At 45.0% G+C, this 576,716-nt stretch overlaps 2 protein-coding genes across 9 annotated transcripts; one reads left to right on the forward strand and one right to left on the reverse strand.

Annotated features, from left to right (window-relative positions):
• Positions 1-13,226: 13,226 nt before the first annotated feature.
• Positions 13,227-344,897, forward strand: Apbb2 (amyloid beta precursor protein binding family B member 2). 8 transcript variants are annotated; one of them, XM_036201547.1, is made up of 19 exons: positions 13,238-13,649; positions 46,550-46,614; positions 96,276-96,431; positions 155,490-155,604; positions 181,136-181,204; positions 192,945-193,760; positions 243,266-243,474; positions 251,955-252,017; positions 252,442-252,527; positions 252,619-252,679; positions 278,645-278,791; positions 280,968-281,095; positions 322,147-322,152; positions 330,917-331,031; positions 332,061-332,148; positions 333,301-333,384; positions 334,842-334,957; positions 336,284-336,463; positions 341,437-344,897. In XM_036201547.1, the coding sequence occupies exons 5-19, from the start codon at positions 181,186-181,188 to the stop codon at positions 341,602-341,604; spliced, it is 2,286 nt and encodes a 761-aa protein (XP_036057440.1). In that variant the 5' UTR covers positions 13,238-13,649; positions 46,550-46,614; positions 96,276-96,431; positions 155,490-155,604; positions 181,136-181,185; the 3' UTR covers positions 341,605-344,897. The 8 variants fall into 8 exon arrangements, with proteins under 8 accessions (XP_036057446.1, XP_036057447.1, XP_036057443.1 ...); XM_036201546.1 differs by lacking the exon at positions 46,550-46,614 and having other exon boundaries at positions 13,233-13,649; XM_036201548.1 differs by lacking the exon at positions 46,550-46,614 and having other exon boundaries at positions 243,269-243,474.
• A 2,363-nt stretch (positions 344,898-347,260) lies between these two features.
• Positions 347,261-389,074, reverse strand: Nsun7 (NOP2/Sun RNA methyltransferase family member 7). Its single transcript, XM_036200228.1, has 12 exons — positions 389,008-389,074; positions 388,321-388,719; positions 382,223-382,281; positions 381,478-381,608; positions 369,358-369,510; positions 368,847-369,030; positions 367,726-367,936; positions 363,165-363,308; positions 362,647-362,748; positions 358,643-358,760; positions 349,355-349,478; positions 347,261-348,907 (listed from the first exon to the last, which is right to left on the reverse strand). Exons 2-12 carry the CDS (start codon positions 388,649-388,651, stop codon positions 348,269-348,271), a joined length of 2,196 nt encoding a protein of 731 aa, XP_036056121.1. The 5' UTR covers positions 388,652-388,719; positions 389,008-389,074; the 3' UTR covers positions 347,261-348,268.
• Between the last annotated feature and the right edge of the window lie 187,642 nt (positions 389,075-576,716).

The following is a 576,716-nucleotide window of genomic DNA, read 5'->3' on the forward strand; positions in this document are numbered from 1 at the left end:
CTCCTCTCATTCCTCTTCCTCCTCCCAGATTTCTCCTTCTATTTATTCTTTCTGCCTGCCAGCCCTATCTATCCTTTCTCCTGCCTCGCCATTGGCTGCCCAGCTCTTTATTAGACCATCAGGTATTTTAGACAGGCACAGTAACACAGCTTCACAGAGTTAAACAAATGCAACATAAACAAAAGTAACACACCTTAAAATAATATTCCACAACAGTTACCTGTAGATGAATTGCTAAATGGTCTTATTAAATAAGAAACACGGAGCCAGATATTGGGGTGAAAACCTGAGAGATCAGAGGAATAGGAAAAGCCACAAGCCAGCCTCACCTCACCAACACCTCAGCTTCCAAAGAGACCAACTTCCTGTATACCCAAGCCCATATGCCTTTCTGTTCTGCCATCTCATTTGCTCTCTTTGTCCAGCTGCATCACTTCCTCTTCCTGCCCAGCTCTGTCACTTCTTGTCTGTCTGTACAGACCTCCAAACCTTTATGGTTAACTAATGCTGTAATTTAATGCATGTGCCACCATGCCTGGCTCTGTTCCCCGTGTGGTCTTGAACTCACAGAGATCCAGACAGATCCCTGCCTCCCAAATGATAGGATTAAAGTCATGTGCTACCATTGCCTGACTTCTATGTTTAATATAGTGGCTGGCTTTTCCCTCTGACCCTCAGATAAACTTTATTGGGTTGCAAATAAAATATCACCACAGTTACCTGAGCTGAACATGGTAATAATGCACACCTGTAATTCCAGCAGTTGAGAGCCTGAGGTAAGATTACCGTGAACTTGAAGTCTTGGCCAGCCTGGACTACATAATGAGTTTTAGCCAAGCATGGACTTTATAAGTGACTGTCAATCAGCTCAGCCTGGTATACACTACGACCCTGTTTCAAGAAACCAAAAACCAAAACCCCAAAACATAAAATCAAACTGTCATCTGATCCAAGAATGTACTTGACATAATTCTAATGTCACTTAATGTTTTCCGTCTCACTGATGGCTTCTAGACAGCATGTGGACCTAGCACAGAAGTGTGGGAAGTACTAGAATAGTAAATGCCCGCCCTTACTGTTTCTAGGTTCTATTCCTCTCGTTCATCTTTTGGCAACTTTATTCTCTGACGGTCCCGAGCACACAGGGGAAGGCAGGGGTTGTGATTGATCCTGTTTACTGGTGCCCCAACTGGGATTTGAAATTTTATAGTCTAAATAAGAGTTGGAATTATGTCTTGTGGAGTCATTGGCTTGGAAACTATTTTCACGAGAAATCATATCTCATTTGATTAAAATAAAGACAGAAAATTCAACCTCGGGGAAGGCTCATTGGTCTCCTAAGAATAGCATTTCTGATAGTCTAAGAAATTAGAGGTGGAAAAATCAATTCCAGCTAATCTACCCAGCTTGTCAGAAAGGGCCGCTGTCTGCAAAATATAGTCTAGTTCTTTGTCCAGGTTAATTTTAAATGCCTTAAGGGATGGAGCACTCTTTACATCTCTTGAAGTCTTTTTTAAAATCTTATTGCACCTACTAAGAATGTTTTCTAATATGAAACCTTCATGTTAAATATTATTATATACTATTGCTTTTAATCACTCTGTTTTCCTATATGAATGCCATTTTCTTACCAAATTCAGTTTTTGTATGCTCAGTTATTTCTGTCTCTCTGTCTTTCTGTCTCTCGGTCTCTCTCCAGGGTCTCATGTAGCCTACATTGGCCTCAAACCCACTATGTAGGTAAGGATATCCTTGTGATCATTTCTGCCTCCATCTCCTGAGTATTAGGGTTACAAGTGTGAGCTATCACTTCCAGTTTATGGGGTGCTAGGGTCTGAACTCAAGACCTCATACATGCTTGGTACTCACTCTATCAATGAACTAAGTCCCCACCTTCAGAAGCTAGCCTCCATTTAACCCAGAAGTGATGTTTGCTATTAATGATTTCTCTGTCTCTCTCTCTCACACACACAGAGGTGGGAGAGAGAGAGAGACAGAGAGATCAGAGATCTTCCATGTAAGCATGTAGGGTAGAGGCCAGAGATTGATACTTTCCTCAATTGCTTCTTTACTTGTAATGATCTCTCTCCCTCTTTTAAAAAGATTTATTTATATTTTCAGTGTGTGTGTGTGTGTGTGTGTGTGTTACCTACATGAATGTATGTGAACCATCTGCATGCCTGGTGCTGAAGGAGGTCAGAAGAGGGCATTGGATCCCCTGGTGCTGGAGTTATGGATGGTTGTGAGCCACCCTAAGGGTGCTGGGAACCAAACCCTGGTCCTGTGCAAGAGCAACCAGTGCTCTTAACTGCTGAGCCATCTCTCTAGCCCCAGTTTCTTAAAAACCAGAAGGAGCTGGGTATGATGACACATGCTGTAATTCTAGCATTGTGACTGCCCAAGCAGGAAGACTGCCTGGGAGATATAGAGAGTCTGCCCGCCCACCCCACCCCTACAAAATGGCAAAATAAAATAAAGTCCTATAAACAAATAAGCAAACAACCCAACCAAACAAATCCCTAGAAGATCTCTTAATTTTTTTCTCCTTTTCCCCCCATTTCTTTTTCAGACTTTATAATGAGGCCCTTTAGAATGCAAGGTATTTGACAGAAACAGAGAGAGGTCGGAGACTATCAATTCTTTATTTGATCAAGGAGACTCTCGATTCCTTAGCAAACTGGCAATATGTGTTTCTTATCTCTGGCATAAAGCATTTTTCTCATATAAATGATTCTTAGTTCTTTTAAAAATATCTCCTCTCTCAATGTTCTCCATCTCACATTTCCCATTTCTTTTTAATTATGTTTGCATGAGTTTAAACGAGCATTTTTTTAGGTTGCGTGGTATGATTTGTATTGTACTCCTTGAATATAAAGATGATCCTCCCTCCCACCCCCCACCCCCACCAGCCGCCATTGACAAGATTTAAATTCTTGCCTTATCTGGGCTGAGGATTAACTAAGAGACACTGTGCACACTGGTACTCTTGGACTGAAATTTCTGCTGTCTGGTGATAAGGGAAGCAGGGCAGGGAATCCAGAAGGGTGAGAAGACAACATGTAGCCTGGGGTAGAGATTGCCCTAAGCAGGAGAACATAAATTCTTGGCAGCCAGAGTCTGTTCATTAATTTGCTAGCTCCTATAGTAACAGCCCCCGGTGACCTGGGGGAAGAGTGGTGTATGTGGCTGTATGCTTTTGTGGACATTGAGCTGAATCTCTGCCAATTCTTGGCTACATCCATCTGCCACCATTGTTCAGAAACCAGGATATTTTAGTGAAACATACTAAATAGGTTTTTTAACAGTCAAAATCTACAGAAGCATTTGATTCCTTTTCTCCTTTTATCAGAGTTGATCAGGGATTAAAACAAAAATAAAAACAAACAAATGACTGAGCAACAACAAAATAAAAGATGAGAAACCTGTGTGGTGGGATTCCCTAGGAAAGGACCACGTGTGACTTCTCACAGGAGAGAACATCTCATCAAAAGAGAGCTTATGCTTTGCAGTAGCCTTGAAGAAAGCCGGCTGCTGTCCCCAGTAGTTCAGTGACTTTTGGAAAGTCACTTGCCTAGCCTCTCTGGCAGCACTCTCCTCTTAAGGGAAACTGTGACTTGCCCATTGGAGGAAACACTGTTAGAAATGGAGATTCAATTGCGTTTGCGTTTGCATAATGTTCAGTACTTTAAAATCTAATTTCCTTTAAAAAGATTAAGTACTTATCTGTTTGTTTTTTAATGTGTGTGTACAAATGCTCACACGTGCCATGGGCACGTGTGGAGGTTGGAGGACAACTTACAGGAGTTGGTTCTCTCTCCTTTGTGGGTCCTGGGGATCAAACTCAGGTTGTCAGCCTTGGCAGCAAGCACCCTTACCAACCGAGCCAGCTCGATTGCCCTCATCTTCTTTTTTTCCTTCACTGGACAGGTATTATCTTTTATGCAATGAAACTGGAAAGAGGAGTTTCCACAGCAACAGAGAATGGTACCACGTGGAACCGGATGGACAGCACGCTCTGGAAGCAGTCGACACATGCTAGAGCTAAAATGTGAGCAGCTGACTTGCATGGTAGATTCAGGGAAACATTGGCCCGTGAAGAAAAGAAGGACTTTACAAAGTGGACAAGGTGAAGGAGATAGAAGAGGGCCCGGGCAAAGCAGAGGGTGGAACCCAGGCTCAGGGAAAGGCCTATTGATGCATGGAAGTGCATGACCTGTTTGCCAATGTATGATCAAGAATTGGCAAAGCATGATGAGTGACTGAGTGGGAGAGGGGACGAGATGTTCCTTCTCGCCTTGCTGAGTCTTCCACTGAATGAATGAGTTCTGAAGAGAAGATGCCCCACCTATTAGGGTAGTATATGCCTCCACGGAATCTGGAGGGAGGCATATACTACCCTAAATTTCTCTGTTGACAGTGAGCTATCAGACAACTAACCTTCCCATTTTCTTGCGGGTACATTAATGACAGTAATTTCCTTTTGCTTGTATGCAAGAGATAGCTCATAAACAGAGGGTTTAATCTTATAGGTTTGTTATCTGTGTCCTAAATTTTGTTCAATGAAAATGAAATCCTCCTATTTGGGGGGGGACCAGCCCCCACGTCGATGACCAGGGTACTCTTGATCAGGGAGAAGTGGGAAATATTTAGATCGAGAGACCAGATGACGAGAGGAAAGACAGAGACACAGGAGGGCCTGGGTCAAAACTCATCAGCCCCTTCTGGCTCGTCTAAGGGGCTTTTAAAGGAATGCCAAGGGGTGGAGCAGAAGACCTCCCCCCAGCGCAGCCAAGTGCAGACCCTTCCAAACACTTGGTGACCATGCACGTGGTCAATCCATCCCCTAATGCAGCGCTGCTGTGTAAAGCAAGCTCGGATCTCACTAGGAAACCTCTGTGGGTTCCCACACCTATTTAAAACAATTTAATGTGAAAAATCACACGAAAATGTGAATGATAACTTAAAAAAAATAGTAATTATTGTGTGTATGTGCATGTGCAAATGTGTGCATGTCATGGCTCATGTGTGAAGGTCAGAGGACAACTGTGGGAGTGAGTCCTCTCCTTTTTCCATGTGAGTCCTGGAGCTTGAACTCAGGTCATAAGGCTTGGCAGCAAACACCCCTACCTGCTGGCCCTGAGGTATAAATTTTAAATGAACAATTAAGGTGACATCAGAGAACAGATTCACGGTGATAAAAGGATAAGTCTGATACCAAGGCGCACTAGCAGTGATTTTAAGGTGGATTTGTAGTGAGTGCTTCCCTCTGAGATTCATGAACAGGGTCTCCTCTTCTTAGCCAACAGCGTGGCGATGCACCCGCTCTGGTTATTAGTGTTACTGGATGAGGAAACCAAGTCTGAGAGACAGAAAATCCCTATGGAGGAGGACGTGGTACAGTCAGTGTTTCAACCTGGAAAGCTGAACACAGCATCTCTTTCTGTGAGCCTAGCGGCTCCTCTCCTTAAAGAGCTTTTATAGAAATGATAATACCTAACCTGGCCCTTGGAGTAAGTGGGATTTTGCTCAATAGAGATGTATGAGCATGAGCTCAGCCTGAGTAGGATTCGTGTAAGAGCACATTGGGAAAAGCCATTTGGTACTCCAGGGATGCTCACAGGCAGGTGGGGACTATGAAGAGGTAGAGGCTGGGGGAGAGGTGGCTGGCCAGGGTGGGTAGCAGAGGAGGTCAAGGTGTGGATTTGCAGTGAGAGAGGGTTGGCCATGTGTGTAGTAAAGATTTAGAGTTAAGATTTTGTCCTAAAGCAACACGAAGCCAAAAGGTGGGTTAAGGGAGAATGATGTCGCCATTGGTGGTGTCTTTGTTTTAGCAGGATCTCTCTGGAGGTTGGAGGGAGAGGCTTGACCTAAGACTGGTGGGTGTCACCAAGATCAGTTAGTGGGATTCTAAAGTGGTGCAGGAAAGGCCAAGGAGAACAGTGAGACCAGGCACAGGCATGGAGGCCTAGATCTGAGAGGCAGCCTACATGGGGGAACAGTAGGGCCTGGTGACTAGATGCTTGAGACAGTGGTTGGAAGTGAAGATGGTTGAGATCAGTACTTCAGAAACCAAAGTAATCAGTGAAGTCCTGGAGCAGAATGGGGGCAGAAGTAAAGAAGTCATCCCACAGGAGGCCTGCTAGAAGTTGGCCACCGGATTTCACTTAGTCCTCAACAGACCCATGAGGGCATGATTCAGATGCCCATTAAACAGGTGGAAAAAGAAAGAAAGAAACAAAAGAACTGTGAAGTCCAGTGAGGTTAAGTGTGTTGCTCACGGTCACACAGCTTGTGGAGAGCAGGACTGTCAAAGAAGGCCTTACCTCCAAAGTCCATAATCTTTCCAGGACATGATTCTGTGCTCTGATGATACTCTTAACATGGGAAAGTAAACGTGAAGCTCATGGATGGGCAGACACACAGACGTGGTCTCCTAGAATAGTGTTGCATGCAGTGAGCTGTTGGATAAAGAACCAGTGCAGTCCAGGAGCATTCTCTGCTCCACTGGAGATGGAGATGTTCTGTGTATTCTGATGGGTGATGTCGTTCTGTATGCTGTGAATATGTGTTGCTCGGATTGATTGATAAATAAAGCTGTTTGGCCAATGGTGAGGTAGAATAAGATGAAGTGGGACATTATAACTAGAGAGAGAGGAAGGAGACAGAGAGAGACTGGATACTGCCAGCTGCTGCCAAGAGAAGCAAAAGATGTAAAGGTACCTGTAAGCCACATGCCATGTGACAAGGTATAGATTTATAGAAATGGATTAATTTAAGATATAAGAACTAGCTAACAAGAAGCCTGCCATGGCCATAGTTTAAAAATAATATAAGCCTCTAAGCCTCTGTGTGTTCATTTGGGTCTGAGTGGCCATGGAACCTTGGGGTTGTAGGATTGGACGGGATCAGGAAAACTTTTAACTACAGTATTCCTTGTCCAACACAGTCCTTGGGCTGGTGTGCCTAAGGAACTGAAATGCTGATCTTGATAGATTATAATTAGCCTTGAGATTTATAAGTCAACATAGCCCCACCAGACTGTAGTCGTACACACCTTTAATCTCAGCACCTGGGAGGCAGAGGCAGGTAGATTCCTGTGAATTTGCGGCCAGTCTGGTTTACATAGTGAGTTCCAGGACAGCCAGAGTTATGCAGAGAAACCCTGTCTTAAAAATAAACAAAAACAAAAAACCAAAAAAACAAACAAAAAACCCCACCAAAACCTGGCATCCTTTTTTTTTTTTTTTTAAGGATGCCAGGCAGTGGTAGCATATGCCTTTAATCCCAGCAGAGGTAGGTGGATCTCTTTGAGTTCAAGGCAAGCCTGGTCTACAGATTGAGTTCCAGGACAGCCAAGGCTGTTACACAGAGAAACCCTGTCTCGAAAAACAAACACACAAACCGGGCGGTGGTGGCGCACACGTGTAATCCCAGCACTTGGGAGGCAGAGGCAGGTGGATCTCTGTGAGTTCAAGGCCAGCCTGGTCTACAGAGCTAGTCCAGGACAGGCTCCAAAGCTACAGAGAAACCCTATCTCAAAAAACAAAACAAAACAAAACAAGCATAGTGGCCACTGGAGAGCCTGACTGACATCCCTGAGAAATCAGTAGTTATAGATTCATCTGCTTTGCACCTGTGGGTGAGATGAGGCCTAAGTTTAAGGTCATAATTCGCCAATAGAGGCTGGCTGATTAAAACTCCAGCGACTGATGAAAAATTGGAATGTTACAGTTCTACAGCCCAATTATAATTTATCTTGGGCAATCTTTAGCTTACCAAATGGTCATTCCTTGCCCACGGCTGTGTCAGACCTAACATCCCAATAATCAGATGAAAACCTTTGGAATGCAGTAGCTTAAAAAGTACCCATCCACACCGATGGGGTAAGCATGGTGTCAGAGCACCTGAGGTCTGCAACTGTGATTCCATCTTGCTGTAACCTCTTCTCAGATATTCCCATCCATGGTTTTAAAAAATGTCTTGATTTATGACTTTCTTTGTTCCGTTAACCAAAAAACGGCTTCCTCATTGGAATACTGTGTTTGGGAAGACGCAAATCTATGTTCCCAGGACATGCTCACTCATATTTTAGCTCCAGAATCAACCACCTCTTATTCCCTTTGAGGTGAGAGCTGTGTTTTTGTGTGGACACAGACAACAGCAGCAACAAAAGCAAAACCAACCAGCCAACAAAAATAAAAAAAACACCACCACCACCACCACCACCACCACCACCATCACCACCACCACCACCACCACCACCATCATCACCACCACCATCACCACCACCACCACCATCACCACCACCACCACCATCACCACCACCACCACCACTATCACTACCACCACCATCACCACCACCACCATCATCATCATCACCATTATCACCACCACCACCATTACCACCACCATTACCACCCCCCCACCACCACCATCATCACCACCCCCCCCACCATCATCATCATCACCATTACCACCACCACCACCACCATCATTAGCACCACCACCAACAACAATAGAAGAGGAGAATGAGGAGGAGAAGCTAGAAGTGGTGAAACATATCTGTAATTACAGAACTCCAGGAAGCCGAAACAGGAGGATTGCCATGAGTTTTTAGGCCAGTTCAGGCTTCAAAGTGAGACCTTGTCTCAGCAAACAAACATAAATAAATAGATAAGGGTAAAAATATGAAAGCTCCATGTCTCAGCCTCCTCAGTGCTGAGATTACTTCCTTACATAAAACAGAAACATCATGATCATTTTCTCCATGTTTGCATTTTTCTGTGTGTGGTATTACTTAAAGGCACAAGCAAAGCTGGACTCGTGGCACACGTCTGTGATTCCAGCTCTCTGAGACTGGAGAAAGGAGAAAGTGGAGTTCAAGGCTAGCCTGGCCAATTAAGACCCTGTCTCAAAACAAAAACAAAAAACCCAACAAGCTCAAACCAACCAACCAGACAAACCAGATATGAGCACTAAGCAAAATGCCTAGTTCAAATCCTAGCTGAACCTAGTTCTGCTTCGAAATATGCTATGTCCGTCATCAGTTAGGTCACAGGCCAAAGCCTGACCTCTCTATGGGTTATGCAGGGGTACATGGCACCCCTCTATGGGTAATGTGGGGGGTATACAGAATCCCTACACAGAACCCCTCTATGAGTAATGTGGGGGTACACAGAATCCCTACACAGAACCCCTCTATGAGTAATGCAGGGGTACATGCACCCCTCTATGGGTAATGTGAGGATACATACAACCCTCTATGGGTAACGTGAGGATATATGCACCCCTTTATGGGTAATGCAGGGATACATGCACCCCTCCCTCTATGGGTAATGCAGGGACACATGCACCCCTCTATGGGTAATGCAGGGACACATGCACCCCTCTATGGGTAATGCAGGGACACATGCACCCTTCTATGGGTAATGCAGCGACACACGCACCCCTCTATGGGTAATGCAGGGATACATGCTCCCCTCTATGGGTAATGCAGGGATACATGCACCCCTCCCTCTATGGGTAATGCAGGGACACATGCACTCCTCTATGGGAAATGCAGGGACACACGCACTCCTCTATGGGTAATGCATGGACACATGCACCCCTCTGTGGGTAATGCAGGGATACATGCACCCCTCTATGGGTAATGTGGGGGTACCTCCTCTATGGGTAATGCAGGGACACATGCACCCCTCTACGGGTAATGTGAGGATACATAGCACTCTTCTATGGGTAATGCGATAATTAGGGGATAAGTAGCACCTCCCTCGAGGAGTACTGGTGAGGATTAAGTTAAACAAGCTATGTAGAGTGTCTCCCCAGCCTCTGGCACTCGCTCAGCCAAGCTAGCCCTTCTATAAGCAGCCCCTTGTGATGCCTTCCTACTTCACACCCTGTGTTCTGACATTTACTCCACTCTATTTTTGCTTGTGAAGAAGGTATTCTCTCAGATGGCTAAATGTCAGAACATTCCCAAAGGAAACACACACCCATCAAGATAAAACGGCAGGGTTGTGGGTAGTTATTATCTAGGTGTTATTACAAGCATGTGTTTTGCCCTCCTCTCGCAGGGTCTTAGTATGTAACCCTGGCTAATCTGGAATTGGCTATGTAGACCAGGCTGGTCTCCGATCTCCGATCGAGAGCTGCCTGCCTCTGCCTCCTGAGTTCTTGGATTAAATCCATGGCCGCCACACCCAGCTTCATTTTTAGTTTCCATACTGTGAAAGTATTTAGAATCATTACCAAAGCAAATGAGGACCCCGGTATTTTGTCGCGATCATTCACTTCCCTTTGGTTTCACCTCAAACGGCTCATTACAACGGAGAGCCAAATAAAAATACTTAAACTCTAAGTGTTGGCACAAAACGCTTCCTGAGGTCCTGTGTTTGAAGACTTCTGCCACTTGACTGACACTCAGTGCCTAGGGTCTGGCTATCTTAGACGGGTTCGATAGGTTGCTGATTGAGGGATGTTCAAAGCGCAATGGACTTCACAGGAAGGAAGGAGAAGAAGGTTCTTTGTTGCCGCTGGTTTGTACTTTTAACTTTGGGATGCAAAACCAGCAGTGTATTAATAAGACTGGGCCTGGTGGTGGATGCCTGCCATCCAGCACTGGGGAAGTTGAGGCAGGCATTTCCTGGCTAGTTCCACCCAGATTTGCATTCGGTCTTTTTGACAGTGAAGTTGGGTTGAATTCACTGTCCTCCTGCCTCAGCCTCCGGGTGCTAGGATTGCTGGCCCTAGGCCAGCATAGCGGGCTGATCTATCTTCTTTAAGGGGCCCATTGACATCTCTGGGGGTATAACGAGGTAAATGCTTATGGGATCTAAGACTTGGTGGAGGGTTGATTCTATAATGTTCTTGGAAGTGTCCTTTCCGCTAAAATCCCTCGAAACACCCACACTTCCACTTAGGTGGAGGGCTTTTGGCATTATGGAAATTACAGCGGTAATTTCTAATGCACTGTTCCCAGCGTTTACTTCATACTTAATAAAACAAGAGCTCAGAATATTCTTGGAACAGTTCGTTTCCTAGGAAAACAGTTCACGTGTGAGTCAGCACTAAGGGAAAAATCCACTCACAACAGCTATCAAAATTGCATGAGGTGGTAAAATGAGGAATGCTTTTCTTTGTAAACTCTATCGATGAGGTAGAGAGAAAGCCCATTACTTATTTATAACGGGAGTGTGAGGTGGCAGGCATTCTCCAGCCCATCTTAAAGAGGTGTTGCATCCTTAGCCTGCCAGGGTACCTAGCAATTCTCTCCACCTTGAACGTCTCTTTCAGGAACAGAGAGGAAAATGGGGGTAGGACGCAGGGAGGAAGCAAAGGGCGTTCAAAGCCTGCTCTCTTGTCCTCGCCAGTCCTCCCGGGAAAAAATTGAGGGAGTTTCCTCAGGATGCTGCGTAGCAAGCCCTTCACGACTAGCCGGGAGGTGACTTCCCGACTTCTCCCGAGGGCAGCCCAGGGGGGATGAAGCTGCGAAGTCGGAAACCCGGGCGGGACACAGTTGCTGGAGCAGACGCGGAAGCGTTTCCCGGGTGATCCTGGAGACCCTACGGGTTTCCGGAAGGGTGATTGCATCAGGTGTGGAGCAGGGCACCTCCTCCGCCCAACCTGGCGCCCACCGCGCCTGCGCGCCCCGCCCCGCCCCGCCCCGCCCGCCGCCGCCGCGCACTCCAGCGCGGGTTTTCCTGCGCATCGGTGTAGACAGCCTGGAGGGGGCAGGCGCGGTTCGACCCCGGAGCCCCGGAGCAGCGGGTGGCAGGGTGGGCTCTGGTCATCAGCAGGGAGAAGGTCAAAGTGGAAGGGCGCTGGCGTGGTAGCCTGCTGAGATCGCCGTGATGACGGACAGGCAGGGTGGGCTTGGGTTTATTTCCTCCTCCGTCTAGGCCTGAAGGACACAGAGTAGCATCTCAAGGCTCTCTGCAGTTTGTTTTTGCCCAAGTGGCTATTTGAACCCTGGCCTTCGACTGTCCGTCGTTCACAGGGCTCGTTAGGCCTCTGTTGCGCTGCAGAAACTCAGTCCCGAGAGTGAACACTTGCATAGATTTATGGAGATTTTTCTATAGCAGTACGGTTGGCCTTCAGCTGAGACTGAGGGAAATATTGACCCTAGAAGAGGCTGTAGGATGAAAGAGACAGGCACTCCTCCAACACATGGCGCCCCCTCGGTTCCCAACAGCTCAACTCTGAGCACGATCAGTTAGTTCTCTTTTACACGTCAATACCGTGTGTATGGTTCTAGCACATTCCCTGTGGGAGATAGCAGAAATAGCATTTCATAGATGGATGTCAGTCACCCTGCTGGACTGTAACACCATGAAGGCAGAGGCTGGGATTTTTAATTTGCTTCTATTCCTGGGTCTAGTAGGAGAACTTGCGGTGCCTTAGTAAACTCATAATGTATGAAGATGAATAAAAAAAAGCCCACCTTTGCTGGGAGGCAGAGCCAGGCGAATCTTTGTGAGTTCGAGTCCAGCCTGGTCTACAAAGTGAGATCCATGACAGGCTCCAAAGCTACATAGAGAAACCCTTTCTCGAAACAAACAAAAACAAAAACAAAAAAACCCACCTTTAGTGTAAGGAGGACAGTCAAAGGTTTATTATCCGAGGGAGGAGTGGGTTGGAAAAAAGCCATTACTTAGTAGTTACAGTTATTTTCAGAATTACCTTTCCCAAGGAGATGGTAGGTAGCACTGTCTCTGTTGTATATGAGATTCCTCAAGACTAGCGCAGCCACACCAGCCTCTGGGGTTTGTTCCTTACAGGCGCTTTTGGGGCAGGACTCAACCACTCTGGGAGAGGGGCCTAGCATGCTGCTCTAGCAGCCTTCGCAGTGAGTCTGCCCCAGGCTCCAGTTTAACAACCCTTGGTTTGGTGAAGAACAAATTAAGGATGTCCAGACGCCTGCATTAGGTCCACTTACTGGCTAACAAACCGGTAGCAAAGGAGATAATGCCTTTTCCTTTTTGCAAGTGTGTTTCTCGCCTGGCGTTATCTGGCTGTGATTTTCCAGTGCAGGAATGTTCGTGTGTGGCATATGTCTGGGCGTGGGGGATGAGGCTGCAAGAAGGCAGGAGAAGTTTCACCTTTTAATGTTCAGCTCGCCCGGCCGGCTTGTGGGCAGCTCTCATCTGGGAATATTTTTCCCTTCCAAAGGAACGCAGACGTGTGGGAGACGAGTTCCTCCAACTGCCTTTTGGTGCAGACAGACGCCAGACCACCTGGAGGGGATACCCCGGCTGCCCCGCGCCCCCAGCTTCTGGGTGTCACCCTGGCGCCCCCTGCCACCTTGCGGTGCGGCAGCCGGGGGCCTCCTTCACCTGCAGGGGTCGCCCTGGGAGCGCGGCCCGCCCCCTTCCGCTGCGGCCTCCGCCCCCGGCCCCGCCTTGCTGGGTTCGCCGGCTCCGCCAGGCCCCTCCGAGCCTTTCCTCGCGCAGCCGCCGCCAAAGCCTGGAGAAGTGGAATCTCGCCGCCGCTGCTCCCTGCGCGGGCCTCGCGGAGCCGCACTGGGCATGCTCAGTCGCCGGAGCCAGTGCTGCTCTAAGTAGGAAGCTCGCGTGCTGCAGCCCGCAGCTCATCCCGGCACTCAGCGGACCCAGGAGCCGGAGCCGGAGCCCATCGAGCGTCGCACAGCACCGGTGAGCCCCGCTTCCCTCCATGCCTTCAGCCCGGGGATTGGGGTAGGGGGTTGGCCCAGAGTGTGGCGCGGGAGCCCGGCAGCGGGCGAGCCTGGCTGCCCGTGCCTCCGCGGCTGCCGCTGGGCTTCTGGCGGTCACCGCCGGCCGCCCAGCCGCAGCCCCAGCTGCAGCAGCTGCCGCTGCATCTGCAGCAGGCGCCCGCTGCGGAGTCCCGCGCACCCCGCGCCCGCGCCGCAGGGCCGGCGTTCTAGCTGCGGGCTCGCCCCGTCACTCCCAGTGCTCCTTCACTCCCACCCGCAGCTGGGGCTCGGCAGGGTGAGGGCGAGGACACTGAGTCGCTGGGCTCTGCCCAGGCGGGGACTACGGAGGGCAAAGTGCGGGTGGGCGCGGGCGACGAGCAGCGCACGCCCCCTTGCCCAGGAACCGGCCTGCCCACCCGGCGGCGCGCTCTTGCAGGAGACTCAGAGACCTGGCCAACGACTCCAGGGGTGCAGAGAGCTCAGCTGCCCAGAGAGGAGAAGGGGGCAAAGTTCCTGTCCCTTCTGCAAAGCAGGGAGCGTCTTAACTAGAAAATGGCTGTGTGCCGAGGGCTGGATCAGGGAAGCCGGTCATCGGGGTCCCGAACGTCCCAGTGCTGCCCGCTGGGAGGAATGGTGGCTCCTACGCCAGAAATGACATTTGTGCGACGAAAACTAGCTGGGCGGAGGGAGGGATGCGGAGTCCCGCAGAAACAATGAGAGGTGGTCCCTCCACATCGCTGGCGGAGAGGTCTGGAAACAGGAGGTCAGGCGCAAAAGGCCGAGGGAGTGTGGGGCTTTCAAGAAAAAAAAAATTGGAGAAATCAGATGGAGAATTGGGACCGTTTTTTTGTAGCCAGATTCCGCACAGCCACGACTGTCCCGATCGCCTGGGGATGGATGGACTGAGTGATTGGGGAGGGCTCACGTGGAGAAAATTAGGTCAGTGTCAGAAGCCCAGTGGGCTCCTAAAGGGGACACTTCTAAAAAGTCATGTCACTGGCTTTGCATTGCACCTGATGGATGACTCAAATGAAAAGTCATAAAAGAGCATCATAAAATGATAACAGCAATATCATTTTAATTCTTAGAAATAAGAAACTTTGGGATGCTGCCCTTTTTGTTATTTGTTTCTTCATTAAGAATAAATTATGGCAGGTGCTCAGTTGTTTTAGGATTTGGTCTCTTAAATCTTTTTTTTTTTTTTTTTTTTTTTCTTTCTTGTCATGATATTACAGCTCTTTCTCTGAAATGGCATGGTAGGCCTGAATTGGTGTGGCTGACCTCGCACAAACAGGACACTCGAGGGACATTTCTTTCTGAACTTAGGAACAGGCTTTGTCTTCTTTTCTGTTTGTACCTTGAAAGCAGAATCTGCTCAACAGTTTCTCAGGATTTGGAGACTCTTAGCAGAATCTTAGAAATGACATCTGTTTGGAAAGATGGTATTTGTCCTGAGGATGGGGACCCCTCTCCCCCCAGGCAGGCAGAAATTTGATGAGAACACGGGTGTCAGGAGTGCAGTGGTCCCCTCTGTGGAGTGTGGGGGGGGGGCGGTGCCACAGGTGCAGGATGTCTACCACCGCCCTTCTGAACTTGATGTGCTAATTGATAGATGCCTTCAGAAAGTTCCCAGAAACTGACCGCCACACTTGCTCAGACCCTTTGAGAAAGGACTCAGGCTGCGACCCTTTTCTGGCGAAAGTGCTGATATCCTCTTACACTGTTATTTCTTCCTCAAATGAATACTTTCAACTCTTCACCTTTAAGGTACCGGCTGAATCCTGCTTTCTGAAACGTCATAGAGCAGTGGTTGAAAAGCTTTGAGGATCTACAGTGTTACAGAGGAATATTTCTTTACGTTTAGTTTCAGTAATATGAACCCAGACTACAACACTGTTTAGGAAAAGGCAGATATTTCAAGAACCCATGTGTACAAACAATATTTTAGAACAGGTATTTTGTATGTCATGTTTCTATTTTCTGAGGACTTTTCCTGCCAAAGGAGAAACAGCAAAAACCATTGTCCTAACAAGAATCAACACTTGAAACCCCTTCCCATGATTATTTGTTTTCTGTTGCTTACCCTGACTAGCGGGTATCTAAATTTATCTAAGAGGAATGGAATAGCTTTCTATTCCCCCTACACCTTTAAGATGGACAGTACCTTAGTGATGTAACACCTTACGTATTCCAGAGACATACTACAGTGTTTTATGAGACCAACAGTAACAAGGCACCTAGGATGAGTTTTAGGAAAATGTATTAAGTTATTCCTGATTTTGTGGGAGGTACTTTTCCTCCCAGGGCAAGGAAGCTAGCGTTTGGTCAACGGCTGTTTCACGACAAGACTGACATCACTCTCTACATACAGTGTCTGTATGAGATGTGTGTGGTCAGCAGACCCTTTGATGTAGATCCTGCTACTTTCACCTTTTTTGAGACAAAAGTTTCTTCTTCCTCGTTGGTTTCTATGTTTGCCAGGCTAACTGGCCTGAGAGCCTTGGGGGATTATCCAGTCTCCATCTTTCATTACGGTAGGAATACTGTGTTGCCATGCCTGGCTTTAATGAAGGTTCTGAGACTTAAACTCAGGTCTAATGATGTCTTGACATACATGTCACCTGCCCAAGAAAACACCTCTAAGAGGTGGAGACTTGTGAAGTTTTCTCTCCTAGGAGACTATTTCAGTGTGTTCCATTATTATTACCTAAGCATTCTCTTGCAAGACATATCTTTGATTTGTTGTTTAGGATTAATTAGGTTTTATTAGAATAGCACATCCTCAAAATGAGGTGGATGCTTAGAAGGCGCTTCCATGCGTATTTTAAAATTGTTTTGTGTTCATTTGTTTTCAGCAGGGCTGTAGTACTAGCAAATAGAATTAAATCTAGAGATGCTGAGCCAGAATTACCCATGTTGGAGTGTTATTAGTGCGCATTATGCGTGATGAAAAGTGTTGATGGCATGTTTTGCAGCTGTAATGGCTTATCAGAGGCAAAGTGACAGCAGCCCTATAATTAAGGGTCTGGTGGGATTTGACAGCAAGACCACCAAGCTGGGCCTCCATAGACTTTGCTCGTGTGTCCTACTCCTGTGTTACTCTAGCTCACTCTGACCTGGAGAAGTTGGCTCACATCTTGAAGTCTCAGTTTCCCCGTTTGTAGAAAGAGATTTGCAGTAGAATATGCCCTCTGCTTGGCTTCCTGAGTCCTTCTTGGCCTGGCCCAGACGTCTATAATATAGCCATTCAAGGAGGGAGGAAGTCATGTAGAGCATAGAGGCTGATTTTGTGCTTCTCGGAGCCTGTCCTGTCCTTGTTTTGTCTAGGAACCTTCCTTCTTGGTCAGTCCCTGCCTCTCGTTGAGTTTTTCCCTTGCCACAAAAGAGTTGTCATAAATGAACTCTGTGTCCTCACGTCCTTCTGGATAGGAGACAGAGCTGGGATTAGGCTTGGCTAACATGTATTAGACTTTTGAAATTTTTGTACCATCTTCTGAAGAGAGACTTTTTGCTTTTAGGCCCCCAGGTCATCTCAGAAGATCCTACCAGTAGCAGAGGAGGCATTCCGAGTCTTGGCTGCTGGGATCTGTCTTGTAGGATTTTAGTGGTCTTTCCTATGTTTTATCCTTCACCTTCTGCCCTTAATGCGAGTTGCAGCTCTTGGCCTTAGGAGTTGATCGCCACTGTCATTTAATGTGAGCACCTTTACTGGCTTGTGCAGGGGTTTATGGTCGGCTGCTGCCGTAGCAGAAGGACCAGTTAGATGTTGATGGGATAGAGAGCATAGGGGACCAGTCCTGTTCTGGGTTATGTGTGCATTGCTTTCAGAATGCTCACATAACTCAGCACCATTTGTCTTTAAGTGAGGCAGGAGAGGATAGCCAGTTATTGTACCACTTAAAAAACAGTGAGGACAGGGACACCAATGCCTCTGACCTTCCCTGGGGCTCGGGATCCTGAACCCCCTGTAAGAGCAAGCCTGGAACTGCACACATAGGAAGAGAGCGATAAGAAAAGAAGGTAGGAAGGAGGTAACTCATCACCATGGTGAGGACTAGGGAGCCTGCATCCAGTTAAAGGCATAGGAGGTCAGCACACTAACTCACTAATTAATACCAAAAGACACAGACAGAAGAGGACAAGAAAGTATTAAGGGAAAAAAAATCCCAACGTATAATTTCCTGGTATAGAAAATGTATAAAATGCATGAGTTCACAGAGACAAAGGAGAGAGAACATAGAGAAGAATAATGAGGTGGAAATATGCATTAAAGGTTTTCTTTATGTTAATGAGTTGAGAAGGTTAGGAAGTTAGCCACCATATCGTATCCCTTTCCCCTAGTGGATGCTGCAGGATTTTGCCTGTTGGGCAGTACCTGAAGTTTCAGAAGTTTAGCTCTGTTGGTAAGTATGCTTCAGGAATGCTTGGAGTGGGAGGAAGTGTGGCTTTGTTATTTTTAGTTGTCTAAAAAAAAAAATGCAGAGTTTTGAACTGAGCTAGAAGGAGGAGCGTGCATTTGAGAAGATGCAAACCGGAGGGACTTTGTGGCCTTCTGGAGAGGAAGGGCGAGTTCCTTTGCCGGGGAAGGAAGGCTTGGCGTGGCTGGTGGGACAGGATGTAGCATTTCCAATCCACTACCCTACAAATCAGATCTTACTTAATTCGTATGCATTGTAAAAGTGAGTGTTTTGTGTGTATGCAAAGCACAGTGCAAGCCTGAGGGCTGAGAATCTCAGTGACATTGTCTTTGTACCTCCTGCGCTGATGATGGTGATAGAGCTGGTATTTCATTGGCCATCAGATGAGAAGAGGTGCCCCTTTCTTTGAGATTATACTCTTCCAGTTTGGGGGTAAGAATCTTTTGTGAAGGCATGGGAATATTTTCATTTGGCAGCTTAATGGTCCATGAAATTGCTAAGTCTGGGAATCTGGTCCTGAGATGCTGAGTTCTACCCTTGGGATTGAGTTGTAGTAGCGAAGCCCGACCAACATGTAGAGCTTGTGTGGGTGGGCTGCTGGAGCCCCGGGCGTTCCAGGAATGGAGAGTCACCCCAAGTCCCAGGAGCTGGGAAGGAACTCATTTTGAAAGTGCCCTGGGAACCAATGAGTGTTTTTGACTTATAGCCCAAAAATGACAAGTTGAATGCCAAGGTGAAAGCCGCGGGCCTGCGAGGGCAGACAAGGAGAATGGCTGCAATGTGAATTGGGCAGGCAGGCCCGGAGATGTAACTTGGCGTTGGTTTCTTCGCATGCAGACCTCTTTCTGGCAGAGCAAAGTGCTTTTGCAATTTGGAGATGGTGATTCTAGGAATTGCTGTTGGAATCAGGACAACTGAAATCAAGATTGCTTAATAATCTTAGTGTGGGCCCCCACGCTCTCCTGCCTGCCCTTCAGGAGGAGCCTGAGATGACTAGAGGAAACCTACGCATGGTTGTCCCCTGGAATTGCTGGTTTTCACCTTTTCTTTGGTGCTGATGTTGCTATTGGGATGGGGTCAGGGGAAGAAAAAAGTTTCTAGGTTTGAAATGATAGTTTTGCAAAGTAAATGTGTGTGTCAGGTAACACTTTAGAAAATCTGTTCTTAGTGGACCTGGAAAGATGGCCCAGGCAGTAGAGGAATACTTGCCATGCAAATGTTAGGACCCAAGTTCAATTCCTGGCAGCCATGTAAAAGCTAGGCATTGTGCCTGTAATCCCAGCTCTGGAGAGGAAGAGACAGGAAGATCCTCGGGGCTGGCTGACTAGCCAATCTCACTAATTTGAACTTCCGGCTGTTTTCAAAGCCCACAGTTAACCAGACTCTGTCTGCCCTAGGTGGTACAGTTATCTCCTCTCAGTTTTAGCCCTCAAGTGCATTTTCCATCTGAACACAAATCGACTAGCAGGGTCCAGATGTGATTTCTAGACATGTTGGAAACTGAGTTTCTCTGTTGACTCTCTGGGAAGATTCCAGGATAGATTCCTTCCGAATAAAATACAGGGGAAAGCCGGGCAGTCGTGTTGTACCCAGCACTCAGGAGGCACGGGGAGGAGCTCTGTTGAGTTCCAGGCCAGCCTGGTCTACAGAGCGAATTCCAGGACAGCCAGGGCTACACAGAGAAACCGTATCTCAAAAAACCAAAAATAAATAAAATACAGTACAGGGGGAATCTAGTTGTTATTTGGGTACTGGGAGGCTGACTTGTTGGTTGAGAATTTCAGGTCCTCCCCAGCAGGCCCAAGGCTGGCATGAGGTTCTGGCTCCTGTGGCCTTGGCTTGACATTTGGGAGATGGTGTGTTTCCCTGGGCATCCTGCTTGTTCTTTGCTGCTGACTGTGTTCTTAATTTGGGGTCTTTGTTTAGTTTGTTTAGTAGACTTCTGTTCTAGGCAAGGGCCAGGTTACTTTCTATATTGAATATCTTGCATTGCTGGACAGTACTGTCTAGGTAGAAGTACTGTGTGTAGTGGGTAGTACTGTCTGTAGGTAGTAGTACTGTGTATAGCTGGGCAGTACTGTCTGTAGGTAGTAGTACTATGTATAGTTGGGCAGTACTGTCTGTAGGTAGAAGTACTGTGTGTAGTGGGTAGTACTGTCTGTAGGTAGTAGTACTGTGTATAGCTGGGCAGTACTGTCTGTAGGTAGAAGTACTGTGTGTAGTGGGTAGTACTGTCTGTAGGTAGTAGTACTGTGTATAGTTGGGCAGTACTGTCTGTAGGTGGAAGTACTGTGTATAGCTGGGCAGTACTGTCTGTAGGTAGAAAGTGATGTGTAGCGCATGTTAGCTTCCGGGTTGTTTTCATTCTTGGTGGGCTAATGTAATGTAATTTGTGGCTGTGCCCGAGGCCTGATGAGAATACTCAGGTACTGGGGCTTTGCTGAGCCTAAGAGTCTTCCTGCTGTTAGAACAGAACCTTGGATTCTCCCCAAGAAATAAGCTTCATATGTGTCTTTATAGTTACTAGCAAAGAGAGACTTTTGTTTGGTGACACCCAGAGACCTCAGCTTCACATGCTCATTCCTTTGTGCAGCAAATGTTTATTGAATACATAGTTGGTGCCAGGCACTGGGCCAAGTCCAGGGAGACAGAGGAATGTGCCAGAGCATTGGTGGCAGGGTGCTGCAGTGGAGGCCTGCATGGGGTTTTGCAGGAGAGAAGAAGCGGTCCCTCCTTTACAGAAGTGGGGGATGCCTCATGGAAGAGGAGCTATGGCAGATGGCTTCTGTGACAGTCCCCATTGCAGAAGCCTTTTCCTGGCTCCTTCCCCACCCTTGGCTCCCTGGAACTCTTAGAACCGGTCTCCTCTGCCAATGCGGGATCCTTCTGTGAAGGTAGAAATGTGGCTGGCCATTCACATCTCTGCAGAACCAGCTTGTGGGGTGTGTGTGTGTGTGTGTGTGTGTGTGTGTGTGTGTGTGTGTGTGGTTGGGGGTTGGGGTGGGAGGGCGGACACATTTGGCACGACCTGGAGACATTTTATCTTGACTCTTGAGAGAGAACTATTGGCCTTTGCAGATAGTGGTGGTCAGGGATGCTATCAGCCAGCATACAGGGCATCGGGCAGCCTTGCCCTGCAGAGAGTATCGGGGCTTGGTGTTGAAAAGTTATACTCTTAGGCTCTTGGTATTGCTCTGTCAGGTAGTAGGCACAGGTCCACCAATGATAGAATTCTAGTTGAACACCATAATTAGGCAATGCCTTGCTGTCCTCAGCTGTAAATAGGAGAGCTAAAGGTGGGTATGTAACATGGCTCTGAGGATTTCAGGAGTTCACAGGGGTTAAGGGTTTAGACCACCACTTGGCAGGCAGCAAGACCTTAACCATTATGACTGCTTTTGGTTTCCTAAGGTTTGCCTTTTGACTCAAAGAGCTCAACTTTGGGGAATCCCTAGCCCGCCCCTTGGGTGTAAGAATTGGCTGTGTGTTCCTTTCGATCCTGTTTTCATGCTCTCTGACTGTTCCCACCCCTTGATTCTGGGGCTCAGTAGCTTTGCCTTTCATCTCTTTTTCCCAGGGACCCGAATTTATGCCCTTGCCAAGCCTTCCCCTAGAGGGCTGAGAGCAATATTTCTGATTTTTCCTTAGCTCTGTCTATTTTGGGAATGGTGAGAACGCGGGAAACAGGTCAGGGGGAGCTGGTGCATTGCTTCCTGATTGGCATGGCTTCCTCCACCATGAGATTCAAAAGTGGGAGGCAGGTGGCAGTGCTTGCTTGTGACTCTTCCCTTTGCACCCACTAGCTCATCCCCCAAGCTAAGTGCCTACTACTTCCAAAATAATCCAGTAATTGGGTCACAACATTATCTGCCTGCCAGGAATCATTTCTGAAAATCAAAGCAAAGACGCAGACGTCTATCAGTGAGATTTGAAACATCTCTGACCCTCTGCTTTACGGTTACTCCAAAAATAGAAATAGAGGAAAGCCGGCTTGTCATCCCAGTTAGGTGACTGTGTCTCCGTGGCCTAGAACTGAGCCTTATTTTCACTTCTGCAGAAGTGTTCAGAGCCTTTTCTGCAGGGATATGAGCCTTTGTGGACTCCATTCAGTGGATGAAATTTACCATTGAATTTTCATAACAGGAGTTTTGGGTTTCAGATGCTGTCAACAGACTATAGAGAATGCTAAAAAAAAAAAAAAAGGAAAAGAAAACACTAAGTGTCTTAGTGACTCTTCTATTGCTGTGACCAATGCAGCTTATACAAGAAAGCATTTAATGGGGGGCTGTAGTCGGAAGTTTTCCTGTGTCCTGCTTGGTCCCAAGTAAACACCTAGAATAGAGGCTTATATTAATTACAAACTATATGGCCTATGGCTCAGGCTTCTTGCTAGATAGCTCTTTCATCATAAATTAACCCATTTCTATTAATCTGTATGTTGCCATGTGGCTGTGGCATTACTGGTCTGCTGGTATCTTGTTGCTTCTTGGGTGGTGGGATACCATCTCCTCTTCCTGCCTGTCTCTTTCCTGTATCTCTGCTTGGATTTCCCATCTGCCTCTAAGCTGCCTTGCCATAGGCCAAAGCAGCTTATTTATTAACCAATTGGAACAATGTATATTCAAGTGTACAGAAAGACATCTCATAGTACTTCCCCTTTTCTGTCTAATCAAAAAGGAAGGTTTTAACTTTAACATAGTAAAATTATATATAACAATACAGTTACAATATTTGATAATATTAAAGAAAATGTTCTCTGGCCGGTGGTGGCGCACGCCTTTAATCCCAGCACTCGGGAGGCAGAAGCAGGTGGATCTTTGTGAGTTCGAGGCCAGTCTGGGCTACCAAGTGAGTTCCAGGAAAGGCGCAAAACTACACAGAGAAACCTTGTTTCGAAAAAAAAAAAAAAGTTCTTCTGCAACATTGGGGCATCCATCTTCAGCCTACCGGCCTAGAGTCTCTGGCAGACTTTTTAGTGAAGCAAGAAATTTGAAGGATTGTCTCACCTATTGGCAAAATAAATCAGTTGCTTTCCTCTGGCAGTTTCTTCTGTGAAGCAGGAATCTGAAGGATCATCTCACCTTCATTTGGCAAAGTTCAGTGGTCACTTTTCTATGGGTCCTGCATGTCCAATTTATATAGCTTATTGTCAAGCAGTCCAGGCAAGAGCAGTTTCTGGCCTAAATAGCTAGCTTTTGCCATAAAGAAAGCAAACTCCATAGGGAGTTTCTTTGATGCCCATCATCTTCTCTGAAGTAATTGGTGTTGCCAGGAGCAGACGTGTCTCACTTTCCAGAAAAGTCTAAGTTTCAAAAATATTTTAAATGCCATATTCTATAGGCCTCTTAAGTGTTTGAAGATTACCTACCCAATTGAAATGTCTACGTATACCTAGAAAATTAACATGATTATAAGTTGATTGTCATAGATGACTAAATATTAATCTGTATTTCTTAGTTACACACTACAATTTTAAATGAGTTACATAAACATAATGCCTTAAACAAGAGTTGAAATATACATACAGTATAACAAAATTAACTTTAAATTTGTATCAATTACCCAAATTTATGCTAATGTAAAATATGTATAATTAATAGTTATTTTTTGGATTAAAGTAGATTCAATAATCTATCCTCTTGTCCTATCATATCTGTATCCTATATTTCTATATCATATCCCCCTTTATTCATTTAGAAAGAGATTAACTATGACCAAGAAAAATTTGTAACCAACCCTAAAACAAAGACAAATATTCATAATCCAGTTTTAGGGAATGTGGGCATAGTTTTCTAGGCTACTTCCTGTTAATAGGGGGTGCTGTGGGATGTTCTGTATGTCAAATGTGTTGCTCTGATTGGTTAAAATAAATAAAGTGCTGGTTGGCCAGTAGCCAGGCAGGAAGGATAGGGTAGGCGGGACAAGGAAGAGGCGAAGGCTGGGAACAGGAAGGCTGGGAAGAGACGCTGCCAACCACTGCCATGACAAGATGAAGGTACAGGTAAGCCACGAACCAAGTGGCAAAGTATAGATTGATAGAAATGGGTTAATTTAAGATAGAAGAACTAGATAACAAGAAGCCTGCCACGTCCATACAGTTTACAAGTAATATAAGTCTCTGTGTGCTTACGTGGTTGGGTCTGAGAGTCTATGGACCTGGCGGGTAAGAGAGATTTGTCCTGACCGTGGACCAGGCAGGAAAACTACAAGGGGGTGCTGGTAGTCTTATGGGGACACAAAGAAAATTTTAGGATTATGGACAAGTCCTGACTGGAGTAGTCTGTGAGGCTGTATTGTCTGAGCCAGTTGCCTTGAAGCTGTTCTGGATGTTGGATCATCTGGAGACCTCTCAAGGGGTCTTCCTTGATGGAACCATAATAACCTGGAAGGAATCCACAGCTTTTCTGTGGAAACAAAAGCAGAATCTCTTTTCTAAAACAACATATCCTTAGACTCAAATTTTGAAGTCAAGATACCTTTAAAATATACATGTTGATTTAACTTAGTAGTCTTTACAATCAAATGTCTTTTTGTAGTTAGCTCATTAACAGTAAAACAATTTAAAGAAAACACAATATACATAATCCAGACTCTCTGTTTATGTGGCCTTTTTTAAAAAAATATTATTTTTACTGTCTAAAGGTAACAGAATTTTCCCAAGTTCTATCCCTGAGAAAATTCCTCCCGGAGTCCTGGGGAAGACACTGCATACAGCGTGGGGTATCTGAGGGAAAGGAGTCTACATCCACCATGCTTATTGTCCTTTACTTTATTCCTCCATGACAAAATTCTATCTGTACAGCTTCAGCTCCATCCTCAAATTTAGCTCCTCTCTGTGCCCACTTTTCCTCATAGTTTTAGTAAGCACCTATGCTTTTGACCTCATCTTCATCCTCTGTTCCTTCGTCCTCCATCTCTCCTTTCTAGCTCCTTACTCCTGGCTCTCAGAACACTCTACCAGAGATCTGCCTTACCTTCTCCAGAATCTCTGTCTTCCTCTCTTTTCTCTGGCCACACGGTTCTGGGTCTGCCTCTGGAACTCTGCTCCAGTCCTTTCTGCACCTGGTTATGCAGAAAGCCCTGTTGTCCTCAGTCAATCTCTCTGCCATGCCCCTAGGCCTGAAGGAAGGGGAAGGTCTGAGCTCCATTTGCACAAGAAGCAAAGCTATGCATCTACAGCCTGCCTGTCTTCTAGGCTCAGTGGGGGAGTTAGTTACCATGAGGTTCAGCAGGTCTGTTTGCCAAATGGTCTATAGTATATGGACCCGCAAGAAATTCATAGCAAGGTGCAGCTGAATATTAAGGCTGTATAACACCAAACATTCTATGATAAATGGCTTCCCATTTGACGGACCCTTGGTGGGTCAAAGTATAGCTTTTAATACACAGCTGAATCTCTATAATATATTCTTGCGGGCCGCAAGAACTGTCTCTTTAAATACTTTACTTTTTAAAACATTTTTCTTTATATAACTGCCTATACTCTTCCAAGCTTGTGCACGTTTTTATACACACTGTAAACCATTTAGAGGTTGATTCCATTTGAATCTGTCTCATTGTGTGTCTATAATCCTTTTCTGACCAGGAGAGATTTTAAACTGCTAAGCTGTGTGGTGGCTTTGGCTATGGATTCCATCCTGTTAGGCTTTTCAACATGGTGGAGGTATTTTTACTGCCAGCTCTGGGAGCCGTGCTCACTGCCAACTTAGGGAAGCAGTGGGTCTGTGCCTCCATCAAGCAGTGTATAGCTAGTTTTTTTGTCTGTACTAGCAAAAGCTAAACCCACCATGCAGTGCGCTGGGCCACTTAGAGATGCCTCTGTGTACAGCATCAGGAATCCACCATGCTGTGCTCAAGCTCAAATGCTGCAGCGTCTCTGTGCCGTGTCCTGAATGAGAGACACAAACTAGGAAGCTGCTCTTGGCTCCATTTTAGAACCTTTTTAAAAAGCTTTCTCAAGTTTTAGGTGTTAATTCTTGCCCAACTGGCTGGAACGCCAGATGTAGTTGGAAGTTTTCCTGTGTCCCACAGCTGCTTGGTCCCAAGTAAACACACAGAGGCTTATATTAATTACAAACTGTATGGCCTATGACTCAGGCTTCTTGCTAGCTAGCTCTTTCATTTTAAATTAACATATTTCTATTCATCTATATGTTGCCACATGGCCATGGTGTTACCGATCTGCCGGCATCTTGTTGCTCCTTGGGCAGCAGAGGCATCTCCTGCCTGTCTGTTTCTTGTATCTCTGCTTGGATTTCCTGTCTGCCACTAAACTGCCTTGCCATAGGCCAAAGCAGCTTATTTATTAACCAGTGGGAACAACATATTCACAGCATTCAGAAAGACATCCCACTGCAGGGACTTGCTTCCAGTTTGGACATTTAGTTCATCATGGTAGGGAGCGTAGTGGCAGGCAGGCATGGTGCCAGACCAGTAGCTAAGAGCTTAATTCTTATCTGTGAAATGGAAGCAGAGAGGGAGAAGCACACACACACAGAGGGAGAGAGGCAGAGAGAGTGTCACAGAGACAGAGAGACAGAGAGATAGAGAGAGACAGAGAGACAGAAATAGACAGGCACTGGGCCAGGCATAGGCTTTTGAAACCTCAAAGTTCTTCCCCAGTGCACACTTACACCAACAAGGCCACACCTCTGAATCCTTCCCAAACAGTTCTACCAACGGGGGAACTGAGCATTCAAATATATGAACCTATGGGGGGGGTGCATCTTCATTCACACCACCACACCAAGGCACTTTTCTGATTCCTTACCCATGATACTTGTCTCCTGATGGAGAGTAATGACCTCTTAGCTAGCATGTTTCTGTTTGGCTTCCCAGAAGCTAGGTACAGATCCCAATGCCCTGTGTTAAACCTGCCCAGGATGACCACTCTGCCTGTTCAGAACTCTCATTGGTAGAAAAAAAAGTTGACAGCCGAAGAACCTGTTACAATACAGCATGGTGGCATTACCTGTGGCAGAGAAACGCTCCGCTGCCCAGACCACTGCCTACTCTGGCTGGGTTTCGGGTGTATCAGGCAAGTCTCGGCTCAGTCTATTCTACAGTGCCCTTGCCACCCTACATCTCTGCTGTTTAAGCCAGCACTTATCTCCAGCCCCTGCATGGAGCCCTGCCCTTCCCCACAGCCTCTGGTTTCTTCCCACTGGCGCCTCGCTCTTTAGAGTTTACAGTCATTCTCCAAGTCTCCTGCTCATTTCTTCTCTGTGCTATTTCTAAAATCCTCTGCAGGTGAGGGCATGCCCATTCTGCCCCTCCAGGGACTCCTTCCTGCCTGCAGGCCGGACGTCCAGCTGCTTGGCATGGCACCCAACACCGCTGGTGATCTGTTTTCCCTGCCGTGCCCTGGGCTTGCACGCCACTGTTTGTACAACGTGCCATGCATTCTTTGGCATTGGACAGAGGGCTTCTGTTGCCTGTATCCATCCCTAATGGACTGTTTTTCATCTGTCTTGATGTCAGTCCTCCTACAGGGAAGTCACTTACTCAGTGCCCACCTCACTGTGCATCAGAGTCACCCCTGGGCTTGTGAAAACACATCTTGCTGGCCCTAGCCCCAGAGTTCCCTGTCCTGTGCTGTGGCTTGTTGAAAGTCTGCTTTTGTAATGATTCTCCAGGAAGCATTTGTGCTGCTGGACTGGAGACACACCTGGGAAGGCACTGGTGTGCATGATCCCCCAGGTCAGGGCCCAGGGGTTGTTTTCCTTGCTACCACTGGGGGTTTCTCACCCCCAAAGTCCATCGCCCTTCATCTTCATCCACATTTCTCTCTGGCTTCTGTACTAGTCTGTGGATCCTTGTGGGATGCTTCTCTGAGTTCCTTTATATTTGAGTTCCCAGTGTCGGAAAATCCCTGGGGATCAATATGTATTGTTGAAGAATAGCCTTAATGAAAAAAAAGTTTTTGTTATTTCAGGATTTAATAAATATACCCCAGGACACATTTTCTGCATCTCTGCATCTGTTGTTTCTTCTCTTCCTCCTTCTTTTTCTCTCCTCCCCCTCTCCCTCCTCCTGAGAATTTATAGGCAATATACTCTGACGTTATGAGGTCAGTATGAGTCTACAGATAAGTCTTTTTTTTTTCTCTGTTGTTCTAAATTCTAGAATGGTTTGGAGAGAGGACCCATTATTGTTTCTAGGACATAGTTTTCTAGAACATAGTTTTCTTGTACTTCTTCAGTGTGACCAATGTAGAAATAAAATGTGTTCAAAAGAAATGCAGAGGACATTTAGTTTAGCAAATAAGATAGCATAGAATTCACCCTTTTATTTACAGACAAAATCACTAGATCATACTGAACTGAAATTAAGTCACATTTAACTGAGACCATATAACCAGATGCTGAAGTCATCATTTCTGCAGGTGATCAAGGAAGGACTGCGAAAGCATTTCATTCATTTCCTCATGTGTTTATTGAGCATATGTTTATGAAGCACACACTGCTCTTTGAGCAAGTGGGGATGTATAAGGTACTGTGCTCTCTTTGATACAGGAGGAATCAGGGTCACCTTTTGGTGGTCATAGTTTCATTGATGAAAGAATTCAAAAGTGAACTCAAATAGACAAGGACAATTTTAGTAGAGAGTAATAAACAAACCCAGAGCAGGCAAGCTGTAAACTTCAGCTGCTTCCTGGAGAAGGGGACTGGAGAAGGAAAGAAGCCATGCTGTGTAAGCTGGCAGGCAGGCCAGTCAGACACATGGCCAACAACAGCCACATTGTAGACAGATTTTTCTTTGGGCCGCCAGCTCACAAAAACTGACACGGAGACTTATTATTAGTTATGAAAGCTTGGTCTATAGCTTAGGCTTGTTTCTAACTAGCTCCTACAACTTAAGTTAACCCATTTATATTACTCTATGTTCTATCATATGGCATTATCTCTTTTCCATCTTATACCTCCTTTTTCCTCTCTGTATCTTCTGGTGTCTCTCCTGTGCCTAGATTCATCTCCTCTTCTTCTCTCTCCCTCCGCCCGGAACTTCCACCTAACCACTTCCTCCCTAGCTATTGGCCAGTGAGCACTTTATTAAACCAATCAGAAGGTGCCTTGGCAGAGACACATCTTCACAGTGTACAAATATTCTGCAGCACCACATGGTGGGGAGGGAGGCCTTAGAGAAAGTAAGGAAGCCCCAAATGTTTGGTGAAAAGCCCCAAGGGTTTCAGAAAAGCATGTTTAGAAAGAAGAAAAGGAAACATTAACCCTTTTTAAAAATAATTCAGAAAGGTGGATCTTACTGGCCACAAGAACATATTATAGAGATTCGGCTGTATATTAAATATATACGTAGAGGTTTCAAGGCATTTTTCTAGAGGAAGCCATTTATCAAGGAAATTTGGTATTATTCAGTTTTTAATATTTCAGCTGTCTTCTATGAAATTCTTGTGGACCCATATACTGCTAGACCATACTGGCAAACAGTTCAGCTTCTCAGACACTGATCCACTAGGTAACTAACTCCCCTGCAGAACCTAGGAGACAGGTAGACAGGCAGGCTGTAGATGCATAGCTTTGCTTCTAATGCAAATGAAACTCAGACCATCCCCTTCCTTCAGGCTGAGGGGCATTGCAGAGCGATTGACTGAGGGCAATAGGGCTTTCTGCATAACCAGGTGCAGTAAGGACTGGAGCAGAATTCCAGAGGCAGGCAGAGAGTCGCATGGCCAGGAAAGAATGAACAAGGAGAGTTTCTGTAGATGGTAAGACAGAATGGCTCAGGCCGAGGAGTGAGGAGCAAGGAACAGTTTCTTGTAGATTGTCAGTGAATCAGATCAGGAGATGAGAAGAGGAAGGAAAGATGGAGGACGAAGGAACAGGGGGTGAAGATGAGATCAAAAGCATAAGGGCTTGGTTATTAGTTGGGCTGTGAGGGGACAGAAAAAGTAGCTGCAGAGAGGAACTGAGAGTCAGGGCAGAACTGAAGATGTATAGATAGAATTTTGTCATGGAGGAATAAAGTCAATGGACAAAAAGCATGGTGTATGTATTCTTTTCCCTCAGATAACCCATGCTGGACGTGGCATCTTCCCCAGGACTCTGGGAGGAACTTGGGAAAATTCCATGAGGTGGACAGACTTAGGGCTTACATGGTTTCAGCTTCTGAGCCTCTGCTCTAGAGGTGGGGATTCTGGGAAGGAGAATTACAGAATTTCATCAGAGAACTAATTCCGCCAATCTCTTTAGCCTGGCTTAAGGCAAGCCCACTTTCCCAGGTCCTTTAGCCAAAGTAGTTAAACTAGCCCCCTTGGGATGTTAGGTCTCTGTCCAAGCCATTCTGTTTTCTTCTCTAACATCTTGGTAGGATGAAATAGGAGAGTGATGAGATTGGAGGCCCTAGAGCCCCTTTAGATCAGGGAGTGTGGGTGGGTGATCTGTCCTGAGTCACAGGAATCGAGAGCCGCGTCAAGAGCCTGGTGTGTTTATGCAACACAATATCATGTATAATGAACGTATACGACGTAAACTTGAAAGAATGCACAAGCAAAGCCAAGTGAAAAAGCTGTGTGACATGGGGAGAGGAGTCACTTTAGGCCAGGAGAATGGCTCAGAGGGGTTTCATTTAAAAACATGTCTTCAGGGATCCCTAGTACACCTACAGTTGTGCAAACATGGTTCTCACCTTGTTATGGTGCCCACTGTCTGGGTCTCAGCCCTCATACTGCTTCCGTGACTTCTAAATCCGGCTGTTTCTTAGCACACACATGTTAGAAACAAAAGTGATAATCGTGGTGTCCCACAAAGGAATGTAGGAACAAAGTGAACGTAACCGGGCCAGACAATTCTTTTTTGTGAAAAGGGCCACCAGAACTCAGGTATGGCCAAGATGGTTTGTGTCTTTTATCCCTGACGTAGGTGGCGTAGGCGGCTCATCTGTGGGAGCCCAGCTTCATGGTCTGATGAGATAGGCAATGTGAAGGGAAGAAAAGAAAGGTTCAGGAAATATCAGTCCTTGCCAGACTAACTACCTTTGATAGAAAACAAACAAACAAACCCCAAACAGACCCATTTCTCACATGCCTTTGCCTTCCTTGGTTCAACAGGTAGTAGGTTTTGACTTGAACTGTGGACACTATGATGTCATTTCATCGTTTGGAAATGCAGACACTGCTTTGGATGTTAGCTGACTGAGGGAATGAAGGCAGAGAGGAAATGGCCGACTTATGGGTTTCCAGGGATGAGCATCAAGTTTGAGAGAAGTAGTCTTTTTTTTCCCCATCTGTCTTTTCTATAGCCTCTCCCTCTCTCCTTCCTTCTCTCTTTTCTTGTTTTCCTTTCATTTTCTTTCTATCTTCCTCCCCCACCCCACCCCACCCCTCTCTCAGCTGCATAGCCAAGGCTGGCTTGAACTTAACTATGTTAAAGTGTTATCTGCAAACCTCAGCATACTGAGTGCCAGGATTACAGGCCATCAGCAGCTCCCATGTACTGACTTGGGGATTTACTTTTAGTTGAGGCATGTTTAGTTTGGTTTTTCTTGACGTTAGAGTACAGGTGAGCTAGGTCAGCCATTTCAAAGAGGTTTATTTTCTCCTACCTTATGGTTCTTTGGCATAGCCAGCTCAGAAGGGGATGGGGAGGGTCGAGCTTGCCAAAAATATTCACTTATAAGGGATCCCTGGGTGAGTCTGAAAAGAACATATGCTAAGGTACAGTAGTTAAGAGAGAGCCTGATGCCTATAAGTGATTCCAGGAGTTGGAAGTCTGAGGCAGGAGGATCCACAGTTACAGGACAGCCTGGGCTAACCCTAACATTTGACTCAGTTATCAGGCAGGTGAAGAGGCTTCTATCTGTATTGCTTTCTCCTTTGCCTTGAGTAATTTCCAGAAAGATGCATTGGGATTTTACATTGAGAGGAGCTGGAACTGAAGGGAACAACCAGAGAAATCGTCTTAGCGGGACTGGGGTGGGGGGATGCAGGGAGGAGCAGGCAGGGAGGCTCCTTTAGTTCAGGGCTTTGGATTGATGGGTTGTGCTCTCGGGTCCCTTGTTGAAATGTGTTTTCATACTGTGTGCTGAAGAGACAGGGGATCTGTCAGGGAGGGTGATGGTGCTGGAGACCGTTACCATGGACAGGGTCCCCACGTCCCAAAGCTCTGAGGAAAATCCCGCTGCCTTCACATTTCATGTAGTCCACTGATCTGGGCAGAAAGAACAGGAGCCACAGTGCAGTGAACCGGAACTGCTGCCGTGCAGGGGCGTGGCAATGGGGCCAATGTCAGTTTCTAAAAATGACTCCTCCCTGCAGGACTTGAGGTTATTTCTATTAAAATAAATACAGGAAGTCCTGCATTCCATCCACTTGTGCATCATTGTCTCACGGATCCAAGTCATCTCCTGCCGAGACTGGTTATAGTTCCATGTGATCCGCCTCACTTTACCAGGCCTATGTCCTGCTGCTTTTTTTTTTTTTTTTTTTTAAATAAGGTATGGAGTTTCATTGAATTTTTTTTTTTTTCTCTCTTGGTTCTGAGGACATGGGAATTGCAAGAAAGAAGCAAAACCACCACAACAAAAAGGCCTCAGAGCGCATTGATTTGTGGCATCATTATCTTTATTCCTGTAAGAAAGCAGGATTTCCATTCAATGGGGCTGTGTTGTTTCCTTTTGGGAGAGATAGGAGGAAGATGGAGGGCTGCATTTGGAGTTTATATAAATTTTTGCTTAACATTTGTTCTTGGAGGAACGTTTGTGAAGGAATTGCTTTCCTTCTGCAGCACCAGCCATTAAACAATACCATGATGTCTTGCCAAGAACAGTTTCCTGCGATGGGGAGCGAAACGTAAGGCGGCTTCAGTGTGTCATGGGAGAGTGGGGTGGGTGCAGGTTTTCATGAAAGTGCCTTTATTTTTCCTTCATGTTGACTTTGGGATTAATTTAAAAATGCTTGGGTTTGTGCCATTTTGATAGATGTTTATGTTAAAGAACGTGATGTGATGTCCCCAAGTGAATGTTCTAAGGTGATGTAATCGTTAACAGTTGGTTTGCATAAAGCCAAATGATAGCAGAGAACGGACAGACTCAGAAATAAGCTCTGTCTCTGGGAAGGGTTGGTGGATGACTTTGTTGCCTTTCTGTCTCTTTCTCCCTTCCCAAGCTTTTGTATCCTTTTGGCAATGAGCAACAGTGTAAAATTATTATCATGTGTTCCTCCTTGTTTCATCTGAAAGTCATGTGCTGGCTCAGGACTATGTCTTGGAGACTAATTGAGAATCAGAGCTAGCATTACGCTAAGTGAAATAAGCCACGCAGAAGGTGTACGACGGTTTTACTTCCCTGTGGCTCCTAGAATAGTCAGTTCACAGAGGCAGAAGCTAGACTGGTGATGGCCAGGGCTGCTGGAAGTTGGTGTTGTGTGGGACCACGGCTCTGTTTGGGGAGAAAGGTTCGGAGGTCGCATGCTGGTGACATTTGTTTCACAGTGAATGTAATTAATTCTGTATAATTATACATTTAAAAATGGGTGAAACAGTTAAAATTCCAGGGAGGAGTTAACTTGTCCTGGACTGAAGCCCCTGTGAACATGTTCAAACACCAGGGTGGTCTGCCTCCAGGCCTGAACCCCTGAGGGCCGGGGAGGGGACAGATGGCACTCGCTGGTCACTTGAACTTGACACCAAACTCCTGTCTTGTCAGCAGCCTCCTTTTGCAGAAAATGCATACTCACCCAGACTAGTCAGGGGTTGTGGACTGAATGTGATCTCATGGGGCACACTGTGGTGGTTTTGTTCCTGAGGTCCATCGGAGAAGAATTAATTTGGTAAAAATGAGCCTTCATTGGATTGCCCCCCCAAACCATGACAATTTCCTATTTTCTCTGTCAAGCGTACCCTCAGAGCCTAGGCCGCCAACCCTTTGGCCCGTGTTCTTCTGAGGAAGCCATAGGCTTTAAATGCAGGTGGGTCTGGGTTTAAAAGTCAGCAGGAGGAGCTGCACACTCTCCCTGAGAGGTGCTGGCAGGATAGCCAGGGTCCTTGCTGGTGGGTGGGATGGCTGTGAAATGCATGCTGTATTTAGAGTAGTGAGCAGCATGGCCAGCGTACTCAGCTTCTCTTTTGATTCCCCCAGATGGTTTTTCTGTGTAGCCCTGGCTGTCCTGGAACTCACTCTGTAGACTAGACTGGCCTCGAACTCAGAGATCCACCTGCCTCTGCCTCCTGAGTGCTAGGATTAAAGGCGTGCACCACCACTGCCCTGCCCGGCTTGTTTGGATAGTTTTTTCTTCTCTCTCTAAAGATTTATGTATAATTTATTATTGTTTTATGTGCATGAGAATTTTGCCTGCATACATGTCTGTGCACCACTTTTGTGTTGTGCCTATCCGTGGATGCCAGAAGAGGGCGTCAGATCCCCTGGAACCAGAGTTACAGAGGGTCGCGAGCTGCTGTGTGGGTGCTGGGAATCAAACCTGGGTCCTGTGGATGAGCAGCCAGTGCTCTGAATTGCTGAACCATCTCACCAGCCACAGGACAGATCTTTTAAAAAGGCTCATGGAAAGAGATTAGTAATCAGCTTTGCGTTCAGCTGCCTGGGTTGGATTCTTATTGTTACTGCCTGTGATAGACTGTCAGTGTGGTACCAAGGATCAGGGTTTGATAGGCTTGGAGGACGTATGGGTTAGGGTTTGATCCTGGGTCACACTTGATCATCATGATGTCCTTACATGAGTCCGTGGCACGTTGATGCCCAGGCTGGTTGGGAACCCACTGTATAACACAGGATGGTGCTAAACTTGTAGCAGTCTTAATGTGCCTCAGTCTCTTTAGCAACAGGAGCCGCTGTGCCCCTCTCTGCTTGCTCTTTAATTAAAAAAACAGTTACATTTACTTACTTATTTTGTGCATGTGTGAGTGTGCATTGAGTGTGTGTGTGTGTGCGTGCACGCCCGCACACACAAAGGAAGACAATTTGTGATTGTCGGTTTTCTCTAGCATGTGAGTCCTGGGGCTTGAACTCAGGCTGTCAGGCTTGGTGGTAAACTCCCTCACCTTCCGAGTCATCCCTCAGGCCTTAATTTTTCAAATTTAACATCATTCACTTGTTGGTTGGTTTTGCATGTGTGGGTGTATTCACATTTTCGTGCTTGTAGGAACACATGTGTGGAGCCCGGATTTCTCATTGGATATCTCCCTGAATCACTCTTGAGGCAGGGCCTCTCCACTGAGCCCAGAGTTTGCCGATTCAGCTAGTTTGGCAAGCCAGGCCTCACTGCCCAGTTTGTGTGGGTGCTGGGGATCTGAACTCTGGGCTTCATGCTGGCAAGCGTCAAATGCGTTATCCGCTGAGCCGTCTCCCTAGCCACTACTTGGTTTTTGAAACAAAGAAAATTTCTTCTGTCTATGAAAGGTAATATATGCTTTAAAAAGCTGTAGTTGGTGTTGTGATCTTTTCTCTAGAAACAAATCAAGGATTTCTGTAATCACAGAACATTGTATCCTGAAGATGTGCTGGGTAGGCATAATTACAAAGGATGAGCCCTGGCTACCAGGGGAGAATGGCTGGCAGCCTCCGAGTGTTCTATAAATTTAATATGGTCTGAAAATTGCATTTCCTGTGGACTGGCAGGAAGGATTTACTTTCTAAACCGCTCTGTGTTTTCTCCAGAGGAAGACTGGTACTTCAGTTTTTGTTTTTGGGTTTTATTTTTTTAGTGGAGGTCATATTGTTTCTTCCAAAACCAATTTGCGTTGCTCTTTAGAATAACCTCTTAGTGCTACCGTTCATTTGTGTTTGAGTCAAGATAATTAGTGGAATACAAGCCTGCAGTGTGGGTTTGGGGTTGAGAATTTGATCTTGGGACATGTTCACACCTATGATGTCTGTTTTGCCGGTGCTCCCCTGGATTTTGGTACCCCTGCTCCTTTCTGTGAATTTGGCAGTTCATGTCATTCAGTTGATGTGCTACTGACTCATGGCTCTTTCTGTCAGTTGTTTATGAGCTCAGCTCACAGAGTCATTTCAAAGACAGTTCCCGAATAGTGGGTTTGCTAGTAGTTATACACGCTAAGGAATTTACCCCAAATCTGTTTAAGTGGCCAAAGTCTGAGTTAGCCTGTTGTAGAAATATTTTATTGTTTTCCTGGTGTCTGGAGAGTTACCAGACTACCAAGTTCATGGTGAATGTGTTTCTCACTGTTCACAGAGGGACAAAGTCCAGTGGCTATCCAGCAGATGTACAGATGTGACACTGACTTCCCAGAGGACAGGAAAGCTCTCTCACTGAGAAAATAATTTAAATAATTGAGTGCTTTGTTCCCCTCTTTCCTTGAAGGCTGATCTTTATCACGGTGACTGCAATTAGAAAATTGTCATTTTCTGTGCTGTGTGATGGTAACTGTCATATCTGATGCTCTGTAGGGCATCAATAGTGTGAAATGTGTCACCTCTTATGAAGAAGTATAGGCACATTGGTAAAGTTTATAATCGATGTTCACAGAGCTGGGTCATCACAGGCAGATTCATTGAGTAAAGAGTAATCAACCCCTCCTCTTTTTTTTTTATTATTATTTTGAGACGCAGTCTCACTATGCAGTCCTGAATAGCTTTTCCATGTAGCCCAGGCTGGCCCCACACTCACTGAGAGCTGCTTGCCTCTGCCTCTCAAGTGCTGGGATTACCGGTATGCTCCATGCCCATCCATCCATTGATGAGCAGCCCAAAGATGTAGAAAGAGGGCAAAGCGGTCTTCTTCTACTCCGTAGTTCGGCTCCTGTACTGGTAACTTCAGATGGCCACGCATCATGAGGAAACAAGTTGCAAACATAGGAGAGAGAATCCTGAGATCTTTTTCTTGGGATATAGTAGCCCACTCTATCTACAAAGAAGATGTCTCACTGGACAGAACAAAATGAATTTAAAGGTTGAAGTCAGGCGAGGTAGGACATGGGTATAATTATGGCACATGAAGGCTGTGTTAGTTTCTTTTTTTTTTTTTATTTCTGTGATGGGGCCCAATGAACAAGGCAACTTATAAAAAAGGTATTTTACTGGGTTTATAGAGGGTTAGAGTTCATGATGGAGTTGGAAGGCGTGACAGCAGACATCTGGAACATCGACTGAGAGCTCATACCTCATGCAGGAGGCAGAGAGCACACAAGGAATGGGGCGAATCTTTCCAAACCTCAACGCCCTCCCACATTGACACACCTCCTCCAACAAGGCCACACCTCCTAATCCTTCCGTCTTAGTGTTCTGTTGCTGTGAAGAGACACCATGATCAGGGCAACTCTTATGAAGGAAAGCCTTTAACTGAGGCTCTTGCTTACAGTTTCAGAGGTTCAGTTCATTGTCATCATGGTGGGGTGCATGGCAGCATGCAGGCAGACATGGTGCTGGAGGAGGAGTTGAGAATTCTGCATCCAGATCCACAGGCAGCAGGAAGAGAGAAACTTTGGGCTCGGAATGGGCACTTTGAAACCTTAAAGCCCGCTCCCAGTGACACGCTTTCTTCAACAAGGTCACGCCTCCTCATCCTTGCAGATAGTGCCACTCCCTGTGAGCCTATTAGAACCATTTTCATTGAAATCACCACACCTTCCCAAACAGTTCCACCCATGGGGTGTGGGGGTGGGGTGGGGTGGGGGGACACAGACAAACACCAAGTATGACATAAAGGGACACGTGGCCCTGTGATGGCTAGCCTTGGTTGTCAACTTGATTACATCTGGACTCAACTAAAAACTAAGCAGTTGGTTCTACCTCTGAGGGACTTCCTTGGCTCATTTGAGGTCAGAAGACTAACTTCTGATGGCAGCCCACAGAATAGACCATGGAAGGAGGATGGATGCCTCCTGCCCTCACTATCACTGGCAAGTTCTTTATGAGGCTGCTAAGGCCTTCCTTCAGTGGCATTAAAACCTACGTTGTTAGGATGGCCGAAGACCACTTGGGACACCCAGCCTCACGGACTGGACAACTATAGGACCCTTAGTCTTTGCATCAGGAGATAGCCATTATTGGACTAGCCAGAACACAGCCTTCAAGCCACTCTAATAAACCACACACACACACACACACACACACACACACACACACACACACACACACGTATGTATGTATGTATGTACATACATACACATATATGCATATATTCATTATATCAAGTTATGTTCCTCTAGAGAATCCTAATACAGAGGCTGAGGCAGGAAGATTGCAAGTTCAAGGGTTTCCTGAGCTGCATAAAAAAGCATGTAACGTTAATGTTAAGCACTTTTTCTGTGTTGTATGTTTCTGTGACCTTGTCTTTAAAAAACAAGATGGAGAATGATTATGAAATACCTGGTGTTGACCTCTGGGTTCCACGTGCAGGTGTACACATATGCACATGCACATCTGCATATAACACACACACACACACACACACACACACACACACACACACACACAGAATGCACATTAAGTCTCAGTGATTAGATGTTGCCATTATAGAATATTATTGCCTGCTAGTGATTGGTCAACATTTCAAGATGTCACTCTCTTGGAAAGAAGAGTGTTCAGGCTGACTGAGAGCCTGAGAGGAGAGGCTGAAAGGGCCGAACTTTGAATATTTTTAGTTTATCTGTTGGCTTCCGGGATATGGAAATTCTCATGGTAAAGGAAGTTTCTCGTTTACTTAAAACATGTTATGTTTTGTTGGTTTTCTTATTACTTTGTTTATAGCAAGACTCCAGAACCTCAAACCATTTACCACAGGGGTGATGTGAGGTCCCAGAGGTCTTAGCATTAGATTAGAGAAACTGATTAGAGTCACTTCTCTGTATTGCTGGGCTCGATTTTAAAGGGTATTTGAGATGTGTTGAACTGTATCTCTCTCAAGAAAATTCCTGGAAGCCTGTTCCAGTCTTTGCTCTCTCTGAACTTGACCTCATTTGGAAACAGTATTTTGTAAAACAGCTAAGACGGGCCATGGTGGACTAGCCTGAGCTCTAAAGTTGGCACAGCTGGTGGCCATATTAGGGGAGGAAACTGAGACATAGACACTTGGAGAATGCCAGGAAGAGACACTGCAGGGGGATGGCTATGTGGAGATGGGGGCAGAGTGTGGAGTAAGGCCACTAAAAGAAAGACATGCCTGAGACAGGCCACTGGTAAGAGCAGGGCGAGTTTCCACAGGAGGAGGCTTCCCTGCCATCACCTCATGTCTGCGGCTGGGAGAGAAGCCATCCACTCTGGAAGGGCCCAGAACAGGAGTCTTCCCTCTAAGTGCTTACTTCTTGAAAGGGGAAGATTGTACCCGGTGGCATCTTGGGATTAGAATTCACTCCATCCCTTCTGCCGGACCTCAGATATGAGTATGTCTGGGGGGCTCTGAACACAGTTCTTGTTAGATGGTGAGATTTTTAAACTTTTCCTCAGCCCACATATTTTCAAGATGGCGACAATGCTGGGACCTTCGTCTGTGGGGTTATTGTAAAGATTAACTGAGTTAAGATACACACAGTGTAGCCGGGTGGTGGTGGCACACACCTTTATTCCCAGCACTTGGGAGGCAGAGGCAGGTGAATCTCTGTGAGGTCTAGGCCAATCTGGTCTACAAATTGAGTTCCAGGACAGAGAACAGTCAGGACTGTTACACAGAGAAACCCTGTCTTGAAAAAAAAAAAAAAAAGATGCACAGTACCTAGGATTCTGAACTCTTACTGGATGTCCTTATATTACCAAAGGGATGCAGAAGGCCTCACATCTGTGACTTTCATGTTTTGATATTTATTAAGAGTGGGGAATTCAGGTGTGAAATAAGTCGTAGCTCTTTCTCACCCAGAGCTCTGGGTCAAGTCAGCAGGGATCTGTTAATGTGCCTCTTAGTAAAATAGCATGTGAACCAAAAGGATGGAGGCGGGAAGTAGAGCATTCCGCTTCGAGGGTCTGGGAAAGGTTCTTTCAGAGGATTATGAAGGTGAGTGGGAGTCTGCCAGGCAGGCAGCAGAGGAGGGCTGTGGCTATTTAATACGGGGATTGAGGGAGTTAAATCCTGCTGCTTCCTGGGTTTTTCACAGGCCTATATATTTTCAAATTTTAAATAGGAATAAAAGGCTTTTTCTTGGAGGTGGGGATGGGAGTCAGGATGGGAGTGTGATGAAATAAGCAGACTAATTTACAATTCTCAGATTAGTGCTTGGCCACAGTGAAGTACCGACTCAAAACCCAGTGGCTTCAGGGCTGCAGCTGTTCTCGGAAGACCAGGCTTAGGATGCCGCAGTCCACACTCTTAGCCAAGTTCAATAGCTCCTGTGGGCTTGGATGCATGCTTGGAGCCATGCTCTCTCACCATTTGAATGTTGGTATTAGGAAGTGAAAAAAGTTTGCAGCGTATGACGTTGAAGTACAGGAAGGAGTATTAAAATGGGCCAGACATTGGCACAAGGCTGTGTACAGATTGCTGATTAGGCAAAATAAAAAAAATAAACCAACATGTTGAGCCAACATGATTTTGTTTTCAAATCTGGCGAACCACCTGTATTTTTAAGCAATCAATTTAAAGATGGTTTTGGTTTGTTGTTAATTGTCTCCAGATTATCCAGTGACATCATTCCATGCTCAGAACCAATGTCATGACAAATGAGAAGCATCCCAGAACCTCAGCCACAGGGGCGGGGTGGGATGGGGGCTCGTCCAGCCTGTGTGCAGAGGAGAAAGGAGAGGGAGTGCTGTGCACATGACCTCAGCTATGGCCCCGTCTCATGTTATTTTTGTTTTTGAAGGGGATGGTCACTTCAGTTGTGTGTGTTTTAATCACAAAAAGAAAAATGTGTCCCTTACGACAAGCCTCAGATGAGAAGGAAGTAAAAAGTAAACACTACCGGAAATGACAGCATTTGGAGCAAATAATTGTTAGCATTTGGGACATCTCCTCCAACTTGTGATATCTCCCTCAGAACATAAAACATAGTTGGGGACGTCTCAATTTTAGGGGCAGCCAAGGCAGCATTGGGCATGGAGCCTAAGCAGGGAAGCTTTTGGAGAGGTGCTGGAAAACCACAAAGCAGGTTTGCCTTTAAAAAAAAATAATAATTTGGGCTGGAGAGATGGCTCAGCAGTTAAGAGAACTGGCTGCTCTTCCAGAGGACCTGTGTTCAATTCCCAGCACCCACATGGCAGCTCACAACTGTCAGTAACTCCAATTCCAAGGGATCTGTCTCCCTCACACAGACATATGTGCAGGCAAAACACCAATGCACAAATAGAAATAAAAATATATTAAAAAAATTTTTTTTTGAGTCGGAGTCTTAGGTAGGCAGGCTGACTTTTAGTTCACTATGTAATCATGTTTAGCCTTGAACTCTCCAAAACCCTTAGGACTGTTACGGCCATGGGGAGGTCCTGGTGCCCTTGATCTTCCTGCCTCCACCCACCTCCTAAGTGCTAGAATTGCAGGTGTGTGCCACCATGCCTGGCTGCATTTTCAGAGGTTCAGTCCATTATCATCATGGTGCAGCATGGTGGCGTGCAGGCAGATGTGGTGCTGGAGAAGTAGCTGAGTACCCTACATCTTCACTTGCAGGCAACAGGAAGTGAACTGACACACTGGGTGTAGCTTGAGTATATAGGAGACCTCAGAGCCCGCCTCCGCCTCCACAGTGACACGCTTCGTCCGTCAAGGCCACACCACTCCAGTAAAGCCACATCTAATAATGCTACTCCCTTGGGGGCCATTTTCCTTCCAACCACCACCCACACTGTGGGGTCTAGATAAGACTAGGGAGGGCAAACTGTCTGGCTTCATAAACCAGTTGGATGGAAAGCTTTGCATTTACGCAGCGTCACTTTTCTGGTTGCTGTGACCGAGTACCCTGGCAGAAGTGGCTTCTGGGAGACGTCTCCTTTGGTTCACAGTTCTAGTCTATATAGTGGGGTGCAGCGTGGTGGGAGATTGCGGTGCTATTAGTTCAAGTTGTGGTGGATCAGTTAGCTGAGGTGGGAGCAGAGTTAGAGCCGGGTCACATCACCCTCAAAGGCTTGCCCCCAGCGGTCAGTGTCCACCAGGAGCAATACTACCAGCTGGAGACCAAGAGGTTGAACAGGTGAGAGGTGGTAGCAGACAGTTCACATTTTAATCTCATAATGCTCATTTCTGCTTTTTTAAATTTCAAGTCCAGTCTCTCACCACTCAGGGTTCACTGAGAACAAGTTCACTGCCAAAGCCCACCTCTGGAGGTTTGGTGGTCTTTTGGGAAAGTGAAGGTTAATCCTCTTCCATCTTCAGCAATTTCTGTAGTCTCAGGAGAATGTAACACCCCAACAGACCCATCCATGCACCAGGTGGTATGGTCTTGGCTGTCACCATCCAACCATCCATCCATCCATCCATCCATCCATCCATCCATCCATCCATCCTTCCATTCATCTATCCATCATCCATCTATCCATCTCACTATGTAGACCAGGCTGGCCTCAAACTCACAGAGATCCTCCTGCTTCTGCCTCCAAGTCCTGGGATTAACGGTATGCACCACCTGTCCATCTCATGCAATAGTTATTTTTACTAAACATGCTCAGCTTGGGTTGTGCAAACAGGTCCTTAATTGCAATGGTAGCATGAAGGGGTTAAAAATAAGTAGGGGAAATGACTTCATCTGGTTTGTTACTTCTGATGCCCAGCTCTGCAGACATTTAGTGCAGGATACTGTCTTAGGGCTTTGCAGATTTCCAGCCTCCTCATCCCTGCTCATCTGGTCTGGTGCTGGCACACCCATCACTCTGAGCGTCTGCCATCCCAAGCTGGGCAAGCCTGCAGGTTAGCTCAGTGTCTGTAGCCTCCTGCATGCTGCTCTGTGGTTCTTGGGATCAGCAGTGTTTGGGGATAGGTAGGTGGGGTGATTGAGTCAGGACATTTGTTTGTCTACATAAGACTCCTTGGCTGACCATCCCACTTGGCCAGTGACCTGATTTGGCAAGAACTACCCACATAAAATTAAAAAAAAACCCAAAAACTGATATGGTTTATATTTAAGGTGGATGATGTTATGGGAGACATAAATAGTGAAGTGGTTACTATAGTGAAGCAGGTTAATTCCATCATATCACATAGTTACCCAGTTTAAAATTGTTTTTGTGCCAAGAACAGCTTTAAAAAAAAACCTCTTGGCAAGGAGTCACAAGGACAGTACTGCAGTGTCTTCCATGCGCTGAATCTCTAGACTTGCTCAGTCTGTGTATCTGCTCCTGTGACCTCTAACCTACAGGTCCCCATTCCTTCTTGCTCCTTATTTTGTATCTTTTGACTTTAAAGGGCTCCATGTATAAATGGTATCATGTGAAAATTGTCTTTGTGTCTGCTTTATTTCATCAAGTATGATTTCTTTCAGGTTTTATTTGAATTGTGGCAAATGGCAGCATCTCATTCTTCAAGGCTGAATACGAATCTAAAGATATATATGGTTTATCATTAGGCTTAGATGATTTCCATTATTTGGTTGTTGTGAATGATGGTGCAGTGAACACCATCTGCAATGCAGATATGTCTTTTTTTTTTAGAGCTGAGGATTGAACCCAGGGCCTTGAGCTTGCTAGGCAAGCACTCTACCACTGAGCTAAATCCCCAACCCCGAAGGTATGTCTTTATGAAGTGGGAATTTTATTTCCTTGCAGACCATTTGGAGGATGATTTTGTTTTAATCCTCTTTCCTTTTCTTATTAAAGTCAGAATCTCATCGTCTAGCTCTGGCTGGCTTGGAATTCATTGTATAGACCAAACTAGCCCCAGACTTGCAGTGGTCCCCTCCCTCTGGCTCACACAGGATGGGTTTACAGGTATGTGCCACCAAACCCAACTTTGATTCGGAGATTCTGTGGATCAAGTGCCCCATGTTGAAATTTTGGGATCGGAACCATTTGTCATTTTGGAATATGTGCATATGTGTGGATAAACCGAGAGACACCTTGAAGACAGACCTAAATCCAAACACATTTCTTATATGCACACATTGTTAGCACACTGGTGTTTTCTCTGCCAACCATCGTGTGAAGTTCAACATGGAACTTTCCCCTTGTGCTATCATGTCAGTACTATCCAAAGGAGGGAGGTTTAACTGCTTTGTAAAATTTCTTTAGTAACTTCCAGACTGTTCTTCATAAGGGTTGCAACAATCCACATTCCCAACTGTGCGGGAGCCCCCTCCGCCACACCCTCCCTGACATTGGTTATCGTCCGACTTGGTGAGATCAGCTGCCTAGGCGAGTGGGACTTGCATGGCATTTGTGCAAGAATCTGGGTGAAGTACCTTTCTGCGCACCTGCCAGGCATCTTCTTCTTCTGTCTTTGGAGAGCTGTCTGTTCAGATCCCTTGCCTGTTTGTTAGTGAAATTATTTGTTTCTTTTCCGATTGGGTTCTTTATGAATTTTGGGCATTAACACCTTATCAGATAATTGGATCGTGAGTATTTTTTCCCATCCAGCAAGTGACTGTTTCGTTTCTTGTTTCTTTTGCTGTGCAGAAGCTGTTTAATGTGACACGCCTTGTATTTATTGTGGCTTTTGGAGCCTGAGCTTTTGATGCGAGAGGCACAGAAATGTTGCCGGTGCTGATGTCTAGAGGCTTCTCTGAGCTTTCTTCTAGGATTTTTCCGGTCTCAGGCCTCACAGTTAAATCTCTTACCTGTTTTGAGTTAATTTTTGTGCCCAGTGTCAGCTAAGGGTCCAGTGTCATTCTCTGGCCTTGAGGAAATCCCAGTGTCGCTTATGACTCGTTTTCCTATTGTGTCCTCTTGGCCTCCTTGTCAACATTAATTGACCATGTAGATGCTTCTGTCTCCTTCTGCCTTTCCCTTTATCCTTTCTGATAACGGGGAAGGGGGCAGAAAGCTGTTGGTTGGGGAAATTGGACAAGGGAGGAGAGCCATATGTTAGTTTCACCTCACCCTGGTCATCTGGTCTGGTGAGGGGCACAGCTCACCAGTCCGAGCATCTGGCATCCTGAGCTAGGTGAGGCTGCCGCTTAGCCCGATGGCCTGTGGCCTGTAACCTCTCGGGTGTGACCTGACTCCACTGGGTCCCTGATGGGCACTCTCCAGGGACAGATAATGGACCCAGAGAGGATGCTGCTGTCATCTGGGCCCAAACGCCCGCACATAAAAAGGAAGACCCGTGAAAGGCAGAGTGGAGAGACGCCAGCCCACTCTTGTGACTGAACTGATGGATTGTTTGGGCCTAACCCCTCTCCTTTCTCCTTTTTCCTTCCTGGTTGTAGCAGGGATTTATCTCCCTGGTGATAGGTGGGGTGTTTTATCTCTGAGCTACGTTTTCAGCCATTTGATTTTTATTCAGAGATGGTTTGTTTTGAGAAGTTACCCAGCCTGGCCTTTTATCTACTCAGTAGCTCAATGGTCATTGAACTTGTGATCCTCCTGCCTCAGCTTTCTGAGTGGTTGGGAGTACAAGCCTGCACCACTGGGCTTGTCTGGACTGGTCTCTTTCTGTGTGTTTTACACCCCCACCCCAGACCCCCATATACCCACACACACCTCACTCACACACACAATCACACTCATATCCGGAGCTTGTGTTTATGTTAGGTAACTGGCTAGAGAATTTTTTTTGGGGGGGGCATTTGTGTTAGTATATTCATATAGGGAAAGAGGAATGTTCTTTAGCCTCGTTTTGGTGGGGAAGCCTGTGCTGGGGATCCAAGCCTGGACCTTGCAAGCATTTTTTTTTTTTTATAAAAGACTGGGTCTTATTCTGTGTGACTTAGTCTGGTCTCAAACTCATAGCAATGCTCCTGTTTCAGCCTCCCAAAGGCCGTACCACTGTGAAGATTGGCTTTTGTCTACTTGACACAAAATGTAGACACAGCTAAGAAGGAACTACAGTTGAGAAAATACCTCCATAAGATTGGCCTGTAGGCAAGCCTGTGGGTCATATTCCTGATTAGTGATTGATTTGGGAGGGCCCAGCTCATTGTGAGTGGGGCCACAGATGCTACCTGGTGGCGGTGCCCTGGGCATGTGGTCCCAGGGGCATTAAGAAAGCAGGCTGAGCTAGGTGGTGGCGGCGGCGGCGCACACCTTTAATCCCAGCACTTGGGAGGCAGAGGCAGGCGGATCTCTGAGAGTTTGAGGCCAGCCTGGGCTACAGAGTGAGTTCCAGGAAAGGCTCCAAAGCTACACAGAGAAACCCTATCTCAAAAAAACCAACCAACCAAACAAACAAACGAACAAAAGCCAAGAGAGCAAGCCAGTAAAACAGCATTTCTTCATGACTTCTGTTTCAGTTCCTGCCTTGAATATGCTGTCCTGACCTCCCTCTGCGATTGGTGTATGACCTGGGAATTATAAGCCGAAATAAACCATATCTTCCCCAAGCTGCTTTTAGTCATGATGTTTTCTCACTGCAATAGAAATCTTGCCTGAGACAAGCCCCATGTGGTTTTGGTTTGAGACATGATCTTGCTGTATAGCCTGGGTTGGCCTCTGACTCACCTTGGTCTTTTTCCCACCTCAGCTTCCTGAGTGCTGGGATGCCTGCTGTGGGTCGCCATATCGGACTCTCAGACTTGTAGAACTAAGGTAAAGCACACAACCGTAAGTGTGTCACTGGGTGCCTTTTGCCATGTGTGTGTACCCATGTGACTATTACCCAGGTCAGTCCGATCCGTCTTTCCCATTCAGAGTGTACACTCCATCATCTTTATCATTAAAGCTCAGCTCTCCTTCATTTGAACTCCATCTAAATGGAATCACACCACGTGTGTTCTTTGTGTCTTCTGCTCGGTCAGCCATGAGGTTGTGGAGTTAATAGTCTCCTTTGTTCGGTTGTTTGTGACTATACTTCAGATCATCTACACCATGGTTGACGTTCAGTTTCCCAGTTTTGGCTGTTGGGAATCATTTGCTTTGAGAGTCTGCCACATGCCTTTGGTGAGTCCTATCATGAAAGGCTGTTGGATATATTCTTAGGAGCAGGACCGCTGAGTAGGAAGACAGGCCTGGGTTGTTGGGCTTTAATAAAGCTGTCCAAAGTAGTTTGTCCCAGTTTACACTCCCACCAGCTGTGTACGTTGTAGGCTGCCTGTCGCCTCTGCCGTTAGGATAAGCACAGTCACCCTTACACGTTCTCTCTTAGCCTGTCCGTGCTGCTATCACCAAAGTGTCATAGACAGGTGACTTTTATTGCTCACGGCTCTGCAGGCCAAGACCTCTAGGATCAGGGCCCCAGCAGATTAGAGACCTACTTTATGGCTCAGACGTGACTGTCTTTGACTCATTACAGCCTCAGGTGAAGAAAAGGCCAAGAACTCTCTGGAAGGGTTTATACAGTTCTCTTCATGGGGGGGGGGGCATCCTTAGGGTCCTGTCACTGTCTAGAAGTCATATCTCCCATTGGCATTGTGCTGGGGGTGGTTAGGATCGCAAACGTTTGGTGGGCAGTGACACAGACAGTCACGTCTGTCAAAGCGGAGCCAGGGCCTGAGGCCCTCTGCTCTTGATGAGCCCTTTACTGTACCTGCTTCACAGAGGTCGGAACGTCAGTGACTTTGAAATGGCTCTAGAGCACTGGGTCTCAACTTTCCTACTGCTTCGACCCTTTAATACAGTTCCTCATGCTGTGCTGACCACCCCCCCCCCATAAAATGATTTTCGTTGCTCCTTCATAAGTGCAATTCTACTGTTATGAGTCATAATGTACATACCTGTGTTTTCTGATGGTCTCAGGTGACTCACCCCCGTGAAAGGGTAGTCTGCCCGCTAGGGGTTGCGACCCACAGGTTGAGAACAACTGCTGTAGAGTCTGTTTTCTCTTTTTGCCCCCCCCCCCCCAGATTTCTGTCATCCCTTTGCTTTGAGGGCTGCAGGTAGATGGCTGTAGCCGGGTCTTTACCCGCTGGTTTTCTTTTCTCTAAGCTGGCCTCTGGATGTCCCCCAGGGATGTAGACATGCATAACTAAAAGCACTAGTCACAATTTATAGGCACTTCAGTGTGAATTAAACAGGATGCACACTTGCAACTGTCTTCAGTATATAGTCCAAACTTCTTTGCATAAATATATATTGGAGTAATGGTTTTGCATCCACTTGGTGATGACATTGTGGGGGGAGAGAGAGGGACAGGTAGAGGTAGAGGTAGAGGTAGAGGTAGAGGGAGGTAGAGGGAGGAGGGAGGGGGAGAGAGAGAGAGAGAGAGAGAGAGAGAGAGAGAGAGAGAGATATTGATTGATTTTCCTGGTGTACTTTCTACTTCCTGTGTATGCATCAGGATGTGCGCTCTCTGCTGCTGCTCCATTGCTGTGTTCACACTACGAAAGCCATGAACTGTAGGCCCCAAATAAAAGCCCCTTTTCTACAAGCATCTCTGGCTGTTGTGCTTTATCACCATAATAGAAAAGCGACTGATACAGTTACCGTGTTAAGTATTACCATAGTGGGAGCTGATTGGCCACACATGCGAACGTCATAGCACCTGGCCATCGGTTAAAGTTACAGCTCATGTCTGTGTGGCTTCCATTAGTGGGGCACTGAACGGGCAGCAGTACCGTTTTCGACACTAGGAGCCTGCTGGTGTAACTGTTTGTTGGTGGTGTTTTTCTCAAGGGCTCCTGTTCTTCATGTTGTAAGAATGGCGCTGGTTTTAGTCTAAAGCACAGTAATATACTAGAGAGCACCATTGAAATCCCACCCATTGACAGGCGTCACATCCTAATGTTTCCGAAGGCGAACAGGCGCCTCCTGTTGCTGGAGATAATGTTTTTGTTTCATTACATCTCCTCTTCAGCCCCCAGATTTCTAGTTGAAACTCATCTCTGACCTGCTTTCATTTCTCTCCTGTGGTTATTTGAATGCAGATACTTGAGACAGCCTGATACAGACAGGTAAAATTCAAAACACCATTGTGACATTATGGTGCCTCTATGTAGGCAAAGGTCCTTTATCTTAGTGATAACACTGAGTCCTTCACATCTATGCCTATCTGTATCTGTTTATGTTTGAAATGATTCTCTAAGACACACGGTTCCACCAAGTGCCTGAGGAGCTGGAGTCCAGCAGGTCTGGGTTCTGGTCCTGACTGCACCATTGCCTTGTATGACCTTGAACAGGTTTTTCCAGTTAATACTTACCTGATGGGATTCTATGAATACTGAGATCATGTCAGTGTGAAGGCAGTATGACTATTAGTGATAATCATAATTATGATTGCCTGTTTTTTTTTTTTTTTTTTTCCACTCTTTGCTCTTTGGAGGCCTGTCATCCAGCTTTCAAATAAATACACAGAGTCTTATTCTTACTTATGAATGCCCAGCCTTAGCTTGGTTTGTTTTTAGCCAGCTTTTCTTAACTTAAATTATCCCATTTACCTTTTGCCTCTGGGTTTTCACCTTTCTCTACTCTCTATACCTTTCTTTCCTTCTTACTCCGTGGCTGGCTGGGTGGCTGGGTGGCTGGGTGGCTGGCCCCTGGTGTCCTCTTTCCTTCCCCTTTTCTTGCTCCTCCTCCTTCTCTTTTCTTCTGTTTATTCTCTCTGCCTGGCAACTCCACCCATTTCTCTCTCCTACTGAGCTATTGGCTGTTCAGCTCTTTATTAGACCAATCAGGTTTTTTAGACAGGCACAGTAACACAGCTTCACAGGGTTAAACAAATGCAACATAAAAGAATGCAGCGCATCTTTGCATCATTAAACAAGTATTCCACAGCATAAATGAGTGTAACACATCTTCAACTAATATTCCACAACAGTTGTCTGTGTGTGGTCCATGAGAATTTATTTTAAAATGAAATAGAGATGTGAACTTCAGTGATGCTGTTTTGGGGTTCTCCAGGAACACGTGGACTGTTGTAAGAATGGTGAATTTGTTGTATAGTGGTAACATAATGAATGCTTCAGTACTCATTAAATACTGCTTGATGGCAAACAGGGAGCCTGTGGTTGCTAAGTGAGCATGCACACACAACCTGCAAAGCTACTGCATACCAGACAAGTGAATAGCACACTAATTGTTATCCTACTTCGGAGAAAGTCTAGTAGAATCATAGCTTCAGGCACTGGGTAAGACCAAGCCTTTTAAGCTGGCCAAAAAGCAATTACTATTTTTAGTTCAATTTCTGCCCTTTAAAAAAAAAAAGTAGTCTACGTGCCTTGATGCTCCTGGATGGTTTTATGCATTTTAATTAATGTTATCTTACTGCATTTGTGCCCCGAGGCTGATTTAGTGAAAGATGTAATTTCAGTAAGCTGATGAAATTAGATAGGCCTGCCTGGGAAGACTGTTGCTTATGTTTATGGTAGTAAAATATTTTGGTTCCATCTATAATAGGACATTGCTGTGCTGTAAATACACAGCCCGTATGCTAATTATGTTTGCCTTAGAGTGTTGCAGGTGGTCCCAGGCCACTAAGACAGTATTTATTCCAGTCTGGGGCCGGGGGTGACTTTTGCTATTGGTGTCTCCTCATGCAAAGATAGGTAAAAGGCGGAAACCAATCCGTACAGGAGATGTTGCCCCCCTCCCCAGCTTTGTTATTTTGCATCAGACCACACAGAGTCGTGATTGAATTGCTGTGAGAGGTGGGAACACCTAGCAGTCTGCTTTGGGTCTACAAGAATAACTGACTACAGGGCGTGGAAAAGACATTTTAAACCATTTGCCAGAACTGAATGCAGTTAAGTATTGGAGTGAAGTGAGAGCCAGTTCTTGAAGAAAAGAGGTGCCAGGCGTGATGGTAATGCCAGCACTCAGGAGGCCAAGGCGGGCGGGAGGATGACCACAACTTCAGTGTGCATTAGGGCCTACATAGCAAGGCACTGTCTCAAACAGCAAAGGATGGGGAAAAATGATTTACGCGAATCTTGATGTAGGCATAGTCAATAGAGAGAAAACAGTGTTGTTTGTAATGATCAAATGCAGAGTAATTCTCTCTTCGAGGGAATCAAAGATTCACATAAGAGGCCACCCAGCACTGAAGTGTAACAATAATAATAATAATAATAATAATAATAATAATAATAATAATAACAACAACAACATTTCCTGCCTTAAATGTTAACAGTTTTAATAATACCCTCTTCATACTAGAATTCAAGGTTCTGATCCAAAGCATGGGGCAGTAATGGAGAGAATTATCAAGAAAGTAACTGAGCAGGATGTGGTGGTGAAGCAGTTGGGTTTCTGAGGGAGGAGGAGAGTCCAGCCCAGAGCTAATAGCAAATTTTAGGCCAGCCTGGGCTACATAGGGAGATCCTGTTTCAAGAAAACCCCAACCCAACAAAAAAGGACAAACAGCACACTAGAACAGAACAGGGGGAACACAACAAGGCAAAGGAAGGAAAAGGGAGCAAGTGATTTGTTGTTGTTGTTTGTGGGTTTTTTGAGATAGAAACCTGCTGTACAGCTCTGGCTGTCCTGGAACTCACTATGTAGACCAGACTGGCCTTGAACCCAGAGATCCTCCTGCCTCTGCCTCCCCAGTGCTGGGATTAAAGGTGTGCACCACCACCGTCAGGCTGAGAATAAGTGATTTTTAGGAACTTCACACACATTATTTTATGTTAGCAGTCCCACACCTTCAGGTACTATAATATTTTACAATCCTTTTGCCCGGGACTCTGATGACTATATAAAGGTACATTTGTTGTGTCCAGGTCTGCTTATCTCCTGAGGTAGATAACTCCTTGCCCCTCTCCTGCTGTTCCTTCCAATATCTGACCCCCCTCCCCCACCATGATTTCCTGTTTCATATCAGATTTAGGCTCCGAAGCTAGAATGCAATGGCCCCTGTTCCCGATAAAGTTACAGTCTAGTGGCATCAACACATCTTTTTTTTTTTTTAAGATTTATTTATTTATTATACATACAGAGCTCTGTCTGCACATATCCCTGCAGGCCAGAAGTAGGCACCAGATCTCATTACAGGTGGTTGTGAGCCACCATGTGGTTGCTGGGAATTGAATTCAGGACCTCTGGAAGAGCAGTCGGTGCTCTTAACCACTGAGCCATCTCGCCAGCCCACATCTGTAGTTTTTTTTTTTTTTTTTGACTTTTAATATTTATTGAGAAAAATGTAATGGCAATAGCTGAAAATTGTCAAGCTACTAATTAAGAATTGGCTTGTAATATTTATTTATTTGTTATTGATAGGGCTGGAGGTTGGGCCTGGGGCCTCACAGATGTTAGCACCTCTGTTGCTGAGATACAGCCTTGTCTCTGCTTAGGCTTGAGGAACGATCACTGTTTGGACAGGTTGGAGACAATACTTGTCGGCAGGGTTCCCTTGTAAATGAGATGTGTGCAGGGTGACCGTGTGCATAGGCAGCTGGAAGAATGGAGCTGCCACTCAGAGAGTGTAGTACTTAATTTTTGTCAATTTGACACAAGCTAGGCAGATAAACTGAAAGCGTGACTGTTCCATGGTATGGTTAAGGGGAAGGTGTTTTTTTTTTTTTTTTTTAAATCGTAGGTGTGTTGTTTGTTTTTGCTCTTTTGAGGGGCCTGCCACCCCACTCCCCAATAAATACACACACAGAGGCTTATTCTTAATTATGAATGCCCGGCCTTAGTTTGGCTCATGTCTAGTCAGCTTTCCTTAACTTAAATTATCCCGTCTACCTTTTGCCTCTGGGCATTTTTCTTTTCTTTCTTCTGTATATCTTACTTTCACTCTTACTCCGTGGCTGGCTGTGTGGGTGGCTGGCCCCTGATGTACTCCTCCTTCTCTGGCTCCTTCTTCCTTTTCTCCCAGAGTTCTTTCTCCTTTTATTAATTCTCTCTGCCTGCCAGCCCCACCCATCCTGTCTCCTGCCTCACTATTGGCTGCTCAGCGCTTTATTAGACCATCAGGTGTCTTAGACAGGCACGGTAACACAGCTTTACAGAGTTAAACAGATGCAACATAAAGATAACACACCTTAAAATACTATTCTGTGACTTAGGTGTGAGGGAGAGAACTGTCAGAGGCATCTGGAGGAGTCCAGAGCAGAGAGAGAAAGAAGTAGACTGAACATGGCCAGCAGACTGGGCATGACCAGGAGAGAAGCAGGAGTGGAGTGAGAAAGAGAGGTGGGGGCGAGTGAGAGAGGAGGACAGAGTGGACCAAGAGAGTGCATGGCTGAGACGCAGGGTTATAAGGAGAAATGAGTAGCGGGGGAGGACTGGGGTGGAAGAGCTGGAGAGAGGAGCTGAGCATGGACTCCGAAATGTATAACAAGTACTTGGGATACTGAGGGAGCCTGAGGCCAGCATGAGCTCTGGTATGCTAATAGACACTGCAGATAGCCTTTTGTCCCTTCTGCCATTGATAAAGGAAATGACTCCCTTGGTAGAGGGAATTGGCTTCACGAGTTCCTGAGGAATGTTGGGACCACCAGAATTTGGGTGTCTTAGGATTTTTATTGCTGTGAAGAAACACCATGACCATAGCAACTCTTATAAATGAAACATTTAGTTGGGTGGCTTACAGTTTCAGAGGTTTAGTCCATTATCATCATGGCGGGGAAACATGGTGGCATGCATGCAGACATGGTGCTGGAGAGGTAGCTGAGAGTCCTCCATCTTTGATCCACAGTCAACAGGAAGTGGTCTGAGACATTGGGTGTAGCTTGAGCATAGAAGACCTAAAAGCCCACTCCCACAGTGACACAAGTCCATACCTACTGTAATGAAGCTACACCTCCTAATAGTGCCACTCCCTATGAGTTTATGGGGGCCAATTACATTGGGGAAATGACTTTTCCTTTGGATCTGACCCTAGGTCACCTGGGAAGAGGGAACCTTGACTGAGAAAATGCCCCCATCACATTGACCCGTAGGCAAACCTGTGGGGCGTTTTCTTGAATAATGATTGATGTGGGAGGGCACAGTCCACTCTGGATATTGCCACCCAGCTGAGCAAGTCATGGAGAGCAAGCCAGTCATCAGCATTCCCCCATGGCCTCCGCTTCAGTTCCTGGCTTTACTTCCCTCCGTGGTGAACTATAAACTGTAGACTGAAATAAATTCTTTCCTTTCCAAGTTGCCTTTGGGGAGGTGTTTTATTACAAAATAGAAAGCAAACCAGGGACAGTGAGGTAGGAGACTATTTGGTCTGCTTTCTATTGCTATCCTGTAATGTTTGGGCTTGAGTCATTTGTAACAAAAAGAAAAAGGCTGAGTTTGGCTCTTGGTTTGGAGCCTGATAAGTCCAAGATTGTGGAGGCCACATGGACTCTCCATTGGGGAGAGCCTCCTGCCGTTTCCTGTCATGGTGAAAGGTGGGTAGGCAAGCAGGCACATTTGGAAGAGAACATGAGGGACTTAGACCAACCCACTCTTGTGATAACTCATCCAGTCCCACAGGAGGGGGAGCTCACTCACACATGAATCCCTCCTATACCCAATGCCCTCCCATTAGGTCCCACCTCCCACCTTGGCTACACAGAGAGGTGAAACATGAGTTTTGGGAGGACAAAGTGTGTTTTAACACCATAACATCAAGGTTTGAGGACAAAGCATTTGGGGATAGCATAATGCCTGTTAGACATTCTTGGAGAAACAGTGAGCGGCACTAGGTATAGGAGGGATTCTGGGATATGGAAATTACAGTTTCAGCCAGGGATGTAATTTGGAACTCATGAGTGTGTAGAAGTAATTCAAAACCTGCAGACCGGTTGAGATGAGAGCACCCATAGCTAAAGTCTGAGAACTGTGCACAGTGTCGCTCCTGAGTCTAGAGGTGGGAGAGTCTTAGAGGGGACCAGCAGAGAAGGCCTGAGGAGTCAGTGAGGTCAGAAGAAAATGTGAAGAAAGGGGAGCCGTAGATGCCACAGGCAATGTGTTTTAAGGCAGTTGTCCGGAAAGATGGAGGTTCAGAATGGCTACTGGCTTTGGAAATGTGGAGGTCATTGGTGACATTGGCAGTTGGTTTTGTTAGAATGTAGCAGTCAAAGTGACTGCATCGAAATCACTGAGAAGAGAGAAAGTAGAGGCTGGACACTTGGACGGCTCCTGATTTTCTTTAGTTTCTTGACTTGCTTCCTCAGGGCGTGATCCCATGTCCATACCTGAGATGCTGGGTAGAGGATGCTGGGATAGGAGAGACCTCAGGGAAGACACTGTAACTTTGGAATGGAGTGCATAGGCCTTCCAGGTCCTTTGCCCCTGATACTGGGTTTTTGGACTTGTGGTCTTCCCAGTGCTAATAACTTCTGGCCAAAGTCTGTTATGCCTGCCTGTCTCCTAAGAAGGTTTCTGTGGCTTTTCTCTTAAGAGGATATTATACTGGACTCCTGAGGGGTGAGTGAAAGAGCAGTCAGAATCAGAAGGGAAGAATTGTGTGGCCTGAAGGGAAATGTATCTGGTAGTCACTTGCAAATGAAAAAAGAGCATGGAGGAACTGTACATACTTAGCTTCCAGGATAATCTATACCCCTAATTTTTCATTTTTTCCTCCTTCATGTATTTTAAAACCAGGAGTTAGAGTAAATTGACCAACTCACCCTGACCTCCTCTCAGTGATACAGTTTTCTAAGGTAAGAGCAAAGATCCCCAGAGGTGGTGCTGAATGGCCCATGAGTTTAGACTTCCTCCTCTTAATGACTCCATCAACAGATTCTTGGGAAACTCTTCACCACTAGAGCTGAATATGAGTGACTATTAGGTTTGCTTTTATTGCCAACTTGACACAGCCTAGAGTCATCTGAGAAGTCTCAATTGAGGATTTGTCTAGATAAGATTGGCCTGTAGGCATGTCTGTGGGACACTGTCTTGGTTGTTAATCTATGTGGGGAGGCCCAGCCCACCGTGGGTGGCACCATTCCTAGGCCTGTGGTCTGTCCTGGATTGTGTAAGAAAAGCTAGCTAAGTGTGGTCCTGTGAGCAAGCAGTGTTCCTCCATGGTTTCTGCTTTGGTTCCTACTTCAGTCCCTGTCCTGACTTCCTTCAACCATGGACTGTACTGTGTAAGCTGAAACAATCCCCTTCCTCCCTGACGTTGCTATTGGTCAGAGTGTTTTGTCACAGCCAGGGAGATGAAACTTAGAGCAGTTATGTTGAAGGAGACCTGTATTGTTCCATAGTCAGGATGATAACAGATGTTATTTCTACACAGCTGTTAGTGGGTCTGGAAGAAAAATAAACATGGCCAATGGAATTAGCTGGTGATGCTCCTGTGCTTTTGGTGAGGGTAGCGAGTTGAGAGAACACCTGTTCACTGAGAATTTATCTGACCGATTACATGTGAGGTGAGAGGATCTTGGCTTTCAGGGGTTGATTCTCCTCTTCCGGGTTCAGAGTGGCGAGAACAGCAAGGGAACAGAGTGTGCTTAGAACTTTTGGTCGCTGGGGGAGCATCCCATCAAGGATGCTCAGGGGAGTAGGAGGCCTGGGCAGATCTGTCTGTTCACTGGGGGTTAGGGGAAAAGGTTTGAGTAGGTTTCACTCCCCCCTAAAGGCTGAAGCAGAGACTCAAGCATGTCCTAGACCCTCCAGCTACAGTTGTGTAAAAGCCTGGATCTTGTAGCAGACAATGAGGTGGTGGGGCATCCATTTGCAGCTGTGCACCATGGGAATTCCTCCCTCCAAAGACAAGGGATCCCTCAGTTTTCTTCCTTCTGAGAGGTATTTCATACCTCCCCCTCTTTGTCTTGGCTGAGGTTGGTCTCTTAAATTCAACATGGAAATTGTAGGTGTGAGTGAGAAAGAGGCCCAGGGTGGGAATTGTTTCTGATAAATGGTGTCATTGTGCTTTGTGTGTCTTCCTTGGGGCTTTAAAAGATTGCTGTTATGAACACAGCTCTCTCCTGCTCCTGCACGCTTACAGAACCTAGCTTTCTTAACCCTTGCCATTCTTTGCTATGCCATTATATGACTCTTGCAGTATTAAAAAACAAAAAAACAAAAAAAACAAACAAGTTTTACTATGTAGCTCTGGCTGACCTGGAACTCGCTATGTAGATCAAACTGGCCCCGAACTCACAGAGATCTGCCTGTCCCTGCCTTCTTAGTGCTGGGGCTAAAGGCAGGTGCCACATTACCATCTCTTATGGGGAATTTCATTGTAATAATGTTTTTTTCTTGAGACAGGGCTTCAGGTGGGCTTGAATTTATTGTGCATGACCCAGGCTTGCTTTGAAATCTTGGCCATCCTGCCTCAGCCTCCCAAGTGCTGGGATTACAGACATGAGCCACCATGCCTGACTTGGAAATTTTAAATAAAGCCAGCTGTGTTAAATATTCATGAACTCAATTTTTACTTGTTTAAACTCTTTGGAGATTTATCTTCAGAGAATGTTAATATGGCATTTATTCTGCATTACATTTCTCGCACCAACGTTTAATTGATACCATATTTCATGAAGATTATTGCAGGTTATTGCAGTTGTGTTTGGAGCTGTGGTTTTGTGCTGTAATCCGGAGGTACAGGGTCCTCGATCTGTTCTCATTTTAACTGTGTGTGCTTTGAGCTGAGAGGTTCAAGAAGGACTGTTAACTACTTAGTGGCCATGGTGGATAGAAGGGTATCTTGGTAGAGTAGGTCTGGAGATACTGTGTCTATGGACGTTGCCGTGTGAACTGGTTTCTTAATGATATATGTAAGTTGAATCTGTGTTCCTTTTCAGCTAGTATGTAAATAGGTGAACATACATGACACCTCCAGAAGGCTGTACCCCCAGAGGAAGAAGAAGGGTCTTCTCATCAATCACAGCCCTTAATACTTGTCTCGTGAATGAAAACTGGGAAAGGAGGTAGAAGGAGGGAGCAGTTGTAGGAGGGTAGAAGGGATCAGTAAAAGCTGAAGAAGCTAGAAGGTAACAAAGCAAGGCAGAGGCCTTGGTGTTTTACTGGCTTTAACTTGGGCAGCAGAAAGTTCTGGAAGGAACCTTAGACTAGGAATTAACACACTTGGCTCCTTGCCACTTCCCGAGAATGTGACTTTGGGTGACTCAGTGAACTGAGTTGTTTTCTTGTCTGTCCTGCCTTTCCCCCAGGCGTATTGTGAAGTTCCGGAAGACGGTGGAGAAGAATGTGTAGCAAATTGTGAAGGGTCTCACTCTGTAGCCCTGGCTGGCCTGGCACCCACTATGTAGAGCAGGCTGACCTTGGATTTAGAGAGATCCACTTGCCTTCCCCCTCCAGGTGCTGTGATTAACTGCGAATTTTACTGTGCCCGGCCGGAAAACCCGTTTAAGACAGTAAAGATTTTGTAGCGAAGGCCCCTGGCCTCACTGATGGGCTGCGTGGCTCTCTCTGTCTTCTTGGCTTTTGCAGCTAGACTAACTGCCAGTGGTGTCAGTCAGTGTTTGGCTGTGCTCACAGGGCAGAGCCCATGCTTGTGTCCCAGGCATCTCCTACTGCCTGGAAAGACTCAGTTCAGTATCTGCTGGACTTTAACCTAGGGCAGGGAAGTCTTCTAGAGGATGGCATCTGTGTGTCTGCATTGACTCCTCGATTTCATAGTTGGGGGCCTCCATAGGAGGTGAGCCCCTTTCATGGGACCCTGGTCCTATTGATTGGCATGTGTGCATTTGGGGGTACAGGGGAAGGAGGCACAGTTAGCTCCTTCAAGACACCTTGAGTAGCCCAAAGAGTTACCTTAGAGTTTTAGGGAACTGACCCAGGCCAAACCAGGATTTGTGCCTGTGACATGGAAAAGAATTCCAGAACTAACTAGTTTATGAAGCAGAGTTGGCGATTTTATTAAAGATAGTGCCCAAGGATTAGGAGAAAAAAGATCAGAAGGCAAGAGCCATGCAGACCCAGGAACATGGGTCTGGGCTTCTCAAAGGCCCGTGACAGCGCATTCACTTTTATTTTATTTGCAATAGTTAAAGAGATTATTTTGGTGGCATTTACAGTTACTGTCTTTCAGTGGGTGGTTCTGAGGTTAGTATCTGATGGGATTATTTTTTGACCTTTGGGCTCTGCCTGGAAAGGTGATAACCCTCTTTGTGTTGTAGCTGGGTTTATCCCCTGAGGGTTCTGCTTTCCATTTGTTGAATGCTGTTAACTGCTAACTGAGAAAGTTAAAGGCTAGTCCACAGGGAATCAGGAAGGTGGGATATCTTAACCGAAAGCAGTTTTGAGATTCTTATGTAATGTCTGAGGAAAGAAATGAGGCCCCATACAAGGTCTTAACACTACACATTCGGGCTGTAGGCCTAGATCCATGGTTAACATAAAATCCATAAGAAAGGAGTGTTAACCTCTGTGGCAGCCTTGATAGCAGATGCTGTTAACTGTGCTGGAATTCTTGCCGCTCATCTGGCAAGAGGCTTTTCTCTGATGATGAAGGGCTCCTCTCTCCTCCCGTGCCCTTATAATTTCCCTGTTACCATCCTGCCTCAGACAGAGCCAGAACCAGGATAGAAATCGGCCCCAGAGCATCCGTCTTGTATCTGTACCATTTGTTCAGGCTTTCACAGCTACTTACTGTGAGTGTGTGAGAGAGTTGGTAGGGTAGGGTGGGGCAGGGGTAAGGGAGGGAGTGTGTGTGTGTGTGTGTGTGTGTGTGTGTGTGTGTCTGTGTCTGTCTGTCTGTCTGTCTGTCTATTATTTCCATTCTATTGCATGCGTGCAGTGTAATTGACAGGGAGAAGTTAGATTGTTTTCCCTGTTCTTTTAGTTTTTGCCAATTCAGAATGTTCTAGGAATGAGCCTCCATGAGTTAAGGTCGCTCATCACACTTCCCATTTCTTTGACTTATTTTTTCTTAGGACTAAATTAAAAATTTAATCCTAAACTCTGGGCCAGTATGGATAGTCTACAAAAAGTCTGAATTCAGGCTGAAGCTAAACCCCAACTTTGGATTCATTTGGTTTATGGCTCAGGATTCCACTGGCATTTTTTTGTAGTTATAGTAAGAGAGATGTTTCGTGGCATCTCAGCAGGGACTTTTTATATATTACTTTTCGATTCTGCTTTTGTGTTTTGACCTTCGGGCTCTGCCTGGAAAATGATGCTTTTTTTTTTTCTGGGTTGTTAGCGGAGTTCACCCCGAGGGCTCTTTTTCGATTTGTTTAATGCTGTTGGCTGCTAACGTGTGCATCCTCCGCAGCAGAGGGCTGTGGACAGAAGGTTACGAAGAGAGAGACATCAGCTTGCAATTTCACAGAGAAAACAATTGTCTTTATTTGGTTCGGATCTCCTTTTGGACTCCTTATGCTTTCTTGATTGGTGTGACTCTCCCCATACATTGTGTTTTGTCTTTCTTTTATCACCGAACCATTTATATCTCAGTACGAGCCAGGGAACCAGAATCTCCTGAATATTCTATATGGAATTTTGTATTTACGGTATGAACCCTTTTGTCTGGGCTTGTCAGGGCAAGCAGCTGATCACTTATTTAAAGTGGAGAAATGTAAAAGAAGTCATGAGATGGCTCAGCTGTGAAGAGCACTTGCTGCTCTTGCTGAGAACTCTGAAACTCCATCTTAACTCCACTCCCAGGGGCCTGACGCCCTCTTCTGGCCTCTGATGACACTTCACGCATGTGGTGCACATAAATACATGCAGACAAACACACACAAACAAGACCTATTTTTTAAAATGTTGCATTCATATCTGTTTGGCACATTTCTGGATTAGGGCCCAGTCTAAGAGGTTTCTTTGTTGATTTTTGCACACATACAATAATGATAACAAAGTGAAGTCTGCCCACTTTCAGTTTTTGGTTGTTTCAAAGTACTGTGAGAACGTTAGTAATCCCGCTCCTTGGGAAGCTTGCAGAGGAATTTAAGTTTCAGGCTAGGCTGGGCTACACAGCCAGTTTAAGGACCCTGTCTCTAAACAGATAGATAGACAGATAAAGGAATAAATAAATACATAAATAAAGGCTGGTGATGTAGGTCAGTGGTAGAATACCCATCTTGTATGCACAAAGTTCAGGTTCAGCTCCTAGAACTGTAGAAAAAGAGCCCTAAAGTACTTGTGAAATACCTTGATGGCAAAATCCTAGGTTTTCCTTTCGCCTTTCAGTTCTTTCCATCTCTGCCTCACACTGAATATAATGGCAATTATTTCCATGGCTCAGTTTTATTGAATTATTCTAAATCATTCAAGTGTTCCAGTTTTGTTCCCATAGAAACATTAATTTTCCTGAACTAACATTTTATGTCTCCATATAAAATGTGCTGTGTTGATATACAATTAAATTATAAGGACAAGAGACGCACATACTTTAGAAATAAACACATCTCACCCCAGGGAACCAGCCAGCCTGATGGCTGGGGGCCCATTTCTTTTTCCTAACCTGTGTGTAGATCTTTCTGATTTCCAGTCTGTCATGAACTTGATACTTTTATAAGAAAAAAACAAATAAAAGGCACATAAAAATACAATCCCAATCTTAAAGTTAATTTTAGAGACAACAAATAAAATTGTTTCAGGAAATATAGTTAGAAGCAGCATAATATAGTGCAAAAACATAAAATTTGTTCATGTTCATTAAAAGTGTGCAGTCATAAAATCACTATTGTGCTTGTTAATTTTTTAATTTCCATTGTAACTAGACAGAATGTTGGATTGAAAACTGATTATCCCAGTTGAATGCATCTTTGAACACATGCCATTCTGCCAATGACGTTTCTTCTTGCAGATCCGTCTACTTCTTGCTCATGAAGCCTGTCTGCTGGAGGCTGGGGTAGTTGATAGCTCATCTCAGGGCTGAGTGTAGTGTCTACATAGGCCATAGCAGAAAACGTACAAAGAGATACCGAGGACAGTAAAAAGGACATCTTGTGCAGTCAGACGTGACACTTTAGAGCAGTTCCAGCTCAGAATATCCACTTAGAGTTTTTCTCCAGCACAAAGTGCTAAAAACAATAGATTCCAGTCCGTCTCCAAACCCCCTCGGTAGCCAGTTTCAGTAATTATCTGATGCAATTATGGTTTAGAGGATCTTTCTTCTAAAAAAGGGTTCCCAGTTTTAGTATTTTTAAGTCACACTTGACAAGCTAACTTTTAATCTCTTATCACTACAATTGACAAACCAGCCCTAGATTCACTGTGGTCACGTGGCTTTTCAGAGCATGACTAGGTGGTGATTGGTCTGATGGGTACCCAGTTGCAAGGTCAGAGGTGAGGGATTGCTGTTCAGGGACTAGAGTGATGTTGCTGCCTGATAGTGATGTAAACTTTAAAAGAAAACTTTTTTAATTTTTATTTTATGTGCATTGTGTTTTGCCTGCATGTGCATCTATGTGAGGGCATCAGATCATCTGGGACTGGAGTTGCAGACAGTTATGAGCTGCCGTGTGGGTGCTTGGAATTGAACCTAGGTCTTCCAGAAGGACATCCAGTGCTCCTAACCACTGAGCCATCTCTCCAGCCTCAGGCTGTGCACACTTTTAAATGTCCAGTCTCCATATATGTGCTGGCAACAGTTTGCACGCAGACTGGCTCCCGTCTGCAGCCCACACTTAGGATAGCCCTGTGCTCAGCTAGAGTCTATTAGTTGTTCACACATTGGTCATTGTTTCTAGCAAGTAGAGTGTACTGGCTAATCCTGCAGTGTGGTTAGGCTGAGGCTGGCTCAGAGAGCCTCTCTTTTGAGGAAAGTGTTTGCCTCCCCAGAAGGTCCACACCTTTCATGAGATTCTCTGACTTAACAAAGATTAGGATCCTCACTACCAGGCATGTTTGTATTGTATACCGTTCCATTCCAAGGTTGTGTGAATATGGAACATGCTTTCCTCCATCTCCATTGTCCACGGGGTTTTAGAGATAGCTGCCATCTGGGATGTGGCCACATCATTGGAGACATTCAGAGAGCCACATTTTTTTTTTCACATTTCTTAAAGTCTCTCTTATCTCTGTTTCGGTCTCTCTCCCTCCCTCTCTCGCTCTTTCGCTGTCTGCTAAGGAACTGACACAGCTTGGAACTCTGCAGTGTATTCCCTGGTCAGTAGGAATCTGTCTGTGTATCTCCTGGGAGGTTTCAGCATTTGGTTCCTTCTTCCTGTCTCCCTTGGATTCCACTGTTGCCAGCTAAACATACTCTGAAAAAGAAAAGAAAAGAAACAATTGAGGGTTCTTAGTTTCTCATTTTAAACTAACACCTACTCTTTAATAAAAATAAATTAGACCCAATCTTTTAACCAGGAGTTAAAAAATAGCCCTATGCTCCAGGACTATTTGGGTTAGTTTGTCTTGCTCTATTAGTTTATAGTTTAGACCTAAGCACTTAACTTCTTAGAGCTGGCCAAATGCAATTTTAGCTACAGTTGAAATTGTTGCTCACGACAAGTTAGTAGAATGTCTAACGATTTGAGAAAAGGATGGAATGTCCTTGGAGTGGTAATAACCAAGGTTTTGAAAGAGACCGTAAATTGAGGCAGCAGAGCTAAGTGAAGATGTACTGATGACGACTGTAGATTTCTCTCTCTGAAAAGGAGCAGCAGTGTGTTAATTTTAGAAGCATTTCCTTCCTTAAGGTTACACCTTGCAATTTGAAGATTTTCAATATGTATCCTAAAATGAGCTCGCTTGATAGTCAAAAAGTGTCATTGAGAAAATGACAACTTGGCATCTTTTGCCAGGCTGCCTTTTTTTCCTCCATCAGGTGTAAGAAAAGGCAATGGGAAATCTCCAGCACAGCTGGGGGAGTGATGTGTCTGCAGTGCCCTCCCTCCCTCACCCCTCCTCCCTCAGCTCTCCCTCCCTCAGCTCTCCCTCCCTCAGCTCTCCCTCCCTCAGTACTTACCCCTATCTGGAGGTCTTTGATCCCATCAAGGATGCAGGCCTGGCATCCATCCCTTGGACTCATGGTCCCAGCAGCCTGGGCATTCCTTTGCACTCTGGGTTTAGGCTTCCCTTTTCAAATGAATTTGCATTTCCACACATTGTTTTCTTCCCTGGGGGGGGGGGGGGGGGGGGGGGGGGGGGTGGGCTCTTGCCCTCAGGCACCTCTCTATGGACTCAGTGCAGGGCAGGGGCTTGTGTTTCTATTCCATCTTTGCTGCCACCTCCTCTGCTCCTGCTCCTCCCCTTCCTCCTCCTCTTCTTCCTCCCCTTCCTCCTCCTGCTCCTCCTCCTCCATGTTGGGCTTTGGCTCCGAAGTTATCATTGCTTGAGCTCTTTTTATGGATAAACTGAGCATATATGTATGTGTGTATATGTATAAGTATAAATCTCTATATATACTTACATGTATTCATATATACTTATACACACATATATATGTATCTATATAAATCTTTGTGTATATATCAGTCTTTCCTCTCACTTGTTGCTCTTTTTCATGGTAGGCCTGCACAGGAGTGGGGAGTAATACTTACGCTGGAGATTGGATGTTATCCGCCTCAGGAATTCCTTTGTCAAACACGTTCGTTCATGTGGTGGTCTGAAGGAGAATGTTTGAAGGCTTGGCTCCCTCTGTCTCTCTGTCTCTGTCTCTGTCTCTGTCTCTCCTCTGCCTGTGGATCAGGCTTGTATGGAAAGGGTGGGCAACAGTGGGAGAAGACATTCTGGGTGGAGGGCACAGGAATGTTGAAGTCTTTGAAGTGGTCCAGGCTGGCTTAGGGCCTATAGTGTAGAAGGGTGAGGGATGCTGGAGGAAGTAATGGAGCAGCAGTCAGGATGCCAGGCCATGATCAGGATGTTGGGCTGTATTTTAAATGTAATAGAAAACTATTAAAATGTTTGAAGTAGGAAAGACATGGATAGATTTATATTTTATAAGGCTCACTCTGGGTCTCGGTAGATAGAGGCCCTCAGGAAACCTTTCAAAATGGTGCTCAATTCAAATTGTTAAACCTTTTTAAAAGCGGGGTGGTTTTTTTTTTTTTTTTTTTTTTTTTGGTAGCGTGTATTAATTATCCACATTAGTGGGTTTCTTTATGATATTTCTATACATCTGTACTGTGTTAGTTACTATTCTGTTTCTGTGAAGAGATAATATGACCAAGGAGCTTATAACAAAAACCATTGAAATGGGGACTGGACCTGCTTAGAATTTCAGAAGGCGAGCCCACGATCCTGGTGGGATGCATGGTGACAGGCAGGTGGGTGGTTAGGCGGGAATGATGCTGAGCAGGGGCAGAGAACTTACATCCTGATCAGCAGGCTGGAGGCAGAGAGAAAGGGAGGAGGTGGAGGTGGGTGGGACTGGTTTGGGCTTTTGAACCCTCAACCTCAAAGCCCACCCCCAATGACACACCTTCTCCAACAAGGCACTCTTAATTCTAAAGGGTCCACCAACCGAGACCAGACATTTAAATATCTGAGCCTATGGGGGCATTCTCATTAAAACTACCACAAATAAAGTCCCGTTACTCTCCCCTACCCCCTTCCCACTCCCGTTGACCTTGTCTCTCAGCTGCCCCCTCTCTACTGTCATGTCCATTATTATTTTTTTCTTTTATTGAACACAGATTCCCCCCCCCCACACACACACATAATATATCCCATTATGGTTTCCCCTCCATCTACTCCTCCCAGTTCCTCCCCACTGTCCCTCCCATCCAGATCCCCTTTCTGCCTCTCATTAGAAAACAGGCCTTTAAGGGATGGATAATAATTAAATAAATAAGATAAAACAAAAAGCAACACATCGGAATAGGACAGAACAAACGAACAGAAAGGAGGAAAAGAGCCCAAGAGAAGGCACAGGAAACAAAGACCCACTCCATTTGCACATGCAGGAATTCCATAAAAACCCTAAACCGGAAGCCATAATGTATGTGCAAAGGACCTGTAGGGTAAAAAGAGAAGAAGAAAATAAAGGAAAGGGGAAAAAGGAGAAGCCTTGGTATGACATTATGGGACAAGGATCCTCCAGAGATGCTATTACCTTTGGTTTTGGTTGACCATCTACTGTTGGGCATGTGGTCTACGCTTAAGAATAGTTTGTGTTGACGGTGAGACTCCCTTGGAGGAAATTAAATTTTCATTTGTAAGTGGTTATCAGTTGGAGATTTCTTCTGGGTTAAAGATTGGGACCTTAAAGAAGTGTCCACTATTTCTTTCCTCTCTAGGACCCCATCGGGTGCAGACCTGTGCAGGCTGCCTCAGTCTCAGTGAGTTCAGGTGTTGATTTTTGTTTAATTTAGAGGGCCTTGTTTTCTTGGTGTCCTCCATCATCTCTGCTCTTACATTCTTTTTACCTCCTCTTCCTCATGGTTTCCTGAGGGGGAGGTATTTGATGGAGACATCCCTTTTAGGGGCTGAGTGTTCCAAGTTCTCTCACTTTCTGCATTATGTCTGGCTGTGGGTCTCTGTATGGGTTCCCATCTGCTGTAGGAGGAAGCTTTTCTGATGATGGCTGAGCAAGGCGCTGATCTCCGAGTATAGCAAAATATCATTGGGAGTCATTTTATTGTTATTTTTTGTTTGTTTGCTTTTGTTTTTTAGAACAGTGGTATTTGGTTTTATCCTAGGTCCCAGAGCTATCTTGTCTCTGGTTCTTGATCACCTAAGCAGTGTTAGATATGGGTTCCATTTCGTGGAGTGGCCTTAAGTCAGATATTGGTTGGTCACTCACTATTACAAGCTTTGTTCCACCTCTGAACTAGCATATCCTGCAGGCAGGACACCACTGTAGATCAAAGGGTTTGCAGCTGGTGTGGTGTTCACACTTCTCCTTTGGTAGTGTACCGAGTACCTTCTGTACCAAAGATGCTAGCGCATAGGTGTGAAGGCTCTGTGGAGGCACCAGCTCGACTTCTCCATCTTCAGTGAGTTGTGTAGGGTGCCGTCTTCAGCGATGGGGCCGTGCTGAGGATTGTAAGATGAAATCTCAAAGTAGTTTTGATTTGCATTCCCCCGACACCCCCATGTCATGTCTGTTAGTTTGAACTGTCAATTTGACACAGTGTGGGGTCACCTGGGAAGAAAGTCCCCATGAAGGGTGGTCTGGATCATGTTGACCTGTAGGCATGTGTGTGGGGAATTGTCTGGTTTATGTTAGCCGATCTGGAAAGACCCAGGGTGAGAATGAGTGGGACCCTCCCCCGGGTTTGGATACTGAGTCGTAGGAGAGAGAGTGTTGAGCAGTTGGCATATATGCATTGAGTTCTTCTTGCTCTTGACAGTGAACGTGGTCAGCTACTTCTGGGTTCCGCTTGAATTCCCTGCCATGATGGATAGTAAACTCGAATTGTGAGCTAAAGAATACTCTTTCTCCTATAAGTTGCCTTTTTAATTTTTGGTTGTTTTTGTTTTTGAAAATAGGATCTTATTCTATAGCCCTGGCTGGCCAGGAACTGACTGTGTAGACCAGGCTGGCCTCCAACTCACAGATCCACCTGCCTCTCTGCCTCTCAAGTGCTGGGATTAAAGGTGTGCGCCACTATGTCTGGCCCTAAGTTGATGTATTTTGTCCCAAAAATGAAACCAGGAAATGTGGGTGTTTTTTTATGTTGTTTGTTTTTGTTTTTTAATCCAGTGAGTTTTATTAGGCTCAGTATAAGAACACGGGTAAGAGGTGGTTTTCAGGAGCATGGCCACAGCACTAAAGAGCCCTCCTCCCTGCCTGTAGACCTTCCCTCCAAACCTTTTATTGGGCTGTATCTAGTTTTGCCTCTTAGCCTGTATGTTGTTTTTCATCATTGTATTTGTTCAGCAAGGCCGGGGTTGCCACAATGCTCTCCCTGCTTTCCAGGGAGGTTACCATATGACAAGGCCTTTTCTTCCTTCACTCAGAGCAGTCCACTGCCTTTGCAAGAAGCTATGAAACAGCAATGTTCCTAGTGTCCCAGGCTTGCAGAATGGTCTATGTAGGGTATTTTGGGTACGAGGTTCTTCACCACAGGTCAGGATCTGGCTCTGAGTTTTGGAAGCTTGGAAAAGTCAGTGTTTTTCTCAGCCAGCCCTGCATAATGATCAGACCCCTGGGAGACAGGTTCTTGTTAATGTCAGTCCCAAGGGACTCGAGTAAACTAAAAAGCCAGATGGCTAATGTCAGGTGGAGACTAGAGCTGAAAGGGGGCATAGACAGTAGTTCTAGAGGCAGGGCTGCAGAGGAGGTTGAGTGAGGCTGGGTCTACTTGATTTGGCTGTCTCTTCATATGCACCGTCTCTGCAGACCCGACCAAAGGACAGGGATGCTGGTGAGCCGTTGTTACCAGCCTTAGGTCAGGTTCATAGGAAGATCATGTTTTTATGGAGGGAGTGATGGGGTCTCGCTATGTGGTCTAGAACTATAGATCTTCACGTCTCAGCCAGGGATTACAGGTCTGTGTGACAACACTTGGTTCTGGGATGGTTCTGAAGTGATGTATGTTTTTAAAGACAGATCATCCTTCTCTGATTTAAACCCTAACTGACTCCCACTTCCTTCCAAATGAATAGGACATTGAATTGCTTAAAGAGATATTGTTGGACTCTTAAACCGTGCCTGGGACCACAGAGCTTAGGAATATGAAAGTGGACATTGCTGTCATGTTAAGTGGTTCTGGTGCATGTGTGCTTATAAATGCACGCACAGGGTTGTAGCATGAATCTTAAAGAGTCTTATTAATAAAAACAAACCCAAGGCCAGTTATTGGGGTGAATGCTGGGAGATCAGAAAAGCAGAACATGCCACAGCTTCACCTTGCCAATTCCTCAACTGATCCTGTTTCCTCAGACTAGAAGCCTCTGAGTCCTCATCCAGAATGAATCTCAGCTGAACTGCTGCTACTCAAAAGCCTAAAAGCTTAACCAGGCTCTAGTTCCTGGTTCTCATGCCTTATATACCTTTCTGCTTCCTGCCATCAGTTCCTGGGATTAAAGGCATGAGTCATCATGCCTGGCTGTTTCTGGTGTGGCTTTGAACTCACAGAGATCTGCATGGATCTCTGCCTTCGGAATGCTAGGATTAAAGGTGTGTGTGCTACCACTGCCTGACCTCTATGTTTAATATTATGGCTGTTCTGTTCTCTGACCCCCAGATAAGTTTATTGGGGTGCACAATATATCAACCACACAGGGTTGAGATTACATAGTGGTGATAAAGTCTAAGATGTTAATTTTCTAAATATTCATAAGAAGAAGAAGAGAGAAAACTTTTGCATTGAAGGCAAACCCCAGAGGAAACCATCCCTGGATCCCTATTAGGAAACTTTGAACAGCTTTACCCATCCCGTTACCTCACTATCGGGTCCGATATCATTCTGTTAGGAAGTTTAGGAGTTTCTTGGCTTTGAATTGATTATTGAGGGCAGGTATTCCCCCCCCCCCATTATCTGCTCACCCATGTGTTATAGATAAAAATTTGACGTAGAGGCACCTCACTGTGTTTTAGGAGTGTCATAGATTAAGAAAATAGAACTAGAAACCATTGTTTTAAAAGCTCACTTGTGGTTCTTTTGTGCCCCCCCCCCCCTTCGAGTTCTCATTTTCTTAAACCTGCGGTCATGTTTTCTTTCTTCCTATTCTTTTTTGGAATTCACCTTGTGAACGTGGTCTGAGAAGAAATCTGCAGAACTTTAGTACAGAGGCCGGGGCAGCGGAGGTGGCCGATGTCCAGCTCTGAAAACCCTTAGGTGGAGGCGTCTTGGAGAAAACTTGCTTCTTCTCCAAGCTGCTGTTTTAAAGAACTTGTTCCTTCTCTCTCACCTCTAAGCTGTCATTTTTTTTCCTTTTGGAAGCTCCAGCAGGGAAAGCTTCGGGAACAGTTTAGGAAGATGCAGTTGCTCCTCACCATGTGATACTTGCTTGTAGATAAACTCATCTGGCTACAAATTGGCAGTCACTGAGTTGGTGAAACAATGACGTGTGTGCCTGGGCTCGCCAAGGAGAGGAAGGAAACCCTTCAAGGTGGCCATTTAATTGAGGGCTGTGAAAAGCCTTTATCTGATTATGTGGCCTGAATGGTTTCTCCCTTGAGCTTCCTGTGGCGGATTTATGCCATGCTTGGATTCTCTGCTTCTCATCGGTTGGTCTATGTTCCCTCTTGTACCGACTTTGGCCAGCTCCCGAGTTCGTGTCCTATACTAGATAGTTTTGATTTTATATGACAGAAAAACCAACTGTACTAGATTTAAAGCAAGAAAGGGTACTGTTGGCTAGCCTCCCTCAAGGGAGGAGAAACTGTGGCTGGTGAGATGGTTCAGTGGATAAAGGCGCTCGGTGCCTAGCCTGATGGTCTGAGACCCACCCTTGGAAACCACAGAGTAAAAGGAGAGATCAAGCTCCCCCAAATTGTCCTCTGATCTCAACATATTCACTGTAGCACGTGCGTTACCTTTGTCCACAAGTATCCTCCTCTCAAATAAATAAATAAATAAAAAAAATCCCATTTTTGCATTTGTATGTGTATGCATGTTTGCATGTATCTGGACACACGTGTTGCGGGGTGTAACCTGAGTGTTCATGCATGTATTGGCTCAAGGCTATGCCACGACTCATCTTTGATAGTTCTTCCACCTTATTAATTGAGGCAGGGTCTCTCAATCAAACATGGAGATTGCTGATTTGGCTAGGCCAGGATCCCCACTCTGTCTTCTGAGGCTGGGATTACAGGTGTGCACTGTTTACTCCTCTGGTTGGCAGTGTGAACCTGGGAGAGCGGGGCCTAAATATGAGGTGGACTAAAGTCTCATGCAATAGCCAATTTTATTCAGAGCATTAGGCAGCTTATTCTCTGAGGGTTAAAAAAGGCCTCATGAATAAGGTGTTCAATCATAAGGACATGCCACGTGTGGCAAAAACACATTTGCACATTTGCACTTGAATAACAACAGCTGGAGTAAGCCCATTCCTCACTATACCTGGGGGTGCAAGGAAGCACATGCCCACCTCATATTAATGTGAGTTCTGGGGGGTTCTTATGCTTGTCTAGCGGGGACTTGAGTCACTGAGCCATATCCCCAGTTTCCACCATAGTTTAAAAACAAACAAACAAACAAACAAACAAACAAGCAAAAGAACAAAGATTTGGGTTTAGGCTTGATCAGGGCCATACTTTGATTTCTCAGCTACTCAGCCCAGGAGATTTTTTTTTCCCATAATACTGAGTCATCTGGGTATGGTGGTGGCCCTGGCCTGCTATCCTAACAGGGTAGGAGGCACAGGCAGGAAAATGGCATTTGAGGTCAGCCTGGAATATGTAGGGAGACTCTGTTGGGGAATATTATTTTAAGGTATGTTACTTTTGTTTATGTTGCATTTGTTTAACTCTGTGAAGCTGTGTTACTGTGCCTGTCTAAAACACCTGGTGGTCTAATAAAGAGCTGAACGGCCAATAGTGAGGCAAGAGAAAGGGTAGGCGGGGCTGGCAGGCAGAGAGGATAGATAGAAGGAGAAATCTGGGAGGAAGGAGGAAGACTCCAGGGTCCAGCCACCCAACTACACAACAAGCCTCGGAGTAAGAGTAAGATTTACAGAAGAAAATGGGAAAAGCCCAGAGGAAAAAGGTAGATGGGATAAGTTAAGGAAATCTGGCTAGAAACAAGCTGGGCATTTATAAATGAGAATAAGCCTTTGTCTGTGATTTATTTGGGAGCTGGGTGGCAGGCCCCCAAAAGAGAAAAAGAGCAAAACCCATCAATGACAAGACTCTCTCCAAGTAATAATAAAAGAGCAAAGCTGGTGGAGATCATCATTTGTATAGTGAAAAAGAATAAAGCAAACCGAAAGGAAAAACAAGAAGGACCGATATAGAACGCTGCCACCCCCATCTGTGATTTCTGTGATTTTTAGTTTCTAATGTTACAGTTACCTATGGTCAACCATGGCCGGAAATATTATTAAATGGAAAATTCGAGAAACAAAAATTTCACAAGCTTTAAACTATGTGCTAACATGAATGGGAAAATGATACCTTGTACAGCCCCATTTGGTCCTTCTGGACTTGGAGTCAGCCCTATGTACCATGTCTATCCTGTATATACTACCCTCTTGCCATGAGTTGCCCCTGCCCAGCATGTCTACCCTGTATATACTACCCTCTTGCCATGAGTCACCCCTGCCCAGCATGTCTACCCTGTATATACTACCCTCTTGCCATGAGTCACCCCTGCCCAGCATGTCTACTCTGTATATACTACCCTCTTGCCATGAATCACCCCTGCCCAGCATGTCTGCCCTGTATATACTACCCTCTTGCCATGAGTCACCCCTGCCCAGCGTGTCTACTCTGTATATACTACTTGCTTGGGGAAAGTCAGGTCCATCTAGCATGTCCTCACTGTACATGCGACCCACACGCTATGAGTCATCCCTCTGCTCAGCATGTCCACAGTACATATGTTACCCACTCATTAGTCACTAAGCAGCCTTCTTGGTTACCACATTGACTGTTGCTATGGCAGAGCTTGTGTTCAGGTAGTCCTTGTTTTACTTAATAATCATCCCAGTAACGTAAGAGGGATGATGCTAGCCTTAGACCCACCAACAAAACATATACGAAGTGCTTTCTTTATGTAAAAGGGGGAAATTTTACTCTAGTTATGCATGTATAAGAAGAAACTTAGTACAAAGAGTTGCTAATAGAGATCATTCCTGTACCCATTATTTCAGACGTCTACTAAAGGTCTTGGAATGTCTCCCCTGAATAGGGGGACACTGTTGTATAAGCCTAATATTTACAGTTACTGAATTAACAGATTTAAAATTATTCTGTCTCACTACTGTAAATGCTTCTGAACCTAACCTTCTTCTGGACTGTTGGGAAGAACTGCATCTCCTGGCACCCTTTATTCCATGTGATTCTCTTCAGTGTGGTAAATCGCTTCTAGTAATATCCAGAATGTTGTATAGCTTCCTTCCCATCTGGGGAAAGTTTTCCCAGTTACTCCAAAGTGTCGACTCATCTACCAGCTTGATCATTTCAAAGCTGGTCATTGTCTTGGTTAGAGTATTATTCTGTTCCTTGAACTTCTGCTAGGAGGTATATGGTGCTAGGGATGGGTGATAAAGTTTCTGTAAGCCTTGTAACTTCTGTTAAGAGGCTTGCATTCCTGACTTTTGATTTTGTTTTGGCTCCTGAACTCCCTATGAAGTGAAGTGACTCCTAGGGGAGGAGCTGATGGCTACATAGCATTAGTTTGAGGGCTGGTGGTTGAGAAGACCGAACCATGATTAGGAAGTTCTACCTTTCTTCACCATTCTGGGCCTTCAAGGAGAGTAGAGAGGTAGAATGATTTAACCAGCCATGCCTCCATGTTGGAATGTCCTTAAAAGACCCCTGAGCATGGGGTTGGGAGAGCTTCTGGGAGGGTCACAGAACTCTGAGGGAGTTTGGCTGTCCCCGAGTTGTAGCCTTTATGAAAATGGGTAAGCCTGTTTTCCTGAGTCCTTTGTGCTGTTGAGTAAATTATGAAGCCTGGTTTGTAGTCAAGTCGGAAGTGTCAGTAACTAGAGATGGTCTGGGACCTCGGTGGGGACAGACATGTGGCTTCAACCTATGGCATCTGGTTTCCATTCTGGGTAGTTGGTTTCAGAGTGGGATTGGGTGGGGCATGTCTAGTTAAGTTGTAGAGTTGGAGAGTCAAGATAGCTCGTAGAATATCTTTGGCCCCTAATGTTTAGTGGGGAGCCGGGTGACTGGTTTGGCCCACACTGTAGAGATGCAAAGAGCAAGGGGAAGAAGATATTTCCATTCCAGGTCGAAGACTATCTCCTCGTGTGAGTGTCCCATCAGAGGAAAAATGAAGTGGGAGAGGGAAGTGTTTTATTACAGCCATGGTGAAATGTTCTGTAAACGGGGCTGAAGAGAATGTGAACTCTTTAAAATCCTGTGTAAAATCAAAGTTAAAGAGGGAAGTAAAAAATCCAGAGTCATTCCCAGAAGGTAGACATTCTGTTCTCTTTGATATGTAGGCAAGCACCTGCCTTCTGAGACATCCATGCGATAGGAGACCGGTTGGGGATGTTCTTAGGTTAAGAGGAATCCGCTTAAGAGTACAGCTTTTTTCTGGTTCTTTAAACAGGGGAGTTTTGTTTATAGATGTGTTAAAGCTAGTGTCTTGTCAGATTTAAAATTCTGAGAATAAAACAGCCATTTTAGTTACTTCAAAGTTAACATTTAAGGAGGAACCATACTATTTCACTTTCTCAAGGCAATCTGAACTCTGTAGGGCTTTATTTTGTTTTGAGTTTTCCATAACTTATTCCAGACAGTATCTGTAGGCCCTTGGGTTCGGGCTATCTTGTAGGAAGAGAAACAGTGGTGGTCTCTTAATTAGATGAAAAGCAGGTCAAGAGACTGGCGATCTTCTCTCTGTTAAAGGAGGCTTATGTCTGTCCTACGTCAGTTTCTGAGGAATCTGTGGTCCTGATCGTAATCTTCGGGCAACTCCACATAGCTCCTGAATACCAAAGCAGAGATGGCCATGCGCCCTGCTCACAGCCTCCAACCCAAGATGAAAGACTAACCTTTCTTTACAACTGATTTCCTTCCTCCCACATTCCCACTTTGAAACAGTAGTGAGTGTTTATGTCTGCTGTCGATTTAATACGAAGCGATGGAAGTGTGGTATTTGAAGTTTGGGAGAGTACTGCTGCTCTCAGATATTCAGGCTTGAAAATTTTCCATTCAAGTGGAAGCATGCTTTGCTTAAACTCCCACATCCAAAGTATGCAAGAGATCAGGAAAATCCTCACCAACCAACACTGTTGCATTGGGGTGACTTCACACATGGCGGGAACTTTGGAGACATGATTAGACCATAGCCGCTGCTCTAGCAATTACTGATCTTTTCTTAAGATAATTTATTTTCCACAAAGCTAAAAATCAGGTCATTTTTTTTACTCTTGCCTTCTGGCTTCAGGTACTCACTCAGTGACACTGTCACTTTCTTCTCTCTTTGGCCTTTCCCATTGGCTTAGCTCAGGGGCCAATCAGGTGATTGTAATCCAAACTGGATGGAGACCATTTTCAGCTGCTGCTGTGGCTGTCATGCAGACCCAGTGTTGTTGAGATGTGTGATGGTTCCCGGACCCCTCAGTGGATCTTTGGTCTTTCCTGACCATGCTCTTTTACCTAGCAACGCTGCTGTCAATTTCACATGCATTAGAGGCATCTGTCCTTAACATTGTGTGAGCTGTCCTTTATCCTCTGTTACACTGGTAGGCCCAAATTACCATTTTCAAAGTCTAGCTTAAGTCCCTCCTCATCAAGAAAATTCTTTGAGAACCTTCTCAGATAGTTCTCATCTGTTGAAGCGGAATTGTTGTCCTCATTGGAGTGTGCCTTATTTACCTTGGGACATGAATCTGGCTCTTAGTGGTACTCAGTGGCTAGTCATTGAGTTAAATCAACACGTAAGCGGAACTTACGATTTATTCTTTTGGGGAGTGTACGTGTCTGTTCAAGGCGCCTCCTTTGTGCAGCATGGGGTTTTGTGAGGAGATCATTGAAAACTTAGCAATGTATCCAGACTGGGGAAAAGCCTACAGGGCAGTTGACCCTGATTTTAGTGAATACATTGTTAGAAGAAAAAAAAGAGAGTTAGGGAAATGAACACAAGACCTAGAGATTACAAAAGATGTACGCAGTTCAGCAAACCTTGGGGAACTAAAAACACAGTAAGAGATGAGGAAGCATCAGCATTGGTCAGAAGTTATTGCTCATTTTTGCAGGTGTGAGAGAATGCTGCAGAATCCTACTGAAACAGTTAACAGCCTGCCTGTGTGCTCAAGGCCTGGTCTCCCCGGGTGGTACTGGGTAGGGGTGCTAGGTCTAAGAAATGAGCCTAGTGCAGCTTTTTAGGTCATGGGGGATTAGGACCCAGTGTTCTTCTTGCTGCCTTGTACTTTGGTTCTTGGCCACCAGGTGAGCCGATGTACTCCTCCGTGTGCTCCTGTTGGAATGTGCTGCCCAGAAAGAGCCCGGTGATGAGGCCTCCAGAATTGCCAGTCAAAAATAAACATTTTTATTTTTCTCTCTCTTTCTCTTCCTCCTTTTCATTTCTCTTTCTCTCTCTCTACCTATCTATCCATTCATTCATTTATTCATTCGTTCATTCATTCATTTTTGGCATAGCTTTCTTATATAGTTCAGGCCACTCTAAGTGGCTCTGATTGAACTAATTCCTAAGCCTGTTTCCCACCATGTGAGTGCTGGAGAGTGTATGCAGGCAGTTAAAACAGATTTGGCCACCCGTTGATAATTGTTGAAGCTGGAAGATGTATCTATGAGTATGTGTGTGTCTACTGTTCTTGCCCATTTGAAAGTTTTTTTTTTTTTTTTTTTTTTTTAATGAAAGGATACTTTTCAACTTTTTATTCTTACATTATGTGCCTTGGTGTTTGGCCTGCGTGTATGTCTGTGTGTCAGATTCTCTGGAACTGGAGTTCCATACAGTTGTGAGCTGCCATGTGGGAGCTGGGAACTGAACTGGGATCCTCTGGAAAAGCAGCCAGTGCTCTTAACTGCTGAGCCATCTCTCCAGCCCCCTCTCTCCCACCCTTTGAGAGGATATCGGTCTTGTCTTTGCACAATTGCAAGAACTGGATTCAGGAGGTTCAGATTGGAGCCCTTGGCCCTTCCTTGCTTGTCTGATGGAGAGCCCTGTGTTCATCATCCTGGGCCTCGAATACTCTCCTGGGTAGTTTTTGGCAGGGTGGATCCCTTCTGCCAGGGCTCAGCTGGAAGGCTGTTCTTTTGAGAGAGACATTGGGCCTAGGCACAGGGAGAAAGGTTTCACGGTCAATTGGGGATGACCTTGAAGGTCTTGGTGTCACTCAGGATGTGTGTTTGTCAGGTTGTAGTTCTGAGCCTGTTGCCTCGTGTACAGGAGAGCAGAGCATTCAGTAACCCAGAATGTCAGTTCAAATTGATGGAATTTCGGTCACAGCAAAGAAGCATTCCATGGAAATGTGGCTGAGTCGTCTTAACCCCTAGTTGATGCTTCTCATGCGTTAAGTGATAGAATTCAGGTCCAGGAAGGCAAGTTGAGGCCCCCAACCACAGATGCACCACTGCACAACCCGCTACATTGCCTCTATTAGTTTTGTGAGTTGCTTGGGTTTCTAGGTCTTGTAATACTTATTGAAGGTTTAGTACATGTCACCTTTAATTTCTCAACTTCCTCTGTCCCTCCGTCCCTTCTCCCGTCTTTCCTTCCCTCGCTCCAGGCTAGGGACATATTGGAAAGCTCATTGTTGTCCTCTGGTAAAGGAAGAGGGCCAGGGCAACAGAGAAGCGTGTTTGGCAGCAGAAGGGAGCCTTTCTGAGGCCATCTGCCCCACCCTTCTTTTGAGACGCTCATGCTCATACTCTCCTGAGTCACTGGAGGGCTTGCCTGGCCAGGGCATTGTGGGTGGAGCTCTGGCTGGAACCCTGGTCTCCTGGCTACAGGCGCTTCTTGCTGCCCTATCTGGTTTCTGGAGTCGTACTTTGGCATCCTGCTTGCTGGTCGAGTGTGTTCCGTGGAGAGAAATTCCCTGGTTTATCTGCCATGGACAGAGTCAACCCCTCCATTAAGGAAAGCCTTCGATGCTTGCAGGCAAGGGAAATGGGAGTGTGCTTGGTGCTCCTCAGCACTCTGACTAATTCCTCCACCAGCAGCTGCTGTCATTTCCTCTCCAAGTCCTGGTGAGCATCTTGGCCTGGCTGGCAGCACCTGGGAGGTGCTGTCACGCTGTCATTGTATTGGGCACTGAGTCACCCGCTGGCCTGGGCTTCCACCCTGGAGTTTCCGGGGTAGCATCCTCCTGCTCCCCCGAAGCAGCATCCTGTGATTCCCTTCCTTCGCTACCGTCCCGCTTAAGCCAATTGCTTTCCCCTTTCTGCTCTGTCTTGATTCCATTTTCTTTGCTCGCTTCTGTTGATTTTCTATTCATTAAGCTGGAAATCCGTTTACTGGCTCCTCTGATTTATTCCAGAGTTGGGGCTCCGGTTACAGGATCTCTACATCCCTCGGCTTCCTCTGCAGCTCAGAGGCACTTACTTCACAGCTCAGGAAAATTCCTAATAAAGGGAAGTCCTCCCTCTCCCCGACCCGCCAGGTTAAGTCCTGATTACTAGACCAGGTGGGGTGTGTGGAAGGTATACCGAATCCCAGGTTTTTATTTCCATTCCTGAGAGGTGGGTCTTTGGGAAAGTTATTTTTATCTTCTCCCACTTCAGGTTTTTTTTTTTTTTGTAGTATCCATTTCTTGGGGGCTGTGAAATGATGTGTTCTGATACCGGGTTGGTTTAGTGAGGCTTAGTTACTATTACTACTGTGTATATTGTGATATTTGAACTTCACAGTAAAGGCGCAGTTTTATTTTTACCTGACAATTTCTGTGAATTCATTCATTCTGCACCCTTTCTGCCTTTCACTGAGGGGAGTGTGGGGAGGCAGGGGTGGGTGGAGGTGATCTAAGGTCCACGTCTGTCTTGTACAGATTCAGTTATTAAGGCTTGGTGACTTGGAGAAGACAGGGGAGGGGAGTGGCAGGCTCCTTCCTGGGTTAAACTCTGGCTGGTTCAGCACCTAGAGGAGGTGGGCCTGGAGGTGTGCGGTAACCCCTCCACTCACCTCCCTTGTCCCTGACCGGAGCCACACCCAGGGCTCTTGAGGCTGTGTCATGGGCCAGGGCAGATCGACTGGGGTGTAATCTGCTCTGTTGGGGAATCTCTCCCCCTTTGTAGATATAGTGACAACCGGAGGAAGTGACTGTGGGGAGGGAGCAACCGTGGGGAGCAGGGGAGACACACAAAGGACCTGGCACACCCTGGATGCCTGGTTTTAGCACTTTCCTGCACAGTGTGCAGTTCTGGGTTGTGTCGTGGGAAGCTGATGCTAAAGGAATTCCAGACAGCAGCAAACAGGTTGCAAAAGGTGTCTTTGTGGGTGAGGGGTACCCTTCAGACCTCACCCTCCTGTGAAGGCTTGTGTTCAAGAGTTCTTGCTTCTGTCTAGGTTTTTTTTTTTTTAAATCTATCTGGCTCTATTTGGGCATTACAGTGGTACTGCTTTGTGAAAATGCACGTTCTGGGCCCCAGACCAGACAGCTGTCTGGACGTGTACCCCTGGGAGAAGCTTCCCAGATGTGCCAATGCCACTGGGACTCAGAGCTGCTGCCTTCAACAAGCCACACTGACTGCTTAGTATGTCTGCAGCACGATACTGTTTGCAGAACTCTGACTTGGGCCTCTGTGGTGCTGGGCTGGAGGAGAATGGCCTCCATAGGCTCCTATGTTTATAGGCTTGGTCCCCATTGGAACTGTTTCAGGAGGATTAGAAGGTGTGGCTGTATTGGAGATTTCAAAAGACGGGTGCCACTCTCAGTGTCTGTTTCTGCCTCCTGCTTGGGATCAAGATGTGAGCTCACAGTTGTTCCCATTCCCCCAGCATCGACTCCAACCCTCTGAAACCTCAAACCCATGAAGTCCCATCAAACACTTTCTATTATAAGTTGCCTTGCTCATGGTGTCTTGTCATAGCAATAGAAAAATAACGGATACATCTGTATTCATTACTTTTTTCTCCCTGTGACAAAATACTTCGGAGAACAACTTGAAAGAGGAAGGATTTATTTGAGCTCACAGTTTCAAAGGATTCAGTCCACAGTTGCTTGCCCCCATTGCCCTGGCATGGCAGTGTGTAGGGGCCGGCAGGTATAACCTCCCAAACTGGCCCCAAGGGGCCTATTTATTCCCACTAGGCCTACTTTTTAAACTTTCCAGAACCTTTCAAATGCATTCCAGCAGCTCAGGACTAGGTGTTTAACATACAAGCCTTTGCTCTGGAGACATTTCATATTAGAACTGGATTTCAAGTTAGTCTTCTTGGGGATATGGAGTCCTTTATGGATAAGACAGGATACATATACATTTGTTATCTCTGCCTCAGTATGAAGTAACAGTAACCCAGCTCCTTCTATGTATATAAATTCATTTAGTGTTTTTTTGTTTTGTTTTATTTTTTGGTTTTTCGAGACAGGGTTTCTCTGTGTATCTTTGCACCTTTCCTGGAACTCACTTGGTAGACCAGGCTGGCCCTAACTCATAGAGATCCACCTGACTCTGCCTCCCGAGTGCTGGGATTAAAGGTGTGCGCCACCACTGCCCCAGCCTATTTAGTTCTTATAATGGTCCTACAAGTTAGATGATGTCATTATATGCCTCCTGTGGGACACATCCAAGGTCACTTCCAGAATTGGTGCCCTTATCTGTATTCACACCCACCCCTCTTTTTTCATGCAGGATTACCTTGGACATAGGTGTTGGAGTGTATAGCTTTTGTCTGTGGTCTGTGGAAACTTGGTGAAAGCTGGTAGCTGGTAGCACAGACCCTGCATTATTCTCGAGTGTATCCAGGCCCAGTTCAGATTTCAGAAGGATGCTTGCCCATGCACTGGGGAACTGTGTGTGTTGGTGAGTCAGTGGGGCTAGTAGAACACATTTACAGCCTCTGCCTTTCATGTGGGCTCTGTCCTTTCTCCCACCAGTCGGTAAAGTGGGCTTAGCTTGCTGTCTGTGTTATAAGCAGGGGGTAATTTCTTGAGCTGCTTTTGCTGAATTCCATGGATAGATCAAACCCTCCTTTCTCCTTTTAGAAAACCTAAGGAGAATGGATCCTATTTTATGTTGGGGTCTGTGTACTTTAGCTAGCTTGGTGTTAGGTGTCAGAGGAGGGCTTTGATGTGGAAGCTGGGCAAATGTGCTTTTAGATCTGCTTGCCCAAACCAGACAGTTGTGGAGTCCTCCGGCAGATGCAGCTGATGTGAAAAATGAGTCCAAAGAGCCCTGGCTAGGTGCTGGGTGCTGCACTCAGGGCTTGGAGAATTTTCATCTCTAACTCTTACTCCACTCCAAGACAGATGTCACCATCCCTGTGTAACAGAGGAGGACAGTGGCCTAGAGAGTAAATGGTACATCTCGAGAGCATCCAGGATTTGAATCCGCTTTCCTCTGAGTCTAGGGCCCATTCCATAACCAGTTACTCGTTTTCTGTGGACGAAGTCTGTGTTTTCAGGAGATATTTGTAAATAAGTTTTCCCCTACCGTGACATGAGGGTTTTCTCTTGAATAGAGTTTATAATGTTAAATGTTTCAAAATGAAAGAAGAAAAATGGACGAACAAGTGAGTGAATAAAGGAAGATGGGTTAAATGTTGGTACGGGAGCACAAGCACATTGACCCTGCCCCAGTGCACTCAGAACTTGATAATTTCCCTTCGAAGGATTTTCATGTTGGACATTTTTTGTTTTTGTTAAAAATGGTATTATGTCTGGATGATCAAGTTACAATGTGCATTTTTAGCTGTGATTAATTCTTGACTTTTTAAGAGCACCCCAGTTGTGTTTCTGTTTGTCCCCTCATTTAAATTTCCCCCCATTTGTATTATCTAGTAGTTTTACTTGCAAAATGGCTTGGTTTAAAGTGGCTAATATATATAGTTTCACAAAATTCAGAGTCCTGAGAAGAACCGATAAAACTGTAAGTTTAGTTTATGAACTACTGGAGATGGGCTTCCAGCAAGTGGTGTTCTTCTCCTCTCCGCCGCTCTGTCCTCACACATGCCAGGAGACACAGATACAGGTGGCGGAGTGGGGGATATGACCTGCCACGGTCATGAGAATTCCATGTTGGTGGTTAAATGGGCGAACTTATCACATAATTAAATATCCCCAGTGCTAGCCCGTGCCCTGATTTCATCGGTTTATGGGGTGATGTCTCCATTTCTGTGTTGAGGTCTTCCGCAGCATTCTTAGCCACAGCTCTCAGAATAGTTTATTAGGCCCGAGTTTATGAATGCTATTTTGTGAACGCCACCTTTCCCCGTGACTGAGTACTAACACCACATCTGTCTCCGTCTGGTTCGTTGGGGCAGGTCGTCTGGTGGACTCTCTTTCTCTCTTTTCTGTCAGCTTAGAACAAGAGTAGGCAGAAACTGCAAAACTTTGTCTCTCTTTTTAAAGCGCCAGTTCGATCAGAGTTACCCAGCAAGCAGCCTTTAGACTGTGTCTCAGCTAGGGTTCCTATTCCTGTGAAGAGACACCATGACCACGGCAACTCTCAATAAGGAAATGTTCACCCACCCTGAACCTGGATTTGAGACTTACTGAATTAAGTTACCTGAGGGCACCAGCTTACTTATAAACTATCAGAATATTCTGTTTTTCTCTTTGGACCAGAAGGTAGTTGCATTCTCCTGCTCCTGAGGTAACTATGATCAAAACCAAAAAATTTCCAAATCAGAGCTTAACCTCAGGTTTCAGAATGTGAGAAACTTTCACTAAAATTTTATTTCAATATTAGTTGGCTTTATACTTGAGGGATATCTTTGATTTATTATTACCAAAATGTCAAATTATACATGATTAGTGTTGTATTTTGTTGTTGTTGTTGTTGTTTTGTTAGTATATGAGTGTGAGTATGTGTGAGCACTCATGGCACACATGTGGACCTCAGAGGCTAACTTTGTGGAGCTGGTTCTCTCTTTCTACCTATATGTAGATTACGGGGTTTGGGTTCAAGTCCCCAAGGCAAAATGTCTTTCTCCCCTGAGCTATCTCCCTTGCAATAATTCCCTCCACCCCCAGTTTATGTGTATGTGTGCACACAATGTGACCCGAGGACAATCTTGGGTGTTATCCTGAGGCATACTGTCTACCTTCTTTGAAACAGGATCTTCCATTGGCCTGGGGCTCACCAGTTAGGTTAGGCTGGCTGGCCAGAGTGTCCTAGACATCTGCCTATCTCTCCTTTCCTACACTGAGATTACACATCCAAGCCACCATGCCTACCAAATTTTATTTATTATTATTATTAATTAATTAATCTTTTTTTTTTTTTTTTTGGTTTTTCAAGACAGGGTTTCTCTGTAGCTTTGGAGCCTGTCCTGGACTAGCTCTGTAGACTAGGCTGGCCTCAAACTCACAGAGATCCACCTGCCACTGCCTCCTGAGTGCTGGGATTACAGACATGTGCCACCACCACCCGGCTTCATGCCTACCATTTTTACATGGGTTCTGGGCATCAAACTCAGGTCCTCATGCTTGCAAGGAAAGCACTTGACCAACTGAGCTCCCTCTCTGTCTCTTGATTAATTAAAAATAAATAAATCTTAACAGTGACAAAACACACTCATTTTAAATCCTATTCAACATTAGCTTGGGTGGCAAGGTCTCTGCCATTATCTTCAAGGCATTAGACAGCCAAGTGCCCCTCTCTCTGCCGTAGGGGAGACATGTGAATGCTGTGATCTTTCTCTTGGGTTAGGCAGACCCACGAGAAGAGAAGCATAAGATATGGACATATGGCAAATATGTTGCAAAAAGTTGCATCTTAACAGCAGAGCTTTAAAATGAACCCTTTGGAGGCGAAGGGACAGTCCTTAACGAACAAGGAATTAGGAGTTAAATGGTTACAGGCTCCTTATACTCATTCAGAAAAAAACAATGCTCCATTCCTCTGCAGTCCCGGTTATTGAGCTCCATCAGGAAATGGGCTTCCTTGGGCCGGGAATTACTCTCTGTTTGACACGTTCCTGTTGTACTGTTGCTGAGTCATTTGTGTTAACTAATAGTCTAGTCAAAGTGGGGGGTGGCGGGAGCCAGGCTAAGCAGTCTTCCCAGTCATCTTTTCTATTAGAAACGACTCCTGTTGGAGGAAAGAGAGGACAAGCCGCCTCCAAATGCTCCTCGGTGATAGATGATTCATGGAGCTGGGGAACTGGGGTGCAGGGAGCTAGCAAACGATGGCTTGCCTGTGCCATTCTGTTCGTTTATGGGGAGTATGACAAATGTATCAAAGGTGGCCAAGAATATAAAGACCAACATGCCTTAAACCTCAGTAATTCATGCACCTCTTTATTTAAAGGTGAAAAACTCATAAATCCTCAGTAATAAATAATTTTGTTGAGATGTATCTTAAATATGCCCAAACATAAAACCAGGTATATAAACTTCATGCTTCTAGCTCTTCTATCACTATAAACCAATGAAAAATTTATAGAGTAAATTCAAACAAGAGTACAAACCAATAAAATTCAAATTAACATAATTTATCATGACAGATAATTTTGTTTGACTAAATTAAGCCTCTCCTTGAAAACATGATTTCGTTTCTGACAGCTGAAGTGCCGGTTCTGAGCTGCTGGGAAGCTCAGCCATCCCTTCGCTTCTCTGCCATCTAAGCTTCCTGTATGTCCTGTGCCTTCATTTAGCAGAATTAGTGACTCAGACTTCAGCTCTGCCTCTATTTTCATTTGGCTTATTTCATTAAAATTCATTTCATTTCATTAAAATGGTCATAGATAATTTTAATAAGATCAAAGTGTACATACAAACCCCCTTTTGACCAAGTAAGTATGTTTGAGGTTGATCCCTGGTACTGCACCTTAAAGAAATTACTGGGATGCTAACCTAAACATAATTCACAAAAGAAGAATCACAAATGGCTGAAAGTCATCTAAAGAAATGCTCGACATCCTTAATCATCAGAGAAATGCAGATCAAAACGACTCTGAGATAGCACCTTACACCTGTCAGAATGGCTATGATCAAAAACACTAATGACAGTCAATGTTGGAGAGGATGTGGAGCAAAGGGAACACTCCTCCACTGTTGGTGGGAATGCAACCTTGTACAACCACTGTGGAAGTCAGTATGGCGGTTTCTCAGAAAATTGGGAATCAGTCTACCTCAGGACCCAGCCATACCACTCTTGGGCATATACCCAAGGAATGCTCAATCATACCACAAAGATACATGCTCAACTATGTTCATAACAGTATCATTTGTAATAGCCAGAACCTGGAAACAACCTAGATGCCCGTCAACTGAAGAATGGATTAAGAAATGTGGTACATATACACAATGGAGTATACTCAGCAGAGAAAAACAATGACAGCATGAAATTTGCAGGCAAATGGATGGAACTAGAAAAGCTCATCCTGAGTGAGGTAACCCAAACCCAGAAGGACAAACATGGTATGTACTCACTCATAAGTGGATTCTAGATACAAAGCAAAGAACAATCAGATGGCAACCCACAGAACCATGGAGGCTACATAGCAGGAGGGACCCTAGGAAGACTGTGGCTTATAAGTTTTGGTTTTACTCAATTACTAGACAAACCTCAATGAAACATTTCACTATTAGGATAAGAATTTGTACTGTATCAAGCTGATAATAGAAAAATAAATAAATTAATTAATTAATAAAAGAAATTACTGTTGTTTTTTGTGCTGTCAGAATTGCCCTTCAAAAACAAAGGAGGGGGAGGGGGATAAACGTTTGGAAAAATAGTCGACTCAATTTCGCTATCACTTGTCTTTACTAAGAAAGTTCTTAAAGGGCAGTGTCTTAGTGACCATTTCTACTGCTGTAAAGAGACACTGTGACCAGGGCAACTCTTATAACGGAGAGTATTTAACTGGGGCCGACTTGCAGTTTCGGAGGTTTAGTCCATTGTCATCATGGTGGGACATGGCAGCATGCAGGCCGACCTGATGCTGGAGAAGGAGGTGAGAGCCCTCCACCCGGATCCACAGGCAGCCGCGGCAGGAGACTGTGCATAGTGAGCCCTCAAAGCCCACCTCTGCAGTGACACACTGCCTCTAAAAAGGCCACACCCGTTCCACCAAGGCCATATCTCCTAACTGTCGCTCTCTATGGACCCAGCCTTCCTACAGTCTATTCAAACTCCCGAGGCTGTGTTCAGGGAGAAGGCGCCGACTGCTCTGAGAAAGGCTGGACCACAGAGAGGGATGGCGAGCAAGAAACCAGGAATCTCATCCAGAACAATTCGAGTGTAAAAATCCACTTCCTCAGTCACATTTGTCACAATTGCAAGGTATATGTAGCCCGTGGCTACTGTAATGAGCAGCACAGATAGGGTACATTTTCATCCTCAGAATGTTCTGTTGGGTAGTGCTGTCAGGCAGCGGAGGGGAGCGTCCACTGAGATCTTTCACAGGCATTGACTAGAGGATGACTTTTTTTTTTTTTTTTTTTTTTTTAAGGCCACCATGATATTTTAAAGAAAAGCAGTGCCATTTTTAAAAAGTCAGTTTTTTGTAAGACACATCTCAGTGTTGTGTCCAAAATGTCAGGACTATGTCTGTGGGAACAGCTGTAATGCAGGTTAGAGTTTGAGGGTCACAGAAGTATGAGGGTCACAGAAGCCTCTGCACTTTGGTATAGTTGTCAGGATGTAAATATGTCAAGGGAGGTCCAGCTCGGAATGTAGTGTTTGGTGCTCAGGACATGTTATTGAAGGGTGAATGAATGGGTGTGTGCTGATGGGAAGGCAGGTCTCATCAGAGCACAGTTGGCAGCTGGGCCTGTTCATCATTTGACGTCACTTGGAAGATTTCCATGAAGTGTGAGGAGGTGTGGATCTCGGTGACTTTTCTTGTTGGTATGATAAAATACCCGATGAAAATAACTCAAGGGAGGAAGGCTTTATGTTGCCTCTCAGTTTGATGGTGCAGTCTGTCTTGGTGGAGAAGTCATGGTGGCGGGAGAGGTGACTCATCACATTGTGTCCATGAGCTCATTCTGGCTCAGAGGCCCAGAGTACAGCTCATCATGGCAGGGAGGTGTTGTTTGTTTTTGCTCTTTTGGGGGCCTGCCACCCAGCTCCCAAATAAATCATGCATGGAGGCTTAGTCTAGTTATAAATGCCCGGCATTAGCTTGGCTTGTTACTAGCTAGCTTTTCTTAAGTTATCCCATCTACCTTTTGCCTCTGGGCTTTTTTCTTTCTCTTACATCTGTATATCTTACTTTCACTGTTACCCCATGGCTGGCTGTGTGGTTGGGTGGCTGGCCCCTTGCATCCTCTTCCCCTTGTTCTCTTTTGCTCTTCTAGTTTCTCATTTCTTGATCTTTCCTCCCTTTTTTTCTCCCAGATTTCTCCTTCTATATATTCTCTGTCTGCCAGCCCTGCCTATCTTTTCTCCTGCCTTGCTATTGGCTGTTCAGTGCTTTATTAGACCATCAGGTGTTTTAGACAGGCACAGTAACACAGCTTCACAGAGTTAAACAAACGCAACATCAACAAAAGTAACACAGCTTTACATCATTAAAGCAAATGTTCCAGAGCATAAACAAATGTAGCACATCTTAAAATGAGATTCTACGACAGAGTGGTCAAAGCTGAGGAGCCTGATGGAATTGTTCATGATCACATCACATGAACGTTGCTTCTCCGCTCCCTTCTCCATTTCTTCAGTCCAGATCCCAACCAAGGAGTAGCAGCTTACAGTGAGTGTGTCTTCAGGCCTCAGTTATTGCATTCAATATAATTACCTCCAAGCACCTGCAGAGGCCTGTCCTCCAAATGATTCCATTGCGGTCTATGAGGTTGAAAGTCAACCCTAATCATTACAACAGCCCCTGGAATGATGCTGTCCACAGTCAAGGTGGGTCTCCCCACTTCAATCAACCTGACCTAGACAATACCCCACAGGTGTGGCTAGGGGCTAACCTAAGCTAAAGAAATCCTCATAGGTATGCCCAGAGGCCTGCCTCCTAGAAGATTCTAGATTTTTTTTCAGTGTGACAATCAGTACTAAACATTTCAGGGTAGGAGGAAGCTGCTTGAACATTTTCATATTCTAGTGGTCAGATGGAAAGAAACCCATAAAAGAACATGTGGAGAGGTCGTGGGGAACCAGAAGACAGGCAGCTTGAGCACAGAGTGAGGAGGTGAGGTGCTTTGGACATGGATAAGGTAAGCCAATTGAATCTTGGGAGTAAACACCAGCTTGTGCTCTTTGTAGGAGGAGCAGTGAAATCGCAAAGCCCCCATAAGTGTTTATGCCAGGCTAGCAGGGAGGGCTTCATGAGGGGGTTATGTTTGGGCTGGGCTTTGAGGAATGATTCATTGGCCTGCTCGTCTTTCTCCACCTCCACGACCCAGCGGTAGGTGGGCATTCTGCCACTGAGCCTCATCTCTGCCCTTTAGTTGAAAGATAATACGAATTGCAGACCCGACTAAATACATTAGCATGCTCTAAGTTAGACTCCTTTTATTTATAAAGGTAGTGAAAAGTTTTGCACCCTGATAAACCTCTCCGAAGATGCAGCAATCCAACTCAAACCAGTCAGACCAAATTAGAAAAAGCCCTGGTTTAATGGGTAAAGCGTTCCCGGGTGATTCTCCAGCTCCCAGAGGAGACGGTGATGAGAGACGGGAAAACCCTGTGTCTGTTTTCTGGGATGCAGCTTAAATACGCTGTGGGAGTGGTCTTGAGCCTCTCTGGGGGAGGAGCCGTGTTTGGCGAGCTTTGAAGGGGCGTGTTTGGGAAGGAGATGGGGGAGGGGAGCTGAGGTGGATCTTCCACCAGAACCTTCCAGACTCTTTGGGTACAGGGATGTCAGGGTGCCAGGGGCTGAGGTGGAGCTCCCACCAGAACAGGATCTGATTTAATGTAGAATTTTCATTGTTTTTTACCATCTGAAACTAGTACTTGTAAATCTGTAAGATGAGTAGTCATGTGACTTCATTAGCCTGCTCAGAGTTTATCCAATCAGAGCACCAAGAAAACATGGTGACTGGTAAGATGGGCTGGAAACCCCAGACCCTCGATTTAAAAGCCTTATAACAGTCCATCCGTTTCATCAGCCCAGGCCTCGAATCTGCTTGTTCAAAAGTAGGCATTGTAATGGTTCCTACGACAGGGTGGGAATGAGGATGAATGGGTCGCACCAGCCAGACAGCTCCTGTTCTCCTGTTGTTCCATTAAAGGGGTTGGGGATTTAGCTCAGTGGTAGAGTGATTGCCTAGCAAGCGCAAGGCCCTGGGTTCAATCCTGAGCTCAAAAAAAAGAAAAAAAACCAACCAAACAAAAACACTTTTCAACACCTTTTCTCCCTCAACAAGTAAATGCAGCGAGCCACTCAGAGGCTCCCACGATTGTATCAACATTACTTGATTATTTGTGGTAAGTGTGGAAATGCAGATTCCTAGACTCTGTCCTTGACCTGCTTTCTGTGCCAGGCCGGCTTCATGGATTTGGGGATCCTGGCTCTGGACTTGAATACCATCTTTTTCTCCCCTTCTTTCCTTTTTTCAGTGTTGGGGGGTCAGTCAGATCCAAAGCATCAGAAGTGCCGGCAAGTGACCTCACGCTGGGCTGCCTCCCTGCCCTACCTGCCCTACATTTAGTTGGATGTTAACCCTCTCTCTTCCTTGCTGTTCCTATTGAACACTGCCGTCAGGCTGTCTCAAGTGTGGGGGCTTGTGGATTATTAGTCTTAAATATTAACCTGTGGGCATTCCATAGCTTTCTCTTTCTCCTTCACCAGCTTTTTCTCTTCCAGCTCATATTGAATTTTTGGACAACAGGGATGACTTATGTCTTGGGCAGCCTAGTTCTCAGCACCCCTCCCCCCCACTTTTTTAAATGAAGTAAAACAGATTTTTTAAAATAGAAACTTTGCTAAGACAGCCATTTGGCATGTTAAAAATTAAACTTGAGTTTAGTTTCTAAAATAAATAATTCAATATGTATATATATTTTTACTCTTTTAAAAAATGTCTGCAGGAAATGCTTCTAAAATAACTGATATGCTCCTTGTTAAAACCAGGGTTATTATTGGATGGATTCCAGTATGCTTTCTTTTTCCTTAGGGTTGAGGGGGAGAATGTGGAGGAGTGTTGTACTCCAAGCCAACACACACACACACACACACACACACACACACACACACACACACTATTCTCTCTAATATGCCTCTCATATAGTGGCAGCTATTTGGTATGTTGTAAAACATGCCCTGAAGATTAAAACAGGGTATTAAGTGTTTACTGCATTCAGACCAAGTAGAACATTCCTGTTAACACTTTCGTTTGGAGATTTTGCTTAATTAAAAACAACAACAACAAAAAACATCATAACCGAAGCAACATGAGTGGGTCTGTGTGTTTTGGAATGTGACTTTAACTAGGTAAAGATATGTTACATTTGTTTATGCTGCATTTGTATAACAATATAAAGATGTGTTGCTTTACCTGCCTAAGGCACCTGATTGGTCTAATGAAAAGCTGAACGGCCAATAGCTAGGCAGTAGGGGGATAGGCGGGACTGGTGGGCAGAGAGAATGAGTAGGAGAAGGAATCTAGACTTAAGAACAAGAGGAAAAAAGAGAATGAGGGGAAAACAGAGGGAGATGCCTAGGGTCAGCCAGACACAGAGTAGGACATACAGAAGGAAAGGTAAAAAGCCCTCACAGAGCCAAAACATAGCCGAAGAGAAACAGGTTAATTTAAGTTATAAGAGCTTGTGGGACAAGCGTAAGATAAGGCTGAGCATTATTACTAATAAGTCATCCGTGTCATGATTTGGGAGCTGGTTGGTAGCCAAAAGAAAGCCTGGTACATCGGTGTGTTTAGGATACGTATTTTACAGGTCACATGGCTGAGGAATGACCGTAAAGTTGGCTGTATTAGATGGAAACTACGTGCAGTGTCAGATTTCCAGCATCTCCAGTGGTACTTGGCGCATAGTGATTACTAAATTAATACATTTCCAATAATTAAAACAACCCAAACTTAATGACCACGTCGATCACCTTTTCAACGGAGACTTATAGGGACTTGTACATCTGACAAGAGCTGATGTTTGTCTGGTAGCTGATTAGATATTGCCTGCAGCCACCATGGCTTCTGGGTCTCCTCACCGATCATGGCCTCCCTCCCTCTTTAATGAATTATCTTTTGATTTCACGCGTGCATATCGTGCATTCTGATTGCTTTCTCCCTACTGTCTGTTTCCCACTCACCCACGTCGGGTCCTTTTCACTGTAAGCCCCTTTCCGACACTCACGTCCTTTTGTTTTCATCTGTGACCCTCTGAGTTTGCCAGGGCCATCGGTGTGACCATGGACTTGAGAGTGTTCATTGGAACGTGGTAGGCTTCGTGTTGGGCACACAACTGAAAACAGTAATTCCTCTCTCCCAGAATTTACCAGTGGCCAATAGTGCAGCAGTTAAGAGTAGAGTCCCATGAGCCTCTCTTCTCCCATCTCTGACTGATTGTCGACCGGGCCAGTCTTGTGCCGGCCCAGTGCAGGTAAGTACAGTTGCTGCGGGTTTGGGATGCCAGTGGCTGTGCCCTGCCCAGAAGGTAGCATTTTGTATCTTTCTCCGTCTCTCTTGGCTCTTTTGCTATGTTCCCTGAGCCTTCCCCAAAGTGGGGGGTACAAATGTCCTGCGTATAGCTGAGCATTCAACAACTGTCACGTGTTCTCAGCACCTTGAGCTGTCAGAGCCTGCAGTCAGTTGCAGAGAGATGCTGAGTATAGCATCTGTCTGTAGAGAATGTAAAGAGAAATATTTAGATACCATGCCTGTTTAGTTAAATTGTAGTAAGTTACCCACCAGGGCCTGTGGCTTTCTTAGCCATGAGTTCTGGACTAGCTTTACAGTACCAGGCATGGTTCCTTGTCTCGGAGAGCAGCTGGTGACCCCAGATCAGCTGTGCTAGTGTTGTGTGAGTGGGCTCACCTTTCCTGGAAGGGTGTGCTCTCCTCAGAAGGAGCTGTGTATATGTCCTGTGCTTGTGGTGGTCTCCACAGCACCGTCTCTGGCAGCTTTCTAGCTTCACTATCTGTTGGCTGGTATGGCACTTTACAGTTTTTACAGTGCCTTCCTAATTGGTTCCAATAATCGGTGCCTTCAAGAGCCTGGCTGGGAGAATCTTCCTGGTTTGAGGATCATGCAACCAAGGACGAAGGAGGCCAGGTTAGTTCTCTCAGAAGGTCTTGGGTCACAAGTAGCAGAGCTAGAATTTCAAGCTCCAGATCTGTTGATTTCTGCACTCCTGTCCACACAGCCTCTGAACATTAGTTAACAGCACTTTCCCCCTGCTGTCTCTGGTTGAGACCCTCTTTACTTTAAACTAGGACACAGAGTTACTACATGAAGCATCTTTCAAATAGCATGTCTGCATCCCCGACCACATATTCTGCTGGATGCCAGTGTGGATCATTCACGATAGTCCTCCCGGTTATCTGTGGTAGGAACCTATGATAATGCTTCATCATGGTGGTGGTGGGGATTTAAACTCCTTACAAACAACTTCTATTCTGTCCTATACATTGAAAATGTAAATGAATAAAAAAGCTTAAATTATTCCATTTATTTGGTGTGTGTGTATGTTGTGTGTACCTTTATGTATGCAGAGGCCAGAGAAAGAGATTGGGTATCCTGCTATATCATTCTCTAGCTGAACTTGGAGCTAGGCTGGTGGCATTTGTCCCTTCTCTGTCCCTCACAGCACGGTGATTATAGATGAGCGTGACCACACGCAGCCTTTACACAGATGCTGGGGATTTGAATTCAGCTCATCAGACTTGCTCATCCAGTGAGCCATCACCCAAGCCCACATTCTGAGTTCTAAATTCAAACTGTCTGAGAGGACTGTTCTCTGTCCATTCTTTCACGTCTTACATGCCTAGCCCGGTCGTTTTGAGATAGAAATTTAAGCAGTGATAAATTGGCTCTGCTGACATTTCTGGAATCTGGCCCACGAAACAGACATCTTCCATGGAACAGCCGACAAGGAAGAGAAAAATACTGGCCATACATTCAGATTCTCCAAGGGTAGCACTTCCTGGGTGTTCATTTTGGGGAAACCTTTTAGCTGCAGCCCCAAACCAAACAACACACACCCAAGTCACCAAGCCTTATCTCACATCATTCTCATTATTCATTTAGTCATCTACTGAGAAAGATAATTTGGTAACTTCACCAAGATTCTGTCCAGTTTGTGGTTGGTAGGTCGGAGTTCTGACCAGACTGCTAAATTTAAACAGTGTCATTCTCTGACAAATGACTGTAGAACATTATTAGAACATGACTTGTCACCCAGATCTGGTGCTGTTAGAAAACATCAGTCCTTTGGCTGTGTGGACACTGGGCTGTCGTATTAGAACTAAGGCATTTGAGGAGACAGCTAATGGTCCCCAGGGTATTCTCTTTAGGTACAGCCGGGGAAATGGATGGTGGGGATGTTAAGAGCAGTTTTGGGTAGAAAGAAAGCTTTTTTTCTCCCTTTCTCTTTCATCCAGTGCCTGGCTTTTCAGTCAAGGCAGAGCCATTGTGCTGTGCTGGGCTGTGACAAAGCTGGGCCACATCATCCCTGGTGTGGCTGATTCACATTGAGGCCTTTGTTATCCTGGGATACTGCAGGGAAAGGATGCTGGGAAGGCCTCATTATAGGTCTTTTCAGGGCTAGTTTCTGAGTTGGTCATTGCCATCTGCCTGCCCCTTGCTCTTCAAGCCAGTCACACTTTGTGGAAATCCTAGGCATCTGATGCGTGTGTCATGGACCTTGTAGGTGGACAGCTAGCCGACACAGAGGTGGTTTTGTTTCAGAGAAGTAATCTGAAGGAAAGGAAAAGCTACCCATTCCCTGAGGCTGCAGAGATCGCTTTGTTTATTTTCGTTTTTAACGACTTGCTTCCTCCATTTTCCAAACTCCTAACAGCTTTCCCTGAAGATGTAGATTATTTTAGAGGTAACCCCCCAGGATTTGATACCATGAATCACTTATTCCTAGAAGAGGAGAGCATGTGTCTTTCCTGTGTCTTGTGAGTGGCATGGTGCAGCTTAGTTTTATCTTGCTGAAAATCTCTTGTCTTGCCTTGAACTTGGGGGGAATTACGCTGCTATCCACAAGGCCAGTGCTAGGGCCAGAAAGCTCTCAGCTTGACAGGCAGTTTCTGTTGAGGACACCTGCCACCAGCGCACAGTACAGCCATTGTCCCTTCTGTGAGGGCATTGTGAGCAGAGTTGTGACTTTTAAAGCCCGGAGTTGAGTCCTCTCTTTTCTTCCTGCCTGAATTTCGGTTTCAGTGAACAAATTCCTGTCTGTTCTGATTTTGCTGATAGAGATCGAGCAGGTGTGTGTGTGTGACTCATACATGTGTTACTTCTGAGAGTGCATGCTGAGGTATCTTAGTGGTAAAAGGAGCTATGTACAGGGTCAGAATTGGAGGCATCCAGAGTGTGCTGGATGTAGATGCCCACTTCCTTGGAGTGTGGCAGAGGAGAAAAGCGTTTGACTTCCCTGGATATGGGCTCTCAGGAGAAGTCACCGAGGCCCCCAGGATTAAGATTTTGCCACTGTGCTCTTTGTTTCTTGGGATGCTTGGAGCGTCGAGGGTAGCTAAAGGCCTTGGTACTGAGAAACTGTTAACTCTTCCAATAAGCAAATGAGGCAGTCTTCTGACAGCAATTCTTGAGCAGCAAGAGCTAAGAGATTAAGAAGTCTTCACGTGATAGTGTGAATTCTACTAGTAGCTATGACAACATCTATACATTCCAAATATTGAAAGCCTATGTGTGGAGGAATTGGGCCAGTGCTATTCTCAGAGATCAGTCTAGAATTCTGGACGTGTGGCAGACTATTGAGAGCAAAATTTGGATAGGATTTTCTATCTGTGGTAACTTTGTGGAAAAGAGCAAGAAAGTACATTTCTAGGAAAGTTTTGTTTGTCAGCCTGAAGTGTTATTGGACCCTGGGGTTTTGAATTTCTAAGTGAAGTGCTATACAGTGATACCCCTTCTGTGGACTGCGTGGGACCAGGAGTGTTTCAGATATCTTTTATTTTTTTCTGATTTTGAGATATTTATATAATGAGAAATCTTAAGGGTAAGGTCCAAGTATAAACAAAAATTTCATCTCTGTTTCCTGGCATCATATACATGTACCCTGAAGGTAAATTTATGCAATATTTTAAAGATTTTTCCACATGAAATTCAGTTTTGTATCACAGAATTTTCCACTTATGGTATACTGTGTTGGCATTGAAAGCATTTTAGGTGTTAGACAATTTTGAATTTTTACATCAGGGATGACCAGTCTGTTTAGATGAATAAATACTTCCTTAGCCCTTTTTATTCAGTTAAAAGGCAATCTACAGAGAAAGTGGATATAGATAGAAGCCCAATCTTGTTTTATATTCTCATACTCTTAAAAAAAACCTAAAAACTTCATAATTGTGGGAACCTCATATGTTAATTGTCTAAAAACTAGAAAACATCAAAAAGGAAATATAAATATATTCTAGAATGCCATTATTCATATTTTGATTTCTTTAGAATATCCATATGATTTATTATCTTTGGTAATTTGGGGCTGAAGTTTCAAGTGAAGACAGAGATTAATATGATACTGTTTTTGGCACATTTGTGAGTGTTGATGGATCCTGTTTTGACTTACAGAAAAAGAATTCTAGCCTGATCTCTGAGAATAGCATTGACCCAATTCCTCCACACATAGGCTTTCAATATTTGGAATGTATAGATGTTGTCATAGCTACTAGTATAATTCACGCTACCATGTGAAGACTTCTTAATCTCTTAGCTCTTGCTTCTCAAGAATTGCTGTCAGAAGACTGCCTCATTTGCTTATTGGGAGCTGAAATTGTCAGCCCCAATATTATTTAGCATCAGTTATTTTAACACCGTCTGTCTGAGTGTCTTTGATCACTGGAGCCAAGGTACAGATCTGTAGCAGTGGAGTAGTTATGGATTGCTTTTATGGGGATTCAGCATATATTTGATAATATTTATGGATACAGCATATACTTGATAATTCTTATGGATACTTTATACATTTGATAATACCTATGGATACAGTATACATTAGATACTATTTGTGGATACAACATATATTTGATAATACTTATGGATACAGTATATATTTGATAATACTTACGGATACAGTATACATTTAATAATACTTATGGCCTATTTATTGAGGATTGATTGGTTTTGTACATCATTTCCCCTGTTAGGAAATGAAAAATGATTAGTGTCTCTTTTGTTATTCGACCCATAAAATTGTGGCTCTCTTCACATTGCAATGCAAATGTATTCTAATTCCTGAACTACACAAAGCTTGCTTTGTGGTTTCTACTTTGGTGTCTTTGTGGTGTCCTTTGAAGTTCTGAAATGTTTTTCGTATTTGATTGAGATTAAATCTGGGTTTCATTTTGCTTTTTTGAAACATATTGAGCAAGTTAATTTTCTGTTTGAGTTCCTAAGGGGAATGACTCCAGGCCGCTGTGTCCCAAGAATTCGGACTTGGTCTTGCCAGAACATTCCTGTGGTTTTCCATGGGGCAGATCAGTGTGTTCATGAAATTTAAGTTGTAGCTTGTGTTTTCCGTGGTTAATTAAAACATCTGGCTTTAAAACTTTCCACAGACAGAGGGCATCACCGGTCAGAGACCCTTTTCAGTCATGATTCAATGCTCCAGCCCCCTCCACAGTAGGCCCAGTTTGTATTTAGGGTACCTGCAAGAGCGTTTCTGTTCATTAGTGATTTTAAACCTTTGGGAGGTGTTGTTTGGGTTATGTTGGAGAGAGAGTGAGAAGGAGAGAGGGATAATGTCAACTAAACGAGAATATCATACCTAGTAATGGCTTTCTGCCTTTGCCCTCCAGGTTGGAGCATCTGTGGGGGAGCTAATGTGCTCTCTAGCCAAGCATGCTGTGGTCGGATCTGCCCAGCCCTGGAATAGAATCCTTTGCTGCATGGAAAATCCATAAAAGAAAGCTCCTGTGAAAAGCTGATTCCGACGCTGACTCCAGGGCGGCCAGGTTGGTGTTGAAGAAAGGGTTGGAGAAAGTGGGTCTGGTTGGGACTGTGGTTTTGTTCTTCCTGTGTTTTGGAGCCAATCCTAAATGGTCATCCCCCGTTAATTGAGAGACTCCCAGATTCACGTCAGCGAGGTATCCTGATTGCTTTCGCAGTGTATATTGTTGTTTTCTTTTCTGTCCTTTGGTCCATTCATCCTCTTTCATCTTCCTTTCCTCTCTCATATAGAGAAGATCTTCAGTACAGTTATGGAGAGAGTTACAACCAGAGGCCACCCACAACAGCCTCGATAGTCTTGGCTTTGTCGTAGAGAGGAAACTGTGTCGTCACTCAAAGCATTATGACTTATCTAGGTTCATACTTGGAAGGATGGCTCCTTTCTCTTGAGATTCCTGGCTGTCCACACTTTGTTTGACAAAATCATAATACTTGCTTTTCTGCCCCAACAAAAACTACTGGCCCATTCGTTTTCAGCAATTCGTACATTTGGCTTTAAGATGTTCATATAGAAAAGAAATGCTCCCCAAACAATAACAGCATTTAGATAAATGCATACTAATAGGCCTGTGTATGAGGAGAATAAAATGATGTGGAGTTCACTCTGAGGAGTGCGTGTACAGGGGACCAACGTTCTGCAGGCAACTGTCTGTGGCAGGGCCCTCAGTGTGAACTGTAAGCAAGTGACAGGTCCTCCCTAGGAAGGAGGATCCAGCGAGCATGTGGCCTTGCTCACACCCTGCATCCTTAATAAGTCACCCAGATTCCTCCCCCCCCCCCCGCCAGTTTCCCTGGCCTCACTTCCCCCTCTGGGGGAAAGGACACACTGACTCACTCTGGCCATATGACATAAGCCTGGCCAGCCATGGTCACAGTGGTCAGGGGTTGGAGGCCTCAGTGCTGTCACTGAAAAATATTGAGAAGAGCCTTTTCCTGTTTGTGAGCTTGCTAAGCTGGGGCTGCTGGAGGCAACTTTGGGAGACACATGTCGACCCGAGAAATCAGAGCAGAGAGATTCGAGGAGGGGCAGAAGTTGGGGAGGATGGACACATGAATATATACACATATATCCACACATGCGGATGTATGAACACACACACATACACACAAATACATATACACATACAAGTATTCCTAGATAACATATACATAAATCCACATGTACCTGTACCTACTTCTGTACATATATACACATATATGCACACATCTGTGTATATGCATATATCACATATACACGCATACACAGCACAGATATGCGTAGACATGCCCACATTCTAACACATTCACATAAGCAGACACACATGTGCCCGTATGCTTGCACACATAACTTCCACCCCCGAATTAGACCTAAAGCAGCGTCTTCTGTTTCATCCTACAGATTAGCTGGTGGGTCAGGTGACTGCCACATCGAAAACACCCTGATGGCAGTGACTTCCCGACTGCGAGGTGTCCATGTGAGATAACTGCGGAGTAGTCTGTTGCCACAGGGTCAAGGTGTAGAGGATAGGCCAGTGTGGAACGGAGAGGCTTGTTGGAAGTCTTTCTGGAGTTGGAATAGGTTGCCTGGAAGCAGGGATGTAACTCCAGGAGCAGAGAGGGCTGTTAACAAAGGGGAAATGGGACTTAGGTTTCGGGAACATTTGCAAATCTATTTAACTCAATTACTTGCTTTTTGAATCTAAAAGGAAGGCTTCCCAGAGCCTATACTTAGAGCAAATTGCTGATAAGGAAGATAATTCCTTATGCTAGTCTTGGTGTCTTATTTACTGTAAATACAATGGCTGGGGAGCAGCCAAATGAGGGCTTGTCAGGAAGCTGCCCAGAGTTTAAGAGCCTGGGCAGGGCCGCTGCTCTCCCCAAAACCTCCTCTGGCTTCCGTCCCAGCCAATCCACAGCAGGGAGCATTGAAGCTGCCCTCTCTCCACCCTGGAGAATATTAGGCTTTATTTTCACTATTTGATCTTTTCATAATTAACATTACTTATTTTGAAATTAGTCGACCTCTTTGGGGTAAGTTTAGGCTGTAAAAGAATCGCGCGGAAAAATAGTTTCCACATAACTGTCACCACCTTTCCCCTATCATTACTTAGGTCTTATATCAGTTTGGCACGTGTGTTAGTATTGATATACTTCACTAAAGTCTGAATTTTCTGTTAGGTTCACTCTTTATGTTGTATATTCTTACTCTTTTTCCTTTTTGTGTGGCTTGTGTATCCGGCAGCCTTTGATACCAGAGCCTAACATGGACACAATTGTACTGGCTGGGTTTTGCCACCTTGACACAGGAAAGAAAACCTCAGCCGAGGAACTGCTTCCTCCGTCAGATTGGCTGTGGGCATGTCTGTGGGGACATTTTCTTGACTGCTGACTGGTGTACCAGAGCCCAGCCCACTGTGGGTAGTGCCCTCTCCGGGCCGTGTAAGGAAAGTAGCTGAGTTACAGGTTTTTCTTTAGCGTTCATTGCATTCTGAATGTTGAATAGTTTGGAAATTAGATTTGCACACATTCCCTCCACCGCCTAGTCGCTGACTTGAACTTTCTTGATGGAGTCTCTCTTCTACATCTGTCCTAGTTATGGTTAGAGGTCCACCAACCAAGGGATGGCCCCACCACAATGAGCTGGGCCCTTCCCCATAAATCACTAAGTAAAAAAAATGCCCTCACATTTACCTACAGCAATGTAAGATGCAATTTCTTTTGTAGGTAATTTCTCAGTAGAGGCTCGCTCTTCTCTGATGGCTCTAGCTTATGTTGAGTTCTTATAAAACTAGCCAGTGCAATGTCCTGCAGTGATATAATGTAAATTTTAATTAATTCTAAATTACATCAATATAGGAAACTATATATGTATAATATTTTTGCTGATGATTTTTTGTTGTTGTTTTTTGTTTTTCGAGACAGGGTTTCTCTGTGTAGCTTTGTGCCTTTCTTGGATCTCACTCTGTAGACCAGGCTGGCCTCGAACTCACAAAGATCTGTCTGCCTCTGCCTCCCGAGTGCTGGGATTAAAGGCGAGCGCCACCACCGCCCGGCCTTGATGATATTCTTAATCGTCAGGAATATTTGATTATAATGAAGTTCAGTTTATTATTTTTTTTTAAAGGCTCCCTCCCTCTCCCTGCTCCCTTCCTGTCTCTGAATCTCCCTTTGTAGTAGAGGCTAGCATGAAATTTGCTATGTAGTCCAAGCTAGCCTCAGACTTGGGATATTCCTGCCTCTGCCTCCAGAGAGCTGGGATTGCAAGCGTGTGCTAGCATATAAATTTCATGACTTTGATGTTATAAAACTCTGCCCTAATTAAAGTTCAGAGATATTCTTGTTGCTCTTTTTTTTTTTTTTTAAAGAACATTTATTCCTTTAGGCCGTACATCTTAGTCTTTGATCCATTTGAGCTTAATCTTTATTAATGCTGGAAGTTCCAGACTACCTTTATTTTGTTTTTGCATCTGGATTCCAGCACCACTCGCTGAAAGAGCTCCTTTATCCTTTGCTTGTCACGATCCAGTTTAGAAATCAGTTACTCATCGATGTATGGCTTCTTTCTGTACCCAGCCTGTTTGAGTCATGTTCTTATCCTTAGGCCAGTGCTTTTTGTAGTGCAGTTTTTCTGTGGAAGAGATTTGAGAACTGGACTTTCGCCATAGCTCATCTACTTCCATTAAAAAACAAAGCAAACTAAAAAACAACTTCTGGCGACCTTATGTCTGTGTGTCTTTTTTACGTTTTTTTAATACCAGTGTCTCTGAACTTTCCTTTGACATAATTGTGAGCCTCTGAGATGGTGGGCGACAATGCATAGACAATCTAGGTGTGTCCTCTAGAGCTCTGTGTTCGCCGCCCCGTCTAACGGTCTTTATTTCTGACACTGGGTATTGAACCCGGCTCTCTCCACATGCTGAGCTTAGGCTCTACCACTGAGCTGTGGCCCTAGTCCTGTAATTACCTAAAATCTGAGCGATACTTTGCTTTTCATAAACAATTTGATTCCCATTTTCTCTTTGAATAAAACATTCCCATGATCTGTACCTTAATCATCTTTTGGAGCTGAAAAAATTATAGTCGGTGAGTGTAACTCCTTACCTTTACTTTGAATGGTTTTTATTTTTTTGAGGGAGGTGGCTAAAGTTAGGGGTCCAGGAGGGCTGATCCATGGAAGTTACAGTACAGTTACATTGTGAAGCCTCCAGCCTTGTAGTAATTTGACCATAAACACACAATCTGGTCAATTTATTCCCATTCACTGAGCCCATGTAAGGATTAAGAGTGAGGTTGCTTCCATGATAAGAGGCCACATTGGAGAAGTATGTTGACAAAGTACTTGCTTGGAATATTGTATATTTTTATATTTTATTTATCTGTATAGTTTTCATGTTAAGTAATCTGAAATACAGATTTCCTTTAAAGTTGTGATAGAAAACATATGTGAGTGACATGTAGTCCATACTTATGTATTTTAATGTAATTACTGATATAAGAACAGACAGTACTTTCTGAATCCCGTACTGATCTGAGATGAATAAAACATTTAGTCTGATTATACTGTTCCAGTAAGATCTATATTCTTACACGATAACTATTCAAAATGGAAATTTCCAAATTATGTGCTCCAAGAAGTATCGATTCCCAGTTTCATTCATAAACAAAAGTAGCCTGTTGAATGCTTTCACACGGACAGTATCTGAACAAGCAATTGATTTAAAAAAATGAACATCAGCACCATGCTAGCTGACGCTAGAAAATTGCTCTGTGCACTTTGCCCTTTTTGAGAAGGAAAGAAAATGGCTTTTTATTATACCTGTCACGTCACCGAGGCCCATCTGTGGACAGAATTTAGTGTCTTAGTAAATTATTCCATATTGACTTCATAAGCTAAGTTTTCTTGAATACTTCACGCTGTAGGGCTAGTTGGTTGCTGCTGCGTTTCCTTTTCTGGTGCCTGGTTAAAGTGCCTGAGTGACCAGGAAAGTCGGACAGTAATTAGCGGCTTTCCCAAGATCTGTCTCAGAATAAAATGGCTGAAATGCCAGCCACGGCTTTTTGCTTCTCAGTTCCCGATTCTGCGAAAACGGGACATGACCACTGATCTTGAGCAGGCATTGACTTAGGAGAGATAAGGGATGCTGAGTTAGATCTCTATATTCAAGTGCAGTCCTGTTAAATTCCAGAGGAAGGTGGTAAGATGTCTGTGGAGGAAGCTGCTGTGGCGTTCCAGGAGTGAAGGACCCTTGAGCAGAAGGCGGCCAGAGTACAAGCCCTTCTGGGGTTGGGGAGGGTGTGCGAGTGTGTGTTCTTACAACCAACGTTATGAGGAGACAGCATCACCCCACTTTTTAAACGGCTGCAGAACTTCGTCAATAGCAAATGATTTTGTTCCTATCTTACATCTACTCATTTGAATTTGAATCCAGAGCTGGTGAAGTGGTTCAGTGGGGGAGGTACCTGCTGCCAAGCCGGATGGTCTGTCTGGGTTCAATCCTCAAGATCCTACATGGTGAAAGGAAAAAACTGACTCATGATAGTTAGTGTTCTCTCTCTCTCTCTCTCTCTCTCTCTCTCTCTCATTCTTGTTCCCTCACACAAAATAATTAATAATTGAAACCAGCTTTTTTTCCTCTCAAGCTCCATGGCATACCCGTATAAATAAAAGCACCCTCGCAAAGTGGGTAGCATATAGCAAACTTTTTTTTTTTTTTTTTTTGCATATAGCAAACTTTATGTGTCTCTATACTTCTCTCATTTTTAAAAATGATAATAAGTGAGGTATAAAGGCCCCACCAATGTAATAGACGAATAAGATACTTGGGAATTTCCAGAGACAGTGGCTAAGCATGAATGTAGGTTAAGCCTGGAAAAAATGGCCTCTTGTTATTTTTGATGAATTAGTGGAAGGTAGAGAGGGTGTCAGTGGGTGAGGGTCTCAAGCATTTTTACCTGTGGAAAATGTCTCATCTGACTCCCAGAGGTGGAAATAAAAATGCAGAACATGCTCAGAAGTCTCCCCATGTTTCCTGGCTGATGTGTGTGGCCCAGCCCTGGGCTCCATCAACCTGCTGGGAGTTACCCCAGGTGGTCTGGTTGTCAGGGGGAATCGGATACTCCCAAGTAGTTGCTTAGACAAGGAGGGCCCATTCCTGGCTGCCCAACAGTCTTACCGGACGCCACACCTTCTTTGGGAGCCTCAGCTTTCTTTGTGTTGACTGCTACGGGAGCCTTCTAGAATTCGACATTGGCAGGGACCAAGATCTTTACGTCTGATAGCATGAGACTGTGGTCTGTCTACTGCGTTTGCAGTGGTTTCTGCTGGTAGTGTTGTTAGTAAAGTACACAGTAGATGGGAATCTATCCCCTCCTCTCCCCCAACTTTGTGTCTGCGTTTTAGACTGCAGAAACCACTGATGCGAAAGCGGAGCTGCTTGGGACCCTTCAGAGAACTGTAATCACCAACCAGTGGTTCTGCCCGTAGCCCTGCCCAGCCAGATTCATGGCGGCTGCCTGTTAGCAGCCAGACTTTGGTAGCTGTGGCTGGCCTTTCTGTCAGTGCTGTGATGCAGTTGGAGACAGAGCAGGGCAGTGGGATTCTTACAAGCGGAAAAGGGACTGGTGTGAGATTAAATCAACTTCTCCAACAGACGCTGCTGGACTCCAGGGTCACACCAATGGTTTCCCAAACAGCCTTGCCAGGCTGATGCCAGGGTGTTTGCGTAAGCTCCCCGGTAGCGTGTTTGTAGCGAATGAAGTCTGTTTGGGTGGTGGGTTGCAAAGATCTGTGATACAAATACATACATGTAGTGGAAAAGGTTTTGTAAATTCATGTGTTGTGCTCCAACCCCTTTCAGGCATATATATATGCTGGCAATGTGCATTTTTCACCCATGGGTACTCTAGCATATTCCTCTTTCCTCATTTTTCTGTATTGTTTGGATTTTCTAGCCATGGCTACCTTCCTCCCTCCCTCCCTTCATCCCTCCTTTGTACTGTGTTTGTTATAAAATCTAGAGTATTTTTCAAAACATTGAGATGATTTCCCCTGGAGTTTTCATATTTTCAGTTCTTTTCTCCAAATGCAGAGGAAGTAGGTGGAGTGTGTGTGTGTGTGTGTGTGTGTGTGTGTGTGTGTGTGTAGAGGGGCAAAGTCAGTAAACTTTGCCTTGAAACTTTGTTAGGTAGAGCATTGAGGGCCAGGGGTATAGTTGGGAATAGCGTGCTTGCCTGCCTTCCTGCCAGGCATGAGGCCTGGGATGGATCCTTAGCACTGAGCCCAGCAGCCGCTCACCCACTTACCCCCTGGAGCTGAGAAACAGGAAGGAACAGGAATTTAGTTAATATGACCGAAGGACAGAGAGGCCCCTGGTGCGGAAGGGTGCAGGAGGTAGCATTGTGCTGTCTGTTTGCATGAATCTCCCTCCTTTGCTCTCCTGCTGCAGGGCTGGGATGGCTCTGGGAGGCCAGTCTGACTGCATAGCAGCGAGCTGTTTGCTGAGAAAGGCCTGCTGCCTGTTGGGACTCGAACTATTGACTGATGCCCAGATAAAGCCACTTCAATTCTAAGTGACTTCTGCATCAGGAGTTTGTATTTCTCTCAATTAAAATTCCTAGACAAAGATCCCAAGTCAAAGGAGGTGACTTCCTTAAACTCTTTGGGGGGTGAGGGTGGGGTTATGGGTTGAGACAGGGTTTCACTGTGTAGCCTTGGCTGTCCTGGAACTCACTCTGTAGACCAGGCTGGCCTTGAACTTGTAGACTTCTGCCTCCCAAGTGTGGGGATCAAGGCGTGCGCCACCACTGCACAGCTTCCTTAGACTTTTTAAGGCTTCTCTGGAAATATTTTTTGGTTTGTTTTTTGTGCATTTGTTTTTCTTTGGTATGATTTTGATCTTGATTTGAACACTGAAATTTAATAAAAGATGTAAAGTTGATGTTTTCAGACTATAGGCAGTGATAATCTGGAGACCAAGCCATGTGCTACCCTGTACACATTTACATTTCAATAAATAATTCTTGATATATCATTTAAAAATTGATACGTGAGTTTCCTGATGTCAACAGAACTTTAGAGACTTTTAAAATCCTAAAATGGTTTGAGAAAGACCTCACGTGACTATCCAGTATTTTGGTTCGTCTTTCTTTAGACTTCTGTATTATTACCCGATTTTCCCGCTTTAGTTGTGTTGGGAGTTTTGACCCCTTGTTCTAACCACTTTGAAAAACGCAGTGCAGGAATTGTAATGCATGAAGGAGATTAAGGGTATGCATATGCATATGTATACATATATGTTTCTTTATGTGTATATAATTACTCATGGTTATGATATAGAAGATCACAAACACCACCACTGCCCCCTTGAGATCCTGAAGGATATATTCAATGGCTTCAGTAGACTCTCTGTTCTCTCTCATGTCTGGCAATTAAAAAATCCAAGGGACCCAGTATCTCAATAGAAAATTGACCCTTCGAGCTGAGGTCCAGAGGGAAGGAAGGAAGGGCACAGCTTCCCCACCTCTGCTAATGAGGTTCTAGTGTGGCACACTCTTCTCAGATTGCAAGGAGGACCGGAGTTGGGACTTTTATGTGACCAACATTAAAATTAGAACACCATGCTCTTGTCAAGTGACCTACTTCTCTCATTGGTGTTAATTCTTAATCACTTCCTGTGCTGCAGGAGTCACAGGGCTTCAGTCCTGGGATGGTACCCAATGGGGTGACATAGTGGGGTGTGACACGGAGCAGTTGAAGGGGTGACCTTCATGCTGTGGGTGGCAAAGGTTATGAGATCTGGGCAAGGAGGACATTAGCATGAGCAGAGCATCCCAGAAAGTCTTCAGGCTGGACCACATCTGCAGTGAGCTCTGAAGGGCCTGGAGGGTCTTAAGGCAAAGGGTAAGTGATGGAGAGGAGAACAGACAGACGTAGAGGCGGGGATAATGGGGCTGATGGGCAAGCCAGGAGGCAGGCCTCAGCTGGGGATCTTGGAAAAGGTTTGTGCTGGAGAGAGAGCCACACTGAGCAGTTGGTGCCACAGTGGGAACAGCCTGCCCATGGTATTGCTGCTGTGATTTGTAGTCTGCAGAGAGAGGACTTAAAATGGGGGGAGCTAAGTCTGGCTCCCGCGGCCATCCTGAGTGAGAAGTCTACGTTGGGGCTTAGTCACGGCCAGGGAAGAGAAAGAAATGTGGGAGCTGGCTATGGTGGCACATACCTGGAACCCCAGCACTCAGGATATGGAAGCAGAAGCAGGAGGATCAGGAGCTCAAGGTTAACGTGGGTTAAATGAAACCCCGTCTCCCTAAAAAAGGAAAGGGGGAAAGAAGAAGAAAGGAAGAATAAAGACTTGCTTCCAAGCTCTGGCTTGGCAGCAAACTGAACTGACTTGACTACCCAGTACCTCCACACTGCACCATGGCCTCGTCCTTCATTCTGACTGGCTTGGCTGACCCCAGTGACCTCCTAGATGATGGCTCTGACTTGATACCCTTTCCTCGATATCTGTTCTCAATGACCCTGTCAACACTCCTGGTGTACATGCCATTTCGTTTAAAACTTAGGAGCGCTTCACCGTCCTCAGGGTAACAGATGAAGTTCTGATAATTGCCCGGAAGGCTCCAGGTGCTGTTGGCTCTTGACCTTTAACCTCGTCTGTTACGCTCTTCCTCCTTGCTGACTTCTCCAACCACACTGGCCTTTGGGCTCCCTGGTCATATTTCTCCTCAGGGCCTTTACGCTGCCTGTTTCTTCTGCCTGTGTTCGCTTCTCTCTCCACGCCTGCACGGTCACTTCCTCCCTTACTTCGGTCTTTGCCCATGTTGAACCCTGCTCTGACTGACATGAAATCTGCAGACCTTCCGGAAACCCAGCCCCGATTGCTCTTACCATTTTCTCCCTGTGGAATTTACCACCTTCTAACTCGCCACATTCTATACTTACACCTTAGGCTAGTCTCTTCTTCCTCCCTTAAAAAATTAATATTACATATTAATATATATGTTTTTATAGATTCCCTCAGAAGATATTTATAAGTATTCTAAAAGGTAGAAAGTTTTCTTTGTTTTCGCTTGCTGATAGATCCCTGCCACCTAGAACAATGCTTATTGGGGGTGCTCAACAAATATTTATGGAAAGACTGAATAAGGAGCTTTCAAGTGGCCCTTCATATTTTCAGTGCTCAACACTCAGTAGATTTCAAGTGGAGGAAAAAAAGCCCCACCCTCAGCCAGTGAGGCCAGTATATGGACTTCATGCAGGGCCTCCAGAGCCTGCAGACAACAGCAAAGGAGGACGAGGTTTCCTTTCTGAGCCAGGTCTCGACAGCTGATAGAAACCGCCAAGGGCACACAGCTTGCGATGATATGTTTTGAGGGGAGCAGCCATGGGAAACATAGTTTAGAGGCAGGAATGTGCCTCAAGTTAAGTACAGGTGAGCCATGAGTGCTGTCGGAAAGGTAGAAGTAGTGAGGGTGACCTAAGGTAAGGCTGGAATGGAGACTGAGGGGCCTTGAATGTTGCACAGGAGTTGGAGTTCATGTGTTGACTGCTGTCCATCTGCGAGTACGTCAGGTACTGTGCTGGGTGCCAGGGTTGCAGGGGTGAGCTGCCCCTTCTTCAGTCTCTGTGTTCATCCTCTGTAGAGGATGTGGAGGGAACAGGGGAAGAGACAGGATTAGTGTTTGGAGACTGGGGAGGCTCTGGAGGAATAGAGCTGGGAGGATTTGGTGAATGGCAAGCAGCGTGGCTGGAGGTGGGAGGTAGAGTTCTTTGGTTCACAGTAAGGACTCGTGAGTAGACGGGTGCTCATCATGTTGTCTGTATCAGGAAGGGTGTGGGGAGGAGACTGGGAATGCCCATCTGAGGTCCCCAGAGGGTTGTGAAGGAGAGTAGAAAATATGAAATACTAGCTCATCTGTTTTGTCTTTTGACTATAGCCCAAAGATATAAGAGCACTGACCAGAGATTAGGGTATGCATTTATAGACAGACTAGCAGGGAGCATGGTTTGCCGTTCTAGGGATGTGGTGAATTGTGTGTGTGTGTGTGTGTGTGTGTGTGTGTGTGTGTGTGTGTGTGTGTGTGTACACGCACTCATGCATTTGATATCTTGCTTCTTATCTTCTTAAAAGAATGCATTCAGTCAAGAGGTGGATTCTTAAGTAGAAAATTACCTAGCAAGGCAGCTGTTTAGTTAGTAAAGCTAAGCGGAACCCCCCAAAGAGGGACTGGAGTGGACTGCCCAAGGCTGCGAGCTGATTACCGTTTCTGCATTGTGGATTTTTAAAGAAGTTTTATGAATATTTATGAGATGGGTGTTGGAGCATCCTGGCCCTTCTGGCTCTAAGTGGAGCATGCTGATGGGAACCTCTCCCCCATCTCTGCGGTCTACAGCAGGAGGAGTCTAGCCCTTTAGTGTCTGGGGTCTGAGCAGCTTGAGTTACAGTCATACATTAATCAGCTCCATCCTTCCCTATCTGGTCAGCCTGGCTCTTCATACCCAGCTACACGTTCTACTTGGTGTTCTCAACCTCTCTGTTTTAACCCTAACATGTAAACATTTATTTTCATGTACGTGTTTGTTTTTACTATAAGGTTAGAACATTGGCTGGAGGAAGGCAACTGTTTTGTCTCTTTGGTGTTATATTTCTAGGATCTCCCACACTACCTCAAACCTGACACGTTCTCGACAGATGTCTGGAATTCCTGAACAGCATAGGCGGGAGGACAGAAAGCTTTTAGAAATCCTACATGGAAATCAAAGGCTTTTTGAAAATAAATCTGGTCACCATTTTGATTATCTAGTTGTTGAAATGAGAGTAATCCATCTTGTAGGCTGTATTAGTTACTTCTCTGTTGCTAAAACAACCTGACAAAAGCGTCTTAAGGAAGAAAGGGTTTATTTTGGCTCACCATTCCGGAGTGCATGCAGGCCATCATGGTGAGCATAGAATTTCCTTTTCAATTGCTGTGATAAAATACCATGGTCTAGGCAACTTATAAAAGAAAATGTTTGATTGGACTTACTATTCTTATGGTTAGAGCCTATGGTGTTTATACGGTGGCAAGAAGAGCTGAGCGCTTACATCTTAAACCAAGAGCAGGAGGCAGAGAAGATGGCACAGTGGGAAGAGCACCAGTCTCTTGAGACTTCAAAGCCTACACCACTTCCAACAAGGCCACACCTATTAATCCTTCCCAAGCAGTTCCATCAACTGTGTTAAACAGAGGATCCTGTAGGAGCCATGCTCATTCAAACTACCTCAGTGGGGAAGATATGTTGGTAGGAATATTAGGCCGGCCTGTCACATTGTACCAGCTACCAGGATGCAGAGAGAGACCAGAAAGGGACTTGGGTATAAAACCTCAAGGCCCACCCCCATGATGTACTTCCTTTAGCAAAGCTCTGCCTACTAAAGGTTTCATAACTTCCCAAACAGTGCCACCAGCTGAGGATCAAGTGTTCAAACACAGGACCCTTTGGTGGACATTTCTTGTTCAAACCATAGCACGGAGCATACTCTTGATTTTAGCTCTGATAGTGTCATTTGTTGACCCCAGTGTTACGTGGGGGATCATGCAATCCAAAATAACATAGCAAAGGAGATATAAGGGGGAAGGCAACATAGGAAGGCATGCATCCATGGATGTCAGGTAAATCCCTTGTGTGGGATTGTCTGACACTGTGAATTCTTGCTCAGCTCTCCTTTGGGTATTGTTCTCTCCCCCAGAGACTTCGTGATGGATGGAGTGGGTATGAAATGCAGCATTTCCCAAGGACAATAAAAGGCACATTTGCCTTTGTTAGTCACAGTCGGAGCCATGTTGGGACATAGTAGTGTGTCATATCTTCTTGCTATAAAAGAAAAGTGGTCCGTTTTCAAAGAAGTGACAATTGTGATAGGTACATTGAGTCTGTGTGGTCCTGGTGGCTCTGATGGCTCTGATTAGTATGGTTGGAAGCACAGCCTCACCATGCAATGGCTCTGACAATGTCATAGGCTGTGTTGTGCCCCATTAGAGTTCATGTGTTGAAATCCTACCTTACAATGGAAGTCTGTTTGGAAATGCTGTCTTTGAAGTTGAGGGCCATTGAGGTGGGCTCCATTCCAGCACAAGAGGTGTCTGACAGGAAGAGGAGATTGGGTGCAGGCATAATAACATTGGGAAGATGAAGTGAACCCATAACGGAACAACAACCATCCATACACTGCAGAGAGAGGTCATAGGAGAAACCGACTCTGTAGACCTTTGACCTCAACAACTATCCACACGCTGTAGAGGGAAGCCATAGGAGAAACCAACCCTGTGGACCCTTGCTGTGGGATAATGCTTTTGTACACTGGTTTAATAAAATGCTGATTGGACAGTAGCCAGGCAGGAAGTATAGATGGGACAAGTAGACAAAGAGAATTCTAGAAGAGAAAGGCTGAGTCAGGAGATGCCAGCCTGCCCTCCAGAGAGCAGCATGTAATGGCACACAGGTAAAGCCATAAAAAACGTGGTGACATATAGTTTAACAGAAATGGGCTGAGTTTAAGTGTAAGAGCTAGTCATTAGTTAGCCTGAGCTAATGGCTGAGCGGTTTTAATTAACATAAGCCTCTGTGTGTTTACTTGGGTCTGAGTGGCTGCAGGACCGGGCAGGACACAGGAATTTTGTAAGTGGCTGTGGGACCTTAGTGCCAGGCGAGCACAGGAAAACGTCCAGCTACAGACCCTTGACCTCAGACCTCTGCTCTCCAGAGTGGTAAGAAAAATAGATTTCTGTTACTTAAGGCAATCCCTCCCCCCTGTCAGTGGCGCCTTGTGAGAGCAGGAAGCTACCACTCTTCCAGCATCACAGCTCTTGCGAGCCGTGCGCCGGTTCTCCTGTGGGGCCCTAGGCCCCTCTGAGAAGGCCAAATGCATGTGGACGTGTGCAGGATCAACAGGCAGCCCTAGTTCAGCTGCTTTATTCTCCATTTCCGATTTTTTTTCCTGTCCTTTTTTTTTTTTTTTTTTTTGCTTGAAGCTGCATGCCAGCATTTCCATTTCCCTCAGCAACTCCATTAGAGAGTGAGATGAAGCCAAGGTGTTTATCCCTCAGCTTTCTGCGATGGGAAGCCTCAACCTTCCTTTACTTGCATAGTTCTAAGCTCAGCAGAGTGGACGAGCATCCTGCTAAGACAGGGCGGCTTTGTGGATGGCTGCCTTCGGCATGAATTGGACGATGTGCCGGAGAAGCGAGCGTTTGAGGCCAAATCTGCTTTCTCAGGAGACTGTCCCTGGCATCCCGGCATTTGAGCAAGGCTTAATGGAAGCCTTGGTTTTTTTGAGTGAAACTGTGGGTTGTTACTTATGGTAGGGATTGGAGGGCTCCCTCTGGCCTGTTTATTTGAATTTGATTTACATGGGAAATTCTTCAAGAAGCAGAACACTTGAGAGGTCTTTCAAAGAACTTGAAAAAAATTTTATTTCACTTCCCAGTAGATTTGTTTGCAACCTGGGTAGGGTAAATAGAGTCTGCAGGATGGTGAGAGGTAGCAATGTTTAATTCCTGCTTGTCTGGTTGCTGGAACACCTAGCATCTGGATATTTAAAACCCAGGGTGAGGTATCTTTTTCTCTACTGTGTATCCAAGGTCAAGTACACATATTTGATGTTAGTGCCCGCTCTGTTCCGCCTGTGATTATTATCGCAAGGAGTGCGGCTTCCAACTCTGTATTTTCACATACTGCTGTTACGTAAGAGGAATGAGACCGTTATTATTGCACAGTGAAAATTTGAATCATCTGCTTCAAGTTATGAAATACTTTGGCCCTGCCTTTGCCCAGTCTGGTCTGTTCTGCTAATTTTATGGCCCATGGGGATGGATGACCTTGAATTCCTGTGGCACCTGTAGTCAAAATAGCTCTTATTCTGGAGCCTGCAGAAGAGGGTGTGCTTGGAAGAGTTGGAAAGGTCATGAAGGCAATACAATGTAGTCTTGATCATAAAACAGTATCCTACAGTCTCCCTTGGTATAAAGCCTGGGAGGCTGTGCCCCCAATTTCTCTCTCTTTATGTCTCTGTCTCTCTCCCTTCCTGTCTCTGTCTCTGTTTCTCTCCCCTCCTCTCTCTCTCTCTCTCTCTCTCTCTCTCTCTCTCTCTCTCTCTCTCTCTCTCTCTCTCCCTCCCTCTCTCCCTCCCTCTCTTCCTCCCTCTCTCCCTCCCTCCCTCCCTCTCTCCCTCCCTCCCAGATTTTGTTATAGTTCTTGTTTCTCTTTTAAAAAAGGTTTTGTTGAGCCGGGCAGTGGTGGCGCATGCCTTTAATCCCAGCACTCAGGAGGCAGAACCAGGCAGATCTTGTGAGTTCGAGGCCAGCCTGGTCTACAGAGTGAGTTCCAGGAAAGGCGCAAAGTTACACAGAGAAACCCTGTTTCGAAAAACAAAAACAAAAAGAAAAACAAAAAAAAAAAAGGTTTTGTTGTCATTATTTTGTGCATGTGTGCACATGTATGTGTGTATGATACGCACGTGCCCTCTGTGGAGTTGATTTCTCCTATCTTTGTGTGGGTCACAGCCATCAGACATAGGTAATCAGGCATGTGCAGTAAGGATTTAAACTGCCGCGTCACCTTGCCCCCACTTCCCTCTCATTTCTGAAAGAGGAAGGAGGTCCAGAGTTGAATTTCTTCGCTAGGATAAAAGATGGGGCTACTTGGCCGAGGAAAAAATTAGCTAGGAGAATTTGTGAGAGAAGATAATCAAACTCTGGGATGGAGAGACAGTGTTAGCCAAATGAGCTACAGATGCTCACATTCTCAGATAAACAGTTCCCTCGGCCTATTGTTCCCCAACAAACACTGTGATTCCATGTGTGGTTAGTTATGGGATAGCTAACAGACTTAAGGGCCAGATGTATTTTAAGTGGAAAAAAAGCCATTGTTTTTACCCAGTGTGGAAGCCCAAACCCAGAGGCTTGCGCATGCCAGACAAGCCCTTTGCCTCCCACCAAAGCATCTTTAGCATGATCTGAACCAGAGTTCAGCAAACTAGCTTGAACACCACCCAATCCGGCTTGTCTCAGGTGCAGAGGTGATGCCTCAAAAGCAAAATGATTTTCCCTAGTGGATGGGTGCTTTCCTGACATCTGAAATGACAGGGAATGCACATTGCAGTGGCTGTATGTGTTTGTTTACTGGGACCCAGCTGTGCTGACAAACTTTATGTTATGGGTGGTGCATTCTGGGTAGAGCTGCAGGCTGTAGTTAAGACAGATAGCCCTCGAAATCTAAGTTGTTTTCTGTTTAGCAGGTTACAGGATGTCTTCGCTGTCTTGGCGTAAATAGTTGTTGATATTTTAGATGACTTTTTACTTTATTGTGTTCTGCCTGGTCCTGATGTGCAGTGTGGAGAGTCTTTGTGTAGCATGGTGACTACAGAGTGCCTTGGCCATGGGAAACACAGATGCAACCAGTAAGAAAACAGATCAGCAGTTCTTCTTATGTTTTCCTAGACAAATGATTCATTTCTTCAACATATGCCAAATGAGTGTTGCCTGACTATTGTTCACTGTTCTAGGCAGTGGGAATGGATTCTAACAGACACGACCCCTCTGTCTTGGACCACACATTTTCATCAGGGGAGACAGATCATAAACAAACATATAATGGAATGGGGTCAGAAGCATAGAGAAGAAAGATAAGGAGAACAAGCTTGGGGCCATGAGGGGCTGCCTGTGGTGTGTTGTGCATCGGACCGCTTGTAGGTAAGCTGGAGTCCATGGTGGAAGACCAGAAAGTGGGTGTTAGAGGCTGAGGGAACTTCTGGGGCCAAGGCCTTCTAGGTGGAGCCAGCTTGGCATGTTGGAGAAGCCAGGAAGATGTTCCCAGGCAGGAGGCACACCAGTGAGGCAGAAACATCACCAGAAGTAAACTACAGGAGGAGTGTGAGGTGGGTGGGTTGTGGGGGAGCTGCAGGGCAATGAGGGGCACATGGTTTGCTTTGAGACAAGGCCTTGCTGTGTAACCCTGGCTGCCCAGTGCTTTTGATACCCCTGTAACAACCTAGTGTGTGTGTGTGTGTGTGTGGTGTGTGTGGTGTGTATGTGTGTATGTGTGTGTTTGAGAGTTGACTTGATATGACTTAAGGATCAAGGAAGAAATCTTTTCTTAGTGTGTGTTTTTTCCCAGATGACATTTTGTGGATTTTAACCTGCCCCTCTGCCAGGGCTCCAGATCAAAGAGTTAGCTTTAAAATGGACGGAGATATTTTGAGTTATTCATTGGCACATTGATGTAAAGCTGTCCTAAAAGTGGGGCTAAACAATAGTAATCACAGGGTAGTGTGTTGTCAGGTGAGGATCCAAAGGTCTTAGTTCTCTCTTATCCACCCACATATCTTCAGGAAACATGTCACATCCGTACTATGAACATAGCAGGAAGACTCCAAAATATAGTGCCTGTCTTGGGCTGGTAGCCTAATTCTTCCTATTCTTGGGCTTGATGGATGAGGCAGGGGCATTGTTGGGAGACAGAGCTCTCTGCAGAGACAGACCACCTGAGAGGACCTAGGGAACCTGCAGGAAAGGATTTTTTTCTTCCTCATTTGGTTTGCGCTAGGGAGCCAAACCCAACAGGAAGCCTAGTAGGTAAGAGAGCCCCCATTTAATGGCTCTGCCTGTCAGAACATAGACCAGTGTGGAAAAGCAGAACTTCAAGTGGAGGACTCTATCTGAGAGGGTACCTTGAGGTTCCTTCTCTGTTGCCTGCCCCCTCCCACTGTGATAGTTAGTGTTGACACCTGGACAGTATCTGGAATTACCTAGGAGACAAGGCACTCTTGTCAGGAGTGATTTGGATTAGGTTAGTCTCTTGGCATGCCTGTGAAGGGTTTTCCAGACTATGTGAATTAAGATGGGAAGACCTACTTTAAAATAGTGGGCAACGCCATTCCCTGGACTTGGGCCCTAGACTGGAGAGAGAGAGAGAGAGAGAGAGAGAGAGAGAGAGAGAGAGAGAGAGAGAGAGAGAGAGAGAGAGAGAAGGAAGAATGAATTGGTAATTGATGGGTGCTGGGAGAGGAGGGCCAGTGTTTGTTTCTTCAGGAGCATGGTCCCTGGTAGATTGCCCATACTCCCATGGCTGAAGCTATACCCATGTATCTACTTGCAGCACTAATAACTCAGTGGAATATTTTTTTAAAAAAGTCATAAAGTTGGGAGGAGGATTGAGGGGTCCAGGAAGAGTTGGAGGCAGGGAATGAGATAGATATTATGTAAATAAATTGTATACATGTATGAAATTATCAAAGAGAGAGAGATGGCTCAGCAGTTAAAGAGCACCAGCTACTCTTCCAGAGGTTCCAGGTTCAATCCCAACACTCTCATGGCAGCTCACATCCATCCATAACTCCAGTTCCAAGGGATGTGATGACCTCTTCTGGCTTCTTCAAGCACTAGTCTCAGACATGGTTCGTAGACATACACATATGAAACACCCATATACATTAAAGAAGGAAGAGGAGGAGGAGGAGGAGAAATAATTACCAAAGAATTGAAAAGATCTGAAAAGAGAAAAGCTAGCTGAGCGTGACTAACTAGTCGTCATTTTCCGCCTTTTCATTGTGGACACAGTGTGATCAGCCACCTCAAGTTCCAACTGCCACAACTTCCCTGCCATGGTCATCTATACCAAATAAATCCTCGTTCCCTAAAGTTTTCCTTTGTTGTTGGGATTTTTTTGACTCTTTTTTGGGGGGGTCTGCCACCCATCTCCCACATAAATCACACATGGAGGATTATTCTTAAATATGAATGCCTGGCATTAGCTTGCTTAGTTTCTAGCCAGATCTCCTTAACTTCCATCTACCTCTGGACTTTTCCCGTTCTCTTACTTCTATAAATCTTACTCTTGCTCCTTGGCTTGCAGTGCAGCTGGGTGGCTAGCCACTGAATTCCTCCTCTATCCTCCACAATAAATTCTCTCTGCCTGCCAGCCCCGCCTCTCCTTTCTCCTGCCTTGCTATTGGCCAGTTCTTTATTAGACCATCAGGTGTTTTACACAGGCACAGTAATGTAGTTAGATTTTTCCTGCCTGGCCCACAGTCAGGACAAATTTCTCTTACCCGCCAGTCCCACAGTCGCTCAGACCCAACCTAGTAAGCACACAGAGACTTATATTGTTTACAAACTGTATGGCAGTGGCAGGCTTCTTGTTATTTACTTCTTCTATCTTAAATTAACCCATTTCTATTAATCTATACTTTGCCACATGGCTTGTGGCTTACCAGTGTCTTTACATGTTGCTTCTCATGGCAGCGGCTGGCAGTGTCTCTTCCCAGCCTTCCTGTTCCCCACCTTCTCCTCTTCCTTGTCCCGCCTACCCTATCCTTCCTTCCTGGCTACTAGCCAATCAGCACTTTATTTATACAGAGTGATATCCACAGCACAGTAACACAGCTTCACAGAGTTAAACAAAAGTAACACACTTTAAAATAATGTTCCCCAACATTATTATTATTATTAATTATTATTATTATTATTTTGGTTTTTTGAGACAGGGTTTCTCCATGTAGTTTTGGTGCCTGTTCTGGATCTTGCTCTGTAGCCCAGGCTGGCCTCAAACTCAAAGAGATCCACCTGGCTTTGCCTCCTGAGTGTTGGGATTAAAGGCATGAGCCACCACCACCTGGCTCCCTAACATTATTTTTATTTTAGTCTTTATCAGGGATTTCACTCATAGCAACTGAAAAATTCAGCAACACACCCTTCCTCCTCCACCCCCAGACATATTCCGCTGTGTGCACGTGAAGGGGTACACACAAAAAAATCCCGAATCCCTATGGGAAGTCTGTGATGCCTTTTCTAACTGACAGAGAACCCATTCATTCACTGAAATTTGAGATTTTTTTTCATTATTTCTATTGGAATCTAGAATACGCTGTTTATTGCATATACAAGGAGGGTTTATATAGGGCTACATAAACTATTTTTGATTCCTGATTAATTCAGAGTACATGTACTTCTGATGGTAGTTATACTTTCCTCTTTGAAACATAGAGCCTTTTATGGCGGCCACAGAAGGAAAAACACTGCTGGTGTGGAGAAATCTAAAACCTGTGTTGGGTTTGGCTTTCCTGGTCACAAACCAGCAAAGCAAACGTTGACTTTCAGCTACTTCAATCCTAATGGCTTTGGTGTGTTTTGCCACCGGACATATTAAAACTCAGAAGACACAGAGATCTCATTCATGAAACTGCTTCTTTCAACATTATGTCTGTGATGTCCTGTGGTGCCCAGTCAGTTAGCACCCTGACTTAGCCACTTCTGAGGACAGACAGTGGTTTTATATTTTGTACCAGAGACAAAGCTAAGTTAAAAAAAAAAAATCATTTGGTCTTTTGAACATTCTTGACTTTTCATTAGCGTCTGAGACTGGAAGATTTGAGTAAGAAAACAATCAATGTAACCAGTAAGTCAACAGAGAGGAACATACCAGAGCCAACTTCAGGCCTCATTCTGTAGATGATGATGCCTTTGAAAGAACCCACTTGGATGGATGGCAAAACTCATTTCCCACCTTTTCTGGAATCTGTCCAGGAACCGCAGCACGCTGTCGCAATGGTTTGGGCCCCGGTTTGGAGGCCTGACAAAAGGTGTCTGGTCAAAAATTCTCTTTCTCTTTTTTGTGACTACCAGTCACAGTGTGGAACTTAAACATGATCAATGTTCCTTTAGAGCCAAGGAAAAGAAAAATCCCCCACTGAATTTCTCCTACGTTTTGTAGAAGCAGAATAGTGCACGTTCTGGTGTAATTGTTTTTTTGTGTGTCAGCCTCACAGGGCAGATATCCGTGTGGTGGTGGGCCTTAGGGACTGGGAGCTCCCTCCCACTGTACAGGTGGCACTGGGTTAGCTTGTAAGGATGGGTTCACACAATTCTAGATGGATTGCATGACCTGTGTGTGGCCTGCAGAAAGGAGGAAGGCCCAGGGATACAGGGAACACATGGAGTCCCCAACTACAGTGATTCAATTTAACTTTTTTTTTTTTTCCAACTTTACCATGATATACATCTAGTGCAAAGTGTACTTTGAATTTTGAACTAGGGAATCTTTGCCTGGATAGTGCTGTGTGGTAGGATACTCCCCCATAATGCTGGTTAGCATCAGTGAATTTCAGCTCCTAGCTACCCACAAGGTCATGTGGGGATGTACCCCATAGTCCCCAGCGTGTGTGTTGCTGAGCCTCAGCACCTACTACTTGAGGAAAGTTAAACGAATCTTCAGCTTCTGATACGTCACTTAACCCCTTGGGAACTCAGAGAATATGTGGACTGTGGACATTACAGAGGGCTCCTGTCTTTGTGGTTGGAGAGAGAAAAGCCACAGCTGACACGGAGCCAGGCCTCACAGGATCTGAGAGGACAGCAGCCGAGGGCCTGAGTGGGCTCTGTGTCTGACTTCAGCTCACACGGATCTGTTTTCTTCAGGTTGGAAGTGATCCTGTCTCTTCCGCTCATATCACACGATTTTATGCCCCGCCTCCAAGCAGGCGGGGTTGTTGTTGTTCCTTCATGTTGTCATTGGGATTTACAGATGGCATTTACTAAATGTGTGTGCGTTTCTGTGGCTCAGCTCTCGGTTCCTGGGAGTTCGGTCTGAGGAAGAATTGTTGTCGGTCACTTTTACTAAGCCAGCCTCACCTAGGAAGGTCATTCTGTGTGGCAGCCTCTGAGATCCCACCGAAACCTTCTGGAGAGCTATTTCCTACCGAGGAATTAGGGCAAAGGATACTGGGCAGGGTATCTGAAGGATCAAATTGCCTTCCTTTTAAAAAGAAAAAAAAGTGTCTTCCAAAAACACAAATTAATTATATGTATCAACGAGTTTCTTACGGCATTTCACCCATGTCTATAATGTATTTTGATTTTATTTATTCCTCATTACTCTCTCTTGTCCTCTGCCAATCTTGTTGATTCCCTCCCTCCCTCCCTCCCTCCCTCCCTCCCTCCCTCTTTTTAACTGACACTACTAGTTTATTGGAGTCGCTTACAGGAGCTTTGTTTGGCAGAGGCGACACTGGAGATCTGTCTCTCCCTGTCCCATCAACTGTCAATTGCCTGTACGTCTTTATGGATGGGTGGGGCCTCATCCATAAAGGATGCGCTCTCCCTGATCCTTGGCAGGATGTTGCTGGGTCCCATCTTATGCAGGTGACCACAGCTGTTGTGAGTTCCAGAGTTCAAGAGCCATGTCATGCCCAGAAAACAGTGTTCTGTAACAGACTCCTCCTCCTCCTGGCTCTTTGGTCTCTTTTCTCAACTCCCTTCTACAAGTTCCCTGATCTTTGACAGGGTCGATGATCTAGATATTTATGGCCGGGCACTCAGTCATCGTTGATTCTCAGTCTCGAGTCTCTGCAGTCACCACCAACCAAGGCAGAAAGCAGCTTCTCTGACAAAGGCTGACAGCAGCACTGACCTATGGGCACAAACAATTATTTAGAAGGTCATGTGATCAGTCCATCACGTCCATCTAACAAATAAACCGCAGTAGCTCCCCTACGAGGCTGTGACCGCCACAGTCTTCAGCTTTGGACTGGGTTAACAGTACCATGCATGCATTTGCTTTTGTGGAGCCTGCCCCAAGCCCAACCAGAAAGTGGACTGATGGGCACATCTAGTCTGGTGAGTTGGTGGTGTTGCATGCATATTCCGCTGCTGAGTAGGTAGTGACAATCCTCCCTGTATACTCAGAAATAGCTGAACTGCCCCTTTTTTAAAAGTAGATTTGTGTGTGTGTGTGTGTGTGTGTGTGTGTGTGCGCGCGCGCGCGCGCACCTAGGGATGCCAGAAGAGGGTGTCAGATATTTTGGAGCTGGAGTTATAGCCAGTTGTGAGCCTCTGAACTGCTAGGACCTGAACTTGGACCCTTTGGAAGAACAGGGAAACTCTCAATGATGAAGCCATCTCTAAGCCCTAGTAAGTGGCCTTGGTTAGGGTGGAATGAGGTAGATTACTGGGATGTGTTAGCATCCAGATTCTTGAAGTTCTAGGCTGTAGATTGTAGAACTGGGGACATGGGATTGTCTCTGTGGTTCTGCTGTTGGATTTCCTAAAGTCTTTCTGATACTTGGTGTAGACAGGGAGAGGAGCACAGTGAATTGAATTGGAGAGCTTGAAGCGTGGAATGTCTTCAGGGTCTGTGACATGGGAAGGTTATAAAAGTAGGAGAGAGTAAGTTTGAAAACTGCATGTTACACATTCCATTGAAGATCCTAGGTTAAGTGTCCCCCAGATAAACCCTATTCCTGTGTTCTTGTACCAACCATTTGCTAAAGATGACTGGCCATTATGCAGTTAGTTTTAAGAGGTAATTTATGATACTATCAAAAATACTGACTTTACTGGGTGTGGTGGTACATGTCGCTAACCCTAGCGCTTGAGAGTCCGATTCTGAGGCAAAAAGATCAGGAGCTCAAACAGTCTCTGCTACATTTGGAACTCAAGGCTAGCCTGAACGTTGTCCCATCACAGGGAACGACTGTTAATTGACACACGGTGACATAGATGGAGGAAGGACGTTGCCCAGACAACCCCATCTCCTTCCCATCTTTATCACTTCTCTTCCCTATTAGTTTTAGCTATATAAATATACATACATGCATTATTATGGTTTTGATGAACTGTTTTAAAGCAAATTACAGATCCATAACTGTGTGTTATTTAGACACAGTACCATTATCATTCCCGACAAAATGAATGCTGGTCCCTAAACGTTATTTAATACTTGTTCATAGTAGAAGTTACCGACTTTGGCCTCCTTTAGAATCTTGAAATGATTGTAACTTAGAATCCAGGCAGGGGACCGTGTGGCTCATTGCCCTTGCTCATCAGTATTCTCGGGTCTCTGTAGCTTGCAACTGAAGTAGTATGCCCTGAGACTCCCGGGCATGGGAAGGTTGTGGCAGTTCCCCTGTACATCTATTTGCAATGCAATTGCCAATAAAAATGATATGGATCTCAATTAAGCAAGTGGATGAAGTCCAAATGAATCCCAACTTCTCCTCTGTGGGGTGAAGACCGTAACTGGTTTGGAAATCTCAAGGGATCGCATTTCCCCACTCGGCAAATGCTTCCTTATTTTAGACAACTCTATGCTAGACTCAGAAATCAGTATACAATGACATATTGTTTTCCATTGAGCCCGCGTCTCCTGGGTCTTGGTTTCCCAGATAGGAAACCACATCCTGAATAGCACAAAGTAGACAGCACAGAAATGGTCTGTGGCTTCATCGCATTTGCCTGGGTTTCAGTCTTAGCTAGGATTTCACAGTGAGTTTCACAACTTTCCTTTAAGGCTAAAAAATAAAAAAAAAAAAGTGGACTGTGGGTGGAATCAGAGTTGGGATACACAAAGTCTGGATGAGCCTTACCTGTAAGTAGGAAGAGAGTGAAGAGCCACCTCCAGGGCCTTGCTTTTAACCGGGAGAGTCCTGGGGATGCCGTGGACCGCTAGGGCTTCCTCCCATCTTAGCCTGGACCACAGACACCTGAGGTCAAGCAAGTGTCTGGAACTGATGCAGGAGTAAGAAGTGCCCACCAGCTGGGGCTGCACCTTCTCCAGCTCAGATTGTGTAAAGCAGCACACACTGGAACCCCAGAAGAGGAGCTGCACACTTAGGGATGTTTCCCCGTGAATGTGTTACCTCAGGCTTTGGTTGCGGTTGAAAGGGACGCACCCTGAGGAGCATTTCTGTCTCTCTCACCTGCAGTTGTGTGGTGAACGCAGTTTATCCTGGAGACTTGTTGCAGAACTGGGCTCCCTTGCGCCTCTGCTCTGAACAGAGCACTCTTTCGTGCTTCCGGGTGCTTCTGTTGACCCACTTGGAAAAGGTTTGGCTCAGCACCTGGTTACTTCCTCTCCGTCCTTAATTTGGTTTGTCTTTTATTATTCCAACTGAGAAGATTCTCATACTCTCCTTCTCTTCCCAGGGACCCCGAGAAAAACAATACTTGTACATTGTAACTGTACGTTAAGGGTAATTGCGGTTTTCTGTTACTTTCCGTGCTCAGTGGAGAAGAGAGGGGAATTACTAAACTTGCCAGTGTTGTCCTTTAGTCTTTTTAACACCCTTAAATAAAGATGTTGCTGTGTTGAATGGGAACGTCCAAACATACAACTTTTTTTTGGCATGTGTATATTTAGCATTTAAATATTTTATTTCTCGTAGCACAAGTCATCACAGAGTACTTGAAAATTCTAGAAGAACAGGAGAAGGAACCCAGAGACAATTACATTAACAACATTTTTTGAATCTGTGTGATGCCGTCTTAGACCACAGGGCTTGCTCAGCAGCATTAGTATCTCCTGGGAGGTTGTTAGAAATTGGATCTGGGACTCCACGGTGGACACGCTGAATCCTAGCATGACTGGAATGCGCATACTTGTGCACTATAATTTGAGGGTACAGCCCTAGAATGCATCACCCAGGGGAGCAGGTGAATAGAGACCCCAGCAGCCAAATCCTGGGCTCAGTTGTTCACATTTTCTGTCACTTTTTCTTGAGATAATCCTCAGTATGTGATAAAGATAAAAATGAAGTCATTAAAAGACACGTAAGAGGTAGAACTTGAGGACAAACTTGGCCATCTCATGTGTAATCATTTCTATCAGTAAACATTTTGAAGTGCCTACTATGTGCCTCGAAGCCAGGGGCAGCCATTTGGCATATATTATAGTTAAAGTATGGGAAGGGCAAGGAAAGGGCAGAGAGAAAGATGGTTTCTGGGTGGCATCTCAAAGCAGAAATCAATGAGCATGAGTTATAAGTGCCGCTAGGTTCTGAGAGAGAGCACGAAGATGGATAAGGTGTATTCCCCCTTTTTTTTTGAAGACCTTGTGCTGAGTTAAAGGACAGAAGACTATAATAAAGTATAAATAATACAGCGTATGTTGGTGTTAGGCTATAACCAGAAGATCAGGGGCTGGATATCAGCCCCATAATTCTATGTCCTTGGACAAGCTTATTTCCGAGTTACTGACTGATCATCTCTTTCTTCTGGAATAGGTAGAAAATAATAACAATTGTTTTACAGGATTATGATGCTTTTCTTTCTAAAGAGAGACCACATAGCAAAACATTTAGATTTTAGCGACTATGGAGTCACTGCTGTGTGGCAAAAGGCCTTCCAGAATTGCCAAAGACAGGAAGATACTGAGGAAGATGAAATAGTTTGGGATATTCAAGGCTGTGTAGCCTGTGTACAAAGAAGTGGAGGAGTTGGGCCTGTGGGAAGAGAATGAAGATGGTGTTGAAATTTTGACATCAGATAGGGAAGGAGGAAACAGGCATTGTGTCTGGTGGGGTAAATTCTGTTTCAGGTATGCCAAGTTCAAAATAATTAATAAATAGCTTAAAAACTATTTAATAAATAACTATAAACTGTGGAACTGGATGCACGTTGGCTTACATGAGGTGTTTCATGGGTGCTTACCATTTTTCCACACTCATCCAAGGGCTGGCACAGAGTGAATGAAGTTGTCGCCTTCCCTGGCCAGGTGTGTTGGGTTACTGTAGAACAGGACTCTTTGGAGGGCCCATTGGGAGGATCTATTTATGTACAGGGTTAATTACCAGAAAGAGAAGAGAAGGCAGAATTTTTAAGACCTTGAGTTTTGCCTCCTCTTCAACATATGTACAGTTGAGCTGAGTTGTTCCATGACTGGTTTTTTCCTTGGATTTCTTTTCTACCTACCTACCTACCTACCTACCTACCTACCTACCTACCTACCTACCTGTCATGTCTGTCTGTCTGTCTGTCTGTCTTGAGCTGAGTTTTTCCACGACTGGTTTTTTCCTTGGATTTCTTTTCTATCTGTCTGTCTGTCTGTCTGTCTGTCTGTCTGTCTGTCCGTCCGTCCGTCCGTCCATCCCTCCCTCCCTCCCTTCCCCCTTCCTCTTTTGGTTTTTCGAGACAGGGTTTCTCTTGTGTAGTTTTGGAGCCTGTCCTGGATCTAGCTCTGTAGCCCAGGCTGGCCTCGAACTCACAGAGATCCGCCTGGCTCTGCCTCCCGAGTGCTGGGATTAAAGGCGTGCGCCACCACCCGCCCAGCGGATTTCTTTTCTTTCACGAGGTTCTTCCATTGCTTCAGAACAGAGTTGAGATTAAGAAAGAAAGAAAACACAACTGCTCTACCACTAGAGAAATTACATTCCTGTTTGTGTCAGTCCCTTTCTCCATGACCTCCATTGTAATCTTCCTTTATGCAGGGCGGGTGTAGAGTACAAGTTATTATGGTTACTGACTTCATAGGTTACAGATACCCTGCCACATAAGATGTTCACGTTTTGCTAAATTTACTTTATCTCTATTTTCTTCCCATATTTTAGTGTCTCTGTTGTCTGTAGACATCTTTCTCTTCATACGTATTCAGAATGTCAGAAACAGATTCTTCAAAATTGAGTTAGTTATGGAGGTCATGACCCTCTACCCTTCAAAACTCCAGTATGTATCACCCAAGCAGGAGGATATTCTCCCAAGTGACTCATAATGCCATGATAACTACTAACAGATAATATCTGAATACATATTAAAACCTCTCTAATTATTTAGTATTTTTAACACTTATCCAAATCCAAGACAGTCATGATCATTATTGCATCGTGTCTCTTTAGTTTCCTTTACTCTAGAACAGTCACCCTAACTTTGTTTAGTTTTTATTGTTCATGCCCTCCATACCATAGAAGGTTCCAAAACACTGATCTGGTAGAATGGGTCATAGTCTGATTGTCTCATTGTTGCCTTATGATTTCAGATAGTTTATCTCCTGAATGATTATGGCAAGTAGATGAGGTGATCTTCCAGAGGTCTGCATTGTAGGGACGGACACATTTCCCCTGGTAAAGTGATGGGCAACATGTGGAATGGGACTCTCAATTGTGTGAGCACTGTGTTCTGCAGAAGTCTTTCTCTAGTATTCTAAGCATTTATTTGGTCTTTGGTTGAATCACTGGATACCTTGTTGGTGGTTAAGTGGGATTTTGTGAGTGTTGATGTTTTATAATTCATCAGTGTCGTGTGTGTGTGTGTGTGTGTGTGTGTGTGTGTGTGTGTGTGTAGGACAGAGAACAATTTTTTGAAGTCATTTTTCTCCTTCCACCCTTATGCAGTTTCTGGGAGTTGAACTCAGATTGTCAGGTTGTCAGTAACTTTACCTGCTGAACCATCTTGCTGGTCCAGTATTACTCTTTTCTATTGTTCAAGCTGTCCCACATACAGCCAGTAGATGCCCCTTCCAACCAGCTCCGATATGCTTTCGTCACATCTGCACACTGTTGGAGCACCCTTCTGCTTTCTGGCATAATGAGATGTTCTAGACTTATTTTGTGCTTTTAGCCCTCACTTGGACCCAGCTATTTTTTTCCCAGTGAGCTAAAATGTTTAAATCAAGATCTTTTTTTTTTAAAGGAAAGACAGGACAAGATCATTAATGATTTGTTTAGGTCCTCTCCATCTTCCTCTGGCATTGGGAGTTTAGATTCTGGTAGGAAAAGTTGAAGGAGAAGGCCCTGCAGAGCAGAGGCTTCAGACTTGGACCAGAGGCGGCAGAAGGTTGCTTAAAGAACTATGGGTAGTGCCAAGACCAATAGAGAGCCCGCTGGAATTCTGCCCAGGATGTGACTAGAGGCCCCGAGGAAATGCTCTCTTCTTGTTTCCCAGACAGACTGAAAAGTGCTTGCCTTTTAAAAAAAAAAAAAAAATATATATATATATATATATATATATATATATATATATATATATATATATATCCAATAGCAGCAAGGTTTCCTCTGAGCTTCTCACATGATGGGTCTAAAAGCCATGTGCGACATTTAGTTTCTATACCAAGAGTTCTGTATTTTCAGCGAGTGTCGGGTGTGCAGAGATGGGTGCATTTTCCAGTGCCTCCTCTTTAAAAAATAAAAATGTACAGCTTTCATTTTGAACCTGCAGGGTAAGATTGGGTCAGTGAATTTGCTTGCTGATGAGAGTGTTTAATTATTAGCCACCAAAGGTACATATGAGCAGTATTTTAGACAGTAACTTTTGAAATATTAAGGCCAAGAACTTCACAATTATTTCTCAAAACAATTAGCATGCCTTTGTTGTGATAAAGTCTCTGAGGAAAACCTTTACTTTGGACTGACTGATTTTTCTGGAACTCAAAACTTCCTCTAAAATTTCTTTTAAAAAAGTAGTAGCATAAACAAAATGTATGCTTCTGTTTTTTAGCATAAACTAAACATGAAGTCAGTAATTTCACAGGGGAACCATTGAAAATACTTTGATAAACATAAGTAAGTCTGAAATATGAGGATTTTGTTTTTGTTTTTATCTATGTTAGCATCTTGGGAAATTATAAGACAAAGGATACTTGCTATGTACTTTGTGTAGCAAGGACATGATTATTAATTGCTTATGCATCTGTTCAAGTGCTCTGTCAGTTTGTAACACCCCCAAACATAATCAGCTTTGAAGATGTTTTTAAAATTTATCCTTTGACAATTTTGTGCCTGTACTTTGATTTTGTCCTTTACCCCGTCTGCTCCCTCTGGACTGTCTTCCTCCCAAGTGCCTCTTCCACCATGCTGTCTTGTTTCGTTAATGACCCAGTCAAGTGTGATCAGGGCTGCTAGCAATGACCATGGGTGTAAGCTTGGTAACTGGAGCATGGGCAACTTACTAGTTGCTACATTACTGAAGATAAGTGATCCGCCCGCCCGCCCCGCCCTGCCCAGTCCCGCTCTCTCCAGTAGCTTCTCAGCCAGGGGAGGGACCTCTGAAGCCTTTCCCGTCTGTGCTGGAATTTTGACTGCCTTAATCTGTGCGGGTGATGGTAATCACTGTGAGTTCCTGAATGTGATGGCTGTGTTCTGTCCATTGTATGCCTCCCTTGCCCCTCCCTCCCCCCGTTCATTTTTCTCTTTACTCATGAGGGCATTCCCTGAGCCTTGGGGCATGGTGTGGTTACTAATTTTTACTTTCTTGTGGATGAAGAGTCAGTGTGAAGTAACTGTCTGGTACCAAATAGTTCTTGCAGGGAGAGAGGAAGAGATGCTCCAAGCTCAGATGAGTGAACTCAGCAGAGGTGTGGCAAATGGCCCCAAACTGACCGTTGAATTAATTGCATCTTCAATATCCAGTTCTTAGGTGATGTGGAAGCCCGTTTTCAGGTTCCTCGGGGCTTCACCCAGCAGGTCCGCATAGAGGATGATTAGGACTACAGGCCTGAGTGCAGGTGTCTGAGATGGTCTGCCCTTGGCTGTGCTGGGGGGAGGAGGTCTTTTGCTCCACCCCTTTGTGTCTCTATAAATACCCTGGGGCAGAGACAGTCAGGGCTCGTTGGGATAGGTTCCAGGCCCTCTCGAGGCTATCCTTTATTTTCTATCTGTTTATCTCCGCACTATAAATCCTTCTATCTAATATTTCCTGCTGCTCACACTCAAGAAAACTCTGGGGAGCTGTGGGGTTGGTGGGTAAATGCCCCGCAAGGTGAGATCATTGTGTGAGATTAAGTTTACAAGTTTACACCCTCCGGACTAAAAAGTCAGTGTTCGGTGCATATGGATTATTTTGGTATTCTCAAGTGTGGTGGTGTGCTCTTGTCATCTGGCATCTGAGGAACTGAAGTGAGAGGGTCTTGAGTCAAGGTGAGACTGTTTCAAAGATGTTTTAAAATTCTTGTTGAGAAAAGTTCAATGTAGCCAAGTTCCTGCGAAGGTTATAATGACTGACCCCTCTTTTCTTTCTTATAGCTCCCCGAGTTAGGCTTGCCTTCCTCCTCCTTTGATTGTCTAATCTTGTTCGTATTTGAAGGGACTCTACCCAGAACACAATGTCTTTATTCAGGATGACATTTCGGGCGCTCACACAGCTTGGGTATAGTAATATAGTAATAGACAAGCTGAAAAAGAATCTTTCATCTGGACTTTTCTAAATCCCGACTGTCATAGCCAGTAAAAGCAGATTATGTTTTGGCTCGTGTGGTTGCTTTATGTACTTTAAACACCCCTGTTGGGACTATATTTGACCTTGACTGTTACATAGAAAATGCTTGGAAAGGTTTGGCCTCCCAGCTGGGCCCCTTACGTGGCTCTTCATGACAAGGAAACTCTCTGTCCTTGTTCTTGGCTGGGCTCAGGGGTGACATTAAAAGTGGTATGAAAGGAGAATTTCCCCCACCCCATGCAAACTGAAGAAAATAAAAGCCATCTTGTTCTAGCTCTGCTCTTGGAAGCCAGCAGGTTTTCAGATGTGATTTTTTTTTTCCCTTCTAATTTCTTCCTAGGCATAAACACTTTTGAGCAACACGGGGACCGTTTTTGACTTGACTTTTTGCTACTCACTTTTCCTTAATATATTTTCACACTTTAGTAGACGTTTTACACATTTAAAGAAAACCTCACCTATTCTTTGTGTGTGTGTGTGTGTTTACATTTTTAACTTGTTTAAGATATTACTTGAAAACTTCTTTGTACATATGCTTTTGTGTGTGTGTTGAAAAGTTTTAAAGAAAATTCATTCTTTAAAAGTCTGTATTGGCTGGGCGGTGGTGGCACATGCCTTTAATCCCAGCACTGGGAGGCAGAGGCAGGCGGATCTCTGTGAGTTGAGGCCAGCCTGGGCTACAGAGCGAGATCCAGGACAGGCACCAAAACTACACAGAAGAAACCCTGTCTCAAAAAACAAAACAAACAAAAAGTCTGTATTGTCATTTTTAAGGAATGAAAACTTACCCTTTTTGGTTTTCTTTTCTGGCAATTATAGTTACGGTTCCTGCCAGCTGGAGCCTGTAATGCCATTGTCCTATTGGTCTGTTCAAAACGGTGCTTTGATACCTCATCTGTCCTAACATTATTAGGGAATTTCTCATAAGTAAATTTTATAACATAGCTGACCCTGAAGTGTTCTTAGTTGCTTAGTTCTTATTGAAATCCTTAAAAAAATTGTATGACAATACCTTGGTGTTCTCTTAAATATAATGACAAAAGATGTGAATCATAATCTAATTTCTCCTCATAGGTCACATGTCTTCATATATGTAGTTGGCTTTGCTCCCATACATTCTATGTGGCTCTAGAAAACACATACTGTGCAAAACCCGTAGCGCTTGTGGGCTTTGGGTCCAGTGCTTAGAAAATCGTGTTGACTATTTTAAGCAAGTGAGTAAGAAATAAACAATACGGTGAGCATGTGTGCTCTGCATGTTGTATCGCCTGCCGTTTATAGTGAGCTTGTGCCTTGAAGTACTGCAACTTGCGGATTATTGTAAAGGGGCACCAGGCTACCTGAAACTACAGGGAGGGTTGGGACACCAGGTGTGGCTCAGCACATGTGGCAAACTTAGGTGGCCGGTAGGTGCCTGAGGTCTGGGCTGTGCGTGTCATATAGCTGTCCATATGGAACTGGCGTCGTCAGCCTGGGTGCAGTCTTTTGTGATGACCTAGTGTTTCCAACAGTGAAGCCATGCACAAACAGGCCGCGCTCGGAGAGTTCTCTTGCCACATCCATAGATGCTGCAGCCACAACCAGCATACCATGTGGTGGAACGCGACGTGGCAAAGACGGCTGGCATGTGCGGTCCACCTGTACCCATCTTGGTAGGATTGCTGTGCCATAAGCATGTGTGGAACACTCTGGAACAAGAATCAACAGCACATAAATGTTGGCTATAATGGTGACGGTAATAAAATGATGCTGATGTCGGTGTTTATGGAATCGGCTGCTGTTTGCTTACTGCTGCTTACCGTAGTGGCGTTTCCTGTCTCTTTCTGGTCCACTGATGTTTCAGGGTGTTGTGGCTTAAACATGTCTTAGTTCATCTAATGCAAGGCATGAATGGGAGTGCCCGAGTAGGGCACAGCCTTTAGGTTGTAGATTCCTCCTGGCTTCTCCCGTGTCTACTCATAGTGTACTAGTGGATTATTACCGATGTATCCCCTTGGGTACAGTTGCTGGGGAACTAACTTATGTGCGAAGTGAGTTTGAATGTTTTCCACTTGTTTAATGTGTGTATGTGTGCAAATGTGCCGTGGCGTACACGTGGAGGTCAGGGGGCAAGTTGTGGAGGGTGTGTCCTGTCTCCATGTGCATCCTGGGGAATGACCTCGGGTGGTCAGGCATGGGGTTAATTAAGCATCTTTACCCACTGAGCGATCTCGCTGGCTCTAAGTGAGGTTATCCATCGTGCAGAATTTTTGTGTTTTCTGTTTTCATAGAAAACATTCAGGACTGTCATTTTCACACCTGTCGAGGTAAACCGTGCATCGCTGCACACATCCAAAGAATGTTTAAGAGGCGTTCATCATTTTCTGTTGGTTGTTGCTGTCCGCTGCTGTTTACAGCTGTCAGTGTTCATGAGACACTCGTGATGGAAGCGGGTTGCTGGCAGGTGTGATTTCAGATGACCTTCTCTCCCATCCCAAACACAGTCTGGCTAGATGTGTCGATCCCCGAGAAAGACATGTGTTAGCATGATCAGTTGCCAAGAAGCCTTGAGAGCTCCTGCTTAAGGAATGTTAATAAGATGACTGATCAGAATGCCATCTAGATGTCGAAAGCCTTGTTAGTATATTATGAACAGAATTAGCTTGCACATCTCACAGTGTAGGAATCCCAATGAAATCATGGTTTTAATTATGCAGGGACACTCTGAAAAGCAACAGGGCATTTTGATTTTTAATTTCCAATCTGACTTTGAATTTAAAATTCTTGCCCCGACACAATTTCTAGATATATTTGGACTGCCTGACCTTTTTGGGTGATTGCTATTAATTAACAGACTTTGTGGGAAGGCAGAGCTGGCCTTCTGAGTTTTGTACCAGGGCTGTGGAAAAAGCAAAGTCACTTTTAATGCCTTTTTAAGGTCTGTGCTACTTCTCTCAGAAAGATTGCAGCGGGTCTGTGGCTTTTCTGTTTGAATTCATGGCGTAGGTACCGTTTCATTGGCTTTTATGGACTTTAAGTTTGGAGGGGGCTCTGAGCCTTCTTTACAGAGCCGCTCAACTGATTAAAACCTGGACTTTCTGCATTATTTAATTTCCTTTTGTGTTTTGTAGACGTGCATGCACACATACACAGAATGCATGTTGTGAGTGCAGTCATATGTGTGCTACTGCAGGCATGCACAGATTAGAGGACAGTTTCTGGGCATTGGTTCTCTTCATCTCTTTGACTGTGTGATCCAGGGATTGAGCTCAGATTCTCAGGTTTGCCCAGCAATGGCTTTTACTAGCTGAGCCAGATGATACTTGTGTGAATGCTTTTGTTCACAACTGCCTGTAATTTCAGGGGTTCCAGCTTCTCCTATGGTTTCTGCACGCACTGGCACACAGAACATACGCATAAATAATGAAAAAAAACTTAAAAAAAAAAAAAGTAACATTGCCGGGCTTTGGTGGTGCACGCCTTTAATCCCAGCACTCGGGAGGCAGAGGCAGGTGGATCTCTGTGAGTTCCAGGCCAGCCTGGGCTACAGAGTGAGTTCCAGGACAGCCAGAGTTATTACACAGAGAAACTTTGTCTTGAAAAACAAACAAACAAAAAACCACAACCAGATAACACAACCAAACAAAAAATAGTAACATCAAACTTCATATATTTTATTATGTTTACTACAGATTTAATTATTATTGTGTGTTGTTTTAAGTATTGATAAGGTAAAACTCTTAGTTATGAGGCTTATTTACATATTTGTATTAAAACACATCCACATATAGGCACATACATACTGTCTATACATATAGATGTAATTTCTAATTTTAATTCTTTTCAAATTTCTAAATACAAATCCATCAAGAAATAAGAATTTGAAAATTTTCACCAAAACCAGTTTTTTTGTTGTTGTTATGATGAAATATTTGCAGTAGTGAAATATTGTTGGTGGAAATACAAATATATAGGTATTTATTTAGTTGAATATTATCTTACAATTGCGTATTAATTTTAAAGGAAACCCTTAGTGTTGTATTTTTATTCTGTCATGGAAGAATATTGGACAGGATTGTGATGGAAGGCACCAATCCATCTGCAGAAACTGAATGAAAAAACAAAAGGTTGATTTTTCTGGGTGTTGAGATCCAGCACTTTGCAGTGGTGTTTTTTTCAGAAGACAAGTGTCCCCGGAAAGCAAGCTACTTACACCATCTCCAAAGAACTTAGCATTTCTTTACACTCTAACACAGTCTCTTGTGAAATGATGTTCCTTCCCTTATTCCAAAATACTCCCCTTTGGGACACATCGAGGCGTTGTTGTGAGAGTTCTGTTTCCATTTTTGTAGAGGCAAGGCATCTGTGGACTGGGGTGCCCGGTGGCAAGCTGAAGACATCCCTTGTGTTACTGGAGGGACTGTGTGGAAAGATTCCTGATTAGTCCTAAGCTTGGTGACAAGAAGGAATGTATGGGCGCGTGGCAGCGTGTTCACAGTTACTCTTAGATTGAAAACGAAGTCAGCAGACCAAAGCCACAGTGACAAAGCAGGCTTCAATTGGGAAAGGTCCTACTCCTAAAGCAAGGCCTGGAACTGCTTCCAGAGAGGTTGACGTGAAGAGAGCAGGGTGGGCTGGGAGAGGGGAGCTGCTCCTCTTGAACTTTTGCAACGTCGTGAGCATCTTCTTGACACTGCTTAGAAAACTATAAATGTAAAGATAATCTACAATAAACTATAATCTATAAAGATAATTAAGTGTATGGCTGGCTTCTTTTGGAGGAAACTGAACAGCCTAAACAAATCTCACACTTAAAACACACCAAAACCCTTTTCTTTTATATTAAGCATTTCTTAATCACATGTGTTTTATTGTGAAGGATTTTTAAAGTTACTTTTTGTTATTGTGTGTGGGGTGGGGTGAGAAGTGCACGTGCCTTGGGAAGCATGTGGAGGTCAGAGGACAGTGTCTGAGAATTGGTTTCCTTTTCTGACTATGTGGGTCTCAGGGATCGAACACAGGTCGTTAGACTTGGCCGTAGACATCTTTCCCCACCAAGGCATCTTGCTGGCCCGTAGATCTGTTTTCAAAGTCTCCCTTCTTTAGCTGAGCACGGTGTCATGCCTGTAATCACAACACTCCATCAGAAACTGAGTCAAGCGTCTGGGAGTGAGGCCAAGCCTGGACTGTGTGGAGCAGACCTGAGTAAAGGATACAGAAGAATAGCAAACCTAAATCAGAAACATGTCTTTTTGGTTTGGGTATTTGATTTAAGATTTGAGAGAGAGCCTGTCTTGGTGACAGATGGAGACATGCTCAAAAAGTAGCCATGGGCTCTGTGAAAAGAAGTGGAAACAAAGTTGTTGGGTCATCCTGTTCCATATATTTCCTTCCTTCCTTCCTTCCTTCCTTCCTTCCTTCCTTCCTTCCTTCCTTCCTTCCTTCCTTTCTTTCTTTCTTTCTTTCTTTCTTTTTTTCCAAGACAGGGTTTCTCTGTGTAGCTTTGCACCTTTCCTAGAACTCACTCTGTAGACCAGGCTGGCCTCAAACTCAGAGAGATCCGCCTGGCCCTGCCTCCCGAGTGCTGGAATTACAGGCATGCACCACCACCGCCCAGCATATATTTCTATTTTTACATTAATAGTAATAGAAAAATGTGTGCTACACATGGTCTAGCAACCCCTATTTTCCACGAAGCTACAGTTAGTGTCCGTGTTAATGAAGGTTAACTACAGCATTATTTTTAGTGGCTTCCGAAAGAAGCGTAGTTGTGGGAGATACTTGTTTCCTGAGAATAGGATTTGTGTTCTAAAATCTCTGCGGCGTTTACGATAACCAGACACATTCTCACCAGGAAGCTTGTGGAGATAAGTGTGCGATCAGAATGTGTCACCGTCTGGCACATACTGTGTCTGTTGAGTGATTACCTTCTGTGGTCCTGTCATAAGAGGGTCATGTACTTTTGCTTGGTTATCCAAAGCACTGTTTCTGAGCCTGTCAGAATTCTACCAGTGTATTCTCTCTGCAAACACACCAGGTATCTTAGATAAAGTGATGGCACCGAGGGAGCATCTGGGGGATATTGGGCTCTAATTTTCCTATGGAGCGGCTTGCAATCGGCATTAAGTAGAGATGTAAAGGTTGTGTAGACCTCACATGATTTCTCAAATTTTAATTAATTTGTAAGCAAATACTTGTTGACACACTATTACATGCCAGGTATTAAGTTCATTATTCAAAGATGGTTAAGGAATGAGTTCCAAATTCAAATGCCAAATAACATGTATTTAGCATGTACCACCTGACAAGCAGCACACGGGATGCTCTTTAATGAGACATTCAACTACATACAAATCAAGTGTTATTCATTACTCATACCCTCTACGCTAAGCCTGGGATAGAACATCTCTGTTCTTTTAAACTCTTATCTCTCTTGATATTTTCTTAAGCGTCTTATGTCTGCTGCTTTTGCTTGTTAAGTTAAATTAGCAACCTGGGGGAGGAGGGGTTAATTTAAACACTGAATTGATAAACTTAGTGCAATAAATTCGGAGCACATGTCCATTTATGATTCTATATAAAATGTGGTCATAGTTTCTTCTAGTAGGATTGATCTTAGTTGATGTGATTCAGGCTGTGGGAATAGGTCTGGGTACCTGGTTCACTGGGATGTCAGGGGAAGATGAGCCTTACCCAGATGGGAACCCCCATACCTTTCAACAGGCTAGCTTCTAGTCTGGACTCTACCAATGTGCTATGCCGTGCCTACCCACGATAATCCATTTGCTGTTCCTACGCCTAAGTCTGCACTGTCTTATCACTGCCCTGTCTGTCTCTCCCAGCACAGCACACCACAAGGCCCTGGTTAAGACTCTGCTTCCTGCTCTGAATTCCCGAAGAGCAGGAAGTGATGGCTTTTTAGAGAATGGAAAATGCTGTGGTGCTCAGTGTTGTCTCTGGGCTTCGGAAAAACAGGGTTTCCTTCATCTACCAAAGGAGTGTCAGTGAGCCCAGAAGAGCAAGTAGCCTCTGGGGAGAGCTGATCTTGTCTGTGCTGCTGTCCTGGGACGCAAGAGGGGGAAGGGACTTACCTAGCGCTCTGAGCTCAGGTGTTCTGGAAATAGAAGGTAAGGAACTTCTTATTCCCAGGGGTCACTGTGTGCCCGAAGGAGGGAGACAGTGGCAGAGTGGGGCTCAGAGAACATGGCTGTTCCTCCACCACAGAACCAACCAAACAGTACCCCGTGTCAAATTTCATTTTTCCCATGTATTTCAATTTGCACAGATATCATATTTCTCCATTTTGAGATTATTCTATGATAGATTATTGGACAAGTCATTGGGTGGACTCAGTGTGGCCCAGACCTTTCTCTTACAGTTTGCAGCAGTTTAATTTTGCCTTTTTAAGGCAAAAAACCGACCAAACAAACAAAAAACAAAACAAAACTTGGCTTAATCATCATTGACTGTGAAAAACAGCAAGTTCAGGCCCCCCTCCCCAGCCCCCACATAAAACTGGGGTGGTGGTGCAGGTCTTTTGTACTGGGAGAATGGCTACAGGAGCCCTGACCTCACTGGCCAGTCCAGCCAATCCGTAAGCCCCAGATGGAGTTGAGATCCTGTCTCAAAAAATATGTGGGGAGTGGTGAGGAGGAGGCCCCTCCAAGTTGACTTTCATGATGCACAACGCACACGCACCATGCAGACAAAAAGAACTGTCAACACTTGACTATAAAAAACAATTTTAGATTACTTTCCTCCATTCTGTGACTCCTGCAAAAAAGCTCCAGTCTGCTGTGACTGGGTAATCCTTTAATGCTCTGATAAAGAAAATAAGATTGGATTGTGCACCTTTTCCCCCTCTTGTGAACTAATTGTTATTTTCCTGCACTTAAAGGCAGATGTTAAAGTATTCCTTTGATGTTGAACAGCAGGCCAACTCCGGTTGTGTATTGTTAGCCCTTGATGCAGATCTGTTGCTTGAATGAACTTTGGGCTCTGGCAAATTAGATTTTGGTAGTTATGTTTTTATCTGGAGCTGCTGAATAGAATGGCAGATGATTTCATTCATCAAGGTTTCCTGTGTGGCTCTTTACGTAAGTTGTTTTCAAATCTCACAGAGCCTTGCAAACCGTGTCTTGTTTATTGATAAGGAAAACCATGTATAGAATGTGGTTAGAAAACATTGCTAGTGTCTGGGGATTTGATTTGGGATTCTGACTGGCCTCTAATACTTATTATAATTGGGCTGCCTTTGCGTGTGCCATCATGTGTTTAGGGATTCCAAACTTTGATCCTAATTCCTGTATCCAAATGTTTTAACCTGTGGACCCCCTCCCCAGCTGGGGATGCTTTTATATTTCCAGTATTAAGTAGGGGTAAAGAACTTGAGGAATAGGGGGTAAGAAAAAACTAGTTAGCTATAAGCTCCTCATTTATCATTTATTCAATGGGATATGTATTGAATAGGTGCTTGGTGCTAGGTGCTCCACAGGGTGCTGCTGACAATCCCCTGCTAAGTAAGACTTAGAGTCAGTCCCTCACCAGATCTATGGGGAAAGAAGTCGCAGGAGAGAGGCCAGGGGTACTGCTCCCCCAAAGGCTGCAGTGTCTTGGTTCAGAGAATTTAGAATGTTGTTTACTGTGTGGAAACATTGACGCCTTAACAAACAGTTCATTTTCCATCCTTTTGAGTCAAGTCATAAAATAAAGGGGGCAGCCATGCACTTGCTGTGGCTCCGGCTCCTCAGTGGAGATTGGAGGGAGCTCGTCATTTGAGATATAAAATGTCCGGCGGACAAATACTTTTGGACAGTTACCTGGTTGAGAACTCTATCTCATCCAGCTCCGAGCTCCCCATGTTTCTGGGGTAACCGAGCCTTCTGCTGGTGTATAGCTGGTACCTGACAACTGGTTCTGTTGGCTCAGTGATGGGCAGAAAGATAAGAGAGTAAGCGGAAAGAAAGGAACGTACAGGCTGGGGGAGGAGTTCAGGCTGGACTGGGGAGAAGTTGAGGACGGCGGTAAACAAGCCAGCAGCTAAGCGTGGATGGCACATGGCATGGGATGATGGGCTTTACACTTACAAACCGTGCCCAGGGCGGGCAGAGCAGTGGCCAGCTGGGTCATCTGGAAATGCCATTTGGCTTTTGGTCCTGCCGAGGGGACTGCAGCTTTCCTTTACCTACTGGAATGGCTCTTCAGATTCCCCCCTCTGCAGGAGCCTCTCACTTCCCCCAAGTAGACAGCACACTCTTAGTCTCCCAGGTTTCTGTTTTGAAGGGTAGTGTGTGGTTTCTTCATGTGCTGGTGGACCATGCAGGCCATTTTCTGGTATGGTCCTAGACATATTTGCTCTGCTGATACAGTTTTTGAACCTGCTTCAGATGATAAGTTAAATGGTTCCTTACCCATAAGGGTTGTGTAGTGTCTGGTATCTTAAAATCTTTATGGCATTCAGACAATCAACATGACGTGAATGTATTGTCTGCACATTGACATCAGACTGGTGTCTGATATCATATAATAAGTGAGTAAAAAAAGAAAAGGCACAGAGCTCAAAGAGTCAGATGTGGGAGAATCAGTTGTTTGGAAAAGGGCTGTAATTGCGGCTGGTTCCTGGCAGAGCCATCAAGAAAGGGCATGGAAAGGTTACCGGATGGTGGGTCACGTGTAGGGACCCACATCCTCCTAGAAAGCCCAATTGCAGGTTTTGATTTGGTTTTAGTGTATCTACCAATGCTGATCTAATGCAGATGCATTTCAAAGTACAACATTTAAAAAATAATTCTTTTTAGGACAAAGGTTTTGTCAGGTTCAAAGAAGTGACTTGGGAGAAAGCAGTTACATTTAAAAATTCCTCCTAAGTATTATGTTAAATTGTAGCTTTTGTTGGGATTGTGTCCACATTTTAATCCAGTGAACTAGGTAGTGACTCCATGAGCTTTAATAGAATATCTGTTGGGTTTTTTTTCCCCTCCAAGTAAGTAGGGTTGGTTGAATTGGCTTTATAGTTCACATCCATGGCTGTGAGCTTTTCGTGTTTAGGTAATCCTTGACAAAAATTGCAATATAAGGGCTGGAGAGATGAATCAGTGGTTGTATGAGCAGTGTCTGCTCTTCCAGAGGACCCCGGTTTGATTCCCAGCACCCACATGGCAGCTTACATCCCTCTGTGATTCTAGTCCCAGGGGCTCTGACACCTTCTTCTGGCCTCCATGGCACTACGTGAATGTGGTGCATAGACATACATACAGGCAACCACTCATACACATAAAGCAAAAATAAACCTTTTTTTAACATTGCAATGTAAGATTTTTGTATTGGATTAAATGTGTGCTGTTGATCAATGTTTTCCATGTTAATCTTTTACAAGACAGTGATGTATTTATCTTTAGGTCCTAGACTTACTTGTCCACTGAGGTGCCGTCTTTTAAAGGAAGTTAGACTTCTAGAGTAGGGGTGTGGTGGTCTGAAAGAAAATGGCCCCCAAAGGAAGTGGCACTATTAGGAGGTGTGGCCTTGGTGGAGGAAGTGTGTCACTGTGGGGGCGGGCTTTGAGGTCTTTTCTCAAGCTTCCCTCAGGGTGACTGTCAGTCGACTTCCTGCTGCCTTCTGGGCAAGATGTAGGGCTCTCAGCTCCAGCACCACGTCTGCCTGCACGCTGCCATCATCCCTGTCATGATGATAATGGACTGAACCTCTGAAACTGTAAGCGAGCCACCCCAATGAAATGTTTTCTTTATGAGACTTGGCATGGTTGCGATGTCTCTTCATAGCAATAGAAACCCTACCTCTGACAAGGGGACAGTTTCTGGATAATCTGAAAAGGCTGATCATCTTGAATTAAGTTTTCACTTAGCTCCTGGCTGCTTGAGAAGGGGTCTTTCCTTTACTAGCCTGCACAAGGGAAACACTAAATATCTGCTGCTTGGTTTATTAATAGTATGCTTCTTCATTTCTGAATCTGTGATAATATCACGTGTAGCATTCTACCGAGCCTAGGATGGAGAGATAAGTGGTTGTTGGAAGAGTGAGACCCGGAATCACTAGCGGGAAGTGATCTGAATGGATGCTGGCTATCAATTCCGAATGGTCAGCATGGGACCCCCTCTCCAATGTCACCTTGAATTGTCAGTGTCTGGCATGCTGTCTATGATTGTTTGCAGGGAAACCCATGGCATCTCCTGGCTAAGTGAATGCCCGTTTTCTGCGATGATTGGGAAAGGAAACCACCTTCGTATGCTGCAGAAGGCCTGGCCTCTGGGCTTGACTTCAGTCCCAAAGGGTCTTCTTCCCTTTGGGGACCACGCTAATCATGTTGCCATGCTTTTCCATGTTCCATTCCAATCCCATCCTGGAAACAAGTCTTTAATTCCCTCCAGAAGATAGAAGTTACATTTTATGGTTATTAAAATAAACTCTGAGTCTAAAATTGCAGGCCTAGATGCATCCTTAGGTAGCCCCACAAGGTCCTGTACTTTCTGGGCTCTGGGCTAGGCCACCAGGCCCTGCCTGCACTAGTGCCTGTAAACAGATGTACGATCTAGACAGAAAAGACGTTAAGACCCTGAAGAGCCGGGAGAGGGCTTCTGTCTTCCCTTTCAAAGTCTTTCCTTGCTGGCTCCCATTTCTCCTCTGACATCTGCCTCCTCCTTGGGTGATTGACAGTAGGAACTCCATCTCTCACATGGATCCCAGGGCCTTCTGTGTGGAGGGGACAGCCACAGCTGTCAGCAGTCTAGTATGAATGTAGACGCTTCCCACGTGTGACAGCTTCCTAGGATGGAGGTGAGTGGATTTAGTCATCTTGGACAGACACAGCATTTTACAAGTCTTCAAAGAACAATTTTGCTGATGTTTCTGCCAGGAGGCAAAGGTGGTGCCCTCAGGCTGGTATTGAGGAAGGTGGGAAGCATAGGAAACTGGCTACCTTGTCCTGGTTTTGCCATCTGTTTACATGGCTGGTAGCTATACAGCTTATAAAAAGTAGGGAGTGTATATAGAGTTTTCAGTTTCTACAAGAAACATTAGGGTGTTGAATAGGGATTGGATTGAGCTCACAAACCTTTTTGGTAGTACTGACATGTAATCAATATTAGGTCTATTAATCTATGAACATGGAATGCCTTTCCATTATTTGGCTCTTCCTTAATTCCTTTTGATCATGTAGTAATGGTGTTTAGAGTTCAGGCTTTCCCCTGCTTCTTACCTCCTCCTTCTCCTCTCCACTCCCTCCTCCCTCTCTTCCTCTTCTCCTCCTCATTATTATTATTATTATTATATTGTTATCATTATTATTTGTGATTATATAGAAATACAACTGATTTTTGTATGTGCATTTTATATCCTGCAATTTTGCTGAATTCATTCATTCTAACTTTTGGGGTGTGTGTGCATGCATGCACGTACATTTACACGTGTGAGTGTGTGTGTATATATTTGGGATTTTCTACGTGTAAGGTAGTGTCATTTTGCAAGCAGAGTTAAGAATACAACTCAAGTTGTTTGTCTTGCATGGTGACTTTGTCTGAGACAGGCAGTAATATGTTGAAAGGCACAATTAGAATAATGTTGCTATTGTCTTCCTGAGCATAGAAGTGTTTCCAGTCACATATCATCAAATATGAACTGTGAGATATTTGTGTATGTTTCTATTATGATGAAACAGTTTTCTTTCTATGTCACGTTCATTGCTCATTTCAGTCATGAAAAAGTTGAATTTTTCTAATGCTTTTTCTGTATCCATCAAAATGATATTTTTCTTTTTTTCTGCTAATATATAGTATATTACATCAATTGATATAGATTAATTGATAATTCATATATTGAGCTATCCTTGTATTCCAGAAACTAATCTATTATAGACATGGTGTATAATCTTTAAAAAATACTATTGAACTTGGCCTACTATTTTGTTGAGGCTGTTTAATATTTATAGAGGGGCTGGGGGTGTGATTCAGTGATAGTCTCTAGTTTACATGCAAAGGGTCCTGGGTTTAATCTCCATCCATCCATCCATCCACACATACACACATACTTAGATATCTATATGTGCATGCTTATAAGAGATAATCCAGATAATGCTATTCCTATAGAATAAATTTGGGAGTAGAAATGCTAATTAAAAGTGGCTTCAGTATTCTTTCTTACCCCGGTTAGAATAGCCATCATCAGAAAACAAAACTAAACAAAATAACGCTGGTGAGGATGCAGGGAAAGAGAAGTTTTTCTTCACCGTTGGTGAGAGCCAATTGGTGTGGTGCAGACTTTAGAGATCAATGTGGAGGTTTCTCAGAATTAAACCTAGAACTAACATACGCCCCAGCTCATCCACCCCGGGCATATAGTTAGACTGCATGTCCTTCCACCGAGATAGCTGAAGATCTGTGGTCGTTGTACACGATAGTAAGGAAGCAGGACTACTGTAGAGTCCCATCAACAGATGCACGAGGGAACGAATACACACTGGCATTTTATTAAGCCACAAAGGAAATTGAAATGGTGACATTTCCAGGATGATGGACGGATCTAGAAAGGGTAAGACTGAGAAGGACACCTGTTGCCCTCTCTCATAGGTGGATCCTCGATTTTCATTTTTGTAGATGATGGTGTGACTGTGGCTATTAGTCCTGAAGCTAACATGGGCACCGTAAGTGAGGAAGAAGGGGTTTGAGGAGGTGGGTGGGGTGGTACAGGATGAGCAACATGAAGGGGAGAGGCAGCTACTCCAAGAGGGAGAGTACAAAGGGTGAGGGGGGATGGAAGAGGGTGATCGACAAAAGGTATATATGAGGATGCCATAACGAAACCCATTACTGTATACACTAACTTAAAAAACATTGAAAACACACATGGGAACGGGGGAGAGCTCAGCCGGTGAAGTAACTGCTATGCATGCATGATGGCCGCAGTTTGGACTCGCTGACACCCATGCAAAGCCAGCTGTAGCAGCCAGTATCTGTAACTGGAGGAGACCAGAGCATTCCTGAAGCGGGTCAACCAGTGTAGCCAATCAGTTGTCGTGAGAGGCCTTGTCTCAACAAATCAGCGATCTAGGAAGACACCGGCATTGACTTCCAGTCTTCATATGCACGCCCGGACATAGATGCATACATACACATATACACACGGTACACACACAAACGCCACAGGAGTACAACATTAACTCATTTGGACACCTGGGAAGTGAAACTGTCTAGTGACCATTGGCTGTTTCAAGGGGACTCACAGCACAGGGAATCTTTAGTTAAAGATGGCCTGACAGTTGACGGCATTTGAAGTAGGATTTACATCATCATCCCAAATGAAATCATCCCCCCTCCCCCAAAATGATGTTTAGCCTGATGGCTGTGACTGAGAGACTGATTTCTTGGCAAGTCTTTCTGGAAGACAATGCTGTAAAGAAACTTGGGTGTGTTCACCAAATTTCTCATTTATTCTGTAAACCGTCTTTATGGAGTGTGTATCTTCTAGCACAACCAGTAAAAACGAGCTGTTCTTTGTCACGAAGGGCTTCCTCAGTTTCCAGAGACACATGGTTACCACAGTGAGGCATTTTCTCTCTCTGTGTCTTCATTTCTATTAATGTTACTATGGCCGTTGACTCTTTCATGAAGCCCTTTCAGTCATGTCCACAGTTTATTCTGAGATACCTAGCTTCACTTCTAGCTTGGTCTGCAAAATGTGTGTGGCCAGCCCAAGACATGTGCAGATAGATTGCCTGGGTTCAGCATCCTCAGACTTGGAACTGAAGATGCCGCTGTGCCCTGTGCTGATGGATACTACAGCCTTTCAGCAATGTTGATGGTCCACGGCTGAGTCTAAACCTCTGGATGCCTGGGTTTGCGTTTTCATGGTTGTGTGTAGCTCTTGACTGCTTGCTCCAGACCGCCCCATTTCACAGAAAACTGAGTCTCAGCAGAAAAGCGAAGAAAAATCACACCTCCTCCCCCACTGTTCCTCTGCCCGCCACGACTGGACTCCTAAGTGTGAATCCCTGGCTGGCAGGGAACAGCGGCCACTCCCATTGGATGCCGCCATTCAGAGTGCTTCTTGTCCAGTTGCTCAGAGAGTTAGAACTTGGAATGTGGTGACTGATGGAGGAAAAGAAGGCAAAGAAGAGGAAAGCTAGGGGTTGGGGATTTAGCTCAGTGGTAGAGCGCTTGCCTAGCAAGCGCAAGGCCCTGGGTTTGGTCCTCAGCTCTTGGGGGGAAAAAAAAAAGAAAAGGAGAGCTAATGAACACCACCCTTAACCTTAGAGCATGGCAGAAACAAGTTTCATTTGTATGTTTAAACATGACCTTTCCCCTTGGCCATCTGTTCTGCTCTGGAATTTGAAGAACCATAAACATTTCATCCTCTCCTCCAGAAGACCATTGCTGTTGTCTACCTGTGTCTTCTGGGCAGTACAGCAAGTCAGGCTTCTCACAGAGAAGCAATGGGGCCTGGCCGAGGGATTGAAGAAGAGAGGGAGTAGATTGACATCCCAGGTAGGCTCTGGATTGGAAGACTAGATGACTGACTTATAGCCATTATACATTAGGGTTAGTTCTCTGTAGAGTCGATACTGTTGAACACTGGATGTCGGTGTTTATAGTGATAGCTCAACATGGGACAGACACCCAGGGCCAACCCTGGTCCTTCAGCCCTTGCTGCCCCTGGGCTGGAGATGGCTGTTACTCATGTCATGTCAGATCCTTGCAGCTTCAGACATCTTTGTATCCATGGCTCTAAATTCCTGGTTGGTGTAAGGTTGAGTCGTGTGCTCACACCTTGGTTGCACAGGACTCTGGAAAGATGAGTACATGGCCATTTTTATGTCGAGAAGGATGTCTCCTAGCAAAATTCACAAAGTGAGGGATTCCCTAAATATGGGATCAGGGTTCCAATGCTGTATATTCTCTCTCCTTTGCCCGTCAGATAGACCCACGGAGAGAAGCTACAGTTGGACTTGGAGAGAGGAGAGAGGTAGCAGTTGAGATGTTTATCCACCTGAAATGATAGCAGGTGAACTTGTGACAGCCAAGATGGTTGACTTTTTTTTAAATTGCACTGATTGACTGATTTTGTCGATGTGATCTGTGGGTGCACACAGACAGACCTAGGTGGATGTGCGGAGGTCAGAGGACAGCTTGTAGGAATCTGTCTCTGAACTGAGGACATCAGACTTGGTGACAGGTGTCCGTGGCCACTGTGAACATCTCGCCAGGCCACCCAGTTCTTGCTGGTGCAGTGGTGTCTGGGGCCCCTTTGCTTTTGCTCTGTGCTAACTGATGTAAACCACAGCTGTGGAGACTGGTTATCGTTGACTTCTCGCCCCGTTCCCCAACGTAATAAAATGAAATAAATGAAACTGACTGAGCAGCTTGATTACCCAGAAGGAGCTAATTAAGATTTATCTGTTTCCTTGTTTATAAACCAGACCTTGAACTTTCCCATCAGTCTGTCTTTTATACTTGGGTGGTTTTATGCATTTCATTGATTGATTTCCACTCTATTAAAGACTGTGTGTGTTGTGTGTGTGTGTGAGAGAGAGAGAGACGTACATGTGTGGATGTGTACATGCCACTGGATGCACACCAGCACAGGACATCAAGTGTCCTTTTTCTCTGATGTATTGCCCTTGAGTCTGGGTCTCTCACTAAACCTGGAACTTGTAGTTTATAAGCTATACTGGAGGCTCCCAAGCCACAATGTCTTCCTGTCCCCCTCTGACCCTCAATTCCCCAGCACCAGGATTACAGACGCTGCCATGCCTGGCTGGAGATCTGAACTCAGGACCTCATGCTTGCACAGCAAACCCTTTTACCCCACTGACTCATCTCCAAGCCATAAAATTTCATTATTTTTGTCTTTTTGTTGTTGTTTTTTTAAGGCAGGGTTTCTTTGTGTTGCTCTGCCTGTCCTGGAACTGACTGGCCTCAAACTCACAGAGATCCACCTGCCCCTGACTCCTGAGTGCTGGGATTAAGGGCATGCTCCACTGCTGCCACCGCCACCACCTGGCTAAAATTTCATTTTTAAGTTGCAGTCATACAGATCTATACCTTGCCAGTTCCTGCTCCATTTATTTGCATTATCATTTCAGTGGTGCACCTTCTCTGAATTCACTTAGTTCTTCTTTGGTTATTAGCTTCCATATAACCAATTAGTAAGTTTATATTGAAGTTTCTTTTTGATTTGTTTACAATTTGTGGTGATCTGTGTTGTTCGTCAGCTTCACGGGATCTAGAATCGCCTGTGAGGTGGTCCTCTGGCATACTGTGGAGCGTGACCTTGATGATGTTACTTGGGGTTGAACAGGGCAGCAGTATGCATTGATCATGTTCTGTTTCCTGATTATGGATGGGATGTGACCAAGTTCTCTAAGCCCTAGTCACCTTGATTTCCCGGCCATGGTGCACTTGAACTATGGACTGAAACAGATCCTTTTGTTAGCACAGCAGCAGGAAGAGGTGCTAAGATTCCGTTTTACACACTGAACATTGACTTCCTCTTGAGGATGCTTTTGGTATTAAAGGTTTAGATCTTTTATTTTTCTTCTAATACCTGCCCTTCATTCTTCAAGATACTTAATGTATTTTCACAGGCTGTCTCTGCACTCTATTATGGCTTTTTTTTTTCTCTTAAGTATCATACTAATTTCTGATTTTGCTCTGTGTTTTTTTTTCCTACCCTGTTTATTCATCCTCAGATTCTCAAACAAGATCAAACACTGGCCTGTCTTACAGGTTTTCTGTGTTTCATTTTATGTGATGATTTTTCCTTGGTGTCCTCTGCTCTCTTGTCCTCTCTAGACAATTTACCCCTGTGGCCATTTGCTCAGTGGTTTGACCCCCATGTGGGAATTCTGGATTGACCTGCTTATTGGATGCCACCTCTTGACTTTGACCCTTTGGGGAGGCATGTTGCACAGTGGCTTCTTTAGAAAGTGTAGGTGATGTGATCTGGCCCGTGTGAAAACATCATTTAGTCCCCCCCTTTCATGGTATGCTGAATTTAAAGTAGGATTCATTTTCCCTGGAAACCTTGGTGGGCTTCTGCCATTTTCTTCTGCTCCCAGGTTTGTTGGTGTTTTAATTGTATTGTGAGGTGCTGTTCCTTACATTTTCTTTGTATGTGACTTAAAACAAAACAAAACAAAAACCAAAACTCCTTTAGCTTTGCTTTCATTTTCATTCGTGTGTCTACTTCTGTGTGTGTGTCATGTGTGTGCAGGTGCACATGGAGGCCAGCAGGGGGCATAGGTGGCCGAGACATGTCTTTGGCTGCTAGGGTTATTGTTTTTGTTTGTGTGTGAATTGTTATTGATCATGTGTTTTTGAAGTTTGCGTCCAGGGTTGACTCTGATCCCTCCCATGTTCTTCTTGACTATCACTGTAGCATCTCTACCACACAACTGCTGGTCCCACCCATCATTTGTCTGTATGTGATGGTCCTGGGCAAGGCGTGGAAACTGGTGGCATTGACATAGAATGGCTTTCAGAAGCCCCTTTGCCCCTTGTGCTAACTGTAGATCTTTGTCTTGACCTGGGTAGTTTCTCCAGAAAAGTCTTCACATCTCCTACTCTGCCAGTGCTCTGGGAGCCTAACAAAGAAAGGGCTTTAGGGTTCTCTAGGCTGAGTGCAAATTTGGACACCCCCCCCCCCCCCATTGCCCACCACTTACTGTTCCTGGTCCTTGAGTCCCGATCCTCTCCGCATCCTTACACAAGAGCAAACCTGAATTTTCTGCTGAGGGAAGAGAAGGGAAATGGCAGCTTCATGGCTAGGGAAAGGTGTTGAAACTTCGTACTTAAGATGCTTTGTGGCGGCTGCCCCCACCTGCCTTCTTCTTACAGCCCCCTTTTCCACTGTAGCTGCACCTTGATATTTATAAGGTTCTGTGCCCAACTTCTTGACAGCTCTGAGGGTAGACATTTAAGTTGTCTCTGTCTGGGCTTTGAAGTGTCACTCATTGGAGGCCTGTTTGTTGTCTGTGTCTTCCAAATTATTTCCACTGCCTTTGTCTTCTTCTGTTCTTTGGCATCTTTGGGGTTTATTTCTGGCCCTCACTTCATGGCATTTATAAGGGAATGGTGTTGCACACATGGTTATCATCTGCCACGTGTAACTGAAGTTACCAGTTAATCTGCACTGAAGAAGGATTCTTGTGGTTACTCTCATCCTTCAGGCTTTTTCAGAGATAGTCACTCTCACTTTCGAAGTGAACTGCGTGAAATATCCTGACTAGGGTGGTGTATATGTAATGGGGGGAAAGTCAGTTAATGCTACAAACTGAAGTCTGGCCTAAAAGCCAGCCGTAAGAATAATGCCACAAGAATAACTTTTCCAACATTTTGGAATATGGCTTCTTTATAAACCTTAGGGTTTTACAGAACCACCATCCCAGGTGGGTCAATCTTTCCTAGTTTTCTTTAAAAAAAAAAAAAAAAAAAAGACTTGAGTTGGAAGAAACACTGTTTTCTGGGGACTACTGTCTCCAGCATTGTGTTCTGCAAGGACTGGCGCTCCCATGAAGAACACCTCTACAGATTCAATGGAAGAATGGTGGGCAATCCTCCATTACTCCGGTACAATTCATTCAAAGACAATAGTGCCAAAGGCTTCTGTCACTGGATATATAAACACAACTCCAGAATCAGGACCAAATATCACCTCTCGTCCAACTTTCCTTATCATCCTTAAACGTACACATATGAGCGACATTAAATGGAGTCGGCAGGGGCTTACACTCTCTCTGTCTCTGTCTGTCTGTCTCTCTGCATCAATAATAGTTGAAAGAGAGGTTATGTATTCAAGAGGAAATGGGGAGGCATGGGAAGAGTTGGAGTGGATAGAGGAAGAGGTGGAAAATGATGTACATTGAATACTCACAAAATTATAAAAAACAAAATTTGAATCAAAAAAGACCCTTGCAAATTCTAGTTATCAATACACTGTTCTAAAATATAAGAGGAAGAATGAGGAATTCCGTGCAGTGTTTAATGTAATTAAGGTACATCAAGGATCCTTTTGCTTTTCTCGTCTGTTGTAAACAAAATGGCAGCCAGTTCCAATTTGAAGGGTTTTCGAATCCTGCAGGGTTTGAGTGATTAAAGCAACATGATCTGGCTTCTGGTAGAGCCGATAACACCTTAAAGAAGTGTGCAGCTCCATACGGTGGAGTTAGTGGTTTCTGCTTTGAACACCTTGTGATCCCTGTTGGTAAATCAAGGTTGAGAGTCTGCGGAGGTTCTGGGAGGAAGTGTTCCTGCCTGAGGACTCCTGTTGCCTCGTGACAGACTCACTCCAGGGGCATCTGTTTTGTGGTAAAACTTCCTAGAAGTGTCTCTGCACTAAGCAACGGGCAGGAAGTACTTCTGTCTTAAAACCAAAATAGATGCTCTCCCTCATTATCGTAGCTCACACACGCACAGTTTTAATGAGATGGGCACATCCCTTGTGGTTTTCACAGATTTAATGATCAGATTATTTAATGTAGAGCTGAGGGGGAAGTGGCCTTGCTAAAACAGATGATGGAGATGTTGCTGGAAGTTAAAATAACAACTTTATTCTCTTTCTGTGTTTTTTTTAGAGTGTTTTTTCATTTATTATTTTTGACAATTCTTAAAGATATTTGCTTGTCTTACTTTAGTATGTTTTGGTAGATGTATATTTTTCTCACTTTTTTTTTTAGAATATTATCTTGGTGCTGGGGATATAGTGTTTTTGTTTGTTTTATTTTTTAGATTTATTTATATTTTATGTATATGTATCTGCAAGCCAGAAGAGGACACCAGAGCTCATTACAGATGGTTGTGAGCTACCATGTGGGTGCTGAGAATTGAACTCAAGACTTCTGGAAGAGTAGCCAGTGCTCTTAACCACTGAGCCATCTCTCCCGTCCATTTTTCTCACTGTTTTAACATCAAAAGACCCAGGGACACAGTAATTCTTTTCAAGAAGAATTGGGTGTGGTAGGATTCTGTGTAGTCCTGGCTGTCCTGGAACTCACTCTGTAGACCAGGCTGGCCTCAAACTCATAGAAATCTTTCTGCTTGTCTCCTGGGTGCTGGCTGCTTTGCAGAATGTTCTGCCTGTTTTTGAAAGTGTAATAAAAACAAATAAAGAGAAAACCAAATCATTGGAGGGAGATAAGGGGTAGATCCCCACAGATGTTGGCTGGCAGAGGAAGGACCTACAAGGGGCAAGACTGACATCCAGTTCATCACGACTTTGTCAGCCAGTGCCGGCCACACTTGTAGAGTCTGACCCCAAGCTGTTTATTTTTGACATATTTGAGCATGGTACACCTTTGGAGAAAAGTGTCCTGTGACAGTTATCACAACAGAGCTTAAGGCATGATTGCATGGGAACTCCTTTGCAAAGCACGTATCTTTTTGTAAAGTGCCTCTTCCATAAGAATGGGTTCTCTTAACCGAGAAATGATGCTCAGGATGAGGGTCTAGGGAGGGAGCGTCTGGGGTGAGCATAATAGTGGATGGACTTTTTTGCAAAGTACATGAGACCTCTTTGATAAGAGTGGGTACTGTTGACTGAGAAACAATGCTCAGGAGTCTAGGGGGATTTGGGGAAAGCCTGGCTCTCCAGATAGCACAAGATCACCAGATTATTAACTGCATCTACTTCCAGCCTTCTTGACCGAAACTGACGTAAATCCCTTCTGTTGAAGAGAAAAGCCTGCAGGTTTAATGTTCCTGGTTTCTCTAGTGCTACCTGTGAGCGTGAGAACCTTTGACCCTCCACAGTAAGGTATAGGAAGATGTTTCACACACTGCTAGCTAACAGATTTGTTCTATAACAGTTACCGCAAAGATTATTCTTAAAAAGAGGAAAAAGCCGAGGAAGATTCTGTAAAGAAAGAAAGAACTTCAGCTAGATGCTAAAGGAGAAACAGGAGCAGGAAAACAAAATAGAGAATAAAAACTCAAATCTGGAAGTCATATAATATTTGTATTTCTTCTTGAATAGTTATGGACAATTTATTTATTAGCCAAAAAGCAGTGTTTATCAGAAATATTTGGCTCAGGCCAGCCTAGGCAACATGAGACTCTGTCTCAAATACTAAGAATTATAATCATTATTGTTACTGTTTGGAGAAGAGCCTTGGCAGGGTAATGTAAATCACATAGGGCTGTCTCACGGTGGGTTATGTACTCTGTTTCTACTTAAAAGTTTCGTTCATCTTTTTCTCTTTCCAGAGCCTTCTATTCTCACTGAGAGCTGTGTGGAGGGAGGCATCATGAGCCTATTTTACAGATACAAAGGCTCATTGCCCCTACAGCCTCTTACGAGTACAGTGAGAAAGCTCTCAATTCTCCAGGTTTCAAGTATGTTCTTGGTTTCCAGAGCTAGCTCGCAGGAGAATCACTGTTTCTATCGTTTCTGGAGATTTCCCTTACTAAATTTCTCTAAAAGAAGTCTTGTGGAAGAACAGGAGGTCACTCAACAAGTAACATCAAAGGGCCTGGGTTAGACTTGGCTGTGTTTGTACTTCGTGACTTCAAACGCTTAAGGACTAATACTGGAATTTTCTAAGAGCTAAGAAATCAACAAAGAAGGCTTCTCAACAGTCTTGTATGTTCAGTCACCATGCACACTTCAGACCTTGTTTGTAGCTTGGTATGTTAAGCTTCGTTCTCTCATACTTCAGTACTTTGGTTTTAAAAACCATTGCTGAGTTGAAGAAAAGGGAAGCTTGGGACTTCAGGTAGCTCTTCAGGGTGAGAGGGGAAGCAGCCTGAAGAGAGAAGGCAGTGGAACATCCTCCAAACCTAGTGACCACAGACAGGCCTTGGGCCAGAGGACAAAAGCCCTGTGCACCCCGAAGATTCTGAGAACCTTGCCACTGGCCTATACCAGGTTGCCCATATCCAGGTCCCCCAGCACATGCGTGCGTGCGTTCACGCACGCACGCACGCACGCACGCACACGCACGCACGCGCAAAGTCAGTCTTACACTCCGTCTCCATGTGATCTTGGCTTCAAGCCTGTGTCAAGAACTTGCCTGTGACTCTGCCTCTTTGTGGTATGGTTTGTAGCTGGTGATGGCGCTTCAGTGGTCCTTCTGATTTTCAGTTTGTCCTGTGTGCCTCCTGGTGGAAGAAAGCCAGCTCCTGTGGATCACGGCAGACCTGTTTCTTCCCCTGGGAGCGCCTGTGCTCATGTTCCAACACAGCAAAATAATTAGTGGTGTCATTGATGATCGTCTGCTACCAAACAATGATTAATCATACTTCGAATTCTCAGAGAAAAACATTAATCCTCTGTGGTTGAAATTAAACCCATCTAGTGCTGAGACAGGTAGTCTTGTCAGTTATTGTGAAAATCTTGACCGTTCTAGTGACTTACTCCTTGGAATTTTTTTTTTTTTTTTTAAAGCAGAAATCTCACCATGTTGTAACAGCAGGATGATGGTGCATCGTGATTTAATGAGTCACAGGCTATGTTATTTTTGTAGAACACAAGTCGCCTTCTTGGTAGTTCATGCTATTATTCCTCTGACCAAAAAAAAAAAATGTTCACTGGGCAAAGCCAGTATTCAAATTTTGTTTGCAAATTCATCTTTAAGGTCAGTATCACCAAATACTTGCACAGGAATGCTATCCTGAAATAGTTAAGCAAGGACCAGTGGTGGCTGGGGCTGTTGACATAAAGTATTTACTTTGAAGAAAATTCTTAGCATTTTTGCCCCACGTCAGCACAATAAGAATTTGCGGGAGAGGGGGGACACATTAATGTACTTGTCAAGGATTAATGACCTGCTGGAGCATTTGTGGTGGGGAATATGTTATGGATAGTATCATAAATACAGTAATTAGAAAGCTGCACACTAAACACTTTGGACTGGCAGATAGATTCCTTCCATGCCCTGGCTTGTATTCAAGTGAGTACTGTGTTGTTTATCTTGCTCCCTTGCCTTCTTGAAAGTGGAAAGGGGAATGGTTGTCTCAGAGGGTTGTTTTTGCACTGCCAGTGCGCTCCATGGTCAAGTGTAAGCCTGGAAAAAAGCACTTGGAGATGTATTGTTCTCAGCATATTCCTTACTGATCATGGACAGAATCAGACTGGAAAGATCAAGTTAGGGAAACAAAACAAAACAAAAAACCAACCAACCAACCTGTCACATACTAGTAAACTGCCCCTCCCTTTTGGAAGCTCTATTATTGCGATCCTTTCCAGGCAGATATCAATTACAGCGTTCTTCTGTGCACTACATGAGATGTGTTCAGTAGGATCTGTGAGGCCTCGGAGCTGACGTGTTGAAAGGGAATGGCAAACACATTAAGGCAGCACAGACTGCACCTGGGATGAATTTTCGAGGTAGTGAGGCATGATGCTCTCCTCACTATTTATCTTGTGGTCCCCATGGGTCAAAAAGCCCAGCAGGTTGCTGTGAGGTTGAGCATGGGGGAGGAGAGGCACCCATGCTGTTAGAATGATGATCCTGCCCTCCAGAAGGACAGCAAAATAGGTAAACAGATGTTGTCTTCAACTCCTGTTCCTTTGTTTGCTCAGAATCTTTGAGCCTGCTTGTTTCCCACTTAAAGAGCACCGTTCCATAATTTCAGAGCCCAACCTTGTGCTATTTATTTACGAATCCATAAAGACTCTCTTTTATGTAAAATGAATGTAGTTGGATGCAGTTTACAGTTTTCCTTTGAGTCTGTCAGGTTAGGACAGCCAGGCTGTTTCTGTTCTCACCATTTAATTGGCCTCCTTACCCCTTAGCTAGGAAAATTATTCAGTCAGATACTGGTTTATTGGATCCTTCCACATTTGTTGCGTGCTGACTGTCTTCCATGCTCCGGGGATACAAAAATGAATGACCCAGTTAGTGGCTTCTGCTGGCTCTAGTACTAGATCTATGGTGGCTAACCCCAGTGAAGACCACATGGTTCTTCGAGACTGTCACCCCGGTGGTGGCCTGGATCACATTTCTGTATAGAATAGGCAGACCGTTAGAACAGCCTCAGGACTTACGAGGCCACAGAGACTGCCGAGAGGTGGCACATCTCCTCAAGGTGTTTTTTCATTGTGTTTGGTTTCTAGTGAACATTCCTGCTTTTGCCATTACCAGACTTATTCTAGTATCTGTGCTTCTCCATGCATCCCTAACCCTGTTGGGGAAAGCCTGAGGTGGGATGTGTGTGGGCGGTTTCAGAGGCATTGGGCTAAGATGTCTCCGGCAGGTGTCCTGCCCAATCCACTCAACTCCCCCTACCCCTGCTTTTATTTGCCAGTGTCTGCCTGTTGCCGCTTAGGTGGGTTATGCTTTTAGAAGTTGGAATATGGCTCACAAAGACTGGCAGATGGTGAGCCGTAACCATGACTTTAGTTAATGAAACTGTAAGCAAACCTTGGGAACGTGGGAACGTGGGAACGTGGGCACCCGGGCACCCAAAGCCTAAGGTGGTTTCAGGAAGGGCTTTCTTCCACACCATCGCCTATGCACTGCCTTAATTCTAGCGGGAAATGGGCTTCCTTGCTTTGATAGCTACCAGCGTGCGTGTTTGTTTACCTTTAAACAGGGTTAAATGGGTTTCATTGGGGGGGGGGGGGCGGCAGGGGTTGCATACCAGAGACCAATAATGATGAGATCTGTCTCCTCAACTACGTGCTTGTCACTCATTCCCCACAGAACTGTCCCAAGCTTTTGCTCGCTCTCTCTCTCCCCTCTTCCTTTCCTTCTGTGTATGATGTGTGTGTGTGTGTGTGTGTGTGTGTGTGTGTGTACGACGCAAGTGCAGATGTCAATGTATACAAATGCAGGGGATGGAGGAGGACATTGAAAACCCTCCTCTAGGATATTCTCGGTCTCTCTGTGTCTGTCTGTCTCTCTCTGCCACAGGGGTTCTAGACAAACCTGAGCTTACTGTCTTGACTAGGCTGTGCTGGTTGACCAGTGAGCTCTTGGGATCTGCCCGTCTCTGCCCCCTCACCACACTCCTCCACCGTTTTCTAGCACAGGAGGCCTTACATAGCTTTGATGTGCATTCTGGGGACTTGAACTCATGACCTCTTGCTTTCACCCCAAGTGTTTTTACAAATATGACCTGCCATCTCCCCAGCATTGCCGTGTATGCTCAAGAATGGAAATGTCATTTGGGCTGCCTTCTGTAATACGCCCCCCCCCCCCTTTCTGCTGTGAATGTAGCATGACCAGATTAACCTTTACGCTCCTTCCAATGTCAAGGGGTGTAGATGTTGTTCAAGGAAGTCCCTTCATCTGAACTCCTGCCCACTCTCCTGCCTCTGGCGAGCTATTCACCCTTTCCCCCTCCCTCCTGTTCTCAGCGCCTTCCTTCACACTCTCCTGATTCCTTCAGTGCAGAGCTCTGTGCATCTCCTGGTACTTCAGCTCTTACAAAGTGACTCGTCCCCTGACATGCTCTTCCACTTACTCTGCTGATGCCATACTTGTCTCCCCCATGCTGCTAACTCAGCCTTCAGTCAAGGTGGCCAGCGACTTTTCAGTGTCAAAACCAAAAGCGGTTTTGGTTTTCGTTTTCATTTGCCTCCGTATCCCATGGCACTTCTCCGGAGACCTCTGGAGCCTACTTTTCACTACAAGGTCATGGCTGGTTTCCTGGTCTGTCGTTGCTAGCGCCTGTCTCTTGGCGCTAATGGTACAGGCTTCTCTCTGCCCATAACCCTTCCGTGATTCAGTGACATTGCCTCTGTCTCTGCCCCCCTCTCTCTCTCTCTGTGAGTTCCTTATCGCTTTGTATCTGGTTGTCTTCTTCCCCAGGCCTCGAATCTTCCACACCTCAGTTTTTAATGCTGCACACTGACATTGGGGTCTTGCTCTGCCTTCCCCGGTGGTCTATACTTCACATCTGCTACCATTGGTCTCAAGTTGTTCTCCTTTTAGCATCTAGATGTTTCCAAACGCTACTTTGTCTCATCCTGGCCCTGCTCACGTCTGCCATCCCAGTCTTCCCCCAGCCTCTCCTGTCTGCATGGCTGTAACAAGCAGGCTGGCCTCTCGACTCACACTGCTTCCAGCCCGCCCCTTTGGATCCATCCAGAGAGAGGAGTCCATCTGAAACCCACATCTGACCCAGGCTTAGCTGTCTACAGCCAGGCCTGCTCAGAGATCTCTGAAAGAGGTACAGAGTTGCCAGCTGGCTCCCCAGTCTTCTTCCCTGGATGACAACATGGGTGTCACTCTAGAGAGGGACCAAGAACTATAAGCCATACCACGCAGTTTCTCTCCACTGCCTTTACCATCGTTTTGATGCTCACCACGCTTGGCTAACTCCAGCCCAGCCTTAGACACAGCAGACACCCTTTGTTCCTGGATGCATTCCCTGACCTTTTCTCGTCTGGGCTGGAGGCCTCTACTGGATGACTATCAAATCATTGCGTTCACCCACTGCCCTACAGGGCCCTTTCTGAAGTGGAGTCACTGCTTTATTCATCTCGTTTGTTGTTGAATGCTGGACTCGAGTAAGGATGTAACCTGTGCTTTTTAAAGGAAAAGTTAATGATAGTAAGTTAATTGATGCCCACAAAAATGTGTAAAAGTGTGCATATTTGTTACCTTTAGAAGGGAACACAAAGGGGTCTTCTATACAGAGTATAGAAGTAATTGATGTGTCAGATGTGTCCTTTCCTTTCCTTTCCTTTCCTTTCCTTTCCTTTCCTTTCCTTTCCTTTCCTTTCCCTTCCTTTCCTTTCCTTTCCTTCCCCCGTCCCTCCCTCCCTCCCTCCTTCCTTTCTTCATCACTTTGAAATGTAGCCTCTCCAATTCAATATATTTTCTTTTTTCCTTTTGAGTTTACAAAATATTATTAGTGGGATGTTAGTTCAGGTGTCATAATGAGCCAGGCTGGTACCATCCTTGACATTGACTAAGGAGATGCAGAATCATCACAATGTTGTGGGATTGCCGGACTTTACGTCCCGGACCAGGGATTCTTAGGGACCTACCCTTTTGTCATACTCACTGCAGGGGCCACATGCTAACCCATGCCTGCCTGCAGGGACAGAGCGATTTCTTCCCACATGTGACAATGAATAATTCATAAACATGGTTATCTGGAAGGAGGTGGTCATCATTAGCATTTTAATGAAAAAAATGTGATCATTATCCTAAGACTGTTTTATTTCTACCTTTTTTGTGTCCTCTCCCTCAACAGCTAGCCATCTCACTGTTTCCAGAGTCCTTGGGAGTTCCGGAGTCCCCTGCTAACACGCTGACTGTCGCTATGGGCAGAAGGTGCCCCCAGGCTCGAGAGTGTCCAAGCAGCTCATGTATGTATGCCACTGTGTACGTGTGTCTTTCTTCCTCCTTCTGTCCTTCTCCCTTTCCTTCCTCCCCTTTCTCGTCTCTTGGGGAATATCACAGGACACTAACCTGTGAATGCTTATAAGATATATGCGAGAGTATTTAGAAATGGAGACGAACGTTTTGTTCTAAGTTTTTCATATCAGATGGTGGAAAATGTTACCTAAATCAGTATTTTTATAATCGAGTACTTCTCTAAGATCAGGTGAGTCTTTAGTGTCTCAATGTATTCATTCATACATAGCCTTTAAAATGCTTTTTCTTTTTTCATCACAATGTATAAAACATTTAGAACAATAGGAATACCACAAATTAATAAGCATTTCCCAGTGACTGTTTTAATTCCATTAAAAACAAAAAACAAAAACAAAAACCCTACTCTCATCCTAGAGAGACACCAGCCAGCATGTCTTTGTTTTGTGTGCTTTGGGTAGAGTAGCTTATTTCCTGTGTCTCAGTGTTCTCGGAGGGGAGACACCCGGGCCTGGAGATGGCTCTCTGCCTTTCAACCCTGGAGCTCCTCCAGCAGGCTTTGGGAAGTGCTGTGGTTGCTCTTCTGATGGTCCTTACCCCCTGAAAACTGAACATTGCGGGAAGAGAATTGACTACCCCCGTCTCGTGGTCTCTCCCTCTGTTGATGTCTTTGACCGTCTTACTTCTTACTTACTTTGGTCTTCCAGCTGTGTAGATAATTCATGTATTTTCATGACTTCCCTTTGGAGGCTCTAGAATTTTGGCTTCAGGTCAGGGGTGCCTTGGGATGTCTCCTCCACACTTGTTTTGCTCCTAGAGTGATGTTTATTTTTCCTCACCCTGCAGCCCCATTTCCTTGTACAGATCAGGTTTGTTTTCTTCCTAGAAAAGTTGGAAAGCTCTTGGAATGCTTGTGTAGTAAGCGTGGTCATTAGAAACAGTGGTGTTTTAGTAGCCATGGGGATGGATTGCTCATCCCAATAGCAGAGGTTCCCATCAACCACTAGCAGCAAGCCGGCAGCCTTGGGGCAAACAGGGATCTCTCTAAGAGCTCTGCTGGTGCTGGAGAGATGGCTCAGTGATCAAGTAGCTATTCTTCTTGAGGACTGACCCGGGTTTGCTTTATAGCAGTCCCAGGGTGACTCAAAACCATCTGTAACTCCAGTCCCAGGGATCCTTGTCCTCTTCTGGCCTCTGGTGATACCAGGCACACATATGGTGCACGTACATACATGCAGGCAAAGCATCTATACACATGAAATAAAAAGAAAGAAATCTTTAAAAACATAATTCAAACAAAAAGCAAAATGAGCTGCTTTTAGAAAGAGTGTCTCCAGGGTAACACGTGTACCTGGGTGCTGTGCAGGGAGACGGACACTGTGGCCAATGCCTGTGGGAGCTGAGGGTGGATCTCTATATTTTTAAACTTTAACATTTTAACTGGTTATGTAAATACCTATGTAATCTCTGTTTTGTCCCTTACCCTCAAAGCTGAAATAAACTGTGATCTTAGTGGGGGGGTGGGGATTCCCTACCCCTTCCGTAAGGGGAAGCTGAAAGGCATGTACCACTATTGAACCACTGTTGATTCACGTGCCTTGGTAGGCGCTGACATTTCCTTCTTGGCCTACAAAATTGCTAATTTCATGGGGTCTGTTCAGAAGTGTTTTGAGGGTGATTCTTCCTTCAAAATGATTACAGTTCCATTGCTTGGGCTCTGAGAGGAATGGAAGAAATAAACTTATACAGAAGACTCGCCTTTGTGGAGACGCTTTTCCCCCACCACCTGGGAACAGACACACCCCCTGCCAGCCATGCGATTTTCTAGAATGTTCTGGAAGGTTCTGAGTCGCACAGGCCTGTGCTGCCTGTAACTTTCAAGGAATCACTTCTTTCCCTCTAGAGGTGTTTCCTAGCTAGAGCTCTCTAGGAGAAAACTATCCCTACCCCGCTTTCACTGGACCACTCCTAGCTAGCTGGCCTCCCAGAGGAGGTGGCTTCCGATTGCTGCTCCAGGGCTTCCGCTAAGAAGGTCACTTGTGTCTATTTGGGATGGAAGGAGAGTGTGTGACCCCCTTTTCCAAGGGTTGTATGTCACCTGGGATTGCCCATTCCAGGAGCTAGAAGGTGGCTCTCCCCTCTTAGTTCCGTCTCTGTGGTTTGTTTGTTTGTTTGTTTGTTTGTTTGTTTCTGGCGTTACTCCTCCGCAGTCTCCATTATCCGTGTGGCCCATTCTCTTTTCCATTCTCTTCCTCTCTCCTTTGCTTTCGCTTATCCTGATGACTCCATGAGGTTTGCTTGAGGAGATCTGCACCCTGGCCTCTAGGCAACCTTGGACTCAGTGGACCTGTCTGCTCTCATGTAAGGCGAGGAAACTAAGATTATTCAGGCCCCAGTGCCAGGCCTGTGTCTTAGTAAGGTCATACTGTTCCCTGGGTAGTATTCCACAGAAAACAACAACAAAAATATCTCTTCTGTTTATAATTTTATCATCAAGTGTGATCAGAATAGCAGTCAAGGGTTGGCAGTACACACTGCTATACTCTGGGTTGTCTTTGAGGCTCTTATGTCAAATTGGAGTTTTGATTTTCATTCTGTTTGGGGATCTGCGTTGCAGCAGTAAGTATCCTTTTACACGGGAGGGTGTTCCTCTGTAAAGGAATGTGGACTGGCATCTACTGAGCCCCAGAATAGGGAATGAAGGAGCCACAGCTGACATTTCCTGATCTTTTAAAACAGTTACTTGTGCTTTTGTTAAGACCTGAGTTTGAAAGTATTCCAAGAATTGCTAATGTAGTTGCATCATAGCTGTGTCCAGCTGTCCGTCTCTTTGCATGTCTGAAGCCACCACTGTAGCCATGGACATCAGGCCCTGAACTCTTGGGTAGTTACCCAACCCCAAGCCCTATAGTCCCTCTGCCTTGTTTGATCATACGTAGTAGCCAAGTTAATCTAAGGTTGCTAACAGCCAAGTGAGTCTCAGTGCCCAGAAGAGCCAAGAAGGACTTGCTAAGGCAGTTTGCCCTGTGCATGAGGTAGGATTGTGAAGGTCAGAGAAGCTGGGATACCTGGGGAAGACAAGGTTTTAAATGAGTGGGTGTCAGAGTTGGGTGAGGTTAGAGACAACAGATCTTAAAATGGCAGCAGCACCCACCATCCCTGTTTTTTAAAATTGTGTGTGGATGTAGCAGGATGGCACAGGGAGAAACCATGATGACATCTTGCATGTGCCTTCTCAGTCTGTGCAGATGAACTTGATCTAGAGGGCATTTCATGTGGATCCTTCTGATGGTACTTGATTTCTCCGTGTGTGACCGTATGCTTTATGACCTTTTATGAATGGACCCATCATTTACAGCAACCCGTTGCTTAACATCAGGGGAGTGTTCCTCTTGTGGTCCTTTGTAGGAATTCCGGGCAGTGATGAATCTCAATGTTTTCTTTAAAAGAAAGAAAGAGATGCCTTGTGGGCCACACTGGGCTGGGACTCAGATAAGTGTCATCGGAGAAGCTTCCTCCTGCAGGAGATGGAAACTAATACAGAGACCCAAATCTGGATGGTGTGCAGAGTGTGAGAGACCTTGGACACTCAGACCTAAATGGAGTATCTCCATCAAATGCCTCCCCTCAGGGCTCAGGGAGCTGTGCAGAAGGAGGCAATCAGAGTGTAAGAGCCGGCGTGATGGACGCCACTGAGGAAACAGTGTCTTCCTTCCAGACACAGCAGGACCGGCACACTTGTGAACTCACAGAGCCTGTGGCAGTGTGCAAAGGTGCACTCCAAAAGGTTCCAGCACTGAGCGGGGAAGTGGACACAAGCCCCCCATCCTTTACCTGGAAGTTATCCCCTCCTCACTGCTTCCCACAAAGTAGTTTTATCCAATGGAGTCTCACTGTGTGTACAAACCACACTTAGGGGCAGGAAGCCATGCCTAGCACTAGATGACCAACACAAAAGGAACTCAGTGGTATTTTTGGAGATTTTTTTTTTTGTCTTATAATACTTTATTTGGGAATTTTTTAAAAAAGCTTATTTGTCTTTTGCTTGTGTGTTATATTTTTCTTTGTTTTATTTACTTATTGATTGCCAGTTTGTTTTCTAAAGAGAGAAAGAAAGAAGTTGTGAAGTTGGATAGTGAGGGAGGTAGGGAGGATCTGGGAGGAGAAGAGGGAGGAGAAACCGTGATCAGAATATATTATATGGAAAAACATATTTCCAGTAAAAATAGTCAGTGCATGAGGGTGAAATTGTTCAGCTAAAAGATTACTTGTGTATGCTCAAGACATTGCTGCATCTATGCAGGTGTTCCTGGAGATGCCTGTCCCGCTCAGCTCCAGCATCCTCCTGTAGGCCCATCTCACTGGAGAAAGGACAGGGCCATACCCAGCAATGGGAATCTCTTAACTGTTTGCATCTCCTCATATTTTCCTAAAACTGAGTTTTAGTTAATGTACCATGGCCATGAAGAGACACCAGGACCATGGCAACTCTTATAGAGGAATGCATTTAATTGGGGCTGGCTCACAGTTTCAGAGGTTTAGTCCGTTATCATCATGGTGAGGAACATAGTGTCGTCGTGTAGGCAGACATGGTGCTGGAGAAGAACCAAGAGTTCTACATCTGGATCAGCAGCAGGAAGAGCGAGTAACACTGGGCCTGGATCGAGCTCTGAAACCTCAAAGCTCAACCCCAGTGACACACTTCCTCTAATAAGCCTACACCTACTCCAACAAGGCCACAGTCCTAATCCTTTCAAATAAGGCCACTCCCTTATGAGTCTGTTAGAGGCCATTTTTATTCAAACTGCCACAATGAGGCTTCACATTTAACCCCTGTCTGGCAGCCCACGTGTGGCCCATGTAAAAAATTCAATGTTGGGTATGTATTGAAGGTGTGACTTGTTTTCATTATTTCTAGGGTATCTTAGTTTCAAGGTTCAAGTCAGTCTTTGAAAAGACAACTGGCCTGACTTTCCGTGTGGCAACAGTGTAGGGAGGTGAAATATAAGACATACTCCTTGGGCTGATGTTCAAGAGTGGCAGCCTGCGATGGTGGGAGAGGCTCTCACTGGGAGGCGGGGCCTTAGGCCCAACCCTGCCCCTCATGCTTAGGCTCCCAGCTGTGGCCAAGTCATCTAACCCAACTTGAGTATCACTTTTGACATCTGTAAGCCAAGGAGCTGGACTGGCTGATGGGAAACCATTGGCTCAAGAACTCTGCTACTTTGGCTTTCCAGAGAGAGGCATGTAGAAGAAGTCTTGCTGGAGAGAGGGCCAAGGGAGAAGTAGCAAATGTACTCAAGACAGAACTCGGGATACTATCGGCTAGTGTCTTCGTCAGGATTGCTATTGCTGTGATCAAACACCATGACCCAAAGCAAGTTGGGGAGGAAAGGGTTCATTTGGCTTACACTTCCACATCATAGTCCATCCTTGAAGGAAGTCAGGGCAGGAACTCAAATAACAGGACCCTGGAGGCAGGAGCTGATGCAGAGACCGTTGTGCGATACTGCTTACTGACTTGCTACCTCTGGCTTATTAAGACTGCTTTCTTCTAGAACCCAAGACCACAAGCCCAGGGATGGCAGATGAGCTAGACTGTCCCATATCAATAATTAAGAAAATATTCTACAGGCTTGTGGACAGCCCGGCCTCATGGAGTCATTTTCTCAACTGAGGCTTCCTTCTTTCCACTGACTTTAGCTTTTGCCAAGTTGAACTAAAACTAGCCAGCACAGCCAGGTAATAGTGTTTAACTTGGGGATTTTTAACTGTTTAAAAATAGCGGCAAATAGGCCGAGACGAAGACCATTTCAACGAGAGCATCACAGTCAAGCACATGTAGTAATTTGAATGCATAGTCGCAGTTAACAGAAATAGAAAATGCTCTTACACTGGAATGGTGATCTGGTTTACTAAACAGGTGGATTTACATCCATTTCCTGGCGTAATTGTGCAGATTCTTCTGATAGTAGAATTCCGAGGAACCATTCTGACTGTGATTAGAGAACAGGACCTGACCCGTACCTGGAGCTCAGTAGAAAAGTACTGAGGGATGGAAGGAGCCCTTTCTGAATTCGCACAGCAGCAAGAAGGGGCTTTCTTCACACTCCAGCTCCCTCCACATTGCTTCTGCTGCTGCGCTTGTGTTCAGGACTCTTTCTTTGTTCTGGTAACAGCCCTGTGGTTCCCACCCACCTGGATTCACCATCTCTTGATTAGTCCCTAGTGTCCTTCTCTGCACCCCGGAAGGTCATTTGTACGTCCCAGTGTGTTTCGTTGTTGGGTTTCTTTATGGCCCTCAAGGCTGAGCCACAAAATCCCTCTTCTCTGCTCTTTTGTGTCTTATGGCTGCTCTTCCAGCTCGCTGCACATTTTATAATCAAAACAATGCGAATTATTCTCTTACAGTTTTGGAGACTGGAAGTTTTCAAGAGACACAGGGTTCAGGCCATAGTGTGAGCCGGGCTGACTCCTTGTGGGAACTCCAGAGGAGAGTACACGGCTTTGATGTTCTGCTTCTCATGGCTGCTTGTGTTCTTTGACTTGGGTACAGCCGTCTTCCCGAAGCTCACATCCCTTTGTCATTGGTAGTCAGATCTCCCTGCCTTGTACTTGTAAAGACAATTGTGGCTGCAAGTCAGGGTCTGAGATAATTCAGGGTACTTCCTCTTCTGAAGCCTTTATCACAGAGGCCACAAAGCCCTGGAAAGCAACACTCATGGGTCTCATGGTTACTAGTGGATATCCAGAGACAGAGGCCATATCCATCCTTTTTTCTTCTGTGCTTCAACCTTTTCCTTTGCTTTTTACTACTTATAGGAACTTATATACACAAACCCACATGAGTGCTTGTATACACACATACGTAGAAAAAGCACAGAACCCTGCCCTCAGACAAATGAGCCTTATCAGAATTGGTGCAATTACACTAGCCAGAAGGGTCAGATTTTTTTGTTACTTTATAGGATGAAGAGGCGAGTGTACAGTAAAAGAAAATATGAGGCCCGAAAACATTGTATTGCTGACACATCTCCACCCCCTTTGGGAGCAAACTCTGTGCTAGCTGAGTGATTATAGTCACTGACCAAGCTATTCTAGGTCATAAATTCTCTCTTTGACTTTTGCTAGCGTATTATTGAAATTCTACCCTTCACAGGATATAATTCATTTGCGTAGTATTCAGACTCTAAAGTAGAAAGTTTAGAGGTGTTTAATATACTTACAAAGTTGTGTGACCAACACCACTGTGGGATTCTTGGGTAACTTTTACTCTAAGACCATGGGGCCACCATTAGCTTATCATTCACACTCCTCCCCTTCCTTCTACGTGATCACAGACCTGTTTTGTCTCAGTGGACTTGCCTATCCTGAACATTTTATATAAATACAATTATGTCTATAAACTTTTGTTATGTGGCATAGTATTTTCAACATTCATCCGTGTTGTACACACACCATTCTTTTGTTAACGCCAAATAGTATTTGTTGTTAATACACATGCCACGCTTGTTACCGTTCATTCGTCATGGGCATTTAAGTTATTTTGGCTTCTTGTCACAATGACTACTGTAACTGTGAAATTTCTATATATGTTTCCATGTAACACGTGTTTTGACGTCTCTTGGGCTTTATCTGAGAGTGTAATTGCTGGCTTGTTCTGCTTTGTGTTTTGAGGAGCTGCTCAGGAGTTTTAGAGAGCAACTGGACTCTTGCCATCATGCTGGTCTATGGGTGCCTGTTCCCTCCCATTCCTCCCAACCTTGTTACCATGTGTATTCTGGTTATAACCACCCAACAAGTCTCATGTGTTAATAATTGCAGGTATTATTTGCATTTCCCTAATAAAGATGCTGTTGGGCTTCTTTTTTTTTTTTTAATGCTCATTTTAGAGAAACACTCAAAGCCTTAGGTCTTTGCAAACTCGAGTTCCTTGTCTTTTGTTGTTAGACTGTAAGGGTTCCTTTTGCTGGCTAGCAGACTCTCCTCAGCCCCCAGCTTCCTGCAGATGCTTTTACTCCGGTGAGATGTCCTTCTAAGCACACTTTTGGATTTTGGTGATGTACCATTTATTTGTCTCCCCTACCCCCTACCATGTGGTTGTTTATATATATCATTACCAAACTGTTGGAGATTTAACCCATGTAGTTCTTTTTTTCCTCAAAATTTTATATTTTTAGCTCTTACATTTGATTAATTAAAGTTCTATGTGTAAGCCAGTGTTGTCCTCTGAGTTTACTATTTGCTATTTGTTGGAAAGACTTCTCCTTTGAGGACCAATTTGGCAGCTTCTGCAGAGAAGCCTATGGACTTTGTGGGGAGTACATTTTCCCTCTGGGTCATTTGGGAACTATTTAAATAATATTTTTATCCAGACAGAAACTCATTTTCTATCTGTTTTGGTTTTCTTTCCTTCACTGATCTCTTAGAGTTTGCAGCGTAGACAGCTTGCACTCCTGTCGACAAAAATCTAGTCCTAAATATTTTGATGCTATTGTAACAGATGGGATACTTTTCTCTTTTTAAAATTTATTTATTTTTGTGTGTGTGCATTTGTGTGTGTGTATATATGTGTGTATGTGTGTGTGTGCGCATGGTGTGTGTGCACACATATATAAATACATGGAGGTAATTGGTTATCTTTATTTCCTCAGAAACCATCTGCATTTCTTGAGACAGACTCTATTGGAACTTGGAGCTTGCTGATTCAGCTAGGTGTAGGAAGAGTAGGCTGATCAGTTCTGTTTAGCCAGCTGCTCCCAAATAACCACACAGAGACTTAATATTAATTATAAATGCTCAGCTGATAGCTTAGGCTTGTTTTTTACTACCTCTTATAACTTAAATTAACCCATTTCTACTCATCTGTGTGCTACCCGAGGCTCGTTTACGTCATCTGTATACTTCCCATCCTGCTCGCTCTGCCTCTCATGATGTCTTCTCCTGACTCCTAAGACTCAACCCTCTTCTTCCCAGCATTCTCTCTGCCCCCACAATCCTGCCTAGCCATTGGCCAATCAGCCTTTTATTAACAATGAAAGCAACACATCTTCACAGTGTACAGAAGGATTATTCCACAGCAGCTAGGCTTCCTGGCCAGTGAAGTTCAGTAATTTTCCCTGCTCCTCAACACTGGTATCACAGGCATACGCCGCAGTGCCTGGCTTTTATTTGGGTGCTTGAGATCAAATTCCACTCCTTACGCTTGTACTTACTGACTGAGACACACACACACACACACACACACACACACACACACACACACACACCAGATTTAAAATTATTTATTACAGTATTTGGAAACAATTGATTTTTGTATGTTGGTCTTGAGACCCATTTAATTATTCATTTTAGTGAAATACATATTTATCTTCTCTTCTGTCTTCACTCTCAGGATATTTTGTAGGTTTATCTAGTTTGTTTTCAGACTCACCAGAGTCCTTTTATGTAAGTCCATTTTTAATTTTTTTTCTAATTATTTCAATATGTTTCTAACTTGTTTGGAGACTATGTATACTATTTCTAGGTTAATGTGCTGCATGCATTGGCTGTGCCTTGTTGGTTTCTGATTTGGTGTTATCCCCTGATTCTGAGGGGCATGTATTTGTGGGGTTATTTGATGTCAATCCCACTAAGCAGGACTGTGCAAACAGGGCAGTTTCTCCATTGCCCTCATGCCATCTTGGTGCCCATTGGGTCATTATGTCTGGTCTCATGATGTCAGGGCATCTACTCTTTGGCCTGGGGACCTCATGTTATCTGACTCCATACCTCCATACCTGTTGCTTCAGTTTGGAAAGCTTGATTTCCTCTTGCTGGTGTATGAGTCTTTCTTCTCTGTGAGTCATGAGAATCTTAGCTGCCAGGCTTTTTACACGTATGTAAAAGTCTTTGCTTTTTAAGAAATGGTATCCTATTCAGTGGTGCCCTATTCATTTTGTCCATCTTGGCGAAGCATCAGAGTCCTTTCTGGTGATCTCCACTCACAGTAGTGACTGGTAACTTTATCACTGTACTCTGATGAAAGAATTTAAGACCTCTGAGGCATCACATTGCAATGTCCGATTTCTACACAACTTTAAAACGTAGTAAGTGGCAAATAAATATTAACTCAGTCATTAGGTGCTTGCGAAGCTATCTGTAGAGATGGTACACATGTATGTCACCATGTGATGGTAGAGTGTGGTAGAGTGCAGGCACGTGATGGTCAGCTCATCCCTCAGGACACACCTCATGGCCAGATCTCAAAATCTGTGTACTCCAGTCTAGACTGTAACCTGAAGGCCTGCCTGTTACCTTTATTTTTAGGGACTCACTAGTTCTGGACCATGTTTCATATATCCAGTGGCTTAGTTACATATAATTAACATAAGGCTATTTGTGTATATTTATCTTTCTCTGAAGAGAGAAGTGAATTTTGACTTCCTTGTAAGTGAATGTCTTCCTTGTAAGTTTACTTCTGTTTTATTTTGTTTCCTCAAATGTCCCGTTTTCTCCTCTAAGCAAAGGTTAAAGTACATGCGTGTGTGCGTGCATTCGTACATATGTATGTATGTATGTACATACGTTTGCATTTTCAGGCAAGGCCTTGCTATGTAGCCCAGGCTGGCATCAAGCTCATGATTGTCCTACTTCAGCACCCTGACGGCTGGGTTCACAGGCATGTGTTACCGTACCTGGCTTGGAATATTACTTTGATATGGTAAGCAAGCATCCCTCTCACCCCTGGGTGCTCTGGGGTAAGCATGGTCCCCTTCAACAATGGAGGGCAAAGCTAAAAAGCCCCGTGGCAAGACTGGAAAGCAGGAATTGGCCCTCCAGCAAGGAGCCTCCTTGTTCTCTATTCTGGGGCAGAAGGCTTGGGAAGTTGTCTATGGGGGGAATTATGTGTGTCTTCCCTTTCCATTCTCTGGCTAGTTGAGGGAACCTGTGAGTTGAGCTCTTTATTTGAGTTCAAGGACAGCCTGGGCTACAAGTGACACCCTATATCAAACAACAAAGAGATCCCCCTTCTGAGTGCAGCCCCAGGGAATTGATCAGCTGCATTGGTGGGAGGGGAGGCTTCTGAAGCCAGTCGAATAATTCCTGCAGGTTTCCTGGCCTGTTTACATAAAAACCCAGAATTGCTTTGAAGGGAGTGAACCTGATGAGTCAAATGAAGGCTGTGGAAATCCTTACTAAATAAAACTGATGGAATTCTGAAAGGGACGACCTGGTTTGTTTCAGAGCTTATGGCTTCTACACTTCTAGACCTTTCTGCATGACTCTAAGTGAGGAATAATGAGCCCAGACCACCGAATATTCCGCAGAATAACTGGTCTCTAAAATCAGTGTTCTCTCGGGTTTATGGAAAGTGAAATCCCCAGGTTTTTTTGGCTTGTTTTCCCCATGATTCCTTCCTTTCTGTCATCTGATAACTGGTGAACTTGGTCTCGGCTCCCAGGGTGTAGAGTGAGTCCCCAGAGAGCTTAGGTTTCATGCTGCCTATCTGGAACTTGATACCATTAAAATCTACAGATTGGCTAACATGGAAACCATGCATCTCACTACCACCCTGTCCTGCCACAGGAGCTTAGCGGAAGGCAATATCATTTCCTATTGGTTGGGGACATCAGAAGATAGAAGCTTTCTGTTCAAGAGGAAAGTGAAGCTTCCATCACAGGGTGCTTAGATTCCGTCTGCCGGAGTCCAAGGGTTGTCCTGACATCACTGGGAGTTGTTTACCCGACAGTGAGTTTTCTACTGTACCTGTGACCAGTGGTGACCATAATTGTGTCATTTACAATCAAATTATGTCTCATATCAGCCTAAAGGAGAGATGGGCCAATAAGGAGAATAGAGACGCTCCCTCTACTGGAATGTAGTGTTGTGCGAGGTCATGTAGTTAGCAGATCAGATGTGGGACTCAGGGTGCCATGGATGGTCTTTGGAGGTCACAGGAAGTGGGATGTAATGGAGGGATGTGACACACTAGATCAGATGGGAAAGGGCCAGCAGGGCACATGCCCTGGTAAGAACAGAGAATGTGTTCATAATAATATTACTGTCTAATACATAGGAAGAACTCACAGTTCTTCACATACATTACTTTTATCTTGTGTCATAGTTACTACTATCACCCCTCAATGTCACATGAAGAAACTGAGGCACAGAGACAATAAGTATGTTGTTTAAGGCTATACAGGAAGTCATAGAGATAAAATTTGAAGGTCTTTGTGGTGACCCGCTGTGTGCCACCTCCTGTAGATGGAGAAGAGTGAGAAGCTGGAAGGACAAATGTGCCAAGGTCAGGATCTGGTGAGATAGTGTTATCCTATCTCCGCTTTCTGTTCCACTGAGATGTGCGGAGATGAGGAATTCCCACTGCCCAATCCCACTGCCGCGGAGCTGCCCGCCACGATGGACTGTATTCCTCAAACTAGGAGCCAAAATAAACCCTCCCTCCCTTGTTGATATATATATTTTTTTAAAGCCACAAGGACACTTAAGACAGGCTGTTCTCATGGACACTATCACTGGAGAAATAGAGGTGAGGTGCATCAAGCAAATCCTGGATGGTGAGAGTGGGTTTGATGCTGGAGCAGGAGAACGGAGAAGGCCAGAGAAGGCTGCCAGGGATGGAGAATGGACAGGAAGCAGACTTGCAGCAGAGAAGCTTTATGGATCATGGACATGTGGAACAATAGAGGGTGACTGGGCCACATAACGCTGACCAGCCACGGTTGATCTTACTGAATGATTTTTACTAGAAATCAGAAGTGCGGGAGAAGAGCCCAGCCTGAGAACAACTGGGGAAAGCTTTGTCTCAGCTGAAGGAGCTGAGTGTAGTGTGTTCAGGGTTTGGGATGGGGCAAGGTAGCAGAGTGTGCATAGTGGGTGGTGGGTGATGTTGGAAAAGGTGCCTGAGCCAAATGGTCTCACTGAGGAGTGTTAATTGTTTCTTAAGAGAAGTGAGAAGGCACTGGTAAGGAGGCATGAGGCTTGATCTGATGGGATGCAGGATGCTAATTACATGTGCCTGTGTGATTGGGCAGGGGCAGGAGGGGACGGGAACTGAGCATCACCTTTAGGGGACCGCACCTTTAGCGGGAGTCTTCCTTGCCTTACATCCTAGGCATCTACATTGCAGCTCACAGGCCCTTCCTGGGGGAGTGAGGAGCCTGGCCCTAAGCAGAGTTTCTTAGGGCTCAGGCTGTGTCTGGGTTCACAACAGCAAGATTTCATTCATGCCCCTGTTAGCCATTTGACTGCCAGTTGATGCCTGTTTGTGTAAGCAGAGGAAAACCAGAATATGTGAGCTCATAGATTTAACTCCTTCCTCCTTCTCTTCCTGTTGTTGTTGTTATTATTATTGGCATTGATACTTATAAAGTATTATTTTCTATGTTGTAGGTGCTTTGATACGATACCTAGAAATACTATGATTACCTTCTTCATTGGAAGCTTTTCTTTCTCCCAGAATGGACCCTCAAAACAAGAACATATTAGGGAGCTTACTCAGTGCCCATAACCCTATAACAAGTTTCTCTCTGTCTCTCCAGCTCCTAAGTAAAGTAATGACACAGAAACTCCTTATTAACCCTGGAAGCTCTGCCAATAGCTAGGCAGGAGGTATAGGTGGGATTTCTGGGGAGAAATTTAAGTTATAGGAGCTAGTTAGAAACAAGCCTAAGCTGTCGGCTGAGCTTTCATAATAAGTCTCCATGTCGTTATTTGGGAGCTGGCGGGACAGAGGAAGACTCATTACATGACCCATTCTGTTGTCCTACATAAACTTGACTGAATTGAGAGTGGTGTGGTTGTGAGCCTGGCAGTAGATAGTCTAAGCTAACATAACAATCCCAAGGCCCAACTTCCCAGAATTCCCTGCAGTGAACATTCTATCCATTAAGGCCCTTGAATAAGTCCAGTGGGACGAGGGTGGGGCTTCAGGCACAGTGTTTAGCATCCTGATAAACCATGACAAATGAGTCTATAAATGTCACTTTTCCCTTCTTTTGTCCTTGGAAGTTGATGAGTTGACCAATCAGAGCAGCCATCCTGTCAGCATGAGGGGGACAAGAATAAAGGAAAGACCAAGAGCCGGACAGCAATGGCTGCCTCGGCATTGTTGGGTTTAGCCATGGCCGGCAGCCCTGAGCACCCCGAGTCCTTATTTGTTGAGTCTGTTCCTAGATAGGTTTTCTGATACTGAAAACCAAACACAATGTTTGATGGAGTAAATGGAAAGCTATTATGAGCCTTTTCCTATATGCTGTGATGGATTGATAATGTCCGCGATCTTCAGGATGACCTTTAGCCTGCTTGAAAACAACCTCTGAAAGGAGAAGTTAATGCCTTGGCTTGAAAAGTGTTCACAGCCGAGAGTGATGAGTTGCAGCCTTACAAATGTAACTTTCAGAATAAATGAACTTATGTGTGTGAACTCCCCGTACCAAGTCCCGCCAGGCTGCTGTTCACGGGCGGTATCTTCTTGGGGCATTTTTTATGACAGTCTCACTTTCTGGTGAAGTACATTGCATGTGTTTATGGCTGTGGCGGAAACGATAGCTACACTCAGGATAATAGCATAAATAGTCTGATTTCTTGAAAATGTGGAGCTCCAACAGGCTTTATTGGATTTCAGGGTAATGGTGTTATTAAATTTTCTGCCTCTTTCCAAAATGTATTGTGGCTGGGTTCCAAGCTGGTGACTTAGAGAAATTTGAGGCTCTGTACATTTATGGGGAAAAAATTATCTTGGGATGCTCAGTTGCCCAGGTGGGGTAAGGAAAGTAATTGGATTTTCTTCTTTATTGTGTTAGACTTTCTATGTCTCATGCAGATATGGAAGGTAGGAACGGTCAGTGACGTGCCTCATGGAGATAGGGTAGGAAATGAAAGTCGTCTGCTAGACCATTAGGGAAAAAAGATAGTAAGTCATGGGGGAGATATATTGGAGAGAGAAAGGGACTTGGAACATCATCTAATATAAATCCTGCTTTTAGTCATAGCCTTGTAAATTGAGACCTAGAAGGATTTGGGGCATTCATTGAAAAAAGGAACACTTGGGGTTACCCTCTGTACCCTCTTTCTTCTTTATTTTTTAAGATTAGAATGTAATTACATCATTTCCCTTTCCTCCTCCAAACCCTCCCATATACCCCTCCTTGCTCTGTTTTAAATTCATGACCTCTTTTTCCATTCATTGTTGTTATATACATATGTACATAGCTGTTCCTAAGTCTATAACTCAACCTGCTCAGTCTCTATACTGTTACCTGCATGTCTATCTCTTCGGGGCTGACCATTTGGTATTGGATAACCAGCTGGTGTGCTCTTCCCTGGGAAAGACTGTTTCTCCTGCTCTCTCTCTCAGCATCCTTCATTGCCTGTAGATCTTTGTGTTGGATTGAGGCCTCCTGGGCTGTCCCCATACATTTAAGCATGTCTGCTATTCTTGATCCATTTGTGTTTAGGTAGTCATGTAGGTGAGACTTGATGGGTGTAGCTTCTGACATTCCCAGAAGAGCATCAAAGAACTAGAACCCAGAACCCCAAGATGTGGCCATGTGTTTGGACTGCCTCATTTTCCTCATTGGAAAGGGTATTTAACCCAAGACACAGATTGGACAGGATTACAGAAACCACCAGGCTCAATTCAGTGCTGTCTGGGGAATTTATGATGCTCCTATTAGGAATCACTGGATCGCAAACTCAGGAACTGGTCGGTACTGTGCTTGCCCCATAGGGGCAGGCCAGCATGGGAAACATTCAGTGAGCTCCCTAAAGAGCTGGGTATCAGGCCTGGGGCCCCTTAGGAATCAAGTGGTAGAGAACACATCAAGCAGTTACACACTGGGGGTGAGCTGGGGTAAATTGGTTAGTTTGGCCTGACTGAACCAGGACTGAGATGTTCTTTAGCGCTCATTGTGGTTTTTGTTTTTAAGTTGATGGATGGAAGCTCTTAAAATAACTAATGATGTGATGACAGCAGTTAACAGACTGTTTAAATTCTTATTATTTTAAAAACAAAAATATAATTATGTCACTTTCTCCCTTCCCTGTCCTCTGTCTAAACTCTCTCATGTATCTTCCCTTGCTCCCTCTTGAGTTCATGGTCTCTTTTTCATTAATAGTTATTGTTTCTCTCTGTCTCTGTCTGTCTCTGTCTCTGTCTCTGTCTCTGTCTTTCTCTCTCTCTCTCTCACACACACACACACACACACACACACACACACACACACACACACACAATATAGAAATAGTCCATTTAGTTACTGTTGTACATATATGGTTTCAGGGCTGACCACTGGTGTTGGATAGCCAGTGGGGGCTCATCTTCCCTAAGGAAGACTGTATCTCTTGCTGTCCGCGGTCTTGCTGAAGGTCTTCATCCAGGGGTGGGCCCTGTGGGATGTTCTCCTTCCATGTTAGCATGTCTACCGGTGTTTCCCCTTGCTGAGGTCTTGTTTAGGAGTTGTGTTTTTTAAAAAATTGGAATCAAATTCTGCATGTACCTATGCTTATTATGTGCTTTTCATTATGTGCACATTACAAATCAAACGTGCACCAGTCACTGATTCACACTGTGTATTGTACTAAACATGGAGTTAAAGTTGAGTTTGCTCCTTTTCCGATTTTAGAAGCTACCCCCAGAGTCAGATGAAATTTCATGTGCTTCCTCTCGGCCGTATTGTTTGGTTTTTCCTGAACTGCAAAGAGAGGGGGCTCGGGTTTCCTCGGCAGCCATTGTTTTCATTTGCCTATATTAAAGATGTTAAACATCAACTCCAAAAGAACCTGGAAAGCGTGGCAAGAATAGTCAGACAGCATTAATTAATTCAAGTGGAGACATCTTTGTGCAAAAAGTCCTCTGAGTGTGGCGCTGCCAGGAGCCTGGTGTTCAGGGGTGAACAGGTACATGCCATGGTAGCAGCTCCTGACCTCTGCCAGGCTATCCAACGGTGTGCGCTTGCTTCTCCGTCTGTAGTGTTGACGTCATCACGGGACCTCTTGTGTAAGTCTGTTGGAAATAAGAAACAGGATCATCCTTCTAAAGCTTCGACTTGGCACATAGTAAGTGCCCTGTCAATGCCCACGAATGCCGAGTGCTGGTTCCCTGATCATTTGTTGGAACTCCTCCGTTTTAGAGACCTTGAAATAGAGATGTAGCTCTTAGGGGAAAGTAATGAAAAGCCTGAAGATTGGATTAGTAGATAGATAGCCCAGTATCATACATAGAAAGGTTTAATCCTGGCATACATACATACTACCATAAGCTTGCAGATTTTCCAAAAAACATTGATACAGTTTTTTGACAAACCATCTCTTCTTGCTCGGCAGCATAAGATGATGATTATTTCAATGATGTCAGAAGAAATTTTTTCCATTAAAAATTGAGCTCACTTCACTATTTGTGAACATTTTCACAAAATCTTAGGACAGGGCAGAGAAAGAAGGTAGAGGATGTGGACCCACTGAAGTTGATAGGGTGCTCATGATGGGTATACAGAGCTCTCCAGAACACTTGGATTGTCCTCAAAAGGAGAACAGCCTTCTTGAGAAGATGACAGATTACGTATGTATATGATGTGGGCAATAGTAGTGGCGGTTGTTATTTATGAGTACTTAGAATGTGCTAGTCACTGAAGCAAGCGGACAAGCAACCATGGTTACCCAATTTGATCCTAGAGTCACTGTTAGATTGATGATAATCACAGGATCCACTTAAGACATTCGAACCCTCTGACAAACATGAGGCATTGGTTCTCATGATAAAGGACCCAGGTGTCAAGTTAGAACTCAGGGCTGAGGTCCTGATTTTCAGAGTGGAGAATCTGAGGTGTGGCTGACCTCCTTAGGGGGTGGAGAAGGGAACTCGTTGCTCAGTTTTTGTTGCCGTTTTGTGGAGAGCTGAAATGATTACTATATGTCCACACACATAATGTTCACACAGTGCCCAGGGCTATCCTGTACTCTAGAACACTTCCACATACCCACCCTTTCAGGTAAACTGGTATATATTTATAGTTACCCATGCCTAGAAGTTCTGAACATTAGTTATTGCTTACCATCTCAATATGCACCGGAGATTCCAGGAATAAAACTTATAAATGAAAGATAATAGTGCTGAATAATTTGGGGGCTTTTCTAAGAATCGATTAGCATTTTCAAGTCAGTATTGATGACTGCAGTGCATGTCATCCTGCCTGAATCGACAGAGAAGTACACAGCCCTGTCAGTCTGTATGAATAGCTGTGGGAAGAACAGTGATTCTGCATGTAGGTGAGCCCCTGATGGCTCCTCATTGTGACCCTTGGTGTTCTCATGCCTGATAAATTGTCTTTTGTGATGCATCCCAACTTTACTTTTTTCTTTAAAAAAAACAAAACAAAATAAAACATTTTAGTGTGCCACTAAGTTATTTCTGAGTTTCACTTCAAGAAAGTAAAGGATTCCTTTTAAAGTCTTATGTCATAGTCAGGGGGCTGTGTGGGATCCCGTAAGATTGTACTGAGGAAGTGTTTTTAGGAAGGCGGGTACTCGAAGTTAGTAAAGGATTTGAGATTGTCAGTGGTCTAAAGAACTTCATGTCTGAGGTTTGGAGGTAAGGGTATGAGTGAGATGAAGGATTCGGTGGGGGCCTGGAGAGAGGTTGTGGAAGGGTGTGGAGTATTCCTCCTCAGGTTACTACAGTGTTAGTCTAGAGTCAGCTAAGCTACAAAGAAAAAGAATTTAGCTTGTAGTTTTAGAGGTTGTGACTGTGGTTCCTGCCCTCTGTTCTTTTGAGAACTTCATCAAAGCTGTAGTTTCGATCTAGAATGTTCCCTGAAGGCCACATGCTCAGGGCTTGGTGTACAAGCCCCTGGTGCTGTTGGGAGATAGGGGTGCCCTTGGAAGCGAGAGCTTAGCATGAGGCTTTAGATCATTCATTTTTGTGTTCTCAAAGCGGGTTGTGGAACTCCAATCTCTTCTTTACTGTCTTCATCCTTACCGTAAGGTGAGCAGCTTTACTCCACCACACACATCAGCCCTCCTACCCTGCCTTGCCACAGGCCCCAAAGCATGGGGGAAACCAACTATGGATCGAAACCTCCAAAACTATGAGCCAAAATAAGCCTATATTGTTTATAAGTCAAATGTCTCAAGTATTTTGTTATAGTAACAGAAAACCAACAAAGCCTCATCACAGTGACTAGCAATAGAAGTAACCAAGTGATTGAATTTTAAAGAGAGACAGAACTGGTCAGGGGCTACACTCAGCTGTTTTTGGTAACCCTCTTGCTAGAACTGCCAAGGGCTTATAGGATAATGTCTTAGAGTTTCTAGTGCTGTGGTTAAACACCATGACCAAAAGCAACTGGGGAAGGAAAGGATTTATTTCATCTTAAAATGCTCAGGTCATGCTTCATCACTGAGGGAAGTCAGGACAGAAACTCAAGGCAGGAATAAAGAGTTAGGTACTGAAGCAGAGACCATGGAGGAGTGCTGCTTATTAGCTTGCTCCTCATGGCTTGCTCAACCTGCTTTCTTATATACCTCCCAGAACCATCTGCCTAGGGTTGGCACCGTCCATAGTGAGCTGGGCCCTCCCACATCTATTATTAATCAAGAAAATGCCCTACAGACCTGCCTCTGGGCCAGTCTTATGGAGTCAGTTTCTCAATTGAGATTCCATCTTTCCAAATGACTGGAGTTTGTGCCAAATTAGTAAACAAACAAACAAAAAACTAACCAAGACAGAGAAATACATTATACCTTCAACAGCCTAAGGAACTCCCAATAGGTTCCATTTTCCAAAGGATCTACCACCTACCAGCACTTCCAACCTGAGGATCAAGGTTTTGATGGATACTTGGGGAACACAGTCTATATCCAAACCATAGCAAGGTTTGAAGTGAATACTTCAGTGGACAGGACAGAGAATAGATGAGTCCAGAGGGAAGAATGATCAGATCTGTTTGCTTATATTTGGGGGGAAACGGTTAAAGTAGACTCCTCTTCTTCTCTTCTCTTCTCTTCTCTTCTCTTCTCTTCTCTTCTCTTCTCTTCTCTTCTCTTCTCTTCTCTTCTCTCCCTCTCCCTCTCCCTCTCCCTCTCCCTCTCCCTCCCTCCCTCTCTCTTTCCTTCCTTCCTTACCCCTCCCGATCTCCTTTTTCTCCTTCCCTCCCCTCCCCTCCCCTCCCCTCCCCTCCCCTCCCCTCCCCTCCCCTCCCTTCCCCTCCCCTCCCTCCCCCTTCCCTTCTTCCGATACAGGTTTCTCTGTGTAGCCTTGGCTGTCCTGGAACTTGCTCTGCAGTCTGTAGACCAGGCTGGCCTTGATCAAACTCCCAAGTGCTGGGGTGAAAGGCGTGCACCACTATGCTCTTCACACACACTGAATTCTTTCTTTTTTTTTTTTTTTTAAATTAATGTTTCATTTCTCTTTTGAGTCATTTAAAAGTACAAACTACTTTGTACTGAACATTAATGTAATTGGGTCATTCATTCATTCAATCATTCACCAATATACTTGTGTAATAGTGCTTTATGATCTCTGTGGCCGGCTTTCTTCATGGTCCTATTGGCATTAACTTATCATCAACTCCACCATGCTGTTGCTAAAGTGCTTGACTTCAGTGCCTTTATGCTTCATCCCAGAGTCACAACCTGGTGTGTGTGTGTGTGTGTGTGTGTGTGTGTGTGTGTGTGTGTGGTGTTGTTGTTTGCATGCATGCACATGCATGGGAAGCCCAGAGGGTAACTTCAGGGTTGTTTACCAGGAGCAGTCCACTTTTTTTTTTTTTAAAGTGATAGGCCTGGAGCTCTCTCATTAGGCTTGGCTGGTTAGCCAGCAAGCCCCGGAGATCCTCCTGTCTCTGCCTCCCCAATGCTGGGTTTACAAGCAGTACACCATGCCTCGGTGCTGGAGATAAGAACCCAGGCCCTCATGACTGAGCCATCTCCCCAGCTCCCACGACTGTATTCTTCATGCAAAACTGGGAGTGGCTTGACACTAATCCTTAAGATTTTTTTCCCCATCAGTATGGTTTTTACAGGAAGCTGGGTACCTGCAGTGAATGCTAGCAAAATCCATCACATTACCGCTGAGGTGGCATTTCTGCTAGTCTTTATTTTTAATATTGTGATTAATGTTTTCTGCAAAAGAAATGTCACAAAGCCCACATAGGTTTTTTGAAATCCCCAGTATCACATTAAAATAAAAGTGAAGTTAAACAGTTTCCTGTAAGTCGGTGTGTTCTATACTCAGCAGCCTTGGACTCAGCTGTAAGCCACTGATCAGAAGCACTCAGTTTGTGTTTAGATTTTATAAGATGTATTTGAAAAAGTTGACTCAGCTACACATGAAGTCACAAGTTTAATTAACTATTTTCCACGGAGGGTCAGATATCAACTTAGGAAATTATACCTAAATTAATTACAGTTGAGTAAAGTTGAAAATTCAATTCTTAAGCTGCACTGGTCATGCGTTAAGTGCAGACTAGCTTGATGTTGCCGCCAGCAGCCTCCCTGTTGTACGATACAGTGGTAGAGTGTACTTAAAGCCACACACCTAGGTAGTGTGCCTGCGGGCTGCCTTTGTATTCTCTCAAGCTGCCATTGAAGTCGAATTGGTCTGTGTTATCAAAGCTTTCAGAAACCATGTGGTTAGTTCATTCACTGCCTCGGTTCCTTCTCTGTCGCTGTGGTGTGACACCATGACCAAAGCGGCTTATAGGAGAAATAGTTTATTGGGGGCTCAGAGTTTCAGAGGGTGAGTCTGTGACTATCATGGCAGGGAGTATGGCAAGGGGCAGGCAGAGTGCTGGAGCAGTAGCTGAGAGCTTACATCTGACCCACAAGCATGAAGCAAAGAGAGAGAGCTAACTGGGAACATGGGGAGCTTTGGAAGCCTCAATGTTTGCCCCAAGTAGCGCACCTTCTCCAACAAGGCCACACCTCCTAATCTCTCACCAACAGTTCCACCAACCAGAGGCCAAGTATTCAAATATATGCACATATGGGGACCATTCTCTTTCAAACCACCATTACTAAGGAAAAATAGTTTATATATTGTGTTTCCGCTTCAAGGCCAGAGAATGTCTTGTTGGAAGTAGGGATGGGTAAGTATTTTCTCACCTAAATCCTGTTGCCTTCTCACACTGTGTCTTAAACCTTACTATTGTGGGTGTCCTGTCTGGCACCTCTTCTTTCCTTCATTATGTCCCCCAGCAGGGTTCTTTGCCTCCAAAACACACACTTCCTGGCTTGAGAACTTAATACCCCTTTCCCTATGAGGCTGCTTGTTCTGTGAGAGAAAGAAGTATTTTTATTCTCTAGAGGGTCTCCTGATGTATGCATAATGTATGACACAGGCAAAGGTGTAATGTGTAATGGATAATACACAGTTACCAGCACAGGACAAGTAGGGGATATGTAATAGATAGTAATAGAAACAGGGCAAGCAGTAACTATATCATAATCATATCTGGTCACTTGTGGGGCAAGTTCAGAATATGTAATAGATGCTATGTAGCTAACAGCAGTGACTAGAAGAGTATCTGATTTTTTTTAAACCTATATTAAAAGATAGAGTTTTGTTCAGGTCAAGGGAACAGAAATATTTTAGGGATTCTGTACAATAAAAGTATACAGGAAACACTCAAGCAAGTAAATATCTTCTTCTTGGCTTCCTGCGTTGCTTTATCTGTGTTCATTTTCCAGAAGTGTCCATCACTTTATCTTTGTCTGTGCGTGTCATATAAGGCACACTGAAGACGAAGAAATGAGGTGTATTATGAAGTGCTAAATGCCCAGCCCAAAGACAAATGGGTGCAGAGAGGCATCTCCTGGTGTTTCAGGACAACCAAACAAACCCACCCCTTCAATTATAGCGGAGTAATGAGCCTACTCCACAGCATGTGGAAACATAATTAGAAATGTACTGCAGGCCAGCAGACCAGGTGTCAGGTCATTATCTGAATCATAAAGTAGGAAGTTATGCCCATTAAAGGTTACTAGTTTGGAAAAGGTTAGATTAGGAAGCAAGAGTCTTGGAAAATAAGAGTTTTTCCAATTTGAAGGATACTTTAGAACACCTCCAGCATCTGACTTTTTCTTGTAACTTTTCATGGAAGTGTACAGTGCATGAGGACACAGCTCATGGGGGCACGGCTTGATGGATTTCTCCATTGGCCCAGAAGTGCTTTATCACCTTGACCAGCAGCATCCCTGGGGCCATTCTGTCGATACTTCTTCCTCTCCCAACCCCTGCACCCCATCTTGACACACTGGAATGTTTCCTGTCTGTGTACTTTGTATGATGGGATCATACAGTTCCACTTTCAGCCCAGTGTAGTGGGTTATCATCCCTAGGACAGTCCTCGTGATGGGCCCCCTGAGAACAAACCCTGTTTTCAGATTTCCCTATGTCATAGCTAAGTTGGTAGAGGCAGTTTCCTGTTGTTTCTGGATCTTTGTTCTTTTTCTTTAGGAAGTGTGTGTGTGTGTGTGTGTGTGTGTGTGTGTGTGTGTGTGTGTAGGCTGGTGGTCAGTCTTGTGAGTGCTTGGAAACTGTCCACCTTGTTTTATGAGGCAGGGTCTCTCATCAGGGACTGAGGCTTGCTAATTTGGCTAGGCTGGCCGGCCAGGCTTCTTTTGTTTTCACACACACCCCACACCCCCCAGCACAAACATTTAAAGCATACACCATCAGGCCTGACTTATTTTCCTTTTCCTTTGTATGGGTTTAGAATATCCAAGTGAATTCTCATGCTTTTATGACAAGTACTTCGCTTACTGAGCTGTCTCCTCAGCCCCTATTTAAGAACACTTCTATGAAAATACATGTTGGTGTGAATGTGTGTCTGTCTGTCTGTCTACACTTATGTATATATGCTTTAAGAGGTTTTACTCAAATTGGGGGTTGGGGAAATGGAGCGACAGATAAGGTGCTTGCTGTACCAGCATGATGACCTGAGTTGAGGTTCCTAGCACCCATATAAAAGCTGGACACGGTTGTGCATGTCTGTAACCCAAGCATTAGCAGCTGGTTGGTGGGGAGGCGGAAGTAGATGGGATAGAGGCGAGTAGAAGTGTAGGCCAATCCCTGGAGCTCACTGGCCAGCCATTCTAGCTGGTTGTTGAGCTCTGTGTTCATTGAGAGATGAGAATCTGTCTCAAAAGGTAAGGTGGAATGCAATAGGGGAGGGCAACCTCTTTCTGCCCCCATTGTAATGTGAAAAATATAAATAAAGTTTTATTCATTATACTGTGTCATGGTGTGCATAATATTCATTTCTCAATGATATGTCTTAATGTGCTTTTCTTATCTGCACCCCTGAGACCCACTACCTCTCTCCTATTGGCATCATGTGGCTCTGTTGAGATGTAGATGTCTCTCAATGCAATGAGCCAGCTGCTTACCTAAGAACAGTGTGATGGATTTACTGGATGTTCATGGCCATTGAACAGTAGAGTCCATGTGAGATACGTATCAAATACATAGAAATGGAGTTGCCCAGCAGTGGGCTCCGCCCATCAAAAATTTTCTCATGTCTGTAAGTAGCCTCCCAAAAAGTTTGATGGCTTTTAATCCAGCCAGGAAGGTTGACATTTCTTTTTTTTTGTTTTTTGAGATAGGGTTTCTCTGTGTAGACCAGGCTGGCCTCAAACTCAGAGATTCACCTGCCTCTGCCTCTGCCTCCCGAGTGCTGGGATTAAAGGCATGCGCCACCACCACCTGGCTGTTGACTTTTCTTGTGTCCAGTGTCCCAGCCTTGCTTTCTGCCTTGTCCAGCTTCTCAGTCTTTGGAGTCTGACCTAGTGAGAGTCACTGTCTCCTCAGGTTACATTTGTTTCCTTTGGCCCCATGTTCTTGTGTGTGGTGGACATCATCCCCATCCTTTGCTCCCTTTTCTGCCGACTTGTTCATATTTTTCTTAATGACTTCAAGGAGCTCTTTCGATAGATAACCCTCTTCGAATGGTAATTTTTTCCAGGTCTTTAAAAAAAAAAATTATCATGATTGTTGCCACTTTTTGTTTTCTTTCAATCAGGTTTGAATTTTTAAAAGACAAAGTTCACTAATTTTTTTTTCCCTAGTGGCTTCTGCTTTGTGTGTGTGTTTGGCAAGGAAAAGCATTGGAGCTTGAGACAGACAGACATGCCTGGAGTGGGCAGATATTTTAGTGTGGAAAATGTGGTTATGTGGCAATTGAAATTCAAGTGAGAAGTGGTGTGAGCTGTTATAAATCATAAACATTTACACGTAATCTACCAACTTTTTTTAATTTTTAAATTTCTCTTATTTTTTGAGACAAAGTTTCTCTGTGTAGTTTTGGTGCCTGTCCTGGCCTCGAACTCACAGAGATCCATCTGGTTCTGCCTCCCAAGTGAGTGCTAGGATTAAGGGCGTGCACTACTACCACTCAGCATCCCATTTTTTTTTTTTTTAAATTTGACCCATATTTGGAGAGATTTCTAGTTCTGTGCCTGTTTGCTCTTATGCTTTGTTATTTGAGGTTCTAACTTCTCAAATGTTTTTTTGTTTTTCAATTTTAGATCGCAAGTTATAACCGATTTCCAACACCATTGCTGACACCCAGAGATCCATGTCAGAAGCACTTCCAGGTCAGATATGATTTTACATTCTTTTATACACAGGAACAGCTGAATGTCAAAGCTTGATAATGTATGGGTAGTTATTTTAATGTTTAATTTAAATTCATATTTGCTAAAATAGCATTTTAAAATTTTCATTATTCTTTATACTATAATAGAAAAAGTAAGTATTTAAAAAATAAAAAGTCATTTGAACTTAACTGCTTGTATGTTGCTGTTCATCACCAATGTCATATAAAAAATTACAGTCAGTGCTGGAGAGATGGCTCAGAGGTTAAGAGCACCGACTGCTCTTCTAGAGGTCCTGAGTTCAATTCCCAGCAACCACATGGTGGCTCACAACCATCTGTGATGAGATCTGGTGCCCTCTTCTGTATACATAATAAATAAATAAGTCTAAAAAAAATTACAATCGACTATGGCTCAGTTTTCACCACCTGGCATTGTATGTCATAGCCTGTGAACTGTTGATCTCGGCAGAGGTGTTGCTGTTGAGTCTTTGTAAATAGCATCTCATGTCATGGGATTTGTCAAGACAAGAGTTCCTCTGAGCGGTGGTGGTGCACGCCTTTAATCCCAGCACTCGGGAGACAGAAGCAGGTGGATCTCTGTGAGTTCGAGGCCAGCCAGGACTACAGAGTGAGTTCCAAGAAAGGCACCAAAACCACACAGAGAGACCCTGTCTCCAAAAACCAAAAAAAAAAAAAAAGACAGGAGTTCCCCACTTCTGTATTCTCCTTGGCCCTAACTAACTCTGATTAATTCCAGGCCTGAAGAAGACTGCCTTGATTGTATTGCATGTCCTTCTCTTTATGTCATGACAGACGCTAGTCTGCACACCACAGTGTGGTGTGGGATTTAATCATTGACCTCAGGGTAATATAAGGGAAAAGCAATTGTGGTAACTCTTTTAGATAAACTCTGTAAGTGGCAACGAGTGTGTAGCTTCTCTTTTTCCCTGGACAAGGAGCAGTTCTGAGGTTTTTCTACCAGTTAGACTTAACCATGGGTCAGTGTCTTTAAATTCTGAAGTTAACCTTATCATTAAATTGTCTCAAGTCTCTTTGTTACCTACAACTCTGTGTATTACATTTTCCACAAAGAGGTTAAAAAAAAAATCACGGGTGAGTACTGAGCTTGGTATCAGTATATGAAGGGCAAGAAATTTACTTTTTTTTTTTTTAGATTTTTTTTTCTTCATGTGTATGTGTTTTTTGCTTGCATGTACATATGTATACCACATATGTGCCTAGTTCTTGCAGAGGTCAGAAGACGGCGTTGGAATCCTTGGAACTGGAATTACAGATGGCTCTGAGCCACCATGTAGATCCTTGGAATAGAACCCAGGTCCTCTGCAAGAGCAACAAGTGCTCTTAACTCTGAACCCTCTTTCCAGCCCCAAGAAACCCACTTTTACTAAGGGGAAAGGAAGAAAAAAATCAGTGGGGAGAAATGTGATAAACTTAAGCTCATGCTGATAGTCAGAGGTTTAAAGCTGACTCTTTGAGGTCCCTAGTTATGCTGTGATTGTTTGAAAAGGGAGTAGATTTTTGGTTTTTCGAGACAGGGTTTCTCTGTAGCTTGGAGCCTGTCCTGGACTCGCTCTGTAGACCAGGCTGGCCTCGAACTCACAGAGATCCACCTGCCTCTGCCTCCCGAGTGCTGGGATTATAGGCGTGTGCCACCGCCGCCCGGCGGGAGTAGATTTCTAAATAAATATGTACTTAAATATGTGTGTTAATTTTAGAAACTCAAAGCCAACATGTCCTTTAAAAAAGACATTTTAGGTCATCTTAATGGGGTTGCTGACACTCCCCAGTGGATGCAGAGGAGGGAGGGTCTTATGCACCCACCTGGGGTTCCACCACCCACACCCTGCTGCCCTTCATACATGTGGTGTGGAAAGGTGCTTGAGCAGAAAGGGTGGAAAGGGAACTGAGGTCAGGGCTCTATGATACAGGCTGTTATGTTGTGACCTATGATGGGGTAGGGCTTCTCAGAGATGCAGCTGTCTTAGAATTACACACATTCCTGTGAGTAATCCCTCCCTATGTTCCTGTAAATAAGCCTAGCAAACCCTACCAGTTCACTAAGTAAATAACCCATAGGTAAACTGTACACGGTAAGTACCAAGAATAATTCCTTTTAGGAATCCTTTATGTTAATGTAGTAGGATCAAAACAATAAAAGAATGAGGCCAGCAAATTTGCAAAGTGATGTGCTTCTTCTATCTAAATGGAGGGAGACCGGTCAGGCACTTCCAGAACCTTTCTAGCTCTACCCATGCTCTCTGGAGATATTCAAGTTGCTTTATTCTGTGGTGGCTATATAAATGCCTTAGTTATTGCCCTATTGCTGTGAAGAGACACCATGACCACAGCAACTCTTATAAAAGAAAGCATTTAATTGAGGCTGGCTTGCAGTTCAGAGGTTTAGTCCATTATCGTCTTGGTGGGGAGCATGGTGGCACACAGACAGACATGGGTCTTGAAAAGTAAATGAGAGTTCTGTCCAGATCCACAGGCAGCAGGAAGAGACAGAGCCACTGGACCTGGCTTGGGCTTTGAAACCTGAGATTCCACACCCCCAGTGATGCACTTCCTTCAACAAGGCCACATCTCCTAAACCTTCTGGGTAATGCCACTTCCTGATGGCTAAGCATTCAAATATCTGAGCCTGAAGGGGCCATTTTTATTCAAACCACCACAACGAGGTACAGAAACAGTTATCAAGCTGAATTTTAACAGAAAGCTAATACTGCCAGGTGATGGTGTAGCAGCTACCAAAATTTATAAGTAAGTGTTGTAAATTCATGGTGCATCTTGTTCTAAGTTCCCCTCTCGCCAGGCAGTGGTGGCGCACACCTTTAATCCCAGCACTCGGGAGGCAGAGCCAGGGGTAATCTCTGGGAATTCAAGGCCAGCCTGGTCTACAGAGCGAGATCCAGGAAAGGCGCAAAGCTACACAGAGAAACTCTGTCTGAGGGGAAAAAAAAAAAAAAAAGTTCCCCTCTTCACCCCCAGAAACTCACATGGCAACTGGTGAGGGGTGAACTGACCAGCACCTCACATGAGGTCTGCCTTCGGTCCCATCCTCCCGCTCCAGGGAGGTGTGATCACAGGGAACCCTTCTAAAGCAAGCCTTCCAGGTTTATGCAGTCATCTGTCTAGAAAATTCCTCTTCGTCCTTGGAGGCTGAGCTCAGGAGTGCCTTCTGAGCCAGTCTCAGTGCCCAACCAAGTGAAGTAATTTTCCCGTTTCATAGATTTTGCTGTGTGCTTTTTCTTAATGTTATTTCCCTTTTGGAACTGGCTTGAGAACCAGCTGGTCGGTTGCTTAAGAAGGCGTGTAATGTTCCTTTCCAGCACGCCTTCCTTCTCCGTCCACATCAGTGTTCCCACACTTGAGCATTGATTGTTCATCAGACGTGACCATGGAAGACTAGAGTGTCATTAAAAAAGAAATTCATCTCTAAAAATACAGAGACTATGCCAAAGCATGGATGTAGCTTAAACATGACAAGAGAGATGTATCCCTGGGTTAGGGATCACATACATCTGTATAATTTCCTGATTCTCACCAAGATGGACCCATCCTGCTTTGTACCAAGTAGCTGCTCATTGCATCTGCCGGGTGTGATGTCTTCCTTCTTAGCCACCGATGACTTCCTGCCTGTCCCTCAAGCTAATTCAGCATTTCCTTCTTTGAGAAACCTTCCATGTCCATCTCAAATACCACGTTTTGATAAGACCCTTTGCCCACACGGTGACTTTGTGTAATAACTTCCTCTCTCACTGTCACAGGTCGAGCTTTAAAAAATCACGCCATATTCTCTTTCATAACTGACAAATGAAAGTTTCGCGTGTTCGCTTTGTCTAATATACTGTTCATGTAGAATGTGTAACCATTGTTGAATGACTAGCTTGTGTCTCTAATCCCCCCAGTTCCCTTGCACTGTTGAACAGAGCTAGCCCTCAGGCAGTTAGGGGTGAAGAGGGCACAAGAAACCCTCAGGTGGGTAAGGCTTGGGAGCTGAAACAGCGATCTCATGAAGAATTAGCCTGTGAAGTTGCTCTCCCAGCTCCGGGAACTTCCATGGTCCTAACGCTGCCATCTCCCAGATCCTGTGGCCCGAGTTGCCTTCCCCAGCTGTGACCTCTTTGTTCACAGAGTGCTTCTTATCGCCTCTGGCACACGGAGAGTTTGCTTTCGTGGATAATACCAGGAAACCGGTTTTATTTTGCCTCTCCTCCCTAAAAGGAAGAGGGTGAAAAAAATCTGAGTTTATTTATTTCCTTTATACTTTGAGGTGTAGTTCAAAAGGTAGCTTTCCTCAGGGAAGAAGTTTTGTTGTTAACTCCTCAGTGGGAATAAAATCCTGTGGCAGAAAAGGAAAGAGAGAGAGAGAGAGACAGAGACAGAGAGACAGAGAGAGAGACAGAGAGAGAGAGACAGACAGACAGGCAGAGAGAGAGAGAAGGGGAGGGAGGAAAAGAAAGAAAGAAAAAGAAAGAAAGAAAGAAAGAAAGAAAGAAAGAAAGAAAGAAAGAAAGAAAAGTTTTCTTCAAATGTGGGGCAACCTTGGGCCTCCTTGCCTATTTGTTAATCCACTTCTAACTGTATCCCATGTCATGGGAGGGAAAGCAGTCTGTTACTAAAGAAAAAGGAAAAAGACTAGAGGTCTCCAAAAAGAAAAGGAAATGGCTGGGCCATGGTGGCACACCCCTGTTATCCTAGTACTTGAGAGGCAGAGGCAGGTGGATCTCTGTGAGTTCGAGGCCAGCCTGGTCTATAGAACAAGTTCCAGTAAAGTCAGAGCTGTTACACAGAGAGACCCTGTCTCTCTAAAAGCCACATGAATGAATGAATAAATAAATAAACAAATAAATAAATAATTAAGGTCAGCTACTATTCACTGTGGAATCCAACCCATGCCTTCACCAGTAGATCCCTGCGCTAGAGCATGGCCATACCTGTGCTGGGGCCCTTGTCTCTGGGTGGGGGAGGCCATCTTTATGAGGGTAAAGAGGCTCTGGCTTACTTAGTCTTGATAGGCTTTTATTCAAAAGATACTGTTTTTTAGCTGAGGCTATTTTAGTTGTAAAAAAGTTCAAGACTTAAGCAGGATAGCGAGGTAAACCAGTGTGCTGGTCGGAGAAACCCAGGCTTTTCAGATGTAGGCTTGGTGTGTTGGAGGGACACCCCCGTCCTGTGAGTGCTTGAAGCTAGACTTAAACGTAGTTGAAAAGACGGGGTGGGGGGTGGGGTAACCTTTTCCTCCCTTCTTCTTTGGGACAAAGTCTCCCTGTTGAGCCCAGGCTGGCTTCCTCCTGCCTTATCCTCTCACACCTGGCTGCCACCTCTCTTCTAACCACTGCCTGGAGTCTCAGGACTACCGCTGTATGCTGTACATCAGTCACATGCTCATCCTTAACCAGCCACCAGGATCATGAAGATTTGCTGCTCCGACTGGTTGTGCATGCATGTGTGTGCATGCATGTGTGTGCAGGCACATGTGTGTGCATGCATGTGTGTGCCGGCGCCCACACACCCACACACAAAGAAGAGGTACAGGTTTGCAGCATTGGCGCTAAGCCCATGACCCTAAGAGTCATGAGGGTGAATTTTCCTTCTTAGTTTTGTTCACTGTTACAGCCTCAGCTTAGAAGCGTGTCTGACAGAGTAGTGGGGTAAATCAGCTGAATGATGTCGGGGAAGCTTAGTTCCCCGAGAAAGAGGGAGACTTTGCTAACAGAAAAAGGGGGAAGGAATGCGTGCCAAGAGGAAATAGTTACTTCTCACACACGCAGGAGAATGATGACCCTTTTTTGTCACACTCTTAAATCTGAAGTAGAGATTGATCCTCTGGAATTGATGTTGGGCCTTTGTATTAGTTACTTTTCTCTCTCTGCTGTGACAAAATCCCTAACAACATCAAGGGACAGAATGAAGGGTTTATTCTGTCTCACAGTTTGAGGGTACCGTCCATCACAGCAGGGACGTCATGGCGGCGGGTGTTTGGAGCAGCTGCTTACATTGCATCTGCCGTCAGGAAATGGAGAGACGTGAATGCTGATGCCCAGTCCACGCTCTCTCTTTATTCAGTCCAGGGCCCCCATCCTTGGAATGGTACCACCCATCATTGGGATAGGTCTACCTACCTCAGTTATCTCAAGGTGGAAAGTCCCTTAGAGATTTATACAGAGATTTGTCTCCTAGATTATGTCAAATTGGCAGTAGTATTAACTATCACAGTCTTCAGAAGCCAGACTCCAGACAGTGGGATAACGGAGTCATGGTGGGTGTGCTAGCTAGTGACAGATCCCGAAGGAAAGCCATCTCCGTGTGGAAGACCGGGTCTCATGGCCACTGGCGTTCTGTGTGTTCACTGCTCACCAATTGTGCTTCTCTTGTTTACTATTGTTCTCCTGGACTTGAAGAGTCTGTGGAATGGTAGATGCTTGATAAATATTTAATGAATGAGAAAACAAATTCATGAGTATGCCAGATGTTATAAAAAGAAACTGGAAATTCTGTGTGTGTGTGTGTGTGTGTGTGTGTGTGTGTGTGTGTGTGTGTGTGTGTGTGTGTGTGTTGGAGAGGAGGGAGAGCTATGCATGGTGGTAAACTTCCAATCCTATCACTTGGGGATAGAGATAGGTCCATTGGGAGTTCAAGGTTATCCTTGACTACAGAGCAAGTTTAGGCTAATCTGGGCTCCATGAGACTCTTTCTGGAAATAAAAGAAAAAAGTACTAAAGTGGAGTTGATTAAAGTCACCAGCTATTGATTATAGTCTGAGCATGACCCCAGTGAAGAGTCTTACAGGCTGAAGAGACCTAAATATTGACTAGAGGAGTCAAAAGAATCTGAGATTGAAGTTCAAGAGAGGGCATGCCATCCTTTCATTTTTATGGACATATTTTCTCCAAACTGACGAAAGTGTTATGTTGCTCTTTCCTGCTCTGTGTCATTTTCTTTCCTTCCTTTTCAGTAGTGGTGCAGGTGCTAGATGAACCTGAAGGCAAGGATTGGTGGAAGGACCACATGGTGGGGACCACAGAGATAACCAGGACATTTGTGTGTGTGTGTGCAGCCGAGCTTTGGCTGGGCCTCCTGTTCCTCTCACACCGACACGTGGAGACACGTGGTTCGGTAGGTTGACTGTTGAGGACCAATCATGTTGGATAGAGAAGGGCACCAGCCAGCTCTGGCAGAAAAATCCATCTGCAGCTCTAAGTCTCATTTCTTTCCTGGAGTCATGGCAGACTTCAGCAGGAATTCCTTGAGCCAAGACCGAGAAGCAAAACAAATTGACCTAGCTATTAGATTGAAGGGCTTCATTTAACTCCTACTCAGGCTCGTGTGTGGGTAAAGCTGAGATAATGACCATTGATCCCCCTCTCTGGAAAAAAAAACAACCCTTCTGCTAACTGCACAGAAGAAGTAGTCTGCCTAGACTTTTACTTCAGGTGGTAGGAGCTAAGACAGGCTTTCACAGTAACCCAGGCTGCATTGAATCTCCCCATGCGGCTCATGGATTCATGACAATCCTCCTGCCTCGTCCTTGGAAGTGTCGGGGTTACAGGCATTAGCCATCACAGCTGGCTCACCTTTGACTTCTTTAGATGTTAAGGAAATACTTGCTGTGTTAATGCTGTACAGCCTATCCTGCAGACATCTGTTGTATGCTGTTGTGCTGGTTGGTGGAGGCCACAGTCTAGCAGGAAAGGACGGAAGGATAAAGACATCTGAAAGGGAGTGATGCTGCTCAGCCTTAGCCCTGCCCAGCAACCATTAACAGTACACTGCACCCTCAAAGTCCTAGTCCTCACCTAAAGGAGCCCAAACCTTTGCAGGGTAGAGAACACTTCCTTGTCCTTTTAATCCTCTGGCCTGTTCTGCCCCCAGCTCTTCACTCTCTCATGACTCTGTCCTTCCATTCCCTCTGTTCAGTTCCTTCTCCCCTCCCTCCTCATGTATGGACCCCCTCTTCAAGGGAAGGCCCACTGTGCGCATCTGCCGTGGCCCCTTTCTCTTCTCTCGTCACCGGGACTGGACTTCTTCTTTTTTTTTTTTTTAGCTGAGGACCGAACCCAGGGCCTTGTGCTTGCTAGGCAAGCGCTCTACCACTGAGCTAAATCCCCAACGAAGGGACTGGACTTCTTTACCGCTGTTCTCTATTGCCGCCGCCCCCCCCCCCCCCCCCCACTTGTTCTTTGTGACACTTCCTTCTACCCACCTGTATCATGGCTTTGGAGCTGGTAAGATGGAAGTCAGTGTCCAGTTCAGGGCACCGGCTTCAACTCCATCTTGCCCCTAAATCCAGGTGGCTGATGAGCACCTAGCTGTCAATATGGCCTGCTCAGGAGGGATGAGAACTGGAGCTCCCTGGAAACAGCCAGACTTGAAGTACACTTGCTCAGCCCTGGCGTCCTCTCTGCTGCCGTGATTGCCCGGCTGCAGCCACCCATGGGCTTTTCTGAATGCCCGCCTAGACTGAAGCCCTCATAGCCCCGGCTTCTTTGGCCCTTTGTCACCTGCTCACTCTCCATGTGTCTACAAGAATTATCTCTGTCACTTTGAACTTGGAGACACAGAAGTGAGGGGCGTGCCGGGGTGTTGTTACCCACTACGCCTGCCTTCATCAGAATTCTCAGTCAACCAGACAGTGCTACCGAAACCCCTTTTTCAGAGAAGGAAACTGGTCCTAGATTCAGCTAGTAAGAAGCCTGGGCAGATCATTAGCATTTGCCTCACTGGCTTTGGGATCTGTGCCCTGACCCTCATCTTCTCTCACTCGGGGGACCTCCTTCCTGTAGCCTTGTGCTCTCCAGGACATTGCCAACCTTAACCTATTTCACAGAGAGTCCTAGCTGGCGTGCCAACTCCCAGAAGCGATGCACCACCTCCAGGGGTTAGCCGGTGCGCTTAGTTCTAAGTCCAGCCTTCCTCTCTTGCCTGTAGGTGGGTTGGGGTGAGCGAGCAGTTGAAGGACTAGGAGACGAGGCGTGTTCTCAGAGACCTCTTCTGAATTTGGAGTGCTGGCGACACTTCAGCAAGGAATCCTAGTTAAGACTGAGCCAGAAGAGCAGCTTCGGGCTTCAAAGCAGCCACACAACTCAAGTAGATTGTATTTTCTGTCATCAGTACAATTAACTGTTTCTTCCTGACAGGAGGTAAAACATGATCTAGTGGTCATCGGCCAGTTAGCCGTCTCCTGTCTCAAACGCCCAGCCTGAGTTTGGGACCACACACAATAATACCCTTTTACTGACTGTGAAGTTAAACCGGCACTATTGAAATACGGCTAATTATTCCTTCCTGGTTGGCTGAGAGACTCAGGACTCACGTCATCTCAATAGAAGCCTCATGTTCCCTACCCCCACCCCATTTGCCCATTTTGCCTGCTGTTGCAAAGCAAGCTCTCCTTTCCTTGAACCCTTTGAAAGTCCCTTTAATCTTTCTTCTTGTATTTACTTGGTTCTTTGTCTGGGAAGGTTCTCTGGGGGAAGCATCCTTAACCTTAGCCCTTCACCAAGGGGGAGGTCATTTTCTAGTTCTTCGCTAACAAGCCATACCATTATTTAATATCTAAGAGATGCCCAGCTATATTTCCCCCATTGATGTATAAAAATACCACTAAAGGAGATGTGTTTGACTAGATAGGCGTATTCTGAACCTTGCCCATGCTACACAAGCACTCTAACCACTGGGCTACATCCCAATCCAAGCCATTAAATATTAAAGTCACCCCAAAAATACGATGGCATTCTTTCTGCAAGACATTTATGGTTGTAAGTGAAGTAGACAAGCATGTTTTCCTAATAACATTGTTAGGATATGATACCTAACAATATAGAATAGCCTCCTGGAAACTTCTGTCATGCCTCCACTTTCTCATAATGTTACTGTCAATGCCCAAGGCTATAAAAGTAACTTTCCATGCTATAGATATGTCTTGGGGAAAACTTTATGTAAGTCCAGAGTTTGACCTGCTCATCTCAAATGCTACTTTTTGAATGGGGCTCAGAAATGTATGTTTTCAATAAATAATACAGTAGTAGCCTGTCATTTTTTAAAAATGTAAATATTAATTGACAGAATATTGTTTAAAAGGAAAAAGCACTTTAATTTTTATATCTTGAAAACTAGACACAAGAGCTGAGTATTAGAACACTGAACATACAGCAATCTTTATAAATAATAGCTTTCAAGGAGAGGGTCCAAAATCTAACCACTGGGAGTTACAGCCCTTCACTGTCTCATGGGCCACGTGGGCATTTGCGACTTAAATAGTTGTTGCTTGCAGTGAATGGGTACTTCCCGGAAGCCTGGACTTCTAGAAGCTCAGAGCAGCTCTTCCTAAAATGGCCAGCACAGTGCATTTTGATGATACATAGATGCCTCTGAGCTCCCCCACCACGGGAAATTCTTATCTTTTTCCTCTGTGGGGAATCCTTGCTTGCCCAGGAGAGGGGGAAGGAGTGACCGGAATACAATTTCAAGAATGGAAGAAGCTCTCTGCTGCTGCTGTGGAGACCATAGGTCTCTCTGGAGAGCCAAGAATCAAATAAGAAGGAAGCCAGTGCTCACAGACAGAAGCCTGAACCTTAGGAATCCTTGCTGGTGAATTTCATTCACTTCTAGCCTCAGATGCCCTTCTTTCTTCCTAGCAGGAGACATAGAAATAAATCTCTGATGGTACAAGGAGCGTTTGAGATAAAGTCGACCGTCAGGTTGTTTGCTAGGTATCTTTTCACGGGCACGTGATGACTGCAGACAGCTGAGCCTGTCTTTTAATTCAGGGGAATACATTCAGACTCCTTGGGGGCTCTAACATGTTGTCTGTAGCCCAGGGCTGCATCTCTAGGAATGGTGTTTTGTGTGTGTGCATGTGTGCATACACTTGTGTACTAGTTTGTGTTCTTGAGAAATGAAGCTATTTATTTAATTTTTTTTCAAATATTGACACTAAGCCCATATAAAATATGTTCACCAAGACGTTAGCAAATTCTGATGGAGGTTTGGTTTTTTTGGGCATTCAGCATGTAACCTTAACGTGACTGGGGGAATTATCTTGACCACGTGGGACATCATTGAACGATGACCTTTTGGGCTAATTACGAATGCTGAAGCAGAAAGAATGCCGGAGCAATTTTGTTGATGATGATGCTATTGGCAAAAGGAGCCAGAGATTTAAAACTAAAGACATGATGTGTTGTTGCTGTTTGGAAAGGGGATGATTTTCAAAGTTGTGAAGGTTCAAGACTGCCAGCCCGAAAAAAGTGCTCAGACTTGAAAGTGTAAAAAGGTTTTTATACTAAAATGTAGAACCTAGGACTTCTTAACTTCTGTGTAAATTAGCTTTGGGGTTCCTACAATAAAACCTTTCTTTCCTCCTGTTTAACATACGAATAAATTATGACATGAAATGGGTCATTTCTTTTTTTTTTTTTTTCTGAGACAGAGTTTCTCTGTGTAGCTTTGGTGCCTGTCCTGGATCTCACTCTGTAGACCAGGCTGGCCTCAAACTCACAGAGATCTGCCTGCCTCTGCCCCCCGAGTGCTGGAATTAAAGGCATGCGCCACCAACGCCCTGGCGAAATGGGTCATTTGTATAGGAAGGTCTCATCTGACAGAGTGTGTGTTCTTACAACCCTCTGTGTAGAAGTGGTTACTCACACTGTGTGCTGCGTTGTTTGGTCATGACCTGTGCCTTACATCCAGTTTCCTTTTTGTCCCCACAGCTGACTCAGGTGTTGTCACCTTGGCAGTGTTTATGGCCAGCAGTGGAACCACAGACGTTGCAAATCGGAACAGCCCAGCCACACCACCCAACACCCTTAATCTCCGCTCCTCCCACAATGAACTGTTAAACGCTGAGATCAAACACTCAGATGCCAAGAACAGCACACCCCCCAAATGCAGGAAAAAATATGCACTGACTAACATCCAGGCGGCTATGGGTCTCTCAGATCCAGCCGTACAGCCTCTGCTGGGAAATGGCTCTGCCAACATCAAGCTGGTGAAAAATGGGGAGAACCAGCTCCGCAAGGCTGCAGAACAGGGGCAGCAGGACCCCAACAAAAACATCAGTCCCACAGGGGTCATCAACTTAACTTCCGAGAAGCTGGAGGTTAAAGATCTCCACCCACCGGAGTCCTCAGGCTGTGAGATTTTGCCCTCCCAGCCCAGGAGAACTAAGAGCTTCCTCAATTACTATGCAGATCTAGAAACCTCAGCTAGAGAGCTGGGGCAGAATCTGGGCCCCTGCCAAGGGGTCGGGGAGGAGAAAGCCCAGCCAGGCCCAGGCCAGGCCCCTGTAGTCATTGGGAATGGTGATTTGCTGCTGCAGAAGCCAGACAGACCCCAGTCCAGCCCAGAAGATGGCCAAGTAGCCACAGTGTCATCCAGCCCAGAGACCAAGAAGGACCACCCAAAAACGGGAGCCAAAACTGACTGCGCGCTCCACCGGATCCAGAACCTGGCACCGAGTGATGAGGAATCCAGCTGGACAACACTGTCCCAAGACAGCGCCTCCCCTAGCTCCCCGGATGAAACAGGTACCCTGGACCGCCCCACCTGGTACTTTTCCATTGGTGTTTTTAACCAGCGGTGGAGTCAATCTCTCTGGGCTGAAAATTGTGGAGCGTGTGGGTGATATCAGGCAGTGTGTGGAAACTATCATTAGGCTTCTCAACCACATTGTGGGTTCACCATTTTTTGAGTCATGTGTAAATTGTTCTGGCACACATCATCATTTAAAAAAAAATAGCCTCTAGTTTAAATATGGCAAATTGTCATCTCTGGTGTAGATTTAGATTAGGTTGCTAGTGCTGGGAGAACTGTCTAGTTGGGTACTAATATCAGGCTTTGTTGAATAGACAGACAGACAGATAGGTAAATGAAAAATAGTTGCCAAGGGCAGGCTGTAACTTAATTAAAAGAACCCACCATTCAAAATTCTCAGAACTTTGTTGTGCTCAAGCTTATGAAAACTTTAAAAGTTCAGGACATTAAAAGTCAGGTCTTTAAAGACATTTTCCTCCTGACCTTTACTGGGGAATATTTTATTAGCCTGTTTAAGTAATAATTGGAAGTGAGGAAAAATGATCCTCTCAGATGTATTTAGAAGTGGAAGATTTTAAATAGTGTTAGCGATCTTGGCCCGTCAGTGCCTCTGTCCACGTGTGTCGCTTTTGTCTGGAGGCGCATTGGGCAGTAATGAAGAGAGGCTTAACAGTTAGCTACTCTTCCATTTCATCTTCTCAGTGTTCCCACTTGACCAGTCAGAAAACGGTAAGCTCTGGAGCACTCTGTGCTGAGTGAATTCAGTGTAAATAATATCCACACATGTGGCTGTGAAGAGTCAGGTAGACCAGATGGCACACCAGGGAGCCAGATGACATTTTCCAACAGGTAAGGCAGAGAAAGCACAAGGAGTGAAGATAGACAGATAGACAGACAGACAGATAGATAGAGTGAGAGCTAGCTGCTGGGACTGGTTGTGATGGTCGGAAAGCTGAGTGAGTCATTTCATGTCTTCAGTGTCTGGCCCCGCATAGTCATAGTTATGTTTAGTAAGAGCATCATGTCCATGGCCCTCTGGGACTTGAGAGAATTCCTGTCCTGTATCTGATGGACATTTCCACCTACTAGTGGTTGAATCTGTTCAAACCGCTCCTCAAGTCTGTGTGATTGACACAGCCTTGCTGCTGTTCTTGCAGGCACGGTGTGTTCTGTTGCTGTTACATTTAAATGAACTGGAAGACTGTGAGTCAAGAGTGAAGTCACTGCCCCCACTCCAGCCTCTTTTCCTTAGTGGTGACTTTTAAGGAGGGCATTTCTTATAGAAAACATTTTAGGCATGTGGCTGTAGTTATAATTTTTTAAAAATTTGTAAAATTTGGGGGATGTTATTTTTAGAGATCTCGTCCCTTAGAAGTAATAAACTAATATATATAATCACATAATCTACATGATGCAGATGACCCTCCATAGCCATTAGTTCCACAGCTGTGTATTTAACCAACTGTGGATTGAAAATGTCTGGGATAAAATTACAGTTGTAGTGAACATGCTTGGGGTTTTTTGGTCATTGTTTCCTAAGATAGTATAATAACTATTTGTGTAGCATGTACATTGCATTGTTACATCCAGCCTCTAATTTTGGTGTCCCTGGGGGTCCTAGAACCAGTTTCCCTGTAGATACTAAGAGATAACTGTATTTAAGTAACATATGGGGCAGGGGTTTGTTGGGGTCACACTGTGATGAGGATTTAAAACAATCCCTACAGAAATAGCCATTAACTACTAGCTATTAAAACTGGGTTATTGTTACAAGGGTTCAACATTCTATTCTTAAAATTTTGTTTTTAAAAATTCCATGTAAGAAGTTAAAAAAAAAAAAAAAGAATTCAGATTAGACTGTTAATGCTTCACATTTTAAAGAGTGTATTTTATATGTGCACGGGGACAATAGCGGTAGATCACTTGGTTACCATACACAAGGCTCTGGTCCCCGGCAGAGCAAAGACGGAGGAGGGAGATAGTTTGAAGATCTTGCCTGTTTTTCTATTTTAGTGACTTTTTTTTTTTTTTTTACTTTGCACGTGAGTATTTATTGCAATACTTTTATTCCCAACAGTTAAGTTAAAGAGCCTAAATTTGTTACTATAATTTTTTTCATGTGGACTTGGGTCGGGGGAGCATGTGTGCCTATGGGTACATACATCTGCGTGTTTGTGTGTGAAAGCCAGAGGCTAGTGTCCAGTGCCGTCTTCTGTCACTCTCCACTGTTTAAAAAAACAAATTACTTATCGGTTTATTCTTTATTATTGTTTGTATGTGTGCACAGGCGTATGTGTTCAAGTTGCATGCCGAGGAGCATGCATGGAGGTGAGAGGACATTTGCAGGAGTCAATTCTCTCCTGCCATGCAGGTCTGGGGATTGAACTCAGATCCTCAGGCTTGGCAGCAAGCATCTTGACTGGTGGAGCCATCTTTCTGGCCTTCCGCCATTTTTACTTTAATTTTTTATTTGAAACAGGGTCTCTTGCTGAACCTGGTCCTCACACTGGCTAGATAGGCTAGATTGGCTGTCCAGTGAGCTCCAGGAATCTGCCCGCTCCTCACCCCAGTGTGCCATCATACCCAGCTTTTCACATGGGTTCTGGGGATCTGAACTTAGGTCTTCTTGCTTGCATAACAAATGCTTTCCCCACCAAGCATCTCCCCAGCCCCCGCTGTGGTCCCTTTTATTTTATATGCTGTGCCGTGGACAAGTTCAATGAGTTTTCTCATTGATGAATACTTAACAGTTCTGTCTCTTTGTGTATTGACTGTGAGTATCGGGAAGGAAGAAGAACAAAACAAAACAAAACAAAAATGAAGAAAATACTATACTCAGGGCTGGAGAGCTGGCTGAACAATTAAGAGCAATGATGGATCTTCCAGAGAACCCAGGTTCAGTTCCCAGCACCTATGTAGAAACTCACAATCGTCTGTCACACCAATTGCAGGTGACCCGATCCCCTTTTCTGGCTGGCCTCCATGGGCACTGCATGCATGTGTACACAGATATAGATACAGGCAAGCACCCATTACATTGAAAAATAAAGGTAAATAAGTGGGGTTGGGGATTTGGCTCAGTGGTAGAGTGCTTGCCTAGCAAGCGCAAGGCCCTGGGTTCGGTTCTCAGCTCCGGCAAAAGAAAAAAAAAGGTAAATAAGTATGTTTTTTTTTTTTAACAACTATAAGCTAAACTTGAGCTTTCCTTCAAAATAGGCACCTTGGGATCCTGCACCCACTTTGCTTGACAGGCTCCGGTGTCTCTGGTCTAGTATAATTTTGGGGACCGTCTTAGAACTGCCTCAGAGCTGGTTTGCAGACTCCTCCTGAAATGAGAGCTCGCTCATTTCTAACCTGACCCAGTGAGACGAGTTAGTGATTCTTCAGCATCGTGCGTGTCCTTTCATATCCAGTGAAGCTGTATCGTTAGCGTTTGAAGCTCTTACATCACGGTTTAAATGAAGAATCGGATGTCTCTTGTAAAGGCAAAATTGGTGTTTATGTTTTATCCAGTCTGTTTACTGAAGATGATCGTGATCAGTAAGAATATTACCTGTTGGAAGAAAACAATAGGGAGTATTCCTGAGACGTTGATTGGCATGCAGCACCAGGTGGTGTGTAAAAAGTGTGCATTGGCATGCTGGTTTGTTTTATGTTAAGTAAACAGGCACCACATTGGGGTTTGTTTTATGGCTAAGTCACGGTATAATTGTCCTTGGATTGTGATTGTGCTTTGGTGAGCCCAGGAAAGGCAGAGCAGACTCCTGTGTACCTCAGGCATCCTTTCTGAGTCAGAGTGTGCTATTGGTATGATAAAATACCTTGCCTAACCCCAGGACTGACCACACCATATTTCCCTTTCTTTCTGAATTGCCCCCACCAGCTCTGCAGTGACATTTTTGCTCCATCAATCACCTGTACAATATGTTGCCACCTTCTCTTCTGTGTCGTTTGTCCTTTGAGAAAACAAGAGGCTGTTTCCAAAAAGGAAAGCATCTGTGACGTTACCAGGCTTTCAAGGGGAAAGTTAGTGTGCCTTGGCTTTGGTTCTGAAACAGAGGGTTGCATTGTTTTGTTTTTTGTTTGTTTGTTTTTATTTTTTATGTGCATTGGTGTTTTGCCATGAGTGGCATGTCCCCTGGAACTAGAGCTACAGATAGTTATGAGCTGCCACGTAGGTGCTGGGAATTGAACACAGGTCCTCCAGAAGAGCAGTCAGTGGTCTTAACCATGGAGCCATCTCTCCAGCCCCAAGGGTTGCATTGCTTTCAAAGTGAGGACTTTGGATCTAGTTAGAATTCCATCATAGGTCTGGTTCCCTTGGTGGCCCCAGGTAGACAGGATGACTCAGATAAATACATGCTGCTCAGACCCTGTATAGTCTCTCTGTAAACTGCCTGGTGCTCTATGTTAGGTATCTCACTTACGAACTGGTAACTTAAGATTTAAATGAGCCTCACAGAGTTGGGAGCTGTAGATTATGGATGTCCATTCCTCTTCCCCACCTTCCCGGGGTTGAACTTTGCACAAGCTCAGCAAGCTGTCTCTCCCATGGAGCTATCACCACAGCCTGAGATGGAACTTACATGATAGCTGTTTAATTTAAACTCATTGCTGCGGTACACCAAGCCAGGATTCCACACTGAGCTGGCGGAGCCCAGAGAGTTACTCCATTAGCTTGTAGAGCGCGTGGGCTCCAGAGACAGCCTCAGTCCATTTTCCAGCCACATGCAAGGCTGATGTGTGCGGTGGTCACAGCCTTTGCATAGACTTCCTGTTAAAGACTGAAAGGGTCCTCCAGAAAGAGCTCTTGGACTAGTATGTACCATAGACAGGGCTTACTAAATATAGATACTATTATTGATGATCTTCATCAGCACAGTGGTATGATATTAAAGTTAAATTTACTTTTAAAATATTTTTAAATTTTTTATTTATGTATATATGTGTCTGTGTTGGAGTATGTGTGTGGGGGTGCAGGGAGGTTGCCCATGGAGGCCAAAAGAGGATGTTGGGTACCCTGGAGTTGTGAGCTGCCTGACATGGGTGCTGGGAACTGAACACTTTCTTGTCCTTGGCAAAAGCAACCAACACCCTTAACCATTGGGCTCTAGTCTCCAAAAGTTTACTTTTTAATTATGAGTTACCTGTATATTGAGCTGGTTTTAGTTAAGATTTTGTAAACCTGAAGGTCAAGGATCACATCCTGGTCTGTAGATTGTCAGTACCTGAAGTACAGGCGAGCTTGGTAAAGAAGTCAGGATAAACTGAATAAAAATGGAGGTCATCTATATGTTCCCAAATAACCTTCATGTGTTGAATGGGACATTTGATGTTATATTTAATCAGTCTCTGATTCTGTCTATATATTTCATAATTTACTTGATCACACAGCCCCATACTGAATGATACTGAATGACCAAGGTTATCAGGAAAGCATGCCCAGTCCTGTTCTGTCAAACTTAGGTGACTGTGCTAGCATTTGAAGCCAGGTCTTTGGACACAGCAGCATTTGGAGCGTCTCACATTGTCCCACAGTTGTGGGATTTAGGCTTGTAGAATGTAGCCCCAGGGCTAACTAAATACCTCTGATTTTACCCTGTTTACTGTTTATGTGGTGATCATTGAAAGAACCCAGAAAAATGGAAATTATGCCTTAGCAGATATGTTCATGCCTGTAGGCAATTAAGATTTGACTCAAATGCTGTCAACTTTGTGAAACATTAGGAGATCCATTCTCTGTACACCAACCCCCAAATAGTTCCACGTATGTTACTGTGTTCTTCCCATCCTTTGCTGCCCAACTCGAAAGTTGCCACGTAGACACAGAACTCCATGAAAGTTTCTACAGGTCTCCATGATGCATGCACGAGGAACTTCCAATGCACTTTGTGGCACATTTGTAGCAGGTCCCACGTATGATACCCATTTGCTGGTGGGATGGATGGGACTGGCTGATGATCGTTGCACATGCTCTCTGAAGTTTACTACACGTGTGCGTCCACAGAACAAGTGAGCGCAGCCTGTGTGAAAGAGGCATTGCGAGCCTTTGGACAAGGTTCTTACTCGTGTTGGAGACTCAGGGAGGACCACTGGCATCAGTAACTTGGTCTGCCATAGCCTCCCTCTCAGAGCTGTCAGGTCTGTCAGTCAGAGGGAACAGCGCCAAGGACAGGAGCCGCTTGCCCTTCGCCATTTACCCGGACTTAACAGTTACTCCTGCCCTGGGCCACAGTGGAACTCCTTTGCATGGGTAGTTTTTTGCTTTTGTCATGGTGACTAGTCGGGTGGAGGCTGAGGCCAGGCCCCAATCTAATCCCTTCCACAGGGCCACCAGCGCTGCAGAGTGGCTGAGCGGTGGGTAAATGCCTGGCTCTCAAACTTTTAAAAATTTCTTCCGAGCGTTCATCATGTCTCAGATGGCTTTTTAGCCATCCAATTATAATTTTTCCTTTTTTTCTTAAACTTCCAGAATGTTGGGAAAGTGCAGTTTTCATCTTGTTTGCCCTGCCATATCTCTCAGAGACTTGCAGTGATTCACTAGCCTTCTGGTTGTGACTCTCCGTGGAGAACCCCAGGATGTCACAGGAGGAGCTCAGAAAGACAGGTGTGAGATGCAAATATGAAAATAGTTAAGCACACTGGATTCTAGGGCAGGTCAAGTTTCTGAATTAGATTTTATTGTCTCCAGCGTAAAAATGAATGAAAATATTTCTTATCCTACCTCATGAAATTAAGGAAGAAAATTTTGCCCAATTTAGTCTTTGAAATTTTTAGGCCAAAAATATAATCAGGCAGATGGGGTGCAACACACTTCTAATTCCAGGAGTCAGAAGCAGGCAGATCTCTGGGAGTTTCAGACCAGTCTCATCTACAAAATGAGTTCCAGGCCAGTCACAACCACGTAGTGAGGTCTTCTAAAAGTATGTGTGTGTGTGTGTGTGTGTGTGTGTGTGTGTTTTAATGAATGTTTAAGATAGTATCAGGTTACCTGCTGTTGTGAAGAATGCTAGGTACTTCAGGGAGCAGAAGAATTTTCTGGATTAACCACGACCAGAATTTCCTGCCATCTCTCTTTCTGTACTCCTGATATACCCCAGGACACTTTAGAAACAAAGGCAACTCCAGACTGTGATGTTCCATAAACAGTCTTGTAGAAAAGACTGAATCAGGAGTTGGAGGGATGGCTCAGGGGTCAAGAACACTGGCTGCTCTTGCAGAGGACCTGGGTTTAGTTCCCAGCTCCCACCTGGCAGCTCACACTTATCTGTAACTCCAGTTCCAGGGGACCAATACCCTCTTCTGGCCCCAGCTGATTGTAGTCATGGAAATGGTGTATAAACATGCAAGCACACACACAGCCATACTCATTAAAATAATACTAAATCAAATCTTTTCAAAAGAAAATATTGATTTAGATGCTAGTACTTCCATTGAGAGATTTTACATAAAAAACACAGGCCTCTTCTCTTATAATGTCAGAAATCTCATTACCCAGAGTCCAAATGACAGAGACAAGAAGGCCCTCCCTCTGCATTATCAAGGCATCTGTCAGGCTTGGGGGTCCTCTGCTCCAGCTGCTGATGGCCTCAGCAGCCGTGCACACATGGAATATTATAGTAGAAAGAAGCAGGCTAATGTTGATTTTTGCTGCTGCAGCTGCATGCCAGTATAATGACATCGTAGCAACAGCCTGAAGATGAGATGTCTCTTTTAATCATAGGCATCTAAGCCCCAGTCCCGTGCCTTCCGGTTGAATCGTAAAGTGTGACATGAACCATTAAGCAAAACACACTTGCAATTTCCGAAGACATCTTCAGATGACTTCTCAGAGTTCTCCGTCTATTTATCTGGTTAGAGGAGGGTAAACATTAGCTTTTGAAAGCCAGGATGTGGGTGGTTCATAAATCCCGTGCCATGAGGCTGACTCAGTTAACGTACACTCACTTTGTGCTTGTTATTGTGGTGGTTAGCGGTTACCTCTCACTCCTAGTTTTTGTTTGTTTGTTTGGTGCTAAGCATTGGGCCCTGGGCCTTGGGCATGCTTAGCATGAGCCCTACATGAGCTCCACCCCAGAACCCAAACCATATAATTTATGTATTGTGCCTTCCTAGTAGAACCTTTGATGAAAACTGATGGAGTAGAAACTTCATGTTCAATCATGACTAGCCAACAGTCCAATAGTTTGACTATTAGAAAATGTGTGGGGCTGGAGAGATGGCTCAGAGGTTAAGAGCACTGGCTGCTCTTCAAGAGGTCCTGAGTTCAATTCTCAGCACCACATGGTGGCTCACAACCATCTATCATGAGATCTTGCGCCCTCTTCTGGTCGGCAGGCAAACATGCAGCCAGAACGCTGTATACATAATAAATGTTAAAAATAAAATAAAATAAAATAAATCAACAAAAAAGGATGACATTTGCGACCATTAAAAATAAAAGAAGGGTTGAGGATTTAGCTCAGTGGTAGAGCGCTTGCCTGGCAAGCACAAGGCCCTGGGTTTGATCCTCAGCTCAAAAAAAAAAAAGAAAGAAAAAATGTTGTGTGGGTTGCATTCTGCGGGCACAGAGTGAGAGAATGAGGTCGCTCTACCTGGTGATTGGTACCTGAAAGGAGAGCTGAACTTGGCTGTGTACAAGCTTTCCTTATTTTCTTTTTGTTTAGCTTTCCATCAGTTACCCTCGAACATGACGGATTGGGATCTCCGGAAGAATTTTCCCTTAGTGTCCTTGGGGACATTGTTAGTTGACGTCTCCCTCCTTCAGCATTACTTGGAAAATTCTTCAAGTAGAACTGTAGTGAGCTAGTTCACCTTGAGGACTTACCCTCCCATCTGGTGGTTGCTTGTTTGGGAAACTGATTTTGGTCTGTCATCGTTTACCAGGATAGTGTGCCCCTTACAAAGGACTGTATCAACTATGTGAGACCCCTGACCCATGAAAGCTGATTTAGTCACTAGCAGATATAAAGAATATTATTAATAGAACCTCTCTCAGAATGTTCTAGAAGAAAACGTGGCCAATTTTTTCTTAAAAATATGTGGAACTGTCAGAAATTAAAATCCAAGATGATTCCCAACCTCCAGTCACTGGGGACAGAGTGGTTTGAGGTGTACAGGAAGTCCAAGGGCTGGGGAGGGTCACATCTTGACAATAGAAGCTTCTAGACACACTTGTCAGTGACACTCTAACGCTCTAGTCCCTGCTCTGCTCTCCTTAGGGGGAACTTTGGACCATCACCTCTGTGCATTGCTGGCTCAGTATGGAGAGAATGAAGACATGGGATGTTCTCACTTCCCTCTGTGCTAGGACAGACATCGATCACTCAGAGTTTCAGAGTGGCTGACACCTTTCAGTTGCTCCCCTGTCCTCTGTTGCCCGTTTGTTTTCTTCCATGTACTGTGGGACAAGGGCCCAAATCAGAGAGAAGAATTTTCACCTGGGGTTCCTTGTCTGTGTACTAGACGAATTGGTGGCAAATCAATCAATCAATCGTGAACAAGTATTTTCATAGTACTTTTAGTAAGGATGGCAAGATGGCCCTGATCTGTTCCTGTGTCTTTAGGGAGTGCATGTGTGCAGGGTTCAGAGTAGGCACAGAGCTGAGCTTTACTGCTCTGTGAAGACTTAGGCTTCCCTTCAGGGAGCTCACCCACGCCCTCCTCAGACTCCTTGGCCATCTACCCTGTTCTTGTAAGGACTGTGCCACTTTCTGGGGTTCCCTCAGAGCAGTTCCGTCACTTCCTCTCCCTCCCCCTCCCCTCCCCCCTCCCCCTCTCCCCCCTTCCCTCTTTCAGGTGCTGACTAGGGCTAATTCTGCCTCTCCTGGCTTTCTGGGCTTCCTTACTCTTTCTTTGAAGACTCCCCTTCCCGATTCGCCACGCAGCTGAGTGTTGGCCCAGTGCATGGACCTTCATGCCTAGCTCAAATGACTTGGTGCACCCTCTCCTGCCCTTACTAGCTCTCCCCGTGCTCTAGGACTCCCTTATTCCCTCCCTCCCTCCCTGTGACCCCACCCCCATACCCATGAAGCTATAAACGTCTCTAAAATTGAAAAAAAAAAGCATTAATACGCTCCAGTCTGGCCTCTATCAATTGACCATCTTAACTATTTTATTTCCCTAAACCCCATTTTTATTCAATTCTTTTCTTTCTTTGATTCATTGTGAACCCAGTAACTATTTATCTGGAACTCCATGATCATTTTCTGCTCTGTGTCTTAAGTGCTTGACTCAAATCTGTATGGTAGCACTCCTTATATTTTGAGGTGAGTGTATTTCTCCCTAACTGTACTTAAATGCAGGCATATACTCAGCACTCTTTACCCTAGGGGCTAGAAAGCAAGCAAGCCGGGTCCTTTCTGGACCTTAGGTGCCTGTCTGGCCACTCACCAGAGGTGGGAAAGATCACAGTTAACCCAGAAGCCCCAGTTGCCCAAGGACAGATACTTCCTGAAATGCTGGAGACTATTGTTAATGTTCTCACTCCCCTAAATGAGTTTGTTTGACCCAGCTGCACCGGATGTGCTTGATCACATGTAGGTGGGAGGTATGTAGGCAGGAAATGCATCAGGATGTTTGTCTACCCCGCTTTGACCTGTGGGAAATACAGTAGCCTTGTGGGTTTGCCTTATAAGTCTCTGCAAAATGTGACTCGTTGCACTTTCTGGGAATCTGGGAAGGGTCCTGGCCAGAGTCCATCATCCTGGCCAGTATTTAATTAAAGCTTGCTTCAAATTGGGCTCAAACGTTGTGATAGTGGTCTTATTCTCGACTGGTGGGTTCAACAAAGTATCAGCACTGAGAACTCATTAAAAATACAACTTTGGGCTAGACAGGATGACGCAAACCTTTAAACTATTGCTCAGGAGGCAAGGACTGCTAGGTCTACACAGCAAGGTCGAGGCTCTAAAGTCACGAGCAACCAACTACAAAACCCAAGATTTCATAGTAAAACTTTTAAAGGGTTTTGTTGTTGTTGTTGTTTGTTTTTTTAATTGTCTCAGGCCCTGGTGTAGAGACACTGAATCAATATCTGTGTTTCAACAAGATCCAGATTTTTCCAGCCTAGGTTGAGAAGCAAAGGGTTTACACATCTTCCTACTGTAACTAATGTGAACATCTCAGAAGCTAACTAACTGCCGTGAATTGGCTAGCATTTTCAATATGAAATAACAGTTTATTCATTGTGCTAATCATTCATTCAAATAAACGTAATTATATAAACTCATTTCCAGGAATTAAGATAGAAGTAGTAGATAACAAGAAGCCTGCCACGGCCATTCAGTTTGTAAGTAATATAAGCGTCTGAGTGATTATTTTATACGTGGGTTATGGGACCACAGGGGCTTGGTGGCACCTGGAGAACAGCTCTCCAGCTACAGTTTGTGTATGTAGATCTTATCTACCAATATTTATTGTATTAGGAAGTAAAAGTGGTATTTACAGCATTCAAAAGAAGAAAAAAAGAATACTGTGATAGCCTTTCAGGTTACTATACATGATATATTAAATATATATATTGTATATTAAAGTTACACAGTTTCCCAGCAGATAGTTCCTTACAGGTCAGTGCAGTGTAGAATCTGAAATCCTCATAGTAAGCTTTTTAGTACTCTATTATATTAAAATCTATTTGTATGCCACCCATTTTGAATGGTTGTTTATGGCTACATTTTTTGTGGGTGAGTGTTTTGCCTGTATGCTTTGTGAACTGTGAGCATTCATTGCTGGCAGATACCAGAAGAGGACCTCAGAGCTCCCCGGAACTGGAGTTACAAATGATTGTGAGCTTCCATATCTGTGCTGGGAACCACACCTAGATCCTCTGGAAGAGCAGCCAGTGCTTTTAACCACTGGGCCATCTCTGTAGTGCTTTCTATACATGATTTTGTGATATGTTGGTTATTTGGAATATTGGCTTTGTGAGTTATAAAAGTCTTCAACTGTTGACATATTTCATTATGCTCTGAGAAAAATGACACATTTGTTCATCTACCATCTCATCAGAAAGCCCGTATAGGTAAGCCAAGCTCACAATCACAGAGACAAGTTTTCCTAAATCCAGAAAGCTTTTGCATTTTCTCATTGACAACAAATAGACTCGGTTGTCTTCCTTAATGACAGGTACACCGTGTGCAGTGTTTAGAAAATATCTGCCCGGTCACCACCTCTGAACAGCTGTAGATGTTGGCTGTCAATCTCTCTGTCAACTGAAAGAGGCGCTTTCTGAAAAGGCCGGGAGGTCACTGCACAGCTTAGTCACAGGTGCTGTATGTACCTTCATGCAAAAGACCACCTTCTCTCGAGGGTTGGGACTCAGTGACAGTTTAATAAGCATGTCTGCTTCCTCAGTGGCTTTCTTACTGGGAGTGTGGCACTGGGGAGCACAGAAGCTACTAGCATGGTTTGGGCCACTGTCTCGCTGTGTGCTGAGATACCACAAAATTACCATTTTTTGTGCCCCATCATTTAAATGTCAACACGTGAGGAAGCTATACAAAAATCTTAGTATTATTAAAAATAGCCTCAGTCTTATAGGCTCCCTGAATTCCTATTGTGGGAGCTTCATCTTTGAGTCTGAGAATCAAAGCTCCCAGCAATCTGATTGCAGAAGAGAGTCTGCAGGGTGCTACTCAGGAGAGAGATGGTCAGTAGGTTAACCATGGTTGACATGGAAACCAGACTGGTGGATGCTGGTTTTTCACCAAACTCACCTTTGTTGAGTGCTTGTGAGAAAAGGTGCCTGTTTCTTTCTTCCTTCCTTCCTTCCTTCTTTCTTTCCTTCCTTCCTTCCTCTCTCCCTCCCTCCCTCCCTCCTTCCCTTCCTTCCTTTGCTTCTTTTTAAATTGTGCTTGGATTTTATGACCTGAAGAATCAAACTCGGAGCAATCTAGGCCAGAGCTCTGCCCCAGAGCTACATCCTCAGCCCTCAGGTACCTTTGGAAGGTAAGACCAGCATTGAATAGGTTAGTGGGGCAAGGAAAGTGGGAGCTAATGGAAGTTGGCAGTCATCTGCCTGAGGTGGTGCGGGCTGTGTTCAGTTGACTGCAGAATGTCTTTATTGGATGACAGGCCAAGTGTGTAGGGCTTGGTGATTGGATATGGAGTTGATAAGGACAGAGCTGAACCAAGGATGCCGCTTTTCAAGGGTTTCTTGCTTTCTCCTTCCTCAAATATTATTTTCATAAACCCAGTTTACCCTTTCAGGGGTGAGTCCCTGAGTCTTTGCTTTGCTTCAAGGTGAAGAAGACACACCATATGTTTGGGAGTACACCAGTAAGAAACAGTTTCTGAAATGGTGGAGTCACTTGAGGTGATGTGCCATGGTTTATTTTGTGTTCCTTGGCCCATATGGGCGTACTTGGAGCCACTTCCCTTTCCTGTCTGAAGGCATGTTTGGTCTGGATGCCATCTGGGTGAAACTTTTCCTCCATGAGCCTCCTGAAGCTTTTCAGAGCCTTTTCAAAGTCTGAAAGATTTGAGATGGTAGTGTATGGAAATGCTGCCCTTCCTCTCTTCCTCCCTTCTCTCCCTCTCTTCCTCGCTCTCTCCTTCCCTCCCTCCCAGTGCTTATGGCTTAAGCACCTTTGGTTTGGCACTGTCACACACAAAAAGGGACACTTTTCTTGCCTGACCGTGTGACGTAACTGGAAGCAGAGAAGCGAAGTGTAGACTTTAGGCTAAGTATTTTATGAAACATTTTTACAATTGGATATGTGTATTTCCTGGATCATGAGAGAAAAATGTGTTTCTTATTCTGACAACATTCCAACCTTATAAAGTGGGCAAAATGTGCATTTAGTATCAAATCTGTTGTTTAGATGATCTGGGCCTTTGGAAAGTTATTAAACATCTTTAAGCCCGAGTTTCCTCATTTAAAAATTTTATTTTTAATCTATCTATCTATCTATCTATCTATCTATCTATCTATCTATCTACCTACCTACCTACCTACCTACCTATCATCTACCTACCTACCTACCTACCTACCTACCTGTCTATCTTTGGGGTGTGTGTGTGTGTGTGTGTGTGTGTGTGTGTGTGTGTGTGTGTATGTGTGTGTATGTGTGTGTGTGTGTGTCTATCTGTCTGTCTGTCTGTCTGTATGTATGTATGTATGTGTGTCTCTGTATTCTGGAGATACATGGCAGGTGCTTTTACCCATTGAACCTTTATCTCCCCAGACCAGTTGCTCATTTCCAAGTTCTCCCTTCTCAGATGGCTACTGCAGGGGTCACATGAGATTACATTCTATGAAAACAAAAGAACCAAACACACGTGAGGTAAGATGCGTGCTTACAGGCGGATGTGCAGCACAGGCCTAGCGTGGGACAGGAACCAGTGGTCTTTGTTCCTCCCTTCACTGCCTGTGGTTTCCCAGAAGCTTCTGTGATGCTTATTGGGTGTTCCTTTGACTTAGGGTTGACATTGGTCTAAGGCATTATCTTCAAGCCAACAGGCTGGACCTTGCACTCAGGAAAATGTGATGGATCCTGATCTAAGGGCCACTAATGTGGCAGGCAGGGCACTGACTTCACAGCAGATAAATAGATGATGGGTCATCAGAAAACAGTGTGTGGTCACCGTTGGCAGTGGGTTCAGCCACTCCAGTAGTTCTGGACCTAAGACTATGATGTACCCATGGAAGGATTTAAAAGAATATTTGAATTGGGGTGTTCTCACATAGACTCTGCTTTGGTCTGTGATTTTGGCAGTGTTTGTTAAAATTTTCCATATCTTTCCATTGTGGGGTTCAGGTTGTGAATCACTGACTGGCCTTTCAGAAATTCGCTTTCTTCATTTGTAACCTATGCTCAATAATAATCACACCCCTTTACTGTCTACTGTCTACCGGGCTCCTTGCTAATAAGATGGCATTTAATCCTCACCACAGCCCACCTGTAGGAGGAGAGCTTCTTTAAAAATGAACTTTTTAGGGAGATAAAGCTGATAAGGTTCCATGGCTAAGCAAGCAAAGGAGATGAATACTCATGTAAAGGTGTGCCTTAATCAGAGTCTGCCCCACATCCCGTGTCCCATTCTTCTTTGTTCTGAGAGTTTGGAGGACTGTGAACTGTGTGCTGACAGAGCTGCCTAGGGAGGATCTGGGTGTTTCTGGAGCACTAAACCCAAGGTTCCCAAGTCCGTCTTTGGGACCCTTGTGGGACAGCATAGTTTACCATTTTGCGTGTTTTTGTTTTTGTTTTTGTTTTTTTTTTTGTCTCCTCCTCATACTCCCTCTTCCTGCTCATCCATTATTTTCCCCTTTCACAATTGATTTAGACAGTCTACGGAAGATCTCTGAGATCCAAACTCGATTATCTGGAGCCATCAATGATTGGTGCTCTTAGACTCCTGATGTTTAATCTCCCAGTTCAGCAACTGGAGCAGGCATCCCTCCCCTGCACCCCACCTCCCTCCCCTCCCCGTCTCTGTTCAGTTGAAGCTGTTATGATAGAACTGTACTCAGCACAGCAAGGCAGCACAGTTGAGCAGGTTGTAGAATAGTCCGTACAACATACACATGTCTGTAGGTCTCCGTGAATTGTAGATTGGAGTGCAGTAGAGAATAAATAATCAAGCCAGCAAATTAACAAACCAAGGATGTGGCTGGTTTGAAAAACTGACACCGCTAGGAAAAAGTATGCTTTCTGTTGTCCTCAAGGGAAATTAAAAGCTCTTGTGTTCTATTGATTTCCACTAAGCTCATCTGAACATTGTTTTTTATAAAAGCTAAGTGATGATAGAGAGACCTTCATTTTTGGAAGCATAGATTTTTTTAGATGCAGAGATTTGGGGTTTACCTCTGGGAAATGAACTGTGGCTTCAGAGGTGTCCACCCTGGAAGGGGCCTTCATGTCCACTGCAGTGTGCAGCAGCAGAGAGGGAGGTGGGGGATGACATACACCCACCCTGAACTGTCCTTGCCTGGCCTTCTGCCAAAGCCCCCTGAAAAGTACCAAGGAGGCAAGGCATTATGGGATGGCTGCCCCCTTTGAGAATCCAGGTCTTTTCTTTTTTCTTTTTTTTTCTTTTTTTCTTTTTTTGATAGAATGTCTCTGTGTAACCCAGCTGTCCTGGAACTGGCTCTGTAGACCAGGCTGGCCTCAAACTCCGCCTGCCTCTACCTCCCAAGTACAGGGATTAAAAGCATGCGTCAGCAGTATCAGTTATATGCTGGCTATTTATGAGTCCTTGGCATTTCAAAATGGAAGAATTGTTTGTTGGGAAGAATTTAGATTCAATTCATTTGAATTTAGCCCAGTATGTATCAAAACAGGACTTTTAGAATAAGCGTCATGGGACTAAGACTTCTTGGGGCAAATCTTGGTTCTGCAGCTGTTAGCATTATATATGCAGCTTTGATGCAGTTTTGGAGATCTTGTATCAGAGTTCTGTAGCACAAGTCTTAAAGAGTCTTATTAATAAAAACAAATCCAAGACCAGTTTTTGGGGTGAGTGCTGGAAGATCAAAGAAGCAGAACAAGCCACAGCTACTTCATCTCGCCAGTTCCTCAGCTGATCCTGTTCCTTCAGACTGGAAGCCTCTGAATCCTCATCCGAATGAATCTCAGCTGAACTGTGGCTCAAAGGCTAAAAGCTTAACCAGTCTAGTTCCTCGTCCTCATGCCTTAAATACCTTCCTGCTTTCTGCCATCACTTCCTGGGATTAAAGGCTTGAGTAACCATGCCTGGCTGTTTCCAGTGTGGCTTTGAACTTACAAAGATCCAGATGGATCTCTGCCTCTGGAATGCTAGGATTAAAGGCGTGTGTGCCACCATTTTCTGGCCTCTATATCTAGTGGCTGTTCTGTCCTCTGACCTCAGATAAGTTTATTAGGGTGCACAATATTTTGAGGAACACAGTATCACCACAGAGTTCACTTTGAATTATAGGAGTGCAATCAGTCAGACTGCCTTTGGTTCTTGCCCATCATAGGAACACTGTTCACACTGTTACCTCATTTGGTTCTCAAAACAGTCTTGCATAGAATTACTCATATTGCTCATAGAAGGAGGCTGAGGTTTGGAGACACTGATTTGATCTGATAGACACTAGTGTTTAGATGTAAAATCTCACTGGAAAGCTGTGGGAGAGGACAGTCTTAGCATATGAAGAGGCCTTGGGTTTTTTATCTAATCCCTCCTTCCTCTGATTCCCTTCTATTGTATCAAAAAGAGATGGCCATGTGGCACACACTTCGGATGAAAACTCAGGGTCCTTAGAAGCTCAGGTTGACAGAATGCAGCTTAAAGAGTTCTAGAAGCAGGTGACATGAACACAACACTATCCATCTACTTTCTAAAGCTCTTCTACTTTTTCCATTGTGCGGTCTTCAGCCCAGAGCATCATGGGAAGTGTCATGGCCTACTTAAAGAGAACTGGGCACAAAGAGACTACATAGCCCTTCATTTTGTGGAGAACATGCTCTGCAATTTTAATATATTTCAAAGAGTTAGTCATTGGATTGAAATGTCAAATTTTTTAGAAAGTCTTCTGAAATATTAAATAAACCTTAATTTCCTTTAGGGCACAAATCAATACCAACAAAGAATGAGGCACATTGAAATAAAGAGCTGGCTCAGTATGATTTGTAGTCCAGCCATCAGAGAGTCCTGCTGAAGGTTTTGTAACTTTAGATTAAAAATCTGCTAAACCGAAGAAGCAAATATTTTATAGTTGTATTACCCAAATACTGAATTATGTTGTATGTCTGTCTCAGCTACAACTCAGCATAGACTTTTGACAGGAAATCAAATATCTAAATAATGAAGTGTGAGTGTTCTTTTGATACACACATTTGATAGCGTGTTGTTAATACTTTGAGCTTCTCTTTCAAGAGAGTAAAATGGCCAACCGAAACGACTTACATTTTTTTAGCTTATAATTCTCCAGAGAGCAGGATCTTGGAACTCCAAAGCCAATTTTACCTCTATGCTGTACAAGACAAAAGTTTTCCTGGCTGTTTTAGCTGATGTGATCTGGGACTTTGCTTTAAATGATTGATTGCAGTTAAAAGGGGAAGGATTTTCTGATGAGAACAGCACTCTAGTTAGGAGCCTTTCACAAAATCAATTCCTACCATTCCTGCTGCACCCTTTCAGGGTGTGGATGTTCCCAAACCTTGGGAAGAATTTTGTGTCTCCAAAAGTTAACCTTAATATTTATTTTAATGTGAATCTTAATTTTTTCATGATTTACAGCCCCCCCCCCCCCCGCACATGCTTATTCAAACTACCTGAAATAAAGTCATTTTAAGTGATTTACGTGGTACTTGAAAGAGGGATGGTGTGAGAGATGTCGCCGTGTAGGTGGCACTGGAAAGTGATGGATCAGTTCAGTGAGTACATAGACTACATGCTCCTGTTTCTAGATCTCATCTCTTGTCTGGAATGAGGGAGATCATGCATCGGTGTCATTTACACTGGAGGCAATTTGGGAGGAATGCACCTTTCACAGCTTCCTTGTTCCAAGTGAATCCACACAAGGGGGCGTCGAGACAGCATCAGGAGGAGCTTTGGCGGTGTGGAGTCGGTATCAGTGCAAGCATGTTTGGAAGAGGTGGTTGCAGTCTGCCACTGGGCTACTGAGCTGTGAATTCTTGTTTACATGAAAGTCTTCTTCAAAGGGGAAGCTAATCTGGAAGCCTGTGAAAAAGGGTGGGCAGCTCCTGGGCCTTGTCCCTCAGAACCCTGAGGATGCTGGGAGCAGAGGAGTTGAGAGAGTGAGCGGAGCAGTCACAAGGAGACTTAGTTTCTGATCATGGGCTGTATTTCACGGGGGTGGGGGTGGGGTTGCTGCAGAACAACTGCTTCCTCCTCCTCCTCCTCCTCTTCTTTTTAATGTTTCTCTTTTGTTAGAAGTTTGGAGTTGATGAAGCAGCTCCAGGAGATTGCTTCAAATCCAAGTTCTTCCCTGGGGTATGAGCATTGAAGCCCAGCAGTGGTGATCTGTGCAGCTGGAGGGATTTCAGATGAGAACCTCTTGCTTCTGTTTTCTCTTCAGGACCTCCTCTAGGACTCCTACCAAGTGACTCAAGTAGAAGTCTGCACTCAATGCAAACCTACAGATTTGTCCTAGCCAAATGATTTTGTTCACGGCAAAATGCCTTTCTGTCGTAACAAAATACAAAATGGGCCTAACCTTTGTGATTATGACCAATGGTGTGTTTTTTCTCACTGAATTTGACTTGTAGGTAGAATCTTACTTTGTTCAACTTGACACAAATTCCTGGCAGCCATCTTTTTACCCAGCTGTACTCTAATTCAAAGTGACTTTGGGGGACATGATCTTTTTAATTATTATTTTAGTACTTAGAGACTTAATGTGGTGAAACTGTTGCAGAATGGGGAAAATATCATTTTAATTGTAATTTATATGGTAAGAAATCCACTTTTAATAGTAACTAAAGCTGCTCTGATTTCTGTCTTCATTTTTCCTCTTTAGATGAGGCCGTCAATATATTGAACATGAAGTTCAATGTACCTGAAGTAGTTTTACATGATAATGAAATGGATACTAACATGAGGGGCTCTGTCTTGGTCATGGCCGCCTGCTTCACAGCTAGCATGTGCTCACCATGGTGCATGAGTAAGTGGGTCCTGTAAAATCTGGGAAATCTACTTTCCCTTAGAAGTGGATCCTCTGAAGTGGACCTGAGTTAACCTAGATCAACGTAACTTAATCACCTGTTGGCGGATTAATTTTTTAATTATTAGCTTACAAAGTTTGAATTCTTATTAACTTATCCAGTGAACTGAACAGGCATGTTCATTGAAGACAAGGGAGATAGATCAATGCAACCCTGAAGTTAAAGCTGTCTCCAGCTTTACTACCCAAAGGTGAAAACTTACAGATTCTCTGAATAAACTCTCAGACTTTGTCCTATGTGAGCAGACAGATATTAATGTCTGTTTTTCTCAGTTTTCTTGGGTGAAATTCTGAGATATGTATTATCTGATAGTTTATACTCTTCACTTATTATTATACTAAATATTGGATATATTGGTGTGTGTGTATGTGTATATACTATATATATATTAAGAAAAAGTATACATATATACATATATACTTTTTCTTCTAGATGAGGTCTCATGTAGCCCAGGTTGGCCTTGAACTGTCTGGCAACAATGACTTTGAACTTCTGACCCTCCTGTCTTTACCTCTGAGGGGCTGGAATTATGATTCTATCCTCCTTCCCATCTTGGAGGGCTTAGGATAGGACCCAGGATTCATGCATGCTAAGTAACTTTACTGACTGAGCTACATGCCAAATCCCTAGATACGTTTTTATCATTCAGTTCTTAGTGGCTCTGCAGGACTTGGAGAAAGCTGTGGGTGCAGTCTGATGTGTTCCGATGACAGTTCTGACGGGTAGACTTGTGAGTCAGAGCATTTTCCGACTTATGAGTCAGAGCATACCCATTCCGTCCATCGTCTTCTTTCTCTGGAGAGACTGTGGGAAAGGGGACTTGTGGTTGTGGCCTGTTGGTTTTGTTTTATAAAAAGAGGATAATGCTCTGTGTGTCTTCCTTCTCCAACTGCACACTAAATATTGGGCTGATAACACCAGTAGCCAAGGCTTCCACGGTCCTATTCTATGCCAGGCGGTGTTCTGAGTACTTTGCTGTGAAGCTCACATGGGCCAGTGAGGAGGCTGCAGTTATCTGTGTTTTACAGTGTGGGGAGCTAAGTCCCAGAAAGCTTTTCCTAAGGTGGTATGGCCAGACTCACACACAAGCAAACTTGTCACAGCCTTGTTCACAGTAGCACACATCATAGACTGCTTTGAGGAGCCTGCCCGATGAGTATAATTCCAGATCGAATGCAGAGACAGTCATTATTCTGCCATTGTGGTCTAGAATACAGGTGAAATGTGCTTGGGTCAGTGTTCCCAAATGACAGACCTTTGGACTGCTTCTTGATTTCCTCATAATACTCTAGACTTCTGCAAAATTTCTTACACATCTCAAGAATATGTATGCAGGCATTTTTTTTTTCTAGGATTCTTTCTCAAATGAAGAATCTTGGACCAGTACCCCTTCACAGAGGTTTACTGTCGTAGACAAGGCTGTGACAGATACTGCTCATTGGGCTGTTTCTTGTTTAGATCTCTTAGCAAGACTACTCTGTGTACAATTTGCCAAGATGTTGCTCTTAAAGCATCCAGTCTTGGGTATGTTACTACTCCAAGCTACCATTGTTATTTTCCTATGTGCACCCCCAGTGTGGATACTGGGTTGTAGCATCCTCTTATCCAAATTATATTTGTTTGCCTCCCCAAAAAGGCAAGGGGGGGGGGGAACAACACAGAGACAGTTTCCAGCTTTCCCCGGTCAAGCTTTCTTGGCTTGTCTTAGTCAGTGTCCCATTGCTGTGAAGAGACACCATGACCACAGCAGCTCTTAGAAAGGAAAGCATTTAACTGGGGCTGTCTTACAGTTCAGAGCTTTAGTCCACTGTCATCATGGTGAGATGCATGGTCAAAATAGATTAGACAAAACCAGCATCAGCTGGAGGGTTTAAAAGAGGGTAAATAAAGATAGGCAAGCTTGCCTCCCTGGTCTACCTCTGCTTATCCTACCTCAGACTGTATGTGTATGTATATACATAGAACATGCATATACATGTATGTACATATACACTGTATATGCGGTATAATCTACTTGTACATATATATGGCGTGGATCTGTCACTGTTTTTTCCAGAAGGGTGCTTTGCTCCTTTTCTATCTATTGCATTTGAACAAGTGGGAAGACATTGGAACTTTGATGTTTCCTTTCTGGGAAAAGAAGGCCATTCCAGTGATGAGAAGGGACCATCCTGGTGCTCCACATCCTGGAAGGATGATGGGCAGAAAGAGGTACAGCCTTGGATTTGCTCCAGTCCCTCTGTCTCTTGGCACAGGCCATGACTCTGGTCCAGGGGAAGGAATTCATTACCTCTTTACTGAATTGTATGTGTTTGTGTTTAACTGCTAAAAATAAGATTTGGGTCGGGGAGGGGAGGGCTGTAGAGTTGGGTCAATGGTTAAGAGTATTTGTTGCTTTTACAGAGGACCCAGATTTGATTCCTAGCACTCACATGGTGGCTTGCAACTGTCTGTAATTCCAGTCCCAGGGGATTCTGACCCCCAAGGACACCAGGCATGTATGTGGTGCAAGACAAATACATCTTTAAAAAAATGATTTGGGGCTAGGGGGTATAGTGTATGCAAATGTGAGGACTCACAGAAAAGCTAGGCAGGCATGGCAACTGGCCTGTCATCCTGGTGTTTGGGGCGCAGAGACAAGGGGTCCCCAAAGTAAGGCAATTAGCCAGACTAGCTGAACCCAGCAAGTTCTGGGTGCAGCAAAAGATTCTGGCTCAAAATAAAAGGTAGACAACAGTCAAGAAAGACACCCATGTGAATTTCCTGGCCTCCACATGTGATTCCCCCCCACACAGGTACTTGAGATCTCTTTTTATTGGCTCTTTGCTACTTGATAGCTTAAGAAATAACCAAATAGGGGCTGGAAAGATGGCTCACAGGTCAAGAGCACTGGCTGTTCTTCCAGAGGTCCTGAGTTCAATTCCCAGCAACCACATGGTGGCTCACAACCACCTGTAATAAGATCTGGCTCCCTCTTCTGGCAGGCAGGGATACATGCAAACAACACTGTATACATAATAAATAAATAAATCTTTAAAAAAAAATAGAAAGAAAGAACCAAATATGAGCACCTACAGAGAAAATATGGGGTGTTTTAAATTCACTAAATAAATGGATTCTGTCTAATCTTGACGAGAGAGAAGTTGTTGCTTTAATCAGAAAACCAATCTACCCTGACTGAGGAGAGTGGTTAAAATGCACTTTTCAGACACGTCATTTATCAGCTTTGTTTATCAAGCAAGGAAGGGGCTTCATATTTCCTGAGGGTTATTGCTGTAGACAAGTCTATTAGGCTGCCCTTAAGAACAACACACACAGGATGCCTTACGCAGCCAACATCTGTTTCCCACAATTCTGCAGCCTGGAATGCCAAGGTCAAGGTGTGGGTAGGGTAGGTTTCCTCTGAGGTCTCTGGTTGACTTGAGATGCTGTCATTATGTATGGTCTCCTCCCTGTGAGCGTCCTTTGTAATACTGCTGCTTCTTTACATACTGGTCACGGTGGGAATGGAATCTCACCATGAGGACTTCATTTAACCATAGTTGCCTCTGTAATGGACCCGTCTCCAAATGCAGCTATATTTTGTAATCCTGGGGTTATATATTCATTTCGTATTAGAATCTTGAAGACACACAGTTTAGCCTTAATGAGGTGGGGTTGTTTGAATTGAGGGAAACAGAAACTTCTTATAGGGTAGATTTTGCTCTGTTGCTTGGTCTTCGTGGAAGAGGCTAGCCCCTGGGCATTGAGTTGCCGCAGAGGAAGAATGAGGGAGTCTGCTAGTGGAGTGGGGCAGCCTGGCAGCCTCAGTGTCTGTAGGCAGTAGTGGCCCCCCAATCAGCCTGAATGAAGTAATACAGACATTGGGGAAGAAGAATTTCTCTTCCTAATGTGTTTGCGTGTTGCCAGGCACTACAAAGGCATTGTCTTCAGTGCTGAATTATCTGTATTAATGGTGGAGAATATTCATGGGGAAAATGGAAAGACAATGGAAATTCATCTTCGGCTCCCCATCAGCGTCGGTCGGTTGGTTTTATGTTCTAGATTCAAATTGTAAGTCTCTTTCTCGCCAAATGTAGCAATGTGAATATGTTAGGCTCACGTACCTCATCTGTAAAGCAAGGAAGAATGGTGCCTTGCACATTTACATTTATTTATTTAATGTGTGTGCGCACATGCATGTATGTGCATCCCAACGTGTGTGTTGCAGTCAGTGATCAACTTTCAGGAGTTGGGTCTCAACTACTGTGTAGGATCTGGGATCAAACTCCGGTCTTCATGTTCGCCGGCAAGAGCAACCTATGCACCATCGCGCCAGATCCGCTTGTAAATTTGGTGTGCAGAGGATTTATTGTGATGAAAAAACACATATGCGCTGGGTCTCATTCAGAGAGATTCTGATTTGTAGGGTCCAAGGATTCTTCCTTGTTAACCAACACCTCTAAGTTAATCAGAGGCCGATGGTGCTCCGTTGCACTTGAGAAAGGAATGAGAGCTCCCTTTCAGTTATGATAAACCTGGGACGTGAGATGCATTTGAGAAAAAGCTCTAGTCTGATAAAGAGTGCACATAGACATTGCCTCCTGCCCTTTTTGGTCCTTGTCCCATGAACGACCCATCTGTCCTGGTTAGTTTTGATACAAGCTACACACATTTTGGGAAAGGGAACCTCGGTTGATAAAAATGCCTCCATAAAATTGGCCTGTGAGCAGACTACGGGGGCATTCCTTGGTTAATGGTTGATGTAGGAGGGCCCAGCTCATTGTGGGTGGTGCCACCCCCAGGCATGTGGTAGTGAATGGTATTTAAATTTAAAAAAGGAAGTCGAGAAAGCCATAAGGAACAGGCTAGTAAGCAGCACTCCTTCATGGTCCGTACTGCCCCACCCCACCCCCATCCCTGCCCCGACTCCCAGTTCCTGACTTGGCTTTCATGGGCTATAAGCTGTAGGGTGAAACGAACCCTTTCTTTCCCAAGTTGCTTTTAGCCAAGGTGTTTGTCATAACAACACAGTGCAAACTAAGACACTACCTAGTTTGAATTCTATAGTGTGCCTCTCTGCAGCAATTAGGCTATGAAAGAGAGCCGTCCAACCATAGACACTGTCTCCTACCTTCTCCTCTTGGAGTACTTCTGCTTTTCGGGATTAGGGCTTGCTTAATTAGACCAGGCTCACCTGGATAAACTTTCCCAAGAACTCAAAGACAGCTGATGAGAGAATATGCAAATTACTCAAATATGCAAAAATGCCTTCACTTTATAATACAGCCATAATCGCAGGATATTACTCATAATTCTTGCCCATGTTCAGGAGAAAAGCTATTATGAGCATGTAAATCAGGAGGATTCTGCCTGCATGTTCAAGGATGTGTATTGTAGTATTAAGTATCAGATCTTGATTTATATTTTAAGAGGATTGTGTGTGTGTGTATTTGTGTGTGAGTGTATGTGTGTCTTTGTGTATACATGTGTGGTGCAAGTCTCCTCGGATGCCAGGAGAGGGCCTTAGATCCCCCTGTAACCGGAATTAGAAGTGATTGTGAGCCTCCTTAAATGGATGCTGGAACTAAACTCAGACCATCAGCAAGAGCAGCAAGTGCTCTTAACCACTGAGCCATCTCTCCAGGCCCAATTCTTGATTTTTAAAAAAGAAAATTAATTTACGTCTCTCTACAAAAAAATGAGCCAATAGGGAACCTTTAATTTAAATGGTATGAATTCTAACCCACAACATTATTGTTTTTGTTTGTTTTTGTTTTTGAGAAGTGTGGTTAGCAGAACAAAGTATTCTGCCTAATCCTTTGGCAATTTAAAACCCAAGAGCACTAGAAAAAGCTTGAGCCCGCCCAGGAACCTGCACCTGTGAGTGCGGTGAGAAACCATTTCCCCCATCTCAGCCACATGGAGAGAAACCCCAGGTGTCTGCTGGCCCCTACCCCAGGCACTTTCTGGCATTTTCTCCTCTGTGTAGCTCTTGCATATTTTAAAGATGTGCTCCAAGTATTCTTATTAATAAAGCCAGAGTTCGTTGAATTAATGAATAATTCCCTTATTTGCCATTATCATCTTGAATTAGAGCATTTTCTTCCTAATGTGTTATGAATTAGTTACTGAGTGAAATGGAATCTTGGATAAAATGAGATTTTGTTGTTTACTCATGAGCATAAAATCTGAATAATCTTCATAATGGCAAACACAGTCAGGAAATGGCAGAATCGAGGGTGATGTAGGGACCAGAGAAAGCTTCTATGAGTCAGCCGCCTTGCAAAAAGCCCTTTTTTGACCGTTGACAGTTGGATTGATACCCATTAGGTAATTTTCTAGCCTTTTTCCCAATGGAAGGCATTTATGGGTGCTTGATAGTTTTACAAAAAAAAAACAACCTAAGTATAGATATGATTGACTAGTTATCTGTTTCTTTTGGAGTAAAATCTTTCTCTGACAGGACAATGCTTTTTACAGCATCTTCTCGCCTCCTCTTGGTCTCACCCAGGGACCTGACAGGCCGAGAGATTTACATCCGTCTTAAGGGAAGGTTATCGCCCAATGTAAATCTCAGTGGCTCATGGTCCTCCACCAGCCCCTGTGACTAGAATGGGCGTGGCATTGGTTCCAGCCTCCGGGCTCTCTAGGCGAAGCACATCCCTGCCTACATCGCCACACATCTCTGGCAGTTGTCAGGGCAGGTTTACGGGCTAGACCCCCAAAGTCAATGCGGTTTTAGCGGTAAGCCATACCCGTCTGTCCTTCCTGCTGTCTTCTGCATCTGTCCTGGGGTATAGGTACAAAGGATAACATCTCCCTTACATCCATGTGAAAGTACCTGGACAATTTTGCCATTGTGCTACCCTGCAGCCTCTCACTGCGTGTCACACTGCTGTCACACCTTCCAGAGCCCTGGAGCATGCTGCTGTACTTTCTCTTCCATGGGATATAGAACTCATGTGTCTCGCTGCTTTATCTCCATCAGAACAAAGGCGGCTGTGGGTAAGGATGGCATGGCCTGTGTCTTTCTGGAAGCTTTATTCGTTTACTAATTGGTTGAGATAGAGTCTCATGTAGCCCAGGCTGCCCTCAAACTCCCCAAGGGTGACCTTAAACTTCTGATCCTACATGTCTCCACCTGCTGGGGTATCAGGTAAGTACCACCGTATCCGGTTAATAAGGTGATGTAAATTGAACTCGTGGCTTTGTGCATGTTGGGATTGCCCAGCTCAAAGACTTAAAAATGAAGTTTTATCATTCCGTTGAAGCAACATTATTAGGAAGACTGTCAGCAGTAGTAAGAATTATTTAAACTAATGAAAAACTAATTTTAAGGATATTTTTGTTTCTATTATAACCACCATGATTCATTCTTTCCTCTATAAAATTCAGTTGTATGGCATTAGCGATCTATAAAAATTTACTAAAATTAGACTTTAATTCTAAATCATTAGTTAGGCCTGGGAAAACAATAATGCTGTCTACAAAGAAAATAAGTTGAGCGATACTTCAGGTAGTCATTTAAATGTCTGCCACACACTGTAGTGTGCTCTGGTCTGAGATTAGGCTTTAGGAATGAGAAGGTGTCTCACTCTGTGTGCACAGCATGTCTTTGATATGTATGACAACATACTTAGATGCTCTTGACACTAGTCAACTCCAAGTGTCTTTTTTGAGCTGAGGATCGAACTCAGGGCCTTGCGCTTGCTAGGCGAGCGCTCTACCACTGAGCTAAATCCCCAACCCCTTCTCCATCAACACTTACTAAGAATACAGCAAAAGACACCCTGGTTTGGGGTGTTGAGCCTGTGCCCTGTGCTCTGGTAAAGAAAGGCCTTGCATTTGGAGTTTGGGGGACTATTTCCAAGCCTCAGATGTCTGGGCTGGCTTTGTTTCATCTGTGAGGCATGGAAGAGGTTAGACAGTTAAAGTTAAGACCTCACTGCCCACTGCATCCCGAACCATTTTGTTGTTTGAATGAGTATCTGTGGGCATTTTTCTCTGACCCTAGACTGAAAGCTCAAAGCGCCAGAAATGTGACTGACTGCCAGACCTCCCCTAGTAGGTCGGGGTCTCTGTGATCCTAGATGTCAAGTGTGTGGAGCCACTCTGTCATCTGGAGACTCTTCTACTTTTAAAAACTTGGGAGCTGTTACGGTAATATTCTCCAGGGCATTCCAAACTAAAGGAGAACATGCCTAGGTTAATTTAACATTGAAACAGAAGCCTGCCCCCTGGTGTCAGGTGAAGACCTAGCATCTTGCTGAATTTCCTTATTCAATCTTACTGGCTAATTTAGTTTTTATGGTACATAAAAATAAGTACTATTTAAAATTGCTGCTGATTTGCCCCTATGAACATGGATATTCTTCGTATTCAGCATTGGTTTTTTTTCCAGGTCTAACTAATAATTTAGAATTAATTTTAGTAAATTTTGATAGACTGCTGATGCCATACAACTGAATTTTATAGAGGAAAGAAAGAATCATGGTGGTTATAATAGAAGCAAAAATATCCTTAAAATTAGTTTTTTATTAGTTTATCTGAGTCTTTCTATTGCTGACAGTCTTTCTAATAATCTTGCCTCAAAGGAATGATAAAACTTCATTTTCAAATGTGTTTGAGCTAGGCATAGTGGCTCATGCCTTATAATTCCAGCACCCAAAAGGTGGAGCCAGAAGGATCAGGAATTCAAGGTCACTCTCAGCTGTATAGTAACTTGAAGCCCAGCTTACCCTTATGAGTCTTAAAAAAGGAAACAAACAAAAAGCCCTAAATTCAGTCTTCTGGCTAACTTGCATTCCCTGGTAGGGATAAACAAGGGTGTGTGTGTGAATATATATATTTTCTAGAATCTCAGTCGTTCAAGTCTTAATGAAATAAAGAACCTGTTCTCTGCTTTGTAAGGAACAAAGGCTTACAGAAGAGAGAGTAGGCATCATTGCTTACTTCACTGAGAGTCCCTGACCTGAAGGTTATCTACACCCTTTATAGGAACCCTTCCCGTCATGGTTTCCCTTCTAGGCTAACTGAAAACTGTGTGAGGTGGAGTATTTCACACAGTGCCCAGAGAGGTCGGGACTTACAAATATTAGAAGAGGAAGGCGTTTTTTAATCATTATTTAACTGATACATAGAATGTAGAAACTATACATATTTATGAGCTACAAGGTAATGGGTCAATGCATGTAAACAAACCAATCTATCAAAACCACATATAGTTGGTGGAAACCCAGGGGTATTGACAACAGGGTGTGGAGAGGATCCCAAAACCAGCTTGGTGGGCATTGATCAGAACAAGAAAACAAAAGCCTTGCTGTCCAGTGGCTTCTGGGACTTCCTGGTCCTGAGCATCAAGGAACTGGAAGCACTGATGATGGGCCACTAGTCTTAGGGAACTAAGACCGCCCACAGTGTTTCTTCTAAGAACGACGGGGGTGTTTGCAAAATAGCCATGCAGCTGACCATCAAAGCCATCATTTTCAGTACCGGGATAGTTGTGTGGGGAGCGGGGGTGAGGGGGTGGGAATAAAGACTGAAGAACCTTCAGACTGCTTTAGTCTCCTCACTGTCATTTAGACATGTTTCTAACATTGCTGCATCGGCGTCAAAGACGGAATGTAGCAAGTTAGAGGGAAGTGGGGTGATGGAAGAAAAGACGGGGAGAGCTGATGCCTGTTAGTGAGGGGATATCAGTAAGGAAATAGCCTAGCTCTGGGTCAGGTGGGGAGGAAGGGACTTGGCACTGACATTGAGAGCGCTGAGAACATGTCCTTCGTAGCACCACAGACAAACACTTGTAGCGATTGGTATCTGGAGTGATAGCTTGAGTCTCTAGAAAGAGGTAAAATTAGCTTTGGGTAATTCATAAAGCAGAGGGATGAGCGCTCAACTTCAGCATCCTTCAGAGTCCTTTGACGTTTACATGTGAAGTTCTGACCTCACTAGCGCCACCGTGAGTTTCCTTAAGGCAGCGATCTTGTTAGTACTTGCCTATCTGTATCCTCAGAAGTGAGCTGGAGGTACAGCCCAGCGTGATCTCTTGTTCAGTGTTCTCAGGTCACGCTAAGGAGATTTGCTTCTCCAGGGTTCATGGAGACATTGGAATTGGAGATGACTAAAACTATGTATATAGGCAAACTGCATATAGCCTTTTTTTTTTTTTTTAAAGATTTATTTTGATCTCTGTGAGTTCGAGGCCAGCCTGGTCTACAAAGCAAGTTCTATGAAAGGCACAAAGCTACACAGAGAAACCCTGTCTCGAAAAACCGAGAGAGAGAGAGAGAGAGAGAGAGAGAGAGAGAGAGAGAGATTGATTTTATTATGTATACAGTATTCTGTCTGCATACCAGAAGAGAGCACCAGATCTCATTACAGAGGGCTCATGGTTGTGAGCCACCATGTGGTTGCTGGGAATTGAACCTCTGGACCTCTGGAAGAGCAGCCAGGGTAACCTCTGAGCCATCTCTCCAGCCCATGCATACAGCCTTCCTAACACTCAGCTACCTGATGGCCAGGCACCTTGTAGCTTTGAGTCCTTTACTATAATGACACAGTATACATTATATCTGCTGTGTGATTGGACCTGGGCAAAATCATGAAAGTATATTATGGTAACTGTTTCTCCCTATACTCAGGAAAATTCTGGATATAAGTATTGCCAGGTATAGTAATTCTTGTTAATGTTGGGTTGTTAAAGTGTTGAATTATGTCCTCCAAAAGGTTATGTTGAAGTGGGAATCCCTAGTACCTGTGAGTCTGACTTTATTGCGGTATTGTAGATTTAGTTAAGTTAAAATAGTCTTTAGGTGGCCCCTAATCCAGTATGACTTATAGTCTTAGAAGAACAGGGAAATAGGGGGGCAGAGAAATGGCTCACTTGGTAATGTGCTTATGGCACAAGCATGAGAACCTGAGTTCAGTCTCCACATAAATAACCAGGCATGGCAGTGCATTGCCTATTAACCCAGCATGAGGAGGCAGGGGCAGGTGGATCCCTGGGGCTAGTGAGCCAGTTAATCTTACCTAAACAGCCAGCTCCCGGTTCAGCAAGAGACCTCCGTCTCATAACTCATGTGGAAAGTGACTGAGGAAGCTATCAGATGCCAACCCCTGGCAGAGAAGGCCCAGCCACTTGAAGACCCAGGATGATGGCTATATAAAGACAAAGCAGGTCTGGAGATGTGCTACCACCCATCCGGACATGTCAGGGCTGCCAGGAAGTGATAAGGCAAGGAAGAAATCTCCCTTAGAGCTTTGGAAGCGAGCCTGGCTCTGCTAAATTCTTCATTCTGGATGTCTAGCCCCTAGAGCTATGGGACGATCGATTTCCGTTGCTTTAGACCATTCAGTCAGTGGTACTTTATTACAGCACTCCAAGGAAACACATACAACAGGAATATGTTCCTCCGTGACTGTGGGTGCTACAGCAAAACAACCACTCCAGAGCTGTGATGAAGCCGAGTTTAAAGAGGACCTTTAGTAAAAGAAAAGTTACCAATTAAAAGAAGGTAGGAGTGAGGGCAAGATGGAGAACTCCAAAGAGTGGGCGAGCAACCTTCCAAGGACCAAGTGGTACAGAGGCCTCAGAACCCATGCAGAGCTGGACCTGTACATATGGGTGGAGGAAGGCGTGGCCTGACACTAACCCCAGCTGACTTGCTTCCTAACAGTGAGCCTGGGAATTAGTGTTCTGATCTTCTTCCTCCCCATTTTGTTGATTTGTGGAGTCTCACATGTCCAGTGACATGGGACATAGTTTAGTCTCCTGGGACACAGGGCAGAAAGGTGGGTGGGGTGGTGAATAGATCTGGAAGGGAACTGGAGACTAGCCTTCATATTGAGGTAAGGGACATATGTCATTTGGATATGCTTAGACGATGAAAGAATTAACTTCTAAGATAGTATTTCGTATAGTGCTAGTTCAGCAAGTACTTGTGATTGAAGATACAGGCCTCCTCCCATAGACGGTTATGTTGGAGACTAAGATTCAAGGCTGTGGAACTCATTGTACAAATTGTCTACAAGCGCCTGCTGTAATGCTAGGTCCTGGACATGCCCTGAGGTGTGAGCACTGAGCAAAATTAAATCTGTCCTTGTACTCACAGAACTTACAGTAGTCCACTGGGCACCAACTGTGTTAGCTATGGTTAGAATGCCCACAGGACTTGTGATTTCTTTTTTACTGCAAACTACTGGCTAGATGCTACCATTTTTCTGTGGGCTGTGAGCTCCGGGAGGCCAGTGTCGGGGTCCCCTGTGCTCACTGCTAAGCCCCATCATCTAGATAGCTGCTTGGTGCCTTGTGGCTGGTCCCGAATTGTGAGTGAACTCATATCTGATATTGACTGCGTAAATGTTTCTCAGGAATTGTGGGTGGCTTATAATGTTTAAAGTTGGAAAATTTAAGTCTATTGAGGATTTGGTTTTCTAAAGGATTGTTTCAGTTGATCCTTTCCAAAGTAAGCATGCTAGAAGATGATTCCCAAGTGTAGATTGGTATTTAGGGAGTTGGAGTTTTGTTGAGAGCACTTGTATATGGTTTCAGAGACTGAAACTAAATATTCTAATAGTTTTTGTTTTCTCTGGTCACTATTCTCATAAGCTGATTGGCCCTCCAGAGATCTGCACTGTGAGCTAGGCATGGTGGGACACACCTTCAATCACAGTCTACATAGTAGTTCTAGGCCAGCCAGGTTATGAAGTAAGACCCTGTCTTCAAAATCTCATCTCTGAACACGAAGGAACACATTGTATGTGATGGCCTGGTCACATCTAAGCCAATGTTCAGGTCCAGACTAGGAATTTAGGGAAGTACCTTTCTTCATTTATTTATTTACCTATCTATCTTTCTATCTATCTGTCTGTCTGTCTGTCTGTCTGTCTATCTTTTTGAGGCAGGGTTTCCCTGTGCAGCTTTGGAGCCTGTCCTAGAACATGCTCTGTAGACCAGGCTGGCCTAGAACTCATGGAGATCTGCCTTCTTCTGCCTCTGGAGTGTGGGGATTAAAGGCGTTTGTCACCATCCCCCAGCCCTAATTTTTTTAAAGACGTATCTGGCCTGGAATTAAATCTTCCTGCCTCAGTTTCCCCACTACTGAGATTATATGTCCCACCACACCACACTAATTTTAATGATTGAATGCCCTCTCAGATATTTGTTGGATCAAGAGCCACAGGTGTAAAAGGAATGCAGCGCTGTGATGGATTTTCTCTGTGTACGGTAAGACATTTTGCCGGCATTAAGTTAGAGCTGTTAACTCTTCGGGGTTTTCTTCCAATGTCATTTATTAAGAAGAACCCGCTGCTCCTGTGAATGACCATATAAGGAAAACATTTTGAAGAGGAATATTGCAGAATCCTCGAGCCGTTGTGTTTCTAATGGGCTGAGAATGGGGAGGTTGGGAGAATGGCATGCTCCTGACTTTGCCATTTCCCCATTTCTGCATAAAGCTGTATAATGTATTCCTCGGAGACCCCACTCCATCTCTGCACCCTGTATTCAGATAAGCAGAGACTTCACTCTCTGTACTTGTCAGTAGTCTAAAATGCCTTCTTCGTTCCGGAGTAATGGGGTAAATTAGTTGTGGAAAAAAAATGAATGAAGGAATGCAAAGAAAAGTGGAGACAGGCTTATACAGACAATGGAGTGTTTCTCTACGCACAGTCTAAATGGTTAGAATAAAATCTTTCCTTCCTCCCAGACTTAGAGTCTCGCAGGAAGAGGTGTGTGAACAGCCCTCTGGTTAGGTGCAGCTGGAGTTTCCAGTCAGTAGGAATACCCTGAGCAATGAGATGCTTCATTATCCAGATGGTTATAGGAAGTATTCTCACAAAAAACAAGCCAGGAACCTCTGAGATGCGAAGTGTGTGTGAAGAAAATCCTTTTCCTCCGAGACGTGAACGGTAAATAGACGGCACCGTCAGAAAGTCCTGAGCTGGGAACCGCAGAGACATCCTAAAGGCACGTTTGCTGCTGTCAAGAATGGAAGCACCTCAGTGTTGGATGAGGGACAGCCCTTCGGTTGTTCTGAGCTTAAGGTGACCGCTGGCCAGGGACTGAGAGTTTTCCCAGAACGTGGGACTTCGTGCCAAAACTAGCTCGGCCTCAGGTCCCACAATGCTTACTCGGTCTCTCTAGCCTTAGCTCTGCTCATCCCAGTTCGTCAAGCGTGCCTTCTGCTCACCAGCAGTACTTCTAGTGACTGTGGGAACCCCACATGTTCCCCACATTTAAATGCTTCCTAGAATGAGGTCTGCTCTGCATCTAGACCCTGGCATTGGGGTAACTCTGGTCCCGTTGCTGAAACAGTGTTGGACACACAAAATTATCTTTAGTCTTAAAATGAACAAATATAGGGACTGGAACATGGGGGGGGGGGCACTTGTAATCTGAGTACAGTAGAGGCAGAGACAGGTTGATCTCTGGGTCTCACGGGCAGCCATCCTAGCCTAGTTGGTGAGTTCCTGGCCAGTGAGATTCACCATCTCTAAATAAAATAAAATAAAATAAAACGCATCATTTTTTTTAAAGGCATCTGGGACCTGAGGAATGATACTACCTGTGGTTGTCCTGACCTCCACATGTACACAGGTACATCTACACACACACACACACACACACACACACACACACACACACACACACCCCAGAAATAATACACACATCCTAAATTTATTTCTCTTAAATACTTTTGGTTCAGAAACAGTGGAGGGTGAAGAGGGGTCAGTGTTAATTGAAAATTCAGTGCACTGGGGGTGAGGAGGGAATGAGAAAATTGATTCAATTTGTGAAATTTTACTCAAATCCTCATCCACTTGTGGCTCCTATTTATGAGTCATTATTGGTCATTACATAGTCTCCAAATTAATTTATAAGGCCATTATAGTAATGCCCAACATAAAGATAATTTGGAAGGGTTGGAGAGCTAATGGACCACTTTAGGATGACGAGCCTGGATTCCCTCTCCTTTTCATCTCCTTTGAATCAGGGGGTGCATCCCTGATGGGAATGCATCGTTTAGAAGGGGTGAAGCAGAAGAGAGGTGGCCCACCTCTGAGGTGGGCAGGTTTAGGATAGTAGCCCTAAGTGAAAGCCAGTGATGCTTTTGGAAAATGCTTCACTAAATGAAGGACTGATGTGTGAAACCTTAGCCTGTGCTGTTCTTACATGTAAAGGAGATAGATGCTAAGCATGATTTAATTACTTTCACAGAATCCATCCCGATTCAGCAACTTACAAGGATTTCAAAGATGTTATATTGGGTAACCCTGGGTTAAACCGTGTTCTCTTTCCATTTGAAAACTGGTCAATATATTCTTCATTTAATCTGATTGAGTTTCATTTTTTTTCCTCTCATCCAGGGCATGCTTGTTCACAGAGATAGAGCTGAAAGTCATGTTGTCATGGCAACGGTTACACACTGGGAGGCAAGATTCTTTTAAATGGCCAGTGACTGGGATTTTAATCTCCAAAATATAGATAGCTGAACAATATAGGGATATAGAGTTTATAATCCCATTTTGGCTGTGAATTTTCACTTCAGCTACTGATGTACAATATTTGAGCATGTCTTATGGTGTATAATTTGTATATAACAACACACAACTCCAGCTCATCTGTTCTCTGTGTTGTCAATAATCTCAAAATACATGGATTTCCCTGCTCAAAACTTTCGTGAGCATTGTGTTGCCTGTATATTAAATTCTAAATACATGACTGTGGTACATAAAGCCCTGCCAAGCAACCCAACAAACAGCTTCCATTGTCCCTGGCATCTGTTCTAGATCCACACATCTACAGTCCTTGACTGCACTGTTTCAGAGCTGAGACAAATGTCTAATAGCAGAAAATGATACTAAACATAAAATTGTCTGATGGCTTTATCTCTACCAGGAGAGGAGATTCTTTGATTGGGGAGCAGTAATTAAAAAATGTTTGTGGAACAAGGGAGCCAGGTTTTAGTTTTGAGCCAGGTTTTAGTTTTAGGGAGAAAAGATGATTCCAGCCTATAGCAGTGACGTAGACAACGGCTTGGAAAGCAGAAATGTGGTGTTCCCTGAGACTAACAGTACCTAGGTGACCCTAGATTAGAAGTGGCCTGAAGAAGTAAGATAACACAGAGGAAAAACTGGTGAAGAGGGCATCGAATGCCATATTAGTGGGAGTCGGTTTGTTCTATACAGATATAAGAATGTAAGAGGCGAGGCTTGGTAGAAATGGGTCTTGTCTGAGAAATGTTTAAGCAAGAGTACAAATGACCAGTTGCCTTCCACCCATAGTAGTCATTGCTGGGTGCATAATGGCTAATGCCTTCTTCAGAAGTGTTCTTACAGTGTGCATCAGTGTTTTGAGGGAGTGGGCAAAATCAACTTACGGGCTCTCTCCTCCATATACTTCTGTGTAATTTCTCTCCATATAATATATGTACATCCAATGCACGGTTTTAACTGCTACTCCAGGGTTTGACTCCTATACAATAGATCCCTCCCTTGTATAATGATAGGCTTCTCTGGCTTCAGGTTTTCTAGAAGCACACACAATCATGCTAGGACTGCCCTAGCACATATCTGCAATAGAACTAGATGCACAGGTGTGTGGCATATATGCTTAAGACTGCTTAGTCCCCCTATATCACTAGGAAATATATACTTTACATTTTCCTTTACAGAAGAAAAGAAAGTATATTTTAATTCACAAATATATGGATATAATTACATATCCTTTTCTTCCAGTGAGAATATAACAGTGCTGTTTTTAGTCAAATTAGATTGATGCTCTAGATGGGTGAATTGGGTTATGGTTTCTTTTCTCCCTCCCTTCCCTTTTGTTGGGGGGGGGGCTGGCAGAGGGTGTTTTAGTTAGGGTTTCTGTTGCTGTGAAGAGACACCATAACTGCAAAAACTCTTACAAAGGAAAGCATTTAATTGGGGCTGGCTTACAGCTTCAGAGATTTAGTCCATTATTGTCATGGCCGGAAGCATGGCGGCGTGCAGGCAGACTTGGTGCTGGAGAAGGAGCCAAGAGTTCTACCTCTGGACCTGCAGGCAGCAGGAAGAGAGTGAGCCACGGGGTCTGGCTGGAGATTCGGAAACCTCAAAGCGCACCCCAGTGACACACTTCTTCCAATAAGGCCACCCTACTCCAACAAGGCCATAGTCCTAATCCTTTCCAATAATGCCACTCCCTGTGAGCCGATGGCGGCCATTTTCATTCAAACTACCACATAGATGGAGCTTTCCAACTTAATTCTTATCCATCTACTCCTCCACTGACCCAGAGGTAAAGCCTTCAGGGGGTGGCCAGGTGAAATATCGGCCAAGTGCAGTAGGTATAGCCTCTATCTGAAGTGAGAGCTTTTGTGGTTCTTGCTCCGTCAGCGAGACAGACTGCTCTTTAGTCACTGAGGCAGAAGGGGAAGGGTGTTAAAAATGCTTTGTTCTATATTTTTAAAAGAAGGATAAAGAACAAGAAGAGGAAATTTACACTACAAATAAACTCCTGCTTTAAAAAGCCGTTTTATACTGTTTGTTTCTTCAAAGGGAATCAACAGCGCAATTGTATCTGTTCAGTTCTTTTGTGTTCCTGGCCGTATGGTTGAGTCCTCTGAACTGTAATGTCTTCTAAAGGGAGGGCTGAAAGTGTTCTCAGTTCCCTCATCAAAGCACATCTGTAACACAGCAAGACACACGGTTTGTTTCTCTGAGGAAGGAAGCGCGCACACAGAAGTCCTCCGCATCACCAGACGCCTGGTGCCCACTGGTGTTGCCCCGTTTTGTCTGCCGCTAGACAGACTGACAGTGCTTCATTTGCTTCCGAAGAATGTTCCTTAGTCCCCACTCCCGAGAGGATACCTTTGTGGGACAAGCCGTATCCTCTCAGAAGCCTTTCCTTTCTAGGGCTTTCTCTCCTAGAGGAAGTAATGGGGAGAGCCTTAAAGCAGAGGAACATAGCAGAATCCAAGGACCCAGAAGCCACCTTTTATAAATGGCCACCCGCTACCAGTATGTCTAGCAAGAAAAAAAAAAAAAAAAACTGGAGCAAATTCAGGACAAAACCTTGTATAAATTGGTTTTTACAAGCGAAGGGGTGGGATTCTAAGATGAGGGGAGGAAAAAGCCCACAACTATTCCTGTAGTGTAATAAATTTAGAATCCCCCACCCCCGTGTCCCCCCCCCCACCCTGCAGATCAGAAATCTCTTAACACTTGCCTCGGGAACATTTTTCTGGTAGGAATGTAATTTGAGCATATTGGCTGGGATCTGCAGTCTAGTGGGTTAACTGGTACATCTGTGCGTGGATGGAAATAACGAGCAGGGATGCTGGTTCCTTGTGGACATCAGAGCCAAGTAGGACTCAGATTCAGCAGGCACACTGACTGCCCCTCCCCGGCCCATTTCCCATTTCCCTTTCTTTTCTTCTTTGCTCTTCAGGATCCTCCTCTTTTCCCCAAAGCTTTCATTCATATACACGTTATTTTGACATCCCCTGGAATTTCCGAAAATGAAATATGAAAAGAGGGGACCATTGCTCACTGAATTGACTTATCTTCAAAAGGCTTACCCTGCACCCCTGTGGGGTGGGAGACGGATTTGGAGTGGAGCAAATGTGATCTTTTCATTAAGGAGTTTAGATCTATTTTTAACCTTTTTCTATTGGGAATTTGCAATTGAAGCCCTAACTAGCTCCATGTCCTAATCTGTATAGGAAAAAAAGCCCTCCTAAACTTGGGGCACAGATTTGTTCTTTGGGAGTTTTGAGAGTCATTTCAGATTTGTCCCTTCCTGGAATTTTGGCTCAGTTGCCTAATATTGTATTATACTATATTCTGTTTTGAGTTTTAAAAAAAAAATGACACTCTCTGCATGTGCATCCCTGGCAGATGGGATCCGCAAATACCCTGCCTCTTTTCTGCCAGGAGCATCTTCGAAAGAACTTGGAGCTCCCAGTACCGCCCTTCCGTTGCTGGGAAAGAAAAGCCAAGCTGTTGTGTCCCGTTTTTCCCTGGAGAGTCTGGACTTCGCTTTCTGGATCTAGAATTGTGCATACTGGGCGGGGGAGATGCAGATTAAGGGATTAAAATCATTGAATAAAACGGATGAACAGCGGTTGCTTGGTCTGGGTTAGATCCCGTCTGTATTTAAGAGTTGTGACAAATTAGGCCGAGCGTATTGCTTACACTCATAGTATTTGGCAGTGTTTGGAAGTCAAGTTAAAACGCTGGGACTGGGAACTGTGGAGAATGACTGAGTGGTAGCTTAGGAAGCTGTATTCCAATAGTGCCATGTTTTAGAACAAGTACTCCACAAACCGGGATCGGAAAGACTGTAATGTAGATGGCAGCAGGTTTGCCTGTGAGAGCACAAAGCGGATCTGTTAGGGTTGTTTCTTTCCTCGGTGAGTGGATTGCTATTCATTTTCTTGCTCTTAGATGCATGAACTAGGACCTACTGTTAATCATTCAAGGCTTTAAGATAACTGGGACTTTCTAGAATAGAAATGTTTCCCTTTCACATAGCAACTTGGCTAACAGGACTTCACGAACCATTTTTTCTTCTGCTCTCTTCTTCCTCTATTCTCGGGAGTCATTTTTTATGGCTCAAAGCAATAGCGCTGTTTCAGGCAGCAAGAAGTGTGTGCCAGCCAGAGTCTTTTTAAAGCAAGCTTTTAGAAACTGTCGTGTAATCCCTTAGCTTTTATACCTCAAGAATGTAAGCCTAGCTGCAAGGAAGTCTGGGAACTGTGGTGGTCCTGTGTCCAACCAAAGTTTATATTGATGTGGAGAAAGAGAGATGGAAAAACACATTTCAGTGTCTTGCTATGAGCTGCTTATATATTCTCTTTAGTTTACACTTAATTAACCCACTGTATAATGCGATTACAAATGAAAACAGCCCAGGGACAATGTACAGCCTTCTCTGCCAGTACTGTGTCTTCTGTACAGCCAGCACTGTGTCCCATACACTAACTTGCCTGTCGATGTGGTGTGGAGGAAAATGGTTCTTTTCTGATGAACTTCTTTCACTAGGTACATAAGGCTTCAAGGAGTTTTTGAGGAAATAATTAAAATTCTTATTGCCAGGCGTGGCAGTATATGCCTTTAATCCCAGCACTCAGGAGACAGGAGCAGGTTAGGAATTCAAGTCCAGCCTGGTCTACATAGTCAGTTCTAGGCCAGCTAAGGCTGCATTTAAAAATTAAAAAACAAAACAAAACAAAACAAAAACAAAACATTAAAAGAAGGGGGTGGGGCGGAAGAAAAAGAAAGAAAGAAAATAAAACAGAAAGAAAAGAATTCATCACATTTAAACCCAGCTTGAACAACATAACAAGACTGGTTCTGAAGAAAAAATCAAGACAAAAGCCGGGCGGTGGTGCACGCCTTTAATCCCAGCCCTCCAGAGCCAGAGCCAGGCGGAGCTCTGTGAGTTCAGGCCAGCCTGGGCTACAGAGTGAGATCCAGGACAGGTACCCAAACTACACAGAGACCCTGTTTGGAAAAACCAAAAAACAAACAAACAAACAAACAAACAAAACCAGGAAGTGAGATCTGAAAAGAGGAGAAGAGGGAGAGAGAGAGGAGAGATTAAAGTTCTTCTCAACTCTGTGGCTCTAATCTCTCACAGCCTAAGTATCACATGGTGAAGATCCCAGTTGTAAAAATGAAAAATAGAAACTCAGAAAAGATATTCTTAAACGCCTTGCTTTGATCCCTGTAAATGTGTTTTTAAAGCTTCATCTCAGAAAAACATTTTTTTGTGTATGCATGCTCTTCTCCATCCAGTCTTTGCATCAAATATTAAAGGAAACCTCTGGCAGCCTGAAAATTTACTTTGGTGCCGCTGAGTTCTTGAACAGATATGTTATTCACCTTTAAAATTCACTCAGCACATAGAGTGGGCCCCACACCAAAGTTTTCCTAACTCGAGCAAGTTCCTTATCATTGCTAAAGTTGTTTCTTTACTTAGAAAATAATTTTTGCCTGGTGGTGGTGGCGCACACCTTTAATGCCAGCACTTGGGAGTCAGAGGCAGGTGGAGCTCTGCGTTCCAAGTCAACCTGGTCTACAAAGGACAGCCAGGGCTACTCAGAGAAACCCTGAAAGAGAGGAGAGAGGGAAGAGAGGAGGGGAGAGAGGAGGGGGAGAGAGGAGGAGAGAGAGAGAGAAGGAATTCTCAAGCCAGTCACAGATGATTTATCATTTCCAAACTTTCATGAGACTGGATGGATGATATTATCTAGTTTGCTTGACTTAAAGAAGCACACTGTTTGGAATATTTCTTCAACTTCAATGGGAAAACCCTCAACTATAAATATCTCCGTGTTTTAGAATCTTTAAAAATCTTCCTAGGAAGTGTGTGAAGGAAAATATGCAGAATAGTGATGGACATGAACACTCCCAAACTGCTCAGGGTTTCATTCTAACATTCTCAGTATCGGGGGGAACTCAGCTGAGTTCAGGGTACAGTTTCCTGAAGGCTTCGAGGGATTACCTCTGGTTTCAACTGTGTCTTGTAAGTTGATATCAAGAAATGTAAGAGCCTTGAAACTGTTGGGGGGACTTTTCTCCCCCGTCCGTGGCTGCTGGGTCAGCAGGATTCTGGGGAGTGAGACACTCTGGGGCTCGCTGCCTGCCATGGCCAGTATTTCTGTCTATCCCTTTGACGAAGGAAGGTTTCACACCACATTCTAAGCCGCAACTGTCGGCTGCTTAGAACCCTTCACCAGCCTAAAATTAGCAGCTAGCCTCAGAGTCCTGGCTCTGTGCTATTGTCTTCGTGATGATTGCTGGAGGAAATAAAGGGATTTATTGCCTCTCTGCTGATCTGGGTCCAGAAATATAAAAAAGAACAAGGGGTGGGGAGGGAAGTTAAACAGGCCACTATGCAGCCTAAAAACATTATAAGGGATGTGAATGTGTCTCAGCTGGTGGAGTGCTGGTCTAACATGGCAGAGGCCTTGGGTTGAATTCCTGGCACCACTGTGACCTGGGGTGCTGGTTGAATCCCCGGCACCACTGTGACCTGGGGAACTGGTTGAGTTCCTGGTACCACCGTAACCTGGGGTGCTGGTTGCATCCCTGGCACCACTGTGACCTGGGGTGCTGGTTGAATCCCCGGCACCACTGTGACCTGGGGAACTGGTTGAGTTCCTGGTACCACCATAACCTGGGGTGCTGGTTGAATCCCCGGCACCACTGTGACTTGGGATGCTGGCATACGGACCTGTAACCCCAGTAGTCTAGAGTGGTCCCAAGAGGTCTGGAGTTACAGGTCATCCTCCATCTCAGCCAGCTCTTGGCCATCCTAGGCTGCACAGGACCATACCTCAAAATAACAGATACTTTGAAAGCTAAGTTAAAAGTTTGTAGTTTAGATTGGACTACCTGGCTCAATCAGGAATAATTTAAAGGTGAAAATAGCAATGGCTATATAAACTAAGACCTTGGAAAATGGAGCGTTTTCTTCTTTGAGAATGGGAGCAGTGACTAAATTGTTCTTCTTCTGATCTTTGAAAATACAAAGCACGGCCTTCAGATTTGTCCTTTGCATAAAGAGGAGATGTTTGGCCAGTGGAGTCTTTATGGTCACCCTCTAACCCCGGAGAGTAGCTTTCCTGCTTTGGTGGCCTGGCTGGCTTTTTCCAGTCACCTGCCCTTTGCACTTGCTCTTCCATCGGCCAGGAAGGTCACCCCTTCCGGTTTAACAAGAATTGGCTTCCTTGCAGACCATCCTGTTTAGAGAGCGCACCCAGTCCCCACACATGCTGACCCTGCTTCTCAGTCTGCATCATATTCATTGCAGTGCCCTCCTTTCCTTGTGGACGTTGGTGAGTGTTCATAGGAAGTTCTTGACATGAGGAGTGGATGTGAGGATGGCTTCCACTGGAGTGTATATTTCATTCTGTAGCCGGTGCTTAGAGAATGCATCTTAGTTAGTGGTCCTGTTGTTGTGATACACACCGTGACCAAACGCAACTAGGGGAGGAAGAGGTTTATTTCTTACCCTTCCATGCGATAATCTATCTTCTACTCAGTCAGGACAGGAACTGGAGGCAAGAGCTGATGCAGAGGCCATGGAGGGGTGCTGCTTACTGGCTTGCCCCTCGTGGCTTGCTCAGCCTGCTTTCTTACAGCACCCAGGACCACTTGACTGGGGTGGCAGCACCTGCGGTGAGCTGGCCCTCCCCTCCTAACCATCAGTAACAGTGCCCCCCAGGCTTTCCCACAGGCCAGTCTGGTAGGGTCATTTTCTCAGTTGAGGTTTCCTCTTGCCCAAGGACTCTAGCTTATGTCAGGTTGACATAAAACTAGCCAGCACAGCACATTTGATAGAGTAACGACCGCCCTTTCTCATTTCCTGGACCAGTAGTTGTCAAAAACCCTGGATTCAGGACTAAGCGTCGGGACTGTTAGCGCTGCACATTTTTGCACCTCCTCCCATCTGGGCATCGCCCCAGGCGGGCCGCCAGGTCACCTGGATGTGTTTGAGGAGTCTTGCCTTCAATCACTTGGGCAGCACCCTGTCTATCGTGATCATATCGTGTCCTGGACTCCGATGCAGAGCCTGGCGCAGGCTTGTGGAGTACGTTCATCCGTCTTCCTCACCGCCGCATCCTCTGGAAGCACTAGGCATGTGGTGGTAGCCAATGCCATTCTAAGGCCTCAGGGAAATGGGCTGTGCTCAGCAGTGCAGACCTCGATAAATATAGATTTCCAACTCTCCCATCCATGCATCCTCCACCCTCTGTACAGGAGAGAAAACTATAGACCCCCAGCTCTCCCATCCATGCGTCCTCTGCCCTCTGTACAGGAGAGGACATTTCCAGCTGCTGTGCATGCTAATTTGTTTTTCTTTGGCCCCTGGGTTCTGGAAAGAAAGGGTGACTAGAGGCAAGTATACTGCTCACCCTGCAGGTCCCTAGAGTTGGCCAGACCCTGGAGGGAGCCATGTGCTGGTTGGTGCCTGAGGTGTTAATGCTGGTGCCTGAGGCGGCTGGAATGGGTGGGGTCTTGCTGCTCATAAATGGGCTGCTTCTTCCCATGCCAAGCCTATTACTTTGGGCCCAAGAGGGACCTTGTGGGGCCATCAGCCTTGCTGTGTTTACCCTTTGACTTCCAGTCCCTGTTTCCTGTTGCTGAGTGAGTGAATGAATGAATGAATGAATGAAATCGAATGAAGGCAAGGGAGGACCATGGACTCATTCTGCAAAGAGATCTGTGACTTCCCAGCTCTTGCCCCGACACATCTCCTCTGGGCATGTGACAGCCTTTGTTGACCTTTAGTGATGACAGGAGCCTGGGAACTGGGATCTTAGGTACAGGATCCAGGGGGAGGGAAGGAAAAGGAAGCATTGCAGGCTTCAGTTTCATGGTGTGTCTGAGGGTGGGGTTTCTTCTCAGCTTCTAGCAGGATGTGCCATCTGGAATGGCTGGGCCACTTTACCAGGGCTGGGTAAGGGGGGCGGGCATTTAAAGGAGGGCCTCCATTAGAAGAGTGTTCATGGCTCAGCGGTTAAGAGCTGCTCTTCCAGAGGACCTGGGTTCAATTCCCAGCAACCACACGGTGGCTCACAACCATCTGTAATGAGATCTGGTGCCCTCTTCTGGCCTGCAGACATACATGCAGACAGAATACTGTATATATAATAAATAAATAAATCTTAAAAAAAAAATAAATGTTCATGTCTAGGGACCCAGAATGCTGGATGGTGGGGGCTCCAGGCCAGCAACCATGGAGAGTCTCGGTGTTATCAGGTAGGCTGCTGGGCTCATCATCTCATCCTTGTATCATTTTTTATTTTCTGATCATTTTTTTCACCCTTCTCTCCATGCTGTCCATGCTGGTTTTTTATTGTTTTGTTTATTTCAGGTCTCTGAAAAGTTGATCCTGTTCCGTATCAGGACATCCTTTATTTCTTTGATTTAAATCTGTCGACTGTCTTCTGCGAGCCTTAGAAGTGGGGATAACAATTCTGCTTTCTTCCCAGGGCAGCTGTGGACATGCCCCATGCCCCTGCAGTGAAGGGCACACGACCCACAGCCAGCCAGCGTCGCTGACCTTCGACTCTTTTGGCGTCTGTAGTATCACGGCACCATAATGCCTAAAAGGCCCGGATGTGGCCTGACCTTCTAGCAGGGATTGTCTTGAGCTTTAAATGCAGTCAAGACATGTCTTATGCAGTGGAGAGAGCAGGATTTCTTCACCAGAGAGAAGACTGTAGACTCACAGAGAGGGCAAACCAAAAAACCGATCCAGACACGAAGCAACTGTCTTCACTGGGGCTTGATTTGTGTTTGAGAGGAGCTAAGCAAAGGGTAGCCTGAGCCTTAGTGGTGTTCCAAGCGGAGCATGCTTGTTCTAGAAGTCATAGGAAGTGGTTTTTTTTTTTTCCTCATCCGCAGAGAGAGATGGAGAGAGACAGACAGACAGACAGACGTTTGGAAGACAGGAGAGTGTCTTGTGAGAGAGGGGTCCAGCAGGGCAGGCGTTGTCTCAGGCTCGTCTTGCTGGAGTGAACTGGAGGGACTTCTCACTGAAAAGTCACCAGGAGATTATCTCCATTTTACCCTTATTCTTGGAACCACAGTGGCCATTTAACCTTGTGGTGTCTGTACTAGACATTTTCCTTTGTACTGAAGTGGGGGAACTTCAGTGAATTGGATACCTATATTGCTGAAGTATTCCTGCCCTGTGTCCCTCTCTGTTCTGAGTATTGACACACAACCCAGTAAGGCAGCTGCTACTGTGACCTGTGTTTTACAGATAAACATTTGACGTTCTGAGAAGCTGCCTGGTTTGTCCAGGGCCATTCAAATAGTGAATGGCTGAGCTAGGTAAGATAATCCCCCAGGGCATTCCCACTCATTTTCCCCCGGCCAAGCTATATAAAGCCGCTGCTGGGCTCTTTGAATTGTCTGTACTCAATGGAGCCATCAAGAGTCTTGAATGAACCCCTTGTTTTTTGTTTGGATCATATTTGTAGACTTTGAAAATATCCTGATTTTGTGTGTGTGTGTGTGTGTGTGTGTGTGTGTGTGTGTGTGTGTGTGTGTCACAGTGTGCGCATAGAGGTCAGAATACCTCCAGGGTGCCTCCTATCTCTGCCTTCCAGTTCTGAGATCCCAAGGACACACTGCCACACCCACCTTTTATGTGACTTCTTCAGATAAGGCTTGGCGGGCAAACACTTCCAACTGAGCCATCTCTCCAGCCTCTATTTTTCCACGTGTGAAAAATAAACATTCAGAAATATAGATTAAGCATGCAGATTAATAGATAATTATAAAGGAAGCATCCATGTCACCACCAATGAAATTTTTAGACTATGGAAGACCGAGAGTATGTCCTTTTCTGGTCAAAACCAACACCCCTCCCCCACCCTACCCCCACACAGTTTCAGCTGTTCATTAGCCTGTAATTTTTTTTTTTATATGATGACTATGTGTTTGTGTTTTTGACAGCTTAAACAATTGTGTCTATCACTAAATAATTAATGGTTGGACTTTATCTGAATGGATATGTAGTGAGTATGGTGTCTTGTCTTGGTCCTTTTCATCAGGGGCATGTTGTACACTTTGTATTGTGGTGTGCAGCTCTGCTTGGCTCATTTTGGTTATTTATTTATTCCGCTGTAGTTTTCTATTCTTCTCTAAGAGGAGGTCTGAGTTGTTTTGAGTCTGGGGCCATTTTAATGTTGCTACTATGGTCTGCATACCTAATATGCATGTGTGGGCTCTCTAGGACATGTTCCAGGGGTGGACTTGCCGAGTCGTGATGTAACATAGCTTCTTCATTCATTAATGATAACCTTTTGTTTTCAGCATGCTTATATTAAAATTCCCCTCCAATATGTACAAGTCTGTGTGACGGTAGACAAGTTCTCCTTGTTTGACCCACCTGCCCTCTTGTGTGGTGCTTTTGAATGTTTGCTAAGCGGACGGCTGTGTAAGAATGTTGTCCTGAAACATGAGATAGTGAGAGTCCCCTGGATGCTTTCTGTGTGTTCTGCTGTTCTGACTCTTACCCATCTTTCCTTGAGAGCCCACAGTTGATCTTACTTCCTGTTCTGAAAGTGGGAAGCAGACAGGATCCCATGATCCCATGGTGTGCTTTTTTTTTTTTTAAAGATTGATTTATTTATTATGTATACAGAAGAGGGCGCCAGATCTCATTACAGATGGTTGTGAGCCACCATGTGGTTGTTGGGAATTGAACTCAGGACCTCTGGAAGAACAGACGTGCTCTTAACCTCTGAGCCATCTCTCCAGCCCCCCCCCCCCCACTTTTTTTTAAAGACAGAGTTTCTCTGTGTAATAGTCCTGGCTATCCTGGAACTTACTTTGTAGACCAGGCTGGCCTCGAACTCACAGAGATCCTGCCTCCCAAGTGCTGGGATTAAAGTGCACTACCAATGGCCGGCCCCATGGTGTACTTTTTGTGTTCTGAAACTGGCTCTAACATCTAACATCCAAGATTACCATGGATATGACCCACCCAAGGAAAAATAATTTCTCTAATATTGATGTCTCTTAGAATATTCCCACTGGAAACTAAGCATATCCCATTGTGCTCTCGACCCTCCCAGCAGATCTGTCACCTGTGACTCCTTGACTGCTTTCATCCACAAATGTGGAGCCTGCAGTGTGGATGTAGAAGGCTGGCTGTATCTCTGTTTACCTGTGAGAATAGTCACATATGCCATCAAAAGAAATAGACGTTGACCCTGGATGAATGTTAGTGGTCTGTTTTGTGACAGTGTACAGAACTCATTTCTACAGAATTCCTCTTTTGTTAGACGCCAGGCTTGCTATTGGAAAACCAAATTTATTCGGTAATTTCTTCCTCCTTTTTTCATTCATCCATCCATCTACCCATCCACCCAATACTGAAAACCTGCTTTGGGGTGTGGGAAGTAGGCTGATGGATGAGATTGACCTGATGTCTTCCTGCCTTCCCAGCGTTTGGCCCTCACACTAGTATGGTGTGTTTCTGCACAGGTTGCTGGAACCGTGACTTGGAGCTTTGCCTACTTCTTCCACCATCTATTTTTTATTTTACGTTATCTATTTTTAGCAGCAGAATAAGCCCCCCTTCCTAGTATTTTTTTTCTAACACGATCTTGGCAGAAATTTAAAATACAAACCAGGTAAGAAATGTAGAGTGTTTGGTTCAACATAGAACAGCTCAGTTCATTCCCTCTAGTGCCAAGTTCCCCTCACACACTCTAGGGAGCAACCTGGCTTCAAGGCCACTGCCCTTGTACTCTGCCCTTGGCCTGGCGTGAATTCCTACTCTGATGGTGTGCCTGGCTGTTCCTCACTCTCAGGCATACATGCACAGACCTCATGAACCACAGAGGTAGAACAGGCACCCTTTCATTCCTTCCCATGTTTGCCCCGGACCTGACTGGGGGCCACGGAAGGAGACCCTATAAGGGCACTCGCGTACTCCAGACTTCTCCAATTTAAATCCTTTGCATTTTCCTTTCCCTGCCCCAGTTGAGATGCTAACAACAGCGAGCGTTGACCTCCTTTGGGGGCGGGGGGCGTGAATGGGGAATATAAACACATTGGGTTAGAGTTGTTTCTGCAAATTTTGTTAAGTTGGAATTGCGTAATCATGCTTAATTTTCCTGTGGCTAGAGGACACTGTTTCCACCGTCATTTAAGACCTGTGGCAATCTTGCCTCTGGCAAGCTGAAATGAAGGAAGTGAATGCTGGAGTGCCAACAACAGTGTAGATACACATCTGTGCCCGTGGACTTCGCCAGCCTCTTTGTCTGGCCTTTCTTTTTCTTCTGTCCTGTGACAGCTTTGGGAATGTGTGCCCACATTACACAACGATGCTGTATTGAACAAAGCCCACATGTGCTCTCATTGGAAATTCAATAAAGCATTCAGGCTTTTCTGTATGACTGTGTAGAAACGGGCCTCGCCCTTAGAATAGAACAGTGCTCAGGTCTAGAGCCCAGGTTGTTAGCCTGCCAGACGGACGCCGTTAGCACTGTGGCTTCTCCACGATCCTTCATCTCTGAATTTCTCACTCCTTTCTCTTGTACATTTTATCCCTTTAATATTCAACTCCAGGATAAGAAAAAAGTTAAGCAAATGATTACTCAATAGATAGGGAAAATACTGAGGTAGGCTAAGTGTGCCCGAAATTGTCCAGTGGGTAAACTTTATTTGGCACCCACAGTACGTAAGAGTTATTTACTGAATTTGAGTGTCTTTGGACTTGGCAGGCGCTTCCCCATTGACCACACTCTCCCCGTTCCGTATGACCTCTCACTCCCACCTTCTCTCATGTTTTTACAGCACCGGCCCACTTCGAAAGCCAGTCTGGCCCTTGGTTGAATTCCACAGCTATTTATTTCAGTTTGCTTTTCCTAAACGTGTGCACTTCGGAGTCCTAGAGGCCCGAAAGAGACACTGCTCCTCCGTGGGTGTGTCAGTGCAAACACAGCGCTTATCTATAGAAAGTAGTGACAGAAATTTAGGCCTATAGCCAGGAAGGATGCGTAGTGCCAACCTGTCCTTCTTCCGGATTGAGAGTGGGGTCTGGTAGGCTGTGTGTAAGTGTGTAAACATGTGGAGTTTGCCTGCATGGTTGGTTATGATTCATGGAGCTCTAGTTTGAGGTTATTAGACTGAAAATGAGGTCTTCATGCCTCTCTTCACAGATGGCAAACAACCTTTCCAGTTCTGTTCCTTCCTACAGTACCCTTCTTTTAACCACACTTCATATGGTAGGTTCTTCTCATTGGATGTAGATGTTTCTGCGTGTAGGCTTTACCTGGCTGTTGGAAGCTTCCTTTTTCTATTTTAATAAAATCCCCATTTTTTTTTCCATTTCCCAGCAGATATTTGGAGTGACCATTCATTTCAGACGGATCCGGATTTACCGCCAGGCTGGAAAAGAGTCAGCGACATTGCTGGGACCTATTATTGGCACATCCCGACAGGAACGACGCAGTGGGAACAGCCTGTCTCTATCCCAGTGGACCTCCAGGGTTCTAGGAAAGGGTCCCTTAGCTCTGTAACGCCATCTCCTACCCCAGAGAATGAGGTAAAGTGGAGTATCTTTTTAGATGCTTAGTAGATGGGACTCAGTTTCCCTTTAGACTCACAGCCTCTGCCCCAACAGGTCGTTGAGGTAAGCCTTTTGATGGCCATGCATGTTGTATTCGAGAGCTCGGTGATGCAGCCTCTTAGTAAATAGTGTTAATATGCCTGTCATTCAGGGCTGTTTTCACTTTTAATGGATTCTGGTCTCGTGAAACACCATTCTAAGTACAAAAACATGAGGAGCTGATTAGTGGGAAGTGGCTAAGTTTCCCTAGGGCTCATGGAGGCAGTAATTTTCTCGGCAGGTACCATTGCATGGTGCTGGATCCATGAAATATTTACACATAGGAAGAACATCTCTTGGCCAGACGTGTTATAATTACCATGTATCTTATTAGCCGTGGGTTCATTTGCTAGCATGCCGAAGATGTCTTGCAGGAATAACCCTTGAGAGCACTTAAAGGCTTAATTCCTATTTAAGGAGAAAAAAAGAGATGTGTTTATTTAGCAGAAGTGACATTATTTTGGAAATAATTAGTGGCATAAATTCCGGGTATCCCCGAGGAAGAAATCAGGATGTTTAAACAAAGAATTGAGGCCTTAAAGAATTTCATTCATTCGTGTAATGATTCCTGCAGCAAATATTTGTCAGTCCGAGTAACAACACACTTAAGAGAATTATCACCAGAAAAGGTCACAGCCAGGTGACAGCTTCATTTATTTTTTTTTATTTATTTATTTATTTATTTATTTATTTATTTATTTATTTATTTCTATGAATGGTTTCTCTAACAGGCTATCTTTCCTGCTCCCCATCCCTTTCTTCTGATGATAATCCTTTATTCTTTAAACAAACCCATTTTCTTTTGGTTTGAGAGATGAGTGCATTACCCTAACTGGCCAGACTCTTCTGCGTTCGCCTCTCCTATCACCCACCCTATCTTTAAAAGTAGCCAGCATCAAGGCCGGGCGGTGGTGGCGCACTCCTGTAATCCCAGCACTCGGGAGGCAGAGGCAGGTGGATCTCTGTGAGTTCGAGGCCAGCCTGGTCTACAGAGCAAGATCCAGGACAGGCTCCGAAAGCTACAGAGAGAAACCCTGTCTCAAAAAACCAAAAAAAAGTAGTCAGCATCTTGTTCCTGACTTTTCTGATCGGTGACCCGTTCCTCTCTGAGAGGCAGGAAGATTGGTATTGTTCTCAGCTTCCTGCTCTAGAGGGCTTCAGCATCTCCTTTCCTCAGCCTTAATCCCCGTTCTCCATCTTTAGACAGAAGGGTTGGTAGACGAGAGCTTTGGCTCGTTTGGACTCTGCCCTGGTCATGTGATTCAGTGCCAGTGAACCACACAGGATTTTGTTGTTGAGCACTGGATGATTTGATAGCATTTTATCGAAGCCTAACAGTTGTCCATCCTGAGCAACTTTTCTCCAGTGACTTATTCACCTTGTGTTAGATGCATTTGGGATAGAAATAAAAACCAGTGTAGCTCTAGTCTTTAACAAGCTTGATGTGAAGGCGCCTACTTCCTGCCCGGTCTCGGACATCCCTGGGCTCACACTCTGTACTGCAGATGCACTGCCCCCCACCCCCTCGTCCCTGTCCCCATGCAGAGCCAGCCAGAATATGCCTCTGATCTTGCTGTAACAGGGCTGAGTTGTTCTATCCTAACTGTTTAGTTGTATTCAATGGTAGAGTACCCACATCCAGGAGAGTACATTATAGATAGGGAAACTGAGGCACGGAGCTATCAGTGACACACAGAAGTACCCAGAGCCTCTGAATCCCTGGCCAGGACTCTTCTCAGTGTCTCTGGCTTTAGGTTTTCAATGTCCTCGGCCTCCTGTTGTCCCTGTAGTCACGAGGTTGGACTAACTGGAGACCTGCTCCCTATTCCAGGTGCCTTGTGCCCTCCATACTTAGAAGAAAGTCCTTCTTTGTGCCTGCCTTGTGGCATCCAAGGGGTGTGGTCTGGGGTTGTGTGGCTTGGATTTTTATTTCCTTTCTTAATATGGTAGAGTTTTGTTTCAGTGTTGTGTGCAGATGTGTTAGGAGGAACACAGTAGAGCTGGGCAGCTGGCCCTGGGTAAAACTGTCAGTAGAGGGCCTCTCTCATTCACGAGGCTCTTGGGGTCCACTCTTACCTGTTCTTTCCCATCCTGTACCTGCTTCCTACCCCCACCCACTGTTCAGAGCCTCTTCTCCAGCTTCATGGGACTTATCACATCCTCTTTCTCCTCTGGAGTTTTCAGCCTCCTGATTACTTATGAAGACTTGTCCGGCCTGAGTGAGTAGCTCAGTGATAGCGCTACCTATACAGGGAGCTGGGTTCAGTCCACAGCACCACAGGGAACAAAATGAGAGGGTTTTGTAAATACTATGTTTGACCCTTATAGGACTCTGCTGTGGCAGAAAAGATAGCGTCTGAGAATCAGGACTTGAGTAGCCCTGCAGCTGGCATTACACACACACACACACACACACACACACACACACACAAACACACACACACACTCACACACTTCCACTTGTCCTTACTGTGTAGTTTTCTCCCTCAGTGGGACTTTAGGAAATGAATGGTTTTAGAGGTTTCAGACAGGCAGTGACTGACTCATGCCCAGCCATTTCTTTTTGTTGGCTGGCTTATTCATCTTATTTATGTTTTACTGTAGTGCCAAGGATCAAACCCAGAACCTCATGCCTGGTAGGCAAGCACTCTACCACTACCATTTATTGGAGTATTTACTTGTTCATACATTTCATTTGTTCATTCATTCATTCATCCACCCTGGTACCAAGAACGGAAGTCAGGGCCTCACAGAGGCTAGGCAGATACTCAGCTACTACGCTGTATTCCCCAGGCCACCAGCCCTTTGATTAACAGACGGAATAGCTGTTCCCCCGATGAACCTTTTGACTGTTTACTTTGTGCACAATTTCCCCGGTACGTGAGGCCATCCGTTAAGTCAAACATCCCAGCAGATGTAAGAGGGCCAACGCATTGTAATCAGAGGAGCGAAGGACTTAGCAGACAGAAAGGGAGATTAGAGTAGGGGGAAGAGGCAGGCAGCCTGCCACATAACATACCAAGGACATGGGAACATTGAGGATGATACCAAACCAGGGGCCCCAGGAGGCGGCACATGTTTACAGGGCCAGTGTCTTGTCCCATTATTCCCACAAAACACCCACCTGTCACCGAGGGTGCCTGTCACTCCCATTTTAATTTGAAACAGAAAGGTTAAGTGGTATTCCTAAGATAACAGAGCTTGTATGTGGTGAAGTCAACCTTGAACTTTGATCCGCTGCCCCCCTGCTCCCACCTGAGACTTGACATGCTATATTAGGAAATGTGGAGACTCTCAGATCTCTTTGTCTCACCCAAAGGGAGGGCTGCGTCACACACAGAGCCATCCAGAAAACGACTCCTTAATAACATCGTCCCAGGTGCCCATGACAGCAGAAGAGAAATGAATATTTCTCTCGCTCCATCTCTTTGATCCCTAAATAGAATCCATTTCAACTAATTTCAAAGCATGAAAAAAAAAAAAAGGAGCAGAATGTTAAAAGAGAGAGAGAGAAGTAGTTTGTAATGTGTCCTGTCAGAGATGCATGTTTTCAGTGAGCTCTCTTGTGAGCTGGCTTGAAAAGAAAAGTCGGATAGATGGGCGCCAAGTCTGTTGACGGTACCAAAACTTTAGGACTGCAGGCTTCCTTACAGTTTGAAAATTTTACATTTCACTTTCCAAAGTTCACCCGGGAAGTGTTAAGCACATCGGATAATGTTTCCAGCGCACGCGCCAGCAAGTGTTTTTTGAAAGTTTATCAACTGGCCGAGAAGTATTTGCTACTGAAATTTGGCCCACAGCGCTGTTCCTCCCCTCCCCTCCTAAACCATTTACTTGTTCCAAATTACCTCTGAAATTATGTGGATGTGGAATTTTAAAAAGAGAGACGAGGCGCCATACAAGGTATTTTTTATGACTAGCTCTTGGCCTGTGACCAAGACTTGCTTTGAATCTTCCTGTCAAGATTGCCAGGGTTTCTCAAGAAGTGTGGAGAGTGGGACCCTCAGAGGAGACCTTGTCTCCTTAAGAAGTCTCTCTACTTGCTAACGTGCTTGTGGCCATTGGCTGCCTAAACAGTTATCACCCCCAGGAAGAGCACACAGGTCCAAGTTCAAAACCTGTGTATTTCCATGTGTCCCTGGAGTGAGGTTGCCCCATTGAAGGACCATTCTGTGATTTCACCAGATCACACAGCCCAGTCAAGTGAGTGTGACATTGGAGGGCAGCAAAGACCCTCCGAGATGGACCTTGTAGATGCAAGGGCAGCGTTTCCCAGCCTGTGAGCTGAGGGTGGATCCCTGGGCCTTTGGTTTCTGCTCCAAATACAAAGCACTACAGTGATTTGTAATGAGCAGAAACGTGTTGCCTCGTAGGCTGGAGCAGCGGCTGGGGTCCAGGTTAGAGAAGCTGCATCTGATGAGAACCTTCTTCCTGCCTCATCCTCTGAGCAAAGAGGAGAACGGGGGAATAAGAGGATGGACTACTGTCAGGTGTGAGCACGGTGGTAGTTAGCGCTAAACCACCCACCAGAGCAGAGCCCTGGTGACACAACCCCCTGCCATGTGCCTTGTCCCCAACACTGCTGCACATTGGAATTGTTTCCCACACAGGGTTTTGAGAGGACACATCCCAGCTATGCATGCACATAGTAAAGATGGCTTCCTCAGAAGGACTTCCTTTCCAGCTCCTGAGAATCCATCCTCAGGAACACCCTGCTGGCTTTGTTGAAGAAGGGCCTTTTCCAACTGAAGGTCATTGGTCCATTTCTCTTTGATTTGTGGAATTGTTTTCCAAGATCCCCCACCTCGAGGGAAATTAGAATAAAAGCGCTCAGTCAGCCAAGATATGTGCTTGGCTCTCCCTGGCGGCCCCATCCTTGCACACGCCCTGCATGATGCTATAGGTCTAGAAGAGCAAGCACTGTGTTTTGAGCACTGGGTCAGTTACTCAGTGTACACCATGGGAGCCAGGGCTCTGCAGCTTTCTCATCACTGAGCGTGATTTAGATCCATGGATGCTGCGCCCTGAACTTCCTATCTAGAACCATGGATGCTGTACCCTGAGCATCATATTTAGAACCATGGATGCTGCACCCTGGGCATCCTATCTAGAACCATGGATGCTGCACCCTGGGCATCCTATCTAGAACCATGGATGCTGCACCCTGGGCATCCTATCTAGAACCATGGATGCTGCACCCTGGGCATCATATCTAGAACCGTGGATGCTGTACCCTGAGCATCCTATCTAGAACCGTGGATGCTGCGCCCTGAGCATCCTATCTAGAACCATGGATGCTGCACCCTGAGCATCCTATCTAGAACCATGGATGCTGCGCCCTGAGCATCCTATCTAGAACCATGGATGCTGCACCCTGGGCAGCATATCTAGAACCATGGATGCTGCACCCTGGGCAGGGCCAGGGTAAGGACTAGGAAGCACTGATTCCAGCCAGAACTCTGGCCCAGGACATCTCGTGGCCATGCCAGACTTTATCCAGTCTACCTAGAAGGTTCCTAGGCAGGTTGCTTTTATAGGAGATGCTCTCTGTCCATTCCCTCTCACCCTATCTTGTGTGTCTCTTCCTACCTGAAGCAAGCAGATGGCTCACCTCCCGCTTCCTCTTTTACTGGCTCCTTTGTCCCCACCCCCTCTTACCTTTCCACTCTTCCCGCTGCAGACCCAAGTGACTGTAGACTTTCTGTTGAGCCAGAGACCCTCTGGTAGGTTTTTATTTTTAAATTTTTACTAGCTAACATTCTTTAATAGAGCTGGGGAGAGTGCTTGGCTGACGTGCTCAAGGCCATAGGTTGAGTCCCAGCACTATGAAAATAAATAAGTTTATTAAATGTAGAAAATATTTTCTCTTATTAATTAAAAACAATTAAATGGTCATACAATGCTGTTCTTAATGTTTAAGAAAAAGTGTGCTGTTCTTTGTTTAAAATGGGAAAAGTTATGGTTGCTTTTATGAGAAAGAGAATTTTCCATCTTTGACTTCAATGGATTATTTAAAGTGAGGTTTAAACATTAAATACCTTTGGCCCAGTCATAACGAAGTCGCCACTGTTCCATGCTTGAGTTTCGCAATAATTGTTTACTGCACGGGGTTTTGTTTATGTAGATGTGGGTGACCATCAGGCGGCTGCCAGCTGACTCCAGAGTTCGCTTCATAGAGGCCAGTCAACACTCCCTTTACAGAGACTCCTGTGTTCAGAGAGCAGCCGTATAAAAAGGCATCAGATTCGACACCCACACAGAGGCCTGTTTTAATTCAGTTCTGAAGTTTTTCTGAATGCTCCATTTAAAATATTCTTCTGTCCTCTCCTGTCCCGACACAGAGCCCTTCCTGAATAATTTCTGATTTCAAGTGTCTATTTTTCAGACATCAGTCTTGTCTTCTTTCTCCCCCACCTTTCTCTCTCCCTTTCTTTTTTTACCTCCCTCCCTCTCTTCCTGTATCGCCCCCCCCCCTTCTCTTCCCATTCCTTCCTCTTCCCCTGAAGTTTCTTCAGGCAAACATAGTTAGCTTGACTCTCTTCAGCTCCTCAACTGATGCCCCTTTTCAAAGTTCAACCTAAAGTAAGAAGGAAAGCTGCCCACCCTGCATCCGGGGTCCTGATGTGGAGCCCACCCTGCATCCGGGGTCCTGATGTGGAGCCCACCCTGTAGCTGGAGTCCTGATGTGGAGCCTCCCCTGCATCCGGGGTCCTGATGTGGAGCCGTGGGGGCTTTGCTTGGAAAAGAAACTTGCAGCTTGATGTTTTCTTTCTCACTTGCCAGGAGCATTTTCTATAGCTCCAGAGCAGTGACAGCCTGGCCCCCACAGGTCCCTCTGAGAACAGGAACAATGGGGCTGGAGAGAGAACCCAGCTGTTGAGAGGGCTCCCTGCTCTTGCAAGGCAGCTGGGGTGGGTTCTCAGCACCCAGGTGACAGCTCACAATGACCTGTAACTCCAGTTTTCGGGGATCTGGTGTCCCCTCCTGAACTCTGCAGGCCCGTGCATGCATTTGGTGTGTATACTCGGGTATATATACACACACACAAAGTAAAATTTTAAATATATATTAAAAATAGGAGCAAAGCTTACTGGCCTTCCCCAGGAAAACACACATACATAAAACCCTACGCCCATCTCAGGTTCCCAGCCCTTCTGAGCTAACAGGCCACCGTTTTCCCAAATTATACTTCTCAGTGGAGGCTGAACACACTTTGAGGGATATCGAGTAAGGAGAGAGCTAAGATGCACAATATTCCTGTCCTTACATTCATTAGAAGAGATTGCTTTTCAAAATTAGTGTTGTGATCTGAGTTCTTTTGTATTTTGAATATGGCAGCTCAGACCCCTAGCCCCAAAAAGAAAGCTGATTGTGTTGACAGTGGGATTGAGCAGCAGTCCAGATTCCACAGGGCATTTGCACTGAAGTTGATTTGTTCTTAGTGAAAACCTGCCTTAGTGGGCTGACTGTAAGTTCTGGGTCACCAGCTACTGCTCATTTTCAACGAACTTCAGTTGAAAAGTTACTTGGTTGAAAACTCTCCATTGTTGATGTTTCCATCTGAGGAGAGATTCACAAGGCCATCCTTGAGTTTTAATAGCTTCATTTAGTTCCATAAATCTAGGAAAAATACTTGCATATTCCCTTGGCACAGTAGGAAAAACAAGTTTCCTTGTTGTGGGAAGGACCTGCTTTCTCAGTGCGCAGGGCTCCTGGCTGTGGTCTGTAGCCATTTAGAAAATCATTTCCCTGGCAGATGTGAACTCTGGACAGACTTGTGTGGCATCGAAGTAGAGCGTTTTATGAATCAGAAGTGGATAGTAGACTGGGTGGGTGGTGCCATCTTTCATTGAGTGCAATGAATCTCACCGGAATGATGGTGTCAGCCTCTGCTCCTGACTAGCTGCTGTTCTCTTCATTGTCCTTTCCCTCCTGAAGTAGCAGTACTTGACTCCAGACTTGTGCTCTTAGATAGAGGCATCCCCCAGTTCCCAAGCCAGCAAAGAGACATCCCTGATTCCACTTCTATCTCTAGAAAACATGTGTGTAGTGGTGTGTGTATGTGTGTGTGTGTGGGGGGGGGTGTCTTTATAGAATTGTGTAGACCGGGGACTGAGTGTAGCAAAGCATGTGGTTTGCATCAAGGACCACATTTAGGAAATAACTACACCTCATTCTAATAACGTTGAGTCTTGTATTTGGTTTGAAGCCTGCCTTGGTCAGGTAATAATCTAGCTTAGAGCACTAACAAGTTACTTACTGTTAGATTTAATATGTTCCCTAACCCGTCCTGTGAATATCAATGCTAACAATGGTGTCTTGTGGTTTTTTTTTTTCTCCTTGTGTTTTCTTTTTTTCTTTAAATCAATGTGCTTTTTTGTTTTTTGTTTTTCCTATGTGAATAATTATATGTCTAGAAACAGCCATGGAGTGATTTTGCTGTTCTGAATGGGGGAAAGATTAATAGTGACATTTGGAAGGCAAGTATATTGTCAGATTCTAGATCATGTAATATTTTTTTGTTCCTTTCTGCATGGCTGTGGCTATTTATTTTTCTTCTCCATGCATATCACGCATTCTGCAGGGACGGAGTGATGGGGCTTCTTGCTGGGGCGTGCCGCTCACATTCACATTGTCTATTTTTTTTTTTTTTTTTTTTTTTTTTGGATGTCTCCCATTGTGAATGATTTCAAGCTGGTGTGCCTCAGGTCCCCTGTCGTCTTGTAAGAGCCAGAGCTTGGGAGCCACGTCAGCACACAGCAGCCCTTGCATGCCGTTTTCTGCCTAAGCTCACATCCACTCTCCTCCGCCTCTTGCTGGGGGCATTCTGTCCTCCTCTTCGGTATTTGAGGCAGGGTAACAGGCCCTTCCATTGTGCCATAACAGGACTCTTTTCCCCTCTAGGATTTGCACGCAGCCACAGTTAACCCAGACCCCAGTCTAAAAGAGTTTGAAGGAGCAACGCTACGCTATGCATCTTTGAAACTCAGGTAGGGGGGTGGAGGGTTTGCCAACAGGGGTGGCTTTGCCATCTAGTCTTTACAACAGAATTCTAAGACCGGTTTTATGTTTTCTTTCTAGAAACGCCCCCCATGCTGATGATGATGATTCTTGTAGTGTCAACAGTGACCCAGAAGCCAAGGTTTGTAAGAAAGATGCTTTCAGCCACTAGCTTGTATTCTCACACCAGAATAAAATGGCTTTGAATAATGCCACCACCCAAGCCACTTACTAAGTAATTTTCCTTCCATTGTCTCTCTTTCTTAGTCTCTGTGACATTTTAAGAAAGCCCCTGTCCCGGTTTAGGCTTGTGGTATTTCTGTAATCACCACCATGTAAACTGTCACTATGCTGTGACAGGACAGGAATGGCCGCCCTCAGTCAGCAAAAAAACAGAAAAGATGAAACAAGGAATGTGACAGTAGATTGTGTGGCCAGGATGTGGGATAACTAGGGGCGCCTATAGTTCAGTGAAAATTATTAGGGGAACGGGGCGCATCCTGAAGAGGACCACACCAGAAACTCGACATCTTCAAACTTAAACCTGCTTCTTCAAATTACTCTTGTCCCACCCTTGATCCAGAAGGCCCCCCATGATGGCGAACCTCACTATGAGGGGAGAGGGCTTCAGGGCTTCAGTACCTTTATAGTAATCACAGTGGACATTGGCCTTCCCGTCTCTTATAGCCTGTAACTGTTTTCTTGTGCTTAGTTATACAATCAGCACAACTCAAGGTTGGCCTCTGGCCTACACATGTGTTCTTGTGTACACACACACACGTAGACAAGCACAAAAGTATTTAATTCCATGTTCTATAGAATTCTAGGGGTTGGGGATTTAGCTCAGTGGTAGAGTGCTTGCCTAGCAAGCGCAAGGCCCTGGGTTCGATCCTCAGCTTTAAAAAAAAAAAGAACTAGAATTCTAAATATAGTCTATGAGGAGTGATCATCCAAAAGGTCTGTATGAAAATGTATACCTGGGGCTGGAGAGGTGGCTCAGTGGTTAAGAGCACTTCCTGCTCTTCCAGAGGACCTGAGTTTGGTTTCCAACAGCTAACAACCACCTATAATTTAGCTGTCTATAATTTATCTATAATTGAGCTCATGCCCTCTTTTGGCCTCCATGGGCACACCTGAGCAAGAAGCATATACTCTTTCATGCACATAAACTTAGTTTTCTATGAAATGTCTTCCTTTATATATATATCACATATATAAAGTTTACACACTAGGAAGACAAGAATAATTGCCAGATCAGTTGTCTGGTGAACCCTGTAGACAGAAATGGCAGCAGCGTCCATACAAGCACATCTGGCCACACGTGCACAGTCCCCAACTCTGAAAGTGTTTGTGAGCCTCCTTAATGTTCTAGACATCAAACACATTTTGTAATTGGTGGTCATCTGTGTGGGAGCTTGGATGTAATTCTTAAACCTAGTTTTATTTTGAAATAATTACGGATTCGCTGAAAAGTTCTCAAGCTTGAGTCCCCATATGCCCTTCACCCTGCTTTCCCTCATAGTAACATCTTCATAATCATAGAGCCATTAGGCAGTCAGTTTCTTACTAATATCCTTTCTCTACCCAGGCTTCCCAACGATTCTAGGTGCAAATAAGGAGCACTTTGAAAGTTATTTCACATATCCCTTTCAGCACTTCTCTGGTCCGTCCTCCTTAATTTCATTATCGCTAGCCATTATTGCTATTTAATTAGTACCTCTTCCCCTCCCCCATTTAGATGACACCATTGGCATGGTTCGAAATCACGCAGAGCAAAACTACAGCTTCCTAAAAAACGGATGACGGTTTTTTCTCTTTCAATTACTCCTTTGGTAGAAGTGGCCGAAACTGCTATTGCCAGGTCAAAGGCCATCAGTCTTGTGGCTTCTGTCGCTTCCTGTAAAATTGCTTTCAGAAAGTCTGCCATAACATTCAGTCCTATCAGTAATACCGTGGAGTCCCCACCCACCCACACCCCAGGTCACCTGAGGCTTTGCCGTTCTTTATTTGTCTTAGTTTTATTGCACACGAACGATTACTTTCTAGTATTAAATTTTTCCTCTCCCTTCACCTCCCTGCCTCCCTCCCTTCCTTCATTTATTAAAGACTCAACCCATAGTTGCAGGGATGCCAAGGAGATGCTTTATCACTGAGAGCTGTGGCCAGTCTTCAGAATCCCTTGTTCAATCATCAGCAAAGAGGGCATTTCTTCTGGAATAATTCAAGCTCCTAAGTAAGCATTTCTTTCTGATTTGGCCAGGTTTTCTTCTCCTGTCCCCTTTTGACGCCAGGATATAATCCATGAAGCTATTGCATTTAGTCCCTAGAGGTTTTTCTAAATGCGAAACTTCCCTGCTGTGATGGTCTTAAATGCTCCTCTCCAGTTATTTCTTTTTCTCTTCACTGACTTTTATCGGAGCAGAAAATGTTTTCAATACCCCTGCACCTCCAGGCCTTTCACAGCTAATCACAAAATGACCACTCACCGCACTTAGGCGGCCAGGTAGGAAGCGCTAACCGAGACACCATTATTTGTGATCTTTCCTGTGCTCATCCCACATTCCTGCTTTGAAGTCTGAGTTTAGTCCTTCTCCTGGACATTCAGTGCATTGATGACCAAAGGCATGATTAACACTAATAAAATCAAATTGTAGCAAAGTTAAGGCTTTGAAGGAAAAAAAAACAACCCCAATTCCTTCCTTCCTTTGTTATGACTGTTTCTGTAAAGGAGATTTTGTGCCACCTGGTGGAAAGTACTGGGGATTACACCTGCAAAGAAAAGGACTACATTTTCTTTGGAATTATTGAATTTGGATAGAACTTGAAGTGGTTTAAGTGAATTCTAGGCTTCTACAGTTAGTGTCAGAAACAGTATTGACCGTGGCTCTCCTGAGCCTCTGACCACTCAATGCTACTGTCTTTGTTATAGCATATGCCAAATCACTTTTTGTGACTTTTGTGAGGAAGGGCTTTGAGGACATTGCTCTTTGAACTCACAGCAAAGGAAATGAATAGGCAAGATTATGTTGTCCCAGGCTTCAGCTCCTTTGGGTTTCAAATTCCTCATCTGTAAAATGATCGTGCCGCATAGTAGAAGTCCCTGCTGATCCTGAGCCGTTGTTAGACTGCCTGTGACATGGAGCGGCCCCAGTCTGCAGCATTTGGAGATGAGTCAGTCATGTCTGGTCGAGACTAGAGAAGGAAGGGTGCAGCGCTGCTTCTCCTTCCACAGGCCTGTGCTCTGCTCAGGGACCTGTCCTGCGTGCAAGGGTTCCTCACATTGCAGATAAGTGATGTATTGGGCGGGTTTAGTAATCCATTTTATCAGTGTGTGCTCACCTGGGAGCTAGTGGAAATGAGACTTGAACTCTGGTACACACGACTTCTGAGCCCAAGCAGGTGTCAGTTCCCCAGGTCACTTTGGCTGTCTGGCTAGATGGGGTTGAGGTGGCAGAGTTGCTAGAGGTGGGCGTGAGTTGCGGAACTGGGCGGCCATTGGCTGAGGATGGACTCCTCGTCCTCTTCTAGGCTCGTGTGGCCCATTGCTTTGTAATCTGTTGTCCTTGGCAAAGTTCGCTATGATTATCCTGGTGTAGGACAAAGGATCACACTGCTGAGCCCAGGAGCCACGTGGATGTGGCATGCCTACAGAGAACACTATGTAGGCGACACTGTCAAGTCTGAGACTTGGTCAAAAGCAGAGATGGTTTTGGTGCGTCTTCTGCAGGGCCATCAGCATGGTTTTTTCCTGCAGTGCCCTCCAGTGCCATGGGCTACAGTTAGTGCTGGGTTTCTCAGGGGGTTTATTGTCCAGGCATTGTACCTGATGAGAGCTTTGCCTGTGTCCTGCCCTCGCTACACCCTGCCCCATGTGGAGAAAGAAAGAAATGAGCGGTGCCAATCAGGGCTACGTACGCTTGACAGAAGAATTCTCGAACAAATGGGGTATGAGCACGGGGTTCTAATATTCCTCTTGAGATTCATTTATCTGAGCCTTCCCTTGGTTCCTATTAGCATATATTTCCATGAAGTAATTATATTAGCCGGCAGCTGACTAGATTAACCCTAATAGATAAACAGGAAATCGCAGGGAGTGTCTTCTCTCATTCAGATTTATCTCTGGTCTGTGACAAATTTGTTATCATCGCTTAGCATCTCTGGGGGATTTTATAGCTGTGCACAAGTCCATACCATTGAAAATGTTTCTGTGGTTTAGATTTAGTTTTCTCCAGTTGGGTTTGATTTGCATGGAGGATTCATTAACTGGGCGAAAACATTTTCAAATGTTTTATGCTTAATGCCCAAGGAGCAAACAAACCTAGTAATGGTTAAGATGTGGACGCTAGACCTGGACTGCCTGGGTTCAAGATCTGCTGTTGATTACCTGGGTGACTTTGGGATCTTGTCCTCTGCATTATATCATAAACTGCTACAAAACTTGGTAGCTGGGCAGGGTTTTAATTTGCTCATGATTTCAGGTTTGGCAATTTCAACACAGCAGTGCAGTTCCTCCTTGATCCACTAGTAGGCAGCAGGACCCGGAGGCTCTACTTCCAGTGCGTCCCTTCACAGGACACATCCTCCAGGGCCACCCCGCGTTGCTTGGGCTTTTAGCAGTAGAGATCGCTGGGTAGGAAGGCAAGGACGCCAAGGCTGCCGCGGAGAGAAGGCTTCTCTTGGAAATGGTGCCGTCATACTGTGTTAGTCAAAACAGAATTCCGATTCAGGAGGTAGAGAAATGTACTCTTGGTGGGAGAGTGGCGGGATCTCAATGTAGGGAGAATATGCTGAGAAACTTTATTGTGCATCAGCCATTCAGAAAGGCCCTTGTGAAGGGCCTTGCATATCTACATGACTCAGTCAAGAAACCAGGTCCCAGAGCCACTGACAGATGGACTCCATCCTGGCCAAAAGAGATGTTCCTGCTGAGGCATGGCTTCTGGGGGGCGTTCATGGAGGAAATAGTAAAAGTTCCTTCTTGTCTCAGCCCCAGGAAGGAAGAGCCCAGGGCTCTGCTCAGGCACAGCTGGCCACAGAATAGCAAGGCGTGAAGCCAGGCTGCCCAGCCGAGCTCTGCACCCACTGGTCCGTCTCCTCCCCCAGTTCCACCGGCCCACAGCAGTGCTGACACACAGTGCCATTGGCTAGAGCTTGTTTTCCTCTTAGCCCAGAGGACAGATTTTGTATTTCTAAAGCTGTTTCCCTGGCTTTATTTGCCAACATGGCCGGGCACAATACTGAAGTCCTGGCAGAAGCCCAGTTTCTTTCCCCTCTTAACTTCCGGTCACTGTGCCTGTCCAAGTGAGCAATCCAGGAATGGGCTGCCATGGGTGGTGAGTCTCTGAAACCTGAAGCCCACTGTTGGGACAAGAGACATCGTTATCAACTGTTGGTGGGCTGGGCCTGGTGGCAGATGCCTGAAGAGGCTAATTAAGAAAGACAGGCTTGCCCTCTTCCCTGAAAGCACTCTGAGGGAATCTGGTGAAGGGGTGAGTCCCAGCCACAACATTGCAGTGGTGGCTGTGCTGATACAGTGGGCCAGCCGGTGCTCGAACCTGGCCCCGTAGGCATCTGGGAGAGAATTCTGGGTAATACACACTCTGAGAACTACGCAGCCCCAGACAGATGCAACTTCAGTTCACACACTCAGCAGTGCTGCGTTCTTCAGGGAGGTCCCTGGAATGCAGATGTCTTTCCATGGCTTCTTCCCAGAAGAACCAACACATCTCCAGCCTTGTTCTCTTGGGCTGGTTGCTGGGTAACAGTATTTTAGTAGTACCGAAGATATTTCTTGTTTATGTGCAGTTAATAAAAAGGCGGTTCTTGTATATGTCAGTGAGAATGATTGTGCTGCCTGGCATGCCCACCTAAGGCGTTTCTTCCTCCCTTTCAGCCCCTCACTCCTATTTAAAAGCTCATGAGTTTGATGCCCTCCAGCTCTGCCCCTGGCTTGGGTACTTGTAAGGAAATCAGATCGGAGCAGCAGTCAGGCTTCCGTATTTCCCATCTCTACGCTGACACCAGGAGCGAGGGCTCTCTTGCAGCTGTTGTCTGCAACAGCTGGTGACTGGGTATTTGTTTATTCAATGGCCAGTGCGTGCATGTTGGTGTGTGACCATCGGACTCGGGAGGAAAGCCTGGTAATATGTAAGAGACTCTAGTGGTGTCATTTCACAGTGACGGGGTTACAGTTTGTATCTGAAATGTCCCCCACAGGAATGAGCTGAGACCATAACTACCATCAGTGTTGGTGGGCTGTGGGGCCTTTGGGAGGTGAAAGTAGGTCACTTGGAAAGGACCTTTGAAGGTTTCGCCCCAGCCCTTGGTTCCCACCCAGTCCCTTCTCTTCCTGTTTGCCATGACGTGAGGAACCTCCGCCACATGTTCCCACAGCCATATGCCTGATGGACTGGAACCTCTGAAACCGTAGGCCAAAACAGACCTTTCTCTCTTAAGATGTTTCTGTCAGGTATGGTGGTCACAGCAGGCCAAAAGTTACTATGCGGCTGGAATTAAAGAAGAGGTCAGCTCACTAAACTCACTCGCTGATTACTTCATTTGGCTTTGAGAGAACTTCAGGTAAAAGTCTCCATTAAAAGCCTGTTCGGCCATTGAACCATCACATTCCCAACCAGCTCTCTAGCTAAACCTTGCTCCACTTACCCTCTGCTGTTGGCACCGCCTCAGGCCTTGCCCGCTCTTATCTCCCACAAGTCCAAGAGATGCACTCTCTGCTTTTTGCTGTAGGCTCCCAGGCAGTCTGGCTGTTGAGCTGCAGCTTTGATCCATCCAGCCGTCCTTTCTCTTGGTGCAGGTGCAGGCTAGCCCTTGAAGAGTGTGTTTCGTTCACTCCTCTGGTGCGCGAGGGGGGCATAGTGGTGGGTGTTCCATACCATAAGCCCAAGTTCACTTGTGGATGCAAAACAGTTTTAGAAATTAAGAAGCCAGATGTTAGGGTACATACCTGTAATCCCAGCACTCTGGAGGCAGAAGCAGGAGGATTGCCACACGTTTGAGGCTACCCAGTCTACATATAGAATCCTAGGCAAACCAGGACTCCATGGTGATATATTCTGTTGCCAAAAGGCATGTGGTAGTTTGAATGGAATTGACCCCCATAATCTCATAGGGAGTGGCCCTGTTAGGAGTGTGGCTTTGTTGGAGTGAGTGTGGCCTTGTTGGAGGAAGTGTGTCACTATGGGGGCTGGCTTTGAGGTTTCCTATGCTCAGGATATCACCTAGTATCTCAGTTGAATATCTGAGGTCTAGACCCAGTCTAATTGGCTGGTTGTACTTTGTGTGACTTTAACTAAGCCATGTAACCTCTCCAGACTTCACTTCTTCATCTATAAGACAAAGTAATGTTGATCTTAGCCTGGTGAACTCACAGTTAGTCTAGAGGCCACATAAAATATTATTACTTCCCAAATTCCTCCTAGAAAATAGCCCAATGTGACAGTTCCCAACAGTCTTGCCATCCGTGTGGGTTACTGTTTGGGCTGTTGTGTGGATAAAGTCCCTGGAGGGACTTAGTCTAGTCCTTGAGGCCAGTCTTGCCCATCTCTAAGATGTCACACACATACCATCTCTGAACCCGGGACTGATGATTTCAGCAGGTGGATTTTTACCACGTGCCTTGGAGTGTGTCATGAATACAGAGCAGGAGATGTGTAGCATACACTGGCTTTAGCGAAACTTAGAAAGGACCTGCTTATAGACCAGTTGTACAAGAAGTTTTGATCTTGCATGGGAGAGAGGTCGTTCACTTTACATAGAATAGATTTCTCTCCCCTTTCCCTTATGTTAGAGCACATTTGTTACAACACTTTCCAGAGTTCCTGATGAGTGCAGCAGGAGCAGGGAAGAGGCACCCAGTTTCAAAACGTAGATATTCACTTTCTGGGACCTCTGGTTCAAGGCCAGTCCGAGCTCAGCCTCCAGAGGCCTGGTGGAGAGGCTTTGTTCTTACCACCTTGGCTTTAGATTAGGGAGTAGGGGCGGGACTGTTGTTGATACTGGTATTTTGTATCATAGTGCTGAACATGGAACCCAGGCCTTCGGTCATGCTGGGTAAATGCTCTACCACTGAGCTCTAGTTTAGCTTTAAAAAACTCAAAGTTCTACATAAATGTCAATCCTCCAAATGATACTAAGATTGCCCTGCTGTACAGGAGAATGTGGGCTCCTTGCCCTGTACTCTTCCCGGGCATTGCCATTGATTTTCAGAGTGACACGAACTGCCAAAGATGAGGGATTGTGGCCATCTCTGGCCCACCGCCATCAACAGCATTAAAAACACGTTCTGCCGAAGAGATGGGCTGTGATAAATAATAGAACACCTATAAAACACTTCACCCCCGCTTTTTGTTTGTTTTTGTAACTTGATAAACTGTTAACCTTGAAGAGAAACTGACATAGGAAGCTGAGGTGTGTAGCTAGCATGGGAGCATGTCTGGGTGGTATACTATGCACAAATGCCATGCTGTTTCTCTGAATTTCATTATGAACTTCCTGATGTGAAAGGCTCATATGTACACACACATGTATGATGTGAAAGGCTCATATGTACACACACGTGTATGGCAAGCACTTTGTGTATGTGGCCAGCATGGGGAGGGGGGGTGTCTTTCTGTCTGTGTGTCTGTGTGTCTGAGCATGGCCAGTGCTTTGGAACTGTCCATAGGTCATGCAGGGCTAGATGAAGAAAATCACTTTGCCCACTTACAGGAGGCTGTGCAAAGGTGGTGTGGCCAACCCTGGGCACGTTGCCCTATTGATAAGTATAGAGATTCTTAAGGCATGCATGCATATTTGTGACCTCTTTTTTTATCACTTCAGTCTATTTTCTGTCCTTTCCCTTGGGGTGGAAAGGCTCTCCATAGAGTGATTAGAAAGCTGAGATGGGTCAGCTGGGCGTAGCAGTACACTCCTGTAACCCAGCGGCTCCGAGCAGAGGCAGGAGGATAGCAAGTCTCGAGCCAGCTTAGGTGGTACAGCAAGACCCTGGAAAGAGAGGGGGGGGGAGAAAGGGAGGAAAGAAATGAAGAGCAGGGAAGGAGAAGGGGGCTGCTGTGGTGTTCAGAGTGCTAAGCACTGTCTGTTCCCAGAGTTAACATTTCACACAGAGGTCTAGATTCAGAGTCAAGTCCCCAACTCGGGCCCCATTGTCACTGTTGGTTCAGGGCATTCCCCTGGGAGAGCCACACCCTTATCCTGGTTTTAAACCTTCACCCCCCCCCCCCCCTTCCCTAAAGTTGAAGAGCTTTTCCTAGAAGAGGCCTTGGTGCCTGTCTGCTTTTGTTTTGTTTTTACAGAATTCATCATTTCTGTTGCCCAGATTCTCCCTGCAGTTCCACCTCCCCTTGCATGTGACCCTGGGTAGGTGGCCAGTTGGGGTTGTCATTTTCTCACACTGTTCAAATGTCATAAGGTACCTGTCTCATTCTCTCCTGACATGTGGGGACATGTGGATGGCAAGATAAGGAGGCTCATCTTGACCATCTCCACTCTCCTTGCAATTCACAGGATTTATGCACTTCAGTTTTTGTTTGTTTGTTTTCTTATGAATTTTCTCTGGATACTTCTCACTGGGAGAAACAGGAGCAGCTATCAAATCCTGGCTAAAATATTTCACTTAACAAAGTACTGTGGGAACCCTGACCTCTGCTGACATGTGGGGACCCTGACCTCTGCTCACATGTTAGGTGGCTATAGTTGTTACCAGGAGGATTGTATTGAGGACAGAGAGACACCACCACTCACTCATCTGTCTGGCCCATGGCCATGAGACCTTGGGCACATCCTTTGCCCATGATGAATCCGTTGACCAAGCAAAGAGAACAAAGAACAGGGGGTCTTGAGCTTATCTCTGAGAAGGGAGCTACTGAGTGCTGGATAGCAGTTCAGGGAAGTGAAGAGATGGGTTAGAGAAGATCTCCAGGAGCTAGAGCCACCCCAGACCCACTCAGCAGGCAGAAACCCCCCTGTCCCCAATGTGGTAGGGACAACCAGTACTACACAGTGGAGGCTACTACGATATGGGAACTCTACAAATGTCAGCATGCTGGCATAGCCCAGGACGAAGTGCTTATAACCTGCAGGCTATGTGAACCAATAAAGACTTCACCTTCCTTTCTTTTAAAAAAAACAAAACAAAAAAAAAACATTTCTCTCTGTGTGTGTCTGTCTGGAAAGGGGGTGCAGTTGGTGTGGGTGACAGGGATGGGTTGCTGGAGTCCGTTCTCTCCTCCTGTCATATGGATCAAGCATCTATACTTGCTGAGCCATCCCGCTTCCCTTCTACCCTTCCCCACCGTGGACTCCTCACCAGAGCTTCTTCTCCCTGGCCTCTCTCTGTGAGCCTGCGCCAGCTTTTGCCTGTTGACCGCTTCCTTCTGTCCTGGTCGGCAGCACCCCGGCCTTTGTGATTAGACCAACTCTGTGCTCACTTCTCTTAGAACCATGAGTCCTGGTGCCTTGCAGGGTGATCTCGAACCGTCTGTCTCCTTTTGCTCTGTGATCAACAGGGTTGGCCAGTCAGTCATGACTGGTTCTAGTTTCTGGAACTACTGAACGACTTAAGGGGGCCCCCCGGGCATCTCTCCAGGCATACGTATGCAAACACATAGCATAGACAGAGTCAAGGTAAAATGTGGTTGTGGTAAGATTAGGCATAGCCCACATGAGTCTGCCAGGGTCTCGGCTGTTCGTTCCAGTGCGAACACATTGTGTATTGGAAAACCACAGCACCAGATAAGAGCATCCAGTCCAAAGGATGATGTGGGGGCAACTGAGTGTCTGAGGAACTCTACTGTTACCTCTCAGGTGGGCCTGTTCATGGTAGCGTTCACTTTGTGCTTCGTTTCTAGTGAGAATACACAAGGAGTGTCTTCATTCCATCTGTCAGTCTGTCTGCTTTCAGGTCAAGCTTGAGATACATCTATAACTTACACTTCTCTAGAATGAATCTTAATGGTCTCCTTTTTCACTTCTCACATTTATTTCTTAGTTTATTTATTTATTGAGATAGGGTCTCACTATGGTACCCCTGACTGACCTTGACCTTACTATGTAAAGTAGGCTAGCCTTGAACCCTAGAGACCCACCTGCCTCTGTCTTCTGAGTACTGGGATTAATATTATACCCAGCAAACTTCTTATAAACACATGTATTTCTACTCTAAGAATTCAATATAGCTACTCTATAAAGCACATTTTTAAATCGCTCTGGTTCTAAGCTGATCTCCCACCTCTTTGTATGGCATGGGAAGTGCCTGAGGCCGGGAGCATTTTGGTGAGAGGATGGTACTGACAAGGATGCCTTGCAGAACAGCCTTCCGCCCCTCACTGCGCTACACGCCTGTCACTCACAAAGTGAGTGGAAATGCTCTGGGGACTTGGGTTTACTCAACTGTGAAATGAGGTGGTCAGGTTCTGGGGTCCCCAGAGCCCTATGTTCAGGGCTCTGTGCTGCGGTTAAATGCTCTTCCTGAGTGAGTAGCTTGCTCAGAGTCAGCTTTGAGAACTAAATGACTCTCATAAGTGCTCCTAGAGCCTGGGAACAGCTAAGTTTTTAATTGAGGTCTTTGTGGGTCTTCACATGTTATGAGCTCACTGAGTTCATTTAAGACACTTAGTAAAAAGTTGCAGATTTTTAATTTTTTTTTTTGATGAGTGGTATAATAAAACCTTTCTTGAAGACCAACAATAAAAATTAAAATGAGTCCTGGGAATGGCACTAATTATAGCTAAGTTACTGAGTACCAGGGATTGTTGGTAAGCCCAGCTTCCTGTGTATGAGCTCACTCCACGGCGATCAGGTTGTGTGCTAAGGGGCTGGGCATGCTGCACTTCAGACCCCTTCATGTAATTTACCTTCCAGCTGGGGGAGGAGGTCAACCACAAAACTCACAAGTTCAAGGTAAGCCAATTAAATGAAAGTAGTAGCTGTGGAGGAAAGCGGAGCAAGGAAGAGAGCCAGGGAGTGACCAGAGGTCTGTAGCCTTCAGAAGTCAGGAAAGGGGAACACTGAGTGATGTGAGCTGAGGAAGCAGGAAGATTGGGAGACCACAGAACTGCCATGCCTGGTGAACGAGGGATCTGTCTCGAGTGAGTGAGTGCCCAGACAAGATACGGGAGAGACAGAGGGAAACAGCCAGACAGATCCCATAGTCCAGATCCCTCTCTTTTCCCTTCATAACTGTCCTAGCCATCTGTCTCCTATCAGGTGAGGAGAATAAGGCTTTGCTAAATCAGATGACATCCTAAAAATCATTATTCACTGCATCACATCAACGAGAGCCTAGCATTCCCTGTCAAAGAATGCCATTCTCCTACAGGTGGACTGGTGGATATCCAGAAAGCCTGAGAGTAGTTAAACCCTCTGCCCACCCTGGGTTCCCTCATGCTTCCCCTGTGAACTGATGGAGCTCATCCTCCAAGAAAGAGATGTTCTATGAAGTGTCCACCAGAACCAGAATGGTGAACATGGGAATACTGCAGCCAGAGGAAGTTCAAGATTAGGTTCCTGCAGTCTGTGGTCAAATCCATGTCGAGATCAATAGGTAGCCTTGTTCTATGAATTTGGGCTTATTTAGCATGCATTATTGATTCCCTAATGTTGAACACATCACTATCAGTGTTGACCCCTTGTCTGAACTACATGTCTAACATGTTTTTCTTCATTGGGTCTTCATTAGGGCTTAGCATTTGACACTATTCTGGGGGGGGGTGTCTTATATGCAAATATGTATGTATGTATATATCCTGGTATTATTATGTGTATATGTACGCAGGCCAGGACTTAATGTCTGCCTCAATTTCTCTCCCCTTTGTTTTTTGAGACAGAGTCTCTTGTTGAGCCTGGAGCTCATCGATTAAGCTAGGCTGCCTCATCCTTTCTGTCTAAATGAAAAGTTTTAACTTTAACACAGTAAAACTCTACATCAAGGATAATTATCAAGTAAGGATTATATTTGCAATATCCAGTCCATTAGTTTTGGCAAATTCAGAGAAAATACTCCATATTTATTTTATCTTGGTGAGTCCAAAGTTTTGTACCTAATTTACCTTTTGTTATAACTATAACTCTCTAGTCTTCAACTCTATCAAGGACCCCAGGATATGTTACCTGGATAAATAGGAAATGTAGTGCAAGCCACTTTCAAAACTATAGAAATGACAAACATCTGGCTGCCTGGACAGTCACCCAAGGTTCCTTTACAACGTTTGGGGCATCCATCTTCCGCCTACAGGCCTAGAATATCTGACAAACTCTTCTATGAAGCAAGAATTTTGGAGGACTGTCCCACCTTATCTTCACAAAGTTTGACAGCCTTTTCCTTTGTGTCCTGCTTGTCCAGTTTGTACAGCATACTGTAGCAGTCAAGACAAAAACAGTTTCCCTGACAAATGGCTAACTTTGCCACAATGAAAGCAAACTTCATATGGAGTTCCTATGCTCATCATCCATTTATGAAGTAGATCAGTGCTGCTGAGAGCAGATGTGTCTAACTGTCATGAAAAGCCTTAGGTCATTAAACATCTTAAATGCCATGTTCTGTAGATCTTTGAAGTGTTTGAAGACCAACTATCTATCTAAATATGTTTATTTAACCCTGAAGACGTACCTAACCTGATTACAAGTTTGATAGTTACAGGTGACTAACTACTAACCTGTATTCTTAATTATACATTACATTTTTAAATGAGCCGCATAAGCACAGTACCCCAAACAAGAGTAGAAACATGCATACATACAGTATAGTGTGGGCATTGTGTTCTCCAGACTGCTTCCTGTTGTCCATGGGTGACATCTCTAGGGAACCTGAGAAAATTGAGATAATGGTCAAGTCCTAAGAAAACTGGCTACAACATTTGTTGTCCAGCCTGTGCAATGGGAAAGCACAAGGCTTATCTGCAGTCCTGACCATCTCAGCCAGCAGCCTTGAAGCTATTCTGGATGCAGATCTCTGAGGAAACTACAGCAGAGGCATTCTGAGAGACTGGATCACCCGGGCCACCTGTTTTCATGGGTGTCTGGTTACCTTGTTCTGAAAACACACAAACTTTCAAAGGTAACATATATATCTGTATGAATACAAGTGTGGACTATGCGTTGCACACAAGCCAGCCAAAGATGTTTTTTTTTTAATGTTTGAGCAGGTAAAATATACATCACCTGTCTTGTAATTTTTTTCTAGGGTTATTTTTTCATGTCTGTAGCCAAGATTTTCAGGATGTCTTCCCCGATCGAGCCTGATCTCTATTAACCTTGAAGGAACACAAACACAGCCTTTTGTCTCCTGTATGGTTGGGATGAAATAACCTCTTCCCCAAAGCAGTACATTTTTTAACTTCCATTTTAAAGTTAAGTTATTCCTAAAGTATATAGGCTGTTTTAATTCAGCAGTCCCTTTTTTTAATCCAATGTCTCTCAGCAGCTGTTGTTTGCTCTACTTATTCTCTCTGCCTGCCAGCCCCGCCTATCCCTCTCCTGCCTAGATATTGGCTGTTCAGCTTTTTGTTGGACCAATCAGGTGCCTTAGGCAGGCAAGGTGAAACAAATGCAGCACATCTTTACATAGTTAAACAAATGCACCATAAACAAATGTAACACACCTTCACACAGTTAAAGTAATATTCTGTGGCATAAACAAATGTAACACATCTTTACATAGTTAAATATTCCACAACAGCTGCCTGAACAGTGCACAGCCAGGGATCTGCTCGTCTCTGCTTCCCAAACACTGGGATTACAAATGCTCACCACCACACCCTTTGAGGAGGGTTTTACATAGGAAAATCACAACCAAGAGATAAAAACTTGGGAAAACCAAGCACTGGGTGAACCAGGGAGAGGACACTTGTTTCAAGCGTGAGAGCTGAACCAAGAGGGCCAAGCATCACTTTGCTGCACACCTGCTGGGGGCATGTGCACGGGTGGCTCACTCCCAGTTTCCACTCTGGGGTTACAACTAAGTTGGCAAGTGAACAAACTTGAAAACAGGGTCTGTGTCCACAAGGCACAAACTGAGTGATGAAGGCTTCTGCATTTGAGCTGCTCCCAGGAGAGACTTTATTCAAGCCCCCCAGGTGGCTCCGTTTGTGGTAGAACCACCTACCTGAGCACAGTCCAGGGTAGAAGATCAAACGGGTTCTGAATTGCCTCAGACACTTCCTAGAGAACACACTTACGTCAAACTGTTGGCTAAAATAACAATAATAGGCTTGTCTGTAGTGTTGCATCTTCCTGTACTGCAAATACACTTTTGCTGTTTGAAGATGAACTCTGTAACTTCCTCCTCTTCCCAGGGTACCCTAGATCTGGCCATGCCATGCTTCCCTGGGCTGGAGGGGAGGAGGGGGGCCCACCTGTCTCTCCTGATTCCAGGCCCTCTCTGCTCAACATCTGGCTCAACATCTCCCTTAGAGCTCACATGACCATCTCACTTTCCCTGGCAAAATAAAGCATTCCAGTTCACGCGCGGGGCTCTGACACGCATTGTGGCTTTACTCTCTGCTTATTCTGTCTGCAAATAACCTCCTCGGCTCTGCAGCTGAAACGTAATATGTAGCGTCAACTCTCTGCTGTTTCCAAGACTCCTCTGGGGACAAAACAGATACGCTCACACTTGTGGGGAGTAAGAATGGCTTCCCAGGCACGCAGGTGTCGGCTGCACATCGGCAGGAACAAAAGCAGGATTCTGCCATTCCAGCTTCTTGGCCTCCACTTGCTCAGGCTCCTACTGATGACACTGTGAGGGAGGAGGGGACTCTGACATCCATGGGCAACACGTTGGCTTAGGTTGGCATTCGGGTATCTCCAGCAGCAACTGTAGTCAGCCTCCCCTTTGTGAGACTTTCCAGGGTCAGTTTTAGAACGTGACTTTTGCTGATGCATCATGGTAACTTAGAGCTGTTCTTCTGGGCCTTGGGACACAGTGGGATGGGGTGGTCTGGGAAGAACTGTGACTAGGGCTCCGGCTAAGGCGACTTGGCCATTAAATCTGAGCTGATGTGGCTCATTTGCCAGTCATTTGAAGGTAGTGCTAATAACAGCTAGCACACTGAGGTCGTCTAGGTCATCTGCGGTACTTTATATGGTTGGCATTAGTCATGGAGTACTTAGTGCTCCTGACAAGCTCAGGAGTGTTGTCTCCATCACACAGCTTAGGGAGCAGAGGCACAGGGCAGTTCTGGAACTGGTCCTGTGTCACTTGGGAATTAAGTAAGGGATCTCTAGGGTTCTGAGTGCTGTGGCTTCAGAGTTGACCCTGTGGACATGGTTGAAATTATTGGAGCCAAACCACCTGCTTCTTGTAGGCAGTACTAGGCCTCCTTGGAGTTGAACCCATCCAGTCCTCAACAGCCCCGGCAGGGGCAATGCTGTCCCTCCAGTGATGCAAGCCAGGAAGCGGATCGTGATGAGCACAGTGAAGGGCCAGGCAGAGAGTTGAGGTCCCGGACTCCCAGGCAGGGCTACTCCATGCTTACCGTGATACTCCCATGTATCTTAGATAAAGCCTGCAGGTCCTCCTCTCTCAATGCATACCTACTGAGTGTACTGCATAGGCCTGGCAATGGGCATCCAGAGATCCACGGGGTCGGATCCTTCTCTTTCTAGAACAGCAAATGCAGAGCGTAGAATGGCAGATTCGATGCTGCACTCCATCTGCCTCTGTCCTTCCATGGTGTCCCTTGCTGAGTTTCATGGTGCCAGTTTCCTGTCAGGTCGGGACGTTGCAGGACCCCTCATGCACCATGAGGGTTGAAGCTAATGCTGCTTGCTTCCTGTGTGGCAGCTGGGCTCCACGCCTGTGCTCCACCTCTCATTCAGAAAATGAGCTATGGCACCTGAGGCGGTGGTACTGTAAGAACATACTTGGCTGCATGTTATCAAGCATGTAGCACTTGGGCTGTGATCTGTAAGTGGCCACCCCTTTAAGTGGCTTTCATGATTTCCCTGCTAAACCCTGACTCTTTAATTTAGTCTATCAGATATAGCACAGCCTAAGACTTTAATAAACTATCCTGGCCAGTATGATGATGAACATTGTAATATGCTTACAAGTTTGTGCTTACACACACACACACACACACACACACACACACACACACACACACACCTACCTGTTCTATGTATGTTTTTGAAACACTAGGCTCCGTTTCTAAGTTAAACCTACCTCTGTTCAAATTTTCCATTAATTAAGAAGACCGCAGTGCCAGGTTGGTTGCTGGGCAGGAAATGACTAACACAATTAACACAGGTGCCTATACTAAATCACAACCCCAAGGCCTATCTCTGGCACCAGAGGAGAATCTCCAAGATCCTGGCTTATTAAAATGCTGGCCCTGGCTCCTCTGCATGCCTCTCTGTTGCCCAGCTTGCCGTGGGCCACCAAGTAAAAACCTGAGTGGATTGGAAGTAGAGAGCACACTTTCTCATCAATCAGCCAGTGCTTGTGTAAATTAACACATTGGCACTCTGGCTCTTTTCTGTTGATAGGACTTGTTCCCAGTAGGGTGGCTCATCCCACTCAGCAGCTTAGCAACAGTCCCCTTGGGCTAGGCCCTTTTAATGATGCATTGGCAGAGTTGACCCAGGCTGGGAACTACCTTCCCAATGGTGCAGTAGGCGGCAGTGGGTGAGCAGGCGGGCTCAAGGACGGGTACTGGAGATCTTTCCATCAAGTATCACTCCTTGCCAAATGGCATGGATGTCAGCTGCCCTTCTAACCTTCATCTTTATGGGTGGGCCTGGCAGATAGATCTGTGTGCAGCACAGACTTTTACTATAGGGCCATCTTGCTCTGAGAAATAGGGAGAGGAAAATTTAAATCAATGGCACAAGTCAGCCCAGTGTCCCGGAGGGTCCCTGAGTCGTGTTTACCGCCTGAATGCTCATGATGTTGCAGGCAGTCTATGGTGGCAGCAGAAGCAGCTGATATATTTGTTGGGGGCTGGGGCAGAATGTGTTCTGGGGCCTCCCTGGCCAAGGTCACTGCCATGGGTAAATGAATAATTCACCAGGCCAATGGCTTGTTTCCTTCGAGAGGGAAAACTGGGTCAAACCCCACTCAAGGGAGCCCCCAGACACCTGTTCCCACAGAACCCACAACGTCCTGGAGTTGGAAAGCCTTTTGCTGCTGCCAGGCCGTAACAAAGCCTGAGTTCATTTATGAGCACGTGCATGATGACAGTGCTCCACATTCCTGCCTGGAGTAACCACGGTGGGCTCATGACTTCCCTATGGTAGAGGCCACATTCCACCAGGCTATTTGAACTCCAAGTGCCTGTGCATTTTCAGGGGTGCTATGAAGGTGGGTTTGTGTTGAAGCGTTTTGCTGACTGGACAATCGAAAGATCTGGCTCAGAGTGGAAACCAGAGCCACCATAGTCTCTTGATAAATGTATAAAAAGAAAGTCCAAACGCTGGCTGGTTTTGTTGTTTAAGACAGGCAATCACTGTATAGCTCAGGCTGGTCTTGAACTTACAATCCCCCTGCCTCAAGTGCTGAGATTATAGGTGTGCATCACTGTGACCAGCCAGAGGATGATTCTGGTTTTCTTCCCTCCCATCCCTTCTTAACTCTTGTGAAAGCATCAGAGAACAGGAGATCAAATACGATGGGCATCATGCTGGCCCTCTTTGAGCCAGATGGGTGTTTTTAAAGTCCTTCATATTCATACATGGCAAGAACATGCCCCTTTTTCCTCCTGACTCTAACCTTTATGGATGAGAAGAGTCTCCAGAGGACTGATCTCTGTGACTATGGCGGCAGCCGGGATAACCATACCCTGTGATCTAGCAACACAGGCCTGAATCCCAGTCCTGTGGACAGCCACCGGTCCTCACAGAAGCTCTGCCAGCTCCCTGGGTCCTGTCTTTCCTCTGAAACCTTCTCTACTCAGAAGCTTTTGCATGTTCCTCCTCCTGACAGCATAGCCTGCTCCCTGGGTAGGGCTGTCGCTGGGGCGTCAAGCACAGTCTCAAGGGGGTTTGCCTTGAATTCAGAGCTGGGCTTTTGGATTCCCTTCACCTGCCACTCTAGCTGGGGCCCCCCACAGATTCTGTAGCTCATTCTTAGTGGCTACTTCCTGGGTCATTTCTTTTATGTACTCCTAAATTCCTAGCCTCTTTTACAGCACAGCCCCTTAACCACTTTCCTGGATGCTGGCTAGTAACTTTTTGTTTGTTTGTTTGTTGTTATTTCTTCAGTGTGGGTTTTTGTTTTTGTTGTTGTTGTTTTGGGGTGGTTGTTGTTGGTAGTGTTTTTTGTTTTGTTTGTTTGTGCTTTTTTTTTTTTTTTTTTTTTGAGACAGGGTCTTGTTATGTAGCTCCAGCTGTTCTAGAATTCACTATGTAGACCAGGCTGGCCTCAAACTTACAAAGATCCACCTGCGTTGGACTCCAGAGTGCTGGGATTAAAGGCGTGTGCCACCAGGACAGGCATCTCTCCAGTGTTTTGAGGTAAGGTCTCTTGAAACCTGGGCTGGCCGTAAACTCTAGATTCTCCTTCCTCTACCTCACGTGCTATCATTAGAGGCGTGGTACACCCTACCCCGTCTCTCAGAGTATGTGCTTGAATCGTTGTCCTCATCAGTGACTACTCTTACCCAGCTCACTGAGAACCCGGTTTTAGTTCTTGATATTCTCATAGCCTTCGAAAAGGTAATAAAAATATTGGCCTTTCTTTCAAAATATACACACAGTTTGGATGTCAGAGACTTGGAATGACCCACAATCCACCCATGGAATCTGCAGGTCTGTCTGCCCTCTTTAAAGCCCCTAAAGCCAGGTGATGTGGCTTTCTACAGAGGGGGGAGCATGCCAGCTTCTCTTAAGACCCTATTATCTCCCTGCTTCCCACCTACAATGTGTCCTTAGTGATGGGCCATCGCTAGTTGGAAACATAAATGACACAGCTGTCTCTGTGTTCCCTAGCGCTGACACATTTGACCTGGAGCCGACACTGGCTTCCTCCCTCAACTGTTCTCCCAGGGCCCCCAAGTCACAGCGCTCATTGCTCTATGCCCCAAACATTTATATCATACTGTTTGTCCACAGTGACGAAGTTGCAGCCCCAAAGAATGTGCACTTGTAGAATTTTTATCCACTTGAATGTTTTGCTTGCATATGTGTCTGTACACTACATATGTGCCTGGTGCCCACAAAGGTCAGGAAAGGGTGTTGGATTCCTTAGAACTAGAGTTACAGATGGTCGTGAACCACCATGTAGTTGCTAGGCATCAAACCTGGGTCCTCTGCAAGAGCCACACATGTTCTTAACTGCTGAGCCATCTCTCCAGCGCCCACTTGCAGATCGTACTAAATCCGTATTTACTATGAATGTTCATTGAGACATCCCTCTTCCTTGGCATGCAGTAAGCATCAAAAAATGCTTATAAATGAGTGAACTCATTACACACTCAACAAAGCACCACACCCTTCAGGAAGCTGTCTGTAACTCAGTCTGAGTCTAAAACCTTCTATGAAAGTGATTCTCAACTTTGCTAATGATGCGACCCTTTAATACAGTTCCTCATGCTGTGGTGACTCCCAACCATAAAATTATTTTCATTGCTACTCTATAACTGTAATTCTGCTATTGTTATGAATCATAATGCAAGTATCTGTGTTTTTCATTGGTCTTAGGTGATGTCTGTGAAAGGGTCATTTGACCCCCAAAGGGGGCGCAACCCACAGTTTGGGGACCCGTTCTATGGGCTCCCAACCAAAAGAGCGTGTGCCTTTTTGTGCCCTCATTTCAAGGTGCTGCACAATAGATTCCCGCTGTGTGTCTACTAATTAGAAGCCTCAAGAGTAGGAACTGGGCCTCGCTCACCTGTGTGGCGCTCATTGGATGCCATTTTCTTAGATACAGCTGTTACTGTGGTCCTCAGCAATTAAGCTAAAGTGGTCATTCCTACAGATGGGTGTCTTCAGCTGGCAGTGGTGGTGGTTAACTCTAGCTTGTCTGCGTGGGTCTCTAGATTGTACGTATCTACTCAGACACCACCGTCACCTCCCTCAGCAGTTACAGAGTGCTCGCCATGCCGTGGCCGCTGTGATGCTCTGTGGACATCGGTCACTGTCTTCTTTCTGCACACATGAGCTGGCTCACTTGGCTAAGGACAAGGGCACCTGTGGTTCTCTCCCCCAGGTCTAACTCCCTGGCCCTACCCTCACCGTCTCTCCAGGGGTGATCTGCAGTGATCTGTCAGCATTCCCTCATCTTGCTGGTCTCTATTCGAGGTCAGAGGAAGGAAAAAGACAGAGACCCGGGCCTTAGCTGAGGAAAAGCGAAATAATCTATCTTGGGGAAGAAAAAATGATTGGGGTGGGGGAGGCTGCAAGGGATGGGGAGTGAGTTTGTCTTTTGGAGCCGTGGAGAAAAGGGAAAATGAGCATCAAGAGGAGTCCCTACAATATGCCAGACAATATGCCACCCGCTTTGTTTGGAGTCTCCTGGCAGCTCTGTGAGCTTATGTGTTATCACTTTTCAGCAAACTTAGAGCTGCAGGGGCTGAGCACCTGCCGACTGGAATAGAGAAACCGGGAGCCAGGACTGAGGCATCATAAAGCCAGGCTTAGAACTGTTCTTTTACCGCCCAGACCTTCCGTAGATTCTCCCCAGGTACAGGTCTCTGTGAAGATGGCACTCAGAGTAACTAACACAGGGGCTGAGAGACAGCGCGGTCAGTAACGTGCTTGCCCGAGGAGTTCAGATCCAAGTGCAGGGCATGGTGCAATGCGGGACATAGTGCAGTATGGGGGGGGGGGGCGCATAGTGCAGGGCATGGTGCAGTGTGGGGCATGGTGCAATGAAGGACATAGTGCAGTGCATGATGGCATACAGGACATGGTGCAGTGCGGGGCATGGTGGCATACAGGGCATGGTGCAATGCGGGGCATGGTGACAGTACATGCACGCATTCCCAGCACTAGGGAAGCAGAGTCAGGTGGATCCCAGGAGCTCAGTGGCCTAGCAGCCCAGTAGAGAGATGCTGTCTCACAAAACCGAATGGATAGCTCCTGAGGAGGGGCCCAAGGCTGACTTCTGGCCTTCATACATGCATCTGTATGTGCAATAAGCAAAGCTAGCTAGGACCAGGAGTGAGTGGCAAATGGCAGTCCTGGGCTTCGAACCAGGCATTTACACTCAGAGCCCATAGAACAGCGTAACTCTGGGGAGAGAGCAGGGCTGCCCCTCCGCAGCAGTTCTGAGAGCATCATGGTCTACAGAAATCTTGCCTACATGCTAACCTTGCCAGAAATCTGTTCAGCTAAGGAAATGTTTAAAACCCACTAGCAGAAAAGAATATTCGCTGGGTGGTGGTGACACACACCTTTAATCCCAGCACTCGGGAGGCAGAGACAGGCAGATCTCTGAGTTCGAAGCCAGACTGGTCTACAGAGAAAGTTCCAGGGCTACACAGTGAAATCCTGTCTTGAAAAACAGCAATAAAAAAGAATATTTATTGACAATAATGATTGTCGTTAAACGTTCAGTGATATCTTGCTGTGTACAGACCATTATCTCATTCAGTTGCCTTAGTACTATCAAGTGCATAATGTTGTTGTTTCCACCTCGTATATGAAGACACTGAAGCCTCAAATGGCTTAGCACAGTCACTCCCTGCACCGAGGAGTCATGACTTGAATCCAGATCCATCTGATTACAGCATCAGGACCTTGTACCATTGCTCAATTGCCCGCTTCGCCAAGAGCCACTGAAGAATGAGCAGCCACCAAAGTGTCTATATTCAGCCAGGTGGTGGTGGTGGTGCACACCTTTAGTCCCAGCACTCATTAGATAGAGGCAGGTGGATCTCTGTGAGTTCAAAGCTAGCCTGGTCTATAGAGTGAGTTCCAGGATAGCCTGGGCTACACAGAGAAACGCTGTCTTGAAAAACAAAACAAAAAAGTTTATATTGATCTTTTTTCATATTCAATTTCATTTTTTAAAAGTTTTAAAAGGCAGGTGATTTGAATAAATATTTTTGGCTCTTCCCCTACCCCCCAATGAAGTTTTTGTTCCCAAGAGCCAATTTCGTTTACCTCCTAAATAGAAGGTAACGTAGTGACTGTTTTAAAGCTTCCTGACCACATGGGGGCAGCACCACAAAGTGCTGGTACTCTCCACTCTTTGGAAAGGACCCAGCTGGACGCCCTCCATGGTGGAGCATGGTATTCCCCTCTATCCCATTTTCCTTTGGCTACATGGAGTAGTGGTGAAGCTGTTCAGACCAGAAACTAAACAACCTCATGACTGTGCAAGGAAGTGATTTTAAATAAATTCATGAAGAAGAAGAAGAAGAAGAAGAAGAAGAAGAAGAAGAAGAAGAAGAAGAAGAAGATGATGATAGTTTGGGCTTTTGTTTCCTTATCAATATGACAAAATGATAATCTGAGTATACTATTGGGTGATTTTTTTTTTTTTTTATCCAGGAAAAATACCATTGTATTTTACTGAGTTTGCTTAGATTGAAATCCATGTGTTCTTGCACTCAAAGGACAAAAGGTAGCCAGTATTCTTTTACCTTATTGTTAATAAGGGCCCACCCCCTTATGCCCTCAAAAGTGGTTGGTTGGACAGTAAATACATATTTATCTTAGTCCAAACCCTAGTGAATTCAGCCTTTGGTGTGGAATACTGAGGCCTGGACGGGGATGCTGTGATATACTCAAAAGGGAATGGTCTTTGGGGTGGACAGGAGCTGGGGACCTGTTTGTTGGCCAGCCATCCTGATTTGGTGAGCTCTAGATTCTGTGAGAGATCCTGTTTCAGAAAATGAAGTGGAGAAAGAGTGAGGAAGACACCCAACATTTACCCCTGGCTTCTACATATCTGAGCCTGCACACAAAGAGTAGTAGCCACAAGCCAAAGAATCCCAGACCTCGCACTTAAGTGTGCATAGGTATGTGCACACACACACACACACACACACACACACACACACACACACACACACAAAATAATAATAAGTAAGAATGCGTAAATAAAGTGGGTGCAATGCAAGTAAACATCATCCAAACCAAGTTAGTTCTTTTAGGGGCAGGGGGGAATCGACAAGGTCTAAAGGACATTGCCAGAGGGTGGGTCATGATACTGGCTTTGCCAATGAGTGCTTGTGTTTGTAACCAGTGGGAGAGACGTGTTTGAGCTCTTGACACCCTGGAGAGGTAGGGGGGGTCAGGGTGCCCATGAACTCAGATCCAGGAAGTGGATTTTAATAAATCAGGGTGTTCGGTGATTATGTGCCTGGGCATTTCTGCCTAGCCACCCGGAGAAACAGAGTCTGTTGGGGGCTGGGAAAGCAGAGCTGCAGGAAGGGCAGGCCAGCCAGCAGAGCGGTGGCCTCTCTCTCTGCAGCTCACACACAGCATAACAACTCTGAGGGGCTCTGCCACAGATGTGCCCCGGAAGTCAGGCAGCCGAGTAGCTTTCAGTCTCTAGGATTACCTTCTCCTTGGGATTTATTTGTAATAGACGCTGCTCATGCATATCCTGACCTCACAGCAGCAAACCCAGCCCTCCTCCCTAGGCTGAGGGCATCTGTGGAATGATGTGCAAACTGTGTTTAGTTTCTGGGTTCAGCATTTTGTTGACTTCTCTCCCTTGAGGAAGTGTGACTAGCAACTCAGGTAGGGGATGCCCACTCCGATCATGGTGTTGGAGTAGAGACGGTGAGACCAGACTCAATGTTCGTCACATAGGGATAGATGGTCACATTTTTTCATTTCATCTTTTTGTTGTTGTTTTGAGACAAGGTTTCTTTGGGTAGTTTTGGTGCCTGTCCTGGATCTCGCTCTGTAGACCGCACTGGCCTTGAACTCACAGAGATCCGCCTGGCTCTGCCTCTGGAGTGCTGGGATTAAAGGCGTGCGCCACCACTGCCCGGCTCTTCATTTCATCTTAAAGTTTACATTTATAAACTTAGCAGCTTCTCTTTGAGAGTCAGTCTCTTTGCTTTCAAAGAAGAAGGTGGCTACTTGTCTGCCCCACCTGGCCATGGAGACTGGTCTCTTAAACTGGTGCACAACTTCGAGGGGGCCCTTGGGATGCAGGAAGGGATGAGAGAAAATTCAGGTCATCTCAGGACTGTAACTCTGGTGGTCAAGAGTGTCGCCATGCTGTATGCTGTGTTTCACGCCTTGTGCTCGTTAAAATAAGCACGTGATTGTTTTGGGGTTTGAGGGGGTTTTGCTGTTGGTTTGGGCTTGTGTGTGTTTGAATAGGGATTTTCTTCATACAATATATTCTGATTATGGTTTCCCCTCCTATAGATCTTCCCAGATCTCTTCACCCACGCAAACCCTTACTCTTTCTTACTCTCTCTCATTAGAAAACAAACAAGCATCTTTAAAAATAATAATAATAAAAAAATAAATAAATAAACCTAAATAGAACAAAACAAATGAATAGATTTTTTTTAAAGAGCCAAAGAAAAAGCTTAAGGAACATAGATAGATAGATAGATAGATACATACATACATACATACATACACACACACACACACACACACACACACACACACACAGAAGATACAAAAATCAAAAACCATAATGTATAAGTAAAATATCTGTAAGGATAAAAAAAAAGTCCAGACAAAATATTATGAGAGGAAAAAAGTCCGAAAATACTATTGAGTTCATTTTCTGTTGGCTATCTACTTCATCTAGTTCACTTTCTTCTATTCTCTTTGCCTAGATACTTAATAATACCAAGTCTCACAGGTTACATTTCTTACCATTGAAAACCAATCTGCCTTATTAGAGGTCCTGGGAACTCAGAAGCCTTTGTGTCGTTGGTGAGCTCTGTAATAATGCCCGAGTACACTTCTTCTAAGGAGAATATCTGAGAGCATGACATTAGTTAAGGAAGGTCGCCCCCATGCTTTTCAAAAACAGCAAAGCTACAAATCGTCGCAGTTTTGTCTCCCAACAGTGGCGGGTTTGCTAACTGAGTTGGATGATCAGCCACAGTGAGGCAAATAAAGGCACGAGGAGCAGACCCTGTAGCTGCTGTGTAGTTCCAAGTAACATGATGCAGATCTACCCCGACCCATGAGTCACATTGTGTCGTCTGACTTGGTCTTCCAGTGTTTTGCTGTGCGCTCTCTGGGCTGGGTAGAGATGGCAGAGGAGGACCTTGCCCCCGGGAAGAGCAGCGTTGCTGTCAACAACTGCATCCGGCAGCTTTCCTACTGCAAAAACGACATCCGAGACACAGTCGGCATTTGGGGAGAGGTGAGTCACCCTGGGAACGGTCAGTGGCTACTTTTCCTGTGTTCTGCCATGCTTCTTTAAGCACAGGGCTCTGTGAAGCCTTGTAGTGAGGGGCTTGATGTGTTTGCCAATGGCAAGGGACAAATACTGCTGGCATGATGCACCAGAGTATGGTTAAGCCCACCACATGCCACTCAGGACCATGCCCCTGTAGGAGAGAACATTTCTCAGGGGCTGAGTTCACTGACCCTCAGATCCTCAAAGGTCCATCAGTGAACTTTCACAGCTCAGAAACCATCCCATGTTCCTGTGCACAATGGAATGTCATCTATTAACAGTGTGCTGGGGAACAACCCACGACTCTTCCATCTGCACTTGTGAACACTGGTGCCCCGCTCTATAAGATGACTAATTACCCTTCGCATACTTCTTCATTTGTAACCAGACAGTCATTGTACATGAGCTGTAGAATGGATGCCGACCATTTGTCTCACTTTTTATAGAGTGAGTCTGCTTTGAACTATTAGTTGAGATCATGTCTGAGGGCTGGAGAGATGGCTCAGCTGTTAAAGGCTAGGCTCACAACCAAAAAGGTAAGAGATGATACCTGAGTAGAAAATGCCCCAGATTCGCATTAAGATTACACCAAACAGAAAAAGCCCTGTTCATGCCCTGTGACCTACAGAGCACATCAAGAGCATCTTCGGTTGCGCTTGCCTGGGTCCCACCAGCAGAACGAGGGTAGGAAACTTTGCTTTCAGACTGGACTGTTGGCAACTCCACCATCAGTTTCTCCCAGCAGTGCATCATGATGAGAAGCAGGTCCCCAAGCCTCCCCACGGCAGAGTCTGTCCCAAGGGGCAGCCTTGCTATGGGGCTGGACCACATTGCTTACCAGACTCTCTGATCCCTGCATGGAATAGGGAGAAGAGTTCTCTCCCTTGCAAGAAAACTCCTGTTGAGACTTTGCTCTCTCACGTCCAGTCACCAAGGACCGACTCTGGCAACGAAGTGTGATCTCACAACAACACATTCTTGAAATTAAATAGTCTTTGTTCTTCTCCAGTTAAAATGTTAGCTTTCCCTGTGCTTAAGAAAATTTGCTGTGATTCACGCTAACATGAACGGCAGACATTTGCAGATACCATAAGTTTGAAGCAGCAGGCCATCCATCGTTCAGGCTCTGGGGGAAGGCTTTGCATGAGTCTGTGCAAGCAACATGTTTGTTTGTGATTTCATCTGCAAATGGTTGATCTGCTCTCGAGGGAAAGCTCTCAGTCAGCCTGAATGCCAGCTGCAGACACTGGCCACTCTTAATCACTATCTGGCAGAGGCACTATCCACCTGCCCCTGCCACCCCAAGCATCACAGCTCAACCATTCTAAGAACCTTTGACATCGTTCTCAAAAATTGTACCCAGAGCAACCCATCCATCCCTTTGGGATTGAAGCCCCACCAAGAGGTCTCGGGGTTCAACTCAAGCAGGCTTCCCTGGTTTCAGTGTGACGGCATCTGGGCCGCCTTCTTGAGAGACAGACCATCTTTCAGCTGTATAGCAGATGGTTAATCGTTCCTTGAAAGTGTGCATGAGGATTGTATGAGGAAAGAAGAAAGCTGCTACATAAGCTTGCATTCCTGCCCTTAAAGAGCCAGCCTGTATCTGGAGAAAGGACATGAATAAACTCTACAAATCCAAACTGCATCACAAGAGTTGAAAAGCCAGAGGTCTCCCCCTTAGTATCATGGCAACACCCATTACTGGTTCCGCATCAGATGTTGGGCAGGTATTAACGCTCAGCCTCGGAGTCCAAGACTGCTACTTAGAGATCATAAGCAAGCTCTCACGGGGCATTTGAGAGTTCTCTGCACCTCAGACATTCAGTGTAATACTTGACATTCAATAAACAAGCACAGGGAAGTGATGCTTGCCTTTGCTGGCTACATCCTGTGGATATAGGATGGGAAAGTGGAGGAGATGGACATGGCTGTGGGTCAAGGAAGGAGCGTGTCCTTGGCATGAAGAATGAATAGTGAGGGTGGGTGGCAGGTAGAGTTCATAAAAGAGGATGCTCTGGGGCATTCCTGTTAGTAATTTGTCTAGATCCACAAGTGTAAATAGTTAAAGATAAGAGCTGGCTAGAAAGCAGGCTGGGACACATCAGGTGTAAGGTCTCCGTGTTTTCTTGTTGACTCCCAGGGCAAAGACATGTATCTGATTTTGGAAAATGACATGCTCAGCCTGGTGGACCCCATGGACCGCTCCGTGTTACACTCCCAGCCCATCGTGAGCATCCGCGTGTGGGGTGTGGGCCGAGACAATGGCCGGTGAGTGCCTGGGTTGGTACGACCCAATCTCCCTCAATATGAATCCTAACAGAAACAGATTAGAGATGTAATAGACCAGAGTGAGTCTCTGCTCTGCTCTGCTGCTTCCCAAGATATCCAGGCTTTCCCTCTCCGGCTTCCATCCCTCAAACCTTGGTCATCTCTGATTTACACCTTTGGGTCTACATTGTAAGCATTATAGCACGGATGGAAAGGTGTCCTGGCAGCATGGAGCCGATGACAACCTCAGAGTCACACCACACAGCAATCCTCACACAGGAGATTTATTGGGAGGGAAAAAAGCCAGGAGGGTGGCTGCCTCTGCTCAGGTGAGAAACAGCAGCAAACTGAACAGGATACAGAGCTTATAGAGCTTGTTGGGAAGGGGGTAGAACTTTTCAGGGTGGGGATTGGTAGGATTTCATATCCATGGATTGAACTTTTTACCCTATAGGATGGGATTCAGCACTTAGGGAAGTTAGAGTATTCTGTGGGTTTGAGCCTTACAGTTAAAGGTCCTTGGGGGAGGGGCCTGGCCACTCATGTGGCTAGGGGGCTTGCTTACATACAAACTTCTCCTCTCTCGTTTTACAAAGTTCCCCACGTATCAGACAGTCCACACCCCTTTATCTCTCCCTTCTCCACATTCTTTTTCTAATCAGTGTCGTTGAACTTGGTGGCATCCTGGCCGCTTCAGCGACGTTTCTTCGTAAGGGGCTTGTTTGAAAGGATACACGCAAGCCTAAACCTTCAGTCTTTAAGTCAGGAGCAGTAGCAGCGGCTTGGGGTTGCCTCAAGTCTTTCAACACTTGAAATGTTTAGTTATAACAATTGCATTCTGCGCGTGTTTTTATGGTATTCTACTGAAAATGACTTACCACAAGCACTGTGAGTGTTCTGTTCTCCAAGGTGACAGGAAACTGATGTTCTGATTTTCAAGCCCCTGTCGTGCTAATAATTTTAGCAGCTGTTACCACTAATGTCGTACTTGAACCCCACCGCAAAATAATTGGACAAAAGTACAATTCAGTTGACACTTAAGTTATAATCAGTGTTTTGGCAATTCCCAGGGTGTAGGGGCGTCTTCTAGCATCTTGGGTCAATCTGTTAGACATTTCAAGTATCATGGTTGAAAATGGACAAAAATGTTACAAAAGGAGAGAGAAACCACAGATGTCAAAGGGATGGTTTTCCTCGACATTCTGACGTGTTCCGTTGTTTGTGTGTTTGAAATTGGATCACACAGTCCTTTATAAGGAGAGTGTCTATGTTGTCTTAATACAGCCATGCTGTGTATGAAGCACCAGTGTGTGCAATTGTCCTTGACCAGTTCCACATCCTAAACCAGAAACAAAGGCTTCTGACAAAATATTTGACAGTCAAAGACCAAGCATTTATGCTGGAACCAGATTTGAGAAAGGAGAATTCTCTGGCTGCTGATTGGGCTAAACCTTCCTGGTAGCGTAACACATCTCTGAGCTATCTATAGCAGAGTGAGGAGCCCCAACAGCTGGAGCAGGTGCTTTGGGGTGAGCGAGTAGAAAGATGATTCATAGAGCCTGCGGTTCATTTGGTGTGCTGGAGTACTGGAGTGCTTGCCTTCACGTCAGGGAATTACTGTTACAAAGAAACTCTGAGGTGGCCATTACTCATCTTTGAAAACATGTAGTCTTTGTAGAGGGCTCTTATGTTCCTGATTCTGTCCTCCATGCCCATCCATGCGGCAGGAGCCAAAGCCGGGACCATTATATATTCCCACCACTAGAAATGTGTATTCAGGTCGGTTATTTGTTTGGGTTTTGTTCACAGTGCCCCTTGACTGAAGGCCCCAAGCGTACCAAGCCAGCGCTCCACCACTGAGGCAGGTCCTCAGCCCTGTTACGTATATTTTGGTTTAGATTTTACACATGCAAGTTTTTGGTCTACCCTATGTCTTTAAAATAAATCCAGTTGCTACATGTGTATGAGAGAATGTGATTTGGATTCTAGATGGTGAAATTGCTGAGGCTCTCTGTGCCTCGTTTTCTCTCCTCTGAGAAATGGAGACCCTGCCAGGGACAGCAGCACGTATGTGCATACACCAACGCATATGTATAATAATTGGTGCAATCATGAAAACATGCAAGTGTTTAATGAATGTTTACTCTTGATTTTTTTTTTTTTTTTAAACAACATGTACTTAACAGATCCATCTAATTACATGGCTTCCTTTTCAAGTCTCTGCAGTGGGGAGGGGTCAGACTTCTGGTGGCCTGGAGGACAGTCGATCACAGGAGATAGGCAATAGGAAACCCTTGCAAACCCTGATGAGTTCAGTTGACCTGCAGAGCAGGAAGAGCCCCTCCCACCCCCACCCGCACCAAAGAGCACAGCCTCCCCCCAGGCTGTCAGGACCCCAGCGTGTTTCTGTGATTAGGGGTAGGGGGTGTCTTTGAGCCCACTGGGAGCTGTTAGTAAAGAAACAAGTTTGCCACTTAAAGGTTCTGTTTCTTCCCATTGGTCCCCTGAGCTTTCATGCCCCGGAAGAAGGAGCCTTTGTATTCCGGCTCTGTGTGTATATATATATTTAACTTTCCTTTGCTTTTGATTCTCTCTCTTTTTTTTTTTTCCTTAACAGCAATTTACAAGAGCAAATTCAATTTGTAATGCTGCAAAGGAAAAGGGTTTTCACTTTGCATGAATAAAACATAACAGCGTTTCATTTTGCCGGAGAAAACAAGGCCATTTCACATTCTCTTTTGTAACGAGCCTTGCTGAGAAAACAGCTTCTCTTGGGGGGGTTCTTGAGATGGTTAAAATGAGTAAGAAAAGACTGGAAGGGCCAAACCTTCCCCAGTAACATATTGCACCCCACTGAGCTGTGTTACTTCAGAGTTTCTGAAAGTGTTCTGGGTTTAACATTTTCTTAAGGCCCTCAGGCGACTGTACCTCCCTGAAACTCCTCCAGTAGTAGTTTTTTTTACCTTGGGTGAAGTGGCAATCTGGGGGGTGGGGTGATGACACCCCATCTGCTGCCTTCCCAGGGGGTTAAGATGGAAAGGCCTCTTAAGAACGGGATGGGGAGTTGGGGTTGCCTCTGAGGGTAGGCTCTGTGGGGTTTGCTCATAGGGTTTCGGAGCTGGCTGCAGCCTTCATTATGGGCGGTTCGGTTTTTTGGAATCCGTTTGCTTGACTGCCTGGCACACCACACTTTGGCTCCTATATTCACAGGGAGATAAATATCGAGAGACAGAGACTACTGGTGAGGGAGTTTTAGAGGTAGTGTGTTCCCCCAAGGAGCACCTAGACTGATGTGCTGTGTCCCCACCACTGCGTTAAAGAGGGTGTCCTCAGTGTGTGGGTGGCACTGGGCTTTCAAGCTGGTGTTTTGTCCTTAGTCACTGAGGCTCACCGAGGCGCATGACCCAAAAGACACTTCTCCGTTGGTCTCTCTGGGCCTGCCAGGCCACCATCCCACTCCTGGGTAGGAGGGATGTCACTTCCTTGTTTCAAAGGCCTGTGTAGACTTTAAACTCAGTGTTTTTCACCACCGGGAGCAATTTCCCCCTCATTCTTTAATGGAAGTGTCAACCATAAACGAAGGAATCCAATTTCTCAACCTAAGGGGTCTTTAGCAGAGATGACCCCCATTTTTGTTTTTCTGCTTTTGTTTCCAGTGACAGATATGAAGCCATCTTCTAGGAAGGGGCTCTGAGATCCTGTATCCATTGTCCAAAGGCAAAAGCTAAGCCCCCTCATTTCCCGTGAGGAGAAGGGGCAGATGGATCTGTCGGGTTTCTCACTGGTGGGAAACTTTCGTGTTGGTGTGCCGTGCAAGGCATCCATAGTAAAAGGATCTAGAGCATTTCACCCTGTGGGTGGCGACCTCTTTGGCAAACCTCTATCTCCACAAATATTTATATTACAGTTGATAACAGTAGCAAAAGGGCAGTTATGAAGTGGCCAAGAAATAATTTTATGATGGGGGCAGGGTCACCACAACATGAGGAACTGTGTTAAAGGTGAAAGGGAACAATGTCAGCTCAGGACCCCCAAGACCAAGTTCTTAGCACCAAGGAGATTTATTCCCCCTCCCCCAAGGGACAAAGGGCAGGGGATAAGAGACAAAGACAAGAGATAGAGGACAAGGGAGACAGTGAGACAGACGTGGCCCTTACAAAGGTACAAGGGAAAAGCCTGTGTCAGGATGAGGTGTTTAATTTTAATTGGGCGTGTTAATTGGGTGAGCTGAAGGGGGCTTTTTGATTCCTGGACTCCAATGCTTTGATCGCTGGACCTTGGCAGTCAGCCTCAGGAGGAGGAAGTGACCCAATAAGGGAACAGACCTTGGGGGCTAGCTTTAGGGATGTGATCTAACGGTTTTTAGCATGGCAGAGGGGATGGGGGAGGGGCAAGGCCTGCCAGAGCCATGCTTGCTGTGCTAGAGCTCCTTCAAAAGGGTCTAGAGTCTAGACTTAGGGTCTAAAGACACCTAGGAAACTGCTAGACAAAGTGACAGGTCCTTTCACACTCTGGACCCTTGACACTCCCTGAGGTTTTGGTACTGCAGTCTATACTGGAAGACTCTGTCTCCACTGCAAGACTGGTCAGTGTTTGTGCATCTGTGATAAAGTGTCTCAGGTAACCAATGTTTTTTAAAGGAAAGGGGTGCCGTGGTTCATGATCGGTTAGCACCATTGCTTTTAGGATTGTGGAGAGGTGGCTGTAAACCTTGAGGGAAACATGGGATAGAGGGAGCTGTCTCCCTCATCATGGCTGGGAAACGGGGGTGGGGGGGGTGGGGAGAAATAGGGGCCAGGGTCCCAGTGTCCCCTTCAGGGTCATGTTCTTATATGACCAGAACACCTTCCTCTAGGCCTTACTTTGAGAACCAAGCCTTTGTGTGTGGCGGGGGAGACGGGGAGGCTAGAGGAGGGGGTAAGGATATGTATGGGTTTCCTTCATGGAAATACATTCACATGAAACACACTTTGGAAAAGGCTGCTCAAGGTAATACACTCATTTGTTTAAATTAGTGGCAATGCTAAATTGCTGGGGTTTGTTTATTAAGAAAAATTTGATTGCATTCAATAAATAATAGCTGTAAGTGGAGACCCCATTGGGCCCACTCTAATGAAGATAACATTTTCCATAATTAATAGCAGCCATCAACAGCATTGTGTACATGTACTTTTTAGTTTCTGGTCCTCTGTTCTTACTCAGATTGAATGTGTACCCTGTGGAACTGTTTGAAGTGTGGTTTGTAGGGCAGACCTCTCTTCCTAGAAAATGCTTTATGTAGCTCTTTTCTGGTTTCGATGACTAATAAGATCTTTATGTGTCGTGGGTCAGAGCCCTGTCTTGGAATGATTGTTCTCATGAGCATTTCTTAATGTTCTCTTCAAGGCCCTGGAGTTACTGGGGCAGTTCTGTTGGTCTTGCCTGGCCTTTGTTGACACTGAAAAAAATTCCTGAACTGCCAGATGACTTTCTTTGGCCTCATTGTTCTATCTGGTTTTGATCTCCGGAACTTTTTATCCAATGAATATAAAGAATTGTAGCCGGGCGGTGGTGGCGCACACCTTTAATCCTAGCACTCGGGAGGCAGAGGCAGGTGGATCTCTGTGAGTTGAGACCAGCTTGGTCTACAGAGCAAGATCCAGGACAGCCTGGTCTACAGAGTGAGTTCCAGAACAGCCAGGGCTGCACAGAGAAACCCTGTCTCCAACAACAACAACAACAACAACAACGAAGGATTGTGCTGGACGCTCTTCAATATTCTCCTCTGGGTTATCCCCAGTGGGTTTTATGAATGAATTTGGTTCAGGTTGCTTTCAAAGGCTTTTTTTATTTTATTTATTTATTATGTACACAGTATTCGCACTTTTCGGCCCCAGACTATGACTGTTCTCTTGTTTAGCTATACCAACCCTGGTCCCATTGGGGGAGGGGTGTGTCGAGCAGCTTGCTGTCACTGTGACAAAATGCTTGAGATAATCACCTTTAAAAAGAGGAACTGCCGCCGCCTATAATCTCAGCACTCAGGAGGCAGAGGCAGGTGAATCTCTGTGAGTTAGGGGCCAGCCTGGTCTACAGAGCGAGATCCAGGACAGGCAGCCAAAAGCTACACAGAGAAACCCTGTCTCGAAAAACAAAAAAATAAAATAAAAAGAGGAATTATTTTGGTTCACTTTGGCTCTGTGGAACTCCTCCTCCAAACATCTCAGTTTTAGTATCCCCAACCTCTTTCCTGGGTTCCCCTAACCATGGAGGTCAGAACCCTGTCTTGGAATGACTGCTCTCATGAGCATCTCTTGATGTTGTCTTCATGGCCTTTGAGTTACCAGCAGCAATTCTTCTGTCTCTCTTTTCAAATAACTGGTATTGTTTCTGCTTCTTGGTGGTCCTGTGGGGGCCATTGTTGACAGTGAAAAATGAACTGGTACAGACTGAAGGAGACAGCTGCTTGTACAGTCTGTGATGTTGTATGTGTGTGTGGGGGGGGGTGACAGTCAGGCTTCCATCACTGTGACAAAATACTTGAGATCATCACCTTTAAAGAGCGGAAAGGTTCACTTTAGCCTGAGATTATTTGGCCATGTTGCTTTTATGCCTTAGTTCCACATTCATGGTAGGAACGTGTGGCCTGGAAGCAAAGGCGGTGACGAGGAGCCAGGGTCTTAATATGCCTTTAAGAGCATGCCCCCAGTGACCTTTCATCTTCCCACTAGACCCCACTCTTAAAGGTTCTACCACCCCCCACTCGTGCCAGAGTGGAGTCCAAGCCCTTAGCATAGGAGCCTTTGGAAGACACTTAGTATGCAACTCTAGCACACAGTACTTGGGAGAGTTGTGTTAAGTGCGTGGCTGCGGCTGTTTTGTTGTTTAGCTATACCACACTGTGTCACTCAGCGTGCATATTTGGGGCAGGCTATCAGTCAGCTTTCAACCACTATGACAAAACATGAGATAATTAATTGCCTTTGAAAGGGGAAGGGTGCTTTGCAGTGGTGGCGCACACCTTCAATCCCAGCACTCGGGAGGCAGAGGAAGTTGTGAGCCACTTGATATGGGTGCTGGGAAGCTTACTCAGATCCTCTGCAAGAGCAGTGTGAGCGCTTAACCACTGGGCCATCTGGTCTACCCTGACCGTACCCACCTTTAGCTTTTTTTTTTTTTAGCTAACCTGAAAGTTATCTATGTATTTTTGGTTTGTTTGTTTGACCATCATTGCTTCTCCTAGATGTAATTTGCCAGTTCTCCATATGGAAGACAGTTTCCTAATGCCATCCAGTTGAGGATTCTGTGAGCCAGACAGTAATGAAAGATTGATGGAACCCCAGGCTCTGCTGATGAAAGTTTAATCTGGGGAGTCTGCTGCCATGCCTCAGGGAGAGAAGTCTTTGGAGAGAGAATAATAATTCTCCCCCTGTGCCACAGTATTATCATGACCTCTAGAGTTAATACCTTTTTAATAGGGCCTCATGATAAGCAGGGAAGGGCATCAGGATTTTCTTGGCCAGTCTACTGACTCACATTGTAAGTATAGTATATCTCTTCACAAGTACCATCCTTGCCTCCCATTAATCACGATGAGGTGCTCACTGAACTTGGAGCAGAGAGTAACCTGTAAGGAAAGACACTGTAAGTGATTGCCTAGAAAACTTGCCCTCTGGGAATTCAGGTGGGCATCTTCAATCGAATCAGTCATGATGGCACTGTCCCTGATGGTTTCATAGAATCCAAATCCTTGCGGGAAGTGCTTCATCCATTTGGGTGGTTCGGGCTCTGCTCATTACCCAGTGTCCTCTACAGGTTTTAGCACCAGCCAGGGGCCTTGCCCTGCTGTTTCTAGAGGATGCAAACAAGTTCAAGGCTCCCTGAAATATGTCCATCTTTCAAATCCTGAGTCCTGAGCCGAGTGATGAGTCAGCCTTTCTGGAGGCATCGGTGAGAAGATATGATGATCTTAGTTATGGCCATTTTCTGGAGCATTCCAAGAAGTAGTCTTGGTTGGAGCAGGGACTGAGCCACTCACATCGACATGGATGAGTGTTTTAAGAGCAGAGAAGGTTGGAGCTACTGTGAGCAGAGCAGAGCTCCGTCACAGCTCATGTCCCAAATGTTCAACTGGGAACTAGGTCCTGGAAGGGCTGTGCATGCCCTAAGCCTGGTGTTCTTGCCAGTGAATGTTCAGTCACTGCTTTTCACGAACCACTTGTCACCTTGAATGCTTTGAACTCAAATGTAATTACCCTGAGATTGAATCCTTCTTATTGAATGCAGTGAGTGAAAATATAATCTGGCTGGGGAGCCTCTAAGGAAGAAGGATTTGAGAAGCCTCCATTTGAGCTCAGAGAGAGAGCGGATCCCTGTGAGCAATTGAGTTCTGGGAGTTAGAGCAGGTCAAGAGAAAGACCTGGGGTGGAAGTCCCATGTGCAAGCCAATTGTGGTTCTTTGCTTGCACTGTTAGGGACCCTTTCTCAGTGTCCTGGTCTCCCCATCCCTCCATCTGCAGCGGAGATCATCCCTCTGGTAGCAGAAATGCAGAGGTGTTTTCCAACATGTGTTGTGCATTGCTCACTATACTGCTATAGTAACACGGTAACCATTCCTTGAAATATATAAATATATATAAATATATATATATATGTTATATATATGTTATATATATGTTATATATATGTTATATATATGCTTATTAGTGATATATATCTTACAAAAGATAGGAGACGTTAGAGATGGTCCTATAGCTCAGTTGGTACAGTGCTGACCTAGTGTGCACAAATCCCTTTGAAGAATCTCCAGCGGTGTAAATCAACTGGGACGGAATATGCCTGCCTGAGGAATGGAGGCATAGAAGGTGACGAGGTTAGTTCAAAGCCGCCCATAGCTTCGAGAGAGCTTGAGATCATCCTGGGATCCATGAGACCCCATGAAACCAACAGAGCCACATGTGGTGGTGGTGGTGCACATCTTAATCTCAGCACCAGGAGGCAGAGGCAGGCAGATTTTGTGGGTTTAAGGTTCAGTTGTCTACATAGTGAGCTCCAGGCCAGGCAGGACTACATAGTGCGACCCTGTCTCAGAAGGAAAAAAAAAAAAATATATATATATATATATATATATATATATATATATATATATAATTTAACATGGTTGGTTAACGTTATTCTGACCTTGACTTTCTGTAAAAGTCGTGACTTCCTGGCCCTCTGTGATGGTGGCAAATGATTTGAAATCCCCTGGTGGAGCTCCTCAGAGAAATCTGAAAGTTCTTCAAAAAACAGCATGTTTCAGGGCCCCCAGGATGGTGTGGTATTTCCCTGAGTTTCTCAAGAAGCCAGGCTGGGTATGTAAGAATCAGAGCTGGTACTTGGAAGAGTTGGAGAAAAGTGAGAATTTATGAATATTCCACCGTAAGGAGTCCTCAGCCAGTCACTTGGGGGTCCCGACATGGCTGTCGCCCATCACACTTAGGTCACCATTTCTGGCCTCACTGTCCTCTCCAAGGACAAGAGAATCATGCTGCCCTCACTCCCTCATAGTTCACAACCACAGATCCGGGTGCCATGACCCACGTTCTGTGTTGTGACTCTGACTGGCCATGCCTGTCTCCTGGCTGTTTTCCGGAGGAAAGAGCCCATGGGAAGGGCGAGTGGCCATGCCTGTCTCCTGGCCGCCCGTGCTCCTTCCTGGTGGCGGCCTGTGCTAGCACTTGCATCTCTCCACCCTTGCTCTCTCCACCTGGCACCTACCCAGCTTTGGCTTCTGGGGGGTGGAGGTAGAGTAGTAGCCAAAGCCATGTCCGGGTCCAAGATCCATCAGCAGGTGAATAGAGATACGAGTGTCCAGCTGCTAATTCACATAGCAACATGCTGACTCTCAAAATAACCGTAGAAACAAGACCCCCCATACACACCGAGGAAAGTAATACATACCGTATGGCTCTGTTAATATAAAATTCTTGGGGGGGGGGGAGGCAAGATGAACTACCCAGTGGTGACAGAAGGTGGGGATTATAAAGGGGCTAGAAGAACCTCTGGGGAAAACAAAGAATTTCGGGGAGTTACAGGCATTTTGATTGTAGGAATAGTAGATAGCCCAGGCTAGCTCCAGAACTCATCCTCCTCCTGGAACTCATCACCTTCTTGCCTCGGCTTCTAGAGTGCTGGGATTACAAGCACACATCCCCATGCCTGCCAGCCGCTTGTTCCCAAGGACCCTTCCTGTAGCCTGCTTCCCTAGATTGCACCTGCCATGTCCCACCCCCCTCCCTGGACACAGCAGCAGTGGAGGGACACTTTTTTTGCCCCTCTGAATAAGTGTGTGTCTCTTCTCACGTGCAAACGGATTGCACAAGGATAGTTACTCTAATGATATGTGAAGTCCTGTCTTCTTCAATACTCACTCGTGATTTTTGTGTATTGCTCTTCAAGTTTCCTTGCCATGACCTGTAAGGAGTAGTGTTTGTGCTGTAATCCAGTATTCTCTCTCTCTCCCTCTCCTCACGTGTAATCAACCAAACTTTATCACAGTGGTGCCTGCCCTCCGTGAGTGCTGGGCCTTTGGGGTTTTGTTGTTCTTGTTTTTCTTGCTCCTCTGTCTAACTCATACCTGCTCTTGGTAGCCACCAAGGAGTCACAGCTTGAAGAACACCAACTCTAGTCAACTTTCCTACAAAGTTTTTGAGCTTGAGTATCATCCATCTCAATATTGGTGCTTAAGGAAAAAAGGGTTCCCAGGCCCAAATGATTTTAGAAGCCACTGTCTGTCCTGCCCTGTTCTTGAGCAGAGCCCCAAATCTGCCTCAGTTGTTTGAAGGCTCTGAGGTGTCCTACACATGGTCTTTGTGAGTGTCAGACACCTTTGGCTTCAGAACAGTGAACCACAAACTGATCCAGATTTCTGTTGGGTTAGAAAACACTAAAAAACATTGATTCTGCACTAACTTAAACCATCTTGTATCGTCACAAAGGAAATTGTTGAGACTCTGATCTGCTGGTAGCTTGTCCCATGCCTTTCTTGCAAAGCGCTGCTGCTGCTGCTGCTGCTGTTTCTTCTCCTTCTTCTCCCCTTCTTCTTCTTCTTCTTCTTCTTCTTCTTCTTCTTCTTCTTCTTCTTCTTCTTCTTCTTCTTCTTCTTCTCCTCCTCCTCCTCCTCCTCCTCCTCCTCCTCCTCCTCCTCCTCCTTCTCCTTCTCCTCCTCCTCCTCCTCCTCCTCCTCCTCCTCCTCCTCCTCCTCCTCCTCCTCCTCCTCCTCCTCCTCCTCCTTCTTCTTCTCCTTCTTTTCCCAAAGCATTGCTTCCTAGGGACACACTTTTATGAAGAAAGTCCCTACTAATTTAATAAGGTCATCACGGAAGATGTCCTTTCACATTGCAAAGTAGCCCTGGAACTGAAAACTTGGATGTACCTTTCTTTTAAATGTTCTAGAAAACACTGTCTCTTAAAGAACCTGCATAGGAGAATTTGGTTATTAGTAAAAATTACGTAGTTTGCTATGCTTTTTCCCTTTCTACAAGGAAGTTTCAAGTAGACTTCTCAGTCATAGAAATTTTTGTGCAGGGAACCACAGACACGACCATTTCCGTGGGTCAGAAATGGTTGACTGGGTTTCCAACATTCACCCTTGTTGACTTTTTGAATTACTTCCTCTGCCTTCCTCTTAATTTTAAGTTTTTACATTTTTAAAAATGTGAAAACTTGATATAACATGTGCCTTTTATTGTAAGCCACTGATTCATTCTGGAATGCAAGTGGAATATCAATTTTAATCAATAAACAGAGCATGGTTGTAATGCCCCATCGTCCAGTTTCAAGTACATCATCCAGGGGCATTTCAGGTAGTTTCCTCTGACATCCCCATTTCCAGGTTGGGAAGTGGAGAACATTCTGAAACAGGAGTGTCTTAGGGTGTTCTTTTTTCCCTGGAAAGTCCCCGAGTAGTAAAACGAACAGCAAAGGTAAAAAATACCTCCCTACAGCCAGTTAGTATTTATTGGCCAATCCAGTGACACTTTGGGCTTTCTACATGAAGTAGGAGAACAATAAAGTGTGACAGAAGCCGGCCCACCTCCAGAGGAGCTCCCCCTCCAGCTTCCGCTGCCACCAGGAATCCCATTTCAAAGATAAGCGGCCATTACTAAAAGCACTGTATGTAACAGATGGAGGGAAATTTCTTAATATATTTCCCCTACAAATTCAGTGGCCCCGAGTCATTGTCTTGCGACCCTTTCGTGCCTAAAGGAAATGGTCTGATTTATCTCTCTCTCCCCTCTAACTTAATAGTTGCTTTGTCTTTTTTATTGACATAATGGAAGCTGTAGAAGATATTTATAAGAAAGATAAAACCTAATACTATTCATTAAATTCAATAAGCTGGGGCTTGAAAGTAAAAGAAAAAGTCTTTTAAAATAAGAGCGGGCTGGGATACTGCCTGTGCTGTACAAATGAAAGATGGGGATGGAGAGTATATGCCTCGTCTTCCAGATTTGCTCCTGTTGGCAAGTTTGTATTTAGTTTTCACTTTTGTGGTGCTGATGATTGAACCCAGGGCTTTGCACTTGCCGGGCAAGTTCTTGGCTGCCAAGCTGTATTCCCAGCATAAAGTTTTGGTCACTTTTAGTCATAAGACTGCTAATCATCCTCTTAAGCCTTGGGACCTCTTGTCAGAGACTGTACCTGAGAAGCATGCTCATGAGGCAGGGGACTAGAGGTGTTCTACTCGGTGCAGAAGTGGGGGCGCTGTATTTTTGTGCTTGTATCATCGTAAGTTAGTCACGTTTGTTCCTGTACACTTCGAAGTGATGTGGGGTAAAGTTGGAGTTCTTCTCTCTTCTTTACTCCCTCAAGGCAAGCCATGTAATTCCTCTCTCTCTCTCTCTCTCTCTCTCTCTCTCTCTCTCTCTCTCTCTCTCTTTCCTCCCCCAACCCCCACCCGTTTGTTGTGGACCATCTACATCTTGGAGGATTTATTAAATATGCATTTAGTAAGCCTTCACAGTAGACTGGCCACCATGCTTGGCACCAAAGTGCAGGCATGGGCGAGAGCTTCCCATCCCTGCCCTCCGTGGACGTATTGTACCAAGTGGTTGTCGCAAGCAATTCTATGAGTCTTCAAGTCCCACGAAACACTTTATAATCCAGCTCTCAAGCTCTGTACAAGTGTCATGTGACATTGCTGTTCTGATGACTCAAGTCCTGTTCCCATCTCCCCCATATTCTTTCTGTAAGCATTGGTATCCGTCAGCACAGGCTAGCATACGCTGCAGTAACAACTAAACCAAATATCTTGATGATTTAAAGCAACATCTTTTCTGTCAAGTGTCTACTGAAGGTTGGGTTCACTGAAGGTTGGATGGAGATGCCACTTCTTGCATTTGCATAGTTAAACTAAAGTATTGTTAACTGTCCTTAAAACTCCTGCCTAGAAGTGATGTTCCTTTAGGGAGTTGGGTATTTATAGCACACTCTGTGAGGTCTTTCTTCACCACAGCCAAGTGGTTATCTTTTCCACCTTCTTTATCATAGCATTGTGGGTGTGAAGCCCCCCCCACCCCCGATAGACTGTAAATCCCTTGACAGCCAGTACCATGTCTTATGTCGTACTGTATGTGACTCAGTATGACATAGTCCTTTGAGTCAATGCTTTAAAGTGTTGGAAAGTCCAGCCAAGGGGAGACAGAGAAGAGAATAATCAGGACTGTGTGCGTGTTCTGATGTGCTTTACGGTTTTCTGAGGGTCTATCTATTTGATCATTTGTGATCCTTGCAGGAACTTAGCACATGTTGTACCCCGTTATAAATGAAGAAAGTAAAGCCTTGAGTGTTACATGAATTGTTCAGTGTTGCACCAAACCTCGTCTGAAACCTTGACCTCTAACTGCTGGCCCAGGGCTAGACCCACACCTATGAGTTATCAGCGAGAACACACCGCTGCCTTATGCTGAGGACTATGCAAGCATCCTCAGATGAGTTGGCAGTCCCTGGCCAGGACGGGGCAAAGCTGAGAGGCACCTAGTGTACATTCAGCAGGTCAGCATGTGTGTTTCCTGCAGCTGCCTTAGTGAGTTACCGCAGACTCGTGGAGGAAAGCAGAAGGAATTCACTCACCCACAGTCTGGAGGTCAGAGGGTCAGTCAGCCACCGAGCTGAGTCAAGGGGTGGACTTGTTCTGAAGACTCAAGGGAGGAGCCCGTCCCTCACCCCTTCCAGCTTCTGCTTGCTGTTAGCATTCCTTCATGGGGGCTGTGCCACATCGGCCTCCACCTCCACAGCACCTGAGTTCCTCCAGTGTGCCATCTCCCTGTGCCTCTCTGTTAGGACACTTATGATTGGCCTCTGGGCCAACTTGGGTAATAACCCCACCCATAAGAATCCTTACCCTGATTACATCTACAAAACCACTGTTCCTTTCAGGGGACACCTACCTGTAAGTGCCAGAGGTGGGGACCTAGGGTCATTGTTGTTAGTGTTGGGGCCCCTCATGCTCCCATTTCTGACCCGCTCTGCTCTTCCACTTCCCACTCCCTCCTGTGGGTGCCACCTGTGATCATCACTGCAGTAAGATGCAGTCTGGGCCAGGCGGTGGTGGCACACACCTTTAATCCCAGAGCTTGGGAGGCAGAGCCAGACGGAACTTTGTGAGTTCGAGGCCAGCCTGGTCTACAGAGCGAGATCCAGGAAAGGCGCAAAGCTACACAGAGAAACCCTGTCTCAAAAACAAAAATAAAAATAAGATGCAGTCTTGTAGATTCCACTGCCAGCCTTTCTGTGCCCGTGTGACTCTGGACAGCTTACACTCTCTGTACCTCTAGGGAGAGGCCTTAGAGCCAGCATGCAGTGGAGCTGTGTGATAATAAGGAAAATTCCGAACTTCCCACAGCACTGTCCACACTGAATGCTCAACCCATCTGCACCATGGGGTTGTGTGCAGTGGGCTAGAGTGATGTTTTTCTGTCAGCTTTGCAGCCACACCTGAACCTAGTGATATTTTAACTACTATCTTCAACCCTCTGCTCCAGAGTCAGCACTCTGCTGCTCAGACCATAACCTGGCAGGATTTCTGGTCTCACCGGCAGGGGCTCGGCTGTGGCCACCAAATGTAGATTTTACTGAGTCTCTATCAATTCTGTTTACCAATAAAGACTCAGGAGTCAGATGTTGGGGTGAAAATATGCTAGATCAGAGAAGTCAAGAAGCAACCAGGTGACCCCCCTTTTTGGCCAGAGATACAGCAAGAGAGTGTCTCTTCATTTGTCCCAGATCAAAAAGACCATGAATCTCTAAGTCCCTCCCTACTCCTTCCTGTGTGTCCCTGTATCTGTCTTCCTGGCTCCTCCATCCTCTCTATGGCTAATTCTTGTCAACTAGTTGCTGGCTTCGCCCTCTGAACCAGAGTTAATTTTATTAACATAGTCTCAGAGTTTTACAGTTTGATTAAATATCTCACAACACTACAGATGGGATATTGCCCAATAAGGTTCCTACTGTCTATCCTCTCCTTAATTTTTCTTAGGCCAGTTAAAAACATACTATGTTTATGAACTAATTCATCATCTTTTCCCAGAGGATTATTTGATTTCATGGGTGAGCAGCTCTTACTAAAGAGCTGTGTCTTCTTCCAAATGACGTATAGTACGATGTGATATCTTAAGTCCTTAGACGTGTGATGTTCTTTCTCTCTAGTGTGGAACCTGGAAGCCTGGGCAGTGTAGTGCACTTTTGTTCATAGATGCTTCATCTTAGGAGATACACAGGCACGCAGGGGAGTGCAGGGCTCCCTCTAACCTCATGCTTTTCTAGTTCTTTCATTTTATTTTATTTATCTATTTATTTATTTTGAAACAGGGTTTCTCTGAGTAGCCCTATCTGTCCTGGAACTCACTCTATAGACCTGGCTAGTCTCAAACTCAGAGAACTGCCTGCCTCTGCCTCCTCCTCTGCTGGAATTAAAGGTGTGCACCACTACACCCAATTATACTTTTCTATTTCTAAATTAGCGTGAGAGCCTCATATGTCAGAATTCAAGAATTTCAATAAACGGTAAGTGATAAGTGCTATAGGTATCTTTATAGGTAATAGGTTCAAGAAGAAGAAGAATGAACAGTTTTGTAATTGGCAAGTAAATAACACTCAGAAGGTTAAGGTGACCTCTTGATCAAGGCTGGACTGCTTACATAGTGACTTCTATGTCATCTTAGGTGACATAGTGAAATGTATCTCAAAATAATGATTAATATTAATAATAGGCAAAAAAAAAACCCCTAATATATAGGTGTAGTGCATAGCTGTTCCAGCTTTGACCTGGAAGTACTACCCCCAATGAGGCTTCCAGTAACTGTCACGCCTACCTATGACCTGCCCCTGAGGCGGGGCTGAGATGGGAGCTCTTAAGACTCGAGAACTAGATGTGCCGGCGCTCTTTGTTCCTGATGATCCTAATTGCTGGATGGTAGACCGAGTGGAGTTCTCCAGAGAACCCAGCTGGACTACATCTCACCTCTCCCAGATCCTGTAGCCAACCCCTTTATTAGCTGTAAGTTACCCCCCAAAATAAACCTTTTTTAACTATGTGGAGTAGCCTCAATAAATCCCCCAATATCTGGCGCCCAATGTGGGGCTTGAACCCATGACCCTGAGATTAAGAGTCTCATGTTCTACCAACTGAGCTAGCCAGGCTTAGAACTTTCTTATTTAGATAAAAGGGGGAGATGTAGTAGGTAGCTGTTCCAGCTTTGACCTGGAAGTACTACTACCAGTGAGGCTTCCGGTAACTGTCATGCCTACCTATTACCTGCCCCTGAGGCGGGCCAAGATGGGAGCCCTTAAGACCCGAGAGCCAGATGTGCCTGCTCTCTTGGTTGCTGGCGATCCTGGATGCTGGATAGTAGACCAAGCAGAGTTCTCCAGAGAACCCAGCTGAACTGCACCTCACCTCTCCCGGATCCTGTAACCAACCCCTTTTACTAGCTGTAAGTTACCCCCCAAAATAAACCTCCTTTTTAACTACGTGGAGTTGCCTTAATAAATCCCCCAATATATAGGTACCAACCTCAAAACGTGGAAGCCATTTTTCTTCCTCAAAGGTTAACTTTACAGTACATTCACTGTCTGCCTTTAGAACCTAAAAATCATAGCCTAGTTTATTTTAAAAAATTATCTCTTCGGGCATTTTCCTTATATTTAGCACATTTTTTATCCCAGTGCTAGTCTTGATACAGATTACACTCTATCTCTGATATAGTGACATAAGTTATGTGAGGCTTTGAAAACTGTGAAACCCAAACTAGGTTGCTTTGCTGTTAGTCTTGTCTGCTGAGGTTGTAGAAGGGGATGACACAGATGTGACATAACGTAACAGTTAAGTGTGCATTATGGCCGTGGACTCCAGTTAGGCCCTTATGCTCGCTGACTTCCCAGGATCATTGGATAGCAATGACTTTTACAGAGGAAAAAATAAAAAAAAGAATTCTTGAATTTTTCCTGTGATGGTTCATCTTCCCTGTCACCTTGACTAGATTTAGAATCACCATGGAAACACAGGTGTGTCTGTAAGAGTGTCTCCAGAGAGGTTTAACCCAGGAGGGGAAAATCCACCCTGGATGTGGGCTGGGGTCCCTGGACTGGGGAAAAAATAGAGGGGGTGGGGAGAAAGCGTGAGCACCAGCATTCACCACTGTCAGCTACCTGACTGTGGACACAGTGTGACCAGATGCCCTTTGTTCCTACCCCTGGGTCTCCCCGCCACCATGTCCTATCACCTCAGACTGACCCCAGCCTTCCTTAGACTATTAGCTAATAGACTTACCATCCCAATCTAAACTGTAGGCCTTTCTTGATGGATGGCTACTCAATGAAGGATATACACAGACAGTCGGGTTTTCCCAGACCCTTGTGACCATGGTTGCAGAGGGAAAGTGTTCCATTTTAGAATGGGATATGAACCAGGAGGGCCCTGGATTTGTATCTTCCAGGGTGCAAAGCAGTGGGCAGTGTCAGAATGACCAGAAACACCTACCTGAACAGCCTTTGTGGTGCAGTTTGGAGTGGGAAATCTTTATCGTCCATCGGCTAAGAGCAGATGTCATCCCAAAACAGTGTAGCCTTTTGCTTTGTTGGCTGTACCAGTAAAAAGACTGAACTGAATTTTTTGGGTCTGCATTCCAGCCTACCATCATTTAATGTGTTGTTCAGCGACTTATTTATAACCCACTCCATTCCTCATCAAATAATAGCATTGCCAACCACTGGGAGATAATGGGTGACTCCTCTCCAGAGTTGAGGTTGCACAGGCATGTTCCTGGGTGCTGTGTCACATTGTGTGCTGACTCCTTACCTGTTTGCAGGTTCAGCCTAGGTGGGTGGCTGTGGTGATACGTTATTTACCCTAATAAACTTGCCTGAGAATCAGAGGATGGAGCCAGCCACTAGATTAGACATAGAGGTCAGGCAGTGGTGGCACACACCTTTAATCCAACACTTGAGATCTCATGCCTTTGCTTGGGAAGCACACACCCCTTTACTCCCAGGAAGTGACATGGCAGGGCAGAGAAAGGTATATAAGGCGTGAGGAAACAGGAACTCACTCTCTTTAGGCTGAGGATTTCGTAGAGGTAAGAACTAGTGCCTGGCTGTTTTGCTTCTCTGAACTTTCAGCTTTCACCCTGATATCTGGCTCTGGGTTTTTTATTAAAAGACCATCTAAGATTCGAATAACAGGTGGCCTCACTCTTCCCTGTTTGGCTTCCTGATCATGAGTAAGTAAGCACTCCCCAACTTGGTCATGGGCTAGAACCTCCAGAACTGTGAGCCAAGTGAGCCTTTTCTCTTTATCTGTTGTCTTAGTTGGGGTTTCTATTGCTGTGAAGAGACACCATGACCACAACAACTCTTACAAAGGAAAACATTTAATTGAGGTGGTGGCTTACAATTTCAGAGGTTCAGTCTGTTATCATCCTGGTTGGACATGGTGGTGTGCAGGCAGACATGGTGCTGGAGAGGTAGCTGAGAGTCCTACATCTTGCAGACAACACAAAGTAGACTGTCTCACTAGGTGAGGCTTGAGTGGATAGGAAACCTCAAAGCCCGCCTCCACAGTGACACACTTCCTCCCACAAGGCCACACCTCTCATTAGTGTGGCTTGCTTTGGGGGCCATTTTCTTTCAAACCACCACATCAGTGGACTCTCTCTGGTGTTTTGTTATAGTAACAGTGACTAACACAAAGATCATTGATTATAAGCATTGGAAAACAATTTAAACAATCTTAAGACACCTTAATTACCTTAAGCTCAGACACAATCAAGGAAGGGGGTACAGGGGTGGGGTGGGGGATGGTGCTGAGGCAGTGTCAACATACATACACATCTGCTTTTTACATGTCTCGTTTTTGTTTGCTCTGAGTTCTGAGGAGAGATTGGAGCCTAACATAGGCCGAGTGTCCACCCCAATCTCATTACCTGTACAAAATCCACCTCCTAAGAAGAGTCAGTTATGGTTTTCCTGTGGTCATGTTGGTCAGAGTAGTGTGGTGTTTCCCAGAGCTGCGGGCCAGGGCAGACAAGCCAGCCAGCCAGTGTTGGTTAAGAAACCCACTTCAAGATTTTAGCCAGCCCAGCTGGAGGCTGTAGGTTTGGGTTGCTAGATGGACATCTGTCTGTCACCTGCCGAGTGCCCTGTTGGTTAAGAGATATTTCCTGTTTTGATTGTTTATTGGTTTGGTTTTTCTTTTCTCTCAGTCTTCACCTCAACATTTGGAAGCCGATTTTATTATTTACATTTTGCAAATGCAACAAGGCCAAAAGGGGGAAAAATAATCATACATTTCTGCAACATAAGCCTGCAAAGCCCACCAAAATGTTAAGGATCTTTGCTTGTGATAAAAAATACAGTCACCGCAGGGTTGAAGCACAGTTCAGCCAGCATTGGCTAGTGGATAGTGTACAAACATCCTTCTGGCTGATAGAAAGCGGGGGGGGGGGGGGGGGGGGGGGGTGAGGGGGGGGGGGTGCAGTTGGCGCTAACATATATAAAAAGTAGATATGAAAATTAACAGTTGTGACTGGCCAAAGAGTAAAATTGCCCTTTGGTGGTTACAAGACCCATTGGGTCTAACCAGCACTCTGACAGTGGAGAGGATTTTGCTTGGGGTAAGTAATTTAGCCCCCTGTGTTACATTCCTTCAACGTCGGAGGTGATCGAGAGTTTAGCGTTACCGATTTAGTCTTCTGAATGGATCGGGAGTGTTTAAATATACATTTTCCCATCCAGTTAATAAGTCATGAGCCCATTTAATTTCTCATCAGTGCAGTCAGAAGTCATCAGAAAGGCAGGGAGCTGCGAGCGGTCGCTTGCCTCCTCCGGGGTCATCTTGACTCCGTGCACATGTCGTGTTTTTCTCAGATTCTGAAATTGGGTTACTGTGTTCCTAAAAGGAAATCGTAAAGTCTGCTTTAGTGATGTACTTTCCCCTCTTCTCTTCCAAAAAAACAAAAACAAACAAAAACATCCAGCGAAAGTGGAGAAGGGATGGGGTGGGGGTTGGAGAGATGGCTCCCTTGTTAAGAGCACTAACTATGGAGGACCCATGTTTGCTACGGAGCACCCAGTTTCCCCAAGGAGTCAGAATCCTGGAGGGTGATGCGCAGCCAGCTGTGTTTCATCAAGACTCCAGCTAAACATGATGCGCGCTCCTTACTCACCAGACCAAAGAGGCTGCTGCTATGAATTATGCACGCCTGGGAAATCCCCTGCTGGCCAAGCCAGGGTATCCCACTCCTGCAGGGAACCATGCTGGCATGCTGGGCAGATGCAGTGACGGGCTGTTGGATGACCTATACCATGCTGGCATGGCCTCAGGGCAGCGAGTGGACATTCACAACCCAGACGCTACATCTACAAGGAAATGGTTTATTATAACAGAGAGATGAAGAGACAATAGAAAAGAGAGAAAGAAAGAGGGGAAGAGAGAGTGGGGGTCGAGGGGTGCGCACCTCATGGTAGTGGTGGGAGAGAGAGAGAAAGGGGCGGAGTTTTTCGTTAAGAAGAGGTTTCTACATCAGGATGAAGAGCTGCCCCGAGGGGCGGGTCAGAATATTAACAGCTACCTTCTCCATGCTTTTATTCCCTACCCATTTTTTAAGAAGGTCTTGTTATGTAGTCTAGGTTGGTCTTGAACTTGTGATTCTCCTGTCTCCGCCTCCCCAGAGCTTAGGTTGCAGGCATGTGCCACCACAGCCACGTGTTTGTTTTATTAGTCTTAGCTTCAGTTAAACTTGTCCCAAGCTGGAGGCAATAGACATATCCACTCACTGATAAATGGATAAGCAATGGTACAGCCAGAAATAGAAAATGGAGGGGAAATTTTTTTGCAAATAGAATTCTCAGTAGTTAAAAATTAATGAACCCCTAACAAACTTAGCAGTTAACTGAGTGACAGAAATGAGACTTTAAAAACCATACTGGGCTGGAGAGATGGCTCAGAGGTTAAGAGCACTGACTGCTCTTCCAGAGGTCCTGAGTTCAATTCCCAGCAACCACATGGTGGCTCACAACCATCTGTAATGAGATCTGGTGCCCTCTTCTGGCCTTCAAGCATACATGCAGGCAGAACACTGTATACATAATAAGTAAATAAATCTTTAAATAAAAATAAAAACCACATACTATATAATTCCATTTATATGACATTCTGGGAAAAGTAAAATTATTGAGACAGAAACCAGATCGTGATAAGGAAGGTGTGGGGAAAATACAGCTCCCCTCCATGCAAGCATTTATCTTGGGCCTAGGGAGATGGCTCAGCTGTTACGAGCACGGACTGCTCTTTTAGAGGATCGGGGTTCAATTCCCAGCACCCACTCTGTGGCTCACAACCATTTGTAGCTCCAGTCCCAGGGAACCCGATACCCGACCTCCTGGGGCACTAGGCATACACATGATACATGCAGCAAAAACACTTGTACCCACAAAAAATAATATCATTAAAATATTTTTAAAAGAATAATTTCTCTGGCTTCACTCCAATGTTCTACCCTTGTCCCCTGTCCTACATCTTCCCAGTCATGTACTCCGCATCAAGTAAGGTTTAAATTTCTGGTGCAGAGATACAAACATGACTTTTCTATAGTTGTGATCATGGATGTTGTTGGACGGCTGCTGCTCTTCCGGCCTGTGTTCATTGTGAGTGAGCATGGAGGCAGCTGACTTTGTCCCCTGCCTTTCTGGGGCTCCCTGGGGAGAGAGGACAGGGGCTGAGCAGGACTGAGCACCTTGGGAATTGAGTGCTTGTGAGTGTTGTTAGGATTCTGAATCATAGAGGAGGAGGAGGATTTTATATGCCCCCTCCCGCCTCCATCTTCCACTCCCCTGGCTGTTGGGAACATGATAACTGTTGGGTAGAGAGACTAGTGAAGTCTCTTTATAGTCTAGTCAATGCCAGGGAATTGCCCAAGGTCTTTGGTCTAGTAGGAGGTTTTGTGTGCTGAATATTGCATAAAGAAAATGAGCTGTGCAGCCTGCCTAGGGCGTGGACCTCTTCCACATACAAAGATTTTTGCTGTAAACATACATTTCTTATGAAGGGTCTCAGTGTTTTATAGGTCAGGACAGGCAAAAGCCCTCGACCACTGGGCAGGAGAGTGTCTTGGGGAGGGGACAAGCTTTCTGTAAGAGAGCTGAGTTTGAGATAATGTGCTAACACCCAGAGGTCTTCTTGATAAAGGTCGTGTCCTAATCCAAATGCAAGCCACGTTTCTGTCTTATGGATTGGGGTGGCAGAGTGGGTTTTCTTCTGCAGATACGGACTACAGACTCCTCCGAGAATGAACATCTCAGGCACAGGATCCTGTGAATTGGGAATATTCCTGGCTCATTCATTACCTGGGTTCTTTGCAGATCTGAACTAAATTCCTCTCTGCCCATTGCTTGGATTGTGATCATTGTTTGTATAACTTATGCTAGGAGTCTTGCTATTCAACGTTGTATAATCAGCTGAATAAGGATATGGCATCACCATGGGGTCTGTGTACCAGGCCCAGACCTCTGCATTTTAGACAATCCCCTGGTGATTGATGCCTTCACATAAGGAAGTTTGAAAGGTGTTAATCCCTACAGATTCCTGCTCAGGCACCAGAGGTCCAAAATCAAGGGAGGCATAGTTACCTTCTTCTGAGCTCTGAAGAGGAGAGGCACCGGAAGCCTACTGTGTGGTATTGTCATTTGACTCCGTGCCTATGCTAGAAATGCCTTCTTCAGGTGCACTCCACAAGACACCTGCCTCCGGAGCTTTTGTGGGTCCAAAAAGGGAGCTGCTTGTATAATACAGCAGGAACTCCGCCCCAGGCCTGCTCACTCCAGCCCCACCCCCAGTACCTTCATTATGCACATTATAACGTGAGACCCACTGGCCTGGGTGGGGCTTTGATTTTGCTGTGTGATGGGAAGGGAATACTTAAAAACAGTCTCAAGTGTTTTCAGGAACACTCTGGGCTTTCTTCGTTGGGAAGAAGTTGAAGTGGCTGATGATTCAAAGCTGCTTTGATCTCTGGCTGAGGCAAAATAAACATCTTTGTGGATGATGCTTAAGGATAGTTCATATTCATATTACATATTTCCTAGTAGCTTGCTTTCCAGGAGCAAATGAGAACGCTTTGTTCTATAATGAGCTAAGAGTGTAAATGTTGTTATGACAATCCCCTGGCTTTCTTGTTTAATGTTCATCTAATCAAACAAATTGAACTTGGATTATGTCTGTTGCGCATTATAGTAGTTATTATCCAGTTTAAATGCAGGTCTGAAAGAAATAAAATTGATTTTCTTTTCCCCTGCCATGCTTCTTGGGGATGTATCCTGGGTTATTGGTATTCTGACTGTATTTTCAGTCAACTTTGTATGGGGGAGGAAAAGATAAGTAGCCGAGGGTTTTTTCCCCTTAATATATTATGCAAATAAACTGTAATATTTCATTCTAATTAGGAAGTACAACGACGTGAGAATTTGGTGATCTGCATCCCTGTTTTTATAAATCATGTCAGGTTTATTTTCGTGTCAGGTTTTTAAAGAGGATAATAATTTTGAGCAATATTTTTATTTTTAGAAAGAAAAAACAGAATAATAGAGTACGCCTTAATAACTCTCGGTTACTACAGTAACAGCTTCTTTATTTATCAGGGAACATGTTGGGCTAAGTACCAAAATTTTACATATGACTGAACCCGTGTTTCTATGAACTTGGATTATGTCTGTTGCACATTATAGCAGTTGTTAACCAGTTTAAATGCAGGACTGAACGAAATAAAATTGTTTTTTTTTTTTCCTGCTATAGTACTTGGAGAAAAAGGGTAGTCTTCATTCTGGAAGCATCTTCTGTAGGGCTGTATAGGGTGGGTACTGTGACTAATGCTAGGGACTTGGAGTTGATCTAGCACATGTCACACACAAAAGCAAATGTTCCAGTACTGCTGACCATTGCCAAACACAGGGCCACGGGCCAGAGAACGCAAAGGCAAGGATGTTAAGCCCTGGGGAAAGAGGGGCAGCCTCCTGAGAGGCTCCTAGCAGGTGTTTGGAGGTGGGTGTTTGCCCCTTAATTTGTGTCTTGTGCTGATAACATGGCCATTGAAAAACTGTAAAAGGATGAAAGCCACTGAACATAACCATTGTGTAGACGCATTATCCTGTATCAGGAAATATGCTCACTGTGTAAACAGTCCCCAGGACCCGGGTTCCACCCACTTCCGCCTTCGCCTCCCAGAAGGACTGCCGGCACCCACTGAATGCTGGATTATTATAAAGGAAGTCGACTGGAGTCATCCATAGGAAGAAGCACGTGGGAGCAGGTCTCTGAACCATGCGCTTGCTCTGGCCCTGGCAGGTTGGAGACTGCAGGCCTTACATAATTTTTCTGTGTGACAGTGGCATAGGATATTGTCAACCCAGAGAGCTCTATCCCAGCCTCGGTGGCCAGACTTTTGATGAGGGCTCCATTGTGTGAGTTGACTGGTCCAGGAGTTGAGCTCAGCCCTGGTACCTGCAGAAGTAGAGCTAATGCCACAGCATCCAAAGCCTTCAGCAAAGTCCACCCCGGGGAGGGGCAGCATCCCAACGTCCTGGAGAACAGAGATGCCAAGCCTGTCCGTGGCCAGGCTTACATTCTTCACCACACAAGAACAATAGACTGCTCACTGTAAAGTGAGGTGAGGGAGTAATAAGAGGGTGATAATCCCAGTGCGTATTGCCAAACCACAGCAGGGGCTGTTGGGAAAAGCCCATCGTAAGCAATGAAGGTGCTGCCAGTTGGGAACATTTCCTGAAGCAATCCGCGTGTGGGCTGGAGATCTGAAGAATGGAGGGAAGATCAGCTAGGTAAATTATGTAGGAAAGGGCACCTCAGGAGGAACAGTTAGTGCAGAGGCCCTGCGTTGGAATAGCTAGACACATTCCAGCAACTGGAAGAAACCCAGGGGCAGAAGAGCAAGAACTGTGTGCAGCAATGGCTGGGAATAAGAGTGGGGCTCTGATCCCATGTGACCTCAGAGGCCCCGGAAATATTTGTGGACTTTATTTCCATCGCAGGGGAAGACCGCGAGAGGGTTTTAAGCACAGGGCATGGGCACATTGGAATTATTATGTATTTTTTCAAGATAGGGCCTACATAGTCCAGGCTGCCCTTGAATTCACTGTGTGGCTAGCTGAGCCTGACCTTGAACTCCTGACCCTCTTGCTTCCATCTCCCTAGCACAGGGATTACAAGCATGAGAAGCTCTGAGCCAGTTCTAAGGGACCTATCTGTGATTGTATGAAAACAGTCTGTTGTGGACAAGGAAGGAGGCAGGGAGACTTGAAACACTACTTCAGCCATCCTAGTGAGAGAAGATGGCCAGTGGGGACCAGGGTGGAGGCGCAGAGTTAGAGAAGGGGAGGGGCCACATTTGGGAGAGTAGTAAAGAGAGCGTTGGCAGTTGTCAAGGCAAGGATGACATCCCTACCAGGAGATCCCTCGCTGCCACATTAGACTGATTTGCCGCCTCAGTCCTGCTGCGGGCAGAGAGAGAGGCAGGCGGACAACCCGCTCTAGAACCCTGTGTGAGGGGGGAGAGCCACCTTGGAAGTGGTAACAGGTGCAGTCCTGAGAAATCAGGTCATCTCCAGCCTTAGTGACGTCAGTCCTGGCTGCTGAACCCCAACCCTCAAATCCACTCGTAGCTCCGCTTTCAGGCTGGGCTTCATCCAAACCTGGTAGTTGCTGTAAGTAGCTGATTCTAAGTCTTTTCAATAACAGAGATTGACTCAGATGGTTGTGAATTAAACAACTCTCTCCCTGCAGAGACACCTGCTGACCAAAAGGGGAATTGTCAGCACAGTGCGTGATACCTAGCAGATGCCCATCGTAAATATTGGACAAATAAGTAAATGTTTGGGCCTGTTTCAAAACCTGAGGAAGAGACTCCTGTACACCTGTTGTGCGTAACCAAAACAGACAAACTTCCTATTTAACACACTCCTTCACTTTCCGAGTCTGTTTCCTGCTTTCTGTTCTTTTCTCTTCACAAGGAGTGTGTGGGAGTTTGAACAAAACACGGCCAACATCATCTTCCCCTTCATTTTGTTAATTAATCAATCAAATAACTTCTTCTTGCCCAGAAACTATTAGACAAAGGGAGTATTCCGTGCACACAACATAATCAGCAAATGATCTTGCCTTCTCCTTTCAGACTTCGCGTTTGACCGCCAGTCCCCATTTAAAATGCTGTCACTTAGCCAACTGGACACTTTCCTGCTTCCATGTAGATGGGGGTGGGGCTGTCAGCTAGAAACGACCACGTTAAAGAGTGCCAATGTGAGCTTGGCTTCAAGTCAGCCGTGCCTAAGAGGTGCCTTAATCAGGGACTGGAGAGATGAGTCGCTGTAAAAGCTTTGTGCAAATTGGCAGGTCGTCTGTAACCTACGGTCCAGCTCGGTTCGCCTTGGTCTCCCCTTGGAAATCTGTTCATTTCATTCACTTTCTGCTTTGTAGCAGAGTCTGTCGTAGAGGCTCTCTGGCCACCCTGGGTAGTAGCGCGCGCGCGCGCGCGCGCGCGCGCACACACACACACACACACACACACACACACACACACACACACACACACACAATGGAGTCAGAACTTTTCTTTCCAAGTCCTGAGAGTGCACAAAGGGGGGAACGTTGGTCACAGAAAGGGGACATGTAGTCTGGGGTGGCTAGTTAGCACCCCTCTTTGCCTGGAGGCCCCTTGCAGCGGGAATACCTGCTTTAACATCTGGCGGGAGCACCTGGCGGGGCGCCGCAGGAGGGCCCAGGCTCAGCAGCCAATGGGCGGCGGTGGCCTCGCGGGCGGGGCGGGGCGGCGCGGAAGCAGCTAGCTTGAACTTGAGATGCCAAGACCGCGCGCGTCTGCCACGGCTTTGCTGCTGCCGCTGACTTAAGCAAGTGCAGCCGGCTGGCTTGGCTAGGGCACCAGGTCCTCGTCCTAGAGCTTCGGACAGCGTTCCCGCCCTGCCCCGGAAACTGGTAGACCGAGAACCCAAGGTGAGGAAGTTGGGGAGGGGTGGCGCGCCTTTGTCTGCAGGTGCGTGGGGTACCCGGCTCGGAGGCAGCGAGGTGGGTCCTGGAGACACGCGGGACAAAGGCCGCAGCCTCCCTGCCCACCGCGATTAGCGAGATGCCTGGAGGAGGGCGGGCGGCCAGCTGGGCTGCGGAGGGGTCTCCCAGCCACACTGTGGGGAAGACTGGGGGTTGTCAAACGAGTTGGAGACATCCCTTTGATCTCAGTTTACCATCGCGGCAGGAGGTGATGGACTATATAGGTGGTCTGCTCCGGGCATTTCTGTGATGGCCAGTGGCCTGTGGTTGAGTGTATTCCTCTCACATGTGCCCTGGGAAATGTTCACGTACGTCTTTTCTAAATTAAGAGTGAAAAATATTACAGACTTTTTTTTAAATGCAGTATTTGAATTAAAGGCAATATCCTTTGTGTAGAAAGACCTCATTTCCAAGTAATTTTACTTATGTGACAGAATATTGATGTGATTTCCATGAGTAGAAAAATGCTTGAAATTCCCCAAATGTAAAAACACAGCCAACTTATCTCGTGCATGTTCTTGGCGTTGAAGAAGTAGTAGTGTTTTTGAACAAGAAAACCACAGTGGTTTAAATATTGCTTACCACACTTGATGAAATTCTTGAGGAATCTACGCCTTTTCTTGCAATTATCCATTTCCCTGTCCCAATATTGTAAGCAGGCACGTCTATTGATCCCCTAATGAATGTGTAGCTGTGAATCTTCATTACTGCTTTGGGTGAAGGGAGGCGGGAGGAGGCGGGAGGAGGCGGGAGAAGACAATCCCATTAGTCTTTTCCCTTCTTTTGATAACTCCGCAGCTGCAGCCTGCCTTTCACTTGGAGCCCGTGGATGGGAAGTTGGGGGGTGGGAGGTTGGGGGGTCAGAGGGGGGGTTCTGCTTGTTTCCTTCTAGTTTTCTCAGACCACCGAGCACTCTCCCTTCCTCTCTCTAGCCCTGCTCTGACACAAAGGCAGGTTGTAAGTTTTCTACCTAACGTGCAGATCTGTGCTACTTCTATCTTAGTTGTTTGGGGGGGATGAATGTCTAGAGCTCTTTCCCAAGAAGTTAGAAGCAGAAAATCGTGCAAACCAGGTCCAAATTTGTATTTATGTATTTTTTTACCTGTCATTTTGTAAAATTGCCCACGGCTGTCCTCCAGAATGAGATGGAAGACTTTCCATCAAGCATCAGCTACTTTCTAGAAAGAACGTGCCATGGTTCTTGGCTTGGGAATGGGGATCCCACTTTTTTAAACAATGAGCACATTTTTCCCTTCATAGTTTTGAAACAGTGGTAAGTCATTTATTTATTTGACAAATATTTATTGAACTCCAGCATGCTAAAATCCTAGTCTCAGGGATGGAGTGGTAAGCATAGCGGGTACCTTATTGCATTCCTGGAGCTCCCACTGTGCTAACAGGGAGCCTCGTTCAGGTCTTCTGGGCTGGAACATACCTAGAGAGCAGGGTGGATGACCCTGAGCGTAGATGGAATGTTGCTGCTGGCCACTGAGCCCGGGGCTGTGGGTGAAAGCAGATGAAGCCCAAGCCATCTCTACTGGAAGAAGGGGGTGGTGCGATATCAGTCAAATCAGTGGGTCTCTCAGTCTTGAACTTGCTGTCAATCATAGATGCCTCTCAGAGAAGTCTGGACAGCAAGCAGGGCTAGAGCGGAGTTCTAAGGGGCGGCATTGTTCATTCAGCTGTGGTAATTCTAATCTGTTACAAAAACTATCAGTCATGCAGACTCTCACTGTCACCCGAGCAGCTTTTGTCTTGAACAAACCCTCAGAAAAATGAATTTCATCCTGTACTACTGACTAAGCCCAGCCTTACATCTCCCACAATCCCCAGCATACTGAGATGTAAGGGACCTCAAATGTATTTGGGAAGCCTCTATGTAGTCTTGATGCACCAGTGTGGGGCAAAGGTGAATGGCAGCAGGTAACTTCATGTTCATCTGGATTTTCAGTCTCAGCTATCAAAGACTAAGTTGAAACATAATCTCTTCTTTGTTAAGCGCCCATATTAAATACAAACTGTGGCTTTTTTTTTTTTCTTTTCTTTTCGAGTTCTTAAACCATTGGACCATAGGCCCTGTTGTGGTACTATGTCTCATAAACTATTGAGCTGTTGGGCATAGCAATGGACAAATGTAGATAGAAGTTCTTCATTGTCTGTTTTAGACTTTAATTACAATCATCTTGATAATTATCTCCATAGATTACTCTGTTGGCAGCTATAGAGAGGCTGTGAGTCAGATGCTTTAGGAAGTACACAGAGAATAAGACAGTCCATGCTCCAGGAAGCACAGAAAAGTAATTCTGGAAGCAGGGTCCTATAGACGTAGGCTTCCTTGAAGACCGTCAATAGCATGGCCTAAGAGACCGTAAGTAGGGGTTGGGGATTTAGCTCAGTGGTAGAGTACTTGCCTAGCAAGCGTAAGGGCCTGGGTTCGGTCCTCAGCTCCAGAAAAAAAAGGGGGGGGCAGTAAGTAGCTCTGTGGGGAGGGGCCACCAGGAGGCAGCCTGTCCTAGGAGGTAAGGCTTGAGTTGGGCTGAATGGTGGTGTGGCCAGGACAGTTGTCTGTGCACAGACAAAAGAGAGGTGGGAATAAGATCATGCGGGGGCCCTTGAACTGTGCTTGAGGATCTGACTTTTGTTTCAAAGGTCCCAAGACCTCTTAAAGAGTAGTAGCCAGGGGAATGCTCATATTTAATCTACTTCATACAAGAAGATCCTGGAGAAGGCTGTCAAGGATGGATACTGTGAATAAGGGGTCCAGTTAGCCAGCTCCAGTCTGGGTGAGGACAGTACGTGATGGAGGGCATGAAGAGAAGCAAGCCAGGTGAGGAGGAGATGCTGTGGAGACAGCTGACAGGTTGCATGTGGAAGATGCAGGAAGGCGGTGATCTGGATTCATTGGTTATCCCTGTTGGGAATGCGTGTTAATGGAAGTAATGCTTGTTCAAGGACAGAGTTATTAAGCAGTGAAGTGACTCACTTTAAATGTATGTTGTGTCGAGACCTTGACTTCATTTTGCTGTCTCCTGCAGTGTGGATGAGCACACGCACCCAGTAGACTCTTAAAACGTGTTTGACCATTTTTCCAAGACACTTTTACCCTTGGTGCTCTTGACCATCATTTTGTACTTGTTATCAGACCTCACGCATTTTTTTTCTTTGCTCTGGATTAAAAATAAAAATTCAAAATAAGGGGGAAAGAAAGATTTAAACCTATATATGAAATTATTCATCTTTGCTTCCAGTCTTATGAGAAACCGTTGATGATTTTGCATTTTCAGTACTTGCAACAACTGATAATTCAAACTTTTCTGGAGCTATGTCGAATGAAGTGGCAGGACTCGCACAGCAACTTTGCAGAAAATGCACTAGCATGTGAGGAACTAGAAGGTCACGTCTTTGTATGTGAGAAATAGGGAAACAACATGAAGATGCTCTTCAACTTAAATTGGGGTTACATCCCTATAAACCCGTGGTCAGTTGAAAATATTTATACAGAAAATGCCTGTAAAGCCCCTACCTAACATGGTTGCCTAGCAAGCCAACACCCTGTGCACTTGTGTTGTGTTTTCTTGATCACGTGGTTGACTGTGAGCCACCGCTCACTGCTCAGCCTCACAAGAGAGCGTTGTACCAAATATTGCTAGCCTGAGAACAGATCAAACTTCCAAGTACAGTTTCGACTGGATACATATCCCGCCACCAGAAAGCTGTGAAACGGTCACATTGAGTCACTGTAAGTAGGGGCAGTTTGCACTTAATTCCTGAAGAGATTTCTCTGTCACCTCCTTCTCACTACAGTATTATGAACCCAAAAGTTAAGGGCAACTGGGTCAGGAAACATGGGTTTTGAAAATAATTTTACTTTTTCCAAACTATCTGGATCCAAAATCTTCTGTCTGCAGTGAGTATTCCAGCAGCTGGGAAGGAGCAGAAGTGAGTGGGGCTGCCAGCCTTTCTGATCCGGAAGCCTGGACTGGTTACCCCACAATGTGTAAGCTTGTCGGCGGGGATGAATAAATTATGACAGTTAAAATAATTATGATAGAATGAAAGCAGCTGCTAAGAGCACAGTTGTCAATTGGGGCCGGGCTGGCCTGATTCTGTCATGTCAGAGCATCCATCTATTTGCCAAGCTACCTGCACATGCTGTTTTCGAGGGTCTGCTGTGTTCTTGTCTTCATCCCTTCCCCCTTGAAAGACTCTTAAGTGTCACAGTCTGCTTTAATAAAATGGCTGAATCAAAGATCCACATGGATGCTGACTTTCTGGGTGGGCATGTAGGATTTCCATAAATGTTTTTTCTTGGTGTGTGTGTGGGTGGATGTGTGTGTGTGTCAGACAGACAGACAGACACTGGGATTGATCCCAGGCTTTTGTGTCTATCACTGAGCTGCATCCACGGCTGGGTTTTTTCGAGTCTAGAGGATTTACAAATTGGAGAAACTTCTGTTCCTGCATCTTGGTTGTTAATGATAGTTACACTTTGAAGTTATCTCCCAGGGTTCATGTTCTGGGAGCCTGGTCCTTGATTGGCTGATGTTCAGGTGATGGGCTTTTAAGACCTAGGTCTTAGTGCAAAGAAATTAGGTCACAGGGCCGCAGCCTATAAGTTATTAATGCAGGGAAGTCCTATGAGAGCTGAATTCTAGAAGGGAGCCTAGCATCCCTCCCAGATCTCTCTGGCTTCCTGCTTTGCCAAGTGACTCTATGCTTGCATTACGGTGCCATCACCATTATCCAGTGTAGCCAGAGACTGTCACCAGAGCTCAGCTGGTGGTATGCATGCTCCTAGACCTCCAGTGAGTTAAATAAACTTCTTTTCTGTGTGAAGTACCCAGTCGCTGGTATTTTTGATCTAGCAACACAAGGTAGACTAACGCATTGATGGAATCATCTCCAGCGGTTGGTTCTGGAGATTGACACTGAAAGACCCCAGACCCCTGGGATACTTTCATCTGCGGGAGGGCACCCCAGAAACCAAGATTCCAAACCAGCAAATGCAACAAGCAAGCAGAATGTATTCAGTGCTGGCACGAGCGGACTCTCTACCCCAGTCAGTCAGAGAGCCCCGAGCAACGGTTACAAGCATTTTTAAAGGCAGAAACTACAAAATTAGCATAAGATACCAGGTGCCCCGGGTTTGGCCCAATTTAAAAATCATCATATATTCCAGCAATCATTTTGTTATGTGGGAAATTTTGTAACACTCATTGTAAACTGGTTGGCTCAGGGGAGGTCTAGGGGGAGCGGTTACTCTGGAGGGGAGTTCGCATAGTTACAGGCTTGTGATTGGCTGACATTTGACCTAGTTTGCTGGACTCCCCAGATGGTCCTTATCTTGGGTCCCATTTGGGGAATTTTTAAACAGAGACTTTTTTTATCTATAATTACAGACCTTGTCCCAAGGCCGACGTCTGGACTCTGAAACTTTTTACTTATTTCCAGGGAGAGGATGGGTCAGTGTCTAACGCAAGCAAGTTTACAGAAGCAAAGTCAGCAATTTGCAATTGTAAAATGTATCTCTAATTTTTTTTTTCTCAACACCTCTATATAATAAAAGTGATTCTGCTGCCTCACCATGCCACTAGGCCCCACACTTGGTCTGTTGGTTTTTCTCTTTCCTTGGGTGAGGCCAGGGATCAGGGACCATCTGGAAAGTGAATAATTAATTTCCTTAGCAGACAGCTGTATGTTTCTGGTTTGTCTCCATAGACTATTCAGCACGTACTTGCTTACCTCATGCACCAGAGCACTGAATTGGATGATCTAGAACAGGGCTCACAGACTTCCCCTGGAAAGGCCAAGCGGTCAGTGCTTTAGTCTTTGCTGGCCTTGTGGCCTCCATTTCAGTGACTTTGTCTACAGCATCTACAGCCTTAGCTACGCCTAAGTGGATTGGTGTCACCGTGTCCCATAGATGCTTCAGTTGTGAAATCCATTTGTGGTGGCTCATGCTTTGCTAAGCCTGATCTGAGACCACATGAGTAAAACCCACAGTGACAGCTGAAATGAACTTTTTTTTTCTCCTCCCTTTGGAAGTCAGAAGACAAAGTCGTCTTTATCCAGCTCTGTGGTGTGCTGAAAAACAGTCCCTAGAGAGAATTTCTGTAGGTCAGGCTGTTTAATCTCACACTCTTCCCTAATATATGTGTTTGAATTACCAAATATCAATATATATAGACAATAACAGAAAGGCCAATTCAAACAGTAAAACTGGAGTGATACATCAACAGCATTACCGTTTTTAATTTCTTAAGATACATTGATTGATTGATTAATTGATTGATTGATGACTGATTTTTTTGAGGACAGGTCTGGTGATAGTGGCCTGTAATCCCAGCTGTGTGGGAGGCTGAGAAAGTAGGATCCATAGTTCAAGGCTAGCTTGAGCAATTTAGCAAACACCTGACTCAAAATCAAGGCAGGACTTGAGAGGTAGCTTTAGAGTAAGGCCCTTTTCTAACATGTCCAAAGCTCTAAGCCAAACCTCAAATACAGCCACCAAAAAATGTATGTATTTGTATGTATGTGTACATACATATAGCATAAACAGTGAACAAGTGCATGTGTGCACACCCAACACACACACGCATACACATAAAGTTTAATAATAAGTAAACTCCCTATGTAGGAGGACATAAACACGTTGCACTGTTAAAGGTGGCTCTGGCCCGGATACCATGCCCCTCTACGGCTCTCGGGATCTCCCGCAGTTTCTACCCACCCTCCCCTACAGCTGCGTGTTATCTTGGGTCTTTTTCCCTGAGTAACAGGCTAAAGTTTATTTCTCAGAGTACAAACATAGAGAGAATCATCTGAGGAACCAATAAATCTTGATAAATCTATATATGGGAGAAATTTATGTATTGATTTGTAAGAGCCGAGGAACTGTTTGTCATTTAGACAAATGTCTCAAAGAAGGAATCTGATTAGGGACCCTAGAAACATCACCATCACTGTTGCTGGAGCTAATGAGAGCACAGATGTGCTTGGCTTTCAGATAGTCACAGAGATTAATGAATGTCCAAGAACTCTCCTCCTGCCCACTGCAGTGGAGCGAATGTCTTATTAACATGACTTCAGAGGACACGGAAACGCAATAGGAACCGAAGTCATTTAGAAAGGACCATCTGTAATGAATAACAATAAGAGAAAGAGAAATCCAGCCAGCTGGGTAGGCAGAGTTCCCTTGGGTTCTCAGCAGCATGTTCAGGGGTGAGGGGGAAGCCCTCTCTCTGTTCAAGTTCTTCATTCATTCCAAAGGATTTGTCGATTGCTGACTCCGTGCCAACCAATGGCGGGTAATTGAGGTAAAGCTCCTCCTGCCCCCATGTCCATGGAACTTAGGTTTCGGTCCTGAGGAGAGAGGGTCTTATGCACAAATAACCAGGGCTGTTGATATGGCTTGAGTCAGTTAGCTGTGACTGAGGACAGAGACACCTGTTAGGGGCAGTGGAGGTCAAGAGAAACCCACCCAGAGCAGTTGACAACATTCCAGAGCAGCAGAGACTGGTGTGTTTGGGAGCCCAGGATTGCGGGCTTGGGAAGGCAGGGAACCTGAGGATGCTTGTAGGCTGCGGAGTACTAGGAGAAGAAGGGGGGAGAGTTAAACCAAACCAGCAGTGAAGAGCTGTAGTCTGGTTGGGACAGAGAGGCAGAGACACAGAGAAATAAGAGAAGGAAAGGCAGAGAGAGGGTGAACACAAGAACTAAGACGCCATACAGGAAGGAGAGCCGAAGCGAAGTCAACTAATTAGAGCCGTGCCGGGGGACCAGCTTCCCACAGGACACACGGAACAGGGAAGAGCTCAGACAAGTGCAGCCCGGAGCCCGCTCTGTCCGAGATCACCGCTGCTAGCTGGGGCTTGGAGCAGGTTAGCCTAAGTTCCCTGGACCTTGGGTTCTCTTTCATGCCACGTGCCCCGGGAGTTTTTGACAACTCTTTCTCGAGTGCCTATATTTCCTTAGACACTCTGGAGTTTAAAGATTATCAGGAATCCTTGCATCTACGTGGGAGTTGGCAAAAGTCATTTGTGGTGTTATTGACCCTAGTATTCTTCCCATCTACCCAGGCTATATAGTGAGCGCCCCAAGTTACCTTGAAAGCCCAGAAAGTGATTGAAAGTACGGTTTACCCGAAAGAGACCCTCAAGATGGCCAGGTATACAGTTGAAGAGAATTCACCTACAGGCACAACGTGCCTGTGCTGTATGGTTTTTGGTTTTATTTTCTATGCATGCTGTCTAAGCATAGTACCACTGAGCCATATCCCCAGCATATCACTTCTCTCTTTTTTTTTTTTACTAGGAGTCTTGTCTGGTTCTTTTTTTTTCTTTTTCGAGACAGGGTTTCTCTGTGTAGCTTTGCACCTTTCCTGGAACTCACTCTGTAGATCAGGCTGGCCTCAAACTCACAGAGATCCACCTGGCTCTGCCTCCCGAGTGCTGGGATTAAAGGCGTTTGACACCCTTGTCCGGTCCTTACACACTCCAGGCACTTGGTGCACAAGGACTCTTGTCTGGTCCTTACACACTCCAGGCACTTGGTGCACAAGGAGTCTTGTCCGGTCCTTACACACTCCAGGCACTTGGTGTAGTGTGGAGAGCTATCATCATCCCTACTCTGTATCAGCCTTCAGCATTCAGGCATTCCTCTACCTTGTCAGATAGGAGCCTTCTGGGTGCTGCATGCCTCTGGTTTACCACCTCTGTTTCAGAAAGAAAGCCATGCCTTCACCATTCATGTATGATTTATATAACTGTATTCTTTAACGAGCTCAAATTTTTCCCTTGAAACCGTGGCGTGGTGTGAGTTAGCCTCTTTTGAAAACTAAGCATTAAATTTCCTCTTGGTCTGAGAGGCGGGGTTTTCATCTGTAACATTGCTGGGACTCATCAACTCTTCTCCACAAGATAGACTTTGGAGGGAGAAAAAATAACAACACCCATTCCTTGGTTGCTTTTAAATATATTTCCCCCCTCATCAGTGAGCTGCCAGCTAACTGTTGTGTCTTCTCTCTGGTGTCATGAGAAACCCTTTGTTTAGAAGAATGTGCCTTGAATTTCAATATCGCTACCCCACTGTAAGCCCACACTTGCTCTCTCCTGCCCCAGTTAATGGCTGTCCTGGGGGCTGGTAGCAGGAGTAGGTAAGAAGGCGCCTGCTGTGGAAAGGACAGTGTCCCCTTTTCAAGGCAGGTGTCTCTGTCATCCACAGTTGGAGGAAAGAAAGCCTGTCCCTGAGCTGAAGCATGTGAATCTCGCCAGAAACCAGATGGGAAATTTGCATAAACTTGTTATTCATTTCAGTTCTGAGGTCTTTCACCAGTGAGGTGGCGATTCCACAGGGGTCTGCTGAGCCATTCCATCTCCGTCCCCTCCAGAATTGAAAACATAAAATTATGAGTGCAGGCCTTCCTTGTTCAGGCCACAAAAGATGTTGTGACTCAAAACAAGTTAGTTCTCTCGCAAACCTGCCTTTCTTACCTCTGTACAATCACATCAGATTCACACCGCCACCCTTCATGGCTCAGGAGCCCTCTGTGGATAGACTCGGACGTAACTCTCCCAGCTGTTAAGATGTGCGTCCCTCTGGTTTGCCCCATGTTAGAGATGACGTTGAAGAACAAAGAAGCCAAGGGCCCCAACTGAGGGCAGACAGCTAATAAACGTCGTTTACTAAGGAAATGGAGATGTGTAGCTAGGCAGGAAAATGGACTGTTGGGTGCAAGAGCAAGTGTAAGCCTTTTTAATCTTCGTTCACTGCCGTGTGAGGAATGGTGACGCCGTGCCCAGGCATTCTAGAGACCCCCAGCGATGAAGAGGAACATCAAAAAGAATGTGTACAGGTTCCACAGTAGCGGACGTAGTAGAGGCTTTGCCTTGTGAGCTCAGGATGTGAGCAGGGGACAGTTGTGGTTCTGCGTGGGTAGGAGGTGGCTCGGCCAGGGTACAGATGATGATGTGCCCTTTCACAGAACCACACTACACTGTGTTGTCCTGGTGTGCCGTCTCTGGTGGTGTTTTCCGGGAATTTGGGGGAATGCCGATTGCTCGTGCCAAGTAGTTCTGTTGTTTCAGGCTTATGCTAAGGAAAACATTGCCAGTTTTCCTTGCATTTGTTTTTCCAAGGAGCCACAGCCAAGAGCGTGCTGATGGGACAGCCCTGGTGAGCGACTTCAGTAGAACTAGTCAGGCTTGGTCCTTCCCGCTGGCATCATATACACTAAGAAGGGAATAGGCTTGTGCCTGCCTAAATTTCGCCTCCTCCACTCTCAGAACGGCTCCTCTTGTGTAAAAGCCCAGCTCTGGGCTAGTGGGTTTGTTATTATATAACAATTTGTTATTGTTTCTCACCCAGCAAACTTAGGCTATACTGAGTGGTGGAGCAGCTGCTGCTGACTGTGACTCTTTGGGGTCTTTGAATGACTTTTCAGGGCTCCCCTGGAATCTCTATTTATGGCCAGTTTTAACTTCAACGCTTAAAGCAAGCAGTATCTCTTAGCCCCCAAAGAATTAACTATTCAGATTGTTTCCCGGTTCTTCCTGTAGGGGAAACACAGTGGCTGCATGTCAATGTTGTTTGTTCAAATGTGTCCCTTGCAGTGAGTGTAAATAGCCAAGGCTATGCACAAAAGAATCATCCTATTCTCAGTCTTTAGATTTACAGTCATGGGGCAAAGTTGTTGTCATACGCTAGACATAGGCATTTGTGAAAAGTAAGAAATTAAAAGCCGTTATTGTAAATCAAGATTGAACCAAAGAAACATCACTTCCTCATTCTCAAAAAACACATATCTTTTTGTTATTGAAAAGAAACTGACTGGGACATTCTAGGAGCCTTCTTCGTCTGAGGTAGGTAGGACATCTGAGACTCCAGAGGGTCATTGACTTCCAGACAGTTGTCTCTAAAGACTGGCTTGAGAGATGCTGGAGAGATGGATGACTCCACTGGCTGATCTTCCAGAGGACCAGGGTTCAACTCCCAGCATCCACATGGCAGCTCACAGCTGTCTGTAACTCCAGTTCCAGGATATCCTTCACCTTCATAAAGACATACATGCAGGCAAAGCACCAAGGCACATAAAAATTAAAGTCTAAAAATTTTTAATTAAAAATATATTAACTTTGATAGCAGGGCCAGGAGAGTGCAGAGGAGCCTTAACCAAAGGCAACTGTGTTATCCTAAGGAAGACCAAAAAAGTCTAAGAAACACCTCTTCCTAGGTGAATGCCTTCCCATGAGAGACAGTCCTCCACAAATGCCACCTGTAGATATGAGGGCAATATGGCTTATAACGTCTGTCATCTCACTGGTTCCCAGTGTTGATTCAGCTGATCTGCCTGGCTAAATAGATGTTGTCCTTCTCCCTCACTGTCCTGCATGTCCCCTTCTGAAGCTGCATGCTCTACTGACGATGACCTTCTCCCGGGGTCAAATAGCTGCATTCACCCACTGGAACCTCCAAACAAGTCCTTGAGGTCAAATGCTGCCCTCCCCAGCCTAATTGAGATAGGAACCGGTACCTGGCTTTGTGCCAACAGCTCCGAGATGCAGGTCATGGCATCTTGGTTCAGTGCCATCTCATTTGATCTCATGAATGTCCTAAGCCAGAGTCTCTGTCCCCTCTTCACTGATGGGTGACCTAGGTCAGGAGTACGCTATCTAACACAATGTGCCCAATGCATGGGAGAGCCTAGTAAATTGACAGTAAGAAGGGTACTTATTCTGGAAGACCCTGACTCTGTCTACCTCATCAGCCTGAAGAGCATCTACAGGAAACTTGGGTTGCCTGCTCCTCCAAGAACCAAGATCCCTTTGGTCCTACTTTAAGCAAACTTGTTCCGCCTGGTGGGTTTCTCATCTGAGAGACAGACCAGGAGAGACTTGCAATCACAAACCCTGTGTGTTCGCTGTGGATTTGCTGTACGGTCTAGCCAAGTTCCTCAAACTCTTTGATCTTGTTTTTTCATATGTCCAAGAGCACCGGAGTAATGACCTTGTCAGGTTGCTGTAGGGTCCACACTGACCACATGGGCCACATACCACCCTCGCTCAATGAAGGGTAGTTTTAGGGTGTGTGGCTGTAGTCCTCTGTGCTGGCACTTGGCCCATGTTGATCACAATGATTTTCCCTGAATATAGAGGTAGCTATGAATGCTGTATCACAAAATTAATTCATGCCTGTTGTACTATATTCAGACAAACATACTGAATAAAATTCTCTGTAATCTTTCCCCCAAGGTGAGTTTGGATGCTGTGTTATTTCAGCCTTTTACAGTGTTCACCTTTAGATGCACTCAGACCTTTTTGGTGGCTTTTTTTTTTTTTTTTTTTTGAGACCTTGTAACTTCCACTTGGGGTTTGTAGGCACGCATCCCAGCCCCCCTGTGGTACTATGACACAGGTATTATTCTGAGGTGGGGTATAATGGCTCCCTCTACCTTTCCAGTTCATTGTCTGGTGTGTTTGGTTGCATATTAACTATGATCCTGCGGGACCCTGCTGGCCCGGGATAGCCGCAGGGTCCCTGTGGATCCTGCATCTCTTCTCCTCATTGGCTTAGCCATCTGGGGCTGTGCCTCCTCAGTCCGTTGCTCCGTAGAACACCTATGTGTCACATGGAAGACTGCCTTTGGGCCCTTCTGCACTACCTCTGACAGAATAGAAAGGGGTAGAGGATTCAGCGACATCTCCAGGGTCACCTGGCAACCAAGGGTAGCTCTGAGAATGGAACTCAAAACTTGCTGTCCCCACCCCACCCCACCCTCATCTGCTCCCAACTCCTTTCTGCATCCCCCTCCTCTCTTCCCTGGCACTTCTCTGTGCCCACACCCCTTCTTGGCACTGCTCTGTGCCCAGACCCTTGACATTTTCCTCTCCCATCTCCTTCCTTTCCCACCTCTGCCCTCCACCTCCTGCTCTATGTCCCCCCCCCCCCATTTTTCTCCAAAGATACCCTTCGGTTAAACCCCTGGTTTGGGGGGGGGTGGCTTTTATAGAGTGTCCAGGTGCCGTGAAGCAGGTAAAGGCTACATCTGCCTCATCGTTTCTGTATGTTTTGCCGTTTTTTTTCTTTTTAAACTGTGAGAAGGCGGGGCGGGGGGGGGGGGGGGGCTGAAGGATGAAGCTGAGTCCCCTGCCAGTGTTTCCTGCAAACAGTCTCCTGTATTTGACTGTGGTATTTTAAGCTTGGTCACCTCCCCCGGGCTGCTCTGTTGCCTCTGTAAATTCAGCTGGCAACTCTTGGCTTCATCGTAACGTGGCTCGAAATACACTCCTCCGGGTGATAGGGTTTGGCTAAAATAAGCACAGGAGGGCTATTAATGGCTGCAAAGTTGGGAAATACAGGGGGGGGGGGTGGGGGTGATGTCGATGCTGAGAGATGCTGTTGTGGACTGGATGCCGTATGGGTGCTAACCTGCTGTTTCTGCTCTCCCCTCATGCCTTCCTGGATTCAGAGAGAGGTAACCAGCGATTTTTTCACTTCTCCCCTTCCCTGGCGTCTCATGTGTCTGGTAAAACTCACTGCTTCTTCCATGGCGTCACCATCCTCAGCCTCCTCTGTCGTGTGCCCCCCCCCCCCCCCCCCCCCAAGGCAGACCTTTGTTCTGTTTAACCTTTTCTCACCCATCATTTGCACCTGAGTCTGGAGTTGCATCTGGGCCCCTAACCTTCTCCTGTGTTTGGTCCTGTGTGGGGAAGGTGATGGGCTAAGTGACTGAGAATAACAGCCCAGCCGTCCCACCGGGTCCCTCCACTAATGGCTGAACCCATGACTCAGCATGCTGGGAAGTAAATGGGACAGACATGTGTGGGTCCCGTGTCACCTCACACCTGTTTTGGTCCTTTGTCGTGTTCTCTCAAGTTTCCTGGGTGGCTCGCCAGAAGTACAGTCCATTTCAGTATCAGCTATTAGCCACAATGTGAGCAGGGAACCCTCACTTCCTCTTTGAAGGATGTACCAGTGGAGAGGACGTAGCCATGAAATTCAAGACGTCTATGTATCAGCTGTAGTTTTAAAATGCTCTGAATGTCAGCCTCCCAATCGACAGTCTGGAAGCTTGAAGCGCCATCATTCTCCAGTGCTGTCATTAACACACATGCACGCGCACATGCACACGCACGCACGCACACACGCACACATGTATGCACGTACCTACGTACGTACGCACGCACGCATGCGCCATTTTGGTAGAAGATGGGCATTTTGAGAAGTTCCAGCCATAGTGAAGAGACCCGAGGATGAGTTCCTCTTTGCTTTGGGCTCACACTTGGCTACACTTCCGGTATTGTGGCTAGTAACCATTTTTCTGTCTTGCCCATGATGAGCTCAGTGATTGGACAAGTGAGACAACATAGACCTATCAGGTCATACATAGTGGGTATGACCAAGAGAATTTCTCCTTTTGGGCAGACACATCTTGGGCCTAAGAGTGAGCTGTAAGCGTTCTTATCTCTGAGCATCACAAGTCCTACTGGAATCTGTGGTGGGGAGGTTTCTAGACATCTGCCAGCTCGGTTCCTTCCCTGTGTGTTCAGGTCTCCTTACTCAGAGACAGCTGTAACAGCTGTTCTGAATACTAACTGGAAGACTGTGCGCTAGAGAATGTGAACCTTCTGTTCAAGCCCCCTCGCTCATGGCAGATGGTAGAATTCAGACATGCTGTTTACACAATCCGCATCTCAAGAAAGTGCCTGGAGAGGACCTGGCTGTGCAGAATGTGTTCACCCCAGGTAGCAAGTTGTCTGGCTGCCCCTTTTCAAAGTGGAAGTTTAGCATCTTCCTAGAAGAAGCAGGAGAGTGAAGTTTACCTAGATGGAACCCAAGCTTGGTGAGATCCCTGATACCCACATGTGGTACAGCTAATGTTGGGTAAAATGAAACAGAAAAACACCATCCAAGACAGCCATGCAGACAGGCATTCTAGATTGGCCATCTAGGGCAATGAAATTCCTCAGGTCCCTTTCTCCCTCTTCCCTGTTCCTCCCAGCCTTAACACAAAACTTCCAAAGTATGAGCTCAAAATAAGAGCACACAGTCTTGGACATAGGATTCATTTTCCCCCCAGGTCCTGGAGGTGTTAGTAGATATGTTTTGATATGTCCCGGCATCCCAGTCAGCACTCTGTGTTCTGGTGTGGGCTGACATGTCCAAATTCCAAAACCCTGTGCTCAGTTCTGAGTGTGAAGGAAAGGGGTGAGAAAGCCTTCATCTGAAGGTGCTGGAAGTATTTAGGCCCAAGTCCCCTGGCAGCCATCTCATCCTGACCTGAGGCCTTGCCTTGGCCTCTCAGGAACTGCTTGCTGACCTGTAGCTCCCATAAAAAGGCTGGGAAGAAGGGTGACTGTACATGGAATGGGAACTTTGCACGTCATTCAGGCCACGGAGGCATTGAGTAAAGCGTCCTTCATGGAAAGGAGCCTGCATTCCACAGTGGGCCCTTCCTTCCTTTCTCCTCATTGATGATGGCAACTGCCCTCTCCAGATGTCTGTCATGGACCAGCCTGAACAAATCCTCTGCATGAAAACATCAATTTGGCCTGAACAAATATGAATTACATGAAAGGTATCATCTAGTCTGTGGAGCCTTGGTAAGAAATTCCCATAGAACCGGGCGGTGGTAGCGCACGCCTTTAATCCCAGTACTTGGGAGGCAGAGGCAGGCGGATCTCTGTGAGTTTGAAGCCAGCCCGGTCTACAGAGCAAGTTCCAGGACAGCCAGGGTTACACAGAGAAACCCTGTCTTGGAAAAAACAAAACAAAACAAAACAAAACAAAAAAACAAAAAACAAAACAAACAAAAAAAACAAAGAAGAAGGAAAAAAAATAAAAGAAATTCCAGTAGAGGAGATTTGGTGAGACAGTGGATGGGAAATGAGGCAGATGGAAAAAGGAGGAGAGAGCTCAGTGGCCATTATGGGGCCAGCTGACGGGGTCATCACATCTGGTTGTCCCCAGAAAGTAAAACTAGTTCAACCAGCAAAAGGACAGGGAAGGAGACTCCAGTTTCTCATTAAGAGACACAAACTTTGTTTATGTATATACATATATTTTTCCATCCAGTCACTGGAAGCCTTCCAACAAGACAGGCTGGTTCCAGAAGGAAATGAGATTCTCTATGTGGGTCCCACTGTCAGGGTCACTGTAGCAGGGACAGTTAGTGTACATAGCAGCTAAGAGGTCTTTAGACACCTCTTCAGTTCCTTGGGCAGAAAGAGAAGTCCATCCGTAAATTCCAGATACCCTAAGAGAGTTGCCGGAGAGACAGAAAGAGTAGACTGAGAAGCTGTTTTTAATAGAGGCTGTTGGAAAAGAGAGAGAATTGTTTATTCGCTCATTCCCTAAAGCCGGAGCAAGCCCCGGTAGGGTGCTTGCGATGCCATGGAGCAGAGAATAATGAAAGCAGTCTCTGGTTCTTCACTTTGCCATTAAGAAATTGGAGGCTGTCAAAGATGTCTCAGCGCTGACGCTTTTCTCTCCGGCAGAACATGAGGCTGGTCCTCTGGGGGAATAATTACTGGAGAGAACAGCGAGAGACCACGAAGGGGAGAGCTTGACGCATTCTGCCATCAGACTGCTAGAGAGACTCAAGTCCTGTCACGAGCATCTGTTAGAATTTAAGAAGGAGACGTGAGGTTACAGCTGTAAGCCTCTCATTGCCTGATGTATACAACAGAACTCCACAGCCCCCACGGTGGCAAGAAACAAATGGAGTGGGTTTGATGGGCAAGATGACCTGCCCCACACCTGCTTTGACAAGGTGGCCCCTGGTCCAGCCTTGCACAGGGTGTGAGCCAGAGCAAAGCGTCACTATCATCAGACAGAATGTCTTGGACAGTTAGATATCTAGAAGGATGTGTGGTAAAACAGAGGCCTTGTTGAGACTGGGGCCTGGTGACCATTTAGACTAGTGGTGTGGTTCTATAGAGGAGATGCTGTCCTCGGAAGATGCCCAGCCACCAGGGGGCAGCAGAGGAGCCTATCTCTAGAGGTGTGACACAGCTCAGGAAGCTAATACATTTGGACTCTGGGTGGCTCTTGAAACGTATCCCAGCCACCTACCTCTCCCACAATGTCTGAGCCTTAGGGACTGGCTAGCTGCATATCCCACATAGTAGCCAAGCTGCTGTAGACCACCTGGGATGTAACACCTGATAGTCTCCTCCTGAGTTCCTGGGTGTAGCACTGAGATACCATTTACCCAACTTCCAAGGGTCCTCTTACCGTGGAGGATATGTACAATATGGTTTCTTTATTCCCTCAGAATGCAGGGAAATCACTAGGAAACATGAAAGAATCCCTAGGTAGGAGCATAATGGCATCAGAGAACTGTCAGGGCAGTAAGATTTTAGACCGAGCTAGTTGGTGCCCATTTGACCATTGTGGAAGTTGAGTAGTCCGACATGGGAGTTCGTTTCGTGTCTGTTTTCATAAGTAACTGATAAGTCCCAAAGAGAGAAGCAATTTTTTTTTTTTTAAGTAAGGGATCAATTTTTGTTTTAACCAGGACCCCAAATTCCCTTCTCTAGCTCAGGGTCCAGGAGGCCAAGGCCCCTGCCAGCCTCCTCTTCACCCAGACAATCTAGTATGTCTCCCGCTGCTCAGTCACTCAGGCCTGGGAACTTCTTCCAGCCTCCTCTTTTGAGGCTCCTGCCTCGAGCATTATACGCCCTCCCTCCACTCCCATGCCTTTGTTTTGTTTCTCCACACTCGTCTCTCTGACTTCAGCTCCTTTTCCAGTCTCTTGTCTCCCTCACAGACCTCAAGGACCAAGTATCTATGTTGGTGGGCCTCCCCACTGTTGGCGCTTAAAACACCTCAGACTCAGCGCCCACCATCAGAACAGCAGTGCCGTGAAGTACACGCCACATATGTTGGTACCCATATAAGAATACTTGGATGCCTCCAAGTCAAGGCTAGGCATACAGTGGGGACAGTGCTGTGCAGAGGGATCGTAGAGTCCCGAGACAGCATCTGGATAGCCACACCACTACTATGGCCCCTGCGGTATGCAGAGGCTAACCCGGGGCTCTTCCAGGCACCTGGGTACTCTATCACCTTTAGTCTTTGTGGTCAGTTGAGCCTCAGTTGAACCGCCTTCTCCTCCTTTACCCTGGAGAGGCTGTAAGGAGCAGCTCACATACCAGTGTGAAATTTGCCAGTGGGCCTCCTCGCTGGCACCTTGTCTGTCTGTGTTTGCATCTTTGATGCGCCATGGCAGTGGCACAGAAGGAAACTGTGGGAGTGAATTGGCTATTTCAAAAGATATAAATGCTGAATGCCATCCTACAATTCGGGGAAAGTCCTAGGGCAGCTGTATAGCTTCCTGTTGCTACTATAACAAATTACCATGAGCTTAAGCAGCCTAAAGCAACAGGTATACCCTCTCGGAGGGCTAGAGGTCAGAGGTCACAGTGAGGCTTTCAGAGATAACACGGCTGTGCTTGTAGAAATTTCAGAAGAGCACCCATGCCAGTCAGACAATCGAGAGAAACAACCCCGTCTCCGAACCTTAAGTTGGTTCATCTGCAAAGACACTTTTCAAAGAGTCCATGAACTAGGACAAGAACATCTCTGGGGAACAAGGGAAGCCATTACTGTGCTGCAGCAGCAGCCTTTTCCAGAAGGGGGATGCTGAAAACACAGCTTCTACCACAGTCAGTGAAGAGGTGTTTGGACTTAACTGCTGATCAGTGAGATGCTTGTCCACGCTTAGGTCTGAGAGACAAGCCTTGCCAGCTGTGCAGACCTCCACGTCGGGGACTAGCAGCTATTTTCGGGTTATTTGAAATATGTCATGGAATAAAGTTAGAGACATGCAGCCTTCTTGACTCTACAGAAAGAGGCGCTGGGGAGGCCGACGAAGCCTCCTAAGGGTCAGTGAAGGGTCACACGCTGCTCTCACTGCTCAGGTGTCTGCCTACCTGTTACCTACCTAAGAAGAACTAGAAAGAGTGAGGCTGCTCAAAATTCCTCCCCCTTCTCCCCCCCCCCCCCAAAAAAAAGCCCAAGGCTGCACACTTTCTCCTTTGGGAAGATGTAGGTTCCAGACAGTTGCCCTGAGACATTCATCACCTTCCCCTGAGCCAAAAGAAAACGAAGATTAATAATAATGACTTTTTAAAATTATGCCTGTGAGGTTGCACATGCCGGTGCTTGGTGGGACAGATCCAGTGGTTCGCAGTCCAGGTGTCCCATCCTCTCTGCTAGTAACCTTGGGAATGCGTGCTTCCCGCTAACCATCAATCAGGCAGGGAGAGGAGGCTGGGTCTTGGACGCTTCCATCAGAAGCAAAGCGACCTGGAAGTAAATGTCTCCACATATAAAGATGGGGTGAATATCCAGGCCTGGGGTCCCACAGGGCCAGTGTTCCTCTCCAAGATGCTTAAGGCCAGGAGGATTTTGGTGTTTGGAACGTTCGCATCTACAGGATGAGATGAGGTCCACAACTCAATGTGACAATTATTTCTGGTTCACATAAGTCAAAGGCAATTTTAACACCATTTTGATAATGTAGAAGAAAAAGTTTCATGGCATGACATTTTCCACTTGTGGTGCCCTGTCAGCACCCAGGAAGCTTTGGCTTGAGGATTTTGGAGCTAGGGCTAATTAGTTAAGTAGAACCAGGCATGAACTTGAAGCTGCTTTGCCTGAACCCAGTCCCTTCTCTCTGTTCCTTCCTGTCTCTCAAAAAGGACAGATATGAAGAATAACTGTCCATTTCTACAAGAGAGGGTATAGCAAGCAGATTTTGCATGGTGACAGTATTTAAACAAGTAAGGCCTTGTGGGCCAGAGGGCCAGGCAGACCTCGGGTGGGCTGTGCTGGTTAGGTGGGTGAGCTCTGGACAGTGCAGGGGGAGGGGCGGATGGTCATCAAATGAGGGACGATACCACAACATGCAATCATGAAGACCCTCTTCTTGAGTAGAGAGAGGGGGAGACCCTGACAGAGGGAATGATGCTTTGAAGATGTTACAGACATTTTACAACCCTTAAAATCCAGACAAGGGGGTTTGCACCTTCTGTGAGTGACCCATGGGAATCTGGAGAGATTTGACCTCAGAAACACGGCAGCCAGACCTGGGGGTTTGAAGGGGAAGAGTTGTAAGACTGTGTGTCTTACTGTCTGAACCATCTGGAGAATGAGGGGAGCTTGGGGAGGAAGCCAAGAACGAAGCTTCCCTTGAGCGGTCTCCAGAAGTGAACTGTTGCTTTTTTTAGGTCATGTGTTTCCTTGGTGGCACTTGAGGCGGGGATGGGAAGGCCTTGGGAGCACAGTGTGGAGAAAGACTCTGCTCACCTCTCAAAGTCTGTCCTGCCCCGAAACCTGACTCTTCACTCGGTGCGATGGTGTTCATTCATACCTCCAGGTGTGATGCTGCTATTCCTTACAGGCCCTAGGGACACATGGAGCAAGCTTGTGCTTCGGTCCACAGATACTACTAATTCCTGTTGTGGCCCAGGATAGGCATTGGGAATAAGATATCAACCATTTTCCTGGAGCTTCGTGGACTTCCAGGATGCCCACCTGAGAGTATGGTGTATACAGGGAATCTGAGCCCAGCGGTGGCAATGGAGTAGAGGCAGGAAGCAAAGACAAGCGTAAAAACGTACTAAAATGCTGAGCACTGTTCAGGCTGGAAGGGGAGCACAGTATTCAGGAGCTGTCCAGGTGGTGAGATAGGCCAAAACATTGGGATCAGATACAGGCTGTGGTCGGCAGGCTAGGGGACATTTGATTCCAGCATGGAAGATGCCCACTGAGATAGTCAATGAAGGAGCATGAGGCAGTTAGGGCAGATACTAAGGGCAGGTGAGGGCAGGTGAGGGCAGGCTGAGGGTAGAACCCGTGAGGTAGCAGACAGGGGTGTCCTAGCCTGGAGACCGTGTTTAGGACAACTCCAGGGCTCCCCAGGGCACGTAGGCAAGGAGGTGGGTTTCTCTTGCCAAACCTTCGAGATCACCAACTTTCCCCCATCCCAGTACCACACATCTGGCTAGCTCTTCGTGTGGTCCTCTATGAAATTCGGCCAGCTCCTAGATTAAGAGAGTTAATTTAACTTGCGTGGTAGCTCACACCTCATTCCAGCCCTTGGGGAGCTGGAGACAAGAGAACTGCTGTAATTTTGTGGTTAACCTGAGTCACATTGTGAGACCATCTCTCAAAAGTCCACAGATAAGGGCTGGGGGAGGTGGCTCAGCAGTTAAGAGTGTGTGGTGCCCTTGTAGAGGACCTGAGTTTGGTTCCCAGCACCCACCTCACAACTCCAGCTGCATCTCCAGCTGCAGGGAGATCGGATGCCTCTGGCCTCAGGGGGCACCTGCACACGCATGTGCATCTCCATACACATACATAGAATTAAAAAATAGATACTACATAAGAAGACAAGTAATATAAAAATAAATTCAGTTGCTGTGCAGGGTAGTTCATGCTATGGTTTTAGCACTTGAGAGGTTAGGCAAGAAGATTGGCATTCCAGGCCAGCCTCAGCTACACAGTGAGACCTTTCACTTCCTCTTTGGAGAACCACTGTCTCCATTAATAGCAGCAAGAAACTTAATTGTATGGTATGGTTGTTCTGAAGCCAAGTAATGTCATCATGGGTATCAGTAACCCAGATAGAGCAATCAGCATAGGCTGCTTGCTCTCACTAACAGCTGTGGAACATAGGAGACCAGCATTGCCCCCAGAGCCACAGTGTGGATGGTTTAGCTGAGTCACGTGCCTTTGGCAATAGTCCAGTCCACAGGATATGTGCGTTCCAGGGTTCTCTGGTTGCCCATCAACTTTCTCAGGCAGCTGTGGGGCTGGCCCGTCCTCTGTGCACATGTGCACACATCACAGCCCATTGTTCCTCTTCTGCTGTCTGCCATTATATCATTCTGCAATTCATATTCTTCCCAACCCTGTGTTCATCATGTCATTGTCTTATTTGTTACTGCTCTAGACAGACACTTTCTGCCGAATTCAGTGTTCACTCAGTGTTCCCCATCCCTAAGTTCAGGAGCTAGGTTTAGAAGACACTCCTGTGTTGCATAGCACAGGTCCCTAACAGTCATGACCCTGCTTCTGCTATCTGTTGATGTTTGGGTTTTTGTTTTTTAATCTGCATCCACAGTTCACCACTGACATGCTGCCTGTGAGCTCAGTTCGTATTCATAACTAGAGCACATGTGGGCGGAAGGCTCCTTTGCCTAATATCCTGGTAAATTTCCTTTGCACAGGGATTTTGCTTACGTCGCAAGAGACAAGGACACGAGGCTTCTGAAATGTCACGTGTTTCGATGTGACACACCAGCAAAAGCCATTGCCACAAGTCTCCACGAAATCTGTTCCAAGGTAAGGTGGGTCGGGGCGCAGGCTCTGGCCTCCCTGTTTCCTCTCACCGCCTGAGCAGACAGAGGCAAGCAGAAGGGCAGGAGAGCTGCCTGTGGAATCAAACTCAGGAAGAAGCAGGCAGGGTGGTGTTCAGCCCATGTCATGAATGTGTCGTGGACCTTCGATGTCCAGGGCATGTTGAAAACAGTCCCATCAGGGTTATCCAAGTCCCTCACAAGATGGCGGAGTATTTGCATGTAACCTATACTTATACTACTATGAATGTCAAGTCATTGCTCAGTTCCATACACCTAGAGAGATGATGTTCATCACCTTGTGATGGATGTCTTGGGCTGGGACAGAAAGTGTAAGCTACTTCCAAGGCCACCGTGACGGTGCTTACACCACTGTGTAACTCACTGGTAGGGAACAAGAACATACAGTGTGATGCCTGCACACAGTGACCATTAGTGTCCCTCACAGGTGACTCGGAGAATAGCCATGATGGCAGATGACATTCCTAAGCCCTCTGGACTCCTTTAATACCTGTTTATTCCACACAATTGCACCGTGACATACATACTCTCGTCTGTATGCAGTGAAGGCGATAAGACACAGAAGGGCAGCTTCCTCATCCAAGGTCACAGCTAGTAAAGGCAGCGACGGGATCGGAACTATGCACCCTGTCCCCAGAGCCCTGGAGTATCTAAGAGTTGACACGGGGCAGCTCCTGAGCACAGGGGTGGAAGGTCCAGGTGTCCCCAGAGTGTGCATGCTAGATTGTTCTACAGAGGAGAGAACCAGGAGATGGAAGAAGTAACTTCCAAGCCCTTGAGAGAACTGTGACTCTGAGGAAATGTTCACCTGTCATCCCCAGCAGGGAAAAGTGAAATCACACATAACTCCAGGAGATGACAGGGTAAGAAAGGCAGAAGGTGAACGCTAGTTTAAATCCCAGCAGAAGCAGCTCAGACACTTGACGGGCAGGGCCGGCTGGTCACGTGGGGTCTGTAACTGTGAACCCAAGCTGCACTTTGATTTGATGTCTAGATTATGGCTGAGCGGAAGAATGCCAAAGCCTTGGCCTGCAGCTCCCTACAGGAGAGGACCAACATGAGTCTCGATGTCCCTTTGCAAGGTACGTCTACAGCGGCTCCTCCTCCAAGGCTCTAGCCAGACAGGCAAGACTGAAGGGTTGGAGGGGTTTGCTGGTATTTCAAGTCTCCTTTAAAAGCACGCTCAGGGGCTGGGGAGATGGCACCAGCTACTCTTACAGAAATACCCAAGTTTGATTCCCAGTACCCCCAGGGCTGCTCACCACCATGTGTAACCCCGTTTCTAGGGCATCCATTGTTCTCTTCTGGCTTCTATAGTCACTGCATGTATGTGCCACACACATACTCAAGCTAGCAAAATATTTCATATATATAAAATGAAAATATACCTTAAAATTGGGTATGGTTGCCCCCCAACCTAGAATCCAATCTCTAAAATTCGAGATATAGAAGCAGTAGGACCATGAGCCAGCCTGGGTGCTGCATGGTGAGACCTTGTCTGGGTGGCAGAGCAGGAGATTAGCATGTGCTCTAGGCCCTGCAGAGGACAGAGTTGCTTTTGTCCATAGTATTGAACACAAAGGGCAGTTGTTTTTTGTTTCTGTTGAACAAATTAAAGAATATAGTCAGCAGGGTTTTTTGTTTTGTTTTGTTTTAAAGATTTATGTATTTATTATGTATAGTGTTCTGTCCGCATGTGTCCCTGCAGGCCAGAAGAGGGCGCCAGATCTCATTACAGATGGTTGGGAGCCACCATGTAGTTGCCGGGAATTGAACTCAGGTCCTCTGAAAGAGCAGCCAGTGCTCTTAATCGCTGAGCCATCTCTCCAGCCCCCTTGTTTTGTTTTTTAATCTCATGTATAGCCCTATGGTAAGGACTCCCTTGTTAGTTGGGGAGACTACGTTATTTCTCTGTGCCTTTGATCATATAGACTCTTTGATTAAACTTTCTTTGGGCACCAGCCATACCTAACAAATAGGGCATGAAAAGCTGTTTCTTAGCACACGAAAGACTTGCCTGTTTTTGCCTTCCAAAGCATTTCACCTTGAAAGAGAGGTCAGGAGGGGTTAGACTGACCAAGCCCCTACGTCTAGAGTGGAGAAATGCTGTCCTTATGGAATGTCCGGGCACAGGACGTTCTGGTATGGGCATGCAGATGCCAGATGGACAACTGGTTTTTCCCTGTCTCCTAGAACTACTGAGAAACACGCTGCTTTTTTTTTTTTCCCTGTAGTAGATTTTCCAACACCAAAGACAGAGCTGGTGCAGAAGTTTCACGTGCAGTACCTGGGCATGTTACCTGTAGACAGACCTGTTGGTAGGTAAAACTTTGCAAGACTTCTAAAGTTTACAAGAGCCATTGGCTCTCCCGTGAGGGTGAGGGCCTCTGTACCACTCCTCATGTGACTTTGAATCATCCCTGTGTGGTGACACCAGCCTGAACACATAATCATCCTGATCACATGGTTAATAGAGGGCAAGCTAACCTTGACTTGATGTGTGATCCCAGCATGCAGAGACTCTAAAGGGACAGGAGTGGATTTTCTGTTTTCCCAACATTCCAGAGAAAAGCAACCCAGGACTGCAGAGGTCTCTGGCTTCCAGTTTTGGGGCCAGGTTCCTGCCTCTGTTCTTACCCACTGGGGACAGGAAGGGAAGACTGATGGAGTCCCCTTATCTTTACACTATGACCCACAAGTGGTATCTCCAGTGTTGGTCCTCGCCCAGTGCCAGGAACTGAGGGGCTCCGCTTGCCCAAGCTCACAGAGAGGCTGGGAGCTGTAGCCTCTCCCTGACTGAAGAGGCTATTGAGAAATCAGTGCCCTGTGCTCTGCTGGGAATAAAAGTCAAATGCTCTCTGGGTAGCAGTTGGGCTGTTCCTTAGAGGGTTAAAGATCGTAACCCAGAAGCCCTGTTTAGCCCAGAAGCCCTGTCCCTGTGCACATACCCAGAGAAGTAGAAGCACTGTCCCCCCAAAACTACAAAAGCATTCATTGTAGCATTTGTTTGTGACAGTTTTAAAAAGTAAAGACTCCCAATGCCCATCACCTGACTAAATGGGTAAATAAATATTTCAGATAATGGAATTTCATCCAGCAAGAAAGAAAAGTACTGACCCTTGAGACAAATGAATGAAGTCACCCCTTCCCCCAAAAATCTCTTCCATGTGGGATTCTTAACATGAATGCTAATAATAGGCAAGTCCCTAGAACTAGACAGCAAGAAAGGCATTGATTTGAGGCCAGCCTGTAAGGAACATAGAGAGTTGACCCCTAAGAATCAACTCTGGTCTGGCGGTGGTGGCACACACCTTTAATCCCAGCACTCGGAGGCAGAGCCAGGTGGATCTCTGTGAGTTTGAGGCCAGCCTGGGATACCAAGTGAGTTCCAGGAAAGGCGCAAAGCTACACAGAGAAACCCTGTCTCGAAAAACAAAAAAAAAGAAAAATTGAAGAGAAAAAAAAAAAAAGAAGAATCAACTCTGGCTGACTAAATGTCAAGTGTGATGAAGGAGGGTTTGACACTCTGGTAGATACTGGTTTCTGTGGGGTCTCCTTCTCCAGGCTCTCAAAGGCAACACCCTTGAAGTGGGGAGATCTTTGGAGCAGATTTGAGGTTGGAAAAACTGGCTTTTTTCTTCTGAGCAAACTTGAGGATAAAGCCGTAAGGTGCCCCGACTCTGGGAACCTGCAATGGTCAACCTGGGTATGGCTGTTCCTGAGTGCCTGGGCCTTCGTTAGAGAGTGAATTTTAAATTGCCCTTTCTACCCGTAGGCATGGACACCCTGAACAGTGCCATAGAAAATCTTATGACCTCATCCAGCAAGGAGGATTGGCCTTCGGTGAACATGAACGTGGCAGATGCCACTGTGACCGTCATCAGTGAAAAGGTAAGTTGGAGTTGGAGTTGGCTTGCCTGGGCTAACAGGGAGGTTTTGAATACAGTAGTCTTTCATGAGACCTGGTAATGGAGTCAAGGCTTGACCTCTTGGAAGCTGTACTGACTTGTGATTAAAATGGCCTCCGTTTATAGAAGATTGGGGGCTTTGTCTGGGTTTAAGTGTGCCTTCCTCGGGACCTGGAAACTTCTATCCTGATGCCCTGATTCTTTGTCTTCCTCCCTTGCTCACGAGATTAAAATTGTTCGAGGTGATCATGTGGCGCTGGACGTAGCTTACTGTGGATTTTGGTTTTGTTATTGGGGCAATGATGTAGACTAGGCCATGCTGTCTGGCGGGTAAAAAACGTTGCTTGTGTTAGGGAAGCCCAGTGATATATAACTTCTGGAAGCCCAGGACTGGGCTCTAAAGCCAGGCTGTCAAGTCCAGCTCACTTTGCAAAGATGTGGGAAGCACTTGTGGCTGGAAAGTCATAAGCATGTCCCAGCTTCGGCCACCTGCAGGTCACCCCCATCAGTGGGAAGGACCCTCCCCAGCCTGCCTGCCTCTCTGTTCATGCTGGATTTCACTTACCCCTAAAGCATGCTGCCCTCACCCACTGCAGTGTTCTGGCAGGCGCAGCCCTCTCCACGTAGTGTCCGTCCCCACGCCGCCGCCCCCCACCCTCCCGCCCTTATCGGGTAGTCTGTCTGTGAGATGTGCCTCATTCCTGAATGAATATTTAAACAAGCCAGGATGGTCCGATTGGAAAGCTGGCGTTCTAGCTGTGTTTACCAACTCACAAATTGCCTGTGGTTGCTGCTACGAAACGAATCCCACACTGCCTTGTGTGTGGAGAAGTGGGGGGGGGGGGCGTGATTTGATCAAGGAATGCATTTGTCTTCCACGGTGTTACATGATTTGGTGCTTGAGTGAAAACCGATGGAGAGAGACTTAGGAATCTTTTTCTCCTGGACCCTCGAGGTTCACACAGACAAAGAGGTCTTGAGCCACTGAGTGTCGTGCACTGGGCAGTCTAGAGACGTATGTATGACGTTGCTCCTCCCAGTGAAGAGCGGATGTGGGTTGTGGTGGCTAGAGAACAGGACACACGCCATTCTCAATATCGATGTCATTCACGGTGAGATCGGATCCCAGGAGGCACCCGCGGCGATGATGGCCTCTCTGGCCACTTGACCAAGTTTTGACTTTTTAGTAAGATTCGAATCCTACTTGGCTCTGGAAGCTGGACTCCCTGAGGTATTTAAGGTGTAAAGTCTTTGCTGATGGCTGTCTGGCACCCCGGAGAGCACAAGAGTTGAACCAAGTCTCTTGCAGAACGAAGAGGAAGTCTTGGTGGAGTGCCGAGTGCGGTTTCTGTCCTTCATGGGCGTCGGGAAGGATGTGCATACATTCGCCTTCATCATGGACACTGGGAACCAGCGCTTTGAATGCCACGTGTTTTGGTGTGAGCCGAATGCTGCCAATGTGTCAGAAGCCGTCCAGGCTGCCTGCATGGTGAGTGAGCCCCTGTGCTCAGCCCTCCCTATCCTGCCTGTTCTAGATGCTGTAGATTAGAGTATGAATCCTTGTTTCAATGGATAAAGTCTGCCTCCTAGAGCCCTGGCCTGTACAGCACTCTCATTTCAGTGGGCAGAATTCATTATGACCAGCAGAGCACATCTCAGGAGGCAGGGATCTGGAGAGAATCTATGGTAAAACTTAAGGATCATCTATTCTGGACTCCAGATTCATCATTTCAGTATGTGATCAAGAAATGCTAGTTGTGTGTGAGTTATCAAAGTCTGCCTTCAACTCGGTCTTTAAAAAAATTTAACCAGTGATTCTTCTGCCCATGGTTGTTTTCAACACATTGTTGTTATCTATTTTATTACTGTTTATCTCCTGATCCTCACAACAACCCCAAGCAGTAGTTGATTTATTTTATTTTATTTTATTTTATTTTATTTTATTTATGAGATAAGAGACCAGAATCACACACCTTTAATTCCAGCACTCATTTTTTGGAGGCAGAGGAAGGGAGATCTCTGTGAGTTCAAGGCCAACCTGGTCTACAGAGTGAGTACCAGGACAGCCAGGACTTTTACACAGAGAAACCTTATCTTAAAAAATTAGGAAAGAGCCGGGCAGTGGTGGTGCACGCCTTTAATCCCAGCACTCGGAGGCAGAGGCAGGCGGATCTCTGTGAATTTGAGGCCAGCCTGGGCTAGCAAGTGAGTTCTAGGAAAGGCACAAAGCTACACAGAGAAACCCTATCTCAAAAAACAAAAACAAAACAAAACAAAAAATTAGGAAAGAGAGAGATCAGTAAATAACAAACTAGGGTCAGCCCCATGCTTCTGGGTCACAAGGCCAGGGCACTTCACAGCTATCTAATTTGACACAAAAACATCTCTTTGTTGAGCTTATGCGCACACTCTGAAAAAGCCTCTGGTCAGAGCAAAGGAAGTATGAAGGTAGGTACCAGAGCCTGAGGTCCAGGGCACAGTCTAGTGATAATAGTTTGAGTCGCTGGAACTGCTGGAAGAAATAGGACCCCTGTCATGGAGGACTAGAGAAGTCTGACTCTCTCCAGCAAAGATTACCAAGTAGGAATTGGTCATCTCTAGCTTCTGGAGCTCTTTGGGTTTGGTTTTGGTGTTTTGAGATAAGGTCTCACAGTAGCCAAGGCGGGCCTGGAACTCCTTGGGTAGCCTAGACTGGCTTCAAACTCTGAGCAATCCGACACCCCAGCCTTCCAAGCAGTAGGACTATAAGGGTGTACCACCACTTCCAGCTCATACTGAGGTTTTAAAATATCGTGCCATTCCAAAGGAAGACAGTCCATCTTTCTGGAGATCTTTCCCCGTGAGGATGGGTTTAAAGTACAGCTTGAGGTGTAGCGATTGACCCTGGGGGGGGGGCTCCTGAGCTAGTGTAGACAAGAAAGACAAGGGGGGTCCTCAGCAGGAGGCAGTCAGAAGGGGGCTAATGAGGTGGTCATCTCTGAGTGATGAGATGGAGCACTTCCTTAAGTGGGCATAGAGGACTCCCCTCTGCTGTGTCTATGGGCTGCACAGACCCCGGAGAGCCCCAGGTATGACCGGTGAGTCAGGGAGCTCGGGTATCAGGGGAGAGATACAAAATACAAAGTCCCACGGCGTGTGGATAGAGCTATGATGGAACAAGACTGCACCACGAGGGAGAAAGGCTCTATAGTGGGGGCTAAGACAGTCTGTGTTGTCTAAGGGACAGCAGTGGTTGGCCTGTGAGCTTTGTTAGTCTATGATGGAGGCAGTCTGCACACTTTCTTGCGCTAAAGAACCCACGTGTATTGCGAGCCCCGCAATGACATTTGTGTGAATGACAGACCCCACAGAAGGCAGGGGTCTCATGAAAGTGTAGTAGCATTGAAAATTACCCATCGCCTGTAGCACATTTGTGGGTTGCTCTGTTTGTTTGTTTTTAAGTTTTTGCGGTTTCCAGTCCTCTGTGTAAAAGTCTGAAGCACCCTGCAGATCCGTTCCCGCAGACTCTTCCCCCGTCTCGCCTTCACCAGCCCCGACCCCTCTCATGGCCAGCTCCTTGTGCTGTTTTCTTGGTGTCTTTTTCTCCTCCTACAGGCCATGTCTTGCAAGGCTGCTGGGCCTCGTTTTTCTTTGCACGGTCCCAGGAATCATAAATCACACCAAAGCCCATTGTTGTGGCATCCCCAAAATGAGTTCTGACTCCAGACACAAAAAAATGACATCTGGTGTGGTTTCGTACATGTTGTTCATTCCGGAGGCTTTTTCCTAAATTTCTGCCTTAGGTATCGTTGCCTTCCCAGGGTGAAGGGCATTGATAACTATTTAGACAACAGAGTAGGAAAAGAGCAAATTGGTTTTGGATCCCTGTTGAGGCCGGTGAAATGGTCAGGAGGTAAAGGCACTTACCACCAAACCTGGTGAGCTAGTTTTGAGCCCTGGAACCCATATGAGAAAAGACCCCCACAGGTTGTCCTCTGACTTCCGCACGTGTCCTGTAGCACATGACACACACACACACACACACACACACACACACACACACACACACACACTTTTTTTTTTTTTTTAATCTTTCAGACACTGTTGACTGGGAGGGGAGGGAGGAAGAGAGAGACCTGGGATCCACACTCCATCTGCTTCCCACTCACCGGTCCTCAGTGGGATGGGCATTTTCTCTAAGTGCTGCACATCCGGGATTCTAAGGCTCTCAAGCCTGGACGTCAAGGAGAGGAGCAGGGGAGTACAGAATGAGGTGAACCTGGGAACCAGGTGTAGAGCCTCTAGAGGGAGCAAGGGGCTGTGGGAGATAAACAAGTGTGATTTCAGTCAAGCGAAAAACTAGATATTTTGCAAAATTGAAATGGAGCATAACAGATGGTTTGGGTCTAAAATGAATGGCTTTCGTTCTTAATTATACATTTTAAATGCTAATGACAGTTAGCTAATTAGTTTTATCAGTGGCTATAGTTTTGTTTTTCCAGATTCCCAGACTCATTTTTCCACTTGAAAACACTTTTTTTTTTTAATAAAATTTTTATTGATGCAACCAGCTGGATTAGCTCAGGCAGTGTGATAGAGGCATGTGGGTACAATCCAAGCTCCACCACACTCTGAATCCGGCCGGCTCTCCCCAATGCAGTGGTACCCTGCTTCATTCAATCCAGGTCATTCTCCATCGGAGATATGGTAGTGATACATTCTTTTGAATTCCTTTTTAAGGCCCGTTTTGCAGCTGTGTTGTATAGGCCTAAGTGAAGACACGTTAGTGAAATTTAAAGTAGGTCAGAGGGGATTCTTTATTTATGAATTTCATCAGTTATATGCAGTTTTGATTCACCATATACATACAAGCTACTATTCGAAATTTCAAGTCCAGGGTTGAATGTTGCCACATGTGCCTGCTGACAAATTGATGCTTTAGGGGTGTGTGATTGGTGACGCAGACCTTAGCAAGATGTTCTCCACAGAGCAGATATGTGGTCAGCCATCCTTTTGTATGTACTGAGTTGAAGGGACCAGTTTTCTGGCCTGTAGGATATGAGAGAACATTCTAAGCCCCCTGGCCCATCTTTTGATGGATGTTCCCATGTGTTTGAGGGAGAATCAGCTGTAACTATGCTGAGGAGTCTGTGGACTTTCAACTTGACTTTTGGAGATCAGGATGATAAGCCTCATCTTCCCATCTAACTTTGAAGAATTACTTAGCTTCCTACTAGGACAAAAGCAAGAGGGCCGTGTTGATGTATTTCTCCCTTTTAAAAGTTTTTATTGCCAGGTGGTGGTGGTAGTGCACACTTTTCATCCCAGCACTTGGGAGGCAGAGGCAGGTAGATCTCTGTGAGTTCAAGGCCAGCCTGGCCTACAAAGCGCAGGATAGCCAGGGTTGTTCCACAGAGAAACCTTGTCTCGGGGAAAAAAAAAATTCTTATGAGTGTGTGTGTGTCTATGGTGTGCATGAGAAGGAGGGTGCTAGTGCCCAGGGGCCACATGTAGAAGTCGGTGGACAACATTGGGGAGCTCTTTCTTTCTTACTGTGGTTTCTGACATCAAACAGCAGGCTTGTGTTGTTATATTTCTGAAGGATACGTACGCCCATGTTGCCAATGCTAGGGGCAGATTTTTTGTTTGTTTGTTTTTAATTTTTTGGGGTTTATACTTGAACATAAAAGAGATACTGAAATCTTAGTACAAACATTTTCTGTTCAAGTAGGAAACAGGGACAGGAACAAATATGTGTTTGCCGGGCCTGTTGGAGGCTTTCTACAGTTTGCTTTATTATTCTCAACCGTGTTAAAGTCAGACCCCGAGGTTGGAGAAGTATGATAACTGGGTTCCTAGCGCTCACAGCGACAGAGCCTGGGTGCAGGCTGTGCCTTTCCGTCATTGCCGCGGCACGAGCACTTACCTGGACGGCCATGTCTGATGGAAAACTTGATGAACGCGCTCTGTGTGCTCATCCTTTCCGTTTGCTTAGCTGCTGACTGTGAGCCGTGGCTGGAAAGGAAAGGGTGGGGAGGGCCACAGCTGTGGGAGTTTAGAACATGCCACATCAAGAATGAAGTGGATCTGGACTGCAGATGTGCTCAGTGATAGAGCACTTGCCTTGCAGACACAAGCCCCCCCCCCCCCCCAATCGATCTTCCCTACCACAGGATAGTAATGGGGCGGGTAGTGGCGGTGGTTGTCATGGTGATGAAAGCAGTAGCAGTACTGATGGTAGTGATGGTAATAGTGTTGTTGCTGCTGCTGCTGCTGCTGCTGCTGCTGCTGCTGCTGCTGCTGGTAATAGTATTGGTGGTGGCGGCGGCAGCGGCGGCAGCGGCGGCAGCGAGCTCCTAAATTTACATTTATAGAAGCCAGGCCATGAACCTTTGAGAGTCCACGTATTCGTAGTAAATCACAAGCACAATGACCGAGAGGAAATGATATTACCTAAAATTCTGCTTGCTTCTTCTATTCCAGCTACGATACCAGAAGTGCTTGGTAGCCAGGCCACCTTCCCAGAAAGTTCGACCCCCACCCCCGCCAGCGGACTCCATGACTAGAAGAGTCACAAGTAATGTGAAACGAGGGGTCTTATCTCTCATTGACACTTTGAAACAGAAACGCCCTGTCACGGAAACACCCTAGCAGCTCGGGGCTCAAAGGATTCTGTCACTTTGACCTGAAAAATCAAATCTCTCCACTAACGAAGCTGACGGCTGGCCTTCCATTTGGTTGCTGATGCTGTGTCTCCAGAGAATTTATCCTTCACCAAACAGTGTTCGACAAGCATGTGATCTCGTCCTGCCGCCATCATGTGATATGAAAAGAAGCATGAGTTTCTGGTTTAGTTTTCTTTCTTTTCCTGTTAAGTCACATCATGAGCAGTGGAAGGTCTTTTTCTTATTGTAAATATTGTGAACAGGACTTCAAACACACTCAGAAGAATGTGGCCACACCCTTCCGAGAGAACCAACGCTGCGTGCTTGGAGCGAAGGATGCCCAAGTTCATTTCTCTGTCTTCTGGATGGGATCTGCCACAAGCAACCCTGGGGTCCCTTGCCACTGTGCCCTGTTTTGGGCTTTTCAAACAGTCAGACCCTGAGTAACAGATACCATTGAATTGCTTTCAAAAATAAGGTGACACATTTGGGTTTTAGTTGTTCATGAAAGTGAACCTGTTGGTTGACAAAAATCGGCTGTTGGCATCAATACAGATGTCAACCAGCCATTTTCCTCAGCGAGCTCTCTCACGCATGGACACCGTTTCATGTCTACAGCTGTTTGGGGTGCTGGGCAAAGGAAAACTTTAAAATTGATAGAGAACTAAATTTGAGGAATTAAAATCAAGCAAAAAAAATTAGCCTTTCTTTTCAGATGGTTTTCAAACTGGTTATTTTAAAAAAAGATTAACAGGCATCATGCATTTGGGATGGGACATAGTTCAAACTTCTGCCTTACATTGTACAATGCAGCTAGAGAATTCAAGTATATCATGGCCATTCTCTACCCACACCTGAACATGAAATACTCCTACACTTTCCATCCTTAGTTTGATAACGAGCTAATATGCAATTTAGAGTTGAGGAAATACCATTTATATCTCGGTCACACACTATGGTTTGAGATCTCCACTGTCTGATTCTTGTTCACATCCTGGAGGTCAATGTCCTCCCAGGATTCCCAATCTGCTACAATCTTTCTCTGTGCTTTTTGTCCAGAAAGCTGTCTACCTATCATATCTTGTCCATGGCAACAATTTAAGTTGTACTTTTCTTGGATTTATGTATTCAGTGTTAGAAATTTGGTAAGACTTGACTAAGTATGTTTTAAAATTTCTATTTTTCCATTTTACTTTCAAAAGATTTTTTTCTCTGAGCAAAGTACACACAGAAATAATGGATTGTTTGATAGCGTCCCCCAGATATCATTTTCTTGCCTCTTTTTATGTAGCTAAGAAACCTAACTATAAAGATACACCAATTTAGACTCTTGTTGACATTATTTTAAAAAGAAGTTGCAAAGGAGATCAATCAATTCTTGTTGACTTTTAGTGTCAAAATTAATACCATTATGAAAGTAGTGCTTTATGTTTCTACACTGCTTGGCAGCTGTTGGAATGCTTTCAATGGTTTTTCACATTTGAGCCTTACGAGGTAGAAGAGGTTCTGAATTCATTGAAGAAATCAAAATGCACAGTGTTTTGTATTGAGGCTAAGTGGCCGAGGGTCACACCAAAGTTCTTGAGAGCCAGAATTAGGACCCACATCTCCCAGCTTTGCCACAGTATGCCTCCTCCACACAGTAATGAAGCCCCTTCACAAATGCCTCCTCCACACAGTCAGGAAGACCCTTCATAAATGACTCTGGGTCCAGACAAAGAAGAACAGATAATAAAAATACTGTCAGGCAATTTCAGATTTCCCAAGTGTATTAGGGGAAATGTCCAGTTTATCTGCACAGTGGCATTTGTTGTTAAGACCGTTGTCCTTTCTCAGTCCAGGACTGTGTTCCTCAAATATGTTGTAGAGGACAAATGTCTGTCCTCAGCCTCCTGTTCCAAGCTGAGATTTTCTAGAAATTACATAACTTGTGGTAGAAACCTTCCCAGTTGTGGCACTTAGCCACCACAGAGTGTGATGAAGTGAGTGAGTATCCTCCACCTGTGGGTCCCTCAGAAAACCCGTGGAGTCAGATGCAGAGAACCTGGACTGTTTGCTGGCACCCACCCATCACGAGAAAAGTGATGTTACTTGGGAAAATGCATTAACACTTGGTGCCAACTTGCACACTAGCTGAAGTAACTGGTGCCACCTGAGACACTTCTGCATTCAGAAAACCTTATTGTGCCCAGAGAAAAACTGTTCAGAATCCCATTATCATGGTCTCTCATTTTGAGCTCCACGGTGAAATGTTTCAATGCACTCAACTTCAAAACTCTAAAGGAATCCATGTTCCTATAGGAAGACTCTACCCAAACCCTGTTCATTTTTAAGACATACATTTGTTTGCTTTCAGGATCAAGAATACTGAGCTAGCTTTAAGTAGCAAACTGATTTATATATGCAATTTTAGGATGCAGTAAGATGAATGATAGCCTTTACACATGAAAAACTCTTACTCTAGCTGTTTTGTTTTGAAAATAGCTTTGCGTACTAACTGCAGGTTGATTTTGTAAAATTAATTATGTTAAACAGTATGTTCAGACAACTTTCTGCCATGGCCAAAAAGTATGTATGAAAGTATGTTTGCATTTGTCTGTGAAAGGATGCCAATGTTTTACCTGAGATCTTAGCGATATTCTGGTTATCTATGCATTCTTTATATCTGTGATTCGGTAAACAGGCAGCCGTGGTCACTATGCCTCGTGTGTCTTATCATTTTTTTAATTAACTTGTTAAATACAGCTTAAAATATTTTTATTTTATTTATTCTATTTTTACTGAAATATACTGCATTATTGTGTTAATGTGTTCTCTTTCCTGGGTATAATGTCTGTGTACCCGGATCTAAGTAATCTCAGTGAACTTCATTGCCTCAACGGTGGTTTTGTAAATGATTTGTAGTCACATTTCTATTGGACTATGTAGAAGCAAGGGCAAAATGCTTAAAGTTCCTTTTATTTTTTAAAAGCAACTAGGTAGATGTGCTCTTACCACCTTACCTGTGTTCCTTGGCAGCATCAATGTGGTAGCCAACATGCCTATGGCTAAGAACTTTCCTTTGTAGACTAAGGCACTGTGTGGTGCTTCATTTTTATATCCTTCATAAAGCGTGTGATTCCATCAGAGAGATACACATATCTCCACGGGCCCTTTGTTTCCACCTGGATTCAAGATCACTCACAGCTAATTAGAACCATTGTTTTGTCTGTCTGTCTGTCTGATTGCATGAAGGGACATTAGACCCATTTCCATTAAAACAAATTCTTGGTGATACAACTGTTGGCACTGCTACTTTTTCTTTTAAATCCACATTAGGTGTTTAAGAAGGACACATCACAAACCACTCAAAACAAGGCCACTGGTAGCCCCAAAACTCCCCTTAGTGTCTAGCACACTCACTTTGAGCATGGCAACACAAGATTTTAAAAGCCAGGTGGAAAAATGCCTCCCTGACATTAGCACAATTTAACCAAACCAAAAGCTCTCTAGTTGGCTGGGTTTAGCCTAACACCCGATGTGTCTACAGCCAGTAAGAAAGCAATTGAAGTTTCAGCATACTGGGGGTGTGGCTAGGTGGCAGAGCACTTGCATAAGATGTGCGGGGCAGGACTCTTGAGTTTAATCCCTGGAACCACAGGGTGGGGAAACTTGTGCTTCAAGGCAAAGATCTTTGCTTGCACCATCTGTGAGAGCGTTGCCAGGCAGCCACATGGGCCACTTCCTCCTGGAAGGACATCTTGTTTTCTTTTTGATGCCTTTTGCTGTTGACCACGTTTACACATTGAAATGTAAGATGTTGTGAGAATAAATGTAGCTGCATACAATGTTTGACTCACTTCTCTGACAGACGGCCACATATATAAAAACCAGATACCAAGTTAGTGTCTCTGCAGTAGTTATTTTATTTTTGTATTATTGTTACTTCAAATTAAACTTTTTCAAAATCATTTTAGTAATGTAAGCTTCTGCTTTCATTAGTGTTTGTGTCTCCCCACTTGGTGAGAATGACCTAGCTTCGTTAACTCTGAGTAATGGCTCGAACCTCACCTTTTGGTCAGTGAAGAGAGCCAGCCTTCTGAACACAGAAACCCAGCTAGTCATCCGTTGACATTTTTGTAAGCCATCTCTTCGGGTTAAGGTATTTCAGCACACTCAGAAAGTCTGCCTTTCATTCCTGGAAGAATGAGGAGTGGAGGCGATTAGTACATTAAATCCAAGAGGAAAGTTGCTAACTGGAGAGTTAACTCCCTGATGCACAGAAGACTACTAATTAAAGGTTTTGTTCGTTTGTTGTGGCGGTGTTTTGTCTTTGAGATCAATCTCACTATGTAACCCAGACTAGCCTTGAACTCATGGTGATCCTCCTGCCTCAGCCTCCTGAGTACCGGGATTCGAGATGTGTACCACCACACTCCACCTTCTTATGCTACTAAAGACGGGAACTCTCAGTGAACAGTTTCAGCCTGCTTCCAGGGGTTTTCCGCAGGTAAGAGTTTCAGGTAAAAAATCTGAATTTGTTTGGGCAAGGTTCTGGGTGAGATCCCTGGTACCACAAAGTAAATAAATGAAAAAACATGAGTTGTTAGGTCAGTATTTAAATACAAGTCGTTTGACTATTTAATTTTGCAACACTTTAAGAAGCTTAAGAAAGCAAAATGCAAATTAAAAGACAGTGTGATCAGGGATCTTCACTAGAGTTCTTGCATGTTGCTTTTTATACCGTTTTCCTTCTTTCTTCACCAGTAAAGAATTGATCCTGTCTTCCTTAGAGGATTGCCAAAGAGGAGCTTACAAGCTTAATAGATGATGATTCCATTCAGAACCTCCATGAATGTGCAAAGAGAAAACTAATTTTGTGGCAAGATACATGTTAGAGACACGGAAGTGACCGCAAGAGGTGACGTGAATCACGTGCTGCTAGAGACCAGAAAATACCTTGAGCCTCTATAAGGCCAAGAGTTCACCTGGCAAATACACTTGAAAATCTGAATCTCAAAGCGGGTGTAATAGTTTTCAGCCTGAGCTCCCATTACCAGGATGAAATAGCAGCTCCTCTGAATGGTTAGGCTGCACCTCAAAACACATGAGTTGAAGAGAGATGTAGTTTATATGTCGGTAAACTATCTAAGCAATGGAAGCAGTGTGGGGTTGTGTTTTGTAAGTCTGGACACGGAAACTCGCAGCCAGTACATGTTAAACAAGGGCTCTACCCCTGAGCCTCATCCCAGCCCAGACAGGATCTTACTGTGGAGCTCAGGCCAGACGGAAACTGGGAAGGAGCCTGTTTCCTATGTTCTGTGCATTTTAAGAGTCCTAACTAAGACGATTTCTTTGGAATATAAATATAAACCTCTTGAAGTATAAGCTCATTTCTTCACAAATTTTAATGAAAAGTTCAATCTTTGGCTGAAAGAAAACTGTCCTGTGAGAACTAAACCCACCAATCCTTCCCACTTCAGGTGGTCCAGGAAAGACCAGCAGAGCTAAAAACAGAACCCAGATTACTAAAGAGCTGCCACCGAAACCAAGCGTTTAGCACTCACGCTTCTCCACAGCTGAATTCTGAAGAGAAAGCTTTGTGTTCAAACTCCAAATGTGTTGGAACTCTTTAAAAATAAGACTTTTAGTCATAACTTTATTTAGTGTCAAACAATTTCTGTTGCCATGATGAAAAAAAATCAGACCCAGAAACGATAATCATGTCAATATTGGTAGGCAATTGTTAATATAGCTAAGAGTAATTGACATTTAATATATTAACATAGTGCTACAATATATTTTAATTGTGCGTCAGAAATGAGTTACCAAGGTTTGGTTACCGTGTGCCATTGAAATGACCTGTACATTCAGCTGTGTCACTTGATCTTTGCATAGAATCAGAAATCTTTGAGTTTTTTCAATGATACATTGCTTGTGTTCAACAGTTAGGCCTCTTTCTCAGAACAAGAATAATTAGGTAGAAATTTGCTTACTGTCCTTTTTCCAACAATGTTTGGCATAAACAGAAGGGAGGATTTCTGGAAATTCTCCTAAAACCTCTTTTTTGTATGGACGTCTGGACTGTACACCTGGCACTAGACATTTCCTCTCCTCCTCCTCAAAGCTCAATCCATCACAGAACCTCCTGGCATGCACTGTTTCAGGAACAGTGGGATGCTAAAGGAAAAAGCGGCCCTCCATGGGGATTCAAGAGGCTTCAACTACATACAGTAACTGCCTGGCTAAGGAGTGGGTTCAGGTTCCTGGCTGGAGCTGGAGAGGGCAGGAGGGGGCAGCATTCTTTGTATCTGAGGACTTCTCTCAAGCCCCTCAAGGAAGTCTGCAGAGCAGCCTGCTGGGAGGTATCCTCGGCTCCCTTCAAGTAAGACAGCTGCTTGGTCTGCACTTCAGAGTCCCTGGAGTGAGCCAGGTTCCACAGCTGATCCAGTCTGAAACTGGGCGTCCTAAAACAGATTAGCACTGAGCTGATGAAACCTCTGTTCGCTCACTCAATCCCTTCCATTGTTAGTTCTCATCTGTCTGCATTCTCTGGAGGTCAAATTGCACTATAAGACGCTAAGCTACCCAGAGCCCCAGTATCTTGTGTAACAGTGTCTAAATTCTAAATGTAAAGAACTCCCAGCCACCCTGGAAGAAGGGCCGCACAGTCAAAGCCATGGTTTGGGGTGTTTGAGGAAGGAGGAAGGTGTGCTTTCCTTAGACTTCTCCCCTCTTCTGGGTGGTGATGGTGGAACATAGCCGGGCATAGCAGCCTTTGATCCCACCAAGCGATAGTAAAAATTGTTTGATGGGATCTGAGCTCTGACCCCCTGGGGACTCGAGAATGGGAACATCACTGGAGGCAATGCAATCTCCACAGATTTTAGAGGAATGGCTCTGCCTTCTGGCCGAGTTCGCCTCAGGTTCGCCTGCCGTTCTTCCTGCTTGGGAGGACACGTGGCCTTCATCAGTGTGGTGACTAAAGGATTGTTGGTGGCAGGCCTGCTGGGTTTTCCAGCCTGGGAGGAAGTGCCCGATTGAGACACAGTTTTTGGTGGGAGAGGTGTTTTTACTGTTAACACCTCGCCTCGAAAAGTACTCAGTTTACTTTCTCGATTCAGGAACTCAGTGATTTTCATTTGGATGCCATTGTTATCATTAGGAGAAGTTTTGGGCAGTGATGTTTTGGATTTCTTCCTCTTCTTCTCCCGTTTCAATGACTTCCCAACATCAACCCCATCCAGGAGACCTTTGGCTGCAGCTCGGGCCAGAACATCCTTCACAGACACTGTCTCGGATGGATCTCGCTGCAAGGAAAGCAACAGCTCTTAATGTGAGAGGCCACCATCAGTGTGCAAATCTTAAATATTTGTCAGTGACTTAGTGACAATTAAAGCATAACAAAGTAAATGGTTTTTAGGCCTTAGTCCCTAACATAACTCATAAGCCCCAGCAAACGATTTTTTTTTCCTGAGTTCAACTTCCCCATTTACAAACCTCATACGAATTACATTGCTTATTTCTTAGATGGTCAGGAAGACACACTAGCCAGTTGGCAAACTGCTGGGAGAGGCAGGAGTGGATGAGTCAAAGAGGAATGCTGAGGAGAAGCATGGAGAGCAGAGACTGTATGCTGCACAGAGACGATCTTAGCACCCACAGCAACGTGGTCATGAAGTGGGTTCCAATGATGAGAGTGCATTGTTTTCAATTGAAAAGTATGTCATGGATTAGGACTTTTCTTCCCTGCTTACCTCTCTTGTTAAAATAGAAAGAAAACAACCATTGGTAGCATCGGATGGTTCCACTCTGAAAAACTTGTCCATAGACAATTGTATTTCTTTTAGGGAGCACAGTGGAAGAACGGGCGGACTGAGTCTGCATTAGAGACAAGAGACAGTCAGCAGTTCAGAGGACTATGGATCCAAGAGAGGAAGAGAGTGTTCTTCAACTCTAGCTTCGCTTTTGCCAGTCACCTAAGTAAAAAATCTCAAATAAGAAAAAACGTTAAAGCTGTCTTCCCCCAGATCTTAAATTGAAAGCTCAATATTTCATGTTAGTTCATAATTTCTTGTCCTTCCAAAATCTCAAAATAACCGTGCCAAGAATAACCTTGTAACAAGCCGAGCCTCGCTAAGGATTAACATGTTATGGAAAAAGGGGAGTGTAGCAATCACAAATGACAACTGTCTCGCACAGGAATGGAGATGTGACTCAGGGTCACATGCTTCCCTGACACACAGGAAGCTGTGGGTTGGGTCCTGAGCACTGCACAAACTGGGCACAGTGACAGACTTGGGAAGGAGAGCAGAAGTTCAAGGTCATAGTTAGCTCTGTAGTGCCTGGCTACAGAGGATCCTGTCTCAGAGCAAGCAACAACAAACCAACCAGCTGGGCTGGGGAGACGGTGCAGCAGGAAAGAAGCAGGAATCTGATGCCCTGCATTCAACTGTGAGACACACACGGAAGAAGCAAGATGACCCCCACATTGTCCTCTCACCCCCACATATGCTCGATGGCTTGTGTACTCACTCACACACAAGTTCAGGACTACACTATACACATACACACAAAGTTCAAGACTACACTGTACACACACACACACACACAAAGTTCAAGACTACACTATACACACAAGATTCAAGACTACACTGTACACACACACACAAAGTTCAAGACTACACTGTTCACACACACACAAAGTTCAAGACTACACTATACACACACACACAAAGTTCAAGACTACACACACACAAAGTTCAAGACTACACTACACACACACACACACACACACACACAAAGCTCAAGGTCATTCTCAACTACACAATGAGTTTGAGGCCAGCCTAAGATATATGAGATCCTGTGTCACAAAAGAAAAGTATGTAATAAAGATTTTCTAACACAAATAGAAAAACTTTTAACTATTAACATATTTATAAGTATATTTAATTTCTCATTTAATATCATTTATACATAAGATGTTTATGTTCATATTATGTTAGTAAACATCATATTATGGTAGTATACATGACTGTTGTACTCATCTATTTTGCTAACATACTTATGTTTCCATATTTGAGGGTTGAAATATATCTAATCAAAGCAATAAAACACCATCCACATGAATTAAAGCATCAGGAATACCTTGTTCATCTTGTCTATTGTGAAATTTAAAACCAATTTAAAATGTATATTTATTTCATTATTTGCCTACTAGGTGCAAAGCTCATGAATAGAACTGTAACTCACTTAGTTTACACATTAGGAAAATAAATCAACTTACAATAATACAAATAAGGCCAAGAATGAATACCGAGACAAGCAGAGACAGATCCTAGAAGAGGCTAGAGGTGAAGAGCAGCTAACAGTAACCCTGGCCGGGTGCAAAGAGGAAGCCTCCACAGAAGAGGGGCACCTATGCTGCGTCTTGATGAGGTAGTAGTTCTAAAGCAGTGAAGAGCATGAACAGAACAGAGAATGAGGAGGAGCGATGGTACCCAAAAATCACCCTGTGTCAGCAAGTATTCCCATGTGGCTGAGACAATAGGTGAGTAAGGACATGTCACTTGGGAAAGGGGCAGACATGCATGACCTCAAATGACTCATCAGAGAGTCTGTCATGTGATGGTGCTGAAGAAAAACAGAACAGCAAATTGTGGATGAGAACTAGTTCTTCCTCTGACCAACCATACAGCCAGCCCACTGTTTCTGAGGAGACACAGCCTCACCAGATCACCTGAAGTCTACTGTGCACAGAAATCCTGTTTGTTTGTTTGTTTGTGTTTTGAGACAGGGTCACACTATGTAGCCCTGGCTAGCCTAGAACTATGTCAGCCAGGCTAGCCTCAAGTTCAGAGATCTTGCCTCTGCCTCCAGAGTTCTGGGATGAAATCACTCAATGTCACTCCCAACCAAATATTTTTTTATGCTGACTTGATACCACAAGTAGAATGGTGCACATTGGACCTCAGGTGTCAGGTCACACTCAAAACACTAATACAAGAAATGTTGTCCAAAGGTACCCTCAGGCTTTCTGTATAAGAAGCATATGAAACATGAGTGAACTCTGCCTAGGCTTGCATTCCATCCCCACCCCAATACCTCATGTGTGTACAAATATTCCACTGATAAATTGCTAGTATCTAGTAGACTGTCTGGCACATACTAGGTATTCAATATATAATTGTTTAAAACACTACTACATTTAGCTACATTCATACATTCTAATGATAGTAGTAATTCATAAGACTTGGCAAGTCATCTTCGCAGAAATTGACCCTACAGAACGATTTCTGAATTCCAGTTTACAACCTTTTTTTTTTTTTTTTTTTTTTTGGTTTTTCAAGACAGGGTTTCTCTGTAGCTTTGGAGGCTGTCCTGGAACTCACTTTGCAGACCAGGCTGGCCTCGAACTCACAGAGATCCACCTGCTTCTGCCTCCCAAGTGCTGAGATTACAGGTGTTCGCCGCCACCACTGCCCAGCTATAACCTATTTCTTTAAATATAAACTATTACCACACCCAGAGTCTTGTTCACCTCTCATCTAGATGATAACATTTGGGTTTTTTTGTTTGTTTGTTTTTTAAATGATAATATGAGAATGTGGATTTATAATCTTGGAATGGATGAAGACTTTTGGAGATGTTGGGGTAGAGTAAATGAAAAGTGTAAGTTTTGAGGATCCACAGAATAAATAGACAGTTGTGTGATGAACAGCACCTCCCCCCAAATAAATTTAAGTCCACTCAAACCTCAATGAGGTGATATATTGTATACCCTAATAAACTTGCATGAGGATCAGAGAAGCAGAGCAAGCCACAGCCCACAGCCAACCCCACCTCGCTAACTCCTCAGCCGATCCTGTTTCCTCAGACTGAAAGCCTCTGAGTCCTCATGGAAAGGATCTCAGCTGAACTGCCTTAGTTCCTGTTTCCTCACACCTTATAAACCTTTCTCTGCCCAACCATGACACTTCTTGGAATTAAAGGCTTGTGTGCTTTTCAGTACTGGGATTAGAGGTGAATGCTACCAACGCCTGGCTCTGTTTCCAGTGTGGCCTTGAACTCACAGAGATCCAGACAGATCTCTGCCTCCTGAGTGATAGGATTAAGGGTGTGTGCCACCACTGTCTTGCCTCTATGTCTAATCTAGTGGCTGGCTCAGTCCTCTGATCCCCAGATAAATTTATTAGGGTATACCATATATCACCACACCTCAAGATGAGACCTTGTTGGAGAACAGATCCACTTGGAGGCAGAGAACCCCAAATCTAATACTGGCATTCCTGTAAGAAAAGAAAGATACCCCAACACACAGGGAAGAGGCTGCACGAACACAGAAGCTGAGACTCGCTGTGAACTAAATGCCGAGGACTGCCAGCAACTACCGAAGTGGTCTCCACTACAGGCTTCCCAAGGAACTAACCCTGTCAGCACCTCCTTTAGGGTTTTGGACCTCCAGAGCCATGCATGAATAAATACCTGTAAAGGAAAAGGTTCAAGTTTTTAATGAAAAAAACATTAAAAATGAAATGGTATGGGAGGCAGGATTGTGGTTACAAGTGTAAAGCCCCTATGTTCATTCTCCAGTACTGGAAAAGAAGGGGAGAAAATAGAAAAAGAAAAAATAAGCAATAATGTAAAACGTGTAATTTATATGAAGACATATACTCTTAATATATAACAAAATATTAAAAGATTAATTATCCAGTTGGAAAGCAGCTAAGCATATGAACATGCAATGTACAATTAATAATCATGGTAATTTAAAAATATTGACTATTTTCTCTGGGTAGTTGGACTTTCTTTGGGACCACCAGCCCCCAAATAATGACACGGAGACTTATTAATTATGAAAGCTGGGCCTAGCTTCAGCTTCTTCCCAACTAGCTCTTATAACTTAAATTAACCCGTTTCTATTCATCTGCCACGTGGTTTTTTTACCTCTCCTCCATTCTGTACATCCGACTTCTTCAGTGTCTCATGAGCATCTCTCATGTGCTCAAATTCATCTCCCTGACTTCCTCTCTCTGCCCAGAGGTCCCGCCTAACCTCTCCTGCCTAGCTATTGGCCATTCAGCTCTTTATTAAGCCAATCAGGTGCCTTAGGTAGATAAGGCAAACTGGCGACACATCTTCACCCAGTATGATAAAATATCCTGCATCATCTCTGGACCAAGTACTGTTCATGTGTTAAATATGTTCAGTCCCAACAAAGACCCACTGAGACAAATAATAACAAAAACTGTCTTACAGCCAAATTTCCCTTCTCTCCACTCACAATGCCGTTTCTCACTTAACTGCCACCTATCTTGTTTAGTACAAGATTAAAATCTCTAGGGAGGTAAACAAAGGAACAACTCAAGAGTGTGACTTCCTTCTCTCATACCGAGCAGAGTTTGGGTGTGATTGTTTGTTGTTATTGTTTGTTGTTATATGTGCTGGCTGGTTTTGTGTGTCAATTTGACCCAAGCTAGACTCATCAGAGAGGAAGGAGCCTCGATTGAGGAAATGCCTCCATGAGATCCAGCTGGAAGGCATTGTCTCATTTACTGATCAATATGGGAGGGCCCAGCCCAGTCTAGGTGGTGCCATCCATGGGCTGCTGGTCCTGGGTTCTATAAGAAGCAGGCTGAGCAAGCCATGTGGAGCAAGCCAGTAAGCAGCACCCTTCCAGGACCTCTGCCTCAGCTCCTGCCTCCAGGTTCCTGCCCTGTTTGAGTTCCTGTCCTGACGTCCTTCAGGGATGAACAGCAATGTAGAAGTACAAGCCAAATGAACTCTGTCCTCCTCAACTTGCTTTTTGGTCCTGGTGCTTTGTTGCAGCATTAGAAATCCTGACGAAGACACAACATAACCCAGGCTGTTGTTGAACTAGAGATCACTCTGTCTCAGCTTCTTGGTGCTGGAATTACAGGTGGTCCTGCTGAACTTGTTATATCAGTGCTGAGATCTGAACTCTGCTGCTCAGGGCTGCACATCTACCTCTTAACCATTGAGCTATCTCTCCAGCCCAAGGTGGGGATTTTTAAGAGGGTGTCTGATTCTGTGAAGCTCTGTTCTTGAACTACAGACCAGTTTTCCCTGTCCTCTACTTCCCTCTCCAGCTGGTATTGTAAGATATCCACTTCATAAGTGTGCTCCCCACAGCTTCAGAACTCTTGGGTGCAGGGCGAGGAGATGGGTTGTTCCCCTTGGTTACATTCCCCCTTTTCTGTCAGAGAGGTTCAGTGTGTTTGCTGCTTACTGGCTGCCTGGTGACGAGTGGGGTTCTAGCAGAGATCTCTTCAGTTTTTGTCAACTACTCCCTAAAGAAAGAGTTTCTTTTTTTCTTCATTCTTGTTATGTCTTCTATTCATTGAAATCTTTATTTCTATGTATCCTAGATTAAAATTTCTAAGTCACAAAATCATATTAATATGTTCATTTGAACCAAAGAATAACTTAAGACTCCTCTGGCAAGGTAAATTTGATTTTGAAAATGAAAGCTATATATAAAACAAGTAACAAATTTATCATTTTTCCATAGGTCAAATAATAAAGCTTACTGTAAGTCTAAATATTTAGTAGAATTTTTTTGTATTAAGAGGAATGTATTTAAAAACCTATCTATAACATTTTAGAAATAATAACTATTCTGGGAACATACATTTTACAACTATCTAAATTTGCAATGAAAATGTTAGCTATCAACTTCAGAGTTATTAAACACTGTAGTGTGTGTTTGTTTTAAAAGTTTGAAGGTTCTATTCTAGAACCTCATTCTTTACTCTCTTCACTCTGCTGCTCAGTCAGTAAACTAGGAACACGGGCCATCTCAGACACAGGTAAGCACAAGTTTAATCCACAAGGAAAGCGACTCTTCTCACCCTTCCGATTGATAAAGATGTAGGTGTAATAAAACCCAGCATTTATAAAGCCACAGGACACAGATTTGTAAAGTGATTACTTGGGGTCTGGAGAGATGACTCAGCATATAAGAGCATTTGCTACTCTTGAAGGGAACCTGGTTCAGTTCCCAGGACACATACATCAGCTCACAACTATCCACAGCTTCAGTTCCAGAGGACCCGACCCTCTTCTGGCCTCTGCAGGCATCAGGCACACATGTGGTGTGCACACACACATGCAGGTGAATCCTCATATACATAAAATAAAATTTTAGGTAATTATTTTGTTGGATAACTTGGCAATGGCAATTAGCAATAAACTATGTACATTCTATTGTGCTAGAACAATCTAGACTATAAATCAAACTTTAAAAAATGGTTATTATAATGAGAAATCCAAGCAAGTCTGCTTAAGGAGTATTAGGGAGTTTATGATGATATAAATTGGGGAGAACAACTCACTAAACAGGATTGGGCAAAATCATCACAGAGTCCTAGATGGCTGATGGTCGGTCCCACACTGCTTCTGGCCCCTGAGTCAGTCCACACCGTCCAAGCCCAAGAGGGAGAGAAGAGACAGAGGTGTACATGCCCCTCAGGTCTTAAGCTAGCCCTGAGGCCACGCCCTAGGGGCTGGGACCTCAAGATCATAGGTGGAACAGATACCCACTACAGGTTATATCTAAGAAGTTCTTCTAAAAAATATATATTTGTTTGTTTATATATAAATGCCTAAGTATAAGTATGTGCACCACATTCATTCAAAAGTTCATGAAAATCAGGAAGGTATTGAATCCTCTGGAACCGGAGTTATACTCAGTTGTGAGCCACTATGTGGATGCTGGGAACTGAACTTGGTCTTAAATCCTGAGATGTTTCTCCAGCCCTAAGACATCTTTTAAGGTTACTACTTCTAACACATGAGATTGGTGTGTGTACATGTTTGGGCACCAGGGAAAGGGGGTGTCAAAACATGCCTCTGTTGGCCTTCACCTTGCTTTTTTGAAGGACAGCTTCTCACTGAACCAGTTCCTTGGTTGGCTAGGCTGACTGGCTAACAAATGAGCTCTTCCTGTCTCCACCTTGTCCTACCCACCATGCCTGTGCTGGGATTATGGGCATGTACAGCTATGCAAATCTCTTTACAAGGCTGTTGGGGTTCAAAATGCAGGTCTTTATGCTTGCACACCATTCACCCTTGAGCAGTCTCCCTAGCCTACACATGAGATTTTAATAAGTAAAGCATTGACATAGGCCTATAGTTAACATCATGATAGTTCAAGTCCAAAATGAACTAAATATTTGGGGGCTAGTATAAGAAAATATAAGCCAAAGGTGGGTGACTGGATTAGATGGCATGTGATATTTAACCCCATTCTTTTTTTGTTTGTTTTGTTTTGTTTTGTTTTTTTCAAGACAGGGTTTCTCCGTGTAGTTTTGGTGCCTGTCCTAGATCTCACTCTGTAGACCAGGCTGGCCTCGAACTCACAGAGATCCGCCTGCCTCTGCCTCCCGAATGCTAGGATTAAAGGAGTGCGCCATCACCACCCAAGCTAAACCCCATTCTAAATTCTCCATATTGTGGTGTTAACATATGTATACAACACACACACACACACACACACACACACACACACACACACACACGTAAATAAATGTAATTAAAAAATAAACAATTATTATAGACCATATAGTATATCTCCGTAAGGCAATGCATAATGACTTTTGACTGCATCTACTTTCCAGAGGGAAGTTTGAGAACTACTTAAGACTATCAGGGCACCTGCATGTTTACTATTTTGAATTAAAATTCTGTGGTTCTGGTCATCTGGGGCTGAAGAGTCAGCTGTGGTTAACAAAAGACCAGTGCCACTGAAGTGAAATCTTTGCTTGCTGGGTTAATTGATGCTGGTCAGCTGGAGCTGAGAAAACAGAAACCCTAACTAGGACAGCTATCAACAGAAGCTTCTAAATAAGAAAGGAAAGTCAGCAAGAGAGGAAATGTTGGTGTGATTACTTGTCAGCTCGTGAAATGAAAAATGGGAAAATGTCAAGTTGGGAGGTCCGAGTTATTTAGTGTGTGTTTGGGCAGTACTGGAGATTCAACCAAGAACCTCAAACACTCTGCAACTGAGCTGTATCTGTGGTGATATTTCATTTGTACTGAAATGTGATTTTATTTGTATATTAATAAAGTTGCCTTGGGGTCAGAGCAAGCCATAGCAGAGGCAGTTGGATCTCTGTGAGTTCAAGGCCAGCCTGGGGTACAGAGTGAGTTCCAGGAAAAGCTCCAAAGCTACATAGAGAAACCCTGTCTGGGGGGGGGAGGGAGAGAGAGAGAGGGAGAGAGAGGGAGGGAGAACTGGCTCCCAGACCTGCAGAGTTGGTTTTTTGAGCTAGGTCTCTCTAAGTAGCCCAGGCTGGCCTCAGACTTGTGGCAACTCTCCTGCCTCGGCCTTCCAAGGGCTGGAGACTGGAATGTGAACCATCACAGCTCAGGTTGTAGTTAGTATTAATGCCCTCTCCCTCTCCCGACTCTACTGCTGTAGTTTATCTGGAAGCTGCCATAGACACCTACGTCAATTTGACCAATGTCCCAGTGGGTATAAAATACTAAACATCCAGTTTTCTGTCTACTTTCTTAAAATACTTTGTATGCTTATTTTTCCTCTGCAGAATAATACATGTATCTAAGAAGGACATGACATTTGGACCCAGTTTATTTAGGAATCAGCCAAGCCAAAGTCAAATGCCTTTAGCTTTACAATAACAAAAACCAAAGGATCTTTTTATGTACGATGCAATGTTCATGAACTAGTGCTACAGCGTGGTGGGCAAAACTGCTGGCTGCCAAGCCTAGTGACCTGAGTTCAATCCCTGAGACCCACATGGTGGTGAGAGAGGTGACTTCAAGTCACCCTTCAACATCTGTATGTACACACACACACACACACTATACACATGAAATACAGATAAAACTATTAAAGTGTTCATTCAAGAGCTCTATAGAATCCACTTCAAAGCTGTACGGATTTAGGCTGTTTCATTTTATTAAATCCTAACAAAAAGTATAATACTTACATAACTCTAAAAGGCATACTTGTCTTTTTCAAGTCTTTGTCTGACAGGGGTTGGCTAGTGTCATTTCCGTACCTGTAAGGCTGTATTTTCATCCCTTGGGTTTGACATTCCAGTGCCTTCTTAACAACAGCTTCGTTTTCTTCTGTATAAACAGAACATGTGCAGTAAACAACTGCCTGCACTTTAGTGACTGTATGGAAAGAGGATAGAATCACTAGGGTGACCCAGTGCACATCTGCTGTTTCCAGACACATTTGTTACTAATGCGTACCACCAGATAGTGACGGACGTGACTTCTATGGATGCTTGACTAAGTCCCCTTTATTTGTCAATTTAAAAATTACATTTGTTTGTTTTGTGCCATAGCACACATGTGGAGGTCAGAGGACAACTTGGGGAAACTGATTGTCTCCTTCCACCATAGAGGTACCAGGCACCCTCACCTGCTCACTGGCCCCCTGAATGGTTCTCCTTCACAACAGAGCTTGCATTAGTTCTGTAAGCAGTGACCAGTAAGTAAATCCAGCTAGACTATACAAACAAGAATTTGATTATCGTGACCCATCTAGTCCACACACAATAAATACAGCACACTATCACATCACCTTTCTTGGAGGTCTACTGATACCGTCACTAACGGAATGACGGGGCAGGGGGAGGAGGTACAGAACCTCCACGTCCACCTTTAACTCTGAAAAGCTACAATATAGGGGATTCCTGCTCATCCTCGTTCCAGTGAGCACAGACTGGGAGAGGAGGGCAGACAAGAGGCTATGAAGAGTTCCAGACACCTGCAACCAGAGGTGTGGAATGACCTCGGGGTCTTCTTGACTTAACTGTCGTAGCTAGTATAGAGACAGAAGTGTGTGGGTTTGGATGAATTTGGAGCAGAGTTGTGAAAAGGCTGTGAGGCTTGGATGGCAGGGGAAAGCGGAACTGTGATTCCCTCCCCTCGTTTCCTCGGTCAAAAACGGCAGAGACACTCAGGAAGAAGATTCTATGAGGAGCAAGTAATAAAGCACGTAGTGAGATGGCTAGCAGCTCATAAGTGTTCAGCCAACATCCAAATAGATTTAAAGTATTTTCATAAATTGTAAGAGGACCAGACCATCATTCACACTGTTGATTTGAAATGGGTCTTGGAGTCATTTCTGTCAAGAATTGGAGGTCAACCCCCTAATTAAGTACTTTACCTAACATTGTTTTATGGGGAAATTATACAGCTTGATTTACTATATATTTCCCAAAAAATGTGAAGTGTCTTAATCTTGACAGTTACCAAATACTGTATTTTTAGCATGGTAGAACATGCCATGTCATTAAAATCCTTTGCTTTTTTGCATGAATGTGTGGTGTATGCACATGTGCACGTGTGCAGAGGTCTGTGCAGGATGACAGGTGGTGTATTCTACCACTCTCCTCCTTACACATATGTGCACGTGTGCATAGGTCTGTGCAGGATGGCAGGTGGTGTATTCGACCACTCTCCTCCTTACACATATGTGCACGTGTGCATAGGTCTGTGCAGGATGGCAGGTGGTGTATTCCTCCACTCTCTGCCTTATTCCCTTCAGACAGATCTCTCAACAGGCCTGGAGACAGAATGGCACCAGCAGTGATCCTACTTACTGCCTCTGCGCCCTCCATAGTTCTGGAGTCCAGGAGTCCAGGCACATGCACAGCCATGCCCAGCTTTTTACATGGATACTGGAGATTCAAACTCACATGTTCATGCTTGCTCAGACAGTATTCTTACTGAGTAATCTCCCCAGCCACTTTTCACTTTTTATGACTCTTTATGATGCCTTTTAGAAAATAAAATGAGCTTTGAATACTCCATTAAATTTGGTAAAAGTTCATTAGTAAAAGTATGTTACTTACAAGCTCCTAACCTTCCACCCAGCTCATTTCATGGCTGTGTCCATGCTCAGTTCCAAGGAAAGACTTCCTTCACGCTGTTTTGTCTTACTTTTCCTTATGAACACTGAATCATTATTATTAAGTTCTGTTCCTACAGACTCATCTTTGAGTTTTCATAAGTATTCTTGTTGTGGAATATTATTTAAAGATGTGTTACATTCTTTCATGCTGTGGAATATTTGTTTGAGGATGTAAAGATGCGTTGCATTCTTTTTTTTTTTTTTTCTCCCAGAGCTGAGGACCAAACCCAGGGCCTTGCGCTTGCTAGGCAAGTGGTCTACCACTGAGATAAATCCCCAACCCCGTGTTGCATTCTTTTATGTTGCATTTGTTTAACTCGGTGAAGCTGTGTTACTGTGCCTGCCTAAAACACCTGATTGGTCTAATAAAGAGCTGGATGTCCCAATAGCTGGGCAGGAGAAAGGATAGGCGGGGCTGCCAGGCAGACAGAATAAATAGGAGAAAAAGAGAAGAGAAGGAACAAGAAAAGGAGGAAAGGAGAATGACAGGCCAGCCACCCAGCCACCCAGCCACCCAGCCACACAACCAGACAACCACACAGCCAGACAGAATAAGAGGGAAAGAAAAGATATACAGACATAGAAAAAGGTAAAAGCCCAGAGGCAAAAAGTAGACGGGATAACTTAAATTTAAAAAAGCTGGTTAGCAACAAGCCAAGCTGAGGCCGGGCATTCATAAGAAAGAATAAATCTCCATATGATTATTTAGGAGCTGGGTGTCAGGCCCCCACAAGAGCAAAGAGTAGAAAAATCCAACTATAGAGTCTCACTTATAAGCCGAATATGCAGTTTTTTTTAACACTTGGCCCACCTCCCTGTGCCTCCTAAGTGGGCCTGGGCCACCATGTTTAGCTAGGATTCTCATAGATGTCCATATCTTAGCATCCAAATGTAGAAGAGCAGTGGTGGTGCTCAGATCTGCATGGAGTGAGTGAACTACGATGTGTGTGCTTTAGGAGTTGTTGCTCAGCTTGAATTCTCTGAGCAAGGGGCATCAAGATCATGATGGGGAAATTTACAGATAAAACCAAACCAAGCAAGTGGGAACTCATGAACCTTAGACCAACAGCTGTGGAGCCTGCATGGGACTGGACTAGGCCTTCTGCAAAAGCAAGACAGTTGTGTAGCTTGGTCTGCTTAAGGGGCTCCTGGCAGTGGGATCAGGATCTATTCCTGGTGCAGGAACTGGCTTTTTGGAGCCCACTACCTATGGTGAGACACCTTCCACAGCCTTGATGCAGGGGGCGGGGCTTGGACCTGTCTCAGCTGTGTGTACCAGGCTCTGCTGACTCCCCATGGGAGGCCTTACCTTTTTGGAGAAGAGGATGGGGGGTGGGCTGGGGGATAAGGCTTGGGATAAGCAGGAGGGGGAATGAGGTGGGGATCTGTAGTCGGTATGTAAAATGAATAATTTCTTAATAAAAAATAATAAAAGCTAAAAAAAAAAAAGAGTTGTTGCTCAAACTTCAAGTTGGGAGATCTAGTCTTTATCTGTAATTGCACGGCTCTTCTCTCCACAGCAAGAATGTTGAGATGAGAGCTGGTTTAACTGGGCTTGGAAATGCAAACCTGTAATCCCAGAACTCAGTTTGCAAAAGCAGGAGAGCTCCAGGCTGGCTTAGGCTATGAGAGCCTGTCTCAAAATAAGTAAATAAATAAAGCATAAAACGTTTAATAAACTGTTGAAAAGTTGTCAGGAATGGACAGACTGACAAGAGAAGAATCACACCAAGGGAGAGGTCCCAGTACAAAGTAGGGAAGGGGAAAATGTACACTCGTGAACCGGGTATGGTAGCACGGACCTAGAGCCCCAGCACTTGGAAGACTGAGGCAAGCTCAGGTAGGATACACAGCAAAACTAGGTACATGTAAATACACGTAAAGTTATAGATGCACAGAATTATTCTGCCTCAGATTACTAAATCATACCAGATAACTGAGTTTATGAGACTAAAGCCTATATTTTTAAAACTTACTAAATTTATTAAAATGAACATTTCATTTAAAGACACTAAGAGTGAAGTTTTGCTTGTGGTCCACAAATGATTGCTTTATTCCAATAGATAAACAAAGTGTGTGTTCACGATTCAAAGACTAACACTCTATTTTATAAACCAGTACTAATGATAAACTTACATTTCATCGCATGTGCTAGCTGTTCATATTGCTGCTGAACAAGAATCTGAAGTTTACTTTTTGGTGGACCGCCTTGAGAAAGATCTTGAAGTAAACTTGTATCTAAATTTTGAAAAGTAAATATGTACTTTTAAATACAGCACCATAGGTACTTTTCATATATTGCTGTTGACACAATATTTTTTAATCAAGTATCTAACAATATAAAATTTTACAGAAAATTCCTACTAATGCAATTGATAATATTAAAACATTGACTTGAAATTGAAACATCAATAAAGGTAATTATGTTTAGTTTTTATTGTTTTTCAAAACAAATATAGAAAAGATTTAATATTGGTCTTCTCCAAGTTTCTACGAAATAGTCGTTCAAAGAGCTATATATAAGCCATTTATACACTAAATACAACTAATTTGAAGAGCAGTACAGAAAATAAAAACTAAGATTAATTCTCCAGTGTTGAAATTGATGCGTGATAGTCAACGGATTTCATTAATTTAGAAATCAAAGCAAGTACCTTCGTGCTCATTTAAAATAAATTCCACTGGGTTGCTAACACCTAGCCCTGAACAGCGAGGCAGCAGCAGAATGACCTTGACACTCTGCAGCCTGGGGTCCTTTGACTCGAGGCTAATAAACGTCTCAGGAAGGATCTCAATATCTGGGAAGGAAAAATAACCAAAAGCTCACGTTAAACATTAAAAACCTGAGTGCAGCATGTGATTGTACTCTTTACTCTCCAAACACTCAGCTCCACAGAAACCAAACCCGATGTAATTGGAAAAGGAAACTGGTCTTCTCCATTGATGTCCCAAAGCTAATCAAGTGGTTTTCTTTCTTTTTTTAAGTTTGATTTTTAACTGGGTGTGTGTGTGCAGGTGTACCATGTGTGCGGTTACTCCAGAGGCTAGAAGAAGGTATCAGATCTCCTGAAACTGAGATACAGGCTGGTATCAGTGGCCCAACTTGGGTAGTCAGAACTGCTTAGGTCCTTTGCAAGAGCAGTATATGAACATAACTACAAAGCCAACTCTCTTGCCCCCCCTTTTTATTAAAAAAAATTAGATTTATGTATATGAGTGTTTTGCCTCCATGTATATATGTGCATCACATAAGTGCCTGGTTCCCACAGAGATCAGAAGAGGGTGTTGAATCCCCTCAAACTGGAGTTACAAATGGTTGTGATCTACCTTGTAGGTGCCAGATACCAAACCTGGGTCTTCTGTAAGAGCAATAGTGCTTTTAACCACTGAGTCAACTCTCCAGCCCAAAATCCCTTTTATTAAATACTTATTTGTAAATATTGCTTATTTATTTATCCTGACTGCTCTGTGAGGGGTGTGTGTGTGTGTGTTTGTGTGTTGTTGTTGTTGTTGTTGTTAGTTTTTATTGTCAACTTGGCACAACCTGCAGTCTCCTGAGAAAGGGGACTAACAGTTAAAAAATTGCCTCAAGTAGTTTGGACTGTAAGAATGTCTTGGGGGCATCTTCTTGATTGATGTAAGAAGGCCCTGTCCACTGTGGGTGGCACCATCCCTAGGCAAGTGGGCCTGGACTGTATAAGAAACCTAGCTGAGCATGAAACAGTAAGCAGCCTTCCTCTATGGTTCCTGCCTTGAGTTCCTGTCCTGGCTTACCTCAAGGATAGATTATGACCTGGAAGTGTAAGCTGAAATAAAACCCTTTACTCCCCAAATTGCTTTTTATCAGAGTATTTTATCACAGCAACAGAAATCAAACTAAATTAGCCTGTAATTCTGGCATTTAGTAGGCTGAGGCAAGAAGACCAAGGGTTTAAGGCTGCCTGGGGTGTGTGTGTGTGTGTGTGTGTGTGTGTGTGTGTGTGTGTGTACTTTTTAAACATTTACTCTTCTCACACTCATATTACAATGTAAATTTTATGAGTGAAACTTTGTTTCACAGTTGTATTCACAAAACAGAACAAAATTAATGCCATGACCTCTAAGACAATGATAGGCAGAAAGGTAGATTAACATACATCAATAAATATTTATTGAATAAATCATTAAAATTTGTGTAGATACTTCCTATTATTAATATTGCTGCTCTAAATCTCACTAACACTACTTGTCTTAAAAATCTATTCCATATTAGTTAGAAGATGTTTATTACATTTGTAAGAATTATTCGTGTTATTAGGTATGGTAATAGTTTATTCCATGCAAAATTCCATTAGATGGATATTGAGGTTGTTTCTAGTTTGAGGTTATGGAAAGTAACATGTTATAGTTTAGATGTCGTCTGTCACCAACAAGTTTATGTGTTAGAAGCTTGATTTTCAATGTGGCAGTATTTAAATAAAAAATGGACTCTCCAGGAAGTGAGATTCATGGAACGTAACTAGATGATTTTGGACCCTGCCCCCAGAAGGAACTAATGAGGGTCTTATTGACTCAGTTCCCATGAGAGTGGACTGTTTTAGGACAGCGTAACTTGCTTTCTCTGGTCCCTGGCTTCCTGTTCTGACATGTGTGGTCGTCTTGTACATGGCCCCACAATTCTGCCAGCTGCCATGCTGTGATGTAGACCAGTCCTGCCAGGGCCAGCAGATGCTGGTGTCATCATGCTCGTGAACATCTAGAACTGTGAGCTAAACAACTCACTTTTTATGAATTAGTCTGCCTCCAGTATTTTGTTAGAAAATATATAATGCTCCTATGAATATTACTGCACAGGGAGGTAATCAACACAGACCTGAAATTCTGGGTGTACAGGTATACATGCAACTTTAATAAATAACTAGTTTTTCTAAATTGGTTACTTAAAGTTACAGTTCCGCAAGTGGTATTGGAACATTTCTCATTCTTTTTTATCTTGTCAGTACACAGTGTTGCCAATCTTTTCTATTTTAATCATTCTGTAGGCATGAATGTAAAATATTAGAAGATTAAAATGTTGCACTATTATAATTATAATTCTCTGGTTACCATTGGGGTTTGTTACTTTTAATGTAAATTTTTGCTTTGATTTTGCTCTGGGTATATTCTTTTTTGTGCAATATATGGCTATGTCTCTTATACTTCTTCTATTGAGATATGGGATATATTATCATTATTGTTCTTATTGTTTGTGTGTGTGCATATGTGTATGCATGTATGCATGTGCCATGTGCACACGTGGAGGTCAGAAGACAACTTACTTAAGGGCATTGGAATCTGTTTCCACCTTTATAAAGGTTCCAGGGATTGACCTCAAACCATAAGACTTCCCACAGGTTTTTTTTTAACCCAGGGAGCTATCTTGCCATCCTAAAGCATGTGGTTTTTATTGTTAATTCATAAGAATTTTATGTGTTATTATTAAAATCAATTGATATACTTCTATAGCTTATTTTATTTTATTACTATACAGAACTTTTAATATTTTTTATGTCTACTTAATAAATCTTCTATGATAATCATATTATACATTCTTTTGAAGAACTCTTTTCCTATAATATGTCCTAGGAGATTCTAGCTGTGCACATGAAATGAAGTATCAATTTTCTTTCTAGCATAGTTTACCAAGAAGTTCATCTATTGCTCGGCATTCTGCAGGGTGGCCTTAGTCATAACGGAGTACCCCATGTGCAGGCCTTGTCTAGAATCTACCTGCCCTCGTGTTACTTATCTCCTTACACTGCATCCATTGTGGTGAATTTTTACATATTATCACATTTTCTGCTGAAGTAAATCTTTCTCTTTTGTGTTTCACTTTCAGTATATTCTCATATGTTTGGCCCTCTTTGTAAGATTTATTTTTTATTTATAACTACATGTGTATGGGGAAGGGCTCGCACATGTATGCATGGATGTATCCATTCTCAGCCTGAAATTTTTCTCAATTCTTTTCTTCACTTCTTTTTCCTTTTATTTGGTAATGGAGACAAACCCAGGGTGTTGCCCATGCTATGCAATGCTGTGTACACATTCCCCTTACTGGACTCCCCAACCTATTTATTTCTTAATTGTACACACGGCATTTTTCACATTTCTAGGATCTTCTTTCGGCTTGCATTATTGTTCAAGGTTGACAGCTCCCCACTAGTCTGCTCAGTTCCTGATGGTGAGCCTGGCTGCTGACTACGCTTTGTCTTTCACCAGCTCTGCTGTGATGCCTACAGTATTAACCTAGCCGAGTAGCTCAGAACCATTAGACCCAGTTAAAGCCAACAGCTGGCAGATCCAGTATCTGAGTCCTCAGTGGGTCTCACTCCTGTCCAGTGTCCTCTCTTTGAGTCCTATCTATCATTTCTCAGGTTTAGGGCTAGAATAATATAGTCTCTTTTCTTTTCAATTCAGTGTTTTTGAGTCACATCTTCCCTTCTTTTTATCTATTTTTAACTGAGCGCTAGACATTGCATTTGGAAATATTTAGGAGATAACTTGAACTTTGACTTTGTTTCCCCCAGAGGGGTAACTTTTGCTTCTAGCAGGTAGTGTGGGCCCACCTAAGACTGCTGACTATAAGCCCCAGGTCACCTTAACTCGATTAGAAATCAAGATGGAAGACATTTGGGATTCAGTTTGCTAGAGGACCAAGGACTGACCACTCCCGGGGTATACTTCTGTGTTCTGAGAGAAATCCTGGATTCCCAGGCTGCCTTTCCTAGTCAAGCCTGCAGTTAGATACAGATTGTTTCTCTGGCTCTGTGACTCTGCCGGCCACCTTGTCTGCTTTTCAGTCTTACTGCATCTCTAGTAAGTCTGGTCTTCTCATGAGCCAATGAGAACTTCAAAAGTAGGAGCATAAAAGACTTCATTTCTATTTCCTGAAGTTCCCTTTGTCAATTAAACATCTGCATTAATATCTTCTTATCTATTAAATGATAAGCCTTGAATCAGATGTTATAATGTCAGAGAGAAGAGCAAACTACTTCCCAAAATACCTAGGTGCTAATTACTTTAACCTAGAGCTATTAACCCAATATTAAACACAAACAGCCTGGTGTAGATTTGTGAGGATTTTAGAAGGTTAGTTCACATATAGTTTATATTACAAAAACATAGTAAATTCAAACACTTTACTATTTCTAGATTCTTTTGGAACAATAATCATCAAATAATATTTGTACATACTTTGACATCCCATTTTTGTAAAAAGTTTCTTCACGTCAGGTTCCTTATCTGGTGATTGTATCCCACATACAAATATTTTTGAAGTATTATTATTTGTTAAGATTGACATATGGGCAACTGTGTACCATGAGCCTGTGTTGACCATTAAGATATCATCATCCATATTTAATAAAGCTTTTACAGAGTGGACAGCAAGACTTCGAGATTTATCCTACAGAGAACAGTATGATTAGAATTTCAAAGTGTGTAACAGAAAAATAAGAAGTCTTATTTTTACTTTAAATGCAAATAAATTCTTGGTAAGAATTCTGAAAAGATACCTGATCCATTTTAGTGAAGCATCTTAATATATGTCTAAATGAAAGTTAACAAAGATAACTGACAAATATATTTAAAACAAAAGGCTTATTCATTTAACCTAAATTATGTCTACCATGTATTCCCTGTATAATGACAAACCAATCCTAAAACATCAAAATTTATAGATTATTATGGCTTGGCTTCCGTTCTTTTGAGTTGTGAATGTTTTTAATTGTGTGGCTGTGTGGGGATTTGTGCACATGGATGCAGTGCCTCCAGAGGCCAGAAGGTGGCATCAGGTCCTCTGGAGCCCAAGTTACAGGCAGTTGTGAGAGGCCTGATGTAGGTGTTCTCTCTCCAGTCCCTTAGTCTCCATTCATGAAACCCCATTCACCCACTACTACCATTTTTAACTCCCAGTTACACCAGCATCTGGACTGCTGCTAGCTCAGTTTAAAACGACATGTTTGAGAAAATTATAAAAGGAAACTGGGCAGAAAGAATAAGAGATTCTGAGGATATGGGGGTGGGAGCTAGGCATAATGGCATAAATCTATAATCCAAGCACTTGAGAGGCTGAAGCTGGATGACTGCCATGAATTTGAGGCTGACCTGAGCAAGATAAAGGATTCCAGGCTAGCCTGAACTATATAACAAGATCCTATCTCAAGAAAATCAAGGCAAATGAAAGGATATAGGTGTAGGGAAGAGATAAACCCCAGAGCACTGAGTTAATCCACCTTAAGTTCCTTTTCAGGTACAAGGATTCTTTGGGTAAACAGGACTATTCAGGTTCACAACGAAAGTAAACAGCAGTTTACCTGAAAAATTAGTTTATAATCTTTGAAAAGATCTATGTTCGCAAGATCTTTTTTGAGATGAGATGGAAAAATTAAGACATCATAGCAATGCTGATCCACAGCAAACACTTTATCATCGAGATGCAATACAGATTTGACTTTATTATAACCTTTTCTCCTCAAACTACTATAAACTTCTTCAGGGCTGTAAGTACAAACATAATTACAAATAGAATCCATTAAAACATATTTAACATTAATACTTTCGTTCCTGCAACAACGAAAAACATCAGGATACATATTGCATGTGATAAAAACAATTTTAACAAAGTTAAAAGAAATTAGAAAAAGAAAGTGTAGCATATTAACAGAATCTTATCAATTTAGTAAATTGATGGTAAGAGCTAAAGTTAAACTGTGACTCTAATCATTTTCCTAATGTGGCCTCACCCCTTAGAAAGGAAATATTTATTACATTATCTTAAGAGAATGGGGTTTTGAAATCGGATGAGAACTGGCCTGAAGCGCATACCTGATTTTACCAGTATTTATCCAAGCATAGAGAGGCAGAGTGGAGGCCCTCTGCTCCTGTCTTCTAACTGTCTCTGGGAGGATTTGGTAAATCGAGAGAGCATCATGCTTGATCCGACATCTCGCCAGCGCTGCAGCCAATTTTGTCTTAAAGCTAGAGACAGAAAACTCATTCTTGATGACCATGAACTTGAAATAAGACTATCCATTCTCCATTTGAAACATTAAAAAGTTCCCATTTAGAATTTTAACAAATTCATCTGTTGTCCCATTTCAAATTATTGAAGGCTAAAATAAAATTTTGTGATATTCAAACTAGAAATTCAATAGTCCAGAGGGTTTGTTCTATTTCTGCTGCCATATAGTTACACACTCCTAAACTATCACAATACCGATAGTTAAGACCAGCCATCGAGGGAGTAAGTCTATAGAGTTCAGAGTCAGACGAAGTGGGAGTTGAACTCCGGATCTCACTTACCAGCTGAGAGACCTTGGGACTGTCGATCCTTCTTGTAGCTTCAGTTTCCCCATCTTTAAAGGCAGTCAGCTTACCTTAGTACTAACGTGCTTACTACCAATCACGTGTGCAATCACATTAGCACAGGACGGACACAGCAGGCAGCCATTATAGTCTGGTTAATATCAGTTAATCTTGTCAAGATATTGTCAACAGTATGTGCTGATGACATTCAAAAGATTTCATTAATCTCTCTCAACCCTGCTTAGTTCCGAATATCCCATGACTCAAAGCCCCAAACAAGAGAAAAGAAAAACATTAGGACTATGAAGACACAATACATTATAACGAGTGTAAATAAGATTTCTTTGGGGCTCTTCTAGAACTTTCTCAGAAGGAATCCAACTGAAATAAAAGAAAAATAAGAAAGAGATGTCACAAAAGAGTAGAGTATGAACTGAGGTCCACTTGTATCTAGGCAAAAGAGGACGTCTTTGAGGAACTGCTATGTGGCCCAGCAGGGTTGTCTGAAAGAGTGCAGAACTCACTGATGGATGAGCTGCTCGGTTACCATCTGCACCAGGTGCTGGACACTGCTGTCTTTTCCTTATACCACTCAGACATCTCCACTTACCTACATAAAAATCTTAATTTGGAGGTCTGAGAGAGGGAATTAGGAGCGCCTGAGGAGGGAGGGCTTGGCAAACAGTAAACTTATTAGAGCTAGAGTAAAATTAAATGTATCTAATTTTATGTCTAAATATTACAGAACTGTAGCAAGAGACACTTAAAAATGGTAACGTATTAGTGCACACTAAAGAATAAACATAAAGACTAAATTACTGTTCTATAGTATACATGTGTAATGCTTGATTACAGAATATTTTGATGGGTTATTTCCAAATATCAACTTAGTTCAAGTTTGCCATACATAATAAATGCCACTGAGTGAATTATCTGACTAGTTTCTGCTATCAAAGTGGCCCAGTTGTCTCCTTTACCAGGATTCCCATTACACACAGAGATTCCTTTCTAAGTATTCTTATGTAATTCTAAAGCTTAAATTTTAAATGCATTTCATTAGCCATAGAACAGAATCCTTAAGCTTTATCATAATACACTAGGATATCAGTGATTCAGCCTCAAGCAGCTCTTTCTGCCACAATTCCACCTCTCCCTGATACAAATCTATCTGTAGGCATATACACAACTATTTGCAAGCCTATAATATACATGTTCCCACCCCTTCCCCTTCCCCTTTTTCTCTCCACCCCTCCTTCTTCCCTCCTTTTCTCTCTCCCCTCCCTCTCCCTCCCTCTCTTCTACCTGGCCTCTGAATCAAATTACCTAAGTTCAAACTTTTATTCCACCAATTATTAGCAGCATGGCTTTAGACAAGTTATTTAACCTTTCTAAGCTCTACAAGTAATTACTTTAGTAATTAGTATCTAATGAACAGAGTTGTTGCGAAGATACATATGAAAATCTCCTTAAAATCAAGCTAGTCAAGAAAATATAATTAGTATGTTTATCACAGTTCTACTGTTAACTAAATACTGTGATGAGATCTGGATCTATAAAGACTAAAAGATAATTTGGGCTTGCAGTGGCATCTGCCTGTAAACCCATGTGGTAGTTTGAATGTGATTGGCCCCCATCATCCCATAATCTCATAGGGAGTGGCACTATTAGGAGGTGTGGCTTTGTTGGAATGGGTAAGGTCTTGTTGGAGGAAGCGTGTCACTGTGGGGGCAGGCTTTGAGATTTCAAATACTCAGTATAATGCCCAGTGTGTCAGTCAACTTCCTGTTGACTGCAAGATGTAGGACACTTGGCTATTTCTCCAGCACCATGTCTGCCTGCATGCTGCCATGCTCCCTGCCATGATGGACTGAATCTCTGAACTATAAGCCTCCACCTCAATTAAATGTTTTCCTTTATAAAAGTTACCGTGGTCATGGTGTCTCTTCACAGCAATAGAAACCTCAACTAAGACATCCCAGTACTAGGGGAGCAAACACAGGATTGCTACAAATTTGAAGCCAGCTTGGTCTACTTGGCAAGTTTCAAGCCAGCCAGCACTACCTAATAAAACCCTGCCACTACCACCACCACCCAAAAACAAAACAAAACTGATTTTGATCCTTAGGTATGTGATAGCTTAATGCTGAAAAGACATAGAAATAATCCCAGCATAATATGATTGCTATGAAATACATAAATAAAGGGTAGAGTAAATGTGTTAAGAAGAAATATATTGATATCAGTCCCAAGGGATTTCTAGAAAAGCTTGAGTTAATTAGTAAAGGAAGGGCAACAATTTCCAGATCATAAAAAGAGAAAAGACAGAGAGAGCATGAGTTTCCCAGACACAAAGTGAGAAAAGACACACGGACAGAAGGCACAGTGCCACAGAGATGTGGAGACATTAAACAGCACAGCACATTTACTGAGCAGAGAGTGGAGAGATGCAGAGGGAAATCACAATAAATCATGCATACTAAGGATAGGATGTTGCAACTTTCTGTGCCAAAAATAGAGGGATACTTAAAAGTAGAGAAACAGTAATGAATTCATTGAGCAAATACATTTGTTTTCTTACTGTCTATTACAGGCATTGTTCTAAGTTCCTCCTGACATAAAAAGTTTAGAGTCTGGTAGGAAACAAACAAACAAACAAACAAACAAACAAACCCTTTTGAGATGTTCTAAATGCTAATAACAAGGAAAGGCATTTCATTTGTGCTATGGTGTAATAAAAGGTCCTTGCTATGGGAGTCAAGGGACATTTCCTAGAAGTTAAATTCTGACTAAGATAAAGTGGAACATAAGGAGATGTGTTGCCTGTGGTGGAACTGTGTTCCCCAAAATATTGTGCACCCTAATAAACTTATCTGGGGTCAGAGAACAGAACAGCCACTAGATACAGAGGCTAAAAAGTGGTGGCACTCATGCCTTTAATCCTAGCATTCCAGAGGCAGAAATCCTGTCTGGATCTCTGTGAGTTCAAGGCCACACTGGAAACAGCCAGGTATGGTGACACATGCCTTTAATCCCAGGGAGTGGTGGCAGAAAGCAGAAAAGTCTCCAAGGCGTGAAAACCAGGACCTAGAGCTGGTTAAGCTTTTAGGCTTTCGAGCAGCAGTTCAGCTGAGATTCATTCTGGATGAGGACTCAGAGGCTTCCAGTCTGAGGAAACAGGATCAGCTGAGGAACTGGCAATGTGAGGTGGCTGTGGCTTGTTCTGCTTCTCTGATCTTCCAGCATTCACCCCAATACCTGGTTCTGGGTTTGAGTTTATTAATAAGACCCTTTAAGATTCCTGCTACAGGGTTGGGGATTTAGCTCAGTGGTAGAGCACTTGCCTAGCAAGGGCAAGGCCCTGGGTTCAATCCTCAGCTAAAAAAAAAAAAAAAAGATTCCTGCTACAGTTGCCAACAAAGTGGAGGAACCCTCAACCCAGAAAGTACTTACCAATTCTGGAATATGTACTCAGATAAAGACATGTAGAGCTTAAAAGAGATGCAGAGGAAATGGAAACACAAATGGAAATTTGGAGCAGCTCAAGCTTATGTGAAATCTGTCTTTCTGGACCTGGGTTACGTCACTTGGTGTATTTTTTAGTTTTATCCATTTTCTGACAGGTTTTGTAATTTCATTTTTCTTTCTTTACAGCTGAGTAAAATTCCACTATGTATAGGCACTATAATTACATTATCCACTCATCAATTGATAGATACCAAGGCTTGTTCTATTTCCTAGCAATTGTGAATACAACAACAGTGAACAAGGATACGAAAACACTCTAGCATGGTATATTAGGTCTCTTGGGAATATGCCCAGGCTGGGCCACATGGCAGTTCTATTCAGCTTTTTGGGAAACCTCCGTATTGATTTTCATAGCAGCTGGACTGGTTTAAATCCCCACTAACAGTGAATAGGGTCCTGTTTCTTTGCATCTCCACCAGCATCTGTTGTCATTTGTTGCCTTTTTAAGGATTTTGTTTTGGTTAGGAGTACTTTGCCTGCATTTATACAATTGTACCATATGCATGCAGTGCCCACAGAGTCCAAAAGAGGGCATGGTATCCCCTGGAGTGAGTTACTGACTGTTGTGAACTGCTATGTGGGTGCCGGGAACTGAACCAGGGTCGTCTTCTCTTAACTCCTGGGCCATCTCTAGCCCTTCATTTGTTTTCTTGATAATAGCCATTCCAACTGGGGTGAGATAGAGTCTCAATGTAGTTTTAATTTTCATTTCTTTGATGGTGAATAATGTTGAACACTTTTTAAAAATTATTAGCCATTTGTATTCTTCTTTTTTAAAACTCCCTGCTCAGTTCCATAGCCTATTTTATGATTGGGTTGTTTTTATAATATTTAGATATTTTTAGTTCTCTGGCTATAATCTTTTGTCAGATACATAGATGGCAAATATTTTCTCTTTTTTGTGGCTGCCTCTCCACTTGATCAGATTAACAGCTCCCTTTCCTGTGCAGAAGTTTTTAATTTCAACAGGTTCCATTATCAATTGCGGCCCTTATTTCCTGAGACATCACAGTCCTGTTCAGAAAGTCCTTACCTGTGCCTATAACTTGACATGTACACCTTAATTTTTCCTCTCACACTTTTAGACTTTCAAGTATTAAAATCCTTGATCCACTTAGATTTTATTTTTTTGTGCAGGATAAGAAAAGGATCTGAGGGGTTGAGGATTTAGCTCAGTGGTAGTGCCTAGCAAGCACAAGGCCCTGGGTTCGATCCTCAGCTCAAAAAAAGAAAAAGAAAGAAAGAAAGAAAGAAAGAAAGAAAGAAAGAAAGAAAAAAAGAAAGAAAGAAAGAAAGGAAGGAAGGAAGGAAGGAAGAAAGAAAGAGATCTGGTTTTATTCTTCTACATGTAGATATCCAGTTTTCCCAACACCGTTTGCTGAAGATGCTATTTCTTCTGTGTTTTTAGTGTTTGTCAAAGCCAGGTAATTGTAGTAGCATAGACTTACATTTGGTCCTCTATTCTAGTCCGTTGGTCTACATGCATGTTGTGAAGGTGCCATGCTGTTTTTATTGGTGTGGTTCTGCAGTATACTCTGAAATCAGGTATGGTGATAACTTCTAGCAGTATTCATTTTACTCAGGATTACTTTTGGTTATCCAGAGTCTTTTATGTTTCTGGGTAAAATGTAATATTTTTCTATTTTTGTGAAGAATGCCAGTGGAATTTTGTTTGGAGTTGCATTCAATGGGTAGATTGCTTATGATAGTGTAGCTGAAGTTTTCCTGGTCCAGCCCAGTCTGCAGCTGCTCAGACACAAGTAAACACACAGAGGCCTACATGAATTAAAACTGCTTGGCCATTGGCTCAGACTCACTACTGACTAGCTCTTACACTTAAACTCAGCTCATTTTTATTAATCTATATGTTGTTACATGTTCCATGGCTTTACCTGTGTGCTGTTACATGCTGGTACCTCCCCACTCAGCCTTCCTCTTCCCAGAATTCTCCTTGTCTGCTTATCTTCCTGCCTGACTACTGGCCAACCAGCATTTTATTAAACCAGTGTACAAAAGCATTATCCCACAGCACAGTAGGATGGCCATTTTTACAACATCAATTCTACCAGTCCAGAAACATGGATAGTTGGCCCATCTTCTAATTACTTCAATTTCTTTCTTTAGTGTCTTAAAATTTCACTGTAGAGGTCTTTCACTTCTTGGTTAGTTTTTTGTTTTTTTGTTTTTTTTTTAAAGCTATTAAGAATGGGATTGTTTCTAATTTCTTTCTTAATATGTTTGTCATTGGTATATAGGAAATCCACCTATCTTTGTGTATTTATTTTGTATCCTGTAACTTTGTCGAAAGTATTCAGCTCTGAGAGTTTTCTAGAGGATTCTTTAGGGTCTCATGTATAGAATCATATCCTCTGAAAATACAGATAATTTGACTTCCTTTTTTCCTACTTATATTGCTTTTCTTTCATTCTTTTGTCTTACTGCTGTAGCTAAGACTTTGAATACTATATTGAATAGGAATGGAGAGAGTAAAAACCTTGTCTTAGTCCTGATTTTAGTGTAACTGCTTTGAATACAAAATATCATTTCAGTGTTTCTATATTTGGAGGGGATAGATTTTGTTTCCCAATATATGATCTATTTTAGAGAAAGTTCAATGGGATTCTGAGATGTATGTTCTATAGTATTGGGATAGAATGTTCTGAAGATATCCATTAGGTCCTCTTGATCTATAACATCATTTAAATCCATACTTGATTTTTTTTCCAGATGATCTAATGGTGAGAACAGGGTATTAAAGCCACCTACTATTACTGTGTGCTGTGAGCCACAGGAATGTAGTAGGAATTCAGGTGTATATTGTAAAGCTATACCTGGAAGAATCAAGGAATTCTTCCAGAGGAAAAGCCAAATCTCAAGGAGTATTTACTGTTACTAGGCTTTTAATATATGAATTCCATGTGCACTCTCATAGATGCCCCAAGAACTTCTAAACAATGTGGATGGATCCTTCCTTGGGCATACACATTTAAGGTACTTGAATACAGTCATGTAGGCAAGGTTTCTCATCTCCAAGGTCTCTGCTCCTCCTTTAGCATTTGAATCAGATGTCTGCCTTCTGCAATTCTCCTTTAGCAAGCATCCAAAAATCAGGGCCAGCTCCAAAAAAAGCATCCAAGGACAAGTGACAGATCTGGCCAGACCACCCACTAGACACCTGAATTAAAGTAAACACCCTTACAGAGACACTGGATTTTAGGTACATAGCTTTGTTTCTTGTGCAAATTAAGCTCAGACCCTCCTTTACAACCTTAGCAGTATCTCTAGAACTTCCCTTTTGATATTTAACTTAGAAAAAAAGGGTTTTTTTTTTATTTATTTATTTTTTTGTTTTGTTTTGTTTTGTTTTTTTGCATACCAGGTACATCAAGCTGTGACACAGCTGCCTAGAGACCCCCGCCCTGCCAGTAAACGCTATAGCCAAGTTACTGAGACAGTTAAAACCCCAAGAAACATAAGCAGTTTTATTTTACTCATGATTTACACTAACATTATAGACTCCTAACATTTTACCTAACCATCTTTAGGAATATAGTTTGAGCACAAAAGATCCCTTTATCTGATATATTAACTGATTTTAGCTCTTAGTTGGCCTCCTCCTTTAACTACTCCTTTTGGGTTATAAAAGAAATCCTGTCGACAGTCATTGCCTGAGGAAAACTCTTATCTGCCTTGATGATTCTGTAAGAATTCAAGCCTGGTGACCTGGCCTTAGCCAGAGCATTGCTATTGCATGGGTACATAAATAGGGAAATGGTAGTTAAAAAAAGATGGAGGTGTGGGAGTTTTTGTTAAAGGCAGACTGGAAAGAAAAGGCTATAGGTATACATTCAGGTAACAGTCACATCTAGCTGAAGCACTGTTTGGAGGTTGAACATCTTTCCAGATGTCTTGGGTTCCCTGCTGGGGTGCTGAGGGCATTCCTGGGGCACTCGTCAGTGGAGGCCCCTTCTGTAAGATCTCCAGTGACATGGCTTCAGTAGCTTTCCTGGGCAAGGGCCCTAAGGCTGGCCCTGCTGGTGTCTATAGCAGCAGCAGCAGTGGTTGTAGTAGGCTCTACTGATCTGATAGGTGAGAAGTTCACTGGGAGCCATAAGCAAGTAGATTATAGAGACCAGAGAAAGGGCCGTCAGTCTGATAAAATGCTGGTCCCTTAATTACCCTGTGGTCAGCCACTTACCCCAGTGTGGCTACTAAGCCACTATTGGCTCCAGTCCCAAACATTCCTGAACATTTCCGTGATGCCTGGAGACAGTCTTCTGCTTGAAAGCATAAGACCAGACCCTATACAGATAAGTTATTTCAGATTCTCCACTAGAAAGGTTAAACAGTCAAAGTGGTTCCAAGAAACGCCAGAAAAACACACGAGAGGAAAAACTCATTTTACAGAATTGTGTAAGGGATATTTTGGCAAATGGCACACTCTGGGTAATGATGGGCAATGGGAAAATAAGAGAAGCACATCTGAACAAGTTACCTGCATAGCTTAATAGTCACAAATCATTTAATACACATCGCCACTCAGAATAAGAAAAAAGTCACAGCAGCCGCTTAACAGTAATCTCTGCTTTCTTAACTAGCAAGACTGTTGTTCCCACTTCCTATATAGGATCTGGAAAGTCCCTCGAGGCATGAAGCCAGGACTATTTAAGGTTCAACTCACTTGTTTTTGTCTTCTTGGGATCAAATTTTTATGCTGTTTCTGGCATAGCAGCCAGAACATTTACCTCGTTTCTTTGTCACATTTTCTAAGTCTGATGCACCACATCGTATTTTGACCACATAATGCATTTTCAAATGTATCACTCTAGCTGGACAGGGGTGGTGCACACCTGTAACCTCAACATCTGAGTGGTGGGCCCAAAACAGTCATGAGTTCAAGGTCAGCCTCAGCTACAGAGCAAGTCCAAGGCCGGCTGGGGCTACATGAGATCCTGTCTCAAAGATAAACAGACCTCACTCTACTTGCCCTGTGGTACACGGTAAAGTAAGAATTATAGGCAAGGAAGCCAATGAACAGTCTATTCATAGTGTACGGGTTTGGACAGCAACAGCAAAAATGGCAATAAATGAGCAGATTCAGCATATGTTTTGGAAATGGAGTCACACAATTGGATGGATTCATTAGCTATCACAGAGTGTAGCAGGGGGAAGAGAAGTGAGCTAAATATTTAGGTAGATGATAGTGCCTGAGTTATAATATGGAAGACCCAAGGTGGAACACTTTGGAAAGCCTCTGACAGGAATTTAGAATTAGGCTACAGAGCGAATCTGTTAGTCTAAACTGCAAAGAGAGAGAGACCGAGACAGAAAGGAGGAGGAGTGATGTAAAGGGTGAGGCTTAAAGAAGCCAGGCTCAGGGCTGGAGAGATGGCTCAGAGGTTAAGAGCACTGGCTGTTCTTCCAGAGGACCTGAGTTCAATTCCCTGTAGTTAGATCTGGCGCCCTCTTCTGGCCTGCCTGTATACATGCAGGTAGAACACTTGTATACATAATAAATAAATCTTTAAAAAAAGAAGCCAAGCTCCTTCCACCTTGCCTCCATCCTAACTCCACTTCTTCCCAGGTGAGAACTCCCTCTGTGGGAACACTGGCTGTTCTTGCTCAAGCTGAGGACAGTGAGGACCCTTAATTAAAGTACTTGGGTAGCACTTGGTGCCTGAGGTATGAGGATCACTTGAGCTTAGGGGTTTGAAACCAACTTTGGCAACACAGCACTTGAAAAAATGCCATTGAGTGTCTCTTTTAGAGATTTCACTTTTTAAAAGTTCAGTTATTTGTATGTGTGTTTGAGAAGCGGGCATTTGTGCACATGAGGGCAGTGCGGGCAGAGGTCAGAAGATAACATCACATCTCCTAGAGCTGAAGTTACAGGTAGAGTGAGCCATCCAAGTGGGTGCTAGGAACCCCACTCAGGTCCTCTGCAAGAGCAGTATGTGCTCTTACCACTGGGCCATCTCTCCAGCCCCGTGTACCTTTACATATATTTCCCTGAATCGCTCTGCTGTTCTCTACAACTCAACTATTAAATACAGGCATTCCTTACATAGATTGCGAATATGAGTATAATGTGACTGACTAATTTTGGATAAGGTTTGCATTTTACGACGGTTTTGAAAAACAGGGTCTCACTGTGTAGCTCATGCTGGCCTGGCTCACACAATCCTTATGTTTAAATCTCCCAAGATTGCAGGCATGTACCACCAGACCTGGTTTCATATAAACCTGGGGTGGGGTAGGGCTATGTGGGTAGTAGCAATGCAACCAAACCTGTGTTATGGTCCAAAGGAGGATGCTGTGTGTTATGAGGAAAAGAAAATATCCAGAGATCAGGAGTCCTTCATTACGGAGTAAAACCTTCTGATTTCTCTGGCCTCCTAAAGCAGGCCCCTTCCTGGCTCTGCCCCCTAGTCTATTGATGATGAAACCACACACTGGTCTTTCTTGGAGCGCTGTAGCTTTTCTGGCTAACTCAGCTAACCTGAGCTCCCATTTGCCAGACTGAGACTAAGTTATGATGGCTGAGAAAATGTGTGCATACTTGCGTGCATTCGTGTGTGTGTGTGTGTATGTGTGTGTGTGTGTGTGTGTGTGTGTGTGTGTGTGTGTGTGTGTGTGTGTGTGTGTGTGTGTGTGTGTGTGTGTGTGTCTGCAGAAGCCTATAGAACCCCAGCACTTAGGAGATGGTGGCAGGGGTCAGACGATCAAAGTCATTCCCAGCCACATAAGCAGTTCTGAGCCATTTTGGGGGTACATGAGACCCCATTTCTAAGGAAAAATAATGAAGACAGAAAGATGGCTGAGTATGAAAACTGCATATTGTAGAAACTTGAGGACCTAAGTTCAAACCCCCAGTCCCCACATAAAAAAGCCAGGTGTGGCACCCCATGCCTGTAATCTCAATGCTCAGTGAGCGGAGCCAGGGGGCTTGCTGGGGCTTGCTGGCCCAGCTGCTTTGACAGAGTCAGGGAGCTCCAGGTTCAGTGAGGGACTGTGTGCATAACGATAAGGAAGGGAGTGACTGAGAAAGGCATAGGAAATTGACCTCTAACCTCCACATGTATACACCTGTGCTCACATATATGCACACACACACACACACACACACACACACACACACACACGGGTATATATATATATACCCGTGTGTGTGTGTGTGTGTGTGTTCAAAAGAAAAGGAGAAAAAAATTTAAAAGGTACAAATAAAAAGAATGGCACTGGTGTCCCCCTGGGGCAAACAAAGCCATAGTTGTTAAAGCACCCCTCACGGTTCTACCTCCCAACACTGCTACATGAGAATTAAGATCTGAACTCTGGGGCCAGCATCAAAACATAACACACAAGGCTGGAGAGATGGCTCAGTGGTTAAAAGAACTGGTTGTTCTTCCAGAGGTTCTGAGTTCAATTCCCAGCAACCACACGGTGGCTCACAGCCATCTGTAATGAGATCTGGTGCCCTCTTCTGGCCTGCGGGGACACATGCGGACAGAACACTGTATACATAATAAATAAATCTTAAAAACAAAACATAACCTACAGTAGCATTAACACACAGGACATACTTACCATGTGTCCAGTTCTAACTCCACCGTTAATCTGTTATCCTTCCTAGCCACCCTTCCAGATGAGTACTTATTTATGATCCACATGGCAGTCTCTTGTTCATCTTTAGGATGAAGAGGAAACTAGAACACATCAGCTTGTTCTTAACTAGACAGACTTTTTCTAGTTTGGTAGAACAGTGAAATTTTGCATAGTGTTGGAATTTTCTCCTTTGTTACAAGTTAGATTTTTTGTAAAGACATCAATTAAAGAAACAAGTTAGTTGTTCCAAATTAAGTTTAGCTTATGCATATACTAAAACTATTAGAAATTTGTAATGATTTCCCATGTGTATACACTGGGTCATACAATTCAACATCTTAAAACAATTGGCTCTAAACTTATTATTCAAGACTGTTTGTAAAGGAACTCAAGGGACTTCAATATCTTTCATAAATATTTGAGACATAGGTATGTATAAATTATACTACATAAACGTTGTAAATAAAAACACTAATGTTGGTTTGGTATGAATGGCCTTTTTCCTGTAGTTACCTGTTAAGAAGGTTCTCTACTTCTTGAACTTCTGATATAGACTCTTCATCATCGGGAAGGACACGGGGTTGAAATTTTCTGTCTTGGAAATCGTACAGCATCACAATAATAAGACTGCTCAACTGATCTGGCTACCGAGGGGAAGACACATGAAGAGAACTCAAGAAACAATATCCAAAGGCTTTAGACATAGCTCAGGAGGAGAAGAAGGCTTGCCTAACCTGAAGGAAGCCTTGGGTTTGATCCCCTGTGGGTAAGAGTGAATATGGATAATAGCAATGCTTTGTAGTCCATTGCTTTTTATAACAGAACAAGAACATGATGACATAGTATGGTTAGATTTAGAAATAGAGATGATCTTTTTTGTTTGTTTGTTTTTAAGAGACAGGGTTTCTCAGAGTCCTGGAACTCACTCTGTTGACTGGCCTCAAACTCAGACTCACCTGCCTCTGCCTCCTGAGTACTAGCATTAAAGGTATGTGCCACTGCCACCCAGCTAAGAGAAGATCTTCAAAGTGGGGAGGAGGATCTAGCTTGAAAAGAAAAGCTTCTCCAAAAAGACAATTTGGGGTATATGAGTCAAAATAACGGGGCCAGGGTCAAAATGCAAGTATGAAAAGTAGGAAAGAACATATATTTTAAAGAGGTCTAAACACTAGGCAAACTATTATTTAGATCTGAGAGAATTTTCATACTTTCTAAAAGGTATAATGAGGCAGACTAATTCTCAAAGTTGTGTACTTACTATTTTGGTACTTGGGAAGATATAGCTGTCTATTAATATAGTTTCCAAAATATCTTGATCTGCAAGACAAGGGAAAAGTCTATTACCCAAAATATCAAATCTTAAAATAAATACCTTTGAATTAAATACACTTTAAATAATGTTGTAAAATTACTTTCACATCTAAAATGTACCTCAACTCCCCATAAAGACATAAATTACAACAGCAAGTGAAATATTTATAATCTTTATGAATCCCAGGCTCATATAGTTCAGGCTTTACAGAGACTCATAGTTAAAGCATCACCAAATGTAGTCATAAAGGAATTTTAACTTTTAACTTAGGGCCTTGGAAAGACATTAAAGAAGATATAACTAATGATATTAAACAGCAGGCCTGGAGAGATGACTCAGCAGTTAAGAGCACTGGCTGCTCTTCCAGAGGTTCCCAGCACCCAGACAGTGACTCACATTTGGCTCTGGAATTCCATTTTCAGAGGAATCTGGTACTCTCTTCTGGCCTCCAATTGGCACTGTGTGTACATGGCACACAGTCATGTATGCAGGCGAGACAACAATGTATATTTAAAAAATGAAAAATGTTGAACAGCCTTGCTCTTTTCAGCTTTAAGTATTACTGATATGTTGCATTAGTTATTAAGTAGTGTTAATATTTTGTTCTGGATTTTCTATGTTTATAAGCAAGGTACTTTCTTTTAACATCTGTGTGGTGTTAATTATCAGGGCTATTGCCCGCCTTAGGAATTGGAAGTGTTTTGTCTTCCTTTATTCTTTTACATGACTTTTATTAGACATAATTTTAACTTAAGTATCTGGTAAAACTTACTAGTGAAGACACAGATGAAATATGTAACGTGAGATCCAAAAGACAGGAATTACTACGTAAAGATCTTAATAAGGAGAGCAGTCCAAACAGAGAACAGAATAATTACTGCACAGGTGCTAAGTAGAAACAGTTTAACTTATTTTCAACCCTCCCCGGATTCATGAGTATTTTTTTTATAGACTTAAACTATGAACATCATATATATTTAGTTAGCAAACAGGAAGCAAGGCCTAGTCTTGATTCATTCAACATTCATGAAAAACCCATTATTTATACTGTAGACACTGAATTTCAATCATTATTTGGAAAATTAGAAAACCAAAGAAGACTAATTTTGAAGTGGAGACTATAATTTTCATAGGAAATCTTTTAGGAAACATTATATATATTTAAGCCGTCAGCTTTGCATACAAAATAACACTCTCGTTTATGAGTGAAATTTATAGAATTTCCATAACCACAAAGGACTTCTAACATGAAAGACGTGTGTAGGCTATAAAACTTTGACCACTGGAGTCACTATAAATCCCAGGGGTAGAATAAAGGAAAACAGAACATGGTTTTGCCAGCTTTACACCTCTGCCTGCCTTTGGTGTTGCGCTGAAGACATTGACTTTATATATCTAAAGTTATACGACATTCGTAGTTGGAAATATCAGTTTAAACAATAGCTATACTTTATTCCATGTATTCTATGTTTGGGGCAAGAAAAGGAAACTTGACAAAATTATCATAGTCTTTTGAGAACAATTAGAAAAGCCACTAACAAACGCAAAGTAACTATACGGTCAAATAAGACAATGTGGGGCCATAGAAACTAGAGTTATGGATGGGTGGTGTCACTCTCCCAGCCAGACAATGTATTTCTCTTTTTATCCACCTTGCTGTCTTTTTAGCCATTTAATTTCTCCTTGCGCTTCCTCTGTTTTCTTTCATTTGTAATGAGGATATTCTTCCTGCTTATATCAAATGAAATTAGGTGCTTTGTGAAAAAAAAAACAGACTAAACCACTAAGAAGTACTATTACTGTCACTGAAGAGAACTGCCTTGACTCTTGGGTGATAGCTGAAGCGGTTATTGGAGGTTCTAGCTCATCTTCCTAACAAATCACAACACAATCAACAAGTACCTAAGCAGCCTTTAGAAGACAAACCTCACATTATGAAGAAAGATCATCCAGCCCTTGAGTGGCTAAGGAGGTTGCCTTTAAACTCTTGAACTAACTAGCCTGGTCCAAACTGTCTTTGTTTACCTTGGACCTCGTACCACACTATATTATCTTGACCTTTACAGCAGTCAGAGTTTGAATAACCGGTCAGTCAACCACACCTGAAGAATGTACTCCTTTAAGAACAAATCTCAATACAAACTCTACACAGCCAGGGCAAGGTGAGCTCCCCTCATTAGTAATGTTTCCTTCCCATGGTCAGACATCAAGCTCTGTCATGAGATTTCCTCGGGAAAGGACACTGTGCCCTTTGTATCTGGTCTCTCCTGAACTCTGCCCTATGTGTGCATACTGCTTGCTAATTTAATATGTATCCTTTTGTTGTACTAAACCATGCACATAAAATATGTGCTGGGTTCTACAAACCCTTTTAGGGAATTGTTGAAGAGTGGTCTTGAAAACCCTTAGCTATAATTATTAAGTGACAAAAGCTAGACCTGAACCATATGTTAAGCATTTATTGGGTTAGTCATTGGCAGATTACAAAAGTCCAAAATGTCCAGGGTAATGCCATGGTCTATTTGTGGGAGTGAAATTCATCAACTACTATATACACTTAGAGAAGTTGGAGAAATACAATTTGGGAAACAGACTAGCAATTTCAGGAGTTTCTCTTCCTCAAGCTTTTTAAAACATTTATTTTTTGTTCATAAATTTTTCAAGAGATTGTTTCACGGGCTTTTCTTATTTATTTATTTGGCTTTTTTAGAGAGGGTATGGGTATGTAATGTAGACTTGCTTTGAACTTAAGGCAATCCTCCTGCCTCTGCCTCCTGAGTGCTGGGATAATAGGTACATCCAATTCTCACCTTCTTTAAAAAAAAAAAACAACCTATATTCCTTTGAAGTATGTAGAGATTCTTCTTAAATTTAACTACTCAAACTCTATTTTGACAAAGGTTAACCTTCTCTCAATTTCTATTTTAGAGGACCAGACTTTATTAATAACTATCTTGTTTAATCAAAAATTGACCTGGGGAGCTGGGCATGGTGATGCATGACTTCAATCCCAGCCCTCTCAGAGGCAAGAGGATCTCTGTGAGTTTGAGGAGAGTGGATTACCTTGGGGTTAATTTGACAAAGAGGATCTAATGGTGGTCTTCATTTGAAGAAGTATCATACTGAGCCATAAGGAGAGTCAGAGAAATAGACTCCCTTGAAAGACCTTACACATAGAACATATCATATCTATTATTGCTTAATTATAGCTTTAGTATAGTATAGTTATTGTTAAAATTGGTATCTCAATGTAAGGATGTCATATAAATTTCAGATACTCAAAGTTAATGTTTTCCGAATAATACCAAAACACCACAGAAGTGATTGTCTCTGGCAAGAGTCCTAAAAAAAAAAAACCATTAAAATCAACTTTCTAAACTATGGCTCTTGGAACCTAACATGTTAAAGCGGAGTGTGAGTGTACACAGTATCACATGAAAACATTTGTAGAACACAGATAATACAGAAGATAAAATAAAATGCACAATAACTCTCAGAGTTTCTAAAGTAAAGTACTAGGCATTTATCTTGGAAAACTCACTATACTGGAATTCTGATGTGTTCATTTGTTTTTAACATGGTGCTGGAGGGATCAAACCCAGAGCCTATCGTATAGACTAGGCCACATGGCAAGACCCTGAAAAATAAATTATAAGCAAGTTTGTAAAGGCTCAGGACAATAATTATCTGAGTAAGGTTGTCTGGGTCAGTAAGAAAACTCAAACAGTCACAAGGTCCTTTCAGAAAACAGAAAACAGTACAGGGCAGAAGAACACTATAATCTATTATACATCTCCATGTTACTGGCACAAAAACAATCGTGTAGTTGATGATTTACTTTTATGTAGAAAAATTCAAGCTCTTATTGTTGGTTTCTAAAGATGAGGTTCAACATTCTATTAGGAAAATTGCCTACAATTGGATTAACAATAAATACCAATTAATTAACATAGCTGATCAAGCTGCAGTTCACTGTTCCAGGAGAAAATGCAAAGTTGTACAACTGACTCTTGGTGCAAAGTACAGAATCATAATGAGGGGAAAGTGTGGGAGACAAAAACAGAATCTAAAAGAAAAAAATCAGGCTGGGCAGTGGTGGTGCACGCCTTTAATTCCAGTATGCAGGAGGCAGAGGCAGGTGTAGCTCTCTGAGTTCAAAGCCAGCCTGGTCTACAGAGGGAGTACTAGGACAGCCAGGGCAACACAGAGAAACCCTGTCTCAAAAACAAACTATAAACAAACAAACAAAAAAGAAACCCCACAAAAAACATGAGCACAAGAAAACCAGGAGATGAAAAGAATGAGTAGATGCTTTAGATCAGTGGTTCTCAACCTACCTGAGGCCACGATGCAACCCTTTAAGTTCCTCATGTTGTGGTGACCCCTAACCAGAAAATTATTGTTGTTGCTACTTCATAATTGTAATTTTACTACTGTTATAGACTGCAATGTAAATATCTGATATGCAGCCCTTGTGAAAGGGTCGTGTGATCCCAAAAGGGGCCGTGACCCACAGGTTGGGGGCCACTGCTTTAGACATTACATTTTCTTCTCTGTGACACCAAATTCCCGGCTTCCGAGTTGAACCACATCATATTTGCAGACAAGGTACATTTACGTCTAATTAATCAACAGGACATTTTAATTTACCTAACATATTTTTTTTACTTCCTCCTCTCTACAAGGCCTTCTAATACTAAAGAAATCATTAAAAATGCTATTAGTGTCTTCCAAGTGACCTCTGGGACATCCATTCATCATTTGAGCCTTACTACTGATGTGCAAACATTTCTGAACTGTCTCTCTGGACCTAAATTTAGTTTTACAAACCAGTATCAAGTTTATAGTAGCAATTGGTATAAAATAGGTTGAAGAGATGGCCCACCTGTTAAGAGCACTTGCTGCTCTTCCAAAGGAGCCAGGTTCCTTTATTAGTACCTTCCTAACAACCATCTCAAAGTCCAGTTCCGGGGATCTGATGCCCTCTTTTGGCCTCCTCTAGTACTGCACACATGTAGTGCTCATTCATTCAAGCAAAACACCCATGTATATAATATAAAAATAATCTACAAAAGAAACCTCCTGACAGCTCTCCTCCTAGAACCCATATCTGGTTGTGTCCTAACCAAAGTTGATAGTTAACTATCATGAAGGGGCTCTGGATACTTGAGTCTAGCACTTTGGAGACAAATTAGAAAGGAGAATTCTACTTAAATTTGGCTTTTCATGTTAAAGCTATTGGCTAAGAGTTGGATAATCACAATTGGGGTTGACTTAATTGTAGTATTCATTTTTTATTTTTTTATTTTATTTTATTTTATATGAGCTGAAGATTGAACCCAGGGCCTTGTGCTTGCTAGGCAAGTGCTCTACCACTGAGCTAAATCACTTTTTAAAGACTGTACCTTCCTTCATCTTTTTCTCTCCCCAGGCCCACTTATATTTGTGATGCCTCATAAACTTAAAATAAATGATGTAAATATAACCAGAATGTAGTAAAGCATCGGAGTGTAGTGGTGCATGCCTGAGAGAGAGAGAGACAGACAGACAGACAGACAAGATAGACAGACACAGACACAGACACAGAGATAGACGCAAAGAGACAGAGAGAAGTTTGTTCTTTTCTTTTTGTTTTTGAGAAGGGTCTGGCTATCTAGCTTGGAACTCCCAATCCTGGCTCGGCAGCTGGGATTACAGACCTGTACAACCACGCCGACTCATGTTCATTTTAATGACTGTACTACAAACTGTCTAAGGACAGGTGCAGTAAGACTCTTCTAGGTTCACCCATTTAGACTGTTGTAATTGGCCAAAGATATGCACGTGTAAAAACAAAACAAAATTCAGTATGTTTGAAGGTGGTGCATTCTGCATTCTAGAAACTTCCTTGCTTTCTCCCCCCACCCCATGCTTTTCTTTTTCTCTGGTTTTCTGAAACAGAATCTCACCCTGTAGCCCAGGCTGGCCTTGAACTGAGCATCAGCCACCATGCCTGGCTTTGCTATTTTCTTTTAGCGCTGACCTTCAAGACTGGTATTACTCACACTTCAGGGTACTGAAAGCCAGCTCATAGGACAAACGCTGAAAAGATTCATCCTCAGATTGGAACCAGCACGGCAGGGGTTCATTCCCGTACTTTATTATGACTTTGTCTGGCGACTTTTCGATTTGAATACCCTGAAAAATGTTCGCAGCCATAACGTACACGGAGTCTGGATAGCAAGCTTTTTCCGGGACAACGGCTGAAGCTTTCTTCCTGGCTATTACATCCCTTGACATCTCCAGGGCAGCGAGTTGGGAGATCTCCTCCATATTGTCTTGGTTAAAAAACTCTAGTTCACTTTGGGGGTCCAGCATATTCGCCCCTGATGTCATAACTCAAGGTTCAAGTACAATTCAGGTGGTCCAGGAGACGGCTGTCTTTGTAGCCTTAAGCATCGTCTCTGCGAAAAGAAAAGGTGGTCTCAGTACATCACTGTCCCTGCAGCCCCTCTCCTGGTGGTCCCCTTTGGGTGACACCAGGATGGTGGCATGGACTAGCCCACCGGGACATCCCATACCTCAACTGCAAGGAAAACTTGCCCTCGGGGACGGGAGGGCCGGCGGGAGGACTGGATCCCCTGAAAGGAGAGGAATCTGCCACAACCCACTAGGGACAGACCCCCCAGAAGGGTCCTACGGTGGCCCTGGCCTCGCATCACCAGCATCCAAGGGACTGAGCGCCCTGTCACCTTCTCCGCGAACCCGCCCTTGGCTGGGGTGGGATGTCTCCCCGGATGCTGTACTTGGGGTGCTGGGGGCGGTACCGGGCCCTGGGGAGCCCCGGGAGGCGGCGGCGGCCCGCGGAGGCCGTTTCTTTCAAGTGCAGCCTCGCCACCCGCCGGCTCCGGGCGGGGGAGGGGGACGCCGCTCCTCGGGGTCGCGCCCTCCGCTCTCGGGGTCCCCTCGGTCCGCTCCTCGGTCCGCACCTGAGCTCGTGAGGCTGCCTGAAGGGGGTTCGGCAGCAGAGAGAGAGAGGAGCCGGGTTCCCACTGAGCCCAGGGGCGTTGGCCGGCCCAGCAGGGCCCGGATCTCCATGGCAACCCCGAGGGGAGGGTGCTACCTACGCTCCGGGCTCCCTCTCACCAGTTGCTTGTCCCCTCGCGGGCGGGCGGTGACACCCGTTCAGTCCCTCTTGGAAGCTCAGGCCGGGGTCCCTGAGCACCTTGGCTTGGTCCCCCTTGTGAACGCTTAGAGATACTTTGAAGAATCTCAGGTGTAGTTCCGTGGTTTAATCCTCAGGCACCTGGGCACCTGAGGTCCTCTTTAAGAGATCTCTGCACCCATTATCAAGGATTCTGAGTCTGGGCATGGGGCTCGAGATTTTGCAATTTATTTTATTTTATTTTATTTTATTTTATTTTATTATTTGCCTGTAACTCTTGTAATCCCATTGCAATTAGCCCAAAGGCCACGGTGTAAAAAACTCTAGTTACTCCATCAATCTAGTTTATAGGAAGTCCTTTGACCTTTCTGCTTCTTCTATAAACTAGACTGATGATCCCTCTTGCTTTGCATGCCGGTCGTGATAGGATATTTGAATCTCCCATCCTGATGTGCACCTGCCATGCAGTATCTTAGTACACGGTAAATTCCAAACCTTTGAGAAAAGCAAGGTCTTCTGGTAGATAGCCCTTGTTACTTTTCCATCTTTAATGGCTTGGCGTCTTCAAGCTTGCCTACGGTGTGTGTGTGTGTGTGTGTGTGTGTGTGTGTGTGTGTGTGTGTGTGTGTGCTATGCACTATAGCTTCCCGTTGTGGTTTCTCTTTCTTCCTTCTACCCCGCCCCAACCCCAACTCCAAACTCAGATCCTGATTCTTCTGCCTCAACCCTCCCCAGTGCTGGGATCACAGACCTGCACTCCCATGAGGCCTCTCTTTGCCTTGAAAAGTCTGTCCTTCTGTCTACCCAGTAAACTACAAAATCTTTGCCTTTTCTAACATTTGCCTTTGTTAGAATGTAAGTTTAGCTGCTGAGACAGAGATCCAAACTCACAGTGGGCCAAACACAGCAGAAGTTTTTCACTCAAAAGCCTGTTGGCACTGGCTTGGTAATACTTATCTTTCATCCCAGTGCTTGGGAGGCAGAGGCAGGCAAATCTCTGTGAGTCCAGCCTGCTCTATACAGGGAGTTACGGGCCAGCCCAGACTACACTGTAAGACTCTAACTTCACCCTTCTCCTCCTCTTCCTCATCCTGCTAGTCTAACAGTTAGACTGTCCTGCACAAAGTTATCATGGACCCAGGATCTCCCTAGGGTTTCATCTAAGGCATGTGTCTTTGTCAAGTTAGTATAAGATGGCTCATCCCAGGCTTGTTTGCAGACAGTGATAAATAAAGGGAGGGTGGGGAGGAAGAAGGCATGCCCACCATGCCTTTCAGGCACAGGACTAGGAAGATGCACACACACACACACACACACACACACACACACACACACACACATCACCTTTGCTTGATTTCCATTGGCCAGAATTAGCCACATAGCATGTTTTATAACGAAGGCTGGGAAATGTGTCCCACAAAAACTCCTCAGAGAATTGGTAATGAATCAAAAATGTCATTTTCTATGGCATGCCCCCCCCCCGACTTGAACGCGTATGTATTAAATCTTACATATGCTTGTCATCATTGTGTTCAGCACGGAAAGGAAAAAGTAAATATAGATGTGACTAGGGACCTGGCATCGAGAAAGTGATGTTTTGGCGCCCTTTAATTTTGATTATAGACATTCGTGTACATACCTATATAGACCTTCCTCCTGATTTCTAGATACAAAGCACACACTCTCTAGAAGTTGTGCCAGATCTTTATTTTCATTTCATTACATACCTTTTGATTCTAAGATGCTAGTAAAATGCTGTTGTCTCAGAAGGTCACAAATAGGAAAGGTGTCTTGAAGGTCATAATCTATTTTATTGTATATTTCACAGTACAATCTGTAGGGAATTTAAACAATAGACAGCTATAAACTTTTAAGTATAACTTTCAGGATATAATTTGAGGAACTTTTTTTATATAGTAGTTCATTGTGTGACATTTTGCTACACTGAAAATGAGATTAAACAAGAAAATCCATACTCCCTAAGTAAAACTTAGGCAAATTGTAACACGAATCTTAAATGGTCTTATTAATAAAAATAATTTTAAAAAATTAAAAATAAAAAACCTCGAGAGCCAGGTATTTGGGTGAACGCTGAAAGATCAGAGAAACAAAGCAAGTCACATCCAACCTCACTTTGCCAACTTCTCAGCTGATCTTGTTTCCTCAGACTGGAAGCCTCTGAGTCCTCACAGGAATAGATCTCAGCTGAACTGCTGCTAGAAACCTAAAAGCTTAAAAAGACCTCTAGCTCCTGGACCTCACGCCTTATACACCTTTCTGTTTCCTGCCATCACTCCCTGGGATTAAAGGCGTGTGTCTCTCCCAAGCAAGACATGAGATCTCAAGTCCTAGGATTAAAGGTGTGTGCCACCATGCCTGGCTTCTATGTCTGCCTAGTGACTGTTCTGTTCTCTGACTCCAGATAAGTTTATTGGGGTGCACAATATGTCAACCAGTGCAAACAGCTGTGTTAGTTAACCCATGGCTACTAGTTATTTTAATCATGTCTTTAAATGGTTATAACCCTGCTACTTCAGCTCTTACTTCTGGGTGTGGCCTCATTGTGGACTTGCTGTATTGGAAGTGAAGGCTACGGAAAAACATATTAAATTTCAGTGTACAGTGTAAACAGGTAGCCATAGGGATAAGTCTGTGCATTCAATCGTTGTGAAAGTTGGAAAATAAAAATAGGTAGCCTGTGTGTCTAAGTCACACTTGGTAACATGATCGGAACACTGAAGTGGAGATGGCATAGACTTCATACTTAGATACCTAGGGCTTTCTGCCTGCTGAAGGAATGTAAAAGAATGGTTTTCCCTCGGGAGATAGAATATGTGAAATATTTATAAATTCATATTCCTTACATGTGACTTCAAGTACTGGCATAATTTAGCTATGCAGTATTTGCTTACTTGCCCAAATTTAACCTGGACACAGGAAACTATGTCCAGTTCCACTGATGCTTGTTACAGAAATGCAAAAAGGAATTTGAGACGTAAAGGGTTTCAATGGGTCATCTTAAACATCGGGCCTCTATGTACATGAAACTAGAGTGACTGTATTTTGTTTTTGTGTTGAGACAGGGTCTCACTATGTAGTTCCAGCTGGGCTGGACAGCACAGAGATCTATCTGACTCTGCTTCCTGGGTATTGAGGTTAAAGGTGTGTGCCACTGTGCCCAGCCTGTGGTTGATTTTCATTACAGGACTTTTGTCCTCCATTTTTTTTTTTCACATTTCTGACAGATTTTTGTTGTTGGTTTGGTTTGGTTTTTTGAGACAAGGTTTCTCTGTATAACAGCTCTAGCTGTCCTGGAACTCACTCTGTAGACCAAACTGGCCTCAAACTGACAGAGATCCGCCTGCCTCTGCCTCCCCGGTGCTGGGATAAAAGGCATGCACCACCATGCCCAGTTCCAGTGGCATCCAAATCCAAATTTGCATGGGTTAAGGGGAAAAATAACATGAAGCACACAAGTTTGGAATAGATACCAACGAATTGTCTGTGTAATTACATTATAACCACAACAAACCAGTCCAGAGAATGTCCTGTACAAAACCCAATAGATTCAAAACGAAGTGTTCCTTCAGCAAGGCTAATTGTGGCAAGCCTTAAGAGGCTACTTGAAGCAATAATTTCATCAGGAGCACTGCTTGTACATGGTTTTCTTTTGTCCTTCTTTGGAGACAGGGTTTGATGTAGCCTAGACTGGTCTTGAACTTGTGCTTGTGAAGGTGACCTTGAACCCCTCACCCTCCTGCCTCCATTCTCCCAAATGCTGGGATTACAGGTGTGTCATACCCAGTGGATATGGTGTTGGGGATTGAACCCAGGGCTTCATGCATGCTAGACAAGCATTTACCAACTGAGCTTTATCCCTGGGTGTGTTTTGGTTTTCAAAATTCAAAATATTCTGGCGTCTACATTTCATTCACTTTATGAAAAAGGCAAGATATAATTTTTAACAAAGATCCTTGCCCTAATATTCAGCATATAGTCCAATGGATGTAGGATTCCCTTGTGAAATGTCATATCTTATTATACATTGTTCTAGCATTTAAATACTTTTATAACTAAAGAAAGGAAATATGAAAAACCAAGTTACTATTTATTTTTCACTTTAATTTTAAGGATCATGTGACTGAGTAAAGAAGATATGATACAGAAAAAGGAAAACAAGACAAAAAAAAAAAAAAAGAAGACATGATACCCCCCACACACACACACTCATACATGCACAATAGAATGTGATCACACCCTGTGGATCCCTTTCATTTTGCACCAAAATGGACAGAACAGTATAATACGTTAAGTGAAATGAGGCAGGCTCGGAAAAACAAATACTGAATATTTATCTGATATTTGAAGCTCAAAAGTGTTGAAAGGGTAGAATAGTAATTACTAGAGGTCGAGGACAGTGTGACAATGAGGGGTAGAGGTCAGGTGACAGGACCAGAGGACAGCCAGACAGGCAGGATGCACTTTAGACCAGCACAGCAGGGTGACTACACTGTGTAACGAGCTGTTATATAGTCGAGAAGTAGACGAGGAACTTAAGGCTCCAAACACAAATGATAAAAAGAGAGAAATCCTAATTACCCAGCTTTGGTCATTACACATTTTATATATATATATATATATATATAAACATCAGGCAAGCCGGGTGGTGGTGGCATACACCTTTAATCCCAGCATTCGGGAGGCAGAGCCAGGCGGATCTCTGTGAGTTGGAGGCCAGCCTGGGCTACAGAGCGAGATCCAGGAAAGGCTTCAAAGCTACACAGAGAAACCCTGTCTCGAAAAAGAAAAAAGAAAAAAGCCATCAGGGAAAGATTAGGCAGGGAAGGTTCCAGAGAGAGTGGAGGGGGCCAAGGGAGGGGAATGGAGCCTGCATATGATCAAAATACATTATACACACATTAAAAATAGCATAGTGTGGTCCATACATATGTATCATTACAGCATGTTAGTGAAAACAAGATGAAGGATCATGAAGAATGATATGAAATGGTGGAGAGGCACATTTAACATTTTCATATAACCAAATAAAACATTTCTATTCCTCCACTGTATGAACTGATTAATCCAAACTAAACAACAAAAACCCCAAACAATAAGATTTGTTACTGGGGGCAAACGTGTTTTATTATAAACTGAATTCAGGGGGCCATCTGCTGGCAAACAGCTGTCTTCAATTTTTTTTAATGGACTTACTGTTTGAGTTTCCAGAAAACTGCCCAGCTGCCCAGGTAAATCTCAGATATATAATTTCTCAGCATTTACGTGTGTTGAGGTAACACAATATTTGTTCCACATGCCGTTGCCGCTTGGTTCTAAACACTTGTAAATGACTCTGGAAAGATTTTCTTGAACTCCAAACAGCACAATTACTGGGGGTTGTTGTTGTTGTTATTTGTTGGTTTTTTTGTTTTGTTTTGTTTTTTGAGGCAGGGTTTCTCTGTGTAGCTTTGGAGCCTGTCCTAGAACTTGCTCTGTAGACCAGGCTGGCCTCGAACTCACAGAGATCCACCTGCCTCTGCCTCCTGAGTGCTGGGTTTAAAGGCGTGTGCCACTACCACCACCCAGCTTTGTTTTTTTGTTTTTGAGAAAGAGTCTCTGTATATAGTCCTAGCTGTGAACAGCACAGTTATGTAGGCTTGCCGATCTACCTTGCTCTGTTCCCATTGCGTCAATGTAAAGTACTGCCCTCCCCCATTCTTCCCGGCATCTGACTTCTTGCCTATTCATTCAGATGTTGCTGCTGCTGCTGTTGGGATATGGGCTTTTGTTTGTCTGTTTTATTTCTTCTGAGGACAGGGTCTGGCTTTTTAGTCTAGGCTGGCCTTGAACTCTAGATCCTTTTGTCTCAGCCTCCCCACCGTTGGAATTACTGGTGTTCTTGGTTGGCTTCTTTCCAGTGCATGAACTTCATTTTTCCCACTCCAGAGTCACATTTTAACAATCTGTGTCTATTGCTTTGGGTGAATGAAACACCAAAAGAAAATTCATTGTATTCTCTGTAATTCCTCAGCTAAAGATTCTGTTTTGGAGCAATAAGAGGGATCTACATGTATAGCTTATTCTTGACCTTTACACCTTTATACATTCCTCCTTTGGTGCCAGAGGTCAGACCTGGGCCCCGCTCATGCTAAGCACATGCCACATAGTCCTGACCTTTACCAATACTAAGATGCAAACGATATGCACTGAAAAGTCACCCAACCCTATCCTTCAGGTACCTGGAAATTCCTGTGTGCAGAAGAAAGAAACCAAGACACTTGGGGATGGTGACATCATGAGGAGGTACATTGCTGAAGGCAGAAGTTCAGGGGAGTAGATGGCAGGTCTCAAAGCCTCAGCTTTATGGATTTTGGTTTGTAACTCTGAATTAGAGGTCAGATGACCTTTATGTCATCTATAAATTCCCAACTATGCTCATAATAAAAATTAAACATTGGAAGGGACAACGGCCTCTGTCCAAAGCCCATCAGGACAAAGGGAATAGTTGAACAAAGCAGTATGTTCACATCCTGGTGGAGAATCCGCATCGCCAGTCAGCAGCTCTGTGACTGCTCAGCAGCAGAAGTTGGGAAGGACCTGGTACTGGATTCAGGCCATGGGGCTTGTAGGAGGGTCCAAAGACGCCTGGGTTTGCTCTGGATTAAATGTTCTCAGAAAGCAATGGCACTCTATGACCAAGACTCGTTATGAATTATGTGGAGGGTAGACTTGGTGAGGCTGAGCATTTGAAAGGAAAGAATCAGCTGTGACTCCAACGGCTCAGAGAGGAGTTAGCTCGTTTTGTACGGGACGCAGTGACCATGTCTGAGCTTGGACTGCATTGGGAAATGGTCTGTTTGCTTTTTCACTTCCTTGTGATCGCACGGTGACCTTGACTGGCATTAGTGCTCTGTGAGGTTATGCCCAATAGGAGCTTTATGGCTGTGAGTAGCAGGCCATCTTCTGAGAACACTCAGGGCTGGCTGTACATGATGTGGCCCAACTCTGTATACCAAGGCCTGCTGGTTTCTTTCTTAGAAAGCAACCCTTTGGCTCTTAGTGGAATCTACTCGATAAACCCTGCTTATGTCTGGATTGTAAGCAAATGTTTGATGACATTTGTTCTCCTTTTTTGCTAGGCAATGATCTTACAGAGGACACAGACTGTAGCTCACCCACCTTTGTCCCTCCCTTACTGTGAAATAGGTATCCAATAGTACAAAACAAGGGATGTCCTCTGTTGCCTGACAAGGGTTGTCCTCTGCTGCCTGACAAGGGATGTCCTCTGTCGCCTGACAGACAAGGGATGTCCTCTGTTACCTGACAGACAAGGGATGTCCTCTATCACCTGATAAGGGATGTCCTCTGTTGTCTGACAAAGGATGTCCTCTGTTGCCTGACAAGGGATGTCCTCTGTTGCCTGACAGACAAGGGATGTCCTCTGTTGCCTGACAGACAAGGGATGTCATCTGTTGCCTGACAAGGAATGTCCTCTGTCACCTGATAAGGGATGTCCTCTGTCACCTGACAAGGGATGTCCTCTGTCACCTGTCACTGTGCTTGTGATTTTCATTTCCTTGTCCTAACTGCTCCCCTAACCAGCTATTACAAATAAGCACAGAGAAGATTCACAAAGTAGGAGCTTCTGTAGGACAATCGCAGAACAGCATTGCTGCACAAAAGTTGTCCTGAAGAGAAAGTTTACTCTATGTTCTCTCAAACACTTCAAAATCTCCTTGGGCCAGCAAGATGGCTCAGCAGTAAAGGTACCTGCCATCAAGCCTGACGGCCTGAGTCTGAACCCTGACACCTCCATTGAGGAGGAAAGAACTTATTCATACAAATTGTCATTTAACTTACACACACACACACACACACACACACACACACACACAAAGTAAATAAATAAATGTAATAAAAATTTTAAAGACTTCATGTACAAGTGCAAAGTATTTCATGTAAAACCTGCTGTTTGTTTGCTTGTTTTGTTGTTTTGTTTTTTTTTTTTTTGAGACAGGCAAGGGTTTCTATGTGTAGTCCTGGTTGTCCTGGAACTTGCTCTGTAGACCAGGCTGGCCTTGAACTCACGGATATCTGCCTGTCTCTGCCTCTTGAGCTGGGATTAAAGGTGTGTGCCTGTTTTTGCAACTTTCTATTACACTATGTGGACACACAACCTGGAAGAATCAGTCCTCTCCCCCCATTTTTTGTGGGTTCCAGGGTACAAAGTTATATCATCAGGCCTGGTAAACAAATACCCTCACCCACAGAGCCATCTTGCCAGGTCTCTTAAAATCTTCATAATTTAAAACTTTCCTGTACACAGAAGCTCCTAGGCCCTTCTCCTCATCCTCAGCAAGGTCCACAGACCTGGCTCTAGACCCACCTCACGGTCCTCTCTACTTTCCCCAGTCTACCCAGCAGCTCCCCACAACACACTCTGAAGGACTTGCTGTGTGGTCTCCAAGAGAGTGAAGTTATTTTTCCACTTCAAATCTTCCTCTCAGAAGGGAATCTCTCTCTGATCCTGTTTTCTCCCAAATAGCTTGGGATAGGTGTGAATAAATTTGTGCTTTCTTTAAAAGTGGTTTGGAGTTTGGGGGTCAATGTTCCCAGAGGAGCAAAAGATTCTGGGAAAATACAGAAAGACAATGATAAGGAGGGTGAGAATTGTCAGAATTAAAATCAAGTCAAGGGCTGGTGAGGTGCTCAGCAGGTAGAGGTACTTGACACCAACCAAACCTGAGGGGCCTGAGGTCAGTCCCGGGGGTCCACATGGCATAAGCAATTCCATACACACAAATAAATAAATAAAATTGAAAAGCAATATAAATTACTTTATATATATATATATATATATATATATATATATATATATGCTAACCATAGAAAAAAGGGCAAATTGTCAATAACAGAAAGAACAAATCTGTTGGTGTTTCTAATACAATTTTGTCAAATGGAAATTAATTTTATAACCATATTAGGGTTCCTTAAACCTTTATCATTTATAAGGATTCTACTAAATCACCGACTAAGGTCAGCATTACACTAGGTTCCATGGGGCTAATACAAGAAGTAAGCAGCAAATTTCAGTTGAAATCTGGCTATGGCAACAAGACTATCGTAGCCTGAAGCAGCTATGGAGTAACTAGCCAAACATGGTAGAAGCAAATGTTACGTCCAGACCCTCAGGATTCCATTCCTCTGGTACCCACTTAGCCTACAGTCCTCTTTTTGTGAGTCTTCCCTGGCAGAAGTCAGGGTGATAAAGTTCCACAAAGGGGCAAACATCATCTCTTCAATAGGTATTTAGTAAGTGCCCACTGTGGACAGACATCTAAAGTCTAATAATCTGACTCATTATAAAAACAAAAAGAAAAAATTCAGCAATTGTAGCTAGCCTTGTGGGAAGGAAGTTATAGGAAAGATTTCGCTGATCTACTAAGCCAGTAAGCAGCTCCTTCTCACTATGGAACTTCTCTAGTCCTGTCTATCCTGTGATAATCACACCAACAGCTGGAAAACCAGGGCATTGGAAATTTGTGTTAGGAAGCACCAGTGTTTCTTGGCGGGCTCACATAAGCACATTTTTATATTTTTCTATTATCAAGATATCCAAACGGAATGAAGGGAACGTTTGAAATAGAATTTATTAGTATTTTTCAGGGGGACAGATATCATGAGATTAGCTACTGTTTAACTTCACCATTAATTACTTCCTTGGGAAAAACAAAACAGTGGATTCTGGATGCAGTACTCAGAGGCCAACCCACTACTCTCTGTACTGTTAGCTGTGTCACTTTGGGAAAGCCTATTAGTCTCGGCTCTAGTTTCCTCCTCCATAAAATGAAGAAAAGGGCCTCTTCTACCTTGCTGAGTTGCCTGTCCTGGATTTTGAATAAAGTAACAAAGCTGCCTTAGCATTGTACAATAGTCTCCTATTAACATTAAATATGTGTTTGAGGAAAAGATTAATTGCTCAGCCTTTCTTTCCAGCTAAAATTCACAAAATAAGCACCAAGTTTTGACAAAGATGGATCTCTCAGTCCTGTTAGATAATGACAGGATCATTTTTCCACTACTATTTTTATCACATATTTCTGAAAACAGGCCTTTAAATATTAGCTAAAAAACAGATTTTATGTAGAAACAATGTGATATTGTAAGGCATGGTTTTAGATACTGATTTGCAACAATCCTAGTTTCTTGAGATCCAAGTGGAAGAAACTCATGTTTGGAGAACAGGAGAAATGTGGGACTCGAAGGCAGAGATCTGAAGAAACATTCATAGCGGCTATGGGAGCTTCTTGAAGGTGAACGTAGGGGCTTTGCTTGTTACAATAGAAAGCAACTTTCATGTAATTAGAAATTCTATGAATACACCAAAACAAGAAATGAGAAACTGAGAAATGTAAATTTTTTATGAAAGTCAAATTATATACAGTTGATTTATTAAAAACTGTAGTCCAGCTTAGGGCCTGGGCCCTTGGATGAGTAGGCATCCTTTCAAAGTTAAGGAAAATTGTCATAAGAGGGTCTAATACTTTTCCACAAGTTACTCAGTATTCTTATATTAAAAGTTAGTAGTATAGCCGGGCGGTGATGGCGCACACCTTTAATCCCAGCACTCAGGAGGCAGAGCCAGGCGGATCTCTGTGAGTTCGAAGCCAGCCTGGGCTACCAAGTGAGTTCCAGGAAAGGTGCAAAGCTATACAGAGAAACCCTGTCTCAAAAAACCAAAAAAAAAAAAAAAAAAAAAAAAAAAAAAAAAAAAAAAGTTAGTAGTAGATCAAAAATAGTAAGTATTTCTGGTTGTCACCTTACTGAGGGAGGTAATCTCATAGCAACAGAGTGTAGACTAGAAGCTGTCAAGGGCTGGTGATAGTGGAATGAGGAGTGTGTTCATGGATATGGGGTTTGCTGATTTCTCACATCAATGGAGATAGAATGGTGGAGCAAACAGACCCAGCTCCTGTATTCATGGAGATTAGTGTCTATGAGGAAGGAAGACAGGAATAACCCTCACGCCAGCCCCGTCTGTTAAATGTGATGGGTGGAAAGGGAAGAGCTAAGTCTGTGACATTTTACAAAGGGAGTAACTTTTAAGAACAGGTAAGTTAGCTGGAGGAGCAGGAAATCTATTATGGTGCTCCGGGCAAAGTAAATGGTGGTTTCAGGTGGGGGGCTTCAAGGAAACAACCTGGAGCGTGTTTTGAATACTGGGGGGCAGGAGGTGGTCAGTTCAGTGGGAACAGAGTCGGAAGCAGGGAGAAGTCGTCAGATCACATGGGATAGTAGATACCGTCGAGAGGTTTTCGGAAGGCAAGTGACACGACCTGATTTGAGTCTCTGCAGAACAGGGAATGGAAATGGAGTGAAGGAAGGCCACCGGCGGAGAAACTAGTTAGGAGACAGGGAGGGTGATCTTGGTGACAGTGTGTGCCTCAACCAGGGTGATGGCACTGAAGTAAGACCAGGGAACAGATGTGTCAAAACTTGAGTCAGGAGGACTTAGAAAGAACAATTGGGGGTAAGATGATAGAGAGGAGCCTAGGATTATGACACATTTCTGCCATGAGCTACATGGACCATTCATTATCTTGGGAACACCAGAGAGGAGATTCGGGAGACCGCAGTTACAGACATACTGGACTTAGGTGCTTTCACAAACATAAAATTGAATATGGCATTGAGTAGTCCATGTCTAAAGCATTCAAGGTTAACCTGGAGCCACGGACAAATGAGTCACTGCTTCTAGTATGGATCTGAAACACTCCTCAAAGCCCAAGTGTTAAGAGTTTGGTCCTCAGCCCATGGTGGTATTGGGAGGTGGCAGAACTATTCAGAAGTAGGAATTCATTGGAGGGAGAGCGGGAGGTCACACACTGGAGCATCCCCTTAGAAGCTGTTATTGGGATGGTGACCCATTCTTGCTTCCTCTGCTGTCCAGCTAGCTCGAGGTAAACAGGTCACCTTCTCTATATATACTTCCACCACATTATCCTGAGACTTGAGCCTTTGAATCCCTGAGCCTAAAGACATTTTTCCTCGTTGAAGTTGACTAAGGTAGTATTGCAGTGACAGGAGGCTGACTCACGGAATCAATGGACACAGACGCTGTACCATGGAGCTTGGGGGAGGTAGATAGAAGAGAATTGCAGGGCATACCCATGAGGAGGAGCGCCAGGCAAGAAACCCCTAGAAGGAAGGAGCCTGAAGAGCAGAGGGAGGTGCAGCCAAGAGGAAAGAGGAGAAGCCTGGAGTCACTGTGTCACGGAAGCCAAGAGAGGAGGATGTGATGAAATATGCTCAATGCTGAAGGGAGGTCAGGAGGACAGGGTCGAAATTTCTTTTGAAATTCTTAGTAAACAGGCAGTGGCTGGTAACTTGAAGACTTCAGTGGAAATCTCATTTTCAACAGGCAAATGAGAGATGTGAAAATAAGGAGCCAGAAAGAATTAAGAAATTGGTCTGTGGCAGAGCCAGAGAGAAATGTCCAGTCCAAATGAAATTTCCTTAAACACACACACACACACACACACACACACACACACACAAAGATGGGACAGAGTCGACTAAGTTTAAATGGTAAAAGGCTGTCGACAAACCAAGGAAGAGTCATTGAATACGCAGGAGAGAAAGTTGTGATTAATACAACAGGATGCTGTGTAATGCAGGGTGGGGAAGGGGCGCACGTGGGCTATAAGGCAGGGGGAGGAGCGCACATGGGTTATAAGGCAGGGGGAGGGGCGCACGTGGGCTATAGGGAAAGGGGGAGGGGCGCACGTGGGCTTTAGGAAGAGAACGGGGAAGTTACTCAGCTGAGAGAGTAGGCACTGTAATGGGGGAAGAAGAGTGTGTGAGTTACCTTTTGTTACCGTGATAAGACACCATGACCAAAATTGACTTTTGTACCTATTGTCCTGAGCTCTGCAAGCCCAGCAGCAGGGAATTTAAGAAATGGACATTTGGTTCAGAACTTTTTTTTTTGAGACAAATTTAAAGTTAATTTTGTTACACTATATGTATATTTCTACTCTTGTTTAAGGTATTATGTTTGTGCAGCTCATTTGAAATTGTAATGTATAATTAAGAAATACAGATTAATAATTAGTTATCTATGATAATCAAATTTATAGTCATGTTAGTTAAGTTTTTTTAGGTATATAAAGATATATTTCAATTACGTAGATAATCTACACTTCAAAGACCTAAGAATATGCCATTTAAAATGTTTTAAAAACTTAGACTTTTCTGGACTGAGAGACATGTCTGCTCTTGGCAGCACCAATTACTTCAAAGAGGAAGATGGACATCGAAGACGCTCCATATGGAGTTTGCTTTCCTTATGGTGAAAGTTAGCCATTTGGGCAAGAAACTGCTCTTGCCTGAACTGCTTGACAGCATATTATATAAACTGGACTTGCAGGACCCATAGGAAGGTGACCACTAAACTTTGCAAGGCAAGATGGTCCTTCAGGTTCCTGCTTTGCAAAAGAAACTGCCAGCCATTCTACAGGACACAGAGAGAAGTGACTGAGAAACTCTAGATCTATAGGCTGAAGATGGATGCCCCAATGTTGCAGAGGAACTTTGATTGACTGTCCAGGCATCCAGCTGTCTCTGTCATTCTAGATTTTTGGAAGTTGTACTTCCTGTTTACTTAGGTAATATTATATCTTTCTGGGTGTTAGGATTCTGCCCCCACTCCAGCTACATGATCATACATGTACAGTTCAGCAGTTAAGTAAGGGGTCTTGTGTCTTACATCATTAGTGTGAGCTGGTGATTATGTGTGCTGTGGCATGGTCATGCAATCTGTGCATGTGTGGCATAGCTCCATAAGCCCACCCAGGCATGTTCATGGGAATTCTTTAAAAAGCCAGACAGAGACTTCCCCCTCTCTCTGTTCTGTTCTCTCTGGCCCCCACTATCTCTATCTGTCTTTCCCTCTCTCTGCTCTTTGCACGTGCTTCTTCCGCAGGCCTGGTTCTTTTGTTGTCCCCCATCCTGTCCCCTCCCCCCCCCCCCCGCGCCTTTGATGTAGTTGAAGACTAAATAGTTATAATTGTAATTTTCCTTAGTTATGATAAAAGATAAATTAGATATGAAACTTTAGATTCACAAATATAGGACAGCTAGAATATTTTCTTTAATTTTGCCAAATGCAAATGCAAATAGACTAGATATTATATTATAACTGTAATTCTTGCTTGATAACTGTTCTAGTATATATAATTTGACTATGTTAAAGTTAAAACCTTCCTTTTTGATTAGATAGAAAAGGGAAGTGCTGTGGGATGTCTTCCTATAGGCTGTGAATATGTGTTACTCTGATTGATTGATAAGTAAAGCTGCATTGGCCTATGGCAGGGCAGGATGGAACCAGGTGGGAGAATCCAAGAGAGAGAGTGGAAGGAGACACCATCCCATCATCCAGGGAGCAGAATGTAATGGCACACAGGTAAAGCCACAGAATGTATGACAACATATAGATGAATAGAAATGGGCTGAGTTTAGTAATAACAGCTATCTAGCAAGAAGCTTGAGCTATGCATAGGCCATGGCCATATAGTTTATAATTAAATATAAGCCTCTGTGTGTTTATTTGGGTCTGAGCAGCTGTGGGACCGGTCAGAACACAGGAAAACTTCTAACTACAACTGTCCCACAGAACCTCAAGTTCAAAAGAGAAGTAGGTGAAGCTGGAGGAGGACTCGATGTAAAGAGAGGGTGAAGGAGCCACGTTTTCCTGGCATCATAAACTTTTAGTCTTCCTTTTCACATCTCTCTCTCTCTCTCTTTCTCTCTCTCTCTCTCACCAATTTTCATTTTTGTCAGTTTGGCCTTACCATTTAGCAACAGTTCTTTTAGAAAGTGGCATTCAGCTCCAAGCCCCCTTCCATCTCATGTTCCAGCTTGGTCTGATGAAAACCATATTATTACTATTATTATTATTATTTTAGTTTTGGGGTTTTTTTGTTTGTTTGTTTGTTTGTTTGTTTGTTTGTTTGTTTTTGAGACAGAGTTTCTCTGTGTAGCCTTGACTATCCTGGAACTTTCTCTATAGACCAGGCTGGCCTCAAAGTCAGAGATCCACCTGCCTTTGCCTCCCAAGTGCTGGGATGTGTGCCACCACCACCCAGCCTATATTATTCTTATTTTAGGTATCATCCTTTGAAGATGGCAATGGCCAATGCCATCAGAAGAACTTAGAGTTCTCATCACCCACACAGGATAAACGAGGTGCCACAGAGACAGCATGATGTTAACATTTTAATGCAAATCATCTTATAGTTAGTAATCTGCTCTGTATTAGCTACTGACTGCCAATAAATAATCACTCCACATCATCAATAGCACATATAAATGCCATGAATACTAGTCGGCAAACTATTATAAAAGCATAAAAGTACTGAGTGTGTGGGGACTTCAGAGAGTTAATGGGTTAATGGGAGACCTCAAAATGCCCCCCAAGTAAGCTTGTTTAACCAACCACTGGGAGAAAGCCATCTCTCTGTTATACAGAATTTGTTTGTGAGATTCGCTCAGAAGAGAAAACCATCCCTCTGTTATACAGAATTTGTTTGAGAGAGTCGATTAGAAGCTGACCTAGGGATGGGCGCGCTAATGACGGCAAAGCCACAAGAAAGCCCAAATCCGCTGTTAACAGATGAGTCTCCAAGGCAGCAGGGCCCCTACTTCTCATTTCAGATGACAGCGAGTTTTACAGCTCTCCTAATAGTCTGCTGGTTATTCTGTCAGAACACTGTGTAGCTGGCAGGCTATACGCCCCACATCACTTCCCATCAGATTCAGTGACTTGAAGGTAGTGTCAGTGTTTTAACTTCTCACTGTGTATCCACAGCAGGCATTTTCTTTCTGAATTAAAAACGTCATTTCGGTGAGATAACTGAGCCGATGGCATTTTTGCATTCGAAGTTTATCACAGTTAATGCCAGACTCAACAAATAAAATTCTCTTTCACTCACTACTCTGGGATTAGCTGGATGCCATGGCTTTGACAGATCCCAGCTCCTTGGTGCTGTGGTGATAAATCTTGCCAGGGAAGCTTCTATTCTTTCTTTCAAAGCATCAGAAGGTAAATGGTATGGTATGCAGTGTTCACAGCGGGGAGGGTAAGTGTCTTCATCCTGGAGATGATGTCATTCTATTTCCTATGGGAGTAGCAGATTTCCACTGGTCAAACAGAAAACAAAAGCTATCAATTAATTTTTTCATTTTGGTTTTTCAAGACAGGGCCTGTCTGTGTAGCCTTGGCTGTCCTGTAACTCACTCTGTAGACCAGGCTGGCCTCGAACTCACAGATCTCCGTCTGCCTCTGCTCCTGAGTGCTAGTATCAAAGGCATGCACCACCATGTCTGGCTTATTTTTAAATTCCATTTTTTTTTTTTCAGTGCTGGAAATTAATCCTGGAACTTTGCACATGATAGGCGAGTGCTCTGCCACTGAGCCCCTGGACCCTGCTGTGTTTTTTTCAAACCTTGAATCATTTGGACCTGACGGTATTATAAGTGTAGGAAGTAAGTGATTTTTTTGTGTGTCACTCTTCACAACGGCCAGCAAGGGGAGTTACGGGAACAGTGACAGCTGTCTACACCGAGAGACACATGAATAGTCCTCTCCTGGTTGGTTGCTAGTCACCTGACTAGCTTGGACTCCCTTCCTGTAAGATGCAGCTCGTGTTTACTGTTGGCTGCTCTAGTTTTCCTTTCTTCTCACAGTTTGCTGATCAAAAGTGAACTGCGGGACTGGAAAGGTAGCTCAGTGGTTAAGAGCACTGGCTTCTCTTCCAGAGGTTCGATTCTCACAACCCACACAGTGGCTCACAACCATCTGCAATTCCAGTGCCAGGAGATCTGACACCCTCTTCTGGCCTTCCTGACCTCCCTTGGGCTCCCCCATACATGCAGGGAAAAACACCCGTTCACATAAAATAAATTAAAAAAAAAAAAAAAACCTTTTAAAAAATATTTAACTGTGAACTTCCAAGTGGGAAACCTATGATAATGGTGGGACATGGGAAATGAACTGAGTGTTTTGTACTCAGGTGACTTAAAACCTAATTGTAGCCACGAGTAGCCCCAAAACCCTTAATGCGGATAAGACAGCATTCAGCTGCCTTCAATAAAAAGGGACTTAAATGAAAGGGAGGTTGCCTTGGGGAGATCCAAGGCAAATACCAGGACTAAGGAGGCCTTTGTTCTGCGGGGTTTAGAGAGATTGACAAGGCACCACTGCTTCCCAAAGCCGAAACACCCAGGGCAAGGACGCTCCTGGCCCTCAGCCATCGGGGGAGCTGGGGCGCCAAAGGTGCAGAGAGTGGTGGAGCCAAGAGACCTTTGCAGGGATCTGGGGTGAGACTTCTCACCTGTCAGCAGCCCAGGACAGCTCTCTCCCCTTAAAGCACCTTTCATGCTTCTTAGCTCCACCCAGGGCCTTCGGTGCTGTTTCCGGGAGCCCTCTGTCGCTGCTGCCATTCTGTGCTCTTTCCGGAAGCCCTCTGTCGCTGCTGCCATAGTTACGGCTACTCACCAGCTTCACACAGTGATTCACTCGATCACTTGGGACCAGAGTCACTGATTATGTCCCTCAGCCCTCCAATATCCTTCCTGGCTACCAAATATGACACTTTGCTATTGATGGAAAAAAAAAAATGGACTACAAACCCATAATCACTAGTTTTCTCTCTGTGTAGGTTAGGTTTACATTTCAATTTGGTTTTTGTTGTTGTTGTTGTTGTTGTTGTTGTTTGGGGGGGGTGGCAAAGCCTTATTAGGTTACCTAAACTGGTTTCCAACTCATGACCTTCCCACCTCTAATGTACCCAGGATTACCAGGCACATGTCACTGAACCCAAGTAATTACAGTGATTTAAAAAATATATCCTGGGGGCCAGGTGGGGGGGGGAGGCACACCTTTAATCCCAGCACTCCGGAGGCAGAGGCAGGGGAATCTGGGTGGGTTCAAGTCCAGCCTGGTCTACAGATAGAGTCCCAGGACAGCCAAGGCTACACAGAGAAACCCTGTCTCAGAAAAGCACAAAAGATAAAATAAAATGAATAAACACACCTTGGGGACCAGAGAACTGGTTCAATGGTTACAAACACACACTGCTCTTGTATAGGACTGGAGTTCAGTTCCCAACACTTCTATCAGGTGGCTGTAGCCACCTTGTAACTCAGCACCACGGGATCTGATACTCTTCTCTGGCCTCCATGACCACATTCATATACCCATATACACACATGCATCCACATAAATAAATAATAAAGTAAATCTTTTTTTTTTTTTTTTCCCCAAGACAGGGTTTCTCTGTGTAGTTTTGGTGCCTGTCCTAGATCTTGCTCTGTAGACCAGGCTGGCCTTGAACTCACAGAGATCCACCTGGCTCTGCCTCTTGAGTGCTGGGATTAAAGGCGTGCACCACCACCACCCAGCTAGCATTATTTTCAAGCCTTAATGAGATAATGTATGCAAAACCCTTAGTATTGTTCTCAGAACATAAGCATTCAACAAATTCTGGTTATTGTAATAATAATGATGTTAATGATCATGATTGATGCGGTTCTCAAGAGACGTTTTATAAATCCTAAGATGCAGTGATGTGTGTCTGAAGTGAGATCAGCTGCTGTGAATAAGACTGCTCATGTGATACTATACTTAAGAGAATGTAAGAAACAGGGCTAGTGACATGGCTCAGTGGGTCAAGGCCCTTGCTGTGCAAGCCTGGTGACCCAAACCCAAGCCCCAGAACCCACACAAAGGTGCACAGACTCCAGGAAGAAGTTGTCCTCTGTCCTACATACATATGCCATGACACATACATGTGCATGCACACACTTGCATTAATAGTAATTTTTTTTTTTTTTTTTACAAACTTTAGGAATTTAAGAAAATAGGTGATGGCTCAATTATTAAGAGCACTGACTGCTTTTCTGGAGGACTTGGGTTTGAGTCCCAGCACCCACACAGTAGCTAACAACTGTCTGTAACTCCAGTTCTGGGGGATCTGTGTGTACTGTTGTACCCAGAGTCCCCCAAAGACCACCAAGAGACCGAATCTGATGCAAAAGCAAGAGTCTTTGTATTGTTACGAGTTAACTCAGGACTCTCCATTGCTCTGACGCATCAGCAGAGCAGGAGAGACCCTGAGTAGCAATGGGGCAGGGTTTTTAAAACAAGGGGGTTTTGGGGTCTACAGACCAGATAGGAACAGACTCAGGATTGGTTATGTGAGTGGCAATCATGTTAGTAACTTTTAATTGGCTAGGGTTAGTTGAGGGTAACTGTTACCCATTTTGGGGCAGGCCTGGACAAGTCCCAGGCTTTGTCCTTGAGCACCCCACATACCACACTCAAAATAAGAAAAACGTCTTGAAATAAACTGCCTAAAGAAGATGGTCTTCTTTTGGCTGACAATTTGGGAAGTTTCGTCTCCTGGTTCGTCCCTTTGCTTTTGAGCCTGTGACATACTTTGGAAGTGACACGTGGCTAAAACAGTCACCTCATGGCCAGGACATGAGAGAAAAAATAGAAATGGCTAGATCCCATTGCCCTTCAAAGACTTGTCCCCAGTGTCCCAAGAGACTTTTGACTAGCCTTTTCCTTTTCATTTGGTATTTTTAAACGTTCTTATTGGCATCTGTTAATTATGAACCGTGGAGGCCCACAAAGGTTCCTAGTGAGATCTGAGCTTACTTCACCCAGCAGGGCTGCACTAGAGGATTGCTTGAGCATATGTATGGTTACTAGGTGACTGGAAGGCTCTGCATTTGGCTGTGCTGGGGGAGGTCTTTGCTCCACCCCTTGGCATTCCGCATTCCTATAAACAGCCCTGTAGAAGAGCCAGGAGGGCTGGTGGATAAGGATCTAGGCCCTCCCAAGGCTACCCTGTGTTTCTATCTGTCTCTCTCCCCCTCTATATTTCTACCTAGTGCTCCTATCCCTCACTCCTTAAGAGCCCCTGGGGTAGATAAATGTGGGAGCTGGTCTCCTACAATAAAGAATAGGTTCCATTATGACACTTTCATACACATGCATAATATATTGTGATCATTTTTACCCCCACTCCCCTCTCTTGTTCTCCTCATGCTCATGTTGAACCCCTACCCTTTCTCAACTGGTCTTTTTTCTTTAATGGCCCAATACGCTTCATTAGGGCTGCATACAGGAGGGAGGGTGGAATGGAGGTGCTTACAGAGGCATGGACACCTTACTGGTGGCTACACCACCAATGATGATGTTTCTCCCTCCCCCACTAACCATTAACTGCCTATAAGTTCTCACAATCTGAGGTGGGGCCTTGTGAATTGCTACCCCTCCACGACAGGTTATTGAAGAGCCTGGTCTTGCACAAGCAATCCCAGCTGCTTCAAGAGCACAATGGCCCTGTCCTGCCTGGAAGTCAGTGTTCTATACCACTCAGCCCCATGGTCCAGTTTTTATGTTCTTTCCTCCCTTTGTTCCACTTCATGTTCTGTAATCTCCTCCTCTAAACCTTCACGATCCAAACTGTAGCAGACTAAACTCCTGCCCTCCTGAAGCTGACCCTTGAGGTTTGCCTACCTTCCAAGGATAAAGGATCTGTCTGTCTCTGTTATGAGCCCAGGACTCATTAAGAAAGGATGCTCAGCGGTCAGGGAGATTGCTCCCCCGCCCCCCCCGCAAACCCCCTACTGCTCAAGCATGAGGACTTGAGTTTGATTTCCAGCACCCATTAAAACCTGGGTGTTGTGGTCTGTGTTTGCAATCCCAGTGCTGGGTAGATACAGAGATGAGAGGATGGGGGTTCTCTGGCCAGCCAGTCTAGCCTAGTTGATGAGCTCCAGGCCAGTGAGAAACCTTCACCCAAAGGAGGTGGATGGTTTGGCCACCACATGGACTTGCACACACATACACTTGCATATATGTGCATTTAAAAAGAAAAAAAGAAAAGATTCTAAAAACTAGGCATTGTGTCTCATACCTGTAATCCTAGCACTAGGGAGGCTAAGGCAGGAGTCTACAGAGTGAGATCCTGTCTCAGACAAACACAAGAAGGAAAGAAGGATACAAGTAAGCAAAGAAGGAAATAAATAGATCAGTTATCTAGTAATTCCCACCAGAAATCCCAAGATGGAAACTTCAGCTTTATGTTGTATTTACTATCCTCACTACAGAGCATAGCTGACTGACCAGACAGCCACAGGCTATGTGTGCCTACTGAACACATGATCAGAAGGCCATGGGCCATGTGTGCCTACTGAACACGTGATCAGAAGGCCATGGGTCATGTGTGCCTACTGAACACATGATCAGATGGCCATGGGCCATGTGTGCCTACTGAACACATGATCAGAAGGCCATGGGCCATGTGTGCCTACTGAACACATGATCAGAAGGCCATGGGCTATGTGTGCCTACTGAACACATGATCAGATGGCCATGGGCCATGTGTGCCTACTGAACACATGATGAGATGGCCCTGGGCCATGTGTGCCTACTGAACACATGATGAGATGGCCCTGGGCCATGTGTGCCTACAGAACATGTGAAGTGTGTGTCTAGCCCAAATGAAATGTGCCCACACAGGCCAGAATTCAAAGACTTAGTAAGGTAAAATATTTCACTAATAATTTTCATATTGAAGACACATCAAAATAACATTGTGGGCATATGAAATAAAATTAATTACAGATTTCAATTTTTAACATGTGGCTATTAGAATTTAATTTAATTTAGTGTTGTTCTCATTGCTTTTTTTTTTTTTTTTTTTTTTTTTTTTTTTTGGTCAGAGGAGGAGCAAGAGGTAGAGAAATTGAGCCCACAGCCTATACATGCTGGGCAAGTGCTGTGCTCCATCTATCACAGAGCTACATCTCAGGGCTTCCTAATTTTATTGATTTTATTTTGTGGCAAGGTCTTGTTAAGCTGCCCAGGCTTGTCTGGAAATTCTGATTCTTCTAGCCTAGCCTCTCAAATGTGTGTGTGTGTGTGTGTGTGTGTGTGTGTGTGTGTGTGTGTGTGTAGTGTGTAGGATGTGTGTGTGTGGTGTGTAGAGTATGTGTGTGTCTGTGTGGTGTGTGTGTGGTGTGTAGGGTGTGTGTGTGGTGTGGGATGTATGTGTGTGTGTCTCTGTGTGTGTGTATTGTGTAGGATGTGTGTGTGTGGTGTGTAGAGTATGTGTGTGTCTGTGTGGTGTGTAGGGTGTGTGTGTGGTGTGGGATGTGTGTGTGTCTCTGTGTGTGTGTAGTGTGTAGGATGTGTGTGTGTGTGTGGTGTGTAGGGTGTGTGTGGGATGTGTGTGTGTGTGTGTGTGTGTGTGTGTGTGAGGTGTGTGTGGGGTGTGTGCATCTGTGTGTGTGTGTGTGTGTGTGTGTGTGTGTGTGTGTGTGTGTGTGTGTGAGGTGTGTGGGGTGTGTGTGTGTGTGTGTGTGTGTGAGGTGTGTGGGGTGTGTGTGTGTGTGTGTGTGTGAGGTGTGTGTGGGGTGTGTGCATCTGTGTGTGTGTGTGTGTGTGTGTGTGTGTGTGTGTGTGTGTGTGTGTGTGTGTGTGTGGTGTGAGATGTGTGTGTGTGTCTGTGTCCATGCCACAGCACTCGGCTGTGACTATATTTATATTGAACAGCAGTGATGTCGTGCTGAAAGGTCCTCTTTTTAATCATCCAGGTCAGGTGACAACACCCAGGGAAATTCCCAGCTCTGCAGGGTTCTTTTGACATCGCTGCCATCAACTTTCCACAGACACCTGTAGCAGGCTTTCCTTTAGGCCACCAACCAGCTCCCAAATCATGACATGGAGACTTATTAGTTATGAGTGCTTGGCCTTATCTTAGCTCTTATTTAATTTGTTTCTCTTTATCTGTGTTTTGCCTCAAGGCTTTCTTCCTTCCTTCCTTCCTTCCTTCCTTCCTTCCTTCCTTTCTTTCTTTCTTTCTTTTTCTTTCTTTCTTTCTCCTCCTTTCTCATGGCTGGCTGGTGTGTCCCTCTCTTTCTCCCTCATTCTCTTCTTTCTCTTCTCCTCTCTCGAGTCTAGATTCCTCCTCCTACTCATTCTCTCTGCCCACCAGCCCCTCTCTCCCTCTCCTGCCTAGCTATTGGCTGTTCAGCTTTTGATTAGACCAATCAGGTGCCTTAGGCAGGCGAGGTAAAACAAATGTAACAACCTTCACATAATTAAACACACTTTCACATGCTTAAAGTAATATTCCACAGCATAAACAAATGTAACACATCTTTGTCTAGTTAAAATAATATTCCACAACAGACACCTTCCTTGGAGCTATTTCCAAGTTCTCCACGCCTCATAGTCCTGTCTTTCCGTCAGAGCTCTCCTCTTCCACAGATGTGTAGCTTCCCAAGGTGTTAACAGATTCTCGTGGCTCAGGATGTCACCCTTGAAATACATTTACGCTTTCATAACCCACCTTGATGAGAGAAGTTGACTTAGTTCTTCTTTGCTCACAGTACAGAAACGTGGCATCTCCTTACTGACCACCAACATCCTGCCAAAATCCCGTGTCTGGTGTGGATATGTCATGTCAATCCACAGAGTGCCAAAAGTTTTCACATTTCACCCCCAACCCTTTCACACACAAGTCAACTTCATTCATGTCATGATGTCAATTTTAAATTGCTTTTAAAAAAGATTTATTTTGCAGTTTGGGGACTTAGCTCAGTGGTAGAGCACTTGCCTAGCAGGCACAAGGCCCTGGGTTCGGTCCTCAGCTCAAAAAAAAAAAAAAAAAAAAAAAGAGAGAGAGAGAGAGAAAAGATTTATTTTGTTATGGGTCTGCATGTGGGTATGTGCTTGTGAGTACAGGTGCCTGCTGAGGCCAGAAGAGGGCACTGAAGCCTAGCTGGAGTTCCAGATGGTTGTGAGGCACAGGATGTGGGTGCTAGGAATCGAATTCCGGCTCTCTGGAAGAGCAACAAGTGCTCTTAACCGATGAACCATCTCTCCAGTGCAATGTTGATTTTTTAAAGTGAGACTGGGAGGCTCTAGGTGTTCTGGCTGTCGAAGTCTGTAGAAGGTTCCTAGATGTTCCAAGCAGAAGAGGATTGTGGAGGGGGAGGGGAGGGGAAACAGGCGCAGTGGAGTTGGGAGGAACAGCGATAGAGTGTTGGGGTGAGACGGCACTGCATCATGGGGTGACATATAAGTAATAGTAGATGCTAGATACATGATTGTGGATGCAGCTTAGTTTGTGCAAAGCTCACCTGGCATACACACAGTCCTGGATTTGATCCCTAGGAACACTTACACCAGGCGGTACATTATAATCCCAGCACTCAGAGGTAAAGGCAGGAAAGTAACAGGTTCAAAGTCATTGCTACATAGCAAGCTTGAGGCTATCCAGTGGTGCATGAGACTCTGTCTGAAAACAAAACAAAAATCCCACTAAAGATATACAGTCTGTTATAGCATGCAGGAAAAGGAAGTAACCATATCCATATATAGAATCAGAAAGATGCAGAAGGACTCCTAACTAACAAAAAGAAAGGTGAAGAAAGTGTATTAATTTATTGAAATAAGCAAAAATAGAAAGGAGGAAGCCAGCATCTGAGCTCAGCTGATCTACACAGAGTAAGATGGAACTAAACAAGACAACAGAGTATGTCTGTCAAAACACAAAAACTGCAGAGCATGGTAGCACACACCTGAATCCCAGCACTGGGGGGGCAAATGCAGGAAGACCTCTGTGAGTTCAAGGCCAGCCTGGGCTACATGGTGAGACACCGTCTTAAAATAAAGCAAGCAAACTAACTAACTCAAGACAAGAAAGAGGAGCAAATTACAAAGTTAGTTATTATTCTAGAAGAAACTCTTAACTCATTTTATAAAACAAACACACACACACACACACACACACACACACACACACACACACATCAAAATTAAATTTAAAAAGAGAACTGAACTGGGTGTGGTGACACATGCCTTTAATCCCAGCACTTGGGAGTAAGTTCCAGGACAGCCAAGGCTACACAGACCCTTTCTTAAATAAACAAGCAAAAAGATGTTCACAGGCCAGAGAAATGACCAAGAAGGTAAGCCATAAGTACACACACACACACACACACACACACACACACACACACACACACCAGCAATAACACCAACAGCAATAATAATAATAATTTAAAAGACATTCAACATTACTAATCAGGGAAATTATGCAGATCAAAATTTACAGTGAAGTATTTCCTCATACCCCCTAGGACGGCTACTATTTCAAAACAAAACCAAAATTTCAACAAAAATCCAGAGACTAAAATATTGGGAAAAAAATGAAGTTAGAATCCTTGTGGTGTATGATGGGAATGTGAGACAGAGTCACTGCTTTGAAAAACAGTATGTTAGTTCTTCAGAAAAATTTAAAATGGGATTAATATATGACCTAAAAGTTGTGTGTGTGTGTGTGTGTGTGTGTGTGTGTGTGTGTGTGTGTGTTTTAAATCAGACTCTTGAAGAGATATATGCACAGCCATGTCCATAGTGACATTAGTCAAGGAATGACTCACGGGAACTGACTCAATGAACTGAACTATATTCCTATACAGCGTTCCCTCAGAGGGTAACTCTTACGTTCAAGATTTGTTTTCCACAGCCCACACCATCTTACATTCCCACCAGCATTGTGCTTTTTCTGCTTCCTTTTGTTTCTCTCTTTTCCAGGGAACACTTGAGGCCTTACAATTCTCAGCATTAAAAAAAAAAAAAAAGTCAAAGCACAAAAGTCTTAGCCCTGGGCTGGGAAGAGGGCCGTGCCAAGTGTTCGCTGCAGGAACATGTAGACCCAAGCCCCACCTCTAGAACCCATGTGAAGGTGCCAAGCCTCGTGTGTGCTTGTAATCCTAGTATGCGAGCTGAGGTGATAACTCAGTGGGTAAAGCCAGTGCCATGCTAGTGTCAGGACCTGACTTCAAGTCCCAAGAACCCCTGGAAAGCCTGAGGAGTGTTTGTAGTCCCAGCACTGCTACAGTGAGATGGGAGGTAGGAACAAGAGGAACCTGGACACTGTGTGGGCATGGTGTGCTCAGGAGTTCACAAAGGGACATCTCAAATGTGGAAAAAGATGAGGACCAAGGGGTTGGGGATTTCGCTCAGCGGTAGAGCGCTTGCCTAGTAAGCGCAAGGCCCTGGGTTCGGTCCTCTGGAAAAAAAAAAAAAAGATGAGGACCAACACCCAAGGTTGTCCTGACCTCCATATGTGCAATGTGGTATATGTCTGTCTGCACATCCACACATAAGAACACACACATATACACCTCTTATACAAACACACCAAGGGGAAAAAACCCAAAACCTCCAATCCTTCCAGGGAGGAAGAGACAAGAAGGTCCCTGAGGCTTGCTGGTCAGTTTAGCCCAGTTAACACAGATGGTGAGAGACCCTGTCTCAAAAAGCAAGGTGATGGCTTATGAGAAATAACATCCAAGATTGTCCCCTGTCCTCCATATGTGTGTGTGTGCATATGCACACACATCTTCATGAACACACATTAATTTTAAAATGACTAGATGTGAGGTGCCAAAACCATGATTTAAAACTTGCCTTGTGTAGGCGTAAGGGGTAGTAGAACTTGAGCCTGTGCTGGACAGGGTGGCCATTATCCGTGCCCTGCGGCCTGACTCCCTGTTCTTGAAGAGGACTGTACTGCTTCCAGTGACTGCCAGATCAACATGTCTGTCCTGGTTAGCTCCAGGCTTGAAGTTGACCTGGACAAGGGAATCCCTCCTGCCAGCCTGTAGCTGTCTTGAGAGCTTACATGAAAAAAATGCAGCATCTGGGGATCTTCCCAGACCAGATTAGAAGAGCAGTAGTCCTTGGCAGCCCTGCTCTCTCTGGATGTCAGGGTCTTTTCTGCCTTCAACCAGGCTTGGGGGAGAAAGGGCTAAGCAGCGAGAACTGAGTGGGATCTGGTACCCCCTTCGACCATTTTACTGATCAACACCAAATGCTCTTGGAAAAGTATTAACATAGTGGCCACCCCAGGCTATAAGCAGAAGTGGAAAAGACATCTGGATAAAGGCAGTCATGTCCACGCTCAGACCAGGAGATGGTAGGACCCAGCGATGGGGAGACAAAATGATCATTTATTCAAGGAAGCACCACCCACCTACCCCAGTGGCTGAGCTGATGGTCACATTGCAGTCGTGGTTGCTTTGGGCCCACAGAAAGAGACCTTTCAGGTACAAGGTTCAGCTGGCTGTGTAGTAATTGCTCCAGATCTGTCTGGTATTTCTAGCTTTCTGTGTTTATGGAATTAAGGTTTGAGGAGGGGACGGGTGGTTCCTTGTTTTGCTCACTTTAAACACAAATGCTGTGGATAAAAAAGAGTTGGCTTTCAAAGCCAGAGCTACCATTCCGATTAATAGATGATTTGATTTCTTCACAGAAGAAATAATGGATAAAGGGGAAATTCTTAAAAATAGAAGCCCTGATACTTTCATCCCAACCATCCCATCACCACCGCCCCGGAGGGCCACTAAGTCATGGCCTATCATTTGGTGTGCTGTGGTTTCTCTTTTGTAGGTCAGGCTGGCCTTGAACTTGTGATCTTCTCACCTCTGCCGCTCCAGTGCTGGGAGTATGTGTCACTGTGATGCACCCTGAACTGTGGCTGCTTCTACTAGTTGATACAGGGATTGTAAAGGGAAATAAAAGGAGTTGGGCAGGAGAAAGAAAAAGTTTTTTTAGTTTATTTAATTTCCTTTTTTGGGGGGGGGGGGGGGTTTCGAGGCAGGGTTTCTCTGTGTAGCTTTGTGCCTTTCCTGGAACTCACTCTGTAGTCCAGGCTGGCCTTGAACTCACAGAGATCCACCTCCTGGGATTAAAGGCATAATTTCCACTGATATATTGTTGGTGTTGAAAGTATTTTTTAATGTATACTAAAAACAGCTTGCCTTGCAAAGAGTCAGTGAATGATTTTCTGCATCTTCTTGACAACTTCCCATCTCTATGTGGGAGGCACCTACTAAGAAAAAATCAGCTTTGGGCGGCGGCGGCGGTGGCGCACGCCTGTAATCCCAGCACTTGGGAGGCAGATTTGTTCCGTCTTTTTTTTTTTTCTTCTAGGTGTTCATGTGTCCCAGACTGGTTTCAAACTCTATGTAGCCTAGAATAACCTAGAATTTCTGAAGCCCCTGCCTCTTCCACCTCCCTGGGATTACAGACACGCGTCATCACACCTCTGTTAGTAGCTTATTTGTTTAGTGTCCAGTTTGTGAATTACAAAGAGAATGATGGGGGCCAGAGAGATGGCTCAGTGGGTAAAGGCGATTGCTGCCAAGTCTGACTCCCAGAATTTGATCTCCAGAACCCCCAATGGTAGAGGAAAGAGCAGACTCCCCAAAGTTGCCTTCTAACCTGGTCCACACAAGTATGTTGGCATGTACACACCTACACTCACACAGACACAAAATAGACAAGTAAATGTCATAAAGAATAAAGAGAGAAAAGAGCACGATGCTGGTGACTGTGGCCTGTGAGAACATGACATTGTACTTTTCTCTGAAAGTGGGTATAATGGTCCTTCTAGACCCTTAGTTCAGCATCCAAAGAGCCAATCAGTGGCTGATCAAAAATAGTTAAAAATGTGGATCTGTGCTGAGCATGTGTTGACTTTTTTCTTATCATATTCTCTGAAAAATGTAACCACTCCCTCTACAGGATACATCTTTTATGTCAGGTATTTTGAGTAATCTAGAGCTGATTTAAAGGACTGAATATGGGTGCATGTGTTTAGATTGTAGGCAAATGCTATGCCGTAAAAGACTTGGGCATCCTTAGATCTTTGGACCCATCCCCAGTAGATGTCAGGCTAGTCTCAATATGCAGCTGAGACTGATCCTCCTGCCTCCACATCTCCCGTGCTGGGGTTATAAGTGTCTGTGCACACCCAACCAGAGTTTGCATTAGCATTGTCTAAAACTGTAGGCAGAGGAAAGGAGAGATTACTAATAACAAGTATAATGCATTTTTGCCACTGCAGTATGCTAAGACATAAAGTAGTAATGGTAGATATTCTAACTTTTCTTTAGTTTTAAAATATTTTTAAAAAAATCCAGTGTGGTGGTGTATGCTGGTAACCCCAGTACTGGGGGCGTGGAGCAGGAGGAGGATCTGGAGTTCAAGACCAACAGTAGCTACACAGTGAGTTCCATACCATGACTGCCATCTCAAGAGGTAAAAATACCCAGTGTGGTATCATGTACTGCAGCCTTGGAACTTGGCCACCTCCAGAGTTACGGTCTTGCCCCTGGATCAGGACCGTGAGCCAAATAAACCTTTTGTCTTTGTATTAAGGGAGTGGGGGGTGACTAGAGAGGAGGCTCAGAAGGGAGAAGTCTGTTGTTTGTGTAGAGGACCCGGGTTCAGTTCCTAGAACTCACATGGTGGCACACAAACATCAGTAACTCCAGTTCTAGGGGATCCAATGCCCTCTTCTGGCCTCTGCAGGCATCTGGCACATATGTGGCATGCACACATACATTCGGGCAAACATTCATACACATGAAATAAAAACTCTTGAAAAAGTTACTTTGTAAAAGTCCAAGTTCTTTACCTTAAAATGCTCTTCCCTGGAGATGTTAAATTATCTTCATATGGCTTTTCTCCTTCTCATTTCTTTAAAGTAGTCATAACCATGTAAGCCGAACAAGCAAGAAGGGGAAGGAAGCCAGATTTGTCACATTCGTAAGCAACTCTCTTCATTCCTTAAGACTCTGATTTCACTGAGCCATCTTTATAGCACCAAAGAATATAGTTTTTGTGTCGATTAGGCTCAGGCTTTAATCCTGATAATTATGACTCAGAAAACACAGCATTTGGTTCCCTTGAGCCCAGTTTTGTTTTATAGATAGATAGATAGATAGATAGATAGATAGATAGATAGGTAGGTAGATAGGTAGATAAGTAGACAGGTAGATAGGTAGATAGATAGATAGTTCTAAGGCCAAGCCAAGCTGTGAGGAAGCCATAGGCATTAATTAAATGACTTGTTTCAAACCAATATTCTTTCCAGATGATTATTTATTTAGGTAAGAAATGAGGTCTCACTGTGTGGCCCAGGCTGACCTTGAACTCTCCATCCTCTTTAACTCCAGCCTCCCCAGTGCTGGAATTACAGGCCTGCCCTACCACACCCAGTAAAAAGCAATACTCCTTACATCGTTGCTGATTATTTGTTAGTGGGAGTGAAGAGACAATGCTTTTCTACCAACAGACCCGAATCCTTCATCATTTCAGTGTTCAACATGCTTCTTATACGGAGTCCTTGGGGACTGCCTTTCCACTTTCTAGTTTTTTCAATTTCACCTGTTGCTTTCTCTCAGACACCAAAGGCTGAATTAACTTGTATATTTATCAACTCTAATTAAATTACATTCTCAAGGTCTTTTTTTCTGCTTTCTATGTTATTAAAACATCCTCTGTGTCTGTGTGATCACCCATTCCTGTTTGCGTGCATAATTTTCCAAGCAAACCATTTCTTGGGTTTGAATTGGTTTGAGGGAGGCTGGAGAGATGGCTCAGTGGTTAACAGTGTAGAGACTGCTCCTGCAGAGGTCCTGGGTTCTGTTCCCAGCACCCATATCGGGTGACTCACAACTGCCTGTAACTCCAGCTCAAGGGAGTCTGACAACCTGTTCTAGAGCCTCTCAGGCACCTACAGTCACACATACATACACACACACACATATACACATACAAACACACACACACATACAAGAACACACATACACACTCACAAACACACTCACAAACACACACATACAGGTACACACACACATATACAAATATACACATTATTTAAAATAAAAATTAGCCAGGCACAAAATCTTTAATCTCAGCACTCAGAAGCAGAGACAGTGGATTTCTGAGTTCAAGACCAGCCTGATCTACAGAGCGAGTTCCAAATTGGCCAGAGCTATGCAGAGAAGCCCTCTCTCAAAAAACAAAAAATAAAAAATAATCTTAAAAAAAAAAAGTGTTTGAAGAAAGTGAATTAAGGGTTTTGTAATCTGGTTAGTAAAGAATAAATTGCTTTCCTTCAGAAAAGAACACTATGCCCAGACATTTTCTTGGCTCCAGATTTCAATGCCCTCTATCTTTTGGCCCAAGACTTAAATATCCTGTGACATTTGAAAGCACAACACCTCCAGACTCTGCTGTTTTCGCTCATCAACTTTTCCTCACTATAGTTAAGTACCTATATACATACATACAACAAAGATATCAACAAAAAAACCAGCAAAATAAATATACTAAAATTTATGGTAAACAAATATGTATATATACACAAAGAGAGAAACACACACATTAATGACAATTTAGGACAGTTTTAGGCACACAGCAACACTGGAGAAAATGGCATGAGATATTCCATATTCCACTACCACCGTGGTCAATGTCTAATCTATTCTTAGCCTTTGAGAAGCAAATGTCGTCAGAGCAGTACGTTTTCTTAAGGCTGACCGCCTGGATGGACATAGTATCACTCAGTCCATAGTTTACATTAGGGTTCACTTGAGGTGGTGTGCATTGTATTGGTTTGAGCAAATGAATAGTACGTTCTCCATTATAGTATCCCAGAGTATATTTTACTAGCCTCAAAAACTCCTGTCTTGTCTATTCATTTTCTCCCTTCCCCAACCATATATGTAATCTTTTCAGATTTACTTCTCTCTTTAAATTGTACATTTTTTTAATCGTGTGTGTGTGTGTGTGTGTGTGTGTGTGTGTGTATGTGTGTGTGTATGTGTGTGTGTGTGTGTGTGTGTGTGTGTGTGCGTGTGTATGTGTGTTTGTATATGTCTGGCTGTCTGTATGTCTCTCTGTCTGCGTGTCTGTAGCACATGTAGAGGTTAGAGGGAAACTTGCTGGAGTTGGCTCTCTCCTTCCATTACGTGAGTTCTGAGGATTGAATTCAGTCAACAGACTTGGCTACGAGCACCCTTACCCACTGAGCCATCTCATTGGCCCCAGATAGATATCTTTCTCTTATGAATATGCTGTTAATACTCTTCCACATCTTGGGGAACAAGCTTATATTTAATAAGAATGCTCACATAATCTGTCATGATGCAATGGTATGAGAGGATGTGTTAGAACTATACAATCCAGGTGTGGTGGTGTATGCTTGTGACCCCAGCATTTGGGAGGCTGGGGTAAGAGAACTGTGAGTTCAAGACCAGCCTGGGCTACAAAGTAGCAAGGCTGTGTCTCAAAATAAATAAATAGGGCCAGAGAGATTGCTCAACAGGTCAAATCACTTGCTATATTCCAGTCTGAGAGCCTAAGCTCAGACTCTGGAGCACGTGGTGGAAGAGAGTACTAACTCCTGAAAGCTGTTATCCATATGCATATGCCTATAATCATATACACACTAATAACAAAATAGAATTTAAAGTAAGTAAATAAAGGCTGGGGATATAGCTTAGTGGTAGAGTATTTGCCTAGCATTTGCAAGGTCCAGGGTTCAATCCCCACTACTAGTTTTCCAATACAGAAATCATGTATTATAAATCATAATGCATTGACATCATATGTACTCATTACAAAATCCATTGACAAAATTTAAAAGAACACTAAATAGAGTTTTGGGATTATTGAAATCTAGTCTGTTTTCCAGAACGAGCGACTCCGAACGGTGGATTCAGCGATAACTTCACTTTTTACTGACCACAGTTGATTGATGGAGTAGATCCAGCCGATTCCTAGAGCCTGGTCATCGAAGCAGATTCGCGCCCGGGACACCTGGTCATGGGAAGAGCATACTAAGAAGGACTGTGGTCAGGGACACTGTTCTAGGAAGACCTGAAAGACCTTGGCCCACTGCCAAGGACGGTGTGGAAAGAGGAAGACATGCAATGCACAGTGGGGAGCAGAGGTGGCCAAGGGCTAAGTCTGGGACAGAGAAGGAACTGTGCTTTCTCTTCTGAGCAAGTGAAACCCATTCAAAACCATTTGGGGGATTGGGAAAGAACAGTGACGTGACGAGTTCAAACTGCTCGTTTTAAAGGATCTGATCATGAGATCTAGGCAAACCACCTCGGAAGACACCGGGGTGATTGAGTCACACAGGATGTCCTCCGAGAACAGGTTTTCATCGAAGCGCACGGCAGAGCTCCGAGGTGTTTTCCAACATGGCGGTCAGACAGCCTCTACCACTTCCCTGCTTAAAGCCCTGCAGTGGGCCATGTGTCACCTGACAAGTGCTGGCCCATAGCTCGGCTCCTATAATCTCTCCCACCTCTTCAATTTCTCCCTCATTCCACTTTAATGCCATTGACCTCCTAGCTGTGCCCCTTAAAGGTGCCATGCTAAAGTCATGGTGAAGTCTTCACTTGCTGGTCTCTGTGTTTAGGCTTCTCTGTCTCGCAAACATCCCCAAGGCTCCTTCCCTCATTTCCAACAAGTTTCTATTCAAATGGCTTCACCAATGGCTCACACTTCATCAGCACTAAGTAGCATAAATGGGATCCTATTTCCAACCTTGCTATGGTTGGACATGGATTGCCTTTGTCCCCCCCCAGAGATTCAAGCCCTGGAGAGAGGCAGTGTTGGCAAGTAGTGGGACCTCTAAGAGGTGTGGCATGGTGGGACTTGGTTTGGTTATTGGGGGGATGGTGCTCTAGAAAGGAACCAGTGTTACTCTCTTGGGACTCAGAGTTCTCATGACAAATAGTTCTTATAAAAGCCTAAGCCGGGGATGGAGCTCAGTGATAGAGTACTAGCCTGGCATGTATAAAGCCTTTAGGTCATAGCAATTGCAAGCTTCACCCTTGAATCACTCTCAGGCTCCTCTTACCATGTGACCTGTCCCTCACACACGTGTGCTAGCCATTTTGATGTCAGCTACCACAAGGTTCTCACTAGAAATGGCCTGAGCCAGCTCTGTGCCCTTCCAAAATATGAGTAAAACACACCTCATTTTCTTTCTGAGGTTACTGAGCCCAGAGAATTTCACTACAGTAACGGAAAATGGGCTAATGCGTGTCTCGGACACTCCCCTTTTCTCTGCAGTACTTGTGACCAGCTGGTATACCACTTACTTTGTTTTGGTGCTTAATGTTTTTTTCTCCCCACGAGGGTATGAACTCTGTGAAACAGCAACCTTGATTCGTTCCTAGCTCTATCAATACTAGGTGTTCAATAGTTACCTGATAAATCAATGAATGAAAGGCTTGCTGACCTCTCCAAGTTCCTCCCACCTTCCTGACTACAGTGTGCCAAACCAAGGCTGGCACTTCGTGTCCTGGTACTGTGTGCGAACGCTTCCTGGCTCTCCGCCTTGGGGCCAGTTCCAAGAATTGTGTCCAATCACTCCGATCTCCTGCTTCTCTCTGCATGTCAAGTATCTACACAGAGCTCTGCCAACCCTTTGCCCCGTAGCAGCTGTTCCCAGGTCACTCCTGTGCCCTATCAGACAATAAGAATGTGGCAAATACAGCTGGGAGCCACAGGGCTGGACTGGAAGGAACATTAGGTGGCCATGGCCCAACCATAGAGCTTTGAAGATTCTCCAAGTTAAGGATATTTACGCGCAGGGCAGCTGATGCTGTACTATAAAGCTGCCCCTGGCATACCAGGTGGACTCCATCCTGCTATCCAACACGAAGGACCTACTGTATAGGTAAAGACACTACATTACCTGGTGAGCTACTTCGTTGTCTTTCAGAAAAGGAATCGACAAATGGGAGTTTGAGTCTATCTTAAAGCACACCGGCATCTTTTGTCTTTGGTTTTTGAAGCACGGTGTATAGTCATAAGAGTGAATTAGGCAACAGAATATGCGTATGCATGGACAACTGTGAGCAAGTGGTAAGTTACTAAACCTTGTCTGGCCTTGGCATCCCGGTGTTTTGTTTGTTTGTTTGTTTTGGAGGCAGGGTTTCTCTGTGTAACAGCCCTAACTGTCCTGGAACTCACTCTGTAGACCAGGCTGGCCTCTAACTCACAGAGATCCACCTGCCTCTGCCTCCCGAGTGCTGGGATTAAAGGCGTGTGCCGCCACCACCTGGTGATGTCCCAGTTCCTAGTTCCTATCCTGCTCACCTCTCTGGGATCCGGAGACATTAAGCGCATACTTTGTTAGCTGTAAAGACGCCATTCCAATTGTTATAAAGAAAACCATAGTTACATGCAGATCTCATACACAACCACTCCAAGGACTTCTCTCAAGTGTAGAATGAAAGCATGACAGGAAAGATGAGTCCTGATGAGTGAGGCAAGGAAGCTGCTCTGTGCACTTTGGAGCCTTTCGTTCCTATGGAAACCTGCATCCCTGCTATCTCTAGACAAGGCTTCAGTTACAGATGCATTTCTACGGCAGGAACAAACTGACTACCAGGATTTATTTAAATTTTCCTTTTAAAAAAGATTCTTTTATCCTATGCATATGACTGTTTTACCCACTTGTATGCCAGTGCACTGTGTGGTGCCTGGTGCCTGAAGAAAGTGCTGGATCTCCTGGGAATGGATTTAGAACAGTTGTAAGATGCCATGTGGGTGCTGGGAACCAAACCCAGGTCCTCTACAAGAGCAGCAAGTGCTTTTAATCCATGAGCCATCTCTCTAGCCCCTAAATTATCTTATGATGATGATGATGATGATGATGATGATGAACAAAAAGAAGAAATCTCAGCTGTGATGATTATTTGAAAGTATCTCTTAGAAAGAATGTTTTTCACTGGTTGTAGTGTCATGTGCCTTTAATCTCAACTGTCAGGAAGCAGAAGCAGGAAGATCTTTGTGAGTTTGGGGCCAGCCTGGTCTACATAGCAAGTTCTAGGCCAGTAAAACAAACAAACAACAATAACCAACCAACCAATTAAATAAACAAACAGCCTTGTCCCACCAGCTCTCATAACTTAATTTAACCTGATTCTCCCCCTTCTATGTTTTGCCTCGGGGCTTTTTATCTTCCCTTCATTCTGTATGTCCCACTTTCCTGCTTCCTCGGTGTCTGCCTGGCTGGCTGTACCCCTGTCCCCAGACATCTCCCTCTGTTTCTCCCTCCTTCTCTCTCAAGCCTAGATTCCTCCTCCTACTTATTCTCTCTGCCCACCAGCCTTGCCCGTCCCTCTCCTGCTCAGCTATTGGCTATTCAGCTTTTTATGAGACCAACCAGGTGCCTTAGGCAGGCAAGGTGAAACAAACCCAGCACATCTTTACATAGGTAAGCAAATACATCATAAACAAAAGCAATACATCTTTACTTAGTTAAACAAATACTCTATTCCACAACACACCACCATGCCCAGCTACTCCACATAACTTCAGTCTAGACAAATAGTTTAATTAAATTGGTGTATTAAAGTACAATGTCATAAAAGGAAATGCCATCGCCTTTGCTGAGGAGTATGAACAAGACTGTGTCCTGGGGCTTATTCACCATTTGCACGTATGGCATTGCTATGCATAGCTGGAGGAAGGCTGCAAACACTCTGCTCTTTCTGGATAAAGAGTAGGTGGGCATGGGTGAGCTCTGAACTAAAAGCCTCACATGACTGGTGTGTCTCTTCCCTACATGAAGACTCGAGACTATCCTGGGAACCGTCTGAGGTTGCCTTGGGTGGTTGATTCTGAGAATTAGGTAAACCTGTCACAAGGAGACTTTCTAAGGCACTCTGATGTCTGCTGCCAAATAACTATCATCCATCTGGGACCTGAACTACGGCCTTGGTATCTTCAATCCACACTCCATGATTCAATGGGTCGATTGGCAGGTTGTAGTTGAGGAAGGAGTAGAAACCTGCCTATAAATTAGGCCTTGGCTATGGGGTACGTGGTACAGTTTTGGTGAAACAAATTTACTTTAACTAAATGGCTATTGTAAGGACAAGGGGTTCTCTATGAATCCAGATGTCAGCCTTATCTGAATAGCATGAAATGCCAACATGGGCTCCTCCCTGAAGCCGGGGCACTCACAAAGCTTTCTGAGAAACCAAAGAGAGAGGAACTTCTTCTGTTCTGCTGGCTAATGTTTGCAGGAGCTGGGAGCGACTGGGACAGTCCTGCCTCTGTCACCTGAGATCCTCATTCCGTCCTTGAGGGAACTGAAAACATCCTTAGACCTAAGCCTTGAGTCCTGGTCGCTCCTGTGTTTGGCAGCTAGGAGACCCTGTTGCACGCGTGTTTTGATCATACAACACACAAAGCCTAGGAAATAGAATAGCCACATTATATAAATTACAATAATCAGCCCTGGATAGATTTCTGCAGAATGCTTGTTGATAACTTCCTTCAGTGTCCTGAGACACTGTACAAAGAATCATTGTCAGTGTTTCGGAGAGAAAGAAAAATGAGATAGTCATCTATACTATTTCTCCACTCTAGTATTGCATGTGCTTGGAAGCCAACCAGATTTCAAACAGGGTTTCAAATGTCAGCCAGAATGTACTAAATATATAGCCGAGGCCGGGATTAAATTTCCCTTGGCTTGCGAAGATAAGTTGGACTTGGGGTTAGTGTGAGGGAAGGAGGGAACAGCGACTGGTTTTAATAATATAATTCCCTGCCCTTTAATCGTTTCTAATGTTCTCCTTCAACTTGTACCCTTCTGTGCTTTTTTTCTCTCTCATATCCAAAGAGTTGGGCAATAAGAATGTCTTGTTTGAAGTTCCTTAAAAAAAAAATAACCGTGAAAAGAAACCAGCTATTGAATCACATACATTTCTCTACACCATAAGGAGTGGGGTGTGGAGATCGGGGCAAACGAAGTGATTCTTCTAATACCCCAGTTCACAGTTCAAGATTTTGTTTGTTTTCCTAAAATTGAGCAAATGTGTCAGATTCTCCCAACGAAAACTAACGTGATTGAATCATCTCTGAAAGCATTACTTTGGGACTTCAGTGCCCAAGAATATTTTCGGTTTGATGAATACGATCTTGGCTCTGAAGTTACAGACGGCTGTAAAGCTAAAACATCTTCCCAGACCCACCTGTGTATGGCTGCCAGCGCTGCACACTGAGCCCTTAACCCAGAGAAGCGCGGGTTTGAGGAGGTCCCCAGTCAGCCTGAAGGGACACTCAGAACATTGTACCTGCCCTGCTGCTGCAGATGGCGGGACAGAGCCTTATGCTGCCCACTTCTTTCTTTTCCTCTCTGAAAAAACAAAACAAAACAAAAACCCAAAGAACTGGTTGGCAGTCCTGGGGATGGAGCTGCACCACAAATATAGCCCTCTTTTTGCCTTTGTTCTTGATGATCTGCCACTGAGAATTGCCCCAACCTTTGCTTTTTGTGTATTGAGAGAGCAGGCCAGGGACGAAGCTTAGCAGACTGCTTGCTTGGCATGCAGGAGGCCCTGGGTTCAACAGTCATCACTAGAAAACAGAACAAGGACTGCCATCCAAGTCGGGGCTCCCCTCTCTTGTACCAGGTGACTTTTCGAAGTCTGGGAGTCTCCCCTCCTTCTGCATTGGAACCAGGATCGAAACCCAGCCCAGAACAAGGCATTCGTGTTTCCTCAGCCAGCAAGAGATCACTGTGACCATACGCTTTTAACTCCTGAGGCATTCCAAGGACCTTTTTATATACTTGGCTAAACTTACAGGCAGAATAATTCTATGTGTGGCTGGTCTGCTGTCACCACACTGTCCCACACTGACGTTACAGCTGATTGTTGATAAGAATTAAGTGACGTGAGGCTTACCCACCTGAGTGGGGCACTAAAAGTAAGTTCCCCCACCTCAGAGCTGAAAAATATGTTAGCAGTCTTTCAGTGGCTTTAGGAAGATCCAGGAGATGGCTCCATGGGTAAGAATGGTTGCTTTGCAAGCATGAGGGCCTGAGTTCGAATCCTCGGTACCCACATACAAAGCTGAGTATGTGTCCATATTCTCAGTGCTGGAGTGTAGTGGGAGGGGGGCAAAAGGATTGCTGGTGTTTAGCTGGTTATTTCTGAAAGGATCGAAGATAGAGCAAGAGTGTAGGGTAAGGTTTTCAGCTCTCAGCTATTGCTCTGACCTCTTGGCTTTTAACTCTGCAATTGGCTCTGTGTTTCTTATTTAACAAGACGGTTACATCTACAACCTCTTCTCAAGGGAAGATGACAGAGAGTGATATATCATGTCCTCTTCTGGAATCCACATATGCTCACATGGGCAAGTACACACATGTGCACATATATACATCACATACATACAAATACATAAGTAAAAATAATATCCTAAAAATATATTTATGTATCTTACTAACTTTAGAAAAAGAACAAACAAACCCCCAATGGGGCTCTTTTTTCTTTTGAGGCAGGGTTTCTCTGTGTAGCTTTGCACCTTTCCTACATCTCGCTCTGTAGACCAGGCTGGCCTCGAACTCACAAAGATTCGCCTGGCTCTGCCTCCTGAGTGCTGGGATTAAAGGCCTGTGCCACCACCGCCTGGCGTGGGGCTCATTTTTTAAAAGGCTTTTGTTGTTCCTGTTTGCTGATGAAGTGTGTGTGTGTGTGTGTGTGTGTGTGTCTCCCAGGAAAATAAAGACATAGTTACACCAGCTTTTGAAGACTTTCCTCTAGCGGAGACTTACCTAAAGATAAGCTAATCTGACCTCTGTTCCAGAGAGGAAGGGAGCCCACAGGGTTTCAAGAATGAACGTGCTGGTGCGTGAACAGGCTGGGTCCTCAGTCTCTCTGGGTGGAGCCCAGTATTTCAGGATCGCAGGCCATACCTCGCCACATGAAATCAGCTCGGCACCCGAGCTACCCCAGGCTCACCTTTCCTCGGGGCCACAGTAATGTCCCTTTCTACAGTGTCGGACAAAGTGTACAGAGGCAAAAGCAGATTTCCCCAGAATCTGCAGGGCATTTCTGCACTTGAGGGAGGCTGTGGCAGGAGAGAAGCAGGCGAGGGCAGTGCCTATCAAGTGCCTTCCTCGGCATCCACAGTTAAACAAACAAACATTCTGTGCCAAGACCAAGCCATGAAAGTATTTATATGTATATATGTAAACAACTAAAAGTCAAAAGAAAAAAAAACTCTTTTGCCCATTCAATTGCAATGAATTCTGAGGTTTCATTAAAAACTTTTAGTTACTCATTGAAAGGATTTTAATATCCTCTGATATGTTTAAATAATTATTCTTTGATTTTATTTATTTGTTTATCTATTTATCTATTTATTTATCTATCCATCCATCCGTCTGTCCGTCTGTCTGTCATAGAATTAACTGTGCAGATGATGGCGTGAACTGAAGCTCTGGGCTGGTTCCAGATTCTTCTCTGACACTGAGGCTTGACAAACTAGCAACCTCGTTAATGTATGCTAACAGTGATCGGTAAACCTAGTATCAAGTTGTATGAAGTTGCCTAGCAAACCACCTTCAAACCAATGGGCACATTCACACAGACAGGAGTAAGGTAGTGGCCCAGCAGGCTGCGGTGAGGGGGATGGGGAGCTATTGTTTCATGGGTACAGAGCTTTAGCGTGAGATGATGGGGACCTTTAAGATTGATGTGGGTGTTGGTTGCACAGCAATGTGAGTGCACCTACTGCCATTCAGTTGTACTCTTGGAAATGGTTAAAGCTGGGCTGGGGGATGCTAGGAGGCAGCGTGCATCGTTAGCAAGGGTAAAAATTATAAAATAAAAATGCAACACTCAGGGTTGGGAATTAGCTCAGTGGTAGAGTGCTTGCCTAGCAAGTTCAAGGCCCTGGGTTCGATCCTCAGCTCCAAAACAAAACAAAAATGCAACACTTTTAGAATTAAATTGGGGGCGGAGCTTAGCAGGTTTAGCTCACCTCTGCCCTACGCGATGTCTCTTGGGACAGCGTGCCAAGGAGTATCTTTCTTTGTTCTGTGGGTGGGCACTCTGAGCAGAAGGCCTCTGTTCACTCTCTGTGGCCTCTCAGCCTCCAAGGCCCCTTCTACATGTGATCTGTCAGTGACTGGAGAGACTGTTCTTTGTCTTCTTTTTCTGCGCAATGCTGGGAGCCGATCCAGAGCCCGGTGCCTGCCAGACAAGTACTCTACCACTGAGCTACCTTCTCACTGGGGCTTTAGACTTCTTTACAAGGCAATTGGGATCTAAGAAAAATGAGATGCTTCAGACTGCTCAAGGCTTGGCTTGAAGTCCCGTAAAAGTTCATTACACCACATCTTCCTGCTTCAATGAAGTCATCGTGCTGCCCCGGATTCCACACGGAAGCAAACGGCCCAAGATTTCAGAAGCCAGTGGTTCCTTCAGGGCCATTATATGACAACGTGCACACACAGTCTCTGTATCAGTTAGTTATCCTGTCTCCTTACCCGGAATTCTTCTCTAATGCGCCATCTACGACTAGCAGGATCGTGCCTAAGACGATGGACTCTGAGACCTCAAACCTCAACTCTGCCGTTTGTCACGATGCCCGTATCAAGTTATTTGTCCTCTCTGTGTTTCAGCTTCCTTGTTGGATCAGAAGGAAAGAGAAAGAGAGAGAGAGAGAGAGAGAGAGAGAGAGAGAGAGAGAGAGAAGCACATAAAAGTAAGACTTTATTGCCGACATAAGGGGGAAAGCAAGCATTGGGTTGAACATGGCTGACCGACTAAACTGGACCATGAGAGGAGAGCGGGGGAGAGAGAAGCCACTGACTAGGAAAGGCGGCCCAAGCCAAGAGACAGCCTTAGCCACACGGTTGAGTTATATAGGGATCAGACTTGGCGAAGGGCAGTGAAGCCCCGCCCCTGGGAGGGAGAGGCTTAGGGTAGGAGGCGGGGTCAGGAGTGCTGGGCGGGGCCACAGGTCCTGAGTGAGACTCGTCCCAGTTTTCTTGGAGACTTAACACTTGTCTATAAAACGAATCTGGCAATAGTATTTAACTCCTCGTGTTGCTGTGAGGATTGAAAGAGTGGATATAAATTAAAGACAAAATAATCAACAGCAAGACCCGAAAACAGGGCCCGTGCCAAGCATGGCAGTACAGGTCTGTAACACCAGCACTCTGGATAGTGAAGCAGAAGGACTCTCCCAAGTTCAAGACCAGCCTAGGCTACAGAGTGACTATCAGGCCAGCAAGAGGTACACAATAAGACACTCTCTCAAAAACAAAACAAAGGCAAGCCAGTAAGCAGCACTCCTCCGTGGCCTCTGCACCAGCTCCTGCCTCCAGGTTCCTGCCCTGTTTGAGTTCCTGCCCTGACCTCTCTGGAGGATGGACTGCAAACTAGAAAATGAAATACAACCCCTCCCCCCCACCACCACTAAGCAAAACAAAAGCCTCTACAAAACGGGTGCACAAAGCATGAACTATATAATCATCTGCCATTGTTGTTGTCATTGTTGATGTTAATAAACATAAAAACAAGCGTGGCCAGAAGGGAACCCTGAAGAACTAAATAAGACAAGCAGGCTGGAAACTACCCAGGACCTCCCTGCCTCACAGAGCTCTCCCTTACACGTAGAAATCTCTCACTGACATTTAAGCTTCCTTCCTTTTGTTGTGCCTGCAGGAGACAAGGAGACCAGCTGATCAACATGCTAATCCTCAGAGCACCTGAACTCAGCCGTGGGAGTTTACGGAGCTGAGGAGGCTAATCTGCACAGAGGTAATTGAGTGGAGGCTGTGTAAATGCATGTAAATCTGCACTCCCCGTGTGACTACAAGGTTAGAAATAGGTACTTCCCCTTCCCTCCACCTCCTTGGGTAGCTGGAGTCTCAGGTCTTGTTTTCCTTGGGTCCCTAGGGAGGTGCCTTCCCTTTTTTATTTTATTTTATTCTATTTTATTCTATTTTATTTTATTTATTTATTTATTTATTTATTTATTTATTTTTACCTTAAACCTGAAATGGGCTTCTGAGGACCAGGGGAGAAGCCATGTGTATGTGTCTGGCTCTCCTCTGGCTCAAAACAATGGCGGGGGCTAAGAGCCAGCCCTGTTGAGCAGCTCATTAGCACCTATTGTTTACTGTGGAGTTCTTTCTGAGCTCACCAGTGGCTCTAATCCTTAGCACCTTGCAAAGCTCAGTTTCCCGAGCTGCCTGCAGTACTAGCCTGTTAGTTTGGAGGGAGGCTGAATAAAGTATTTTATTAGAACCAGAATGCCTGGGTTCAAGTCCCGACTCTGCCTCTTAGCACACACATGACCTTGATGGAGTCATTTAACTCAGTTTCTTCATCCATAAAATGGTCTTGAAGTTGATAATAATGTTATGTTATAAGATTGATTGAAAATTTAAAAATACAAACCTCTTAAGAGGGAACACAAAAATCTCAAACTGTGTTCTAAAGAGGTTCCTGGGGGCGGCACCAAGTGAAAGTTGCCGCCCAAAGGTCAGAGATTGATCCCAGAAGTGCATATGGGGGCAGAGAACTTACTCCCAACAAGTTGTCCTCTGACCTCTATACCTGTGGGCTCTCTCTGTCTGTCTGTCTCTGTCTCTCTGTCTGTCTGTCTCTCTCTCTGCCTGTCTCTCTCTGTCTCTGTCTCTGTCTCTCTCTCTCTTACACACACACACACACATACACACACACATACACACACACACACACACACACACACACACACACACACAGGCTTCTGGGACACTTGGCTCCTTTCCTACCTCCTGGGCCACTCCTGTGTCCACAAAGTCTTTGATCCTGGATTCTCCTTGATTTTATGTTGTTACAAGGACCCAGCTATAAGGCCTCACTTTGGGTCGAAGCTCCCATCAACATTAATAGAAAAAAAGCATCATGATACAGAGAGAGACGGAAAAACGGATTTATTTACAGTTTTCGTCAAAGGTGAGTGAAGAGGGATTCTCAGCCTTGATCACAGCAGTGTAAGAGCTTACAGTAGAAGTGTCATAAAGGTCAGGAAATATGCATATGTAGATCGTCTTTCCCCTGGGAGACAAGTGTCAGCTCCGCAGGCAGCCCATTTTCACTCAGCATGGAATTTTCCAAGAGGAATCCTGAATCCCCCCAGTTACAATATGACTTTCCATATGTTTTACACCCTTTGATCTAATTTCTGTTGCCTTTCAAAGCTCTCAGCTCTTCTTCTTCCTCCTCCAAACATTTCTTTACCTGGTGATGATCCAAGTTTCCTAAGTTTCAGAAGGCCTAAAACTTCTGCCTGGGATGGAATACTAATTGATGTCAGTCAGACTAGTCACCCATCATTGAAAACTGTCATTAGTCATCACTTTGCACCAGGGTGGGGAAGGGAGTGAGGGAAGAAGAAGGTAGAGAGGGAGGTTGTGGAGGCAGCAAGGCAGGGGATGGGCTAGAGAGGCTGGGGGTGGAGGGCGAACACAATTTCACTAAATTAGACAGAATACAAAAGTCAACTCCTCGGGAATTGACCTACAGACAGGACAAGCCTGAGGTCCTTGAGAGAAGAGAAACTCACCCTTGCCTTGTTATCTAGGACATTTCCTGATGGAAAAGCAGTGATCTGCTGTCTAAGGAGGGAGAAGAGGACCTGCTGAACGCTAGCCTAGGAGTCTCTTGGAGACTCCTTGGATACTTGCTGACCTGTAGAAGGATTACCAGACCCCAGCTCCTCTGTGCTGAAAGCTGAGCAGAGATACTGGAGTTAAGAATGAAGACGCTGGCCTGGCGATGGAGGTGCATACCTATAATCCCAGCACTCTGGAGGTAGAGGCAGGTGGACCTTTGTGAGTTCAAGGCCAGCCTAGTCTGCAAAGGGAGTTCCAGGACAGCCAGGACTGTTACACAGAGAAACAATGTCTCAAAAAACTCAAAACAATACAAAGAGAGAGAGAGAGAGAGAGAGAGAGAGAGAGAGAGAGAGAGAGAGAGAGAGGCTCTGGGAGTGTGGCTGAGTGAGTGGAAAGCCACATTAACACTTCACTGATGACAACCGGTATCCAGTCGGGACGATGATGTTTGTCTTCCCTTCTTCTCCCAGTTGCTATGATAAAAAGCGTCTTTACCAAAGCAACTTCAGAGACAAGGAATTGATTTGGTTCCCAATGCTTGATTACAGTCCATCATTGCAGGGAAGTCAAGACAGCGAGGGCCTGCAGCAGCTAGACATGTCATATCCGTGATCAAGAGCAGAGGGCAGTGATTTCATGCATGCATGCTTATTGCTCAGCTCCCATTTCCATTCAGCCCAGGCTCCAGCCCATGAGATAACGCCAACCACATTCATGATGGGTCTTCCCACCCAAGTCAAACCACTTAAAACAGGCATGTTCAGAGGCTCATCTCTCAGACGATTCTGGTTTCAGTGAAGTTGACAGTTAATTCTAACCAGCACAATGTTCTAGAACAATATTTCTTGTGGTGCTATCCCTTAGCTAACAGCACCACTATCACCTGGAAATCTGTCAGATGGACTATTGGAAATGAAAACTCGGGGCAGGGCTGGAGACACAGCACAGTTGGTAAAAGCACTGGCTTCTCCTGCAAAGGACCTGGGTTCAATTCCCAGCACTCACATGGTGGATTGAAACTATTTGTAACTCTAGTTACAGGAGATCCAACACCCTCTTACCTCTGTGGGTACCAGATTGCACATGGTACATATACACATACGTAGGAAAAACACTCATACACATAAAATAAATAAATCTCAATTTTTTTTTTTTAATTCAAAGACTCTCGCTCAGACCCACTGAATCAGAAACTTAAAGAAAAAAGGCCGGAAATACAAGCCGTGAGATCTGGTTCATGCAATTCTTGGATGTTTTGTTGAGACAGGTTCTCACTCGGTAGTCCTGGCTAGCTTGGAACTCACTATATTGACTGTTGATAACTTACATTGATCCTCCGGCCCTGAGCCTTCCAAGTGTTGGGATGACAGTTCTGTGCCACGCTACTTGGCTTTCCTACTACAGTCAACACAAACTAAAGCTTGAGAACCATTGCTCCAGAGAAAAGCCTGCACGCACTCACTCTGTGCAGTCAAAGTCTAAAACTAACTCTGACAAGATGCACAGAGCAGAGGCAGGTGTGCTGACAGCAACACTCAGGAGACCCCGACAGGAGAGTCATGATCTTGAAGCCAGCATGGGCTGCTGCAGAATGAGACCCTCCCTTCAGAAAGAAAAGAATGGTTCACTTGGGGCCTTTCCCACCTCCTGGGCCACTCTTTCTGTGTCCCTTTTATGCCTTATCCCTCATTCAGTCAGGAATTTGGTGGTTTCCCCGGGAGTCTTTGATTCTTCGTTCTTCTTCACTTGATGTTGTTACAAGAACCCAGGCATAAGGCCTGGCTCTGAGTCCAAGCTCTCGTCAAGATTAGCAGGAAAATAACATACTATAGACAAAGAAGGAAGGAAGGAAGGAAATACAGAAAGCGAGTCAGAGATTGGGTATAGCAGACAAGAACACTAAAGCAACTATTATAAACATGGCCAATGAGTTAAAGGAAAATATAATCTTATTGAACAAATAGGCAGGGAGGGGACTTGTACCACCACACTTGGCTTTTTGGAAGAGTAGAGGTGATTGAAACAGAGTCTCACTTTGAAGTGCAGGCTGGTCTTGAACTTGCACCGATCCTCCCACCTTACCTTCCAAAGTGCTGGGACTATGGGCATGGGATACCATGTCACTTTTTTCCTAACGGTTTCCTAACGGTTTCTCACAGGAACTCACTGCAGAGCTGTCGAGAACCACATCAACCAGTCTGATTGATGGCAATGCCCCCCCCTCCAGGTTCTACCCCTTCCCAACTCAGCTACCCTGAGGACCCAGTGTTCAGTGCATAAGCCTTTGGGGAACACACTCAAATCGTATCTGTAAGCAGCTTCCTCATCTATAATGCATCCATTGCTCCTGGTGTTGAATGGGGTCAACTCTCCACAGCCAAGACTGGACTTTTCCTCTAGCCTCATTGTCCACTGACACCCAAAGGTCCTTGGATTCAGTCACATTCAGTGACCACCCTACTCCTGCTGTGTTGGTTATGTTTGTCATCCAAGGTTGTTCCTTTGGTGACATTTGCCTACCAGGCTGTTTGTCTTCAAAACTGCTCAAACAAGCCAGCTGTGTGGCTCAGTTTGTAGAGCGCTTGCCTAGCATGCACAAAGCCCCAAGTTTAATCCTCAGCCCCATATAACTGGTAGCAGTCCCATACACTGCGATCCTAGCAGCAGGGATGTGGAGTCAGCACGAGAAGGGAAATGTCACCTTCACTGTTAGGATCCTGCCCTCACTCCGCACATGAGCAGCTTGGGGTCTTTTGTCTTATGTCATCAGCGGCCACCAGCGACTACGTACCTGCCTTAAAAAGCCAGACACGGACCCCATGCACACTCTCTCTCTGCTCTCTGTTCCCTCTCTGCTCCCTGCTCTCTGCTCTGCTCCCGCCATCTTTCTTTCTCTCCAGGCCCGGCTCTCCTCCCTCCCACCCCCCCCTTCTTTCTAATAAAGCTCTCTGTAACTCTGGTAGTTGTGGCCGTGGCCCGTGACTTTTCCACTGGTAACCAGACCCACCACCAGCACTGATTATCATAACCATCATTCACCACACAGCCAGTCCTCGGAGACAGAAGGGTATGAGGCCCTGTCTCCAAACCCAACCCCAGAAAAACGGCTCATAGAACACGTGCTTCATGAGTCTACCCGAATACTCTCGGTGGGAGTAGGAAACACTCCCTTATTTTGTGCTAATTATTTATTATTGGCCTGCCTGTTTTCATTAGGCTTTGGCCCTCCGTGGGGGGGGCGGGGGGGCGGCAAAAGCATGTGCCTTTGCATCCTCAGAGATGCCCTAACCAAATATGAGCATCAGCCCACCCTGTACTTATTGACTGTTTATTGAAAGGGTGGATAAACAAGCGCTTACTGAACTATCAGTAGGGCTGGAGTTGCAAGTTTTTCTTCTTATATGCAACAAGCCCTAGAGTAGAAAATATTAGCACAATAAAAGCAGTGCACACGAAGGTACTGTATAGCTCAGTACTCTTTATTTTGAAAATTACTGACACTAAAATGTAGACATGTACGTCGGTCATGACTGTCATTTAAGAGCAGCTAAGAATGAGGGAGACTGACTGGTGTCTGTAATTCCAGCCCTTGGAAGGCAGAGGCAGGTGAGTTCCTGTAAATTCATGGGTAGCCTTGGCTACATAGTAAGTTCCAGGCAAGCTTGGATTATGTAGTGAGACTATGTCTCAAAACACATACCCACACCCACACACACCCCACATACACACACACAGAGGCAGACAGACAGACAGACAGAGACAGATAGACAGACGAGACAACCATAGTTAGAATACAATTTTTTCGATAGGCTGAGGAATAAGTGAGAGGTAGAGTGTTTGCCTGAAGAAGGAGGAGGCGGCGGTGGAAGAAAAGGGGGGGGGGGAGGACATGACTTGAAGAATTGCTGCTCTCTCTACAGCACAATTTCTCCAGTCCTCTCATCTCCAGCATCCCCGGATGTTTGTTACCGCATTTCCGGTAAGAATAAGCCCCTCCCGTTGCATACTCAGAACCTATACCCTCCACTTCCATCATCAGACTTAGGACTGGGGAAGAGTCTGCCTGACATGTTCCAGTCAACTTCCCCTTCTTTCCAATTGGATCAATGTGGACCACAGTCGCTTCTAGAATCTACATTGTCCACTGGTACCAGATTAGCATGATTCTACATCTAATAGCAAAACTTCTGAATAAGAGAACTCAAAAGCCCTAATGAATAGTGAACATATTCTCTAAGCTTCTCAAAGACCAGATGGGCTAAGGATGGAGATGAGGGGCAGCTGTAATAACTGAATCTGGAAATAGGGGTTTAAATGGACCTGCACATGCCATGTGTAGTGGAGCCCATGGGCTCATAGTGACTTGGAGAAAAAAGTCTGCCCAGAAAACTGCCTGTGTGGGTTATAACTTCAGAACAAAAGACAATGAAGGCTGGCAGTTAGGGGAGGCATGAGTTAGGGTCCGACCTCAGAAACAACACGTTGCCTTGCTCCACGTTGGGCCAGAAGCTCCTGGGCCTGGAAGAAGTCGGTAGCTGCAGTCAGCAGAGAAGACAGAAAGGCAGAAACTGCTTCTGGAAAGCAAAGATGCCTTCAAAATGACGGGGTTTTGTTTTTGTTTTTGTTTTTGTTTTTGTTTTGGACAGCGTTCTAGCTAGCCTGACACTTGTAGCCAGGCTGACCTTGAACTCACAGTGATCTGTCTCCTAAGTGCTAGGATCAAAGGCCAGGCAATATTTTTTAATTATTTATTTTTTGAGATGATAATGATTATATCATTCCCTCTTCCTTTCCCTCCCTCCACACCCTCCCCGACACCCTTCCCTGCTCTCTGTCAAATTCATGCCTCCCCACCCCAATCATTGATTGTTGTTTTCTTTTTTTTATTGCCCCTTCCCCAGAGGCGGAGACAGCTCCAGCCAATAGTCAGTAGCTGCAAAATAGAAGCTTTAAGAGTACAGATAAGAAAGCTTGAGTAACTACACAGCTGTGCTAGCGTTGGTTGGGAAAATGTGTCATATGATATGGCAAATGCACCTGTTTAAATAGCTGTGCAACTGTCCAGGAGGTCTGCCCAGAGTTTAGCATATTGTGTGTGTGAAAAAACAAAAAACAACAACCTTTCATTCCCAATAGAAAATGAGCTCCAAGTGTGCTTTCCAGTGGCAGTAGCTGAAGCCACATGTGTCTGTACAGGCCTATAATGCCAGCACTTGGGAGTTGGAGCAGGAGGATCATGCTTTGCTTATGAATGCCTGGCCTTAGCTTGACTTGTTTCTAGCCAGCTTTTATAACTAAAATTATCCTGTTTCTCTTTAACTACATTTTGCCTCTGGGCTTTTTCACCTTTATTCTATATATCTTTCTTTCCTTTTTACTCTGTGGCTGGCTGTGTGCCTGGACCCTGGCATCCTCCTCTCCTCCTGCTCCTCGCTCTTTGCTGTTCCTCTCGAGTCTTTGTGTCTCCTATTTCTTCTCTGCCTGGCAGCCCCACCTGCCCTTTCTCCTGCCTTGCTATTGGCCGTTGAGCTCTTTATTAGACCAATCAGGTGTTTAGACAGGCAAAGTAACACAGCTTTACAGAGTAAACAAAGGCAACATAAAAGAATGCAACACATCTTTGCATCATTAAACAGATGTGCCACAGCATAAAAAAATGTAACACATCTTAAACCAATATTCCACAACAATTTAGGTCATGGGCTTGGCAACAAGCACTTTCCCTTATTGAGCCCTCTCACCAGCCTCAATATTAAGTTTGGTTTTGTTTTTGGTTTTGTTTTTTGTTTTTTTCGAGACAGGGTTTCTCTGTGTAGTTTTGGTGCCTGTCCTGGATCTCACTCTGTAGACCAGGCTGGCCTCAGATTCACAGAGATCTCCCTGGCTCTGCCTCCCGAGTGCTGGGACTAAAGGCGTGCACCACCACCTCCTGGCTTAAGTTTTATTAGTGAAGTATCCTTAATGTTGATTAGTACAGTCTGGTATTTACAAGTAATTGCTGGTCCTCCATTTTCTGAATGTATTCAGGCAAAAGAACAGGAACCTGACCAGTCATTTTTTATCTCAGATATAAATTAATGACAAAAATAGAAATTGCAGGCTTGGTGAAATTATTTGCTGACATTTCATGTAGTGTTTCAGAGACGGAGGTATATCCTGTTTCCAGTCAGTCACTGCTCCATCTGGGGGTGCCATGGTAGCTAGAAAAGAAAGTCAAATATTCCTCTGGTCAATTTACGTATCAGGGGACAAGACGATGGGGGGGGGTATAAAAGTGCTTGCTGAGTAAGTCTAACAACCTGAAGTCTATCCTCAGAATGAAAGTAAAGACGGAAGGAGAGAACCATCTCCACAAAGTTCTCTGACGCCTCCTTCCCCCTACACATAGCACATATACAATAATAATACATACAATTTAACATTTTGTTTCTGTTTTTGTTTTTGTGAGAGTTTCTCTGTGTAACAGCTTGGCTGTGCTGGAACTCTCTTTGTAGACCAGGCTAGAATCAGACTCACAGAGATCTATCTGCCTCTGCCTCCCGAGTGTTCAGATTAAAGGCGTGGGCCACCACACCCAGCACAACTTAACATTTAACAAAAACAATATGTATTGAGAGTAGAGTATGTAGCTAATGGGTGAAGTGTTGTGGGATATTTGTACACTGTGTGAAAATGTATTGCTGGACTGGTATAATAAAAAGCTGAGCGGCCAATAGCTAGGCAGGAGAGATAAGCAGGACTTCAGGGAAGAGAGAGGAAGAGGATAAACACGGTTCTCAGGAGCTGCCCTGGAGATGCAGACTGAGTTGGAGACACAGAATGGGAGAGAAGTGAAGGCCATGTGGTAGAATGTAGATTAATATAAATGGACTAATTTAAGTTATAAGAACTAGTGGGACAAGCCTAAGCTAAGGCTTTCATAATTAATAATAAGTCTCTGTGTTGTTATTTGTGAGCTGGTGGCCCAAATAAAAATCTGACTATAGCAGAGCATGTCAAAGCATGTATGAAGCCTTGAGTTCAATCTTTAACTCCTCCTCCAACCCAACTTCTAAAAAAGATTATTTTTTTAATTTGTGTGTGTGTGTGTGTGTGTGTGTGTGTGTGTGTGTGTGTGAACATATGTATGCTCACAAGCATGTGGGTACCCTTAGGATCCAGAGGAAGGCATTGGATTCCCTGGAGCTAGAATTATTGGGAGCTGTGAGCTGCCCAGTGTGGTGCTGGGAACTGAACTCTGGTCTTCTGTAAAAGCAGAAAGTGCCCTTAACCACTGAAGCATCTCTCCACACCCTCCCCCCGACCCCCCAAAAAACTGCCTCTAATTAAGCACCTGCATTTTAAGTTAAAACTTAATTGACTTTCTCCAGTTTTAGAAAGAAATGAAAGATGGTCTTTGTTCTGAGTTTTCCCCAATTGTGAAGACCTCTCATTTTTTTTCAGAAATTATTTTTAATATCAAAAACTGGAGCCAGTAGGCTACCTTAGCATTCTGAAATTCACTGTGGTGCAGAACAAGGGGTGGTATTTGGTTTTACAGAAAAGAACAAAAATAAAGGAAGTCCATCTTAAATGCGGTTGGACACCACTGTGCCTTTAGAGCAGGGTAAGGGGTCAGCACAGCAGAGCACCATGGGTAGCGACCACATAGCCTGGCTTCTGAGTCAGTTACTGATGCTCCTGGCTGTGTTTGCTTCTGTGACTCATCCGGGTCAAGCAGGGGGCAGGATACAGGGAGATGGTGCTGGAGGAAATGGTGTGTAGCTACTAATGTGCTTTTCTAAAATTATTATTGATTTTACATGCTTAAATACATAGTTTATCTTTAAAATTTCAATAATCAAGGCTGGAGAGACGGCTCAGTGACTAAGAGTCACTGAGCCCTTCCAGAGAAACAGGGTCTGATTCCCAGCGCCCACAGGGTAGCTCACAACTGTTTATAAACCCAGAACCAGAGACTCTGATGGGCTCTGGCCTCTGCAGACACCAGGCATGCAAGTGGTAGACAAACATGCCTGCAGGCAAAACACCCATCCACAGAAAATAAATGTCTTTAAAATAAAAAAGTAGAAAATTTCGAATAATTTTTCAATATAGGACATGAGGTTCTTCCATTTGTTGAACAGATGAATTGGTTAAAATGAATAGTTCAATTAGAAATAAAAATTCATGATACTTATAGTTACTTACAACTATAATCTCAAGTCAGGGAGTGGCTCATGCCCATGATGCTAACACTTTGGAGATGGAGGCAGGAGAGGATTGCAGTGAGTGATAGCCTGGACTACAGTGAGATCCTACCTCAAAAACAAAAGAGAAAAAAACAACAACCCTATAATCTCAAGAGGAATAATAAATCAGCAAGAGAGAATGTACATAGTATGAGTATTTAACATAGTCTTCCTACTCAATAATAATGAGTTTTAATTTTTACTTTTATCAAAGTAGTTACTATCTAGGCTAGGGATGTAGCTCAGTGATAAAGTGCGTGTCTCAATACATAAGAACTGGGTTTGATCTCCAACATTACACACACACAAATAAATAATATCATTTTTAAAAGAAGGTTTTAGATCAATAGTTTCTTACATTTCCCTAATTACAATCTCCTTAGTAATCACAACACATCTTTACTTCATTTGGACATTTATTATTTATTGAGAAAACTTGTCACGGAGAAAAGTCGTTATCGGCATTAATTTATAATCTGTTAATTAAGGATACTGTTAATAATTAACAATTGTTAATTAACAATATAATACTGTAAAACAGAAGAGTTATATATGAGGCATGTCCAGTCTTCTGCTTACAGAGTGTATTACCTAACGTTCTTTTGGTTCAACCTGGGCTACGTGACAAGCCCTGACTCTTGGGGGATAGCTTGGTGATAGAGCATATACAGAGTATGCATAAGACCTTGGGTTTCAAAGACCCCAAAACAACATAAAAAGTCTTCAAGTAAGAGTTGAACTCTGAACCTTGGGAGTGGAAGGTCATGGTTATGTTGAAAGCCATGAATGTCGTCCAAGCTCCTGGACTCTCAGTTCAACAGCCCAGATTTTCTTAGGCAGAGAAACCGATGGACTCACTTCAAGTAAGTTATTCCTCTGAGACCAGCTCAGGCCAGAGAGGCAGTACGTGGGATACCCAAGTAACGGCTGGAGGCCACTCCAGGGATCCCATCTGGGTTCAGTGTCTCCATTTATTTATTTATTTGCCTTCCTGAATAAGTCCCTCTGAGTAGGGACTCAAAACTGTCCTTTTGCTGGAGGGCTGGCTTAAACTGACATGTCCCAAACTTGGGATTCCCTATCTCCTGTCCTGACACTGGTCCCTCATTTGCATGTTGCACAGGTGCTCAAATTAAGAGAGGAGTGTTATTTCACTTTCTGTGGTAGAAAACTATACAGTGGAGAAACCTCCTTCTGAGAGATGACAACACCAGAGAGACAACGCAATCAATTGGGTCTTTTTAAAAAACAAATAATAAAATAAAATAGAGGAATAACTTTGGGATAAGACCTGAACTCAATGGAGACAGCACCATCCCATAAGCTGGCAGCTGGATAGGATAAAGGGGCAAAAAGACTGAGTTGGGGGAGGGGGATGGGCACAGGCCTTCTTTCTCGGCTGCCTGGCTGCTCCCCCAGGTCCAGCCACAATAGCCTGAAATCACAAGCAGAGTAAATCCATCTCCCTTAAGTTGTTTGTGTCAGATGTTTCAGCACGGTGATGGAATCTCCATCTAAAACAGAAGGTGATGTGCTATTCCCCTTGAACTGGTATTTATACGGCAAGCCCAACTCACCAATCCCCCAATATTAGAGGTGGAGTGAATACTATAGACGCCCTGCCCAGATTCTCTTGACATGCATGCATGCAATCCTGCCATCCAGTCAGAGTGTTGGCTCCTAACTCTCAGATATATACTCCCTTCTGTTGAAATTGCCTTCAATCAAATGTGGGTCAACTCATTCAGAAGGTTACGTCTTCTGACTAAGAGAAGATCTTTGTGCTCAAAATGTCAAAACTTGGCATCTGTGGTGTCACACACCTGTCACCCCAGGAGACAGTAGGGAGGATTGCCATGAGTTCAAAGCCAGCTTGGTCTACATAGTGATTTCCAGGTCAGTCAGGGCTACACAATGAGACCCTGTATCAAGAAACAAAACTGTGATATTTTGTGCACACACATGAGTGCACACAAACAAATAAGTATAATTTAAAAATTAAAACAAAAATGCAGAGAGAAGGGAGTGAGAGAGGGTAGAGGGATTCATGTGGTCAAAGTGCATTATACACAAGTATGATACTATCAAAAAATAAAAATAAAAAGCAAACAAGAGTAGAAACATCTGTACTTTTTCCTGCTGTCCCCAATGGATTGCTTTGCTAGAGATACCGTAACAAAATACCAGAGTCTGGATTGCTTAAACAAATCAGTCCTCTCCTTCCACCAAGTGGGTTTTGGGACTTGAACTCGGGTGTTTGTATTTGGAGGTAAATGCTGAGCCAGCTAGCCAGTCTGATTATATAGTTGTTGTTGTACTAAGATTTATTTCTTTTACTTTGTGTGTGTGAGTGTTTTACCTGCATACATGTATTTGTACCACATGTATGCCTGGTGCCTGCAGAAGAGGTCAGAAGAAGGGGGTGGATCCCCTGGAACTAGAGGTAAAGGCCATGAGTGTTGGGAATGGTACCCGGGTCATCCGCAAGAGCAGATGTGCTCTTAACCACTGAACCGTCTCTCCATCCCCTGAATACAGTTCTGATGACTTGGAGTTGACTCTTAAACTCCAAACAAGCACTGATTTCAGAGCTTCACGCTCCCTGGGAACACCGACTGGCAGAAGCCCCTTCAGCTGGCTGCTCCTTCTGATGTTCCGGGCTTAGCAAACCAAGGCTGCTGTGTGGTTGCTTTTGCATCTGTGGTATCTTCCTGTAGTTGATGCTCACGATCAGATGGGGCAGTTCATTTGTCATCCAAATTAGCAATAAGCAAGCAAACACTACATGCTTGTCTGGCTTCATCTAAATTCTCCCTATATGTGACATGATATCAGTTCTTATAAGCTAAATGCCATCAATCATGAGAAGAAAATAGGGAATGTGTTATGTTGTTTAATGAATGCTGGAATAGAGTCAAATCTTATCTGGAAACAAAAAAAAAAAAAATAGAGAGAGTTTTATCAAACTTCCATTCAAATTAGATTAAGATTCAAAACAAAACAAAAATATGAACTCTCAGCTCAAAGATAAAATTTCCAAAAATTGATTAACTCTGGCCAGCAAGTCTGGGAACAGGCTGTCCTGGCATCTGGGTATTATGCATACATCTATTTATAATGCATGTATCTATATACAATGCATGTTTCTATATACAACATATATGTCTATATAGAGAGCCAACATGGAAAAACTATAATTACACCTTATATCTTTTTACAAAGTGAATTTTAATCTGGTATTGAATATCTTTTTTCCTTTCTTTTTAAAAGCATGCTTTATTTTATGCATAGCAATACAATTTACATATTAAATAACACCTGTAAGTGGAGTTTTTCATCAAGACTGCTGTCTCCTCAAATAACCACACAGAGGTTTATTATTAATTATAAATGCTTGGCCACTAGCTTAGTCTTATTATTAACTAGCTCTTTTAACTTCAATTAACCCATATTTCTTATCTACACTCTACTACATAGCGGTACCTTTTTTCAGCATAGTATATTCATCTCCTGCATCCTCTGTGTCTGGCTGGTGACTCTGCCTTCCTTCCTCTCTGCAATCTCCTTTTGTCCTCAAGTCCCACCTAACTTCTACCTGACTAGCTATCAGCCATTAGCCCTTCATTAAACCAATGAGAGCAACAACTATTCACAGTATACAAGAAGATTGTTCCACAGCAAACAGCATAATAGGATGATTTGATATTGTTTTATATAGAAGAAAAAATGGAAAATTTCAGATTGTAAGACATCCTCCCTCAGAAAAAATTTAATTTTTTAAATTTCTTTTTCTAAGTGGGTCAATGTGACAAGAGATGTCTAATGCCCTTCACACTGATAACCAATGAAATTAAAAAGAAAGTTCAATATTTGAAATCACTGACTCAAAGCAATAACACATGTTGGAATATTTTGGAATGCAAAGTAGATGGATCTGGAAAGAATACTATTAGGCAAGGTGACCCAAACTCAGAAAGAAAACAAAAAGAAAAACAAGCAAACAAAAGAAACATGTTCTCCCACCTGAAGATTGGAGCCTGTAATTTATACATACATACATACATACATACATACATACATACATATATATATCAACAACTGTTACGCATAGGTAAAGTTTAGAATTTAGTAAGGAGACCTGAGAAGACTTGACAAAGGAAGAACCAAGTATAAGCAAAAGCTACATGGATCACGAAGGAGGATATAAAGCTAACCCCCACCCCCTGAGTTTCAACTCCCTCATAGTTACTTTGGTTTGGTTTGGTTTTTCATGGTAGATATGTGAATTCAACTTTCTGGGTATTAAAGAGTCAAGAACCATTTTGCATTCCAAAAGAATCCAACATGTGCTATTCCTTTGAGGTAGTGATTGTGAACATTGGCACAGCCTGGCCTCAAACTCTCTTCATAGCTGATGATGACTTTGAACTGCTGACCCTCCAGAGTACTGAGGTTACAGGCATGCATCAGCATACCTAGTTTGGTCTTGCAACTTTTCATTGCCTCTCATCTTTTTTTTTTTTTTTTTTATGCCCAAAATAAACAGAGCTGTTTCTGTTCTACTGCATGAAATCACTCTTGTAGCATCAAATTATCACACAAATAAAAAAGAAGAAATAAAACAGTATAAAGTACCTTACCTGGAATGACCAGTGATAAGTATTAATCCAGAGAAGGAATGTCTTCACCAGTACATGTCCTGGCAGCCCTTGGGCTTTCCCAGGCAAAAGTACAGGCTGCTTCTCAGCAGGAACAACGCATGCTGGAGCTGACATGCTGTCCAATGCAAGGAGTAGGTAGTCACTGCCTGACTCTAACACTTGCTGGTTGACTGCACTGTTGGCTGGAAACACAGGAAGAACTTTGCTGAACCTGATGAGAGCACCATCAGAATGAAACTACCAGAAGTCCTTGTTCAAAGCCAGCAAGTTCCCACCTGTGCTGTGTCCCGTACCATAACATAGGGTTCACGTTCACAGGGAAAGCTTTTTATTATTCTTTTTACTGTTTTGATGATTAGGTACTGACATATTATTAAGAATGTAAATTGGGCTGGCTGGTAGTAGTGCACACCTTTAATCCCAGCACTCAGGAGGCAGATTCAGGTGGGTTTCTGCAAATTTGAGGCCAGCCTGGTCTATAGAGCAAGTTCCAGGATGGCTAGGGCTACATAGAGAAACCCTGTCTCAACAAACAAAACAAACAAAGCAAAACAAAAGAATGTAAATTGGGCGAGGCGGTGGTGGCACACGCCTTTAATCCCAGCACTCGGGAGGCAGAGGCAGATGAATCTCTGTGAGTTCGAGGCCAGCCTGAAAGTAATTGGTACAATGTCATGGAAGGAAATACATATACAACTACAAATTTCTTTTTCTTTTCCCTTGGTTTTGTTTCATTTTTCCATCATTGTTACCCCACCCCATTCTCTCTCTCCTTTCTTTTATCTGAAGATACATATTGTATGAAAACCAAGTATGGTGGTACCTGCCTATAATCTCAGCACTCATGAGACAGATGTGAGAGGATCAGCAGTTCAAATCCAATCTTGGCTACATATCAAGTTTGAGTCCACCTTAGAATCCTATCTAAGCAAACACACCAGAGAGAAAGGCGCGAGAGAACATCACAGAATAAGCAAGATGCTGTAATGACTCATTCTGGCACCCCTCAGCAGTTCTAAAGAAAGCGATTATGAAGAAGGCTGGAGATGTAGCTCAGGGAGAGGACTTGCTTGCATGTGCGAAGCCCTGGGTTTAATCCTTGGCACCACAGAAAACTATGATGGGAAGATGTATTCGCTCAGCCAACACTGACCACCGTTCCGTTCTCCACCAGTCTCCACTGTGAACACTTTAATTCAATCCACACACCTGCCCAGTGGGTAGATGCTTAAACAGGAGCACTGAGAGGTTAAGCACTTTGCCCAAAGTCACAGAGATAGACAGTGTCTTGAGAGTTTCCTTGTGCTTGCTAGGCAAGCGCTCTACCACTGAGCTAAATCCCCAACCCCGAGTTTAAACTCTTTACAGATGTGATATTGCCTTGCATGAATGTACAAACCCTAATCCTGGGGGTAGGATGCAGCTCGGTTGGCAGCATGCTTGCCTAGCAGGCATGAAACTCTGGGTTCCATGACCAGCACTATTGCATGCATGCAACCCCAGTACTTGGGAAGTGAACAGAAAGGCCAAGGTCATCCTCAGCCACATAGTGGGTCAGCCTGGGCTACATGAAACCCTGTCCCCAAAAGGAGTCCAACAACAACAGCAAAACCACACACACATTTTTAAAAAGATAGTAATAACTGTTTAGAGGGTCTGCGGTGCAGATTAGTGACAGTGAACTTGCCCAGCACCTCAGGTTCTAGCTCCCCAAATGCAAAATAATAATTGCCATAGATAACTCCAAGTCTGGGTATATATTTAATTAGTTTGGTGTTGTTGCTTTCAGGCAGGGTCTTATGACTGTGGCTTTCTGGTCATCCTGCCTTCACCTCTCAAGTACCCTGCTTTTCACTGTCATTTTTAATTCATGTAGTGTGTACGTATATGCAAATGCATGTGTGGATGGCAGAAGTCAATGTCCTATAATTTCTCTCCCTCTTATTATTAGAGACAGAGTCTCTCACTGACCCTATGGCTGACGTTTTGGCTAGACTGAGTGGCCAGCAAGCCTCTAGGTCCCAACTGTCTCTGCCCCACCCATGCTGGGGTTACAGGCATGCACAGCCATGCCCTACTTTTTCTTTTTTTCTTTTTCTTTTTCTTTTTTTTTTCCTTTTCTTAGCATGGGTTCTGTCCATCTTAACTCGGGTCCTCATGCTTGCACAGCAAACCCTTTACCCAGTGAGCATCTCTCCAGCCCCTCATTACAAAACCCAGCTAGACCTCATTGCTCTCCTGTCTCTGTCTTTTGCACTCAGGGTTTGACAGTGACCAGAATTCAGAGACATTTGAAGAATAAGGACTGAATGTATAGTTGGAGTTGCTGGTGCAAAGACGGAGGAAAGGAATGTGGTCACCCTTAGAGAGCCCAGAATGGCCCCTGACTGATAGCCAGCAAGGAGACAGGAACCTTGGTCCTACCCTTTAAAAGATGATAATTCTCCTGACAAGAACACCCTGAGAAGAGCTCTGGGTAAGAGCTGTAGCTGTCAACAGAAACCAACCCTTCCGTCAGCACTGAGCTCGGCGAAGCCCACTGAAACTTCTGAGCTCCGAGACTGAGGAGATACACAGGTGTTGCTCCCATCCTGTCTGTGCTAACTTGTTACACAGCAGTGCACACTGCTGCAGCCTTAATCTTGCCATGGAGAAAGAAACGGTGCCTCAAATAACTGGTTAGAAGCATCCCATGACTGTGGTGAGGGTGGGATTTGACGTAGGTAGACATTCCTGCCCACGTCGCTAGCAAATGATCAAAGAGAAATATAGCGCTCCCTGCCTGAAAAAGGGGTGACTCCGATCCTTACTTTAGACACCAACATGAAACTGTTCTGCATGAGGTTTTCTGCAAGCATGGCGATCTGTGGGAGCGGCCACGTCGGCTTGAAGTGTGTGACTGGCCTCCCTTTTTAATAAAGCACAAGGTGACTGGTTGTCTACACATGCGAAGCTGAGTGGGTTTAAGTAGATTAGCAGGAAGTAGTTAGGGACACAAATGCCATGGCCTTATTCACACACGAAAACACAAACACACCCAACAACGCCCTCTAGCCAGGCCTAGCTGTGTCAATCTTGGTCTCCACAGAGACCTGTCAGCTTTAAAAGGGAGGAGCTGTTAGAGAGCTTGTCATGCCCACCCACTCCTGTGACCTTTCCTCCTTCAGCTTACTGCCCTCCACTCACTCGGCCTCCTTAAGTAGCCAGGCCTTACTAACCCAAGCACAGGAGGAACATTTTCCTTGGGTTTCTGCCCTGCCTTCAGATCTCTCCTCAAGAGGCACTTTCTTTTTTTAAGATTCAGGGTGTGCAGCCTATGAATAGTGCTCCCTGCCTGTCCTTAGCACTTCACCCTGTTTTTAATATGTGTGAGGGTTGGGGAGGGTGGTGCCCATGTATACACCCATGAGTGCCCATGTGTGCAGGTCAGAGAACAAGGTTGGCATCCCCCTCTATCCTCCACCGTAGTTTTTGAGACGGCTTCTCTCACTGAACCTAGAGCTCTCCTCTTTGACTAGACTAGCTCGCTGGTGAGCCCCAGATCCTCCGGTCTTCCCATCTTAGCACTGGGATCGCAGATGCTTTCTCGATGGGTACTCCAGTCTTCTCTTTACTCACTGAGCCGTCACCCCAGCCCTGCCTTTTTGTTTGTTTGTTTGTTTGTTTGTTTTACAATGCTAGGCGTTGAACCTAGGGGCTGACACCTGCAGGAAAGCACTCTGCTGCTGAGCTGTGTCCCCAGCTCCCTGATTAATTTTTCTCCCCTAACACCTTGACAACCTGATATGCTTACATACAAAAACGTGCAGAGGCTGGGGTATAACCTAAAGGAGCCAAGCTTTTGGCATGTTTGAGATGCCAAGCTTCATCCCTAGCACCAAAAGATATATATATTCCTTATCAGCTAGGACAGCAGAGATGTGTGTGTGTGTGTGTGTGTGTGTGTGTGTGTGTGTGTGTGTGTGTGTTGATATTGTGTTCCCCAATATATCGTGCACCTAATAAATTTATCTGGAGTCAGAGAACAGAACAGCCACTAGACAGACATAGAGGTGGCACTCACATCTTTAATCCTAGCATTCCAGAGGCAGAGATCCACACTGGAAACAGCCAGGCATGGTAACTCACACCTTTAATCCCAGGAAGTGATGGCAGGAAGCAGAAAGGTATTTAAGGCGTGAGGACTAGAAACTAGAGCTGGTTAAGCTTTTAGGCTTCTAGCAGCAGTTCAGCTGAGATTGATTCTGGATGAGGATTCAAAGGCTTCCAGTCTGAGGAAACAGGATCAGCTGAGAAACTGGCAAGGTGAGGAAGCTGTGGCTTGTTCTGCTTCTCTGGTCTTCCAGAATTCACCCCAATACCTGGCTCCAGGTTTGTTTTTATTAATGAGACCCTTTAAGATTCGTGCTACGTGTGTGTATTTGTGTGTGGGGGGAGGTGCACCCATGCACTGTTTTGATACTGGATCTCATTATAGTCCCTTCTGATCTCAGACTCCTGTCAGGGGTTCAAGAGATCTTCCTGCCTCGGCCTCCTATGAGCTGAAGCTATAGGCACAGGCCTCCATACCCACCTTTCCTGTTTTCTTCATCATCGTACCTCCCGTGTCCAGAACAATTCCCAGCTCATAGTAGGGGCTCAGGAGACACTGAATGAGGAAATGACTCACAAACAAACAAAAGCCTTTGTATCTCTTCAATTCATTCTGTCTGAACATCCTTCTGCTGACCTATCCCCTTTCTACCCTCCACTTTTTTTTTTTTTTTTGCAGTATTTGTTAACCATTCCAAAGTAGAAAAGCTCCTTTGCTTGCTTACATTTATAAAATTCAGATGATCAAGATGCTACAGGAATGAAGTTCCTTCTTGCCTTTAGCCGTCACGTGACAGGGAGCGATCCAGACCGCTCCCTCTTATCTTGCTGGGGATGGTGACGGATCCTGTGTAAAGTGGCTGGAGAGGTAGGTCTGGGGATTTCTTCCTGTACTCCAGCTCTTTGAGACTAGAGCCCAGTCAGTAGGGGATCAGGAAATATTGGTGTTAGCTCTGTGTTAAATATACACTAGGTATGTATATCTAGGAAGTCCTGTAGACATCCCCATACCCCAGGCCTCCAGATAAACTAAACTCTGATGTCCCTATGAGGTCAGAGCTCAGCTTTTTGAAGGAACTGAGTAGGAGCCAGCTTGGCTAACATCCTGGTATTTGTGAACCCTTACTTACCTCTGTTCTTTAAGACATGGATTCACCTGTTATTCAATAGGATGAGGCTTAGGACTAAAATACTGGTCTAAAAATATTTTCAGAGCACTTTCTGTTTTGTTTTTAATTTAACTTCTTTATTGATTCTTTAGGAGTTTCACATCATGAACCCCAATCCTACTCACCTCCCAGTCCCCCCATATTCTCCCCTCACTCTGCAGCACCCCTCACCAAAGAAACTTTTAAAAAAATAAATAAAAGCAGCTGTACAGTGGTGGCACATGCCTTTAATCCCAGCACTCGGGAGGCAGAGGCAGATGAATTTCTATGAGTTCGAGGCCAGCCTGGTCTACAGAGTGAGTTCCTGGACAGACTCCAAAGCTACACAGAGAAACCCTGTCTCAGAAAAACCAAGAGAGAGAGAGAGAGAGAGAGAGAGAGAGAGAGAGAGAGAGAGAGAAAAGGGAAAAAAAAAACAAAATTGAAAAATCAAAACAAAACAAAGCAAGCAAACAAATAAACCCTCCTGCCTCGCCAACACCTCTTAATTCTTCCTGGTGGCATTGGAACCCCAGTGTGTCACACAGTATACTCTTTTGTTCAATCAGCTTTACTTGCCAATGTTCATTGCAATGAGTCACTACTGGTCTGGTTCAGGGCCTCTGGTTTCTGGTACACCATCCTCACTGGATCCTCACCAGAACTCCTCTGGCCGTCCTGAGTCATAGAGATCCTTCAGGTAGTCCTTCACGAGCTCCAGCAGGTCCCAGATGGGGTAGACGTTAGGGTGGGTCAACCCAAGGCCCGGCTGTGGACCTGGGTGGTAGCTGAGCTGATCAGTCTAGGCCATTGGGGCCACCTGCCTCAGGCCGGGGTGCAAAGTCAGCTCCTCTAGGCCCAAGCCCTCAGGGTCGGTTCACCCTCAACTGTGGTGACGGGGTGGGGCCATCTCTCCCGAGTGCAGGGGCCAGCTCTCCTGGGAGGGTTAGGGCCAACTCTCTTGCTACCATGTCCAGGGAGGGGCAAGGCCAGCTTTCCCAGGGCCAGTGAAGGGCACGGCACACCCCGCTCATCATAGCCCTGTGATTTCATCTCGCATGGTTTCTATGGGCCCCTGAGGTGACACAGGTCACGGAAATCAACACAGACCCCAGCTGCAGCTGGACCACAGACCCGGACATGGCCCTAGGCATCAGCATCCTGGCTCTGGGTGAAAGCAATGGCCATTCAGGTTGGGACAGTTCTGACGGTAACATGGCCCCTGGGCTTCTATGTGACCTTTGGTGGCAATTCAGGACCTGGATTTTAGCACAGACCCCAGCTGCAATAGGACCACAGACCCAGACATGGTCCTCGGCAGGATGTCACCATTGGCCCAGGTGGCAGTGCAGGCCACTCAAATTGGCACGGGCCCCAGCGGGAATGTGGCCCTCGGACACCAACATGGCCCTAGACCTCAGATGTCTACACGGCCTTCAGTGGTAACAGGAGCCTCTGACATCAACATAGACCCTAGCTGAAGTAGGGCCACAAACTCAGACATGGCCCTGAGCTGCAGCTCTGGCCTGGACATCACCATGGTATTGATAACAGTTCAGGCTACTCAGATCTGCATGAACCCAGCTCCATCGTGGCCCTTGGACACCAACCTGGACTTAGGTGGCTGATCGGACCCTGGGCATCCTCACGACCCTCTGTGGCAACAGGAGCCAAATATATCAATCCAGACCCTGGCTGTTATAGGGATACAGACCTGGACATGGTCCTTGGCAGCAGCCAGGGCCCGGATGACATCATGGCCCTCCGTGGCAGCACAAGCCACACAGACCTGTATGGTCCCTACTGCAGCATGGCACTCAGACTCCAACAAGGCCACAGGCTGTGGCCCAGATCCTGGGCCTCCGTATGGGCCCAGTTGGCAACCTGGGCCACAGACTTCAACATAGACCCCAGCTGCAGCTGGACCATGGACCCAGACATAGTCTCAAGTAACAGCTCAGCTCAGTCACCATCCTGGCTCCAGGCAGAAGCCCTGGCCACTCAGTTCAGAGCATTTTCTATACACCGTCTGCTGGGAACACACCCTCCTACATTCAAAAGAGATAAACTAAAAAATAAAATTAATCAAGAGACCAGCAAGGTATTGTGATATAATTAAAATATGAATTAGGCATGGTGGCACATACCTATAAGCCCAGCTCTTAGGAGGTGGGGCAGGAGGATTGCAATGAGTTTAAAATCAGCTTTGGCTACATGGTGAGTTCTAGGCCAGCTGGGGCAATGGGGTGAGACCGTCTCTCTAAGGAAGGGAGGCAGGGAGGGGAAGGAGACTTGTTTTTCACTGTTGTTTTAAAATGTGTTGATTTATTTTTTATGTGCATTGGTGTTTGCCTACATGTATGCCAGTGTGAAGGTGTCAGATCCCCTGGAACTGGAGTTACAGACACTTGTAAGCTAACATGTGGGTGATGGACATTGAACCTGCGTCCTCTATCCCCTCACCCCTCCTACCTCTTCACCCCCCCCACCCTCCACCCCCACCCCCACACCGCCAGCTGTCTCTCCAAGCCCGGGAAGGAGATTTGTAATCCTAGCATCGAAGAGGTAGAAGCTTGAGAATTGTGAGTTTGAGGCCAGTTTGGGCTAAATAACAAAACTCTGTCTAAAAACACAGAAGAGGAAAGAGGAGAAACAACGTGGGGGTGGGATGATGAGCGGGAATCAAAGGCTGGGGAGGTAGCTCGGTGGTAGCCTGCTTGCATAGGTGTTCAAGGCCCCAGGTTTGACTCCAACGCTACAAGAAACAACAACAAGAAGGAAGGAACCCCCTACACAGATATGGTGGAACACCCCTGTAGTCCTAGCACTCAGGACACAGAAGCAGGAGGATCACAAGTTGGAGGGTAGCCTGTGCTACATAGTGCACATCTTAGGGTGTCTATTGCTGTGAAGAGACGCCATGACCACAGCAACTCTTATACAGGAAAACATTTAATTGGGGTTGGCTTACAGTTCAGAGGTTCAGTCCATTGTCGTCATGGCAGGAAGCGTGGCAGCGTGCAGGCGGACAGACATGGTGCTGGAGAAGGAGCTGAGAGTTCTACATCTGGATCAGCAGGCAGTAGGAAGATAGAGAGAGCCTTTGGGCTTGGTTTGAGCTTCTGAAACCTCAAAGCCCACTCCCAGGGACACACCTCCTAAGAGTACCACTCCCATGAGCCTATGGGGGCCATTTTCATTCCAACACCACAGTGCATTTCAGGGCAGTCTGGGCTTTACGATGAGACCTGGTCTTAGAGAAGAAAACAAGCTACAGCAAGGACAGATGGGTCAACAAGAGTAAGCCAAAGGAGAACCCCACACGTCGGGCGTCAGAAGTGTTTGTTCTTTCTGTGAGACACGAAAAGACGTTCTTCTTTCAACTAGTGATATGTGCTAAAGGAGGAAACAGAGGACTGTTCAAGGACAGAGGGTAGGAAATAGAGTTTACCATTACCAGGGAAGGCCTTCCTGAAGCATTTAAAACTGATCCTTAGAAGATGAGACAAAGCCAGCCATGGACAGACCAATCCCGGCAAAGGGAAGGGTGAGCATGGACAGACAGACCAATCCCGGCAAAGGGAAGGGTGAGCATGGACAGACAGACCAATCCCAGCAAAGGGAAGGGTGAGCATGGACAGCTATTAAAACCTCTGGATGGGAAAAGCCAGGGGACTGTAGCTCCTGGCAAAGGCCACTGTGCATGAGGTGGGAGTTAGCTACTGAGAAGCATACATAAAATTAATAAATAGGGGGAAAAAAGAAAAACAAGCAAACAAGCAAACAAAAAATAACCCAGCACTCAGGAGGCAGAGCCAGGGAGATCTCTGTGAGTTCGAGGCCAGCCTGGTCTCCAAAGTGAGTAGTTCCAGCAAAGCTACACAGATAAACCCTGTCTCAGAAAAAAAAAGAAAAGAAAAGAAAGAAAAAAAGAAAGTGTCTTGGGAAAAATAAACATTTGCCAGGCGTTGGTGGCTCATGCCTTTAATCCCAACACTCGGGAAGCAGAGGCAACTGAATCTCTGTGAGTTCAAGGCCAGCCTGGTCTACCAAGTGAGTTCCAGAAAAGGCCCCAAAGCTACACAGAGAAACCCTGTCCTGAAAAAACAAAAACAAAAACAAAAAAATCAAATTGGGTGGCGGTGTACACTCCTTTAGTTCCAGCACTCAGGAGGCAGAGGTGGATTTCTGTGAGTTTGAGGCCAGCCTGGGCTACAGAGTGAGTTCCAGGACAGCCAGCATTACACAAAGAAACCCTGTCTCAAAACACCAAAAGAAGAAGATGACGATGATGAAGAAGTCGTGGTGGTGCTGGGGGCAGCAGGTAATCCCTAAGGACATACCCTCCGGGACCCATTTTTATCAATTGGGTTCCACCTTCCAAATTTCCATTTCCTCCCAGTAGCCCATCAAACCTTGGCATAGAGCCCTGGATCTGCCCAACACTTGACCTCTGAACCTGCTGCATCAGACTAAGCCTCCTGCACGGGAGCCCTGGGGAACGTTCCCCATCCATACCCCAACACTAGTGTTCAGAGTACTTCGAAAGCCGCTAATTAGTTTTCATAATGATTGTTCTCGGTTGTTAATTGCCTGAATCACGTTTTTTACAGGCGCTGGAGAAGAGCAGGTGCCTGTAATTTGCCTAAAGCTGTAGTAAACTGTAGAACTAACAGCAGCACCAATTAATTCCTGGAGTCTCGTGCTCTGCCAGTCTTTAAAAGAATATTTATTATGTGTATGTATGTGTTTGTGCGTACCCATTTGTGTGCGGGTGCTCTTGGAAGGTAGAGGGTGTTAGCTCCCCTGGAACTGGGGTTATGAGTGGTTGTGAGCTGCATGATGTGGGTGCGGGGGAACTGGGCTCAGGTCCTCTGCAACAGTAGGAAGTGCTTAACCCCTGAGCCATCTCTCTAGCCCACTGTCCCCCCTTATTTTTTTGAGAGGAAAAAAAAACCCAACTCATTATGTAGTCCTGGCTAGCCTGGAATTCACAGAGATCTGATTGCCTCTGTCTCCTTAATACTGGGAACAAAGGTGTGTGCCAGCACCCTGTTTTTTTGTTGTATTTTTTTTGTTTTGTTTTGTTTTGTTTTGTTTTGTTTTGGTGGTGGTGGTGGTAATGGTGTTGGTGATTTTTACGTGAGGTAGAGTCTCTTTTTGTAGCTCAGGATGTCATTGAACTCACCACCCTCCTGCCTCAGGTCTTGAGTGCTGAAGTTACAGGTGTGCACCATCACATCCAGGTTTGATGCTCTTTAAAAACCCCTTTGGTTAGGAAGGGGAAACTGAATTTGAAGCATTTAAAGTGAGAGTAAGGCGTGGGTTTTAAGGTTCGTAGACCTGGAGTCATGTTCTGACATTTGCCTCTTACTATCTAAGTGACACGGGCACATGCATCATAAAAACATTCCGAAGACTTGGAAGGAAGCTCAGTGGCTGAGCACCTGTCTAGCAAGTGCCGGGCCCTAGATCTGATTTCAGCACCAAAAGGAAAGGATACTCTGGAGCCTCAGTTTCCTTGTTTACAAAATACTCTTTTTTAAAATTTGTTTGTGGATTTTGTTGTTGGTTGCTGTCGTTGTTTTTGAAGCAGGGTCTAAGTATGTAATCCTAGCCGGCCTGGAACTGGCTCCATAGAACAGGCTCACCTCAGACGCACAGAGACCTACCTGCCCCCCTCTAACTCCCAAATGCTACTGGGATTAAAGGTGTGTGTCACTGTGTCTGACCCTTTAAAGGCTCACTTTATTATTTATTCATGTTGTGTGAGCTCAAGTGCCCATGTGAGCATGTGTGTGGCGTGCAGGCGTGGATGGAAGCCTGAACAGGGCATCAGCTCTCCTGGCACCCTGTCATTGGTGGAGGTGAGCAGCCAGATGTGGGCAGTAGAAACTGAACTCCTGCCCTTTGGAAGAGCAGCCAGCAATGAGCCATCTCTTCACTCCTCACACCTCCGATTGTATTTTCAACTAGTTCTGTCTCTCATTACAATAATTCAAATAGCAAAGTACACTGGGAAAAGTGTGGGGGCTGGCAAGATGGTGTGGTGGGTAAAACACTTGTCAGGCAAGGCTGATGACCTCAGGTTGACCCCCCAAATGCTTGGAAAGGTGGAAGGAGAGAAATTACTCCAAAAGTTGTCCCTCTGACCTGCACATGAGTGCTGACATGTACATGCCTGCATCACACACACACACACACACACACACACACACACACACACACACACTAATAAAACATAAAAAATCTGAATATAATTTTTTAATTTAAAATATTTTATTATATATGTATATCCTTATTTATGTATTCCTTTATTTAAATAATGATATATAATACATGTATATGTATATTTATTTGTTTGTTTGTTTAAATAGCTATATAATATAATGGCCAGACATGGTGGTGCATTGCCTTTAATGCCTTTAATTCAACAGTCAGGAAGCAGAGGCAGGCAGATCTCCATGACTTCAAGGCCAGCCTGACCTACATATCACATTACAAGCCAGCCAAGTGTACACAGTGAGACCATATCTCAAAAAAGTAAAACAAAAAACCAAAAACCCAAAAACATATATATAGGGGGTCTGGGCATAGTGATGCACACCTTTAATCCCAGCACTTGGGAGCAGAGACAGGAGGACTTCTGTGAGTGTGAGGCCAGCATGGTCTGCATAGTGAGTTCCAGAACAAACAGGCTACATAGAGAGACACTATCTCAAAAAATAAAGATAAAAATAAACAGGAGCCAAACAAATGGCTTAGCAGTTAAGAATGTTTGTTGCTCCTCCTAGGGTACCTGAGTTCAATTCCCAGCACCTATGTCCTGTTGCTCATAACTACCTGTAGCTCTAGCTCATGTGCAAACACACACACACACACACACACACACACACACACACACACACACAGAGGGGGAAATTAAAAATATAAATAAATAAAACAAAAGGACAAAATAAATAAAACAAAATAAATAAAAACAAAAAAGCTGGCTAAGAGGTATGAAATATTTTCTAGGAAAAGCATAAATCTAGAATATCATATAGTTTGCTTATGCAAAAAGAACCTTGTTTTATTCTAATCTTACTAACAATAAGAAATGTGAACTAAGTAATCAATACAAATACCATCATTAAAGCCAGGCAGTGGTGGCACACGCCTTTAATCCCAGCACTCAGGGAGGTAGAGCCAGGCAGATCTCTGTGAGTTTGAGGCCAGCCTGGACTAACAAGTGAGTTCCAGGAAAGGCGCAAAGCTACACAGAGAAACCCTGTTTTGAAAAACCAAAAATAAAAATAAAAATAAAAATAAAATCATTAATAAGTCTCTTAGTTACTTTTATATTATTATGACAAAACACCAGTACCAAGGCAATTTTAAAAAGAAGGCCTTTAGTTTAATTTGGGGCTCATGATTCCAGGGGGTTAGCTACCATGACCTTCGTGGTAGGAAGCATGGCAGCAGGCAGGCAGGCAGGCATGGCAATGGGGCAGTAGCTTAGAGCTTACATTTAGATTCACAAACAGGAAGCAGAGAGCTAACAGGAAATGGCATGGGCTTTTGAAACCTCAAAGCCTGCCCTCAGTAACCTGCCTCCTCTAACAAGACCACATCTCCTAAAGCTTCCTAAATAATTCCACCAACTGGGGTCCAAAGATTCAAATGTGTGAGCCTGTGGGAATGACTCTCATTTAAACCAACACAAGGAGGTATTGACATCTAGCTTATTATCTTACTCATTATTATGCTAAGACACTATGACCAAGGCAATTTCTCAAAGAAAGTGTTCAATTGAGCTTTGTGGGGGAGCAGCCCCCACATTTATTTACCCCAGGGACTCTTGAGGAATGAGGAATAAGAGAGTTAGAAACAGAGGGGGAGCCGGGCGGTGGTGGCGCACGCCTGTAATCCCAGCACTCAGGGAGGCAGAGGCAGGCGGATCTCTGTGAGTTCGAGGCCAGCCTGGTCTACAGAGAGAGATCCAGGAAAGGCACCAAAACTACACAGAGAAACCCTGTCTTGAAAACCCCCGAAAAGAAAAGAAAACAAAAGAAAACAAAAGAAAACAAAAGAAAACAAAAGAAAACAAAAGAAAAGAAACAGAGGGGGAGAAACAGAGAGAAAGCACAGGATAGGCTCCAGAGGGTCAGGATCCTTATCCGCCAGCCCTGACTGTCTCTGCCCTAGGGTATTTATAGAAATGCCAAGGGGGTGGAGCAAAGACCTCCTCGCAGTGCAGACCATCTCAGACACCTGCACTCAGGCCCGTGGTCCAATCATCAGCTCTATGCAGACCTGCTGGGTAAAGGCCCTAGGGAACCTGAAAATGGTCTCCCACAGAGCTTACAGTTCCAGAAAGTTAAAGTCTATGATGGTCGAGCAAAGGTGTGGATGATAACAGGCAGTTGGAGAAGCAGCTCAGAACTCACATTGTGATCCACATCAGTGAGGCGAGAGAGACACACACTGGAAATACAGAGTCCTTTGAAACCTCAAAGCCCTTCCCTGGTGACACACCTCCTCCAATAAGGCCACACCTCCTAACCCTTCCCAAACAGGTCTGCCATCTGGGGACCCAGCATTCAAACACATAGCCTATGAGAGCCATTCTCTTTTAAGCTATCTATCTCCATATGATGTCCTCAGACTCAACCTCACTTGTTTGAAGGGTACTCCTTCCAGGACGGTGAACTTCAGTCTGTGATAAGGACCAGACACCCCAACTGTGATACTTCTGTAAAACAATGGGCTGTTGCTTATCAATAGTGTCATGGTCATGAAGCCAAAGAACAGGCCGAGGCATCAGCTAGATGCAGTGTAAGAGGCAGGGTGGGACCACAGACAGTAGCAGAACCTGATGAAATTCAAATACAGTTTATAGTTCACCTAACGAACTTGCATCTAAGCCGGGCGGCAGGGGCGTACGCCTGTAATCCCAGCACTCGGGAGGCAGAGCCAGGCGGATCTCTGTGAGTTCGAGGCCAGCCTGGTCTACAGAGTGAGATCCAGGACAGGTTCCAAAGCTACACAGAGAAACCCTGTCTTGGAAAACAGAAAAACAAACACACAAAAACAAAAAAACAACTATAACAACAAAAAACCACCTAGTATCTATGTGGACTTCCTGGCTTTCACCATCAAACTGTAGTTATATAAAATGTGGACATTGGGGGAAATGGCTGAGAGAGGACTCTTTGATCAGTTTTGGACTCCATTTTCTCATCTCCGATTACTTAAAGGAGATCAGTGAGAGGGGAGGGGTCAAGAGAGGGTGATAGGGTGAATATGATCAAAATACATTATAAACATGCGTGAAAACATCATGATGAAACCTATTACTATTGCTATTGTTATTGTTGTTGTTGTTATCATTTTGAAACACATCTTGCTCTGTAGCCCAGTCAGACCTTGACATTTCACTCACCCTACCTTAGCCTCCTAATTGACAGCCTGGCCCAGTTTCTGGGTTTTTGACACACGGTTTCGACCTGTAACTCAAGAACTAGTATGACAGATGTGTGTCCCCTGAATCCAGCTAGGCATGGATTCTGCAGGCCGTAGGTAACCGTGGTGGTCTGGTGAGCAGTTCAATACCTCCACTCAGAGCCTTGGGTCCATGACAAGGCACTGGAGACTTCAGCTTGCTCCTTTTCTAAGCCCGGGCTCAATTCTGTTTCAGGATTAAGTTTCTTTTTCTCTAAACAAAAACAGAGGCAAATGTGTGCTAGACAATCAGGGAGTGTGCCAAGCGGAGCCCCCAGCTTCCTGGCAGAAGGAAACAGGCAAACTCGTAGGCTCATAAAAGTATTGATGAGTCAACTCAACTTGAAAAGCAGAAAATACTGCTAGCTGGCACGACGGGGCTCGATGGGGGATGGGAGGGAAACTAGGTGTCTATTCATAAAGTCTGATTCATTTGAAAAAGAAAGTCACATGCTATCAGATTGGGATTTGTGCTCGCTGTGCCGAGCTGCAGGTCCAGGGCCTCTGTGGTCTCAGGGGTGACTAAGCCATTATTTCACTCTGAACACAAAGAACTCTTGCTTCCCAAGCCCCTCACTGTAATTAACTCTTGCAAGCAGAAGATGAAGAATTGAACCTGAGAGGTCTTTGGCTACCAGCCAAGCACTCGGAGTTATTTATTTTATTTTGGTTAAGGAAACAGAGAAGAAGGCTGTGTCTACTAGGCTTCTGCTACTGACTGCAGTGCAGCGGGATGATAATTATGCATTTTTCTGTAGGACAGCAAAGGGAAGTTTCCTTCAAGAGACCCATGGGGATGGCACATGCCGTCTTAGCTGGTGAGATGATGGTGAACATTTAACCAGCAGCTTGCGGGGATGGAAGGGCTGATTTTTGCAGGGTCTGTGGATTTCTGTAGCGAGACTATTGTTCTGCTCCCAGCCATGGCCAGTCCTAGGCTCCTCACTCGCCACCCTGGCACACCATTTCACACTATTCACACCACGAAAATGCAGTGGAAAACAGATGGCTGTGGTATATAATCATGGGAGGCGAACACAATGAACTATTTTTCAGTTCATTTTAAGTGTAATTTATCTAATTGAAGTTTATACAATTTTATTTTCATAATTACTGTGTTTAATTACTGGCTCATCACATTCTTGGAAGATGCAAGAACCAGCTATTCACAGGCTGTCAGAGCCAATACCAGCCAAATATAGTGTCACTATACATGGTTATGATTCCAGATAACAGAATGAGAGGTTTGAGTTCATCCTAGGCTACAATAGCAAGTTCCAGGCTAGCTAGAAACAAACAAACAAAACAAACAAACAAACAAACAAACAGTGAGACCCAGTGTGTTTGTTACTCTCCTCACGGCTGTGATCAAATATTTGACAGGAAGGATTAGAAGGAGGAAGGTTTACTTTTGCTCACACCTTGAAGGTGGAGCCAGCCCATCATGACAGGCTGTGCATGGTGGCAGGGACATGAGGCAGTGGGTTGCATTGTTTCTGGAGCTGGGAATCAGAGGGAGATGAATGCCTGAATGCCGGTGCTCAGCTCTCTTTTTCCATTTTGTTCTATCCAGGTCCCCAGCCCATAGGATGGTGTTACTCACATTAAGGGTGTGACCTTCCTGCTCAGTTAAACCTCCTGGAAATACCCAGAGGTGTGTTTCCCTCTGTTGCTATGATAAAACACCCAGACCAAAAGCAACGGAAGGTAAGAATAGGTTTATTTGACTTATATTTCCGTGATAGGTGATGTTGCTCTGTATGCTGTGAATGTGTTGCTCTGATTGGTTGATAAATAAAATGCTGATTGGCCAGTAGCCTGGCAGGAAGTATAGACAGGATAAACAGACAAGGAGAATTCTGGGAAGTGGAAGGCTGAGTCAATAGACGCCAGCCCGATATCCAGGGAGCAGCATGTAATGGCACACAGGTAAAGCTATAGAACACGTGGCAACATATAGATTAACAGAAATGGGCTGAGTTTAAGTGTAAGAGCTAGTCAGTGGAAAGCCTGAGCTAATGGTCAAACAATTTAATTAATATAAGCTCCTGAGTGATTATTTTATAAGTGGCTACGGGATCCGTGGGACTGGGCAGGACCGGAGAAAACTTCAACTACACTTCCAGTCCACCACTGAGGGAAGTCAGGGCAGGAACCTGAACGCACAGCTGCTTGTGATTTTATTCAGTATTATGTCCTCAGATCAGGGAATTCATAGCCAAGGAAGCATAGCAGAAACCATGGAGGAACACTACTACTGCTTGCCAGTTTAATCTCTGGCTTGCTCACACTCATGCTCAACTACCTTTCTTTTATAGCCTATGACCACCTGCCCAGGAAATGACGCCACCCAGAGTGGGCTGTGTCCTCCTGCATCAATCGGTAAGACAGTTCCCTAAACACATGCACACAGGCTAACCTGATCTCTGCAATTCTCAGTCAAGGTTTTCCTCTCCAGTGACTCTAGGCTGTGTGAAGATGACAATTAAGGCTCAACCAGGGCATGAGGTGAGTCTAAATCCAGTCAAGAGACAATGAAATTCACCACCAGCACCACCACCCCCAAAAAGATCCAGCACAAGGAGTTTTAGCACATGACCACTGTGTAGTCCGGGGCAAGGAGGAGCTCCGCAGGAATGTGCTTCCACACAGAGCTCAGAGTTTTCATCAAGTGTCCCTTCTTGGGTGGCAGTACTGATTCTGGCCATCCATTATTCTCTGGCCAAAAGAGAGGACCACGCCCACTGCTCTGTAGGTTGTCTCCCCCAAGTGTCTGATTTTATAAATGAGGAATGGAAACCTCAGGAGAGCCAAATAATAACAGCAGGAACACCAGCAGACAGTGAGAAACTCCTACCACATGCATGTGAGCTGTTATTGATATTCTCACGTGTTTTCCTTTTTATGAAACAATTCATTTTATGTGTATGTGCTTGTGGGTGTGTATGTGAGTACAGATGCCCAAGGAGGTCAGAAGAGGGTGTTGGTCCCCAGGAGCTAGAGGTTGTGAACTGATGAACATGGGTGCTGGGAACTGAACTCTGGTCCTCTGACAGTACTGCAAGTGCTCCTCACTTGCCGTCTCTCCTGCCCTGTCTTTTTTTTTTTTTTTTTAGATGGGATCTCATACAGCTCAGGCTGGCCTTAAATTCACTGTGTGAGTGGCCTTGATCTCCTAATCCTTCTTCTTCTTCTATCCCCCACCCCCAGTACTGGAATCACATATAGTCTTTTGGCACCAGGCCTCATTTATGCAGCACTGGGTATCACGTGAGCTCAGGGTGTTGTGCATGGCAGGTGACCACTTTACCAGCCGAGGGTCTCAGCCCTAACATTTTACACATAAAGAAACTGACACACAGAGCTTCACATCGTTTTCTGATTCTACTTCTACATAAAAAAATAAAAGGGCAGTATGGGAATTCTGGCAATCTGACCAAATGCTGGTGCTGAACTCTGTGGTGACTGCATGTTTGGTTTGTAGCTGAGGTTGAAGTGGGGTAAGAGCATGTGTCAGACATGCATTTCCCAGCTCTTCCAGTACAACTACTGAAAATTTTTTAAAAGCTGGGCATGGTGACATACGGCAGTAGTTCCGGCACGTGAGAGGGTGAGGGAGGAGATGGTGAATTTAAGATCAAGTTGGGCTTCATAGTAAGTTCTAAGCCAGTTTGGTTTAGGTAGGCTAGCAAGACCCTGTCTCAAAACCCAAGAGAAAATTTAAAAGAAAAAAAAAAAAAAATCAATGATTTTGGGAGCTAATCTATTATTCTAATGCTTTTTTTTTTTTTTTTTTTTTTTTTTTGAGACAGGATTTCTCCATGTATTTTTGATGCCTATCCTGGATCTTAAATTTAAAAAAAAAAAAAAAAAAAAAAAAAGGATGTATGCCTTTGATCCCATAATTTGGGAAGCAGATCTTTTCGAGTTTACATATCGAGTTCCAGGAGGGGGAGGGGGAAAGAAGAGGGTCCATGTTTCCTTTATCTTCATTTGCTACAGATTGGTAATTTTTGTTTCCAGGTAAGAAGTGGGAAATAGAAGATCAGAAAAAAATAATTGGGCTTAGTGAACGAATGGCCAGGATCAGGTGGGAACTGCCTGGAGCTGTTAAGGGTGGGTGGGAGAACACTCTAGAAGATTCCAATCTTAGCCTTGTCTTGTGACTTTCTCTCGGTGGGGCTTGATCACTGATTAATAAACAAGGAAGTTACCTAAATCTGTCCCAAGGCCATCACCAGCAGGAACTCTAGAATTGGAATTCGGGCTTGGGGAGGGTGGGGGTGGGTGACAGGGTGGGAGGGGCCCTCAATGTGAATCTGGCTGAACTACCTAACCTCACTGGGGCTCAGGCTGCATAGACAGGAAACCACTGGGGTAGAGCAGATGTGGCGGCATATGCCTGTAATCCGGGCTCCAGAGAAACCGAGGCAGAAGGATCGCCATGTTTAGAGCCAAACTTAGCTATACAGTTAGATATTTCACAGAACAAAAACAAATACAAAAAAAAAAAGAAGAAAGAAGGGAGACAGAGGGAAACGGAAAGTGGAAAGAAAAATAGATTACTGGTGTGGGCTGTAGACCACCATATCAGCTGAAGACAAACCTGAGGTTTTGTTTTATTTGTTTTTTTTTTTTTTCTTTTTCTTTTTTTAACTTCAATGAGGGCCATTGAACCCGACACCTTGCACATGCCACAAGCTACGACCCTAGCCCGGCTCTTTTATGTATTCCCCTGTACCCTATATAGGGCATTATATCCAATAGTTACACAATACATGTCTACTTAAACTAGCTTCAAATGTTTACTCTAAGCCCAACCACACTGAGGTGTTGGAAAACACTGTTCCAATATTCTCTGTCCATTGTAGTATGCTTTTAGGATTGTATCTCTCCTTCCCTCCCTCCCTTTTGGTAGTGAAATAAACATAATAAAAATTACTGCTGGGCGGTGGTGGCGCATGCCTTTAATCCCAGCACTCGGGAGGCAGAGGCAGGCGGATCTCTGTGAGTTCAAGGCCAGCCTGGTCTACAGAGTGAGATCCAGGAAAGGTGCAAAGCTACACAGAGAAACCCTGTCTCGGAAAAAAGGAAAAAAAAAGAAGAAGAAGAAGGGTTAAGGGTCTCACTATCTCTAGCTGCTTTGAAAAGTATCAGTTTTCCCTCAACCCATCCTTCCTCCTTTGGTGTGTCTGCAATCATTTTTGCCCTAGCATGTATAGACATCACATAACATTTGTGGGTCCCAAGATGGAATCTAGGGCCTTGTGAATGCCAAGCAAGAGCTCTACCACTGGACTATGTTCCTGTCTTAGGGTTTCTGTTGCTTTGATGAAATTCCATGACCAAAAAGCAAGCTGGAAAGGGAAGGGTTTATTCTGCTCACACTTCCACAACACTAATCATCACTGAAGGAGGTCAGGACAGGAACTCAAACAGGGCAGGAACCTGGAGGCAGGAGCTGATGCAGAGGCCATGGAATGATGCTGCTTACTGGCTTACTCCCTAAGGCTTGCTCAGCCAGCTCTCCTATAGAACCCAGGACCACCAGCCCATGGGTGGCACCACCCACCATGGGCTGGGTTCTTCCCTATTATTCACTAATTAAGAAAATACCTTACAGGCTTGTCTACAACCTGATTTTATAGAGACTTTTTCTTCATTAAGGTTCCCTTCTCTCAGGTGTCTTTAGCTTGTGTCAAGTTGGTATAAAACTATTCCACACAGTTCCCTAGCCTAGAGCCAGATTTTTTTTTTTTTTTCTTTTAAGGAAACTTAAGAAATTGGAATGAGTAGATTGAGAGTAAAATCAACCCAAGGCCCAGGAGTCCATCCCCAACACCAAATAAGCAAATGAAAATTGCAAGTTATCAATGGGGATGGGAGGGCTCATCAGCCACGTGTTGATACCTTGCTGAGACCACACCTCCCAGGCTGTCTGGACTACCTGCTTGAGTCAGGTTTCCCACATCCTTGTTTTATTTTTAGACAGGGTCCTCTGGAACCCAGGCTGGCTTCAAACTCACTGTATTTCCATCACCATGTGGGAACTGGGAAATGAACTCAGGTCATCAGCCTGGGCAGCAGGCATCTTTACCCAGAGTCACCTCATACTGGCCTCCTCATTGTGGTGTGTGTGTGTGTGTGTGTGTGTGTGTGTGTGTGTGTGTGTGTGGTGTTTGCTAATTTTTTTTTTTTACATTTTAAAATTTATTTTTATTTTGTGTGTGTATCTATCCATGGAGGTCAAAGGACAACTTTTGGGAGTCCATTCTCTCCTTCTGCCGTGTGGAGTCTGTGATGAGACTCCAGCTGTTAGTGGCTTTACTTACATGGTCATCTTACTGTCCCGAACCATCTTCTTTAAAGGACCCACCCTGCTCCCTCTGCCCTACCACTCAATATCAAACTAACAAGGTCAGTTTCCAAAAGGCCACGCATGGTGGCTCACACCTTGAATCCCAGCACTTGGGAAGCAGAGGCAGGAGGGTCTCAGGGAGTTTCAAGCCAGCCTGGTCTACATAATGAGTTCCAGGCCAGCCAGGGCTGCACAGAGAGACTATGTCTCAAAAACAAACTCACTAAAAGGGGGTGAGGGCAGGATTCTTTTTCAGCCTTGATGACTCATAAGGACAGTTCACAGCTTATTTTTTCTGACCACAACCCAGGTCACACTGATGGGTAAGTCAGCACATTGCTTGATTCTCTGAAGTAAAACTTGCCAGCTGCTAATCTCTGGTAGTTTTCTGATCAGCTTAACCAGATGGCACTTTCAGTGACAAAATTGTCCAGAGGGATTTCTATATTTTCTCTCTACTGTTTCTCATAAGTGTACATTTTTGCTCAAGAACACTTTTTTATATATAAAATCCTAAAACATAGACATTCTATAATAGAAACTGATATGGGTCACTGCCAACATCAGAGTAGCCTGGAATCATCATGTAGACCCAGTTTAAGCAAACAGTCGAATAAAATTATACATATTTTCCTCAGTCACATTCACATTTTGTGGGACAGAGGGTGGGAAAGGGTCTCACTGTGTAGCCCTGGCTAGCCTAGAACTCACTATGTAGACCAAGCTGGCCTCAAACTCAGGCCTGATACTCCCTATTATAGCCCATGTAAAGCCAGTGTAGTAGCACACATCTGTAATCCCAGTGGTTTTATGGTGAGATGGGAGGCGGAGTTCAAATCCAGCCTCAGATATCTACCAAGTTTGAGGCCAGCCTGTGCTGTACCAGACCCCATCATGGTGGTGGTGGTAGGAAATATGTACCAAGTTGGACGAAATTGCAGCTCTGGTCTTCCCGGTGGACCTTCAGGTTGCTAAGCCTCAATGTTCCCATGTGTAAGACAGGAATTGCCTTGTGTGATTCATAATGTCTGAAATGAACCTACAGACAGCATGCTAAGAGCCCGGCTCAGGGTCTGGCACACAAAGTACCCTGGGAAGCCCAGTGCAATTGGCCTACATCTGGTTCAGATGCAATGGGATGAACACAAGGATTACATTTTCACTTTTGTTTTCATCTCTATCCCAGGCTAGCTGCAAACTTGAATTCCTGATCCTCCTGCCTCTACTTCCAGAGTGCTAAGATTACAGGCATGGGACTCCATGTCTGGTCTATGCAGTACTGGGGATCAAACCCAGGACAAGCACTTTGCCAACGGGGCTATACCTCCAGCCTTGTTTATTTGAGACAGGGTCTCACTAATCGGTATTAATATCTGCAGGTCACATAATGTGACCCTTGAAACCACACAGTCCTGGGGCTGAGTAATAAGGCCTCTTTGGAAATCACTGCTTTCAAAACAGAAGTCTCCTCCCACATTTCTGTTTGGGTCTTAGGACAGCCATAAGAGGCTTTCTCATGACTTAGCTAAGCCTTCCTTCTTCAGACTTCAGAACTGAAAGTAGGGGAGTACCTTCACCTCCCTGCTGCTCACTGTGACTTTCTGGTCCTAACCAAGTATAAACCATCCTTATCCTGCCCCCCACCCTTCTTTTTGAAGATTTCCAAAAAGTAAAGTTTAAAGTCTATTCTTGTATGCACGTGTGATTCTGGGGCAGGGACCCCAGGCCCTAAGCAAGCAGGGATGGCAGGCACTCTACCACTGAAATCTGTCCTGTCCTAACCTTGGCTCTGACAGGCCCCTCTTCTACAGTGGTGGTGCCCACCTGACAAGGCACTCATGGGCAGTGAACTCACAAGAGCAAAGGGAGAAAACACATGTGCCCAGTGTTGAATCAGGACTTGGGACACATGACTTAATCAAACAGTGAGAGCTATCCTGTGTTTTTTTGTTTGTTTGTTTTTAAGATTTATTTATTTATTATGTATACAGCATGTATGACTGCAGGCCAGAAGAGGGCACCAGATCTCATTACAGATGGCTGTGAGCCACCATGTGGTTGCTGGGAATTAAACTCAGGACCTCTGGAAGAGGAGTCAGTGCTCTTAACCTCTGAGCCATTTCTCCAGTCCATGTGTTTTGTTTTGAGCAGCGTATGAATTATTTTGGCCTCGGTTTTGTTCCTTCTTAGATAGGAGGCCTGGGACGGGTCCTTTAACCTTTCCAAGTCTCTATTTTTTTTTTTTTTTCATTTGTAGGATAACTACAAGAGCTGGAGGGTTGATTTGTAGGATACATGGGTGCCACCTACTTGTCACGTGATGGCCCCTGAATGCCAAGCCCCTCTCCCCTACCCGATCATTTGCTGCACTCTGCATTATTGACCCCCCCCCTCCCCACACACACACACACTTCTTTTCTTCCTCTTTCAGCCCTTCCTGGTTCTTTCTTCATGTCCTCCACCAGCATGGCTGAACTCTGGTCCTCTGGTTCCGCCGGCTCCCCATTTCATATGCTTCAGGCTGTTTTATTTTAATTTTTTCATTTCCATTTCTGCCCAGCAGGGAAGAAGCCCCACTTTCCTTCTCCAGGCTCTGGAGGCACGGTTTTGTTTGTTTGTTTGAAATCTCCTGTTGCAGGGATGGGCCTGGGCCATCCCTTCCTGCTGCTGGAAGCCTGTAGAGGGCATCAGGTCTCCCTTGGCAGCAAACGTTTAAAACAACCCCGAGGCAGAGTTCAGAAAGTCAGCTGAAACCAGTGTGTGAGGCTGGGGCTGCTGAGCCTCCAACTGCTTTGGATTCCTCTACAGGACTGCATCCCCTGGGGGCTCTTTACCCAGCCCTCAGCTGATACCAAGACTGGGTTTTACCACCACCCAGTGATAAAAACTCCAAATACGGCAGCTCCCTTGAGGACTGATGGCATCTTTAGATGCCCGAGTCTAATCTACAGCTATTTTCATGATGTGGGCCCACTGGATTTGTACTAGCCCTCAGGCCTTGCTTCTTTCACACCCTTGAAAATTCACTCCCTGGATTCCTGGGCAAGGCAGCCTGGAGACCAACCCAGCAAGGAAGGGGGAGGGTTCACATCCTCTAAGATCTTAGTGGCAGCCATGTGGGCGGAGCAGTAGAGTTCTCCTAACCTCTTTTCCAGGCACCAGAAGAATTCCCCTGGCCCTGACTGTGGGTCAGGGACGTGGCTTCTGACTCCATCCCGTGAGCATAAGGAAATCAGTGACGTCAGAGGAGTCTTGAATTCATTCATCAAATATTTATTGGGCTTTCTGCTCTGTATAAAGCACCCTGCTGAGGCTTTGGTTTACAAAGATGAGTAAGCCATAGTTTCTAGAGACAGCAAAGTCAAATACACCCACATATGATTGCAGCTAGAAGGCTGTGTGCAGGCCCAGGACCTTAGGTGAAGGAGGCCCTCATGCTATTGATGGTGGAACTTGATGGATGGGATATGTCAAGAAAAGGTGAAGTTTGCAGAACCTTCCAGAAGGGGACGCTCAGGAGGTAGATGGCATAAGGGTCAGGCTAGGGAGAAAGGGCTGCTGGTTTGGAGCCCTAGAAGGTCTAGGAACAAGGATTTAAGGGCAGTGGATCTTTTAGAGATGGTCCAAGGAAGAAGCAGCACAGAGTTGCCATTGGGGAGGTGACAGTCATCAGGCTTTTGGGGAGTCATTGTAGAGCACATCTAAGGATCACCAGGAGGGCAAAGAAGCTGGCTGGGGAGTTGCTCCCAAGGGCAAAGAAAAGCCCCAGGAAGAGCATGTGGGTACTTGCCTTTTTGTCTTTTTGGGGTGTGGAGTGTATGTCTGCATGTGTGTGTGAGTGGAGGCCAGAGGACACCACATATCTTCCTCTATGCGTGTCTTCCTTATTTTTTTTTTTTTTTGAGATTTTTTTTTTATGTGTATGTCTGTATGCGAACACGAGTTTATGTGCACACACCAGTGTGTGCCTGTGAAGGCCAGACAGCTCTGGATCCCCTAGACCTGTACTTAAAGGTGGTTGTGGCTACTGAGAACTGAATCCAGATCCTTTGCAAGAACAGGTGGTGATATGAGCCAAGGAGCCACCGCTCCATCCTTCTGGTTTACCTTTTGGAGACAGGGTCTCTTCTTGGCTGGATTGGTTATCAAGAAGTCTCTGGGTTCCTCCTGTCTCCTTCAGGCCCTAGCATTAGAGTAACAATCACATATGGAAATTCCCAAATTCCAACTTTTTCTTTTCTTTCTTTTTTGGGGAGGGTGGGGTGAGGTGGGGGGTTGGGTGATATTGTGTTCCCCAAAATATTGTGCAGCCTAATAAACTTATTTGGGGTCAGAGAACAGAACAGCTACGAGATAGACACAGAGGCCAGAAAATGGTGGCACACACGCCTTTAATCCTATCACTTGGGAGGCAGAGATCCATCCAGATCTCTGTGAGTTTAAAGCCACACTAGAAACAGCCAGGCATGGAGACACACGCCTTTAATCCCAGGACGTGAGGGCAGAAAGCAGAAAGGTATATAAGGCGTGAAGACCAGGAACTAGGCTGGTTAAGCTTCAGACTTTCAAGAAGCAGTTCAGCTGAGATCCATTTTGGATGAGGACACAGAGGCTTCCAGTCTGAGGAAACAGGATCAGCTGAGGAATTAGCAAGGTGAGGTGGCTGTGGCTTGTTCTGCTTCTCTGATCTTCCAGCATTCACCCCAATACCTGGCTTCAGGTTTGTTTTTATTAATAAGACCTTTTAAGATTTATTCTATAGGGGTAAGGGGTTCTTTGTGTAGCTCTGACTGTCCTGGAACTCACTCTGTAGACCAGGCTGGCCTCGAACTCACAGAGATCCCCTTGCCCCTGCCTCCTGAAGGCTGGGATTAAAGGCGTATGCCAACACGCCCAAACAATTCCGGTTTTTTATGTGAGTGCTAAGGATCTGAACTCAGGACCTCATGCTTGCACAGAAACTTCTTTACCTAGTGAGCCATCCTAGCAACTCCCAGCCCCCAGAGCATCTTTTAAAGTGTAAAGTAAATGCAGCTAGATGTCAGAGAGGCTGACACCCTGACCGCTCCTACGGAGAACCAATGGCCTGGAGACAAGAGAGGGCACCATAAATTATGGTTTGGCCATTGAAGTGACCAGAGATAAAACTTTGGAAGGAATGCAGGAGTCAAGCTACTGGACTCACTAAGGAGCTGGATCTCTGATGGCAGACAGTTGTCACTAAGGGATCTAGGCAGCAGAGTGCCAAGTTCAGAAACTCATAGGCTGGGAGTGCAGAATGACACACAGGCATTAGCCCCACCAACACACAGGATGGACCAATTGGCAGCGCTTTTAGGTTATAAGATGTAAATACTTTAGGAGTTCAGAAACCTCAGGAACTATTACTTGTCTGTGTTTATCCAGCCAGAACAATTGCTTATAAACTCTGATTTCTGGGTTGTTGTTGTTTTATTTTCTTCCTTGCTTTTATTTTTATTTATTTTTTAGTATTTCTTTATTTTGAGGTAGAGTCTCACAATGGAGTTCCAACTAGCCTGAAACTGACTATGTAGACCAGGCTGCCCTTGAACTCACAGAGATCTGCCTGCCTCTACCTCCCGAGTGCTGGGAATAAAAGTGTGTACCACCACACGCTGCCTTCTCTTATTTTTAATTTTAACTTTTTTTCCCCCTTTTTGAGACAGGGCATGCTGGTCTTGACCTCACCACAGTCTTCCTACCTCTGGAGTGTTGGCATCTAGATATGCACCATCATACACCTAGCTTGGATTTTGATATCATTGTCCTGAGCCCAGCCTGCATTGAAGGGTCTAGGGAAATTGCTGAGAGACAGGTCCATACTCTACCCAGAGTCCCTCACTCACTATGCACCTTGAAGGATTATCACGATGCTAAAGAACACTAGATTACCTAGTATGTGCGTATTTTGGAAGCGGCCTGGAATGGCAGGCTGGCAGGAAGCAGGATTTTGTACCTCCTGTCCCTTAGCCCACAGCCGGACACTGAGGGCCGTCTTTCCCCTGCGTTGTTCCAACAAGCCCTCAGCGGAACTCTGACCGGCTGTCAGCTCCCTGCAGGGCCTTGCGCTGTCACTCTGGCATCTTCAGAGGTGCCTGGACTTTCCCTTTGCCCTTGGCTGACCGAGCGGCCTCGCCCTTTCTCTCTCCGTAGGTGCATAATCGTTGCTCTGGCTGCCAACGAGCATAAGAAGCTATCCCTGCCATTCAACAACAGGACGGTTTTCTGAAGTGGTTGTGTGGGTTTCCAGAAAATCCCCGTGGAAAAGGAAATATTCTAATGGTAAACAAGGGAAAACAGAAGTGTCCAGAGTGCACAAACCCTTCCTAGAACGGAGCTACACACCCTGTGGTTCTGGACACAGGGCCTCAAGGTCAGGGGGATCTGGTTAACAGGATTTTACTGTTGTGGAGTCCATGAACGGGGTGTGTGTGTGTGTGTGTGTGTGTGGCGTGGGGGTGGGGTGGGGGTAGGGGTGGGGTGGGGTGAGGGTGGTGTCATTCACTCCACTGTTACTGTAGGTACAACCAAACTTACCTCACAGAGTAGCTTTACTGCAATGATTTTAGGAAGAGACTCATCTCTTCTCATGAAGGATCAAAAAATGTCTTCAGGTAAGACATCTTTCTTAGAAATAAGGGAATGTATGTCCTGGGAATTCATTTCATAACTGAAAAAACTGAGTCATAGTCAGTACTTACCATGTCCCTAGACCCTCCTTCAGAAACTTCACTCAGCCATCCATCAAGCATGGTGCTTACCCCAAGGGCCATTGCTTGGAGCTGGAAACAACTTGGTAAGACAGTGTCTGTACCCCAGGAGGGGCCTTAACCCAGCTCTGCGAAAATATGCCATTTAATTAACTAGAATCCATGTCACCATGCTACAACAAAGGCATATTCAAATGCATCTTGAAGTATGACCTTTTTTAAAAAACAAACAAAGCAGGGCGGTGGTGGCACATGCCTTTAATCCCAGCACTCGGGAGGCAGAGCCAGGCGAATCTCTGTGAGTTCGAGGCCAGCCTGGGCTACCAAGTGAGTTCCAGGAAAGGCGCAAAGCTACACAGGGAAACTCTTTCTCAAAAAACCAAAACCAAACAAACAAAACATACAGTGCTAAGGCTGGGGTTGCAGCTCCGTGTGGAATGGCATGCGTGGAGCCCTGCTTTTAATCCCCAGTACCTCCATCAACAAGAATTGCCAATGCTTCTTTGGCTTTGATCTTCAGCTTGCTACCCTGGGTCTATTAAGAAATGTGTTTACTTCAGCACATACTTAATGACATGGTGTAAAACCCTGGATTTTACTGTAATAGCAGAAAACACTTGTGGTGCATCCAAGTGTCACGCTGCCATTCCAAAATCTCTGAGGAGAAGACCGAGACCATTTCACTTCCTGCTGCCGCAACCTTGGAAACAGCGACAGCAGACTGCCGTCATGTGGAACCAGCGACCTTAGGAAGAGAAGGAATACAGCCTACGACGTAGTCAAGTTTGTTGTCAAAACACACCCACAGTGTTAGTGTTTTTGAGAGGTGATCAAATGAACCACTGGCCTATGGATGCTTGTCACGGCTAGAGTAACCAGTTAGGTTCAGAGTGCAAGATATGAGGGGAGAGTGACCCTCGGGATAGACGGTAAGAGAGAATAAATTCCACTAATGCCACCACGGCGGCTTCCAGGTTCGTCCTTCAAGAATTGGATTTTGGATTTTGGGGCCAGGAGAGAGCACACTCGTGATTCCAGCACAAGGCAGAGCTGAGGCAAGAGGACGGCTTTAAGTTCAAGCCAGTTTAGCTACATAGTAAGTTCTAGACCAGCCTAGACTACAGCCGAATGAGATCCTGTAGGGAGAATAAATTGGCATTTGGGCCCATTGCAATAGCACATATTTGTATTGTAATGCCAGTACTCAAAAGGCAAAGAAAGGAAATTGCCTCAAGTTTGGGGTCAAGCAGAGCTACCAAGTGAGACCCTGCCCACCTCTGTCTCTGTCTCTCTCACTCCCTCTCTCTGAAAAGGGTTGGGCATGTAGCTCAGTCAGTACAGTGCTTGTCTAGTATGCATCTCAAAAGTGAGTGTGGTGCCCCACACCTATAGTACCAACACTCAGGAAGTGGAACCAGGAGGACAGGGAGTTCAAGGTTATCTTCAGCTACACAGAGAGTTTGAAGCCAACCTGAGCTACATGAGACCCTATCTTTTTTTTTTAAGCTGAGGATCGCACCCAGGGCCTTGCGCTTGCTAGGCAAGCGCTCTACCACTGAGCTAAATCCCCAACTCCCCCGCCTTTTTTTTGAGACCCTATCTTAAAAGAAAAAGGAAGCGGGGTGGTCAGGTGGTGGTGACACACACCTGTAATCCCAGCACTCGGGAGGCAGAGGCAGGTGGATTTCTGTGAGTTTGAGGCCAGCCTGGTCTACAGAGCTAGTCCAGGACAGGCTCCAAAACTACAGAGAAACCCTGTCTCGAAAAACCAAAAAAAAGAAAAGAAAAAGGAAGCCAGAAGGCAGGCAGATCTCTGTGAGTTCAAGGCCAGCCTGGGCTACAGAGTGAGTTCCAGGACAGGGTCCAAAGCTACACAGAGAAGCCCAGTCTGGAAAAACAAACAAATAAACAAACAAAAAACCTGGACTTGGAGACTGCGGGTATAGTTCAGTGATAAAGCACTTGCCTAGCATGACTGGGGCCCTGAATTTGAGCTCTAGAATTTGGGTGTAGCCTAAGGATGGAAGGAGAATTGGACTTGAGCTGATCACTGGCCTCAAATCCCAGGATCTCTCTATATAGCTTGAACTCTCCTTAAAGTGGTAATGCCATCATCTCTGGCCACTCTATGGATGTGTGGAGGTGGTGGGGAAGGGGTGAGGGGGGGAGCTTGTTCATTTGTTTTGTTTTCTGAGACAGGGTGTTACTTAACCATGGCAGGCCTGGAACTCCCTATGTAGACCAGGCTGGCCTTAAACTCACAATGACTCATCTGCCTCTGCTTCATGAGTGCTGGGATTAAAGGCATTCACCACCAAGCCTGGCTACTCTGTATTTGTGACTATACTTGCTGCAAGAAATAGCAGAAACAGCCAGAACTTGATCTCTTTATCACTTTTATCTTTTAAACCTTCAACAAATGGTCCAGCTCCTCAGAAGACATGCTACATTAGCTTCTGGGAAATGTAGTTTTTGCTTTCCAGCCTTACCAAAGCAGGCATGTGGAAGTGAAGTAGATCACTTATAAGAACTATTGACTCCAGCATTTCTCTCTCTCCTACTTTTTATTTTATTTTATGTGTGTGTGTGTGTGTGTGTGTGTGTGTGTGTGTGTGTGTGTGATTGAGTGCACGTCTGTATATCATGTGTGTACAAGAATCTTTGGGCCAGGCGGTGGTGGCGCACACCTTTAATCCCAGCACTCGGGAGGCAGAGGCAGGTAGATCTCTGTGAGTTTGAAGCCAGCCTGGTCTACAAAGCAAGTTCCAGGAAAGACACAAAGCTACACAGAGAAATCCTGTCTCCAAAAACCAAAAAAAAAAAAAGAGAATCTTTGGAAGTCAGAAGAGGTATGGATCCTCTAGAACTGGAGTTACAAGCAGTTGTGAACTCCCATGTGGGTGCTGGGAACCGAACCTCGGTCCTCTGCAAGAACAGTAAGTACTCTTAACTGCTGAGCCATCTCTCTAGCCCCGCCTCTCTTTGTAAAAATTACATTTACTGGTGTATTCTATATGTGTGTAAGCTCATGCACCTGGGCCACAGTGTGCAAGGAGGCTGGAGGACAAGCTGGGGGAGCCCATTTTTTCCTTCCATCCTGTGGGTCCCAGAGATCCAACCCAAGCTGTCAGGCTTGGCAGCATGTGCCTCCACCTGCTGAGCTATCTTGCCTGCCCCCTCTGCTATCTCTTGAGTCACTGTGGCCTTGTCATCCATCCTGTGCAAGAGTCTGAGAGTATACCATCTGCCTGGAACAAGGAGACACCCACTGAGATTGTCTGGAAGAGATGTAGACCAGAGTCACTTAGGAAGGACACTCTCCAAACTGTGCAGTGTGCTCCAGGTCCCCAGCTTTGGTGAGCTGTCACCCACGCTGGGGTGGGCCCCGGGGATGCAGCTGTCTTTCAGTCATTTCTGCTCCTGTAATAACCCCTCACCCATACCCTCGTAAGTACTGGTTCACTCTGGTGGTATCCATACTCCAGTCTGTCCTGGGCTCCCTGTCTGGGTACTCCCCCAGATGTGTGTTGCAACTCCTCAGGAAAAGCTTTGTCAGACAGCAGTTGTGTTTGAGTTTCCTTTGGAAAACACAGCCCTGATCATGTGACTTCATACTCAAAATCTTGTCACTCCTAAGAACGAGGATCACTGTCCTTCCAAGTCTTCCAATTATCTGGTCCCTCCCCATCTCCCGCTGCCAGTCCGGCCGCCTCATCACATTGCCAAGCTCCTGTCACAGAAGACAGCCACTGCCCTTCGCTCCACCCTACCCACTTCTTGTTCAGGACTTTCCCCGGCTAGAATGTCTTGAGGTTCTTTTGTTTTCTCATTTTGAATTCCCGGTCCAAATGTTTCCAACTCGGCTGGGAGGACTTGTAATTGCTGCATCCAAAAAGCCGAGGCAAGAGAATTGAGAGTTTGAGTTTAGCTTGGGCTATAATGTCTCAAAAAACAAAAAGCACATGTTCTCCCTCTAAGAAATTCAGCTCACTTCCCTTTCTCCCACAGGCAGAATCAGTGAATTTCTCCTGGCATTTTGTATCCACTACTGTGGCCTCCTCGCATTGTATGATGGGCAGGTATGTCTGTTTGTTGTCCATTATGAAGATAATGGATCTTGCTTCTATCCATCTGTGTATCCTCAGTGCTTGATTCTTAGTAGATAATAAATATATGCTATATAAATTGATGGGTGGATGAATGAATGAATTGCCCCATGTCTTAGGGACCTCAAGTCTTATTTTGTTCTGAGACAAGATGCTTGCATAACCCAGCCTGGCCTCCAGCTCACTGTGGCACTAAGGTTGACCTCTTAATCCTCCTGCTCCCAAGTGTGAGGATTGCCAGTGTGTGCTACTGTGCCTGGCTGGACCGGCTTTTCTCTTCCGTTTATAAGTGTTCTGAAGTCCTCCCTTCACAAAGTACCCTGTAGGCTGGGTGTTCTGGGTCATGCCTGTAATGCTTGCACGTGAAGTGGAGGCTGGAGGCTGGAGGATGAGCTCAAGTCACCCTGTACTGCACATCAAACAAGCCTGTGTGAAGAAGAAAAGGGGGAAAGGCTGGGGGATGTTCTGTATGTTAAATGTGTCGCTCTGATTGGTTAATAAATAAAACACTGATTGGCCAGTAGCCAGGCAAGAAGTATAGGTGGGACAAGAGAGAGGAGAATTCAGGGAAGTGGAAGGCTGAGACAGACAGACACTGCTAGCCGCCACCATGACAAGGAAGATGTAAGGTACAGGTAAGCCACGAACCATGTGGCAAAGCGTAGATTAATAGAAATGGGTTAATTTAAGATTGAAGAAGTAGATAACAAGAAGCCTGCCACGGCCATACAGTTTAAATAATATAAGCATCGGTGTGTTTATTTTATAAGTGGGTTGTTGGACTGCTGGGGCTTGGCGGGACCTGGAGAGAAAACTCTCCAGCTACAGGGAAAAGAAGAGGAAGAAGAGAAGTTGGAGGAAGAGGAGAAGGAAGAGGAGGAGGAAGGGGAAACACTGGACAAGGAAAAAGAATAGCATTGTGACCCAGAAATATGAACCGTAAATGATTCAATAGTTCTACCAATCTTTTATCTTGTCCCTCCTCCATGATCTGATTGGTCACTAAGCCTTGTGACCTTGACCCCCAAATGCATCTTGAGTCTTATCTTTTTCACCTAGTTTGGTACTACCGTGGACTTACACCAATATGTTCATTTGATTTGGTTTTGTTTTGGAGACAGGGTCTCACTATGTAGCCCAGGCTGGCCTCAAAGCCCACACCCTCTTGGTTTGACTTTCTGAGTCCTGGGATTGAGACCATGCCCTGTACCCAGCAGGACATGAAAACCTTGGGGCTGGCTCAGTTTGTAAAGTCCCTGCTGCCTAAGCAGGAGGACTCAATTTCAGAGCCCTAGCACCCATGGTAAAGGAGGGGGGAGCTCGAGAGATGGGCTCAGTGGTTATGAGCACTTGTTGCTCTTGCAAAGGACCTGGGTTCGTTTCCCAGTGCCCACATAATGGCTCACAACCATCGGTAACCCCAGTCCCCCCAGTCCAGGGGATCCAACAGGCACACATGGTGCATATACAGGTATGTGAACAAAATATTCATACACACAAAACAAACAAACAAACATCTAAATAAAGCCAGATGTGATATGCATATCTTTAACCCTAACGAGTGAGCAATGGGGGTAGGATGGGGTGGTGATGAAGAGGCTTCCATGTGTGTGCACTCACATCTACCCTACACACGTACACACATATACAACCATACATACATTGCATACACATACACCCACACAAAAGAAAGCCTTTCTGTAGACAGGCATGTTGCTGTGTACCTGTAGACCCGGCACCCGGGAGGCAGAGGTAGAAGGATGACAGGTTTGAGGGCAGCCTAGGCTACAACAGTGAGACCCTGCCCTAAAACAAACAAGCAGTTAGTCCTTCGGAACTCCCACCTTGGACAAACAAGATGGCACCAACCCATCAGCCTCGCGATTTCTTCTACCACGGTCATCTAATCCTCCAGCCACAGAGAACGTCTGGCATCTCTTTAGTTTCTTTCCTTTGAAGGGTATTTTCCTTTTTTAAAAAAAACAAAACAAACAAACAAACAAAACAACTGGCTAACTCCTACCCAGACTTCACACTTCTCAGCTCTGCCTCTACCTCCCCAAATTAGCTCTTTAGATGTGTGAGTCCTCTCATAGCCTCCTGTATGGCCATTGGCAGGCTGTTTCTTGCCTCCATATATACAAGTTCCTTGAGGATAAGAACCAAGTCTCGTTTTTCTTTTTTTCTTTAGCACTATGTACAGGATCTGACACAGAGTAACACCTGATAAATATCAAAGGATAAACGAACAGATGCGCCAGGCATGGTAGTAGGCCTATGTAATCCCAGCATTTGAGGTAAGTGGAAGCAGGAAGATTAAGAGTACAAGGGTTCAAGGTCATCCTTCATTCTCCGAAGCTCATCTAGGCTGCCTAAGACTCTATCTCAATACAAGAGCAAAAAATTCCCTCAATACAAAGACAAAACAAATCAAAGGATTTAAGATTATGTAAATAATCATAACACAAAATGCCAAGATGAAGTTTGAGCTGTTCCTGTTAGAATTCCTGGCCACTCCCCCAGCTACATGACCACACATGCGCTGTCCAGTAGCCAGGCAAGATGCTTAGCCATCCTAGGGCCTTACATCCTACATAATCCAGCGCCGCATGATCACGTAATCTGTGCACAGTGTGGTCACATAATTTATGCATGTTTGTGGTATATCTACATAAACCCATATGAACATGTGCAGTGGGGGGGCACAACTATAAAAGCGGGTTCTGCCTATTCCTCCCCGACTTTCTTACATGGTCATTCCACAGGCCTATGTACCCCCTTCTGTTCCCTTCCCTTAATAAGCTCTTATAGTGGGTTTTGTTGTACCTCATTGTTTTTCTCACAAGGTAAACAACGCCGCTTAATGAACAACATTGCACCACTTAATAACAATTACTGTTTCCAGCACTCTATATATCATACATGGGACCTCCCTAATTAGGTGGGTAGCCATGAGGAGTCTAAAGACCCCAGCGGCAAGATACGTGCTTATAGGCCACTGGGACAGGATTCAGGTTTGGCATTTGGCTCCAGACTGTGTTCTTTTGGAAGGAAGGTCAAATGGGAGGGTCTCAGGTAGCCAGGGCTGGCTTGAACTCTTGATCTTCCCCCCTCTCCCTCCCAAGCTGGAATTATAGGCGTTAGACCCCACGCTTGGCTGACTGTGTCCTTAACTATTGTGCTTACCCTGCTGATGGATGGATGGAGTGTACCCCGCTGATGGATGGATAGATTATGAAAACACAGGTATTCCAAACAGGGAAATAATAGAAGCCAAGACAAGAATGTTCACTTTGGGGGCTAGAGAGATGACCCCGTGGGTAAAGGCACATATAGTTAAGCCCCATGACCCAAGTTTGGTCCCTGGGTCCCACATAGAGAAAGGAGAGAGCTGACTCCAACAAGATGCCCCCTGCTTCCACAAGTGCCCCCACACATGAACATACACACTAAATTAGTAAATAAAAATAAATAAAAAGTTAGAGTATTTATTTTTGAAATTTTATTTTATTATTTTATATATAGATGATAGATAGATAGATAGATAGATAGATAGACAGATAGATAAGTAGATATAGAGAGATACAGAAATGTTTCCGTGTATGCAGGAATGCATGGTGGGTGCTCACTAAAGACAGAAGAGGATGTTGGGTTCCTTGGAACCAAAGTTGAAGGCGGTTGTGAGCCGTATGACAGGAGCACTGGGAACTGAACCCGGGTCCTTTGGAAGAACAGTGAGCACTCTTCACCACCCAGCCATGTCTCTACCTCCATTTTTGAAAGCTTTGAAACAGAGTCTCTGCTCCCCAGACTAGGCTGACCTCAAACAAACTCCCAGGCTCCTGCCTCCGTGAGTAAGCACTAGAACTATAGGCGTGGGCCATGCCGCTGGGGTTCACAGTGCTTACATCATTTTAATGGGGTTTTTATGGCCCTTGGTGCAGTTCATTCTTTCCTGTAAAATGGTTCCCTACAGTACATTTCAGATTAAAACCTTTAAGAACACACTCCTTAATCTTTGGAGCTTTTCTTTTCTTTCCTTTCCTTTCCTTTTCTTTTCTTTTCTTTTCTTTTCTTTTCTTTTCTTTTCTTTTCTTTTCTCTCTCTCTCTCTCTCTCTCTCTCTCTCTCTCTTTTTCTTCTTCTTCTTCTTCTTCTTCTTCTTCTTCTTCTTCTTCTTCTTCTTCTTTTTCTTCTTCTCCTCCTCCCCTTCCCCCCTCCTCCTCCTTCTTCTTTTTGGTTTTTTGAGACAGGGTTTCTCTGTGTAGCTTTGGTGCCTTTCCTAGAACTCACTCTGTAGACCAGGCTGGCCTCGAACTCACAGAGATCCACCTGGCTCTGCCTCCTGAGTGCTGGGATTAAAGGAGTGTGCCACCACCGCCCGGCCCTTTTCTTTTTTTGAGTTGTTGGAAACTGAACCAAGGACTTGAGCCAATGCTACTAGCCAAGCATTTTATTTCTAAGTTCCATTCAGTGCCTTGAAACACCTTTTAGTCATTCTCACATATGACCCTAACCCTGAGATGAGCTGAGCTAGGCTTCACTTCCCTGACACACTGCTCTGAACATTTGGGACCTGAATATTTCCACCCCAAACCCCCACCATAGCAGGCTTTCTTTTGGGCCACAAACCAGCTCCCAAATCATAATGCAGAGACTTATTATAACTTAAATTACCCGTTTCTCTTCATCTACATTTTGCCTCAGGGCTTTTTACCTTTTCCTTCCTTCCTTCCTTCCTTCCTTCCTTCCTTCCTTTCTTTTTATTTTTTATTTTTTTGGCCAAAGGAAAATCAGGCAGTTATATTTTCACTCATCACTGATAGACCCCTAACACTTTACCTAACCACGGTCCTTCAGCATTTTCCACTTAAATGTTTTTAAAAAAAAAAAAAACAAAAAACAAAAACAGGTTATAATTCCAAATTCCAGAGTTATTTGAACCTGGAAAAAGATATTTTCTCTGTAGAAAATGTCTTTTTACCTTTCTTTTCCTCTGTATGTTCCACTCCATGGCTTGCTGGCTGTTGGTGGCCTGGCTGGCTGACTCCAAGTATCTCCTTCCTTTTCTCTCGCCTCAATCTCCCTCAGCCTAGATTCCTCCTCCTGCTCATTCTCTCTGCCTACCAGCCCCGCCTATCCCTCTACTGCCTAGCTATTGGCTATTAGGCTTTCATTAGCCCAATCGGGGGCCTTAGGCAGGCAAAGCAACACATCCTTACATTGTTAAACAAATGCATCATAAACAAAGGTAACACACCTCTACATAGTTAAAGTCATATTCTACAGCAACCCCTCAACCCCAAGGGTCTTGCTATGTACCTGGCCTTGAAGTTGCAATGTAGCCTAGGCTAGCTTCAAGCTTGAGACAATCTTTTGCCTCAGCCTCCTAAGAATTAGGATTCCAAGCGTGTGTCACCACACCTCACTCTGGCACTGTTCTTGGCCCCCATTGGATACAGCCAGGAGGATAGCCACACAGATTCATACAAAGCACTCCCAGACAACAATGACATACTGTGAGAGGCCATGGGATGTCATGGTTAGGATCCCAAGGCCAGACTGCCTGGCTCTGCCACATTCTAGCTGTGGGTTCTTTGCCACATCACCCACCCGCTCTGCGTGCTGATCTCTTCATCAATACAGCAGCATCACAGGGGGCTCTGTCTCCTGGCATTCCTGTAGAGTTCACATAGTTAATATACGGGAAGCACATGATACAGCCTGGCAAAGTCTCTAATAAGCTGTTAACAAATATTAGCAAATTCATGTTGGCAGTCTCTTCCGGTAAGTTTTGTGGGCTGACTGAGTTCTTGTGTGTGGCCGTTTCCATTATTAAAGAAAGCAGAAATCTGGAGATGTGGTGGGAGAATAAGTCTTAAAGAGATACAAAGGAATTAATAGCGTCTGTTGCCATCACAAAAACCACTCCTTGGTCTCTAGGGGCCTTTAAGGGCCTATCATTAACATGAGCGCTCCCTCCCTCTCTGCGGCAGGGCGGCCAGGCAGTCTTTGGCAGAGCTATTTGGGCAAGAGGGACTAAGGTCAAGGGACTCCTGATTGAAGGCCTTTTGCAAAATGAAGGATTTGGCTCCTGAGATTAATGTTCAGAGGGAACCCCTGCTATATCTAATTCTCTTTTGTGTGAAGTCAGGACATTTTTAACATTCAGTTAGAGGCCCTCCGACAGCGGGGCATGGAAACAGACAAGCCAGGCTCACTCTAATGGATTTCTGAATGGCCCTCCTCACCCTGCCACCCTACCACCCTACCGTAGTGACTCTGGTCTGGGTTTGGCCGCTGGTTTTAATCCTTTGGATTAGAGTGCTTGTGTGGGATAACATGTCTAACATATTAGATCCAATGGGGATTTAATATTAAAGGTGGAAATGAAGTGGTTTTGCTTGTTTGCCTGTTTGTTTTAAGCCTTGTAGGAGTGCTGCCCTCAGGGGTTGTACACATGATGGGCAAGAGAGGACTTTGAGTCTGTTTGCGTGTTCCGGATGACAGTCGGATTCAGTTCTTAAAAACTTTCCGATGAGGAAAATATTACCGGTCTCCACAGAGTTTGGGGCCCGGGTGAGTGGTTTTAGCTCATCGACTGAAACTTGCTCTGGTACAGGTAAAACAGAAAGAAAGGAAAGTGAGAAGAAGAAAATAAAATCACTGAGACGACATTGTCAGCTCCCCCGTGAAATAAAAAGCAAGTGTCCCTACCCTACCCCAACCAATGAACTCAGTCATTTATCAGGACCGCACTGTGACCACGGCAAAACTCTGTCACGCAGAGGAACAGCAGCACTGACACCATGTTCCAGGCAGGGGCTTAAGCTCTTTACACACAGCCCCTAAGACACCCCATGGGCCATTTAGGAGAAATAACCATTATGTACTGAGAAGGTAGTACGTAGGACTGAAGGGTGTAGCTCTGTGGTAGAGTGCCTGACCAGCATGTAGGGAGCCCTGGGTTTCAGTCCCCAGCAGTAAGAAGAAAGTAAAGTAAACAAAATGATTGGTGAGTAAATATACACACACTCTCTCTCTCTCTCTCACTCTCTGTGTCTGTGTGAGTGCATGCATGCATGCGTGTGTGTAGGTATGCTTGTGTGTGTGTGTGTGTGTGTGTGTGTGTGTGTGTGTGTGTGTGTGTGTGGCCATTCAATCCTCATAACGAGCAGATAGGTACTGCCATCAGCCGGAAGGGGAAGTTTGGAGAAGAAAATAACTTACAACTTAGTAGACAGGCACTCACTATGTCTTGGCTGTTCTGGGGCTTGCTGTTTAGACTAAATAGACCAGACCAGTCTTGAACTCCTAAATACCCTCCTGTGTCTGCCTCTTGAAGGCGAGGACTAAACGCATTGGCCACCACACCTGGCCCAAAGCCGTCATTTTTAGCTTCTTTAATCTGTTCCTCAGCTGGGTGCAGGCAAAGCAACCACAGCTTCGGTAGCATGGAATAGTGAGAAGCCACAAACACTCTACCTCTGTCATGTATTAGAAACTTGGAGAAATTGCTGCCAGCCTCAGTCTTCTAATCTGAGCTATGGGGTAATGCACAGCATCTGTGCCTTACCCATCTTACTACAGACAGTTGTGATGATCAGCACTGATAATTAATGTGTCTTTGGAAATGTTGCATGCATGCGTAGTTCTTATTATATGATGGTTCTTTACAAAGGTCTGAGGCTTGCCTCTTTTAATGAGAATGTTTTGGCATAGCATTGAACTAAGATTTAAAAATAGGCAGGACAATTCTTTTTTTTTTGAGAGCCCTGGAGTAGGTGTTTTCCAGGTACCAAGGGAAATACCATTTCCTGTGTATTTTCTAAGTGCCAGGAACCAGGCTGAGACTTCACCTTCATTTAACTCCTAAAAATCCAGAGGGTAGATGTTATTTTACAAACCAGGGAACTGAAGCTAAGCAGTCTGTGCCGCCTCATTCCGCTAAGAGATAAATTGAGATCCAATCTCTGTGTGTGTGTGTGTGTGTGTGTGTGTGTGTGTGTGTGTGTGTGTGTGTGAGAGAGAGAGAGAGAGAGAGAGAGAGAGAGAGAGAGAGTATTATGTGCATCTATCTGATATACATACAAGAATGGTGTATGTAGGATTAAGCATGTATGTGTGTGTGTTCATGTGCTCGAACATGTGTGGAGGTCAGAGGACAACCCTGGGTGTCGGGCCTTGTCTTCCAACTTGCGTGAGACAGAATCTCTTTGTTGTTGGCCAGTGTGTGTGGCAGGCCAGCTAGCTGGCCCAGAGGCTTCTGGGGGTTCTCCTGTTCCTGCCTCCTGTCTCATCCTAGGAGCATTGGCTCGATGTGGGTTTTATGTGTTCTAACTCAGGTTTCCACACTCGTGCAACAAGTGTTTACCCACTGGGCCAAATCCTCAGCCCAGGATTCACATCTACACGTTCTTTGTACTCATTCTGGAACACTGCCTCTGAGGCAGAATGGGACAAAGCAGAAGGTCAAGGTCTCCAGCATTAAAAGGCTTCGGGGAGTGGGATTTAGCTCGAGTGAAGGTCAGTGGCAGAACAGAAGCAACAAAAGCTTAGCTTTAGTTTTCCAGAGTCTGTCATTTTAGAAGTTGTATTTCAGCCTGGTGTGGTTGTATTGGAGCAGGAAGGTGGATTAAGTATATAAGTTCAAGACCAGCCTGGGCAACATAGTGAAAAATAGCCTTTAAAAAATCTGGGGGGGTGGGGATGGGGGAATCCATATTGTCTTTGCCATATTCCTAGGGAGAGGAGTGGGATAAAGAATTTTATATGTTTTGCTTGGCCAGCCTGGGCTACATGAAATCTTGTCCCAACCCCCTCCTCACTGCCCGCCCTCCCTCGCCCCAAAAAACAACTCACAAAAGAAGAACTGTGCCCACTTGGAAGTGCATGCCTGCCACCCCAGCACTTGGGAACCGAAGCAGAAAGATGACAGCAGGTTCCAGGACAGCCCGGACCACAGGGCAATGCTGTGACACAAATAACACATAGCACACCCGGTTTACTCTCCTAGTGGGTAGAACGGGAAAGCAGGCATGGGAGTTGGGGCTGCACCCGAACATTTGAGAGCAACCAACAGACTGAGAAGCACTTCAGAAGACTTGCTTCTGGGAACCTGGACCTTCCCAGGGGCTCAGTGCCCAGGTGCCCTGGTCACCGGCTTCCACACATTGGCATTCATTCCAGGCAAATGCTCAACCACTGGTTACGACACCTCCCATCTTCTCTCCCTTCCTCTCTCTTCCTTTCATGTTGACACAGGGTCTTGCTGTGTATATTGCTGACCTGAAAGACAACTTGTGCTGGGCGGTGGTGGCGCACACCTTTAATCCCATTACTCGGGAGGCAGAGGCAGGAGGATCTCTGTGAGTTCGAGGCCAGCCTGGACTACAGCAAAACTACACAGAGAAACCCTGTCTCAAAAAACAAACAAACAAACAAAAAACAACAACTTGCTGGACTTCATCCCAGCTTCCTAATGCTGTGACCCTTTAATACAGTTCCTCATGTTGTGGTGACCCCCAGCCATAAAATGATTTCGTTGTTGCTACTTCATAACTGTAAGTTTGCTACTGTTATGAATTGTAGTGTAAGTATCTGATGTGCAGTATATCTGATATGGGACACCCCTCCCCCAAAGGGGTCTCAATCCACAGGTTGAGAACCATTCATCTAGTCTATTATCCGAGGTCCTTGCTCTTCACGGTTTAAACCTATCTGAAGTAGAGATCTGTGACTCCTCCAGCTGAGAAAGTCCCTGACACTAAGGAGTCTCTTCAGGCTGAGGTCTAGATGGAAAGGTAAGGACATTCAGGCGAGCGCAGAGCTGGGTTTCCAAGCTGTCACAGCTGTGTCCCGGTTCCTGCCTGGCTGTAACAACCCTTAGCAACAGTGCAGGAACTGGGGGGGGGGGGGGGGGGGTGTTTCTACTTCAGTGATCCCGAGTACTCACGTGCACCTATTGACAAAGACTTGATTTAGGATCCAGAACATGGTTAAACTGGTCTGGCTTGAGTTTTGCTGCCTAAAAAGATAAAAGATCAAAAGGAATTTCAGAATTCCTGGCTGGCTTTGGGAATTACTTTTACTAATTGTGGTTGAGATGTTGCTTTTTGATTAGGCTTGGAAGGCCAGCGCTCAGGGAAAAGTTGGACTGATGACCTAACCTCTGTATGGACCGTGTCTTCACCTTCAGAATTGGAACAGACCTGAGGATCAGATTAGGTCAAATGGGTGAAAGTACCTCAGAATAACAAGGCCTCAACATAGGAGATTGGGGTTCTGCATGCATCTGTCAGGTTAAAAGGAAGATGAAGGGCAGAGACCTCGATTCCCATTTAGCCTCCAGTGTTACCTAGTATTGATGATATTTACACGTGTTCAGACCACGTTCTGTGTTGCACAGATTTTCAAACTGTGTGGTTCATTGTTATCGAGCAGTGACTTTTAACCAACCGAGTGACTTGCATGCAGGATGACTCCACAGGTCAAGCGTCTAAATCCAAATCAGAATTACGCACTGGGACACAGACATTTGATCCCAGAGTCCGCTAGAACCCTTCATGGAACGCAGGGGAAATTTAGTTGTACCCCCCTTTACAAAGTCGACTTGATTTCCCCTTCTACTGGGGGCTGTCCGCAATGAATGCAAAACCGCCATCCTTAGAATCTTCCAGAAATTCAGGGTTGGCGGCTAGGTAACTTGCTCATACCCTCACAGATAGGGAGGTGCAGCGTTGGGCTGGAGCCTTCTCCCAATCTCACTACATCGTCTGAACTGAAGAAAAAAAAAAAAAAGCCCTAACACACAACACTAATATCACTCACAATGGCGGCTAATACTGTATACCAGTTACTCTTCTAAACTTCGTGTTAATCCATTTAACTAGAGAGGAAAATGGCTTTGGAGGCTTTGGAGCATTCTTTTAATTAAGGTAGCCCACTGCGAAACATATTCTCTCTCTCTCTCTCTCTCTCTCTCTCTCTCTCTCTCTCTCTCTCTCTCTCTCTCTCTCTCTCTCTCTCTCTCTCTCAGTTGCATGACATTGCAAGCCGAAATCACAACTTTAGGTTCCTGGTGGTGCCCGCTTCCTCTTCTGGTTTGTTTAGTCACAGAATTCGATTCCTGTTGGCCGATTCCGCGCCTCCAAACAGGCTTAGCGCTCCATTGAAATGCGGGAGGCTCCTTAATTCTTGTATAAACAGGTAACCCTTGGGGTGGGGCGGGGACCGCGGCCCCGGGGTGGGTTTCGTGGGAGTGGGGATGGGGTCGGATCTGGAGCCAGCTTCCCAGTGATCAGAGGCAAGGTTAAGAGAGGGCTTGGCTGCGGTTTCTCCATGCACTGTTTTTGTTCCCTTTCTAGAAACCAGCTGTAACACTAGGTCAGAGCGCATTAAGAATGAGCCACTTTGAACGAGCGGCGCCCAGGCCCCAGGCCCTGCTGTGAAGGCCCCGGCAAAGGTCAAGGCTTGGGTCCCGTGACGTGCCTGCTTGTGCTCGGCGAGCCGTGCTCGGCCCCAGGTAAGGACAGCCCGGGAGGTCCTGGCTTCCTGCAGGCCCGCGGCGGGGCTCGCTGCCGCCCTACCTGCTCAGCGCCTTCCTGCCCCGCGAGGCCGGCCGTGGGGTGGGGTGGCACTGCTCGCCTGCGATTCGGGCGCAGGGTCCTCGGTCCTCCGTGCAGGCTCAGGGTAGGGTGGCTTACTCTGTATACAGCCCCAGGCGGCCGGAAGCCACTCTCCCAGATGTCCTCAGGTGGGGCAGGTGCCACTTCTGGGGTCCCTTCTGGATGTCTGAAATGGATGTGACTTTTTTTGAGCGGCCAAAGTTCCTAAATCCTTCCATCGGGGCCAGTTCGATATGATTTTTTTCTTTTCTTTTCTTTTTTTTAAACCTTCAGCTAAGGTATCCGCGCTCCTAAAACAACAGGAATGTTGCACTGGCCTTCGGCCAGCGGAGGCTCAGCGAGCAGGATAAAATTTCAGTACAGATTTACGGGAAGCTGCCGGTGTTGGGAGTAAAAATCTGGTTTGGTGAGTTTAAGGGAAGGGAGTATATACTTGACAACCTTGCTACTGTGAGGCGAATGGCCTCGGCTGGGGGAGGGCTGGAGGCGGAGGGAGGGAACCGGGAAGAGCCGGGATCGCCGAGGCACGGATTGCAGCCGGACTCCGCCGCGCTCTGCGGGATCCGACCCCGCGCCGCTCTGCCCGGGCCATAGCCGCCCCGCAGCCGGCTCGCACAGCCCAGCCCCGCCAGTCGCCGAGCGCCCGGACCCCGAGCAGCCAGGCTCTGGGTTGGGGAGTTTCTCTCCGCAGGTCTCCCAGGTTAAGAAATTGTGACAAACTGGAATTCCCAAGAGCCCGAGAGAGTTAAAGCCTAGAGCGAGCGATCTGTTGCTTTAAGCTACACGGTGGGAAGTAGCTCGGAGACTCCTTAAGTTTGGTTTTCTGTTTAAAAGAGGGCGGCCAGAGAAGATGTTGTAGGTGTAGCCTTGTAGATTGCTACCGGGCTGTGGATGGTGTTAATTTCTGAAGTGGGCGACGCCAAGTACTTACCGAAGGTAAGGCGGACTTCTGGCAGTCCTGACTACTATCCCGAAATCTCCCAGAGGGTCCTGAGCTTTGCAAAAATATTTGTCTCTTTCTTTTTCTCTCCCCTTCAGTGCTTATTTCTCATTTGACTGCCTTCCTCCTTTAGTGGGAAGTTAAAGGGTTTATAAAAAGATTTTTAAAACGTCAGCTTTTGGAAAAGCAGATAATCACACAGTCAGCCGCATCATGTTTCCTGTAGAGATGAGTCTTTTTTCCATAGAAAAAAAGATTCCCCCCACCCCCTTGAAAAAAAAAAAAACATGACCGGCAGCTTTGAGGCGCAGGTGACTAGACGGCGGATTAATAGCGTGAGATTTCGGAATTTTAGGTGACTGGGGCGCCTGATTTAAGTGTTAACCAAAGCCGAGGGGGGTCTTCCTGTAGACATTTACCTCTGAAGGCCACACTAGGAAGCTTTACTGTTGTTGCCGGCGGAAAATTCAATCCGGAGAAAAGAGTAGAGCCTACCAAATTTGACAGCTGATAAAGTCGGCCGTCCCTGGGTGTTTAAGAAATCCATAAAAATGAATGGAAGCGGACTTTTTCAGATAAATGACTCTCTAATTGGGGAAAAGTTAACTGGCACTGTAATACTGCCCTAAGGCACTTAGGGATGTGGTTCCCTTATTAAGTCTTATCAAAGTGATAAAAAGATAGAGTCATCTAGGCGCTCACAGGCCATTATTGATTTGTTTTTGTTTTTTCCCATTACTTATTTGAATTGAAAGTCAAATTTCTTTCCAGTTAGCATGCTAGTGACTCACTTAGGAGTTTTCTTCAGGAGGATTACAAATGAAAAGTGTATTCTTCAGGCTGGTGAGGTCTGAGAGTTCTAATCTATCCACATGGTGGGGGGAGGCAAAAAACTCATCCAAGTTGTCCCCAGATGTCCTCTCACAGTGGTGGCACCCCTCCTCACAGAACTAACCAATTAATTAATAAATCGGATTAAATAGATTAAATAAGAATGTATTCTTAGGTTAGGCGTGGTGGTTCTGCCTTTTATTCTAGCACTAAGGATGCCGAGGCAGAGCTTTGGAGGGTTTAGAGCAGCTGGAAAGCAGGGCCTGGTGGCTTAGGCCTCTAACCCCAGCATTTGAAAGGCAGAGGCAGGAGGATCTGAGTTCAAGGCCAGCCTGGTCTACAAAGCAAGTTCCAGGCCAGCTAGGACTGCACAGTCCAAACAAACATACAAACAAAAAATAAAAAAAACACCGAACAAATAATAAATAAGAGTCTTCCCCTGGAGTCAGGCTAAGGAGAGCAAACAGTGGGGCACACAATTGGAGAATGGGAGTTTTGATCACTAAAGGGTGGCCATTAATTAGATCAAAAGTGTTTGGGAATTGCAGATGTCACGACTACCGTAAAATTATTTCACTGCTACCAATTAACTGTAATGTTGCTACTGTTAAATTGTAATGTTTATGTCTGATATGGGGCCCCTGTGAAAGGGTCATTAGATCTTCAAAGGGGTCGTGACCCACATGTTGAGAACCACTGCTCTAGGTGGACCAAAGCTACTAAGCCAAGAGGAGAAGGCAGCATTTTGTGAGCTTCCGGATGCCATTCATTTATACAGTGGTTGCTCAGAACCATATGTGATGACTTTGGGGGTGCTGCTAACGAAACACCATCAGGGAAACTGATGGAAGAGAGGAGAGAGAATTTGGGTTTTGGGGTTTGTCATGCTCACCTTGACCTCCCCCTTGCTCTGATGTGGACACTGGAGGCCTCTGACTTTGCAGGGCACTGCAGCCTGGGAGAATGGAGAATCAATATTTTTATTCATACCAGCTTCGTGACTAACTTCATCAAATGATGACAAGCTGGCATCGCTGAGCCTCTGGCCGCCCTTCCCCTGGCTAGAGAGACCGTGCTCATTTCACATAGAGTGTTTGCAGCATGAGGCCCGGTACCACACAGGGGAGGGGTCTCATCTATCGCCATCTGAGGGCTGCACTCAGGGTGTCTAGTGAGCTAGGCAAGCGTGGTACCACTGAGCTGCTTTCCCAGCTGTCTTAATTTCTTTATATAATTATTGCCATTAGGGTTGTGGATTAGATTGCAGCGTCTAAGCTGGCCTGGAGCTGGTGAACTTCTTGCCTTAGGCTCTTGAATAGGAGGAGTTATAAATGTGTACTATTGTGCCAGCAAGTGGTTTTTTTTTTTTTCCTTTTTAATTCACATTCTTTTTCTTTTTCTTTTTCTTTTTCTTTTTCTTTTTCTTTTTTTTTCTTGGTTTTTCGAGACAGGATTTCTCTGTGTAGTTTTGCACCTTTCCTGGAACTCACTTGGCTGGCCTCGAACTCACAGAGATCCTCCTGGCTCTGCCTCCCGAGTGCTGGGATTAAAGGCGTGCGCCACCACTGCCCAGCTCACATTCTTAATATAAACAGAATTACCTTTCTGTCCTTTATTGCCTTTTCAAAAATGTATAGGGTTCAGAATTCTACCGCATGGTTTTATGACAATTGCTATAGTTTTTTAAAGGCTTTTTTTAAACATAAAATTATTATTATTTTATGTGTATGAGTTTTTGCCTGAGTGTCCCATGCACCACTTATGTGTCTGGTGCCTTTGAAGGCCAGAAGCAGGGAGTTGGGTCCCCTGGAGCTGGAATTACAGGGTGCTAGGAATTGAATCCAGGTCCTCTGGGAGAGCAGCCAGTGCTCTTAAGCATCTCTCCAGCCCCAAGACTTACATTAATTTTTGTGTGTGTACGTGTGCTCTCGTGGGCACGGCCTGTGTGGGGTGTCTGAGGAGGCCAGAAGGAGCCACTTGTGAGCTGCCTGTTGTGGGTGTTGGGATCTACACTCTTTGGAAGTTCTGAAGAGCAACAAGAGCTCTTAACCACTGAGACTCCTTTTCAGCTTGTGTAGTGTTTTGTTTTGTTCATGGACGTATATGCACAAGAGTGCAGGAGCCTGAGGATACAGAAGAATGAGTAAGATTCTCTTGGGCTGAAGCAGACAGTTGTGACCAACTTGACGTGGGTGCTAAACTTGGGGTCCTGATAAGCTTTTGACCGCTTAGCCATCTCTCCAGAGCGCTCAACAGTTTTCTTTATTATTTCTCGGTGTGTGCACACATATAGGTGTATACAGGCACACACTGTGCACGCGTGCTGGTGTATGTGTAGGGGTCAAATGTCAACTTTGTGGGGTTAATTCTCTCTTTCACCTTCTTGTGGGTTCTGAGAATGGAACCTAGGTTGGCAGGACGGCACAGTGAGTGTCTTCTCCTGCTGAGCCATCTCACCAGCCCTCTGGAGATTTAATAGTCAGCAGATTGACTTTTTGAGACAGGGTCCCACAGTCTAACCCGTGCTGGCTTGCAACATCTGCTTCTCCTGCCTCAACCACCCAAGTGCTGGGATTACAGTCATGTACAACCATGCTGGGCTATTTAGTTTTTAAGTCTATACCATTTATTTATCAATTTTTCCTCTTTATTTAGGAGACAAAGTTCTACTTGGTTGCTAAAGCTGTTGGTGGTACCAATGATTAAAAAAAAAAATGAAGGAAACAATGTTATTGGATTCTTGTTCTCCACACTTACTGAGTACTTAGTCTTTACACTTATTGAATACTTAGGACTTAGTCTTTTCACCTACTGAGTACTTAGGAATGAGAGTTTTAGTCTGGGCTCCATGGTAGTAACAAAACAAATGAAAAGATTACTTTCATTTTCCTCATAGACAAGAACATGGTGATTAAACTCTTTCATTTACTAGTACAACCTATTTTAAGTAATGATTTTATTTTATTTTATATTATTTTTGGTTTTTAGAGACAGGGTTTCTCTGTGTAGTTTTGGTACCTGTCCTGGATCTCGCTCTGTAGACCAGGCTGGCCCCGAACTCACAGAGATCCACCTGCCTCTGCTTCCCGAGTGCTGGGATTAAAGGTGTGTGCCACCACTACCCAGCTTAAGTAATGAATTTTAAAAAGGTTAATGTATATTATATTTTTCTCACATATGAATGGATTTGCTTTCCAGATTCTGTGCTCCGCAACCTAAGGTGCTGGGGATCCAGCCCAGGACCTTAGAGACTACAGACAGACATGTCACTCTGCACAAGCCACCTCTCCTTCTGGCCTTTAAACTGTCCGTTTCCTGTTTCCTTTCCTTTTGAAATAAGTTCTCACTATGCAGCTGAGGTTGGCCTCAAATTTTTGTCAGTCTCCTTCCTTAGTCCAGGCTAGCCCAGCTCCCCAGAATTATACTCTTGAGTTCAAGATCAAAAGTAAATCTCGTTCCGAGTCATTGAGCTTTGACTGGCATAGAAAAACATCTGCTTGTTTGAGATAGCTCTACTCAGACTTCTTCTGGCCTTCCTGGATCGTCCAAGGGTTAATCTTTGGATGTTGGTGAGGGAGAGGAGCTTTCCTTAAAGTTGGACCTAGACTTATGTTTCTATGGTAGGATATAATCGTAAGGGAAGAAAAAAAAATCTTACTATGAAGGTGATTCATAAGACTTTGAAAAAAAATTTTTTTTTCACGAGTGTAGAATGCATGCAGCAGACTTTTATGAATCTACAATGGAGACATTAAACACACAGCTTGAAGGGCTTGTCAGAACGATTCCAAGGTAAAGGTTATATTGAAGCCCTTGGATTTCTGGCCTGATTTAAGGGAGACGTTTCCTCTTGGGAGCAGTCTCTGTGTCTTATGATGATGTGGATTTCCTGGTTGATTATCACACAAGGTATATGTCAGTCAAGACAACCACTTGCCGAGACTAATTGCTTCAGAGAACAGCTAGTTAAGGATTTCCCATAGCAGTAATGTATACACGATGTGGGTTCCAAGATGTGAGGTCTGGGGGTGGGGGGGACCCCGACACAGAATTGGGTGTAGAAACGGGCTTGATTGTTAAGTTGTCAACTCAGATTGTTGGAAGTACCCCCCCACCCCATTGAGAGATTCAGGTGGAATGTCACCCTGCCACCTTCTCTGTGTGGCCCTAAATCTCCATATCAGTAAAACAGCCCAGAATTGATCTGAGCTTGATTTCTCATTGGTTCTGTTTCTCTGAGAGTTGCTTCTCCTGTGTCTGTGTACAGGAGCAGGGGAGGGTGGGCAGGAGAGAGGAGCTGCCCCTTGAATCCCACTAAGTGCATGATTTTAAACCCATGGCCTTGCCAGGCAAACCCTTTGCCTCTGAGGTATATCCTCAGCTTGTTCTCATTTTACTTGAAAAGGGGGTCCCGGTGAATTTCCCCAGCCAGCCTTGAACTTACAGCTCTGCCTTAGCCCCTTGAAAAGCTGAAGTTATAAACCTGCAGATCTTATAGTCTAAAAAAGCGATGGAGGGGTGGAATTTTCCACGGACAGTAGAAAGGGGAAGTCTCTGGAGAAATAGGTAGCCAAGAAACAGGTGATTTCCGAGTGTGCCAGTCCTGTGGCGTTTACCAGGAGATACCAATGCCATTAACCGCTGCAGGCAAAGGGACCACTAGGGAAAGTCGGGACTGGCCTCTCTCCTTCCGTGCCCTGTCTGCTTTGTTTTGATTGTTGAGACAGTCTCACTCAGTAGCTGTGACTGGCCTTAGGATCACTGCCGAGCTCCTGAGGCAGCCTCAGAGTATTGGAATTACAGCTGAGTACTACTATACCTGCCCCACCCCCACCCCCACCACCACAGTTTGAATGTCCCTAGCAGGCTGCTGTAGACACTACTTTGGATGAGTTCAAGATACAACCAAAGAACTGTGGGCAAAAGGCACAAGTCCATCCACCAACTTGCTCATGATAGGAGTTTAGATTGTGTAAAAATGACTTGTGGGTGTGTTAAAATGTATGTGATTTTGCATGTTTATCAAACAGTATGAGTATATGCAGGGAGAAGGGGCAGAAGGACAGCAGGGCATTCGTGGCCCAGGCCTTTTTAATCCCAGCACTAGGAGGGCAGAAGGATCTCTGACTGAGTTCAAGGCCAACCTGGTCTACAAATCGTGTTCTAGGATAGCCTGGGCTATATGTGTAGGGAACCCCTCTGTGTGTTTCTGTGTGTGTGTGTGTGTGTGTGTGTGTGTGTGTGTGTGTGTGTGTGAATATGGAGGTCTGAGTTTGATGTCACTTATTTTATTCCAACAAATCTCCACCTTATGTTTTGAGACAGGGTCTCTCACTGAACCTGGGGCTTGCTGGTTCAGCTAGTCTAGTCGACCAGCCAGCTCCAGGGTCCTTCCTATGTCCCTGCCCCCAGCACGTGTGCTGCTGTCCCTGGGTTTTTATGTGGACACCAGGGACCCACACTCAGGCCTTCAGGGTTGCATAGCTAAAAACTGCACCAACTGAGCTCTTTCCTCACGCGCTGGCTCAGTCATTTAAAAAAAGCCTTTCACAGGTCAAAAGAAAAGAAAAATACTGCCAGGCATGATTGTGCAGGGCTGCAAATCTCAGCATTCAGGATGCAGAGACACAAGGGATTGCCGTAAGTCAGAAGCCAATCTGCTTTATATAGATAGTTTGGGGACAGCTAGGGCGACATAGCAAGACCCTGTCTTATGAAACAGACTTTTAGGAGTTTTGAGACAGAGGCTTGCAACCTTGGCTAGCTTGAACTTGCTATGGATATCAGACTGGACTGGAAGAAGCAGGGATCCACCTGTTGACTGCCGAGATTACAGGTGTGTGTAAGTTTTTTTTTTTGGTTGTTTTTTTTTTTTTAAATAAATATCCCTTCCCTCAGGTCAGCTGGATTCCTGCTAAAATAATATTTCTTTTTGTTGTTCTTTATTTTCCAAAATAATGACATGGTTCTCCAGACAGCAAGCCCTTGCCAAGAGTCAGCCCATCTCCTCAAGACAAAGTTGCCTTTGTATAACCACAGCTAGGAGGATTTGGTGACACAGGAAACTCAATTCGGCCCTGCCACTGTATTGACAGAGGATGCCAGGCCTAATGTCGTCTCTTTGTTTTATGTCTTACTAGCCAAGATTTGCAAGATATTTCTCTACATAAATAATCCTACTGCTTTCGACTTGCCCAGGGAAGAAGTCCTTGGTTGTTGATTCACCTTGGGGTTATCTAGATGACAAATGGCCATTAGGCCTTGAACCACTTGCTTCAGCCTCATGAGGAGCTGAGAGCATAGGCCTGTAGCACCAGAACTGCCACACAGCTTTTGGATTTTCATCTCACTGCCTTTTTCTGAGAAAGACCTTTCTTCTGTGTCTCTTCTAGTTGGGTCCATGATTCTCTTCCCAATATCCCAGGCAGCATTCACTGAGAGACCATTGTCATGTATGCAGACCCTGTTGTTGGGTGACTGAATTTCCTGGGGAGATGCAACACACACATCTACTCACCCTACATGGGGAGCCTGTAGTCGGAAGGTTTCTCTGATTTCACCTGGCCTGTGGTCCCGCAGCTGTTTATAAAATAATTACTCAGAGGCTCATAGTGATTACCAATTGTATGGCCTATGGCAGGCCTCTTGCTAGCTCTTATATCTTAAATTAAACCATTTCTACTAATCTATGTTTTGCCACGTATTCCATGGCTTACCTGTCTGCTGGCATGTTGTTCCCTGGCAGCAAGTCTGTCTCTCTCCTCTCCTTTCTCTTTCTGTCTATCTGCTTGGATTTCTGCCTGCCTCTAAGCTGCCTCACCATAGGCCGATGTAGCTTTATTTATCAACCAGTCAGAGCAACACATATTCACAGCATACAAAATACATCCCACAACAGGAGCCCACAACAGACCAAAGTACAGATACCACCAAAGTCCAACTTGGTAAACCAGTGAATTTTGTTGAGGTCACTTACAGGAGAAGAAATGACTGAAAGACAGCTGCATCACCAAAGCCCACCCCTGCATGAGTGACAGCTCACAAAGCTGGGAACCTGGAGGACACTGCACAGCCTGTAGGCAGCTCAGCAGTCTTTGCAACTCAGCTCCCTTCAGTCTGAGGGGAACTCTCAGCCTTTATTGCTTATTCTGGCAGAGAGGGGTCTGGTGAATCTGGTCAGTTTCAGGGACTTCCTGAAGCTATTTTGAGTTGTTTAAGTAGCTCATGTTTCAAACTCAAGAGGAAATTTTCCCCTTTATTTTTTAGGATTATAGTTGTGCTACTTATGAAGACAACATTGCTTAGAAATCACCGAGGGGCAGAGGGATGGCACTGGTTATCTGTTAGTGTACTAGTGAAAATGGACTCCATTCTGGAGATGGCGAATATGAATTAGAAGTTGTGTGTATATGAAGCTATAATACTTCAAACTTGTACAGTTTGTATTGAGCCTTATTGCCTAGTATTAACTAGCCATAATCCTTATATGGGATTTGGCATGTCATATCACAGTTCACCTCTTTTGTTTTTTGCCTGAAATTCCCTATTAAATCAGGTTGGCCTTGAACTCACAGATATCTGCCTGCTTTTCCTCCAAGTTCTGGGATTAAGGCATGGACCACCATTTACTTTTTTTTTTTTTTTTTTTTTGGTTTTTCAAGACAGGGTTTCTCTGTATAGCTTTGGAGGCTGTCCTAGATCTTGCTCTGTAGACTAGGCTGGCCTCGAACTCACAGAGATCTGCCTGGCTCTGCCTCCCGAGTGCTGGGATTAAAGGTGTGCACCACCACCACCCGGCCACCATTTACTTTTATATATGCTATTTTCCCTGGAACATAAAGGAAGTTCCTTGGAAGCAGGCAGAATTTACATCTGAGTAATATTCACATCCCTCAGGTATTGTGAGTGGTCTGATACAGAAAGCAGGTTCTTCTTCCAAATATATTATCATTTAATATTACATTTTTGCATTTCAAGTATGTAAATATATATACTTACTCAGTAAGGATATATAAGAGGATGGTGTGTGTGTGTGTGTGTGTGTGTGTGTGTGTGTGTGTGTGTATGTGTGTATCATCCTCTATTTTCTTCCAAAAGCAGTTTACCAAAATTTGTCAAAGATAAGCTAGGGTGATGCCATAGTGGACTGAGGCAGGGAGGATCCAGAACCAAGGTTGTCCTGTAGTAGCTGAGCCTCTGAAACCATGGTTTGATGAGGTGTGGTGGGGACTGTTCCGGAGCTCAGGTGCCCGTCACCCTATTCTGAAGTAGCATTCTTTAAAACGTGGAACTCTCTGAGTTTTTGTTTTTTCAGTGCTTGGGAACTAACCCTCCACACGTTCAGTACCCCCCCCCCCCCCACAACCTTCAGCCATACTTGTTAATACCCAGTTAAGAAAAGCAGAGAAAAGATGTTTCATCATCATTAGGAAATGCTTCTTGGATAATCACTAAGAGAACGGTAGATTTTTCTCAAATTTAGGTTGACAAAAGGAAAATTTCCAAAGAGGAAGGTCACTATCCGGTGACTGTCCCAGCCCAGGAGCCTTGGGGTTAGCGTGGCTTTTCTGGTGGTTAGAGGTGAGGCCGTCAGCAGCAGAGGGATGAGGAAGGAGGGCAGGTTGTGGGAAGTCATGGGAGCTATCTCTAGTGATGTGGGCAGAGCAAAGAGAAACCAGTGGGAGCCAGCTCTGCCCACCTTCTGTAAGCAGTAGTTCTGCCGGGACCTTCTTTGCTTTTTACCCCTTGGTGTGGGTTCCATAATCTACCTTGAGGTATACGGAGATGCCACCAGCTCAGCTGGTGGTATTAATAAGCCTCGGGGCTGAAGAGATGGCTCAGAGGTTAAGAGCACCGACTGCTCTTCCAGAGGTCCTGAGTTCAATTCCCAGCACCCACATGGAGGCTCACAACCATCTGTAATGAGATCTGGCAACCCTCTTCTGTATACATAATAAATAATATCTAAAAAATAAAATAAAAAAATAAAAAATAATAAGCCTCGTAGGAAATGAGCCAGTTGGAACCTTCCAAACACCTGGGCCCTGAAATAAGGTGGCAGGGCCCTATGTTGTCACACATCCCACAGACAGGCTCTTTCCACAATCAGTGAACTCCCCTGCCTCCTCCATGGCCCTCTCCCTTCCTCATTTACACCCTGGTCCATCAACCACACCTCAGCCTACTGAGTGCTGGGACTGCAAGTATGTGCCACCAAGTCCATCTTTATATGGTTTTAGGGATTGAGCTCAGGGCTTGGTGCATGCCAGGCAAGCTCTACCACAGAGCTACAGGTCGTGTTGCTTAGGATTGCCCCAAATTCCTCTGCCCCAGTTAACTAAGCTGCTGGCGCCATAGGTGCCTATGACCTTACCTGGCCACACCTCCCTGTTTAAAATAGCAGTTTTGTCTTTCATGTTGGTTCTCTCCTCTCTCTTCTCCCCCCTGCACGCCCCCTGATTCCACTTAAAAATGTTTGTTTTAATTGGGTATGGATGTCTAGGAATCTGCGCATGAATGCAGCTGCCTGTAGAGTCTGGAGAGTCCCCAAGAGCAGGAGCGGTTGTGAGCTGCCTGACGTGGGTGCTGGGGACCAAACTTGGGCATTCTTAACCAACCACTGAGCCATTTATCCAGTCTCTATTCATCACTTTTTAATCATGCTATATGACTGTGTCTTATAGTCTGTCTGTCTGTCTCTCTCTCTTCCCCTCTCTCCCTGACTTCATTTAATCGTGTATCCCAAGCACCGTAGGGGTGGCCTCTGCCACAGAGTAGGTGATCCGGAAGTCCTCGTCGAATGGATGAGTAAAAAGCAGTCAGGCTTTTGTAGCACAAAGCATGACCCCAAATGGATTATACCTTGTTTGTTTGTTTGGTGTTTGGTTTTTGTTTTTCAAGACAGGGTTTCTCTGTAGCTTCGGAGGCTGTCCTGGAACTCACTTTGTAGACCAGGCTGGCCTCGAACTCGCAGAGATCAGTCTGCCTCTGCTTCCTGAGTGCTGGGATTACTGGCGTGTGCCACCGCCGCCACCACCACCCGGCAAACTTTTTTTTTTTTTTTTTTTTGGAGCTGAGGATCGAACCCAGGGCCTTGCGCTTGCTAGGCAAGCACTCTACCACTGAGCTAAATCCCCAACCCTGGATTATACCTTGTTTGTAAGAATCAAAACACAGCCATGGGGACATCTTCTCATGGAACGTGTCTTTTCTCCTGGACCTCTCTTGAGCTGTCTTGTTTACTGTGGTTTCTTTATTTTCTATATCCACCAGCCCTTGATGGGAGCCGGATGACTAAATAACGTCCTAGGCAGAGCTGGGATGTCACAGTCCCGTCTGCACTTCCCCATTTCCAAATCAAAGCCGCCTCTTTGGCAGTCTCCCTGGGATTTCCACTGAAACCTGGCAGTGCTCCGTTCTTGTGAATGGCATGTTGCACAGTTAATTGCACTTAACTAACTCTTGTTACTGCATTGTTTATTATCACTTTTTTCCTGTTGTTTCATTTTAATGACTGATTCTTCTGAAAGCAACTGTTGACAGTGTTCTTCATTATCTCTTTTGGACTCCGAGGTGTTGCTGAGTGTCAACTGCTGCTAATGGATTTTCTCCATTATAGGGGTTTTTTTTTTTGTTTTGTTTTTTATGGTGCTGGCAATTAAAGCCATGTTCGCCAGGCACTTGCTCTACCACAACTAACCTCCCCCCACCCCCCACCCGTCGCCACCTTCCAGCTCTTTAGTTAGGTATTTTCCCTTGACCTGGCATGCAGCAGACATGCTGGTATCTTGAATATCGACAGAGAACTTCTGCATGAGACCTTGGGCTAGCCTTTTACTGATGAGCGGCAAACGTCTTTCTGGTCTGTCCTAACCATCATAACCATTTGTTAGCTCTGCTCTTCCTTCCTTTGTACAATTACTCTGGTCACTTTCTCTGCCTTTTTTTTTTTTTTTGAGACAGGGTCTCTCTAAGTAGCCCAGGCTGGCCTCAAACTCACAGAGATCCGCCTGCCTCTGCCTCCCGAGTGCTGGGATTAAAGGCGTGCGCCATCATGCTTGCTACTTTCTCTGCTTTTTGAGGGTCCCAGCCCCCTTTGTTCTCCCTTCCCTGTTTGCACTGGAAAGGGTTTCCCCAGTGGCTGGTAGAAGCCTGTGGTTGCTAGCTAATTCCTGTGGTCACCAGCTAATATTTATAGATTTGTTATTGTCACTGTTTTGAGACAGGGCTTTGCTATGTCACCCAACCTGACATCCCTCTTGCCTCAGCTCTTCAGTGCTGGTATTGTGGACATAAATCTTCATACCTAGCTTATATTTTCAGATTTTTTTTCTGCCAGTTATTTTATTTCTTATCATGTATATTGAATGGGATAATAGATGTAAATAGCATATAAATGTGAAACTATTTTTCTGTAATAGAATACTATGTAACGACTGTCTTGCAAAACAAACACAAAGCTAAAATACCATGTCAAGGGAACCTGTAGTAGTGATTTGCAACAAACAGAATAAGTATCACATTAGTTTAAACTAGATACAGTCTTGGGTAGAGAGAACCTCAACTTTGTGTTTTTTGAGGTACAGCCCCATGTAGCCCAGGCTAACCTTGAACTCCTGGTCCTCTTGCTTCCACTTCCCAAATTCTGGGATTACTGACACGCACCGCTACCGTCTACTCTGGATCTGAAACTTGCTGTTTGGAGCTGTGCGTCCGACTGCAGTCACTGGGTTCTGCAGTGGTGCATGAAAATCGTCTGTTTGGAAAAAGCTGTTTTTCATGGTGGAGATGGTGACTAAGCATTCTGAAGGAATCAACCAGTCCCTGAAAATAGACAGAGAACTCATAGCTGGGATGGTCAGAAAAAGGGTGTTCCAGCTGGGCCTGGGGCGTCACATCTGTAATACCAGCACTTGGGAGACTGAGGCAGGAGGATTGTGAGTTTGAGGGAGCCTTGTCTCAAAAATAAGAACAAAAATGAGAAGGAGTGCTGGAGAGATACCTCAGCCAGCAGTTAAGAGTACCTGGTGCTCTTCTAGAGGACCTAAGTTTAGTTTCCAGCATTTCCAACATTAGGCATTCACAACTGTCTGTAATTTCAGCTCCAGGGGATCCAGTGCTTGTGTGTCTGTACACACACACACACACACACACACACACACACACACACACATACACACACACACACACACACAATTAAAAGTAATAAAAATAAATCTTAAAACAAGGATGGCAGGGTAGCATATTTGCTGGTGTGCTAACTTAGCGAGCACAAAGCCCAGAGTTAGATGCCAGCACTTTGTAAAGTACAAGTGATGGCTCACACCTGTAGTGAGGTGGAACAGGAAGACCTGAAGTTCAAGGTGGTCCTTGGCTACAGAATGAGTTCTAGGCCAGCCTGGGAGAGATAATCATATTCATTTATTAGACATTTAATATTTATATTATATACTTAAGGTGCTGACTAGTTTTAAATGCCAGGTCATCTAGAAATATTGTCTTAGTGAGGAACTTTCTACATCAGTTTCACCTGTGGGCGTGTCTGTGAGGAACTGTCTTGTTCGCTAGCTGCTGCGGAAAGAACCAGTCCATCCTGGACTATGCTCTTCTTATGCAGAAGCTCTGAACAGTGCGTCCTCGGAGCCAGCAAGCAGAAAGCAAGGATGCATGCATTGGTTTCTTACTGCTCTTACCTGTAGATGTGATGTGACCTGCTTCTGATTCCTGCCTTGATTTCCCCTCAGTGTAGACTCACCAGGAATTGCAAGTCAAAAGCCCTTTTCTCCCCTGAACTGCTTGTTGTCAGCATATTTTATCATGGCAACAGAAACTATTAAACTTAATACATAATTTATAGTATTATAACCTATTTACGTGTCAAATATTCTATTTTCCATATGTAGTTAATACTGAATATCATTTCAGTATATGCATTATTTTTTATTGTTTAGTATATATTTACTTAGTTTACCATATTAAATAACATCTAAAAAACAGAGAAAGCCCTGTCTTGGGGAAAAAAAAAAAAAAAACAATAGGGAGGCAGAGGCAGGCAGATCTCTGAGTTCAAGGCCAGCCTGGTCTACAGAGCGAGTTCCAGGACAGGCACCAAAACTACACAGAGAAACCCTGTCTTGAAAAAAAAAACCAAAAACAAGAACAACAAAAACAGAGAAAGCTAAGTATGAGTAGTTACATAAGCAAAATCCATCTATCTAACTTTACAAAAGACACAAAAAGATATTGTGGGATGGAGTAGTGAGTTCCCTTGTTCGTTACAAATAACCAAAGGCATGCAAATTTACACTGTAAATACTGATATCATACAGGGATATCATTTGGGACATGCAAACACATGTGTTGCCTTTTCTTTACTAACTTTATTAAAGGTGCGCACACATGTGCATGTGCTGGGTAAAAACTGAGGCCAGTCCAACATGCTCAGTTATGAAAGGCTGGCGTGTGGCTCTGACAAAACCAGGTTTTGTTCTTGTCCTTAAAAGTCCAGGCTGGCCTTGAATTCACAATATGGCTGAAACTGACTTTGAGCTCCTCATTCACCTACCTCGTTCTCAGATCACAGGTACATACTACCATGCTAGACCACAGTTATTCTAAGGGGAAAAAAAAAAACCACTTATGTTTCCAAATCTATTGGGATAAAGATTTAAAAACGTTCCCAGCCATTAGAGCTGGGCAGGAGTGGGAGAGAGGTTAGGGATGGATGTGGTTTTGCAATCACGGCTATAGAAGCCCTGGGTAGTTACGGCATGTTCTGTATCAATGCCAGTACGGCCTGTGTAGCGATTGAGTTTATTATTGCTTAATTGGGTCAAGTGGTGTGGGTTTTGCTCAAGATGGGTCAGTTTCCAAAGGGGTGGATAGTGCCTGGAGTTTTCACTGGAGTTATTGCAAGTCTGTTCTTAACAGTTTGAAAGGTGCGTTGGTGAGGAGGCTGTATCTACGTACCCGAGGAACAGAGATTGATGGAGGTTAAGGAGACAGGCGGGCTCGATGATGCATACATAACTAATGCCAGAACTTGATCAAGAATCTGAGGCAGAAAGAAACAAACTGGAAGAAGCCACCTTGGGTTGCATAGTGAGACTGCCTCAAAAAAAAAAAAAGAAAGCTTGAAAAGAAAGTTAAGAACAAATAGTAATGCCTACCATTTATTAAATACCTACTGTATACAAGGTAATACCTAACTTGGTTAACAAAATGACCCCTAAAGAGTTGCTTACAACTCTTCACGCTGTGTGTCAGGCGTTGGAACGAAGCATGGATGTGTTGAGTAACTTGCCCACTGTAAATGCTGGCTAGAACTCAGGCTATGTGTAAGGCCTTCTAGACCGGGTCAGGTTTGGGAAAACTTGATCCTGGGATCAAGACCAACTCTTCTCACATACATCTGCTAATCACACAGCTCTAAAACTTTCCTACCCAAGTCTTCTTGTTTTCATGGTTCAAACACGTGTTGTTCGTGTGTCTCCGAGGGGAAGTTCAGGAGAGGAGAGGATGGAGGGAGGCATGGGAACTGCTGGGTTAGCTGGCTGGCTCTACATCTCACCAAGTTCTTTCAGGGATGGTTACTGAAACTTGAATCCTGTGTGAGACCATGGCATTGCTGGTGTATGGAGTGGCGTAATGCCAGTCACCGGTTATCCGTGGGATGTTTTGTCTTTCAGAGGACCTTTGACAAAGTCTAGAGGCAGTTTGGTTGCCATGATCTTAGGGCAAGGAGGACTGAGGTTTCCTCCTCAGACAGAGTTGGTAGAGGTTGGGCATGCTGCTGAATATCAATACCACAGTGTATGAGGGAGCCACTCCCAGGAAAGACTTCTCCAGCTCTTTCAGTAGAGCTGAGAGCGAGAGCCTGCCTTCCAGGAGAGCCTTCACTGGGGCCACTGCTGAATGCACGCACGCACGCATGCACGCACGCTCCTGGTAGTGCTCCTTCAGCTTTTAAAAATACTTCTTAATGGGGGAGGGATTGGAATTTTTTAAATCTTGTGTGTGTGTGTGCACATGAGTGCAAGTGCCTGTGGAGGCCAGAAGAGGGCGTCAGATTCCCTGGAGCCGGAATTAGAGGAATTCGTGAGCAGATCAAACCCGTGTAAGAACAATATGTCCCCCCCCCAAAAAAAAAAAAAAGAGAAGCCGGGCGGTGGTGGTGCACACCTTTAATCCCAGCACTTGGGAGGCAGAGGCAGGTGGATCTCTGTGAGTTCCAGGCCAGCCTGGTCTACAGAGTGAGTTCCAGAAAAGGTGCAAAGCTACACAGGGAAACCCTGTCTCGAAAAACAAAAAACAAAACACAAACAAACAAAAAAACACAAACAAACAAAAAACCAGTATGTGTTGTTGACTACTGAGCCGCCTCTGCAGCCTGTTTTGTTTATTTACTTTAGGTTGCTGAGGATAAGCCTAGAGCACCACATGCTACCCCTGCCCTAAGCCCCACCTTGGTTTTTCCCTCCTCTCCCTCCCTCTCTCCCTTTTCTTTCTTCCACCGAAATCCTTTTAATTCACCATGTAACTCAATCTGGCCTTGAGCTTTCTGCCTCCTGCCTAACAGCTTCATTTTGCATTTACCAAAATGTCTTATATTTTTTGTTTTTGTTTTGTTTTTCAAGACAAAATTTCTGTGTAACCCTGGCTGTCCTGTAGACCAAGCTGGCCTTGAACTCAGAGATCCACCTGACTTTGCCTTCTGAGTGCTGGGACTAAAGGTATGTGCCACCACGACTGAATTTTTTTTTCTTCTGAATGGAGCTAAGCTTCGAGAAAGTGTGTCTTTTCAGACTTAAAGACACTTGAAGCTTAAAGGTTTTAGTAAGGTAGAATGAAGTTGTCCTACCAAAGCTGATGATGACATCATGAAAAATGAAAACTATTTGTACAGCATTGTGAACTCAAGGGGAGAAGAGCTTCAGTAGAGGGATGGATGCCCAGATGTAGCTACATTGTCAATATCTTTATGAAAACAGCAAACATTCAAGGATAGCTAGAAACAAGCTCTGTGGACCAAGCAGGTAATTTTCCTTTGAAGAAACATTTTTGGTCAATATTTGATGTCCTGTAGATTTGGAACAGAGAGATAAATACATTTGTTCTTGGCTGTTTACCTAATTTCCATAAAAAGTTAATCACAGCTAACCCTACCATATTCCCAGCCCTCGAGAAGTGGAGGCAGGGGGATTGAGGCAAATTTGAGACAAGTCAGTTTGACCCATGAAGTTCTTTCTACACTGGGGGCTGTAGCGACACCCTCTCTCAAAAACCAAAATGGGACTAGTAAAAGGCTGAATGGGTACAGGCCACTGTCACCAAACCTAAATAGAACCCACATGGTAGAAGGAGAGAACTGATCCCCCCCCCCCAAGTTGTCCTATGGCCACGGCATAGATGTACACACACACAACAAATAAGTGTAAGAAAGTGACAAACATTTAATTATAATCAAAGATGGAACATCCAAAACCTGGGATTTGGGCTTCCTGGGGGAGTGAATGAGGTTTCCTCTGAGAATTACCATGGCTTCAGCTTTGCCTTCCTGGGATGGAAAATGGAATACAGTTCTGTGAGCTCTTATTTTGCTCTGTGCATAAAATATCTTGTGTGTGTTGGAGGGGCTACATATGTATGTATCCATTTGGGTGTTTGCATGTATGTTTATTAATACAAATGTATGTGGAGATAAGAGATTGAATTTTGGACTTTCTGAGTGGAATGCTACCTTAGTTTTTGAGACAGGGTCTCTCTCTGAACCTAGAACTAACAGATTTGGTTATTCTGGCTGGTCACTGAGCTCTAGGGATCTGCCCATCTCTGCTCCCACCAGCATTGGGGTTACAGATGTATGCTGTGTCCTGGTGCTGGGGATTCTAACTCGGGTCTTCATGCTTGCGTGGCAGGCACTAACAGACTGAGCCATTTTCCCAGTACCTCTTTAGACTGAATAGATGGGGAAACTGTGTACTGAGGTTCTGAGAAATCCTCTCATGACCCTTTGTGTTGTGCCAAGTCAGTTAAGGCCAGAGCAGTTTTACGGGTTCCTTATTGGATCAGATTAAAGAACTGCTTATCCTGGGGTGTGCCTCCAGCAGGGTTTAAAGTATATATGGATACTGTCATTCATTTAGCTATGCAGTCTTTTGGTTTTGTTTTTTCGGGACAGGGTTTCTCTGTGTAGCCCTGGCTGTTCTGGAACTCGGATCTGTAGACCAGGCTGGCCTTGAACTCAGAGATCTGCCTGCCTCTGCTTCCAAAGACATGCATCACCACACCTGGCTTTAGCAATGCAAATTTAATGTTGGATATGGATTCCAGATTCCTTGTTCCCTCCCCATGCCAAGTATTACAGGGGATTTCTTGTTTAAGCAATCCTTACTATTCTTTCCTGGAAAACTGACTTTCATATTTGCAGGTAGCTACTTAAACTTCACTCTGACTCTTGATTCTTTTTTCCCTACTACCAAGTATTGAATCTAGAAGAACCTCATCCTGCTGGGCTACATCCCCCAGTGTTGACTTTCTATACTTTTTTTGTTGTTGTTTTTGGTTTTGGTTTTTACAAGACAGGGGTTCTCTGTGTAGTTTTGGAGCCTGTCCTGGATCTCACTTTGTAGACCAGGCTGGCCTCGAACTCACAGAGATCCGCCTGCCTCTGCCTCCCGAGTGCTGGGATTACAGGCGTGCGCTGCCACCACCGCCCGGCGACTTTCTATACTTTTTACACTTGACTCTTATTCCATCTTACCTTTCATCTCTCAGTTCTGAAGAGGCCCGAGTCTTGTGTGGAACATTTGCACTCCCTCTTTTCTCTCATTTGTCTTGTTGAAGAAATCTGCATTTATATCTGTGAACTGTGTCTGTGATCTGTGAGTGTCTTTGGTCTGTTTGTTTGTATGCCTGCTTTCGTTGTTGTTTGAGACAGGGTCTTAGTGTGTGGCCCCTGGCTAGCCTGGAACTTGGCTATGTAGACCAGGCTTACCTCAAACTTCCTGCCTTGTCTTCCTGATGTTGGAATAAAGATGTGGGTTACCACAGACAGCATTAATATCTTTCATAAAATATGACACTTTGTCCCCATTAATAGAGGATGCTCTATGGTTTTGCTCAGGTCTTGGATACTGACTTCAAGTCAATAAAACTCTTCTGCAAAATTCTGTGTTCCTTCCTCCCTTCCTTCCTCCCTCCCTCCCTCCCTCCCTCCCTCCCTCCCTCCCTTCCTTCCTTTCCTCTTTTTGGTAGTAATTACTCCTGACATTAATTCATTGGGTTGATACAGATTCTATATCCAGCATCAGAGATACAGAATGTGTCCAGGATGCTCTGGATGGTAAAGGCACTGTGACTAGGTCAGATATGCAGCAAAAGAAGTTCTATTGTGCCTTCTGTTCTGGGTCCTCATTCCTTTGTCTGCTGATTTCTATTTTGTGACTACATTTGCCTTCTGGAATAAGAAAAGACCCCTCTTTGAATGTTGCTGGATCCTACTACAGAGAGATTGAATATTATGGAATATTCTAGATGCTATGATAGGAATCAGTATCATAGGTCTCACCTGAAGAGACATGGCATGGGAGAGAGATGTCTGGAGGAGCCTATTTAAGATAAGGGAGATAAGGTATTTAATATACTCGACGCTTGCAGAGCCTTGTTCCGTGCCTGGTTCTGTTCCAAGTGCTTTGCAAAGATGGTCTCATCTAATCTGTTGGAGAGCGTTATGAGGTTTATCTAGGTATTGTCTTTATTTACAAATAGGAAGATAGACAGAAGTTAAGTAAGTTGCCCTGCCTTATAGAGCTAGAAAAGGCAGAGTCAGGATTCCAATACAGACCTTTTTGCACCAGAATTAGAGGTGATTCTTGAGTCTTGAAATAGGTTCAGAGATGTGTTTCATAGAGCAACAAGCCTGAAAACACAGGGAGAAGCTTGATTACAAAGATCTCATCCTCTGGAAAAGACATTTTATAGACAGCAAAGACAAATGGAAGCTTTAAAAACTATCAGGAATATAAGCTAGCTCCAACTTCTTTTTTTTTTTTTTTTTCCTTTGATTTTTCAAGACAGGGTTTCTCTGTGTAACAGTCCTGGCTGTCCTGGATCTCCATCTGTAGACCAGGCTGCCCTGGAACTCAGAGATCCACCTGCCTCTGCCTTCCAAGTGCTGGGATAAAAGGTGTGTGCCACCACTGCCCGGCTGCCAACTTCCTTAAAAACCATATTTACTTTTTGTTGAAACAGGGTCCCCTGAAGCTCATGCTAGCCTTGAACTTGCTCTGTAGCTGAGAGTGATTTTTGAACTCCTGATCCTCCTGGCTCCACATTGCAATCACTGGGATTGTAGGCATGTATATTAGCTTGTGATCCATTCTGCTCTTCTCACAAAGCTTTCTTTGAATCTGATTATAATTCTGTGTGCTGCTGTTCTCCGACGTCATCTCACCTACTCCTCATGATCCCTGTGATGTTCCTTTTTCCACTGCTGGACACTGAGGCACCGTAGAGACAGGTGGTGCTTAATTCGTAGTGAGCTTCAAATCAAATCCAAATGCTCCTGATTTTCTTTCAGCTGTTTTTTTTTTTTTCCACATATATATGTATGATAAAACTCATCATTTAAAGTGTTAATATTAGGGCTTGGAGAGATTGCACTGTCCGCTCTTCCAAAGAAGCCCAGGTTCAGTTCCCAGCATCCACATGATAGCGCACAACTATCTGTAACTCTACTTCCAGGGGATCTGACACCCTCTCTTGCCTCCTCAGGCAGCAGGTACAAATGTAGACAGACACACATGTAAGGAAAACACTTATACACATACAATAAGTAAATAAAAACTTAAAATAATAAAGCATAAATATTGGGGCTGGTGAATGTCGCTCAGTCAGAAGAATATTTGCCTATCTTGTGTAAAGGGCCTGACTTGATGCCTAGCACCCCAGAAAACTAATGGGTGTTTTTATCTTTCTTTGAATCAGTCACTGCTGTTTGGCTTGTATTTACTCAGGCGGTGGACATTACAAATGCCAGCAGTTCCAGCTACTCAGGAGGCAGAAGCAAGAGGAAGCTTGAGCCTGGGAACTGGGGGCTAGCTCGGGCAACTAAGTTAGATCTTCTCTCAAAGACAAATAGGTAGATAGGTAGGTATTTTTGTGGGGGTGTCTTTCTTTTTTTCATAGACAGACAGATTAGATCTTTAGTCTGTACCCAGGGATGGCTCCTACATTTCCGTACCCCATGTGGCAGCTACCTGGATATGTCTCCCTTTTCTTGGGCTCTTTCTGCTTTTTCTTTTTTTTATTTTCTTCCTTCCTTCCTTCCTTCCTTCCTTCCTTCCTTCCTTCCTTCCTTCCTTCCTTCCTCTCTCTCTCTCTCTCTCTCTCTCTCTCTTTCTTTCTTTCCTTTTTTTGGAGCTGAGGATCGAACCCAGGGCCTTGCGCTTACTAGGCAGGCGCTCCACCACTGAGCCAAATCCCCAGCCCCTCTTTGTGCTTTTTCAATAGTGCATATTATTCCTTTATTCTTCCCCATCTGTTTTTCACTGTCCATTCTTTCATAGAGTCAGTCTCCTCTTCTCTTAAGGCTTCTCAGAAACTCTGATACGCTGGCTCTGGTCTGTCCTTGTTTTCTTGCTTCATGAAGTGTGTTGGGGCTGGGGATATTATTTGTTGAACGGATAAACGATTAATTAGGGTCAATGGGGAAGACCTTAAACATGATTGTAAGCGTTATGAACCAAGGCCTTCCCCAAGCATGGAATGTTTTGAAGCGAACCTGCTGATCGATGCCATTTTAACAAAGCAGTTTGGGCAGAGGCTATATAGAGGAGTTAGACCTTGGAGTTAGGCCCTGGTAGAAACGCCTGCTGCCAACAAAGGACCCACTAAACCTGAAGGTATGTGCATCGTAGGACCCAGAAGTTCCACTGGCCTGGATGCAAATGGCAGACATTTGTGAATGTTCACCAAAAGTTAACCAAGCTCTTAGCCCTGTGGAAAAACCAGAAGAAACTCAGTCATCCGTAGATGGGAGGAAGTCTTACGGCTCACTCACTCAATGGGATTCTTACATGATGAGAACGCACCGTTCTTCACGCAGAGTTGCGCACTAACACGCTCGGTGAAAGAAACCAAGCCGACAGAGTAGATTCGAGAAAGCTTTGTAAAGATGCAGAGCAGATAAGGCGAATCTCCAGTGTCACAATCAGTGAAGATCTTACATCTTTGTGCTCATAAGATGTGAGTAGAGCCAAGCCACAGTGATCTCATGTTTCCACGAGGTCGTTATTACATTTACAGCTGACACACGGCAGGTAAGAGATCATATACATAATGTAGTGAGATCCCTTTCACAGGATCTCACCGTAGCCGGGCTGGTCTCTTAGCTTTGGATTCTCCTGCTCCCACCTCTCTCCCCACCCCTGGGTTTATTAGGAGGCACCCTGATGCCTGGTTGATTGGGAGTCCTTATCTGCCATGTGTCAACTGTAAATGTAGTAACTACCTCATGGAAACACTAGGTCACTGTGGCTTTATTATATCCCATCTTTAGATGAGGGCTCTTTTTTGGGGGGGGTATTGTTTTTTACTTAGTTCATTTTTTTGTTTTCTCTCTGTGTGCCATTTGTGTGGATTCTTAAGGACAGATTCAGATCCAGAGTTGTCGGTGGCTGTGAGCTGCCTAATGTGGGTGTTAGGAACTATCCTGGGGCCTCTGGAGGAGCAGCAAGCGCTCATAACCACTGGGCCATCTCTTCAGTCCCATGTTTGGATTTTTGAGACAGAGGTTTATGTTAGTCAGAGTCCTGTTGCTGTGAAGAGACATCATGACCACAGCAACTCTCAGGAAAGGAAGCATTTCATAGGGCTGGCTTACCGTTCAGAGGTTAGGTCCATTATCATCGTGGTGGGGAGCATGGTGGCCTGAGGACAGACACGGTGCTGGAGAGGTAGCTAAGAGTTCTACATCTGGACCCACAGTCAGAAGAAGAGAGACACACTGGGCTTGACTGGGGCTTTTGAAACCTCAGACCACCCCCAGTGACACACTTTCTAATCCTTCTCAAGTAGTGCCACTCCCTGACTGAGCATTCAAATATATGAGCCTAGGGGGGCCATTCTTATTCAAACTACCACAGGGCTTATGTAGCCCAGGCTGGCCCTGAATGTCCGATATAGCTAAAGATGACCTTCAACTCATGATCCTGCCACCTCAGCCCAGGTGCTGGGTCGCAGAAGTGCGCCACCATTTTTGGCTATGAGGGCTCACTTTAAAAAATATAATCACATCATTTCCCGCTTTTCCTCCTTTCAATCCTTTCCACGAAACTCCCTTGCTCCCTTTCAAAACCATGGCCTTTTTCTTTCTTTTTAAATATATATTTATTTATTATGTATACAGTGTTCTGCCTGCATGTGTCCTTGCAGGCCAGAAGAGGGCGCTACATCCCATTATGGGTGGTTGTGAGTCACCATGTGGGTGCTGGGAATTGAACTCAGGACCTCTGGAAGAGCAGTCGGTGCTCTTAACCGCCGAGCCATCTCTCCAGCCCCTGCCTCTTTTCTTAAATTGATATTATTAATGTGTGTGTGTGTGTGTATGCTGATTACTTGGTACTGGAGAACTTGTTGGAGGGCCCTTCCCTCAGGAAGACTATTTCTCCCACTCTCAGCGTGCATGTGGTTCTTTGTTGAGGGGTGGGGCCCCAGGCGATGAGCATGTCTTTTGGAGTTATACTTTTTCATGTCTTGTTTAGGCAGCCGCATTGTTGAGACATCGCGGGTGAAGCTTCCCTGTCTTGTCCAGGAGACATAATCTCACAGCAGATTTCCTGTTGCTCTGCTTCTTACAATCTTTCTGTCCCGCCCACCTGCCTTCGGCAAAGTTCCCCAAGCCTTGGGTACAGGAGTGGTGTTGTAGGTGTACACTGGGGCTGGGCTGGGCCCACTGTCGTTTGGGTCCACAACCATTTTGATTGGTTGCGGTTTTCTGTGGTGGTCTCCGCCTGTTGCCAAGAGAAGTTTCTTTGGTCAGGGTTGAGAGCTACACCTATATGTGAGTGTATGCATGTGTTTAGAATGCAGCGAGGAATTTTGCTGGTTTAGTGATGTGACAGACAGCGGCTGGTTCGATAAGATCCATGATCTCTGTAGCCCTAGGTGGTTGCTAGGTTTCTAATACCTGATTTCCTTCCTGTTGAGTTCTTTGTTTGTTTGTTTTTTTGTTTTTGGTTTGGTTTTTCGAGACAGAGTTTCTCTGTGTAGCTTTGCACCTTTCCTGGATCTCACTTTGGAAACCAGGCTGGCCTCGAACTCAGAGATCCGCCTGGCTCTGCTTCCCGAGTGCTGGGATTAAAGGCGTGTGCCACCATCGCCCGGCACCTGTTGAGTTCTTAGGTCCAGTCACAGAGCTGTTGGTTACCAACAAAATCCGAGTGCCACTACTGCTCCCCTAGGGTTATCATGCCATGCTGGTTGTCATGATACACAGGCCTTTCAGCCAGGTAGGATTATTGGCTGCTTCCTTCCCTTGGGAGCATAGTACCTGAAGGTGCTATGAAGCTAGGTGAAGGCTCATTCTTATCCCCACTCTCTGGAGGAGGGAACTAAAGCTGACTGAGCGTTTTCTTTATGTAGTTCAGGTCATACAATAAATTGAATGAAAACCGTTTTCTCTAAGTCTTGTTCTTTGGGTGGTCACTCAGGGTCGCATCAGGTGGGCAGCTGCACTTGGGTTATTGGTCCTGGGGACTGACAGAGGTAGAAAGAGGCTGTTACTTAAGGTGGAGAGAGATAGAGCCGGGTGGTGGTGGCGCACACCTTTAATCCCAGCACTTGGGAGGCAGAGGCAGGCGGATCTCTGAGTTCGAGGTCAGCCTGGGCTACCAAGTGAGTTCCAGGAAAGGTGCAAAGCTACACAGAGAAACCCTGTCTCGGGAAGAAAACACACACACACACACACACACACACACACACACACACACACACACACACACAAAGGTGGAGAGCGATAGTAAGTGGTGTACAGAACCTCAGAGGGAGCTTTGTAACTTACTGCTCCCATCACCAATGTGCAAGCAAGGGAAGCTTTCTTAGCATATGAGTTCAACCTTTCCTTTCCTTCCCCTCCCTCCCTTCCTTCCTTCCCTTTTTTTTTTTTTTTTTATTCTTAGATAGTTAAGGGTCTTAAGGACAAATTAGGTGACCAAATTAAGTTAACAAGAAGAGAATGCCATTGACTTGATTAAGATGTGCTGGTAGGGCTTTGGGTTGATGTCAGCTTTGGGTAAACCCCAGCTTTCCCGAATGGCTGTGGAGTCAGAGGGCATGTTTTTCAGTTGGATGGGACCACAGGGGATTTCTGATTTGACATTCTATCCTGGGCAGACAAGCCTCTCCAGCATCAGTGATACTCAGATCTGGTACCGGTGTACACAGCTCCCTGACCCTGCACTTCGATTCAGAGAAATTAAACAGTTCTGCCCTAAAACAAGCATCCATTTAGACCCAAACAGACCCGTTTCGGGGGCATTGCATTTGTTTATTTATAAACAGGATCTCACTACGTAGTCCTCGCTGGCCTGAAACTCACTATGTAGACAAGGATCTGCCTCTGTCTCCCAAGTGCTGGCATTAAAGGCTTGTTCCACTCTCCCCCTTTAAAAAATAGGGTCTTGCTTTCTTGTCCAGCCTGGCCTTGAACTCATGATCTTTCTCTCCAGTTTCCCAAACATTGGGATTGTAGACATGCCACCATCATGCCTGGCTAGAATTTTCTTTCATGTAACTTTGATCTGTGGAGCCTAGTTCTGTTCTCAAAAGATATCACGGAAGATCTCTTTTGGGATGAAAGCCACCCTTCCAGGAAGGTGAAGGGTTGTAATGGTTTAGTTTCCAGAATAACTCTGGGGCTCCAGTGATCCCCTGTGTCACCAAACCACCTATTAGGTAGGATGGACAGCCACCACCTGTTACCTCTGATGTGGCCTCTCCACAACATCGTCCCTGCAAGGTAGATGAACTTTAGAAAATCTTTTCTTTCTCTTCTTTTCTTTTCGGGCTGGTCATGTAGGCACGCGCCCTTAATTCCATCGCTTAGGAGGTAGTGGGTGGCAGATCTCTGTGAGTTCCAGGCCTGCCTGCCTGTTCTTACATAGTGAGTTCTAGTACATCCAGGGCTAAAGAAACCCTGTCTCAAACAGAGAAAAAGAGAAAGAAAAGAAGAAATTCGATCAATGTCACTTCCAGGACACAGCAGTCACAGTTCACCTAGGTCCATCAGAGGGTCCAAAGGGTTTCCACGGGAGAGACACAGAATTTGCCACTAAGAATCAGACTAAATATGTCTTTTCTAACATCACTTTCCTGAGGTGTGGGTAGTAAAGACCTTTTTTTTTTTTTTTTTTTTTTTTTTGTCTGAAAGTCCTTTCAGTGAGCTATTTTGGGGCATTTGGACTTTAGAGATTTCTTTTTAAACCTTCTCTTTAGTTATACATCACAATTTTTATCAATCAACGTGAATTATTTGCAGAAGGATAATGTCTCCAATCTCCAAGGACAGGTTTCCACCTGTCAATACTAGGGTATCCTGAATTAGGCAAGTGTTCTACCACTGAGCAAACATCCTCAGGCTTCTAAAAGTTGGTTTGAGGGAGCTGGAGAAATGGCTCAGCAGTCTAGAGCAGTGACTGCTTGTCCAGAGGACCCGGGTTCAATTCCCAGCACCCACATGGTAGCTCACAACAGTCTGTAACTCCAGTTCCTGGAGACTCAACACCCATGGCAAAACACCAATGTACATGAAATACAAATTTAAAAAAAAAGCTGGTTTGAGACAGGGTCTGGGTAAGTTGTCCTGGTTGTCCTTAAACTCACTGGATGACCTCTTACGTCAGCCCCCAAGTAGCCACATAGCTGGGATTATAGGTGTGCACTACCACGGCAGACCTTATACTATTGCCCTCTGGCTAAAGCAGACAAGAGGAGAGGAAAGTGGGGCGTGACAGCATATGCCTGGGACCCAGCATTCCAGAGACTGAGGCAGGAGGATCTTTGTGAGTCTTGGTTTACCTAGTGAGCCCCAGGTCATCCAGGCTACACAGTAAGGAGAGAATGATTGGATGCCATGAAATACAGAATGCAAATACCCGAATCAATGATTTTTTTTGTAAGTTTATCATATAATTTTAATTATTCATCATTGCAAAGCATTTGAGATACTTTAATCTTTTGTTTGTTTGTTTTTAAAAGATCTTAATTGGTTTAGTGTGTGTGCACATGCTCACACCCCAGCCTGTTTGTGTGTGTGTGTGTGTGTGTGTGCGCGTGTGTGTGTGTGTGTGTGTAGGTCACAACTTTCAGGAACTGGCTCTCCTCTTCCCCTGTGGGGGGTCTCTGTGATTGAACTCATCAGACTTCTTGTTGCTCCCCTGTCTCTCGGAGAAGACAGGATCTCACCATAGGGCCCTGGCTAACTTGGAACTCACTATGTAGAATAGCATAGCCTTGAACGTGTACCTCTCCCTCCCTGGTGCTGGGATTTCAGACTTGAGTCACCATACCCGGCCTTGGTGCTGGAACGGAGCATTTTCAAGTATGATTTTGGTCAGTACTAAATCTCCCATGGGCTTTATTTATTTCTCCTTAGAAACAGCCAAAGAGTTGGTGGCAATCCTCTAGCCGCGTCAGCTGAAGGAGTTAATTTGTTTCTAATCTTTTGATCCTGGTCACACTGCTCTGCTATGCAATAAGACACTGAAGAATTTTCGGGAAGTGTTGGGGACTCCATGTCGCTCTCTGCCTGAAAATCCACTGTATGGTGTTCAGCTGGGCTTTGGTATGGACGCTGGCCCCAAAGTGCTGTTCTAGAAAACAGCTGTGTGCTGAGGGAAAAGAGACACCCTTGGACAGGAGATGGGAATCTCTCTTGCTGGGGCCTTGCTCCTTACTGCTGGAGATAACCGAGGAAAAATTTTTGTGAAAATATGCTGATTCACAGTCTGAACTGAGAGCTTTTCCTGAGCAGGCATGGTGGCGTGGTTTATTTGATTTTTTTTTAAGTCATTTTTACAAAAAAAAATAATAATAATAATAATTCTAAACTTGGTTTGCTCATTTTAGCTACCTTTAAGAACCATGATTTTAATATTTAAATTTTTTGTTTGATTTTGATTTTAAAAGTATTTTTGTTTGTGTGTGGTGGGGGTGGATTATGTCTGTGAATGCAATCCAAAGAGGTTACCAGGTCCCTTGGAGTCAGGTTAGTTCTGAACTGCCTGATGTGGATGCTGGGAACTGGACTCAGGTCCTCTGGAAGAGGGCTATGTGGTCTAAACCACTGGGCTATCTCTTCAGTCTGATCTTTTGCTTTCTAAGATGGGATTTTGCTGTTTAGCCAAGGCTAGCCAGAGCAATCTCTAACTTCAGTTGCTTCAGTATTAAGATTATAGGCATGTATCACCACCATTCCCAACTTTCAGTAATTTGACTTAACTGTACTACTGCTCTTTTGAACTATTTGGACTTACTGGGACTAGAACTCCAAACTGCTCTGTCTCCAAGTAGCACGATAAGTGAAGCACTAGAAAGACCATTGAAGCCCTTAGTAACCTCCTCTGTAGCGGCCACTCGCCTACCCGGGAGGACTGTGTCCCCACGCTTGTCTTTTTGCTTGAACCACATGTTACTTGCACCCACCTGCAACTAGTACGCCTCTATATTCTCTTTTTCTTTTCTTTTAATTTTTGTGCTTCTGGGGATCGAACCTAGGGCCACAAATAGGCTAGGTGAGCTCTAGCTCTACAGCCACAGCCCTGCCTTTTGTTGTTGTTTTTTCGAGACAGGGCTTCTCTGTGTAGCTTTGGGACTTGTCCTGGAACTTGCTCTGTAGCCCAGGCTGGCCTCGAACTCACAGAGATCCGCCTGGCTCTGCCTCCCAAGTGCTGGGATTAAAGGCGTGTGCCGCTGCCACCACTGCCTAGCCACCTACTTTTTACTTTTTATTTTGAGGCAAGGTCTCACGAAGTTTCCCAGGTTAGCCTTGAATGCGCTCTCTCTCTCTCTCTCTCTCTCTCTCTCACACACACACACACACACACACACACACACACACACACACACACACACACACCTTAGTCTCTGGAGGAGCCAGAATTACAGGCCTGTACAACCATTCTTAATAGCTGGAAAAGTAGATCAAAAGAACAATCCTTTGTGACTTAAAAATCATGTGAAATTCACATTTCGGTGTCCAGAAGTAATTTTTCTCCCATAGGGAATAAAAGTCTTACATACCCAGCAGATCTGAGTAGTTCTGATAGAAACCATAGGTCTCAAAAAAGCCTAAACTGTGACCGACTCTTGCTGGCCTGTGGGCACACAGAGAAGAGTGTAATCAGGTTAGGGATGAGTGCTGTGCAGTCTGGGCCAGGAGGAGGTCAAAGTGAACAAAGGCTTTATTTTTAAAAACCGGGAATTCTCCGGTCCTTTTCTTCCATCTCAGGAGACGAGGGCTCACTGACTGATGTTCCTTCCTGCCATCGGTCCCCGGAGCACCACCTCTTATCAATCTACACAACTCTTCTCTTGCTCTCCGTCTTCCCACCCTCTCATCCACAGGCCAGCATATTCCATCTGTCCTGTGACAGAGAGGATGGCTCCCAGGACAGTTGCCTGTCCTCTTGAGAGTGCTCTGAGGGCTTGGCCTGTGTCTCCTGTCGGCTCCCAGGAGGCATACTGTGTTCCGGGCATTTGCCTTGGTTTCTGTCTCTTAGGCATCTGGCTTACTGCTGGCAGAGACAGTGTCCACTGCTGGCAGCAGGAAGAGCAGCAAAGAGTAACTGAGCAAATAAGGAAAACTTTAAATATTGACTGCAGAAGCCAGGCCTATTGGTATAAGCCTTTAATCCCAGCACTTGGGAGGCAGTGGCAAGAGAATCTCTGTGAATTCAAGACTAACCTGGTCTACATAGTGAGTTCTCAGACAGCCAGAGTTGCATAGCAAGACCCTATCTCAAACAAAACCAAACATTAAAACAAAACGAAATAAAAAAACCCCAAGGGGGTCAGGGAACAAACTGAGGTGATTTCAGACTCAAAGTAATACCCCCTTTTCTTAGTCGAGGGCTTTCTGCTTTCCCCAGTGAGAATTCTGCAGCTGTGGTTATGTGATTTCATCTTCCAAGGCTAGCTGAGGAATGTGTAGTGATAAGGCCCAGCGATAATCCACTGGTGAGGTTCATGGGCTCTGGGGCCAGGCTGCACATCTGTGAGTGGTCAGACCTTGGTGTTTGGTTAGCAAAGGCTCTTACAGGGGCCACTGAGGTGCGCGCCAGAAAAAGAGGATGCAAAGATTAGTCACACAGTAATTCTCAGCCATCAGCCTCGAAGTGTGTCTAGGTGAGGAAAGACTATGAACACAGAAAGTGATAGATGTTAACACTCAAGGTCAAGGGTGATAAAGGTTATATAGAAAGGGTATCAGGGGGCTGGAGAGAGGCTCAGAGGTTAAGAGCACTGACTGTTCTTCCAGAGGTCCTGAGTTCAATTCCCAGCATCCACATGGCAGCTCACAACCATCTGTAATGAGATCTGGCACCCTCTTCTGTATACATAATAAATAACAAATCTTTAAAACAAACAAACAAACAAAAAAGAAACTGAGTGTCACCTTGTAGCTTTGGCTTTGCTTAGAGCTCTATGTAGCCCAGGCTGGTCTCAAATTTGCTGTCTCCGGCCGGGTGGTGGTGGCGCACGCCTTTAATCCCAGCACTCGGGAGGCAGAGCCAGGTGGATCTCTGTGAGTTCGAGGCTAGCCTGGGCTACCAAATGAGTTCCAGGAAAAAGGCGCAAAGCTACACAGAGAAACCCTGTCTCGAAAAACCAAAAAAAAAAAAAAAAAGGAAGGGTATCAGGATGGAAGTAAGGGAGGGGGCCATCCTGAAGGAGGCAGCAAGAAAGCAGCATGATGAAATGCACAATGGGAATGTTCTAGGCTCCAGACAGCCTGAGCAGAAGCACCAAAGCAGAGATACATCAGACTGTCCACAGAAGCGGAGAACAGAGAACTGACTGACTGACTGACCGCCTCCAAAGGGAAGGGAAGAAGGAATGGAATGGGTAGAAGGTCTGGCTTGGCCAGGCTGGGTCTGGATGACAGTCTGTGTGCCCACATCCAGAGAGCCTTCCCAGCTGAGCTCTGACCTCAGTTCTGCAGGACTGCCAGATGACAGAGGCCTTGACTTTTGGTGTCCTGGTCCAGTGTCCCTCCAGGCAGATTTGCTATCTCGTTACAAAAGATAGCTTACAAAACAGTCCGAAAGAACCACATTGTACTTTTGTCGTTTCCAAATCAAGAGGAGGATCCCGGCTCTAGCAGGATGTGTTCTCTGTTGGGCTTATGAGTTTTCCACAGTGGCAGAAGGAGGCCACAGTGGAAACTGTCACATTTGAAGTGGGGAGGAGGACAAGGATTTCCCTGGCCATTTCCTCGGCCTGTCAGCCATGAGCTTTGATGGCTCTGAAGGCCCCTGTGACGTGGCTTCTGTGGGGCCTTGCCTCATTCAGGTACAGTTCCATTCTTTTCCTCTGTACTGCTCGATCGTAGAGTGAAAAGCTATTTAATGTGTATGTTATAAAGTGTGCCCCAAGTTGTCTTCATTGACACTAAGTTGGGTAGCAGCTAGGGTTGAGAATGCTATTTGGGAATCTACATGAGGGAGCAGGACCGGATCAGTGTGAAACCTGAACCCCTGCATCAGAATTTCAAGTTATTATCCCAGCATCCCAGGCCTGCAAAACAGGGATCTAGTTGCAAAGCCTCAGAAGTGTGTGTGTGTGTGTGTGTGTGTGTGTGTGTGTGTGTGTGTGTGTGTAAGAGAGAGAGACTAGGGACTGAACCTAGGGCCTTGTGCATCCTAGATAAATGATCTACCACCGAGCTATACTCCCAAATCTCTTTTTATCTTTTATTTTGAGACAGGGTCTTACTAAATTGCCCAGGTTGTCCTTGAACTTCTTCTGTAGCCCAGAGTCTTATTTACTTTTCTGTTGCTGTGATAAATGACCTCAACCAAGGCAAGTTTTAGAAGGAAGGTGGGTTTTGTTTGTTTGTTTTGTGTTTTGTTTTTTCTGTCTTACAGTTTCAAAGGGAGAATCCCTAACGGTGGGAGAGGCATGGCAAGCAGCTGACATCCGGAGCAGGTTCTTCAACCTCAAACGTGATACAGAGGAGAGTGAACTGAAAGTTAGGGCAGGCTAAAACCACACAACAGATCCCTTATTTTCTAGCTGTAAAAATACTAAGCTCCTGGGAAGAAAAAAACAAAAACAAAAACAAAAAAACTAAGCTCCAAGGAAGTCATGAAATCAGCACAAAATTATGCATGATGTTACCTAGAATATATGCTCCTTGTTTGCATACAGTGATCCAGATCCCCTGTGTTTACCTCATCATCCTGGCATCTGGCCTTAAAATGTTGGGAGCCCATAGAGAGTCACTCCTGGTGGCCTGGTTCCTAAAGGCCCCTTATCCCGGGACAACTGTCCCGGCTGCCGCTGCTCACCACTTGCCTGTCCTTGAAGTGAGATGCTGCAGGATACCTGAGGAGATGGAGCCAGCACTGAAGGTGGTGGAAGCTAGGGACCGGTTAAGGAGATGAGCTCTTCTGCTCCTGCTTGTGGCTGGTTCTGTGGCATTTTTTACACCAAGCCTCCAAAGGCAAAGCCGCCCGGAATACAGGGCAGCTGTGACCCTCCCAACACACACTTGGGAGGAGAGGGATTGGTTGCATCCTTGGCCCCGATCCCTCTCCTCCCTTAAACATGCTAAATTTTTAAGTTCACCCCTCTTAGGCATTTAGCACAGGGCTCTAGTGGTGTGAGAAGAAAGAAAAGCATGCCACCTTGCCTGTCGCCTTCCAGCCTACCAAAGAACACCCACCCACTCTGCCTTCTCCCTAGAATGTATTCGTTTACTCATTCAAAAAATATTTCTAGAGTGCCTGCTGTTTGCCAGGTGTTATATTTTGGACATTGGCAACAAACAAGCGTCTCCCCCCCACGCCCCCCATAGTGTCATGCTTGAATGACATCTGGGTCCCAGTTGTCAGAGGAGGTAGTTAATGATTTTGTGTGATCATGAGCTGGGATGACTCAGTCTTGTGGAGGTGCCCGAGTTTGCTTTGATTTTGCTATTGAGTGTGGATCCTGAGACAAGTTTGGACCTGAAAGGCAACACTTGTGGTTACTCTGATTGAGCAGGACTGCCACGTGAGGTGAGGTGATCCTAGGCAGGGGGGTGTACAGACCTTTTCTTTACAGGTCTTGAGATGTCAGTTTATTAGAGCCTAATGAAGCAATTAGAGATGAATATGGAGTAATTGTGTTCCTTTCTAGCTTGTGCAATAAAACTCATGGTTCCTGATGACTGCGGCCTCGCTCTGACGCTCTCTCTGTGGAGCACAAAGAAGCTTGGTCCTGATCCTTTCTCTTTTCTTTTTCATCTGGCAGGTGAATTCCATCCTGTACCAACCACCCCTGCTGTTCACAGCATATTTTTTAAGTAAACACAAGGAACTCCATTTTTCCTAGTTTAACTAACATGGAAACGCCTAATCCTCTTAGTTTTCTTGATTTTTGCAAGCTAAGATTTGTTGGGATAAAAACCTTTAAGTAGTCAGTCACGTGGACTAGGTATTCATTCAGTGGCCCTCAAGTGAAATCTGCTAGAACAGAAAATCAATGGCTTAAGACTGCCATTTGCCTGGCTAATTTTCAATTCCAGGTTGAGCAACTTTAATGGAAATGGTGAATGCAGACAATTAATCTTGGTACAGAGGGAACAGGCACTTCATGTTATTACCTAATGCCCCACTCAGCTTTCAGATCCCTCTATTTTTAGCCTGTGAGAGGAAATAAACCCCCAAAGCCATGGACTGTAACTGTCCTGTCCAGGACAATGCCCATGTCATTGTGACTACTGAAATGTTGCAGTGTGGCTAGCGTGACTGGGGCCAGTTTAAATTTATATCAATTTTCGGGGGCCGGAGAGATGGCTCAGAGGTTAAGAGCACTGACTGCTCTTCCAGAGGTCCTGAGTTCAATTCCCAGCACCCACATGGTGGCTCACAACCATCTGTAACGAGATCTGGTGCCCTCTTCTGTATACATAATAAATAAATAAATCTTTAAAAAATACCAGTTTCTATGTAGGATTTAAAAAAAATTATATCAATTTTCATTTAAAAACAGAAGGCATTGGCCGAGTACGGTGGCACATATCTAGAGGCAGAGGCAGGTGGGTCTCTGAATTTTAGGCCAGCCTGGTCTACGGAGAGAGTTCCAGGCAGCTATGGCTACATAGTGAGGCCTTATCTCAAAAAAAAAAAAAAAAAAAAAAAAAACAAACAACCAAACAAACAAAAAACCAAAAAACAAAACAGACAGACAGGCAAACAAAATCTGCGGATGTTTACCTATTTTATGCTATTAGCACCCTGTAGTTATGGTCTCCCCCCCCTCCCTGACCCCCCAGCTGAGGACTGAACCCAGGGCCTTGCGCTTTCTAGGCAAGCGCTCTACCACAGAGCTAAATCCCAACCCCCGTGTAGTTATGTTTAAGGTAGGGTTACAATCAAGCACAGTTGGCTTAAAAGTCAGACCGTCCGTTTTCTGTACTTGACCTTGGACCAATGTTTTACATTTGCTAAGCTTTGGTTTTCTTGCCTATGAAATGGCACAGTAGGGGCTGACAAGATGGTTCATCAGCTCTTCCAAAGGCAGGACACAGCTGCCGCTCCGGTTTCAGGGACGCTGATGCCTTCTCCGACCAGCTTCTATGGGTACGAGGCACACAATTATACTCATGTAGACAAAGCACCCATACAAAAAAAAGTGAAAAAAGACAATGAATGGTTCAGTAAATAGGCTCCAGTTTATAATATTTGAACGAAGACGGAAGTATTTAACATGTGTAGAATGCCTGGCCCACGAGAAACACCCGTTTTCTCATGGTTCTTCCAGATGATGTAGGGCTGTGGCGCTGTAGTTTCTCTAGTCCTGGGGGTTGAATCTGGGGCCTTACACCTCCCAGGCCTCCGAGTGCTCACCACTGGGCTACCTGCCCGCCCCCACTGTTGGTGTTAGCGGCGTTCTAAGTTCAGTGACGTTCTCAAAATCGTTTTCCGCCATCTTCCGCTGGTTCCTGAAGGACATTGTCGTGGTTGTTCATCTGCATTTTGTGTTTAGTGCTAAAAGTACTCCTAAGAGGGCTTGCCAAGGGCTGGGGTTCTGATTCTAGCACCCAGGTCAGGTAGCTAGCAACTGCCTGGAGCTCCAGCTCCACTGGGTCAGGCACCTCTTCCGTCTGGCCTCCTGTACTCACAAGGCATACCCCCATGTACTCATACACTTTAAGAAAAAAACAATCTTAAAAAAAAAAAAAATCACTCGTGTGTGATCTTCTTGTGGTCAAGCCTAGTGACTTGAATTTACCTCACCTTAATCTCCTTTGCCATTCTTTGTATCCATTCCGCCATTAGCCTGCAATCTGAATTTGCTTTTATTCATTTTTCCCCCTCTGAACTTGGCAGAGTCTACGTAATTTACAAAGTTTAACTTGTCCATGTGTATAAAGCACCTGTTATACTCCAGGACCTCTGGAGTGCTGGGACGCAAAGGTGAAGAATAAAATCCCCGGCTTCCAGGAGCTTGCTACCCAGAAGGGAGTCTGTAATTTCCGCACTCCGATGTCACAGGTCGGGAGGGAATGTGGGACCGTGTGGGCAGGGACAGGAAGGAAGCAGTGGCCTCTACCAGGCAGGCAAGAAGAAGGTTGCTGAGGATGTGACAAGAGTCACGTTGATGAATGAGGACTTGAATGTGTTGAAGAAGCGTGGGGTGGGTCGCGGCATGAAAGTAGGAACTAGGGTCAGTTTGACAGGGACAGCCTGGAGAGGTCTGAGAGGATAGGTCACATTGTGTTTTCCTAATAATAGAGAGCGGCACACCAGAGCTCAGTTTGGGTAAGATCTCTCCGGCAACAAGGACTCTAGCTGGGCTGAGAGCTCTTCTGAAGCTACTGAGAGCCTAGTTGACTCAACTGAGGTGTTTGTGGTGGTGAGAGAGAACGGAGTGAAGGGAGCCGAGTCTAGGCACCAGCGTTTTGGTATCCATTGCGGCTTCTTTTCCTCCACTTGGGTCTGATGTCCCGCGGCCAGCTCTCTGATTGATCCAGGCACCCACTGCATGTTCTCAGAGCTCTCCAACAGAGTGTGAATTCCCATGTGCCCAACACCTCGTACCTAGTACTCGCAAGTGTGCTCACATGTTTGATACTCAGTAGACACTTACTCTGTTCTAAAGCTTTGGGAAACAGCCTTCACTGAAGTGACGTTCTGCAATTCCAAGCAGTTACTTAATTACTTTGGGAGGTTGGTTGTGAGAGAGAATATTCATTCTCTCTCCTCCCACACCTCCCCTCCCCTGTCTCCCTTTCTCTGCCTCACTTCCTGCAGTCCTGGGGATTGAACCTAGAGCTACACACACACACACACACACACACACACATACACACACCCACACCACATTGTACTCCTGAGCTATGTTCCCAGTGCCAGACTCTCAGTAAGAAACAGATATCTGTACACTCCAGTGGGGTAATTGATAGAAACTAAATGAAATAATCCTCAGGCCGGGTATTCCCAGGAAAGGATGAGACCTACTGCTAAGATCCCAGCAAAGGAGCTACAGAGATTGCTTGGTGATTAAGAACGCTTGCTGCTCTAACAGAGGACCTGGGTTTGGTTCCCAGCACCCACACCAAGCCGCTCACAGTGGCTGAGACTCCAGCTCAAGAGAACCTGACGCTGGTCTTCTGGCCTCTGAGGGCACCAGAACACACGTGCACACACTCCTAGCCCCACACACATAAATAAATCAATCTTCAAAACCAAAGAACCTAACAAAGATAACTGTCGCCAGTCTTCTGTAGGGCAGAAGGGAGGGAACCTGGGAATAAACACTGGCCCCTTCGGTATGCTTCCAACCCCTTGTCTTCTGCCCGGGCCGCCAGTGGCTGAACTGGTGAGGCATTCTGGAGAGCTGACAGGAGCAGGGGAGCCCTGAAACACCCTGGCTGTGAAGGATTTATCTGCTAATCTGGTGCAAACAGGAGACGAATAAAGCACAGGAGCCATTCTGACGTCTTTGGGTCTGCAATGCACCGGCATCTAGAATGTTCTGGGAGGGATCCATTCTCTGTACGATTCTGAACCTGACTGAATGGTGTGTGGAACCTTGCAAAGTACTATGTTCTGAAACCAGTGTTTTGTGTAAATCCTAGCAAAGATAAAGGATTTAACCTTTCATAAGAGCATCCCTGTGCTTACCCAGACGTCCAGGATGCACTATAACATACAGTCCATGTGATGTTGCTTTACCTTAAAAATTATTTGAGGGGTTGGGGATTTAGCTCAGTGGTAGAGTGCTTGCCTAGCAAGCGCGAGGCCCTGGGTTCGGTCCTCAGCTCCATTAAAAAAAAATTATTTGCACATATGAATAGTATAGAGAGGTGTTATTATGTCATTTCCCTACATATAGTTTATAGCATTGATCATATTCACCTCCCTCTTTTACCTTGTCTTATCTCCTCATGAGTATTCCCAATAGTGAAGACAGGTTCTCACTATGTAGCCTTGGCTAGTCTGGAACTCCCTATCTAGACCAGGCTGGCCTGGAACTCACAGAGATCAACCTGCCTCTATCTCCTAAATGCTGGGATTAAAGGTATGCGCCACCACCACCCGGCCTTACCTGACTTTTTGAGACAGTGTCTGGGATAGCCCAGGCTGGAACCATCTTCAGCGCCTGAAGGAGCATTGAATGGAGGGTTATAGACTGCTTTGCTGGGAACACAGAGCTGAAGGCTGTCCCAATGAGTCATACTTAGTTTGCCATGCTGTGGGAGATGTAGATGGGGCAACAGGGGACAGAGGATGCCAGTGAGGGCAGTTCACAGCTAGGTAACCACTGAGGGCAGTTCACAGTTAGTTAACCAGTGAGGGCAGTTCACAGTTAGTTAACCAGTGAGGACAGTTCACAGTTAACCAGAGAGGGCAGTTCACAGTTAGTTATCCAGTGAGGGCAGTTCACAGTTAGTTAACCAGTGAGGACAGTTCACAGTTAGTTAACCAGTGAGGACAGTTCACAGTTAACCAGAGAGGGCAGTTCACAGTTAGTTATCCAGTGAGGGCAGTTCACAGTTAGTTAACCAGTGAGGGCAGTTCACAGTTAGTTAACCAGTGAGGGCAGTTCACAGTTAGTTAACCAGTGAGGACAGTTCACAGTTAGTTATCCAGTGAGGATACAGCCTGCTTCTCCCCAGAGCTTGTATGCCTATTGCCATTATGGTGATGGTCAGTGGGCCTCCTCATCAACATCCCTCCTAATTAGCTAGCCCAACCTTGTGCCTGGGAATCCTGATCTGGTGTCTACAAGGCTATCCTGGTGTTCTGAGGGATTCTCAGAGTCTCAGGAGAAAAATAGAGTGTAGGTTCCAAAAGGAGAAACAAATATCTCTTGTTTGATATGATTATATTTTTTAAAAAGATTTATTTATGTAATGTGCACTGATGGTTTTTGTTTGTTTGTTTGTTTTTACTGTATACACTCTTCGATATGATTATCCAAGTTATAATCGTAATCTTAGATCAGAAACATGGGCAAGAAAAGGATTTGGGCAGAGAAAGTCTCTTGAATTCTAAACTAAATTTTTTTTTTCATGTTTGTGTGTATGTAGTTTGTTTGTGTGTACACACACATACATATGTATGGTGGTACCATGGCACACGGGTAGAAACCAGAAGGCAATTGGGGGCAGTCATTTCTCTACACCACGTGGGTCCCAGGAATTGAACTCAGGTTGTCAGGCTTGGCGGCAAGTGCCTTTAGCTGTGGGGGGCCATCTCTCCAGCCTTAACATTGTTGCTGTGCTTTGTAAAGTGGTAGAAAATACATTTAGCAAGTCTGTGTGGAGTGGAATCATGCAACTTTGTTATTTAAGCTAAGTTCAGTGGGAAAAGGTGAGTTGGTCAGCAGTCTGTGACAGGGCTACATTGGAAGTTAGACTGAACTGGAATTTGGGGATACTCTGAAAGCATATATTGGACTCTGAATATGATTTTTTTTTTCAATATGAGAATGATCAGTGTGGGCGGAATCCGAGCCCTGTTGGCCAGTAATTACCCTAACGTCGTCCTCTTTCCCAATGGAGCCCTCGCTCCCAGATGGCTGGGAAGATGGCTGGGAAGACCCACAGGGAAGAGTCTTTGCAGGCTCCTGCCAGAGCTCCTTGTAAGAGCTGCTTTCTGCATGGGAGTGGGGGTGCCCTGGTGTGAAAGGGGGTGTCTTAATTAGATAAGCCAGGTCTCTCTCCATTAAGGCACATTATTCTAACAAGTTATACACAGAATTTTACCTACAGAGAATCTGAACTAGTGTCCTCTACATCTAATATAGGATATGATCCACCCCCAACCCCCTTTTAATTTTAAGCCAGGGTCTATTGCAGCCCAGGCTAGCCTCTGACTCACAGCAATCCTGCTCTAGCCTCTCAAGTGCTGGGATGGCAGTCTGCACCACTAAGCCCATCTGACTTAGGAGTGATTCTGGTTATTATGGTTAGTGTGCCAGACAGTTAAGCGCTTTTTGAACTCTGAGGCAGGGTCTCATTGGCAGCCTTGGATGGTCTGGAATCCACCACGTAGATCAAGCTGGCTTTAACTCAGGGATCCACCTGCCTCTGCTTCCCAAGTGCTTGGATTAAAGGCATCCACTGCTTTGTATACTGTCAACTCCTGATGGGAAACTGAGGCATGGAGGAGCCACTGTTCCTTAATACCCTGATAGGTCACCTGATGTGAGGGTGAGAGAGACAGAGAAGGCTCCCCAAAGGTAAGTGTACAGGTGTAAGGGCAGAGTAATTAAATTGTTGTACCAGATAGGGATGTGGGAAGGAAATCTAAGGTGATTGGAAGTGAAGTAGAAATGCAGGCAGAAGGAGGCCATGCAAGCTGCAGAAATCTCTTAAGCCCCAGGGTGTAGACTCCTACATACATGTCTTTGGTTCCTCTGGTACCTCTGTCTCATCATCAATTTGTGCCCACGGGGGAGCCAATTGCTGAGTTTGAAACTTCTTGATGGGAAGACTTAAAAAAAAAAAATCTGTCTGTAGGATTTTTGGTTTTTTTTTTTAAACATAAGGTTATTATACTTTAAAAAAAAAAAGTCTGAAATGAGAAATACAAAAGAAAGAAAAGAAAAAAGGAAGAAAGAAGAGAAGAAAAGAAAAATGAAGACCAGGAAAGAGAGAACAGGATTTTAAAACATTTATTTGAGACAGGATCTCACTGCCCAGTCACAGCTATCTTAGAACTCACTGTGTAGACCAGGATGGAATTAAAGGCATGCACCACCACACCCAGCTCTTGAAAGAAGACTTCCAAAAATTGAGACCAGCCCGGTGTGGTGGTTAGCGCACACCTTTAATGTCCTGGAGGCAGAGGCAGGCAGAGCTCTGAGGTTGAGGCCAACTTGATCTTATATAGGCAGTGTACACAGTGAGAACTTGTCTAAAAAATAACGAACGGATGGATGGGTGGTTGAATAAATCAATATAAACTCTTCTGTCACTGCTCTGTCCAGGCTGTTTTCTAGAACCCTGTTCTCACAGCGATTAACTCCTGGGGCCATGGGAAGTTGAGCGTGCACACAGCTGCTGGGGAGAACCCTGGAGAGCAGGAGTGATTTGGGGAAGTACCAGTGGGTGTGCTTTGCTCAGGGTGTGCAGGAGCCGCATGTGAGCTCAGACACCAGGGAGATGGGCCTCAGTCTCTTTCCCAGAACTAAAGCTGCCGTGGGTGGGCTCAGGTCTGCTCTAGGAAGCCGTTTCCGAAAGTGAGCCAGCCCATAAGGAACTGAGCAGTCATGTGTTCATGAGTGGTTCACTGAAGGCCTCTTCCCTATCACGTGACTCCCAGGCCACCAAGGGTGCGCTAGGCTGGGAGTCAGCAATTCATGGCCTTTCCAGGGGCACTTATTTGAGCAACTCCTGTTAAAATCCAGTGAGACTGGCTGACCCTAATAGCCACCAGCTCTCTGACACTGGGAGACTTATTTCATGGCGGCTTGCCTTAGTTTCTTCTTCTGTAAAATGGGCACAATATTTATTACCTAATGGGACTAAGACTTCCGCTATCGATATTATTATTATTCTGTGTGCATGTGGGCACATGTACTACTGCATGCATGTGGCATCAAAGGACTACTCTTGTGGAGTCAGTTTTCTCCACCTTTCCATGAGCCCCAGAGTTTAAACTCAGGTTGCCAACTGAGTTTATTTGGTGAGCCATCTTTCTAGACCCTTCAAAGGATTTGTGTGGCTATTAGGCCATAACATGCTCTAAACATGTATAATAGTGCCTGTCACATGGTAATCACAAATGTATAGCCAAATAAGGTTAGGGCTGAGGTTGTAGCTTCAGGCCTAAATTCCATCCCAGCATCAGCAGAATAAGTTAAATAAATAAGATAATTGCTAGCTTCAAAGGTATGTAGTTCTTATTACATTACTAGGTTGACATTTAGGGGGCACTTTACCATTTGGGAAATGTATTCCTATTTATTATGTTATTATTATCGTTCTTATTTATTAAGTTAGCTGGCCAGAGGATAGAGAGGCCTTAGAGAGTTTTGTGTTAAAAGAAACAAACTAAGGATGTAATCTGGGAAAAATAGAGATCGCAAGTTAAGGCCTGGGCTTCCTGAAGGAATCCATCCACCGCCATGGCTGCAGTCTCTCTGGGAGGCTCAGCCTCTCAGCAAGTGATGGGGCCTCGCCTCAGGTGCCTTTTCCCTGTCCCACTAGAGAGCCCTTGGGGGAGCTTATCCAGATAAACTATTGACAACACCCTTCCCGGGGCACGGCACCCTTCCCATGGGCATGGCAGCCTTCCTAGGGGCACAGCACTCTTCCCAGGGGCACAGCACCCTTCCCAGGGCCTGTTGGTCAGGGGAGGCCACCAGCCTGTCCTGTAGTGGGTAGCTCAGCTGGCATCTGAGAGCTCAGCTGCCCCTTTCCGTCCTGGAGCAAGACTTCAGGAGCTTGACACTGTGAATAGAACGTAGAAAACCGGGAAGGAACCAGCTGTGTCTCTTCACGTGATCAAATTGTATCACGTGTCTCTTCAGTGTTAAACCGAACAGTCCCAGGGCAGCTGGTCTGGATTGGCCTTTGGACACAAAATAGCCCTGAGGGGGGTTAAGGACAAAGCCATGGACAACTGAAATCTTCAGCCTGCGTGGCACTTCTTGAGAGAGAATTTCTGGTGGTGCATCCTTGCAGGTAGCCCTGGTAAAACGTTCCCCACCAGAGCTGTGGTACAGTTGAGCATCCCTGTGGGGCTGTAGTGCTTGAAGTTAGGATAGGTCAGGCTCGGCAGGGCACAGCTGATGTTCTGGATTGTTTTATGGGTTGTCTGGAATTATAGAAAGTGGAGCCCCACCCCTTGCCACCACCACCCCAAGATGCCATCCATCAACATCCACCACCATCTTCAGGCACCACCACGTAGCTTCCTGGGGGCCCCGTGGCTTCAGATGACCTCCAGTACTCTGAGACCCTTAGGGATCTCTAAGTTTAGGAAATGGCTGAGTTTTGTAACTTTTCTGCCTCAGGTTTTTACTCCTTGAATTTCGTTCCTTCTAATACTTGTTTCAAAACCGGTCTTCTCTTTATGACCTTGTGGTTACTTACACCATTTTCTCTAAAAAAGTCTGCAGCACACAGATTTGTCTATAACAGTCTGGAGAGTCTTTCTGCTGAGGGTGGTTTTTTTTTGGAGGGGGAGCAGGGGTTGCTGTTAATCTGAATTCCTCCTTGTAACTTTTCAATTTGACTCCTTAGTTCCCTTCTAATCAAATGTCCTCATTTCTTAGAAAAACTGTAATTAAACTTAATCTTCTTACTAGAAGTTTCCTCTCCTTTCACGGTGTGAACTTCGCCCAGGCTATTTCTGAAATAATGAATTTGTCCTTTATGTGAAAAAAAAAAATATTAGTTTCTTCTACTCTTGAAGAATATCTTCAAAAGTCCCCAAAGTCTAATAAGCTACAGTCCCCATGAGAGGCTGAAGAACAACCTGGATTTGTCCATTCTGTGTGGTCACTACCCTCTTCCTCATCTGTGAGACAAACATCTCCGCACGGCTCTGGAGTCGCTAAGGTTTGTGGGGTCATGTGACCTACCACTTAGCTTTGCACAGATGAACATTCTAGGCCCCCAGTACCCAATATCATTTTGATGTTTTACAGAAATGAGAAGTCTATATTTCTGTAAAGTTTTCCATTTTTTTACAAAAAGATTTTGCTTATTTATTGTTACTTTTTTTTTTTAATGTGTGTGATTATCTTGTCTGTATATATTCATACCAAGTGTGTGACTGGTGCTCACAGAGGCCAGGAGAGGTATCAGGTCCCCTGGAAATGGAGTTATAGACAATTGACAGCTGTCATGTAGGTGCCAGGAATTGAACCCTGATCTTATGGAAGAGCAGCCAGTGCTTTTGAAGTCTGAACCATCTCTCCAGCCCTCTTTTCCAATGTTTTTGTTTTGTTTTGTTTTTGTTTTGTTTTGTTTTTGTTTTTGGTCTTTCGAGACAGAGTTTCTCCGTGTAGCTTTGTGGCTGTCCTGGAACTCGCTCTGTAGCCCAGGCTGGCCTCGAACTCACAGAGATCCACCTGGTTCTGCCTCTCGAGTGCTGGGATTAAAGGCTTGCGCCACCACCACCCAGCTCCAATTTTTAATATTCTTGGATATTCTTCCTTTTCCGAAGCACTAAGACAAGTTCTCCTTACATTTATGTCTTTGTTATAACAAATTCTAATCTAATAATAAGAGCTGTGGGGCACAAAGGAGAAAACAAAACTCATCTGAGGTAACTGTTTGGAGGAGTTATCTATTTCTGTTGTTTCTTTGCCCACTGGTCATGTCTTCACTCTTCCAGCAAAAATAAGCCACCATAGAATGCAAACTCATGGGGTTGGGGATTTAGCTCAGTGGTAGAGTGCTTGCCTAGCAAGTTCAAGGCCCTGAGTTCAGTCCTCAGCTCCAGAAAAAAAAAAAAAAAAAGATAGAATGCAAACTCAGAGGTACTGTGATTGCTCACTGAAGAAAATCAAGTACAGAGCCTGGCTTGGTGGTTCACGCTTTAATCCCAGCACTGGGAAGGCAGAGGCAGGTGGGTCTCTGAGTTCAAGGTCAGACTGATTGGTGTATAGCATGAGCTCCAGGACAGTTAGGACTACACAGGGAAACCCTGTCTTGAAAACACAAAAACCAAAAACAAAAAGAAACAATCAATTTCTATGGGGCCACTTAAGCTGGATGGTGAGAAACTTAGAGGTTGTTGCCTGCCCTAAAATGCACCTCTGGGGGTTGGGGATTTAGTTTAGTTCAGTGGTAGAGCACTTGCCTAGCAAGCACAAGGCCCTGGGTTCGATCCTCAGCCCCCTCCCCCCAAAAATGCACCTCTGGTTTTAAAATAGACTCTATTATGGATGGCTCATTTTATTCATTTATATATTTGTTTTTACTGTGGTATTGGGGCTCAAACCTTGATCTCCTGACCTTCTTGCCGCCATCCTCACCCTGGCTGCCCTAACAGTGGACTTGGAGGACCAGGAGCTCAAGGTCAGCATCAACCATAAAGTAAGTTTGAGGCTAGCCTGAGCTACATAGGATCCTGTCTTAAGCTCAACACAATACAAAACAAAAAGAAGAGAAACTCACTTTGGGGTCGTAGACATGTTACCTTTCTAGAGAACTAGCCTTGGAATGGTGTGCTGGCTAGTTCTTAAGTAATGATCAATGGGGAAGGGCCCAGCCAACTGTGGGTGGTGCAGTCCCTGGACTGGTGGTCCTGGGTTATATAAGAAAGCAGACTGAACAAGCCATGAGGAGCAAGTCAGTAATATATTGTGACGGCGCCTGCCTCAGTACCCTGAGCTAACCTCCTAGTTCATAGTAGAGGGATCTTGTTTTTGGCATGGAACCATCTGAAGGCTTCTCCTGTCCTTGCTCCTGTAGGCCCAGTCTTCTTTCCTCTGTTCTGCTTTTCAGGTTGCTCTCCCCATTTTGTCCTTCAGTCACCTTAGTCCCACAGTCGGATTGCTCTCCTCTGCCTCTGGTCCTAGAGCCAGGCCATCAAGGTGACCTTTCTATTGACTTAGCGGATCTTTAAATATAGTGCATTTTGCAAATTATCTTTCAAGGAGTTTGATTACAGAGTGTGAAACACATTGGTGACTTAACAATGGCTTTTTAAAATGAATAGACAAACGCGTGGGTTATTTGAGAAACGTTAAAATGTGTAATTGGGTATGTTGTAGAGTAGAAGAAATGGGTTGATTTATTTTTTATTTATTTATTGCTGTAATAAAAAGGAATTCTTAGAAGTAGGCTGCACTTAGACACTTCTGGCATTATTCCATTGTCTAAAATAAGGAATTCTTTAATCCCAGCACTTAGGAGGCAGAGGCAGTCTTGTTGTGTAGCCCATGCTAACTTCCAGATGAAGTTCTTCCTCAGGCTGCCTTGTGCTAGAATTAGGCCTGGCCTGCCATGCCTGGCTGCATTGATCTTGGTTTGTTTTTTTTTTCACTTATTTATTTATATATTTTTTTTGGTTTTTCGAGACAGGGTTTCCCTGTAGTTTTGGAGCCTGTCCTGGACTAGCGCTGTAGACCAGGCTAGCCTCGAACTCACAGAGATCCGCCTGCCCCTGCCTCCCGAGTGCTGGGATTACAGGCGTGCGCCACCACCACCTGGCTTGATCTTGTATTTTAAACATCCGATCATAGGAAGCTGAATGCACTCTCCTCCTCCCTCCTCTTCCTCTTATTTTTATTTATTTATTTATTTTCTGGACATATAGCCCAAGCTGGCCTTGGACTCACTGCATAGATAGCTGTGTGCCACCACCACACTGGGTTCTGTGCAGTGCTGGGGGGGAGAACCCAGGACTTTAAGCACTCTATGGGCCGAGCTACGTTCTGAGTCCAGTTCTGCATTCTCCCCGTGGAGAATCCAGACTGTCTTATGCTTCTGGTAAAACTTCTGTCAGATTCGGACCCTGTTAGGAAATTCCTGGGGATTGTGCAAACTCTGAGTGCTTGGGGTGTTTGGACAACAGTATTTTGGCTGACTCATCACGCTCTTAATTGTTGTGCCTCTGAATCTGGAGGCAAATTAGAGAGAAGGTTCTGTTCCCAAAGCGACTGTGTGGTTGTGAGCTACCGGGCGGATAATGTTCCCAAAGTAAGTGGGTGGCTGTGAGTGAGTGATTCCACTGGCCGATTCTCATGGCTGTCCTGTGGTAAGTAATTTGGAGGGAGAAAAGAAAGGTAAATGTCAAAATTCACCGAAAATCAGAAAGAACACACGGTCATCTATTTAATTTGTGGTTTGCTGTGAACGGGCATCAGCTTGTGGAGGGTATTTTCTCACATGAGAGAGAATTGGGAACTGGGCAGTCACAGGCCAGCGTTCTTTCCACCCCATGATAAGCGCTGACTTCCAAGAACACAAAGCCTCCCTCCCTTCACGCTACCAAGTCTTCCTGATTTGGGTGGGGCCCTGAAAGATGGTGATAGGCTAATGAACCTCAGGAGAATTCTGCTGAGTCAGGACTTTGCCTTGGTGCTGGGTTGCCCATGGTGAACTGCCAAATAGAATTGCCTGGGCACAGCTTCTACACTTCAGAGGTGGGAGAGGTTTGTGTGAGCCCTGGTTAAAGTGCTGGCCCAACACTTGGCCTGACTTTCCTTTTTTTTTTTTTTTTTTTAAGATTATTTCTAAATTTTATAGTACAATTTCTGTTTCATTTCCCCTTTTCATTTTCTTTTTTTCTTTAGTGTCCATAGCAATGTTGCTTTTCCTTTCTGTAGATAAAAAAAAATCTCATCCTGCCCAGCCTGGACTCGAACTCCTGATCTCTTGCCTCTACGTCTCGAATGCCGTGATTGTAGGGGTGCATCAGCGTGCCTGGCAATATAGGTTTCATACATTCATGTCATTGTACTTTGCTCATATTCTGTCCACAGCCCCTGGTCTTTCCTCAGATAGTCCTGTGTTTGCTTGCCTGTTGCATATGTTCCATGTATTAGAGAACATGAAGCATTTTTTATTAACATCTCAAGCTTTATCCACTCTTGTGCAAATGACATTTGTTCTTTCTCCAAATTGCATGTGTGTCCGTCCTTGTCTTCATCAGTTCGTCTGGATGTATCTAGGCAGATTCCATCGTTTGGCTGTTGTGCATAGTGTGGTACAACACACACAGATGTGCCAGCATCTCTATAGTGCATTGACTTAGACGCCTTCCATATAGCCAAAAATGTTACACCTGGATGGATCATGCAGTCCTTCTGCTTTCCATAGTGGCCGCACCCCTTTACATCCCTGGCTGGCTCTCTAGGGTGATTTTATTGAGATACTAGGTTGTGTCGAGTGCTGTGCCTCACCTGGGCTGCTAAGGTGAACAGAGACAATAACCCTGACTCCATGGAGGCCACTGCTGGGGACACACATCAGGTTGAAGGCAGTCTTGGCCACATGAGCAGTGTTGTCTCAGAAAAATAAACCATGTACCACCCAGTACCACCAATAACAGAGGGACTGGGAAGGAGGACAGGAAGTGATGTCTGGGTGTGGCTGTCGGATTGTCAGACTGTTGTTATCCCTGGGATGGGATCATGGGACACTCAAGGTGGGACTGAGGTCCCTTAGCACATTTCTTGGGAGATCATCATTTTGTGTGTGTGTGTGTGTGTGTGTGTGTGTGTGTGTGTGTGTGTGTATGTGTGTGTGCCCCGTAAACCTTGCTAGTTCTCGGGTTGCAGAGACACACCTTTATTTTGTTTTTTTGACACAAGATCTGGTGATGTAGCCTGGCCTCCAACTCTGCACTTCTCCCAACTGAGCCTTCCACTGACTGTATTGTGCTCCACTGCGCCTGCTCAGAGATGAACCTCTAAGCTGTTGGGACAGCTCTCTGAAATCCATTGTTTGTGTGTGAACCTGGAGACACCAGATCCCTCAAACACCTGCTTTCTCAGCCTCAGAACAAAAGGCACTCTCCTTCACCGCTGATCTCAAAGTCTTACCTGCAGTGATTGCACACCTACCATGGTCACTCTGGGATCGGAGAAAAAGATGAGCTTTTGTTATTAGAAGAAGGACTTGAGGTAGACCTAAGGAAGGGCTTGAGGGTGTTCTTGAAACTAATTTGATTAAAGGATCATTATCTGATCAAGTGAGAGGGTTTCACTTTTCAAATGTTACGTATTGACTAATGATAGACCCTACTTTGTGGGGGATGGGAGGGGGCAGGTAGATTCTAAAAAGGGCTAAAAATGAACATGCGTGCTTGTGATAATTTCAGTGTCAGAAGTGAAGAGAGGAGAGGAATGGAATATAGGGCCTATGAACAGGCTCTTTTAAAAAAGTAGCCAGAGCGGGCTGGAGAGATGGCTCAGAGGTTAAGAGCACTGCTCTTCCAGAGGTCCTGAGTTCAATTCCCAGCAACCACATGGTGGCTCACAACCATCTGTAATGAGATCTGGTGCCCTCTTCTGGCCTGCAGGCATACATGCTGTATACATAATAAATAAATCTTTAAAAAAAAAAAAAAAGTAGCCAGAAGGCGTTGATGGTGCACGCCTTTAATCCCAGCACTCAGGAGGCAGAGGCAGGTGGATCTCTGTGAGTTCGAGGCCAGCCTGGTCTACAGAGCGAGTTCCAGGAAAGGCGTGTAGCTACACAGAGAAACCCTGTCTCAAAAATCCAAAAAAAAAGTAGCCAGAAGCCATCACAGTGGCGCACACTTCCACGTGTGAGTGCCAACAGGCTTGAGGAAGTCAGTGGACAGCACTTGGGAGCTCCCCTTCCACCATGGGCTCCGGGAATCCAGATGAGGTCTTCAGTAGCAAACACTTTTTACCATGTGAGCCATCTCGCCCATCCTTCCCTTCTGAAACCGGCCTCCCACTCAGGACCCTCTGCTACAGTACCGCCCCTCCACAGGACGGCAGTCTGTTTTATTTCCTTATAAGACAGTTGTTACGGGCCTGGAGAGATAAGACTCTTCCAGAGGATCTGGACTCGATCCTCTACACCCACATGTGGGCTTACAACCACCTGTAACTCCAGTCTCAGGGAATCTGACTTCCTCTCTGGCTTCCCTGGGCAGCAGGCACACATGTGATGCACATACATGTACATAGGCAAAACACCTATACACATACAAATAAAAATTAACAAAAATCTTTTTAAAAATGTTCAGCTGGGCATGGTGGGGCACGCCTGTTATCTTGTTACTTGGGAGGCAGAGGCATGAGGATCAGGAGTTCAAGGCTTGCTTCAGCCACATAGCCAGTTCAAGGCCAGCCTAGGAGACCTTTGATTTTGTGTATCTGTTTTTTAAGTTTTATCTTCATGGAGTTTATTTATGGTGCATTTTTCAGAAAGATGAGCAGTTTGGCCCTTCCTCCATCCTTCCTATCCACCCCCATTTGTGTGCATGTTTATTTTGTTTTGTTTTAGGATATTGGAGTCTCCTGTAGCCCAGGCTGGTCTCAAACTCTGTAGCTGAGGATAAACTTGAAGTGATCTATTTCCACCTTCTAAATGCTGGGGTTGGAGTCTGGGACACCAACAAGGCTTCCATCTTGTCATACCTAAACAAATGCCAAGTATTTCTTGAGACACCTGAATTCCCCACATCAGGGTTATTTCAAAAACAAAGTTGAGTACCATTTGGTTCCTTTTGTTTTCTTGGTACAGAGATACCCTGGCACTCCTGAGTCACACAGACGGCAGAATGTGAACTTGTAATTCTGCTTTCTTGGCCCTGACTCCTGTGGGATCTGTGCTTGCTTGGGATTGGCTGTCTGGCTTCACCTTGCCAAAGTGAAAGCAGGTATTCAAATATTCAAATTAAATAGCAGTTAACATTGAGATGAAATCAGCTATTCAATTCGTCAGCCTCAAACCATATTATTTAGTGACATACCAGTTTTCATAGTGACTTGGAGCTGTGCCCTTAGCCCATGGTAGTGCGTGTCCCTCTCATATAGAAGCATGTGGCATACCACCCTCAGGTCTCCCTGATGGGCATTGGTGGACAGGCTGGGCTTGCTGGCCTGCTCTTGTGTTCAGGGACCACAAGAGGGCGGCTTGCCCAGAGAAGCCAGGTAAGAAAGTACTGTTCTTCAGAGGGTGGAGACTTTGGACTCTTTGAAAGCAGTTCTTGCATAACGAAAGCCTTTTTACATTTCAAGCCAGTTTCGTCCAAACAAAGAGAGGACGCATTCAGGATAAATTTAAAAAGAGTGCTTTCCTCCGCATACTTGCCCGTTTCTTTGGAATATATATATATATATATCCACCCATTTTTTCTTGTGGCATCCTCTCCTCCATCTTTGTTACCTTCACTCTTTATGGCAGTAACATTCTCTCTCTCTCTCTCTCTCTCTCTCTCTCTCTCTCTCTCTGTGTGTGTGTGTGTGTGTGTGTGTGTGTGTGTGTGTGTGTGTTCTCTGGATGTTTATACCTGGAAGCCAGGTGTCTTAATCTTACTGTCCACCTCATTTTTGGAGACTGCATACAGCACATTTCGGAGGTCTCTCACTGCGTACAACACAGCACTCACTCTATTGGCTAGATTGGCAGACCAGTAGATTCCAGGGATCCGCCTTTCTCTGCCCACTTTCCCACTTCCCTTTCCCCACTCCCCCGGGTTTTAAGGTTATTAGTGTGTGTGACTTTTTATATAGGTGCTGGGGGTTGAAACTGAGTGTCGGGCCTGGAGAGATGGCTCAGAGGTTAAGAGCACTGACTGTTCTTCCAGAGGTCCTGAGTTCAATTCCCAGCAACCACATGGTGGCTCACAACCACCTGTAATGAGATCTGGTGCCCTCTTCTGTATACATAATAAATAAATAAATAAATAAATCTTTAAAACAAACAAACAAACAAAAAGAAAGAAACTGAGTGTCACCTTGTAGCTTTGGCTTTGCTTAGAGCTCTATGTAGCCCAGGCTGGTATCAAATTTGCTGTCTCCGGCCGGGCGGTGGTGGCGCATGCCTTTAATCCGAGCACTTGGGAGGTTCGAGGCCAGCCTGGGCTACAGAGCGAGCTCCAGGAAAGGCGCAAAACTACACAGAGAAACCCTGTCTCGAAAAACAAAAAACAAACAAACAAACAAAAAATTGCTGTCTCCTTCCTGACTCAGCCTTCCAATGCTTGGCTGGCCGAAGCAAGCTTCCATGCCCGGCTTCTTCATTCTGAAAATTCTCTGTTCATTCACAAATATTATTTTTACTACATGTGATCTAAGCCCAAACGCTGAGAAGGTATTTATTGTGGTCCTTTCTTGAAGGCTGTGTGAGAGCCTGGGAGAGAGCCAAGAAAATCAAACCCAGAGTATCCCTAGACAATATCTAGGTATTTAACCCTTTGTTACCTTGCTTGTTGTTTCAGTCTGGCTCATGTTCACTGAGGGGAAGAACAACCTTTAGTTACACAATCATTAGTCTCTCGTTTGTTTTTTAATGTTTATTTCCGCTTTAATTAGCATTCGTCACACTTACATATTTAGACTAATTAACTCAAGGAGTCCTGTCTGGGAGGGAAGTGCTGCTCTAGCACTGCAGACTGACAGATACGTGAGCAAAGTGACTGCTGTCATGCTTGGGTGACAGATGGGAAGGGACATTTGTTTTCTGATGGCTAAAGTTGTTTGTAAAGAAATACACTTTCTCACATGGGTAAATGACTAAAATCCCAGCTTTTAAGAGGTGGAGGCAGAGAGACCAGGAGTTCAAGGTCAGCCTCAACTACATAGTTCTGTGTTAGCCTGGGCTAACAATCACAGCAGTTCCCATGTCTGTTTCCTTCCCTCCATTCCTCCTTCCCTTTCTTCTTCTCCTCTCCTCTCCTCTCCTCTCCTCTCCCCCCTCCTCTAAAAGGCAAGGCTCCCGAGCCTGTATACGATGCCCTTGGGCAGTGTCTGCATTGCCATGTTGAACACACTGACCATTCCAGTTCCGCATCTCTGACTTTGACCCCAAGCATCACTGTGCCCATGTCCCTCAGCCCTCCTCCGCATTGTGGTCAGGGTGCTCCTCCATGCGATTCCAGGAAGTCTCCCTTCCTGGTTAGAAGTCTTCAATGACTGACTCCCTGTGCCATCAGATACGAACTCTGGTTCCCCTGCGCATTCAGCCTCAGGTCCTGCCCACAGTCCATCTCACTTGCTTAACTAGATACTATTCTCTTCCTGTCCTGTCCTCTCCTTGGAAAAAGGCCTCTTTTCATACCGTCTGTTGGACACGTGGGCCCTCCTTTAAGACTTGACTCTCATGTTCCTTGATTAGTCTAGACAGAGAAATTCCTGCCTTCCTGGTGTCCATTGCTCCTTGCACATGCTAGCTGGCATTCCAGCATTTTATTTTATTTTTATTTTTTTTTAAAGATTTATTTATTTATTATGTATACAGCATGTATCCCTGCAGGCCAGAAGAGGGCACCAGATCTTATTACAGATGGTTGTGAGCCGCCATGTGGTTGCTGGAAATTGAACTCAGGACCTCTGGAAGAACAGTCAGTGCTCTTAACCTCTGAGCCATCTCTCCAGCCCCTCCAGCATTTTATTATGGTCTCCCTGCAAGTCCGTGTCCTACTAATCTGCTCCCACTTAGAAAGCAGTGGCTTTGTCTTTTCAACTCAGTATGTCTAGCCTAGGAGCTTGGATCATAAGTGCCATGGCAGCAAAAAATACATCTATTTGAGCCGGGTGGTGGTGGTGCACACCTTTAATCCCAGCACTCCGGAGGCAGAGCCAGGCAGATCTCTGTGAGTTTGAAGTCAGCTTGGGCTACCAAGTGAGTTCCAGGAAAGGCGCAAAGCTACACAGAGAAACCCTGTCTCGAAAAACCAAAAACAACAACAAAAATCCATTTGATCTGCAGTTGCTATTCCCTGCATTCGGTAAATGGGCCCGGTGTGTGATAGGTGTTCATTTCCTGTGTGTGGAAAGCATGAGTGGTGGATGCTTTTAATTGTCCTGTAGTGGTTTGGACCAAGGATTGAAGCCTGAAGAGCTATCACTGTAATCAAGCTAAGGTCCTATTCCATGTGGCCTTATGGTACCACAGAGTTTCGGGATTTAATAGCTGTGGACAGAGTGTGTGTGTTCCTCCACTCCCTGCTGTGCACTCCAGTCCTTTAACTGTGTCCTTAGCCCCCTCTGCTCATCTTGGGCCTGATGGTCCTGGGACACGGTGCTGGGGTGTGGGCAGCTGGCACTGATTGATTTCCTTGGGGTGTCATAAGGAGATATATAGAAGAGCAGCTTCTGCAGCAGGGGTCCAAGTTCCCATAAGCTGTGGAAGCTGGAGTTCAAGATCAGAGTGTCCACAAACTGGGGTCTCCTGAGGCCTCTCCTTAGCTTGCAGGTGGCTACCTTCTTTAATATATATATATATTATGAGGATCGAACCCAGGCCCTTGTACTTTCTAGGCAAGCGCTCTACCACTGAGCTAAATCCCCAACCCCTTTTTTGTGCCTTTCCTGGAACTCACTCTGTAGACCAGGCTGGCCTCGAACTCACAGAGATCCGCCTGCCTCTGCCTCCCGAGTGCTGGGATTAAAGGCGTGCACCACCACCGCCCGGCCTTCTTTTGTTGGGTGCCAGGGCATGCATGGAGGTCAGAGGACAACTTGTGGGGGTCAGTCCTTTCCTTCCACCATGTGGGTCCCAGGGACCAAACTCAATTCTGGTGACAAGGGCCCAAGATGGCTGTCTTCTTGCTGGGTCATCTTGTGGTCTGTGTCCTCATAACCTCTTCTTTTAAGGACTCCAAATATTATGTCAGAACCCATCCCGGTGATCTCATTTAACTTGGATCACCGCTCTGAAAAGTTGATCTCTAAATGCAGCCCCCTTCTGAGCCACTGAAGGCTGGGGCTTCAGCCAACCGAGGCAGCAGGACTGTATCCTGTATGAGGCAGGGGTGTGGACTCTGAGCATCTGTGGTTGCTTCCTTGTATCCAATTCCTGTTTTACAACACATCAATAAAGAGGAGCCCAGGAACACTCCTGGGAGAGCACCTTCCAGTCACATGATCTCAACTCCTAGTGCTTTTGATCTTGGGATCACACGCATATATCTTAAGAAACTAATGTTTCAAAATGCCAGGTAGAACTTCTGTGTTTTTCTGTCTAGAAATCTGTCCCCTTTCGTTTTGATCTTTTGGAAAGCTGACCTGTGGGCTGCACACTTCCTTTGTCGAGGGTTTTAGTGGACTGGGAGATAAAAGTCAGGTAATGGCATGGCACCACCTCCGTTTGCTGTAAGCAAACAGTCGGGTTCTTTATTGCCTTTGAAATGGGCACTCGTGACCCAGGTTGGACTCAGAGAAGCGAGGCAATGCCAAGTGTCTGTGGGTCAAAGTTCCTCCAGGCACTGTATGTTAATCAGAAGTTCAAGCCTAGTTAGCTTAGCCACTGCGTTGGGGAGAACTTTGGAATAAAGGATTACTGAGTTGGGTTCAGGAGTTATCACGCTTCATAATTCCTCTCTAAGAGGCAGGCTGCAGTCTTCCTTGGTAGGGACAGGAGTGAGGTTCTTGTCACAGTTTAGTTCATTCTCTGTGGAGTGGTATTAGAACCTCTGTTTGCTGTACAGAACCTGGCTACTCAAAAGTGTTTTAGTGGCCATAAAAATTTCAAACAGGGGTTGGGGATTTAGCTCAGTGGTAGAGTGCTTGCCTAGCAAGCGTGAAGGCCCTGGGACTTCTTAGTCCCAGTCCCAGCACTCGGGAGGCAGAGTCAGGCGGATCTCTGTTAGTTCGAGGTCAGCCTGGGCTACCAAGTGAGTTCCAGGAAAGGCTCAAAGCTACACAGAGAAAGCCTGTTTCGCAAAACAAAACAAAACAAACAAAAATTTCCAATAGTTAGGGAGGCCCGCCTGTGTGAGCAGAAAAGCCACCTGTAAAGGGTTCCTGAAGTTGAAGGAATCCATAGAACCCTTACTACTTAAGTTCATCATGGTGTCTCTCACATGTAATCACAGCACTTGGGAGCTGGAGGCAGGAATATCGGGAATTCCAGGCCAGCCTCACCACATAGTATGTCAGAGGCCAGCCTGGGCTACGTGAGACCCTGTCACAAAGCAGAGCTAGATAAACAATGGCCAAGATCACCTGGCTTGAGGCAGTAGAGCTGGGTTTTGTCACCGTGTTGAATGTGTAGGGTTCTCCTCTCTGGTCTTCCTCTCTTACTCAGAGTGAGATGTTCTTCCCTTCCAATGTCTTATAGCTAACATGGGCAGCGTTGCGAAACCGTCTAAAGGATGCCATCTCTTTCCTGGGGGAAATTTCTCACAATGCTTTGTTATATTCCCTTGCATGACGGAAACACGATGTTTTTCTTCCCACCTCTCTTCTACCATTATCAGTCATACAGTTGTTCTCTTAAAAGAAATGAAAGAAATTTCTATTACATTTACTTAGTTTGCATGTATATGTTTGGGGCTGGGTGGGGGCGGGGAGAGCATGGGTACCGTGGCATACGCGTGGAGTTAGAAGGCAGCTTGTGTATGTTCGTTCTCTCCTTCCATGGTCTCGGTCCTCAGGACTGAAGGCAGGTTGTCAGGATTGAAGTCAAGCACCTTTACTCTTGGAGTTGACTGACTGAGCCACCTTCCTGGCCCCCATCAGTGGTTCTTAATAGCACTTCTGGGTCCCTAACACCATCTTTTCCATTTCACAGCTCAGGAAACAAGGACATTAGAAGGACGCTTGGCTCTTGGCTACCCAGCCTCACTCAGCTGTTCCCCAGCTCCCTGGAATTTGGTAAGTTAAGGCGGCTTCATGTTGACCTCTGCTCAGATGAACACAGTACAGGGGTTCAGAACATTATGAAGCAGGCCCCATATGCACATGATCATGCTCTCTCATTATTATTTTTTATCTTCAAGGCTTATTTTTATTGTTTAGTTTTATGTGTATGCTTGTGTGTCTGTATGAGCGTCCGCCATGTGTATGTTGCTGCTCAGGGACTGGATCTGCTAGAGCCAGAGTCACAGACCGCTGTGAACCACCTGATAGGGGTGTTGGTCCTCTCCAATCCCTTGTTATTATTAAAAATAAATAGATAAATAACCGATACGTTGTTTTATCTGTGGCGCAGTGGCCAACCTGAGCCCGCTACTTCCCTGCTGCTGAGGCCGAGGCCCAGACGAGCCTTAATGTCTCCACGACCACAGCCTCTGTTCCTGCCTCAGCTGCCTGCACCTGGGGAGCCAAATGCTGTTTTTTAACCACGTCTCTATCGTTTGATTTTATCAATAAAGATTCAGGAGCCCGATGCTAGGTTGGAAACCTGCTAGTTCAGAGAGGCAGAGCATGCACCCAGCTGACCTTCCTCCTTCGCCATCCTCCCAGAAAGAGGGCTCTTCCCTATGCCCTCTGAAACAAAACTCCTCCAACCCATGTCCCTCCCTTCTACTTCCTGTACCCCCCCCCCCCCTTCCCCTCACACTCTAAGGTTACTTACAGTCAACTGGTTGCTTGCTCTGCCTCTTGACCTATGGTTGATTTTATTTAAATAACTCAATCTCAGGGTTCCCAGTGTGATCACACATCCTATAACACCAACCCCACCTCGTTTTATTTTTAGTTAAAAGACTAGGCAGAGTACCCTGTATGTTTGTCAGTACCAATGTCCCGATAAGAATGAAAAAAGGAACGATTTGTCTGTCTTTGTTTTGTTTTGTTTAGTATTGGTCTTGATGGGCATATTTAGTAGTGAGTTCACACTCGGGCTGTCACTGGATTCTCCTTCACTCTGCAACGCCACCCTCAGCACCCACCCATCCATCAACAGTGACCTAAGAAGCCTGCAATTGGGGGGTATCTTATGGAGACTTAGATTCTGGTAACCCTTACATAACCCGCATGAAATGTTCACAGGGTGCAGTGCACTTCCTTTTGGGGGAGCGGGGTACTGAATTTTCAAGAGGAGACAATAGGGGTTGGGGATTTAGCTCAGTGGTAGAGCGCTTGCCTAGCAAGCACAAGGTCTTGGGTTCGGTCCTCAGCACCGGAAAATAAAAATAAAATTAAAAAGAGAGGAGACAATAGTGTGCTGACTGAATTAACGGGAACCCTGTGCTTACCAAGTGAGAAATTTAGGATCCTACTAGAAGAGAATCCTGTTAAAGGTGTAGAAAATGGCAGCCGAGGCATGCTGTAGGACAAGCAGGTCCTTCCAAATCACATGGCCTCACACCCACGTGCACACAGGTACCTGCCTATGCACCCACACACAAGCCCACAAAAACATGTACATACATGCCTGCAGACCACACACACACACACACACACACACACACACTCAAAAATGGAGAAAGAAAACAAATGAGTCTCTGACGCTGCCCGGAGCCAGAAGTTGACTGTCGGACAAAGTCTGGAAGTTAAGTGACATTCCAACAGACTCAGGCGAAAGAACGGCTTTAGCAGGGAGAGAGGGACCGGGGACAGGCAGCACTGACTGGGGACAGCCATGTGAGGGTTCCACCGTCATCCCCGAGTGCCAGCAGCAGGATTAACACAAACCTGGTGGGTCCAGGTGGAGAACAAGGACTTGGTTACATTTCTGGAACTGTCTCTGACGTCCCTGCAAAGGTAGATTTGAAGCCGAGGGTAAGATGTCATTGCTGCTATGTTTGGCGTTCAGACAGAGCTCTCTCCATATCAGTCAGCCTTCTTCCTGGAGCTGGGTCTCAAGTCTGGTTTTCCTGTCAACCCTCTGTAGTGCTCTCACCCGCGTCTCTCACGACAGTGAGTAGCTTCTAGTGAGAGGTCGGCCTCGCCACCCATGGGCTCCTTTTTCTGTTTTACTCCATGTTAGTGGGAGCAGGCACAGGTGATCATCCACGTAGTCATCCACGCACGCCCCCACCAATGGCCGCGTGTAAACAGGTGAATGGTGGAGAGGAGCACCTCCTCTCAGCTCCTTGACTCGTGCTGATACCTTCCATCCCGAGTACTGTGGGAGTCAATGATGTCGCTTATGCCTGTAATCCCAGAACTTCAGAGGTGGAGGCAGGAGTTCAGGGCGTCCTCAATTACAAACCAGTATGAGCTGTGTGGAACGCTTCTCAAAAAAAGGAACGCTCTGTCTATCATCTACCCACTGACCTCTCTCCCTCTGTCTCTCAAATATGACAGAGAGAAAGTATAAAGGGGGACTCTAGCTTTGAATTGGCCATCCCGAACTGGATGGTTTCGAAGTCTGGGATGAATCTGAAGGTTTGGTTGCTCTTAGGAATTGATGAAATTGATATCTTTTCAAGATGTTTATAATCTTCCTCCACTACTTCCCCCTGAAAATTTTACCTTAGTCCTAGATCAGAGTTATCAGTTTCCAAGCAGAAGAAAACCTGGATTTTTATTATGAACTTTTTGTTTCTTCTTTGGCTATAACTTAAAAAAAAAAAAAAAAAAATTCTGTGTGTGTGTGTGTGTGTGTGTGTGTGTGTGTGTGTGTGTATTTCAGGGGAGTCAGAGTTCCTGATGGGAACTTCAAGTTAAATAGTCGAACATCTTGAGTCCTGACCCTTTCTGACTAATTGTCCTTTAGACTCCGTTCTAAAGAAATCCGTAGGTTAGGAGGTAGGTAATCTATTGGTTGAAGTCAGAGGACTACTTTTGGGGGCTGTTCTCTCCTACCATTTGGGTCCCGGGGATTGAACTCAGGTCCTCTGGTTTGCTAGCCGTTGAACCACCCCACCAGGTCAAACAGGACTTTTGTGGTGGTGGTGGTTGTTAAGTGGCTGGTCATGTTCCTGAACTAGAGTTCAGCCAATGAAAGGACAAAGTCCTCAGAAGCAGCTTTGCATACAGCCCCTCCAACTGAGGAAAAGGAATCCTCAGGAAACAACCCTCTCTTTTCGGTTCAAGAAGGCATCCACAGGTGAGGGCTTTTGAGTTGCGCAATTCGTGGGGCCTGTGGAGGGCAGGGGACTTGGTAAAGAGCAAATATCCCCAAAGGTCAGACGGAACTGAGCAGACCATCTTGTTCAGTCGTGCACTAGGAAGGTCCTGTCACAAAGCGTCCCTGGGCTGCTCCACACAATCCCAGGAGAGAGGCACTATGGAAGGAAATTTTCGGCCTCTTCTACTTTTAACAGAATAGTTGTTTGCTTAACACACAGCAGTAGTATTTACTGTATAGAGTGTGGCATTAGTACAAAGAAAGGGGGAGAAGAAAAGACTCATAGTTCAAGTTGAAGCTGCCCAGGGCCACCGTAGGAACGATTCTGGGCACTGCCTGAATCCCAGCACAACTATGCACACATTATCCCAGCACAACGAGGTCTCTGCAGCAGAGGCCAAGAAAAGCCACAAGTTAGGGCTGGAGAGATGGCTCAGAGGTTAAGAACACCGGCTGTTCTTCCAGAGGTCCTGAGTTCAATTCCCAGCAACCACATGGTGGCTCACAACCATCTGTAATGAGATCTGGTGCCCTCTTCTGTGTACATAATAAATAAATAAATTTTTTTTTTTTAAAAGAAAAGCCACAAGTTAAAAGGCAATGCTAACATCAACAGCACCCCAAAGTAAATACTCAGAGCATTCCTAGTGCGTTTCTTTGAAGGAGGATACAGTTTCACTAGTGAAGGGCTTGCGTGGCACTGATGGAGCCCTACGCTCCATCCCCAGCAGCTCACAAAGCTTCAGGTGGTGGTCCATTGCCTGTAATCCCAGCACTTGGAAGGTGGAAGCAGGAAAATCAGAGGAATGTCATCCTAAGGCCTTTGACGCTAGCCTGGGATAGAGACCATATATATATATATATATATTTAAATCATCCACAGAAGTTCCCTAGCTTCCATGATTCCTTTAGGCACCTCTTCTCTGACTTGCTTGTGGCAAGTGAGCTAACCCATGTTCAAAATGAAAATGACGGAAAGGAGAGCCACGGCTTACCCAGTCATGGGGCAGACAAGTGGCCTACGAGAGAGGTCTGTCTTCTACAATGAAGAAGCTTATCCACTCCACACCTACAAAACGTGTGGTGTCTCTTGGCAGAAAAGCGGGTGGGGGTGGAGTTTCCATGCTTCGTAGAAATGGTAGAAGCCCATTTAATGGTTTGGACAGTAGGAAAACCACTCCCAAGTTCTGAGGCTGAATTATTTGGTTAAGGTCAGCATCAACCCTTTAGGCACATTTCATGGGTGACATTCAAATGTCAGCAGTGGGTTTGGGAACATAGCTAAGGAATAGAGAACTTGCCTGGTATGTGTGCAGCAGGCTCTGGGTTCAATCCCCACTATCACAAATGTCAGCACCAAAGCTCCCAAGAACTGAGTCGTCATGCATACAGTCACTAGATGTACATCAGAGTCAAGGTTTCCTGCAAGGCTCCATAGTGGACGAAAACAGGTTGCTCCCAGATGTGTTTGTAGCTACCACACCAAGGACAGACAAACAGAACTCCTGACCTTCACTTCAGACACACTCACTGGTGTCAATGCTGGAATTAAATAGAAAAAAAAAAAAGATGGCAACAAAACATCCCCATGGATTTCATCCAGAATGACAAAACTTCAGTGTCCTAGAAATAGATGAGTTATTGTTGAAGCTGAGACCAAGATCATCAGCACCCAAGGCACACTGAATCGAAGAGTAAGCTGGCCAGCCTCAGGTGCCAGAGTGAATGGCTGTTTCACCCAGACAGGCCCTTAGATCTAACCCCGTCAGCACTTACTGAGTTTTTTCATTTCCACATGTGTAATCTGTAACCAAGTGATTGTCCAAGTTCTGAAGTATTGGAGTTAGAAGGAACCTAGAGATGGCAGGACTACTGGTAGTCAACTCACTGAGAGCCAATTATGTGCCAGGCATGAGAGAACATTCTTACATTTATCCCTTTGACTTGGCTAGAGTCTTTTTATCCTTAGAATAATCCCACTAGGAAAGTTAGGGACCTGGGCATGATAGCACATGTCTGCAATGCCAGCTTTAGGAAGCTAGACACAGAAGGAGGGAGCAGGAACTGAAGGCCTAAGTTCCGAGCTCTGTGCTAAGACCTTGTTCCACTAAAATAAGATAAACAAACACCAGCTTTGCAGGCATAGAGCTGTAATTCCAACACTCTGAGCATAGAAGCAGGTGAATCAGGAGTTTATGGCCAGCCTTGGTTACATAGGATTTTAAGACAAGCCAGAGCTACCTGAGACCTTGTTTTAACCCCCATGACTCCTTCAAAAAATGCTTTTGAACCATGAATTCCAAGGGCATACTCAAAGCATAGCACATATCAAGGGCAGCTGGAGGCCAGGGAATGTACTTTTTAACCACTCACTCTTCAGAGGGCTGAGGGACCGTCAGAAAGGGCATGCTTTGGGCATTCCAGCCAGCCCACGGGTGTTCTCTAGTCACGTCAGTGGGAATGGCAGACTGTGTTTCAAGGCGACAGAGCCTTGAAATACAAATCAGGTAGCCAGAGCTTCACAGGCCTACGTGAAGAATCCTGAGCTTTAGCTCTTGGTCATCCGGGTACTGCCTAGAACCTTGAACCAGGGTGACAGAGGGTAGACTTGGCTCAGATCTGGATTCTCTCTGTCCCTCTGCCCCATGGGTATCTGTGTTCCTGGGCTTCGGGTTTCAAACAAGCTTCTGAGTTAGTTGGTTCGACGGGAGCCTGGACATCAGTATTTTAAAAAACTCACCAATGGAGTATATCCCATGTTGGGCAAACAGAAGTTTAAGACTTCTGCTTTCTATCTAGCCTGGCAAATTGCTCTTTTCTGTTTCTATTTTTCCTTCATGATCTGTGGAGATGGGTGAGGCTTTAAAAACCTTTGACTCGCAAGAAAAACCCATTACTTAGTATGGTGGAGTTCTGTCCAAAAATAGAGATGCTGCTTACACAGCTTGGCGTTATGTTCTGTGAACCACAACAAAAGGTCCCCTTTGCAAGAGGCTAGAGCAATGGCCTAGTGGTGAAGAGCATTGTCTGCTCTTCCAGAGGATGCAGGTTCAGTTCCCACATGGTGGCTCACAAGTGTAATTCCAGTTGTAGGGGATCCAGTGACCTCTCCTGACCTTGGAAGGTACCAGTGCACTTGACACACACAGATACACACATAAAAATGCTCAGACACATAAAAATAAATAAATGAATTTTTCTTTAAAAACCACCCTTATTGCTCAGACCATAAAACTGGTTACTTTATTTCGAAACTCTGCAGGTTGCAAGGGGTTGTGTGCTATTGAAATAGCCTACATGTCAGGTTCACCTGAAATAAAGATTCGGGTGGGTGGCACACACTTGTAATAACGGCAGTCAGGAGGGAGACATGGGCAAGGACACCAGGAGTCCCAGGCTACCTCAGTTCACACAGTGACTTTGAAGGTAGCCTGGGGTTATATATGGCAGTCTCAGAAAACAAACCACAACAACCAAAAACTATTAACTTCCTCCCTCCCAAAAAGTCCCATAAAGACATATACGACTCCGTGTTCTACTGTAAGTTGGGTTTAGGGGAGAGATAACTCTTAGGTTCTGTCTTAGCTTTTTTTGTTTTGTTTTGTTTTTTGTTTTTTGAGACAGGGTTTCTCTGTGTAGCTTTGCGCCTTTCCTGGATCTCACTCTGTAGCCCAGGCTGGCCTCGAACTCACAGAGATCCACCTGGCTCTGCCTCCCGAGTCCTGAGATTAAAAGCGTGCACCACCACCGCCCGGCCTGTCTTAGCTTTTATTGCTATAAAGAGACACCATGATCATGGCAACTCTTATAAAAGGAAACATTTAACTGGAGTGGCTTGCTTACAGTTTCAGAGGTTCAGTCCATTATCATCATGGTGGGGAGCATGGCAGCGTGCAGGTACTGGAGAAATAGCTGAGAGTCCTACATCTTGCAGGCAACAAGAAGTCAACCAAGTGTCACACTGGGCAGTATCCTGAGCATAGGAAACCTCACAGCGACACACTTCCTTCAACAAGGCTGTACCCACTCCAACATAGCCACACCTTCGAATAGTGCCACTCTCTGGGAGATTATGGGGGCCAGTTACATTCAAACTACCACAGATTCCATCTTACCTTTGACTAAATATCAGGAGGAAAGGTTAAGACCTTTGTGTAGAACTGCTCATTTATTCTAAAATCAAGAAACTAAGACCGAGGCCTAGGGGGCTAGCCAAGGTTTGAACTTAGATCCCTCCCCCACTTCCCCGGAGCTGAGGACTGAACCCACGGCCTTGCACTTGCTAGGCAAGTGCTCTACCACTGAGCTAAATCCTCAACCCCGAACTTAGACCTCTTGATGCTGTGATAGCCTCCATAGCCCAAGTTATAGTTTTAGGCTTACATTACTGCCAATAGCCATGAAAAAGGAAAACACCGAAAGACCATGCATCTAAATGTCAACATTCTAGTGGAGTGTGGATGGTTGTTGTCGGCCTTCAGTGTCTCTATATATTAAATTTGGATTTGACTTATCATTATTGTATGTTTGCACACATGCTGTGCATCCCCATGTGCACACGTTGAATGAAGTCCAAAGGAGGCTGTTTAGCGGCTCCTCTATTACTTTCTGCCTTATTTATTCCTTTGAGACAGAAACTGGAGCTCGGGGTCTTTAGCTAGGCCGGCAGTCAGTTCCCAGTGGTCCTCCTGTCTCTCTGCCCCACACAGCACTGGGGTTAACAAGAGTTACCCAGGTGCTCAGGGTTGTGTATCGAACACTCAACCACGGAGCCATCTTTCTAGCCTCCTGGTTTGTTTGTTCATTTGTTTGTTTGTTTTAAAGGATTATTTTGTGTATACATGCATGTGTAAGTGCAGGCACATGTGTGCCACGGTGTGCATATGGAGATCAGATTCTGTGCTGGTTTTTGTTGTACGAATCCCAATTGGTCTTATAATAAAAACCCAGAGTCAGATATGGGGGTAAATGCTGAAAGATCAGAGGAAACAAGCAACACCCACTTCTCACCTGCCAACTCCTAGGCCCAAAGGGGAAGATCCTGTGCCATGAATCCTCTGAGTCCTGTCTTCACCCACCTTACATTCCTTTCTCTGCCCAGCCGAATCACTTCCTGTCTCAGCCTTCCAAGTGTTGGATTAAAGGCCAAGTACTGGGATTAAAGGTGTGAGCCACCACTGCCTGGCTATTTCTCTTTTGAATAATCTTGAGTAGTCCAGAGTGGCCTTGACCTCACAGAGTTCATGGGTCTGACTCTGCCCCCTGAGTGCTCGGATTTAAGGTGTGTGCCACCACTGCCTGCCACCACTGCCTGGCCTCTGTGGCTAATTCTGTGGCTGGCTCTGCCCTCTGATCTTCAGAGAAGCTTTATTTGTCAGCACAAACACACATTATCAGCACGGGTTTTCATCTTCCACCTTGTTTGAGACAGGGTCTCTTCCGTTGTCCTGGAGCTTCTGGGGACTCTTCTGCCCCTCCCCTCATACAACTGTGGGAGTTCTGGGGTTCTAGAGGGTTTTACTGTGCCCAGCTTACCTGGGTTCTGGGGATTTGAACTCAGGTCCTAACATTTGGGTAGCAGTCTCTTTGTGCATTGAACTATCTCCCCAGCCTGTTTGACATTTTTGTTGAAGTGGGAGACAAGGAAGAAAATGATGTAAGGTCAACTGTGTGACCTTTTGTCTCTTAGCAGAGATCACATGCGCTGTGAAGTGGCATGCCTCGCCACCCTTGTTCTTCCGGTCCACCTTTTGAGACAAGGTCTCACGGTGAAGCTCAGGCTAGCTTGGAACCCATTATGTAGCCCAAGTTAGCCTCAAATTTGTGGCAGTCCTCATGCCTCTGCTTGCGGAGTGCTGGAGTTACAGGAATGGACTAGCACACTAAACCAGTACTGGCCACTTTCCGGGACAGGGCTATCTTTCTTGAGGGGAAGGATGTGAGGACGGCTTGAGACCACACCGGCAGCAGGCCCAGGCAGCCAGCCTGACAGGCGAGTACAGGATCGTTGGGTCCTGTCACCTGTATACGAAGACTAGACAGCAGGCAGGGGGCTGGGACTGGAACGGGAGACCATGGCTCTGCTCTTGGCTTGGGAATTTGATGAGTCACAGTTTCTGGCTGGGTCCTCGATATACAGCAGCCCCAAGAATCAATTCTGAAGGCATCTTGAAGGATGAAAGATGAGGGATAGCACCTGGTTCCACAGAGCCACCGCAGAGGGAGCTCCGCCCGTCCCGTTCCTTTGTCGACACTGGAGGATCTAGACTCAGTCAACAGATAAAGGAACTCTCTGGGGAGGCCAGGGTCTGCACTCTGGCCAGCCTGGTCCAGATGGGCTCTCTTAGTGACTTGCAGGTGTCCAGAGCCCTTGGGTGTCCCCAAACTCTCCTCCCCCACAAACCTGCTTTCTCCTGTGGTACCAAGTGTTCTCTTCTTTGTTAAGACTCCAGTCTGGGCCCTCGGCCCACAACAAGCTTCCTTCTCCCATCTGTGTCCCACCCAGCCAGGCTTCTGTGTACACAACTGCTGTTAGCATAACCCAACTTGCTTTCTCTCTGCTAGAACCCCACAGTTAGGATAAACCAAGCCAAACCAAACAAACATGAGGAAAGAAAGAGAGACGGAGACGGAGACAGAGACGGGGGGTGGGGGGGGTGGGGGTGGGGGGGGTGGGGGGGAGGGGAGGAAAGGAAAAAGGAAGAATGCAAAGGGGTTAGGGATCAGAGAGACAGCTCAGTGGTTCAGAGTCTGTTGCTCTTGCAGAGGACCCAGGTTCAGTTCCCAGCACCCACTCACAACCATCTGTAACTTCACATCTGCTTGTGACCTCCTCGGGCACCCATATGATGTAGATATACACATGCAGGCAAAACGCTCACACACGCACACAAGACAAACTTTAGCAGAGAGTTGACTTGCCTTTGCTAGAGGAAATCTTTCCCAAGTGAGAGAGGGAGAGAGATGTCTCTCCTTGTTTGCTGTTGTCTGCATTGTATTCTAGTGATTGGTCTCTGAAGGCAGCTCCCCCTCTCCTTGGCTGCTGCTGGCAAATCCATTTCTCTGGGTTTTGCTGATCATGTAACAGTGGCATGCATATCCGTGCCCTCTTACTGGATAATTAAAAAGCGAGGCAAATCAACAACAACAACAACAAAAAACAAGCATCCCCCCGCTTCCCCTTTATGCTATGGAGCTCAAACTCATTAAGTTCTACCCAGAAGCCAGGACCACGATGATGTAAAAGCAGGACTTTGGTTTACAACAATGCTTGTGTTTGCTTTGGTTGGCCCATACCAACCAACCCATTTGGAAAAATTCCCAACGCTGATTCTAGGCTCAGCTTAGGTTCCTAGTGGCTTCCCATCAATAGTAGTAATAGGAGTGGTATCATTGTACGGAGGGCTCCGTCATGGGACTCCCAGCCCAGAACAAGACAGTCATCATGCATAGGGTAGCGAGGGTAGGAAAGTCCATCCTGAGTCTAAATGCTCTGGCAGCTTTGGGTAGCCAGTTATACACACACACACACACACACACACACACACACACCCTGCTCTCTCAGTTTCCCTGTTGCTGTGAGACAGCAGGTGAGCAACAGAGGTTGGTTCACTGAAATTTGAGATGCAAATAAGTCGGGAAAGTCAACCATTTTGGGGAATCTGCATTATTCAAAAGACAATGGAAAGAAGCCCAGTGGCTACACGCTGAGATTTTGGAGTCTGAGTGGGCAGCTCCGGGCCTTCCTTTCCCAGTCAGTGGCTTCACTTGGCTTCTCTGGGGTTTAGTTTTCAGAGTTGTAAATGGAGCTGGCTCAGAGTTTGCAGGAGATGGCCTTTTTCTAGAATTTACTACTAGGCATGGCGGATTGTTCCTGAAATACCAGCACTCCAGAGGCTGAGGCAGGGAGATCATCAGGAGTTCCAGGCCAGCCTGGGTTACAGAGTGAAGCTGTACTCTCAAAATCTAACAGCAAAACCTAACCCAACCCAAAGCTAAATAAATAATGAATAAATAAGAAGGAACTATACCACATGGTCAGTCCAGAAACCCCTATACATGTTGTATTTATATATTTAGGAATATATGTATTCCTAGCACACATATATATGTAACAATAATTAAAGAAAAAGATGACATGAATTTGAAAATGAGCAGAGTCGGGTTGGGGGAGTGTTGCATGGGAGAAAGGGAAAGAGGGAAATGATGTAATTAGATTATAATCTCAAAAAATAAAAATATTAAAAAGACTAATAAAAGAAAAATTTAGCATCTTTGTAATCCCAGCACTTGGAAGACAGAGGCAGGAGGATCAGTAGTTCAGGGTCATCCTTGGCTAAGTGGCAAATTCTAGACTATCCTGGACTATAAAAAGCCCTGTCTCAAAAAATAAAAATGATATTAGTGGTTTAGCACATATTTGAGAAGCATACTTTAAGAGAACATTTCTCAAAGTTTTCTCTTTGCACATCTTAAAAGTGGTTGAGATGTTGTAGGATGCCCAATTCCATAGAAAGCTCATATAAGTAGAAAAATTTTCAGTATAAATATGTCCGAAATTCTGCACAGAATGCATTATACTAAAATAACATTTTTATTTGCTAAAGCTGTTAACTCTATGTTCTTAAAAATGATGGGAACCAAATGTGCTTTGATTTTCATTTGCTTTGGAGGTGGTATTTTGCTGTATACCCCAGACTTTTCAGGAACCTGTGAAGATTTTGTTTTTGCCATATTGGGAATCAATACTAGGCAGGTACTCAACCACTGAGCCATAGCCCAAGACCTCATTCAACATATTTTTTCCCTTTGAAAAGACTCAGTTTTACTTATGTTTCTGTATTTATCTGGAACTGGGCAAGTATGTGCCTGTGAGTGCAGTTGCCTGTAGAGGCTGGAAGAGGGCATCGGATTACTTGAAACTGGAGTTACAGTCTTGGGAACCAAACTCTGGTCATCTGGAAGAGCAGTGTGTACTCTTAAGCACCGGACCATTTTCTCCAGCCCCTTCTTTTAACTTAAAAAGAAAAAAAAAAAAATGAATCAGTCTCACTAAGCTGCCTGCTTTGAAGTCCCTGTAGCCCAGGCTGGCTCTGACTCTTTCCTGAGTAGTTGAGATTGTAGATCTAACTTAGGAGCCTCCTTTGTGAGGTGTGTGTGTGTGTGTGTGTGTGTGTGTGTGTGTGTGTGTGTGTGTGCCTGTGTACACGTGTGTATATCCATGTGTGTCTGTGTGTGAGCAAGTGTGTTTATGTGTGTCTCTGTTTGCCTGCCTGTGTATATATGTATATGTCTGTCTGCCTGTGTGTGTATGCGTGAGTATATTTGTGTGTGCGTGTATCTGTGTATATGAGTGTGTATATGTGTGTCATATATGAATGTTTGTGGGTGCATTCATCTGTCTGTTCATACGTATTTGGAGATCAGAGGTTGATCTCGGGATGTCTTCTTCAATCACCTTTCACCTTATATTTTGAGGCAGGGTCTCTCACTAATCTGGGACTCAGTAATTCTGATCTAGTGGCAGGTCAGGGAGCCCCTGGGATCTAACGGTGTCCACTGTCCGGGGCTGGGGTTGCAGGCACATACAGCTGTGCTTGGCTTTTGCCTAGGTTCTGGGGATCCAAACCCGGATTCTCATGCTTGCATTTTACACACATACACACACACACACACACACACACACACACACACACACACACACACACTTGCATACACACCACCCCTCATCCAGTCCCCAAACATTCTTATTTGATACTAAATTCCAATTCTATAAGGACCAGTTTTTTGGGGTTTTTTTTGGGTTTGTGTGTGTGTGTGTGTGTGTGTGTGTGTGTGTGTGTGTGTGTGTGTATGTATTCCTAGGAATCGAACCCAGAAATTTGATCATACTAGACAAGTGCTCTACCATTGCCCTACATCTGCAGCCCAGTAAGGGGTAGTTTCCTAAAGCTTAGTTGCATTATGGAGTCTCTAAAACACATCAATGACATTCTTCATGCGTTGTTCCACTGACGTTCTTGGCCTAGCATGAACTCTCATAGGATGACGCTCAGCCATCATGGTCATTTGGAAGATATTGGTTTACTTATTTGTAAAACATCGACATACGTTTTATTATACAATACACACTGAAATTTGTTACTGTCACAACTGATCTTCCTAACGCAGCCTGTAATTATCGGTGAGCTGTCAAGCCCATGTTAGCAACGCAAGTTTCCCCCAGTTTTAACTCGACTCTGACAGCTAGAATTAGAAACAGCTGCAGTCTTGGAAGTGGCAGCCTCGAGTCTTCCATTTGCTAGAAAGCGTCTGCCAAAAGCCCAAAGCTGAAAAAGAGCTGTAGTTGACTCTTTCTCATACAGATGGCTTTTGGGGAGGAAAGTAGCAAGTCTGTGGTGCATCTCAGTCACACGGGTGATCCCCCTGAGACAGACATCTTGACCTAGTCCCTAAAATAGCACTTTTCTGGGTGAGCTTCCTGGGGTTCCTGAGCTTCCAGGGGTTCCTGGAAGCTCACTTTGAGAATTGTGAGTCTAGTGACTAAAGAACCAGTGGACTCCAGTACCAGATGGTGTAGACTCCTCGTGTACTCCCTCCCACAGCAGCCTTAGATAATTTGGGGAAATGGGGAAAGCCACTGGGGTCTTCTTTAGGGTGTAGGTTGAGGCCAGGGTGGGTGATAGGCAGTTTCCAAGGCCATATGCACCCACCACACCACTTCAAACCCTTTTCTGAGATTTGATGAGAGGCACTTCAGCCTTCTAGATTAAATCTCTACCTCTCCTTTCTTCTGTCCTCTCATGTTCTAGAACTCAAAACTCCTTTCAAAAATCTGAAAGCATTCTACAGGCTAAATATACACAAGGTTCACAGATGTCCAGGGCAGAGCTGGGCCACCAACGTGCACAGGTGTTTTGGAAGTGAGCAGCAATCTCTCCAGACAGAATATTCTGCCCTTTTAGAACTCTGTAGTTGAAATGTCCAGGGAGAGTTCTTCAGAGGCAGAGGAACGAGGGCCTCTGAATCGTCAAGGCCAGCTGGGTTTACACATCGAGGCCATATCTTGGAAGTGTTAGGAATGGGGATTTAGAATTAGGAGGTGGGAAGAAGTATGAGGCTAGCTAGGGATACAAAGTGGGATCCTATCTCAACAAATCGAAGCAAGAAGCCAACCAAACATTAAAACATGTACTGTGTGGAAGACATTGACCTCTCTCCGGGACACAAATCAATCCGTGGCCAGCATGAATCAGCATATTTAAATCATAGTATGCCAAGTGCTAGGCAGGTCTCTCCACAGCCAGCCTACAGGGTTGAAGTATCAAATTTGTAAACACAGGGAAAAAGAAAAAGAAAAAAAAACAAAAACAAAAACAAAAAAACCCAACAAAACAGAGGAGGAGGAATCTGTACTATTTGGTTGGATTTTGTGGTCAAATGCAGACCCCTCCCCCATCATAGTGTTTCAATAGGTTTTAGATAGTACAGATAGATGGATCCTCAGATGAGTAGGAAAGGTGTCAGGACAGAGAAAGGAATGAGGAACAGGGTCCAGTAGCTGCTGAACACAGAGGGGCCAAAAACAGAGGAGGTGGAGCTCCATGTAGCAATATGTCTATTGCTAGGGGGTAGGCTACAGGGTAGGCGAGATGTGCACGGGACTCAGGCTAGAGCAAGCACCCAAACTGAGACTGGTCCTTCTCAGCTCTGTGATCAGCACAGCAGTGTGCCCCTACGCTGTCTCTCTGCCTGTCTTCCCGAAAGTCTGCACTAAGGGAGATCTCACACAGTCCCGTGCCTGAAGTTGTAGACAGCTAATAAACGATACTTGGTCCCAGCACTGAAGATGCTGTGGCGGATGTGGGGTAGCGAATGCTACACAGTGATATTATGACTTTTTTAAATGGCATGTTAATGATTGTTTATTTGTTGATTGATTGCATGTGCACGCATGCATTTGTGTGTGCGCACGCGCTTGCATGTGCCGCAGAACACATGTGGAGATGAGAGAACTCAGGAGTCTGCTTTCTTTTCACTGTTTGAGTCCTGGGGACTACACTCTGCTTGGGCTTGGTGGCAAGTGCCATTCCCTCCTGAGCCATCTCACCAGCATAAGACTATGTCTTTAAAAAAAAAAAAAAAAAATCTTTAGAGGCTGGAAAAATGGCTCAGTGGTTAAGAGCACTTGCTTCCCCAGAGAAGCTGGACGTGATTCCCAGCACCCACATGACTGCTCACAGCCATCTGTAATCCAGTTCCAGGGGATCTGATGCGCCCTCTCTGGCCGTCTCAGGCACTGCACACGTGGTGACCTTAACGCATGGCGTCAAATGAAGCTTGGTTTTCGTTTTTGTTTCTTTAAGACAGAGTTGTGCTATGTAGCTCAGCCTGGTCTTCTTCCTGGCTGTCCTACAGCTTCTCAAGAGCTGAATGCTGGGATTACAGACATAAACCACTATACCTAGCTTTGGAGGTTTGCTTTTGTTTGTTTGTTTTTCCGAGACAGGGTTTCTCTATGTAACAGCCCTGGCTGTCCCGGAACTCGCTCTGTAGCCCAGGCTGGCCTCGACCTCACAGAGATCCGCCTGCCTCTGCCTCCCGAGTGCTGGGATTAAAGAAAAGCCAGGAAACTGAGGCTGAGAGTCCAGAGTAAGAATAGAGAGATGAAAAGACCCATCAGGAGGGAAAACAAAACCAAAAAATAGAGGCTGTGGCAGAAAGATCATAAGTTCAAGACCTGCCTGTGCTGGAGACTCTGTGTTCTTCAAAACAGCACAGCGTGCTTGGGATATCAAGGTAGGAAAGGGGGGAGGGGGTGGGGGGTGGGAGTGGCTGTGCAGGGCTGGTTAGCTAATTGTGTTAGAGGGCAGTGTGCACAGAACTGTTGTGTAAGCTAGAGGAGAAGACTGCCTTGGGCTGGCCAGCCCTGCTGCCACGCCTCTGAGCAGGCAGATAAAGGGTCATTTGTGAAACCCACCCAGAACAGATTAGTCATTCCAACCCCAGAGAAGGAACACTTACTGCCGAACTGAAGCCTCTGTAACCGGAAGAAATGGAAAATAAGACAGGGTTCATACACATAGGGTGTGAGGGGACAGCTGTCACGGCCCTTCAAACCCTACGTTGAAGATCCCAGTTCTTTGAGATATCTTCCTTGGCTCTAGATGGTTGTTTGTTTGTTTGATATGCATCAAGAAACAGGCTCAGAGAGGTGGAGATAGTTGCCCAAGGTCACACAGCCAGAGCATAGAAAAGCCAGGCTCCCAGTCCTGCATTCAGTTCTCCATAATTCTACTTGTGTGAAGTACAGAATTCTGAATACTCTTGGGGATGGACTTGGGGGTGGGGATTTAAAAAAAAAAAAAAAAGGTTTTATTTGCCTAACCTGCCTGCCAAAGCAAACTTGCTTCTCTAGACCAGTTTGCTCTCCTTTTAGGCTGGTGGGTAGCGAAATTATCATCTGTGCTCACTGTCCAACTCAGCGCCAAGAGCAGGTACGTGCTTGTCGCCCAAATGGGCTCCGGACGGAGGTTCTCTGGCCCAGGTGGCCCCGGGAGCTCTCATCTCACATCTCAGTCCCCGGGTTCTAGGAAGCACCTGACCCGCTGTGGGTGCCGATTGCCCCATGCCAGTTTCTGCTGTCCTTCGGTTCTAATGGTTAACCAGAATGGAATGCCAAACTTCTGGTTCAGAGCAAAGTTGCTGTTTAACTGTGACTGACATGTGGGCTGTGGAAAATGGGGAGTGAGCTTGTTGTTGCAGAAGATGCTTTTTCCAGGGGGCCTTCGCCCCAATAAATAGAAATAGTGCCCCATAAATAAACCCATGCCTGCTACTGTGTCTGCAGGTGTGCTGGGGAATTTTACCCTTGAGCTCTCCTCTATTAACTCTTCATGTAGACACCTTTTCGGTTTGACAAGCCAAGACTTGCTTGGGGATTAGAACGAAGTGATCATAATACCACCTTCAAAACAAAACAGAAAAACCTCTAAGGCCCCTGGTGTCCTGTTCTATTTCTAGAAGCTTTGCCTGCCAACTCCCTCCCCCCATTCCTTCCCCCACCACACACACTTCAGATTTGGGTTTATTTCCCCTTCTTAAAGGGAAGTGTGGAAATCTGCTTGTTCATTGACATTATTGTACATCGCGAGATAGTTTTGCTACCATTATATTGGGTTCCCTCAACGGTGTTTGCTCTGAGGGTGGGACCGAAGGCTGTTTAGTGTCTCGTAAAACATTTACCAAAAGCACTGAGCCATGGTTTTGAAGGGCATTCCGTTGCCAGAGCGTGGGAGGCGAGGGCGAGCAGGGGAAAAGAGAGCACCAGGTGCTTGGCAGGTACCGGTTTCATACTTTGATATTTATTGATATTTAAAACTATGGATGGCGTTGGCCTCGGGCCCCCTTCTCTTGTAGGGGTGGGGGAATGGTGAGTGGGGAAATGTGTGGGGTGGGCAGGCGGCGATAACTTCTTGGTAAATTCTCGATTGCTGGTGGCTGCGAGTCCCTGCAGACTTGTAACCTTGTTCTGTTTTCAGTTTTACTAGAGGGCTGAGCTTGTCATGGGGGAGAGGGTTGAGAGCTCCTGGTGGCCTGGGCCTTTGCGTGGACTTGAGCAGGGAGCCAGGGCCGGGGACTCTGAGAGGTTAAGTGTCACCTTTGCCTTGTACGTGGTGACTCATTCTATGGAAAGCTTTGCTAAATGGAGGCTCTGATTTCATGAAAATACTTGAAAAATCTGTCCACCCCACCCCCGGCGCTCTTGTGTTAAGTTTGGACAAGATAAGTACAAATTAAAGGTCAATGGAAGCAGGCTTTATCTTCAGATCTAGACTTTTAGGTACAGCGATTTCAGAGTCTCTTTATGTTGCTGGCAATGGACTTGGGAGATTCCTTGGGAACACTGTAAAGATTTTTTTTTGGTGGGGGAAGGGGGTTAGAAAATTTGACCTCTTGTGATCAAGAGGGAACCTGGACTGTATACTTTTGATCAACTGTCCAATTGTCGTTGTGATTACGCTAGACACGGATACTCACAGTTGTGGCTAAAATCCAACAGGAAATAGGAAATCCTGAAAAAGCACAGCTCGAAAAAAGTGGGTGTCAACTCTTGGGGAATGGTGTCACGGTACAATAAATGAGCTACAGCAAGTGTATGGGGTCTTGGGCCTTTCTCGTGGTAGTGGACGTAAGTGTGAGGTGCGTATCAATGGTTGAGAATTCCATCGGTTCTGCCAGAAGGTGATCCGAGTCAGTTTTTGCCAAGGTGACAGTTTCAAATGTAGAGGAGACCTCCCCTCTGCTTAAGTTTCCAGGACTCCATCTAACAACTGTGGAGGTCAAAAGACACAGTTCCAGGAGAGATGGCCTATGGATCCCTCTGTGGAAAATAAATGGAGCTGTGAATAGCCAGGCATTGAACTACCTCGACCACCAAGAAGTTATATAACTTTCAAAAAGTGGATTAACCTTTTCTTGGCCCCATAAGATTTCAAAATGAGCTGGGCGTGGTGGTGAATGCCTTTGATACCAGCAGAGGCAGAGTTCAAGGCCAGTACAGAGCAAGTTCCAGGACAGCCAGGGATACACGGAGAAACCCTGTTTTGAGGGGGGGGGGGGATTTTTTCCTTCAAAATAGGTATGAAAACTGGTCTGGCCAGACGGTGGTGGCACACGCCTTTAATCCCAGCACTCAGGAGGCAGAGGCAGGCGGATCTCTGTGAGTTTGAGGCCAGCCTGGTCTCCAATGTGAGTTCTAGGAAAGGTGCAAAGCTACACAGAGAAACCCTGTTTCAAAAAACCAAACAACAACAACAACAACAACAACAACAACAACAAAAAAAAAAACACTGGTCTATCACATAGGTGCACCCAGTTTGCACAACACATGCAGCTAGACCATCTGAGGTACCCCATAAATCCAAAAGGGAGACTTTGGCCCGCGGAGGGGTTTGTGCGTTCACACCAGACTCTCTGAAGGAGGTAATATTAGTCAAATCTGAAATGTGATCAGGGGAACAGAGGCCCTGGGAAAGGGCCTAAACACCAGCCACTTCAAGAGACTCTTAGATCTTCTTTTGCCTTTATCTCACGGGGAAGTTCCTTCCTTTCAATTTTTCTAGGTAATTCCCAGACGTGCGACAGTAAGATCACCAGAGGTTATTTTACACCCCACTGGGAGTCCTTACAGTTTCATCGCTTTGTTGAATGACAAATATTACTGCTATTAAATGGAATAATAATGCTTTTCCGTCAAGTTGGCTGGGAGTAGCTGCCCTCTCTACAAAAGACTGGCAGTACTTGGTTTTTGTTGTTGTTGTTTTTTTCTTCTGCTATGTTCTTTTGAGGCAGTCTCACTAGCTAAGTCTCAGTAACTGAGGCTGACCTTGAACTCCTGTGCCAGCTTCTGCATTGCCAGAATTGTAGGTGTGTGCCGCCACGCTAGAGTTTACATCTTTTTTCCTGTTTGGAAGTGCAATCTCACTGTGTATAGCCACAGCTGGCCTGGGGTTTACTATGTAGCTTAGGCTGGCCTGGAACTCAGGAGACCCACCTGCCTCTGCCTTCTAAATGATGGTATTAAAGGTGTAGGACACCACACCCAGACACTTGTTTGTTTGACAGACAGGGCATCACACCAAAGCTCCAGCTGGTCTAGAAGTTACAGTGTTGCCCAGGCTCACTTCCAACTCCATCAGTCCTTCTGCCTTGGCCTCCCAAGTCCTGGGGTTACAGGAATAAATAACCAACCACCTTTTGATTGTCTTTAGTCCCACCCTGTGAGATGGAACCCATACCACACTCTGCTAAAGTGGGCAAGAACCTGAAATTAGATGGGTCATGGGCACTAGGGGAAAACCTGCTATTATTCTGCTAAAGGAAAATGGCAATGACTCCTAATGACTTGTTGCTGTACCCCTATAAATCAGTACCTCACTCGGCCCTCATCACTTAACAGAGTTAGCATTCAATAACATTTCTGGTTGTCACTGAGTAATACAACTTTACCAGACCCACCCATCCACCCACCCATCCATCCCTCCACCCATCCATCCCTTCACCCATCCACTTATCCATCTACCCATCCATCCATCTATCCACCCATCCACCCATCCACCCATCCACCCACCCACCCATCCACCCACCCATCCACCCACCCACCCATCCACCCACCCATCCATCCACCCATCTGCCCATCCACCCATCCATCCATCCATCCACCCATCCACCCATCTACCCACCCATCCACCCATCCACCCATCCACCCACCCACCCATCCATCCACCCATCCATCCACCCACCCACCCATCCACCCATCCACCCACCCACCCATCCACCCACCCACCCATCCACCCATCCACCCACCCACCCATCCACCCACCCATCCATCCACCCACCCATCCACCCATCCACCCATCCACCCACCCACCCATCCACCCATCCACCCATCCACCCACCCATCCACCCACCCATCCATCCATCCATCCATCCACCCACCCATCCACCCACCCATCCACCCATCCACCCACCCATCCATCCATCCATCTATCCACCCACCCATCCATCCATCCATCCATCTATCCACTTATCCATCTACCCATCCATCCATCCATCTATCGACCCATCCACCCACCCACCCATCCATCCACCCATCCACCCACCCACCCATCCCTCCACCCATCCACCCACCCATCCACCCACCCACCCATCCATCCACCCACCCATCCACCCACCCATCCATCCACCCATCCATCCACCCACCCATCCACCCACCCACCCATCCATCCACCCATCCATCCATCCACCCACCCATCCATCCACCCATTCATCCTTTAACTGTTTATTAATGACCCATTCCAGGATGTGTTCTCTTCTCAGTTCTTTTTTTGTTTTGTTTTGAGTCAGGGTCTTAACTGCATGCACAGATTGGCTTTGAGTTAGTGGCAGTCTTCCTCAGCCCCCCAAGTTCCTGACACTACAGGTGTTTGTTCGTCCCTTGCCTGGTTTCATTCTTAGTTCTTAGGTATTACTCCTTCGAGTTGCTCATCCCACCCCTGCAGTAACCATCATCTACCCCCACCGTTTAGCTTGGGCTGTAGTTGAACCTAATACAAATGGAGTCTTGCGGTCTACCACCTGTGTCTGGCTTCACTCACTTGGCACTTATATCTGCGATATTTACCCATGTAGCTCTAATTTATTCTCTCATTTGCCACCTAGTGCTGCTTTGTAGAAATATTCTCCAACTTGAAATTATTTCAGGAGCTAAAAATGTGAGTATGTGAGCTAAAAACCCATCCCTGTGTGCCAGCTCTTCAAAGTTAGGTGACCTCATAAAGGGTGGGATGAAAATGTTATCACCTGGAAGGGCAGAAGGAGAGCCTGTTTCAGGGAGTGTGTTTGGTAAGTGCTCTGCCTGGGCCATTTATTTAACTGAAGCATCCCCTCAGGAGCAGCTGCCACTGTTTTATATGGGGCGCCCAGCCCGAGAAGAAATTGCTCGACACAGTTGAGAGCAACCCTGTCCTGGAAGAGACTATTGGGGCTCTGCCACCACTGTTTCCTAAGACCCCCCCCATCCCCCTTCAGCACCAGTGCGCTGGATCCAGAGTTTCTTCCACACTCGGCAAGCACGACAAATACACGGGGTTCCTCTGTTAGAAAACCAGCCACTGGTCTGACCTTTTGTAATTCATTTGTTTTAAAGATAAGACTTTCTGGGTTCTAACTGGTTTGTTTTGCTTATGGATTTTTCTTACTGCATTCATTTATTCATGTGTGTGTTGGAGGGAGGCACATGCCCCAGCACATGTGGAGGATGGAGGGCAGCTTGGGTTGGCTCACTCCTCCCACCACGTGGGTCCAGGGAATCGATCTCAGGTCATCAGGCTTGACCACAAGTGCTGAGCCATCTCACCAGTCCACGCTTAGGGCTTTTTCGTACACACTCTAAGTAGTCTAAACCCCATATTCAGCAACTTCAAGGTTTTTCCCCTAAGATCAAGTTTTGATATGCATGGATAGAGAATAACCGTCAAGAAAGTTAAGTGAATGAAGTCCACGTTGCTGATACATTTCCTGGGTATCAAAGAGCCCATGTTTTAAGTGGAACCAGAGGAAATGTTTACAGTGCCAGCTCACAGAAGGTTCTGCTTGCTGGGCTCAGTCTCAAGGGTACATCTTAGTGAGTAGAGTTCAGAGAAGTGTGCATTCTAGGAAAGAAGTTACCAGATTCTTGTCCACGGTTTTTTTTGTTTTGTTTTTTGGGTTTTTTTGCTTAGAATAACAAAAGACATGAGCCTTCATGTGAGCCTGTTCCTAGCTGCAGACGATGGGGGTTATGTTTTAAACATTGCATTAGTCTAGACTATGTGATGGGGTGATCTTTTCAGTGAGGGCAGGTAGGCTTCGTGGGTGGAATCCATGAAACTACCCTGATAGTGCCTCTGTTGAATATTTCAAGTCGCTTCTAGAAAGGGCAAGGGTGCCCACAATCTCTGCAACAAGGACTTTGTTCTTTTCCCTATTTATTGGTAGAGAGCCTTTCATGGGGCACTACTTACTTAAAAGAAAAAATCATCAACTTACCTTGAATAAATCTTCTTTAACTTTAAGAACAACGGTAGGAACAACACCTTATAGTTGTACAGTTTTGTGTGTGCGTGTGTGCGGTTTTTGTTTTTGGTTTTTTTGTTTTTGTTTTCGTCGTCACTTTTCAGCCTGGAGAGATGGCTCCGTGGTCTTTTAAAGGACCCAAGTTTGGTTTGGTTCTCAGCACTTTCATCAAAGGGCTTACCACAGCCTGTAACTCCAACCCCAGGGGAATCCAGCGCCCTCATCTGGCCTCCACCGGCAACTTCACTCTTGCGCACATACCCACACACAGATACACATGTAAACCCAATTTTAAAACAAAACACCCCTTTTTAAAAATCACTCTCTCAAATTATTTCCATGGTTACTTTTTGTTTTAGTCCTACAAAATCAAATACGTCCATCTTTAGCTTGAGAAAGTTGAAATAGAGAAGCTCAGATCGTACTTCTGACTAGGAAAAGAGCTGACATGCAGACTTTCCTCCTCCACAGAGCCCAACGCTTCTCAGTGGCCCTTCACTGCCACCCACACAGTGTGTGGTGAACTGCGTCAGCATTACCACGGGTCTACAGTGGCCTTCCAGATCTCACAACTCACTGTGTGCTTACCATCTATGAGACAGTGCACCAAAGGTTTTATGGGTTTCACCCACAATCTCTGTGCAGCTTTGCTAGCCAGGGATCATCCACCCCTTCTCACCGTAGGGGAAACTGAGGCACTGAGCAGTCAGGTGATTTGCACAAAGCCGTGTGGTTGGTTCTCTGCTTTCCTCAATAAGTGCACTCATGTTCACCATGTCACCTGTCACTGGTCTGAAAACAGTGTCCTTCCATGCTCTTCATTATAACCATGGTCAACGCAGGAGGCCTGAGACGCTTTCCTTTTCTCTTTTGTCTTAACTTATCCACACCACACACTCTGATGAAGAGATGTCTTCTTTGTAACTAGACATAGATGTGGTGCTGGGTTAGATTCAGTTTTAAAATTAACCTTTAACTTGCAGGACTATAGCTCCAGGGTCAGTAGCTATGAGAACAGAAGGCCTACTCATCAACAGGATTACTGACCTCTTTGGAGGTGAGTGAGGGGATCCTGGAAAAGACAGCTCTTTGCACAGGAAATGGGTCCGATGATCCCCAAGAGTATGTGGTGTGTGTGTGTGTGTGTGTGTGTGTGTGTGTGTGTTTACACATAGAGGCCAGAGGTCGTGGCAAGGGGCAGGTATGGTGGCAAAAGCAGGAAGCTGCCTGCTCACATTTCATCCTCACACAGGAAGCAGAGAGAAGGAACAGGAAGTGGGGCCAGGCTAAAAACAACTCATCCAGGCTGAAGAGATGGCTCAGTAATTAAGAGTACTTACTGTTCTTGCAGAGGACTTTGCACCATATAGTAGCTCACAAATGTCTATATATAACTCTAGTTCCAGGAGATCCAACACCCTCTTCTGGCCTCTACAAACACCAGGCACCCTCATAGAACACATACATATTCAGGCAAAACACTCATATAAAAACAAATCTGGGGGGGAGGGCCGCAACAACCCTCAAAGCCCACCCTCAGTGACATACTTCCTCTTTAAAGTTTCACAACCTTTTTGAGATAGGGTCACTAACCAGGAACTGAGTGTTCAAATACATGAACCTCTAGGTGACACTTCTAATTCAAACCACCGTGCAGGGTTTCTCACTGAGACCCGGATCTTGCTGAAAATGCTAGACTGGTGGGCCTATGAGCCCCTGTCTCTTCTTCTCCTGCACTAGGATTCCAAATATATTCTACCATTGCCTTTTAACATGGGTTCTGGAGGTGAACACTTGTCCCCATGCACGGTCAGTAGCATTTTACATGCCTTTTTTTGTTTCATTAAGATTTATTTTTATTTTAAATGAATGAGTGTTTCTGCCTTCGTGTATGCCTGCACACCGTGTGTATGCTTGGTAATGGAGGAGGCTAGAAGAGGTCATCTGGAACTGGAGTTACAGACAGTTATGATATATAATATGGGTGCTCGAAACAGAACTCTTTGTAAGAGTCCTTTGTAAGAGCAGCACTCAGTGCTCTCAATTGTCGCTCTGTCTGTCCAGACCCCTTGTTTTGATATTTTCAGACAAGTTCTTGCTATGTAGCTGTGGTTGGCCTGATCACCTGCTGTGTAATTGAGACTGGCCTTGAACTTGTGGTAATCCTCTTTCTGCTTCCTGAAAGCTGGGATCACAGGTGTCTACCATCATACCTGACCCCCGGGAGCTCTTTCATTCTCCGTGTTCTTGTGAAGGAAATGGCCAAGGTGCATCTAGATTGTCTCTTGTCATCTCCGTGAATCCTTTTCCTGTTAGGGATAATAGCAGAAATGAAATCAAGAGGTGATAAAAGATGCAGTTGGTGGCCAGAATGGCCTCCATGCTGTCAGGTGGCCAGCAAGGTACCTTGGATGTCAGTGGGCTCTAAAAGCCATCATCCCAAGGTTGATCTCCTGCCTCTCTAGTCTGGGTTTTTATAGTAAAAAACCAGTTAGCAGCTGGGACCTTTTCTTTAACTTTTCCATAAATAGACCAACATGGGGTGGGTTTGGGGAGCATTGTTGAGGTAGCGTTTGCTGTGTCAGAGTCTGGCACACTGCTGAAGTCCAGTGATTTTTGCTGGCCTTCCTTTCCATCAGGATTCCTAGAATGAAGTTTGTGACCATGAATGAGCCTGGGCTCCTAATGGTGAATTCAGAGACTGAATATTGGCCCGTGTGACCTTTCCCTCCATTAATGATTATGAAACCCCACCATTTAAATTGACCACTGTTAAATGAGGGCCTTCCCTGTGTCAGATGCATATGCAAACCCTGGGAAGAAACCCAACAAAGACTTCATTCTTCTTTTTCAATAATGACTTTTTACTGTAAGAACTAGGAAACACCTGCTTGCCCACGCTTTGTTTAAGACAGAATCTCACTCATCCTGAAACTCAGGAACTCAACTTCAATAGCCCAGGATGGCTTCAAACTCATGATCCTCCTGCCTTAGCCCCACGTGTTGGAGTGAGAGAACTGGTTAGCTTTCATTATTTAATAAGAAAATCCGAGCAATTCCAGTACACTTTCTGGTGTTGTTGGATACTAGTTTGTCTGAGAAAGCAATAGCTCTTTATGAAGACGGCAGACTATAGGACCCCCACCCTTGACTAGAATCCCACTTCTTGCATGATTATTGTGGTACATGAGAATTTGAATGAAGAAATGGCCAGGGATGGGCTTCTGTTGAAGGAACACATACCCAGGCGAGGGGCCTGATTCACCTTTGGTCTTCCTCATTCCAGGCTGGCGATGTAGAGAAACCCCTCTCCATTCCTGTCTGCTCTCTGGTGTGTGGGTTATGCTTCTCTGGAGCTCTCTGTTGTTTGTACTGTAAGCAAAATCAAGAGATTTGTTTTAATTGTAGGAAACAGTAATTTGGATAGTGTGTTTTTAGTAGACATTAAATAACCAGAGATGCTGGCTTATAAAAGGTAGTGGAGCATCTTTTTCCCAGCACTCCTTTAGACAAGGTCTTCACTATGTAGACCAGGCTGGCCTTGAACTCACAGAGATCCTCCTGCCTCTTCTTCCCGGGTACTGGAATGAAAGGTGTGTGCCACCACACCGGTAGGCCAGTGTTGTTTAAAAATAGTCTTAGGCCAGGCGGTGGTGGCACACTCCTTTCATCCCAGCACTCGGGAGGCAGAGCCAGGCAAATCTCTGTTGAGTTCGAAGCCAGCCTAGGCTACCAAGTGAGTTCCAGGAAAGGCACAAAGCTACACAGAGAAACCCTGTCTTGGAAAAACCAAAAAAAAACCAAAAACCAAAAAACAAAAAACAAAAAAACAAAAAACCAACAACAACAACCAAAAATAGTCTTAGCCAGACTCGATGCTCATGCCTGTATCCCTGACATTTAGGAAGCCAAAGCGGTAGGATTACTTACTGTAAGACTGAGGCCAGCCTGGGCTAAAAAGTGAGCCTCTACTTTAAGAAAACAAACAGGGGAGAAAGGAGGAGGGGAAAGAATTTATTCTGAAAAAAACAAAGACACAAGGAATTTTCAAAGAGCTGTTTCATTTCCACACTTTTCATTTAGAAATAAGCAGTTTGTGGCAAAGAAGTTGCTATTGATGTACAACTCAAAAATGACTTATTTCTGAGTCACAAACAAGTTCTCATCGATGGGCCTAGAGAGACAGATCAGTGGTTAAGAACACCGATTGCTCTTGTAGAGGACTCAGGTTCGATTCCCACCATCCACATGGTGGCTCATAACTGTGTTTCAGGGGATCCAATGATATCCTGGCATCTGTGGGTAATAGGCACACACATGACATGCATACATACATGCAGGCACACACACACACACACACACACACACACACACACACACACACGAAGTAAAAATAAATCAGTCTTTTAAAAAGTTATGACGAGGGCTGGAGAGATGGCTCAGAGGTTAAGAGCACTGACTGCTCTTCCAGAGGACCTGGGTTCAATTCCCGGCAGCCACGTGGCAGCTCAGAACTGTCTGTGACTCCAAAGTCTGACACCCTCACACAGACACTCATGCAGGCAAAACACCAATGCACATAAAATAAAAATTTAAAAAAGTTGTGATGAAATGAGGTTAAAAAATTTTGACAAAAATGAGGAATTTGAGCAAAATGTGTACCAGTTAAATGAATGGCAATATTTGGGGGGGGGGGCTGTTTGAAAACAATTCATTTAGTAATCTAATCCTATGAATTTGTTATGGGTTGTATTGTCTTTGTTTTGCCAGTTTTGTTTTGTTTTGAGACAAGGTTTCACTATGTAGTCCTTCCTGGGTGGTCCTGGAACTCTCTTTGTAGACCAGGCTAGACTCCAACTCACAGAAATCAATCTGCCTCTCTCTGCTGCCCGAGTGCTGGGATCAAAGGCTTGCACCACCATGCCAGGCCCAATTTGATTTCTTTCAAGACCTTATCGCAAAATTGGAGGGCGAGAGGCAGAGGAGGAAGTATGGAGTCTAATTCACTAATAAAAATTGTGGTTTACAACTTGAGGAAGAAAATGGCTGCAGATAACCCGTAAGTCCAGACTAGAGCACTGCTTCCTCCTGCAGATGAACCCAGCTGTCTTCTTATTTCTACACCTTGCTGCTACCTTGCAAATTTGTACTCGCTAAGGAAAGTGTGTATGAGGCAGTGAATGTCATTGTCTTAAAATTGGGGGCTGGAGAGAGATTCTCAGGGTCAACACTGTGATCTTCCAGAGGATCCTGGTTCAGTCCCAGCACCCCCATGGCAGCTCACAACCATCTGTAGCTCCAGGTCTGGGGTATCTGACGCCCACTTTGGACGTGTGGGCAGCAGGCAGGAAAGTGGTGCACACACACAGCGCTTGTCCAGCACTGCTTGACTGGGAGGTGACACAGGCCTGTCATCCCAGCAATTGAGAGGCAGGGCGGGAGCACCGGATGGTCAGTCTCTCCCACACTCTGAGTTTGGTTGGAGATCAAAAGGGCAACATGGTATTGGAATTGTTTCGTTTCTGATCTTATGTATGTCTGTGGACCACGTGCATTTATGTCTGGTGCTCTTGGAAGGCAGAAGCCGCCATCAGATCCCCTGGAACTGAGTTACGGATGGGTGTGGGCTGCCAAGAGGGTGCTGGGAACAGAACTTGGGTTCTCTGGAAGAACCGCCTTTTCCTGCAGACACATCTCTCCCACCCTGGAGGAAGACTCGTAGCTTACTGCCAGGACTTGTCAAACAAACCCCTGAATCCTCTTCAGCTTGTCTGAACCAATAGTCCTCACCACTGCCCTGGGCTCTCCTTCAAAGGCAGACCCTTGTCACTGCTCATCAAGAAGCCTCACCTCATCCACCTCCAGGAGAACATTCTCTTCAGACACCCATCACCCTAAGGATCTCTGTGACCACCTGGAGAGCACCCCTGAGAAAAGATCCCTTGCCCTAGAAAAACCCACATCACTCTCTTACCTTCCTTCTTTCCTCTCTGAGTTTTTAATTATTTAAAGGGCATATTTCAAAACTGGAGAAGGTAGGAGAAGGGATGGGAAAAATCTGTGATAAAACCCCACCCTGTGTCCAGGCTTATACGAACTCTGCCTTTGTCAAGTTCCGTGCTTGAGGTCAAAGGGTTTCTGATTCAGGTGCAGGAATTGGCCTCTCTGTCTCCTGGCTCCTCCCTCCCAGCCAGCCACTTGGAAAAGCACGGTCTTGGCTGCGTCAAACATTTCTTAGCAACGCTGGGGGTGGGGTGGGGGTGGGGTTCAGTTCATTTCCTCCTCATGCTTGACTTCCCCTCAATTCAGAGCAGGCTTGATTCAGCCAGTGAAGTTCTGAACTCCGTTCTGGGGACAAAGCAGCGAGGACATATCATTTGCCGTGGGAAAGGTATCAGCGTGACCACAGTACGACAGGTGGCGTGTCCAGCATGGCCTGTTCACCCCTGTAACCCAAGAAATGAGGCAAGCAGCCTCACCTCCCGTGCTGTCAGAAACTCCTCGAAAACGCCTTTGATGGTCAAATTGGGCAGCGTCATGGGTTTTACTATGAACCATTTACATGCTGAAGAGTCTGCAGATGAAAAGGAGGCTGCAGGGAGTGGGAGGTGGGGGTGGAGAGATGAGGAGAGGGAGAGAGAATATATGTACCCACTCTTGTGCACTCCAAGTTCTCACTGGTGTCCGTGTGTGTCACACGTCGGGGTGACCTAGTGGTTCAGTTATGAAGATCTGAAAGTGCACACTGGCCCCTGGAGAGAAACAGCTGAAAGACTCAAAAAAAGGTCACTGTAGCCACTGAGTTTCATTTGATTCTTATGTGACCATTAATTGAATCTTTTTGGTTTTTTTCAAGACAGGGTTTCTCTACAGAGCCCTGGCTGTCCTGGAACTCGCTCTGTAGACCAGGCTGGCCTTGAACTCAGAGAGATCTGCCTGCCTCCCCAGTGCTGGGATTAAAGGCGTGC

This window comes from Onychomys torridus, chromosome 10, assembly GCF_903995425.1.
Source record: "Onychomys torridus chromosome 10, mOncTor1.1, whole genome shotgun sequence".
In the NCBI taxonomy this organism is placed as follows: Eukaryota; Metazoa; Chordata; class Mammalia; order Rodentia; family Cricetidae; genus Onychomys; species Onychomys torridus.

Excerpts from the sequence above, each read along its gene's own strand:
- Nsun7 (XM_036200228.1), bottom strand. The coding sequence starts at position 388,651 with ATGACATCAGGGGCGAATATGCTGGACCCCCAAAGTGAACTAGAGTTT. Across the intron at positions 382,282-388,320 it reads GGCTTTCAGTACCCTGAAGT|ATCAAGATATTTTGGAAACT; the intron begins GTGAGTAATACC and ends CTTGTCTTGCAG. Across the intron at positions 369,031-369,357 it reads ATAAATACTGGTAAAATCAG|CCCTGAAGAAGTTTATAGTA; the intron begins GTATGCGCTTCA and ends TTGTACTTACAG.
- Apbb2 (XM_036201546.1), top strand. Across the intron at positions 252,680-278,644 it reads ACAGTGACCCAGAAGCCAAG|TGTTTTGCTGTGCGCTCTCT; the intron begins GTTTGTAAGAAA and ends TTGGTCTTCCAG. Across the intron at positions 334,958-336,283 it reads TGACCGTCATCAGTGAAAAG|AACGAAGAGGAAGTCTTGGT; the intron begins GTAAGTTGGAGT and ends AGTCTCTTGCAG.